At 41.5% G+C, this 576716-nt stretch overlaps 7 protein-coding genes, 2 long non-coding RNA genes and 3 pseudogenes across 56 annotated transcripts; 5 read left to right on the forward strand and 7 right to left on the reverse strand.

Moving 5' to 3' along the window:
* Positions 1 to 25947: 25947 nt before the first annotated feature.
* On the forward strand, positions 25948 to 56670 carry LOC123276137 (leucine carboxyl methyltransferase 1-like). 9 transcript variants are annotated; one of them, XR_011497530.1, is made up of 8 exons: positions 25963 to 26283; positions 42854 to 42945; positions 44796 to 44917; positions 45552 to 49373; positions 49586 to 49662; positions 51424 to 51485; positions 53211 to 53339; positions 54162 to 56670. XR_011497530.1 is itself a non-coding variant. In XM_070495968.1 (8 exons), the coding sequence occupies exons 3-7, from the start codon at positions 44857 to 44859 to the stop codon at positions 53216 to 53218; spliced, it is 240 nt and encodes a 79-aa protein (XP_070352069.1). In that variant the 5' UTR covers positions 25963 to 26283; positions 42854 to 42945; positions 44796 to 44856; the 3' UTR covers positions 53219 to 53339; positions 54162 to 56670. The 9 variants fall into 9 exon arrangements, 3 of the variants coding, with proteins under 3 accessions (XP_070352068.1, XP_070352069.1, XP_070352070.1); XR_011497533.1 differs by having other exon boundaries at positions 49217 to 49373; XR_011497534.1 differs by having other exon boundaries at positions 49272 to 49373.
* On the reverse strand, positions 42057 to 97794 carry LOC106828031 (heparan sulfate glucosamine 3-O-sulfotransferase 4-like; annotated as a pseudogene).
* LOC123276104 (ATP-binding cassette sub-family D member 2-like) lies at positions 97459 to 137755 on the reverse strand. Of its 6 annotated transcripts, none has more exons than XM_070495958.1 (9): positions 137621 to 137755; positions 135086 to 135189; positions 131726 to 133087; positions 130007 to 130187; positions 121420 to 121541; positions 117887 to 118055; positions 117055 to 117149; positions 114772 to 114869; positions 106740 to 106820 (listed from the first exon to the last, which is right to left on the reverse strand). In XM_070495958.1, the coding sequence occupies exons 3-8, from the start codon at positions 132752 to 132754 to the stop codon at positions 114804 to 114806; spliced, it is 1662 nt and encodes a 553-aa protein (XP_070352059.1). In that variant the 5' UTR covers positions 132755 to 133087; positions 135086 to 135189; positions 137621 to 137755; the 3' UTR covers positions 106740 to 106820; positions 114772 to 114803. The 6 variants fall into 6 exon arrangements, 3 of the variants coding, with proteins under 3 accessions (XP_070352061.1, XP_070352059.1, XP_070352058.1); XM_070495957.1 differs by having other exon boundaries at positions 134970 to 135189; XR_011497526.1 differs by lacking the exons at positions 114772 to 114869; positions 117055 to 117149 and adding an exon at positions 97459 to 97477 and having other exon boundaries at positions 106726 to 106820; positions 134970 to 135189; positions 137621 to 137753.
* A 42-nt stretch (positions 137756 to 137797) lies between these two features.
* Positions 137798 to 292469, forward strand: LOC123276100 (regulator of DNA class I crossover intermediates 1-like). Of its 29 annotated transcripts, none has more exons than XR_011497508.1 (16): positions 137798 to 137972; positions 157786 to 157825; positions 166683 to 166821; positions 171646 to 171778; positions 172180 to 172228; positions 173779 to 173967; positions 177652 to 177767; positions 189074 to 189603; positions 189868 to 189937; positions 190989 to 191049; positions 205951 to 206014; positions 209560 to 209647; positions 245181 to 245262; positions 263337 to 263453; positions 278620 to 287164; positions 290978 to 292469. XR_011497508.1 is itself a non-coding variant. In XM_070495950.1 (15 exons), exons 6-15 carry the CDS (start codon positions 171675 to 171677, stop codon positions 213060 to 213062), a joined length of 1731 nt encoding a protein of 576 aa, XP_070352051.1. In that variant the 5' UTR covers positions 137822 to 137972; positions 143508 to 143567; positions 157786 to 157825; positions 166683 to 166821; positions 170923 to 171305; positions 171646 to 171674; the 3' UTR covers positions 213063 to 217892. The 29 variants fall into 29 exon arrangements, 12 of the variants coding, with proteins under 12 accessions (XP_070352052.1, XP_070352053.1, XP_070352054.1 ...); XR_011497507.1 differs by lacking the exon at positions 290978 to 292469 and having other exon boundaries at positions 278620 to 278680; positions 279744 to 279791; XR_011497510.1 differs by lacking the exon at positions 290978 to 292469 and having other exon boundaries at positions 209560 to 209642; positions 278620 to 278674.
* Positions 141999 to 142905, forward strand: LOC139041739 (mitochondrial assembly of ribosomal large subunit protein 1-like). Its single transcript, XM_070495966.1, is given in 2 exon segments — positions 141999 to 142316; positions 142319 to 142905. Coding segments are annotated over 2 exon segments (702 nt in total). The 5' UTR covers positions 141999 to 142177; the 3' UTR covers positions 142882 to 142905.
* On the reverse strand, positions 241563 to 337669 carry LOC106845824 (uncharacterized). Of its 4 annotated transcripts, XM_070495963.1 has the most exons (9): positions 337359 to 337669; positions 322804 to 322959; positions 322203 to 322516; positions 317827 to 318349; positions 314824 to 314856; positions 313721 to 313846; positions 250941 to 251062; positions 250670 to 250822; positions 241563 to 245243 (listed from the first exon to the last, which is right to left on the reverse strand). In XM_070495963.1, the coding sequence occupies exons 2-4, from the start codon at positions 322930 to 322932 to the stop codon at positions 317917 to 317919; spliced, it is 876 nt and encodes a 291-aa protein (XP_070352064.1). In that variant the 5' UTR covers positions 322933 to 322959; positions 337359 to 337669; the 3' UTR covers positions 241563 to 245243; positions 250670 to 250822; positions 250941 to 251062; positions 313721 to 313846; positions 314824 to 314856; positions 317827 to 317916. The 4 variants fall into 4 exon arrangements, with proteins under 4 accessions (XP_070352064.1, XP_070352063.1, XP_070352065.1 ...); XM_070495962.1 differs by lacking the exon at positions 314824 to 314856; XM_070495964.1 differs by lacking the exons at positions 241563 to 245243; positions 250670 to 250822; positions 314824 to 314856 and adding an exon at positions 254727 to 254784 and having other exon boundaries at positions 250940 to 251062.
* Positions 287119 to 290982, reverse strand: LOC139041740 (mitochondrial import inner membrane translocase subunit Tim17-A pseudogene; annotated as a pseudogene).
* A 35782-nt stretch (positions 337670 to 373451) lies between the features above and the next one.
* Positions 373452 to 404366, reverse strand: LOC139039756 (heparan sulfate glucosamine 3-O-sulfotransferase 4-like; annotated as a pseudogene).
* A 1399-nt stretch (positions 404367 to 405765) lies between these two features.
* On the reverse strand, positions 405766 to 413069 carry LOC106823284 (uncharacterized). The gene is made up of 3 exons (XR_011497376.1): positions 412916 to 413069; positions 411543 to 411668; positions 405766 to 406091 (listed from the first exon to the last, which is right to left on the reverse strand). It is a non-coding gene; the product is annotated as an uncharacterized lncRNA (long non-coding RNA).
* Positions 413070 to 499810: 86741 nt separating this feature from the next.
* On the forward strand, positions 499811 to 510525 carry LOC106826696 (zinc finger protein 782-like). Its single transcript, XM_070495475.1, has 4 exons — positions 499811 to 499916; positions 507659 to 507754; positions 510326 to 510334; positions 510491 to 510525. The coding sequence occupies exons 1-4, from the start codon at positions 499811 to 499813 to the stop codon at positions 510523 to 510525; spliced, it is 246 nt and encodes an 81-aa protein (XP_070351576.1).
* Positions 510526 to 566655: 56130 nt separating this feature from the next.
* LOC139041664 (uncharacterized) lies at positions 566656 to 568164 on the reverse strand. The gene is made up of 3 exons (XR_011497248.1): positions 568039 to 568164; positions 567498 to 567665; positions 566656 to 566767 (listed from the first exon to the last, which is right to left on the reverse strand). It is a non-coding gene; the product is annotated as an uncharacterized lncRNA (long non-coding RNA).
* LOC106844429 (procathepsin L) lies at positions 568158 to 573366 on the forward strand. Of its 4 annotated transcripts, none has more exons than XM_044756829.2 (8): positions 568158 to 568378; positions 569813 to 569949; positions 570247 to 570369; positions 570471 to 570617; positions 570722 to 570946; positions 571412 to 571577; positions 572145 to 572262; positions 572973 to 573366. In XM_044756829.2, exons 2-8 carry the CDS (start codon positions 569824 to 569826, stop codon positions 573070 to 573072), a joined length of 1005 nt encoding a protein of 334 aa, XP_044612764.1. In that variant the 5' UTR covers positions 568158 to 568378; positions 569813 to 569823; the 3' UTR covers positions 573073 to 573366. The 4 variants fall into 4 exon arrangements, with proteins under 4 accessions (XP_044612764.1, XP_044612765.1, XP_014717340.1 ...); XM_014861854.3 differs by having other exon boundaries at positions 568241 to 568545; XM_044756830.2 differs by lacking the exon at positions 569813 to 569949 and having other exon boundaries at positions 568235 to 568378.
* Positions 573367 to 576716: the final 3350 nt, after the last annotated feature.

A 576716-nucleotide genomic window follows, 5' to 3' on the forward strand; every position in this document is an offset into this window, starting at 1 on the left:
TTAGTTTGAATATTATGACCAGTACAAGGATTCCAATAAATAATAGAAATAGGAATTCCAATCCTGATCGAAAAAGGGAACTGATACTGAAAAGGGAGCCAACGAAACGAATCAAACTAGGTGCAGGATCGCATAAGGCATCCACCTGCTTCTTCATGTGCTTTAGCAGAGATGACACATTGGAAGATTCATGACGTATAAAAGCACAGCATTCAGTCTGAATGATTGTCTATGTACCACCTTGGGATGCAGTAAGAATATCTAAAGGCATTCTGTTTGGAAGGACAGCCCTTCTCATTAAAGACATTTCAGTATTTGAATAAGGTTATTCCTACTTGACTATCATTAAGGGCTTCTTGAGTAAATTTAGTCAGAGCTTCCAAATGTAATAATGACATCTTTTAACTGCAAAGAAGAAGCAAATATAGCTGCAAATATAGCCATACCAGTGTAACCCTGAACAAGCCCATCTGGCCTTAAGAAAGGGAGATTGCCATCAGGTTTTAACTCAGCCTGACTCCTTCCCTGCTTTTAAAGGAAGCTCAGGGTGCAGTGTCTTAGCCATCCAGGCAGTAGCCAAGGCCAAAGATTTGTTCCACATAACCATTGAGTGTCATTAGGAGTCACTCGATAAATTCCTGGCCTTCAAGATCAGTCTGTTCCAAATTAATCACTTTAAGTATGATAGCATTCCAAACAAACTATAAAATAGGTATACAGTTTAAGCATAACAAATGTTTAAATGAGGAGATATAAGGTTGGGAACACAGGCCTGGTCCGGAGTCTTGGGACAGCTGTCTACAACAGATGTCGTCTTCTTCTCCTCCTCGTACGGTCCTTTCCAATAGGGCTGCAAAGAGTCTTATTTGATGTCTCTTTCAATGAATAAATTCTTCCAGTTACAGTCCATGATCCTTAAGTTCTGGGACTTCTCTGTGAAAGAATCAGCTACAAATCTTTCATTTCTTTTAAGCACCACAATAAGACCATGAAAACAATGTAATACATCCCTTAAGCAAAGCTGGTTCACATATTTCTTCATCCAATTGCATAGGCTGTTTTATTATTATTTCAAAATGAGACAGCCGATGTTTACAAAAAGTATAGATCTAAGATTAAAGAGCACTAGCACAAGAGCTTTTGGCCGTGAGAGAGTAAATGTTTCTGAAAGCTTGCCAATTAAGTTTTGGTTGTGCCGTTAGTTCCTTTTACCAATCCTGAGGATTGAGGATGGTAAGCACAGTGGAAATGCTGCAATATTGGCCAAACATTACAAACAGATTTGAGTTCCCCAGTCACTATGTAACTCAGTAGGAATTCCCCAAACAGGAATTATTCTCTCTAATAGTAATTTACCTACTGTTAAAACCGTTGCTCTTCTGCAAGGAAAGGCCTCAATGCAATGTGAAAACATGCAAATCATTACCAAGATGTATTTATATCCTTGAGATGGTGGCATTTGGACAAAGTCCAATTGCCATACCTCAAAGGGTCCCTTAGGAAGGGGAAAGTGGCCTTGTGACCCATGGAGTGGGTTTCTTATTGGGCCAGAACCACATCTGCGAGGGGGTGTCAATAATTCCCCCTTTTGACTGCCATATCTGTTTCTCTTGTTCCGTGGCAATTTCTTGAGCCTGTAGAAGGAAATCTTTTACTGGGTTTGCAGAGTTAACAGAAAGTAGCAGGCATTCTTGAGGCTAGACAGTGTAACATCCTCACTTATCATTTAAGTAAGACTCATTTGTAAACCAAATTAAACAATAGAATGCAGTCGTGGTCTTCTCTCCCTTGTGATGTTGGAAGCAAGGTAACAAGGTTAATGGTTGGAGCAAATTATAAATTAGTTCCTGTGTCCAGGGGGCAGACAGTCAAGAAGACTTCTAGCTGTCAGAGTCAAAGCATCTTTTTGTAGCTTGAAAGGTCTCTGATGACGTCATCGGGCATTCAGGTATCTTTGTGAGTAGCTTACAGCTGACACAGCAACAGACAGGAACCTCTCTTAAGTTTCTATCAAGTCGTTCAGCTTCAGTTTCCAAGGTTTCAGGAAAAAGAGCATGTTCAATTCTCAATGATTCCAGATGAAAATGAGGTAAAAATTGAAAACATTAGTTTGGAGGTTTGTAACCAGATATTTCAGTAGAAGAATTCAGGATCCAGTCCAGCTTACAGGTAGAAAAAGCCTCAAAGACAATTAACAAAACTAGGATCTAATATCCACAAATGTGCATTATAGTTTTTTCACTGAAACATAATTCTTCTCTCTAAAATCACCCTCATTTTTGCCAAAGATAGTCAAATTAAGACTAATTGGTTTGCAATATAAGTTTAGTTTCAAGAAATTTGGCCCAATTATTTACATAAGTGCAGCAAGAATAGCAATTAATCAGATAGGCTCTTAAATTTGCTTTGCTGGAATTTTTATGAGGAATCTCAGATTGAACTGTAAAGACCTCTCGAGGCCAGGAAGGCCAAGCCAAGGATTTGTGCCATCAGGCCTTGCCTGCAATACCTTAGATTTGGGTGAATTCCTCTCTTCTTGAGGTCCCCCAAAATATTCCGAGGTTCCTTGCACCTGCCAGGTAAGCAAGCTTCCTTACTTACTGGGTAAGATTGCTGGAATCTCTCTGTAAAGCAAGGTACCAGGCCCATTTTTACAAGTGGCTTTATTTCCAGAAAGTCAACCTTATTCCTTAAACACAGTATTGCCATATCCGAGTCTGTATGTTTCTCTCAAATATGACATTCCAGTCAAAGCTTGGCAAGATAACCAATGTCCTGTTATAAGGAGAACAGATTCTTATTGAACTTATGCAAATAACTATATTGCCATGAAATAACCATACTCACAAAGAGTTTCCAAACTCTCGAGGGATCAGGTAGGGAGAAAAAGATAAATGTCTCAGTTTTGCTCACAAAGATATAACTTCAATTTCACTAAATTGCTATAAGTCATAGCTAGCGTAAGAGAAAAGAGAAAAATATTTTCTTGAACCTGAGAAAACAAAGCAAAACATCAAAAAATCAACAATATTTCAAATAAAAGTCACAAAAATTATCACCCTCAGTTCATTCAGTCCTGTATAATCTGTTCTTGATCTTAATCTTCTGTTAGTAGTTTTATGAGGTCATCAGTTTCTCCTTTAGATTTCTGTAATTTCTTACCCAGTTCAGTTTTACAATCTGAAAGTTTATCAGAAAACTGTAATCCAGAGTAAGTGTCAGAGTCTTTTCCATGAATGTCTCTGAAGATAAGACATATTTGCAAAAGCAAAAAGCATCAGAGTAAAAAAGCAACTATCTGTAAGTGGACAAAAGACTCAAAAGGGCAATTGACAAAGAAACTTGGCTATTTCTGTGACGTGCAACACTTCACGATAATAACTGGAGTTATGACCGATAACCAGGACAGATCAGAATTTTAAGAATGCTATATAATTTTAAGACATCTATATCAATAGCATTTACCCACATAATACCACTTAAGAAAGATTATCATCACTTATCTGATAATGCTTCCAATGTAAATTAACATACTAAATAAGCCTAATTAGTTTAGTATTTTCCACCTTATAGGAAGAGAGAGCAAATTTCTTTGAGAAGTCTCAGGGGTCCTCTGAAAATCCTCAGAGAAATTCTCTTCCTTCATTCAGCTCAAAGGGAAACCTTTATTTAGGACTTGAATAATTTTTTTTTGAGAGAGAAGCTTGTCAAAAATATCGTTTTTAAAACACTTATTTAAACAATGCTCACTGTGAAACAATGCTTAGGTATCAACAGCAAAAAAAAAAAAAAAAAAAAGCCATAATAGAGAGACCTCTGTCTTTTGCACTTAGGAAACATAAACACAGATACAACAAAACATAGATCTTTTGTAAACTTACTCAGAAGGAAAAACCTTTTATAATCTCGTTATCAAGAGCAGACTAAGAGTTTAAGAAAATTATCCTTTTACGAGAGAGCCAAATTCTAATTTTTGTACCAGTTTACCTTTTTTCATATTAAAACCCATTTACTTAATTAGATTCATTTCAATCTTAACCAACTTGACCAGGTACAAAACTCTTTCAGAATTTCTTTCACAAACCTTCTATAACTTTCTTTTTGCCTCCAGAATTTGCCCCATGCTTTCTTTCTTCCCTTCTAGTACATTAGGACAAATTTATCTTTCTTAACCAACCAAACAAAAATATTTCCATTCCTTATACCTTCTTTACTGAAAACTTACTTTCCTTGAATGCAGAGCTGTTTTCCTTATTAATTTCCAATAGCTTTAATTATATATGTTAACTAGAACTTTTAACCATTAACAGACACTAGTAAACACTAAAAAGGTAAGCAATTATGAATTGTCTTTTATGTCAGCATTCTAAACACTTCATAATTTCTAGGAACACATCACTTTACAGTAAAAGGCCCAAAGACTTTTAGCATCTCTGCAATAAAAACCAAAAGCAGATAAACTTGGATGTTTATCAACGTTTGTTCTATCCAATCCAAAAATTACCCAGATACTCAGATTTTTATCACTTAACTTAGCAGAACTCAAGATTGCTACCAAAAAGAATTTGGAAGCTGTTCCCCCCCCCTTTTGTTTTTCTTCTGTCTTAGGAATTAATGATTGGCTAGGTAGTAGTTCCTGGAGAGGGGAGATGATAATCCTTTTCGAGATAAAGGAACTGGGTGGAATCTGAACTGCCTCTAGAGCAGTATTTCCAGTCTTGCAAGGATTTTCTAAGGACAGTTGCTCTTGATTTCCCAGAAACTGGGTTGTAACTCAAATTACATTCCAGGTTGATCTACCTGTCCAACTGCATCACAAAGACACAGAGAAACCCAAGTTTTCGATTTTACAGAAGGTCCAGGTTCTGGTCAGGTCCAGCCTGAACTTAACCTCGACTTGGTGACAACAGAAGAGATGATGAGCAAAACAGACAAAGAAAAGAAGAGATCAGACGTCGCCCTCATGGCCTCTTCCAGAGGGTTATCAAGATAAGAGTCACACAACAGTTCCTATGCTGGGCACACAACCCCAGCAGGACAGTTCACAGAATAAATCACAGGTCTCCTACCCTTATAACTGACTCATGTTGATGAACATAATCCATAACCAATCTATAAATAAAAATGTGGGTGAGTTTATTCTGAGCTTAAATTTTAGGATTATAACCCGGGAGAGTCTTTCCACAAAGGAAGAGAGCACTCCAAAGAAGTGGGGTTACACAGGGCAGTTATATACCCTCAAAGAGGGTGTTTCACATATGATTGAAATGTCCCTCCCACAATAGTCACAAGATTGCCCTGTCGGCACAGCACTTGATGGACACAGCAGGTAGTGGGTCTGCTGTGTTGGTGGGCATAGCAGGAGGCAAGTCTATCGTCTCAAGCTGGGCGGTCACAGGTGAGCACAGCAATCAGTTTCTAGCCTAAGGAAAGATACTTAATCCTTAAGGAGACGCCAACATTGGGAGGGGGAGGGAAGTTGCACCTTTATCTCAAGGGCCTTTGCTTTTGCCATAGGGAATCTCTAAAGCAGATATACAATGCATGCTCAACGGCCTAGGTCAGGCCCTTTTGGAAAGAGAAGGTCAGGCCGAATTAGGTTTACACCAAATGGCTTCCTCATATATTCCAATATGTCCTATTACTTGCCATTTTTATTTGTCACTAGCCTCACCAACATTTTCTCCTGCTAATCTAAATTTAGAAGAGCAAAAAACTCACCACTCTTGCTTCCATTGGACTCTGTAGGCAGAGATCCGGGAGACTGACGTGGTAAGAACTCTTACCTCTTGCCGGCTCTTGTCAGGGGTCCGGGATCTCTCAGCCGCAGCAGTCCAGGAGCAAGCAGTGTCCAGCCAGTGAAATTTTATCCTGCCGACTACGCCAAAACTGTAGGGGAGGAAGACATTTCCTCTTCCCAAATGTGGGTTCGTCTGGCTGGAGAACGAATTAAATTCACATGAGACAGAAAAGCAAGAGAAAATTAAACAAAGCTTTATGAGGAACCATGGCCCGGGGCCTTTCTTTCCGAAGGAAGAAAGGGCACCGAAGAAGTGGGGTGCACATAGTGGTTATATATCCCCAAACAAGGTGTTTCACATATGATTGAAATGTCCCTCCCACAATAGTCACAAGATTGCTCTGTCAGCACTTGATGGACACAGCAGGTAGTGGGTCTGCTATCTCGGTGGGCATAGCAGGAGGCAAGTCTATTGTCTGGAGCTGGGCGGTCACAGGTGAGTGCAGCAATGAGTTCCTAGCCTAAGGAAAGATGCTTAATCCTTAAGGAGATGCCAACATTGGGAGGGGGAGGGAAGTCAGTTACAGGAGGTTACCAGACTAGCACAATAAAATGCAGATTTAAGTCCTTGCCTTTGGTATTGACTAAGAGTTTCTAGAGAGAAGGGCATCTCCTTTCTTCTTCCTGGTACAGAGAGGGAGGCACATTTTACAGATGGAGGTTTACCTTACAAATGTAAACGTGTCCTAACAAAGGGCAAGTTCCATTCCTCAGAGCCTTCTTCCCTGTCCCAGTTTATCAAAAGCAATCAGCTTCAAATAATCCTGATACCAAAGAGACATATCTTGGGGTGGCCAATTTCAGGTCCCTACACAACCAAACTTTCAATAAAACTATTGTGGAATTTTGAAGCCTTTGCTTTTAACTGCATGCACTTTTAAATGATAGTATCAAATCAGGATGTTCCTTCTACTGCCAGTTGTAATTTCAAATCATCCTTAGTAATCTTGGTTCACTGGGATTAAAATTTACAAGAGAAGGGACCATGTGTTTTCAACAGAAAACCAGCTGGAGATCCTGAGGGAGGAACTTCTCAAGGAACTTCAGGAAATAAAAGTCCCATGTTAAAGAAAAGGGGGCAAACAAAACAGTAAGAATGACAATAGGGAAACCCATCAATTATGTCAGAGTGCTCACCAAGCGGGGGGGGGGAGAAAACTCTGCAAGGGAAGTCCTTCCTGGGGCAATGACCTTGAGCCAAAAAAGCCACACTGGCACTGAGACAATTGTCTCATAGGCAGTCAACCATCCCCAAAAAGACACTGAACTCAACCAAGTGGAAGGAGGTCAGAACCTGGGGGGGCTCCCAATTGCAGGAGCCACAGGTCCCTGGAAACCGTCAGCACAAGGGGCTCGTGTAGGTACCATATCCGGTTCCTGAGGATGCCGGTCCACAAAGGGGAGATTGCTTCAGGTCCTGCTCCTGGCACGTGTATGTTAACGTCAAAGCAAAGAGCCAAACTGAGAGGCAGAAAGGCGCTCATTCTGGGTTCAAAGAATTACAATTAGGGGTACATAGATTTGAGTAGCAACTGGAAATAGCATCCCACTGGGACTAAGAAACCAGGGCTTTTAAAGGCAAAAGAGGGAGATTTGCATTACAAAGAACGTTAATTGGAGTCGGTGACAGAAACTTAATTTTGACTAAACATAATTAATTGCTAAGGCTGACTACAAAGAGGCAAAAGTCTGTCACTGTGACAAGTTGCAGGTTGATTGCAGGATTCTCAGAATATTTGAGTCTTGACTGAGTTCAAAAGATCATATTCTGCCCAATGAGGACGTGCATAAGACCAATTTCCATAATGGGTTTCTGGCTCCATTTTAAAGCCCTTAGACATAAGTGACCTGTTTTGTTTCCTATTTCACACTGGAAATGTTCAGTGTCTTCACTAGGGTGGTGCTTATCCACAGGTATAGATATTTGTCAAAGCGTACTGAGTTGCAATCTTAAGGTGGATGTGCATCACTATGTATAATTTAATGCAAATTGAAAAAAAAACTGTGGCATGAAGATCAGCAGCTGAAGGACAATGTGGACGGTATGGAACACATAGTAAAAAGCTCGGAGGCAATGGGTACTTTCTATTAGCACACCTGCTCACACATGTACAGGTGGAGGTAGGTTGGAGATGACAGCCTTTAGAGCAGCTATCATGGCAGCTGACAGTGAAGTGGCAGAGTGGCACCTGGCACTGGGAAAGTCACTGAAGCAGAGGGAGAAGAGCCCCAACCACGGTGGTTGGAAGAAGTCTTCTGGAAGAACAGAGGCACCTGGAGGGATGGGTGACTGTAGATGAGGCATTAGTAAGGTCCCAGGTAAGGCCTCAGAGTTTACAGCCACACCCTCCCTGTTGGAGGGCCCTCCCACAAGCTGGCATTGGCTGAGAATGCCTCATAGTGCTTTGACTCAGCCACATGCAGTCACCAGTGACCTGACACCTGGTGGGACTGTCCGACTGGGCTGGACACTCTTTGCAGAGTGCACCAGGTCAGTGCTGTGAACCACAGCGATGGCCTTCTGGTTTGGTGGCCTCACTTCCAGCTTAGGCCATTCCCTTGGGCAAGTGGGCAGCAGTGTGGCTTCCCTCACCAGACACATCACTAACTTCACCAAAGATGTGCTGAGAAAGGGGACGCAAAAGGTGGAAGAATTCCCTGACTCGGGGAGAAAGGAGACGGAAGCCATTCAGGCAACTGTACCACCCGAGAAGGAGAGACTGGAAACTCCAACTTTGAGAGACACCAAAACTTTATAGGAAACCCTAGAGGAAGAAGACACAAGGCTTGCCTCCCTGAAAGAAGAAAACAGTCACCAGAAAGAAGAACTGGAGCGACTGAGAGAACAGGCTCCAGCCGCACCTGTGGTTGATCCTAAACTGCTAGACGCTATTACACCACTACCATCTGAGGTCTCTGACTCGAATGTGATAAAAAAAAAAAAAGGTCATATGGAGGAGCAAATAAAACATAGGTCAAAAGATAACCGAAGAGCAAAAGCAGAGGAAGACACAACGACTTCCGTCTTTCCTAGAGCAGAAACAGGAAAAGGATGATCTGACATACCAGCACAAGCAAATGCATAGGAAACACACACAACTCTATTGAGCCAAACATGAGGAAATGGACAACTTGCAAAACACCACAGAACAAATCAAAACACAGTTGCCTGAAAAACCGCAGCACAAACAGAACATTCTGAGATTTTCTTAAAAACAAAAGTTCAGGGTCTTACATAACAAGTGGAAGTGAAAAGTATAGTTTCTGTAAAGCTGAAAGTAAAAGATTAGAAACAGAAAGAAAAGAGCAAGAATGGGAGATGAAACTTCAAATTCAAACGACAACCCCTTTAACTGAGGAAGAAGATTGGGAGAACCCTTTTTCCTTTCACTGGCGCCCGGCGCCTGCATCCTGCTCCCGATTCCAAATTTCGCGGGGTCAACAACTGGCACCGCTACTTCCTCCTCGCCCTGGGCTGGAGGCAGCACCGCCTCCCGCTTCCCTGAAGGCCCAAGGGAAACGCACGCACCAAGGGGATCCCACCGGCTGGAAGCCCCTTTACTGATTTCCTCTGTCTGCACTTGGACCTCAAGGGTCTGTGCGGCGCGCCCTGCCCCCACGACCACCACACGCCACTCCTTCCTCGCCACCCCCCCCCCACCCCCCGCTCGCCCCGCTGGAGCCCAAGGCTGAGAATCCGGTCCCAGCACCCGCCACCACGCCGCGCCCCCCCCCCCCCCCCCCCCCCCCCCCCCCCCGCCATCGCTGGTGCAGCGGCACGCGCCCAGGGGATGGGAGTCGTGGCCCCAGGCACCCAACATGGGCGGCAGGGTCGCCGGCAGGACAGGAGAAGGCGCAGGTCCCTGCTCCCGGGGGCGGGGCACGGGCGGTGGAGACTCCGACGGGTGCAGGGAGGGAGGCGGCTGCCCGGGTCCCTCACCTGCCCAGGCTCTGGTGGGTCCGCGGCCTCCCGCAGTGCAACGGCCCCTTCCTGGCAGCGGCGGCTGTGGCGGCGGCTCCCCCGGCCTGCGGGGCTCGGGGCAGGCTGACCGGGACTTTCTGGCCGCTGCGGCGGCGGGTCCCCAGGCCCGCGGGGCCAGCCGCGTCGCCCCCGCGCCCCGCGCCGGGGCAGGAGCGCACGGCAGGCCCAGGGCGCGGCGCGCAGTTGGGCCTCGGCCGCCGGCCCCGAGTCGGGCCCGAGGACGACGTTCCGCCCGGCTCAGCGGGGCTGGGGGCCGAGCGCTCCACGAGCACCTCTGGGTCCTTTCCCCGCTCCACCGCCCGCTCGACGCATAGGGAAGACTCCCTTCCCCGACCAGAGCCCGCCCCGCGCTGACAGAAGCGGGCGCACAGCGTGCACGCGGTGTGCCACAGCCCGCCTGTGGCGCCCGAGAGCCCCCAGACTCCTCCGGGGGACCGCTTCTCCAGGCAGGGCCGCACGAAGAGGGGTGCGAGGAGGCGGAGCAACGACCCCGGCGACTGTGTGGGGAATGGCAATGGTCAGGGTGCTCAGGAGGGTCGTGCTTCCGCGCAGGGGGCCGACGTGTGTCCAAACACACTCGTCGGAACTCTGCAGGTGGAGGCGGGTCCCCACGTATCTTGGCCCTCCGAGTGTTCTCCAAGCCGGCTCGGAAAATCCCCGGCTGCAGGACAGGAGGGAGCGTGGGAGGCGCTTGGCGGCAGTCAGAGCCCTGGGTCCTTTCTGCCCACACGCGCTGCCACGCGCACAGGTGGGGTGGTGTGGGGATGGCGGCCTTCAGCGCGGCGGTCCTGGCGGGCGGCCCCAGGGGGCAGGAGGGCCGCCTGGCCCCCGGGGGCGGCACTGAAGCAGAGGGGGAAGGGGGCCCACCGCCGTGGTGGGAAGCCCTGGGGATGAGCGGAGGCCCACGGGGCTGGCGGTGGGGGGTGGGTGGGGGGCAGAGCGGGGCACGCGGGTCAGGAGGTGGCCATGGGTGAGGGCCAGGCGGCAGGCCTCGCGGTTGCGGGCAGCCCCGCCCCTCCCTTCCGGGAGCCCGAGCCCAACGGTTGGAGCCCGCGCCCCGCCCAGGCCCCGCCCCAGCCCCGCCCCCAGGCCGCCAGCCCGCCGTTGCCTAGCAACGCCTGGCTGTGATTTGACTCTTAGCCTCGCTCAGCCACCGGGGCCCTGACACTTGGCGGGACTGTCCGACTGGGCTGGACGCTCTTCGCGGAGCGCACCAGGTCAGTGCTGTGACCCGCAGCGATGGCCTCCTGGTTTGGCGGCCTCGGCCTCGGCCTCGGCTCTGGCTTAGGCCATTCCCTGGGGCGAGTGGGCGGCAGTGTGGCTTCCCTCCCCGCACACCTCTCTGACTCCACCAGAGGTGTGCTGAGGAAGGGGACGCAAAAGCTGCCAGACTTCCCCGACTCGGGGAGAAAGGAGACGGAAGCCATTCAGGCGACCGGACCACCCGAGAAGGAGAGACCGGCAACTCCAGCTCGGAGAGACACCGCAACTCTGCAGGAAACCCTCGAGGAAGGAGACACGAGGCTCGCCTCCCTGCAAGAAGAAGGCAGTCACCTGAGGGAAGAACTGGAGCCACGGAGACAACGGGCTCCAGCCGCTCCAGTGGTTGACCCGAACACCCTTGACGCCGTGACACAACTAGAATCTGAGGTGTCTCAACTGAAAGGGATCGAAGGTCACCTGGAGGAGGAAACCCAGCATCTTCCAAGGACCACTGAAGAGCAAAAGCAGAGCAAGGCACAACGCCTTCCATCTTGCCAAGAGCAGAAACGGCAAGTGGGCGATCTTAAGGAGGCGCCCGAGCCCATGCCTAGAAAACGCGCTCAGCTCTCTTCAGCCGGGGAGGAGGAAAGCGAGACCGCGCAGAACACCACAGAACACATCCAAACCCCGTCGCCCCAGAAGACCCAGCCCGTGCAGACAAAACCTGCTGAGATTTGTCAAGGAGCGAGAGCGGCGGGTCTTCGTCGGCAAAACGGAAGTGAAAAGCATGATGGAGCCAAAGCTGAAACCGAAGCTTTAGGAAAAGGGAGAGAAGCGGCAGAAAGGGAGATGAAACTTGGGACCGAAAAGACGATCCCTCTGACCGAGCAGCTTGATGAGCCAGACGAAGATGCGACCGGTGCACGAACTCAGACGATCCAGCCGCAAGACTGGGAGAGCCGGGGCCTTCCCGCTCGCCTAGCTTCGGCTGCCTCCGTCCAGGATGCGGGGGGCCTCCAGCAGCAACTGCAAGCCTATGCTCTGGAAAGGGAACGAGTGTTGGCCGTTTTCGACGAGAAGGTGAGGGAAAACAGCCACCTGAAAAGGGCGTATCACACAATGATGGACCTGCTGGTGGCCAAAGAAGCAGAGCTCGGGAAGCTGCGAGGCGAAAATCAGACACGGCGCCCTCGATCTGACAGCGGCGGTGAGGACATGTTTCGAGAAGCGATCCGGCACTTATCACGCCTCGTCCGAGCCAAAGACATTGAAATCGGTGCCTTGAGCCAGAAATGTCAGACTTTACTGACCATCTGGCAAACGTCCGACGCTGGCCATGAGGTTCGAGGCGTGGACGCGAATCAGTTGGAGGAGCTTCTCCGGGAACGGGACACGTTGAAGCAGCGGGTCAACGTGCTGGAGGAGTGGCAGCGGCTGGTGCTGACCGAGGTGCACAACCTGCAGCGGGAGTCATCCCAACTTCAGGAAGAACTCCCACCACTCGAGGCACGGGCCTTAGTGGACAGCGAGGAGAAGTCTCGGCGACAGATGCACTCTGCCGCCCCGTTCCCCCGTTCTCAAGGGGATGCGACCCAACTCCGGCTCTTGGGGAAGAGACTGGCACAGATGCAGCTCGGCCTAGATCAGCTCTGCAATGCCAAGGAGGTTCTTTTGGGTCCACCCGACCTCACGTCACCACAGCCGCCCGCCGCATCGTCGCGGACTTGCGAGGCAGCCGGCTCTCAGGAGGCAATTAAGTCCGAGGCGCTGGGCGAGTCTTCGAAAGGGCCGCCAGCAGAGATGGAAGCCTTAAGGCGAGCCACGGAGGAAAAAGACGCAGCCATCAGAAGCCTCCAGGAGGAGACTCAGAGACTGTCCGAGGCGATGGCCGCCACCTCGGACCTGGAGAGAGAACGGCACGCGCAGACGGATTCCGAAATTCAGCGGCTCAAGGAGAAACAAGAGGCTTTACAGAACACGCTGGAGGACAAAGAGCTCTTAATCGAGGCGCAGAGGGAGGAATTCCTTTCTCTGAGGGAAAACCTCAAGACCCAAGCGAGCAAAAACGAACTTTTGAGGCAGGCGGTGACAAACCTGAAGGAGAGGATAGTCCATCTGGAAGCGGATGCGTGCCAAGTCAAACAGGAAAATGCAAAACTGCTGGAAAGGTCCAGGGAGAAGGACACTGAAAACCAAGCCTTACAAGAGACGAACATGCGCCTCTCCATGATGCTGAGGGAGAAGGAATTCGAATGTGTCTCCGTGAAGAAGAAGGCTCTGGCTTTTGAGTGCCTCCTGAGAGAAAAAGAACAGGGCCGGGCTGGGGAATTAAGCCAGCTTCTCAATGCAGTGACCTCCATGCAGGAAAAGAGCATTCTCTTTCAACAGGAGAGAGATGAGGCGGCGCTGGCGCTGAGACAGGAACGAGTGGAAAACTGCGCCCTGCGGGAGGAGGTTCACCTTTTGCGGGACAAGGAAGCGCGCTTAGGCCAGGAGCTGGGGAGGTCTCGGACGCAGGCTTCAGAATGTGAAGACCGGCATCTCCGGGCAGCGAGGCTGGCAGAAGACAGAGCGGCTCAACTCAGGAGGAAAGTCACGGCGCTAGAGGAGAGGCTCCTGTCATCTTCCCACGCCATGCAGAAGGCGAGCCGGCGGGCCGCTGCCCGGGTCGCGTCCCTGCAGGAACAACTGACTGCCGTCACCGAGCAGAAAGAGGAGACTGCCCTCCAGCTGTCCGCCTCCCGGGAAGCAGAGAAGCAGCACGCCGGAGCCCTGGCCAACCTGAAGGTGGTCCTGGCCGAATGGATGCAAAAGGCAGACGGTCTGGAAGGGAAGCTGAGGTCGCTGCAGGGACGGCTGGAGAGAGAGCAAGCCGCCTCGCGCCTGCAGGAGGAGCAGATCGGAGAACTGCAGCGACAAGACGAGGCCCGACAGGAAGTGCTGGAGGACGTCCAAAAGAAGTGGACCGACTTAGTGAGCACCCTGGAAGGAAAAGCAGACAAGGCCCTCCTGAGAAAGCTCTTCACGGACGCCTTGCAAAGCGCCAGACACGAACGCCGGGAAGCGTTCCGACGGATGGGAAGCACCCTGGGTGTGGAAAGGGAGGAAATGGAGCAGTTGCTGCAGGAAGAGCAGGGCGGCCTTACCGGATGGGTGACCGGGCGGCTCGGATCCTGCAGTGCCCCCGACACGCCTCGGAGACCCAACCAGCAATCCGAGCTCAAGAGTTCCTTCTCGGAGCTTTTTGTGAATTTTCTAGAAGCTGAGTCTCAGGGAGCTTCTCCACCACGACAGCTCCCCGCTCAGCCCAGGAAGCGTCCCGAAGCACCCGCCAGGAAGAGACTGGCTAAGAATGTGCCAGCTCTTCCGAGAACCGCCCTCGCAGCCACCCCCAGAAGATCGGACGGGAATCCCTGCTCCCCAGCCGTGTCTCTCATCGACCCACCCGGCCCTGGAACCGGAGGGTCTGGGCACCTTCTCTTAGACGCCGTGACCGACGTCGTGCCCACAGGCACACCTTGGCTGCTGCCACCCGCCAAGAGTGCTGCCGGGCTGCTCCAAGGCCTGTCCAAGCCTTAGCGGCTCCCCAAGCCGCAGAGGAGACGACGGCGCCTTCAGGAAAGCCGGTCCCTCGCTGCGGGTTCCTTAGCACAAAGTGGCCTTGTGCTAAAGGTCACAGGTTTCTCTGCGGCTTTACTCGAGCTTTCAAAGAAATAGCTATGGTTCACGCTTTCAAAAGGGTGTCGCTGCAGGTAGTCACCCAACTTAAAGCGGACGTTACTTCTCGGGAGAGCAGGCGCGGCACGGGTGGGATCGCAGGCTGTGGGCCAAGGACGCTTCCGATTCGGTTTGTCACGCTGTCACCGTCTCCGAGGAGCTGGGGGACGTGGGGTGGGGGGTGGGGTTTGGGTCTGGGAGGTGGAGGGGTTGTGGGCGGGTGGGGGGTGGGGGGGTGGGAAGAGTGGGGAGGTGGGAAGGGTGGGGGTGGAGGGAGGGGGCGTTTATTGAGCTTTCCCTCGGGGAGCGGGAAGCTAACTTGCCTTAGTGCTGCAGAATCAGAAAGCGCGCGAGGGCGCCCACTCCCGGGACAGTAGGAAGAAAGGGGAAGGGCACCAACCTGCAACGGGCATCCAAACTTCACGAGGACAGCTTGCTTTCCCCCGGCTCGGTCCTCCTCCTCTTTCCACTGCCTGGGAAACCGCCCTCGGGTGCTCTCTGGCCTCTGGGACAGACAGGAAAACTCCTAAGTACGGGAGGATCTTATTCCCTGACTCGCTTTTGGTTGAAAAGCCAGTCACCAGACCTCAGAGATCTTTGCAAGGGTTTACGAACTGCATCCTGTTGTTTTCCAAAGCAGGGGTCTGTGGTCTGTGGTCCGGATGGACACGACTGACTGAACCGGCGCCTCGCGATGGGCATGGAAGCCGCTTCTGCCCCCAAGCCCATCAGAGGGCCTTGGTCAACCCCCGCCCCGCCCCGTTTCCTCAACAGCCCCTCCAAATCTCCATCGCCTGCCTCAAGCGGGATAGTCCTCCTACCGTTCGGTACCCGAAGAGATCAGAGGCCAGCTAGTCAAGAACTCTCCGTTTGCCACACACCCCCCACCCCCGTTTGAACGTCCCTCTACTTCTCTCCACCCACCCCTCCCCTTTCCCTTTGGTTTTCCAGGAAGAGGGATTCAGCTTGGCAGTTCCAGGGTCCTGGCTCCACATGGGGTGCCCTGGGAACCATCTGCTCAGGCTCCCCCAAAGATCTCGTTCCCAAGGTTTGCCAGCTGCTTTCTCTTCGGCCCGTCTCTTTCCTTAAGCCGCTGAGCACACCCAAGTCTCTCCCAGCATCCACACCTCTCCTTTCCGCTCCTCCACCACCGCCTTCTCTCTCTACCTTTCACGGCTAAGCTGCTGCCAGAAGACCTCGACTCCTCGTCAGCCATCCAGTCATCGCCTCGTCTCTCACCGGCTCCTCGAAAGACTCCCCAAATCTCGTCGCCGTCACATCCTAGCAAGAGGCCAGGGCACGCCCTTCGGTTCCTTGTCTTCCTAAACTCTCTGTGGTGTCTGAGGAATGCTGCCCACGTCTTCAGTCTCTGCAAGTTCTCTCCACCCTCTTTCTCTGAGGGATGGCCCCCTCCCCAGGTGCCCTTCCTAACCTCAGACCCTTCTGTCTCACTTTCCTCTGCGGCTTCTCCTCCCGACCACTTCTCAAAGGGTTCTGTTCTCGAAGGCATGGTCTTCAGGGAACAGGAACCCCTTGGGTCTCAGAGCAAGCTCATGTGCTCCTGCGATTCAACTCTCCCCCGGATGCCCAGGGCTTCTGAGTGCGTACGACTGACGTCACCCTGCCCCTGACTCCACGCTGCTTTCTCTAACTGTCTGCTGGACGCACCTCTCAGGATGTCCAAAGGCTTCTCAAAACTGACACGTCCAAAAGGGAGCCCGGTATCCTCCAACAAAACCCTCCCCCTCCTCTTACCTTCTTTTCATCACCTCAGAAAACCTCTGCCCATCTCATCACCCGAGAGCGAGAGGCCTCAGGGCCACGCTTGAGCTCTCTGTCTCACCCACTTCGCAGCCTACTGACTCCCTCCTGCCACGTGCGATTTTCTGCAAACCCCTAACAGGTTCTGACTCAAATGACTTCAGGACCATCTTCCTTATCACAACAGAGCCCTTCTTTGCCGTCCCTGCTGCTCTGCCGCATGCCTTCCTGTCTCTTGCACGCAACCAGCCCAGTAGACTCCTTACTGATCTTGCCGGCTGGCCTCCTGGCACACCGCCCCCCCCCGCCCGCTTGAATCCATCCTCCACACTCTTGGGAGGGTGACCCAAGAGGAAAACCCTGCCGTTACTGACACCACGGTGCCCGGCCCCCACAGGGGTGGACGTGGGCAAGAAAGTAACCAAAGTTTCTGAGGTTGTTTTGCAGAACAACAGGAAGACGGCAGATCAGAGAGCAGCTTGATGGCAGCCCCCCGGCCCCCGCCCGAGCGGACATCGTGCAGAGGCTTGTACCAGCTGAAATGACGGATCGCCAACTTTCTGCGTCACAGGCAGAGATCCTCGGCATGCACCACGTCGAACCCTACTGAGTTCGCACTTGTGACCCATGAAGAAATGGGATCGACCGTTGCACCTGAGCAGAGGACTCTTCAAGCTTCACCTACAGTGCTCTCCTGATCCTACCCCTTCCCTCTGGAGGCAATATAGTCCTTGTCTACAAATATCACTTAAGGCCATCTATGCTGTGACCTACAAATTAGCCCAGCTTCAGCGGGGACCCCCTCCAGCAAAAGACTCTAGAAGCTGTCCTAATTAAAATCAACAAGCCATCCCACTAGAGCCCTCAGAAACTCCTCTGGTGAAGAGGCTTCGGCAACCTCCTCTCATGCTTCCTGGAAAACCCAGAACGTGGGTAAGTTTCTGTCGGTTCCTGAGCAAGAAGCCCACCTCATTGGTCCTGCATTCTGCAGTATTAGAGCAGCAATCACTGGCCTGTTCTGGAAATAGAGTCTTTCCTGGACGCTGAGGCCTCCATTCCCAGCTGGCTATTATCACTTTAGTCCTGGAAGCCGCACACAACAAGTGCGGGAAGGTTACCAAGGCCTCCTTGCAACAGGATGGATCCAAAAATGGTCCCTGTGGCATGTCCTACCTGTCAGATTCGGTGCCCTTCCCTGTCCTCCATCCGTTGCCGAAAAGCGTGGAGCGGCAGATGTCACCTCTCGCAGAGAACCTTTTGCTACCTTACTGATCTTATTGGCTGCCCTCTTGGCCCCCCTTGGATCCATCCTCCACACTGCTGGGAGGGTGAACTAAGAGGAAAACCCTGCTGTTACTGACACGGTGCCCGGCCCCCATGGGGTGGACGTGGCAAAGAACGTAACCAAAGTTTCTGAGGTTGTTTTGCAGAACAACAGGAAGACGGCAGATCAGAGAGCAGCTTGATGGCAACCCCCGGCCCCCGCACAACTGGACATCGTGCAGACGCTTGGACCAGCTGAAATGACAGATTGCCAACTTTCCGCGTCACAGACAAAGATCCACGGCATGCAACACGTCGAACCCCACTGACTTCGCACTTGTGACCCACGAAGAAACACAAACGACAGTCGCACCTGAGCAGAGGACTCTTCAAGCTTCACCTGCAGCGCTCTCCTGGTCCCCACCCCTACCCGAAACCGAAACCTCAGCTAAAAACCCCAGCATTTTTCCTTTGAGTTTTGCGTAGCTACTCTCACCTCCTTGTCTGGCTGCCTCTTGTTCATAAACCTCTTTCCTTGCTATAATCCTAACGTTTCACTGATTGGCTTTGCTGCAAAATCGGGTAAACAAACCTGAGCTTGTGTTTGGTTTCATCGCTTCCCTGCTTGAAATAATTCAGGGTTCCCCATTTCCTGGAAGCTGAACTTTAGCTGAATCTCCAAGACCTCGCCTCTGCAGCTTTCCTCCCTGCTCCTCACCCACATACAGGCCACCCTCCTGCCACGTGCGATTTTCTGCAAACCCCTAACAGGTTCTGACTCAAATGACTTCAGGACCATCTTCCTTATCACAACAGAGCCCTTGCTTCAAGAAACTACACACCAGAAGTGTTTAATTTTCCTTCTCTTCACTTAGATGCTGCAACTCTCACCCCCTCTCAGGTGATGGCATGTCTGAATGCTTAACAGATGAGCTCAACAACAGTTTATTTGTCAAGTAATCTCCCATCCCAGGGGAATACACCGCACTCCATGCAGAGCCACACAGGGAGAGCTCTTTGGAAGAGAGTAAATATGTATGGCTATGGGAGCACACTTTTCAGTAACAAGAGGGTGGTTGTGACCCTTGGTTCCTGCAGGAAGGTATGATTGCCTTCTTTGAGTAATTACACAGGCTGATAGTAAACTGGAGCCTACTACTTGTGGAGCAACTGTGCCCGGTCCCTGTGATAAAGGGGTCTTTTTGGTGAGGGGACCTTAACTGTGGGAGCAGAGAGGGTAGGGAACTTGCAAGTAGGCCATTTGAGGCCCTCTGATTTGACCGGAAGTCAAGGCCACACTTAATACTGAATCTTCGTTTCAGGCCTCATACCAGAATTGATTCTTTGATGCTTTGACATCAATTACACCTTGGTGATGACTGAGACTTTTAGGGAGGAAGACAAATGCTTCCCTGGAAGCACAATTGGCCAGAAAGGAGAAGTGGTCATCAGCAAACTCAAGTATATGAACTCTCATTGACGTTCACTCGGTTGATCCTAAGGGAATCCCCAGGTACTAAGCGACCTGGGGAAGGGGTAACATCCTCCAGCATCATGGCATCTGGCAATGGAGTGGGGACAGGGGAGAGCACCCTTGCCAGCAGGTAGGACATGCCATGTGGCCCAGGTTTGGCTCCATCCTGTAGCAAAGAGGCCTTGCTAACTCCTGAACTTGTGGGGTACTGCTTCCATGACCCAAGGAATAGTGGGCAGCTGGGTATGGAGGCTCAAGGTCTGGGAGAATCCCGAAGATCCCAGTGCATGACCAGTGATTGCTGCTTTACTATAGTATAATGCAGGGCCAAGGAGGGTGGTTTTTGCATCAGAAGCCCAGAGACAGTGTATGCACATCGTGGGTGGTCCAGAGGCTCCAGGAAGCGTAAGAGGAGGTCGCTGAAGCCTCTTCACTGAAGGAGTCTCTGAGGCTCTGACAGGAGTGCCTGGTGATTTTAATTTGGACAGTTTGCAGAGCCTTTTGTTGGAGCGGACCCCCGCTGAAGGTGGGCTAATTTATTTGTAACAGCATAAATAGGCTTAAATAAAATTTGCACACAAGGGTTATGTTGCCTCCAGAACCAAAAAACTACTAAAAGATTGTGGACTTGTATGTCCATTACAAGTGTGTCAAACAAATGTCCTCGAAGGAGGAGGTCATAAAAGTTGCATCATACCTGTACTCCTGGGGAAAGGGGGATTCAGTGAGGATCCTGTCTGCAAAGACTGTCTGTGAGAGCAGAATGGCTTAGGTACTTGTGGGTAACAAGGTAAAAACATGTCCTCTCAGAGGTGATGGCAAACTGTGGCTGAGAGGATGTTCAAACAGGCTCTGAACAGAATGTATTAACCAAATATAAAATAGCAAAATATTCAGCCTTGTGTAAATGAAGTGGGATCCCAGGTGTTTTAAGGGTACCCAAGATTTGTTTCCACTAGGTACAGTCTAACACAAAGATACAGAAATAGCTGTCATGAAGAAAGAAGTTTTCTGTCCTCACAGATCTTGATCAACAGGAGGCAGGGCACACCGTGGAGGGCCACACAGGGCAGCGCCAGGGTCAGTCAGGAGGCAGAAGGAGCCAGGGGAAAACGTGGGCGAGAGCCTTTCTTGTGGATTCCACAGGAAGCTAGGAGCGAGGTGGCAAAAACAGGTGTTAGATTGGCTAGTTTGAATCATTTCAGTGGGCTCAGGGCTCAGTGGTGTCCCTGGTTGTCTGGTCCCTGTCCCTGGGGTGATGAGGGCAGAAGAGTGGCCCAGAGTGGAAGAGCCTCATAGAGGAGGGGGTTGGGGTGTTGACTCTAGATGATTACCTATGAAAGGAGTGCACTGAGGAGTCGTCTGCTATCTCTAGCAACTAGTTAGCCCTGGCAGAGACAGTCCCTCCAAGGTGACCAAGGCCTCAGATGTCAAAGCATTTAGTACAGAATGTGGAAAACATGGTTACTACACTAAGTATAACTGTAATTTGAGCCCTGGTGTAAAGCCTTGAAGGTTTGCCAACTAGTGCATTTTAGCAGATGTTAAAGTTAGTTCAGAACCAGTGTTGTAGAGGCAAAAGGCCAGTCAGTGCCATTTATCTTTTCACCATATAAATTATTTTAGTAAATTTTCAATTTCTAATTGGGCCAAATTGTGAGCCTTTCTGGAATTTGTTTTTTTGTGTGATTGCTTCCTCCACATGTATCCAGCTTTCTCTCCTTCATTTATCTTTTGATTGGTCTGATGGTCACAGGATGCACTTGAGGCTGGGGAGTGTCTTTCTGCCCTGCTCTTGTTTATCAGTTTTCCCTCCAGAGAGGCTCAGGTCGGGAGCAGCAGGGTTAGGGCCACTCTCACAGCAATGGTTGTATTTAAGTCAGGTTTGAATTAACACCTTCACTGTGCCACAGGGGTGCTGTGCATTATTTTCCTCATAACCCTGAGGATCAGGGTTTTGTGCCACCCAGGCTTAGGCAGCAGGGTGCATGGAGGAGCACAGGCCCGCCCCCCCACCATCCAGACGTTGAGGGGTGGAAGCCATCTTCTGCTGCAGCTCTACCTTCTCCCCCCTGGGGACTGATTCCCTCCCACTCACCTTCTCTCTGTACATAGTCTCTCAGGACATTTTTGCCTCTAGAGTCACAGTGTTTGTGTTTCTCCATCCAATGACATGTGGTGCAGACCTTCTGAGTGGTTATGGAGAAAGAGAACCAGGTGTTGGACCTCATAGATGAGTATCCTTTTCCTCCAGGGAATGCCAGTCAATCTCCCCAGTACTGAAGTCCACATCCAGGAGGTCATTTTGTCTATGGCCAAGGTGGGGACCTCAAGCCTCTTGATGACAAGATTAGTCCTTTGGCATGCTGGTCAGGAACAACACTAAGCAAAGCCCAAGTGTGCTGGTTAGGGGTTTTGCATTGGGAGAGAAGTTGAATATGAAATGCTCCCCTACACGCACTTTTGTCTTTTGTCATCAGTGCCTGGGCCATGAGCTGCCATACATGTGCACCTCGAAACCCTTATGGGTCTGGAGAGCTCCTGACAGCAGCAAGTTGAGCAGCAGCACAGGAGATGGGTGAGCTCACTGCCTTTGCCTGAACAGCACTGACTCAGGAGGGAACCAGGAGTCCTTCTGAAATCTTCCTGGGCTTGTGGCCTCCTTCCTTTTCTCGAGCTAAGGAGGGGGTCATCCCCAGGACTGTACGGGGGGTGTACTTTCCCAAACAGTGTCTCTGTGACTGCCCCAAGCAGCCACTGATGGTAATCTGGCTAGACACAGTGACCAAGGAGCACCAGCCCAACATTCAGGAAGTGGAACTCAAGCACCCACCAGTTAGGAGGTTGTGTTGTCACTGGCCTCAGGTGCTAGCCTGGGAGACCACCTGCCAGACACAGGCCATACCTGATGGCACCTCAGTCCAGCATACAGTAAATTAAGGATATGTCTTGCCTTGTGGGCAAGAATGAGACATTTGGGTGGGAAGAGATGGCAGCATCCACTTGAGAGAACAGAAAACAAGCTAAAGCTCAAGCTGGCCGGCAATTGGCCCTCACACCCGAGATGGTAACTGCCGCCAATGACCCAGTTAGTTAGAAGAGGAATAGTTAGTGAAAGCTGTCTGGGTGTCCTCAGGTGAGGTTGGGTCATCTTGTTTGTGATGCTAACTGTTTTAGTCAGCTCCTCTTTACTCCATTGGTGAGAGAGAGATTCCCATCCAAGACTCATGGGGATGTCTGAACACAAAACACAGGACACTCGGCAACAAACAGACAGGATGAGCAGGAGTTTGTTAGTTTATCATGTATACTCACAGCCTGGGGAGGAGGACAACACACACCATGCAGGGCCACATGGGGATCGCACTTGGGGGCTGACTGAACAAGCAGAGGTTTGGGTAGTAACAGGACTCTGTGGTAACATGAGGGTGAGGTGAGCCCTGGTTCCCACAGGAGGGTGTGATGGGCTTGTTGGAATAATTCCGTGATAGGGAACTGAAGCCTGAGGTTGGGAACAAGCAGGCACTGTGTCTGGTCCCTGTGATGAGAAGGGGTGTTTGGCCAGGGGACCTTATGTGTGGGAGAAGAGGGCGAAGAGGAGTGGGGAATTGCAGTCAGGCCATTTGAGGTCCCCTAGATTTACCGGATATCAAGACAGTTCATAATATTGCATCTTAATATCATGCCTTATACCACAAGTAGTTATTAAAAAAGTAATTCTTCCTAGAAGTAACAAAAGAGTTCACCAATGTCATAGGAAAGAGATAAACACACAAAAGTCAGTTGTATTTCTGTGTACGAGCAATGAATATGCAGACAGCAAAGTTAAAAATACACTTAGGATCACTAATAAAAAAAATACTTAGATGTAAATCTAACAAAACATGTCCAGGACTTGTATGCTGAAAACTACACAACACTGGGAAAAGAAATCAAAGATCTAAATCAGCGGAGAGACAGATCATGTTCATGATTGGAAGACTAAAGGCAGTAAAGATGTCAATTCTCCCCACATTGATATAGAGATCTAACGCAATAAAAAAAACCAGTAAGATTTTTTTGTAGCTATAGACAAAATAATTCTAAAATTTACATGGAAAGACAAAGGAACTAAAATAGCTAAAACAGTTTTGCAAAAGAAGACTAAGTGGGAGCCATCAGTCTACCTGGTTTCACAACTTATATACAGCTACAGTAACCAAGACTGTGTAGTATTTGCAGAGGGATAGACACATAGATGAATGAAACAGAACAAAGAACCCAGAAATAGTCCCAACAAATATGCCCGACTGATTTTTGACAAAGTTGCAATAGTAACTCAATGGAAGAAAGATAACCTTTCTAACAGACTACAGCTGTTTAAGGCTTGTTGGGGAAATCAGGCCAAAGATGGAACCACAAAGAAGGAAGATAATGATTTGAATGAGGTGCTAGGATGTGATGATGGGAAGGGAGGGATAATCTGTGCCCAGCTCAGGAGTAAAGTTGCAATTGCCAGGTGACAGTTTATTTCATCTTTCTGAATTCTCCTGTTTCTGACAGACCAGCTCCATAGGCTCTGGTAATTTTCCCATCAGTTAACACACTCTAAACTCAGGTCACCCCTAGCTACGCATACAGTGCCTCAGACTCCATTAGCCTTCCCATTAGCATCATTCTCAGGCTATATAAGGTGGCAAGAGGGCTCTCAGTAGTTTCAAATTTACCTCCTCCCAGGTTCAAGTCTGGCAGGAAAGAGAGTACTTCCAGACTTAGTAACTTTTATTCAATTCCTGGGATTCATTCTGATTGGACCAACCTGGTGAAGCTCTGCACACACAAAAGCACATACATACCCTGGAAGTATATCTGGGGTGCTTTGTATGTGCTTGACAGGCCTTGGTAAGGTCTGCCCTCAGTGCCAGGCATGGAGCCTCACCTGATCCAGGTAGACCAAAAGGAGAGTTTAGTTCTTCAGAATAAACTCTAGCTCTTGTAATAGAAGCATGAAATCCTGGACAGGCAATGCAACAAATGTCCTCTCTAGCCTCTCCAGGAGAAGTTCCATGGTTAATACACAGATTTTCTCTCCAAATATTAATGTTCATGTGGATTGTAAACACCAGTCACTCTTTTTTTGACTTTGTCAGAGGATGCAAATTAGGTGGCACTGAACTTTCTCAGGCTGGGACACTGTTCTCAGCTACCCCAGAGCAGACACATATTTGCAGACATCATGCAGCCCGAGACAGCCAAGCTTGCCACTTCCAGATGCCTCTGCTAAGTTGTAAAGTTCCAGCCCCTTGATCAGGAGCTTAAATGGAATGAGCTGGCCCTGTCTGCAGGAAGCCTTTGGGGTGGCCCCTCAGAGAAAAACTGACCAAAGTCTCTGAATTACCGGTTTTTCTGACTCAAAGTCTGGGCAAAGAACGCAAGCATTCTTTGCTCATCAATCAATAGAGGTATATCAATGCATCTGCCTCCACTTTCTTCCAGTCACCCTCAGCCTCACCATCCAGAGCTATGGGATCCACACCTTCTACTACGTGTTGTGACACTTACTACCCACTAATACCCATGGACTGTGTACACTGTCAAGCTGGAAGACTGTGATTGTTCAGTGGTTTGCAGTACCCTCTAGGCTGAGAATGAGTCAAGGAGAGTGGTGTATTTCATCTTATCATGACTCCCCCTGGCTAAACTCCCTAACTTCTGCCTTCCCCACTGTCATTTCTACTTTGGGTATCAGTGAGCTCTTGTTTCTCCATTGAATAGCTTTTAATATCTGATCTTGACCCAAGATATGTGTATTGGGTTTTGTTGTTATTGTTTGTTTGTTTTGCTTGTGTGTGTGTGTGTGATCCAAGGTTGTTAAAGTTTGAGTATATCTATTCCCTGGTACCCAACAGATAATGAAATGAAATATACAAGCATACATCTTTTTTTATTTACTTATAAAATGCTTCATAATAAACACCGTATAAAATATATGTTGTGAACATCTTGAATATGCATAATAATGAAACAAACATGTGAACGCACCCCAACTAGAGAAGTCATTGAGTCGTCTCTGTACTCCTTCCCCATTCCCATCTTTGTCTTCCAGTGTCCTACCATCCTCTCTTACTAAAGGTCACAAATATCCTGATTCCTGTTTTTCCCTTCATTACTTTACCTTCCTGTATAGTATTTTACCACATATGTGCATTTCTCTAAACAATATTAGTTTTGCTTGGTTTGAACTTTACAAAAACGTTATATTTCCTTCTTTCACTGAATAGTATGTTGCTGAAATTCAGCCATTGATGCTTGTAACTGGTAGCTCTGGTTTATTTTCGGCGCTACATAGTTTTCCATTGTATTACTTTTCCACACATTCCTTCCTTCACAAAAAAGACGATTACGCGTGGGAAGCACGTTGCACAGTACCTGGCGCAGACTGGGAGCTCAGTAAATATTTGTTACATTATTGAATGAGATTGAGTCCCGACTGACTGTAATGCTGACATTTGTTTCCCCAGGCTGGATTCTCTGCCCTTCGCCCTAGTCCCGAGTATCCTGCCAGCTCTTCCGCCCTGAGTTAATTGCAGTTATAAAATTTCGTACCGGCAACAAGAAATCCGGCGGCCTGCCTACGCACCTAAGACTACAATTCCCTGCAAGCACTTCGGTGATCTTGCGTCCATTTAAGTTTACGTTCCTTCCGGGTGAACTTCCGGGTTATGTGGGCGGGGCCGAAAGAGTTCTCCAATGAGCTCGCCTGCGGACGGAGCGGGGCGGGGAAATGGTCCGGTGAGCGTCTAGGCGGCGCCGACTAGGGGACAGCTGCGGGGCCGCCGTGGTGGGAGGCGTCTCTGAGCCGCGCCAGCCTAGCCGAGCCGGGTGGAGTCCAGTCGCTCACTCCTGCTTTCTCCCGGACTCGTTCGTGCCCCCGGCGTCTGTCGACGCCGCTCCGTGTCCCCGCTGGGCACAGCAGCCCGGGCCCTCCACGCCCACGGTCGCTAGCCTGAGGAGGCCCTCCTTCAGCTCCCGCTCGTCCTCCTCGCCCGACTCAGACGACGAGGGCGTGCGCGGCACCTGCGAAGATGCTTCTATTTGCAGGAGGTGCCTGGGGGCGTGGGGCTGGGGGCTGGTGGGAGGCGAGCCTGTATCTGAGGAATAGGCTTGTGCGCCAAGAGGTGCCCGTCAGGTCGCGGGACAGCTGTGCGGCGCGCGGAGCGAGGGGGTCTCTTCGTGCGCTTCACACTGGAACAGGGCGGTGTGTGCCGGGCACGGGGCCAGCCTGGGGATGCGGTGCCCGGGAGTCGGGCGCTGAAGCGGCACACGTGGTCTTGGCTTCTTGGAACCAAGTCTTGCTGGAAAGACAGAGGTGAAGTAGATAATAATAACGTTGGTTTTGATGGGTTCTGAGGAGTGCAGGTCTCCCTCTTTTAGAGGATACATTCCACTGGGGTTGTCGTCATCCCCATTGTGCACCTGAAGCTCAGGCCAGTTCAGGGGAAAGTGGCCTGTCTAGACCACATAATATTTGTGTGCAGAGCCCAAAGCTTTCCAGAGCCCTTGAGTGTGTGCACAAGAGCCTACCTGTTAGGGGGCTGTGTGGGGAGCATTGTGAGCACAGGTATGTATCCTGCACTTGAAAGTATGAAAAAGAAAGCATGAGGCTCAAGGGTACTCCCTCCATTCCTTCCTTCCACAGAAATTATTGAGAGTTCACTCTGTGCCAGGCCCTTCCTTTCTACTGGTTGGTGGGTGGGTATTCAGTGATCAGGACACATGATGAGCAAGACTGACGTGGTGTTTGACTTAGTGGACCTCACAGCCTGGTTGGAAAGGACAGACAGGGAGCAAATAAGTACATGAAGTAGATAATTACAATTTTGTGTTGAGTGCTGGGAAATACAGCATTTACCATTAGAGTTCGTATTTTAGACGATGATGTTTAAGCTTAGAACTAAAATAAATAAATAGTGCAGGAGAGCATTCAGAGAGAGCAAGGAAGGAGAGGAACTGAAAGAATGCCCTGGAAGCTAGGTCGCATAGGGACTATAGGGTGGGGAAAACAAAAGGCTGGCACTTTTTGTACGTTCTTGGAGACTAAGCAAAGTGCTTCAGAACATGACTCTGGAGCCAGACTGTGTCAGACGGACCCTAGCTCTGCCACTTAGGAGCTGTGTGAACTTGGGCGAGTTACTAAACCATTCTGTGTCTCAGTTCCCTGATCTGTAAAATGGGGTGATCATAATCGGTACTTCATAGGTGAGTGTAAAGATTGAATGATATTTCGTTATCAATAAAGTACTTAGAGCAGTGTCTGGCATTTAGTAGTTGTTAGTAGTGGTTGATTAAATGAATGGATAAATACGTACATAGGTGTTAAAGGCTTGGAGACTGTTAGTGGTGAAATGTGTGTCCACACATGGATTATACCCAACTTTATTTCTTCTCCAGCTTGCAGTTGCTACTGATCACATCTGTAGCACTGTTGAATTGGAAATAATATCTCTCGTATCTACTGCTATTTGCAAAGAAAATCTGAAGTGCCGTCAGAATTATCAGAGGGAAATAAAATAGTTTTCAGTAGCACATTAGGGTTAGGCTTATTTGGTATTGATTGGTTTTATTGGTTTATTTAATATCTGTTGGTAACATTTTTTGCAAACTTATTTAAAAATAAACTAGCTATAAAATAGTTCAGACACAAAGAAATGTACAGAGAAATAGTTTAACTAGAGTATGTTTTTCCTTGACTCTCTGTTGGATGGTTTTTATAATTTCAGGTCTTCTCTGCCTCAGTTTCCAATGCCCTCTGTGTCTGCAGATGTCTAAACATGTAGGGGAAGTTTGGGTTTGGAACTGCGGGGAATCTAAGGCAGTAGTTCCCAACTCACACTGCACATCACTGTTGTCTGTGGGGCTTTTTAAAAGAGCACAGATGCTCAGGGCCTGCGCTGGACCCACTGACTCAGAATCTTCTGGGATAGGTCCTAACTGAAAAGACCACACACGTTCGTCATCCGGAGGCATTTCATCAAAGGTTTTTTGCATGGGGTTTTCCCTCATCTGAAAAAACATGCAAAGAAATTGTGAGAATCTATAATATAATGTTTTAAGATCTTTTGCAAGACTCAGTGTCTTTCAGGTTCTGTGATACTGTGATCTGCATTTTTACTGTAATGTATTAAAACTTTAAATCTTGTGAAAAAGTCATGTTATTAAATAAGGATTCCTTGTGTGAATCATGGGCAAATTACCCACTTTCTGCCTCAGTCTCCTCACCTTTAAAGTGGGGATGATAGTGGTAACCTACCTTTTGGATGTGAGGGTTAAGTGAGATAATCGATGCAAAGCAGGTAGCGCAGGATCTGGCACAAAGTCAAGGCTTCCATAAGTTATTATTATATTAGTTTTGATTTTCCTCCAGTCTGAATATTATTTGGTTGAAGTTACTGAATATGTTGTAGCTGTGGGTCAGGCTGGTGTCTGCCGCCGTGAGTTAAGCCATAAAAATACCTAAAGTAACTAAAAAAGCCTGTCAGTCTCTCGAGGCTCCTACACTTCCATTACTTCTGTTTTTGCTTGCTCCCTCCTTTGGAACAGAGCCCGTCTGGGGATCCTAATGAGGTCATCTGTCTCATGGGTTGTTGTGAGGATTAAATGTGGAGTGCTCGGCACACAGTAGGTGTTCAAGTTTGGTAGTTATTGTCATGACGAACCCTCCACCCCCATCGTCATCAGACCATCACCATCATTGTTGTCATGATGGCCTTGTGCTATCACTCCTACAATCTGATAGTTAGGACTCTTCAGATTGGATATAGTAGGTTTATACCTAATAATTCCATTTGTTTCAGCAGATATCTGTCAAGCACTTACCATGATAGCTAACTCTCCCCACTCCCCATTCTCTCTCCTTATCTTCCCTGTCATGCTGTGCCCCTAGTCAGTTCTCTACTCTTTCGTTTACCCATGATCCCCCCAAACCCTCCCAGTGTCCTCTGAAATTACCGCTCCGTAATCACCAACCACCTCTATTTCCTCAGCCTCTCCTTAGCCCTTCCCTCCCTCTCTTTGCCTTGACCCTGGCCCTTCCCTAGGAATATCCTTTTCTTGAGGCCCTGTCAAGTGGTGCTTCTGTTTTCTCATACACTGCAGATCTCAGGATTAGCAGGTTGGAGATTTGTGTCTTCTCTGCTCTTTGTCCCCTGCCCCATTTCTTTGAGATCCATGGTCCTCAGCTGGAGCACCCTCTCTTCCTCCTCATTACTCTTTTCTGCCTGATTACTCCCCTATTTCATTGAAGATTTGGGTGCCTGGCCCACAGCCTTCCTCTCTGCCTCAATTCTTGCCATTATCCTAGTTCACATCAGTGTGCATGTGGAGGACCCAGTGTACACCCAGGGCACTCATTTTCTTCAAAGCCTCATCTGCAGTGCTGACCTCTTCTCATCCACCTGTCGCCATTCCCACCATGATAGCCTGGATTTCTGTTCTGAGGCCCTCAGCATCTTTTTCCATAGGACCTCCATGGTATTTTCTATCCTTTAGACGCTTCCTCTAGGCTCTTACCTCTCAGTTGAGCTTGGGGTTCATAATGTATCGTTCCGGAATTCTCTTGGAAATGCCTCCTCTCCCTTGCCCTTCAGTCCCAGTAAACCCAAAACCAAACTACCCATTTTTGTCTTGAGTACTGGAGCTAGGACTCAGAGCGGGGCAGCTGGGTACTACTTTGAGTTCATGTCACCCCACCTCACCTGTGCCCTCACAGAGCCTGACCATTCTAGTAGGATTCTCTTGTCAAGTCACTCTCCCATGCTCCAGAATATTTAATTCAGACATTTTCCACAAACTTCTGATTTACTCCCCCGAACCCTTCATTCTCAAGATAATATGGGTGATGTTTTGAGCATGCTTAACATAGAAAATAGAAGCCTTCAGATTGGAACTCCATTCACTTCCTCCAAGAAACTTAACCAACCTATCCTACTGTTAGAGTTGCAATGTCCTCCAGCAAAGACCACCAGAAACACATCAGTAGGTAAACCAGTTGGGTTTAATTACTCTTTGTAATGAGGGAGGCCTCACATCATAGGGAACTCTGGGGCCTATCAGGATGAGGGCGTTAGAAAGAACTTACAGGATTTGGGCTTTGGTTGGATAGTTTGGGGAGGGTTCAAGGAAGCAGGGATTTGCTCTGGACTGGGTGCTGACAGGAGGCAGGGACGATTCTGTGATCGTGTAGCTCAATCAATCAATTCTAGAAGGAATTGTGACTAGAGTGAGACAAACGCTATAATTCATAAGGAAGACACAGTTGCTCGCTTCAGCCAGGAGAGAGGGATGTTTGGTATTTTCTGGATGGCATGACGGCCTTCTATTTGTCTGTTTAGGCAAAATGATGAAGTGGTCTTGTTTTGTCTCACATCATCGCTGTTGCAGCGTGACCTTGTGCTGGTGTTTGTGAGAAGTTTATGTCCAACAGGTAAACAGCATGGTTTGTGTGAGCACGAGGCCAGATTCTAACAACAGGAAAGCCTGGCTCATGGTGAAGCGGGGTCAGCAAGCGGAAGAGTCAAAAGAAAGATTTCTTGGACTCTCAAGGTCTGGCAGTAGTGCTCTTTTATTTAGATAATAGTGTGGAATAACATGGGGACAGGACCCATGGGCAGTCAAGAGCTGCTGCATGGGGACAGGACCCATGGGCAGTCAGAGCTGCTGCTGCTGCTGCACACATGGGTTGAGAGTAGGGCTAAATTTAAGGCATAGGTATGTGAGTTATCTCTTTACAAGAGAAAGGAAAGAATATGTAAAAAAAAGTTGTTAAAATGGTATCAGTGTTGGTGGGGTCTGGTTATTGGGTGGTCTTATAACTTTTAGATAAGAATCAAACAGGATTAAGTAAATGGCAGAAGCCACCACCTTAAATATTATCTTCAGCTAAAGACAAAGGAGGATGTTGGTGGTGGTGGGTAGCCATGAGGTTACCAGACAAGTGCAATAAACAAGACTTAAGTCCTTGCCTCCCCATTAAAAGTTTCCAGAGATAAGGTCATCTCCCTTCCTCCTGGTGCAGAGAGGGAGACACTCCCCACAGATGGAGACTTCCTTCACAAATACAAATGTCTCTCATCAAAGGGCAAGCAAATTCCACTCCTCAGAGCCTCCTCATCTGCAGTTTTTAAAAGTAACCAGCCTAAAATAATCCTCATCAATGGTACCGGGCTAGCTCCTGGATGTCAGCACTGCTTTTCTTCTTTTCACAGTGGAGGAAGTGAGTCTTAAAAAGATAAATAGGTGTTTATCAGGCAGGAGAAAACAACATGACCTAAACAGCAATGCAGATTGATGCAGAGGATTATTTGCAGAGGATTATATGCAGATTATGCAGAGTATTAGGAGAAGTGGACTTTCAGTAGGGGTGTGGGTGGCCAGAGAACTCCAGAGAGGTTGTCGGAGAATGAAATGTAGAAGTCCCAAGGTGAATAGAAGGTCCTGAGGGGTTTTAAGTGGAAGAACTGACATGATCTGGTGTGTGTTGTAGAAAAATCCCCAGCAGCAGTGAAGGAGATGGGGTGATGACAAAGGGAAGGTCTGTGCTCTTTTCCTTCCCCGCTCCCGTAGCCCTTGCTCGCGTCTGCTCGTTCACCCGGTCTATTGCACCACGTCCTTGTTGTCGGACCTGCTTTGGTCTAACCCCCTCCTCCAACCCAGTGTTTATGCTGTGGCCAGGGTGATTTTGGGGAATCACAAATCTTGTCCTATCACTTTGTCACTTAAAACCTTTGGATGTCCCATCAACCAGAAGGTAAAAACCTACACGACATTGCATGACACTACACCCTTCATGATCTGATCATGCCCTGGATACCCACTGCCGACTGGAAAACTCCATTTGGAGGTCTCAGAATGATCTCAAACTCATTATTTCCAAAAGTGTCTTCAAGATCATCTTCATGTGCTCTCCTCCTCGTCACCTCCCCAAACCCAGTGAATGGGCTGTTCATTCAGTTCCCAAGTGCAAAAGGTAGGAGTCAGCTTGGAACTGCCCTTTCACTTACCCTGATGCGATCAGTCCCCCAGACCTGTTGATTATGTGTGCTGAACATTTCTGGAACCAACTCTTTTTCTCCACCTCTGCTGCTTCTATCTCACTGCAAGCTGAAGTCACCTGTGGTCTGAGCTATGGCACTAGTCCGCTAACTGAGGACCCTAAGTCACTCTTCCCTCCCCCAAATCCATATCTCCCACTGAAGCCAGAGGTTTGTAAAGGGCATATGTAATCCCTCATTTAATGACTTCTTGTGGCTGTGGGAAAAAGACCAAGGATTCTTATGTGTTCTCCACAGCCCTGCCTGCTCCGTCGTACTTCTCCAGCCTCACTTCACATCACTCCGTGCTTCCCTTTGGGATCTCTTTTGTTTTTCAGATATGCCCTGTTCCTGCCTTCTGTGGGGCCTTTCAGCACGCTGCTCCCTCTGCCCACAAGGCTTTCTCCCAGCCTTCCTGTCTCAGTAGTTCTACATCATCTCTCAGATGGAGGCATCCATTCAACACTCTTTATTGAGTGCCTGCTCAGTTTCTGGAGACACTGTTCTAGTGCAGTTACAGTAGTGAACAAAACTGGAGCTCTTATGGTGCATTTTTTTCCAGGAGGCAAACAGACAGGAAGCCAAAATACCTGGCATGTCAGGTGGAGGTAGATGCAGTGGGAGTGTTGGAAGGAGTTGTCACTGGAGATGGGATGGCCAGGGAAGGCCCTGCTGACAAGGTCAATGCTGGGGAAAGACTTGTGGGAGGTGAGGAGTGAGCCCTGTGGATATCTGGGGAAACAGTGTCCAGGTAGACAGAACAGAGAGCAGAGAGGCCCTGAGGCAGGAGCTGGCCTCCCCTGTTCTAGGAGCCACAGGCCAGCGTGAGTGAGAGGGAGAAGAGTAGCAGATGGAATCTGGGAGGCCGTGGGGACAGATGCTGCAGGCTCTTGTGAGGCCCTAACTTGTGCTCTGAGATGGGAGCCACTGGAGGATTTTGAACTGAAGAAGGTGACGTGACTTGAATTTCCACAGGATCGCTTCAGCTTCTCTGTGGAGAACAGACTGTAGAGGACAAGGATAGAACAGGGAGATGAGTTAGTGGTACTGGAATATCCTAAGTCAGAGATGCTCGTGGCTTGGATCAGGATGGTAGTGGAGCAAGTGCTGAGAGTCGGTCAGATTCTGGGTCCACTTTGAAGGTAGATTGAGCTGATGGAATGCGTTGACAGACTGGATGTCGGGGGAGACTCAAGTGTCAATGATGACTGCAAGGTTCTTGGTTTCTCTCACATGAGGAACCCTCAAGGAGGCCTCTCTGATGCCTGCAGTCAAGATCTTGCCCCTGTTATATGTCCTCATGACACTCTCTGCATCGCCTTTGTGGTCATCAGCCCAGTTGTACTTCAGACATAGTGTATCATGTTTTCCTCTCTGACTAGAGTAAATGTGATACAGAGCAAGGACCATGTCTGCCTTAATGCCGTGTGCATTGTAGACGCATAATAATTTGTCAGATGGCTGAAGTGAAGAGGAACTCAGTGCAGATGGTCAAGATTACCTTTCCTGATGAGGTCTTAAAATTCTGGTTTTCTGTTTTACTGGTTTTCAGTTATCTGTATGTTTTAGAAACCAGTCCAGGGGCTGTAAATCTGAAATTCCATTGTGAATATTACAGAGTTTAACTTGATTTTCCAATGGAATCGAAAAATGCCGCTCTTGACATGCAGGCAGGCCACAGTGTCACCTCTCAGGAAAGGCGGCCTTTTCCTGGGGGCCTCGGCCTTTCCAGCACACTAATCATATCTTCACAGCTGTGCCCCAGAGAGCAGGGCTGAAATTTTCATCAGAAATATTTTGACGACAGTGGCTGCTGCTTTCCTCCATGGAGATGATATGTCACTTTAGAACTAGAACATTCTGTTGAGGATAAATTAGCTGCCAAAGTTGCCCATCAAGAAAGTCAAATAAATTGTGGATTTTTTCCCACTTTTTAAAAAGAGGAATTAAATTTTGGAAAATATCTGTGAAAGATAATGATCTTAGATCTAGAATATTAGTATCACATCATTTTTTTGTCTTAAAAACTTTTTTTTAATTAATTACAAAAGTGAACACATTTTCCCCCTCAGTAGCATAATATGAACCTATTGTATGTAGTTTCACACAGATCCACTTCATTCTTTTTAATGGCTGCACAGTATTCACAGTGTGGTTGTAATTTACTTGACTGCTCTTCTGTTGGATTTTTGCACGTGGCTTGAGTTTTCCTGAGATGGATTTCAGGGGAGAAGTTTCTGTAAAATGGTTCTTGAAAGAGGTTATGTTAGTTTTCATTCCCATCTGTAGTGAATAAGATGCTAATCACCGAATATTCTTAGTTTCCTAAATTGTTTATCAACTGGCAGCTGGAAAATAATACTTCTTTTTAATTTGTATTACTATAATCACTAGTGAGGCAGAATTTTTAATCTGCTCACTATGATTGATATTTTCTATGTGAGCCCTCTCTCCATATCATTTTCCTAGTGGGCTGTTGTCTTTTACTTGTTTGGTTATTTGTGTTTTTATTATTGATTTGTAAGAACTTTTTATGTCAGGGATAGTAATCTGTTGCCTCTGTATTTGTTGCAGTATTTTCTCTCAAACTCATGCTTGTCTTTCAGTTTAGCTTGTATCGTACATTTCATAACACAGAAATTGTGAATCTTTACGGTGCAGAATCTGACAATTTAACTTTATGGCTTGTGGATTTCAGGTAATGCTTTGAAAGACCATATTCTCAATCATTCTAACATTTTCTTGTAGCACTTTTATGTTTTTGACTTTTATGCTTAGATCATTCATCTATCTTTATTATTTTATATATTATAAAGTAGCAGTCTAACTTAATTTTATCTCAAATTATTAGCCAGTTGTCCCTACACCATCTATTGAATGGTCTCTATTTTCCCATTGATTTGAAACATCACTTGGATTATATACTAAATTCTTATATATATTTTAACACAGCAATACATTTGTCATTCTTGAGTTCCAGTTGAAATTGCTTTTTTTTCATTTTGATGCCTGAAAACTTTGACTCACAAAGTTACTTAGCTGTGAATTGATTCAGAGCTCCCATAGCTTGTTTCACAGGGTAAGAATAGGTTTGTACCAGGGAATATCAGAATTTTTTAGTCTGTTTGAGCAGCTGTGCTCCAGGAAGAAAGAAAAGGAAGGGGTACTAACAAAAGACATGTGTCTGAGTCTGTCCCTTTTCATCAGGAAAGCAATAGCTTTACAGGAAACCCTACCCTGCAGGCTTCTATGTACTTCTCCTTAGCCAGAACTAGGACATGTGGCCCCACCCCTGGCTGCAGGAACGCGTGGGGAGGTGAGAATTTCTACTTGGGTAGATTGATACCTCAAACAAAATTGGGGTCCTCTTCATAAGGAGAAAGGGGTGAGTGGATATTGAAAAGGGAACTTGGAGGGTCAACTACATTTCTCATCTTATCTTTTTTCCCCCCAAATTTCCCCAGGTATTCTTAAGAGAAATTGGGGGGTGGGAGGTGGGAGGTGGGGGGTGGGGAAGAAGAGGGAGGTGGGAGGGAGGGGGAGAGAGGAAGATAATTTATATAATAAAAAGCTCAAGTTGTCAGTGTTCAGTTTGATGAGTGCTGACAACTGTATATATCTGTTACCACCACCAAAAACAAGATATAAAATATTTCTGAAACTCCAGAAATTTCCCCTGTATCTCTTTCTGGTTAGTCTTCCAACCTCCACTTAACAGTCCTTTTCTGATTTCGGCCACGATTGATTAGATTCGCCTGTTCTTGAACGTCATGTCAGTGGAATCATGTGGTATGTATTCTTTCTGTGTCTTCTTTCACTCAACGTGTTCTTTGAGATTCATCCATGTTGTGTGCACTGTCAAAGATCAACAAAGCCAGATAGTAGTTAAAGTGGTAAGGACAGATTTTAATCACTGATAACTACTGCAATAAAGAAAAGACTCCAGTGTGAACTAAACCCAACTTTGATTTGTACAGAGGGCATTTTAAAGGGAGAATGAGGGAGTAAGGAGAATAATGAGTAGAGTCAGAGAAGAGAAAAATTACACAAAGTGGGAAAGAGGGATCGGTCCATGTGAAACCATCTGAATTTGCTAACTGGAAGACTGGGGCCCTATCTTTAAGTGTTGGTTGGAACAAACAGTAAATGCTTTTGCCAGCGTTGAGTTTTCTTAGGCGGGCACTTCAAGGGGGACTAGCGTTATCCTAGGGGCATGGCTTTGAGCTGTTAGAAGCTATCTTAGTGTTTGTTCAAGTCTTTATAGAATAAACCAAGTTTGAGGCCTGTCGAGAAGAGGGCTCAGAGGAGCCTGGCCAGAGTTTGGTCAGGGAGAGAACCTTTGTCAGTGTAAAGTAGTTTGCTCCTTTTTATGTTGTGTGAATATACTCTGATTAGTTCATCCATTCACCTGATTATGGATGAGTTGTATCCAGTTTTTGGCCATTGTGAATAGCCTGCAATGGACATTTTATATGTCTTTCATTTCTCTTGGATAAATGTCTAGGAGTGGAATTGCTTAGTCAGAAGGTGGGTATGTATTTTAATTGCCAGACTAATTTCCAAAGTGGTTTATCAGTTTACACCAGCAAGATATCAAAACTGCCATTGCTTCATATCCTTGTTAACATTCGGTATTGTCACTGTGTGTGAAATAGCAGTTCATTATGGTTTTAAATTGCATTTCCCTGGCAACTAACGATGTTAAACATCTTTCTATGTGCTTGTTGGCCATTCCTGTATCTCCTTTTGTGAACTGTCTTTCCAAAACTGCGTATTTTTGATGATGTATACATGCACACGTGTATATACGTGTATGTGTTTTATTGTACATGTGTATGTATATACAAACAGGTACACAAACACACACTCACAAACAGATACACATGACGTAAACAACTGAAGTGTTGGGAGAGGGGTCTAGATCAGGTGGGTAAGTAGGTTTGAAAAGCAGCAGAATGAAGTTCTCTGCAAGGTTGCACAGCTTGAGGAAACTACCTTAACATCTGTCTGTAAAGCAGTGCCTTCCTCGTAGGCTTGTTAGGAGGGTTATGTGTTCCTACGTGTTAAGCGTTTAGAATAACGCTTGGCGCCTAGTGAGCACTCAGTGAGTGTTGATTAGAAGTAAAATGAACCAACCCAGCCTTGATCCTCATCAGCCAGCGAGCAGAGAGGGCACCTTCTCGTGCCCTGAACCCTCTGATGAAATGATGCCTATGGGAGGCTTTTTCACACCTTTGCCATGAAATTCCCATTGTGGCAGTTGACACCCACGCAGATGGGACAGAGTCAGTAAATCTTTCTTGGATGAATAGATAGGGGTTGGGCCAGGTCAGTGTTTCCCACGGGAGGAATGTGAGATGGTTTTAGGCGGTACACAGACTGGTATTTTAAATTTAAATAATTAGGTATTTATTACAGAATGCGTTAGGTCTGATATGCTACCAGATATCTTCTTCTGAGTATTAAAAAAAGGTAGTTGATTTCAAGACATATTAAATTGAACATGTGGTGTGTGAATGTCATGAAAATTTTTAGAGTAGTAGTGGATTGAATGAAATTGAGAAAATCTTTGAGGTCTGTCTAAATCTGAGATATTGGATTCTTTGCATCTGGGTTTCAAACATGAAATTAGGACATACAAGTAGAAGGGATGTTCTCTGGGTTTTGGGAACAGAGGACTAATGGGAATGGACAGCAAACAAGATGCACAGGATTGTGGTATGGAGATAAGTAATATTAGATTTTTGGTATCTACTTTGGACAGTCTTTATGTATATGTATATGTTCATTCTAGCAAAATTGGGAGCATCCTGTATATGTAATTTTGTATTCTGCTTTGTTCACCTGATGCGATAATTCCAGGTTCAGTATTCTTGTACAAAAATCTTTGTGTCCATTCTTGTTTCCTTAGGATAAGATCCCAGAAGTGGGGTTGTTCTGTCATTGTGTACACGTTTTTCTGGCTTTCTGTACCTGTTGCCACGGCGCCTTGGACGTGCCTGTGCCAGTTGATCGTTCTGGCGGCGGTGTTGAGTGCCATCCTCCTCAGCCCTCTCCAGCGCCAGGTTCCGTTAAAAAATAGTTCTGTTGCCAATTTGATAGGAGAAGTACTGCTCTCTGCTTTTGCTTTCCTTGTGCTTTTTAAAAAATTATTGATAGAGCTGATACGTGTGTTCATTGATCAGTTGGATTTCTTTTGTGAATTGTTCTTTTTTTTGGTCTTTTGTCCTTTTTTTCCTTCTTGGGTATTAGGGTTTTTTTCTTACTAATTTATTAGTCCTTTATACTGAAAGGATGTTAATACTTTGTGGTGTGTCACAGATATTTTTCCTAGTTTAATATTTGCCTTTTATGTTTGTTACTGTTTTCTTCTTGTGAAGTAATGCTGTCTTTGATTGATTCTGTGACACGTGTTCTTGCCTTTTATCTTTTTTGAAATCAGATGTGATTTATTTTTGATGTGTCCTGCAGTCACTGTCAGGTTGTGTTAGAGTTGTCATTACCTGTGCAAGTGGACATGGTCGTTATTCCTGGTGGCAGGGCTGGACCTCTGCAACCACAGCCCCTGGATGCTTTTGTCCCCATACCATTTAAGGGCCATTTGAAGAAGGAGCACAGATCCTGATTGCTGTTTGAAAACCATCCATTGATACCTTCTGATGGGATCAAGAAAAGGTATCAAAACTTACAGAGTGAGGGGCAGCAGCTTGGAAGAAAATCTCAGAGAAAGATGATGATGGTCTTTTAAGAAATGCGGCGTCACCAACACCCTCCATGGTATGAAGGTCGATATTGTGTGGAAACTCACAGATATCCTGAAAATGAAAACTTAATCAACTTATTTCCCTCATCTTTTCCTTTTTGTGTGTGTACAAGAGAGAGAGATGATGGTAATCTGTTTAAAGAAGTCTAAAAGAGCTTTTTCAATAACCACAAAATTAAAATTCTAAGCGATAAGAAAAACTAATCGGCAGTGTATTTTCTTTCTTTTAGCAGTCTTACAATTGATTGCATCTTAGATATAATGAGATATGGCATGTGGTTGTTAGTGTACAAATTTTAAAAACATAGATACGTTTAAAAAAACCCAGAAATCTCAGAGATAATCATTAACATTTTGATACCAATTAGTCCTCCACTACTTCTGTATTTACAGACATACACATATGAAACTGGCAACCAGTTAGCCATTGATGATTAAGTAGCTAGGAACTAATATTCTTTTTCCTTTTTGCAATTACTGATTATAGCTTTTAGCAGTTTATCCTACCCATTGTTAACTGTGCTGTTTAGGCAGTATGCTGTCTGACTCCCTCTAGGTTCCTATAGATAACATCTCCCTGGAGCCTGGGTCACCATGGTAATGGGTGTTTAAACTGTTTTTCAGGAATTAGAACCCCTTTGTCCACTCCAGGCCAGTTGAGACCACCAACTCATCAGCTGGACCCACGCAGATATCTGATAGGCGACCTTTTGATGTCAGGAGGCTAAAAACTCCATCCTCACATCATGTTCACACTGCCATTTTGTGAGCATGCGTCCTCTAAAGAGGCATGAAGTCTGACTATGCATGCACACATCATCAATTACTTCACCTCTCCTCGCCTCCAGTCACTTATCTCCACATTTCAGACCACCTTTCCCCCCATCCCATAAATATCCTTGAGTTCCTATTTTCGGGGAAGTGGATTTGAGACTCATGCTCTCACTTCCTCACGTGGCTGTCTTGTGATTCAACTCTCTCTCTGCTGCAATCTCGTCATCTCTGTATTTGGCTTTCCAGGTGGCAGGCAAAAGTGAGCCTGGCACGGTAACACACCTATTTGTGGCACATACGCTACATGTATTTTTGGTCTTACCTTTTTCTCTGAAAAGCGTATCTTGACCATCTTGCCATGTCCAGTTCTTTTAGTTTATGTTTTCAAGATTGGTTAGTATTTCATTGTGTAGATGCACTGAGATTTGCTCAGCTAATTGCCACTTGATGGCCTGTAAGTCCTGAAACATGCTCATTCACCTCAGAACTCCCATGAGCAGTGCCCAGCAGCACTCTCTTCCTTACTCTTTCCCACAGTGTGTTGTAAATCTTTTTATCTTGGCCAATCTCATAGGCAAATCAGTGAGGTCCTTTTTCCTCGAGACATGGGAACCACTGTCAGTCATCTTGATTTGAAGATCAGAAAGAAACACGTGTTAGAAACACCAGAAAGAAGGAATTGTGGGAACTAGGATCAGATGTACTTGTGTTACGTCCTGTTGCATCTCCCCACCTTTTGTGCTGCGCATCACTGACCACATCCAGCGTGCTGTTGAGATCAGTCCCAGGCTCCTGCCAGGCCCTCTGTGACCTCAGCTGGCTTATCTCTCTAGAGTCCTCCCTGGTTTCTCCTGTTTTCTACTGTTCTCCAGCCCGCATGCCTACTTTCTGATACTAGAACGCTCCCAGTCCATTCCCACCCCGCAGCGTTTCTATCTGCTGTTCCTCCCGTCTGGAATGCCTTTGCACAGCTGACTTTGTCCAATTCCCTAGGACTCAACTCAGCATCCCCTTTTCAGAGAGGCCTTCCCTTTCACCTTCTCTAAAGTAGGTCCCTCTATCCTCCATACTGTTGAATCCTTCATTTGTTATAATCTCTTCTTTATGTTTGTCTCTGTCCCTTCTCTGTCTTGTCACCACTGTATTCCCAATGCCTCGCACTTAGCAGACACTCAATAAATGTTGCTTGACTGAATCAATAGTATTTAATTGACTGATAATACAGAACTGAGAGGAATAGAAACTGCTCCTTGTTATCCAAGAGGCAATAATAAGTCCAGGAAGGAGTGCTTAGAGGGAGGCAAATTGACCAGCTTTTCAGCAGTTGCTTAGCAGTGGAGTGAGTGCCTTCTTTGTGGGGAGTAGTCAAGCAGTGGCTTAATACTGTTGAAAGCATTCTTGCGCTGGATATTGGAGTTGACTAGATCATTTCTAAGTCCGCTTCCTACCCTTAACCTGTTTGGTTTGTGTTCTCATCACTGCTCTACCACTCCTGCCTCAACTGCAGGTATGGCTTTTACCGCCAGATGGCACCAGAGGATTCCTTTGAAATCAGTGTTCATCACATGGCCACCAACAGTGAGAAAACACATTTCATTGCACTTAGACCCCCAACATATGCTTGAAACAAAAGCTTCACGAAGCAGTCTGAACCCTTACTATGTGTAACGCATGCTTATATTTTCCGTTTTGCTTTGTTTTTTTAAAATGCAGACTTGCATAGTATTAAACTGATTTCATATTAAAACAGCTCACTGTTTGAAAAGCACTATTTTAGATAACTGAGCAGGTTTAATCTGTAAAACTTGTGGGTCTGCTGTTTTCCTTGGACATCTGGGCTTATAGCAAATTGTGTCCCTTAGTGAGTCTTTGTGTGTTTCTGTGCTGAGTTGTTGCATCGGGTAGCTGAACATTTGCTTCCTTAGGAGTGTCTATGGATGTACAAATATGGATGGAGAGACTGGGGGGGACATGTTTGTAGGGAAGTCAGCACCTGTTGCAGTCAAGGCAGCAGCAAGCCTTGTGAGTAGATAGAAAGAAAAGATATAGTATCTGCTTCTGGGGCCTCAGAATCCAGCTGGGTGAGATCCCATACACACACACACACACACACACACACACACACACACACACACACACACGTGTGCGCCCATATCTTAATTTTCAGCTTACTTATCAAGCAACATGGAGATGAGTGTATTATTTGGGATATCACTTAGGATGCTTCAGCCTGCAAGTAACAGAAGCCGGGCTCAAGTTGGCTCAAATGGTGAAGACGTTTATTATCTCACAAACTATCCGTTGAGAGGTAGAGCAGGCTCCAGGTCCACAGGGGTGTGGCATGGCATTGCCTTAGGGATCCAGGTTCCTTCCATGACTTCTCAGTTGTCCCGATGCTGGTTCCACTCATGGTTGCCAGAAGACTTCCAGTGGTAATCTGGGCTTCAGCTCCTAGGCTTGGAACACTAAAACCTTAATTCCTTGTAGTGTACACTGAGAGAGAGTTTAGGCTACCATAGCATTTTCCAGGTTGTAGCTGTTTTGTTTACTTTCCCCTGGTTTCCCCACTATGACCTCCTTAAGGGACGTGAAATGACTGGCACTTAACACAGAGTTGGGAGAAGTACTTAGGGAGTTAGTAATGATGTTTGCCAGATACTTCTGGGTCTCCCTTCTCTGGACCCAGAACTTTTGGTTGAGTGGAGTTATGTGACTAGATCTGGCCAGGGAGTTTGCTAAGTAAATAAATAGTTGTAAGTGATCTGTGTGAAGTATGAGGTGAGGTTATTTGCTGTTTAGGCTTCTGAGAAAGGAATTAGCGACATGAGGAAAGAGAGAGGTAAGAAATGACCACTATGGGAAACGTGATGGGCATGTATATGAATAAAAAATGGATGGATGAGTATGTTTAAATTTGTAGAGGAGCACTATATGTGCATTGATTGGCCTTTTGAGGGAGATAATTTTCCTCTGGATCCTTGACCTGGCTCCTGGGAACTTGGCCTGAACCCGTTCTCTACTCATCTGCCTCCTTTTTCATCCCTTTCAGGTTTGCAGTAAGCATTGGCTACTGGCATGACCCTTACATCCAGCATTTTGTGAGACTGTCTAAAGAGAGGAAGGCCCCTGAGATTAACAGAGGCAAGTGACCATCCCCCTCCCAGGATCTCCTCATCAGCCGAGAGAGAGGCCTGAGGTTTTAGGGACTCATTCTTAGAGAGTTCCGGTGTGCACTCTCTCCACTAGTATACGGAGTGCTAATTTCCCAACATCCTCACCAACACAGTGTATTATGGAACTGTTTAATCTGTTAATCTGATACTTGAAAAATGCTATAGTAATTTTATTTTATATTCCTCCTATTTACGGGTAAGATTGAAGATCATTTTCATATGTTTAAAAGCCATTCATATATCTTTTACTGTGAATGGTCTATTTTGCTGCCTTATTAAAGTGTTAGTAACAGTATTAGGCTCTGCAAATAATTTCCATCAAAGAAGTCACAGAATTTTAGACAGGAGTGTGGCGTAGCCTCAGCCAGACTGAGAAACTGACCAGGTAATTCCTGTGTGTGCTGGAAATCTTGGCCCTAAGGATGGATCCTGAGGTAGGTTCTTTCAGGAATACAAAGAAATTTTGAAGTGGAGGTTCCTGAGAATAAGGACATGGTATTTCCTTTGAGCTGAGGGTGAATCCAGGCATCCGTAAGATTGGGCGAGGCCTGGCAAAGAGGCCTTAAGCCTCCCTCCTGTGCTCTTGAGGCACATTTCCTTCGGAATGCTGCAGAGGGACGCACCATGGCGCCTGGGTTTGCCTCTGTACTGGGGACCTGCAGCCCAATAGGAGAGTGCTTCCCAAACAGTGTGTGGTGAGGATCTCTTTTCCCCAATATCCAATCCATTGTGGATGACATTTCTGTAAAATACAATAAAAATGATTTACTAGCAAAATAAAATGAATAAGATATGCAAAATACAAGCCAAAATTATTTATTAGTAGATTCAATAGGCATAAGATTCCTGTGTCAAATTGCAGTAAAACTTTTTTTTTTAAAGATTGGCACCTTGCGCTAACATATGTTGCCAGTCTTCTTTTTTTTTCTTCTCCCCAAAGCCCCCCGGTACATAGTTGTATATTCTAGTTGTGCCTCTGGTTGTGCTATGTGGGATGCCACCTGAGCATGGCCTGACGAGTGGTGCCATGTCCGCACCCAGGATCCAAACCAGTGAAACCCTGGGCCGCCAAAGCAGAGCATGCGAACTTAACCACTCAGCCACAGGGCCAGCCCCACAATAAAAGTTTCTAAATGCCACTCTCAAATTTTGTTCTTAAAATAGTCACACTTAGGGCAGCCAGCCTTACAACACAGACAGACTTTATCTTCCTTTGTTCTTCTTTATTTCTCATCTCCTTTGCCCAGCTCCCCACCCCAGAGCTTAACAAGTCAATTTGTTAGACAAGCATTCCTCCCCCAATCTGTGATGCCATGTTACAGACACCGAGGCTCTAACCTATACGGGGTGGAGATGACAGGAACACAATAAGAAGTGTGGCTTTCTTTGCTTCGACACTCATCCATCCAATATCCTGACCTAAAAATATTATTTTCCATGTGATCTTGCAATTTCGAGTTTTACCACAGAACTAAGTAGCTTTTACTATAGCTATGAAAAGGCACACTTCCTAGAGGAACATTTAGATCAGATGTTTTGATGTAAAATACTTGTCTTTCGTAAGTAAAATTATAGTGCATTTTATTTTTCTTAGGATAGTTAATTCTGCCATTAAATAGATTGTACTTACTTTGGTTCAAACGGCTGAAAAAAAAAGAACAGAATTTAAAATTTGCTATTTCTCCTATAAAGTCACGGATAATCCGCTGACCCCGAGGAAGGGCAGAAGTGCTCTGTTTGGCTCTCCTGCTGCAGAGAGCTTTGCAGGGATTATTTCTCATCGCTGAGTGACAGCTTGTTTCTGTCTCTCTCTGTTAGGATATTTTGCTCGTGTCCATGGCATCAGGCAGCTTATAAAGGCATTTCTACAGAAGATAGAATGTCAGTGCCAAATTATAAACCTGGGGGCTGGGATGGATACCGCCTTCTGGACATTAAAGGTAAGTTAAAATCCCCCCTCTTTTTTCCCCAGTTGTTTAAATTTGATTTTGTGAAGATTTTCACCATATTCAAAACTTTTAAAACTATATTAAAAGGGATGCAGTGACAGCCTGTCTCCCACCATTGTCCCCACCTGCTTGCACACCCCCCACAACCCCCATCAGCCCCGTATCTCACCGGGGCCCTAGTGAAGGATATGTGGGTTGTTTCTCATCTTTTGCTGTTACAAACAGGGTTATAAAAAAAATCTTTGTATATATTTCCCCCTGCATGTGTGGAAATATATCAGGAGAGAAAATTCTGCCAGTGGAATTGCTGAGACAAAGAGCACATGCCTTTGTAATTTTCATAATAACTAAGATTTTATTGTCAGCATAGCAGCGTTTAGGTAAAATTTCTCTGGGCAATGATAATATGATACAAAGCCCTTTTGTAGCCAATCTGTGATTTGATCCCTTACCTGCTCTGTTAGGATTCAAGAGCAGGTGTAATTGCATTCACAGGACAGGAAACTTGGGTCTCATTACTGGCAGAAGCAGGACTAAAGCACTCGGCTTTGACTCCTGGGGTGGAATTTTGCCTTCAAACCTTTGCCCTACGAAGATTCCACTGATCGTATTTTCTTTTTTGTAGGTTTGTACAGTTTTTTTTGGGTCTTCTATCAGGTCAGTCATGTGGCAGTAATGGGTATGTGCATTTCCCCAGATTTCTCCAGATGTACACCAAGATAAATTAGAGTGTGTGGGCATAACCCGACCTGCATATCTGTTTTGTCCCTAATCAGCTCACCTGATAAGATGGTCTTTAGTCATCAGAGCTCCCAGCCTTTCTCTTACTCAAGCGAGAAGTCGGTGGCATCAACATGGTCTTAGTATTAAACGTTTGCCTCTGCATTCTTCATTTAGGATAAGATAACTAACATTTCTGAGGTGCTTTTACATACATGGCCTCACGAATTAACATGAGATCTCTGTGAGAGGGGAGAGTTTTACACAGATGGGGAAAGTGGGGCTGCGAGAGCTTGTGTCTTTCCCCAAATTGGATATCTGGTGGCACTGGAATGTGGAACAAACATTGGAGCCCAGCTCATCGAACTGCAGACTCCTTCCCCTTTCTTCTACACACAGCCCTGTGGGTGTTCCAGGGGTTCTTTTCTGTAGGTTGATTGTGCCTGTGTAACACGGGGACCATGGTGTAGCAGAATGAACTGGAAGAGAATGCAGCGTGAGTGAATGTGCAGTGTCAGTGTTCACAGGGGCCGCTGGAGAAATCCCTCCTTTGGGCCTGACGCCTTTTTGACTGGTCACATGGTTTGGTTTTTTCCCCGTCTTGCAAGTGAGTTGATAATTAATAAATGTGAGATTTTTATTTCTGAGCAAGGTACACAGAGGCTTACGTGCTCCTTCCAAGGAAAAGGTTGTCTGTCAGTAGTGAGGAAGGAGAAGAGCACAGGGTCTCAAAGTCTTTTGTGGAAGTTTTTTGTTTTGTTTGATAATCATATTGGTCTGAAGGGATTTTTTAAAATCTAAAGTTCCTCCTTTTTTGAAAAACAATTATTATGTTTGCTCTTTTGGAGCCGAGGTTGCATGGGCCAAATCCAGCCTGCCACCTATTTTTAGAAATCAAGTTTTATGGGATGCAGCCACTCCCATTTATTTCCATATTCTCTGTGGCTGCTTTAGCACTGTGACTGCGGAGTTCAGCAGTTATGACAGACCGTCTGGCCTTCACAGGCTAAAATACTTATTTCTGACTCTTTACAGAAAGTTTGCTAATCCCTGTTTTAGAAATATATGTGCTCCTATAAAAGAGTGAGGAAAATCTTGTCTGTTGGTCTTGTTGTCTCATGCACCTCCCACCTTGGATGGTCCCCTGGCTGCCCCAGCAGAGGCTTAGCTGTGAGTCAAGGCTTTCTGCTGTCACTACTATATGAGTTTGGTCTGTATGATCTCAGGGGCCCAGGACTGGAGTGTTGAAGACTCCCATCTTCAGGCAGCGGGCAAGAATAGGGCAAGGGAGAGCCGGTATTGTCACAAACAAAGAATAAGGAGTGAGTGAAACTCTTAAGGGGCCTCAGTTGTTTGGTGTCTCTTGAATTCTGTTTCTACAAACTGAAAGGTCAAGTACATAGGGGAAGGATTGTCAATTTTGCTGGCCTGTGAAATGGTCGGCCATGTTGGATCTGCTTTGAGACTAAGTGGTACCCTTCCTCCTGGCTGCTCCTGGCTGCCCTCTGGTACTTATAGTCAGTCTTGGGTGTCTTCCCTGCCTCCTTGAGACGTGTGAGCTACTTGGGAGTGGAGTGTCAGAAGGGCCTAGAGAATCACAGACTAAAAAGTGGAAGTATCACTTCCCAGAGCCATTTTGCCCTTTTCTGAAAGCCGAGAAAGAGAATGTCTGTTTCTTAAAAGCTCCAGGTGTGCCTTTTGGAAGCTTCCCTTCCACAGTGCCCTCTTATTCAGAATCATTGGGAGGATCAAGTGAGCTACTGCAGGGAAAGCTCTTTACAAAGTCAGAAGACTCATTTGAGTTGTAGGACTCTATGCTATCTGTCATTCATTTGCTTTTAATTGCTCTCTTTGTCTTCTGGAATTTTAGACTATCTTTAACTTTCCATACCCTGTGAGTAAAAGTTCTTGAAAGGTCTTGTAGAATTTCCTAGAGAAAGTCAGGAAACCCCTTAATGGGTTTCACTCACTCCTTATTCTTTATGACAACACCGGCTGGCTCTCCCTTGCCCGCTGCCGGAACATGGGAGTCTTCAACGCTCCAGTCCTGGGCCCCTGAGATCATACAGATCAAGTTCATGTAGCAGTGGCGGCAGAAGGCCTTGACTCGCAGCTAAGCCTCTGCTGGTGCAGCCAGGGGACCACGCCAGGTGGGAGGTGCGATTTCCACACATCCTCTAAACACGTCCTCCACGGATCTTCAAATGGATTACATAGCCCTACTCTGCTGATAGGCGGGAGCTCCTCTGATATCAGGAAACTGTCTTGTTTATTCCTCCCCCCACCCCCCGCCACTGCCTCCCTCGTACCTTCCTTTCCTTCCTCTCTTCTCTCTCTCTTTCTCTTGCCCCATCCTTCCCTCTCTCCCTCCCTCTCTTCCTTCCTCCTCCCCCACCCCTCCAGATCCCCTAGGACTTTAACTGAGGACTAGTGTCTACATAGGGTGGGGGAGCTGGATCTCACATTTCTGACACTTGCTCTTAGGGGTCACCTTCCTACTAGGAAATGCTTGCTCATGATTTCCATTCCCATCATGCTGTCCCATCAGGGGGTCTGCTGCCCCTCCATACTGCTCTCCATCTCTTACTACTGTCTACATAAATGGTTCTCTCTCCTGCCCAGTTGCTCAGGGCAGAAACAAGGGTGCCATCCTTACTCCTCCTTTTTCTTTATCCCACCCTCTATTGACACCACCACCAGGTTCTGGATATCAGCAACTTTCTTTTTAAATAAGTAGTTCTGTATTTCTGGAATATAAGCACAGATGGGAGCAGGGATGTTAAAAGAGTACTAGGCCAGAAGGTGGGCAGGTCGACCAGGTTGTGGAGCACCCAGCATCTTAGCTAAATCTTAGAGGTGGGAAGAGCTGCTGCAGGCAACATGAAGTGTGTCGTTGAAAGAGATCAGAAAGGGATGTTGTTAGAGTCTGTGCAGTTGGGGATAGAGCTGAAGAGGAGAGGATGCATTCTAGGATAGTCAGCAGGCAGGGCTGAGTGATTGATCAAACAGGGTGGAGACGGAGAGAATTCTAGGATGACCAGTGAGTGACTGTGGGGAGGAGGGTGTAGTACGACCCAGCTAGGGAAGCAGAAGGGGGAAGCAGGGCCGTGTGTGTGTGTCTCTATGTGTGAGGTTTTCACAGCTTTTTTTTTACTGCAGCTCACAGTAAAAAATAAATGTATATCCCAATCTAGCACCCACATCTATGTACTGATGTCTGTAAATAATAAGGGCACACACATGGTGCTTACTAGGTGCAGGCCCTGTTCTCTCACTCCTGTATTTCCTCATTAATCCTCACAACCCCACGAGGTGGTATCATTTTCTCTACTTTTCAAATGAGGAAGCCTTGGCTCAGGGAGTTTAGTGACTTTCCCAAGGCCTCAGAGTGAACAAGTGGTGGAGCTGGGATTTGAACCCTGTCTGCCCGGGCTGCAGAGTCCCTGTCCTTTACCACCCCAGTATACTCCACTGTCAGAGAAAAAAATAAATATATTACAAAATAGTACTTACCCTCACCTCATGTGATGCTTTCTGATATTTGCTATTTTATTTCATTTCATCCAAAAGATTCTTGTCCATACCCACTACACTGATTTCCTGACTCTCTCTAATTGGTCTCAAGCTGCTTCCTGTTACATCCTACGTCCAGAGTGCCTCCTGCTCCTCCCCACTCCATCCCAGTGGACGCTTCCCCAGTTCTGGCTGCCTATTACTTCTTGCCTAGGTGACTACAGTAACCTCCTAATTTTTTGCGCCATCTGTTCCTCATACTGAGACCAAAGTAATTTAGAAAATGCATTTCTGACCAAATCATCCCCTGATTTAAAATCCTTAAATACCCCATTGCTCCTCGGGCCTTGGTACTTGGTCTGTGAGGATGATCAGTGAATATATGACTGAATAAATAATTATAAAGATAACTCTGTTTTTTCTCAGGATGAGGGTCTTCTCCCAAGGAAATATTTTGAAGTTGACTTTCCGGTGATAGTCACGAGAAAGCTACAGAGCATCAAGTAAGTGTGGCTTTGGCCAGAAGAAAGAGCCTGGTAGAATTCAGAACCAGCCTTCAGTAGACAGCAGGTCTGAGTGCCAGAGACCTCATTTTAGGGCCCTGCTCTCCTCACTTGCTTTCTTGTCCCGAGACCCTCATTCCAGTGTGTCTTGCAGTCTTCAAAATGAAAAATACCCTCCCTTGTGACTCTTCTCTCCATTAATGTAACTTCTCTGAACACTTAAAAAATGACCTATCACAGTTTAGTAATCTGAATTAAAATTCACATAATGTGTATTTTGTTTACTTCTTTATCCCAGGGAACAGAAAGGTACCTGGTCCAGAAAAGATATGTAGTAAATATTTTTTGAATGAATGAATGAATGGGAAACTGAACTTAATCATTTATTATATATGAGATATGTGGGGACCATTCTGAGTCGAGGTTTCAAGGAGTTTGCAAAGTTGTAGATGATGAGTTTGCTCATCTTTGCCGAGAGCTTTGCGTGTCAAATGCTTCTCTTGGATTGTCTCATTCAATCCTCAGAGCAGACTCATGAATTAGTGCTATTATTAGCCCCTTCTTACAGATGAGGAAACTGAGGCTCAAAGAAGTTAAGTTAATTTGCCTAAAGTCACCTGGCTAGGAAGGGGTGGAGCTGAGCTTTAAACCCTGACTTCAAGCCCAAGGTCAAGGTTTCTCAGTACAGTCGTGTGTCCCCTAACAGTAACAGGGATGCGTTCTGAGAAATGCATTGCTAGGTGATTTCAGTGTCATGTGAACGTCGTGGATTACACTTACACAGTCCCAGATGGTGTAGCCTACTATAGATCTGGGCTGTATGGTGCTAATATTGAAGGACCACTAGCACGTATGTGGTCTGTGGTTGACTGAAACGTCATTATGTGGTGTGTGACTTAGTTTTAACCTGTACTCCCTCCTTTTAAAATTATTTAAATAAAATTCTAATTCTTATATTTAAACAACATTTTAATAAACGCAAAAGTTTCTACCTGTCCTTTAGAGATGTCTAATCCTCACAAACTGGAAATATTTTTCAAGTTTTTTCTTTTCTAGTTTATCCTAGGAAAATAAGTTTTTTACCCTTTCCAAATATAAAATTGCATTTTACATTAAATAGGCTTTTTGGATAATATATGGCAATTCTGATGCTCTGGGAACTGCAAAGTACTACTAAGCTTGTTAAAACTCTGAGTGAAGTAAGAGTAAGTAGGCTCTAAATCAAGGCCAGACACGGTTTCCTGGGGTGAAAAACGCAGTGGCGTTTGTATATGGTTATTGGTATAATGAATTTGGCTCTCCGATTTCTGATTTTTTACATATTCTTCATTGAGGGAGTGATCACATAAATGTTACTGAACTTTAGGTCTGAGTGAAAGTCAATTTTTGTTATCTGTGAGAAACAATAGCTATCTTAAAAATTTTGTTTGAGAAGAGGCAAGAAACTTGGGATGACCTGAAAAACGCTGGAACATTTGGAAAATGCGTGCTAGCCTATCTGTAGCTATTTCTAAGTATTTTCATGATCAGTTTGCAATTTGACATCAAATTCTGAGTGTAATGCTTAGCTGACCTAACCCGAGAGCTGTATCCGCTGGATTTTTGCTGTACGTGGTCAAATGTAATTAAACAGAAGGCCTTCTGTAGTGGCCCTTGCTTTGAACAGTAGCAGTATACAAGTCCCATCTCTGTAGTGGGCCTCTGCATTTTTAGAGTAAATGAGCTACTTGACTTAGCCTTCTCTCTCCCATCTTCCCATAGATTCAAGTCTCTCCTATCAAAAACCAATTTAGACTTACATTCAGAGGAGACACTTCAAATGGGTAAGTAGCCTTGACCTAAGTGATACAGTACGGACTATGTAACTGTTTTGGCTTTCCCCCCTTTCCTTCTTAAAGATGGTCTGTATCTGTGGGCATGTGTGTGCATACACGATGTCATACAGCATGTGCTTCTGCTGATACATTTAGACTTTTATTGCAGTTACCATGGAGGAATTTAGAACCATTGCTTGTATGACTCTTTAAATGTCCATAGGTCCCCAATCTTAAATCTTTTTAAAAAAATTTAAATTAGCTGCCAACATTTCAAAAACAGGAGATTTTTCATGGGAATCTTGATTTCCAGCTTTCCTTGGAAAAGTTACATCTGGCAACATTAGACCCGAACTCCTACGTGGCAATAATTGAGCAGCGGCCGCCTCGTTGGGAGGGGTCGTGCGTTCTCCACTTCTGTCCTCACCCCTCTCCGTTGTCTTATACCTTACCTACTTCCCTCACTTCTGTTACCTCCTCAGCCCCTGCAGTCAACTTTTCCCCTCAAGTTTTAATTATGAGTGTTTCCAACAACACTTCCTCATTTCTAAACCTTTCAACTTATGGTAAACCTCTTCCAGAATCTTCCATCATTTTCAGTCTTTGTCTGACAGAGAGAAGATCAATGGGGTTATTAATAATTCAGATCAGGGCTGGCCCGGTGGCGCAGGGGTTAAGTGCGCATATTCTCGGCGGCCCGGGGTTCGCCGGTTCCGATCCCGGGTGCGGACATGGCACCTCTTGGCAAACCATGCTGTGGTAGGCGTCCCACGTATAAAGTAGGGGAAGATGGACATGGATGTTAGCTCAGGGCCAATCTTCCTCAGCAAAAAGAGGAGCATTGGCAGTAGTTAGCTCAGGGCTAATCTTCCTCAAAAAAAAAAAAATCAGGTCAGAAAACATGCTTAGAGAGGATGGTCTTCTCGGATGGTCAACACAATAACATCAGGAACATCACAGCTCGATAAGCTGCCTTTTACACACAGCCACAGTGCTTCAGTCCTTCTTTCCTTCTGGTAATCACATTCACAATTAAGTTTGTACAGAAAACATCTCCCCCATCCTTGGTTTCCCTCATACAGTTGGAAGTAGAACCTATTGAGGCTTTGCCGTTTGCTGGCCTCTTTGCTTTTCCACACTTTTGCTATCATTTTCTACATATTTGGTTAATATTTGTGTCAGAATGGTTATCTGTAACAAAAGATCTAATACTTTGAGTTCCTTTTGATGAAATAACATAGAAATATATGAAATAGAAAGTAAAGACCCTCCATAATCTCACCCACCCCCAGAAGATAACCACTATTCAGTGTGTTCTCCTACAGATGAGCAGTATACCCAGAGACAGGTAAATAGATGCACACTTAAATGCAACCAGGGCCTGGCACATAAGAGGTTCAGTACTCTTTTTTTGAATGAATGTATATACACATCGAATAAACATATGTTGTAGTTCACTGTGTATTTGTTGAATGAATGACTCTAAACTTCTATATACAAATATAGATTACATGTAACTTTAATTAACAGTGAATAATTTATACATACTGTTTTGCAACTTGCTTTTTTTCATACCCAGTAAATCATGGCTGTCTTTTCATGTCAGCCTGTAGGAATCTACTTCATTATTTCTAATGGCTTTATAGTACTCCTTTGCATGGAAATTCCATTTACTCTCTTTCCTACTGATAGTCATTTAGATTGCTGTCTTTTTTATGTTTTTGTATTAAACAGGATTGTAGGAAACATATGTATATGTGCATATCTGCAGGAACTGTTTGCTCAAAGAATTGGCCATTATGAATTTTAGCTACTGCCCAACTGTTCTTCAAGACCTTTTTATGAATTCCTACTTTCACAAAGGTGGGTCAAGATTCTCTTTCCCTACACCCTCACTTACACTGGGTATTATTTTCTAAAATTTCTACCAATCTGATAGGCTGAAATGATGTCCTATTATTTTAAAGCTTTCTATCACTTTGAAGGCTAGTGAGGTGGATGGAGTATCTTTCCTTAGTTTTATTGGCCTGTCTGGCCGCATGCCCAGTTGGATGAGCGGTGTGGGATAGGCTGCAGACAGACCAAAGAAAAGACCTGGAGATGGCAAACAAGACATAGGGGTTTATTAGGAGTTACTTACAGGGAATGTCCAGTGGTGGCCGGCTAGATGGAAGTGTGCACCTGCTACCTCAGGTCGGGAGGGGGTTGCTTCTATAGGAAGGGGCACAAAGGCTATATGCTTGCCAAGAGGAGCTGTCCCTGTTACGGCCAGCATTCCCAGGAACAGTAGTTCATGTGGAGGGGCTCTGTGTTTCTTTAAGACACGATGGTCTTTGAGTGAGAGAAGGTAAGATCCAGGCTGGCCAGGCCCGGGATCCTTACAAATTTCAGCAGCTGGGCGTCCTGTCCAAATGGTTGGCATCCTGCCCAGGACGACACATGGCTCTTAAAGGGCACTCAGGGTAGTGCCCCTACATGGCTGTTGGGATGACTTTGTAAATTTCCTTTTTTATTTCCTTTGCCCTTTTTTTCCCAGTTGCATTGCTTCCTTTTATTTTCAATTTATAGGAAACCTTTATGACATAAAGATATGTTCTTTGATGAAGGTCCCTTGTCAACCTTTCTATTGCAGATGTTTTCGTTAATCTTTTATTGATTTTGTAACTCTGTGTGTGTCTTTTGTAGGCAAATCCGCCCGCCGTACAAACTATTGGGACTTCCTGGCTGATTGTGGTGTGGATGTTGTAAGTACCAATTTGCTGTGTGCTTCCCCGCTCCTTCTCCTGTTCCTCTTTATCCCCGCTCCTTGTTCTCTTCCCCTTTATCAATAAACTCTGATTGCTTAAACAACCAAATAGCCTTGGCGGTACCTATCATTCCTCACCCTTTGTGGCTGCGGACAACAGCAACCCTAACTAGTGAGTGTTAAGGAAAAAAAAAAAATCAAGCGCCTGCTTTTAATTCATGGCAAATGGGCTGAAAAGCTGATTTAGTGAATTATAATTTTAGATTGAAATTCCCAAGGCAGTTATAGAGGAGCTTGTCAAACCACAGAAACCAATGGAATCAAGAGATGACTTGAACAGGGCAGTGGTTCAATCCGTTTCAGAGATAACATCCATTATGCAAACCCAAAACCTTTAACTTTCTAACGTACAACCCTAGCAATCTCTCATTCACCTAAAGTCTCAAGGCCCCTCTCCTGACTCAATTTAAAATGAAAAATGCCTGGTATGACTTACAAATGTAAAAATAATTAAATCATGTTATGATGTCTGGGGAACACCAGTGAAATTGGCCAAATCTCATCATAGTTTGATTTCAAACATAGTTTGATTTCAAACATAGTTTGATCTCAAATGGGAGTTTGGCAGGGTCTTCTAGAACAGTCCTGCCTTCTCAAATGCCTTCAGCTCTGCAGAAAAATGGAAGGCAAAGCATGCCCTCGGCATTCTAAATGCCTCAGTCCCTCTCCAGGGCAGGCGGCCTCCATTCCTACTGTGGGCTCAAGAAAACATCAGCAGGAAAGCCCGCAGAGCCTGCCCCCTTCCATACCCCGTCCCCTTAGTGGAGAAGGCTGGCTGCAGGTACCCCAGGAAATCAGACTCTTCTCCTCCTTTGGCTCAAGTTACAGTAGACCAAATTCTGGAATCTGGTTTGCATTATTCTCTGGAGAGCTACTTAAGAGCTGCTTAAGGGCTTGAAATCCCTTATTCAGACATAACCTTGAAATAAAAGATGATATCCTAATGAAAAATGCATTACAGCTTTCTCTGTTGGGCCTTCCATACTGATAGGCAGGATAGAAGGAAGGAACTAAGAAAAATGAAGAAGAAAAGCAAAGGAAAATTAGGAGACAAAGAGGAGAGAAGAGGAGGAAGAAATTTATGTTACATACTCTGCGTGGGGGCACTTTAAATGCCATTTCAGTTCATCCTCACATAATCCCTTGCAAATCAGTCATATTGAGCCCATTCTGCAGATGAAGAAATTGAAGCTTGGTGATATTAAGTAACTTGTCCAGGGTCACACAAAGAGGATGCAGTGGATTCTGACTCAGAGATACAAAAACAAGCACCAAACAATGTTGCCTCTAACTGCTCTCTTCCTTCCTCTGAAGGGTCTAACAGAAGTTTTTTCTAGAACCATAGTATTATAGTGGGTGCATGGACCCTATGGAGACAATGTAACCTCATGAGATAAGAAACAGATTAAAAAAACGAAAGAAAGAAACAGATTAATATAAGTAACCTGGCATCAAATAAAACTATCTGGCAAAGCAAAACCAGACCCAATTTTTCTAACTCTCATGTCATACTCAGTCCACCTGACCAGAATCTGTTTTATAAGTAGTTTATATGGGTCAAATATGGGACTGCTGATTCATGAGTGAACAGCTGAGAATTTTCCTGCCTTCAAGAAAATGTTCATTGGGAAGAAATGAGATAGTTATTTGTGAATTGTCTTTTTCTGGCTCAATGCTTCTGTTTCTATCGGGCTCCTTTTGTTGGGGTTGCAATATATCTGGGAGTATTTCCCCCACGCTGTTGCAAAATCTGTAAGAGGGGAAAAAAACTAAATTAAAATAGCACATGGAAGCCATAATTCTGACAACTACAAAGGGTACGGGTGTGCCAATTACTTTCTGAAATGAGTTTAAGCCAGAGTCACAGACTGGTAGCCGGCTGGCTGTATCCAGCCCACAGGTGGGTTTTGTTTGTCCGCAGTCCTGGCCCACACCACGCTTTGAAGAAATTTCGATCTGTTGCCAACATTAAGAACCAGACAATTTCACGTCTAAACCTGGCTTTGCAGTTTCTCTTACTAAGTGGAAGATTTGATAACCCTGACGCCACATTTGCACGTGGAAAAGAGTAGCTGGAACGGAGCAGTGGCTGCCGGTTTAGACAGAGCATGTGCATCCCAGTTTCTCCCCACCTGGTCTATTTCATTCATTTATATAATCGCTGTGGGCCCAGAAGGCATCTGAGTTGCTGACCCTTTGTTTAAGACATTAAGAAGATGTAGATTGCAAAGCCAATCATTATTAGACTTTTCCCAAAAATATTCCCAATAAGAGACTCTTCAGTCAGTATTATGATAGCAGTGATAGAAGGTAAAGCATATGAGACCAAAATGATTTGAGAAATGGAAAAACCCAGTAGTTGGGTCCATTTGGTTTTCTGCTCTAGGATACTCACTTTTTGTTTAGAAAATACATTCACTTTTACTTCATTTACTCCTTCCAAAAATCCTGCAAGTAAGAAATTACTCTCAGATCAACAACCTGAAACCGAGTGACCTTAAATAGGTTATCCAGCCAGGATCATCCAACTATTAAGTTGCAAAACCAGGTTATGAACCCAGTTTTAGCCAGCTCCAAACACTGTGCTTTTGTAAACCCATGAGGCTTGTTTCCACCTCAGGGCCTTTGTACCTGCTGTTCCCTCTATTGGAAACCTCTCCACCTAGATCTTCACATGGCAGGATCTTACTCTTTCATTTCATTTACATCACCTCCACAGAGAGGTTTCCCCTAACCATTTGACTTAAAATAATATCTGTGCATGCACACACACACCCCCCAATTACTCTCTAGACTCCTTCTCAAAGTGAGGTTAGGGATCAGCAGCATCAGCATCAACTGGGAAGTTAGAAATGCAAAGTCGGAGGCCCCTCCCCAGTCCTGCTGAATCAGAATCTGCATGTTAACAACACCCCAGGTGATCCATGTGCATTTCACGTTTAAAAAGCACTGCTCTACAGGAGCCCTGCCCAATGGAAATGCAATGGGAGTCACAAGTGTCATTTTAAGTTTTCTACAGCCACATTAAAAAGGTTAAAAGAAAGACTCGTTTGTTTGCTGTCTCCTCTACCACCCTACTAAAAGATGCCATTTCCACAAGAACAGGTCCTCCCTCTGTCTTGTTCTCCACTTTATCCTCAGTACCTATCCAAACAGTACTGGGCACCTGGTAAATGTTATCGAATGTTTGAAGAATGAAAGAAGGAAAAGACATTCTAGTACTTTCTGTGTGGCAGCGTGGTACAGGGAAAGAAACCAGCACTCTGAAATTGGACAGATGTGGTCAACTCAACCACTGACCAGCTGAGCAACCTTGAGCAAGTGGTTCACCCTCCAGGAGCCATCTGTAAACCAGGAATGTTGCTGTTTAACTCACAGCCTCATCATGACACCCCGATGTGATAACACATCTATAAAGCAACCACCACCACAATCACAAGGGTTCAAGAAATGCCGGTGCCTCTCCTCTGTCTTCTTTCATTCTTTCCAGATACCATGTGTGAATAACTCTGGGGACCACTTTCCTCTGGGAGGCATGAGCATGACTATTGAAGCTGTTACCAGCGCACTGGGTTCTTGTTGTCCCCCAGGATAGAAATCAAGAGAGACAACAAATGGGAGTAGAAAAGTAAAAGTTTATTAGTTTGTGCATAAGGAAGGCACAAGGGAGCCAGCCACCTGCCCCTTTCCTTTCCACACCGGCCCCCTACTTCTGTAGGGATGTTTGTTATGTTATGTTATCTTGATAACCCTTGGGAAGAGGCCATGAGGGCGAGGCCTGGTCACCTGTTTCCCTTAGTTGTCTATCTCATTCATCCCCTCCTCTGTTGTCACCAAGTCAAGGTTAAATTCCAGGTGGACCTGAGCAGAACCTGAAACTTCTGAAAAATCGAAATCTTGAAAAACTTTCTACCAGGGACTTAACTCTCAACCCTGGCGTTGGGAGCCCCAGCTCCCAGCTTTCTCCAAGCCTTTGGCTCTTGCCTCCATGGCTTGCCTCGTGCTGGTTCAGGGACTAAGTGCCCAGGTTGAATGGGACTTGACTAAATCTTATAAGTATACTGACACCTGCAGTTGGGCTCTGCACCCTTCTCCAGGCCCACTGTCAGTTTGACACTGGCTTTACCATCATGGGGGACAACCCAAGCATCCCCGGAGACTCACCACTCGGGTGAAACACTTTCAATTGGATGAGTTATGCCTCAGAAACTCCATCTTGGAGAATACTTGAGTGGTTTCTGTGTGCCTTTGTGATGTAGTTGGACAGGTAGATCAACCTATAATGTCATTTGAGGTACAACCCAATTTCTCAGAAATCAAGAGCAACTGTCCTTAAAAAAATCCTTGCAAGACTGGGAATGCAGCTCTAGAGACAGTTCAGGTTCCACCCATTTCAGTTACCTCAAAGAGCTTGCCAACCCTCCAGGGAATATCTAGCCCATCATTAATTCCTAGGACTGAGGAAAAAAAGTAAAAAAGGAAGGAAAGAAAAATGTCCATAAGAGCAGCTTAGCCAAAAATCTAGCATCTTGAGTGTCTTCTCCACAAAACATTAGTAAAAGGCCTAAAACAAAACTTGGATTCATAGCCAGGGAGCTTTGTATTACTGTACCTGATTCATAGCTGTAATTTTAAAACAATAGCTGTGGAGTTTTTCTCTATGTGTGCTATATATGTAATATTTTATCTCCAGATGGTATAATTTCTAAAGAACTATATGCAGTTGGCTTAAAGTAAGCACTTACATAAATTATTTCTAAATGGAATAGAAACCACCCAAATGTCTTTCAAGTTAACATGATATGAAATAATCTTTGGTAAAGAGAAGCTTAGTTAAGTTTGTTGGTTTGATTAAAGTAAGCATGTCCTTAAAGTTATCAACATTGGATATGATGCAGACAGGCAGCCTAGGTTTACTAGTCAAATAAGCCCATGTTATCCTTGTTCCAAATTTGTTAGCAAAGTAATAACTTAAAATGATGGCTAATTTTGTCTAATGTCTCATGAAGTTTTGCAGGCAACCTAACTAATTATTGGGAACAAGTAAACTAAATAGACACGAAAAAGATAAGAGTGTTGGGTGAACTTTTTAACAATTATGTGTTATGGCATGTGTATTTAAAATCACTTTCAAAATATTTCTGCTAACTTGAAACTTTGAAGTTTTGCCAGGTGAAATTAAATGATAAAAAACTCTTTAGATATCTGGGTAATTTTCAAATACAGTAACCTATTGAAACATTGTCACTAAACATGTCTAAGTTTATCTACTTTTGGCTTCTTATTACAGAGAAACTAAAATATGCTTAGATGTTGTATTCTTTTAAAGATTGTACTATGAAATAACATGTTTTTAGAAATTATAAAAAGCGCTTAGAATGCTAATATAAAAGATAGTACCTAATTGCTTACTTTTTAGTTTTCACTAAGGTCTGTAAAGGTTCAAAATTCTACTAAAAATTAATAAGGAAAACATCTTTGTATTCAACAAAAGCCAGGTGTATGCTTCAGTAAAGAAGGTATAAACAATGGAAATATTTTTGTTTTGTTAAGAAAGATAAATTTGGGGCCGGCCTGGTGGCGCAGTGGTTAAGTTCGCACATTCCTCTTTGGCAGCCCAATGAAGACAACTTGAAACCATGGAGGGTGACTTCCCATTGCCCTGGAGCTGAGTGGTTTCCAAAGCAAAGTGGTCGTGGTTACTGTACAGTCTGTAAAGCACGAGGGAGACCACAGCTCGAGTCGTCTCTGTCACTTTGATGAGTTCTGCCATGGCAGCCAGTTGGCCTGCCACAAGGTCCCATCCCTTAGATCAGTTTAAGTTTTCTGCCCAGACACTGTGTATCAGCTCATACTGAAAGATGTGTTGTGGCTTTACCCTTTTAATTGGGGGAGGCGGGTGGAGGGAGGAAGGAGTGGAGGGTTCAGCCTACTCCCACTTATTAATCATTGGCCTGTGTCCATCCACCAAGTGAGGCTTGCTTCTCTGTAGCTTTAACACACACATCCTAATCCATCCGTCTATCTTGCCCTGAAAACCAAATGCACATGGTCTCATCTTAGATGTGTTTTTAAATCACATTAGATTGATGGCATGAGAGAAAGCAAAACCTAGATTTAAACATAACTGGAGTGACAACAGAAATAAATCTGCTAGGGCTGCCTAGTTGGATATGAGGAAACCCAAAGCCAGCTGCGCTGGGAGCAGCCCTAATTTCTTCTTGCTCTCCCTCTTGCTGAAAAAACAGCAACCAGAAACACTTGCAGAATTAGTAGGCTATTGAGAAGCACACCAAAAACAAAAAGAAATACAAAAACAAATAAATGGGAAAATTAAAGTCTTTAATTAACCTGTGGATCTCTAACTACTCAAACAGTAGAGTAAGATTTCAGGCAGAATACCTAGTATAACCATTTAAGTACAGATGTCACCATTTAAAAGACGGAGTTGTACCAGGGAACCAAGAGGTGTCTTTTACTGGTTTGAATCAATGCCACTGTTTCTTTTTCTACAACAGAGTGAGGTTGTCATCCCCTCTTCCTACATGGGAGAAAGAGAGGAGAGACAGAGCTAATGAAAATCCCACAAATGTCCTCAAAACACTGCTGTCCCTTGTAAGGCTGGAGAGCTATCCAAGGCCAGTCCCAGCACACTCAGCAACTGTGGGTCCAAGGGGTTTCTGGGAGTCTTCTCAACAGACAGGTTTGGGTGGCTAATGATTCCCTCTATGTTGGAGAGATTCTCCTCCAGCACTTCCAATCAGCACCACTGAGCATCATAAGGGTCTCGCATGGGTGAATTTCTGGAGTAGCAGATCGAGGATACAGAGATACCATGTGGTCCTCTGAAGTGAGGATCAAGGGAATCTAGCTCTATCCATGTCTCTTCAGCGTAACAGTTATACGGCGGCTACCAAATATTGACACCATGCCCCAAATATCACAAGTGATGGCTGAGAGAACCATAAAGCTGGAATGACATCTTCAGTAACCATGTCATGACAGCGAGGCCGGTTCATACCTTCTTTTCCCAACAGCAGTATTTAAGAACATGAGAAAATCTGGCATCTTCTATCCTTTCATTCAGAAAATTCTCCAGACCCTACGATGGGACCTCCTGATATGCATTCCACCATGCACCCTACATCAACTTCAAGTCACCTGAATCAAACACCCCATCTCTATTTCCAGCTGCCACATAGCAACACAACACACGTTGGAAAGGTCTGATCTTCAGGCCTTCCTCTTCCCCAAGGGGCATCTGACACTTCTCACAAGATACACAGCTTTGAAATTAGAACTGGAAAAGACCACAGAGACCCTCAGAGGGCTGAAGCAACCCCATAGCAGAAATCAGAACATTCCTACAACCAACAATTAAACAACCGAAACTTTCCCAAACATCTCCTCCTTTCTCTGGTTTGCTGTTGTTGTATTAATCATCCTAACACCTTTTGTAATTCTAATCGCAAACTGGAAGCCATGACTTGCAATGTTATAAATACTGATTTTCCAGTTCAAGTAGGCATTGACTGGTTTCTGTTTTGATAGGAAGGGGCTGTTTGAGGCCTCCTAAAATGTTGCAATTAGTTAGTTCTCGCTGTTGAAATAGATAAGATATTGACAGACACATTTACTGTTTCCATTTAACCGGCTGGAATGTTTATGCCTAAATGTACTTCTCTCAAGCTTTGAAAGCATAAGGCGTATTTTTTAAAGTGGAAGAAATCAATCGATACATATTATATATTCATATATTATATTACATAATACACACATATAGTAATATATATTATTATATAATACACACTTACTATATATTTCTGAAGTTAGGTTATTTCTAAAACTCTTGCAGGCTGTAATTTAAACTTAGAAAACACATCTCTTCAACAGCAAGGCACCTTGTCAGGAAAAAATCCTTATTTTACCTATTGGCCTTGTGAAGATGATAATATCACTTTAGCTGATAAAACCTGTGTTTGGCTGACAACTCCAATTAATTACTGAGATGCAACAGAGATGGGACCAGCCATCCAGATGTTTTCCAGAAAGAGAGAAAAGGTGGGGGGGGGGGAAGCAAAGGATGTTTGCCTTTGGGGCATGTGCTCCAGTGTTTTTTAAATGTTATGGCTGGCAAGAAAGCCGGATTATTAATTTATTTTACCTGCACTTAACTTTCTACTCTCCTCTCCTTTCCCTCACCGCTAGGAGACTGTGGAAGAGAAGGGAGATGAACATCTGTTGCGAAGGAGGCGCCGGTTAGAAAGGGCAGGGGTGCAGGATGTAAAGACTCTTAGGGCACCGACTGTCGTGCAGACCTTGATGCTCCTGATGCCAAATGAACCCAGGGTTCCTGCAGCCACCTGGGGATAGAAAGTCCTGGAGATGGGGAACATCCTCAGTCTTTTCTAGCAAGCCAAAACTCACCAGCGTCATCTTTTTAACTGTTCCCTGTTCATTTTGCTCTAACCTGAAAATACTAAAGTCGGATTTCAGACACGCAAATACGTTTCAGGGCGATTTTGAGAGATTCCAGGAGAACTCAAAGCCCTTCAGTCAATTTAGCTATCCTGCCTCATGCCTTAGCGTCCCCAACGCAGCAGAGCAGAGCCCCACAAGAGCCTGGGCTGGGAAACACCCCGCGGGCACCTGGGCTGGGGATTCCCAGGCGTGGAGCTAGGCAGCTTCAGAAAGCACCTCTCTGGGTGAGGAGACTGAGGCAGGCAGGGCAGTGTGACACCAGCTCCCCTAGCCCTGAAATACAGCGATCCCTGGCCAACCTCCAGCCCTCTCCGCGCTCCCCCGAGCAGCCCCGCCAGGGTCCGCAGAGGCCTCGTGGGGCGAAGGACTCTCAGAGAGGTGCCTGGATGTCGAAGGGCGTGGAGCCGCAGCTCTCCCTCTGGGTCTTCCCCACGCATCTATTCCCTGCGCCGAGCCCAGAGTCCTACCTGTACCACTCCAGCCCCTTTTCGTAGTTCCTGTCGAAGAAGCGTGGCTCTACGCCCACGGCCCGCATGCCCGGGTGGACTCCGATCGCCTCCAGCAGCTCGCGGGTGCCTCCTTTCTTGACCCCGATGATGAGCGCCTGTGGCAGCTTCTTCTCCCCATAGTTAGGGGTGCTGAGGGCGCCGCCCCTCTCGCTGCTCCCATTGACCGCTCTCTGGCCTGCGAGCTCGTCGTGGGTGGTGCTGGACTCCTGCGCTTCCCTCTCCAGCAGCGCGCTCTGCGCCGTGATCATCTCGCCAGGGGCCACCGGGGTCCGGAGCCAGGTGTCCCGAGCGCCCCCGCTGCCGCTCGCCAGCCCCCAGCCGTCGGCCCCGAGGGCAGGGGGCTGCTTGGAGGGCTCCGGGGGCTCCCCGCGGCTCGCCTTGTCCGGCGGCGGCGCGGACGGCTGCAAGGGGGTGCCGAGGCGCACGGGGGGCGGCAGTAGACAGGGTGGCGGCGGGCTCGGCGGCTCCTGCAGCACCACGGGGAACTGCAGGGTGCCCGAGCCGCCCAGGAGGCTGTAACACAGGTAGGTGACAGACAGGGACAAGGCGCAGGAAAAAAGCAGCTTGCGCGCCAGGCGGCGGCGGCGCGGCGAGAGGTGGAGGCGGAGGAGGTGCGGGCCACGGGGTCATCGCGGCTCCGGCCTCGCGGCGGCGGCAGGCCCCGAAGCTGCCCCGACACGGTTTCAGCCGCCGCCAGCGCCCCCGCCCGCCCCCCCATCCCCCCCATCCTCCCCCCACCCCCAGCAGCCCCGCCAGCCGCCCAGGCTGCATGAAGCGATGCCACTGCACCCCCGGCCCTGGCCGCTGTCTCGCTGCGCCGGGGAAGAGCCCGGCTACATGATCCCCCTCCCCACTCTTCCCGCGCAGTCCGGGTGGCCCCCCACCACCCCCCTCAGCCTCCGGCAAGGGGACCAAGGGGGGCGCGCGGACCCGCCGGCTGCACCTGCTCCGTCTGCAGCGCCCCCGCTTCCCCGGCTCCGACGCGACTCCTGCTGCAGCCTCTGCCGCCGCCGCCGCGCCCTGTTGCAGCCCCGAGTTCCTTCCCCGCTGCTAACTTTCTGCGGAGAGAGGCGCGGAGGGGAGGTGGAGGGGCCCGGGCGCGCGGTCCGCGCCGCCGAGGGAAGGGGGAGTGCGCCTCGCGCGCGCCTGCAGGGGGACGCGGAACAGAGGCGTGCGCTACCCGGCAAAGCGGAGATCGTGCTCCCTCCCCCGCCCGACCCCCCGCCCCACATTCATACTGGAGAGGTTCCCCGCCCAACCCCGCGTGCTTCCCCTCCCCTGGGAGCCTGGGACGCCAGTTTCTCCTTCCCTCTCCCGATACTTTCAGAGACTTAGAGCCCGACGCCTGCCGCCAGTGCCGCCCAACAGGAAGCTGGGGGCCACAAGGTGGTGAGCTCTCGCTTCCCCTTTTCTCATGGGACTCCAGGCAAACTCGGTCCATCCGTGACCCGCCCTTCTCTCTCCCTGGACATCGTCCTGCCTTTGACCCAGGAGGAATTTCTTGTCCGTATCAGGTTTCCCATCCCAACTTCCATCTTTCCAGCCTCCCCATCTTAGCTTGAAGCTCCTGATTGGTGGAGCTTCGACACAAACCCCCAAATTTCCTTGCCCTAGAGCTTTTGCCTCTGTCCCGCCACCGGTTGACTGTGCTTTCTGCTCCAAAAGGAGAGGCTGTCTCCTCCTCGACACCCTGAACCACAGATGCACATGCGCCCCTTGGGGGCCATTGCTGCTAAAGGAGTTCAGATTTCCCTGGACCAAAATAGACTGAGACTATCATCGCTCTGAACACCTTATAAGCAGAGAGAAGTTGTGTTGCTGTGTCTGTGCATCGCTTCATTGAATTAAAAAGTATCTTCTTTGCAGAGAGATTTCCGTCCCTCACCTCCCTCTCCTGGGGGGAATGGTAAACATCAGGCTTTGGAACATTCAAAACTAGACTTTGCTTCCTGTTTCCTTTTGCTCAGGGAGGTGGAGGAAACGCGAGGCTGGAATGGCAGGAAAAGGCAGAGCTATCAACTGAGGCACTCCAGCGGACTCTGCTTCCTGGGGGCAGGGGCTGGCCCTGCAAGCACCTGGTGCCAGTCTTTCCCAGAGGCTGGCTCCAGTGAGTCCTGTTTACCCTGCTAGCCACAGCTGGGTGCCTGGAGGGTCTGCTTTCACATACAGGGCTGATGTGCTTGGCATCTCCAGTTTTGTTTGATGACATAACAGGAACAACGGTTGAAAGAAAATGTATATAATGTCTAAATATTAACTAGATACCTAGTGCCAAAGAGAGAAAAAAATGTTGCTCCAATAACATGAACACAGACTTTTCCCTGAGTGAACAGAAGCTCACGGCTGCTCTCAGCTGGACGTGAGCTTCCTTCACTGCAGCTTCAGCTCAGATAAAGATTATTCCTTTAGAATATATTTTTTATGGTACACCGGAGACCTCTGAAATGCAGAGTCTGGTGTCCTGTAAATCATTTCGTGGAACTAGGGATGCTTTTTCAAACTCCACGCGACTGCACTCCTGTAATGTTAATGGGAAGGGGCCAACTGGAGCTGGGAGCAGCATAGCTTGCCCATCCCTCCTTCGGCTCCAAGCCCAGCTCTGGGTGGTCGCCCAGGAGGGCCCGGTTGCAGCAAATATTGTCACTGCCGTGGTCCATCTCCCTTTCAAAGCTCAGGCGCCAGGATGCCCAGCACGTGGTCCAGGGGCCTCCCTACAGTCCCTGCCTGGCTCCCAGACTTCTCTGTGCCCGCTCTCGGCAATCCAAATGAACCTGCTCTGTAGCTAGTTTTACTAAAGATGTGCTTTCAAATTTGGAAAGGTTTTGATGAAATGGTACTAACATTTAACCTAGAGGTGGCAAACTGGTAACAAATTAAGAGCTGAATGTGGCCAGCGCAGTGATATTAAGAAGTTTAAAACGGTTGCCATGTTGTAAAATTGAGGACTTTCCCAAAAAATTTGGCTATGAGTTTTCTGCTGAAATACTGGATCCAGCAACTTTGGGCCCCTCAACCAGAACCGAGAGGCCCCCCTGACATGGAGTATGTGCCCTCTTCTTCATGGTGCCCCCCCCCAGAGTGCCCTGATACATTTCTGTTACTTGCCTGTATGCTGCTAATGAGGACACTTCCCAGTGTCCCTTCTCCCTCTTGTCCACAGATAGTCCTACTTAAATAAGAGACTCTTGAAAGAACGGAACCCCATTGGTGAAATGTTAGGCCCCACAACTGATGGGGAAGAGATGATTTTGGGGGAGAGGAGCTTTGTAGATTTCTTTCTTGGGCACTTACCTGTTTTGTTCTCCATCCAGGTTTTTTCTGGGAGCAAGCTCTTGAGAAACCTATAATGAAAAGTACGAGCTATCTACATAGGGAGAACTCAGACTTCGTTCAGCAATTCCCTGGGGGTCTGGAGACTGGATAGAATACTTTTTTCTTTTTCCATTGCCAACACCCATGCCCATTCAGGCCTATGTGAGTTTTTACAATGCTCCTCCAACTGGTCTCCAAGCCTCCAGCGTGCCTCATTTCTCTTCATCGTAGAGGACAATAGCAGATCAATGTTTCTGAGGCATGGCTCCACCAGTGCCCTCTCTGATGCAGAAACCTTCCTCTCACTGCCTACCTGATAGACTCCAACTCTCTGCCTTAGCACTCAAGGGCCCCTCCGCCTTTCATGTATCCCACAGTCCTGCCAAACCGAACAGTACCCACTACCCAAAAACACACATTGCATTCTTCTCTTTCACCTCTGCCTGATCAGATGATGGAGTTGAAACAAAGCCATCATTTGCTAGTTAAGTGACTTTCAGACAGGTCATTTCACCTCTCTGACCCTCAGTTTCTGCATATGTAAGTGATGAATAGTAAGACTCACCTCATATTGTTTTTATAAAGAATTAAATTGACTTAGCATATGCAAAAACACCTGGCTCCCTGCCTGACATGCTGCAGCCACCAATAATTATTCGGACCTAAATATTGGCTCATGACATGCCCTGCTTCTTTTCCTATTAAAACTTTATCCTTGAAAAATAGGCGTGTACCCTTTCTTCAAAACCAGCCCAAGGTGTAAACTGAAGTTCACTTTCCTAAGCCGCTCAGTGACATTTATAACGCCAAGTCTAATGCCTTAGATCGTTTTTTTTATAAGCAAAAGAAGCTAACTCTGCCTAACTTCAGTTTTCTTATTAAAGAAATTGACTAGAAGGATTTATGGTAACTCAGATAACTGAAGGGAATTTTTGAGAAATCAACAAACAAAAAGCAAAAATAAGCTTTGGAAGTCACAATACAGCATAGTGTATAGTTATTATTACTGCCGTTCACCAGATATTGTCGGCTCTTCTCTGGCCCACAGAAGGGATGTATCTTCTTGGCCCCTTAAAGTCAGATCTGACTCTGTGACCCTTTGGTGAATGAAACTTGAGCAAAAGTGAGGTTGTCTCTTCCAGACAGAACCTTTCGCAAACAGTGGGAGTGTGTTTTTCCTGCCTGGCAGTTGTGCAAGTAGTTGGATCGAGCCTCTTTTAGCTGCCATCTACTCAATCCTCCAGACCGAGGAACGATAATACAGAGCCAGCCCCTGATGACATGGAGCATGTTCGAGAAATAAACCTTGGTTATTTTTAGCTGAGACTTGGGAGTTTGTTGTGAATACAGCACAACATGGACTATCTGACTGATGAAAACATACATATTATCAATTTCCTCTGCTGTTGACCAAAATGACTTCAGTGAGCCAATATTAGAATTCCTTTTCACAAAGGTGGATAAGTGACAGAATAGAAGTCTACACTGTCCCAGTAGTGTAGACAGATACCATATCTTATATATAGCAAAGATATTTCCTCATTTTGTCCTTTACCTGTCAATAAAAAAGTATATCTATAGAAATCTGGAGGTAAAGCTCCAGACAAAACCAACATGGTGACAATGAGGAACATTACATACTTGTAAAAGGAGCAACGGATGAGAAAATAATAATAATGGCTGGGAACTTATAGAACCTTGTATTGAAAGGGATCTCATATGGAACTTAGGAAATATTATAGCTGAAAGCACTACATGACAAAATCTGGTGGATGGAATTAAACAATACTTAGAAGAAAGATATCTTCAATATACTTATCTAAAAAGAAAAATTAGAAACCAATAAGCTAGTTGTTCAAGAAGCTAGACAAAGAGCAAGACAGTAAAGTGAGGAAGAAAGGAAATGATAAAGAGAAATGCCAAACCTTTGTTTCTATTTATTTGCTCTTTATTTCTTGCTATGGACTGAATTCTGTCTCCCCACCATTCATATATGGAAGCCCTGACCCCCCTTGTGACCATGTCCAGACACAAGGTCTTTAGGAAGTAATTATGGTAAAAAGGAAGTCATAATGGTGGAACCTAAATCAGATAGGACTGTGGCCTCATCAGAAGTAGAAGAGATGTCTCTTTCTGTTTCTTCACACGCATACACACACCCCACCATCTGAGGACTCAGTGAGAAGGGGACCTTATGCAAGCTGAGGAGAGAGCCCTCGCCAGAACCTGACCATGCTGGCATCCTGCTCTCAGGCTTCCAGCCCCCAGAATGGTGAGAAAATAAATTTCTGTTGTTTAAGTCACCCACGCTATGGCATTTTGTTATGGGAACCCAAGCTAAGACGCTTATCTTTCACAGTTTGTTCCTAGGTTCTGGTACCACTTCCCATGTGTGTGGGGTTGGGGGTCAGGGGAGTCCCCCACAGCAACAAGCAATTCTTGGGACACCAGCTGGGTGTCCTACAACTCAACTCGATTCTGACACTATGTACCCAGGGACAGCATCACATCCCACAGGTTAAGGGTTCAGTCCCACAAGACTGCCCCCACTGCAGGTGCCAAGAGCAAGTCCAGGTTGTCGCCTATGCTTCTGAGCAACTGGCTGTCAGTAGGAGGTTCCCAAGACTCTCTACTCTGGTTCAACGAATTTGCTAGGGCGGCTCACAGAACTCAGAGAAACCTCTTACTTACTAGATTACCTGTTTATTAGAAAAGGATATGATTCGGGAATAGCTCGATGGAACAGACACATAGGGCAAGACATGGGGAAAGGGCACTGAGCTTCCACGCCCTCTCCAGGTAACCACTCTCCCAGAACCTGCACATGGTCACCAACCTGGATGCTCTTGGAAATCTGTCCTTTTGGGTTTTTATGCATAAGCCGTTTATTTATTCTCTTACCCTCAGCTGCTGTTTTTCCTTCCCCATTTATAGCCCAAAGCCAATCAAAGAAGGACATGTGCAGTGTGATGCTGTTCCCGTACATTTTATAAGTGCATAACAATGTAAGAATTTGTTAACGGAGACATACACATGTATGTCTTGACTATGCATAAAAATGTAATCTTTTGTTAATGGAGCCATGCACATGGATATTCTTGGAATCATAAAGAATGCAATTAATTTTAGGATATTGATACCTATGATGAGGGAGGGAGGAGAACGGGATGGAAATGTGAATTTTAGGTGTGACGGCAACATTTTGCTTCTTAAAAACAGAGATATCGTTGTGGGCTGAATCATGTCCCTGAAAATTCATATGTTGAAGTCCTAACTCCAGGACCTCAAAATAGGGCTGTATTCGGAGAGAGGGCCTCTAAAGAGGTAATTAAGGTAAAGTGAGGTCACATGGGTAGGCTCCAATCCAATGTGACTGATAGTCACGTAAGAAGAGAAGATTAGAACTCAGACACACACAGAGGGAAGACCGTGTGAGGACACAGGGAGAAGCGGCCGGGGAGAGAGGCCTCAGAAGAGACTAAACCGGCCAACGCCTTGATCTTGAACTTCGGCCTCCAGAACCGTGAGAAAATAAATTTCTATTGTTTAAGCCACCCTACGTGTGGTATTTTGTCACGGCAGCCCCAGCAAATGAATGCAACATCGGAAGCAAATAGGGCAGAATTTAACGTCTGTTCTTTCTGGGTATTGGGGCCGGAGATAGAGGTCATACTATGTACTCTTCTGCATATTTGAAATACTTCCATAATAGTTAAGAAAATAACAAGCAGATCCCGAAAAAGAATAACCAGAGAGTAGAAATTTATGTGTGATTACCTTGCAGGCCAAGGTGGGTTTCGTGTTGGGCAGGTGGTTCTCTTCCACAGGGTGTGTCAGTCACCCATGAATTCCCGTCTCTTGGCTCCACCATTCCTGATGCCTGTATCATTGTCTGCAACCAATCTGCACAAGGAGAAAGAAGGAACACGGAGAAGACACACCTGCTTTCAAAAGTTCCAACCTGGAAATGGCACACACCACTTCCACTCCCATTGCATTGGCTGGAACATAGTCACACGCCACACCTCACTGCAAGTTGCTGGGTGACTGCCTTCCTGGGCACCCAGGACAAGGATGTGGACAAACAGCCAGTAGTCCCACCCACAATGTCATCAAGTTGACCCTGGTCTTCATGCTGCTGCTCAGTCTACAGCGTGTCTGCCAGGCCTATGGTTAGGGTTTAGATATTCTACAAAGGCGCGGGGTTGGGGCTCGTGGTTTGGGACTTCAAAGAGGAGGAAGCCAATTCACAAGGAGACAGAAAACCAAATGTTTGCTGGGCCATCTCTAAACAAATGAGAGAGAACTTGTGTAAAATGGGCCCGGCTAGGTACCTTCTTCTCTACCACATCTAGAGTTCCCTACGTTGACAGCTCCTTCCTGGAACAGGCCTTCTGTCTTAAATTCTTTTAGGCAGTTAGGGGCAAGGCCAAAGTTTCTTTTATATATAAATTTTATGTGTATATATGTAATTTGTAGAACTAAATAAATGAATTTAAATATAGATACAATGGATTATATATTCTATTATATATCAATATTAATATATATTATATATATATAGATCATCTCCTTGGTTCTCCAGAGAACCCTGACGAATACAGGAGGAGTTAATATTCTTTTATCGATGGCATTTACATTTAATCATTTGAAATTCTTAGGTATGACATTGTTATGGCTTGCAAGGAAGTGTCCTTTTCAGTGTTTCATTTAGAGGCCTCAAGATACCAATTTTAAAAAGTTTCCCATTTTGTTTGTTTGGTTTGATAGGCTTTTTCCAATTGAGTGCACAGATAAACCAATTTAGGAATTTCAAAGGAGCCCCATTTAGGCCAGTGAAGCCTTAAATCACCCTGAGTAATCTGAGCCCAGTGGGACAAAAATCTACCTGTAGAAGGTCTGTATTCTTTAAAGACAAAACCAGCAGGAGTCCCAGAGTGGGGCTGTTCTTTGGTGGTCCTCTTAGAAAATGGATTTCTCATTTGTATGAACTTACCAAAGGATCAAAGGCCCAAAAAAGGAGTGAAAGAAACAGAAGTTTCTAACAAAGCTGACAATGGAAGGATGGCCAGAACCAGTATCAAAGGACGCCTACATAAAGAGTCTGGACCTCTACCAAAAATGGGAGGTCCAGGCCCAGGAGGACTTACCACCAGGAACCAGAGCCACCAGGAGGAGACGACAGAGCACAAAAGATTCTTTGCAGGCACCTTGCTTGTGTCTGTGAAGTGGCACCAGAATTGAAGGTCAGTAGCTAGGGATCCCACTTCTGTCACCATGTAAAGTCAGCAAATAAGAGGCATAAACTGCAAAAGAACCGAAAAGTTTATTTGGGGTCTCAAGAATTGCAATTCAGGAGATGTAGATTCGAGCAGAAGCTCAAATGTGCTCCTAGGAAGACAAAGGAGGCAGGGGTATATAAAAGGAAAGGACACAGGCTCACAAAGGTCTACAGTGAACAGTTACTGACTGGTTCTGGCATGGGGTGAGCTGACTTGCCAGAACATAGTTGGTCCTAGGCAGACTGTCCCTTCTTGGAATGAGGAAACACTTCAAGATGTGACCTCTGCTGTCAGGTAAAGCTCAAAAGTTCAGTTAACATCTGGTGGTGGATGTGGTGTACAAGCATAAGCCCCACTTCCTTAATGGCCTCCCAGCTCCATTTTAGAAGCCTTGAAAATGGTACTCCATTTTGTCATTGTCATCCACCACAGTCACGCACCATGTAACAATATTAACGATGTTTTGGTCACTAATGGACCACATATATGACAGTGGTCCCATACGGGTAGCACCACATAGCCTAGGTGTGTAGTAGGCTCTACCACTTAGGTTTGTGTAAGTACACTGTGTGATGTTCACACAACAGTGAAAGTGCCTAATGATGCATTTCTCTAAACATATCCCTTTCATTAAGTGAGGTGTGCCTGTACTGATTTTAGTCTTGTGAATGTTGAATAATGAATTATTCATTTCAATTATTTGAGTCAGCCCCACTGGCTGAAGATGGTAAAGGCTGACTGAAGCAAAAAACTAAAATTTGTTATTCAACATTCACAAAACCAAATGAGTAAAGAAGAACTTTAAGTTCTATAACAGGGTTCATGTAAGGCAAAAACATTCTAAAGGAAAGCTGGATTTGAGGACATATATGATTCTGAGTGTAAATGTCTGGGTACAAGCAAAAATTCCAGGGAGCATTTCAGACTTTCGAGGCAGTGGAATTGGTGAAACCAAAGTCAAGCTCTCCAAACAGTAAAGGGGGCCCAGGTAATATCTGGAGTACAGGTGGAACAGGCAGAAAATTCCATCAATGTAATTGTATGATATGATGAACGGACAGAGTTGGAAAATAGGATGGCAGGGTAGGGCAGAGGGACCTGGAGGGCCCAGGATGGATGGAGAGATCAGCTGGGCTGGTGGGGGGAAGGGACCATGGGCACACCCTCTTCATGTCCCCTCCCCCACCCTCTGAAACCCTTTGTGACTCTTCAGTGCTCTGTGATGCAGGCCTGGGATTATAGGCAAGTGCGGACACTCTCAGAGCTCAGTTGCCTCAGGCAGCCTTGCGATTCAGAAAATGGAGTTCAGTCAATGGAATGTTCTCTCATTTCTGAATAGCCATATTGAGTTGTTTTTGAGCATCTGCTCAACATTCTTAGATAGTGACTATAACCTCACCATCGTGTGTGGGTTGTGGTTGCTTCTTCTGTTCCTGTGCTTCCTGGTGGGGATTCCATCTTTACCAACCTTCTGGAAAACCAAAATCTACCAAAAGGTAAGGATCCCTGGGCAAGCCACCAACAGGGATTTTTTATTGTTGTTTCCATTTCTAGTCCCACATTTTTAAATGAGCTGGTCCAGAGAGACTCCTAAGATGGCAAGTCTGAATAGAGGATAGAACATCATCCTTCTAGGGGAATAGACCAGGCAGGACTAGGGGTTCAGCTGGGACTGTTTCCTATTTAAAACTCACAGACCATCTGGGTGTGGTGGAGGATTCCTGGATAAAATCCCATCAGTGATTTCACGGCCCTGCATTAGGTTATTTAGAGAGTCTGGGATCTGTGTAGGAGAACACTGTTCCCAACACTGGATCATGAGTCACATTCCCATGTCGGGCGTCATTCGACCAAACCGTCCTTTGTATTGGGCAGATCAGGAGAGCAGGGCTGAGCCTCTGAGCAGACACTGGAGTGTGAGCTCTGTCCCAGGATACAGGGTCCTATCTGAGGAAGCACAGATGTGACTGTGGGCCTCAGAGTCTATGCCCTCCTTCAGCAGAGGACTTCTGACTGAGAATACCAAGCGTGGACTCTAGCCAAAAATCCTTCTTCGAGTTTTTCAAAGAAGGAAAAATTGAAAGTATCTTATCACCTTTAGAAATTCAGAAAGGGAAAGAACACAAAGTGCTAGTAATAAAAATAGAGAGTGACATTAATCTTAGATGAATATCTGAGTTTCCTAAAGAGAGGAGCAAGCCAACTAAGTCCTCGCTCCTCATTCTTTTCTTTTTGTTCTCAGCGTCAGGGCAGAGCCAAGAGGAGAAGAAAAGGTGGAACATCAAGTGGTAAGGTTCCACCTATCCCACCTGAGCTCTCCAAGGGTGACCCATCCTGTCCTCTCCATGAGGTCCCAGGTCCATGGTCTCTGAGGATGTCAGTCACTAGATAGAGTCCCTCTCAGAAAATAGAGGCCTCAGAGGAAAGGCTCATGGGAAGGTAGTCAGAACCCGAGACATTTCTCAGATTCCTGCTCTGCCCAGCTCTGGGCATGAAGCAGTGATGGGCCTGGACAATGGGTGTTGCCCAGTGGGTTGCCGTGGGAGACGTCAAGAGTCAGAACTTCTGTCTCCTGACCTTGTGAAACCACGTTGACTTCCTGGATGATCAGACTCCTCTTTGAGGTAACCATTGACCTATGTTCCTCACATGGTGGTTTTGAACATCCCATGGGATAATGTATGTGACAGTACTTTATAAATGAAGCAACAAACACATGTGAACCTTATTAATATTATCATTGACCGTTTGACCACATCTACTGGTTCTTGGGGCTTTCAGAGTTAATAGCCCGTTAATATCCCAAGGGTCTCCCCTAAAGGGACTCCTGTGTAACACCTATGCTTCTGCCTTTATTACATGTAATTCACTCTTCTGGTTTCCCAGGTTGGAGAAATTACCAGAGGGAAACAGAGGAGAAAAGGAGGCTAATTTCTATTCTGAAAAGGTGACTAGTCTTTTCTTTCCTGATCCCTCTTTGACATGTTCTCTGCAATTCCAGGGATTCAGTACAGCCTGCAGTAGTCATGGGAGGGGTTTGCCATAGGAACGGGTATGTGAATGAAGGCCTTGGGATGAGGGCTGCTGAGTGTATGGTGAAGTCATAGATGTGGGGCATTGTGAAGGGGCAGCAGGCTTCAGGTGGCCCCTCCCCTGACAGGCCAGCAGGTCCTCCTTTCCTTGTTCTGGTCCTGGCTACAGTTTTCTACTTCCTGTCTCCCGCAGGCCCCTAGGCTGGCCTCGCGATACCACCCACCTTCGTCAACTATTATGCCCAGACCCCTCCTGTGAGGTGTGTAATAGCACAACTGCAGAGATCAATCGGCTGCTGTTCCTGGAGGACCTGGAAGATGATACTGCCTCTGTGTCCTCTCTGGCTTCCACAGCTTCTGGGACTGAGTCATCATTCACTCTGTCCTCTGCCTTCTCAGAAGTCCCTCCAGGAGTCCTAACACCATCCCCTCCACCTGACCCCTCCCCACCGCCCCCCTCCGTTCTCTCACCTAACCCAATGACACCCTTAGCTGACTTTCTTTCACCCTCACCACCGGGTCACTCTATGCCACCAGAGCCTTTTCCTCCCTTGGAGTCCAAATTCCCAGCAGACCATTCCCCACCCCAACCCCTTGCCCTTCCCCCTCTCCCACCACATGACACCCAGGCAACGGGTCCTATTCTCCAACCACAGGCCACTCTGTCTCTGAATACGATCTTCTCTCTTGACCGCACCCTTTCCCAAGATATTAACCCCTTACCAAATTTGTCCCAGATAATGAATCCCAATGACTCACTGGCTTGTCATCACGCACCACCAAGCCTGTCTGTCTCACCACTGACAGACCACCCTTTAACTGTGACTCAGTCTAAATCGGTTTCCATCTTATTGAAGTCTGTTCCAGAGAACTCATCTCCAGATAGCCCTGCTGGGTTGTCCACTTATGTCCCAACAGTCAGAGGCACTGACCATTCAAGCCTGTCAATTTCAGAATTATCCTGGTGGAAAGCTTGTGCCAAAGACTTGTTCTTAGCACCTTCCACCTTGGCACCACGTGATTTTAATCGAGAGTTTCTTGCCCTCCATTCTTCAGAGTCCTCTCTGGAGAGACACCCTACAGCTAACCTTATAGAGCCTGGTAACCTCTCATTTCACAGCCCTCATGTCCTGGCACTCCTGGAGAGACAAGTCCGAAAGAGGAGTGATTTCCTGATGTGGAAGGAAAAGGAGAAGAAGAAGGGTTCTTTTCCAAAAAAGCTTAGGCCAGGCTACCAACTAAATCCTTCGGGGAAAATGTTAGAGTCAAATGCTGATGAGTGTGACTCAGCATTCTCCCTTCCTTTTTGGAGCAGTGCAGGCAAACCAAAGGAGCTGCACATGCATGAGCAGCCCCCATATCCTAAAATCTTGGAGGACCATTTACAGGAAAAATGTATGCAGCTCTTCTGGGGTCTCCCATCTCTGCACAGCGAGTCCTTGCCCTCTGCTATCCGTGACTCAAGTGACTGCACCACAATCTTCCTTTTCAATACCATCTCAAATGCCTCCACGGGCCAAGAATCCCCAGTACCTCTCCATCGCCCACCTCCATCCTTGCCTGAGATCCAGCCCCAGCCCTTGCCTCAAACCCTGCCCCAATCCCAGCCCCTACCTCTCACTCAGGTCAAGTCCCAGGCCCACCTTAAATCCCCACTCCCAATCCTACCATCTGGTCCTCCACCCCAGATAAGGATCTGTGGAGTGTGTTACCATAGACCCCAGGATGAATCAGAGTCTCTCACCTCATCTGAAATTCAACAACTGGAATGGAAAGTGTTGCAGAAGCAACAGGAAAGTTTGTGGGGTTCCCCCTCTGTAGTCCAAAGATCTCAGGAAGAATTTTGTTCTTCAGCTCCCAACTTTCCTTACCATCAGGCCTCCCAGGCCCATGCCTCCATCTCCACCCTTCCCGTAGAGTTTCCTCTCAGTGATGAGCTGAGGAAGAAACTGGAACATCACCTTCGAAAGAGGCTCATCCAACACCGGTGGGGCCTGCCCCGCAGGATCTGCGAGTGTCTGTCACTGATGATGCCTCCAAGAGATTTCTCAGAGATAGCTAAGTCAGAGAGCAATCGTGGACTCTCATGGATCTCGGTGAACAAAGATCTAAACGTTGGATTGAGCCAAACCAAAAGCTTCCATGAGAGGGGTTCAGAACTGCTTGAGGTAGAGAAGGAGATGGGGAAGGATCAGGGGCATAGCCCAGAGAACGGCCCAAAAGCTCATCTGTTGAGTGACCCAGAGAGCTCTTCAGATAAGGATCTGGCATATGACTCTGAGAAAGACCTAAATAGTCACATGGCAAGTCTGTCAGGGAAAAATTCAAGGGCCTTGGAGGAAAGTCTAGATCAGAAACAACTTGAAAATGTCCTGAAAGCACATTTGAGCAAGAAGTTTGAGGAAATCAGTGAGGCTCGGCTCCCTGGGACTGTGCGCAGTTCATGGCATGCTAGCAAGCAGACATTGCTGCTTTCTGACAAATCCCGCACCCAAATAACACAGAGGAGTTTGCCACCTTCAGTGGGTGGGGACTCCTCCCTGAATACCTTCCAGGAGCTTTGCTTCATTGATTCCAGTGCACAACAGATGATGGAAACCCATATTAAAAGCTTTCGTATGACGATGGAGTGGGGCCTTCCCTGCAGAGTCCTTGAATCCATACAGGCGTTGAAATTGGAAGATGCTGCATCCCAGTCCTTGCCCTATTTCTACTGTCCCCCCTCAAATAACCCAACTTGGGAAGTGGACTCCAAATCCGAGGGCTTCAAGCCCCATAGAGGAAGCTCTAAATCTGTTCTTCAAGAAAAAGCGGAAACAACAAATTCAGCCCTGGTCCTGGATCGTCTTTGCCCTGCTACTTCACCTATGGGCAGGGAAGGACAAGGGGTGCCGAGACAATCACCCTCTGGTATCAACCAAGAGATTGCAGAGGTTGTTCAGAGGAGTAAGGGTGCCAGGCAGACTCATCTGCCTGTCACATGTGGCATCACAGGCAAAGCGAGTCAGAAATTTACTCAGCTAGGCAACAGATGCCCCCCAGAGCTGCCTGCAAGGCAAGCTGGTGCCAAACATGAGACAAAAGATGAGAGAGTGAGTTCCAGTGATAGAAGAGAAGGGCGACAGGACAAAAAGATGAAGTCGGAACTCTTTTCCGTGCACAACACGGCCAGGGACATATTCAGGGTCAAGGAGCTCAACGCTCTGCAGTCAAAAACTGGTAATGTGTTGACAACCAGCAAGCCAGGAAGCTCCCAAATGATACGTGAGAATCACAGTAAAATAGAAATTACTGGGACCATTGAAAGCCCTGCACCAAAAAGACAAGTTCCCCAAGACCCAAAGTCATCGGATCTTAAGGAACATCTGTTTGGGGAATTAAAGTCAAAACTAGAGAAGAGGAATCAGAGCCAGGTCCAAGGCCAACACACTGACAGGTCCCCTGCCTCAGAGAGCTTGACTTACAAGGCCTCACCAACTCATGCCCACGGTGTCTCTAGTGGGGACATGGGAGCTTCCCAGGTGCTGCGTGTCCATCTGGAGGACAGTGGGATCAGCAGGCAGCAGCGGCAGGAGCCTTGGGTCCCTAAGAAAGACCGAAAGAGGTCAGAGGATAAGAAATTCCCACCAGCTACAATGAGAGTGAGCCCTCCGGGCCCCAACAAAGAAGAGCTTGGTGGAGGGGATGCAGGGTTGGGGACATCCCAATCTACAAGAAAGAGTTTCCCTACTCAGATCACAGCATCAGAGGAGACGCTTGGGAGCAAGTCTTCCCAGACCTCATCACAGAAGGCACAGCCTCCTCCTGAAAGTCTGTTCAGAAAAAAGATGAACCACATTTTTCAATGGCTTCGTCCTGGGACAAAAGGCAAAAAGCAAGAACGTCCCCAGGAAAAGGGCAGCCCCATATCATCTGCACAGAGCAGAGGCCTGGTTAAAGGGAGAGCTGCCGTTACTGGGACCACCACGGCTCAGAAGACCAGGACGGTCCCTGGGAAGTTCCCAGTGGAGAAACTGGGGCAGCGGTGTGCAGCAGAGGTCACCCGCCCTCAAGAGCCCCTTCCTTCCCTGAGGAAGTTTGTGAAAACTGAGCAGAAGGCAGAAGAGCAGGCCCAGGCAGAGCCCATCCAGGGGCATCCTTCCAACTACAGGGCTCCCTCCTGTAAAGTGCCAAACACCAAGTCCTGCCACCAAGAAGTTGTCTTTGCTGGCCAGAATTATCCTACATGTTCTAGACGGATCAGAGACCAGAACAGACATCCTCAGAAAGTCGTGGCGTTTAAAGATCAGCTATTGGATCAGAAGCGTCCCTTATCTGTGCCCCGCAGGGAGCATGTGCCCCACCCAAGTTCCACCTGCAGGCGACAAGCAGGCCCAGGGGCCTCCAGCTGTTCTCACCACTGCTAAAGGCACTATGTTTAGGGATCCGTCTCTATGTCAACAGAAAACGCTTTTCCAGCGTTTCGAGAGCGGAAAATTTCCCACAGCAAAGTAATTCCTTCTTGTGGAGAATACTAATTCTCCCCAATAAATGATTCTGTAATAATAGTGATGTCTTTTCTGTGTCCTGTGTTGGGGGCATGGGTTTCAGGTAACTCAGGGCTTGTGCTTAGGGAAAAGGAGGAGTGAGTTCAGCTCTTACTGATTGCTTCCTCTGGCTTCTGAAAGGTCACCAGTGCTCTGGAGCTCTTGTTGACAAAGCGATATCACGTGCCCCCAAAAGCCCATTTCCTCCCTGATGAAGTTTGAGGAGGTGGGCTCTGCCTCCTGCCTCTTCGCTTAGCCTTAACGAAAGTGTAGAGCAGCCCACACCTTCCGCTCACTGAATGTTTTACATCCTTCAGAGAGTAGGGAAGACAGGTGTTCTCTATCCGAAGAGGGTCAAAAATAGGTATGCAATTCATAAAACAACAATGAAGAAAAAACAGCGGCTTCATCATGATTTAGAGGTCAGTGACCAGAGGACCCCACAGGTGGGTGAACCCTGAATGGGATTTGGGGGGTGGGGGAGGGTATTGCTGCAGTGGATCCTGGGCTGGTGGGGGAGGGGCTAGGAACAGCACAGACACTCCTTAGGAATCTGTCATGTGAGTCATATTAATGTGTTAGGGAAGAATACTTTAAACTTTACATTGAGGTTTCCCTACTGGAAAGGTACCTGGGGGAAGTGGTTCCCCTCTGTAGGTATTTCTTCAGACTGCCAAATGATATTTTGTTGCAGAGCAAAAGCATCACTCAGCTGCCAGTAGTAACAATGTTGACCGGGTAGCCACCTACCTCCCAGGATAAAATAAAGCTGAGAGTAAGGGAAAGATGACTTGGAGTAAGTGAGGAGGGAAGAAAAAATGAAGAGGGGAAAGAAGGACCTTGCTGGTAGAACAAAGCTTTATGCCTCATCATCCATATGGTGACCCTGTCCTGTTCCCCCTGCCCCCTCCTCAATCTGATCCAGGCATCACCACCTTGAGGCTGATCCAGGCACTGCACAGCACACTGATGTCTTATTCCAAAAAGGCACTGGGCTGTTCTTTGAATACTAAACAATATCTGCAGGGAGGTCATCAGGCATGGCAACCCCTCTTTGGGGAAGGTGATCTTGCTTCCTTCCTTCCATCTATGCTTAATAGGAATATACAAGATCTTGCCCTTAGTGTGTACAGTTCACCTATCAGGATGGAAGTGCCGCCTCTGATATTCACGGCCTTGGTGGAGCCATGGTTGGTCTCCCCAGAACACCTGCAGCTCATGAACCAGAGGTGAGTCCCAGACTATGCACCAGGTTACAGATATATGGGGGTCTCACCATGGACTGCACACATACCCACCCTTACAATAGGGATTTGGAGGAAAGGCAACTCCACTTAGACAGACTGGGACTCAAAAATTGGCTGAGTGTCAACTGGGGCAAAATTCAAAAAGCATTATGATGGTGAGCATTAAATACATTAAGTTGTAGACGTCTAAGTAAAATAAAGATGGTTACAAGGGTGGAAAAATAAAATACCAATTTTGTTTTCTAAAAACCACATGATTTTAAAAATGGAAGGGAGGAGAAAAAGGGAAAAATAGAATAAAATGATTGTTCTGTAAGTAATAAGAGGGGGTCAAGATATAGGTGACAAACGAAATAAGACTCCAAGTAAGGGAAAGGAATTTGAGGACATTAGAGAAGATACAAGTATAATGGTAACTATTGTAACAAAACCGAACACGCACGCACGCACGCACACACACACACACACACACTACACAAATGGGGTGAGTATCCCACAGGGCACTGGAGGTGGTTTTCCCAGAAAGACTTGTGAATGCTAGGTGTTAAAACAAAAACCAAAAACAAAACCGGTGTCCACTACAGCCTCTCTCACTCCACACTTGTATCTTCTTGTCCAGAGTTATGCCATTGACCCCACAATGTCTGAAACTTGAGGTCAAAGAAAGAATGCAGATTCTGTGGAGGTCCTGGGAGGGGGATGGGGCCCAGGGCAGGAGACTTGAAGAGGTGAGGAGGCCATGGAGGGCTCTACCATCGATGTGGACAGACCAGCCAAAGACCAGCCTCTCAGTTTCTACATCATCTCATCTTAGGGTCCTTTACGTCCATTCCAGTGTAGTTACTGCCACACTCCAGAGCTTATCACCAGGAACACTTCAGCCATCCAGATTATTACAGTCGGACATTCCACCCTTTGGCCTCGTCTCTCATTCTTCTGATTCATATGCCCCTTGTTAACTTTTCCACTCCAGGCCATTCATTCTTCCACTTACTCCTTGTCTGTCCGTCAAGCTCTTGTTTACATTTCCTCCCTCTCCGGGGTAGACTTGATGGTCTGTCAGGTAACCAACTTTTAAAAAGCTCCGCTACTAATGGGCCCCATCCAATCCCTTTTAATCCTTCCTGTCTGGCAAAATCCCATCTCTCTGCCTTTCCCAGAAATGCCTTCCTATAACTAATTGATCACCCCAATGGATTAAATCTCACAATGGAGTCTACCGATGCCACAGTAAATTCAGCCCCAGCACTAGCTGGAAATCACTCACTCATTCCAAAAAGAATTATCCCATGCTTACTAACATGAGAACAAAACAAACGGAGCTTAGGTCACTGTTTCCTTACTCCATTCTCTCTCCAGGGACACTCAAATGTATTTCAAATCTCCTCCACTTTCCTCAAATTTAGGCTGTCTCCATTTGCTCAGTAGATGTGCTGGACCACTGATCACAGAGGAACTAGAAGTCATGAGACAGGAACTTTCCGTCAGTAAAGCTTCACAAAAACCTTTTCCCGTTCCTCCTTTCCTTCTTTCCTGTTATATGAAAAGAGGTTTCCTTCCTAACCTCAATGGTTACACTTCCTGAAATGTCCTTATTGAGAGAGCTAAACCCTTGTCTTGACGGACTGAGCCCCCTTGCCAGGTATCCTCTCGTCCCCTCCCTCTCTTTAGGAGGCACCCAGCTTCTTTCATTATTTTAAGCTTTCTATTACAGAAATGTTTAAACATGCACAAGAGCAGTGGAACTTCCCGTGTACCCCTTACCCCACTTTCACAGTCATCATCTGGCACGTGTGATACGGCCCGTCTCCTACACTATGGTTAAGGGGCAAAAGCCCATGGGAACATCCTGCCATCCGTCTCTCAGATGTATGCTTTGTGCCCATGTCACAGCTCTCATGTTTCTTTGACATTTACTACCTGTGGAGCTCACTGACCCAAAACAGGTGGACAAAGCCATGGGGAGGAAACGCACTGAGCTTTAGATGCTCTGGCCATCAGTTCTGCTCAGCCCTGTAGTCAAGCCTGAGAAGTCACTGAGTTAACTCCTCCCTCCACCTCATGCAGAAAGGAATCTTCCTAAGCAAATGCAGTGCACGGTGTTGCGGTCCCTCAGTCACACAGTGACTGCAGCACATAGAGAGCACAGAAGGAGAAAACTGTACATGTGATAAGGAGTTCACATCACCATGCAAGTGTTTTCAAGATTTAGAAGAAAGTTTTTTTCCTGTAATACATTTAAAACGAGCTACTGTATGATGAGTTAAACACAGGAGATCAAACACTTTTTTATCTCCTTTCCTTCCCCAAAAGTAAAATATTACATGAAAAGATGCTCCACATCATTAGTCACCAGGGAAATGCAAATCAAAACCACTGTGAGATAGCACTTCACACACAGGATGGCTAGAATCAAAACGTTAGATAATAGCAAGTGTTAGAAGGCCGAGAAACTGAAACCCTTCTATGCTGCTGGTGGGTAGGAAAATGGTGCAGCTGTTTTGGAAAACCGTCTGGCAGTTCCTCAAAAGTTAAACACAGAATTACCATATTACCTAGAAATTCCACTTCTAGCTATACACTCAAGAGAAATGAAAACATATGTCCACACAAAAACTTGTACACAAATGTCCATAGCAGTATTCTTCATAATGGTCAAAAGACAGAAACAACCTAAACGTCCATCAACTGACGAATGGGTAAATAAATTACGGTATATCCACACAATGTAATATTTTTTGGCAATAAAAAGTACTGATACATGCTACAATATGCACAAACCCTGACAACATTACGCAGAAGTGAAAGAGGCCAGTCACAACCTCGTATGATTCCATTCATACGAAATGTCCAGAACAGGGAAATCTAGAGAGAGAGGAAGTAGACTAGTGGTTGCTTAGGGCTGGGGGGATGAGAGGACAGGGGCATGACAGCTAAAGGTTATGAAGTTTCTTTTTGAAGTCATGAAAATGCTTTAAAATTGACTGTGGTGATGGTTACCCATCTGTGAATATACTAAAAATCATGGAATTATACACTTTAAATGGGTAAGTTGCATAGTATGTGAACCATATTTCAATAAAGCTGCTAAAACAAGTAAAGGATTTAAAAAGAATAAGGCCATTGAGGATGACAAGAAGGGGAGAAGATATGACAAAAGATGTCAACACATTTTTTGAAGATGGAAATCCAGTGCAGGAGTGGTAACTGACTAGCAGAGCAGAGGAAGTGCCGGCAAACCAACTCACACCACAAAACCCCAGAAGACGGACGACCCGGTAGCACCAGATAAGGAAGAAATTAAGGGTTTCATGCTGTACACATGTTGAATATTTTGTTCTTTCCTTTGGTTCTTGTTTTATATTATGTATAATTTTTTAAAAAAAATTTTGGGGGGGATGCTCTTTTCCAGTATTTTGTGAAACCCTGTTGAAATGTTAGCACACTTTAAATGTGCAAAGAGGATCCAGGGTTTCTTGCCTGGGACAGAACCTGCGACATCTGTTTTAAAGTCACCATTGCACACTTCTGGGGTCTGGGTACGCTAGCGATGGCAGCTGCAGGAATCAAAGCCAGAAATCTCAAAGGTTAGGCAAAATTTGGGACAACAGCCAACGGTCCATTTTTAAAATGTATTTATTTAAAGATAAACTTGTGGAAAAGTTGCATGGATGGTAAACAACCACATACCATTTATCCAGGTGTACCCATTAGTATTTTGACCCATTTTCGGTATCTCTCCACTTTGTCTCTGTCTCCGCTCCCTCCCTCCCCTTTCTCTCTATATCAGCACACACACACACACACACACACACACACACACACACACGAATGTCCATGAATGTGCCATGTCCGCGCCCAGGATCCAAACCGGCGAAACGCTGGGCCACCAAAGCGGAGTGTGCAAACTTAACCACTCGACCATGGGGCCGGCCCCACCTGAAACTATTGTTGGTGGAGCTTATCTTGCTCAGACTTTAAAGGATGATTTTACAATCATGAGTCCTGGGGACCTTAGGGGCAGTCAGGACCAGACTTGCTATAAAAAAAACAACGCCAGAGAAGCAAAGATACATAGAGGGATTTGTCTGAATAGAGACCTCCTGCAGTCGAGGGAGGGTACATGAGAGGGGTGGGCTTGAAGTGTACCTTCCTTTTGGGTAGAGACGATGGTGAAGCTGTGGATGAGGGAGAAGACAGGGAAAGAAAGGAGCTGTCATTACTGGTAAACCCTCTCACATGGGAGGGAAAGGATTGGGTGTCTGCGGCCAAGATAGATTCATCAGACTCAGCGAGGGAATGCGGGCAGGCAAAGGGAGGACATGACACAGGGCTTCATTCCAGCAGTTTAGAACTAAACAATGAAGCTGTAAAAGTTATAACTATTAAATGACTAGCTTGCGTGGGGGGGAGATGAAATAAATATATATACACCATCAACAAAAATGACATTATTGTTTAAAAAGGTACAGAGATGTCAATGGGAATTTTGGGGAAAAGATAGAAAGTAGATGGGGAAAAAAATCATAAAACCTTTCATGGAAGAAGTAACCATAGGTGTGATTCAAAAAAAATCTAAAGGTACTGTCAAATATGATTACAACTGTGCTCACTAGAAGTTATGCTAAAGAGAAGCCTAGTCCCTAAATCAAGATGAGTTTGACCCTGCAGGTCATGGTCCAGCACAATTGCTATGTAAAATAATGGAAAAGTTTAAAATTTTGCTGGGAGGAGGGGATTTGGCAGAGAAAAAGAGGGAGCAGCAGGGCGAGACACCGTATGGGTGGAGGGGGCCAGATTTGAGGACTTTTAGAGGCTGACTAGCCTAAGAGGGATTGGGGGAAAAGAAGAACTACCAAACATTTTCAAGTTGTTTGCCCTGGGTCCACGGATGTGCCACGCCCTTGTGGCCCTCTTTCTCATGCTTTCTGTTGGTTGATACAGGCTACTCTGTTCTCTCATGCTTTTTGGTGATAGTGGATTCTTTTGAGGAGATAACGGGAGGTGGGGCTGCTGCTGAGTGTATTTCTGGTTTCATACAGGTAAAAACACATTATGTATGAGGGGAAGTTTTAGTTGAAGGCCGAGTAGATCTTGGGGATGTAAATCCCTGGGCACAGGACCGACTTTCAAAGATGACGTGGGGGTCCAAAAGGAGATCACCAAGCAATAAAAGGCTCTTAAGTAATAGCTGGGTAACAGAATAAATAGAAAATTTCACCAAGGTGAAATATATGCTATGGTGAATATGTGGAATTGGAAGGTAAGTTGGAAGTATCTAAAGGGCCTCAGAGGCGTGGACTGATTTGCTGGCCTGGATGGTGGGGGAAGGGTTGTGGGTTCATCACTTCTGTGTTTTCCCCTCCCCGACCTTCAAGAACCTTTGGTGTCTATGCTAAAGCTCTGTGATGCGGGCCTGGAACTCTAGTCTAGAATGTGCACTCTTAATGCCCAGCTGCCTGAGGTGGCAGTGCACTTCTGGTGATGCAGATCACCCTCTTTGTCTGAGGAATGTTAATGCACCATGGCTGAGCTCCAGCTTGAGTTCCTAGGTATTCCCATCCTTTCCTTCCTGTGTGGGGTGGGGCTCCTTCTTCTGTCACTGTGCTACCTAAAGAGGAGTCCATGTTTCCCAATATTTCGGAAAGAGAGAGACATCAATCAGGTAAGTAAATCAGGTCCCTCAGAAATATCAAATCTTTCTTTTCAAATAGATGCATTCAATGCTATCAATTTCCCCCTAAGTACTGCTTTTGCTATACCTTATAAATTTTAATAAGTTCTATTTTAATTTTCATTTAGTTTAAAATACTTTGAGACTTCTTCCTTGACCAATGTGTTTAGTAGCGTGTTGTTTAATCTCCAAACATTTTAGGATTTCCAGCTATCCTTCTGTAATTAATTCCTAGTTTAATTCCATTATGGTCTGAAAACATACTTTGTACGATCTCTATTTATTTTTGTTAAAGTGTGTTTTGTGGCCAAGAACGTGGTCTATCTTGGTGAATGTTCCATGAGAGTTTGAGAAGAATGTGTATTATCGGATGAAGTACTCTACAAAATGTCAATTAGATCACGTTGACTGATGGTGCTCTTCAGGTCAACTGCATCTATACTGATTTTCTGCCTGCTGAATCTGTCCATTTCTGAGAGAGAGGGTGAAATCTCCAAACATAACAATGGATTCAACTATTTCTCTTTGCAGTTCTACCAGTTTTTGCCTCATATTTTGACACTATGTTGTTAGATGTATACATGTTGAGGACTGTGTGTCTTGTTGGAGCATGGACCCTTTATGGTTATGTAATACCTCTCTTTATCCCTGATAATTTTCCTTGTTCTGAAGTCTCCTTTGTCTGAAATTAATATAGTTACTCCTGTTTTCTTTTGGTTAGTGTTAGCATGGTACATTTTTCTCTGTCTTTATTTGTAATCTACCTGTATCTTTATTTTTAAAGTGGGCATTTTGTATACAATATTTAATTGGGTCTTGTTTTTTTATCCACTGACAGTCTCTGTTTTTTAATTGGTGAATTTACACCATTTATATTTAGTGATTTTTAAAAAATACGGTAGGACTCATATCTACAATGTCTATAACTGCTTACTATACATTATATCTATTCTTTTTTCTTTTCTTTTTCTGCGTTTTCTGGTTTTAGACAAGCATTTTATATGATTCCATTTTCTCTCATCTCTTACTATATCAATTGTTCTTTAAAAAAAATTTCAGTGCTTGCTGTAGAGTTTGTAATATACATTTATAACCAATGTAAGTCCTCTGTAACATTGTTTTCATTCCTTTCACTTATCCATATACTATAATCACCCAATACATTGTCACTATTATTATTAACTCAGTTGAGAATAAGAAAAATAAAAGTTTCATTTTACCTTAATTTATTCCTTCTCTTCCTCTTTTTAATGAAGATCCAAGTTATCATTTTCCTTCTCCCTGAGGAACTTTTAAAAAATATTTATTGCAGAGCAGGTCTGCTGCTGATGAATTCCCTCAGTTTTTGTTTGTCTGAGAAAGGTTTTATTTCTCCTTCACTTTTGAATGATAATCTCACTAGATATAAAATTCTAGGTGGGTGGTGTTTTTTCTTCTTTCAACACTTTAAATATTTCACTCCACTCTCTTCTTGCTTGCATGGTTTATGATGAGAATCCCACAATTCTCATCCTTGTTCCTCTAGATGTAGGGTGTTTATTTTCCTCTGGATTCTTTCAAGATTTATCTTTCGGTTTCCTAGAGTTTGAAGATGATATGTCCAAGTATAGACTTTTTTAGTATTTATCTTGTTGGGGTCTTTTCTGAGCTTCTACAATCTAGGGTTAACCTGTCATTAATTTTGGAAAATCCTTGGCCATTATTACTTCAAATATTTTTCTACTCTGTTCTTTCTCTTTTCTCCTTCTGGTATACCAATTACACATGCTACATATTTTGAAACTGTCTCACAGTTCTTGGATATTCTGGGCTTTAAAATTTTTTTTCTTTTTCTCTGTGCATTTCAGTTTGCAAAGTTTCTATTGACATATATTCAAACTCACATATTCCTTCCTTGGCCATATGCAGTCTACAGATGAGCCAATCACAGGCCTTCTCCATTTCTTGTAGTGTTTTTGGTTTCTAACATTCCCTTTTGCTTCTTTCTTAGAATTTCCCTCTGTCTGTTGACATTCCTCATCTGTTCTTGTGCGCCATCTATTTTTTCCATCAGAGCCCTTAACATACTAATCATGGTTATTTTAGATTCTATGTGTGATAATTCCAAAACCAGTGTCAATGTGAATGTGGATCTGATGCTTGCTTTGTCTGTTTAGACTGTTTTTTCTTGCCTTTTAGCATGCCTTGTAATTTTTGGTTGAAAGCCAGACATGCTGTATTAGGAAATAGGAACTGAAATAAATAAACCTTTAGTGTGAAGTTTTATGCTCATCTGGCTAGGTGTTGGGCTGTGTTTAATATTTACCATAGCTGTGCATGTCAGAGGCTTCAATTTCCTCTAGTGTCCTTGTTTTTGTGTTTCTTGTGTCTTTAGGTTCCCCTAAATCTCCTCCTTAAACAGAGCCTATGCCTTGCAACTCTTTCAGCTATGATCCCATCACTATACTGCAGCCCTGGGGACACGGTGGGAAGGTGTTAAGGGAGGGGATATAATTAAATCTTTTAGTGGGCCTGTGTCCCTGGGTTGTGACGTTCACAAGTGTTTCTAAGCTTTTTTCTTCTTTTCTTTGAAGTCTTTAGATGAGACAGGAAGGCTACAGGGGGCTGCAGTTGGGTAATTGCCCTTCACCCACGTGGGATAAGGCTTAGTAGTCTTTTCCCCTGCTGAGGAGGCTTCTATTACGGAGCACACTCAGGGGATATTTCAAAATCCTTTCAAAATGGTAACCTTTCTCCCCCACCCTCCCGTGCCAGAAACATCAGAGTTTCTTCATGGTTCTTCACTGTGAGAACTTAGTAGGGTTCCTGGAAGTAAAACTCACGAGTAGGTGGGGCCTCCCCTTAAATGGTCCTCCAGGAGTTTCTCACTTTCATGCTAGCCCACATGCATCCTCAGCAGTTTGTCAGTGTCTTTTACGTGTTTCTACCAGTTTATGGCTCTAGTGGCTTCTGCTCCAGGTAAGCTGATCTTAACTGTGATTCTCTGCATTCACCCTCTCTGAAGATTTTGGGTAGCAGTTTGCCCTGCAACCTCAATTCTCTGGTGACTTCAAGAAAAGCCATTGATTTTCAGTTTGCTCAGCTTTTGCTTCTCCTAAGGACCATAGTAAAGACTCCCAAGCTCTTTAAGTGTTGGAGCTGGAACCAAAAGTCACTCCTCAAAGAATAATTCTTTATTTTCCTGTTCCCTTTCTCACACTTTTAAGTGAGTTTGGCTGGGCCAGAGAGACACCTAAAATGGGAAGTCTGAGGAGAGGACAGACCATTGCTCTCTTAGGGGAAGAGAACAGGCAGAACTAGGGCTTCAGGGAGGACTAAGGATTCCATTTAAAGCTCACAGACTATCTGGGTGTGCTGGTAGGTTCCCAAATAAAATCCCAAACAGTGATTCTGTAGTCCTTGATTCAGTTATTTAGCGTTTCAGATCTGTGCAGGAGAACACCGTTCCCAGCACTTGATCATGAGTCATCTTGCCATGTCAGGTGCCACTTGCCAAGCCTTCCTTCGTGTTGGGCAGATCAGGAGAACAGAGCTGAGTCTCCGAGCAGATGCTGGAGCAAGAGCTCTGTTCCAGGATACAGGGGCCTATCTGAGGAAGCACAGATGTGACTGTGGGCCTCAGAGTCTATGCCCTCCTTGAGCAGAGGACTTCTGACTGAGAACATCAAGTGTGGACCTCATAGCCAAAAATCCTCCTTCGAGGTTTTCAAAGAAGGAAAAACTGAAAGTATTTTATCACCTTTAAAAATTAATAAAAGGAAGGAACGCAAAATTATAGGAATTAAAATAGAGAGTCATATTATTCTTGGATAACAAATATCTGACTTTCCTAAACAGAGAAGTGAGACCAATGAGTCCCAGCCCCTCATTCTTTTCTTTTTGTTCTCAGTGTCAGGGCAGAGCCAAGAGGAGAAGAAAAGGTGGAACACCAAGTGGTAAGGTTCTACCTATCCCACCTGAGCTCCCCAAGGGTGACCCTTCCTGTCCTTTCCATGAGGTCCCAGGTCCATGGTCTCTGAGGATGTCAGTCACTAGATACAGTCCCTCTCAGAAAACAGAGCCCTCAGAGGAGAGGCTCATGGGAAAGCAGTCAGAACCTGAAACATTTCTCAGATTCCTGCTCTGCCCACACCTGGGCATGAAGCAGTGATGGACCTGGGCAATGGGCGTTGCCCAATAAGTGGCCATATGAGATGTCAAGAGTCAGAACTTCTGTCTCCTGACCTTGTGAAAGTACTTTGACTTCCTGGATGATCAGATTCTTCCTTGAAGTAACCATTGACCTATGTTCCTCACATGGTGTTTTTGAGCCTCACATGGGATGACATACATATATGAAGGAAAGCCCTTTGTGAATGCTAAAGCAACATACATACGTGAGCTTTATTATCATTAACCGTGCGATCTTGAATCCTAATTCTTGGAGCTCTCCAAGTCCAATCTACCAAGGGTACCATAAAGGACATTCTACTCTGCCTCCTAAAAGATCTCTTTACTTCTGTCTTCATCACTTTCCTGGTTTCCCAGGTTGGAGAGCTTGCCAGAGCAAAGCAGAGGAGGCAAGGAAGGTGCTTTCTCTGCTGCAAAGGTGACTAAACACAATCCTTCTTTCCTGAATCCCGCTTCTTAGCAGGGTCTAAGAATTTCTAGGGCCTCAGTGAAACGTGAGATTGATAAGGGAGGGAAAATCCTCAGATTTTGCAATCCAGATTGTGAAAGTCTTGGGAAGAAGGAAACAACAGAGATTGTGAGCTCAAGGAAGTGGGGGGATGTGAAAGGACAGTATGCAATGGGTGCCCCTACCTCTGTCAGACCTACCAGGGCCCCACATATTTGTTCTGGTCCTGGCTGCAGCTATGTATATCCTGTCTCCTTCAGTCCCCGGGGCCAGCATCGCGATACCATCTGCTTTCGTCAACTGCTATGTCCAGACCCCTCCTGTGAGGTGTGTAATAGCACAACCGTGGAGGTCCATCTGCTGCTGTTCCTGGAGGACCTGGAAGATGATACTGCCTCTGTGTCCTCTATGGCTTCCACAGCTTCTGGGACTGAGTCATCATTCACTCTGTCCTCTGCCTTCTCAGAAGTCCCTCCAGGAGACCTAACACCATCCCCTCCACCTGACCCTTCCCCACCGCCCCCCTCCGTTCTCTCACCTAACCCAATGACACCCTTAGCTGACTTACTTTCACCCTCACCACGGAGTCACTCTATGCCACCAGAGCCTTTTCCTCCCTTGGAGTCCAAATTCCCAGCAGACCATTCCCCACCCCAACCCCTTGCCCTTCCCCCTCTCCCACCAGATGACACCCAGGCAACGGGTCCTATTCTCCAACCACAGGCCACTCTGTCTCTGAATATGATCTTCTCTCTTGACCGCACCCTTTCCCAAGATATTAACGCCTTACCAAATTTGTCCCAGATAATGAATCCACTAGCTTGATTCACTAGCTTGTCATCACGCACCACCAAGCCTGTCTGTCTCACCACCGACAGAGCACCCTCTAACTGTGACTCAATCTAAATCGGTTTCCATCTTATTGAAGTCTGTTCCAGAGAACTCATCTCCAGATAGCCCTGGTGGGTTGTCCACTTATGTCCCAACAGTCAGAGGCACTGAACATTCAAGTCTGTCAATTTCAGAATTCTCTTGTTGTCAGGCTCCTGCCAAGAACATGTTCCTCCCCACATTATCACACTCTGATTTTCAACGAGAGCAAGTTTCCCTCCGTCTACCAGAGACCTGTCTCTGGGGAGACTCTGCTACCAATCACATGGAGGCCAGCAGCCATTCTTTCCTTGGCCTTAACCGCCAGGCATTCTTCGCAAGACAAATAAAAAAGAGAATGGATTTCCAGATTTTAGAGAAGAAAGAAAAGGAGGAAGGACTATTTTCAAAACAAATGTGCTCAGAAAACCAACGGATGTCTTCAGGGAATTCATTGCAGCCACCTGATGTACAAGACACCACAGCCCCCAAAACTGGCTGGGACATCACAGGCAAACCAGAGCAGCTGAGAATTTGTTGACAGCTACTGTATGTCAAGACTTTGGGAGAAAACTTGCAGCAGAAATATACCCAGCTCTTTTGGGGTCTTCCCTCTCTGCACAGTGAGTCCCTGGTGGCCACTCTCCTGGTTTCTAGTAGTAGTGCCCCACTAGGGTCTCATTTTGTCTTATTCAATGGAATCTGTAATGCTTCTGCAGTCAAGATGTGGGATCAAGAATCTCCACCACTTCCCCATTCTCACCCTCCTCCCCTCTCCGATGTACATCCGCAACCCTTCTCTCAGACCAACCCCCAATCTCAGCCCCCACCTTTCACTCAGGTCCAGCCCCATGCCCACCTTCAATCCCCACTCTCAATCCTACCATCTTCTTCTCCATCCCAGATTAGGGACCATGGAGTGTCTTTCCATAGATCCCAGATTGAGTCAGACTCTCATATCTCAACTGAAAATCAACACCTGAAATGGCACATGTTGCAGAAGCAACAAGAAAGTCTGTGGGGTTTAGTCCCTGCATTCCAAAAATCTCAAGAAGCCACTTGTCCTCAAGCTCTCACCCCTCCTTTGGTCAGCCAGTCCTCCCATGCCTATGTACCAGTCTCTGTCCTTCCTGGCCATTTTCATATCACCAGTGAACCCCAGGATAAAATGGAGCTCCACATTCCAAGGAGGCTATTCTCACACTGCTGCCTCCATGCCAGTAGGAATCTAGAGTCTCTGTGTAAATGCACAGAAACATCTCAGCAAAAAGGCAGACATGCTCACTCACAGCTCCGTCAGCTTCAGGGCCAGAGTAGCAAGGATCTAGCAGAGACTGAATTGAGTTTCCCAGGAAGCTTCCATGAGACGATCTCAACAAAGTTTCAACTAAGGCAGGACATGAAGAGGAATCTTGGATATATCCTAGAGAAGAGCCCAGAAGATAGTCCTCCAAGGGTCTCAGAATGCTAACTACTAAAGAGTCTGAGGGCTGCCTCAGAGACAAAAAGTAGCTGTGTGTGTCACTCAAGGAATTACTCAGGGAATGAACTCTTAAATGTCTCAAGGAAGGACACAGACCAGAATGAAATGAAAACCATTCTTAGATTACATCTAAGCCAGAAGTTTTGGCAGATCACTGCGGGGAGGATCCCCCTCGGGGTGTGTCATTCATGGCTGGCTGAGGACAACCCATCCCCTCCTTCTGGGAGTTCCCAGAACAATATGGAAAACAGAAATTTGAAAAACATAACAGTAGGTGGGATCCACCCCCAGATGACCACTCCAGAGCTTTCTTTTCTGGATCCCAACACCCGACAGGTGCTAGAAGCCCATATTATAAGGTTTTGCGTGAGTCAGAGGTGGGGCCTACCCCTCAAAGTTCTTGAATCCATAAAATCCTATAAGTTGAGAGAAGCCAAAACATGGCCTCTTCCCCAATTTGACTTTCTCTCCTCAGCCACCTATGTTTCTGGGGTGGATTCCAAAAGCTGAGGTTTCCAAGCCCCTTGAGGGAAGCTCTAAAAGTTTTCAGGGAAATAAGGTGAAAACAACGAATTCAGTCCCCATCCTGGATCTTCCACTCCCTGCTACCTCATCTGTGGGCAACGAAGGACAGGGGGCCCTAAAACCATCCCACTCTGATATCGACCAGGAGCTTGCCAAGGACATCCAGGCAATCGAGCATGGCAGACAGACTTCAGAGATCCTCACACACAGCTTTATAGACAAAGTGAGTCAGAGTAAGACTGCACTAGACAATAACAGATGCAGCCGAGAGGTGCCCACAAGGCAAGCTGGGGCTGGACATGTGCCAAGGGATGAGAATGTGAGTTCCAGTGATAGAGAGGACATGATTCAGGGCCAAAAGATGGTGGAGAAGAATTGAAAACATTTTTCCACGTCCACCATGAACTTCAGGGAGATATTCAAGGCTGAGGAGCCGTGCGTTCTTACATCACAATCTCGTGACATCTTGACAACCAACAAGTTGGGAAGCTCCCAAATGGTAAATATCAATGTGAGCAAAGTAGAAACTACCCTGACCAGTGAACGTCCCTCACCAAAAATACCAGTTCCCCAAGCTTCCAAACCATCAGACATTAAAAAACAGCTCCTTACCGAGTTGAAGTTTCAATTGAAGAGCAAGGAACATAGCCAGCCTAAAGGCTCTCCCGCTGACATATCCCTTATTTCAGATAGCTTGCCTTCGACTCCTCACTGACTCAGTCCCAGAGCGAAGCCAGTGGGGACATGGGAGCTTCCCAGGTGCTGCAAGTCCACTTGGAGGACAATGGGGATTGGTGGGAACCCTGGGCCTCTAAGCATGTCTCATGGAAATGCCAGGATAGGAATTTCCCACCAGCTGCAAAGACAGTGAGACCTCTGGACTCCAGAGCAGGAGAATGTGGAAGCGAGGATTCAGGAGTTGGGACATCTAAAGCCAGAAAGAAGAGCCACTCTATTGAGGACAGAGAATTAGAGGGCACTTCCCCGTATCTGTCACAGAACGAACAGTTTCCTCCTGAAAGTTACTTCAGAAAAAAAATGAGGCAGTTTTTTCAGTGGATTAATTCCAAGAAAAAAATTACAGGGCAGGAAAGTCCCCAGCAAAAAGCCAAGTTCACATCAACCTTTGCACCGCTCCGAGACCCAGCTCAAAGTGCAGCTCTCGAGAGCTGTGGGCCTCCTGAAGCTCATGAGCTCATGGCAGCCATCTGGAAGATCCTAGAGGAGAAACTGGCATGTAGATACGAACCTGAGGCTGCAGAGTTAAGCCAGCAGAAGGGGGAACTGCAGGTCCAGGTAGAGTCTGACGAGGGACGTCCCTCCAACTACGGGGCTCTCTCTGACCCACAGCCAGGGGAATGGGCAAGGACCACATCCTGTAGCCAAGATGCTGTCCCTCCTGACAAGAGTTTTCGTACAAGGGTTAGACAGAAAAGAGACAGGACCAGACAGCCCTGAAAAGTTGTGGACTTCAAGGACCAGCATTTATGCCAGAATCAACCCCCTTCCCCACCCTACAGGGAGTCTGTGCCCCATCCAAGACCCACCTGCATGCATGATGTATGCCACGTCCCTCTGGCCACCCTCACCTCTAATGAAAGCACTGTGTTCAGAGATCTGACTCTTCTATTCAAACAGGAAATGCTTCTCCAACACTTCCATGGAGGAACAATGTCCCCAAAGAAATCATTCAGTCCTTGTTGAGAAAGCATTGCAGTTTTCACGAGAACACATCCTCTGATGAGAACCATGGTTAGCACAACCAAGGATACTGATCGTCCTGAATAAATGTTTCTGCTAAGAGAGAGTAGTGTTCTCTGTGTGGTGCTTTGGGGGAGTGGGTTTGGGGTTCCCAGCGCTTATGCTCAGGGAAAGGAAGGAGGGAAGTCAGCTCTGACTGATTTCCTCTTTTGGTTTCTGCAAGATGACCAGTCCCTTGTAGGGGGCCTGACAGTGGCTTTCTCAGTTTTATCTTGGGTCCTGTATTTGACCTTACTCAGATGTCCTGTACTTAAAACACTTTACTTTTTCATAAAAAGTACAAAAAGTTTACTCTAAAAACTTCCGGGCCTTTTCAAAATGAGAAAAACCCTTCAAGTCCAGAACTTGGCTCAACTTGTCTTTCCATCTGCTCCCTCACTATCCTGAACTATACACAGCTGCAGGGTGGGATGCATTCCTCTGGAAGGATACAGCCAGAATTTCCCCTCGTTGCCTCAGAAAGTTTTGGAATTGGAAGTGTGGGGGCGTTTAGGCCCTGAGGTGAGTGGCAGGGGGAAATGTTGCTCTTGGATCTCTTGGTGAGGAATGAATGTCACCTGCTCCTAAGAGCCTTTCTCTCCCTCAGGAGGTCTGGGTGGTGGGCCACGTCCCCACGCCTCAGCTGACCCTAACGAAAATGGGGAGCAGTTCACCCTTCCCCTTCCTCTACCCTTCCTGGAGCAGACGGGAGGAGAGAACTTGCAGCTCTGAAAACGACCAGAAATATGAATATTTTCCTGAAAATTGTAACTTACCTTCATTTAGAAAAAGTTGCTGATTCCTGAGTATCTCACAGGTGAGCAGTCAGTGCAGGTGTGTGTATGGATGGGTTTTGCGATTGTGGACACTGGAGTGGCCAGGGCAGGGTCCAGGAACTGGGTGGGTCCCGCCGAAGAATCTGTTATATGTGGGGTGTTAATCTGTCTGGAAGGCACATTCTGAGCTCGACAATGAGGTCTCCCTGCATGTGAGGACACCTCAAGGAATGGGAAGAGCCGCTCCCGAGGGAAACTTCCTCAGGATGCCCAGCTTGGTAGAATTATTGCAAGACCAAGAGATCACCTGGCTATCATTTGTAGGAATGGTCGTCGGGCAGCCACCCAGAATTTGGGGCAAAAGGAGAAAACAAGTAGGGAAAAAGGAATGGTGGAGTGAGTGGAAAAGGAAGGAAAAAATGAGGAGGGGAAGAATGACCTTATCATCACTCCTCATGATCCCTGAGGGTCACTTCGAGCTCACAATGTCCCTTCCAGACAGATTAACACCCCACATCCTGGCCATCCACTCCACCCAGCACTACCTTACCTAGGCCTCACCTCCTGGAGACTAATCAGGGCTGGGGGGAGCACAATGATACCACTGCAGCTAAGAGAACTTGGGATAGTCTTCGAGATTGAAGACAGTATCTCCAGGAATGTTGTCAAGGAGGTTGTCCTCTCATTTGGTGCCTGCCTTCCCAGCCATGCTACATCTTACACCAAGGTTACAGTAATTTAGGGGTGGGTTAGTTACTATATAACAAATACCCCAAAAGTTAGTGGCTTAAAAAACCAAGTATTTATTAATTCATAGTTTCTGTTGGTGAGGAATGTAGGCAAGGCCTACCTGGGTTCTCTGCTCCAAGGTCTCTCACAAGGCTGCAATTAAGGTGTCAGCTGGGGCTGGGGTCTCATCTGAAGGCTTGACTGGGGAAATACACACTTCTTTGCTCACTTCTATAGTTGCTGGCTGGATGCAGTTCCTCAAGGCCTGTTGGACTGAGAGCCTCAATTCCTGGATGGCTGTTGGCTGGAGTTGGCTGGAGGCAACCTTCAGTTCCTTGTCATGTAGGTCTCTCCAACATGGCAGCTTGCTTCATCAAAGCCAGGAGAGAGTCTGCTAGCAAGACAGAAGTCACAATCTTGTAAACTAATGAGGGAAATGATATCCCATCACCTTTCCCTTATTCTATTAGTCAGAAGCAAATCACGAGGTCCAGCTTACACTCAAGGGGAGCAGTTTATACAAGGGTGTGACTAGCAAAAGAAGGGATCTTTGGAAACTTCTTAGAACTCTTCCTAACACAAGGGTTTCTTCTTGGACATCCCACTGAGTTCACTGAAGCAAAAGTGACCAAAGGGACCAAGTGGATCCTTGTGCTCATCCATATCCACGTCATCAAAGTTAAAGCTGTTTAATGGCAAAGCGGAGTAACGTCTGGTAAGAAAAACATCAAAGAAATTGGACCATCCAAAGAAGCAGGGAAAGGTGGCATGGAGGTAAAGGCAGTGTGGGGTCATCATGAATGGTAAAGTGAAAGGAGCCCTTAGAACCACCTGCCTCACCACTGCCAGTATTCAGACTTAGAGGGGAGGAAAAACTAGGAGCAAGATGGCTCATCCTCGCTCCGCCACCGTATCTCCACTCTGCTCTAGCTCCCTGACTATAGGCCTAAAGAAGCAACCTTCAGTTCCCATAGAGATAGCCAGGCTTATAGAGGAAGCAAACCCTACAGCTTGCAAGGTTTAACTTCTGCTCTTATTGATATATTTAATATAGCACATCCATCATTTCAAATTTGCTTCTCACAGCTTGAACATCAGAGAGAATGAATCACACAATCGATGGCAAAGCCAGTACTAGGGAATTCAGCATGTAGCTCCCATTCTGGGATGTTTTCCATGAACCCATTGCCAAAGAGCTTCTAACCCAGGGAGAGGTGGTGGCTCAAAAGGGCTGACTTACTGGCTGGGGTCACAAAACAAGTCATACCTGGTGCCCAGATATTTGCTTCTATTCAGAGAAACACTGGATGAGGCAACGAGACAGAATTTCCACACTCAGCACATCTAGGCAGTGAACCGTCCAAATGAGGTGACAGTACCACCCAGGAGTGATCCCACACTCTTGTTCTGCTTCTAGCACTGTTTTCCTTTTTCCCAAATTCCAGTTCCTATGGGAAAGCAGGACTCTTACCAAAAGAAGGAAAACGTATTAGCTGAACAGTGACTGGAGAGATGAGGATGAATTTCTCTAGAAACAGATTTCATGGGCTTGCTGCTTATACCCAGAGATCAGTGCTGTGCAGCTTGGGGGGTGTGGGGGGTGTGGGGGGGTCTCATTTACACGATATTCTGTGGCGCCTGAAGAATTTTCAGTGACATAGAATGTGATGGGAATGGGTTACCTGAATTTTTATACCCTCAAGCCCACACTCCAAACCTAATGTCAGGGCAAATAAAATGCATGAATTGACTGATACCTTGATGTGGCTTGGGTATGGGAACCCCAGATCCCAGCTTCAGGCACTGTGAATTTCTCTGGTACCAGCTGCCCTTAGGAATCAGCTTTCTTGAGGCAGCCTTCACATGGATTAACACTCAGAACTGTGCCCTAATCTGAAGCCACAAGGAAGGGGCCCAGGCTATGAGAAGGGGCTCTTCTCTCTCTCTCTTTTTTTTTTTAAAGATTGGCACCTGAGCTAACAACTGTTGCCAATCTTCTTCTTCTTTTTTTCTCTTTTTTCTCCCCAAATCCCCTCAGTACATAGTTGTATATTTCAGTTGTGGGTCCCTCTAGTTGTGGCATGTGGGACACCGCCTCAACGTGGCCTGATGAGCGTTGCCATGTCCACACCCAGGATCCGAACCAGTGAAACCCTGGGTCGCCAATGCGGAGCTTGCGAACTTAACCACTTGGCCACGGGGCTGGCCCTGGGGCTCCTCTTGAGGCCTTTCCTCTGGAACTTCCATTGGCCCTGGATCAGAGCCTAAATTAGGCTATTTTCCTGGGGTCACAAGGACACGTTTGGTCTTCCTTAGGGAGGCCAAGTGGAAGCTCAGAGATTTGTGGAGGCTGCCTCCCTATCCCTCCCAGGAGACTAGGGGTCTGTTCCTTCCTTCTATGGGGGCCAGGAGGTAGAGAAGGAACTGAGTATTATGCAAGTTTAGCAATGCTTCACTGTGGAAGAGGGTTGGGCTGACAAGAGTAGGTAATTTTCCTTTGCAGGGATTCTTGCCCAGCTTGAGGCAACCTTCATTTGAAACAGGATAATGCTGTTTCTACCCTCCACCTGAGGGGACTCCAGAAGGAATAAAAGTTACCTTTCCTCATTTGTCTTACAGGAAGTTCTGGGCTTCTGGGTTCAAGAGTCATTAATGGCTTTCATGTTTCCTGAACCCAAGCAGAAGTTGTGAGATACCTGTTGTACAGTCCTGTCCAGACCCTCATGTGGGAGGAGACTTGAGCTGGCTGCTCCAAGGAGAGAGGAGATACGGGTTGACACAAGTGCTGGGGTGAGAGAAGGAGAGCTGCCTAAAGGTAGCAGTGGCTCCAAGACCCTGAGAATCAGGATGTAGAGACGAGTCCCTTAGGTGGACGGGTTCTGTGTGGAAGTCCTCTAGGAGACAGCACAATGTTTTAAGGGATGAAGTGATGATGCTGAGATGACTAATCATCAAGCCCCATCATCTTGAGAGCTGTCGCAAGACACGTCATTGCTCACACTTAGCACAGAGGCTGTGCAGCCACTGGCCTTTCAATGGGCCTGAAGGGCTTGGGCAATGAAAATCCCAGGGGCAACCAAGATGGACGCAAGATCACAGGCTCTTACCTACATATTTGATGGTGAATACTTAACTAAATAGGCAAAAAGCTCCCATTAATGACTACTATTGTATATCTTCCTATCCTTTAACATGGGGTGTTTGAGCCAGATTTAATTTAATTTAGAAAAATTAAGTACTGCTTATTGTACTTCAATGTTATGAAACAAATTTATGCTTTTTATGTATATTACCCATTTAAACTTTACAATGCTTTGAAGTAGGTTTCTTTACCCTCTTTTATAGAAGGGCACGACCTGAAGGACAGAGAAGGTAATATATATTCAGAGTGCTAGCACAGAAGAGGGAGCCAGGGATGGAGAGCCCCCTTACGCTGTGAGGGATTCTTTGGATGTAAATGATGGCAAGTACAATTCAATTGACTTTAAAAACAGGATCTGTTGACTCAGGCACCTGAAAAAGGTCTGGGAGTAAGGCTGCCCTCAGGCAGGAGGATTCATATTGGGGCTCAGCTGATGTCATCAAGTTTCAGTTTCTATCCATTTCTCTGCTCTAGATTCTGGACTGGCTACCTTGTAAGTCTGTCTGGCAAGTTCGTAGCTACATCTTCCAAACTAAAAGCGCAGCTAAAAATGGGTTGTTTCTCCCACTAGTCCCTTCAAAAGTCCCACTGTGCCTTATTGTCTCCAGTTGGGTCACATGCCCATCCCTGACCAATCACTGTTGCCAAAAGCATGGACCAATCCTTTTGGCCAAGCCTGACTTCAATGCCCTCCTTTAAAGTAAGAGCGTTAGTGATAAACAACTCCACTTGACATGGACTGAAACTGACAACGGGGTTAGATCCCCAGAGGGCAAAAGAAGGACTATTTTTAGAAGGTGAGTGAATGCTGAGTGTCAGAATAAAAACAAAAACAAAACGGATGTCTGCTTCAGCCCTCTCTCTCACCACCCCATTTCTGCCTTCTTGTCCAGAGTCATGCCATGGACTGAAGGTTAGAGTTAGAGGAAATGCCAATTCTGTGGAGGACAGGAAAGGAACTCAAAGTGGAAGGAATCAGTCAGAGGCCCCAACATCCATGTGGATAGACCATCCAATGATCTGATCTCTCACTGTCTGCTCCTTCTCATCTTAGAGTCCTTTACCTTCATTCCAGTTCAGTTATGGCCATATCCTAGAATTTATCACCAGCAACACTTGTGTGTTCTGAAAAAATACAGTCTGACATTCCACCCTTTATCCACTCAGCTTATGCCCTCAGCATGCTAATTCCTCAACCTATTCAGGAACTACAAGCCACTCTATACTTTCCCCTGCTCACCTGACAACATTTGTCTTCATTTCCTCCTTCTCCAAGGAAAACTTCATGGGGCATCACTTAATCCTAAACCTAAATATACTGCTCTGCTCTAAACAGCCTACCCCCTTCTTTCATTCGTCCTGTCTAGCAAAATCCAACTCTGCCTCTTTTAGAACTGTCTTCAAATAAGGGCCTGCTTCCTCTTGGATAAAATCACACAAGTGTGTTTGTGCCCCATAAACTTCTGTTCTACATCTGTTGCTCAGCTCCACCACTGCCTCAGAATCCAGTCATTCCTCCTGTGTTACCATGTGCCAGATGCTCTTCCAAGCACTTGGGACACCCAGTGGAGGCAACAAACAGAGGCCCTGTCTTGGGGGAGCTTCTGCGATTGTTTTCTCAGTCAACTCGCTTGCCTAAGTTCTCAAAACAATTCCACTTTCCTACACCTTGTCCACACTCCTCACTCATTGATCATATGTGCTGGACCACCAGAGGGAAACAGAGAAGTCATCAGATGGGAACTTTTCTTCATAAAAACTTCAAAACAAAACAAAACCAAAACAAAAATGAGATCCTCCATCTCTTCTTTCCTCCTTCCTTCCCACCATACTGAAAGGTTTCCCTCAATGCTTTCCTTAATCCTCCCAACCTGGGATCTGCCCGCCCTTTCCAAGTCACAACACTTTCACATGTGTGGACTATCTGCCTTAATTTTCTACTTTTCCAGAGGGCCAAGACTACATTTACCTCATCACAGCTGGAAACACCAAGCAGAGCTCAGAATCCTCTGGAGGAATACATTGGCAATGGGAGGGACCTATGGGGAGGTCCTGCCCAGCATGCTCTGGGGCGGGGCCACGTCCGGGGGCAGGGCCTGAGAGACTCTGAGAGCCTGTTTAGCTTCTTGAGGGCGACAGCACCAGCAACATGGCCAGACATCTCACCTCAGGCTTATGGAAGATATGAGTTGAGATTTAATTCAAAGACAGGTTCTGAGGAAGGTTTCTGGATGCCTGAGTGACCTTCCCCACTGCCCAGCCTGAAGGATCCTTTCCTCCATCTGCCATTTCCATTATGGTGGGCAGGCCCTCACAGCCCCTGGGCCCCCAAACTCTCACTCCAGGCCCAGCCTTAGAAGGCGCTCAGAGGCCTGGGGGCAGGGCTGTGCCTGCCCAACACCACCCCCTTGACGATGGCACTCTTAGGAACTCCACCAAGGTGAGAATAGTAATAAATAGAGTAACAATATGGACAACTGTTAAGGCTTCACCTTACACTGGCTGCCTTGCCTTGCACAAGTAGCCTGAGTCTCAGATCTCATCTATTATGTGCAGATACTGACGTGTACTGATAGGGTTGGTCCTCGGAACTGGAATGAATGAGTAAAGAGTTTTGAACAGTGTTTACCTAACACTAGAAGTTTAATATGTGCTACCCATTATTATCACTCATTTAAAATGCTAGGCCTCCTCTTTATTATTTTAGACGTATCAATTTACCACCCATGCATTCTTCCTTCCTTCAGAATGAATTTATTTAGTACCTAACATGTGCCAGACACTATGCCAGGCTCTGGAATACAATGGTAAGCAAAAAGGTAGAGTCTCTGCCTTCATGGATCTTACAGTCTAGAGGGGAGATCAGGCAGAAATTAATCATACAAGATTGTGTAAATGTCCCATGTTACATTCTATGAAGGGTTCATGAGCTGGTTGTCGGTGCCAAGGGAGTTTAAAACATGGGGATTAGGCCTAACCAAGGAGAAGAGGGTCTTCCTCACCCATCCCTCAGGAGCTGATAAGGCTTAAGAGGTAAAAGGCGAGTAGGAGACAACTTGGCAAAGCAGGGAGGGAGAAGTGTTCCAGGCAGAGGAATCTGGGTGATGAGAGCAGAGAGTGAGGAGGGAGGAATGTGATGCAACAAGAAGAGGGAAAAGCGTGGGAGGCACAGATTAAGCAGAGTTCTCTGGGCCAAATCAACTAAGTTAAGTCTTTGGAGCAATGGGGAGCCAGGGGAAATTTTTAAGTTAGGATTTATTTATATGTGTAGGGTATTCAGATTTTAGTTGTATTATTTGAGTTTCCAAAAGATTACTGTGAATTAATACTGTGAATTAATGAATTACAGTGATTTAATGTGAAGAATGCTTTGGATGGGGTAAACAGGATGTGAGAGACCAGTGAGAAGGCCACTGCAGTAATCTATGAGAGAAATGATGTCAGCATGGACCACAATGGTGGTGGCCAAAGTGGAGTAACGTGGATGGATGTGAGTGGCATGACTTCATTAATTCTAATAAGACGGAACATTTTTCCTTTTGTTTCGCTCCAGTGCCCAAGAGGTACAGGTTGGTGCAAGACGTGGGGTCTTTTATAGAGTTGGACAAGTCAGCAGACACGAAACATTTAAAAAGGCTGCTTGAACTGCTGACTAGCCAAAATCAAAGAGGAAGTTGACCTTCAACCCTTTGTTTTATTCCAGCTGCAGAAGTCATTTTCAGTTACTCTCTGACTCAAGTAAACACCACTCCCTGTCACCTTATCCCTTTGAGGGTTGGTTCACTTCTACATTTTCACTGGGACATGATTCTCACCGACAGTAGAAAGTTCGGCACCCAGACCTGCAGCTGTGAAGACACTTGCTCCTCTCTCGAACTATTAGTACTTCTGGGAAACACGTCCCAGTGCCAAACTGTCCTGGTCCTGAAATGACCCCGTTATTTGGGGAGGTAGTAAAGGAAATTACATGTTTTAAACCCCGAGCGGCACTCTCTTTGGACATCGAAAGGTGTAAATGATAAAATACTCACTAGACTTAAAGACCAGGGAGTAAACGGGGGGCTGGATGCTGCCCAGACTCTGTGTGTCAGCAAAACATATCTGAGCTCAGCGAAGTAACCCAGGACCAAGTGTTTTCCTCAGTGGAATAGTTAGACAACAGAGGTGGGCAATTTAGAAAAGATAACTTCTTCTGTCCCTGCTTTAGAATTTCTATTACAAACAAAACCCAATCCTTAGCAAGATTTAAGAACATGGGACAAAGACTGCTAGATGTTGAACTGCTGGGAGTGGAGCCCACGTTTTATTTATCTTTGTATCCAAGCACATCCGCAGTGCTTGCCACGAGGCAGATACTCAGTGAATGCTGGGTGGATCAAGGATTCCTCTGTGTTTTCATGGGGTATTTATATGGTATGGGAATTCAGTCATCTTTTGCCCCACTAGGTACAGATGGATGCTTTCTGTTCTCCATGTTTACTTTGAACACCATTTAGCTACAGGGATGTTCTAAAATGAAATAATAAGGAAACCAGCTTTAATACTGTTTTATATATACAGGCAGATACACTTTCTGACCACGTGCAGATATGAATGCTCTCCCTGGAAGATGCTTTTGTAACCTAAATTGCACTAGAATGAGGTTAGAGATGGGGAAGAAAGGGAAAGTAAGGTAAAACTCACAGCTTAATTTCTAGACAGGATTGCTGCTTTAAAAATGAATTTCAGGTGCTTCTTGGCATATTTGGCCCAAGCACTGGAGATTTAACAGTGATTTGTGATTTGGTGTGCCCCAGAACATGGCCCAATGGTCCTCTATCCTTTGAAGCAGTCAGTCTGTTCTCTTGATTGCTGTTCTGGACTTTCTCACCATCACTCCCCATCAGGGCCCCATTCCTTCTGCTCTGTCCTAGTGGAACAGTCCCTTGACCTTCATTCTCCCACTACTCTAGTCTCGACTTCTCCTCGTTGCTAGATTACTCTATTATTGCTTCTTAAATTGTGGTTCCCAGACCAGCAGCATTAGCATTGCCAGGGAACTTATTAGAAACGCAGATTCTCGGGCCTCACTCTGGACCTACTCAAGAAGAAACTTTGATGTGGGGCCCAGCAATTTTAACAAGCAAGGTAATCTCCAAGGTGAGAACCACTGCTGTACGTAAAGCTCAGTTCTGAGCATATCACCCCTTTGCCCAATACCCTTTATTGCTTTCCTGCCGACAGCCACATGAGTGTGTGTGTGTGTGTGTGTGTGTGTGTGTGTGTGTGTGTTTTGCGCGCACGCGCCCTTCTATCCAAGGCCTTCTGCAGTCAAGCACCAGCTCATGTGACCCCACGCAGGGAGGTGTGTTCCACAGTCATCCTAATGGGTTACCTGCTCTGCCCTCTGCTCTCCTGCCGCCTCTCTCTGTGTTAATGTTGGGTCTTCTGCTAGAAATACCCACCTCCTCCCTCTCCTCGTAGAAACCTTACTCATTCTTTAAGGCTCACTGAAAAATTAATATTTATCTAAGGAATCCATACCTGTGCCTTTAAAACCAAATAGTACTGAAGGCTTTATAAAGAACCACGGCAGGCCCTCCCCCACCTCACAACCCCAATCCTTCCTATCCCCCCAGTTCCATTCCCCATGGAAACCACTTGAGCCGTTTCTATCATAGTTGTTCTGGTGTTTACCTCTATTTATATAACTAATACGCAAATACTTGTAATTAAAAGTAATTTTAAAATATTAGACACTAACTTCTTGCCGTGGTAGATAAAATTTGAGTAGGTAAAATTGCAGGTGGATGAAATTTGGTCGACACCCCATTCCCCTCTTCACTCTTCTCAATCTGTCCTCACTTAAATCTTTATTCATGCAAAGTTAATCTTGGCATGGAAGGTGACCCCTTTCCTGGAACGTGTTCAGAGACTGCTCCTCCCCTGCTCCCACAGAGCTGTGTATCTCTCTTAGTGCACTGTCCCCCTTGCCCTTCCACGTTTGTATGTATGTGTCTCCCATTCCCACCAGCTTGTAAGAGCCAGGAAAGTCTAATCCGTCTTTTACTTTCTCTGAATCCTCCCAGGGCAAAGCACAGGGCCTGGGATATAGTACACACTGAGCAAACGTGGCCAATTTAACCATAAAGTAAAATATCTGCCTGACCTTTGAAGCTTGCTGGTGTGACAGCAGTACTTGGAATGAGTCTTCCCGTTCCAATGTGGTTTTCCAACGTTATTGTGGGGAATAGTAAACTGGAGTCAGGAGACTTGAGCCACACCACCTTCTTGGTGACTTCTTTTAAGACCTTGGGGAAGGCACTTAATGGTTTTGCTTCTGTTTTTTCATCTATAAAGTGGCAACAATAATATCTATGGACAGAGTCGTAGGGAGGACCAAATACAACAGCACAGGCTATCAGGTATAAGGCATTACATTGATTCCTTATGTTTAAAACAAAAAGGCAAACCATTTTCTGGTAGCACATAGGGCTATAATGAACATTAAAACCAACCTTTAAATAGAAAACTTTATTTTTAGATGATCCAGGGGGTCTTTCTTCCAAGATCAGCCTAAGATTTTTTTGGAGGAAACTGTATTCTCATTGTCCTGAAATTTGAAGCAAGAAAATTCAATCATTTAAGACCATTTGCCTATTCTGACTTGATGAGAAATCACCACTACTGCCACCCTTTTAGCCTCTGAAGGGATTGTAAGCTTTGTCTTGATTTGATGGCTCAAAAATAAAATCTACCAAAGGTACGTTTTCTAAGCCTTGTCTGGCTCTACTCATTAGAAAAGTGTGAGCTACTGTTCTATCAAAACTAATTATATTTTAAATCTACAACCAAGTCTCAATTACCAAGGTTAATGGGACTACATGCATACATAATTCTCTCTTACATTTATCCAGTGCTTTTAACTTCTTCAAAGCACTTTTCACTGTACTGCATATAAAACAGATGCAATTTTTTAAATCCACAAATAAGGTAAAAAATAAATCTTCAGATCAATAATTTCAACTTTGTACCTGTCAAAAGCTATTAGAACTTGCAAAATTGTCTAATAGGACTTTCATTGCCCTACTCTCCTCTCGACCCCTCTCAACTAAGGCCAGAAAAGACCGAAAGATCTGGAGGAATCTCCAGAGGAGAGGAAGCCAGAGAGGGAAGGAAGCCAAGGACCTGGGCCATCCACAGCCTGGATCATTAGCTCCAGCGTAATTGAGAATAACTGACTGTATGTGTGACTATGGCCAGAAAATCCAGAAAGAGATGAAAAGGCAAAGAAAATGACGTGTGAGTAACAGTATTTACAGGGTCTGTCTTTGTCATTCTCTCAACAAGCATTATTGAGTGCCTACTGTAATGACAGGTGCTTTCAACAAAGAGGATGGACACAGCATGAACAACCCAGGCAAGACTGCTATTTTCATAGTGATGACCTTCCTGAATGGTGCAGACAGACAACAAACACAAAGACACACAACTTCACATAAACGAGATAACTTCAGGTGGCACTAGGCTCTGTGGAGTCCATAAACACAGGAATGTGACAGAGCCTTGGGGAAGGGATGCTGTTGTAGATAAGGTTGCCAGGGAAGGCCTCAGGGTATCCGAGCTGCAATCTGTGAGAAGAGCCCACCCTGTGCAGGTCTGCAAACCAGATGATGGAATGAGTAAACTCGCCAAGTATGCTAGAGGGAGAGGGGTCCAGGCCAGTTTCAAGGGGTTCCAGGAAAGTCACTGTTCTGTGGTTATTCACTTTGTGTCCTTTTGGGGATATTACTAAAACCTCTCCAGGACCCCGGATTTATTGCCTCTACAATGCGGGTTGCTAACACTGATCACCTGGACAGGGGAGCGCTGAGAAATAATGGGTAAACAATTGTGAGGAGCCACATAAATGCTAAATAATGCTCATGGTAATAAGCTTTTATTAAAGTCAGCACCTTGATAGGCAGCTCACAATCGGATACCTTGGCAAATGTGTAAATTGACGTGGCTGCTCCCTGTGCACACCAGCACCATCCTTTAAAACAGAAAAAAATAAATGAGCCTATGGTCATGATATTCGAAGTAGTTAGTGATCAAACAACTGTCTGGAGAGAAAGCTGGTGTGTGAAGTGTAAAATGGGAGCAGGAAGATAACGGCACATCACAGCCCAGCTCACGCAGAGGATAACTCATGAATTGACTGGATGCTTGCTGGTGCATACACCATCCGCTCCAGGGTGGTACTCTAACCCCCTCAGGACTAGGTGCTGCCACCAAAAGCCCCAGCAGACAGCAAGGGGAGTGAGAAGGAGCCAGAACAGAAGCATCTCTGGCAGCAGCCCTCTCCGGCCCTCTTGGCCTTGGAAAGCCACCCCTGGGGGAGGACTGAGCAGCCAGCACCAAGGGCCCTACCTTGGAAGGGCACCAAGGAAGTGGTGGGGGGGATGTGAGGGAGGAGGGATGAGCATTGCATTTCTCCCTACGAGAATGAAATATCCTAATGCCAGGAGAGACTTCAGTTGTCGTTATAACTGAGCCTCCCCACACAGAGATATGAGTCCACCCCTTAGAAGCAAATCTTCCTCCCCGAAAACCTCCCCCCAAAATATAACATTAACATCACAAAAAATGAATTCTTTTTTGTGGGTCCTACCATCTCTTTGATATAAATACACAAGTGCCTAAACATTCTTTCCCATCTCCCATCCCACATCGGCAATCAGATTGTGACACACACACACACATACACACAAGCACATGCTCACACAAATACCACACACACCCAACTCCTTTGTTAAGCCCTGGCTCAGCTATTATAAGGTACCTGTGGAGTGTAGGTCACATAGTAGAAAAGTGTAAATTACTGTTGCTTCTACTCTGAAAAGCAGACAGGAAGAAAAGACAATAAAAAAGAAAACACTTATTTTAAGGCTGATACTAAACACTCTACTCCACGTTGACTGAGGTCAATTTCCCACTGTGGGATGGGGAGAATCGAGATGATCTCTGAGGTGCTATGAACCCACAGTGCAGACTTCACATTTTGAGGCTTGACTAGAAACGACGGGGACGTGAAAAAGAACATGGCGAGATAATCCTAGTCTTCAGGAAATTATGGTTTAAACTGGGCTGGAGAAAGACCAAGATCCTCAAAAAAACCTAATTGATTTTAACCAAATGGAGTAATTTGAAAATGTTAAATACACTGGGATATCATATTAAAAGTATTCTGGGAGAGCATGCCGCATGGGACATGGTAAGTGCTGAATTTCCTGCTGCTAAGGGAGGCATTCCTATCTGCCAGTGTCTCATGCTGCTCAGACCTGAATCATTCATTTAGGTAGACCATTTGTCCAAGTGCGTCATTTCCCAAAATAGCCAATGGAGGAATCCAGGGAGAACTGTCCTGAGGAGATGTGGTCATCCTCAAGGCCAAATCAGTCTAGACTAAGATGGTTTTTAGCAAGACTGCCCAAAGGGCTTCTAGACTTTGTTTAGTAAGTGTTGTTAATGCCTTGGTAACAATGGACTGTTGATAAGGTGGGAGATAATGTCAGAAGGAAGGAAGGTACCCGCTCACATCTTTTGCTTTTAACTTAAGCTAACCCATAAAATCCATTATCAAACCCCAAGGAATGCTCCCAATTATTGTCTTGGACCCTTCATTTCGCTTTGCTTTGTTTTTTTTTTCAACTCTCTATTTCTGTTTTTACCTGGCACTGACTTGCTTGACTCCTCTTCTCCTCTCAGCTTCTGGCTCTGTGCTCCCCCTTTAGACTTGATGAGTAATTTTGGTTTTCCTGCTTTTCACCTTTGGCACCCCTTCAAAAATGGGTTAGGTTTATCTTCTGGCTCTTTCTACTTCTGACTGCTTGGAAGTTTGGATCATACTTAGCCAAGTTTTGATCCCAGGACCTTTCCCTGGCTTTGACCTGTCTCAGTGGCATCTGTGCTGGGCTTGACTCCTCCAGGTGAGGGCGTCGGCAAGAGGGAGGATCAAGCAAAGATCAAGCAAGGAAACAGGAAGAATACCTGGCTCAGCTTAAACTGTGCAGGGCACTGAGGCCTTGCTGGCTGTCCAGTCTCTGCCTCCTTCTTCCTCTGCTGCTTTCATTCCCTCCCGTCTCTGACTTTCAATTTTTATTAAGTTTCCGCCTTCTGACTGGTCAATCCTCTTCTAGCATCCCTTTGTAAGATTGAAATGGGAGTGGGAGTGATATCCATTAGCCAAAATAAGTTCGATAGCTGGGAAAAACTGCTGAATCTCTGGTGTCTTTATAGCACTTATCAAATCCCAATTAACCATATTAGTTGGCAAACTGCTCTGACTTCCCAGGGAGTCAGCTGGTAGGTGAGTCAATAAATATCTGTCAGATGAATGGATGCACACACACTAGTTGTGTAGCATGGCATCAGGTACTTTAAATAATACCAAGTATAAGACTTCATCCTTGGCTGAAGAAGGACATCTTCTCACGGCCCTTCACAAAAGGACTGTTTGGAAATATCACCAAGCGCTAGACCAGCCTCGCTATTTCTTCTAGAAAACAAGAAGAAATCTCTTGTTTCAAGAGATGTTTGTGTCATCTCTTAATGCACAACTGGCTTCATGTGGGCAAAAGGGAACGTGAGCAAAGCCCTGGTTAAAGCATAACAGACACCCTTGGGCTAATGAACTGTCGAAGGTATTAGTGTCAGCGGATTTTCTACATAACTGCTTTGTAAACAGCAACACGCATAAACCATAAACAAGGAGAATGAAGTGAGCACCCACAGACCCACCACTCATGTCAAATCATACAATGTTGATATCACCCCAGAAGCCTCCACTCTCCTGTCTGATAATCTTTCACTTACTTTTCTTTATAATTTCATCACCTTTATAAACTCCCATAAAACATTTAGTTATATCCAGTTTGGGGATCAAAATAGATTAAAAAACAATTGCAGGTGCATTCAACATTGGACATGAAAAAGAAAACTGGTTTTTTAATACGATACTTGAAGTGTACACTTTCCGTAGGTGATCAAGACATTTACCCTTTCATCCATTTTTATGTTTGCTGACTGCCAATCACTCTACTCCTTAATACTTCAAAGGTATTTTTCCCAAAGCTGCCTTTTGTCTTACACTAATGATTTCCCGGACTCGAGTGAATTTTGAAGGAGACTGAGCTCATCATGATGAAATGGATGTTGACATTCCATAACCATCACTGTAATTATTCCTAATTTGTACTTTGCTTCAAAAACTCTCTTCCCTTGCCCCCTAAAGTCTGTACTTTCAGAATAGCATCTACAGCTTTAATTATACCTGACAATAAACTACTCTCACCACAAAATCTTGTTAATCACAGTGTACGTTACTATCTTCAAATATCCTGTTTTTTTTAAACTGCATTTATATCAGGTTCCCAAAGAGTTACAGTATTAGCAATGAATGTTTTAACTGTTTCTGTAATTACTGTTTGTAATTACTACAAATCAAAGTTGTGCAAACTTTGGATTGGAGGCTGGTTGAATTATCTACCAAACTGGGGTGAATGGTCCTTTAATCAACCGTATACTGAACAAATCTACAGAGTAAAAACTGAGATGGAATTTGAGTGACTTGGTGTCCATCGAGAATCAAATCTGATGCTGTAGTGTTAACAAGGGACTTCAGGTCCAGAATAATTCTATTAATCACACTTCTTCCAAATTAGTCAGTTAATGTTGTGGGTCCTGATGAGACAGGATTTAGGAAGGCAGAGAGCGGCGGGGAATGCTCCTGGTGATAGGATCCTTAGAGCAAAGGACAGAAGACAAAAGGAGAAGGCTGTATTCGTGAGAAGTGATTTGGACCATAACCGCTATAATTATAAGCTTATAATGTCACCACACTGCTTTCTGTAATGTAATATTTGTTGTCTGTTATTTTCCTTGATTCAGTTTTGTATTTTTCATGATGTAATAGTGAGATCTAGTCTCATTTTTCTGTGTATTTGGATACATTGAGTAGAGTGCTCTGGCTGAGTAAAGAGTTTCACATATGGGAGACTTGAGAAACAAGAGTGGCAAGGAAAGTTAGGTCAGATTATGAAAATTCTTAAAATGTTTATATTGGACTTAATCCTTCAGAAGTCATTTAGTGTTCTCTTTTCTTTTTTTTGTAATTGAGAGCACCATGAGGAAAGGAGTGTTTTTGATGATCTATTTTATTTTATTTCTTTCCCTTTTCTTGGAGGAAGATTGGCCCTGAGCTAACATCTGTGCCCATCTTCCTCCATTTCATCCGTGGTTCGCCTGCCACAGCATTGCCTGATAAGCAGTGTATAGGTCTGTGCCAGAATGGGAACCTACAAACCCCAGGCCGCCAAAGAGGAGCACACAATCTTAACCACTACACCACCTGGCTGGCCCCATTTTTGATGATTTCTAAGGGGTAAAAACTAGGCAGGGAGATTAGGTAAGATGATATAGCAAAAATTCAGGCATTAAGAAATAAGGTTAGACTAGGCTGGCGATGGCAGCCATGGATTGGAAAGGAAGGAAGGATGGATGCAGCATCATAAGGGAAAAATTTGCTTCTTTCCCTTTGTCTTTTCAGCCATTTGGGCTTAACAGTGTTCAGTGCTCCTGATTTATTTCCCTTTCCATTTATATTTTCCTTCTTCCCTTGATAATCTACTTTTGCTTTCCCATTTTTCCCTCTCTTCTCTCCTTTGCTTGCATTCTTATCACCTTCCCTGATAGGACGATGACTGAATCAGGGAGGTAGACATCAAATGGGAGATCTGAGTAGAAACTAACTATAAGATTTACTAATTAGAGTATGTTGCTGCTTAAAACATTTTTTTTAACCTTTCATCTGCAGTTAAGAAGAAGAAAAGAAAGGTGAGGAGGCAAAAAAGGAGTAGAGAGGAAAAGGGAGAGACTCATTTATCCATTCATTCAAGAAGTGCTGTGTTTCCAGAGAAAGAGAGAGTGCCAAAGAGATAGAGAAAACACCACACAATAATTTGTGTTATTGTAGTTGTATCATCTATTTCCCCTTCTAACTCAGTTGGGTAAAGTAGAGATGCCAGATGGGAGGCTAAAGACTAAGGTGAGATGGGCAGTCTCCCTCCCTCCCTTATTGCCTGCTGCTTCTCATATCAAAAGATGGAGTCTACATCCCTCCCCCTAGGTCTCAGTGACTGGCTCAACCAATAGGATGCTGTGGAGGTGACTTTCTGGGACTTCTGAGGCTAGGCTGTAAGAAGCCTGGTCTTTTGGAATATTTCCTCTTGGGATGCTTTCTTTTGGAACCCAGCCACCACTTTGAGAGATGCCCAAGTCACATGAAGAGGCCACATGCAAGCCCTCCAGTTGGCAGCCCCGAATAAGATAACAGCCAGCATCCTCAGCAAACACAGAAATCAACCATCTTGACATCCAGCACAATAGAGGCAAAGAGGATTTCAGCCCAAGCTGACATCTGACTGTACTTCCTAGGAGACCCCAAGCAAGAACTGCCCAGCGAATCCCAGCCAATCCACAGAACAATAAGAGACAAGAATAACTTACTGTTTCAAGCTACTCCACTTTGTTGTGGTTTGTTATACAGCAATAGATAACTTTTTTCATCCTTACACGAGACACAAAGAATATCGAAAGTTTGAAGATTCATAATGCCACCCGGAATGCATGTATATTTTTTACGTATTTTTTTCCTTTTAAAGGTCACTTTCTTATTCATTAGCCTTGAAATTGGAATTTGAATTGACCTTGATCAGAAATCCTAAGAAATGCTTAAGCAAATATTTTAAGCACTATCATATTTTGAGTACTAGTTCAGGATAAAGTGGTATTGATGTGACAAGAATAATGGATGTGTAATTAGAAGATGGAGTTTAAGTCCTAGTTCTGTCATGTATTACTGTGTGGCCTACACCAAGTTATTTAACATTTCTGCTTCCTACTTTCCAATGCTATAATGTAATCGAAGGTATTTAGTGATGCACGACAAAACACAGACATTCAGTGAATTTCCATTTCTTTCCTTCCTATGAAAGTCCTGTACTCATAAGTGCAACCATATCAGAGCCTATCATACTGCTTCCTAAAACTAAATATTTTTATTATGTATCAAATGTTTCCCTTGAAAACTATTTCATAAGCTTCCACAGTGTTGCCTTTACTAGTGTGATCTGCCTCACTTTTCCTGTGGGATAGTTTACTTAATAGATTTTGGGGACTCATCCTGTTGCTGGATTCTTACAAAGACTCTTTTGTGATAACCTTCTTTGGTTTTCAAGGACATAACCCTGTTTCTCGAGTGTGGTTCCCTACTGTAGCATAAATGTTGACAAGTTAAATGCATATCACATAAGAATTTTAATTGTTCATCATATGTTTATGTATTGAAATATAGAGTTGAATTGATATAATTGGTAACATTACCCATTTGCTTTGATTTGAGATGTCAAGTGATTGAAAAAATTTTTAATTCAGAATTGAATTACCTTGCTTATTTGAATTTATCATTTTTGCGTAATTAGGATGAACTAATTTAATTTGCAGTTATCCGTAAATGACTTAACTGATGTCTGCTGAGGTTCTCAAGGCCACAGGATTATGGAGTCATGCTGAACATCACTCTGTATCTTAGGGTTGGAAGTACAAGTGCATCTTGTGAAGCCTGGAGACAGAAGTTACAAGCTTGATTTTTTTTCCATTAATTTTTTTTTTCTGTTTTGTCCCCCTCATCTCACTCTAGGCTGCTTCATGTTTCCCAGAAGGACCACATATTTCATTTCAGACCTTCGCGGAGCGGGAAGGTGCACTGACAGGGACGCAGGGTCCCCGCCAGGCTCGCTCTCGGGGAACTGCAGCCTCCTCCCTCGGGTTTTACTTGAACGTCAGACCCGAAACCATGCAACGTATGGAAGAAAACATAGGCAGTCAGCCCTTTGACATCAGTCTTGGCAGCCTATGTTCAAGTACCACGTCTGACTGGGCAATGGAAACAAAATACAAAATGAACAAATGGGACTACATCAAAGTAAAAAAATCTTCTGCGCGGCAAAGGAAACCATCCATGAAACCAAAATGCAACCTAACCCCTGGGAGAAGATACTTGCAAACCGTATATCGGATAAGGGGTTAATACCCAAAATACAGAAAGAACTCATACACCTCAACAACAAAAAAAGTCAACAACCCAATTAAAAAAACGGGCAAAAGATCTGAGCAGTGACTTCTCAAAAGAAGATATACGGATGGCCAACAGGCATATGGAGAGGAGCTCAACATCATTAGCGATCAGAGAAATGCAAAGAAAAAGTACAATGAGATGTCACCTTACTCTGGTCAGAATGGCTCTAATCAACAAGACAAGAGACAAGTGTGGGAGAGAGGATGTCGAGAGAAGGGAATTCTCCTGCACTGCTGGTGGGAGTGCAGACTGGTGCAGCCACTATGGAAAGCAGTAGGGAGTATCCTGGGAAAACTAAGACTACATCTACCACTGCTGGGTATTTATCCAAAGAACTTGAAAACACCAATGCAGAAAGACACATGCACCCCTAGGTTCACTGCAGCATTATTCACAACAGCCAGAACTTGGAAGCAACCTAGGTGCCCATCAAGGGAAGAATGGGTAAAGAAGACGCGGTATGTATACACAATGGAATGCTACCCAGCCCTAAGAAACGATGAGATCCGGCCATTTGTGACAACGTGGATGGACCTTGAGGGTATTATGTGAAGTGAAATAAACCAGAGGGAGAAAGTCAAACACCGTGTGATCTCACTCATAAGTACAAGATAAAAACAATGACAAACACACACAGAGCAACGGAGATTGGATTGGTGGTTACCATAGGGGGAGGGGGGAGGGGAGAGAGCCAAAGGGGCGATGAGGCTCACATGTGAGGTGACGGACTATCATTAGTTTTTGGGTGGTGAACATGACGTAATCAACACAGAATTCGAAATATATTACAACGTAAATCTGAAAGCTACATAAGGTTAGAATCCACTGTTACTGCAATAAAATAAAATAAAATAAAATAAAATAAAATAAAATAAAATAAAGAAGTGTAGGAGCCTCAAGAGGCTAACAGGCTTTTGAAAAGTTATTCTAGGGGTTTGTATGGCTTAGCTCAGGGCGGCAGACACCAGCCTGAGACACAGCTGTGACATAGCCACTAACTTCAACTAAACTCTGTTCTGACTGGAGGGAAATCAAAACTACTGTAATCATAATTTATTGAAGGCTTCACTTTGTGCCAGATCCTGTGCCAACTGCTTTGCACCAACTGTCTCATTTAATCCTCACATCCAAAAGGCAGGTTACCGTTATTCTCCCCATTTTAAAGGTGAGGAGGCGGAAGCAGAAAGATGGCAATCTGCCTGGAATTCACAGAAGGATTCTCTAGGTAGTGACATGACTTTTGGACAAGATTTAAAGGTTTAACACATGACAGTGAAGACGCAGATCCCGGTATCACAGAACGTGAAAAACACTGAGTCCTGCCAAATGTATTAAAACACTAATTATGGATCCTCACCATCTCTTGGCCTGTTTTTTTCAGATGAGGGAAAACCCAGTGTGAAAAACCGTTGAGGAACCTTGTATAGGCTCTCAGTGAACTGTAATTTTAATTTTCAACCTGGCAATAAAGCAGTAGACATCAAATATCTCTTTCTTTCTGCTTTCTGAGGAAGTAATTGCTTCTGTATTTGAGCCACTGTGCATACCTTTCTTGATTTCCCCTCGTTTCCATATGCTCCTCCAAGTATTTAACAAATGTACCTAAATTCTGTGTTGTTTTGTATTAGTGTGATGGCAACAATCAGAAGATTCTTGAATATCATCTTACTTTGAAGTTTAGCCTGGAAGCCACCACTTCTCCCCTTGGTGTAATTATGGGAACATTTTCACAAATAATTCCATGATCCACATCAATAACTTTTCCTACAAGTTAAGGAACTACTTAAGTTACAAAAGCTATCACACTTTATTGTTAATTACGTAAATAACTTAAAGTATAATGCAACATAGATAAATTCGTTATAAAGATAATTCACAGTAACAAATCAGAAAACCAAGTGAAATATAGATATCTATATCTAAAGAAAAGTTTAACGTAAATTTGGACATTTTGACACATCTACTTGGAAAATCTTTCTCAGAAACATTACTTACCAATAATCTAATGTCAACATCATAATGAGAGCAAAGCTAAACTCTATCTGATATAAGCCAGCCATACTCTTTACAACTACTTGCTTCTCTAAATTAACCTTTCTTACAGAAAAAACACGGTGCCCCAAAAAGGGAATTAAGACATTTATATATAATTTTTAAAAATATGATAACCAAATAAGTTTAAAAACATAGGATGATGAAGAACAATATGACATTAGTTCTAATTCTGTTATTTGATTTTTAAAAGCAAACAATTCATTCTGCCATATGTGCAGTTTCCAAAAATAATTCTAGAAAATTTGTTCTAAATAAAGGTAACAATTTTTTTTTAATGGTAATGTTAGTCACCGCTCCTCAAACTGCAATACTAAGTTTAGGAATAACTATTTAAATAAATAAATGTTGGTTTCTTTTATCTGTTAAAGACTAGCTTCTAAAAAACTTTAGTTCTGTTGATAAACACTTAAATACAGGAAAAATATAAAAACATTTGAGTCTAATACCTTTGATTTCCAACGTATCACTGAGGGATAATTCTATGTTAGCTCCATTCTTGCTATGGTTTTCAGACTCTTGCATGACAGCAGTTCTCTTATAAATGCCTCTTTTCACTTCATCAAAGACCCAAAACATATTGTACACTCGAGCAGTATAGCCTGCTAATTCAGTGATCTAAAACCAACACAGAGAAATAAAATAGAGTTAATATACTCAAGACAGACTTAAAAAAATATGCAATCATATAAGCTGTTTGATTTAATGTTAAAGATCCTATGTTATTACACATGAAAAATAAATAACATATCTAATAACTAAAACAAGTAACGGTAAAAAGCTTATCAAGAGAGCAACATAGCAACATGTCAATGTAAGTTTGATTGGGATTATAAAACACATAAAAAATTATTCATTCAAGTCACGGTTAAAAACGAAATGTAAAGATTTCAGAATATTAGTGAGACTTAAAAATCTTTGGTCAAGGGGCTGGCCCCACGGCCAAGTGGTTAAGTTTTCACGCTCCACTTCAGCGGCCCAGGGTTTTGCCGGTTTGGATCCTGGGTGCAGACCTAGCACCGCTCATCAAGCCGTGCTGAGGTAGCATCGCACATAGCAGAACCAGAAGGACCTACAACTAGAATATACACTATGTACTGGGGGGCTTTGGAGAGAAGGGAAAAAAAAGATTGGCAGCAGATGTTGGCTCAGGTACCAATCTTAAAAAAAACAAATCTTTTGGGGCCAGCCCCGGGGCCGAGTGGTTAAGTTTGTGCGCTCTGCTTCAGCGGCCTAGGGTTCACCAGTTGGAATCCTGGGCACAGACACGGCACTGCTCATGAAGCCATGCTGAGGCAGCGTTCCACATAGCACAACTAGAAGGACCCACAACTGAAAATACACAACTATGTACGGGGGGCTTTGGGCAGAAAAAGGAAAAAATAAAATATTCATAAATAAATAAATCTTTAGTCAAATTTCTGATTTGACTCGTTTAAATGACAGATTTCATTTCCAGAAAATTAGAAATTTTGTGAAAAGCTTAAGTTCATTCAATGAAATTATGATCCTTTATTTTGATATCTTTTTTCAATTTAAAATAGGTTTTAAATAGAAAAAAAATACATTTTTTTTCTTATTAGAAATGAATGTTTCTGAGTCAAATTGATTGTCAAAATTCCTAAGCTTGGCAGAGAAAATATCCCTGCTAGAGGATACCAAAATTGGGAGTGAGCTCAGTGAAAAGCTTCAACTCCTTTTCAGTCCAAATTCCACAATTCAGCTTCTTTTCAAGCCAAACATGATTTATATGCCCAAAGAAAAACATTAAATATGACTTTTTTCTAGGTGAGATTAAAGATAAGATGAGATAAATCTCTGCTTTAGTCCATAAGGCTCAATAGAGTGGTACCTTGCTCCTATCGTGCCAGTGATCCAATTTAGGCTGAATCTCCTGCTGTTTTTCTATTAAAAGAACACCTTGTTGTCAAGGTACTGTGAAAGGTGACTCATCTCCTGTCAAGACCATCTTTCTCAGTGAAAAGGAAAGCACAAAAACCATTCCCTTACAGAAATGTTTACTAGGAAACTGGTACCAATAAGCGAGGCAGGTCACTAGTAAATGTCTCTTAAACAATAAATTGTGGAATAATACAACAATGCTGACATTTGTGTAAGATTTTTGTGTGTGCAAAACAAGCAGTAAAAGAGTGCATATTACTGTCAAAAGCTTTCTACCGTGTTTCTACTGTGTGAGAGGTCTGTAGCTGGATTAGTATCGCATTTCTATATGCTAATGTTATAGCTATTTAAAGGGTAATTTCTAAAATGTTATCCACAAAAATCTCCTGAGTTCTCAAGCAGAGGAAAACAGAGCTAAGGATTAACAAAATATGGATTCAAAAGAAACCTGGCTAAATATATTTGCAGAAAAAAATAAAAAGTCCAAAACCAAGTGTAGAGGTCAGTTAAAGAAAAGCAGGAGGCAAGGAGTTAGTAGACCAGGATGCAGGGTGGAGTGGGCAGAGTGTCTGAAAAAACCTGAGAATGTGACTGTGGACAAATTACTTTGGGATATAAGACAGGGGGTTTGCCCTTGAACTCTAACTCTAAAAAGGACCCTTGCTCCCTCTGGAGCTAGCAGAGAATGCATATGCTTTCATGTGCTGTCATAGCAGCAATAAGATTCTTTAGAAGTGAACATTCTGTGATTCAAAGCACAGTCAGCCAAAATAAAGCAAAATGCAATCAGTTTTTGTGTCGGAGACAATCTAGAAAAACTAATTGATGTTCTTTCTGTGACTTAGATACCAAAGTATTTTAATGTGAGATGGCTAAAATTTTGATTTGTCATTTAATTTTAATAAGTAATTTATTAATCAAAAAACACATCCTCAAAACTGTGTCTTCAGATTATCAAAATTACTATTTGAAAAATTTTTTAAAATTGAGTTGGTTTGGTACGTGGCCCTAAACAACTGGTTTTACTTTTATTTTTTTGACCCAATTCAAGAAATCAGTTGTTGAATGAGACTGAAAAGTTTTGTGGGTAAATCACAAACTTTGTCACTCTTTTATATGGCTTATTCGAGGCTGATTTAATAGGCAGCTAAATTTATAAAGATGCTCTGGCAATTTATATTGATACAAAAGCCACAAGAGTAATTAATAGTGAGAATGTCTGTCCATGGGAATATTATGTAACATCTGAACTGAATAAAATGATTTCCAGTCTTAACACTGTGATATCTGCAGGTCTTATTACCATTCTTTCAGCAAGTATTTATCGACCACGTACAACATTCCAAGCATTAAAATGGATATTAAGAATGTAAAGCTGAGTAAGACAGTTCCTGCTTTCCACTCAGGGCCTGGTGCAGGGGATAGTCAATTACAATGTGGTAAAGCACCAGGTGTACTGTGAACACAGAGAAGGTAGAGCCAGACTCTGCAACGAAGGCGGGAAGAAGGTGGAATCACAAGAGGGTTTTAGAGGTGGTTGGTGAGGCTTGACTTGTCATGAAGGATGAGTAAAAGTTTGCAAGGTATATAAGTAATATTACTGGCTAACATTTAGCGACTGCTTAATATGTATTGTTTTAAACATTCTACGTGTATTAACTCACAACAGCCCTACAAAGTCAATGCTATCATCATCCTTATTTCACAGATGATGAAACAGACACAGACAGGTTAAGGAATTTGAGTAAGTTCATATAATTTGTAAATACTGGAGCAAGAATTTAAATTTAGGCACTCTGGCTCCAGAATCCACACCTAGGGGTGTGTTTTTTTTTTTTTAATTAAAAACAAATACGTCATACTATAGACAGAAAAAGAGGAGTTATAATTGAAAGTGTAAAAATTAAAGGGTATTAGCAGCAATATACTTGGGAGGGCTGCCTTTTATCTTGATTATACTCTTAGCAATGTTTGGTAGAGAAAAATGTTTCCAAAATACTAAGTATATCTTGTAATTTTCATTTTGCTTGATTTTCATATATCTTATTTTAATCAAATTGATGACGAGAAATGCAAGTACCTCTTTGTATGAAGACACAATCCTTTCAATAGCATCAGCTCCAGAGGCCAATAAATTTCGAGCAGTAGTAAAGGCTTCCGTCCGTTCACTAACCATAGCTTGTTTGGGGCCATCCTCTGGATCTAAAAGCAAATTACAAAACTATTGAGTTTTTTCAAGTAACTAAATGTTTTACTTTATACAGATGAAATTGTGGCCAAAACAATCACATGTAAATTTTTCATTAGTACCAGCAATTTCCTAGAAATTTAATGAATTATTGAAAATACAATATTTGTACAAGATTTTATTTAAAGCTTTCTTTTGTTTCATTATTTTTTTAGAAGGAGACTTGGAACAAAAGTAAGTCTATAAGAATTATGATTATTTTCATTTAGCATTCTTTTAACTTTTTCCAAATTCAACTCCCTGCCCTTATTACACCTAGGCAATCAAATACTATGGATTTGGTCAATAAAATACTACTAATAGGAATACAAGCAAATATTTCTAGTGTAGTTCCTTTAATAGAAATGCAAGTTAGCTGACCCTCATAATCCAGCCTCTGTCTACCTGTTTTAACCAACCCTCACTCTACAGTCTAGCGGCAGCCCAAACATGCAATACTCTATTTATCCTCTGCTATTTGCATACATGATTTCTTCTGACTTCAATATACTTCTCTTCCTTCTTTGTCTAGCTCTTTCTTCAAGAGTTAACTCTTTAGTAAAGGTTTCCCTGGAAACTTTTGCTGGCCTTTCCAATGGACTTTAAGTTTCTTAAGGGTCAAGAATGTGTGTTTTATTCTTTATTCCTAGTACTCAGCAGAGTCTCCAGCACATAGTACTCCTTAATGTGTATTGAATGGATGCATGGATGCATGGATGGGATGGATAGATGAATGAACATCCTAAATTACTGTCAATGCAGAATTATGGTTAAGAGGAGTCAGACTAGGTTTGAATCCAGGCTTTACTACTTATTGGCAGGTAGTAAGGTAAGTAGAACTTGCCACTTATCCTCTCCATGCCTATTTTCTCATTTGTAAATGAGGGAGACAATAATACTATCTCAAACAATTCTATCTCAAAGACTTGTTTTAAGGTGAAATACAAATGAAGTGTTAGTCTAATCTATGGCCTATAATAAGTTCTCTAAATGTTAGCTGTTATTATTTTCTCTAGTTATTATCGCATATCTATTTAATTTAGTCTCATTCTTCAAAATTATTCTCTCCAAGTCATTACTTTAATCTCTCCAACAATTTGAGTCTCTATCTGGCCCGTCTATAGATTATTTCCAAAGTTCTAAATTAAATGCTGAAAATTAATGAAGAAATTAGAGTGATATAGATAGTCATAGTCCAACTTTGATATTTATTGTTCTCTGATTTATCTCAGTGCAAAGGTTTTTTTTCTCCATATCAGTGCAAATATTTAACTTGTGCCCTATTATGACTACCAGATAATTTCATATTTACTTGCTCACAGACAGTTCAGCTGGGTTTGAAAGAGATCCACGCATAATATAAGGTAAAATGCACTCAGCAGATATTTACTGAACACCTAGATATGCAAGAAATTAGGCAAGGTGCTATAGGACATGCAAGGATAAATGTGATTTTCAGACTCTTTCCTTAGGGAGCCTACAGTTTGGTAGGAGAGAGAAGACAAGTTCCCAAATAACTATGCAGGGCAGCCTATGAAGAGAGTTAACGGGAGGTGTTTAGAGGAGGCAAAGATCATTTCTTGCTGCAAGAGACAGGAAATGCTTCATGGAGGAGTAGACTGTGAGTGAGGCCTTGAAGACCACATATAATTTCAATAGATCATAAGTATAGTATAAGCAACAGGACAGAGAAGGGAAATTTCAAGCAATGCCAACTGAATGATAAACAGCCTGATCAAGTTACAGCATGGGTTGGTGTCAGGCACTGATTTCACCCGAGTATGAGAATCACCATGAGTTCATGGGGCCCTTTTACAATAGTCTAGGGGCCACCCGGTGGCCGAGTGGTTAAGTTCCTGAGCTCCTCTTTGGCAGCCCAGGGTTTCGCTGGTTGGGATCCTGGGCACGGACACAGCACTGCTCAGCAGGCCACGCTGAGGTGGTGTCCCACATAGCACAGCCAGAGTCACTCACAACTAGAATATACAACTATGTCCTGGGGGGTTTTGCGGAGGAGAAGAAGAAGAAGGAAAAAAAGAAGATTGGCAACAGTTGTTAGCTCAGGTGCCAATCTTTAAAAAAAAAAGAAGAGGACAAATAGTCCAATGTGGTTCCTCCTAGCCCTACTGTTGTCACTGCTCTAGAGGACTCCTGTTAGCCCCCTTGAAGTGAGTGAGTTTCCCTGAGGAATGAAAAAAGAAAGGCTTTGAGTGCTGGTATAAGTGAGGAGTGAAAAATGTGATTGAATAAATGGACTGGAAACAGAATGTAGATATTCTTACATTTAAATGTGTGACAAAATTTAGATAGACACAAAAAAATTACCAAAAGATTCTCAGCAAGCTACCAAAATAGTGAATTGCTGAATCAGTTAAAGCACTAAGAATAGTTTTGGCTCATAGAGAATTTGGCTGGTGATCTAAAATAATCATGGGATTTTATGAATTTGGGTTAAAAGCGGTTTAAATAGTAGCTTTTACTGACAGTCTCTGTTAAGAAGTAAAAACACTAGCACAGATGAACTGGTGTTTGACATGGCATGGCACTTTCCACGTTGCTTTAGCAGATTAATGCCTATTGGCAGATTAATGCCTATTGGGTTTTCTTCGTGCTTTTAGCAACAAAATTACAAATAGCTCTGGACAGATTTCATTTGACTTTTATTCTACGGATTGTTCTTTGGAAAGTACTGTGAGAGCAGTGCCAGTAGTATTTTGCCATGCACACAACAGCCAACTGCATAACCTCTGTGAGAAGGGTAGATTCCTCAGTGTCAGAGATATAAATTCATGACCTAAAGCACTCACCTATTTTGTATCCCAGATCAATACATTTTATCTTCCTCACCAAATATTTTGAATACGTTGTCAAAAGTGCCTCACTTAAGGATTTAATATTTAACATTATATCTTCTCATTTTACTGCTATTTTCAGCTCTGCTAATAAAAGGATATATTGAAACACGGTCACATCTGTTGCTATTTCACTGAAAAGGTGAGAAAGGATTTAAAACGAAGGTTATGTAATACATTTGTCAAAACCCATAGAACTGTATAATACAAAGAGTGAATCCTAATGTAAACTACGGACTTCAGTTACTAATGTATAAATATTGGTTCATCAGTTATAACAAAGGTATCACATTAATACAAGATGTAAATAACAAGGGAAATTATGGGAGGAGGGGAAATTTGGGAACTGAACACTTTCTGCTCAATTTTTCTGTAAACCTACAACTATTCTAAAGAAAATTGTCTATTAATTTTTTAAAAATTAAAAAAGCAGGCTACCCTTCTGTACTTTTTTCTTTGGACTTACAATCTGAGTTTATTTCTTGTCATTTATGTTTTATCTTTGCCACCTTGACAAATCTCAATCTTACCCTACCTCATACCATATATAAACATCAATTCTAACTGATGATCTTAATGTGAAATGAAAAACCAATAAATTTCTAGAAGATAAAATAGGAGAGGGCCGGCCCAGTGGTGCAGCGGTTAAGTTGGCACGTTCTGCTTCTCGATGGCCTGGGGTTCACTGGTTCGGATCCCGGGTGCAGACATGGCACCGCTTGGCAAACGCCATGCTGTGGTAGGTGTCCCATGTATAAAGTAGAGGAAGATGGGCATGGATGTTAGCCCAGGGCTAGTCTTCCTCAGAAAAAAAAAAGAGGAGGATTGGCAGTAGTTAGCTCAGGGCTAATCTTCCTCAAAAAAAAAAAAAAAAAATAGGAGAATAACTCTATGACCTTGGGTTAGGCAAATATTTCTTAAACAGGACGAAAAAAGCACTAACAACAAAGAAAATGATTGATAAATTGAACTATATTAAAATTATGAACTTCTCTTAGACACTTAAGAGACTGAAAAGGCAAGAATAGAGAGGGAAAAGAGATTTGAGTGTGTGTGTGTGTGTGTGTGTGTATCTGACAAACTACTCATTACAGAATACACAAGAGCTTTACAAATGAACAAGCAAAAACCAGATAAGCCAGTTTAAAAATGAAGAAAAAACTTATCGGTACTTCATAAAAAAGGCTATCCAAGTAGCCAATAAACAAATGAAAAGTGCTTAACCTCCTCAGTCATCAGAGAAATGCAAATTAAGACTACAATGAAGCACGCTTATACACTCATAAGAATGCCTAAAAGGAAAAAGACTCACATCAAACATTGACAAAGATGTGGAGCAACTAAAACTCTCATACGTACTGCATGATACTATTTATATAAGGCTCAAAACCCAGCAAATACTAATGAATGATCGGTAAAATGCCTGCCTTTGCTGTGGCATGGGGGCAGGGGCAGGAGGAAGTGGGGATGGGGGTAGGAGGCTGAAGATGAGGATAAGACTGGGAAGGGGTTTCTGGGATGGGAGCTTCTGGGATGAAGGTACGGTTCTGTTTCTTCTCAGTGGTGCTTACGTGTATGGGTTGACTTTGCGACAGTTCACTGAGTGGTACACTAATGATTGTGCCGTTGTGGGCATGTATGTTATACTTTAAAAATTATAGCTACTGACACGAATAGCTAATTACAGCTAAAAAGTATGTCTTTGATATGTACTGATAATTACTGTGACAATAATTGGTCAACAAGAGAGTAGTCATATGTAAACTGACCCAAATACAAAATTATATTTCAACAATTTGGCATTTGAATATGAGACATACTCCTGCAGCAGGAGCTATGGAGATCATCTTGTTGGAAGTACATTTTAGGAATAAAATATCACCCATGTTATGAGGGTTACGGTAGAGTTCAGTTCCATTCCTAAGAGTGCTTTCAGTTGCTACTTCGGATGTGCCACCTCACGTTAGCAGATCACCAACATGTGGACGCTACTGGCAGTGCTAGTGGCTTAGGTGCTCTCTTCACTGCCTGTCAGGTGTCTGTGATAAGGTCCGGCAGAAGGGACCTATAAGTAGCTTTCCCTGGCCTTGCCCAGAACTGCTTTTGATATGAAGAGAAGAAAAGTGGCCTATAACATTAAAAAATTGAGATACAGCTCCCAGGTAACTATTTTCTTTACATAATTTCAGTCTTTCTCTTAATACAAAGCAAAGAAAGGGGTAATGTCCTCTAAGAAAATATAATAGAAACCATATATAATTAACTATTTCAATGCCTCTATTTCAACCATTAGCTCCCACGATTGCTTGGTCTCAAACTAAGTTAAGTCCCTTATAGACTAAGTTCCACTATAGCTAAATGGAGGTAGCGTGATGAAGGTAAGAAAAGTAACACACTAGGAATCACATAATGTCTTCTATCCTTAGTGCTTCCACTAACCATCTGTGTGCCCTGAGGCAAATCTGGGGCTCCAGACTAGATGACCTCTAAGCTCCTCATCTGATGTGAAAATGGCATGATTCCACATGCAATTTTGTAATGTGAACTTGAATATAAACATAATCCTGTCCTAACCATAAGATTTCACTTGAAGTTGTAGGTGGGTGGTATAACAAATCTACTACAAAACTATTTTTCTTTTCTCCTCCAAAAAAACTATGCAGGCTCTTCCTCCTATCTGCACTTTTCCCTCTGACTTCCTAATCACTTTTAAATATCTTGCTCTCTTAACAACAATAATCGTGCCAGCAAATGTCGATTGAGCATTTTCGATGAAGCAGGCATTGTTCTAAGTTTTACACATGTACTCTTCTTTAATCCTCCTAACAACCCTGCTATAATTTCTCCCATTTCAGAAATGAGGAAATTGAAGCACAAGAAGGTTAAATGACTTGCCCATAGTCATAGCCTAGTAAGCAAAAGAGTAAGCATGTGAACCCAGGCAATCTGATGCCAGAGCCCACATGGTAAGAATAGAATAAATAGTAACAATGATCCACCTAAATTCTTACTACTTGCTGAGAACTGTTTCAAAGCACATTAAATACATTATATACAATTTCATAATTCTGTAAGATAGATATTACTATACCTATGGTTAAGAGAGGAAAACTGAGGCATATAAAGTTTATGCAAATTTCTCAAGGATGGATAACTACTAAATAGCTGAGTCAAGATCTGAACAGTGGCCTGCTTCTTTATTGTATTGTCTTTTTTTCCTCTATCCTACTTTTTCTCCCTTTTCTCTTTGCCATTCTTCTCTCATTCACCCACTTTTTCCACCTATTTTTGCTTTAAAATATACAGTATCATGTATTTAATTCATCTCTAACATAAGGGACAACTCAGGGCATAAGTGTAAATTAAGACTGAAGATTAGATTAGAATATATGATATGTAATTCCAAGACCTAAAGCCTCAAAGATATATCATTATTTAGAAAAAATAATTTTGTATGAGTAAAACGCTAACAATATTTTCATGTGTTAAATCATTGTAGGTCAAATGTCTTTAGTAAATATGTACAAACATTATAAGCATATATATAGTAACCTTAGAAATTACAGAAGATATTGAAGCACCTTCTCATAATAATGCTGTCATATGAATTTATTTTTTTCTTCTATGAAATTCTTATACTGCTTCTCTTTGTATAAAATCCTCTTTTGAAAAGAAGCTTTAAGAATTATTTTACTTGCATCACTGTGATTATCATAATTTCAATCTGAAATTTTAATGTTGTTTCTTTAATTTAATATGATATTTTCAGGATTTATTTTTAAATATCTTATTACATCACCCATAGAAATAAGATTGTTAGATTCTTTGCATACACTGTTTACTTCTTACTGGTCTCTGTGGGGTTAATTTGTCACCATTAATAGCTGCATTTTCTCTGCTCTATGTTGAATACTCTGGGGTTTTGTAATAAGACCAGTGCTTCCAAGGACTAAGAGAACTACACCATAATCTTGTCATTGGTCTTGTCTCTATACGTTATATATGAAACTTTTAAAACATCCATATACTTAGATTCACTACAAATATCTGATAATTTTGTTGTGTCTTACTAAAACTAATCTCAAGACCATAAATTTTTGTGTCATTTTTTTCTCCAATACTTTTTTGAAAAAGCAATTTATTTTATCTTATAATGAAAGGATTATGTCTAAAAATACTATTACTAACAACGCCTTATTCAATATAAACTTTTTAAATGATTTTTTAAAAAATAAAACTTTGAAAACATAAAAATAGATAAAATTCAGTTTCCCAGTGGTCTAAACACAGTATTAGACAGTTGAGTTGTGGAGTATATTTGGTATATCTATAGTCTTATCACATGGGATTGACAAATTCCAATTTACTAAAATGAACAATTTTAGGTTAAGAATGACTCAAATTTGACAAGTTTTTTTGTAATAATTGGTTAAAGCACTGAAGCCCTGTTTCAAAATATTAAAGTATAGGGTAATTTTTTTACTTGTTTTTATTAGATGACTTCAAACAAATAACTTAATTCTTGATTCCACACCAAAAATAGCCGTAAAATAGTGTGAATTCTGTTACCTTATTCTCAGTGTTGCCTTTTGTTTCCTAGGTAATAATTGTCACTCTGTATCAAGAACGTCAAGAGCATGCTCTGTACTTTATAAACATTATTCTGTTAAATCCTCCCAACAGTCCTCTGAAGTAGCCTTTCCAATTCTCCTTTTACAGATGAGGAAAAGAGGTTCAGAGTTTAATTAACATGACTAAGAGGATACAGGCAGGAAGAGGGAAAGCCAAGAGTTGAGCAAAGCTCTGTCTTACTACAAAGCCCATGCTTTTATTTAGTTACTTCAACACTGAGGCCAATTTTGACCAAGTGGTTTTTAAAGAGAAGGGGGAACGTTTTATTTTGGAGGAAGAGCAGAAAATGCTGCTACTTTAATTAACTCCCCTTTGTCTCTGCCCATTAAGACCCAAACTCCCATCTCAAGTATTACAGAACGTTTTAATATTGTTCTTGTTGTCCTTATCTTTCTTAGTTATCCCAAAGATGAAAACTGTTGGTAAAAACCACTGGGGTGGTGATAGCTAGAATTAGACAGGGGCAGCTTGACAACCCCTACGCCCACAATGCCACCAAATCATGCTACATAGGAGGTTTATCTATGTTACCTACAAGTAGAGGAGATCTTGCTCCATGGTGTGAAGCACTTCCTAAAACAATATTCCTAGTTGCCTAATGTAGTCAACCAACTCTTCAAATCACAAAACAGGGCAGATCCAGTGATGGAATATTTATAGACTAAACACATGGGATGTGCAGAACTGAAGTTTAAAACACATGGAGAGAACTTACACTGCTTTTCAAGATATTAATTTGAAATATCTCACAACTGGAAAGGACTTTTGAGCCACTTATCTCCTTTCACATTGCAGGTATTATTATTGGATGTTGCAAAGTCTGCCTTTGTTTCTGACCATTAATGACCACAGAAAAATGGCTACATATACAGTTTCACTCACACAAAACCAGCAGTGACACCTTCAAGAGAAATAATCCTAAACATATATTGAAGATTAAGCATAAATGTCATTACCACCATCTGCAAAGCCAGTTGCAGTGATAATAGGTACAGCCACCATAATCAGTCCACTGCTGCTCCAAACATACTTCATCAAGAACTGCTCTATCATGATGTACCACAAACGTTTGGATAAAATGAGGTTCATCTGATCGGCTAAAGCTTTGTAACTTTTCTGGAGTTGCTTCGTTTCCACCTAGAGAGGGAAAAAGAGGCAAGAACCCAGCATGAGTTATAAAAGTAAATATTGTATGTCTGAAGGCTTTCTTTAAAGATAGGTACACATTATTTTGTTTTACTTAGTATAGTATGATGTATGATTCTAACAACTAAAAAATACAGATTAATATAAGAATGAGTCATTCTTATTTAATTTGGTCACACCTATATTATTCAAAAAAACCCATGATGCTCAGTAAATATGAAGTACATGTCAGTGATTTATAATTTTTATTTCAAAATTACATGCATGAGGTTAAAATTAAACGATATTCTATAAGACATGAGTAAACAATGTTAGAACTTTATCCTTCTTGATCACACCAAAAATATTTGAAAATAAACACATGACACACATATGTGTAATTAGATTCCATTTTCGAACTAACTCAATTTGCTGGATTTTGTCTTAAATGCCGGAAGCCTACAGCATGCTATAATTTAAATCACTGAGTTCAATGATTCAAGAAGAATCACAAGTCAATATGACTAATACAACATATAAGGCCAATTTTCAAGGGGGAGTAGAAGTCCTAAATTTGCTTTAAATTTTCTTCTTCAGATTCCTACTACTGTAAACATTTGTCTTGATAACTAATGATGCTTCAAAAAGTAAATAATTCTGCTTGGGAATTAAAATACCATTTCAACTTAAGAATACCTGAATATTTCATTTGTACTAAGTCATTTGTATTAAGATTTCAGATGCATCACCTTAAAAAATTTGGTCGTATTTAATATTCTGAGGTTACTTCAATGCTCTGGAAGTTTATGTAATTAGGCCAACTATTTTAGGGATCTGCTTAATGTCGAAAATCTTTAGTATTTAGAAATAACGTTCTGCAATTCCTTTTCTCCTCATTTCTTCTCTAATCTTAGCTTTTCTCTCAAAGCCAGACAAAATTTCATTTCACTGCCTCTTTTTATTTGTGTCAAACATGGTGCTGAACATTAACTAAGAGTTGGAAATGCCATTTGTGAGACACACTCTCCTGCACTTCTTAGGACTGAGGACCCTCCACTGCTGACCAGACATGCAAAATTGTTAAACTTGTCTTTCATGTAAAAGGACAGGGTTTTTTTCCTCTTAAAAACAAAGGGCCCTCAATAATAACAACAAGAGAATACCATCCTAAATTTTCCATCTCAAAGGACATGTGTTTACTCAGTTTCCAAACACATTTTCTTCTAATGCTCTACAACCAATTAGGATTTAAGTTTTAAGAAAATGCTTCAGAGATAATTTTGAGCATGTTTGGGTAACTGAGGCCAAGTAGACTGAGTGCTGAAAATTTATTCTCATGAAACTTTAGAAAAGTTTGCACTCTATAATTCTTTAACAACTTGTGAGTAAAAGGGGTAAGGAAGCATACATTCTAGTACAGGTTTAGATGTCATCGGAGTCTAAAACGCTAAAGAAGTGGGCCCATCAACAGTACAACAGATGGTATCTAGCACTGCAGTGGCAGCTCGAACAGTCTCACATTTCACCCATCATCTTAATTTCTATCTTACCTTATGTCCTCTGTAAAAGGCAATTTCTTCAACATTGGCTATAATTCTGGAGTGCACATACCGCAAATAGCCTTTTCTATGAGCTTCTTCAGCCACCAATTTACCAAATTTGGGAGAGCAGGCTTTCAACACTTTAGCAGTGGCATATACCACAAGCCCTGCTAATAGGGTGGGCCCAATTGGGCTAGCTCCTCTGGATGGAGCAGTCTGGATGAGCGTATAGGAGGTCAGGATTACATCTAAAATAGGTTTGGTCAGATTAGAATACAAGTGAGCCACAGATTGGGAGAACATCATAATATCCTCAGTAAGAGACTGGTCAGGGTTTGCCAGCCTCCCATCCATATTGATCACCTTATAATAAGTCTGATTTGTAAAACAGGTTTCATAGGCATGGTCTACTAGGCAAGTTCTGAAGGCCAAAGCCAGTTTGCACTCCAGGTACCTTATCGCACTGTTCACAGAGGTAGCAGGGATGGCAATCATAAGCCACTTGATTAATTTGATGATGAAAGCCAGTTTGCACTCCAGGTACCTTATTGCACTGTTCACAGAGGTAGCAGGGATGGCAATCATAAGCCACTTGAGTAATTTGATGATGAAAGCCCGAGGCTTCTTTTCCACAATGCTTTTCACGATTTGTCCATCCAGACCAGCCACATAGATAGACAGAAATGTTCTCGAGATCAGAGCCACCGAGTGGAGGCAGAGCCATCCTGTTTCAGTGGTCACAAGTTTTGGAAAGAGAATTTTCCGAAGTTCTAGTAGCTGTTTGAAAAAATCTGCATTCACTCCAGGCGAAGAATTTTTACAAGTGGTCTCGGTGCAATGCAGTATTTCTCTGTTCTCTGCAGTCGGGTAAGCTGCTTCTTTTCTCTTCCTGTGGCCAGATTGCTTTAAACGCTTGCTAATGATGGGATAGAGGGTTTTCAGAGCATATGCGGCAGCCACCAGGCAGGCAGCCCTTTTAGCAGCGCTCGATCTGGTCCATTTCACTCGATCAGCTGCTGCATTTAGCATACGTGTCATTTTCCCAATTACCCAAACCGGCTTCAGAAAGAATTGGTTTTAAAAGATCATGATCCACCGGAATCCCCAGCAAATGTTTCAGAAAGTCCTACAGCGTTCCATAGTCCGCAGCATTTCTTCTCTTCTTTTTTTAAATTTTGCTTTTGCTTTTGCTTTTTTCAATTTTGTTCTGCTGTGACAGATGCAGCAGAGCTCAGACTCCACCGCACCTACTGGGGATGATTCCCTCAGAAGCTCAAGCTGCACTAAGCCGCCCCAAGCTCCTCCCTCACAGGCCCCTCATTGGCTGTGAGGATGGTGGGACCTTGGAATCCTCGCCGCTTCCCTTTGAACCTTGAAAATGAGGAGAAAGCAAAGCGAATTACATCCTTAGGCAGGAGTCCAAAGAGGTAAATGTCTATTTTTGGAAAGGTCGAATCAGGGCAGCCGCGGGCGACAAAACCTGCCCCAGCTACTGAGCATGCTCAGCGTCACTTAGAAACGCACAGAAGTTTCAGAATATACATCACTCCTCTAAGGTTTTAGTAGATTCCACAAGGGGAAGAGCAGAAAGAAAAGGAAATTTCCAAGCGCTATAAAACGAGATGAGGCAGAAGGAGCTAGGGAGACGAGGGAGGAGGGGCAAGAGGACCAACATGAAATGAATATGAAAAGGATATGGACTGAATCTGAAAGGGTATGGACTGAATCTGAAAGGGAGAGAGAGGAAAGGGACAAGCGGGAGGGACACTGGAGAAAACAAACTATCAAATACTTAGATCTGTTTTTCAGTCCCATTTTATTTTATTTTTTCTGTCTGTGTTTCTCATGAAGTCCCAGAATCTATCAGACAAGTCGTAATTGAGGGCATATTTTGTAAATAAATAGGAGAGAAGTCTTCTGCATTATAGAAAATAGTTCTTTGCTATATCTCCATCTCTATGTTTACTTGTCCTTACAATAAAAATCTTCCAGCCCCACAACTGCTATTTTTAGCAATGGAGATCTGATGCACTGGTATTTATTTACAAGGTGACTATTGAATAAAAAAGAGCAGTGTTTCACTTCTACCGCCCTCTTGGGTCCTTTAGATAGTTGTTACTTGGAGGTGTGTGACTTTATAACCTAAAGTTAACCATTTGGGAATCCAAGTGGAGTTAGATGGTGGAAATAGCTTCTCTGGGACCTTACTTCATTTTTTGAGAGTTCTTTGTCTTTTGCAAACTTTTGTTTTGCTTGTTTTGTTTAGGCTTAGAGATAATCTATTGGCTACTTCCCACTTTGGTTATTTGATTCAAACAAAGAGTGTTAAAAAGATTTTCCCTACATCCCTAATGGAGGACTTAAACTGCTAAATAGTCAAGCGAAATTCTGCATACTGTTAAATATGTAAAATGTTTAGGTAAGGATGAGTGTGTTTTCGAATATGCAAAAACATTTTTGCTTCCCCACACCCACCACCCCCCACAACATACATACACATTTCTAGTCAACTGGAAGCCTGGGAAGATATGCATTAAATTAGAACAGAGGTTGGCAAATTATAACCCAACCAGTGGGCCAAATTTGGCCTGCCACCTATTTTTTTATGGCCCTTGAGATAAGAACAGTTTTTACATTTTAAAATGGTTGAAAACACATCACAAGAATAATAATATTTTGTGGTGCATGAAAATTACATGAAATTTTTATTTCAGTGTCCATAAATAAAGTTTTATTGGAACACAGCCACACCCATTTATTTATTTACTTATTTTCTATGGCTTTCAAGCCACAGAGCCAGAGCTGGATAGATGAAACAGAGCCTAAAATATTCACTATCTGGCCCTCTTCAGAAGAAGTTTGCCAACCCTTGTGCTAGAATATAAAACCTGTCTCAGTGTTGAATGATCTTCATTATTCAGTTTACTGTGAATAAAGAACTATTCTCCTTTTCATAAGTAACAATAGCCTTAAACTTTTAAAACTCCTTTCCCATGTACCTATATGAATTCCAAGAATCATCACAGGTCTCTTTTCATTTGTCTGCATTCAATTCAGCAGACTGACTAATACATGAGTGGCAAATTCATGCAAATTTCTTTTATAGCTGGCCATATCAGCAGCACAATCTATCATTCATTCCATTGAGACTTTCTAAGTCTGTATGTAGAGATCATAGTGTTATAGTGGTTATTTTCAAAATCTTTTATTCCTAATCTCACGTTTTTCATGTGTCAAAGTAAGGATCTCTTACCCTTATAAACTTTAATTCTTTATGTCACATCTCCTGACTGTGATAAGACAGGTGGAGGGCCAGGGTAAACTTAGCTGGGGGTGATAGGAGGATGTTCAGCCAGGCAGAACACGTACACAGAGGGTTGCACCGGTCAGCAAGCAGCTGGCAGTCGAGGCAAGTGGCCTGCATCACTGGCATAGGACAGCCACATCAGGGGAGGAGCAGGGCAGTGGGAAATCTAGAAGCAAAGAAGGTTAGAGATCGAATCAGGCCTGCACTTAGTTGTAGGTAGGTCAGTTTATCAACTGATAATGAAGCTAGGGTATAGGAACAAGCTTTTATTGGCTTCAGTGAAAGACTTGTTAGAATGAGGAAAATAATCAAGATAGAAAGACAGAAATTTGGTTACCGGAAGTGTGGTGCAGGGAAGGTTGGAGGCCAGTTACTATAACTGGGGAAAAGGTTAATGTGAGATTTGACCTAACGATGAGCCGCTTAAGTACAGATGTAACTATCACCATTTTAATTCCACTCCCACCCTTCACTCTACCCTACCCCCAAGAGTCAGGGTTGGTCCTAGCATCCGAGACCAAGCTCAAGACTTCAGGGAAGGCAGAGGAAGAATTCAAGATGATAGGAAAACAGATACATAATTCCAGTTGGAAATATATGCCATTTAGGTAAGAAACTAAGACTGTCAAGGTACTTCTTTCATTTTTTATATTGCCATGCAATTAAAGCAGAAAGAACGCTAATTTAGTTTGAATTTCAAACTAGGTGAGAAAAAAAGAGTGAAAAAAAGTCACTTGTTACTATAGTAAACGTAATTCAGCCTAATTTCCACTCAATCTTCTCAACTTTACATGTGTTTATATGGGAAAGCATTAAAATTTTTCTTAAGAGAGGAGAAATAATCTTAAAAAAAGATCTTGAAAATGAATGAAAGTTAAAAAATAAGCAATAATTATCAAATTACTCTGTTCTCAAGTGTGATACTCTCAATGTCAGTGCCACAGTGGACATTACCAACAACCATGGAAGAGCAGGATTAAATAGACTTTATATATATATTAGAGACTATATATATACACACATATATTAGGAAAACTACATGCTTTATAAACAGTAAAACATCAGAAATAAATTTTTATAATAAAGAGACCTACATATATAAGTATATGAATAAAAATGTATAATGTAGATAATATGTGTTATGTGTTTACATAGTAAATCACCAGAGAGTAAATAATTTTTAGCAATAAAGATAAATTAAGGTTTAAGATTTGGGATGCATTTCCTTCTCAGCAAATGCTAAGTAGTATTTTATCTGTGCTGTATTCCTTTCTTGGAACTGTTTCCTGACCCAAGAGATTACCTAATTGCCCTACTGGCCCTAAAATAGCACAGCATTTGACTCATTATCTACCAGTCATGCTAGCCTTATTCATGTGAGCCACAAACACAATGAAGATGAGATCTTAGGTCAATATTTCATCTGTTACAAATAACCACCTCATAACTGGTTCATAATGAAATGTCTTTTGCTGTGAAGGAAAACCCAGCAAATATCTTGTCTGAGGATGTATCTCATAGATTAATCTTTCCTTAGCCTAATTTACCACTTCCACTGCCTCTATGTGACTGGAAGGAAAGCAGTGACTCTAGTCAGAGAGAAGACACGGTTCTATCCAGCTCCCACTTCTTGACTCTTCTCAACAGATTGGTCAACCTGTCCTTTATGTCTCTACCTATAGAATATATTTTAAAAGGTCAGTCAATCCTCTATAAAATTATTTTCCCCTTCTAGTTAATTTAGTTAATTTGTACCTGTTTCAAAATGTTGAAAGTAGGAAAGGCTAACGCACTGGGCCATTGCTTCTGACTCGACTGTATGGTTTAGTTACTGAAAAACGATGAGCTACTCCATGACGAAGACTAATTTGTTCTGAAATGCTATACTCACTTGGTTTAATTCAAACCAATGATAGATATACTTTGGTGAATTTTTGGGACAAAAATCAGTATTTATATGATTAAACGATGTCTACCAGGGCACATCATCCTATTTTAGGCAACTATATTTTAGGCACTATTTCCCAATGAGTTAACAGAAAATGTATCATATTTGAAAATGAGAGATTGCCCAGGTTAAAAATCTGGAAAACAATCATGACAATTGGGGAAAAAAAAACATTGTGTGCATTTGTTTGGTACAGGAGATTTCTAGTTTCTAACCAAAATATCACAGAACAGTGTGTAAGATAAACATTTTGTGAGGATATACAAACATAACACAGAAACGATCAGTAAAATCCAACTTTCGTTTTCAGATTTTTTTCGGTAAGCTGTTTAAAGTCTTTGGGTCTTTACAGCTAAACCCAGTTTTGATCAAGCTCTCTAAGAAACCCACAAAATGGTAAGTTACTACAGCGCAATATTTCTAATAAACAACTGTGTACTGAATATTGAAACTGCACGTGAAAGATATTTAAAGGATTTGGATATGGAGTGATGTGGGAATGGAAACATCATCTGGAGGATTACGGATCCATATCTTTGTTCTTGCCTTCTTTTTCTCCCCTCAGTCAGTTCTTTGACCTAAAAAAAAAAAGGCTGAGACCTACAGCAAAGTAAATAAAACTATGGTGGGGGTGGTTTGAAACACTAACCCTGCGGCCACAGCCCGACACTTCATTTCTTGAGGGTTCCTTCGCCCGACCGGTTGAAACTGCTGTTTTCTTCCTCCTTCGGACGCGCTGCTTTCCCACGGCGTCCTCTGCGGCCCTCTCAGGACAGCGTCTCCGCAGAAACCGCAGAGGCTGCCGGGAGACCCGGAAGGAGCCTAACCAGGCCGCAAAGGCTGTAGGGAGGCTGGGCTGTAGGCCCGTGGGCCGGAGAGGAGCGGGCTGAAACCGAGGAAGCTGTGGCTTAGCACTGAACGGAGCCGTCTGAAGTGCAGCTGTCAGAACCCCAGTGTCTTCTCAGAAGTTTTGGGGAGATGAACTGGGTCGGGGGCTCCCGGTGAGTCGTGCTGCTGGAGCTTGAGACTGTAGCCTTGCGTCCCTGGCGCCTCTTTCCTAGGCCTCGGAGGGGAGGGCACAGCCTTGCCTGGGGGCAACTTGCTAGGAGAGGTCTTTTAATCTTCCCCAAGCCGGGGGACCCTAGCACCATGTCTCTGCTCTTAAACCGAAAGCAGCTCAGCTTTTCCCCCACTGTCTTTCCAAAAGCTTCACATGTGGGGCCCGCCGTGGGTGAGGTTCTCTGCTCTCCCTCGCCCGCCTCCCGGGTCCTCCTCCTCTAGTGAGACCTCTGAGCAGCTGAGCCCTCTTCTCGCCCCTGCTTCTCCCTTTTCGAAGGGATTTCTTTGCGTCAATATATCATCTTTGCACAAATTTGTAAGGCGTTATGGAAGAGGCCATTCCCTGCTGCCCTTAAATCCATTGGTGGGGGCTCGTATCCACCATAAATCCAATTTAGTTTGTTTTTGCAAGGGAGGGAAAGTGAAGCGTTTTTTGCTTTAACTTACAAGAGAATTTACAATTTGTTTTGTATTTAGAATTAATCACATAAAGGAGGATGAGTTGACAGTTTAGCTTTATGTAACCTCTTCATTGCTGTTGACCTTCAAGTCCACTAGGATGGAAATCATGTGGGCCTGTAATTTCGTTTGATCAAATTCCCTGACGAAAAGAATTGTTTTGATTGAAACATTAAGCCATTAAATACAATTTTTGTCACAAGTAGACCCAGGACAGTGATGATATGGTTAGAATATAACACATTTAAATTCTTAGGAATTTTATAAGAGGAAAGACAGCTTTTGTGTTCAAGTATTGTAATGATGTCTGATAATTTTAGCAATAGCATTTATCCTGTTGAAGATATGTTAGCATCGTATTTTAGAAGTTTGTCTGATTTATTCCTAGCTAATGTTCTTGCATCATGCTTCCACTTTGGAGAAAAGTGAAAACTCGCTTACAAACGTCACACAATTTAGTTGATACATGACTATAATTTGATGTTTTTGAATTCTTTAAAATGTGAATATTAAATGAGATACAAAATCATCTTACAAATGCTTAAGCAGTATTAAAATATAGGTGCTATTATTATTCTGTCATATATCTTCTGGTTATTCAGGGAGTAGTATTTTGGTTGCTACTGGGAGGATGCAAAAGCAATGTACTGCAGGAAACGTGTAGTCTAGGATTGTGTTTCTCAAAATGAGGTAGTGCTGCACCTGGAGATATTAGGTACCAGGGGGTTAAGAAACCACAGAAGAAACGTGACACATCTCCCTGGAGCATCAGTTTTATTCACAGATCGGAGGAAAATATATTTTTTAATTTAAGTAAACATGGATATGTTATAGAGTAAAAGGCAAAACTTGTGTGAAGTTGTAAGAGAAAATATGGAATTTTAAATAAATTTTCTTGGGGAGGTTGGGCTCGTTAGGGTAAAATTCCAGATTGGTAATGAAAAAATGAGTGTCTCCACTTTGTACTATCCCAGCAAACAAAGGTAGACAAGATTAGTTGATCATGGCGCTCTGATCATGAGGCCGTAAGGGCCTCAGAATCTGAGACAGTGCTTAGTAATCACTAGCAGTTGATTGGAGCTACTATAGAGTACAAGTTTTAATCCTTGTCTCAGACCATCCTTGAGTACTTGTTTATTTCCCTCTGTTGTAGGATTAGTTTTTGTTTGAAAATTTTGAGAACTGTTAGGAACTTAAAATATAGACGAGTAACTAGAGAACGTTTACAAAGCTCTCTCAGAGCTGCTCCATCAGAGAATTCGGCATTAATTACTTCAACAAATACGTTTTTACTTGCCTCCCTGTTTAGGGCATTGTCAAGCTGTATAGTGGGATTCAAAAAAGAAAAAGATAAAACTTTGGACCACAAAAAGAATTTATGGTAGAATGGTGAGATTTGAATTAGGTGAATGATTTTAAGACTAGATAGTTAAATGGTACTTAATATATAACAAGTGCTGTTCTAAGAACTTTTTGTATATTAGCTCATTTACTCTTAAGAAGAACCCTATGAGGTATGTACAAATGTTATCCTCATTTTACTGATAGGGAAACTGAGGCACTGTTAATGTTAAGTGGCTTGCCCAAGGTCACCCAGCTAATCAATGACAGTTATTTGAGAACCATATGCTTAATGGCTATGCTATGCTATGCAATGTAGAAATACGAGTATTGTGAAAGTGGCACACGTAAAGGGCTATGGATATCTAGAGAACAGAGAAATTACCTTAAACCTTGAAGGATAACAGTGTTGCACAGAACAAGCGCTACAGAGAAACAATGAAACACAGGTTCTTAAAAGCTGAAAAGGAAGTGAGATAAATAATTAGCAAATTGGAGACCTAGTTTTTACCAAGGCTTCTTAGAAGAGATGGGTTGGGAGGGCAGTATTAAAGAACCTGAAAGGATTATTTGGCAGACAGTAGATAGGTCTGCATTAAGACAGGAAAACACTTGCAAAGAGGCTTTATACCTTTTTTCCAAGGAAATGAATGAAGCAGGCTATAGCAAGTTTATATTTTGGTTGTAGCAACCTGATTGTATACACTAAATCAAACCAGGGTATTCTTGTTGTATATTATAGGGACCTGATATACAGTTTAATTGCAGAATCATTTGATAGGAGCGTCTTTACAATTGCAAAGGTCTTTGCAAGTTTTCTTGGCATAAAAGAAACTTGGCATTTAACTTTTTGCTGCTCTTCTGTTTGGGGAGTCTACCAGTCATATGTAAGATTTTTTTTTGTGAGGGAAGGGACTGGTGGCTAGGGAAGAAATAAGCTTTCCTTATTTTGCTTTTTAAATTACTTGGTTTGGCTTTAGTTTTATGGTTTGTGGACGTCTTTGAAGATATAACATTTCATTTCAAACAAAGTCTCATTTAGGGTAAAGAGATTAGGTCTAAGCTGAAACTAATTGACATATCTGTGATAGCAGTTCCCAGTCTACTGTCCCTGAAACTTGCTAATCAGCCATAATGTCAGATTTTTCAATTTAATGGGTTCTTTCTTGTTTTCCTAAAATTATATTCTTTTTTTGACTTAAAATGCCCCTCCCATTTTAAGTCCTTTCTTTTTTTCTCCCCCTGCTTTTTCTTCCCAAATCCCCCCAGTACATATTTTAGCTGTGGCATGTGGGACGCCACCTCAGTGTGACCTGATGAGCGGTGCCATGTCCACGCCCGGGATCTGAACCAGTGAAACGCTGGGCCACCTAAGCAGAGGGCGCGAACTTAACCACTCGGCCACGGGGCTGGTCCCAAGTCCTTTCTTGACAAAATTAAAAATATGAATCATTTGTCAGTCTTACCAATTAAATAAATTTTTTTTTTTTTTTTAGTTGTCTGGGAATCATTGACCTAGAACTCTAATCTTTGTTTTGTACTTTTACGTCAGCACTGAGACCCTGTGTTTTCCTAGTCACATTGAGGTGTAAATTTGAAAGAGGACAGGTATAAGCACTGATCTTTTTAATTTGGAAAAGATTCTCTTTTATTTTCAGTATTTGGTGATTGATGACTTGTTTCACCAAATTCATAGCCACCTCAGACATGAAGGTGGTAGGAAGAGAAGAGAGAAAGGAGAAGATAAAGATGTGACCAGTCTTTGGGCCTCGATATGCTATTCAGAATGGGATCAACTATAGATCTGAAATACAGCACTATACATGCAGTGTAAGAAGACTTTTTGTTTTAATTAGAGGAGGTTTATTTTTATAACTTAGATTGAAGAATGCAACCCATGTCATAAGAAAGACACAGATAAAATCCTGTTTGAATTTAGGTGAAGGAGAGGTTTGCATTTGTAAATGTAGGCCTAGAATATTCACCTGTGCAAAGTATTTAGTGAGTGCTGTGTACCAGGCACTGTGCCAGGTCAGAGTATAAAGTAACTGAAATTTAGTCTCTTTCTGAGAGATTTATAGCTTATTGGGGAGGGGGGCATATGACATTCCATAAAGTTTGAAAATGTTGAAAGATCAGGGGCCAAAATATATGATTTAAAAAAAACAGTGTGAACAATAGTAGAACATAGGAAAGTTTTAGCTGAGAGTTTGGCAAATCAGAAACAAGGCTAAAGGAAAGTTTGATGGAGAAAAAGAATAAAATAAATGTTATGTAAATAGTTGGAGATAAGATTACTTATTTAAATACTTAAAAATGTGTATATGTGGGACGCGCGGCGACGGCGATGGGGCCGGGCTGCTGTATGGCGCGGCGGCTCGGGCCGCTGCTGTGGCGTAGGGCCCTTTCTCCGGGAGCAGGGCCCGCGGCAAGCGTGGGGCCTCGACTTCGGCCGCTGGCCGTGGGGCGACTGCTGGCGGGCCCGGCGCCTGGCGGGTCTGCCTGATCTCCGACCGTGCTCGCGGCCTGCACTGGGGGCCCGGCCTGGAGGAGCTCGGGGAGCGGGCAGCCGGCGAGGGTCGCCCCGAGTCAGGCACAGCAGATCATACTGGTCCCAAGTTTGACATCGATATGCTGGTTTCACTTCTGAGGCAAGAAAATGCAAGAGACATTTGTGTGATCAAGGTTCCTCCAGAAATGAAATATACAGATTACTTTGTGATTGGTAGTGGAACTTCCACCCGACACTTACATGCCATGGCCTACTACATTGTGAAAATGTACAAATACCTGAGATGTAAAAGTGAGCCTCATGTTAAGATCGAAGGGAAGGACACTGATGACTGGCTCTGTGTGGACTTTGGCAGCATGGTGATTCATTTGATGCTTCCAGAAACCAGAGAAACCTACGAATTAGAGAAATTATGGACCCTACGTTCTTACGATGACCAGTTAGCTCAGATAGCACCTGAGACGTTACCTGAAGACTTCATTCTTGGAATGGAAGATGACACTTCATCCCTGACTCCAGTGGAGATCAAATGTGAATAAAATGATATGAACTGCTTTAGTCATTTCAGATTTGGATTGAGTCGCTTCTTAAAAATATAGCTTCTAAACCCTGCCTCGTTCATTAGATTGTTGTCAAAACAAGTCTTAATGTGTGGGCACTCATGCTGACATGTGGAATTTGTAGGTAAATGAGCTAATTCTCACACCAAGGATCAGTACATTCAAGCTAAACTTTATTCCTGAGATCCCAGCAGGATTCAGGGATCCTCGGAGTTAGCACTGACCCCTGTGCTTAACTCAGGCTCTCTGCTCAGAGTTTAATTTTGTTTAAATCTTATTCTGTAGAATGGAATAGCCAAAAATTTTTTATAAAATAAAGCAAAAAATATAACCACCCCACTGGTCCTCTATTACTTAAAACCTCTAGTTCTTAGTTCATATGCAACAGTGTCACCAAGGTTCACAGTAAGTACCATGGAATGGAGAAGATAATTTACTAGTAGATATTGGTGCTTACCTTGAGACTGACATAGTATTACTAAAAATCTGTTCAAGTTTACAGTTTGACTAAATTCAGAACACTCACATTTATTTGAAAAACCAGAAATAAAACATACTACACATCACGCTGCACCTAATGATGAAAACATTTATTCTGCATCAAGGTATCTGGAAAATGAAGCTGCATTTGGGGCACATTACAGATGAGGAATGATCCATATGCGGTGAGTACAAAACTCAGTTACAGAATTATTTCCTAGCTATTACCAGATACTCCATAACCAATGCTTAATTGGAAGGAAAACATGATTTGCCATACTAAAAGGCTAGAAGTCAAATATGACAGTTGAAACCAGGAGATATAAATGTAGCACCTATCTGTATAAAAAACCACAAAACACAAATATTGGAAAAATCAAATACTAAGAAAGAGTTCTGGCCTTAAGTGCATCTCACCTGTCCAACCAGAAAGCCAGTCCATGATTTTTTTTTTTTTTAGCAATTCATTGTATGAAAAAAATTATGAATGTTAGATGAATTCAGTGACAAAAAGGGCACTTTTTGGCTACAACTACAAAATAAACTGGTTTTTGGAAAACATTTAGGAAAACATTTCAAGTCATTTTCAGAATATCTAATTGAGATGGTGATCTTCAGAAAAATTAGTCCATGTAGAAATTCATCTTGAAATACGAATGAGGCAAAATGATTTTTTTTAAAGGGTTATTATATATGCCCTTTAGATCAGTGTACTATGAGACTGTGATCACTTAATGAACAAAAGAAACACAAACAATTTTGAGAGCAGCATGGCCGTGGAGACCACCCACACCCACATAACTGTACGTCCCGGGCTTTGTCATCAAGCTAAGGAATGGGCAGATGAGTTCAGTATCCAAGGTCAAATGTTCTGTCATAGTCATTCAAATTATATTTCAAAAATTATTTTCTTGTACTGCCTACCTTTTGACTTATTTTCAAATAACTGGTTGCACAGAATATAGAATCCTGCTGCATTTTATGTGATATTTTAAGATGGCCTTTCATTTCTCTTACCATTGTTTTAAAAATCTTCAAAATAGATTAGTGAGGCTCATGACAGTGCCTGGCACATGAAGATGTAGCCTCTTATTGCCTTTAGACACTGCCACACCATCTGACTGCCCCCTTGGTCTTCACAAAGCACTTCTTTTGTGGTCTGCTCAAAGCATAGACCATCTGGTCTGAAGTGTATTGGCAAACTAAGCCTCTTGTAAGACAAGCTGAAGCTTGCTTTTTGCCAGTCAGTTTAAAGTCCACAGGGGCTGCATCTCTTCACTGATGTACTTTCTTTAGGTAGTGATAGTCAAAAGCACAAAGCATTTATGCATTCAATCACATAAACAAAAAACTGAAGTCTCCTGAAACCATTTAAACTAGCCGTTCCCAAACCTCCTGCAACCACTTTGCTCTGTTAGTACCATCAAAAACCTCTACCATAAATGAAAAAATGGTATTGCTGCTCTCCAAATATAGGCACTGCTCCATATCATTGAACATTTATTGGATTTGCAAACTAATAACTGTGTCAAAAGCCTCAAAAAACCTGAAATGAATTTTCCAGCTTTACTGTTACCAGCCAGAAGTAAAATTTTTTCTGTTATTTGCCTGTTAGCTAATTAAATTTATTTTTAAAAAACTGTTGGACTTTTATCTTTATAAAGTATATAAAATTTTCAAAAAAAAAAATGTGTATATGTGTCTGCGTGATGGTGAGGTTGAAAACCAGACTGAGAAGTTGAAATTTGATCTGTTGGATATTGAGGAGTCATTCAAATTCAGAAGTACCACAGTGAAAGTGGTATTCTATGACTGTTTGTTTGTGGTGGTAGTGGTGTGTAGTTTGGAATATAGTGGTGAAAGACTCCAAGACAGTGATACCAGTTAGGATTCTTCTGGGGAAAAATAATCAATACTATTTTTCCATTTTCTTGTATGACTATATATTTTCCAGATCAAATCAAAACCAGTCCTAGGGCTGGCGCGGTGGCCGAGTGGTTAAGTTCGTGCGCTCTGCTTCGGCGGCCCCGGGTTTCGCCAGTTCGAATCCTGGGCGCGGACATAGCACTGCTCATCAGACTACGCTGAGGCGGTGTCCCACATGCCACAGCTGGAAGGACCCACAACTAAAAATACACAACGATGTACTGGGGGTCTTTGGGAGAAAAAGGAAAAATAAAATCTTTAAAAACAAAACAACCCCCAACAAAGCAAGCAAAAAAAACCAGTCCTATGTGAATTTGGGTTAATTATTAAACCTCTCTGTATAGGAGCAGATCAGGTTGTGAGGGACCTTCATAATGGAAAAAAGAATACAAAATTGTGACTACAAAATTAGGTATAGGGCTTGGAAGGGGAATATGCAGATGAAGGGCTCTGAACTTAAGTTTAATTAGCTTTACAATAAATTCTCTTTACTGTGAATTAGCCTCTGTCCCTGCATCTCTTTCTTCATCTGTTAAATGGGGATAACAAATGTACGGTGAACATCATCCCAGTTTGCCTAGGACAGTCATGGTTTATGCCTGTGATCCTAGTGGCACGCCCAGTTTAGCATTTGTTTTCGGAGTTTTTGTTTTTTAATTAAATATAAGCTACCATTAATGGTTCCGTTAAAATGAACCCAGATAGATTCAGTGAACATCCTTTTTTTTTTTTTAACCTCTGCCATGGTCTGTATTAGTGCATGAGCAACGTGTGCGGTGAAGAACGTTCTCACTTTAACATGTGGTTAAATCTGAAGACATCCAATGATAACCCAGGCCTGACACTTTCCAGATAGCATGAAGGGCACTTGCTGATAAAGTGTGCTGAGACATGAGTGGCTGGGTACAACTAACTTGCTGGATGGGATGGGAGAAGTATTTAATGCTGCTGTCTCTGCTAGCCACTTGTACCACCTAGTTGTAACGTTGCATTCTAAGGTCTGAGAGATTTGTATAGCCGCCATGCCTGGAAACATGGAAAATTTTAGATTAGGTGTAAGTGAAATATTTGCTAGGAATAGAGGCTAATCAGTCCTGTCAGAGTGCCTACAAAGAGTAGTAGGAATGTTGTTGCTACAGTGGTTTGTCAACAACCGTTTCCTTTTTCATAGTGTTTAGTAATGCTTTTGTAACCTTTTGGCAGCAGGGAGCTCAAATAAAGGAAAATTAATGCTTAATGATAAATACTGATGTTTTGTTTTCCATTTGAGTTGATGAATCTATAACTAGTACACAAAATGTTTGCCAGCATTTAGCATCTCTCATGGTCACATGACAATCTGAATGCACAAATCTGCTGAAAAAGCATCAGGAGTTACTTTCAGATTTGGTAGTTATTTTAAGGAGATGATAGCTGCAGACAATAGTTTGACACATGTAACTGCAGAACATTCAAGATAAAATTATTTCTGCAATGATAATATAAATAGAAATTTGATGGATCATAGCATCTTGGGTAAAACAGGACTCTTACTAAATTATGTAACCTGTGTAGCCAAGATACACTTGGAAGTGGTTGTAGTTCATGTATATTTCACAGTTGTAGTCAAAGAGGCTTGATATTTTACTGAACAAAGCTACAGTTGTCAAAATTTTCAATTTTTTATATGCACAGTTAATGTAACTGAATTACACTGTTTTTGAGACAATACTGATGTTGAATCCAAAAAAGAATACTTTGGCGTGTTGTTATAAGCTTGCTTTCTTTGTTGCCTTTTATTAATTGGATTTCATAAACATTTGACTCTTTGAAGAGTTACTTGATAAATCAATCTATGTATCCTGCATTGTTATTGAACATTTTTGCAAGCAAGTCCTCTAAATTTTGATGACATTTTATTCAAAAACAGTTGAAAATATTTATTCAAAATATCCCATAAATGGAGTGAAAAACTTCAACTTTAGAAGCTTTTAGTGAATTATAATTGTTGAAATAAAGTTTTTAAGATTTAATTGTGAATAACCTGAAATACACATCTGTGTTGGGCTATCATTCACAATCTAAGATCTCTTCCATTGTATGACCCAGGAGATGGCTGTTCATGTTTATCATTACAGCCTGTAACTATGAAACAATATTTTCCATGTGAAAGTACTATAAGAATTCAATCTCTAAGAACTTATTTTAATTAGGCTCTGTATTCTGAATATTAGGTGGATTTCTGCCTTATCGATTGACACTTTTTTTCTCAATACCATACCTTTTGTAATTCATATTACTCTAAAAACTTTTTCTTGTATTGCAGGAGAAGAATTTATATGAAAGCCATAGCATTCTAATATATATCATTACTATTCCTGACACATCAGGTGGACCTGCTTTAGTTTTGTGGAAAACCAACCTAAGTACTTTTTCTAGGCTAGTTACTGTCCTGAATCTTAATAAGTCGGCTAGCTAACAATGTTAACATTATGATGTCTTAGGTTAATATTAATTTCACTGTGACACAAGCCATAAAATAATTTTTTCAATTGTTAGTTATTGCTTTATTAATTTTATTTACATCTTTCACTTTGAATCACACTTAAGATGTTGTTACAAGATTGTGACAATCTGGAAATGGTTTCTTTTGCGTGGCACCTCGCCACTAAAAAGATAAACTAAGCAGCAAAATAAAAAGCAAAACAAAATAAACAAAAAAGAAAATTCAAGACTAGCTGACAGTTAAGATATGTGACACCCGTAGTATTTAATCCCTAATGTAGTTTCAACATCTCCTGCGTACTCCATGCAAAATGTGCGTTCGTGTTGTTCTTGATGTTTCTTTGACCACATTACTGCCTGTCTTTTTTTTTTAAAGAAAGTATTTCTTTAGCGTTTTCCTTTAAATCTTTGCTTACTAGAAAGAATGGCAAGGGGCAGAATGCCCTGTTATTTTTGTAGTCAGTATGGTTTTATTTCTTCCTTTCTCTCTCTCTGCTTTCCTTCTCCCCCTCCCTCCCTTCTCTTCTCTTCTTTCCCTTTCTTAACCTCTTTACACTTCTCTATTTTACTTTATTCTTTCTATCTTAACGAAGAATAAGGTAGTGTAATCTATATCCCTGCTTCCCACAATTGATAACTTGTGGAGTGTTCTATGAAGAAGTTATGGCCTTTTGATTTTATTTTCAGTATGTAGCTATAATGGCAACTAATATTGTTCACTTAAACTTTTACTGAAAGAGATGGTTGCAATATATTTCTTTAAAAATCCATTTTCTAGAATAACATAGTAATTACTGTTAAAGAGATGAGCTTCATTCCCACCTCCCCACCCCTAAATCTCTGGTAATTTAAATTTCAGGACAAAAATTAGAGAAACTCTTAAAATTGTTTTTTATAAAGTGCATATAAATTTCATGAAGAAACTGATGTTTGAATGGGGTGTTGAAGGTATTGAAAGTTTTGAGTACAAAATATGGTGGGAGGAGTCTCCATATATGGAGAAGAAAAACTATATTTTCATTTGGTCGGGTGTTGGAATGCATGAAACGCAGGAATGGAAAACAAAGTTGAAATCTAAGTTGGGGCAGGCAATGGAAGTCACGTCCCTAAGTGATAATCAGAGCTGTGTTTTATTGCTATTACCAATGTAGTAAGAAATATAGGAGAACATTTGCATAAAATCAAGGAGACTCTTTAAAGTATAATTATGGTAGCCAGCTACATACTTAATATTGCAGTAGTCAAAGTAGCAAATGACTTCTGAGGATTCACATTTTATATATAGCAAGCTATTTTAATTATCTGCACGTTTTTCTTTTTCTCAGATATAAAATTCCATCTAGTTTACCCCATTATTTGGGGATATATTCATTTGTTCTCCCGTCGTTTCTATCTTATTTTTTTCTACCTTTATTGAGGTATAATTGACAAATAAAATTGTAAGATATTTAAAGTATACCATGTGATGGTTTGATATATGCATACATTGTGAAAGTTAATTAACACATCCATCACCTCAGATATTTCTCTTTTTTGGTGAGAACATTTAAGTTCTACTCTCTTAACAGATTTCAGTTATACAATACAATGTTATTTTGTATTAACAAATGGTATGGTTACCATGTTATCCTCAGAACTTATTCATCTTATAACTTAAAGTTTGTATGCTTTTACCAACCTCTCCCTATTTACCTGACCCCCCAGCAACCACTTGTCTGTTCTCTGTTTCTACGATTTTAACTTTTTTTTAGATTCCACATATAAGTGGTACCATGTCCTATTTGTCTCTGTCTGACTTAATTATCTAATGCCTTCCAGGTTCATCCATGTTATCACAAATGACAGGATTTCTTTCTTTTTTTTGTGAGGAAGATTGGCCCAGAGCTAACATCTGTTGCCAATCTCTCTCTTTTTGCTTGAGAAGATTGTTGCTGAGTTAATATCTGTGCCAATCTTCTTCTGCTTTATGTGGGATGCAGCCACAGCGTGGCTTGACACGTGGTGCTAGGTCTGTGCCTGGGATCTGAGCCTGCGAACCCCGGGCTGCCACAGTACAGCATGCGAACTTGACCACTATGCTGCTGGGCTGGCCCAGGATTTCTTTCTTTTAAAAGGGTGAATGATATTCCATGGTGTATATATATACCAAATTTTCTTGATCCATTCATCCATTGATGTACTCTTAATCTGCTTCATACCTTGGTTGTTGTGAATAAGGCTCCTATGAACATGGGAGTACAGATATCTGTTTGAGATGTTGATTTCTCTTTGGATATATACCCAGAAGTGGTACTGCTCGATCAAATGGTAGTTCTTTTAATTTCTTGAAGAACCTCCATGCTGTTTTCCATAATGGCTGCACCAATTTATATTCCCACCAATAGTGCACAAGGGTTCCCTTTTCTCCACATCCTAATATTTGTTCTCTCTTTTCTTTTTGATGCAAGTCATCCTAAAGGACATGAGGTGATAAATCATTGTGGTTTTGATTTGCATTTCCCTGAGCATTAGTGATATTGAGCACCTTTTCCTGTACCTGTTGATCATTTGCATGTCTCTTTTGAAAAATGCCTGTTTACGTCCTTTGCCCATTTTTTAACTAGGTTATTTGTTTTTTGCTGTTGAGTAGTATGAGTTCCTCATATTGTGGATATTAAACTCTTATCAGATATAAGATTTGCAAATATTTTCTCCAATTCCATAGGTTCCCTTTTCATTTTGTTGATGGTTTCCTTTGCTGTGCAGAAGCTTTGTAGTTTGATGTAGTCCCACTTTTTAATTTTTGCTTTTGGTGTCAAATCCAAAAAATCATTGCCGAAACCAATTTCAAGGAGCTTACCCCCTGTGTTTGCTTCTAGGAATTTTATGGTTTCAGGTCTTATATTCAAGTCTTTAATCCATTTAGAGTTGATTTTTGTATACAGTGTAAGATAACGGTTACAGTTTCATTCTTTTGCATGTGACTGTCTAGTTTTCCCAACACTATTTATTGAAGAAACTGTCCTTTCCCCACTGTGTATTCTTGGTTCCTTTGTGATAAATTGAATGACCATATATTTCTGGATATTCTATTCCATTGGTCTGTCTGGCTGTTTCTATGCCAATACCATACTGTTTGATTACTGTCACTTTGTAATATAGTTTGAAATCAGGAATGCCTCCAGGTTTCTTCTTTCTCAATTATGCCTTGGCTATTTGGGATCTTTTGTGGTTCCATACAAATAATAGGGTTGTCTGTTTTATTTTTGTGAAAAATGCCACTAGAATTTTGATAGGGATTGCATTGAATCTGATATGTCATTTGATTTCTGGGCTTTCCATTCTGTTCCATTGATCTGTAGGTCTGTTTTTTTACCAGTACCATCCTGTTTTGATTACTATAGCTTTGTAGTATATTTTGAAATCAGGGATTGTGATGCCTCCAGCTTTATTCTTTTTTCTCAGGATTGCTTTAGCTGTTTGGGGTCTTTTGTTGCCCCATATGAATTTTAGGATTCTTTGTTCTATTTCTGTGAAGAATGTCATTGGGATTCTGATTGGGATTGTATTGAATCTGCAGATTGCTTTAGGGAGTATGGACATTTTCACTGTATTTATTCTTCCAATCCATGTGCACGGAATATCTTTCCATTTCTTTATGTCTTTATCAATTTCTTTCAATAAAGCCTTAATAGTTTTCATTGTATAGGTCTTTCACCTTCTTGGTTAAATTTATTCCTAGATATTTTATTCTTTTTGTTGTGGTTGCAAATAGTATTGTATTCTTGAGTTCTCTTTCTCTTAGTTTGTAATTAGAGTATAGAAATGCAAATGATTTTTGCAAGTTCGTTTTGTACCCTGCCATTTTTCTGTTATTGTTGATTATTTCTAATAGCTTTCCAATGGATTCTTTAGGGTTTTATATATATAAAATCATGTCGTTTGCAAACAGTGAGCATTTCACTTCTTCATTGCCTATTTGGATACCCTTTACTTCTTTTTCTTGCCTAATTGCTCTGGCTATACCTCCAGTACTATTTTGAATAAGAGTGGTGAGGGTGCGCACCCTTGTCGTGTTTCTGTTCTCAGAGGGATGGCTTTTAGATTTTCCCCGTTGAGTATGATGTTGGCTTGGGTTTGTCATATATGGCCTATATTATGTTGAGATACTTTCCTTCTATACCCATTTTATTGAGAGTTTTCATCATAAATGGATGTTAGATCTTGTGAAATGCTTTCTCCACATCTGAGATGATCACGTTTTTTATTCCTCATTTTGTTAATTTGGTGTATCACATTGATTGATTTGTGGATGCTGAACCATCCCTGTGTCCCTGGTATAAATCCCACTTGATCATGGTGTATGGTCCTTTTAAGATTTTGCTGTATTCGGTTTGCCAGTATTTTGTTGAGGAGTTTTGTATCTCTGTTCATCAGCAAAATTGGCCCGTAATTTTCTTTTTTTGTGTTATCCTTGTCTGGCTTTGGTATCAGCTTGATGTTGGCCTTGTAGAATGACTTACGAAGTATGCAGTCTTTTTCAATTTTTTGAAATAGTTTGAGAAGGATAGGTATTAAATCTTTGAATGTTTGGTAGAATTCTTAAGAGAAGCCATCTGGTCCTGGACTTTTATTTTTTGGGAGGTTTTTGATTACTGTTTCAATCTCTTTACTTGTGATTGGTCTTTTTAATTCTCTATTTCTTCTTGATTCAGCTTTGGCAGATTGTATGAGCCTAAGAATTTATCCATTTCTTCTGGATTTTGCAATTTGTTGGCATATAGTTTTCATAGTATTCTCTTATGATCCTTTGTATTTCTGTGGTATCGGTTAATTTCTCCTCTTTCATTTCTAATTTTATTTGAGCCTCCTCTCTTTTTTCCTTAGTGAGTCTGGCTAAGGGTTTGTCAATTTTATCTTCTCAAGGAACCAGCACTTGGTCGTTGATCCTTTCTACCATTTTTGTGGCTTCAATTTCATTTATTTTTGCTCTAATTTTTATTATTTCCCTCCTTCTGCTAACTTTGGGTTTTGTTTGTTCTTCTTTTTCTATTTCTGTTACGTGCAGTTTAAAAGTGCTTACTTGAGATTTTTCTTGTTTTTTAAGGTGAGCCTGTGTTGCTATGATTTTCCGTCCTAGGACCACTTTTGCTGCATCCCATGAGTTGGTGTGGTATAATGTATTTTCATTTTCATTTGTCTCCAGATATCTTTTGATTTCTCCTGTAATTTCTTCAATGACCCATTGGTTGTGCAGTACTATGTTGTTTAGCCTCCACATATCTGTCACTTTCGTAGCTTTTTTCTTGTAGTTGGTTTCTAGTTTCATAGCATTATGGTCACAAAAGATGCTTGATATGATTTCAGTCTTCTTAAATTTATTAAGGCTTGCCTTCTTTCCCAACATATGGTCTATCTTTGAGAATGTTCCATGTGCACTTGAGGAGAATGTGTATTCTGCTGTTTTTATACATGTTCTATTAAGTCCATCTGGTCTAGTTTTTCATTTAATTCCATGATTTCCGTGTTGACTTTCTGTCTAGATGATCTATCCATTGATCTAAGTGGGGTTTAGGTCCCCTACTATTATTATGTAGTAGTTCACTTCTCCTTTTAGGTTTGTTAATAGTTACTTTATGTACTTTGGTGCTCCTATGTTGGTTGCATCCAAATATGTATTTCTTATTGTAAATTACAGTATCACAATGATCAATCTGTTGTTCAAAGTGGGGTTTTGAAGTCCCCTGCTATTATTTATTGCTGCCTGTTTCTCCTTTTAGTTCTGTTTATATTTGCTTTCTATATTTAGGTGCTCCAATGTTGGGTGCATAAGTATTTACAGTTCTTGTATCCTTTTGATGAATTGACTCCTTTATCATTTTGTAATGGCCTTTGCTGTCTCTTGTTACAGTCTTTGTCTTCAAGTCTATTTTGTCTGAGAATTATGCTACCCTAGCTTTTGGTTTCCCTTTGCATGTAATATCTTTTTCCATCCCTTCACTTTCAGTCTGTTTGTGTCCGTAATGCTGAGATGAGTCTCTTGTAGGCAACATATATTTGGGTCATGTTTTTTAATCCATTCAGCCAAAAAACATTTACATTTAAAGTAATTATTTACATGGATGGACTTACCATGCCGTTTTGTTGTTTTCTGGTTGTTTTGTAATTCTTCTATTCCTTTCTTCCTCTCTTGTTCTCTTCCTGTGTGATTTGATGATTTTCTCTATGGTATACTTTGATAACTTTCTCTTTATCTTGTATATCTCCTCTAGCCTTTTACTTTGTGGTTACCATGAGGCTTACTTAAAACATACTTGCCTGCTCACTCCATGTTGAACCCTGAGGGGATAGCTCTGGTGAGTGCTGCATTCCTGTTAAGAATGCTTATTTATTTGCCATAGTCTTGTGGGTCTTGTGGACACAAGCCCATTGGCTTTCAGAGCTAGGTGTTTTGGGAGTCTGTCCGTTTGGTGAGAGTCTTAAAATTTGGAGCACTAGATGTGGAGGTCAAACCCTTTGCTCCTCAGGGAGAAGGTGGAGTTGGGGATTCCCTTCTGACTGTATGGCATTGTGGCAGGGGTGGGGTTCATGATGAGAGTGTGTCTCAGCCTTTCCTACCTGTTTCAACCTGGGTATTTTTGCATTTGTCCCGTGTGTACGAGTCGCTAGTCTAGTTTCTGGATCTCTTTCAGAGGGAATGCTCCAAGTGTAGCTGTACATTTGGTGTGTCTGTGGGAAGAGGGGAGCTCAAGATCCTCCTATATCATCATCTTGGTCAACCCTTGGGGGAGAAAAAAAACAACTTTACAGTTTTATTTTAAGTTAGCCTAAGCAAAACTGTTAGAAGCAACTATTAGGAATATATATATATATATATATATATATATATATATATATATTTTTTTTTTTTTTCCACTGACATAGCCAAGTAAAAAGTCACTTGGATTGTCAACTAGTTTAATTTTAATCTACATCTCTTTAGTGGACATTTGTACTCACTGGCAGCCAAGCATCTGAGCCCCTTATCTATGTGTGGGGGTATTTCCTACCTTATGAGTTTTGGTGATAGGCACAGACCACCTCCCTATGTGGAATCTTGGGGAAAAAACCCAGACATTTGTTTCACTATGCTTTGCAGCTAGCAAATAGGCATGCGACCTAAGCTGAGACTTAGATGCACTTGTCCTGTACTTTGAATTAGAAGCTAGTAACACAAAGAAGTAGGGACTACAGAGCTTCTATTGTAGTTGGAAGCAGTTGCAAGAGCTGCAGCAGGATTGAATTTTAATGCCAGTGGTGCCAGGGGGTGGTGTTCACTGTCCAGGAGTGGAACTGGTGCAGTCAGTGGTGTTTAGTGTTCACCAGTGCTGGCAGTGGTGTCCTTAGGAGACTAATTATGGCTTGATTTTGACTATGATGCCACAGCTCCCTAGACTTCCTTGTTCTTGCCAGGTGCCAAACGTGCTTCCTCAGCCTTGTTGACATGTTTGTTGGTTACCTGATTTTCTTTTAATCAATTTATTTTCTGTTTAAATTAACCAAAGGAGCTTTCAATTTCTTGTAACTTAAGAATCCTAACTGATGCAGTTTTCTTTTCTAGTGCAGGTAATTGAGAGTGACTATATTTGGTAAAACATTTAGACATATAGTACTATTTAGTAGCATTGGTTGCCTTAATAATAATTTAAAATGTTCTGTTTATGAAATTGCCTTTGACTTATAAGTTAGGATCTTTTTTCACTTTCACTGTGGTCTAGTATTAGTAGGCTAATCTAGCAATTGGTCTTGAAATCCTAATTAATTTTTTCTTAGGCACATAGGAATAGGGATTATGGAGTACATAGAATTTGGTGAGAGCCATAAGAGTGTCCTGGATAGTGGAAAATCAGCCTGGAGTAAAATCACTTGATTTATACATATATGAAGACTGTATTTAGGCTTTGGCTAGTCCCTAATTCTATTGATCTTTATAATGTGGGAACTTCTTATAGAATTGTTTTTTCTTCCTACCGTCTCTGTAATCTGGATTGTTTAATACTGCTGGCTCTGTCATACTTCTTATATTTCGGAACTTTGAAAAGTCACTTTGCTTTCTCTTTTTTTGAGGAAGATTAGCTCTGAGCTAACTGCTGCCAATCCTCCTCTTTTTGCTGAGGAAGACTGGCCCTGAGCTAACATCTGTGCACATCTTCCTCTACTTTATACGTGGGACGCCTACCACGGCATGGCTTGCCAGGCGGTTGCATGTCCACCCCTGGGATCCGAACCGGCGAAACCCAGGCCGCCAAAGCGGAATATGCACACTTAACTGCTGCACCACCGGTCCAGCCCCCACTTTGCTTTCTTTGCCTTAAGTTTTAAAATGATGGAGAATAAACTAATCTCTAATGTCCTCTCTAGCCTTAGCATTTGATGGGTCAATGAAATGTGATTTATTTCCTTTTTCTTTTCTAAAGTTTGAATGCCAGCAGTGCACTTATGCTGCCTGGGATCTGGACAGATCGAATTCTTTGCTCAGTGAACTCAAAATGGTCAATTAAGACATAGCTATTGGGAAGTATGTTAAAGTACAAGTTCAGTAAGTACCAAAGTCTGGGGGTATTCAGTAACTGTCATTCATGTAGTTTATGAAAATCATTTGGAAAATGAACAGCTTTGTATATTCACAGTTGACATTCTTGGAAGACAGTGTAATATCTGGTTGAAAACTTCAAAACCAGAATGCTTAGGTTTCAGTCTGGCTCTACCATTTATTAGCAGTGTGACCTTGGGCAAGTTACTTAACCTCTCTGCATCTTAGTTTCTTCATCAGTAAAATGGGGATAAAAATAGAACCTACCTTACAGAGTTCCTGTGAAGATTAAATGAGTTTGTACATGTAAAGTATCTGAAGTGTCTAGAAAGGTGCAAGACATATGGTACTCATGATTAGCAATTATTATTTTCATGTTATTATATAATCTCATGTAGCTAAAATACATTTTGTCATTTTACTTATAATTCTTGTACAAATCTTGAATTTGAGATCATAGTTTCATGTATATCCAAAAGATTTATTGTGCATACCTGCTTATCTTGTCATGAATGTTTTATGGCATTCTACTATTATTAATAGAGCAAATAATTTATAACCATTAAATATTGCACTATCATGGGATTCGTTGCAGTGTTTGACACAGAGATCATAGGTGTGAAGCACATCCATAAAAGCTAGCTGTGTTTTAAAGAAGTTATGAGATTTCAAGTATGCATAGCTGATATAGTAATGTAACTGAATTGCTCTAATAATAAACTTAACATTTCTTTCAATCCTATATAGATTTTGCTCCTTTCTCTACTTCCTGTTGATAGAAGTAGAATATTGAAATACAAGGAAAATTAAAATGGCAGCATTGACCAAGAATATTGCTATCATATGAGAATGTTTCAGTGGTACCTCCTTGCCAATGCATTGATTTCTCTTTGCTTATCTTGATTCTATAATTCAGATGTATTTTATGCTTCATTATTAATGATAGGTGTAGAGTCTTTCTTATTAGTTCTTGGATTTTCTATCTAAGAAAATTTTGTGAAACAGTATATACTATAACATTTGAGAACATTTTCATAGTTTCTTTTCATAAAATAGCATAATTATCACTATACTTTCAGATTTTAATTCCAAATCTTTAATTCAACTAAAATGACATCATTTTATTTTATTTCTGTATTTATTTTGGTGAGGAAGATTGGCCCTGAGCTAATATCTGGTTCCCATCTTCCTCTTTTTGCCTGAGGAACATTGTCCCTGAGCTAACATCTGTGCCAATCTTCCTCTATTTTGTATGTGGGATGCTGCCACAGCATGGCTTGATGAGCAGTGTGTAGGGCCGTGCCTGGGATCTGAACCCAGGAACCCTGGGCCACCAAGGTGGAGCATGTGAACTTAACCAGTTTGCCACCAGGCTGGCTCAACAATCATTTCAGAGACTATTTCTTTAATCATTGTATTTTTTATCCTGTTTCCTCTTTCAGGACCAGGGTTCTGATCAAGCAGGAAAGGAGAAAGCAAAAGGTAAAGAGAATATGTTTATTTGTGTTAGCTTTATGAAAAAAGTGATCTTCTGAAGCATTTTTCCAAGGGTAATAACTAAGTGAAATTGGAAGACTCTCTTCCTTTAGTCTTCTCAACCTTGTAGATAGCTTGATAACCAACCACTTTGCTTAGGCAGAGACTTAAGGACCTTGTTGATTCTTGTTGTCATTCTAGTTCCAAGATGTATCCCAAGTCTGATAACTTCTCACTACCTATACTATTAGCACCCTGATTCAAATCATCATCATTTATTGCCTAGAGTAGTATAATGGCCTTATAACCTACCACCTTTTTTTGTTTTTTAATTACATTGATCATTACACAGTAAAGTTGAGCATGTATGTACATTACAGCTCAGCAGTACATATCTGAGTGAAACTCTTCCACTTGTGAACTTTGAGACATGTACAAGCTTGTTTGGATATTGTTGTTGTTAAGTAGCAAACAAAAAAAAGAGAGAGAAGGAGGAGAAAGACAGAAAGAAGGACAGGGGAGGAGGAAGGAAAGGGGACCACCCAAATGTCCATTAGCAGTAAAATGGTTAAGCAAATAGTGGCATACCCAAGTAATGATGGAGCAGTGAAAATGTTTCAACTATGTGTAATTAGTGTGGATGAATCTCAAAAACATAAAGTTGGATAAAGAAAGCAACTCACAAAAGAATACAAGCAGTAAGATTCCATTTACGAAAAGTTCCAAAACAGAAAAAATATGTTCGAAGGTAGTAAAATTTAAAGAAAAGCAAGGGAGTGATTATTATGAAAGCAGGATAGTTGTTAACTCAGTGAATTGATGCTTCATTGTAAATTTAACTTGTATTTCCTTGATTACTAATGAGACTGACTATCTTGTCATTCAGGTTTCCTCTTTTGTCAGGTACTTTTCCAAGTAGTTTTTTCATTTTTTATTTGAGTTGTTTGTCTTTTTCTTATTGTGTCTATGTATTTAGGAATTATTTGTCAGGTATATTTGTCCTTTGGCTTTTAATTTTAGTTTTTCAATCCTGTCTTTGAAGAAAAGTTCTTAATTTTAATGTAATTGAATTTATCACTTTTTTTCTGCTTTATCTTTTACTCCTTTGTAGTCTGTGACACAGTGGTTAGTATGATCTTTTAAAGGCACAAATCAGAATTTATCATTCCCCAGCTTAAAAGCCTCAATTGCTTTTCATTGCTCTTAGAATGAAATCTGATTTTACCAAAGTCTAAAAGAACCAGAAGGATCTGCACCCTGCCTGCCTCTCTGACCTTGTTTCTTACTACTTGTCCTATTCATTTTATTTCAGCCACACTGACCTTCTTTCTGTCACTGTTCTTTGTCTGGAATAGTCTCCCTCGAGATATTTGCACGTCTGGCTTGTCAACATTTGAGTCTCAGCTAAAGTATGTCCTCTTAGATTGGCCTTCTCTGATCACTACATCTAAATAGCTCCCTGCCCTCCAAATGCTGTCTCTCCTTTACCCTCTTTAATTTGTCACTCTTTCATAATCCTGTATTTTCTTAGAAATTTGTTTATTCTGTCCCCCCATTAATATATCTTCGTGAGAAGAAGGATTTTACCACGTTTGTTCATTTTCTATCTCCTGTGCATTGAACTGTCTCTAGCAATAACATAGACACTCAATAATAAATAAACTATGAATGAAGGCTGTCCCAAGACTATTTTTAAAAAGTAATCTAACTCTATCTGGATCATTCTTTTGAATATTTATCAGAAAGGGAAAGACACATGGCTCTTCCCAAGGTGTTGATCTCTAATCGTGTCACTTTTCTCTTCTTTGAAAATTTCATACCTTCCTTTACCTCCCCAAACCTCTCTTTCCCAACACTATTCTTTATCTCTTCATGCTCTTTAAATGACCTTGTATCATAGTTCAGAGGAAATAGAAGCTATCAGATGAGAATTATCTCAAATTTCTACCACCAGTTCTATAAACCACTTTCCTTCTTCATCCATCTTCTCTTTCCCTCCTCTAACTACAGAAGTAATTCCCTCTGATCAAAGGAAGGTCTCTCTGTCTGTGATCTGGATTCCATTTACTTCCGCTTTCCATTGATAGTTACACATACTGAATTTTCTCCTATTAGACAAGTAAAGGTGTCTCTGGGTCCTTTCTCTTTCCTGCTACGCCCTTTCACTCTCATCTCCCATTTGTTCCTTAGTCCACTTCACTGTACAGCTCTTACTAGTGTCAAAATTGAACTTTATAAATCATACAGACAGAAAATCAATAAGGAAATATTGGTCTTAAATGACACATTAGACCAGATGGACTTACTAGATATATGCAGAGCATTCTATCCCAAAACAGCAGAATACACATCTTTTCAAGTCGGTCGGAACATTTTCCAGGATAGAGCATATGTTAGGCCACAAAACAAGTCTCAGTAAATTGAAGAAGATTGAAATCATATTAAACATCTTTTCTGACCACCATGGTATGAGACTAGAAGTCAATTACAAGAAGAAAATTGGAAAAAACAAAACATGGAGTCTAAACAACATGCTGCTCAACAACCAGTGTGTCATTGAAGAAATCAAAGAGCAAGTAAATGATACATGTCTACCTAAGGAAGTAAGAAAAATCTCAGATAAACAGTCTAATCTTACAACTAAAGGAACTAGAAAAGGAAGAACGAACAAAACCCAAAGTTAGTAGAAGGAAGGAAATCGTAAAGATCAGAGCAGAAATAAATAGAAACTGAAAAAATACCATAGAAAAGATCAATGAAACTAAGAGCTGGTTCTTTGAAAAGGTAATTGATAAACCTTTAGCCAGACTCATCTAGAAAAAAACAGAGGCCCCAAATAAGTAAAATCAGAAATGAAAGAGAAGTTATGTCTGACACCTCAGAAATGCAAATATCATGATATTACTATGAACAATTAGATGCCAGCAAATTATACAACCTAAAAGAAATAGATAAATTCCTAGAAACATACAGTCTTCTAAGACTGAATCAGGAAGAAATAGAACATCTGAACAGACTGATTACTAATAATAAATTGACTCAGTAGTCAAAAAACTCCCAAGAAACAGAAGTCTAGGCCCAGATGGTTCCACAGGTGAATTCTGCCAAACATTTAAAGAATTAATACCTGTCCTTCTCAAACTATTTCAAAAAATTGAAGAGGGAGGAATGCTTCCAAACTCATTCTATGAGGCCGACATTACCCTGATACCAAAACCAGACAAAGACACTACAAAAAGAGAAAATTATAGGCCAATATCCCTGATGAATGTAGATGCAAAAATCCTCAGCAAAATATTAGCAGACTAAAATCAACAATACATTAAAAGGATCATACACCATGATTAAGTGGGATTTTTCCTAGGCATGCAAGGATGGTCAGTATGCACACATTAGTCATTGTGATATGCCACATAAACAAAGCAAAGAATAAAAATTGTATGATTATCTCAATAGATGCAGAAATAGCTTTTGACAAAATTCAACATCCATTTATGATAAAAATTCTCAACAACGTGGGTATAGAGAGAACCTACCTCAACATAGTAAAGGCTGTATGTGACAAACCCACAGCTAATATCATATTCGATGGTGTAAAGCTGAAAGCATTTCTTCTAAGATCAGGAACAAGACAAGGATGCCCACTCTCACTACTTTTATTATATTGGAAGTCCTAACACAGCAATTAGTAGGAAAAATAAAAGCCAGCCTGATTGGAAAGGAATAAGTAAAACTGTCACTGTTTACTGATGACATAATGCTTTATACTAAATATATATATATATACTTTTTATTTTATATATATTGTTTATATATATATACACACATACACACTAAAAACTCCACCAAAAATTATTAGGATAAATGAATTCAGTGAAGTTTCAGGATACAAAATTAATATACAGAAATCTGTTGGGTTTCGATACGCTAATAACGATCTATCAGAAAGAGAAATTAAGAAAACCCTCCCATGACAATTGCATCAAAAACAATAAAATACATAGGAATAAATTTAACCAAGGAGATGAAAGACCTATACTCTGAAAGCTATAAGACATGGATGAAAGAAACCGAAGACAAATAAATGGAAAGATGTATTGTGCTCACGAATTAATACTGTTAAAATGTCCGTACTACCCAAAGCAATCTACAGATTCAATGCAACCCCTATGAAAATACCATTGGTATTTTTCACAAAACTAGAACAAATAATCCTAAAATTTGTATAGAACCACAAAAGACCCAAAATAGCCAAGCAATCTTGAGAGAGAAGAAAGCTGGAGGTATCACATTTCCAGATGTCAAACTGTACTACAAAGCTATAATAATCAAAACATTATGATACTGGCACAAAAACAAATGCAGAGATAATGTAACAGAATAGAAAGCCCAGATATAAACCCACAAATATATCGTCAATTAATCTACAACAAAGGAGGCAAGAATATTCAGTGGAGAAAAGACAGCTGTTTCAATAAATGGTATTCGGAAGACTGGACAGCTCTAGGCAAAAGAATGAAACTGGACTACTTTCTTTCGGTATGTGTAAAAATAAACTCAAAATGGATTAAAGACTTAAACGTAAGACCTGAAACCATAAAACTCCTAGAAGAAAACTTAGGCAGTAAACTCTTTGACATCAGTCTTAATAATTTTTTGGATCTGTCTCCTCAGGCAAGGGCAACAAAAGCAAAAATAAACAAATGAGACTACGTCACACTAAAAAGCTTGTACACAGCAAAGGAAACCATCAGCAAAATGAAAAGGCAATCTACCAAATGGGAGAATATACTTGCAAATGATATATCTGATAAAGGGTTAATGTCCAAAATGTATAAAGAGCTCATACAACTCAATATCAAAAAAATAATTCAATAAAAAAATGAGAGGAACTGAATAGACATTTTTCCAAAGACATTTACAGATGCCCAACAGACATGTAAAAAGATGCTCAACATCACTAATCCTAAGGGAAATGCAAATCAAAACCATCAAAAGACAATAAATGTCAAGTGTTAGTGAGGATGTGGAGAAAAGGGAGCCCTCGTGCACTTTTGGTGGGAATGTATACTGTTGCAGCTACTATGGAGAACAGTATGGAAGCTTCTAAAAACGTTAAAAACTAACATATGACCCAGCAGTTTCACTTCTGGGTATTACCTGAAGAAAACAAAAACACTAATTTGAAAAGAAATATGCACCCTTATGTTCATTGCAGCATTATTTGCAATAGCCGAGATGTGGAAGCAGCCTAAGTGTCCATCGGTGGATATATTGGTAAAGAAGATGTGGCATATATTTATTCAGTGGAATATTAGCCGTAAAAAAGAGTGAAATCTTGTCATTTGTAGCAACATGGATGGATATAGAGGGTGTTATTCCAAGTGAAATATGTCAGACAGAGAAAGATAAATATCATCTGATTTCACTTATATGTGGAATCTAAAAAACAAAACAAATGAACAAACAAAAGAGAAACAGACTCATAGACACAGAGAACAGGCTGGTCATTGCCAGTGGTGAAGCTGGTGGTAGGTTGGGCAAAATAGGTGAAGGGGACTAAGAAGTACAAACTTTCAGTTATAAAGTAAATAAACCATGGGGGTGTAATGTACAATGTAGGGAATATAGTCAATAATATTATAATGACTTTGGTGACAGATTGTTGGTAGAATCATTGTAGTGATTATTTCGTAATGTGTGTAAATGTCAAATCACTATGTGTACACCTGAAACTAACATAATGTTCTATGTTAACTAAAATTCAATAAAAAAATTTGAACTTTATGTTATTCAATTCCAAAGATATTTTTCATATACTTTAATGTGTCATCATCTGCTTTTCCATAACCTTCATCTTTTTTGTTTTGGTGATACAAACTTCATGTAACACTTCATGAAGTGAACAGTCTTCTTTCAGAGAACTGCTGCCCGTTCCCTTCGTCTTGAAACAAGCTCTTCCCTTGCTTCCTTTGACACATTCTTAAGATTTTATTTGTCTCCCTGGCTGCTCCTTTTAAATGTCTATTTTCAATTTAAAATTTGATTGTCTTCTGGAAGTTTTCTATTTATCTTCTAATTATTTTTTACTTGTCTCTACCAAATGAGACTTGTTAAAAAAAGTTGAGCCTAACAACAAAAAATCAAACAACCCAGTCAAAAAATGGGCCGAGGACATGAACAGACATTTCTCCAAAGAAGATATACTGATGGCCAATAGACATGAAAAGATGCTCATCATCACTCATCATCAGGGAAATGCAAATCAAAACTACACTAAGATATCACCTTACACCTGTTAGAATGGCAAAAAGAACCAAAACAAAAAGTGACAAATGTTGGAGAGGTTGTGGAGAAAAAGGAAACCCTCATACACTGTTGGAGGGAATGCAAACTGGTGCGGCCACTATGGAAAACAGTACGGAGATTCTTCAAAAAATTGAAAATAGAAATACCTTATGACCCAGCCATCCCACTACTGGGTATCTATCCAAAGAGCTTGAAGTCAGCAATTCCAAAAGTCCCATGCACCCCTATGTTCATCACAGCATTATTTACAATAGCCAAGATGTGGAAGCAACCTAAGTGCCCATCAACTGATGGTTGGATAAAGAAGATATGGTATATATATGTATACACACACACACACACACACACGCACACGCGTGCGTGCCCTATGGAATACTACTCAGCCATAAAGACGGATAAAATCGTCCCATTCACAACAACATGGATGGACCTTGAGGGTATTATGTGAAGTGAAATAAGCCAGATAGAGAAAGACGAACTCTGTATGACTCCACTGATAGGTGGAAGTTAAACATATAGACAAAGAGAACTGATTGGTGGTTACCAGGGGAAAGGGGGGGTGAGGGGAGTGCACAAAGGGTGAAGTGGTGCACCTACAACATGACTAACAATAATGTGCAACTGAAATTTCACAAGGTTGTAAACTATCATAATCTTAATAAAAAGTTAAAATACCACACAAAAAATATTTAGAAATAAACTTGATATCCTATAATATGAAATATGTCACCAAAAGCCATTGGAAGTCATAACTATACATATAACATATTTTAAATATTTTAACAATCTGTCTTTTATACTCATGCTTTAGTACATTTTTTTACTAAATAAAGATTTGCTTGTCTTAGATATCCCCATAGGAATTGTATGTGGAGGTCTAACTGTCCTAACAACTTTGTTAATGTGCTAAAAAGATTGGAAATGTGTTTTGAATTTATTGTTTATTTGATATTAAATAATAAAATAGTGAAATTGTCTGCAAAAGTGACCCCCCCAAAAAAAGTTGAGCCTAACCTTGTCAGGTAAATTAGTTACATACCTTTGTTCTCTCTAGGAAAAGAAAGATTAGAGGTTATCATGATGGATAGATTATGAGGGTTCAACCTCTTCAGCCGTGTCCCCTGGAGTAAAGGCTTGCTCCCTTCATACACAGTGTTTGTACTGTTCTTCTTCATTCCTGGAACATTATCTTCCCACACTCTGGCTAACTCTGACTCATCCATCTATCTTAGAAGTCGTTTTCTAAGAAAGCTTCCCTCTCCTCCTGCCCTCCCTCTGCCAACTCTCCCCACATCTACCAGTAGTTTACATACTCCTGATGCTCAGTTGTAATTGTTTGTGTCATTCTCTTTCTCATTATGGTCTTATCCTTCACAGAGTACAGTGCCTTAGGAAATAATATCTTAATTCCAAGACGCTGTCAATTATAAGATCCAGAGTCATGTTTTTCAAAGGGGAAAAATATTTACATCCTGAAGGTTCTGTCATTTCATTGCTGACCATAGTGTGATCTTTTTAAAGAAGCCCCAATGTGGAGTTGCACATCACTCAAACGAAACACTTTTTTATCTGTGGTTAAGTTTGCATAAAAATGCAGCATTTACTTTTTTGCTTGATAGCTGGCAAGTCTCTTACAGTTCTTATGTTTTTTAGAATCTTAAAAGTCTATTATAATTAATATTCTGAAATATTAATGTGATAAAACCTTAACTTCTTGGAAAAATGATACTTCCTCTTGCATTAAATTTTTTACCATCTTGGACTTTTTTCACTTTTTATATCTCACATTTATAATCACGTTTATGCCATTGTGTTATGAGTTATATAGTGAAGAAGAAGATGTTTTCACAATTTGTTATAGTGTCTAATACATAATAGTTGCTCAATAAACAAATTTTGAACAAATGCCTTTGAACTTCTTAAATTAAGGATGTAATTTGAGAGAAAAAGAATGAAAATAAGAATAATTCTGCTCAATCAGAAATAAATACTGAATGAAAAATGAGAATTATTTACAAGTCTGGTTTAAAAGAAAATCTAGGAGTCATGGGGAGATAACAGAATTAAGTTAGCTTTGGCTGCAGATAAGTTCTCACATAGCTTCTTTTTGTTTTTCTCTTCTCATTTCAGTTGACTTTTATTGGCACACAGCTATGCGTATCTTTAGGCTTTTTATATCTGTGGTATAGCATACTTTCCAGAAAAACAAGTTTTTAGCCTATCAGATTTGTTTTATCAGGTTTTTAAAAACGTTCCACATTCAGATAATTTTTTTTAATCTTTTGATACCTGGGAATGGCTTTATACAGTTCTGTTTTAAAGGCATTACGCTTAACAAAAGAAAGATTATAAGAAGCTGTAATTTAGAGTCTTTGGGCAAACTACAAGTTATCATGATTCATTTTAATTTATATGTAAACATGTAAAGGAGGTGTCACAGAAATATAAAAAATATCAAGTCAATTATTTAATAGCATTATTGCTTTTTGTTATTGATGATTCTGCCTGAAACTATATGGTTGCTAGAATAACTTTTTATTTTTAATTTTTTTAGGAATATTTTGAAAAGAAAAGGTTAAAATCAAAAATGAAATTACGGGGAGTTTTATCCCCTGTCAAAAATTCTGCTGTCAGTTTAGACCTCCTTAACCTGTATATGGTAAATCAGATATCTTGCCAGAAGAAAAGACCTGGTAAGTAAACCTCTCCAGTAACATTTTGTTTTGAGTCTGATGTGATCATAATGTTTAGTTTTCCAATAATTTTGTAATTTTAGAACTCAAAGGATGTGGAAAGTAATTTTAAAACTTGATTGCCCTCTTAAATTAGAAGCTTTGTTAGTCTCTGCTTAAAATGTTTTATTGTTTAATCCATTTATTTTTTTTTTTAGGTGGTGTGTTATATAAAATTAATTTTATAACGTATGGTTAAACTTATAGCGCTGTTGTTTCAATTATTATGTTATTTTGTCTAGGCAGATAGTTACCAAAGTTTGGCTAAAGAGCAGGGAATAAATATCTTTACTGTCTTATCCTATTTGGAGAATTTGTTTGAAAGGAAGAGCTGAACAAGTTTTTGCCTCAATGATTAGTTTCCTATCTCATAACTTGAATTTCTTAGACATTCTTGGGATGTTAACTATAGTAGTCTAATACTTCAAAATAAAGTTCATTTTGGCCTGCACTTTGATTCTTCAAGTAAATAAAAAGTTTAATCAGAGTATTTTTTTCTCTCTCAAGGAAACTTGTGTCTGATATTTAATTTTTAAAACAAGTGCTAAAATGAGAGCTTAAGAACTGAGTTCATTAAAAAGGGATTGAAATTGATCACAGTATTGTTAGTGTCTCCTCTTTTCCTTTCTGTGCTATTTTTGTTTCTCCACAGATGACAGTTGTCACAAGTAAATGTAGTCACACTTTAGTAGAAGTAAATACATTATTAATAAACTTTAGGAATAAAAGTTTCTGTTGTAAATATATTTGCTATATTTAGTTCTTTTTCTTCATTTGTGTAATAGTGTTATCAGCTATTGTCACCATGTCTTACATTAGATCCTCGGATCTTATTCATCATTTTGCTGAAAGTTAGTACCCTTTTCCCAACCTTTCCCTATCCCCCAGTTGCCAGATCCTGGCAACCACTTTTCTATTCTCTGTTTCTATGAGTTTGACTTTTTTTTTTTTTTTAGATTCCACATGTAAGTGATACCATGCAGTATTTGTCTTTCTCAGTCTGGCTTATTTCACTTAGCATAATGCCTTCTAGCCCCGTCCATGTTGTCACACATGGCAGGATTTCATTCTTTCTCATGGCTCAGGAATATTCCATTGTATATATACACACACACACATATACACACCACACCATCTTTATCCATTCATCCATTGATGGACGCTGAGGTTGTTTCCATATTTTGGCTCTGTGAATTATGCTGCTTGTGAACATGGGAGTGCAGATATCTCTTTGAGATCTTGTTTTCATTTTATTTGGATATATACCCAGAAGTGGGATTGCTGAATCATATGATAGTTCTATTTTTAATTTTTTGAGGAACCTCTATATTGTTCTCCATAGGGCTTGCCCCAATTTACATTCCCACCAACCATGCACAAGGGTTCCCTTTTGTCCACATCCTTGCAAACACTTCTTACCTCTTGTCTTTTTTTTTTTTTTTACTTTTTGTGAGGAAGATTGGCCCTCAGCTAATATCTGTTGCCAATCTTCTTCTTTTTCTTTCTTTCTCTCCCCAAAGCCCCAGTACATAGTTGTATATCCTAGTTGCAGGTCATTCTAGTTTTTCTATGTTGGATGCTGCCACAGCATGGCTAGATGAGCAGTATATAGCTCTGTGCACAGGGTCTGGACTGGCGGACCCTGGGCCACTGAACTGGAGCACACAAACAACTATTCGGCCACGTGGTCAGCCCCCTCTCTTGTCTTTTCGATGATAGTCATTCTAACAGGTGTGAGGTGATATCTCATTGTGGTTTTGAATGCATTCCCTTGAGGATTAGTGATGTTGAACACCTTTTCATGTACCTGTTGCTCAGTTGTATGTCGTCTTTGGAAAAATGTCTGTTCAGAGGGTCCTCTGCTCATTTTTTAATCGATTGTTGTTTTTTGATATTGAGTTGTATGAGCTCTTTATGTATTTTGAATATTAATCCCTTATCAGACAATATGATTTGCAAGTATTTTCTCCCATTCTTTAGATTGCATTTTCATTTTGTTGGTGGTTTCCTTTGCTATACAGAAGCTTTTTGGTTTGATGTAGGACCAGTTGTTTATTTTTGCTTTTATTCCTTTTACTTTTGGTGTCAAATCCAGAAAATCATCATGAAGACTGATGTCATGGAGCTTATTCCTTATGTTTTCTTCTAGGAGTTTTATGGTTTCAGGTCTTGTATTTAAGTCTTTAATCCATTTTGAGTTGACTTTTGTGTATGGTGTAAGATAGGGTTCCAGTTTAATTCTTTTACATGTGGCTGTCCAGTGATGTATTTAACTTTATATATTTCCTTTCTCCCTCACTCTGTTTTCATTCATACGTTGAACGTATGTTTTTTGAGTACTTACCCTAAGTATTGGATTGGATTCTGGAAGTAGAACAGAAAATAACAGGGGCAGGACATGCTGCTGTAGGGGAGGAAGAGAATTCCTCTATCTCTTGTAGGTTCTTCTGGCTGGGCTAGGAATTAAATTGACATGAGACAGAATAAAAGGAGAAAATCAAACAAAGCTTTGTAACATGTATACATGGGAAGAATCCAGGAAAACTGGTTAACTCCCAGACTGGCTAAGGTTGTCATCTTAAATACTGTCTTTGGCTAAAGACAAAGGAGCATGTTGGGGGTGGGAGGGAGTCAGTTATGGGAGATTACCAGAAAAGGACAGTAAACAAGAGAAAGGTTATTATGCAGATTTAAGTCCTTGCCTTCTGCCTTGATAGGAGTTTCTGGACATAAGGACATCCCCCCTCTTCCTGGTACAGAGAGGGAGTTACCTTTACAAATGGAGATTTCCATTACAAATGTAAATGTGTTTTACAGAGGGTAGCTTCTACTTTTCAGAGCTTCTCGCCTGTCTGCAGTTTCTTAAAAGTAATCAGCCCCAAATAATCCTCATGCCAAAGAGACACATTTTGGGTGGCCAATTCTGATCCCCCACACTACCAAAAAATAAGGCACCTTGGCATATTGAATATTTTGAGCTGAGGAATTTGAGGAAGCAGCATGTGCAGGAAGGATTTTCATGTGAGAGGTGCTCTCGCTATACCCCGAGAAAAGGAACGTTGTTATCTCCAACACAGAGGGACCACCGAGAGGAATCTAATGAACAGACCTTGCTGTTTCCCTCAGTTTACTACACTTAGCTGATACCCCTTTTTGTCCTGTCACATTTCCCCAGGACTTTCCGCTCTTCATCAAACCTAGCTTAAAAATGCTCAGGTTTAACCACTTTGGGTCTTCATTTCCTTACAAAGTTTTCCACATAAAACTTATATTAAATAAATTTGTATGCTTTTTCTCTTGTTAATCTGTCTTTTGTTACAGGCCCCCAGCTGATAATTTAGAAGGGTAGAGAGAAAAGATTTTTCCTCCTCTACCAAAGCAAGATTTTATTAGTTAGGACTCATGACTGCAAATTACAGAAACTTAAAAAATATATATTTACGTACTTAATGTTGTGGACTGAATGTTTGTGTGCCCCCAAAATTCATATGTTGATGTGATATTAGGAGGTTGGGCCTTTAGGAGGTGATTGGGTCAGGAGAGTGGACCCTGATGAATGGAATTAGTGCCCTTGTAAAAGAGACCCCAGAGAGTTCTCTCACCACTACCACTGTGTGAGGACACAGGGAGAAGACCGCTGTCTGTGAACCAGGAAGCGAGCCCTCACCAGACAGCGAATCTGCCAGCACTTTGATCTTGGACTGCCCAGCCTCCAAACTGAGAAATAAATTTCTATTTTGTATAGTTCACCCAGGCTATGGTAGTCCGTTATAGCAGCCTGAACGGACTAAGACACTTAAAGGAAGGGTAGTGGTGCATCTGGGCCTCAGAGACTGCTTGAGTCAGGAAATTGAATACTACCAAGATTCTTTTTCACTTCAGATACTAGTTTTATTCTCTCAGACTGTCTTCATCAATGAAGCTTAAAATGTGACATTAAAAAACTAACATTGACAACTAGAAGCTATGTACCAGGGAGCTTTGGGGAGAAAAAGGAAAAATAAAATCCAAAATAAACCCACTATGAACTAACATTGCTCATCTCTCCAATTTCACCACCAGGGAAATACTGAGAGCTGCTTCTCTGATTCTGAATTTTTTAATTCTGCTGGAAGGATGTTGCCTTGCTCTGCTGGTGTCAGGTCTCAGCGCTGGAACAATTACTTATAACCAGAGGGGTGTAATACCATTATTGAGTGGCAGGTGGTTGCCACTAAACCAATTATTTTTTCCAGGGAAGCAGGGTTATATAAGAAGATAGAAGCTCTCCACTACAACTCTGTAGTTTGTGCACGTGTAAAAAGCATTTCCTGGAAAAGGAGCATAATTAAAAGTACTAAGCGGTCAAAATAGTTATATCGTCTATAAGGAGAGACAAGGCTGCTGCATCTAAAGTTTAAAACTCTAGTGAGGGAGATAGAGTTAACCAAGTACAGTAAACTATGGTAAGTGCTATAATAGAGAACATATGTAGTGCTGTGGGAATGTGTAATATAGCAACTGATACAGTCTAGGGGTTAGGGGAGTTTTGAAGGAATCAAAAAATAAAGCAAAATTTGTAGGGCCCCTTTCGTGAGGAGAATGTAAGATGATGAAGAAAAAGATGATTTGAATTATCTGTGATAGTTGCTAGTACTGTAATGTCTTCTATCATGTATAGAATATAGGTGGTTTTAGTAAATATCTAAGATGTACATTTACTTAATGACCATGGTATAGCAACCAATGCTTTTAAAAGATTTTATTATTCATTCTTAATTTTTAATTGCAACTTTTTCATTATAGAAACTGTGAGAAAACAGATCCATGTGAATATGAATAGAGACATAAAAATGCCCCTGAGAAAACATGATTTAGAACTTCCAATGTCGCCTCATCTTGTCCCGTCTAACCTCTGCATTGATGATATGGAAAACAAGTAGGTTTTAGCTAGGTTGTATATTATTAGGTATTTGAAAGAGTCATTATCAACTCTGTTTTATTCATTGGAAAATGTATAAAGGGATTATCCTAGCTCCAGTTTTTGTTTGTTTGACTGTTAGCAGTATTATTAAACTATTAAGACCTTTGTCAATGAACTAATATCCATGCTAAGTGTTTTTTGGATGCATAGTTTGACTTTCCTTATCATAAAAATCTCTCTCTAGTAATAATATAAATTTTATAAAACACAGTAATATTATAACCCTGGAATGATTTACTTAAGAGTTCCATATGTTTTCATATTTGTATAGAACAGTATGAATTTTAAATATTTATAAAAGATAATCAATTTTATTGCCACCTATGTGTTTAACTGTTACATTTTCTTTTCATTAGTTTACACTACCAAAGACAAGGCAGCAAGGAAGAACTTGGCCCAGTTAAGGTGAGAGTTAAACAAAAATTTTTTTAAGTTATTTTAACAATTGTGACATGCCACTGTTACCCAACCAGGTTCATTTTTGCCCGCCGCCCAGAAAGCCAAACACTGAGATGACGAGATAGCAGCAGAGAGAGGGTTTACTCACAAGGTAGCCATGTGAGGAAGCGAGCTCATGAGCCTGAAATTTGCTTCCCTGAAAACAGAGACTCAGGGATATATATGGGCCGGGGTCAACGTGGTCTGAAATGTGGAGAGAGGTGATTGGAGGTGAGGAGAGGTGAGGTAATGATGATCTGCACAAGCGTAGTCAGACTTCATGCCTCTTCATAGGACCCATGTTCACAAAATGGCGACATCAGCATGATCTGAGGGTAGAGTTTTTAGCCTCTTCAAGTTAAAAGGTCACCTGTTGGACATCTCCATAGGCCCAGTTGATGAGTTGGTGGTCTCAACTGGCCTGAAGTGGACAAGGAGTTCTAATTCCTGAAAAACAGCTCACACACGCATTACCATGGTGATGCAGGCACCAGGAAGATGTTACCTATAGGAGCCTAGCGGGAGTCAGCATATTGCCTAAACAGCACAATGAACAATGAGTGGGTTAAACAGCTAAAAGCTATAATCAGTAATTGCAAAAGGGAAAAAAACTTTAGTTCCTAGCTACTTAATCATCAATGGCTCACTTTCTGCCAGTTTCACCATCAAGTGATATAAATTTTTTGAGAATCAGAGAAAATTAGTTATCCTTTAAAAAAATTTTTAGTCTTTAAAATTGTTCTTTTAGAAGTTTTTAATGTAAGAAACCTATACCTTAAGAATATTTTAACGATTGCTTATGAGAAACCCTTTGGAGTTCTGGTAATGTAGACTAGGCCTTTGTGTGCAAAGCATTTGATTCTGCCTGTCACTGAAGAGCTGCAAAGGATAATTCATTTGGGGAGTTCTACTTTGGGTTCATGTCATCATTGAGCGATTCATGTTTTCAAACGTGGTGACCAGACTATTTTATTTTATATCAAATTGTGATTTTCAATATTCATGTTGATCCCAAGATTATTTTTCTTTCAAAGTATATTTCAAATAATTATTTTTTAGCAAATAAGACTTTAATCAATTAGAAAACACATAGATTGTGATTAAAGCTTGAAATGTGAAAGTCCAATGCCATATTATTAATTATTCTTTCCTTTGAATAGCTAAAATTAAGCTACGTCAGAAAGATAATGGCAGTGATACTAAAATCTCTTGGAAATCTTTCACCTGAATTGTAGATAAATGAAACTTAGATTTCCTGTCATTAGGAGAGGACATGCAGGAATGGAGCTTGAGGGTAGAGGGGACCATCGGTGAGAAAGGCAGGTGGAAAGGAGCTCTTAAGTATAATCTTAGTTGATAACCTCTCTTGTCTTAGTAAGGACTGTCAGTTACTGATGACTTGCCTTTACTTGGGACTTTTTCTCTAACTCCTGACCTTTTTCACTTTTATTTTAACTTTCCTCGTCTCTAGTTTATATATTTTGGCAAATCAAATGATTGTATCTTCTTTCCTATAGTCCTCGCAAGTCATGGACTCATATACAATGTTCGAACCTCAATTGAGCAGAATAGAAAACTGCAGCTTCACACCACCATCTTTGTCAGCAGAATTAGCTTCTAACAGAGATATTACAAGACAAAATTTTATTCCCAGAATAGTGCCTAGTCCTCAGAAAGTTGCATATGAAAAAAAGCAGAATGAACAGGTACCTTTCTTTTTTTAAATAAAAGTCTTTATTGAGTTAGATAGGTTACAATCTCGTGAAATTTCAGTTGTACATTATTGTTTGTCAGTTGTGTTGTAGGTGCACCCCTTCACCCTTTGTGCCCAACCCCCACCCCATCTTTCCCCTGGTAGCCGCTAATCTGTTCTCTTTGTCTACATTTTTAAATTCCTCATATGAGTGGAGTCATACAGAAATTGTCCTCCTCTATCTGGCTTATTTCACTTAACATAATTCCCTCAAGGTCCATCCATGTTGTTGCAAATGGGACGATTTTGTTCTTTTCTATGGCTGAGTAGTATTCCATTGTATATATATACCACATCTTCTTTATCCAGTCATCTGTTGATGGGCACTTAGGTTGCTTCCATGTCTTGGCTATTGTAAATAATGCTGCAATGGACATTGGGGTGCATGGGACTTTTGGAATTGCTGACTTCAAGCTCTTTGGATAGATACCCAGTAGTGGGATGGCTGAGTCATAAGGTGTTTCTATTTTTAATTTTTTGAGGAATCTCCGTACTGTTTTCCATAGTGGCTGCACCAGTTTGCATTCCCACCAGCAGTGTATGAGGGTTCCTTTTTCTCCACAACCTCTCCAACATTTGTTACTATTTGTTTTAGTTATTTGCGTCATTCTAATGGGTGTAAGGTGATAGCTTAGTGTAGTTTTGGTTTCCATTTCCCTGATGATCAACGATGATGAACTTCTTTTCATGTGCCTATTTGGCCATCCGTATATCTTCTTTGGAGAAATGTCTGTTTATGTCTCCTGCCCATTTTTTGATCGGGTTGTTTGATTTTTTTTGTTGTTGAGTTGTGTGAGTTCTTTATATATTATGGATATTAAGCCTTTGTCAGATATATGACTTGCAAATATTTTTTCCCAGTTAGTGGGTTGGTTGTTTGTGAACAGGTCCCTTTCAATCACTAGTTCTTAGCATTTTATATTTTTGTGATATGCTCTTTTTTTCTTTTTATGGATTGAAAAAATATTAGTTGTGGGTTGCTATAGATATAGCCAAATTAGGAGAGAAATTAAGTATAATAATTCTTCTTAGGTCAAAAACTTAATTCTCTGGGCTGTAGAAGATTATGAATCCCAAAAGTGGAATGTTCTTTAAGTCTTTGAAATCATCATCTTTTTATAAAATTATTGATAGTAAAATTGACCATAGTTCAATGTGTTATGTAATACTTGATTGTAATCACAGTAAAGGAGTAGTTGGTGATGTCATGATGGCCCAGTATACATGATATGGAAAGGATCCTGTGAATAGCAGTACATAATCTCAGTGATGCCATAGTAATCTGTTAAAGTATAAGTTGTGATGGCTTGATTCTTTCTATGACTTGAAAGATAGCTGGTTATATGCACTTCCATCCGAGACTATGCACATATGTGTATATAGATAGAGATATTTAGTGCTAAAACGTTCAATCGTTGTAGTCTCTAAAGTTAAAATTATAAAAACATCCAAATTTTTGAAGTTTGAAATATATATGCCATAGAACATACCAAGAAATGATCTTTTACTAAGTTTACATAGAGTTAAAAAATATAAAATTATTAAAGGTTACTATACTAATATATAATGGTAGTGAGTAAAATGGTTATGTAAACACTCTATCTTGTTAACAAGGTTAACAAGAATATTTAGTTTTGAATCTCTCCCATTTTTAGCATGAGGTGGTTTTATGTCATATTTGTGTATTATTTCTAAATTAATTTATAATTAGCAAATTTATAATAATTTTATAAATTATAGTTATATATTACAGTATTATAGTTATATACAATATGTAATGATATTCAATTTTATTGAAGTATGTTTTCTGCTTTTCAGAGAAGGGAAAATGAAGTATTGTGCTAGGCTTATTAATTTAAGGACCCAATAATTTTTTGTTGTTGCTTTGGTGAGGAAGATTGGCCCTGAGCCAACATCTGTTGCCAGTCTTCCTCTTTCTGTTTGAGGAATATTGTTGCTGAGCTAACACCTGTGGCCCTCTTCCTCCATTTTGTATATGGGTTGCTGCCACAGCATGGTTTGTTGAGTGGTATGTAGGTCTGTGCCCAGGATCTGAACCAGTGAACCCTGGGCCGCCGAAGCATAGTGTGGGAACTTAACCACTATGCCACTGGGCTGGCCCCCCAATAATTTTCGAGTGATGCAATGAAAAACATTCAGTTACCCGTTCCATTTGTATTTTATAAGACTAAAACTTGCATCCTACATCAGCTTTAACTCATCCTTGCTTTGTTAAATAGTTTATAGGATAGAATGAGACCCTGTGTAATCTATACTTGAATAATCTTCTACTTAGAGACTGCAGGTTAGTGATTATCTCCAAAGGGGTAAATAATGTTGTACTTCATATGGCAGAAGAGAGAAAAGAGAAGCTAACGTCCCTGGTAAGGTGTGGTGTCACATTGTGAAGTATTAGGGAATTTATTTATTTGGATATATATTTGGAGAGATTTCAGGAAAATTAAAATGAGACTATAAATTACATAAGAAAATGAGTTGAAAAACAGGTTGGAATAAAAAGTGGTCTGGGGCTTACTAGTCCCTGGAGAAGTAGTATTGAGCCAATATATAATATTCTCTTCTGTTTTGATTTGTTTGTGTGTTTCTCGCTTCAAGGGATGACATTGTCCCTGCACCATTGACACTGTCTCTCTGAGGCTGAGATGAGATATGTTATCAGACTTTATTTTCAGCTTTTCTTGATTTTAGACCTTTTTTTAAAAAAAGACTTTTAGTATCTCTTTTTGCCTGCACATCTTTTTTTTTTCTGACTCTTTCTGTCATTGCTTGTCTTTGGACGTCTCGTTTCTGTGTTTCATGGCTTATACATAAAATATACTACAGATATGAATTATTATTGCTGGATAGATTAGTGTTGGGCCATTATAATATCTTTATATGGTACCTTCCTCATTAACAAATGGGTTATCACATCTGCTTTTCACAAGAGTCTTTCCATACTTTCCCCGTTTTGCACTCAGTGGTAGCGATATTCAGAAAGATTAAAGTAGCAGAGGCTGGCCCTGTTGCCGAGTGCTTAAGTTCACGCGCTCCACTACGGCGGCCCAGGGTTTTGCCGGTTCGAATCCTGGACGTGGACATGGCATAGCTCGTCAGGCCATGCTAAGTCGGTGTCCCACATGCCACAACTAGAAGGACCCACAACTAAAAATACACAACTATGTACTGGGAGGTTTTGGGGAGAAAGAAGAAAGATAAAATCTTTTTTTAAAAAAAAGATTAAAGTAGCAGTCTAAAATTAGTAAATGGGGGAACAGAGATAAGTACAGTTGTTTCCTTGGGAGAAATCATTATTTTCTGTCAGCGATATTTAACTTTTATTTACTCAAGATCTTGGTGTTCTGGGTCTTTTTTTTTAATCTTTTTTTACCTCTGAGAAAATGGTTAGCTCACCATAGATCAACCCTGTTATTTTAGCAGTCATTCAAGTACTGACACTGCTTTCATTATTAGAACAGTATTTATTTTGTTTTCAATAAGGACACTCTTTCTTTTAGACTAAAAAATACATTTTTAAACTATAGATGTCTACTTAAATGAGGTTTTACGGTAAATTATTTAAATTGTATATATGTACATTTACCCTTTTGGCAGGTTCTTCCTTTTTTTTTTTCAGCTCAGTAATGTTAATTATTCTAATTCCGTGATTTCCAAATTAAACAAAAATCAAGATGCTTTCAGTCCATCATATAAAACAGCACAATTTGGAACATTATTTGAAAGATTAAACAGGTAAGCAAAGATGTTGAAGGAAATAAAGAACCTGTAGCATGCTCTCTTTGAGTTATTAATTTGATTTTACTGGACAGAAGTATTTTTAGTTAGAAACGTAAACAGACCTAAGTAAAACTTCTAAGGAAAAAAAAACACTGTATGTAAAATGTAGCATTTAATTAAAGTAGTTATAAGTAATGATTTTCTGATGTACATATCTACCTTTCATTTATTTATTTTAAAAAATATTTTGGGCCAAGGTGTTTTGCATCTGTTTTATAATCCCTGTTTTATGAATTACTACTTTCTTTTTCTTTATCATAAGCATAATAATTTTTTTTTCATATTTATGGTAGTTGATCAGTGCCCCATTTTTATTTTCTAGGTGTCTGTATTTAAACTCTGGTTCGTTGTTTTAAAAGACATTAAACTTGTAAAACCAGTTTGAATCACTCTTGGTAATCATAGTGAGAAACTTTGACTCTGTAATTCTGTCTCAGTCTTCCTCATTTTAGTAAATGGCACCACTATTCACTCAGTTGCTTAAGCCAAAAAAAAGTTGTACCTGATTCCTTCCTTTCCTTCAACTCCCAATATCTGTTTCACAAAGTATTGTCAATTCTGTATTCTAATAAACTTTAAAGTTATCTACTCATGTCTCCATCTCTACAGGTTCCATTTCAGTCTAAGCCACCACTGCCTCTTGCCTAGAATTGTAATAGCCATATAACAGTTCTTTTTGTTTCCTCTTTGTCCTTAGGTCTATTTTTTTTCACACTTTATTAATGTATAATCAACATACCATAAACTGAACTTATCTAAAATGTGCACTTTGGTAAGTTGTGACATATGTCAAAAATAATGACCATTCATCATCCCCAGTAGTTTCTTTGGGCACCTTTGTAATCCCTTCCTCTGGCTACTTTACATCCCTTACTCCCATCCCAAGGCAACTGCTGATCTGCTTTCTATCACTGTTGATTAGTTTGTATTTTCTAGAATTTTATATAAATTGCATTAATACAGTATGTTCTCCTTGTTTTGGTCTAGCTTCTTTGACCTAGCATAATTTGAGATTCATCTATGTCGTTGGTTGTGTATATCAATGGTTCATTCCTTTTTATTGCTGAGTAGTATTCCATTGTATGGCCATAGCACAGTTTATTCATCTGTTGATGACCATTTGGCTTTTTTCTCCAAGTTTTGGCTATTCCAAATAAAGCTGCTATGAAAGTTCATATGGAAGTCTTTGTTTAGACATATGCTTTCATTTCTCTTGGGGAAATATCTATGAGTGGAATGGCTGGGTCATATGGTAGGTATATGATTAAATTTTTAAGAAACTGACAAACTGTTTTCTAAAGTGATTTGTACCATTTTACATCGCACAGCAGTGTATGAGAGTTCCAGTTGCAGCATACCTTTGACAACACTTGGTAAAGTCAGTCTTTTAAAATATATGCCATTCTAGTCAATATGTAATAGTATCTTACTTTGGTTTTAATTTTGCATTTCCCTAATGACTAATGATGTTGGCATCTTTTCATGTGCTTATCAGCCATTTGTGTATCTTTGGTGAAATGCTTACCTTTTTCCTTTCCTTAGTGGTGTCTTTTTGAAGTAAAAAAGGTTTTAATTTTGATGAAATACAGTTTATTAATTTTTTCATTTAGAAATTGTTTGTGTGTTGTCATAGCTAACAAGTCTTTGACTAAGCCAGGGCCATGAAGATTTTTTCCTATGTTTTTTTCTGTCTTGTAGTTTTAGATCTTACATTTAGTTCTATGATCTGTTTTGAGTTAACTTTTATGTATTGTGTGAGGTAAGGGTCTAAATTCACCATTTGCATTTGTGGAAAGGAAAGAATATCTTTTCCCCACTGAATTGCTTTGGCACCTTTGTTGAAAATCGATTGACCAAAAATGTAAGTTGTTTTTCTTTTCCCCCAGGAATCTCAGTTCTGTTCCATCGGTTAATTATGTCTATCTTTATGTCAGTGCCACACTGTCCTGATTACTATAGCTTTACTGTATGTTTTGAAATTGAGAACTGTATTAGTCTTCCAGTTTGTTGTTCTTTTTTGAAAATGTTTTGGCTTTTCTTAGTCCTTTGCATTTCCCTATAAATTTTAGCATCAACCTGTCAGTTTCTGGAAATAAAAAAAGCCTACTTGGATTTTGATAGGGATTGTATTGAATCTGTAGATCAATTTGGGGAAAGTTGCCATCTTAACAATAGTGATTTTTCCAATCCTTGAACATGAAATGTTTCTCCTATTCATTTTTTTTTGAATGTCGTAACAGCTTTATTCATAGTAGTCCCAAATTTGAACTAACCTAGATGTCCATTAAGAATAGAATATTATGGGGCTGGCCTGGTGGCATAGTGGTTAAGTTTGCATGCTCCACTTCGGTGGCCTAGGGTTTGCAAGTTTGGATCCCAGGTGCAGACCTAGCACCACTTGTCAAGCCGCACTGTGGTGGCATCCCACATAAAATAGAGGAAGATTGACATAGAGGTTAGCTCAGTGACAATCTTCCTCAAGCAAAAAGAGGAAGATAGGCAACAGATGTTAGCTCAGGGCCAGTCTCCCTCACACACACACAAAAGAATAGAATATTATATAATATTCATGCAGTGAAATAATACACAGAAATGAAAAAGAATAAACTGCTGATACATGCAGTAACAAGCATCTCCGTGGAAGAATCTCAACACAAAAAGAGGACCATTGTGTAATTCCATTTATGTGGAGTTCAGAACCTGGCTGAATTAATGAATGGTGATAGCACTCAGAATGGTGGTTACTGTTGGGAGGTGTGGACTTGGAGGGGCATGAGAGAACCTTCCAGTGTGTTTGAAGAGTTTTATTTTTCCAGATTTATTGAGATATAATTGACAAATAAAAATTGTATATATTTAAGATGTTCAAGATGATGATTTGCTATACATATACATTGTGAAATGATTACCACAGTCAAGCTAATTAACACATGCATCACCTCAAATAGTTACCATTTTTGGGTATGTGATCAGACCACTTAAGATCTGCTCTATTAACAAATATACAATTTACAAGTATACGATATAGTATTATTAACTATAGTCATCATCTTGTACATTAGATCCCCAGAACTTACTCATCTTATAACTGGAAGTTTGTACCCTTTGACTAATATCTCATTTCCCCTACTCCCCAGCATCTGGCAGCCACCATTCTATTCTCTGCTTCGAGTGTGACGTTTTAGATTCCATGTATGGGTGAAATCATATAGTATTTGTCTTTCTGTGTCTGACTTATTTCACTTAGCATAATGTTCTCCCTCTTCATCTATGTTGTCACAAATGGCAAGATTTCCTTTTTTATGGCTGAACCATATTACATTGTGTTTGATCTTCTTTAATTTCTCTGAGTAATGTATTTTTTTTTTTAAAGATTGGTACCTGAGCTAACAACTGTTGCCAATCCTTTTTTTTTTTGTCCTGCTTTTTCTCCGCAAATCCCCCCAGTACACAGCTATATATATTCTAGTTGTGGGTCCTTCTACTTGTAGCATGTGGGATACTGCCTCAATGTGGCCTGATGAGTGGTGCCATGTCCGCGTCCAGGATCCGAACCGGCAAAACCTTGGGCCGCTGAAGTGGAGCGTGTGAACTTAACCACTTGGCCACTGGGCTGGCCCCTCAGTAATGTATTGTAGTTTTCAATAGATAAGCAGTGTGCTGCTTTTGTTAAATTTATTTCTAAGTATCTTATTCTTTTTATGCTGTTGTGAATGGAATTATTTTCTTAATTTCATTTTTGGATTGTTCATTGCTAGTGTATAGAAATACAATTAATTTTTGTATATTGATCTTGTCTCCTTCAACTTTGCTGAGATCATTATTAGTTCTAGTAGTATTTTTGTGGATTCTTTAGGAGTTTCACCATACTGGATTATGTTGTCCATAAATAAAGGTGTTTTTATCTCTCCTTTTTCAATCTGGTTGCCTTTTACTTGTTTTTCTTGCCTGAGTGACTATAACCTCTAGTACAGTGTGGAATAGCAGTGACAAGAGTGGCCATGCTTGCATTTTTCCCACTCTTAGGGAAAAAGCATTTAGCCTTCACTATTAAGTATGATATTAGCTGTAGGTTTTTTTGTAGGTGCCCTTTATCAGGTTGAGGAAAGTCCCTTCTATTCCTAGTTCATTGAACATTTTTATCATGGATTTTGTCAAATGCTCTTTCTGTGTCCCTTGAGATTATCATCTAGTTTTTTCCTTTATTCTATTAACATGTAATATATTACCGTATTTTGAAGTATTAAACTACCTTGCACTCCTGGGTTAAAAGCTGCTTGGTCATTATAGATAAACCTCTTCATGTAATGCTGGATTTGGTTTGCTAATATTTTGTTTATGATTTTTGCATCCATATTCATTAGGAAAATTGGTCTGAATTTTTCTTTTCTTCTTATGTTTTTTGTCTGGCTTTCATCTCAGAATAATACTGGCCTCATATAATAAAGTGTAAAGTGTTTGCTCTATTTAATAGAAGAATTTGTGGATTCTTTAGATGTTTTTGCATCAGGGCTGTTCTTAGTGGGAAGGCTTTTTACTAATTTTTTTTACTTGTGTAAAGATCTATTCAGATTTTCTAATTTCTTCTTGAATCAGTTGTAGTAATATGTGTTTTTCTAGGAATTAATCCGCTTCATCTAAGTTGTATGATCTATTAGCATAAGGTGATTTATAGTATTCCCTTGAAACCCTTTCGGTTTCTGTCAGGTTGGTGTTGATGTCCCTTTTTGAGTTCTAGATCTGTGTCTTTTCTCCTTTTTTTCTTGGTCAGTGTAGCTGAAGATTTGCTAATTTTATTGGTCTTTTTAAAGAACTAAGTTTAGGGTTTTGTCAATTTTCTCTATTTTTCTGTTTTTCATTCCATTGATTTCTGCCCTAATGTTTATGATTTCCTTTTTCTGCTTGCTTTTGGCTTAGTTTGCCTGTCTTTTTTTAGTTTCTTAAAGTGCAAGCTTAACTTACTGATTTGCTATATTTCTTCTCTCCTAATACAGGCATTAAAAGGTATAAATTTCCCTCTAAGCAGTGCTTAGAGGCCAACCAATGATTAGTTGGAGGTTGTGTTTAAGTACCTTCAGCTAACAAGGCTTCCTCCCTTGCACAAGACCTTACACTCAGCCAGGGATGAGTAGATACCTGTAGCTCTTTCTGGTCTCTCCTGAGTCTGCACTCAGCCTTACACATGTATGCAACCTTCCAGACCACCAGGAGGGTCTGGGAGTTTATCAAAACCTCTTGTACCTTTTTGTTTTCTGGATCTCTCTATGAAATTTCTGGATGGTTTTTGCTTGCTCCAAATATCTCAGCCTCAGGCAGCTGCAATTTTGGGCTTCTTTGATAGTTTGCCACCAAGACAATGATTACCTTTGACAAATTCCCTGGGCATGAGTCTCCCACCTTCCCGACCCTCTCCAGACAAGCTCAGCCTTGGTAGGCTACCAGCCATGGAGTTGGGGGTGGAGGGATGGTGGCAGCCTCAGGCTAAAACTCCACAGGCTCCCACTGGATCTACTAAGGTTGAGTAGTTTTTCTTGAAGTACTGCTTCACAGTTTATTGGATGCCATTGGTCACTCCCCATATTTGAGATGATTTTTTTTGTGAGTGTTATCTGGTTCTGTTACAAGATTTGCCAGGTTTCTCAGTCTCTCATTCCAGAAGTCTGGCCCCACAATTGATTAATTTTGAATGTTAAACCAACCTTGTATTCCTGAGATAAACCCTACTTGGTCACAATGTGCTAACCTTGTTATGCATTCATTGGATTTGATTTGCCAAAATTTTGTTAGGGATTTTTACATTAGTCTTCATGAGGGAGATTACTTTCTAGTAATATCTTGTAACATCTTAGTCTGGTTTTGATATCAGCCTAATGTTGGTGTCATAGAATGAGTTGAGAAGTATTCCCTCCTGTGTAATTTTCTGAAAGAGTTTGTGTAGGATTGGTACATTTCTTCCTTAAATGTCTGGTAGAGTTCATCAGTGAAGTCAGTTGGTATGAAGTTCTTTTTGTGGGAAGGTTTTTGTTTTTACTATAATTTCCCTTTTTTACTAGATAGAAGGCTAGTTAGATTATTATTTTTTTAGTGAGCTTTGGTAGTTTGTGTCATACAAAAAATGTATCCATTTTATCTATGTTGTAAAATTTATTGACTTAAAGTTATTCATAATATCTCCTTATTATGCGTATGAAATCTTTAACTTCTGTAGTGATGTCTTTTCTCCTATTACTAATATGGGTAAGTTGTTTCTTCTCCCCTTTTTCCCAGTGATTATTCTGATTAGAGACTTGCCAATTTTATTTATTTTCTCACAGAATCATCTTTCAGTTTCACTTATTTCTTATTTTTGTTTTTATTTCATTGAATTCTGCTCTTATCTTTATTTCCTTTTGTCTGTTTACTTTGGATTTAATTTACTCCTTTTTTCCTGATTTCTTAAGGTGAAAGCTGAGGTCATTGACTTGAGACTATTTTTCTTTTCTAATGCACGTGTTTAGTGCTGTAAATTTTCCACTAACTGCTGCTTTGCTGCATCCTACAGATTTTGATATGTTTTGTTTTATTTTCATTCAGTTAAAAAACTTTCTAATTTTCCTTTTGATTTCTTCTTCGCTCCATGAGATATTTAGAAATTTGTTATTTGGTTCCTAAAATTCCCAAGACTTTTCTGTTATCTTTCTAAATTAATTCCATTGTGGACAGGGAACATCCTTTGTGTGATTTGAATCCTTTCAAATTTATTGAGACTTGTATTATGGTTATGAATATAGTTTACATTTAGTGCAACAATTGATATATGATTGGATTTGTCTGTTCTCTTGCTATTTAATTTTTATTTCTCCCATATAATCTTTGTTCCCTTTCCCTCTTTTCTGCCTTTATTTGATTTTAGTCTTTTTTATGACTTAATTTATCCTTTTGTTGGCTTGTTATCTATAACTCTGTTTTGTTTTTCAGTGGTTTCTTTCGAATTTATTGTATATATTTTAATTTATCACAGACTATATTCTAGTTATGTTATACTACTTCATGTATTGTGTAAGAACCCTGTAATGGTATGCTTCCATTTCTCCACTCTGGTCTTTGTGGTGTTGTATTCATACATTCACTTATATAAATGTTATAAATCCAATAATATATTATTGTTGTTTTTGCTTTAGAGAGAGTTAAAAATTAAGAAAATATGTTTTTTATACTTAAGCACAAATTTATCATTTTTGGTGGTCTTTGTTATTTTGTGTAGATCTAGATTTCCATGTGGTGATATTTTCCTTATGTTTGAAAGACTTTTGTTAACATTTCTTATAGTGTGGGGCTGCTAGTAATTAATTCTTTCAGGTTCTGTGTATTTGTAAGTTTTTATTCTTTTCTTTTTGAAAGATATCTTTTGCATTGTTTCCTACTAGAAGTTGCTGTCATTCTTATCTTAATATCTATATATCTAATATATAATTTTTCTCTGTTTCTAAGATTTTTCTATCATAGATTCTCCATGGTGGATTTTCTATCATAGATTTCTATCCATTGATTAGGATGTTCCTTTTCTTTTTATTTCTTGTCTTTGAGCTGCATTGAGCATCTTGGATCTGTGAACTTAGTTTTTATCGAATGTGGAAAATTCAGCCATTGATTTTTTGGATATTTTTTATTCCTCTCCTCTCTTCTTTGGGGACCTTAATAACATGTAAGTTAGTCCATTTGAAGTTGTGTCACAGTTTATTGATGCTCTGTTTATTTATTTTCATCTTTTTTTCTCTCATTGTTTCATTTTATATAGATTATATTGCTTTTTCTTCAGATTCTCTAGTTGTATCTTCTTTGGTGTCTAATCTCTATGTAAATCTATTCAGTATATTTTTTATCTCTAGAAGTTTGTTTTAACTCTTCTTTATATCTTCCATGTTTCTATTCAACATCCTCAGTCTTTCGTCTATCTTTTTGGACGTAGGGAATATAGTTCTGATAACTCTTTTAATGTCCTTGTCTACGAATTCTGTCATTTGTGTCATTTCTTGGTCTATTTCTAATAATTGATTTTTCTCTTCATTATGGGTTGTAACTTTCTACTTTTTTGCATTCCTGATAATTTTTTTTTAGATTGTATACATTATGAATTTCATCTTTTTGGTCTGGAAATTTTTGTATTCCTATAAATTTTCCTAAGGTTTTTCTGGGATTTTAGTTGCTTGGAAATAGTATGATCTTATTAAGGCTTGCTTTAAACTTTTGTTAAACAGGACCAGATACACCTTCACTCTGTGGCTAATTTTGCCCCCTGCTAAGGCAATATCCTTCTTGTATTCTTAGATTTCCTTTGAATTAAGAGGTTTTCCACTGTAACTGGTGGAAACACAAAATTTTCCCATTTCTGTTTGAGTTCCTGGAATTGTTCAATCTTCTCATCTTGGGTGTTGCTTTTCCCAGCCTTGGGTAATTACTTCATACGCATGTGCTGATCAGTACTTAGCTGAAGATTTGAGAACTTTCTGTAGATCTCTGGAGCCCTCTCTCTTTGAAGCACTCTCCTTCATGGTACTCTGCCCTGCATACTCTGTTCTCTGCAGTCTTCCTGACCTTCCAGTGCTGTTTCCTCAACAAAGGGAATCTGTGGGCTCCAACTGGATTTCCCCTCTCTGTTCTGTGGCTTGGATACTCTCTCCAAGCAATAAGCTAGGAGCAGTCATAGAATTCACCTTACTTGTTTTCTCTCTGTCAGGGATCGTTATCCTATTCTATCCAATGGCCCAAGTCTGAAAGCCATTGTCTCATACAGTTTGTCCAGTTTTATAATTCTGTCAGTCAATGAGGCTAAATCTTGTTTCTCTAACTTCATTTTGGCCAGATGGAAATCAGGATATTCACATTCACCCAGCAGTCAGACTGATATTTTTTAAGGCAAAAAGCAAGACAGTTTTACTTTTGTACTTAGCAATTTTCAATATTTCTTATTGCTCTTTTCAAAAATAAAGCTCTACATGATCTGGGCCCTTTTGTACCTTTTAAGCCTTAGGCCGTAAGTTTTCTTTCACTGATTCTATTCTAGCTTTACTCCTCTTCTTTTTGTTTCTCACATGTGCTGCAAATCTTGTATTTGTGTTTATTCCATCCCCCTGCAGTATGCATACTCCTCTCTTTATATGTCTAATCATTCTGTATCTTTAGCTTATTTATCACTTCTTTGCTAGGAACTTTCCTGACCAGCTATCTGAAAAGGACCTCCAACACAAGTTGTTCCATCGTCTGATCTTTTAGCACCTATAAAGCTGCTGTAATTATCTTTTTTATTTGTTTATTTCTTTTATCCATTGTACTTATTAATGGTTAGTTATCTTATTTATTTGTTATTATCTTCCTTCACTAGAATATAAGCTGTATCATCTCCCTACCACATGGCAGGCATACATTAAATATCTGTTTAATGCACATAAAGGCTTATTCAGATAATGAATTTATCCATATTGTAGTCCGTAAATGAATGAACTTTTATCTATAGGAAAAAGTGTTAAAGAAGTTGGATCGATTTATCTTAGTAAGGCTTTTATATTTTTAGCATCATTTCTCTCTGTCATCTTTACAAGTAGCAATCCTTCCCAACATTCAGTCCCCAAATCAAATGCCACCTACTTGATTTTTCTCAAGTAAAAGCATTTCTTTTATCTACTGTCGTAACACTGTAGAATAGCACTTATCACTTTCTAGTTTTTCTTTCCCCTTCCAGACTATTTCTTGTGAGCAATAACTGTGCATTATACATTTCTCTGTTCTCCAGATCTCTCAGTGAGTGATTCTTCTGAGTCAGAATGCTTAAAATGCTGTTTAAAAATGAGTATTTACATTTGTAGTGTGCTTTCTAATTTATGAAGTGCTTTTACATTTATTTTCTCATTTAAAGTAATACAATTTCTCTGGTGTGAATGGTGTATATTATTGCGTGCTATAGGTTATGCCTTTGATATCACAGAATAACATTATTCTGCTCAAAACACCACTAAGACCCGTATTGAGAAACAGTGTAGGATCACGGTCTATGAACATTCCTGGACAAAATCTCTCTCTCTCTTTAATGCCAAACTGAATTCTTTTCTCTCTTTGTCCCCAATACGTGGCATAGTGCCTGGAACACGGCAGGTGGACCTGCTCATTAGATGTTTAATGAATAACTTAAAAAATAAAATTGGAAATCAATCAGTTTTAGCAGTCTATGTTTCTTTTCTAAATTTCTTTGGTACCTCCAATCTCTGGAACAGCCCACCCCTAAGTAAATTTGTGGATAGTCAATGGCAAGAAAATCCAGAGTATCTTGATTTTTTTTTTGTTAGATTGGCACCTGAGCTAACATCTGTTGCCAATCTTTATTTATTTCTGTTTTTCTTCTTACCCCCAAAACCTCCCAGTACATAGTTGTATATTCTGGTTTTAGGTCCTTCTGCTTCTGCTATATGGGACGCCATGTCAGCATGGCTTAATGAGCAGTGTGCTAGGTCCGCACCCAGGATCTGAACTGGTGAAACCCTGGGCTTCTGAAGTGGAACGTGTGAACTTAACCTCTCTGCCACAGGGCCAGCCCCAGAATATCTTGATTTTTAATTATTTCGTATAATAGCTTTGATTCTTTTATACAAGTTGGACATAACTTAGAATTATGATTTATACATTAGAAGGGAACTTATAAGTTATCTAGGCTAACCTTTTCATCTAATTCATCTTATCTCTTGGCTTTATTACATATATATGCATTTGTATCTGTATTGCTCTCCCTTGGGAACTTCAGAGTTGTTTTTATATCCTTGTTAGGTTGAGAGATATCTGTTATAGTGTTCTGATAACTCTGATTTGATGTTTTAACACTGGGGATGATTTTTCCCTGCAGTGTGTTCAAAATATCTTTCTCTGATTAAACAGAGCAGCAGTTACATGCAGTGGTTGTCTAGGGTATTCACTAGACCTTATTACAGAAGACATGATATAGGTTGGTCATATTTTGTTAATATGACAGTGAATTGAACCACATCATACTTCATTTCAACACATTTTTTTGTGTTGAAATACAAAACTAAGTGTAGATTATTTTCATACTCACTGAGGCACATTAGACAAATTTCCACCCAAAACAATATTATTTATTCAAATAAAAAACTGAAAACATAGTCCAGGTAAATGTTAGTAGCTACTCAGTATGTTCTCTAAGAATTTAACTTTAAGTTTCTAAATGAAAATTTTCTATGCTTTTCTTGTTAAATATGTTTTTATTTATCTCAAAGTCCAGGAAATCGGAATTTCCTTACTGAAAGACCTGATATAGTTACAGGTGAAGATTGTGGAACCATGGATGAGAGAAGACAGTCAGACTTCATTATTGAAAAACAGTCAGTACAACATATTTTGGAAGAAAATAGGAAAGAGGTTTCAAATTTTCTTGAAGATGCGAACCAGCCAACACCCAGTCTTCTGTCAGAGAATTGTGACTCTTTTATTAGTGAAAATGTGATCAATTTATTAAACATAGATCAGTGGAGTATAAAGAAAACCTTTGACAAGTGTGATTTTGACAGTATGGGAGATATTTGTGCAGTCACTAGTTCTGATAAAAACCATTCCACTGAGAGATGCATTAGAAGTATGTTTACAAATCCAGAGTTGACTTTTAGTAATTCTACTTTTAATAAAACAAGTTACCCAGAAAAGTGTCAGCCAAACAAGAACTATCAGAAAGAGTATAACGATCATGAAAGAAATAATCTTAGTACATCTTTTGAGAAGGATAGTTTCCCAGCCAGCTCTGAAAAAAAAGGTTGGTGTTACACACGAGAAGGGTAATAATCTATTGGTCTTTTTGTTTTTAGTACGTATTTATATATAATATGGGTGTGTGTGTGTGTGTGTGTGTGTGTATTTGGAGGAGTATAAAATTGAAAATAGAGTGACATTCTATTATGTGACATTGTGTGGACCAGTGATTTCGTTCCATATGGGTCATGCTAATAAGCTTCCAATTTAAAAAAAAGAACTAGTCTGTGCTAGAGTTTTAGTTCAATGCATACTTTTATTTTTAAAGGAAAATTTGAAAGTGATTACCAAGAGAAGGCACCACAGAAGACAATCCAGATATATCCAGTGAACCGTTTGTAAGTTTTTAGGTAAATCTGGGGAATGCAATTCAGCATCTACTATAATGCATATTGAAGGGTTGAATTGATGCAATGTGAGGTAGGGGTGTTGCTGTCTCAGAGTGGGCAGACTGGCCTCTACAAAGGCTTACCAGTTGTCAGAATCTTAGTAATATCACCCTAGTTGAGAGTATGGTGCTCGTATTTGCCAGCACAAAGCCGTCATCTTATCTGAATCTTAGTGTTAATTAGATTTGAGAAAACTGACTTATGTGTTCAAGAAACTTACACACTCACCAGAATGTCAATTTATTAATTTACAGTAAGAAATAGAAGGGTTACTTATATAGGAATGTTTACTGGCATGATAAGCATGTTTTCTAATTTTTGGCAGCTCTCCATGGGAAGGTGGCTTGATTAGTATAGAATCAGAACAAGGGAGTAATAGAATTCAGATGCTAATGGCATAAGCAAACATATCAAGAGTTTATGGGACTGCAGTTATACTTAATTAAAGAAAACTTGTAGTTTCGGAATAGTCCTAACTTTCTTGGTAATAATTGTGGTTTAGTCAAATCTTGGTAATTAACAATCATGAATTAGAATAGGTTTTTATTTTAGAAGTACTTTCTTATGGAAATATTTAAAATATCTATTTGTAAAAAGAATACCTATATGCCATTTTTATGGGATTGGCACAACAAATAAAATATTCACAACTTATTTAATAAAATAAAAAAATTAGGTTCTTTGCTGTCAAACTTCCAGGTATTCAGAAACTTATGAATGAAAACTAGCATGTTAGACCTTGAATTTTAAAATGTACTTTATGAAAGTGATTTTAGAACATGGTTCTCAAAGCTGGGTGCAGAACTGAATCACTCAAGGGGGTGATTTTAAAATACAAAATACCAAGTTTGACCCACACCCTTAGGATGGAGCTTATTTATTTTTTAAAAAGCTTCCCTTATAATTCTGATCTGCAGCCAACTTTGGGAACCATAATTTAGAACAATAATTTTCATAGAGAATAAATCAAACTTTAATACTGTCTTATTTGTGACCCTAGGGGTAATATCCCTTTGAAAGAATTGCCTTCTAAGCAGTCGTGGAACTTTGGACTTGGTGAGGTAAAGTACATTTTACATTATCTTTCCAATTAAGTCAGTTGATAATTCATGTCATATTTTAGTATTTGCAGTGTACTTTCATTTAAGGTTAGCTTTTATTGAAAAATTTCTTTTTAGGCTACTTTTCTTACTCTGGGGAAATTATAGTTTAGGTCTAGAAATAAAATTATTGCCTTTTCAGAAACTATAATGTGTTTATTTGAGAAAAACCAATCTAGATGCATTTATTTCTTTATTTCTTTAAATTTTTATTTTTTTCGGATGTACATCGTATTTCGAATTCTGTGTACATTACATCATGTTCACTACCCGAACACTAATTATAGTGCATCCCCTCACATGTGAGCCTAATCACCCCTTTTGCCCTCCTGCCTCCCCCAGTGGTAACCACCAGTCCAATCTCCAATGCTATGTGTTTTTTTTTTCTTTTTGTCGTTTTTAATCTTCTACTTATGAGTGAGATCATATGGTATTTGACTTTCTCCCTCTGACTTATTTCACTCAGCATAATACCCTCAAGGTCCATCCATGTTGTCACAAATGGCCGGATTTCGTCATTTCTTATGGCTGAGTAGTAGTCCATCGTGTATAAATACCACATCTTCTTTATCCATTCGTCCCTTGATGGGCGCCTAGGTGGCTTCCAAGTCTTGGCTATTGTGTATAATGCCTCAATGAACATAGGGGTGCAAGGATCTTTATGCCTTTGTGTTTTCAAGTTCTTTGGATAAATACCCAGCAGTGGAATAGCTGGATCGTATGGTAGATCTATCCTTAATTTTCTGAGGATACTCCATCCTGCTTTCCATAGTGGCTGCACCAGCTTGCACTGCCACCAGCAGTGAACAAGGGTTCCCTTCTCTCCACACCCTTTCCAACATTCGTTGTTTCCTGTCTTGTTATTTATAGCCATTCTGACGGGAGTGAGGTGATACCTCATTGTAGTTTTGATTTGCATTTCCCTGATAGCTAATGATGTTGAGCATCTTTTCATATGCCTCTTGGCCATCTGGATATCTTTGGAGAAATCTCTGTTCAGATCTTTTGCCCATTTTCTAATTGGATTGTTGGTTTTTTTTGTTGTTGATCTATATAAGTTCTTTGTATATTTTGGATATTAACCCCTTATCTGATATATGGTTTGCAAATAGCTTCTCCCAATTGTTAGGTTCTCTTTTCGTTTTGTTGATGGTTTCCTTTGCTGTGCAGAAGCTTTTTAGTTTGATGTACTCCCATTTGTTCATTTTTTCTTTTGTTTCCCTTGCCCGGTCAGACATGGGACTTGAAAATATGCTGCTCAGACCAATGTCATAGAGCATACTGCCTATGTTTTCTTCTAGAAGTCTCATGGTTTCGGGTCTTACATTCAAGTCTTTAATCCATTTTGAGTTGATTTTTGTGCACGGTGTAAGGGAATGGTGTACTTTCATTCTTTTGCATGTGGCTGTCCAGTTTTCCCAACACCATTTATTGAAGAGACTCTCCTTTCTCCATCGTATGGTCTTGGCTCCCTTGTCAAATATTAGCTGTCCATAAACGTGTGGGTTTACTTCTGGGCTCTCAATTTTGTTCCATTGATCTGTGTGTCTGTTTTTGTGCCAGTACCATGCTGTTTTGGTTGCTATGGCTTTGTAGTACAATTTGAAATCAGGGAGTGTGATACCTCCAGCTTTGTTCTTTTTTCTCAGGAATCCTTTGGCTATTCGGGGTCTTTTGTTGTTCCATATAACTTGTAGGATTCTTTGTTCTATTTTTGTAAAAAATGTTGTTGGAACTTTGATAGGGATTGTGTTGAATCTATAGATTGCTTTAGGAAGTATGGACATTTTAACGATGTTAATTCTTCCAATCCAAGAGCACGGAATATCTTTCCATTTCTTTGTGTCTTCTTCGATTTCTTTCAACAATGTTTTATAGTTTTCGGTGTAGAGATCTTTCACCTCTTTGGTTAAGTTTATTCATAGGTATTTTATTCTTTTTGTTGCAATTGTAAATGGGATTGTATTCTTAATTTCTCTTTTTGCTACTTCGTTGTTAGTGTATAGAAACGCAACTGAGTTTTGTACATTGATTTTGTATCCCGCAACTTGACTATATTCCTTTATTATTTCTGAAAGTTTTTTAGTGGACTCTTTAGGGTTTTCTCGATATAAAATCATGTCGTCTGCAAAGAGTGACAGTTTCACTTCTTCTTTTCCAATGTGGATCTCTTGTATTTCTTTTTCTTGCCTGATTGCTCTGGCTAGGACTTCCAATACTATGTTAAATAAGAGTGGTGACAGCGGGCATCCTTGTCTGGTTCCTGTTCTTAGAGGGATAGCTTTCAGTTTTTCTCCATTGAAAATGATATTTGCTGTGGGTTTGTCATATATGGCCTTTATTATGTTGAGGTATTCTATACCCATTTTATTTAGAGTTTTTATCATAAATGGATGCTGTATCTTGTCAAATGCTTTCTCTGCATCTGTTGAGATGATCATGTGATTTTTATTCTTCATTTTGTTAATGTGGTGTATCGCGTTGTTAGATTTGCAGATGTTAAACCATCCCTGCATCCCCGGAATGAAACCCACTTAATCATGATGTATGATCTTTTTAATGTATCGTTGTATTCGATTTGCTAGCATTTTGTTGAGGATTTTTGCGTCGATGGTCATCAGTGATACTGGCCTGTAATTTTCTTTTTTTGTGTTGTCCTTGTCTGGTTTTGGTATCAGGATAATGTTTGCTTCGTAGAAGGAGTTAGGAAGCCTCCCCTCCTCTTCAATTTTTTGGAAGAGTTTGAGAAGGATAGGTATTAACTCTTCTTTGAGTGTTTGGTAGAATTCACCAGGGAAGCCATCTGGTCCTGGACTTTTATTTTTTGGGAGGTTTTTGATTGCTGTTTCGATCTCCTTACTGGTGATCGGTCTATTCAAATTTTCTACATCTTCTTGGTCCAGTTTTGGAAGATTGTATGTTTCTAAGAATTTATCCATTTCTTCTAGATTATCCAATTTGTTGGCATATAGCTTTTCATAGTATTCTCTTATTATCTTTTGTATTTCTGAGGTGTCCGTTGTAATCTCTGCTCTTTCATTTCTGATTTTATTTATTTGAGCCTTCTCTCTTTTTTTCTTGGTGAGTCTAGCTAAGGGTTTGTCAATTTTGTTTATCTTTTCGAAGAACCAGCTCTTGGTTTCATTAATTTTTTCTATTGTTTTCTTAGTTTCTATTTCATTTATTTCTGCTCTGATTTTTATTATTTCCTTCCTTCTGATTTTGGGCTTTGTTTGTTGTTCTTTTTCCAGTACCTTTAGGTACGCTTTTAGATTGTCTATTTGGGATTTTTCTTCTTTGTTGAGGTAGGCCTGAATTGCTATAAACTTCCCTTGTAGAACCACTTTTGCTGTATCCCACAGATTTTGGCGTGTCATGTTTTCATTTTCATTTGTCTCCAGGAATTTTTTGATATCTTCTTTGATTTCTTCATTGACCCAATCATTGTTCAGTAGCGTTTTGTTCAATCTCCACATTTTTGTGGCTTTTCTGGTTTTCTTTCTGTCGTTGATTTCCAGTTTCATACCTTTGTGGTCAGAAAAGAAGCACGGTATTATTTCGATCTTCTTAAATTTATTGAGACTTGTTTTGTGGCCAAATATGTGATCAATCCTGGAGAATGTTCCATGGGCATTGGAAAAGAATGTGTATTCTGTGGTTTTTGGATGGAATGTTCTGTATATATCTACTAAGTCCATCTGGTCTAATGTGTCCTTTAAGGCGAGTGTTTCCTTATTGATCTTCTGTTTGGATGATCTATCCATTGGTGTAAGGGGAGTGTTAAAGTCCCCTACTATTATTGTGTTACTGTCTATTTCTCCTCTTATGTCTGTTAATAATTGCTTTATATATTTAGGTGCTCCTATGTTGGGTGCGTAGATATTTACAAGTGTTATATTTTCTTGTTGGATTGTTCCCTTTATCTTTATGTAGTGCCCGTCTTTGTCTCTTATTACAGTTTTTGATTTAAAGTCTATTTTGTCTGATATAAGTATTGCTACCCCTGCTTTCTTTTGTTTGCCATTTGCATGGAATATCTTTTTCCATCCTTTCACTTTCAGTTTGTGAGTGTCTGTAGGTCTGAAGTGTGTCTCTTGTATGCAGCATATACATGGATCTTGTTTTTTTATCCAGTTGGCCACCCTATGGCATTTGATTGGAGCATTTAGTCCATTGACATTTAAAGTAGTTATTGATAAATAGGTATTTATTGCCATTTTGTCACTTTTTCCCTTTTTGGGTGTTTTAGTAGTTCTTCTCAGTTCCTTTCTTTTTCTCTTGCTCTCTTCCCTTGTGGTTTGATGGTTATCTTTAGTAATATGTTTGATTTCTTTTGTCTTACTTTTTGTCCTGCTTGTTATAGGTTTCTGGTTTGTGGTTACCATGAGGATCCTATTTAATATACTGTGCATGTAACAGTCTATATTGAGTAGATAGACTCTTTAGCTTGACCTCTTTCTAAAAGCTCTACTTTTTCACTCCCCTCCTCCCACATTATGTTTTTCACATCATATATAGTCTTGTGTTTAGTGTGTGTCTATCTATTACCCTCTTATCATTGAAATAGGTGATTTTAGTACATTTGTCTTTTAACCTTCATATTATCTTCACAGGTAGTTGATCTGCTGCCTTTACTGTCCTTTTACCTTACTAGTGATTTTATTGCCTGTCTTTTGTTGTTGTTGTTTTAGGTTTTTTTGATAATTTTTTTTTATCTCTATTTGTGGTTATTGCTTTCCCACTTAAATAAGTCCCTTCAGCATTTCTTGCAGAACTGGTTTCTTGGTGATAAACTCCTTTAATTTTTGCTTGTCTGGGAAGCTGTTTATCTCTCCTTCCCTTCTGAATGACAACCTTGATGGATAGAGTATTCTTGGTTGTAGGTTTTTTCCTTTTAGCCTTTAAATATGTCGTGCTATTCTCTTCTTGCCTGTAGGGTCTCGACTGAGAAGTCTGCTGATAGTCTGATGGGCTTCCCTTTATATGTCACTTGCGGCCTTTCTCTTGCTGCTGTTAGGATTCTCTCTTTGTCTTTAATTTTAGGCATTTTGATTATAATATGTCTTGATGTGGGCCTCTTTGGGCTTCTCTTGTTTGGAGCTCTCTGTGCTTCCTGAAGTTGGATGTCTGTTTCCTTCCTCAGGTTAGGAAAATTTTCCTCTCTTATTTCTACAAATAAACTTTCTGTCCCTTTGTCTCTCTCTTCTCCTTCTGGGACCCCTATAATCTGAATGTTAGCACGCTTGATATTGTCCCAGAGTTCCCTTACTCTCTTCTCATTCTGTCTAATTCTTTTTTCTCTTTTCTGTTCTGCTTGGGTGATTTCCTCTAGTCTTTCATCTAGTTCGCTGATCCGTTCTTCTCCTTCCTCTACTCTGTTATTGAGTCCCTCGAGTGAATTTCTCATTTTGAGTATTGTATTCTTCATTTCTGATTTTTTTTTTTATATCTTCCAGTTCTTTGCTGATGTGCTCACTGTGTTCATCCATTCTTCTCCGCATATCTGTGAGCATCCTCATGATATTTTGTTTGAATTCTTTGTTGAGTAGGTCACTAGTTTCTGTTTCACTTAGTTCTAATCTACAAGAGCCGGATCCTGTAAGCTCTTCACAGCAAAAGAGACTCAAGTTCAGAAAGATTAAATAACTTGTTCAAAGTTACACATTTGAGCCAGGATTCAAATTTTTGTCTTATCTGACTGTGTATTTTCAACTATATTAATTGTTTTGTCTTTTTGTCTTCAGTATGTACATTGAGTACATATCATGAATTCATTTAATAGAATTTATTGTCGTTCTCCTGTATGCTAGACACTGAAGATTCAGTGGTGAAGAAACAGTTTTTGTTCTTATGAAGCTTATATTGTGTTATGCACTAGACTCTGCAAGGTACAGAGATGAAGGGACATGGGACCTGTTTTTAGGAAGCTATGGTCTAGTAGCTAGACAGAAACAGAAAAAAATATAATACATTTAGATAAATTGCTCCAATTGGGGTTTGTACAAAGGGCAGTGGGAGACAAGTAAAAAATAATTCTAAGTTTCATGGCTAGTCAGGAGGAAGATGTAATAGAGGAGAAAACTTTTGATCTGGATATCAATTAATAAGTTTACCAAATGGACAAACTGCCTTCATACTATGAAGAAGAAGCAACATAGATAGAAACTAACAAGTGAGAGAGTATAGCTTATTTTAGAAGCTGCAAAGTAACTTCATTCCAGTTGTTGTTATTGCTACTACTATAGTGTAAATTACAAGCGATGGCGGAATGGCAAAAGCTAATTCTAGACAATATAAAGGGCTAGATCATAAAAGACTTTACATGACATATACCAGTTTTATTTTCTGTCACCAAACAGAGCCACTGAAAAAATTTTAGTAGAGGAGTTTGATGACATCTGAGTATTAAAAAGTTGACTCTAGCAACAATGAGAGATTTGAGAAGTGGCATGACTCAAGGCAGGGCAAAAAATAATGAGGGCTTGAAATTGAGCAGTGTAAGTAAGGATGGAAATGAGGGAAGAGCTATCACAAAGATTTAGAAGATCTTGATTTGATAGTTGTTGTTGATTAGTTAAGGGAGAAGGAAAACATTGAAGGAGACCTGGATTTATTATTTGGGTAAATGGGTAGTTGATGGGATAGTGCCATTCACCTAGATTGAAGTGTTAATGTTTTATTGAGGATTTTTGTATGTATGTTCATCAGGGATATTGTCCTGTGATTTTCTTTTCTTGTGGTGTCCTTGACTAGTTTGGATATCGGGGTAATGCTGGCCTCATAAAAGGAGTTTGGAAGAGTTGTCTCCTCTTCTCTTTTTTGAAATAGTTTGAGAAGGATAGGTATTAATTCTTCTTTGAATGTTTGGCAGCATTCACCAGTGGAAGCCATTGGTCCTGGACTTTTGACATTGGGAAGTTTTTGATTACTGGTTTGATATCTTTACTAGTAATAAGTCTATTCATATTTTCTATTGCTTCATGAATTAGTCTTGGTAGGTCGTATGTTTCTAGAAATTTATCTTTTTCTTCTAGATTGTCCAGTTTGTTGTTGTATAATTAATCATAATGGTGTCTTATGATGCTTTTTATTTCTGTGATATCAGTTGTAACGGCTTTTCTTTCATTTCTGATTTTATTTATTTGAGTCCTCTCTCTTTTTTCTTGTTAAGTCTAGCTAATGGTTTGTCAATTTTGTTTGTCTTTTCAAAAAATCAGCTCTTAGTTTCATTGATCTTTTCTAGTGTCTTTTAGTGTCTATTTCATTTATTTTCACTCTGATCTTTGTTATTTCCGTCTTTTACTAACTAGGTTCAGTCTGTTCATTTTCTTGTTCCTTGAGGTGTAAAGCTGTGTTGTTTATTTGAGATCTTTCTTGTTTCTTAATGTGAGCATTTATCACCAGGAACTTCCATCTTAGAACTGCTCTTGTTGCATCCCATAAGTTTTGGTATGTTGTATTTCCATTTTCATTTGTCTCAAGATATTTTTTAATTTCTTTTTTGATTCTTCTTTGACCCATTAGTTGTTCAGGAGCATGTTATTTAATATCCACATATTTGTGAATTTTCCAGTTTTCTTCTTGTAATTGATTTTGAGTTTCACGTCATTGCAGTTAGAAAACATGTTTAATGTGATTTCAGTCTTCTTAAATTTATTAAGATTTGTTTTGTGGCCTAACATATGGTCTATCCTGGAGAATGTTCCTTGTGTGCTTGAGAAGGATGTGTATTCTGTTGCTTGTGGATGGAATGTTCTGTGTATGTATGTTTGGTCTATCTGGTCTAAAGTGCCATGTAAGGCCAATATGTTTTTATTGATTTTCTGACTGGATGATCTATCCTTTGATGAAAGTGGGGTATTAAAGTCCCCTACTGTTGTATTGTTGTCTATTTTCTCTCTTTAGGTCTGTTAATATTTGTTTTATTTATTTTGGTGTTCCTGTGTTGAGTGCATAAATATTTACAAATGTCATATCCTTTTGTTGGATTCACCCCTTTTTTATTATGCAGTCATGCATTGCTTAATGACGGGATACATTCTGAGAAATACGTCAGTAGGCAATTTCATCATTGTGAGAACCTCATAGAGCATACTAAAGGGGAACAAAATTTGCCATCCGAAAATGTGTCTCTTTAACATGAGGATTGTTTTAGGCTGACTATTTTTGAGAAAAAAAGACTTAGAAAGTTTGTCTTGTAACCTACCGCTTAACTGCCTAAAAGAATTCAGATTAAAAAAAGCTGTCTCAGGAAGCAAGCTATCACCTTAGCATAACATGAACTAGGTGATAGACAGGAAGGCACCTAGAAAAGCCTGATTTTTGGACTCCCTTCTGTGTTTTTCTGTTTCTGTGGCCAAACACTTGTTTTCTAAGCATTTGCTCCTTTTCACTTACCTGTGAATTGCCTTCTTTCCCTTTCAAGTCCCTGACTCTCTTCATCTCCAACATCTTATTTTGTCTTTACCTGAAGATGATATTTAAGGTGAAGGCTTTGGCTAGTTACTTGGTTTTATTGTGTTTCTCACATGTGTACAGGTTATTAAACTTTTGTTTTTCTCCTGTTAATTTGTCTCGTGTCCATTTAATTTTTAGATCAGCCAGAAAAACCTAGAAGAGTAGAGGAAAATTTCTTCCTCTCTTACAGTACTTACACAAACCTCAATGGTATAGCCTGCTACACACCTAGACTATATGTTACTTTTCTTAAAGGATCACTGTTGTATACACAGTCTGTTGTTGAATGAAACGTTTTTATGTGGTGCATGACTATATAATGACCTTCTTTGTCTCTCATTACTCTCTTTGTCTCCAAGTCTCTTTGTATTAAAGTCTATTTTGTGTGATATATGTATAGCTATGCCAGGTTTTTTTTGGTTTTCATTTGCATGGAATATCTTTTTCTGTCCCTTTACTTTCAGACTGTGTGTGTCCTTACCTCTGAAGTGAGTTTCTTATAGGCAGCATATAGATGGATCTTGTTTTTTCAGTCTATTTAGCCACTCCATATTTTTTGAGTGGAGAATTTAGTCCATTTACATTTAAAGTAATTATTAATAGGTGTGGACTTATTGCCATTTTGTTCATTTTTTTCTGACTGTTTTGTAATTCCTTTGTTTTTTCTTTTTTTCTTTCTTTGTGATTTGATGATTTTCTGTAATGGTGTGCTTAGGATTCCTTTTTCTTTATCTTTTGTGTATCTACTGTAGGTTTTTGCTTTGTGTTACCATGAGGCTTATGTAAAACAACTTATAACATTCTAAGTTCTTAAAAACTTAAGTTTGAATGCATTCTAAAGATCTAAATTTTTACTGCCCTCCCAAGTTTTATGTTTTTGATGTCACAACTTATATCTTTTTATCTTGTGTATTTATTAACAAATCATTGTAGTTGTTATTTTTAGTACTTTTGTCTTTTAACCTTCATACTAGCTTTATAAGTGATTAACCCATCACCTACAACATTAGATTATTCTGAATTTTACTCTATAGTTACCTTTACCAGTAAGATTTATAATTTTATATGTTTTCCTGTTACTGATTTAGGGCCCTCTCGGTTTAGCTTAAAGTCCCTTTAACATTTCTTGTAAGGCCAGTCTAGTGATGATAAACTCTTTTAGCTTTTGGTTGTCTGGAAAACTTTTTATCTATCCTTCTATTCTGAAGGACAGCTTTGCTGGGTAGGATATTCTTGACTAGCAGTTTTTTTCTTCCAGCACTGTGACTATGTTGTGCCACTCCCTTCTGGCCTGCAAAGTTTCTGCTTAAGATCTGCTAATAGTCTTATGAGGGTTTCCTTAGATGTAACAAGTTGTTTTTATCTTGCTGTTTTTAAGATTCTTTCCTTGTCTTTAACTTTTGATAACTTAATTATAATGTGTCTTGGTGAGGTCTCTTTGAGTTCATCTCATTTGGAACTCTCTGGGCTTCCTGGATCTGGATGTCTGTTTCTTTCCCCACGTTAGGGAAGTTTCAGTCATAATTTCTCTAGATAAATTTTCTGCCCCTTTCTTCTTTTGGGACCCCTATAATACAAATATTGGTCCACTTGATGTTGTCAATAAGTTCCTTGTGCTATCTTCATTCTTTTTCATTCCTTTTTCTTTTTGCTCCTCTGATTGGGTAAATTCCACTGCCCTGTCTTTTTGTTTGCTGATCCTTTCTTTGGCTTCATCTAGTCTTCTTTTGTACCTTTCTATTGTATTTTTCAGCTCTGTGATTTATTTTTGGTATTTTTCTTATACTTTCTACGCTATGTTCTCTTTGTTGAAATTCTCGCTTTGTTCATGTATTTTTCTCCTGACCTTGGTGAGCACCTTTATGATGGCTAATTTGAACTCTTTATCAGGTAAATCACTTATTTCATTAAGGTCTTTTTCTGAGGCTTTATCTTGTTCTTTCATATGGAATGTCTTCTTCTGTTTCTTTATTTTCCTTGATTCTCTGTGTTGGTTTCCATGCATTCTGTAAAACAGCCACCTCTCTAGTCTTGAAGAAGTGGCCTCGTGCAGGAGATGAACCTTATGTTTCAACCCTGCTGTAGCTCTTGGTTGTCTCTCAAACCTTTGTGGTTGTTCAAGCAGTCTACTTTATTTTTAGTGGCTCCTAGTATTTGAGGGTGTGCAAAAACCTGCCGGTGTCCCAATAGGGAAGATCTCAGTCAACATCTAGATTCAGTCTAATTGGAAACTGAACCCTGATGCAGCAGCTTTTGAAGTATGTAAATATACCTCATTCACGGGAAGACTTTGACATGAGCATTTTGTGTGCTCGTCTGCACTGAGCCCTGGTGTGATAGCCATATAAGAACTGTTTGTTTGCTGACATCCTGTTGAATCTATGAACACAAGCCCTGCTGGCCACCAGAGCCAGGCTATCAAGGGATGTGTCTTTTGGGCAGCTGACACACAAACCCTGGTGCTAGATATGTGCACAATCTCCTTTCTTGGAGACATTAGCAACCTAGGGTGGGACAGATGGAGAGTGTGAAGATGGTAACCATTGGGCTTCCTGGTCTCCGGAGAGGATTGCAGTTAGCCCGTAGGTCTGTGCTTAGTTAGAAGCTTGTCCCTCAGGCCACAGGTATGAAGATAAGCTAATAGGCTTCTTTCCCAGAAAGACGGGCATTTCAGTCTGCTGCCTCACTGCTGTGCTCTGGACTGGTAGCTGGTTAGGAACTCTTTCTTTGTTCGTTATAGTCCTGTGGGACCTGTGAACGTAAACTGTAGGGGAGGAAAACAATTCCTCTACCCTCTGGGTCCTTCTGGCTGGTCTAAGAATTAAATTGACATGAGACAGAATAACAGGAGAAAATCAAAGTTTGATAACATATGTACATGGGAGAAACCCAGGAAAATCTTGCTGGAGTGGCTGAAATTGCCACCTTAATACCATCTTCAGCTAAAGATAAAGGAGGATATTGGGGGTAGTGGTTTGGAACTTCAAAGGAGAGGAAGGCAATTTACATGACGATGGAAATGCAAATGTTTGATAAACAAGTGTTTGCTGGGCCATCTGTAGACAATGGGAACGGAAAGAGATCTTTTGATAAAATGGCCCTTGCTAGATGTCTTTCTGTCTACCACACCTAGAATTATCTATGGTGATATCTCCTTCCTGGGACAGGCCCTTCTATCTTAAATTCTTTTAGGCAGTTAGGGGGAAGGTCAGAATTTCTTTCAAAGAGTCAAAGACTCTTTTGTCCTTAAAATAATCAAGGCAAAGAAACACATTTTGGGGTGGCAAATTCTTTTTTTTTTTTCTGGGAAAGATTTGCCCTGAGCTAACATCTATTGCCAATCTTCGTCTCTCTTTCATTTTTTTTCCCCTCCCCAAAGCCTCAGTGCATGGTTGTATATTCTAGTTGTAAGTCTTAGTTCTTCTATGTGGTCTGCCGCCACAGCATGGCTGCTGACAGACGAGTCATGTGGTTCCATGCCCGGGAACCAAACCCAGGCCACCAAAGTGGAACACACCGAACTTCAACCACTAGGCCATCAGGGCTGGCTCAGATGGCCAATTCTGATCCTCTTCAAAACCTTGTTGGCTACCAGAGCCAGCTGATCAAGGGGCATCCCATGGGTGGCAGCTGCGAAAACTGGGCCTCCAGACAATGTGCACAAGCTCTTTTCTGGGAGATACTGGTGACTTGGAGCAAGGCAGAGTTGGACTGTGAAGATGGTGCCTGCTGGGCTCTATGGTCTTTGGAGAATGTTTCAGTAGGCCTGTAGATGTGTGTTAAATTAGAAGCCTGCTCCTTAGGCCAAAGATTTAAGATAAGCAAATAGGCTTCTCTCACAGAAGGATTGGGGTGCGATTCAATCTACTGTCTCTTTGCTTTGCCCTGGAGGGTAGCCAGTTAGGAACTCTTTCTCCATTTGTTACAGTCCTGTGGGACCCTCAAATGTAAGCTCCATTCTGCAAGGTACTGGTGACCATGAGCGAGGCAGCGGGAGAGTGGAAAGATGGTACCCAGCCTCCGAGTTCACTGGAGAGGATTACAGTCAGCCCTTAGATGTGAGTTTAATTAGAAGCCTGACTCTTAGTTTGCAGCTATGAGGATAAGCTAATAGGCTTGTTTCACAGAAAGACTGGATAGTCAGTGAGCTGCCTCTGCTCTAGGCCCTGGGGTGCAGCATGGTGAGCCTGTGTGAGCCCTTTAGGAACTGTTTTTCAGTTCCATGTAGCCTTGTGGGTCTCATGGACACAAGCCCTGTTGGCTTTCAAAACTTGACGTTTTGGGGGCTTATCTCTTCAGTGAAGGTCTTAAAAGTTCAAGTACCAGATATGAGGGTCAAGCCATTCACTCCTTGGGGAGAAGCTCAGAGTTGTGGGTTCCCTCCTGGTTGTGGATCACCATGCCCAGGGTGGGGTTTATGGTAAGATTGTGTCTCGGCCTCTCCTACCCATTTGGCTGTGGGTTTTTTCTCATTCCCCTGATGTATGGGAGTCTCTGAGCTTGTTTTGGGGTTTCTTTCAGAGGAAATTGTTCTGTATGTAGCTGTAGATTTGGTGTGTCTGTGGGAGGAGGTGAGTTCAGGATCCTCCTGCATTGCCATCTTGAACTGGAACTTATTTAATTTTAAAGTAGTAGAGGAATAAGATTTAAATTATGGTTGTTACCAATGGGAAGGTAATCACTAGAGAAATGAAGACACGTAGAAGATATTCAGAATTCAAGGGAGTGGGGATGTCACACTAGGAAGCCTGATCAAGATGGGAAAGAATGAAATAACTTTTAGATAAATGGGAAAGGTAAAATGTAAGGACCGAAACCTGCTTAGCAATTAATATATGAAATATAAAGAGGTTGATTTTTCTTAACAAGATTCAAAGAATATCAAATTGAGAAGAAAAAAATAATCTTTATAGTTTTTCAAGAAACATGTAGAACATAATAATAGAGGTTAAAAATAAAAAGATAGCAAGATATATATATAAATAAAATATATATTATTGGAACAAGGAGAGTAAAAATTCAATGAAAAGCCCATTCAGAAAGGAGAAGAAGAGGTGATACAGAGTTACTGATCCATACCAATCATGAAATCCTGCTGGGCAGACATTGTGTGAAAATCTTGCTATCCTAGAGGATGGGGAAATTCCTTAAATAATTTAGTTTCTTCTCTTTGGGACCATTTTATTTGTCTGTTATCCTCTATCAACAGATCTGAAGTGGATATTGGAGTGTTTGCCTGTCTTGCGGGTCTATATAGCTTTCTCAGCTTGTGTCTTACTGGTGCAGGTTTGGGGCTTGAATATTCTAAGAGTTGAATGTACAAGGCTTTTTAAATGATTAAACAGTGAGGTTAGAAAAGAGGCTTTGCTCGACAAAGTTATTCAGGGCTCCAAGCTGGTAGGGACTGTGGTATCTTCAACTGGTAGGTTTCCAACTTGTTGATACTGGGTATAGTGGAAGGGAAAAGGAAGTGGAGGATTGTGGAGAAAATTTTTATGGGCCAGCACTGGCAGTGGTGTACACCACTTTGCCCATGACCAGAACTTAAATCACGTGTCCAAACCAACTCCAAGGGAGGGTAGGAAATGTGTTTTAGCTGTATGCTTAAAAGGAAAGGGAAACATGTTTGGTGAACAACTAGATGGTTTCTCCTTTATGCTACCTATCTGTCTATCAAAAACTGTATATCCCACCAACAGAGAATATATGTTTTCTATAAGTCCCTACTATATTTGCAAACATAATTCATGTAGTAAGCCACAAAGAAAGTCTAAGAGATTTATCTAAGGAGAGATTCATAGCCATATTCTCTAATAAAAAATTCATTAAATTAGAACTAAAGAAGAGGAAAAGAAGTTGCTTCACCTCCCTGATCTTCTTGAAAATTAAGAAACACTCTGGTTTTGAAAAAGAAAAAAAGAAAAGGAAATGAAAATAAATTACAAATTACATAGAAATTGATGAAAACCAAAACCAATGGTGTGTTCTGTAGAAAATTGATACCTCTAAGAGCTTTTACTATTTAAAAAACCTGAAAATAAATGAACTGATATCCAACTTAACAAATTAGAAAAAGAAAAACAGAATAAATCTCCAAATTGCTTTAGTATCTTTTCCTTTTTTCAGCTGCATTTGTTATGATTACCTGAATCCTTTCTTTTTTGTCAATTCATTTCTTATCAAGTGTCTCTTCTGTTGCTTGCTGTTTCTAAATGAATTTCAATTTTGTTTTGTTTTATTGTTTGTCATAGGCAAATTTTTCTTTGTGAGTTTAAAATTATCTTTGTGGAATTAAAGTAATATGAAGGAAGAGTACTGTAAAATGATTTGGTGGGGTGAAAAGGGAGCTATAAGTGGATATTATTGTGTATACTTAGGAGTTCTTAAATTTTATTTTTCTTTTAGAGTCTGATGGAAAAAGGAGGAACGTGTTCTTTAAAAGGCAGGCCAACCTCTACTACGAAAGTCTGTCAGTATAAGTGAATTTTTTTCTTTTAAAAAAACTAAGATTTAAGTGGAAATTGTTTTAAGTGCTTTTTTTTTAGGTTTTTGCCAGCAAATATGTTTCCTAGATATCTTAGAATATACTAGTAATGCAATTGTCTTCAAAACTACTTTTATCTTTTATAAAATGTGTTATACATGATGAATATATGTAACATATATGTACATTTTAGCGAATAATAGTAAAATAGATACCCTTGTACTCACTTTGTAGCTTAAGAAATAATACGTAATCAGTACATTTGAAGATCTTCTCAATTGCATTTCCTATCCTGCCCCCTAGAGGTAACTATCATCCTGAGTTTGTTTTTATGGTATCACACATAGACTTTTACATTGCTTGGTTTTGAACTGTTCACAGATTGAGGCAAATGCTATATATTTTGCTGCAACTTGCTTTTCTTTGTTCACCCACTCTGATATTTGTGACTCTAGTATACTTCATGATTTATTTACTGCTATGCAACCTTCTGTTGTGTGAATGTACCTCAATTTATACATTTTCTGGCATTGGTTATTTAGGTTGTTTTGAATATTTTGCTATAATAAACAATGCTACTTGCACAATTCTTGACATTTCTCCTGGCACACATGTATGAAAAATTTCTCTTGAATATGAGTCAAGGAATAGAATTGGCTAGTTCAAATGTTATGCGCATCTTCATCTATTCTAGGTAATACAAAATTGTTTTATAAAGTAGTTGTGCCAGTTTAAACTCCCACTTGCAGGAGCTAAGACTCTTAGTTGTTACATATTCTCACTAACACTGGATCAGCTTTTTATCATTGTTGGAATCTGGTATTTCATTGTAATTTTAATTTATATTTCCCATTATTAATTAGGTTGATTTGCCACCCCTGTTTATCTGTGAAATACCTTTCATGTCTATTGGTCATATTTCTTTTAGAAAGTTTGGCTTTCCTTATAGGATATATCTTTTCTATATGTAGATATATATGTATATATCCTATATATCTTTCATATATATATATATATACTAGATTCTAATTGCTTGTAGGCTGTGTGTAGCAAATACTTCATATTTGAGTGGTCATTTTAGTCTATACTGTCTTTTTATGAAAAATAGTTTGTGGTACTTTTTAGATATTCTGTGATAGAATGATTCTTTCGGATATCTACTTTGCTAGGATACCTAGAAATCTTTATCAACTTTTTTCTTTTGGATTTAATTTAAATTTTTGAAGTGTAAACCAGTCGTCTGGTTTCTATCCTATCTTGTCTGCCCTATTTCCTTTTGCCTCATATGAGTAACTTTTTTATTGGTTTATGGTTTATCATTTTACTATGTTTTGTTGTGTTCTGTTTTTCTTCAAAATAAAGCCTAAGAATATATAAACACACATATTCACATGAGTCTTAGTTCTCCACTTTTCTCACTTAAATGTAGTATAGGATATTTTGTATAATATAGGATATTTTATAGATGAATTAAATGGATTCATTTATTTAGTAACTTTCTCATAGATTTCTCCATCTTAGCACTAGACATTTCTTCATCCCTTATTTATGACAATTTGGTAATCTATTATGTGGATGGGCTATAGTTTATTCAGTCATGCCCTGTTGGTGGACATTTGGCTTGTGTCCAGTATTGTGTTCTTATAAACAATGCTTGGTGAACAACTTTGTGTATATGTTTCTTAATTGTGGAGGTACATTTTCAGGATAATTTCTAGGAGTAGGATTGCTGTGTCAAAGGGGAGATACATTGTTTTTTTGTGTAGTTATTATTGCCAAAATTCAATTTTGATAGATATTACCAAATTCCCTGTTGCATCATTTGGCAATCTCACCAGAAATGTGCCTTTTATTCCACAGCCTCACCAATAGGGATTGTGTTCAAACTTGGGAATTTTTGTGAGTTTTATAAAAATAGATAGGTAGACAGACGGATAGATGGCAGTTTAAGTTTGCTTTTCTTTTTCTATAAGTCAAGTTGAGCATCTTTTAAAAATATTTGATGTCTGTTTTCATTTCTTTTTCTTTAAAGTCTCCATTCGTGTCTTTTGACCAGTTGAATTTTTGGTATTTTTTTCTTGATATTTAAGAACTCTTTATATATTAAAGAGATTTAGGTCTTTGTGATATGTCACAAATATTTCCTCCTAGTTTATTATTGGTTTTTGATTTGTTTTGACTTTGCTTATGATATCTCCTGCTTTGCCAAAGGATTAATGTATTTTTTTATGTGGTTGATTTTATTCATCTTTTCTTTTATACTTCTGGATTTAATTAGAAAGACTCTACACTCCCAGGTTAAATGAATTCACTTAATGTTTTCTTCTAGTGTTAGTATGATTTTATATTTTTACACTTAAATCTTTAATCCATTTAGAGTTTATTGTGATTTAAGGTGTGAGATGTGTATTGATTCAGGTTTTTAAAATGCATCTTTTCCCTAGGCATTTGTGATACCACCTTTTTTATGTACTAACTTTTCATATGTGCTGGGCTTTCTTTGCTGTTCTACTGGTCTTTCCTAATCTTTGTGTGCTAATACTGTACTATTTTTATGGTAAGTGCTTTATAGTATGCTTAATTTCTAAAACAGTTACACCTCCCTTTGTACTTTTTAAAGAATTTTTCTGGCTAATTTTGATTATTTTTTATATAAACTTTAAAATCAACTTGTGTAGCTCCAAAGAAATATTTTCGTTTTATCAGGAAAATGCTAAGTGTATATATTGATTTAGTGTGGATTATCATACTAATGATGTTGAGTAGACCTATCTAAGAACAAGGGATGTCTTTTTGTTAATTCAGCCTAATTTTGTATCTTTAATAGTTGTTTAGAACACCTTTAAGCACTTTAAAGTTTTCCTCAAGTAGATTCTGCATGTCTCTTGTTAGATTTGGTGGTAGCTACTTTTTGTTGTTTTTGTTGCTACTTTAGTGTGAACGCACGTCCCTCTTGGTCTACAGTATTTATGCATTGTGAGGAGTCATGACCTACTTCTCAGGCCTATTTTTAAACTTTACTTGCTATCATAAGAGAACACATTAAGCACATAATGAAAGAATATCGGACTGGATGCTTTGAGTTGATTTTTTAAATACAGCTTTTATTGTACAAGGAAGCTTCGTTTATTAGATTAGCAAATATCTGGTGCTTTGGACTTAATAAACTTGCCTTATTCCTCCTTCCTCTAGGTTGACACTTTAAATTATTATTTAAATTATTTGTTCATAAAACATTGTTCATATATTAGAAAAAATCAATTGAATTTTCTCTGTTCTCCTTTCTTGCCTTATGTACCCTTATTTCACTTGTAGATGAAAAACTTTTAAGTGTAGAATAAACCCGTGATACTCTGTCAGAAATCCAAGATGCGGAGTTTCTCAAGTTTTAACTCGTTTTGGCACACTTTTAAAATGCTCTGCAGTATGTTAGCTAAACTTATGTTACCAGCTGATATCTGCTGCCTGTGTATATATTTAGTAGAGTATTAATAAATACCATTCTTCACGAGTTAAATGTTCGTTTTCAGATCTTGAGTCTTCACAGAGTAGTTGGTCTACCAGTTGCTCTCCAAGGCCCACAGATAGTTGTTTCAGTTCTAGTTCAGAGATGGTAAGGTATGCTTTTCGTTTTTTTTGCTTATTAATATATGCTATACTAGTTTAGAATTCTTTGTATATCTCATAGTGTACGTTTACATTCTGAAACAAATAGTTGAGACAATAACTAGTGGAAATATAAATGTAAACAAAAAGTGAAAAATATTAAAAATGTAAGAACGTAAACAGAAATATAAAATTAAAGTATAAATGAATGTGTTCATTATTATTGACAAAAGGCAATCTTATCAGGATATGTGTGTGTGTATATGATAAAGTTGTGTTTCTTTTAAAAGAGTTTTTAAAAGAACCCACTCATAAGAATTGAAAACCTAAAACAACCAAAAATACATACAAAAAGAAAACCTTAAGGCTTATATGAAGAAAACACTAAAGTGTTACTGAAGACTGTCATCTGAATAATTGGAATGACATGCTATGTTCTGAGTGGGAATGCTGCATTTCTCATAAATCACATTTAATGGAATTCTCCTCCATCAATTCTTCCGTATTCATTTCGTCCACCTTTTGTCTCTCACTTTCCATCTGAACTGCTCTTGCTAAGGAAGGACCCCAGTGATTTCTATTTTGTCAAATTCGTTGGACACTGAAGTTTTTATTTTACAAGAACTTTTAGTAATATTAATAGAAATTATGTTCTTTTTTTTTGAAAGATTTTCTTCTCTTTGCTTTTATGATAACACACTCTTTTGGTTTTTTCATACCTCTTTGAGTGCTACTTTATGCCTTTGTCTACTTCTCTTCCACCCTTCCTCCTATATAAATGTCATAGTGTTTACGGTTTGCTGCAGGATCCTTTTCTTCTCTTAACCTACATTCCAAACTCTAGATGATGTTATGTGCTCCAATGACTTATATACTGTCTAGTTGATGACAGTTCTCAACTTTATGACTTTAGCCCAGATCCTTATTTAGATGTCCAGTTTCCTAGTGGATACCTCTTCTTGGATGTTTCACAAAAATCTCCTTCTTTTTATTCCTCAAACTGAATTCCCCTGATCTTCTCCCCAAGTCAGTTTTATTGATATTTCCTATATTAGTGATACCTTTTTGTCCACTCAATTGCTCACTCTAGAAACTTAGTAATTAACTGTCATTTCTTTCTGCCTCATCTGCCTTCCTTAACCACATTCATTCCATCACTTCATTCAGTCAATTGTACTTCCAAAATACTTGGCATATTTATCTACTTCCTCAACTTCTGGTGTCAATACCCTAGTTAAGGTACCATCATCTTGTTCTTGAACTATTGTGGTTGTTTCCTAAGAGATCTATTTTCCACTCTTGTTCCACTTTTTCTCCAGTTAGCAGTCATCGTGATCTTTTGAAAACTTAAATTGAATCATGTTATTCCTATGAGTGGATTTCTGTTTTACTTTAGAGTCTGGCTACATCTTCAACTTCTGGTGTTCTCCCTCTCTCACCACACTCCACACGTATGACATTTCACTTTCCTTAGTTTATCAGTCTCTTTTCTGCTTCAGGGCATTTATTTATATATCCTGTTTCCTCTGCCTTACTGTTACTCATCCTTTAGGTCTTAGTGTAAATATGTCGCTACTTCTGAAAGCCCCTCTTTGGTTCCTCAATCTAAATTAGGCCCCTCAATTATCCTCTCAAGGTCCTTCATACTTGTTTTTCATAGTGCTTTTCTCATTCTGTCATTACATATGCACGCGTGTGATTATTTGGTTAATGCCATTTCCACCAATGAGAACGTGTGCTTTAAGAGGGCAGCAACTGTGTCTGCTTCACTTGCATTGCAGATGCTAAAAAATACTTGTTTCTTGAATAAACAAATGTATTGAGCTTGTTTTCTCTAATTTGTGTGCAGCCAGTCTTAATGCTGTTTCTTGGGCTTACTTTTCCTATTTCAGTGCCAAACAACTGAGACGTATACCTCATTTTGGTTTTTAATGTTAACTCTGCCTTTTTTTTTTTTTTTTTTTTAGCTTGGCTAATCAGTACTTTTATATAAGATTTTCACTAAAAGAATATTTTGGTTAGTGCAGTAATTAAGAGATAAATTTTTTGTGAAGTTGAAAAATTCAAGCTGGTAAATTGAAATATAAACCTATTAAAAGTACTGAAAATTTGACTTTTTATGTAACGGTTGTGATATTTATTGCTGTTTAATTTTCCTTTTGTCTATTTGATTTTCTGTTAGCCGATACTCTCCTTAAGTTGTTTCTTTTATGAGACTGGGCCCATAAAAGATACAATATAGATATTTTTTGACTAAAGTCAATGAGTGAATAGTTGAACAAGTTATATGTGTCAACTGTTTCTTTCGAAGTTATTACTTCTACTCCATTCTTTTTAAGTGGTTGAAGAGTGTGGTGTATATCGTTTCCTCTGTGTGAAAGGGTAGGGGGATGATGTAGCCTGTGATTATAGAGACTGATAAGAGACAAAATTCCCCTTCTCTTTTTTAGCTCTTTTGCTTTCTTTCTTTTTTTTTTTTGGTGAGGAAGATTCTCTCTGAGCTAACATCGGTTGTTAATCTTCCTCTTTTTTTTTTTTTTTTTTTGCTGAGGAAGATTAGCCCTGAGCTAACATCTGTGCCGGTCTTCCTCTATTTTGTATATGGGTTGCCAAGACAGTATGGCTTGGCAGTAGTGTAGGTCCATGGGATCTGAACCCATGAACCTGGGCTGCTGAATTGGAGCCCGCCTGACTTAACCACTATACTACAGGGCCGACCCTTTCTTTTGAATTTTTAATACAAGGATTGTCATTATCATTATTGTTCTTGTTATTTAAAAAATCCATAACCTCCATGATTTTTAAAAATCAAAAGTGCAGGTTGACTTGCCACCTGCCAAAAGTCTCTTCTGTATTTTGAAATTTTCCATGATGTGAATTTAAGAATGTCTGCTTTGAAGTCATTGAATGATTTTTTAAAATTAAAGCATCATTTACAGCAAAATTACTAAATTTCTTTTAGCTGTCTGAAGATGAAGATCAAATATTGCAGCAAATTGAAGATTCAAATAGGAGATCCATCAAAACCAAAGAAACAACTAACAGTTTTTATTTAGAAAGGATGGCAAAACTTCCACATGATAGGATTGCTAAAAACAATGCCAAAATTCATAAACAAAATGAGAATTTTCACCAGTTCTCACTTAAAGATAAGACAGATCAGTTTCCACAGTCTCAGTGTGATTCAGCACACATTGTGCAAGACAAAAGCAGTAATTGCACTGTACAAGTTGCAAGATGTGATGCATGGGTACAAACTGAGAGTGAACCTGTAATGAAAGAAAAGTTAGATGCTGCCATACAGTGTGATATAATTTCAAAATGTAAATGTATAAGTGATGTGTCTTCTCTTTGTGATGTTGAAAGGTGCAGTGAAAATATTAAGGCAGATACCACTGGAGGGCAGGAAATCCTTAAGAACAACTAATATGCTAAGATCTCAGCCTGAGATTTAGCATTTCACTTAATGTTCAGAATTTCATTAACATAATAAGGAATGAGAAAATGCAGCTAAGCACAAGGTGGAAGTAGTCACAAGATATATTTATGGTTTATTTTTAAACATTTTAAGATTATTAATTTATGCATTTGCTTTGCATAGGTATTTCTTTAGTATCTTCAAGTTTTTAGAAAATAATATATATGTAAATTTACTATCATTCTTATGGTGATTATTCATTATATTATGATATGCTGCTGTTTGTGGATTAAAAATATGTTTACTTGCTTTCTTGTCACATTTATTGTCAGATTTGGTGCATTTGCATGTTTTAGTCAAAATGTTCTCTTCCAAGATTTTAAGACACAAAATAATACTAAATATCAAATATGTTTTCTAACCGCATTATAAGATTTTCTCAGCTATTTACATTAATTATTATACCCTCAGTAAAAATTTCTGGCATTAAGTTTTAGATACAACATATTTTCTATTTTGTTTGGATAACATTTTTTTTTTTTTGATGAGGAAGATTGGCCCTGAGCTAACATGTGTTGCCACTCTTCCTCTATTTTGTATGTGGAATGCTGCCATAGCATGGTGTGATGAGAGGTGTCTAGGTCCTTGCCCAGGATTTGAACCGGTGAACCCCGGGCTGCTGAAGCAGAGCTTGCAAACTTAACCACTATATCACTGGGTGGGCCCTGGATAACGTTTTTTGTAATACAAGTACCAACTTATATTAATTCAAAGGAAAGTGTTATTTTCTTCAAGATTAAAAAAATGTTTTCATACTTTTATAAAAGAATTGTTCAACATTGGAAAAAATGATTTATGTTCACTAATTTTAATATTGCTAAGATTTGTTTCATAAATATTACATCAAGATTTCTCATTTATAAAATACAAGTTTTGTTTCCAACATAACATTTTTTGCAGTAAGATTTTAAATGTTCATACTCAGACATTTGTATGACTGTATTACAAAGTGCGCAACAGGGGGCATTCTCCTATCTAACGGAACCAAAAATAAAATTGTTAGGGAGTTTCTGTGCCTTTAAGGAAAAGAATGATGAGATACTGCATTTTTACATGCATGGATATCACTCAATAGTTTGTATTGCAGAGGGGATTTGAAGCGTAACAATTTATAAATACTAAAAGTTAGTGTTTAAACAGTAGCAATCTTCAGGTTTTTAGCTAGTTTTAGGAAGCTATCTTTGCTGCCTCAGAGAGAGAACAATGCGCTCCTAAGTAATTGTTTTCAAGTATAGTAATCATCTCATGAAAGGAAAATTTAACTATCTGATGTACAATTGATAGCTTTTCAAAAAGCCAGATTTTCATCCTGATATTAAAGAAAAGGTATTACATCATAGATTGATTATCCTCATTATTATTTTGCAAAATATGACATGTATAGCAATGAAGACCAATACAGGCATACCTCAGAGAGATTGTGGGTTCAATTCCAGACCACTGCAGTAAAACGAGGACGGCAGTAAAGTAAATACTGCAGTAAAGTGATTCACAGGAACTTTTTGGTTTCCCAGTGCATATAAAAGTTATGTTTACACTGTATTGTAGCCTATTAAGTGTGTAATAGCATTATGTCTAAAAAGACAGAGGGCTGGCCCTGTGGCCGAGTGGTTAAGTTCACACGCTTCGCTGGGGCGGCCCAGTGTTTTGTTGTTTTGGATCCTGGGTGCGGACATAGCACCACTCATCAGGCCATGCTGAGGCAGCATCCCACATGCCACAACTAGAAGGACCCACAACTAAAAAATATATATATACACAACTATGTACTGGGGTGCTTTGGGGAGGAAAAGGAAAAATAAAATCTTTTATTTTTTTCGAGGAAGATTAGCCCTGAGCTAACTACTGCCAATCCTCCTCTTTTTGCTGAGGAAGACTGGCCCTGAGCTAACATCCATGTCCATCTTCCTCTACTTTATATGTGGGACGCCTACCACAGCATGGGGTTTGCCAAGTGGTGCCATGTCCCCACCTGGGATACAAACCGGCGAACCCCGGGCCGCCGAGATGCAGAACGTGTGCACTGTTTGCTGCGCCACCGGGCCTGCCCCAAATAAAATCTTTAAAAACAGCAACAAAAAATGTACATGCCTTAATTAAAAAATACTTCATCGCTAAAAAATGCTAACCATCGTTTGAGCCTTTAGCAAGTCGTAATCTTTTTGCTGGTGGAGGGTCTCGCAAAAACGCGGTATCTACAAAGTACAAGAAAGTGAAGCACACTAAAACAAGGTATGCCTGTATATGGAAAAAGAAAACTCTCACTGATGATACTAGAATAAGATTGAGCCGTGAGTCTTGGGTGGGTTTCAAATAGCAAATAAACTGACTTTTTCCCAAATACTAATGAGAGTCTAGCAGTGTTGAAGCATGTATATTACAAAAGTCCACAACTAGTTATATTTTTATCAATATCATAATGTGGCAGTTAAGCTCAAAAAGGTGAAGAAGAATGTCATGGCTTTTTAGTGCAGTGACCACACACAATGAGAACAGAGTAAGGCACAGTGTAGTAGAGAATTTAAACTTGCCCAAAAAGAAATCTGGCCTGAGCTCTTGGCTTTTGGGAGGTAATTGCTAAGCCCTGGGATATCATGCCTGACAGAAATGTTTTTGTTTGCGGGGGGACCTTGGGCCAAGCCAGATAGTAACAGTGTGATTTAGGATGGTACTTAGAGTCAAGCGGTATCAGCTTGACTTCTTAAGGAGCTAGAAAATGAGATCAGCTATGTGGGCAATCAGCCATGGGACTGTTACGGAGCCTCAATAAACGCTTTGGACACCAAGGCTCAGATGAGCTTCCTTGTTTGGCAGTACTCTGTGGGTGTTGTCACACATTGATACCATGAAAATAACACTGTCCATAGAAGAGGCCAACTGGAAGCGCCACACTTATTCCTTTCCTAGGCTCTGTCCTATGTGTTTCTAACCTAGGCTGATTTTAATCTATATCCGTTCCCCGTCATAAACTGTAACTGTGAGTACAACAGCTTTCAGTGAGTGCTTCCAGCAAGTTATCAAATCTGAGTGTGAGCTTGAAACCACTGAAGTAAGGATAGTTTTGTGGACTGTTCCCTAACTTTGCAGTTGCTAACTCTTTAGATGCTTTAAGGAGATAAATATATTTAGGAAGGAAAGTGAGTATAGATTTACAAAATAAAAAAGACATAGAATAAATTATACTTCTCAAAATACAATACTGGTTTAGGTTTTCTCTTGGTGAAACCATTTAATAAAAAAAATAATTGAAGTAAATAAACATAGCTTGCTTTTCATATTTGCAATTTAAGGTTTATAAAACAAAGTAAATCTTAGCTAAGGTTTATCCAAATGAAACAAATGGAAAACTTAATAATAATTACGCACACATTTGTAATGTAAACTGCCAATCACAGTGACTTCAAATAAGATACTGTGCATTCGGTAATGGCAGATGTATACGATACCGATCTGGAATTGGTGTTTAACAGGGTTGTAAAAGTGCATTGTTTTGGTCAGCATCAACTACTCTAGGAGGTTGCCATCTGAAATAATATGAGGCTATCTTTAGTGGGAGCCTCATGTAATTTACTTTTATACCACTTATCATTGTAATTTATTTGTGTAATTTCTTGCTTAATGTGTATTTTCCCCATGACACTATACATAGCAGTGTAGCAAATGGTGTCAATGATCTGCTCACATTTCCTTGGCATTTTCCATGTCAATACATGCCAAACTGATTTCAGCTGCCAGCACATGTGACTCATTTCCTGAGGGGTTTCTCTTGGCTGCAGACACCTGCTCTGCCAATGTGCAGTCAGGCAGGAAGTACCAGGAAATTAATGCTGTTTGAGAGCAGCCTTTTAAAACAAGGACTGTTGGGAGTTGTTGGATAAATACCCCAGTTTCCTTGCCTCTTGGGCAAGATAACTCCCTCAGAAGTGTGTTCTCTACTACTGCTTACTCAAAGTGTGATCCACTGACCTGTAGCATTAACGTCACTACTGCCTGGGAGTTGGTTAGAAATACAAATTCTTAGAACTGTTGACCTTAACAAACAAAAGAGCCTGTTATTTTACCAGCAAAATGAATGTATTTTGAAGAGCGGAGGACTTGTAATTTGGGACATGCAAACTATGGCTAACCATAGGCAAGTCCAGAGAAGAGAGGAGAGAGGCTTGCTTTTACAGAGGAAAGATGAAAGCTGGGAGGGGCTGTTTTGAACAAAAGTCTTTTGGAGGAGACTGAGTTCATGGTGGTAATGACTTCTCATTGACTGAGTGTGATGGTTTCTCATTGGCCACGCTGTTGCTGGGCAAAGAGAAATTCTTCCTTCCTCCTGCTGGGGTGTGTCAAGTAAGCCTCTTCCTGTTGGGGATTGTGAGGTATGCTTTTTCCTGTTTGGGGTCTGTGAGGTATGGCAAGTGATAGTGCATGAAAGCTCCCCTTCAGGGCTCCCCAGCTCCATTTTAAATGAGGTTTCCTGTATTTATTTTCACAAAACCCACCCCAAAACTACTGAATCAGGATCTCTGGGAGTGAGGTCCAGGAATCTCTGCTTAAATAGGTGATGTTGTGCACTTTGAAGTTGGAGAAACACCATTCTTCCAGAGTTCTTCACAAGGATTAAGCTTCACTTGCTTACAGTGTTAACTTTCTTGATAATAAACCCTTTTTTAACTTCCTTCCCTTCCTGTTTAACTTCTCTAATTCCAGGCCAGTGTTTCACCCCAAATAAACTACCTGCACTTGAATACTTGACTTAGGGTTTGCTCCTGGTGTAATCCATGTTGACAGGTTAGGAACCATGACAAATGGATGAATGAATAGTTTTTATAGGTATAACTCAGATGTTAACATTGCTAATTTTTTCAGTTTTACAAGTCTCTAGTCCCAGTTTTCCATTTCTGCCACCTGCTGAAGACTCAATAAGTGGGTCTAGCAGCATATTAGACATAAATGAAGAAAGAATTAGTGAAATGAAATATACATCAGAATAAATTATCCAGAATGCAAGAGAGAAAAAGTAGTAGAAAATATGAGAGAGAGTTAATAAGGAGAATAGAGTAAGGAGCTCCAACATATATTTAACTGAAATATCTGTAACCATACAAAGTTATTACAATATAATTGACTATATTCCCTATACACTATATGCCCATGACTTTATTTTATAAGTGAAAGTTTACACCTCTTAATCTCATTCACTTATTTCACCTACCCCCAACCCTCCTCCCTTCTGGCAACTACCAGTTTGTTTATAAGTCTGTTCCTCTTTTGTTTTGCTGGTTTGTTTGTTTTGTTTTTTAGATTCTGCTATAAGTGAAGTTGTAAAGGAATTATCTTTGTCTGACTTATTTCACTTAGCATAATACCTTCTGAGTCCATCCATGGTGTCACAAATGGTAAGATTTCATTCATTTTTATGGCTGCATAATATTTCTTTGTATATATACCACATCATCTTTATCCATTCATCTATCAATGGACATTTAGGTTGCTTTCGTATCTTGGCTATTGTAAATAATGCTGCAGTGAACATAGGGGTGCATATATCTTATCAAATTAATGTTTTGGTTTTCTAATAGATACCCAGCAGTGGAACTGCTGAATCATATAGTAGTTCTATTTTTAATTTTTTGAGGAACCTCCATATTGTTTTCCACAGTGGCTGCACCAATTTACATTTCCATTAACAGTGCATGAGGGTTTTCTTTCTCCACGTCCTTGCCAACACTTGTTATTTTTTGTCTTTTTGATGATAGCCATTGTAAAAGATGTGAGGTGATATCTCATTGTGGTTTTGATTTGCATTTCACTGAGGATTAGTGATGTTAAGCATCTTTTCATGTGCCTGTTAGCTGTCTGTGTGTCTTCTTTGGAAAAATGTTTTTTCAGGCCCTCTGCCCATTTTTTGTTAAGTTGTTTGTTTTTTTGATATTAAGTTGTATAACTTCTTTATGTATTTTGGATATTAACCCATCAGATATATGATTTGCAAATATCTTCTCCCATTCAGTAGCTTGCCTTTTCATTTTGTTGATGGTTTCCTTCACTATTTGAAAGCTTTTTAGTTGGATTTAGTCCTATTTGTTTATGTTTTCTTTGGTTGCCCTTGCCTGAGGAGACAGGTCTAAAAAACTATTACTAATATTACTAAGACTGATGTCAAAGAGCATACTGCCTATGTTTTCTTCTAGGAGTTTAATGGTTTCAGGTCTTACATTCAAACTTTTAATCCATTTCAAATATATTTTTGTATATGGTGTAAGATAGTGGTCCAGTTTCTTTTTGTTTTGCATGTAGCTGTCCAGTTTTCCCAGCGCCATTTATTGAAAAGGCTGTCTTTTCTTCATTATATATTCTTGCCTTCTTTGTCATAGATTAAATGACCATATACTCATGGGTTTATTTCTGGGTTCTCTGTTCTGTTGACCTAGGTACCTGTTTTTGTGCCAGTATCATACTATTTTGACTACTATAGCTTTGTAGTATACTTTGAAATCAAGGAGCTTGATACTTCCAGCTGTGTTCTTCTTTCTCAAGGTTGCTTTGGCTATTCGGGCTCTTTTGTGGTTCCATACAAATTTTAGGATTGTTTGTTCTAGTTCTGTGAAAAATGTCATTGGAATTTTGATAGGATTGCATTAAATCTGTAGATTGCATTGCATAGTATGGACATTTTAACAATATTAATCCTTCCAAACCATGAGCACGATATGTCTTTCCATTTATTTGTGTCATCTTCAATTTCTTTCATCAGTGTTTTATAGTTTTCAGAGTATACAGGTCTTTCACCTCCTTGGTTAAATTATCCTTAGTTACTATATTCTTTTTGATGCAAATGTAAATGGGATTATTTTCTTCATTTTTCTTTCTGATAATTCATTGCTAGTGTATAAAGGTACAACCAATTTTTGCATGTTGATTTTGTATTGTGCAACTTTACTGAATGTATTTATTAGCTCTAACAGTTTTTGATGGTGTCTTCAGGGTTTTCTATATGTAATATCATGTTATCTGCAAACAGAGGCAGTTTTACTTCTTTTCTGTTTGGATGCCTTCTATTTCTTTTCCTTACCTAATTGCTCTCACTAGGACTGTCTTACTATGTTGAATAAAAGTGGCAAAAGTGGACATCCTTGTCTTCTTCCTGATCTTAGAGGAAAATCTTTCAGTTTTTCACTGTTGAATATGATGTTAGCTGTGGATTTGTCATATATGGCCTTTATTATGTTGAGGTACATTCTCTCTGTACCCACTTGATTGAGAGTTTTTATCATAAGTAGATGTTAAATTTTGTTAAATGCTTTTCTGCATCTGTTGATATGATCGTATGAGTTTTATCCTATCACTTTGGTTTCTGGATATTGAACCAGCCTTGCATTCTTGGCATAAATCCCACTTGATCTTGGTGTATAATCCATTTAATGTATTGTTGAGTTTGGTTTTGCTAACATAATGTTTTGCATCTGTGTTCATCACAGATATTGGCCTGTAATTTTCTTTTTTTGTGATGTCTTTGTTTAGTTTTGGTATCAGGGTAATGTTGGCCTCATAAAATGAGTTTGGATGGGCCAGCCCTTTGACTGAGTGGTTAAGTTTGTGTGCTCTGCTTCAGTGGCCTGGTGTTTCACTGGTTCGAATCCTGGGCACGGACATGGCACTACTCAATAAGCTATGCTGAGGTGGCATCCCACATGCCACAACTAGAAGGACCCACAATTAAAAATACACAACTATGTACTGGGGGGCTTTGGGGATAAAAAGGAAAAATAAAATCTTTAAAAAAAATGAGTTTGGAAGCATTTCTTCCTCTTCCTCTATTTTTTGGAATAAATTGAGAAGGATAGGTATTAACTGTTCTTTAAGTCTTTGGTAGAATTCGCCTGTGAAACTGTCTGGTACTGGACTTGTTTTTCTGAAAGTTTTTAAATTACTGATTGAATTTTGTTACTAGTAATTGGTCTATTCGTTCATGATTCAATCTTGAAAGATGTGTGTTTGTAGGAATTTGTCCATTTCTTCTAGGTTATCCAATTTGTTGGTGTATAATTGTTCATAGTAATCTCTTATGGTCTTTTGTATTTCTGTTGGTTGTAACTTCTCCTCTTTCCTTTCTAATTTTATTGATTTGGGTCCTCTCTTGATGAGTCTGGCTAGAGGTTTATCAGTCTTGTTTATCTTTTCAAAGAACCAACTCTTGGTTTCACTGATCATCTTTATTGTTTTCTTCATCTCTTTCATTTATTTCTGCTCTGAACTTTATTTTTTTTTCCCTTCTACTAACTTTGATCATTGTTTGTTCTTCCTCTTCTAGTTCCTTTAGGTGTAAAGTTAGATTGTTTATTCAAGATTTTTCTTCTTTCTTAATAGGCCTGTATTGCTATAAACTTCCATCTTATAACTGTTTTTGCTGCATCCCATAGATTTTAGAATGTTGTTTTTCCATTTTCATTTGTCTCAAGGTATTTTTTGATTTCCTCTTTATTTCTTTGTTGAACCGTTGGTTGTATAGTATCATATTGTTTAGTCTACATGTATTTGTGTCCTTTCCAGTTTTCTTCTTATAGTTGACTTCTAGTTTTACATTATTGTAGTCAGCAAAGATGCCTGATATGATTTCAGTCTTCTTAAATTTCTGGAGACTTTTTTGTGGCCTAACATGTGATCTACCCTGGAGAATGTTCCATGTGCACTTGAAATGAATGTATGTTCTGCAGTTTTTGGATGGAATGTTCTTTATGTATCTATTAAGTCTTTCTGTTCTAGTGTGTTATTTAAGGCCAATGTTTTCGTGTTGATTTTCTGTCTGGATGATCTAGCGTTTGATGTAAGTGAGGTATTAAAGTCTCTACTATTATTGTATTACTTCAGTTTCTCTCTTTACATATTTGCTTTATATATTTAGGTGCTCCTATGTTGGGTGCATAAATATTTACAAATGTTATATCCTCTTGTTGGATTGATTCCTTTGTCATTAGATATTGCCATTCTTTGTCTTTTGTTACAGTCTTTGTTTTAAAGTCTATTTTGCCTGATAGTAATATTGCTACCCCAGCTTTCTTTTTTTTCCATTTGTATGGCATATCTTCTTCCATCCCTTCATTTTCATTCTGTGTGTCTTTAGATCTGAAGTGAGTCTCTTAGACATAGCATATAGATGTGTCTTGTTTTTTGATCCATTCAGCCACCCTTTGTCTTTTGATTTGAAAATTTAGTACATTTACATTTAAAGTAATTATTGATGGATATGTACTTATTGCAGTTTTACTAATTGTTTTCTGGTTGTTTCTGTAGTTCGTCTCTGTTCCTTTCTTCCCTTGTGGTTTGTTGACTTTCTTTATTGTTACATGTGAGTTCCTTTCTGTTTATTTTTTGTATATCTATTGTAGGTTTTTGGTTTGTGGATACCGTGAGGTTCATATATAACAATCTCTATGTGGAGAGGTCTATTTAAGTTGAAAGTTCATTAAGTTCGAATGCATTCTAAAAGCTCTATATTTTTAAATCCCCCAGTTTATGTTTTTGATGTCATATTTTACAAGTTTTTATCGTGTATCCCTTAACTACTTACTGTAACTACAGTTGATTTTACTACTTTTTTCCTTTAATTTTCATACTAGTTTTATAAGTTGTTGATCCACTACCTTTACTATATAGTTGCCTTTACCAGTGAGGTTTTTTCTTACGTATATTTTCTTATTTCTAGTTATGGCCCTTTTTCTTTCTGCTTAAAGAAGTCCCTTTAACATTTCTTATAAGGCTAGTTTAGTGGTGCTGAACTGTTTAGTGGTAGTGTCCCTGTCTGGGAAACTCTTCTTCAATTCTGAAGGATAACCTTGCCAGGTAGAGTATTCTTGGTTGTAAGTTTTTTCCTTTCAGCACTTTGAATATATCCTGTCATTCCCTTCTGGCCTGTAAGGTTTCTCCTGAAAAATCATTTGATAGTCCCTTGTGTGTGACTAGTGGTTTTTCTCTCTTTATCTTTAACTTTTGCCATTTCACTTACGATATGTCTTGGTGTAGATCTCTTTGGGTTCATCTTGTTTGGGACTCTCTGTGCTTCCTGGACCCGAATCTCTGTTTCCTTAGCCAAGTTAGGGAAGTTTTCAACCATTATTTCTTCAAATAGGTTTTCTGCCCCTTTCTCTCTTTTTTCTCCTCTGGGACCCCTATAATGCAAATGTTAGTATCCTTGACCTTGCACCAGAGGTCCCTTAAATTTTCCTCATTTTTTAAATTCTTTTTTCTTTTTCTGTTCTAATTGGGTGATTTCCACTACCCTGTCTTCCAGCTCACTGATCCATACTTCTCTGTCATCTAATCAGCTATTGATTCCATCTAGTGTATTTTTCATTTCAGTTATTGCGCTCTTCAGCTCTCACTGGTTCTTCTTATATTTTCTGACTCTTTGTTGAATTTCTCACTCTGTTTATCCATTCTTCTCCCAAGTTCTGTGAGCATCCTTGTGACCATTACTTTGAATTCTTTATCAGGTAGATTATTTATCTTTGTATCATTAAGGTCTTTTTTTGACGTTTTATCTTGTTCCTTTGTTTAGAGCATATTTCTTTGTTTTTTCATTTGGTTGGCTCTCTGAATTTGTTTCTGTGTATTAGGGTAAACTCCTACCTCTCTCAATCTTGAAAGTGTGGTCTTGTGTAGGTGATGGTCCTTCTCGTTCAACCCTACTCTAGTTGTCTCTCTAAACTTTTGTGTTTGTCTAGACTGTCTGATTTATTCTTGACGTGCCTCTGTTGTTGAGGGTGTGCCAAGACTTGTCAGTGTTCCAAGAGGACAGATCTCATTGAGCACGTAGTTTCAGGTTGATTGGAAGCCCTCTGGGGCTACAGTTGTAATCCCTACTGGCCTCCAGCCTAGGAGATGTGGTGGTGTCCCCAGGGCAATAGTTGCAGATATTGGGGTTCCTGATGAGTGTGTAAGCTCCCTTCTGGGGAGTCTTGTTGAGCTGTAGTGAGGCCAAGGGGGTGTGCAAGGATAGTATCTCCTTTCTTGCATTCCCTGAGAGTGCCTCATTAGCCTCTAGATGTGTGGGAAACCTGAAGCCTCTCCCTCAGGGTGAAGCTCCAGGCTAGGTAAATATGCTTTTTTTTATAGGAAGACTAGGTTTGTGTTTCAGCCTGCTGTTGTTGCCGTGCCCTGGGGGGGTGGTAGCCTGTTAAGAACTGTCTTTCTGATTGTTACAGTTCCATGGACTTCAGGAACAACAGCTACCAGGGCCAGGCAGTCAGGGAGTGTCCCCTGTGTTGATTCCATTAGCCTCCTGGCTTTAGCCAGGAAGTTTGAGAGTGTAGGGGGCAGGGCTTGCTTTCTGGCTTCACAAGCAGGGGGCAGGTTGACTTGAATGAGCATGCTCATGGGCTTTCACATTGCAGCTGGAATGTGCCCTGTCTTTGCTCTTGTGTGATGGTAGGCTCAGGGGATGTTGCTGGGAGTGAGAGGTTGTCGTGACTGCTCGCTCTTGTGAGGCCCAGCCCAGGGGCAGGGGAATTCATTTCGGCTTTAGGCTGGGAGTGGGATAATGCCTCTGTCACTCATTCTTCAGTCACAGTGGCATGGGCTCTCAGACTTTAGCTAGGGTGCATGAGAATGCTGTGTCTGCTCACACCTGCATGACCTGCCAGAGAGCAGGGAATGCTGTAGCCACCTGTGTGGGCAGGTTAGGTGGGGAGCGCAGCAGTGGCCTCTGCCAGTGCCTCAGTGCCCAGTGAGTGTTTTCACCATCCCCCACCCCTCTAGCTGCTGTTTTTAGATTCACAAATGACTCTCTTTCACATATAGTTTTAGCACTTTTCAGACTGCTGTTATTTTGCTGGGTCTCTAGGTGAGTGAGACTGCATGTTTGCTCTTTAAGAGGGGATCTGTTTCCTTTAGCACTTTGGAACCCTTGGTTGTCAGCCCCGTTGGTTTTCTAAGCCGCGTATTTTGGGAACTTGTCTCTCTGGTGCAGACCCCAGGGGCTGGACTGCCTGATGTGGGGAGCCCACCCCTCACTCTCTGGGAGAAGTGCCCATCTGGTGACATTCCTCTCTATTGTGTGCCACCATGCTGGGGATGGGGGTATTTGGGGCTATTTCTCTGCCTCTCCTACCCATCTTGATGTGGTCCTTTTTCTCCTTTGTTGTGGAGCAGGTGTTCTACTAGCTTCTAGTTTCTTTTCAGGGGGAGTTGATCCATATGTAGCTGTACATTTGTTGTGAAAGTGGGAGGAGGTAAGATCAGGCTCTTCTTATGCTGCCATCTTCATCCCCCATAAACATCCTTTTGTTGTTTGAGGGAGGAAGAGGTCATGTAATTGCCAGTTATACCTAAGTTATGTTTATCAAGTGTGTTGATAAATGACCTCTAACATCTAGCAATAGAGGGCTTCTCTATTGGCACTTTCAGGTTACCTGAGATTTCTGATTAAACCTCAAATATAAAGGTAATTTATTTACTTTGGTTCCTAAAGGTACAGCTATCTTGGAGCTCAGGGATTTCCCTGATTGTAAACACCTCTAAAAAGGCTTCAGTGTCTTCTGATCCCTTGTCCAGTAGTTCCTCTTACTAGAAAAAGTGGCTCTTCAAGCATATAAAAAGTTGTCTACCTCATCTGGAGTTTTTAAAATTGTATTTTACAGAGTTGAGGAAGCTTATTAGGTTTCCAGTCCAGCATGTAAGGATGTTGGAAGTTGGAGTTCATCCTAACAACAAGTAAAAAGCTGAACAAACTGAAAATCAGCAACTTCCGTATGACAAGTGAGGTCCCAGGGCAAATTGCTGACCCTGAAATTAAAGACAAGAGGACACAGAAAATCACAACTTACCTAAGCAGAAAGTGTAGAGCAGAAACCTCCACAGGAACCAGTGCCAAGGTGAGAAACCTAAACTGTAATTGGTGGATTGCTGGGGGCTCAGTGTGGACAAGTTTGAGAGTTAAAAATTCCAGGAGGGTGCATTCGTAGTGAGGCTCCAATACATTTTTTTGAGTTTTATTTCCAAGAGCTCTGCCAGGTTCTAACAGCCAATACTGGAGAAAAATCCTCTCAGGCTTCTGGCAGGAGGAAGTAAAGGAATCATTTTGAAATAGTCCCGACCATTCTGTTCTTCTTAACAAGGCCTCAAGAGAAACTGTTACTAGAGCCTGACCTGCTAGGGCTTTATCCAAGCCTGATGAAACTTGGAGAAGGGAAATGTCCAACTCCAGCTCTCTCTAGCCATCCTGTCCTGCCCAAGGGGAAGAAAAAACTGAGAAGCACGTGTGAAGGGGCGCAGGCTCACTAAAAACCTGAGACCTAATCCTAGGAATATAGAGCTCTTCCCTTCCTCCCACACCTTACAACTATATCACTAAAGGTCTATTTACTGGAGTTCCTTTTACCCAGTATATCATGTCTAGATTTCAACAAAAAATTACTAGGCATACTAAAATGCAAAAAGCACAGTTTGAAGAGACACAATAAGCATCAGAACCACATTCAGGTGTGGCAAGGATGTTGAAATTATCAGACTATGCACTTAAAACAGCTATGATTAATATGCTAAGGGCTGTCATGGAAAAAGGAGACACCATGCAAGAACAGATGGGTAATGTAAGCAGAGAGATGAAAATTTGAAGAAAGAGTCAAGATGAAATGCTACATCAAAACATTGTAACAGAAATGAAGAATGCCTTTGGGTTCATTAGTAGACTGGACATGGCTCAGGAAAGAATCCATGACCTTGGGGATATGTCAATAGAAGCTTTCAAAACTGAAAAGCAAAGAGAAAAAAGACTTAAAAAAATTGAACAGAATATCAAAGAACTGTGGGACAATTACAAATGATGTAGCATACATGTAATGGGATGGGAATAACAGAAGGAGAAGAAAGAGAGAAGGGAACAGATGAAATATTTGAAGCAATAATGACTAAGAATTTCCCCAAATTAAAGCCAGATAACAACCAAAGATCTAGGAAGCTCAAATAGGTGCCAAAAAACCTACACTTAGGCATGCCATTCAAACTGTAGGATGAAAGATGGAAAAAATATTGAAGGAAGCCAGAGGTAAAAAACACCTTATAGAGGAACAAAGATAAGAAATACATCTGACTTCTTTTCAGAGATCAGGTGAGCAAGAAGAGAGTAGAGTGAAATATTTAGTATTGAGAGAAAAAAAACCTCACCAACCTTGAATTGTGGATCCTGTGAAATTTTCCTTCAAAAGTGAAAGAGAAATAAAGACTTTCTCAGATGAAAATTGAGGGAATTTGTTGCTTAGTAGACCTGCCTTGCAAGAAATGTTAAATTCTTCAGGGGTAGGCCCTGTGGCTGAGTAGTTGGGTTTGCATGCTCTGCTTCGGTGGTCCAGGGTTTCACCAGTTTGGATCCTGGGCTTGGATGTAACACCACTCATCAAGCCATGCTGAGGTGGCATCCCACATAGTACAGCCAGAAGCATTCATAACTAGAATATACAACTATGTACTGGGGGGCTTTGGGGAGAAGAAGAAGAAGAAGAAGAAGAAGAGGAGGAGGGGGAGGGGGAGGGGGAGGGGGAGGAGGAGGAGGGGGAGGAGGAGGAGGAGGAGGAAGAAAGAAGAGAAGAAGAAGAAGAAGGAAGGAAGGAAGAGGAAGAGGAAGAGGAGAGGAGGAGGAGGAGGAGGAGGAGGAAGAGGAGGAGGAAGAGAAGAGGAAGAGGAGAGGAGGAGGAGGAGGAGGAGGAGGAAGAGGAGGAGGAAGAGGAGGAAGAAGAGGAAGAAGAAGAAGAAGAAGAATTGGCAACCCATGTTAGCTCAGGTGCCAATCTTAAAAAAGAAAAAATTCTTCAGAGACAAAATGATATAGGTCAGAAACTTGGATCTGCATCCAGAAAAGAGCATTAGAGAAGGAACGAGTGAAGGTAAGTTAAAAACTTTTATTTTTCTTATTCTTAATTGATTGAACAGGAAACTGTTCAAAATAATAATAGCAACAATGTATTCATTTTATAGCTTATGTACAAGTGAAATGGATAGCCATGATACAGGGGACAGGAAGGAAGAATTAGGGATATGTTGTTGTTAGAAGGTACTTACACTATCTGTGAAAGGGATACAGTGTTATTTGAAAGTGGACTTGTATTAGTTATGCTTGTATGTTGCAAACTCTAGGGCAACCCCTAAAAAAAATGTAAAAAGAAGTGTAATTGATATGCTAAGAAAAGAGAGGAATAGAATCATACAATATGCTCAATTAAAATCACAAAAGGCAGAAAAAGTAGAAATCAAAAATAGGAACAAAGAACAAAGGCAACAAGTGGAAAATAGTAACAAATATGGTAGCTATTACATCACTTTTTAAATGTCAGTGGTCTAAATATATTTTCTATATTCTAAGCATAAATTGAAAAACAGATTGTTGCAGTGGACAAAAAACAAGACCCAACTATATGTTGTCTTTAAGAAATCCACTTTAAATATGAAGACACATATTGATTTAAAAGTAAAGGGATGGAGAAAGATTTTACCATGCTAACACTAATCAAAAGAAAGCTGGAGTAGCTATATTAATTTCAGACAGAGCAGACTTCAGAGCAAGGAAGCTTGTTAGGATTCTATTGGATAATTCATAAATGTAAATTTTGGCATTTTTTGGAAATTACTGATCATTTTAGACTTTAACTAAATACCAATCCTTTCACATTTCAGTTTTATCCAGTAGTTATGTTTTAGTTCCTAAATCCATAAACACTGACTCTGCGGGAGGAAAATACTACAAAAATTTTCAGGTAGAGGCAGTTATAAAATTTTCCATGATATAAAGCTCATTGTAAAAAAGAAATAATAAAGAATAGTGGTTAAAAATGCTTTGACACACACTGACCTGGGTCTAAGTTCAGACTTTATAAGCTGTGGTACTTGATATAAGTAACTTTACTTCCTGTGACTCAATTATTTCCTCATCCATAAAATAGGGGTGACAATAGTTTAAAAAAATTTTCACTGAGGTCATTATAGTTGATAACATTGTGAAATTGCACGTGTTCATTACTATGTGTAAGTCACCGTATATATGTGCCCCTTTACCCCTTAGGCCCACCCTTCAACCCCCTTCCCCCTGGTAACCACTAAACTGTTCTCTTTGTCCATGTGTTTGTTTATCTTCCACATATGAGTGAAATCATTTGGTGTTTATCTTTCTGTCTGGCTTATGTCGCATAACAGTATACTATCAAGGACCATCCATGTTGTTGCAAATGGGATGACTTTGTGTTTTTTATGGCTGAGTAGTATTCCATTGTATGTATACACCACATCTTCTTTATCCATTCATCAGGTGATGGGCACTTGCGTTGCTTCCATGTTTTGGCTATTGGGAATAATGCTGCAGTGAACACAGGGGTGCATAAGTTTCTTTGAATTGTTGATTTCAAGTTCTTTGGATAAATACCAAGTAGTGGGATAGCTGGGTCATATAATATTTCTATTTTTAATTTTTGAGCTATCTCCGTACTGTTTTCTATACTGGCTGGACCAGTTTGCATTCCCACTAGCAGTGCGTGAGGGTTCCCTTTTCTCCACATCCTAACATTTCTTATGTTTTGTCTTGGTAATCACAGCCATTCTAACAGGTCTAAAGTGACATCTCATTGTAGTTTTGATTTGCGTTTCCCCTGATGATTAGTGATGTTGAACATCTTTTCATGTGCCTCTTGGCTATCTGTAGCTCTTCTTTGGAAAAATGTCTCTGCCCATTTTTTGATCAGGTTGTTTGTTTTTCTGTTGTTGAGTTGTGTGAGTTCTTTATGTATTTTGGAGATTAACCCCTTGTCAGATACATGATTTGCAAATACTTTCTCCCAGTTGGTGGGTTGTCTTTTTGTTTCGTTCCTGGTTTCCTTTGCCTTGCAGAAGCTCTTTAGTCTGATGTAGTCTCATCTGTTTATTTTTTATTTTGTTTCCCTTGCCTGAGTAGACATGGTATTTGAAAAGATGCTTCTAAACTCATGTCAAAGAGTGTACTGCCTATATTTTCTTCTAGGAGTTTTATGGTTTCATGTCTTACTTTGAAGTCTTTAGCCCATTTTGAGTTAATTTTTGAATATGGCATAAGATAATAGTCTAACTTTCATTTTTTTGCATGTGGCTGTCCAGTTTTCCCAACACCATTTGTTGAAAAGACTTTCCTTTCTCTATTGTATGTTCTTGGCTCCTTTGTCAAAGATTAGCTGTCCGTAGATGTGCGGCTTTATTTCTGGGCTTTCAGTTCTATTCCATTGATCTGTGTGTCTGTTTTTGTACCAGTACCATGCTGATTTGATTACTGTAGCTTTGTAGGATATTTTGAAGTCGGGGATTGTGATGCCTTCAGCTTTGTTCTTTTTTCTCAGGATTGCTTTAGCTATTTGGGGTCTTTTTTTTTTTTTTAAGACTTTATTTTTCCTTTTTCTCCCCAAAGTCCCTGGTACATAGTTGTATATTTTTAGTTGTGGGTCCTTCTAGTTGTGGTATGTGGGATGCCGCCTCAGCATAGCTTGATGAGCGGTGCCATGTCTGCGCCCAGGATCTGAACCAGTGAAACCCTGGGCCGCTGAAGCGGAACATGCAAACTTAACTGCTCAACCATGGGGCTGACCCCTATTTGGGGTCTTTTGTTGCCCCCTATCTTTATTCTATTTCCGTGAAGAATGTCATTGGGATTCTGATTGGGATTGCCATGAATCTGTAGATTGCTGTAAGTAATATGCACATTTTAACTATTTTTCTTCTTTCAATCCATGTGCATGAAATATCTTTGCATTTCTTTATGTCATCATCGATTTCTTTCTATAATATGATTTAGTTTTCATTGTATAGGGCTTTCACCTCCTTGGTTAAATTTATTCCTAGGTATTTTATTCTTTTTGTTGTGATTGTAAATGGGATTGTATTCTTGAGTTCTCTTTCTGTTAGTTCATTATTAGAGGATAGAAATGGAACTGATTTTTGTAAGTTGATTTTGTGCCCTGCAACTTCGCCCTGGTTCTTGATTGCTCCCAATGGTTCTGATGGATTCTTTAGGGTTTTCTATATATAGATCATGTTGTCTGCCAACAGTGAGAGTTTCAGTTCCTCTGTGCCAATTTGGATACATTTATTTCCTTTTCTTGCCTAATTGCTCTTGCCAAAACCTCCAGTACCAAGCTGAATAAGAGTGCCAAGAGTGGGCACTCCTGGCTTGTTCCTATTCTCAGAGGGATGGCTTTAGCTTTTCCCCATTGAGTATGATATTGGCTGTGGGTTTGTCATATAGGGCCTTTATTGTGTTGAGGTACTTTCCTTCTATACCCATTTTATTGAGAGTTTTTATCATAAATGGATGTTGGATCTTGTCAAATGCTGTCTCTGCATCTATTGAGATGATCATGTGGTTTTTATTCCTTATTTTGTTAATGTGGTGTATTACATTGATTGATTTGTGACTGTTGAACCATCCCTGTGTCCCTGGTTAAATCCCAGTAGATCATCTTGTACGATCCTTTTAATGTATTGCTGTATTCGGTTTGCCAATATTTTGTTGAGGATTTTTGCATCTCTGTTCATCAGTGATATGGCTTGTAATTTTCTTTCTTTGTGTTGTCCTTGTCTGGCTTTGGATCAGGCCTGGGAGAATGAGTTAGGAAATGTTGTGTCTTCAATTTTTTCGAATAGTTTGAGAAAGATAGGTGTTAAATCTTCTTTGAATGTTTGATAGAATTCTCAAGAGAAGCCATCTGGTCTTGGACTTTTATTTTTGGGAGATTTGGATTACTATTTCCATCTCTTTACTTATGATTGGTCTATTCAGATCTCTATTTTTTCTTGATTCGGTCTTGGCAGGTTGTATGAGACTAAGAATTTATCCATTTCTTCTAGATTGTCTGATTTGTTGGTATACAGTTTTTTATTGTCTTGTAATACTTTGTATTTCTGTGGTGTCCATTTTAATTTCTCCTCTTTCAGTTCTAATTTTACTTACTTGAGTTTTCTCTCTTTTTTTCTTAGTAAGTCTGGCTAAGGGTTTGTCAGTTTTTTTATCTGCTCAAAGAACCAGCTCTTAGTTTCATTGATCCTTTCTACTGTCTTTCTGGTTTCTGTTTCTTTTATTTCTGCTCTAATTTTTATTTCCCTCCTGCTGCCTTTTGGCTTCGTTTGTTCTTCTTTTTCTAGTTCTGTTAGGTGTAGGTTAAGATTACTTTTTGAGCTTTTTCTTTTTTGTTAAGGTAGGTTTATGTTGCTATGAATTTCCCTTTTAGGACCACTTTTTTTTTTTTTTTTTTGATTTTTAAATTTTTCTTCCCAAAGCCCCCCGGTACATAGTTGTATATTCTTCGTTGTGGGTCCTTCCAGTTGTGGTATGTGGGACGCCGCCTCAGTGTGGTTTGATGAGCAGTGCCATGTCCGCACCCAGGATTCGAAGTGACGAAACAGTGGGCCGCCTGCAGCGGAGCACGGGAACTTAACCACTCGGCCACGGGGCCAGCCCCCCTTTTAAGACCACTTTTGCTGCATCCCATTTGAACTTTTATGGTGTATTTTCATTTTCATTTGTCTTCAGATATTTTTTCATTTCTCCTTTATTTTCTTCATTGATCCATTGGTGGTTCAATAGCATCTTGTTTAGTCTCCACATATTTATCACTTTCCCAGCTTTTTTCTTGTAGTAGATTTCTAGTTTCATAGCAGTATGTTTGGAAAAGATGTTTGATCTGATTTCAGTCTTCTTAAATTTATTGAGACTTGCCTTATTTCCAAACATATGGTCTATATTTGAGAATGTACCATGTGCACTTGAGAAGAATGTGTATTCTGTTGTTTTTGGATGGTGTGTTCTGTATATATCTGTTAAGTCCACTTGGTCTAGTTTTTCATTTAATTCCACTATTTCCTTGTTGACTTTTTGTCTGGATGGTCTATGCATTGATCTAAGTGGGGTGTTGAGGTCCCCTACTATTATTGTGTTGCTGTCAATTTCTTTCTTTAGGTCCGTTGATAGTTGCTTTATATACTTTGGTGGTCCTGTGGCAGGTGCATATATATTTACAACTGTTATGTCCTCTTTGTGAAGTGTCCTTTTTATCATTAGACTGCCCCTCCTTGTCTCTCATTGCCTTTTTTATCTTGAAATCTACTTTGTCTGATATAAGTATGGCAATACCTGCTTTCTTTTGTTTGCCATTAGCTTGGAGTATTGTCTTCTCTCCCTTCCCTCTGAGCCCGTTTTTGTCTTTGGAGCTGAGATGTGTTTCCTGCAGGCAGCATATTGTTAGGTCTTGTTTTTTAATCCATCCAGCCACTCTGTGTCTTTTGTTGGAGAATTCAGTCCATTTATATTTAGAGTGATTATTGATATATGAGGGCTTAACACTGCCTTTTTATCACTTGTTTTCTGGTTGTTCTGTATTTCTCTTGTTTCTTGTCCTGTGTATTTCTCAGTATTTATTATTTGTGTCTCTGTCCTGACTTTTTCCTTCCTGCTTTTTCTCCCTCAACCCCCCAAGTACATAGTTGTATATTTTAGTCGTGGGTCCTGTCCTGACTTTTTATTTAGTGGTTACCATGAGGTTTGTATTAATGATCTCGTAGATGAGATACTCCGTTTTCTGGTAGCCTCTTATCACCATTAGCCTAATCTGGTTCCATCTCTTTCCTCTTCCCTGTCTAAGTTATTGTTGTCACAAATTACTCCATTTTGTGTTGTGTTTGTGATTTAAATGAAGTACTTATAATTATTTTTGATGCTTTCCTTCCCTTTATCTTTAATGTTATGATTAAGTGTTTGCTAACCTGTTCTGATAGCTGTAATTTTCTGATTTTATCTGGCTCTTTGTCTTCTTGCTCAAGGCTTTGTACACCCTTTCTTTTTTTCCCCAGGTATGAGGACCTTCTTGTTCATTTCTTGTAATGGGGGTGGGGGGGTCTTGCCATGATACACTCTCTCAGCTTTTGTTTATCTGGGGAAGTTTTCATTTCTCGATCGTATCCAAAGGACATTTTCACTGGATAGAATAATCTTGGCTGAAAGTTTTTGTCTTTCAGTAGTTTGAATTTATCATTCTACTCTCTCCTAGCTCGTAGGTTTCCACTAAAAATCCGCTGAAACCCTGATAGGGGTTCCTTTGTAGGTTATTTTCTTCTGCCTTGCTGCCCTTAATATTTTTTCTTTGTCATTGACTTTTGCCAGTTTTACTAATATATACCTTGGAGAAGTTCTTTTTATATTAATGTAATTAGGAGTTCTCTTAGCTTCTTTTACTTGTAATTGCAGCTGCTTCCCCAGGTTTGGGAAGTTCTTGGCTATTATTTCTTTGAACAAGCTCTCTGCTCCATTCTACCTCTCTTCTTCCTCTGGAATACCTATAATCCTTATGTTGCATTTCCTAATTGAGTCAGAAATTTCTCAGAGAATTTCTTCATTTCTTTTTAGTCTCTCTCCACCTCTGCCTGAAGGATTTCTGTATTTCTGCCCTCTAAATTACTAATTATTTCCTCCATAATATCAGCTCTGTGTTTTAAGGATTCCATATTTTTTTCATCCCATTCATTGTATTCTTCATCTCCAACATTTCTGATGTTTTTTTTTTTAGTTTCAATCTCTTTCGTAAGGAATTCCCTCTGCTCATTAATTTTCTTCCTAAGTTCATTGAACTGTCTGTCTGAATTTTCTTGTAACTTGTTGAGTTTCTTTATGATAACTATTTTGAGTGAATTATCTGTTGTTTAGAGTGTAAATTTCTTTGGCTCAGGATTGGTTTCTGGGTACTTGTCATTTTCCTTCTGTTCTGGCATATTAATAAGTTTTTTCATGTTGTTTGATGGGGTGGACTTTTGCTGTTGCATAGTGGTAGTATCTGGTTGTAGATTCCACCTGCCACCACTGGGGCGGGGGTCAGGAGCTGTGTTTTCTGAGCCTGCCACAACCCGTCTGTTGTGCCCATCCATTGGAAGCTGTGCCAAAAGGGCTTTCTGCATTTTGCTGCCACTGCTTTACCCAGGTAGGTACAGGCACTCTGGTTGGGATCCTCCACTCTGGCCAACTGGCTAAGCTGACGAACCAGGTGATATGGGGGCCAAGGGGCACCTTCTTTCCCACCTGTGCTCCTTGTTCTGCACTCACTGGCTGCCTGCCTTGGCTGCTCAGCTTGGTGAGGGCAGCCCTGTGGTTGCTTAACCACCTTGGTGTGGAGCATTCCTGCAGAGGGCTGCCTTTTCCCCCTTCTCCTCTCAGAGTCAGCACCAGCTGTCACACGAGGGCCCATGTCCTAGATCACTGCCACTGGGGAGGGAGAGGAGATCCACTTACCTTCTTCCATTGCCTCCTGGGGTTCCAGCACCCCCACCTTTAGACATATGGCTATGTGGATCTCTCAGATGTCTGTTGTGTTGTGTGAGTGTCCCCTATTGGTTTATGAATGTCCTTTTCATTACATCTTAGGGGGAGAGACTAAGGGAAGAGCTTACTCTGCCATCATGCTGATGTCATTCCTCAATAGTTTTTGTGAGGATAGAATGAAATGATATGTATAAAGTATCTGCCATATAATAAGCGTGAGTTGTTGGTTTATAAAGAAAATGTAGAAATAGAAGGATTTATTAAAAAACATGTAAATTTGGGGCTGGCCCCGTGGCCGAGTGGTTAAGTTCGCATGCTCTGCAGCAGGTGGCCCAGTGTTTCGTTGGTTCGAATCCTGGGCGTGGATATGGCACTGTTCCTCAAGCAGTGAGGCAGCATCCCATATGCCACAACTGGAAGGACCCACAACCAAGAATATACAACTATGTACTGGGGGGCTTTGGGGAGAAAAAGGAAAAAATAAAATCTTAAAAAAACAAAAAAAAAATGTAAATTCCATCCTAACGTTGCTATCCTAATATTTAATGATTTTTGTCATTAGATTTGCCCTCTTTTAACAAGAATCATAAGAAAACAAATTTATCATCCAAATGAGTTTATACGAACATACACATATTCATATACCAAATGGAATTTGCTATTGGATTAAAACATCTTTGCTATACAGAGGTTCATTTACAAAGCATGCTCTTTGATAATGGCCTGGTGCCATGTGGAATTTTAATCATTTTTTTCCAGTCTGTGAAAAACTTCCACTGCTCCTTTGTGGGCCACAGGAGCACCTGCAATGCATGCATCCATTCAGTCTTTAAATATTTATTGAGAACATACTATGTGCTAGGCACTGTATGAGGTGCTGGAGAATCAGTAGTGTATAATACAAGTTCCCTGCTGTCATGCAGTGTATATTCTAGTTGAAGAAACAGACAAGAAATGAGAAAGATAATTTTCAAATAGTGATAAATACTAGGAGGAAAATAAAACAAGGTGACATGATAATATATTGGGGAGGAAGGAGGTGATTAAATTGTATAGGCAAGGCAGGCTCAGAGGAGATGATTTTGAGCTGATATCTGAATGACAAGAGGGAGCTAGATACATGAAGCATAGAGTGACAAGCATACCAGACAGAGGTAACACCACGTGCAAAGCCCCTGAGGTGGAAATGACTTAGCTTTATGAATTCCTAAGTAACTTGCATATAAATCCACTCAGTTTATTATTTGCTAGATGAGCTCACCATTTGAAAGAAAATGCTGCTGATTCCTTTTTTTTTAAAGATTGGTGCCTGAGCTAACAGCTGTTGCCAATATATATTTTTTTCTGCTTTTTCTCCCCAAATCCCTCCAGTTCATAGCTGCATATTTTAGTTGTGAGTCCTTCTAGTTGTAGCATGTGGGATGCTGCCTCAGCACAGCCTGACGAGTGGTGCCATGTCCACGCCCAGGATCCAAACCGGTGAAACCCTGGGCTGCCAAAGCAGAGCATGTGAACTTAACCACTCGGCCATGGGGCCAGCCCCTGCTGATTCCTTTTTAAAATGATTTCAAAATTCTAATGCAGTAGTTCTAACACTATCATGTGTGTAAGAATAACCCGAAGAGTTTGCTAAAATATAGATCATGATGTAAAAAAGCTGAACTTGTAAAAACAGAGAGTAGAATGGTGGTTACCAGAGGCTGGGGGTTGGGAGAATTGGAGATATGTTGGTTAAGGGTACAAACTTGGAGCAGTAGACAAGTAAGTCCTGGAGAGCTAATGAACAGCATAGTGATTATAGACAATACTGTATTATAAACTTCCAAGTTGCTAAGAGACTAGATCTTAATTGTTCCCACCACAAAGAAGAAATGATAATTATGTGAACTGATAGAGGTGTTAGCTAACACTATGGTGGTAGTCATATTGCAATTTATCAACATGTTGTATACCTTAAACTTATATGTTATATATCAATTATATTTCAAAGGAAAAAAACCCAGTTTCCTGGGTTACATCCCTAGAGATTCTGATTCAGTAGGTCGGGTGAGGCCCACAGATTTGCATTTGTAACAAACTCACGGGTGATGCCAGTGCTGCTAATCTGAGGACCATACTTTGAGAACTACTGCTTTAAAAAATCTATTTTGTGAGTTTAGTATCCATTTGCTAAAAGTAAAGCATGCCAATATTTTCTTTCATGTAAAAAATGAACTTATTTGGCATGCTCATCATCTGAAATTAATTTTTGTAACTGTAGTGGAACAGTGCATGAAATGTGAAAGATAAAAAAAGACCATAAATATTTCATGTTGAATTCATAGCATCTATAATTGTATGAGTTTAATTTCAATATAACCATTAGTGAAGAGTTAATAGTTTCATTTGGAGAGGATTTCAAGGATTATTTTTTAATGCTGAAAGGAATTTAAATGATAGAGTACTTAAAGATTTTATAAAATTATTTTTGTTTCTTGACTGAGATCACATAAATAGAAATTTACATTAAATCCTGATAATCTGGAGAATATGAGAAGGTCGTGCTTCCCATCAACTGTGCGATTTAGGAGGATACGCATGGAAAAGAGATGGAGAAAGGTAGAGCTCAAAGCATTCTGGTCAGCAGGGAGCCTGGCTGCTGCAGTCACACAGACTGTATGACATATGTCAAAGAAGCCCATGTGCTCCTGTCCCTAGCAGTTGTTCCCAGGAAGGGAATTTATAAGAATATTGTTTGTTCCTTGGGCATCATGACCTTAGCGGTATCAGGGATGGTAAATGGATGGTGATACTAAGAACAGCCAACAGTTACCCAGCACTTTCGACATTCCATTGCTCTAAGTGTTTTATGTGATTAACTGATGTAACCCCCAGAACACATCTATGGGGTAGATAGTGACAACATCTCCATTTTATAGAGAAGAAAATGAGTAATTTAGGTTACCAGGCACTAAGCAGAAAAGCTGAGATTAAAACCTAGACAATTTGGGTTCAGTCTGATCTGTTAAAACATTTTACTGTATACTGCTTCATATTTGGAGAAGAATCCTGAAATCAAAGGTTTTCAGGATTTGTGTCTATACCTCAGGTTAAAATGAGGTATCTGATTCTTTTTCTGCACACCATTGAAGTTATTACACAGGAATTCCACAATGTCTTCTTTTTGTTTTTTTGGCGAGGAAGATTGATCATGAGCTAACATCTGTTGCCAAGCTTCCTCTTTTTGCTTGAGGAAGACTGTCGCTGAGCTAACATCCATGCCAGTCTTCCTCTATTTTGTATGTGGGATGCCTCCATAGCATGGCTTCATGACGGTGTGTAGGTCTGTGCCCAGGATGTGAACCTGTGAACCCTGGGCCGCCAAAGCGGAGTGTGTGAACTTAACCACTGCACCACTGGCTGGGCCCACAATGTCTATTTTTTAATCTTTCTGCCTGGGTCTGACAGGACAACATTCCAAATGAGGACCAAGAGAGGAAGACTGTTGGAGTATTCAATGCAGAGAAAAGTTTTTTACCACTTCCTAGTGTGTGATCCTGGGCCCATCACCAAAATGTTCTGAACTTAAGTTTTAGTATCCATAAAAGGATGACAACGTTTACCCCACAGGATTAGGCAACTGAATGAGGACTTTTCTGGCCACTGATACAGACGTATATACTAGTCAGGTGTCCAGGTGGGTGGACACTTTATGATAATTTATAGGATTTTTGCCTTACCTGCTGATGAGAATCTTTGGTTAAGATGCAACTTCATTGAAAGACTTTGAATGACCGTGGATCTAGTGTCTTCAGAGGATCTCCTTGGGCTGTTTGTATGGTTGGGCTTGGGATGGCACACCCTAACTATGGAGAAAGTCTAGTGGCTGCCCAGATCAAACAGTAATGTAATGCTTGTAGTAAAAGCTGCTGTTGGAGCAGAGTGACAATGGAGAGCAACAGAGTTCCAGGATGAATGTCAACTGTTCATCCAGCAGGTGTTTCATTTTCATTTACAAAGCAATAACCAAAAATAATTTTTGTGAACCTAATATAATGGTTCATGTCAATGTCTGCTTCTGAGAACGACCAGAAATAATATTTCAAGAATTCCTAAGCATTTCATTTCAAAGTTTTATGTTTAGAGTAATTCCTTGGAACAATTTTTAGGTATTATAATTTTTTTTTTGATGAGGAAGATTGGCCCTGAGATAAATCTGTTGTCAATCTTCCTCTTTCTGCTTGAGGAATATGTCTTTGAACCAACCTCTGTGCCAGTTTTCTTCTTTTTTTGTATGTGGGATGCTTCCACAGCATGGCTTGATGAGCAGTGTGTAGGTCATGCCTGGGATCTGAACCCATGAACCCTGGGCCGCTGAAATGCAGTGTGAGAACTTAACCATTATGTGACCAGGCTGGTCCCTATAAAATATTTTTCAAAGATAGTTGTGTTTACCTATGCTCAAAAGAGGGAAAATATCATTAAAATGAGTAGGCCTGCATAAATATGTAGAGGTAGGTAATCTTTGTAGATGCTTTTACTGTGTAACCTAGATCCTAAAATCTAAGGAAGAGATGTAGAGAAAATAAAAAGTGCAAGGGAGATATATGAGTAATGAATTGTCTTAACTTTTATTTGATTATTTTCATTTACAGTTCTGGCACTGACACTTTTTTTAAAAAAAGATTTTCATTTTATGTAACGATTGAACTTCAATAAAATAACTTAAAATCATTTACATATACATCACTAAATCTCCATAAAATATACAATACTTCTGATACAGCTAGAGGCTAGAATGACTTTGAAGGAAATGCTAAATGTTCATAATTTTTAAGAGATACCCCATATGTCACGTGTAGGAATAAATATTTATATTGAATTTGCCAAGACATGTGAAGTGTTAAACACTATGTAACATGCACCTAGAAATTAAAATATATATTTTGAAAACATTTTAAAAGCATAAAAGTGTGTTTTGATTTAATCTAGATGTACATTAGCGCTTCTAAGTAGAAATTTGAACATTTATTACAAATAAGAGATACTATAACATCAAGTGAGATATAGTCCAAAAGCCGCTAGGAACCAGTTTGGACATGTAGAATATAAATTTCTACTTTGGCTAGAGTTAAATCTCATCTTTTTTAACCTTCAAATAAGATGGAATGATGTTAAATTTGCTAACATTTTAAAACTTTACAAAATACTGGTTTTTATTTTTGAGTACTTGTAAGCTGTATTTCTTTTTCTCATTTATACTGATGTGACAAAATCAAACACATGAACTTAACTGTCTAAAATAAAAATCTGAATATTACTGCTAAATGAAAGTAAGTATTTAACATTCCACAGACCAAATCACTCAAGTGCAACAGACTGTTTTATACATACAAAGTAAAGTTTTATAGGAATTACATTGTTTTACACTCACAAGCAAATTATGAGGATAAAATTCATGTACTTCTGAACGTCATTAACACTCTTAGGAACTATCTTTCTGATGTATATAGGCAGACAAAAATTTGCTTCTCTAGGAGACAATATATAAGAGAGTTGGTAGCAGTTAGCTGTTTGGCATTTTAAAATGATTACCCTTTCTAGAAAATAGTAGCAATACTGCTCACCCAGAAGACCTGAATGTACTGATAATTGATACGCTGCTACAACCTAAATCACTTCATCAAATTAGCTTAACATTACTGTACATGAGGCTAAGACAACTGATAGAAAAGGACAGAAAATAGGGTATTAACGTTAATCCAGAGAACACCTCTGAGTCTTTTATAGGCAGCAGCTACACATGAGCTGTAAATTTTATCCACAATTTAATATGTTTTGCTATAAAGCACAAATTATGAATTCCCTGCTGCTGACCTGTTATGTCATTCTTTTATTCATAGTTAGTGCAAAGGTCTGAAATTGGTAATTTAAAACTTGTCCCAATAACTGTATAAATCTGAGTTGTTATGTGCTTAGTATAATTTAAGATTTTATAACTAGGAGAATGGTAAAAAAAAAAAATCTGATTATAACAAAACATCTCATTAATTTTATTGTTCTTAATTACTATGCCAATGAAATAAAATCAAAAGAATCCTCCCACTCCCCTCACTGTATTACAGTATTTAATGACACTGATAAAGTTTATAAATTGAGACTCTCTTAGATAACATATGGATAGTATTTTCTAGACTGTCCTCCCCCAGGATCTGTGGATTATTAGAATACATTTCAATTTTACTTTCTGTGTAAAAGCAAAAGGGTAAGTTGTCAACTTACGTTTTTCCTCTTCCTTCTTCCTCTGGATAACTGATTTTGAAATTATAGTAAACAATTTATAAATTCTTTGCTTTAATGGATTTACCATTTTAGAGTGAATAACTTAAAAAATAATGTTTAGACATATACTAAAATCTGGTTCAGTGGTAAAATAAAATTATGAAAAAGCACTTGATAGCATTACTCTCATAGCATTTTCCATCAGGGAACTAACTACCGCATATGACTGGGAACAAAATTCAAATGGAAATACTATATTTTAAGTCTAATTTTAATTTAGATCTTTAGATACATATTAAAAATCATGCCTTGGATAATTATTGACTACGGTGCAACAATCAAAATTATTAGGAATGTTTATATTGAAGAAAAATATTAATACCAAATGTGTAAAACCTATCTGACATCACATTCAGCCTTATGTGTTCAGATGCAGATGAAATGCTATATTCTCTTAAGTCTAGTGCAGATCTCATCAGCCATCCAGGCTAAGCCTCAATAGGGGTGATGACCTCCTTCACTAAATTTCCCTAAAACATAATATACCTCTGTTGAATCTGCAGCATGTTTAGAAGGAAACCTATAATTTCAGTTAAAAGCATGATGCTTAATGTGCTTTAATATGGTAAGTCAAATATAACACATATAAACAAATCGTCCTATAAAATATGTATTTGATGATGTTTCGGAATGAAAACGGAATGTTTTCAAGTTGATAGTGGTAGCCAAAGACTCTGAGAACTTAAAAGCTGCGTAATATAGAAAAGCCTGCAAAATTCAAACATTCAATTTGTAATGTACTATAAATGTTCACTGAATCTAAAAATAATACCCTCATTTTATAAGGTGCCTTTTCAAGTAGTTATTTGTTTTTAAAAAATTATAAATAATTCTTATAACTACGCCTCTCTGTCTTGTACTTCAAAGATATGGAATGTTATCTATCTTTATCATCATATAAATAACAAATAGTCCTTTAAAGAAGCTGAGGAGAATGGGGAGGAGAACTGTGGCTGATTTTCCCTGTTATGTGCATTTATGGATGGAAAGTTGCAAACACCATCTGCTTATGTCGGGGAGAACAGGCCATGTTCTGCTTTAGGAAATAATAAGAGTCGAGCTGCTCCTTTAATAAAGTTACTGTGCATCCAGCCCAGCTGAGTATATAAGCATATAGTTAAGGCTATGTATACAATAAAGAGAAGAATTGAGGCAATTACTTGGATAAATCAGAAACATAAATTTTTAAAGAGGGCACTTTATTGGTCTAAATATTTTTTCTCCCCATCATATTCTGATTTTACCACACAGTAGCTTGTTTTCCACTTCACTTGATCTGTGAGAAATATTACACAGATAAGAAATTTCTTACGGGGTAAGAAATATCAATAGAATAATAATTTTCTCCATTAAATCTCATCTGCTTTTCTGGGAAAAATTAATATTACTATCCCCTTATAAATCAATTGTCAAAGCACCTAATTGAAGGAAAAAATAATATTTTTTATTACATGACATGACCAAAGGGAGAAAACTTTTTTGGCTGAAGGATTTTTAGGCCAGTAAAGTGACCGTTTAAACACGTATACCCCTGGTTGCTGAGAGAATGAACCTTCTTGGCTACATTCTCAGCTTTGATAACTGTGATAGGAACAAGCCAGACTTTAAGAGAAGAACAAAACATCTTGGAGACTGGCAGAAACACATTGAATTTAGAGACAGCCACCTTTTCATTCCAAAAAGTACCTTATTTAATGTTTAGAGCCATGTTAACATGCACCAAACTTATGTGTTCCTAACTGGCCACAGGTGAGTCATTCATATTTTCACTGGAACTAATAAGTAATTTATGAATAATTTTGTACATACTATATAATTCTTAATATAAGAGCAAAAATTAGAGTTCCTTGATGAATGAGCATAAAAACCAAGGAACACTTTGAAAGGACATTGTAGGCATGTGGTAAGTCAACATTTCTTAAAGTTATGTGCTGTATGAGAACCAGCAATCTGTTCCAATAGATAATCCCAATTCTTAGACAAGAAGGAAAAAATCCAAGCCAACCATGAGAAAAAAGGAAACACTCTCAGACAAATCTATGTATCTTTTTTTTTTTTTTGGTAAATTGTCAGGGAAAACAAGACAGGGTGTGCAAAAATAAAAACTAGTTTATGTTCTTAGAGTAAAAAAAGACAAAGTACTATTAGGTAATAAAATGTGACAATTCCATTAGGAAGAGTTAATAAGTTAAGAAAAAAATAAGTCCCACTCTTTAATTAAACAAACATCAATAACAGCAGGATTATTTCTGTCACTGATTTTCTTCCTTTTTTGTTTGAGAAATTTGATTAAAAGAGGGGGGAAAAATAGTCTGCTAGCAGCTATTTAACACAAATGAAGGCACAAATAGGACTCCAGAGTTGACGATCGCAGGTGTGGTGAATATCAGGTGATTCTGGCATGAACAAAAACTGACCCTGAAGTACAGTTGAAGATCTAGCTCTATTTTGTGTTGAAGTTGCATACCGAAGTGACTAACTCGATCAGGGGTCCAGAAAAATCTTCTCTTTCTTACTTTCTAGTAATAAAATATACTTATCAAAACTTGTTAGCTTATCTGTGCAAATGTATACTTATCACTGCTGCAAAAAAATATGTATGAAAATAAACCCTAAAAGACCTGCTTTTCATTATGTTCAAAATAGCCTGTACATAGTCAGTTTCTGAAGAACTCTCAAGAGCTGAATTGGAGAGAGAAACCAAATATGGAATCCAAAGGAGATAAGGACAGCTGTGCCCTTGTAGGAGGCACTTTCGAATCTGTTGATGAAAGCTTAAAGGGAATTTACTTTCTAATAGCTGATCACAGATAAGCTACTTGTCCTTAGGAAAATTTAGGGCCAATAGGCCATGTTTTGACAGAAAACACCCTTGGATCATATCCCAGAATCCTTCTTTATAAGTATATCATACATATTATGATTTGGCTAGATCAGCACTGACTCAGCTGCCACTAATAATTATATATGGTCTTAGGAAAAAAGGATACCACTGAAGTCACTGGATACAGTATTCATTTTAGACTACCTCAGGAAGGAATTGCACATATTTGCTCAATAATTATTAGTTTAAAATCTCCGTAAATATTTTTTTACATTTCTGCTTGTGAAAAAAACAATGTCATCATGGTTGTATCTTCCTCCTAATCAAATATTCTAGAATATGAAGTCATTCCAAACTAGACTGTGGAAAGAACCAGATTAGAAGCAGGGCAGTGAGGTCATCCATTGCTGCTCTTCTCCCCCAAGGTTGTTTAAATGACTAAATATATCAGCAGCTGAAATTTATTCCACATCAGAAGCATCGTTGTCAGAAAGATGATAGTTACTTCCCTTCACCCAAATATATTCAATATATCTCCCTTCATCAGAATCTGAAGCGCCACATGTACATAGCCTGTTGTCAAAGAGTGATTCAATTTCCTCTAATTTTTTCCCTTTGGTCTCAGGAAGACAGCCATAGATGAAAAGGAGTCCCACGGCAGCGAATCCAGCATAAAGGAAGAAGGCTCCTGCAATGGAAAATAATATGTATGTATAAATACACATAGATATACTTGGTCTATATAAATATGGTCTATATATAGAGAGAGAGGGGCCTAGGTTAGAAACAGTCCTTGATTTTGACTTTCCTTTCTGGTCAGTCATGCATAACTGTGGTATGAAATGGAACCAAAAATTACTGCCAGCCTGGTTTACTCTAATTGTTCTAATCCTGTGAATATAATGTAATTTGCCTTTCTAAACTTGTAAGGCCAAACTCAAGAAGAATGATAGACCAGGTTCAGATGTAACTTCTGCTTTGCAGTCTTTTCTCCTGTGGCTGGATAGAGATAACTTTTCTCTATGTGCTTTCACAGCACTTTGCTGAGGCCTCCTATCATAATAACCAAGAAATATTATAATTATGTGCATGTATTATTTGTCTTGTCTACTAGACTGGAGGCACTTTGAGGGAGAAATTTCTTTCTCATTTATCTAGTATTTCCAGAACCCACATACAATGATGACACTGCTGAACTCATGACTCACTGGAGTACATGGCAGCTCTATCCTTCTGGTCTCTCATTCCAAAAGTCTGATAGTCAACCTTGACTTTTCTCTCACTCTCCTGCCCAGTATCCAATCTGCTGGTTAGTCCTGTTGGATCTGCCTTCAAATATAATCTGAAGATGACCGCTTCTCCTCATTCCGCTGATGTCTGTGATCTGACAGCCATCCTCCCTCATCTGCACTGCTGCAGTGGTCTCCTAACTAGTCTCCTTGTTCCTTCTCTTGGATCCTTATAGTCGTCGTCCTTTTCTTTTGGTGCAGAGCACTTATCACCATCTGACATACTATAAAGCTTACTAATTTGTTTTATTTTCCTCCTCTAGAATGTAAGCTCCATGAGGTCAGAGAATTTTGTTTTGCTGTAAGACTATGCATGTCAATGCAGCACAACCACAAAGACATAATTACTACCTGGTTGTGTTTTCCAAGTGTCAATTCAGCAAGCCAAGATGGATGAGATATATGAGTATATGACTTGAGCATGTTCTTACATATTTCCAAGATGGCCTTTCCTTTTATAGTCCAATTCCCAATTTAAATATAAGATCCTATGCTTTCACTTTCGATGGTTGGAAACAACTAACTGTAATGGAGTCCTTGCCTAATTTTAGGCCCTTGGTCCAGACCATCCTGTGTATGAGATGGGGGAAGGAAGATGACAAACTAATGGGACAAAGGCTGGAGAAAGCATATCAGATTGGAAGTTGGAAAATCTGGATTTCAATCTTGCTACGTGACTTCTAAATAGTCATTTAACCTCTTCTCTGGCCCTCAGTTTCCTGATTCGGCAAAATAAGATGGTTTCTCAGCTATGATTTAAGTTTATAATTCTATAAATTTTACAACCCAAATCAGGACCAGGTTTTGGAGAGATGGTTATGAGATGCTTGAGAGAGAGACATCCTCTTCTGTTTCAGTAGCAAAAGTGGTCTTAAGGGCAGAGTCTATGGCTTGTTTGTCTGTGGGTTCCCTAGTACAGAGCCTGACACACTGGAGCGTCTAGAGAATGAATGTGCTCTTGTTGACTGCCAGATGGAATATATTGAGTAACAGATCTGAAATAAAGGGCTAAACTAGACAACATAAAGCTTGACTTTCAAATATGTCTTTAAGATGAATAGCATAGCAATTAAAGAACTGAATTAACATTTCTCAGTTCTGCTGAATCATCACAGAATAGGAAAGACATTATTAAGACTACATTCTTAAAGACATACGTATAAATAACCATTTCAGGAATATACACAGAAACATTTCTTGGGAAGGCTCAAGGAAAACTACAGAGGAAAAATGCTGCTCAATTGGCCACCCAAAAGAATCTGCTCTCTGGAATGAGGAGCCCTGAGAAAACAGAAGGGAAATAGAGATAAATTATGATAAATTAGAAAAAATATTAAAGAGTTGACTAAATCAAGACATAGTTTGTTAGATTAAGTCATCAGAAGCCATACAATCTTAAGGAGCTGGACTTGTATAAATCAAATTCTCTTTAATAAAAACACAACTCTATTTACAAATATAGGGCTCATTTATTTCATTTGTTTGGTTCACACTGAATACTTACTACAAACATACATTTTTTTATGTCTTATACTTGGTAAATAACCAAAAAATAATACCAGGTAATCTGGGATGCGTGGCTGAGTGTTACAGTGAAAGGAAGGCACCATGGCTCTGTAGAGTCTGACAATCACAAAGCAACCCAGGCTGAATCCTTGGGCAGTTTCTTAAATTCTCTTGACCTTAGTTTCCTGATTTAATGGAGAAAATAATTCCTGCCTTGCCAAACTGCAAGAATAAAATAATGTATGTTACATGCCTATTAGAATTTGGATGTTAGCTGCTCAAAAAAGTGATAGACAGCATAATCAAATTCTACTAAATGAGTAGGGAACACAACAGATGCTTTCAGAGATAGAGTGGAACAAGGTTGGTATGACCAATAAATTGGGAATGTTTTCATCAAAAAGGTGATACTTACAAGCTAGCCTTTGGAGAATGTGGGAGTTTTGAGAAAAAAATGAAAGGAGATGAAGTCCTGTGATCTGTTTACAGATAAGCAAAGTTGTGGAGGTAAGAACAGAATTGGAATCTTTAGCAGAGAGGAACAAAGAAAGGATCATAATCATGATGATGAGAAACAGAAAAAAAAAAAAAAGTGCAACTGGTATAACATTTTAGACTAAACCAGGCTGCTAAACTCCAAAATCTCTAACAGAGCAAACCTAGTTTGGCTTTATAAAATGTAGTATTGAGGAAATATTCATCACAATTCACAATTTAGGAAGAGAGGCATGATCAGAAGTAACAAATCAAATCTGTTAGTGCTAAACTCGTACAGTTAAAACCAACTAGACGGGTTAGGAAGATTCTTGAATGCCGTGCAGCTTCTTGCTTGTGACCCAGATTCCCAAGCCAAATAACATCAGGGAAATTCTATTAAAATACAAGACCCTTTTATTAAATCTGAGGAATCTAAAGCAAGCAAACGCCAAAGCTAAGTGGGCTTCTCTGGTGAGACCTGTGGTTAAGCCACAGAGGTGGGCAGGCCCGGAGGCTGTGACCTGCTGCATGTAACGGGCAGGTCAATTATGTAACTCACTTTCTTAATTATTCCCCCCTCGGAATGAAAATGAAAAAAATGTCTGTCAGGATTGTTAAACAGTGCAGATACTCCTCAGCTTTATTCGGAAGGAAATAAATCTTACTAGAGTCCTACATTAAGTTTCAGATTACGACAGGTATTTAATTGAATTATGCAAAATGAGGAATCAAAGACCATGTTTGATTGAATTTCAATACCTCAACCCAGGAACTTTGATCTAATGCTCTCCAAGGGATCACTTCAGTCACACATGCTATACATAAAATGGTATACTGGTGACAGTTTAATGATAATTTTTAGTAATATTATAAAACATTACTGGATGGGGTCCAAGGCAGACCTGTCTAAGCAGTATAGTTTATGAAGGAATCAAAATCTGAGGTCTTACAAAACAAAAAAAGAAGGAAATAGACATGGATATTTCCAGAGAAATACATCATTATGGTGTATATTCATAAATTAGGAATAGAAACATATACCTTACATAAATCAGTAACATGTAGATTAAAATGTACATCAAAAAAAACAGGGAAAAAATGAACCTGAACTGAAATATTGTTCCAGTACTAGAAAGCAGTAGACCTAATGGACTGACCGGTGCACTGACATGATAGAAGCTTGGCTTAGTAACAAAGCAAAAAGCTTCTTCTAATGGGATATTTTTGAAAGAAGTCTGGCTAGGCCCTATTTAAATTTTACTTCTGTTGCCTCATGTTTTTCTGGCAGTATAAATTCAAGAAAGAGGAGCTTTGCTATCAGAAGTCTTACCAAGTAGACTATTATTTGGTCTATGAATTTCTATAAAAAATGCTTCCTCAGGATGTTAGTCTATATTTAGGTCTTAAATGTGTTCTCAGGAATCAGCAAATATGGGTAAATATTTATTGTGCTCATACTCATGGTGTCAGGAAGATAACTTTATGAATTTATGTAAAAATTTTAATTGCCAAGTGGGATAAAGCTGAACATACTGAATATATATCCAGTTTAAAATGCCAGTGCATTTCCTTTCCAAGAAAATAAGTATTTCTAAATGTTCTAAATGGTGGTTGGGAGAGAGAAGAGTTTATAAAGATAATACTCAGTAGATAAATAGTATTAAATAAAAGTAAATACCAATTCAGCATGTTCAGAAGAGAGGAGGAATAAATTTTTATAATGTTTCCTTTATTCATCACTCATCTACAAAACTCATCTGCATGTGTATTCATTTGACAAACACTTCTGAGTGCTTATCAAGTGAATGGCACACCCTGGAAGGCACTGGGAATTTAATGGTGAACAAGCTGTAGTAGTTGCCTGAGCTCATGGGACTTATGGTCCAGCAGTAAGGGGAGAGGGGCTGACAAACGAACCTGTTATTGCAAAAAGGAATAATGAGTGCTTAGATCATGGGGTGGGGTGAGATGAAGGGAGGTGAGTGATAGGGGAGGGGATCAGAGGATGGCCTAAGCAGCAGGCATTCCATATACAGCATAGAGGCTTAGGGGGTTAGAGTGAAAACCTCATATTTCATCAATTTAGAATCCAATCACAATCTATAAACTTATACAGACAATGAAGAAATCATCTTGCTAAAAAAAGAAAGACATTTCATTTTGGTAAAAATGGACTTGAAGTACCTTCCCAAAGTTTTTTCCTAACTCAGCCACTTCCCAATATTGTTTTCTTTGAGTTACGGCCTCCACACCTTTTCACTTGAACCCTTCTGTTATGTTTACAGTTTTGGCAGTGGTAATTGCCATTCTCAGTGGACACTGAAATGCACATGCCGTGGCCTGAATGGCGTAGATGATACAGTGGAAGGCATAACTCCCAGCGCGACATTTGGGGGAGCTACTTTCAGCCCTACCCTGATTCTGCTCTTGGACACGACTCCATCCCTGCCGTGGGACATCTTCAAGCATTAGCCCTAGACTTCCTGCCTACCTCTTTCTACCATTCTCTGTTGGCTGTGTTTCTTCATTAAACTAACAGCTCTGCTGTGAAGATTTCCAACTGGGGAGATAGCTGGGAAATGTTTGGGTTGGGAGAGTGGGTGGGTGGGTGAAGGCTATGAAGCACTGAGGGACAAGAAGCAATGCTGCTCAGGAAGGGAGAATTCCTCTTCTTTTTTTCCACGTCCATTTCCAAGGACTTTGGGGAACAAGAAAGCCACACAGAGCTATTTATAACAGCAAAAATATAACCATCTAGTCTTTTCAATCACAAATGATAGCATATCTAAAAACAGTAGGAAAAATAAAAATGAAACTATAGCTGGAAAAAATATTCTCTTACCATAGTATGTGAGATACTCTGCTGTGTGTAAAAATGTCAATGAAACCAGAACGTTGCAAATCCAGTTTATTCCAGATGAACATGCGTTTCCTGTACTTCTTGCCCAAAGGGGATATATTTCAGAATTCACAGTCCAAGGCATTGGTCCCATTCCTGAGAAATACAAAATTAAAAATTTCAGTAAAGTAGTATGTAAGGAATTTTAAAAAGAGTAGCTTGTCTCCTCTAAAAAGAGACAACTTAATTAACACAACAATAGCCTTTGGTTTACCAGGTGCGAAGAAAACAACATATAAAATAAGGCCCAGAAGTGCAGTCCAGGAGTACGGAGTAGGGCACAAATTGTAAGCCCAGAATACTTCTTCTGTTTTGAATTTGGTTTCATTTTCACACCTGAAAAATAATGCAATATAAATATTAACTTAGTGTTTTAGGGTATAGTTGCAGAAATTCAATGTGATCATTTAGGATGTATTTGGAAGTTCCTTAATATCATTAAGGAAAAGGGTCCAAGATGTTTCTCTTGAACAAGAAAGTTAAGATTTAAATATACAGTATTAAATATGCAAGCTCACATAGAACTTTTTAGAGCTGAATATAATTCAAGAGCAACACAAAGAAATACATTGTACATACAACTCAATAGAAAAAAAACCTGATTAAAAAATGGGCAGAGGCTCTGAATAGATTTTTTTTTTTTAAAGATTGGCACCTGAGTTAACATTTGTTGCCAATCTTCTTTTTTTTTTCTTCTTCTTCTTCTCCCCAAAGCCCTCCCAGTACATAGCTCTATATTCTAGTTGTTGAATAGACATTTTTCAAAAGAAGACATACAGATTGCCAATAGGCACATGAAAAAGTGCTCCACATCACTAATCATCAGGGAAATGCAAATCAAAACCACAATGAGAAATCACTTCACATATGTTAGACTGGCTAGCATCAAAAAGAGAAGAGATAAGTGTTGAGAAGGATGTGGAGAAAAGGGAACCCTTGTGCACTGTTGGTGGAAATGTAAATTGGTTCAGCCTCTGTGGAAAACAGAATGGAGGTTCCTCAAAAAATTAAAAATAGAACTACCATCTGATCCAGCAATTTTACTTATATTTACCCAAAGAAAACAAGAACACTAACTTAGAAAGATATCTACTCTCATGTTCATTGTGGCATTATTTACAATAGTGAAGACACGGAATCAACCTAACTGTCCATCAGTGGATGAATGGATAAAGAAAAATGTATATATACACAATGGAATATTATTCAGCCTTAAAAAAGGAAATCTTGCCATTTGAGACAACAGAGACAGACCTTGAGGGCGTTATGCTAAGCGAAATAAGTCTGGCCAAGAAAGATAAATAAGGTATGATCTCACTTGAATGTGTGATTTTGTTTAAAATAACAAAACAAGCTTACAGATACAGAGAACAGGTTGTTCATTATGGGAAGGGGGTTGGGGGGGGTGGTGGTGGGGTGAAATGGGTCAAAAGGCCCAAACTTCCAGTTATAGAAGAAATAAGTCCTGAGGATTTAATATACAGCATGGTGACTATAGTTAATAATATTGTATTGCATATTTGAAAGTTGCTAAGAGAGTAAATCTTAAAAGTTCCCATCGTAAGAAAAAAACATCTGTATATATGGTGACAGATGTTAGCTAGACTTATTGTGGTGATCATTTCACAAAATATCCAAATATTAAATCATGTTGTACACCTGAAACTAATATCATGTTATATGCCAATTCTACCTCAAAAAAAATATATATTGTGTTTCATAGCATTTTTCATACAAGTCCGACACGATTTCCAGTTAGTCCTTGAAAGCTGCAGTAACACTTTTAGACCACTGAGAGTCAGTATGTTGTAGAAAGACTAGATTTTGCAGTCAGGACAAGACTCAAATTTCAGAACCAGCTTTTTCTTATCTGTAAAATAGCGATAATGCCTTACAAGTAATGTTAAGGATTAGAAGGGTCCTGTAAAGAGGTGATAGGGTAGATGAGGGCAGAGAACAATGCTTATATCTTATTCCAGCCAACCCTTTCCTTTTCTGCTGTGCATCCTTGCTTACTTCTCTATCAGTCACTCCTTGCTGTTTGCCTCCTAGTTCGACGGTGGAGCAAAGTCTTCTATGGTCTTAGATGGATTGTCAGGTTGAACTTCCAATTCTTTACCTTAATTGAAATCTGAATTGCACCTCAAGATACACTCAGCCTCAAAAACATTCTTATCCCTTCTTGTTATTTTAGACTGTTGTTCTGCCTCCATCAACCTCTGTTTTTGAACCTTGACATCCAAGCCCTATCCTTATTGCTGTGTCTGTGACCTCCATCATAACACCCTACCTGTCTTGATGATTTGGGTGCCTGGTCAGTCATCTTCTCCACCCGCTCTCCTCCTTTGCCACATTCATTGATTTTTACTTCTAGCCCATCTAATACCGTGGCTTGATACTTCCTCATTTAACCTCTGAAAATGCAGACAGGGCACTTCATAATTTGCTTGATCTGAAACTATTTTTCTTTAAGTTCTCAAACACAGAGTATTCCTTTTCTGATTACAAGCACTTTATTTCCTCATTTCTGATAACTTGCTCCACACCCAAATCACAGTGTTTAGATTCTAAACTCCTCTCAGTATTCATTCACCTGATCGCTCAGCTTAGTCCATGCCAATACTGTCTTCTCTCGCCTCTAGAATCCATCTTTCTTTCCTCCACCCTTGTCTGCCATTCTCACCATTTCAGTTCCTAACCCTGTGCAGCACCATTAACTTCCTTCAATAACCACTTTTCAGAAGCTGGGCAAAACTGTGAAACCATGCTGCTGGGTTCTATGAAAAGTTCATGCTATTTCTTCTCAGTTGGGTCCCTAATTATGCTTCTTTATTTTTATCCCTTATGGTCTTCTCTACTGAATTCTTGGCTTATAGCAGAGTAGGCATTCAATAAATTTTGTCAACTATTGCCTCAATTAATTAAAATATTTCTTACTGTCCTCTAGCCTTGAATCTTTCCCTCTGCTTTATAGGTACTAAGACCTTGGCTCCTTTCAATTTGAATGCCCTCACTTTTTCTCTACTGAACCTTTACTTTTCTATATTTTCTTTCAGCTTTTCTCCTACCTCCAATGGTAACATGTCTCTTGCCCTTTCTAAGGACTGCCATTCCTGCATCTCATTCTCCTGCATCTCATTCTCCTGCTGTCTCCTCTGGGGTCACGTTCTATCAGTAGTCTGTTCTCTTTCTGCCATCTTTAGTTCCTTCCTACTAGACCCTTCTTTTTACAACACAAAAGATCACTTCTACTCGAATGTTCAACCCCTCTCCTATTACTACTGCTAGCTTGTTTGAAATTACAGACAAATTTATCCTAGTGAGCTCTACATCCTCACTACCCACTCTTTCCTTCACAGCCCTGCTCCCCTATCCACCCAGATGCCAGCTGACTCTTACTCAGGCTGTTTTCCGAATCTGCTCACCCAAAAGTCCTCAATGACCTCCTGATCCCCAAATTCATTTATCTTGCCTTAATTTTGAGGCTCTGATGACTCTGTGGTGGTTGATATTGCTGACAACCCTCCTTCTCCTTCCCCTTTACTTTTAGATCTATATCTTCGCCTTGTCTCACTGACATATATGTCTTCGTTGCCTTTTCAAAATGCCTCTTCCTCCCCTCAACTCTAAATATAGCTGTTCTCTAAGGCTCTATTCCGGGGTTTATACCCTCTCTCTCAATCATCTCATCTAATTTTAGGGCTTTTCAATCTCCACGTGGATGCTGAAAGGTTATTCTAGCCTCGACCTTTTTCTCAAGCTCCATTGCTGGAACTTAGGTATCTGCTGTGCATCCACAGCTAGATATCCTGCTGTGGCCTGAGCACAGTATGGCTGCAAGGGAATGCCATGTCTTCTCCAGGAGGTGGGAGTTGGGCTGTTCTGGGTTCAAATCATGACTCTATCCCTTATTAGCTGTGCTCATTCATTCAAAAATTTAGATAATGAGTGCTTTTTATGTGTGAGACATTAGTGATACAGCTCTGAACAAAATACCCACCGTCTGCATTTGTGCAAACTAGAGTTTAGGGGCACAGGTTGCAGTCCTGTTTCCTGATCTGTAAAATAGGGCAAAAGACCATTATCACAGGCTGTTGGGAAATGAAATGTGAAAATGCATACTGAGTGCTTAGCACACTGTCTGGCATGTAGTGAGTATATGCACAGTAAGTATTACTTTACTAGTGCCTCTCATGACATTTCTATTTGAGTTAACACCTCCATTCCTTGACTTGAAATTGATTAAAATCTTGGAGTTATCTTCAATCTTTTCTTATCCATCTCTTTTTTTAAAGTTTATTTTCTTTATTGAGCTAAGATTGGTTTATAACATTATGTACATTTCAGGTGTACATCATTATATTTTAAATTCTGTTTAGACTACATCATGTTCACCACCCAAAGTCTAATTACCATCCATCACTGTACACATGTGCCCTTTTACTCCTTCACCCTTCCCCCTCCCCTCTTTGCCCTCTAGTAACTACCAATCTAATCTCTGTATCTATGTCTATGTTTCTTCTTGTTGTTTTTACCTTCCACTTATGAGTGAAATCATATGGTATTTGTATTTCTCCCTCTGACTTATTTCGCTTAGCATAATACCCTCAAGGTCCATCCATGTTGTCACAAATGCCAAGGTTTCATCATTTTTTATGGCTGAGTAGTATTCCATTGTGTGTATATATCCCCCTCATCTTCTTTATCCATTTATCCATTGATGGAAACTTGGGTTGTTTCCATGTCTTGGCTATTGTGAATAATGCTGCAATCTTTTTGACTTAGTGTTTTCATGTTCTTTGGATAAATACCCAGAAGTGGGATAGTTGGATCATATGGTAGTTATATTATTAATTTTTTGAGGAATCTCTATACTGTTTTCCATAGTGGCTGCACAAGTTTACACTCCCACCAGCAGTGTCTGAGGGTTCTCTTTTCTCCACATCCTCTCCAACACTTATTTCCTGTCTTAATGATTATAGCCATTCTGAACGGCGTCAGGTGATAATAGCTCATTGCAGTTTTGATTTGCATTTTCGTGTGCCTGTTGGCCACGTGTATATCTTTGGAAAAATGTTCAGATCCTTTGTCCATTTTCTAATTGGGTTATTTTTGTTGTTGTTGTTGAGTTGTATGAGTTCTTTATGTATTTTGGATATTAACCCCTTAACAGATATATGATTTCCAAGTATCTTCTCCCAATTGTTAGGTCGTTTTTTCTTTTTCTTTCTTTTTTTTCTTTTTTTTTGAGGAAGATTAGCCCTGAGCTAACTTCTGCTGCTAATCCTCCTCTTTTTGCTGAGGAAGACTGGCCCTACGCTAACATCCGTGCCCATCTTCCTCTACCTAGCATGGCTTGCTAAGTGGTGCCTTGTCTGCACGCAGGATCCAAACCGGCGAACCCCCGGCTGCTGAAGCGGAACGTGTGAACTTAACCACTGCACCAATGGGCCAGCCCCTGGTTTTTCATTTTGTTGGTGGTTTCCTTTGCTGTGGTGAAGCTTTTTAGTTTGGTGTAGTCCTACTTGTTTATTTTTACATTCATCTCCCTTGCCTCGGGGGAGTCATTGTATTCAAAAAGATACTGCTAAGACCAATGTTGAAGAGTTTATTGCCTATGTTTTCTTCTAGGAGTTTTATGGTTTCAGAATTTACATTCAAGTCTTTAATCTATTTTGAGTTAATTTTTGTGTACAGTGTAAGATAATGATTTTTTTCTTTTGCATGTGACTGTCTAGTTTTCCCAACACCATTTATTGAACAGACTTTACCTTCTCCATTGTAAGTTCTTGGCTCCTTTGTTGAAAATGTGTGGGTTTATTTCTGGGCTCTTGATTCTATTCCATTGAGCTGTGTGTCTGTTTTTGTGCCAGTGCCATGCTGTTTTGATTACAATAGCTTTGTAGTATATTTTGAAATCAGGGAGTGTAATACTTCCAGCTTTGTTCTTTTTTCTCAGGATTGCTTTGGCTATTCAGGGTCTTTTGTTGTTCTATATCATATAATTTGGGGATTCCTTGTTCTATTTCTGTGAAAAATGTCATTGGGAAATTTTGATAGGGATTGAACTGAATCTGTAGATTGCTTTAGGTACATTTTAACTATGTTAATTCTTCCCATCCATGAACATGGAATATCTTTCCATTTATTTGTGTGTCTTCTTTGAACAATGTTTTATAGTTTTCAGTGTATAGGTCTTTCACCTTTTTGGTTAAGTTTATTCCTAGGTATTTTATTTTATATTTTTGCCATTGTAAATGGGATTGTATTCTTAATTTCTCCTTCTCCTATTTCATTGTGTTACAGAAAGGCAAGTGATTCTTGTATGTAGATTTTGTATCCTGCATCTTTACTGTATTCGTTTATTATTTATAATAGTTTTTTTTGTTGGATTCTTTAGAGTTTTCCATACATAAAATCCATCTGCAAATAGTGACAATTTTACTTCTTCCTTTTCAGTTTGAATCTCTTTATTTCTTTTTCTTTCCTGACTCCTCTGGCAAGGACTTTCAATACTGTGTTAAATAAGAGTGGTGAAAATGGGCATCCTTGTCTTGTTCCTCTTCTTAGAGGGAAAGATTTCAGTTTTTCACCATTGAGTATGATGTTAGCTGTGGGTTTGCTATATATGGCGTTTATTATATTGAGATACTTTCCTTCTATGCCCATTTTATTCAGTTTTTAAGAATTATAAATGGATGCTCTGTCTTGTTGAATGCTTTCTCTGAATCTGAGATGATCATGTGATTTTTATTCTTCATTTTGTTAATGTGGTGTATCACACTGATTGATTTGCAGATGTTGCACCATCCATGCACCCCTGGGATAAATCCCAGTTGATCATGGTGTATGATTCTTTTAATGTATTGTTTCATTTGATTTGCTAGTATTTTGTTGAGGATTTTTGCATCTATGTTCATCAGTGATATTGGCTTATAATTTTCTTTTTTTGTGTGTTGTCCCTGTCTGGTTTTGGTGTCAGTGTAATGTTGGCCTCATAGAATGAGTTAGGAAGCGTCCCCTCCTCTTCAATTTTCTGGAAGAGTTTGAGAAGGATAGGTATTGAGTCTTCTTTGAATGTTTGGTAGAATTCACTGGGGAAGCCATCTGGTCCTGGGCTTTTGTTTTTTAGGCGATTTTTCATTACTGTTTTGATCTCCTTACTAGTGATTGGTCTATTCAGATTATCTATTTCTTCTTGATTCAGTTTTGGAAGGTTGTATGATTCTAGGAATTTATCTATTTCTTCTAGATTATCCAATTTGTTGGTGTATAGCTTTTCTTAGTATTCTCTTATAGTCCTTTGTATTTCTGTGGTGTCCATTGTAATCTGTCCTCTTTCATTTCTGATTTTATTTATTTGAGCCTTCTCTCTTTTTTTCTTGGTGAGTCTAGCTAAAGGTTTGTCAATTTTGTTTATCTTTTCAGAGAACCAGCTCTTAGTTTAATTGATTTTTTCCACTATTTTTTTAGTCTCTATTGTATTTATTTCTGCTTTAATTTTTATTATTTCCTTCCTCCTACTGATTTTGGGCTTCATTTGTTCTCCTTTTTCTAGTTCCTTGAAGCACACTGATAGATTGTTTGAGAAAAATCTTGTTTTTTGAGGTAGGCTTGTATTGCTGTAAACTTCCTTCTTAGTACTGCTTTTACCATATCCCATAAATTTTGGTATGTCATATTTTCATTTTCATTTGTCTCCAGGTATTTTTTGATTTTTCCTTTAATTTCTTCATTGATCAATAGTTGTTCATTAGCATTGTGTTTAATCTCCACATATCTCTGGCTTTTCCAGTTTTCTTCTTGTAGTTGTTTTCTAGTTTCATACCATTATGGTCAGAAAAGTTGTTTGGTATTATTTGAATCTTCTTAAATTTTTTGAGACTTGTTTTGTGGCCTAAGATGTGATCTACTCTGGAGAATGTCCCATGTGCATCTGAAAAGAATGTGTATTCTGGAGGCTGGCCCAGTGGCATAGTGGTTAAGTTCGTGTGCTCTGCTTCAGTGGCCCGGGGTTTGCCAGTTCAGATGCTCAGTGCAGACCTACACACTGCCCATCAAGTCATGCTGTGGCGGTATCCCACATAGAAGCACTAGAAGGACTTACAACTAGGATATACAACTACGTACTGGGACTTTGGGGAGAAAAAAAAGAAGAGGAAGATTGGCAACAGATGTTAGCTCAGCGCCAATCTTCCTCACCAAAAAAAAGAATGTGTATTCTGCAGTTCTTGGATGGAATGTTCTGTATATATCTACTAAGTCCATCTGGTCTAATGTGTCACTTAAGGCCAATGTTTCCTTATTGATCTTCTGTTTGGATGATCTATTCATTGATGTAAGTGGAATGTTAAAGTTCCCTACTATTATTTTGTTACTGTCATTTTCTCCTTTTATGTCTGTTAATGATTGCTTTATGTATATAGGTGTTCCTATGTTGGGTAAATAGATATTTACAAGTTTTATGTCCTCTTGTTGGAATTGCTTCCTTTATCATTATGTTATGCCCTTTGTCTCTTGTTCTCGTTTTAAAATCTATTATGTCTGATATAAGTATTGCCACTCCAGCTTTCTTTTTGTTTCCATTTGCTTGGAGTATCATTTTCCCTCCCTTTACTGTCAGTGTGTGAGTGTCTTTAGATCCAAAGTGTGTGTCTTGCATGCAGCATGTATAGGGGTCTTCTTATTTTTATCGATTTAGCCACCCTTAGTCTTGTTATTGGAGCACTTAGTCCATTGACATTTAAAGTAGCTATTGATAAGTATGTACTTATTGCCATTTTGTTACTTTTTTCTGGATGTTTTTGTAGTTCTTCTCTGTTCCTTCCTTCTTCTCTTGTTCTCTCATGATTTGATGGCCTTCTTTAGTGTTATGTTTGGGTTCCTTTCTCTTTATTTTGTATGTGTTATTATAGGTTTTTGGTTTGTGATTATCACAAGGTTCGTATATAATAATCTATGTAAATAATAATCTATATTGTTTATGGTCTCTTAGTTTGACTTCTTACTAAAAGCCCTACACTTTTATCCTCCCCTGACATTTCATGTTTTTTATATCATATTTTACTTATTTTATTTTTGTGTATCCCCTATCTTCTTATCATGGAATTAGATAATTTTAGTACTTCTGTCTTTTGACCTTCATACTAGCTTTATAGGTGGTTGATCCACTACCTTTACTGTATTTGCCTTTACCAGTGATTTTTTTTTCTTTGATAACTTTCTTATTCCTATTTGCGGTCTTTTCTATTCCATTTAAATACGTCCCTTTGACATTTCTTGTAAGGCCAGTTTAGTGGTGATAAACTCCTGTAGTTTTTTCTTGTCTGGAAAACTCTTTCTTTCTCCTTCCATGATATGAATGATAACCTTGACAGGTAAAGTATTCTTGGCTGTAGGTTTTTTCCTTTCAGCACTTTGACTATATCATGCCACTCCCTTCTAGCCTGTAAGGTTTCTGCTGAGAAGTCAGCTGATAGCCTTATGGGGTTTCCTTTGTATGTAACTTGTTGCCTTTCTCTTGCAGCTTGTAGGATTCTCTCTTTAATTCCTGACATTTTAATTATAATGCATCTTGGCGTGGACCTCTTTGGCTTCACCTTGTGTGGTGCTCTTTGCACTTCCTTTACCTGGATGTCTATTTCCTTCCTTATGTTAGGGAAGTTTTCAACTATTATTTCTTCAACTGGGTTCTCTGCCCCTTGTGTCTCTCTTCTCCTTCTGTGAAACCTATAATATGGATGTTAGTATGCTTGATGTTGTCCCAGAGGTCACTTAGACTGTCCTCATTCTTTTAACTTCTTTTGTCTGTTCAGCTTGGGTGATTTTCTCTACTCTTTCATCCAGATCGCGGATCCTTCTTCTGTGTCATCTACTCTGCTATTGATTCTCTCTACTGAATTTCTCATTTCCATTATTGTATTCTTCTGTTCTCAATGGTTCTTTTTTATATTTTCCAATTCTTTGTCAAAGTTCTGTGTTCATCTCTTCTTCTCCCAAGATCAGGGAGTATCCTTATGACTACTAGTTTGTACTCTTTGTGAGGTAGATTGTTTATTTCTGTTTTCTTTAATTCTTTTTCTGAGGGTTTGTCCTATTCCCTTATTTGGAACATATTTCTTTGTCTCCTCATTTTGCCTACTTCTCTGTAGTTATATGTATGTATTAAGTAGCTCAGCTGCATCTCCTGATCTTGGAAATGTGGCCTTATGTAAGAGATGCTTTATGGAGCCTGGCAATGTGCTCCTCTCTCATCACCTGTGCCAGATGTTTCCTTGTGTGGGCTATGTGTGCCCTTCTGTTGTGGTGGAGTTGCTACTGCTACAGGCGCATGGGTAGGTTAGGCTGGCCCCCAAGCTGGCTGGTTGTAAGGCTCAGCTGGGTGTGGCTGCTGCAGTGACTTTATTGCATGGGGCAAGCCCTGGCATGGCTGGCTGTAAAGTCTAATAGCATACAACCACTGCTATTTTGCTGTTAAGTGAGTCAGGCCCCCACTGTGGCTGGTTGCTAGGCTCAGGGGTTCACAATTGCTCTAGGCTTTCAGTGTGGCTCCCTGTAGTGTGCGGCCATTGTCAGCTCTCTCAGGAGTGTAGATGGGTAGAGCTGGCTCCAGGTGTGGCAGTGTACAATCATTTCAGGTGTTGGAATGTGGGGCAGATCCTCTATGTGGCTGTTTGCAATGGCCAGCAGCACAAGTCTGCTGTGGGCCCATGTGCCCCACCAACACAGGCCTGCACACACACCTTGTCAATGTGGACCCACAAGTTTGCTGCGGGCTTGCTGTGGGCAGGGCCAGTCCCTGGGGCAGGCTGCCTGCTGCCTGGCTGTGCTTGATTGCCACGGGTGCTCTATTGGGTAGGACAGATTCCTGCACTAACAGGCTAAAGGAGGAAATCCAACGGCAGCTGCCAATGTCTGTGTCAACACAACTGAACTAGGTCACAGTAATGGTTGCTACCAGTGTCTCAGTCCAGGGGGTGGGGTGGGGGGTGGGCTCAGCTGCCTCCTGCCTCTCTGAGATGTGCTCCAACCTTAGTAAGTGAGTCAGTTTTACTAATGAACTATGCACTTTTCTTTCTGGTGTTTTTGTGTTGGTTTCCAGATCGGCTGAATCTGTGTGTGGGCCCTTTAAGATCAGGTTTTCCTTTCTCTGAAATTCTGTGGTTTTTCCGGGCGTATTCCCTATTGGTTTTCAAAGCCAGCAAAGCCAGGTATTATGGGATCTCATCTTGGTTGTGCTGAATCCAAGGGCTGGGATGCCTATTGTGGCATAAAATCCCTGGCTCCTCTGGGAGAAGCTCTGTACCTTTGAGATTGCTCCTGGCCATGAAGCGCCATGGCTAGGATGTGGTTTTTTCCTCAGCAGAGTTGTATTTCTGCCTCTTCCACCTGTCAGTGTTGTCCCTTGTGGGGGTTATTTTTATCCAGTTTCCAGATCTCTCTCAGAGGAAACTGTTTCACAAGTAGTTGTAGATTTGTTGTGTCCATGGGAAGAAATGAGTTCAGAGTCCTCCTACACTGCCATCTTCCAAACTCTCTACCTCTCTTTCAATGCTCCATACTTTTAAGTCTAAGTAAAGAAGAGTGACTAAGACTATAAGCTCTGGAACTGATATCCCATGTTCAAATCTAGGTTGGGACACCCAGGTTTGAAGCTAGTCACTTAACTTTTCAAAACCTGTGTGAAATAAGGATTTTTTTTTATTGAGGTCATAATAGTTTATAACACTGTGAAATTTCAGTTGTACATTATTATTTGTCAGTCACCATATAAATGTGCCCCTTCACCCTTGTACCCATTTCCCAACCCCCTTCCCCTGTGATAACCACTAAACTGTTGTCTTTGTCTGTGAGTTTCTCCAACATATGAGTGAAATCATACGGTATTTGTCTTTCTCTGTCTAGCTTATTTTGCTTAACATAATACCCTCCAGGTCTATCCATGTTGTTGTGAATGGGACGATTTTGTCTTTTTTCTGGCCGAGTAGTATTCCATTGTATATATATACCACACCTTCTTTATCCAGTCATCGGTCGATGGGCACGTGGGTTGCTTCCACTTCTTGGCTATTGTGAATAATGCTGCAATGTAACTCCCTTTGAATTGTTGATCTCAAATTCTTTGGATAAATAACCAGTAGTGGGATAGCTGGGTCATATGGTAGTTCTATTTTTAATATTTAGAGAAATCTCCATACTGTTTTCCATAGTGGCTGCACCAGTTTGCATTCCCACCAGCAGTAGATGATGGTTCCCTTTTCTCCACATCCTCTCCAACATTTGTTATTTTTTTGTCTTGGTGTTTATAGCTGTTCTAATGGGTGTAAGGTGATATCTCAGTGTAGTTTTAATTTACATTTCCCTGATGATTAGTGATGCTGAACATCTTTTCATGTGTCTACTGGCCATCTGTATATTTTCTTTGGAAAAATGTCCGTTTAGCTCCTCTGCTCATTTATTGATCAGGTTGATTGATTTTTTGTTGTTGAGTTGTGTGAGTTCTTTATATATTTTGGAGATTAACCCCTTGTCGGATATATGATTTGTAAATATTTTCTCCCAGTTGGTGGATGGTCTTTTCACTTTGTTCCTTGTTTCCTTTGCCTTACAGAAGCTCTTTAGTCTGATGAAGTCCCACTTGTTTATGCAAAAAGGATTTTTGTGCCATCTATCTCAAAGAGCTATTTTGAGGTTTACATGAGATAATATATGCAAAGAACTTCACAAGGTATGGGTAAGAAATCATATTTCCTGGAGATATTTTCTTGAACCTGACTCTTCTTAGTTGCATTAATAGCATCCTAATTCAGACTCTTGTGTGTTTGTGTCATCAACTGCATCTGTCTCTGTGGCAGACTCGACAGTGTCACCCCTCTATAATCTGTGTTTCCTGATGTTCCTGCCCTTGTTTAACCCTCTCCCTTTGAGTGTGGAAGTGACCTGTGACTTGCTTCTAACCAACAAATGTGGCAAAAGTGACAGGACATGTGATTAAGTAAGATTACAGTGCTCTCCAGCTGAAGTCTCTCACTCCCTTGCTGGCTTTGAAAAAGCAAACTGCCCTGTTGTGTGATGCCAATGTAGGGATGCTCATTGAAGGAAGTGAGAGAAGTCTTTAGGAGCTGAGGGTAGCCTTTGGTTGACAGCTGTCAAGAAACTGAAGTCCTTGGTGCAAAAGTTACGCAGCAATAGAAAATGGGTAATAATTATTTTTCCTTTTTTTAGCATTCCTTTCTTCAAACTACTACCCCACCAAGTTGAGCTCTAGAGCATTGCTCTTGCCACCTCACGGCTGAAAAACCTTCATCCCACTTGTCCCAACTATGAAATGGGGCTTGCAAACTTTGGGTGCAGCCTACCTTATCCTATACTCCTATACAAAATCCTTTTCTCCAAATAGACTAGACTACTTCTTTTCTGAACCTGCTTTCCAGACCCAGCATCTTCTATTCATGCCATTTCCTACAAGTGAAGGCAAACTCTCAGTCCTCATCTCCACCATCAAAATCTACCTCAGCCCTTAAGGCTAGTACAGATGCCACCCACTCGCCTTTCTGCAGTATTCTCACTCTCCTCTCAATGCTTTTCATTGTCCTCATTTGTATCATCATCACATAGTGCTCTGTGTTATCCTATTTGAATATACTCCCTCTTCTACTGCTCTGGGCACTCATCCCAGGCAGCAGAGCACAAGGGTTAAGGGCATAGAGTCTAGAGTAGACTGCAGGATTTTGTATGTTGGTTCTGCTACTAACCAGCTGCATAACTTTGGGCAAGTTACTTAACCTCTTTGTACCTTGGTGGTTTTGTTTTTTTTTTTTTTGAGGAAGATTAGCCCTGAGCTAACATCTGTTGCCAATCCTCCTCTTTTTGCTGAGGAAGACTGGCCCTGAGCTAACATCCGTGCCCATCTTCCTCCACTTTATATGTGGGACGCCTACCACAGCGTGGCTTGCCAAGCGGTGCCATGTCCGCACCTGGGATCTGAACCGGTGAACCCTGGGTCGCCGAAGCAGAACGTGCGCACTTAACTGCTGTGCCACCAGGCCGGCCCCTGTACCTTGGTTTTCTAATCTGTAAAATAAGAGTCCCTAATAGACTTCCTACAAAGATTAAATACAGTGATAATTGCTTGGCAGAAAGAAAGCAATTTATTGTGTTTGCCAAAAGAAACAGTCATTTTTGTATCCTCCCCCTTTTTAAAATCTCAACCTCTAGCCCATAATAGTACTCTCTATAGAGACAAATAGTCATTAAATGATGAATGAAGGCTTGCCATTTGCATTTGTTTAACTGTGAGTAGGAAACAGCATTAGAAATCTCCTGATCAATAACTTTCCACCTTCATTTCCCACCAATCAAATAGCCTTTTGAGTCATGAAGATCTTAAAATGGGAAAATAAGAAAGGGGGTAGGGAGAGGGAGGGGGAGGAAAGGAAAAAAACCTGGAGAGGGGAATGTTTACAAATAAATCACTAAAATTCACTGAAAAATTCTATTTACTATTTTCATTCATTATTATCAAAGTTCCTTGCATGATCTCTTGCTGAAACCATGGAAAGCAGCATATTTTCCGGTAGGCTCTGTGCTTGCTCTGATGTACCTTTTCAGCATCTGGCCAGGCACATTTATATACGTAAAAGCCCAAGTAACTTCTTGTCATCCTCATGCTGATTTTAAGGACAGCACTGCAGGCACTGACTTGGCAGAGTTACTCACTCAGCAATACGTAGACAGCTTAAGGACTAAGAAAGTGACATCACACCTGACCTTCAAAATATAAACACCAGAAATCCCAACTAAAAAAATAAAAATGTATATTCCAAATGTTATTGCAAAATACCCTCCTGTTTTCCTGGCTTAGTGACTGCTGGTAGAAGAACACAGTGCTCGGGAGAAAGAACGAAAATACTTTGACATCAGTGTGTGGGTTGGGATTAGAAAAAGTCATGCTCTCTGATGGGGCACCTTCTCCCCACATCCTAGAGCAAAAACAGAAAATGACTACAATAATGGGAGCTGCACGGAGGATGCTGCAGTGGAGAAAGCAACAGAATCGTACGCAAGCAGGCAAAATATGTTTCATTTTGGCAGAGTGAGAGATCTAATCTTTACCAGCAGCATGACTAGACTGACAACCTGATGGTAAAGCAAATAAATGATCAGTTCCGTGTTCCAGCCACGGAACCCACAGTGCTTCCTTTAATAACATGTCTAGAAACGTACAGCTCTCTTTGAAGGTGAAACAATTCTCCCTTGCCTACTCAACACCCACCTAAAACCAGTTCATATGTAGAGCTATTTCTGCCTGTTTTTTGTGTTACTTCTCCATCAGATAGCTAAAGAGTTTTAAACCAAGAAATAACCACAGGAATTAAGTGATGCAACTGCTCTTGCCACAATTAACCACAAGGAATTTATTCCTTGCTTCCTACACAGCACATGCTTTTTGTATTGCTCCTTTATTCACTTTGAGGAAATTATTTAACTGCTTCATGTTCATAGATGGGAGATGGGAGAAAATACAACCAAGAAAATACACAAAACTTCAAATTTTATCTATTCAATCCTAATCATTGACAAACCTATAGAATTTGCCCTCTTCGCAAAAGAGTTGATAAAAGATCTAGGATTTTGGACAAGGGAAGGGAGGTTTACTACGGTTTGTGTGACACATCTGCTGATCTTCTACTGGGTTTACTGCCTGTGCTTTCCTTGCCAGTTCATGACTGAGAAGTGTGAGTGAAGCAGCACTTCATCTCAGTTCCTGATGTGGTACTGTCATTTCTTTGAACAAGATCATTAAGCTATCACCTCAAAACAAAATGGATACCCCTAAGGGTTAACTTGAATCATTCTCTATCTATAGAAATTTATGATCTGATTACACAGTTATAGTCTGAGGGTGGTGGTGGAGAGGTACCTAGAAAAGGATAGAGTGTCCCTCCAGGCAAGGACACCTTCATTCTTCTCTGAGGAGAAATGAACACAATGCCAACCAGTCAGAACTAGGATGATGTAAATGTACAAGCAACTCAAGCCATGAGAAATTCCAACTTTCGGCATCCCATCCAAAGCAACCAGGAAAAGTGACTGTTACAAACTTGACCCCTTACTGCTCACACACGTTAAGTTCTGTTCACTAGCATAATTCCTATATGAACTAACATGAACTAAATTTATGTCAAGGGTGGCACCATAGCATTTAAACTCTAACATGTCTGTTGTTAAATAATTTTGGCAAAGTATGGCTCCCTAGCTTGCAGTGTGCAGACCATGCTGAAGATCTTGGCCTTGGATGATTTTCTATTGTCTAGCCTTTTTTCCCATTTTTATGTTTTACAGTTTTCCTGCAGAGGACTGTCACATGAAAACAAGGTGGAAAAAAGTCATCTATTATCTTTTGTTAATTACCATTATTTTCTGGTAAAAGAAAACCTTTAGAATTATTGAGACAATTAAATCATAGATATGGGTAAATTTCAAAAGCATTAGAAATTTGGAGCTAAAGGCTGTTTTTTTAAATGAATTAATAAAGTTTTATTTATATATAAATCGCTGTACCTAAACCACTTACCAATATGTTGGCTAGCTTGTTATATACCCTAAGTGTGGGAAATAGATGGACAGAATATGAGTGGGCAAGCAAATGAAAATAATAATACTTAAAGCCGTAGGAGATACAGTAATATTGGCACAGTCTTTAATTCTGGTAAGAATTTAAATTGGTATAATTTCCTCTTGGAATGAAATCTGGCAATTTTTACATAAGAATATTCATACCCAAACATTCATGACCCAAAGTCTTGTTTCTAAAATTTATCCTTAAGAAATAATTTAAATGGGAAATACTTCCACTCTAGTTTTATTTATCACAAGCTTAACATAGATAAATAATTAGAAACAATAAAGATATACTACAATGCAGGGTAGTTAAGTCAATTAAGGTACAACAAATGAATAGAATAAAGCAGCCACTAAAATAATAATTATAAAGTAAGCTGGGCCAAACCACAAAGGTTGGTCTGGGTTTGAAGACCGGTCAAAATGTCTTAGACTCAACTTAGGTTACTTTCATTTTGGTACCAAACTGGCAAATAGTACAACAGATGTATGCACAATCAACAACACGTAAGTGGACTTGGTCCTCGGTTTCCTCTCCGGTTCCTCCCACACTTGTGCCTGAAGTTCTGTGGTCAATGTAGAGTGAAGACTCTGCCAGGTCAGAGGAGCCCTGAACTCTGCCTTGGCGAGAGTCCACATTAGCAGTGGAGCTTCCACCCCATTTCCGAATAAGAAAAATTTTCCACGGTATTACTCTATAAGAAAACACCTCATCATTCTTTTTCCTACTATGTCATCACACCTACAGCAAGCTTGGTCATGGTCTACTTCATGAAGATTGTCTGGAAACATGGAAAAGGCCTGGAAGTTGGCAGTGCAGGAGATACCAAACTATAAAACATTCTCTAGGATATAAGGTTGTACGGATACGAGAAAAATGGAAACATGGAAAATAGGAGGGAAAAGGAAATCTATTGAGATGATTATTTTTACTTTTGAATTTATAGTTGTGATAACATCACTTTGACAAGATGGGAGAAACTTTAGTGACTCACAAACAACTAATCTTGGGCCTCTTCTTCCATTTCTTTTTGTGTCGCCCTAAAATTTTTCCCCTTGTAAAGGTAGGCATTAAATTTATTAGCCATTCGCATGCTTCCACTGGCACTGAAAGGGAGGGAAATCTTGCCTTTGAAGTGCATTACCTTCTCCATCATGCTGTTTCTTGATATCGCCCCAAAGTCCTCAAAGCACTGGTCTCCATATTTATACTCCATAGTCACTATACTGCTTCCCGTCCTACAGGGCCTGCCTTTGCCCACAGCTCCAGGGTTCCCCACGAGCAAGTGGCAATGCTTTGCCCCACAAACTGCCTGCCTGGCTGCAACTATGTTTCACACGAAGGCCGTCAACACCCGTGCTATAGAGAGAGTGGATGCTTTATACCAGAGAATGACTTGACAGTTTATATTCTCTCTCTCAGAAGTCAGAATAGGAAATATCTGAAGAGGATAGAGCCATACAGAAGGGGAAAGACTCAGAGAGAGAAGAGAGTAAGCAGAGGTCGGAAGAAGGGTCAGGTAATTGACAGTGACAGAGGAAGTGCAGAAGAGGGAGGCCAAGAGCAGCCTGCTGCCAGTCCGATGGACAGTATTCCCGACCTCCATGAGGCAGCGCTGAGCGGAAGCTGAGACTTTGCTTTCTTTCCTATTTTTTTCCCCTTACTTTTCTATGTAACTTTACCATGAAACTTCTGTTAACAGAGAAAATCAAGGGTGTCTCTGTTCCTCTCAATGTGAAAAGTTCTAACAAAATAATAGCTAAGTTCTTAGAGCACCGATCCTGATTCTGAAACTATAAAATCCCACAGGTTCTCAAAAAAGTGTATCACAATCACCATACAGCTCCATTCCTGCGCCAAGATTTTTTCAAACACTGAAAATACAGTATAAAAAATTAAAGTAACTTTCCCCGTGTAGTCACTGTGGGAGGGGCTACCCTGATCCCAACTATGCTGTACTACAGTGGTCATATCTTCTGGAATTCCTTTTTGAATCATATTCAGAATCTGCTGCTTTGTCACTCAAGAAAACCAACCTTATCTTTTCACTTTCTACTTTGGGCTCTCTTCCTCTCCTTCCCTTTTCCTTTTGTTTCTTGCCATCATGAGCCAATCATATGAGGAGCTGTGTTAAGTACTGGGTGAAATGAGTGACTGAACCAAATGGAGTAGAGGTGGGGAAACAGTATAATTGAAATAATAGCAGCAAACACAGGATAATAAGTTCATTTGTGTGTTATGGCTCTAGCGCCATAAGAAATAAGATGGATGTTGCTGAAGGGGGTTGTGTTGCAGCCACACTGCTCCATCATTGGTATTTCAGTTGATAGCCACTTGCTGTGATATCCTAAATGATGCCCCATATCTGGCACAATGTATACATTTGTGAAATCACTGAGTAAATAAATGAATGAAGGAAAGGCTTAATGGCTTCAATAGAGTCTATTTTGCTGGTTACTACTAATTTACTAATTTAATAACTTTAATCATTAAAAACAATTTTTTCAAATAAAAATAACACTACAGTAAATGAAATTAATAATATAATTTATAATGGGACCAAAGTTATTTCTTTGGAACAGGGTTATGATTGGCCCTCATGTGACTGTGCTGTGACAAGGATCTCGTGATGGTAAACCATTGTTTGCATCAAGATAGCCTACAGCAATAAATCAGCCACATTCATTCCCATGCACCTGCAAATAAACATGAGTGACGGATACTGTGCAGGCACTCTTGCCTCTCAAGTTCCCTCTCAAGTTCCAAATCAGATACCTGAGCTTTTTCCACACTTACGGGTTCCCTCTGCTGCCTGACTTCTTTTATTCCCCTGCAATACTTGGGGACCTTTCTCCAGTGAGGACACAACACCTCTATCTTCCCTCTTCCCTCCCCAGGCTTCAGAGGCCAGTTCTTAACACATCTTACAGATAACCAATGCTCAATAAATGTTTTTAAAATAAAACAATAGAAATACTTGTACAATTCCCATTAAGATCTGACACAAATTTCTCCACTATATATTGTAAGCATTAGAGAAGACGTGTATTTGTTGTCAAAAGTTTTGAAATTCTAAGAAATTTATCTCTACTTAATTTAAAAACTTACTGCCTGTGGCAGTATGGGAAAGACACATTTCCTTACCAGACGCATTGTGAAATCCATCTGTATCATCTCAAGCTTTAAGAATTTCAAGCCACGCCAGAACTCTGATTTAATTTTCTTTCCACCGCAAGAGTGCCTGCACAGTATCCGTCACTCATGTTTATTTACAGGTGCATGGGAATGAATGTGGCTGATTTATTGCTGTAGGCTATCTTGATGCAAACAATGGTATAATTTGTTTCTTGGATTCTTTTCAATCCATTCTACAGCTGCCTTCCATCAAGTGTGAGTTCTATAGCTTCTTTAGGAAAGCTGTGCTCCCAACAGAAATGTCCTTGAGTAGCTGTAAATCTTCACGTGATGAAATTGACTAATATTTGTATAAAGTTTTACCATACACAAAACACCTGAATATACATTGACACATTTAATTCTCATAATAATCCAAAGCAATAGCATCGTTATTCCCATTCTGCATACGGGACAAGTCTTTTTAAATTACAGCGACTTTCCTAAGATTATGTAGCAGCGGTAACACTGAAACCCAGACTTCTCTGTTTCCTTCTCCTTCAACATAATCATCCTAGCAGTTCATATGTATATGAAAACTTCCTTTTCTTGAGGTTTCTTACTTTTTATGGAATTTAAATGGAAAAAGCACTGAGATGAAAACTCTGCTTGAAATCTCCCCTAAGTCAGTGTTGTTCTTTAAAGTCAGTAGTAAAGTCAGTCAGTAAAATTCTAACCAAAATGAGTAGAATAAAACGCTTCTCAAAGAGCATTAGGAATTAAAACAAGCAGCATCTTGGCCTCTGTGTCTTTATATTCTCTTTTGACTCAGTATCCATTTTGCCCCAAAGCACAAAACAATAATTAGAAAAGAAAGGATACTTATATGAGCTGGAAGTTAAAATATCATGTAACAATCTCGATAACTAGATAATTCATTTGAGCGCAGTGGTGCCAAAAGTATGAATGGATGACAAAGAGAATAGTCATTCTGATGCAATAAGATGGCAGTGTTAAGCAGTCTTTAAATAATACATATTCTAAAACACAGAGCTACATCATGAGTTTGATACAGTCACCTCAGTAAGGAATTAAACATGAAAAAATGTTTCCTCTGAAGTTGCTTAGAAGATGAAAATACATATGGAATGTCTTACTGATTACTTAAAAAAGAAATTGTGCCATTATTTATTGATGTTAGAATTTTATAAATGATGAGGAGATAGAAAGTCATTATCATAAAAGTATAAACTGTAAGGCAGTTTCACATTATCTCAAATTTCTGCTAAAGTGAAAATGTAATAGCTTCACAAATTAAGCATTTTCACTACAAACTGCCTTTTTTCTCACCTCCTGATTTATACAGAAACTTCTGAAACACCTTACTGGTTATCAGCAATGAAACAAAACTATGAAACAGACAAGATGTGTCTCAGTCCTTCCAAATCAAAGATGGTTTCTCTTTGGGTGAATGTATAGCTTTACAGGTCCATTAAAATCTACTCCAACCTTCCTTCTACTCTATTCCTGGTACTGAGCAAAGCAAATTATGTCACACCTACCATGGCACTCCTCTTCCTAGAAACAGCCCTGGCTTCACATGGGTGGGGGGCTGGGGAGGAGAGGCCCCTGCATGGTCTGCCTCCTCCTCCAGCCTTACCTAGTACCTCCTCCACCTCACTCACTACCATCACCCTGTGTCTCAGAGGCCAGCGCAGTGGCAGGCACACAGCTGGGGCCCAATAAATATTTGTTAAATGAATCATTTTTACCATTTGACAATGTAACAATAAAACATTGCCTCACAATTTTGAAATTTGTTTATTTCCAAAACAATTTTATGTAAGGAGAGAATGAATTAGTAATGTAATGAGTCCTTTATTCTTTGTATGAATTTTTATATATTTTGAAAGTTTACAGTAGGTAAACTTACATATATTTTAACTCCAAGTAATTACTGCTTTGATTAATTATTTCAACAAATAAATGTCTTGTATTCTAGGCACAAGAATAAGCATTAGAGAAGGTGAATTTAAATATTCATTTATCCTATCATTCAACAATCATTTACTACAAGCTAAGTGTCACTTTAAATTGTTAGATACACAGCCAAAATCTATTGGCAGGTGAGATGGGAGTTTTTATATTTCCCAACACACACACACACACACACACACACACACACACACACACAAGCACTATAGAAGAGATATTAGTGGAAATCTGTGGTTTTTTTCTTTAGAAAGAGAGAAAAGGGTCTTGTAGCAATGGACAAAAGTGGATGGGTGGCTTGTGTAGGACCCTGACATAGCCTGAAGGAGGGGACTTGACACATTTGCCTGTATTGGTAGAGCTGTCTAGGAGAGCAGCTCTAAAGCCTGGTAATGAGGAATATTCTGAGCAAGTGAATAAGCAATGGGCAATCTTAGATTATGGATGTCTCGTGAATATATGAACTGGGAACTACTCAAGGTCTGGGCTCTCTCTTGGATCCTAAATGGACTTGTACACTGTGGGTTTACGGTAACCACCGTCATGAAACTATGCCTAGAAATAAGGCCAACATATTAGGAGATAGAGAGTCTTAGAGGAAAAGCACATATTCTACAACTTAAGAAAGGCTTGCTATACTTTTATTATGAAGTAAAGGGCAGTCTCCTATTGAGAATATTTTGTGTTTATCTTGGGTAGAAGTTTTCCCAAAAGGGTCCCTGGGGCTGATAGTATGTCTCAAAGTTCTATCCCATAAGGAAAAGGGGGGTCCCCAAGCGTCTGAAATGCACATTCTAAGCAGACACTAGCATATACAGAACACAAAATTCAGAGATGGGTCTTCAGGGACTGTTAGATCAGTCTGGCTGCCCTAACCACAAGAGAGAAAACTCAGAGTCAGAAAATTTTAGGAGTTGGGGAAACTTCAGACACAGAATATTAAATCTGGGCTCAACCTTGGTGAGTGAATCATTCTTTGTGTTTCTGTACCCTGTGTGGAGCGTGGGAGATAGCTCAAGGGGTTAAATACTTTATCTAAATCCTCTCTCCTGTAACAGGTACAAAGACTATTTTCCCTGGAAGAAAGTGCTGATCAAATTTAAGATTTCAGCAAATGGCCTACTTTGAGCTCTTTTTTTGTCCCATTTGCCTTTGTTCTTGGTGTAGTGCCTATAAGAGCTTCAACATTTTTATATGAATCAAATCATAGTCACAATTAAGTTTTCTGTAAATGTTTTTTTCCTTAAAAAAATTAAAATTGGAGCCCTGTAATGTAGTAAAACAATGTAATCAACCTAGATGTTAAGGTAAGCCTCTGATCCATATATCAGAAGTGACTCAACTGGTTGAAAGCGACAGAGGAAGTGGAGATGGAGTTGGGTATATGGCCAGTTTGTACAGAGGTTAACAGCACAAGCTTTGTAGTGGAACAGACTTTGGTTTGAATTCTGGCTTAACTGCTTACTAGCTTCCACTAATGACCTTAAGGTAGTTATTTAACCTACCTGAGGTTCACTATCTTCATTTAAAAATGCTTAGCATGGGGGCCGGCCCAGTGGTGCAGCAGTTAAGTGTGCACATTCCACTTTGGCGGCCTGGGGTTCACCGGTTTGAATTCTGGGTGTGGACATGGCACCAGTTGGCAAGCCATGCTGTGGCAGGCGTCCCACATATAAAATAGAGGAAGATGGGCATGGATGTTAGCTCAGGGCCAGTCTTCCTCAGCAAAAAGAGGAGGATTGGCAGATGTTAGCTCAGGGCTAGTCTTGCTGAAAAATTAAAAAAGAATGCTTAGCATGAAATTATTATTACAAAAACAACAGCAGTTATTGTTGCTATTAATAAAAATGCATGTATTCTGAAGGCCTGGGCCCCAAAGACAAAAAGGAATATTTTTTCTTCTATAAAGTTCTATACATTACAACATTCCCTTGTAGATATGATCTGTTTCCTAAAGGAGAAGGAAATAACATCATCTGGGTTCCTAGGACATTATTTTTTCCTTCAGCTCATTTTATTTATTTATCCCAGTCACAATCTTTTTGTTAATCTTTTTGTAACATTTTGGTATACTTCCTTGGCTTTCTCTTTAGTCCTTATTGAAACAAGTTTTCTCTTCATGCAATCATGAATAAACTTATTCTTATTTTTATTCAGTAATGTAAACACTGTCTTTTAAAACATTATGATAGGGGCTGGCCCCATGGCCGAGTGGTTAAGTTCATGTGCTCTGCTTCAGCAGCCCAGGGTTTCGCTGGTTTGGATCCTGGGCGCGGTCATGGCACCACTCATCAAGCCATGCTGAGGGGGCATCCCACATGCCACAACTAGAAGGACCCACAACTAAAAATATACAACTATGTTCTGGGAGGCTTTGGGGAGAAAAAGGAAAAATAAAATCTTTTTAAAAAAACCCAAAACATGATACATTTTAGGGTGAAAATGAATAAATAGCAAGAGACAAGAGAAGGTGGCCTGTGAATAAATAAATAAATGATGATGCAAAGTTAATGGAAACACTCAGGAGCCTCAGCTTATGATTCCTCATAATCTAAAAATCCAAAGGGCAAATACACCATGTTTATTGATGATAAACTGCTATTTGTTAGACATGAACCCTTCCAGGGAGGAGGGGTATTATCATTTACTAAATGCACAGTTCAAGTTTTACTGGTACTAAGATAATACATGTGATGCCGTTAATTCCATCATAGAAATGTGACCCAAGTATGAGAATGTATCCTAAGAGCAATTACATAGTAATAAAAATAATACTCTGTTTTTTTTGGTAAAGATTGGCATCTGAGCTAACAAGTGCTGCTGATCTTCATTTTTTTTCCCTGCTTTTTTCTCCCCAAATCCCCCCAGCACATAGTTGTGTATTTCTAGTTGTAGGTCCTTCTAGGTGTGGCATGTGGGACGCCGCCTCAACGTGGCCTGACGAGTGGTACCATGTCCGCGCCCAGAATCTGAACCAGTGAAACCCTGGGCCGCGGGAAGTGGAGCGCGCGAACTTAACCACTTGGCCACGGGGCTGACCCCAAATAATACTCTATTAAACATACTTGCTGCTGTATATATACAAAAAGTATTCCACTTCTAGGAGATTTATGCACATTGAAATGACTAATCATGACTCTCTACATGTGCAAAAGAATTAGGAACCATCTAAAACTTCCCTAAAAATACTCGAACTTGCCTGTTTAGGTCTCTAGTGATATAATCCTGCTTATATCTTTGATAAGCACAATTAACAGAATGCTGACTCTATTAGAAAGTAGCTCAACGCTCAAAGCTGCCCTGCACCCTCAATTTCCAAACTCCAACCACTTATCCACATGGATCCCATCATCATGAAATAAAGATTTTGGTGTACTTAGAGTTATTTTCCCATACATATTTAACAATCTAGTTTTTGTGTGTGTGTGCAAATAAAATTAGGTTCATATTATAGTTGTCTTACAGCCTGTGTTAATTTGTTAAAATTTATCATACAAAGAGTTTTAGAAAATATTTATGTACACTTTAAAGAACAATAAGATAATCACCGATTTACTCACCAACCAGGTTAAGAATGACATCATTATCAGACTTTAGAAGCTGTCTGCGGGCCACTTCCTGATTGTATCCCCTCCCTTGGCCCCACAGATAATCACCATCGTTAATTTTGTGTTAATTATGCCCTTGTCTTTCTCTATTATGATACTATTTATACACATACTCCTAAAAAATCAGTAGCTTGATTGTGCCTGATTTTGAATTTAATATAATGGAATATTGTATGCTTTCTTTTCTGACTTGCTTCATTCTTTAATGTGCTTTTGGGATTTATTCACAGTGATGCCTTAGCTGTAGTTCATTTTCAGCTGAAAAAGGTATATACTTTGTATATACTTGTATGAATATACCAGTTTAGCCATTCGTTTCCAGTTTCTAAAAATTACATATAATGCTGCTATGAACAAATTTTTAACATGTCTCCTGGTGCATGTATAGAAGAGTTCCTCTATTAAATATAGGGAAGTGGAAGTGTTGGATGGTAGGTATGTGCAGTCAGCTTTACAGACAACACAAACTGTGTCCTAAGTAGCGGTACCAGTTTAGATTCTCAGCACCAGTGGGCGGGAGAGGACTGTGCACTGCAGCCTAGCCAGTTTTTTTTTTTAAATATCTGCTAATCTGGTAGATAAAGATGGTACTCTATTATAGTTTAAATCGGCACTTTCTTGATTAAGAGTGTGAGCCCCTTTTTCATATATTTATCGGCCATTTGAGTATCTGCTTTTATGTGAGACATATATAATTAAAAATTTTCTAGCAGCCACATTAAAAAAGTGAAAGGAAACAAATGAAATCAATTTTAGTCATGTTTTTCAATTTAACTGAAAATATTTTGATTTCAACATGTTTTCAATATAAAAATTCTTAAGAAGATATTGTACGTTCTTTTTTTTTGGTACTAAGTCTTTGAAATATGGTGTGTATTTTACATTTACAGTACATCTCAACTGAGACAAGCCACATTTCAAGTGCTCAAAGCCACAGTGGCTTGTGGCTATCCTACTGGGCAGCGCAATTTAGATACTAAGCCTTTGCCAGGTAGATTTACTGTAAATATCTTCTATCAGTGTGGGGCTTCTTTTTTAACTTCTTTATCTTTTCATGAATCAAAATTATGAAATTTAACTTGTCAAATATATTTATAATTTCCTTTATGGTCTGCATTTTCTTTAACTGGTTTAAAAAAACCCTTCACTTTCCTTGGGTCATAAAGATATACAACTATATTGTCTATTAAAAGTTTTGCAGTTGGCAAATAACATGGTTATGTATGTAGAAAATCCAAAGGAATCAACAACAAAAAAAGTTACTAAAATAAGTGAATTTAGCAAGGTTGCCTTTTTTGAGATCAGTATATGAAAATATATTGTATTTCTACATACTAAAACAAACCGCCGGCAATTAAGAAAAATTCCATTAACAAATAGCAACAAAAATATAAAATATTTAGGAATAAATTTGACAGAAGATGTGCAAGATCTGTACACTAAAAACTACAAAACATTGCAGAGAAATATTAGACTAAATAATGCAGAGATATACCATGTTTATGGGTTTATTGCTAAAGATATCAATTTTTCCCAAATTGATCTGTAGAGTCAACACAAACCCAATCAAAATCCCAGTAGGCTTTTGGTAATTGACAAGCTAATTCTAAAATTCATAGGGAATTGAAAGGACCTAAACAGCCAAGACAACTTTGCCTCCGTCTTAGCATCCCACTGGGGGTTCGTGTACAGTCCTTAGAGATGACTGCTGCATGTACACCCTCTCAGAACCTTTCTGATGTGAAGCCAACCAAACTATCTTCTGCGTGGACTAGCTGGTCCTGACTTCTGGGATGGACTCTGCCGTGGGTGGAGGGGGCTGGGGCTGCTGCTTCTGGATATTCCTGACAGAAACCCAGTCTTGGCTCTGAACAATCCTCCAAAGGTTGTTCATTCACCTGCTCTGCCTCTTGGTAGGAATCCCTCTCATTAAATGTATCCCCCTTAGCCACAGGTGATCCCTTCCAAGACCCCCAGTGGATGCCTGAAACCGTGGATAGTACCGAGCCCTATATATACTGTTTCTTCCTGTACATGCATACCTATGATAAAGTTTAATTTATAAATTAGGCACAGAAAGAGGTTAACAACAATAACTAATAATAAAATAGAACAATTATAACAATATACTGGTAATAGAAGTTACTGTAGATCTTAGCAACCTCAGCATATGATTTTTTTTCTTTCCTTATTAAGTCGAGAACTTTCACCTTTTCACTTAGAGGAAGCACTTTATGGCTTCTCTTTGGCATATCCAAATTGCCGGCATCGCCACTCTTGCGTTTTGGGACCATTATGAAGTAAAGTAAGGGTTACTTGAACACAAGCACTGTGATACCACGACAGTTGTTCTGATAACCAAGACAATTACTAAGTGACTATCAGGCAGGTAGTGTACACAGAATGGATAGGCTAGACAAAGGGATGATTCATGTCCTGGACAGGATGGAGCAGGGTGGTGTGAGATTTTATCACGTTACTCAGAACAGCACACGCTTTAAAACTTATGAATTGTTTATTTCTAGAATTTTCCATTTAATATTTTTGGATCACAGTTGATTGCAGGTAACTGAAACCATGGAAACTGAAACCATTTTGGACCACAGTTGATCACAGGTAACTGAAACCATGGATGAGGGGGGGACTACTGTAATTTCTTAGGGTCATTCAGCTAAGCAGCAATATACTTTCAAAACAAATGATCTCAGAACATTATCTCAGAACAGAAGCAAAAAGAAACTTTAACCCTAAAATCGACCCCCATTCTAATAACTTTCCTTTTATCTCAATGGGCCCATTCAGGTTGGCAGGTATAGGACTCTTGTGTGCTTTGTTCAAGAGGAGGGACTGTGGAGAACCGTAAACATTTTCTGCTCTGAACTTACACCTACTGCCTTGTTCTCTGGTACTGAGAAACTAACCCACTCCCTCTAAATTCCTCCTTTGAGCCAACAGCTCCTAGAAAAGGAGGTGATGGCCTGCAACAGCCAAACTGCAAGGAAAAAACTCATTTCTGCAAGATTGCAACACCTGTCTGACCAACACCCACCAACCCTGCAGCTGGCGCTTGGCCACTTTTGTCTCTTTTCCTCTGTAAAATCCTCTCTTCATTTTCAGAGAGAGACTTCCTTTGAGTATGCTCTCTGTTGCAACTACTTGAAGAAAGTACCTTTTCTGTTGCATTGTGAGATTCAGAGAACTTTTGAGCAACTGACAGAATTTTACTCTCATTCTTGAAAGATATTTTCACTGGGTATAGAATTATAAATTGATGTGTATTTTCTCTCAGCATATTGAGGATATAATTCAATTCTCTTCTGGATTCTGTTGAGAAATAAGCTGTAGGTCTAATTGCTCTTGCCTTGAAGATGATTTCTTCTTCCACCCTTTTAAACTGCTTCTATGATTTTCTCCCTCTCTTTGTTGTTACGCAGTTTCACACCAATGTGTTTAGGGTGGATATCGTCTTACTTATGCTGCTTGGGACGCTTAGGGCTTCTTAAAGCTGTGGATTCAAATATTCTAGAATATTTTCAGTTATCAGATCTTCAAATACTGCCTCTTCCCCATTCCCTCTATTTTCTCCTTATAGAACTCTGATTTGAAGTATACCAAACTTCTTATCCTAACCTCTCTTATATCCTGATCTCTCATATTCTTTGTCTTTGTGTTTCTTTAGACTTTGTTCAGGATAACATGCTCATATCTGTCCTCCAGTACATTAACTGTAAGTCAAATCTGCTGATAAATCTATAGAACCAAATTTTAAACTTAATTTATCATATATTTCTTTTCTAGAATTTGATAATTATTTAAAAAATCTGCTACTCCTTGCTTGCATTTTCAAAATCCTCTTTTATTTTTAAAATATATCAACCACGGTTATTCTATATTTGTCTAACAAACCCCACACCTGAAATCTCTGCAGGGCCATTACTGCTATCTTGTGTTTTATTGACTTGATTTTTGTTCATGGTGCCCTAGTACCTTTGTATTTTTTGTGATTTGGACTGTGAACTGCTCGTTTTCCTGGAATTTTAGACACCCAGGGGCTGCTGTAGAACTGGAACCACTTTAGAAAAAGTCTTCAGCTGGAGATTTTTACGGACATAGGTGGCATGAATTCAGGCTGAAGCCCATGTAAGGGCTGACTTCTGGTTTTAAATTCCTGGGGTAGGGCATTTCCCCTCTGTCCATGCAAGGGTTGTGAAAGGAAAGTTTCCTTGTTGTCCTTTTTTGCACTGGAACATTTTTCTCTTTAATAACAGCTTTACTGAAATATAATTCTCATGCCATAAAATTCATCATTTTAAAGTATATAATTCAGTGATTTTTAGTACATTCACAGAGTTGTGCAACCACTACCACTATCTAATTTTAGAACATTTTCATCACTCCAAAAAGAAACTCCATCCCCGTTAGCAGTCACTTCCCAGTCCTTCCTTCCCCTAGCCCCTGACAACCACTAATCCACTTTCTGTGTCTATGGATTTGCTTATTATGGACACTTTATAGAAATGGAATCATATTGTATGTGGCCTTTTAAAAGTGGCTTCTTTCACTTAAGATAATATTTAAAGGTTATGTATGGCCACTTTCATATTTCATTCACTCTCACAATTCAGGGTATAGCCCTTGACGTCCTAACTTTACCTGAGTGTGACCTTGTGATTAAGTTTTGGCCATTAGAATGTGAGCAGAAATAAGGTATTTCACTTCTAGGTCATTTTCTTAAAGGAAAGCTGCTTGCCTTCTTTTTCCTTTTTCCCCATTTCCATAGTCTGGCACAAGGTCTTGGTGATGGTGAGTTGGCTGAAACTACGTAAAGAGTATAGTCTTCAAATTAACAGAGAAAGAGAGTGGAGACCTAGCTCCCTGATCATCTTCTGGTGCACAGCCACAGGGTTAGTACCTCTGAAATACTGAAATTTATTGAAATAAACTTCTCTGTTGAGGTTGGTCTTTCAGTTATAACAGTTTAGCCTGTGTGCTAACATAATGAGAACACAGTGTCATTTATTTTGTCATTTGCCTACTGATTATTATTCCAATATTTTTAATAATACTATTGCTGCCATGAACATATATATCTTCGACTTCCTCTCCAATTATCTCCTTATAACACAATTCTAGAAGTAGGGTTGCTCGTTACCTATAATGTGTGGACATTATTAAGCCTCTTGACACATGTCTACAAATTTCCATTTAGAAAGATGTCTTGTTTTACTCTCAACATCAGTGCAGAAGAGTGCTTTGTTTGCTCACTTAAAAAAACTTAAAAAATAATAACCTAAAAAGTGCTATTTGGTAACCTGCCTAGGGGAAATAATAGTAAGTAATGAATAGTGAAAACTATTCATTTTATTATTTGTATAAGTTCTGATGCCAACAAAACAACAACACACATCTCTTCTAGTGACTTAAAGTAAGCATCCCTAAGCCTTTCAACTGGGAAACAATGGTAAAAATTGTATTATGTTTGCAATATAATTATCTTTAAATACATTGAAAATGCTAACATTTTCAGCATACGCTGAACTTATTTTGGATTTCTGACTTGCATTTCCTGAGCTATATTTATAATGTTATTTTCCCATTTCAGCTCAATATTTTCTCATTTATATTGTGGTTCTGTAGCAGAAAATGGTTTTCTCTTTTCATAAGCAACAGCAATTGTGAAAAATATTGTAAGTGGTGATTCGACACAAAACGAGGAGCTACTCCAATAACCCATCTCTTCTAAAGTAGCTAAATATTTCAGTGGGTTTCACAAAGATGATGAAGACAACAGCAACCCTAATTTTTGTTGTCTCATGTTGGTAGCTTTTATTCTGTAAGAATGATAAATACCATCAGATAATCTAATCATGGTCCAAGATACAAGTGTGCTTTAAAATAGAAGTTAATGAATACATGTTATAGGCCAGTTACAGTAAACACAGATATACACAAACACTGAAAACCAGTCATGAGTCAACCTACACATCCCATCCATATGAATATAAAAGCTATCGTTTTCATTAAAATCTACCTCAAACATGATTTTTATTCAGAGCTGTGGGAGGCAGCCTGCAGGATGTCCCTCAATGATCCCACCTCATGCTACTCATGCCCTTGTGTAGCTCCCACTGAATAACCTATGTAACTATTATTGTGGAATGATGGAGCATGACTTCTGAAGCTAGTTAATAAAAGCTATTATGACTTCTGCCTGCCTCTCCCACATCACTCACTCTGGAAACCAGCTGCCATGTCATGAGGACACTCAAGCAGCTTAATAGGGAGCTCCACAGGAAGAGAAAATACAGCCTGACTGACAACCAGCATTGACTGGCCAGCTGCAGTCAAGCCTTCAAATGACAGCAATCTCTGAGTGACACTGAACCAGAACGTCTCAGCTAAGTTGTTTCTGGATTCCTGATCCATAGAAACTGTATGGCACAATAAGTGTTTATTGTTTGAAGCTGCAAAGGTTTAGGGTTCTTTGTTACATAACCTGAAGAAGAAACTGAAAACAAAAGGTGACACCTTAATAGTAAATTAAAATCTATATTCCCAAGCAACTTTTGATTCATCAAAAATTTATAACATCCCTATCATATATAAGAAGAGTCCTTTAACTTCTAACTGTAAAGCTGGTGCTTCTCTCCTGCGTAGACCCTCCAGCCTTCTGTGTTCAGCCTCCTTGCAAGGCACATACATACACCTCCCAGGACCCCCCACCCCAGGCTAGCGCGAAGGCAGAGGAGAGACTCACGAGATACATCAGCTCCATTCTGGGCTTTCCTGAGCGCTCAGTACATTTCCCATAACACCTCTGTATAACCATAAAAACCTCTCATACTCCTTTAGCACTAAATGAAGCTTAAAATACTTTATAAATGGTCCCCAAAATAAATCAGGGTAATGAAACAAAGGTACTGCCTGTCTTCAAATTATATGCAATCGCAACATCCCTACTCCCCATTCCCACCTCAGGAAAGGCACAACCACCTGGAGAATTGCAATGATGTTTTTAAATTTCAAAATTAACTTTAATTTCAAAATTCAAGAAAATTAATGTTCTTTAATTTTGAACATTAGCACCCCCACGGTACACTTTTATAGGGACTGATCCAGAGTCATCTCTAAAATTACAGTAAAAATAAGCTTCACTTCCACTGCCGCTGGCAGAGTAAACCAAAGAAAGGAAACAAGTATGACAGCTCAAAAAAAATCTGAAGTTTAGCTAGCAGCTGGGTCAAAAAGATTGGAAAAATCAAGGCTACAAATTGGTCTGTACAACTAATAGCAATTCAAAAGGTGGAAAATGCATCTCAGTGAAATGCAGCAACTGAGTGATTTTAAAGTAAGGCCTATTATACAAAAACATGCTCAGAGACCAAGACAGATAATATCTTCACAGCACTCAAGTCTGACAACTGAGGCGGGTTGGTTGAATCATGAGTTCACATGACTCAGAAAGAAACTTGGTAGAACTTTCAGCTCATTGGTCCAGAGAGAATCAAATTTATAACAGCATAATTTGTAAACTGTCAGAATCCTTAGAGTATGAATTTGTTCCCAATGTGCAGTGGAGCAGCTGATACATACAAAATACATAATGAAGATTGATGCCCAGCTTTTTCTGTGGTTCCATGAAAAACAGATCCTTGCTGAGAAAACTTATATACAGTATTTATTGTAATATTTAGTTGGACCTATTCCAATCTTCTTAGGACATGACAAAAATCAGGGCAACTCTAAAACTGCCATTGAGCTTCCCTACCCAGGCATCCATCTTCAAATCCTTGGCATTTTTGCAGAAAGGTAGTTGGTACTGACATGCTTTGAATGAAATTTGTAAACAGAAGAAATATTCGTGGCTAAAATCTCTTCTGGGAATGGTATAAATTGGAATGCAAAGTATGCTGAGTAAGATTTCGCAGGGCTATTTCCAAGGGGGGCAGGCTTGGAAGAACTGGGGCTGCCATGGGTAGCAGAGTCAGAAACAAACAGAGAAGCTCCCCCAGAGATGATGACAATCTACTTGAGAGGGCCAACTTGGTGGCCTAGCCTAATTTCCCCTGGCACAGAGGTAAGATTCAAAATTGGTAATAGTCCATTTTAAGATTATTTAAAAGGCAGCTGAAGGAAAAGATTACTAGAGCAGAAAAATTCACCAAAGGTACCAGTGCTGGGAGCAAGAGGATTTAATTGGGAGTCAGCTGACTTATTTTCTTGTCCCAGCTCAGCCATTAATTAATTGGTCTTGTAAGCTTTAGCAAATCATTTAAAATGTCTGGGATTTGGTTTCCTCATCTGTATAATGAGAGGACAGGACAAGAATCTAGGACTTACTAGTTTGTACAAAATCAATATTGTGTTGAGGAAGATTCTCAGGCTGCTTGGAAACCCATTAGGAAAGGAGACAGTAATCAATTAGTAATGTCTGCCAGGACAAGGTGTGGTGGAAGAATGGCTGGAGAAGTGCACAGCCATTAGACTCAATCATCTTTAAGGGCACTTACCACTAGAACATTCTATCATTTATTCATTGAACACAACTAGCCAGAAGCCCCATTGATAGGTTATTTCAACAAAACTACACCTTTAGGAAATATAAAGAGCTGAGTAACAAACAGAAAGAAAATTCTTTATTGTTAAAGCCCGTTAATTCAAAGAGGTAACAATGACTGTATCAAAGCAATGGATGTTCAATTAAAAAAATAAATAAACAATTTAAAAAGATGGTAAGTACTAGGTTACACAGATACACAGATAAAACTCCAAGATCATGATCAGAAGATGGCTTTGCATTTCACAGGCCTGAGGCAATATTAACTGTCACAGGTATAAGAGCTGTCATAGGTATAATAGCAAGTACTTCATTAAAGCCCCTATACTTGGCCTGTTACATCCTTGTAAAATTCTAAACAGCTAGAGCAGCATTTTAAAACTGATGTAAGCTTTACATCGTAAATTTGAAAAGAAAATGCAATAAGAAATAGAGCGGGCAATGGACTGCCACATTTTTAATCAGTAGCATTGCCGCTGTTACTAATCTATTTCTCAAGTGCTATCAGTTAACAAAAGCTTAGTTAAAAATGTAGATTAATCAAACAACAAATCAGAAATGATTTAAAGTAATTTTAGGCCAGAGAATTTACACATTCATAAAAAATACTTTAAAGTACTTTTTGATGAAGTTGTAAAAAATAGAAGTATAGGGAAACCACACTGAAATGAATTCAAATGCATTTCTTTATGAGACTTAGCACTAAGTTATCTGACCATAGTGGATGGCCTGTCCTTGGATCAAGGGTATGTGAAACCCAGTGGCAAGAGAATATGTTAATGATAAATATCAATATCACTGACTTTTTCAAGGTAATAAAACCTGCTTAAGTCCATATGATAGTTTGAGCTTTACTTGAACACTGAGAATAAAATAAAATTGGTATTCAAAAAAATAAGCAAAATCTGTCTTCATAAATTCTTGGAAACCTAGATTACGCTAATATATTTTTTCTAATAAACATCACCAAATATCATTTTGTAATAGAATGAACAAAACTATAAACATTTAAGGTCTTTTTTTTCTTTTGGTCCCAGAATCCATCTTTAAGCATCTGAATGGGAAGAATATTTTTCTTACTTCCAAGCTAATCTTTTAAAACTGTGATTTGGGGTTTACTTTTAAATCTATTAAATACATATGTTGTTTGAGATTTTCTGGCTCTAGGGATAGTGTTAAGCTATTCTGACATATCTTTGGCCTTAAAATAGGTTGCTATTTGTAACACTGGAAATAATGGACTAAATTATTTACCCATTGAAACAAAATATTTTTTGAGCCAGGTACCATTCTAGGTGCTAGAGCAGTGAACAATACAGAAGTTTCTGTCTGCACAGTTTATATTCTAGCAGTTGAAGATAGCTAGTAAATAAGGAAGCAAATAAATAATTTCAGGTAGTGGTAGTTGACATGAAGAAAAAAATTCCAGAGTGATAAGACAGAGAAAAATTAAGTGGAATCAGGCATTTGACTAGCTACTCAGGGAAAGGAGAGCCAGCTTCATGAGGATGTGACACGTATGACTGCACAGAACCCCACACTTAGAAGAGCTGACACATGGTTTAATGCTCTGCTGTCACTTCCTGAAACTTTTAATAAGAGGCCTTGCACGTTCCTTTTACACTGAGCCCTATGTAGCCAGGTCTTGCAGAGAAGTACGATTGTGTTTTTTTTTTAAAAAACATTTTATTCAAGCACCCAGTAAACATCAAACCTCCAGTGCTCCCCCACCCTCTGTGAATTCTTCTCATGTAGACATGGGTCTACCGGAAGGAAGTTGTGTCTGCTGACGGCTCCGATGGTGAAGAATGAAGACACAGTGGCCTCAAAGGTACAGAGAGTTTTGTATCTGACATCCTTAAAACCAAGACACAGGGTATTTTACTTCCAAAGTGAAGAGTGCGTGTTCCGCCCTAGCTGTCAATCCAGAAAGTATGCACCACGGAAGGATCCATGTGGACTCGGGACAGTTCTTCTCATACACGATCTCCCTTGAGTGAGGGGGGAGTCTAACTACAAAATGTGCCATTTTCAAAGCACTCATTTAAAGCATTATTATTATTATTTCAAAGCATTATTTAAAGTGTGTGAGGATGAAAAGTAGAACTCTGCAACTTATCTTAAAAGAAAGCGCAAGTTCCAGGAGTTTTTGTTGTCTGACTAACAGAACATGCAAATTCAGGCAGTGAGGTCCTCAAGGAATGACATGCATCTTTCCCTGTTGTCTGCCCTGTGGTCCTGTATCTCCTAAGCACTTATTATATTTCCTTTAAAGATATAAGACACTTACTTTGCTTACAAATGCAATCCAAGTGTGAATAAATAAATGTATTATCTCTTAACACCCCCCTTCCATGTTCCTTTAAATAGAAAAATGTGCTAAATGTCCCTTCATATCCTGTTGGGCGACAGCTGTCCCAGCTATGGTTTTAAAAATAGACTGTAACTCGATCTTCTGAAATCCTTTCTTGAACTGCAGCTCAATTCTGTTGAAGAAGTCCTGGGAAAGAAGTCCTATTGATATTGTTGGTAGTCTCCAAAAGGTGAGGACGGTAATTGGGCTGAAGGCAACTGGGAGGGGTTTTCAGCAAACTGAGGACCACTGGGAAATTGTGCAGAGGCAAATCTTGTCAACAAGATACCAGCTCCTTCAGTTAAAGCTAGGAGAATGCCACCCATCGCGGCTGACCCGACCATGGCCACTGGTCCATTTCTCCTGGCCAGGATGGCTCCTGTTAAGGCACCACTTGTGATGGAGTTCCAGGGGGTCTTCCTTCCCTCTGACCTGAACCATACTGGAGTCAATCATGGAAAGCTCCCCAAACTGCAAAGCTCCCTCCCAGCTGCGGAGCCCTGGTTTTAGCAGCTGTCAAACTCGTGTGCAGTCTGTGGTTTACTCCCACTGGAGAATTGCAAAAGCCTTTGATTTCTTGAAAGATACCACCACCTATAGTACCTATCGTAAAGGCCCCCTCCCCCCCCACAGTCATCCACAATTTGCCAGGGGCATGGCTCCCATGCATACTCCTCCATCTTGGCTCCGGCAGCCGAGAAGTAAGGTCTGAATGACAAAAAGGGGCTAGATCTATGCGACAACAGTGGAAGGACATTCTTTGGGAGGGAACAGCGATATCCTGTTGCTGCAAAACAGCAGGGTTTCTCAATCTTGACATATTTGAGAAACAGAAAGAAGACTAAGTCGATTGATGCATGGAAGTAAGAGAAATGCAGTGGTAGCAGATGAGGCCAGAGAAGTACTTAAGGGCCAGTTCATATAGTCTTGTAGGAGACTGGATTTTTATGTACGCACAAGGATAGTGTACCTGATGATAAGGTGTATGAAAAGAAAAATCCACCCACTGGCAGAGAGACATGAGAAGACGTGTCTGTTTTGGTGTAAACTGAGGTTGAAACACTATATATTATGTGCTTGTGTGTGTGTATGTCTTGTGAATATATATACACACATATATATATATAACTATATATATTTAACTATTTTGAGCATTTATATCCATAGGCCAAATATCATATCCGATTGAGGTTTCTTAGTGTACGATGAATAATCTAGGAATGTCCAATTAGGGGCGTTAACACAAAAATATGTCCTAGGACAGTTAACCTAGTAGAAGGGCAACTCAACCAGTGTGGAGTTAACCAAGATCATTACATATGAAAAGAGGGCTCACTGTCGTTATCTTCAATGGGCCCCCTGGGATACTAGGAAGACAGAAATTTCTAAATTTATTTGTAATAACGTTTGGAAAAGAGGAGGAATGTACAGCCACCCCACGGGCCCCCACCTAAAGTACAGGGCACAGGGCAACCACTCTAGGTGCCCTTTTACGGGGCCAGCCTGCAGGCTGGTGACAGTCCTGCAGTATCTAACAGAAGCAAATGCAAAAACATCTTTGGAACGACAAGCTCTTAACTCAGGCTATACAGGGCTGCCACAGATAAAACTGTGCTGAAAATGAACTTACGTTACAATTACACAGAACACATAAGGAAACAGTCTACTGTGATCAATTGCCAGTAGATGATAACAGCAGACAACAACAAATAGAATCAGAGTTGCAAAAACTTTAGACTGTCAAACTATCACCTAGAAGCAAAAAATTAAGCATGACTCAATGATTTAAATATCTAAAATACGCAAAAATAAAACACTATAAAAATATTCAGATTTGAAAAAGAATCAAATATAACATCAAAAAATATATATAGTCATAGAAAAAAACCCTTCATAGATGTGCTAATCAGCAGATTAGACCTCGTGAAGAAACTTAGAGAACTGGAGGAAGGATCTGAGAAAATTCCCCAGAACATGACACTAAGAAAGATGACGTAAGAGACAGAGAGGGCAGAGGTCAACAGGCACGTCACTGGAATGCCAGAAAGACAGAAGCCGGAGAGCTTGAGGAGGGACAATATTAGAAGACACAGTGTCTGGGAGTTTTTCATAACTGATGAAAAACAACACTCTCCATATTTAGAAAGAACATTTACTCCTTAGCAGGATAAATAAAATTAAATTTGCATCTAGGGATGTCACTGTGAAACTACAGAATCCTAAAGAAAAGGACCAGAGCTTAAAGCATCCAAAGACGGCAAAGACCACTTCAAAAGGAAAGAACCCCCATGGTGGCAGACCGTTCAGAAGACCCTGGAATAATACTTTGAAAGTACGGGGACAAAAGAAGCGTCAGTCTAGATGTCTATGTCTAGGTTACCATGATTTAAGAGTGACAGAAAAATAAATTTTCAGATAAAGCTTGGGAGACTCTACTACGAATACTCTTGCAGAAAAGCTTCTAAGGATACAGAATATGTATATTTCTTCTTACATATTCGTATATCTATGAACATGAGCTCAGAAAATAGAAAAAGATGAAACAAGAAATTATGAACAAAAAACTAGTGTGAATGTGCATAAATGTAAACAAGCTGTGACTTGAAGAGACAGCTGGTTAGAATGGTGGGAAAAAACACCATATATGCTCTTGAGAAGACACATAATCATATGGATGCAGACAGTTGCAATATTTATGAAGAAAAAAGATATAACAAACAAATATTAACAAAAAGAAAACTGGTGAAACTACACAATAGTAGACATAATGGATTTTAAGGCAAAGATAGTTATTAAGGATTAAGGGTACTTAATAATAAAGGGTTCATTTCATCACAAAAATATAATAGTTCTAATCTTGTAAATGCCTGATTGAATATACTTCAAGCTATGGAAGGCAACACTGCAGGATGTCAAAGAAAAACTGACAACTTCATAATCATAATGATAGAGTTTAACATTCATTCTCAGAAACTGTTAGATTAATAATAATAATAACCTGTCAAAACCAATTTATTTACCAAACTAATGTAACGCTTATTAAATAGCTTTAGTATTCCCTGATTCCTCTGCTCTCAACTTATTCTGCCACTTGTGGTAATGCAAGATAAAATAAAGGTGATACAGATTGGGTAATTAACTAATTTACCCAAGAAATATTTACTACAGGACCTCGAGGCTCCAGGCACTGTTCTAGTCTATGGTGTCACAGCACTAACAGAAAAGGTCACTGCTCTCCTGGAGCTTACATTCTAGATGGGCACACAGAAAACTAACAGATAACCATATAAAACATTAAATGTGTATATTTAGACATTAAATGTCAACATAGTAATATAAATACTAAAAAGAAAATTAAAGCAGAGTGAGTAGTGCAGGAGTTGGGTGCATAGTTTGCTACCTTACAGGGCTCTCAACTAAGCACCCGATGCTCAGGTGATGAGGGAGCAGAGAAGCAAGAGGGTGCTCCCTGCAGGTCTCTGAAGGGACAGCTGTCCAGGCAGGTAGGAAAGCCAAAGAGGGAAGCCGGCTCCGCCTCTGCAAGAACAGCCAAAACTGAGGCTGCAGTGGAGGGAGCGAGGGAGACAGCGTTGGGAGGGCAGCTCAGAGAGGTGTGTGTCGGGGTGCTCAGAGGGTGCAGCACTTTCTAGGGTGCGGTTTTTATTCTCAGTGACGTGGGAAGCCATTGCAGAGTGAATGGAAGAGCAGTGTGGTCTGGCTTCCAGTTGTAAAGGGTCACTGTGGCTGTTTTGTGGAGAACACGGTGGTGGGGAGGGTGCGGGGGCCAGGGCTGAAGCAGGGAGCCGGGCAGGAGGCTTCCGTAGTAATCCAGGGGCAAGACAACAGTGGCCGAGACCAGGACGCAAGCAGGAGAAGGGACAGGAGGAGAGGGATTCTGGGTCTATCGTGAAGATGGACAAAGAATGAGTCTTTCCAGGCAGCAGCAGCCACCATGTTATACTCTCTCAGGTTCTTAATGCCTCGGATTTGTTTTTCTTTTCAGCCTCTCCACTCCCATAGGCTATTGGGTCTGAAACAACTGTATTTAAAAACTGATCAACTGCAACATGCTTTTAAAAAAAAAGCTTTGAAGAAGTTGTAAATACCGCTGAGAGCTCTCTTTGAAAATCCATTCCGCATAAATAACCTGCTCATTAAAAGGCAAAGGGAATGAAGGGCGTTGGGGGGTGGCACCTCCTCAGTAACTCAGGCACCGAGGAAACTGGATCTGAGCGGGCAAGTCAGAGGCAAGGTCTTAGACAAATGGCAGAGAAAGAGGAGTTTCCTGGCCCTTTCTCCACTGTTTGCTGAACGGAAAAAGGAAAGATAGCTGAATGGTTGTTTTGGAGACACAGGCAGACAGCAGAAAGCTGTGCACAGAATCTGCCTAGTTCCACAGGTAACTGGACAAACCAGCAAGAGACAATTAAAGTCTAGTGTATTCATTAAACACTTGCCTCAGTAATAGCAGCTTTCCTGCGATTTTTACAGCCTTCTTTCTGATGCTGACTGCTGTATGAGAAAGCTTACAGTGACAAAATCTTAGCTACGGCAGAAGAGAGGATTTAAAAATCACAAAACCAATCAGTAGATGAATGTATAATACAGTTTCACAAGGGCTCCTGAGAATGAGAGTTCACGAACTAAAAATTAAGAAAAAGACTGCTGACAAATTTACATTTCAGAATTGACTCGTCTGATCTTGCCTGGAACCTCTGAAGCTGAAAAATTAGACCAAAAGCTCTCAGTCTGCTTGCAAAGGGAATGAAGAACCAAACCTTTGCCCAACAAATTGTAAGGCGCTCTTAAGGTGAATATCTAACTGACGGGCGGTGCCCGAGGAATCGCCCTTTTCCACGATAAAATGGTGTTCTGTCCCTTTCTCCTAAATGCTACTGGATGCATTTTCCCCTGGACTCTAATTAGAAGCTACGCAGGATGCTGACTGCATTTATCATTACCTGCAAACTATAAAATGTCCATCAAAAGTCAGGTTCTCAGTTGTGAGCAAATCTAACCCAAGATAGACCTCGGTGCTACATAAGTGAAACTCCACTGTACTTGAAAAGATAGAACTTCCTCAAGCAAACGTCCTTATGGTTAAACAGACTCAGGAAAAAGATCTGAAAGTACTTCAGACAGTATACAAAGAGGTAAGTAATATTGCAAAATTTGAGAATTCTCTAAAGTGCTTAAATTTTGGGGGGAAACATAATTTAGTTGTTAGAAGTTTTGTCATGTAATGATGAAATCAAGCTATTTGAAAATAACTTTCTAGAAGTTAAAACTGCAAACAACCCAGATGGCCTTCAATGGGTGAACAGTTAAACAAACAATGGTACATCCAGTACCACGCAATACTAGTCAGCAGTAAAAAGGAACAAACTATTGTTACGTCACCATGAATCTCCAGGGAATTATGCTGAGAAAAAAGCCAATCCCCAAAGGTTACACACTGTACAATCCATTTATTAAACATTCTTGAAATGATGAAATTATTGAAATGGAAAAGATATTAGTGGCTGTCAGCGGTTGAGGACAGGGGTGGAGAGGTTTGGGGGGAGGGGAGCAGGAGGAAAGTGGGTGTGGTTATAACAGAGCAATACCAGGGATCCTTGTGGTGATGGCATTGTATCTTGACTGTGCTGGTGGATACAAACCTACACGTGTGACAGCACACACACGTGTGATAGAACACAAACTGGGGAAGTCGCTAAATAAGATCGGTGGACTGCAACAATGTCAGTATCCAGGTTGTGCTACTGTGGTATAGTCACATGCAAGATGTTATCATTGAGGGAAACTGGGCAAAGAGTACATGGGATCTCTTTCTATTGTTTCTTAAAACTATATGTAAATCTAGAATTATTTAAAAGTAAAAAGTTTAATTTGAAAAAAGTAAAGAGTGGCTGGAAGACTTGATAAACATATCAGTTTGACTACTGATTCACTGTCAAAGGTAAACTGATAAAGCTTTTCAGAATTTGGCTTTTAATAACAGTATCAGGAGAATCTTGCAGTGGCTAATGGTGTCACCAAATGCTGCTTACTAAATGTAGAATTATTCTGCCCTTTGAAAATAGCTAGAAAAATACAGTTTTGTATGTTAGGGCAACTCTTAGAAGCCAAGTAATCCAGGAATTCAATCGCCTATTGATGTATAACATACATAACATAAACTCATTTTAAGTGTGTAAATCAATGAGTTTTGAGAATGTGTAGACCCGTGTAAGCACCATCACCACAAAGAAGATATTGAGCATTTCCATAGCTCCAAAAAGTTCCTTCATGTCCAGTCCTAGTGAATAACTTATCTGCTTTTGGTCACTAGAGACTAGTTTTGCTTTTCGAGAATTTCATATAAAGACAACTATATAGTACATATTGTTTTGTGTCTAGATTCTTCTGTCTAGCATAATGTTTTGAAATTCTACCAGGTTACTGGACATAGCAGTCATTCATTTTGATTATATCTGGGTGGTATTTAACTGTACAGATGTATCATAATCTGTTTATCCATTCACTTATTGAAGTAACATTTGGGGTAGTTTTCAGTTTTGTCAATTATGAATAAGGCTGATATGAACAAGAGCATATAAACCTTTGTTGGGCATGTTTTATTTCACTTGAGTGAATATGTGGTAGTTAAATTACTGGATTGCACAGAAAATTACAATAAACTTTATAAGAAACTTCCAAAATGATTTCCAAAGTGTTTGTACCAATTTACACTCCCACCAGCAGCATGCTTCACAACCTCACCAAGACTTAGTATTGTCCATCTTTTCCTTTTAGCTATTCTGGTGGGTGTGCTGTGTTATCACACTGTTTTAATTTTGATGAACTCCAATATATCATCTTTTTCTTTTCTTTTCTTGTTTGTGCTTTTTGAATCCTATCTAAAAATTATCTGCCTCCTCTGAAGTCACAAAGATTTCCTCCTATGTCTTCTTATACAAGTTTTATGATTTTAGCTTTTAAATTTAGGTCTATGATCCATTTTAAATTATTTTTTGTTTATGGTGTGAGGTAAGGATTGAGGTCCATTTCCCCCTGATACTGACAGACAACTGTTCTAGCACTATTTGTTGAAAAGACTATCCTTTCCGCACTGAACTAACTTTCTATCTTTGTGGAGAATCGATTGGCCATACATGTATGGATCTATTTCTGGACTCTATTCTGTTTCATTCATGTATACATCTGTTCTACCAATTCTATGTTGTCTTGATTACTGTAACTTTATCGTAAGTTTTGAAATCGTTTAAGCCAAATCCTCTTGTTGTCCTTTTTCAAAAATGCTTTGGCCACTCCAGTTCTTTTGCATTTCCAAATAAATCTTAGAATGAACTTTCCATTTTTTACAGAATAGCCTGTTAGGATTTTAATTGGGATTATTTGAATGTATAAATCAATTTGGAGAAGACTGATATCTCAACAACATTGAGTCTTCTAATTCAAGAGCCTGGTATATTTCTCTAGTTAGTTTTTCTTCAATTTCATTCAGCAATATTTTGTAATGTTCAGTGTAGTGATCTTGATATTTCTTGTTAAATTTATCTTTAAGAATTTATATGTTTTGATGCTAGTATAATTAGCCTTGCTTTAAAACCATTTCATTTGCCAGTTGTTAATAAATAAAATCTATTTTTGTACGTTGAGATTTTTATGAGATCTTGATAACTTCACTTATTTGTTCTAGTAGTTTTTTTTTTTTTTTTTTTGCTGAGGAGGATTCCCCATGAGCTAACATTTATTGCCAATCTTCCTCTTTTTGCTTGAGGAAGATTTGCCCTGAGCTAACATCCATGCCAATCTTCCTCTATTCTGTGTGTGGGTCACTGCCACAGCATGGCTGCCAACGAGCAGTGTAGGTCTGCACCCAGGAACTGGACCTGGGCCACTGAAGCAGGGTGTGCCAAACTTAACCACTAGGCCCTGGGGCTGGCCCCTGTTCTGGTAGCTTTTATGTAAAAATAACATCAACTGAAAATAGAGTACATCTTCCTTTCCAACCTGTATGCCTTGTCTCGCCTTATTACACTGGCTAGGACCTCCAGTAAAATGTTGCACAGAAGTGGTAAACTGGACATGTTTACATTGTTACTAATCTTAGAGGGAAATATTCAGTTTTTCACCATTAAGTATGAAGCTGGTAGTAGGTTTTTCACAAATGTCCTTTAAAAGGTTGAGGACATTTCCCTCCAATCCTAGCCTTCTGAGAGTTTTTATCATAAATGGATGTCGAACTTCGTCAAATTCTTTTTTCTGCATTTATTGAGATGGTATCCTTTATTCTTTACATATGATGAATTATATCAATTGGTTTCAAATGTTAAATCACCCTTGCATTCCTTTATATTGCTAGATTCAATTTGAGAATTTCTATGTTTATACATATAAGGAATATTGGGATGTTGGTCTGTAATTTTTCCCTTCTTGTAGTTTTTGTATGGTTTTGGTACCAAGATGATATCAGCCTTATGAGTTGGGAAGTTGTTCCTCCCACCTCCCCCAGCTATTTTCTAAAAGAGTTTATGTAGGATTAGTATTATTTCTTCCTTAAATATCTGTTATTCACCAATAAAGCCATCTGGGTCTGGGGTTCTCTTTTTGGGGAGGTTATTAATTATAAACTTGATTTTAAAAATAGATATAAGAAGACTTAGGTTTTCTATTTTTTATGTGTCAGTTTTGGAAATTTGTGTCTTCAAAAATTTTGCTGGGGGCTAGCCTGGTGGCGCAGTCATTAGGTTCACACGTCTGCTTCAGTGGCCCAGGGTTCTCTGGTTTGGATCCCAGGTGTGGACCTATACACTGCTTGTCAGGCCATGCTGTGGCAGGCGTCCCCACATATAAAGTAGAGGAAGATGGGCCCGGATGTTAGCTCAGGGTTAGTATTCCTCAGCAAAAAGAGGATTGGCAGCAGATGTTAGCTCAGGGCTAATCTTCCTCAAAAAAAAAATTTTGTTCATTTCATCTAAGTCCTCTCTCTTAATTCTAATAGTGGTGAGTTATGACGTCTTCTCTCTCTTTTTTCCCCCTTGATGAGTCTAGGCATAACTTAGTCAACTTTACTGACCTCTTAAAAAATAGCTTTCGATTTCACTTACTTTATTTACTGAGTTCCCATTTTCTATTTTATTGATTTCTGCTCTGTATTGTTTCTTTTCTTCTACTTTGGGTTTTATTAGTTATTCATTTTCTAGCTTCATAATTGGAAGTTTAGATCATTGATGATTTTAGACTTTTCTTATTTTCTAATATAATTATTTTAAACTATACATTTGTCCTGAGCATTGCTTTATGCTGCAACACAACATTTTTTATATATTTTCACTGGGTTCAAAATATTTCCTAATTTATCTTTTGATTTCTTCTTTATACCATGGATTACTTGGAAGCGTGCTTGTTTAATTTCCAAATATTTGGGAATTTTTGCAAAAGCCTTTTTTTTTTTTTTTTTTTTACTGATTTCTAAGTTAATTTTATTGTGGTCAGAGAATGTACTTTGCATGAATTCAATTACAGGATATTTTTCAGACTTGTCTTATAGCCCAGAATACTGTAGCTCTTAGTAATGTTCCATATTCATTTGAAAAAACTATGGATTCTGCTGTTGTTGGGTGGAATGTCCTGTAAATGTCCAGTTGGTTGACAGTATTGTTCAAGTCTTCTGTGTCTTTACTATTTTTATCTATTTGTTCTATCAATTACTGAGAGAGAGTAGTGAAAAACTCTCCAATTAATTGTGGATTCAGTTTTTGCTTTATGCATTTTTTGAAGCCCTACTATTACAGAAATATTCATTTAAGATTCTTATGTCTTCTTGATGAACTGGCCCCTTTGCAGCCTTCTTTGTCTAATATTAACAAAACCACTCCAGTTTTCATATGAGTAGTGTTTGCATGGTATGTCTGTTTCTATCCCTTTACTTCTAACCCATATATGTCTTTATATTTAAATTACTGTCCCCTCCCCCAGACAGCAAATAGTTAAGTCTTGCTTTTTTTAATCCACTTGGGCAATTTCTGCTTTTTATTTGGAGTTTCTAGACCATTTCCATTTAACGTAATTTATCAATATAGTTGGTTTAAATCTACTATCTGTTTCTTTTATATTTATCCCATCTGTCCTTTGTTACTCTTTCTCTTCTTTAAGATTTCTGTTGCCTTAATTGCATATATTTTCACAATCCATTTTATCTTATTTCTCCTGTTTGCTTCTTAACTACCATTTTTTGTTTTAATTTTTAGTCATTGATCTAGGCCAGCATTTATTTTGATATAACCTGTTCCTTTATTATACATTCAAATATATTCAAAAGACTACCAGTATAATTCATATACGCATTTTATACTGATATATCCATAATGAACTTTCAACAACTATAAATACATTGCCAGTTCTTTTCATCTAAACCCGCACTAACTCTCACCTCTTCTAGATTATTCTGAGGCAAATGACAGATAACATATTATTTCATCTGTAACTATTTCTGTATGTATCTCTGCAAGGACTTTTTAAAAATATGAAAACAATATAATTTTTCCATTGAAAAAATTAACAATAATTTCTTGATAGCATTAAGGAGCCTGTCACTGTTCAGATTTCCCTGATTGCCTTTTAAAAAGATTTTTTTCACAATTTGTTTGAATCAAGATTTAAATAAGGTCATTCCTTGCAAATGTTTTTTAACTGGGGGGGGGGGTGAAAAAGATTCAGTAAGATTTAAAAACACTGCTGCTGCCACTACCATCCCTGAATCCAAGTAGGCCTGCTGTTTGAGTTAAAATTTTAAATAATTAAAAAGATTTAATTTGCAATATTAATTAAACAGAGCTCCTATACTACACACATTTTAAATTGGAGTTTCCATTTTACATTGAAGAATATCATTCTTGGGAATTCTCTGAAGCCTACAATGCCACATCTTAGGTAACACTCCATCTTTTGAAAGCTTCAATTTTGGACCATTTCCAATATGAGTGATTTCCTATTACTTCATCAATATTATATTGCCAAATTCTGTAAGGCCATAATAACATCTTCCAAGAGGAGGAAAACTGATCAGGAATACTCTCTTAAATTTTGCCTGCACTGTTTTATTTATGACAATTAAGAGTTAAAGTGACTTAAAAATGTGAAGACTAGGGACTTCAAAAAATTAATCAACCATTCTGACGTAGATTCTATTCCTGGAGTTTTAATGACATTGCTTTACCTCCCAAGGAAATGAGCTAGAGATGTAGAGACAGCAATTGATACGTTATGAGGACTAAGCTAATCAAAGACATTTAATAAATTATTCATAATTTCCTCATTGGACCTTTTTGTTATTAGCCTAAACTTTTTACAAATCAAAGGTAAATTGGAAAACTCTATTACTTTAGGAAAAACACAAGAGGGCTTGAGAGCTGATTTTATTATGTCAAATAACATACTGACTCTCTAAAGAAATTTAATTAAGATTCTGATAATACTAAGCATTGTCATAATTGTATAAGATTTAATGAAAATGAGTTGATGAACATTTTTACAAACTTAAGAATGAATGCATTTGTACTTAAGTGCATGAGGATTATTAGCTTTGAAAAGTATCTCAGTATATGCTAGCCACAATGAAAGTCACTTCTTACATTTCCAGTCTGGGAAAAATAGTTAACTGTTATTTTAGTTAAATTATATCACGTCCACCATTCTATAAAAGAGAGCCAAATGTCAAAGAAATATAGCCAAAAAAGCTGCAGAAGTAGAATAACCTGTTAATGTTCATGTTTCAGAGTCCATTAGTGATATTATGGAGCCATAGATTTCTGAAATGCTTTCCCTTCTGTTCTGAGCATTTTTTTTAATTCCAGAAATTCAATTAGATATTCAAGTCTTATTTAATTATCTATACTGTAGACTCTACAGTGTTCGAAAAATCCTAACTGTAACATGAGGCCTACAATGCGTCTTAGACTGATACTGAACTGGTGTGAAACAGTTTCACAAGAATTTGCCTAGTTCTTTTTAATTTGTGTGAACTATGGGTTTGTTTCTTGGTTGGGTCCATGCTTTATTGTCATGCTTCTCAAATTACATATGTTCTGATGTGCCACAGGATAAAATAGCACATTTTCTAGGAATAAAAGTTTTCCTTTTCTCACTGAAGAAAAATCGATGGATAAGTAATAAAAATTGTAATCTTAAACTGAATATGGCTCTATTTTAGAATATAAAAGAAAATTCATATGCATTAAAAAAATAAAATACTAGATTAAAAGACAAATCAACCTGCCCTTTCATGGGTCTCTTTGGGCTCTGCTGCCAGAATCTCTATCCATTTGCCTTTATTTTACTTAGAGAAGTTGGTGAAAAGTAATGCTCTACTGAATTCACAAGAATTCTGAACATTACTATTTTTAAGAGTTTGAAAGAGTTTAATAAAAAATGCTTAGAGGATCAGATGCTTTAAATTTGTTTTATATCTAATACACTAGGCATGCTTGATTGTTTATTTTATCTTGGGCTAGTATATTATTATTCCATTGTGGTTTGGCCCATTTCCAATTTCAGAATGCCTTGAGCCACAAATGTAGGTAGTGAGTGACTTTATCCTTCTCTTCTGAAAACGGCAGCACACACAGAAACATCTCATTCCATCTTTGACCTGGAAGATGAGAGAGGAATGAAGGGTATTGGGAGAACATTAAGTTCTCTGAACATCTCACTAAGGAGCGCTCAGCACAAACTCACAAGGGCTACAAAGTCTCTTTTTAAAGAATCAGACTAGATCACAACCAGATGGTTGTGTGTTGCTCATTTTGGGGGTGGTGTATGTGTGTGCTGGGGTGGGATGCAGGAGGTCACCAGTCAAAGTTACACTGCTGCTACAAGTCACAGGTAAATCCACAGGATGATCAACTCCACTCCCGTGTCAATTTAGGATAGGCTCTGTCAGCTTCTACTTGTGGATGACCTGCCACAGATTTAGGCTTCGGATAATTTATATTCTCTCAGCCACTCACATAATGCAGAAAACAGTGCCTTGTCTGAAACGAAACTGTTGCACTACAGGACATGAAACATTTATAGAAGCCAGTCGAGAAAAGCAACTGATGGCTGCTGAGGGGTTTAATGAAACAAAGATAGAGTGCCCTTCATCCGCATTCATAAAATAGTTATTTGTACACAGTAGATCATAAAATTTAAGGCTACACATACTATTCTGTCCTCATCATTTAATATATTTGAAATACATGTTTTAAAAATATCAAAATCCACTGTATACAGATATTTAAAAATATATCCACTGTATTTCAATACTAAATCTCTAAGAAAAACTCAAAGCAGTGAGTCTTCTCAGCACTCTGTCAATAATATATCTGGGGGAGTTCTGCTTACTTCAAAGGCAGCTTCTTGCCCAGCCAAGAAAGATCTACAAATGAGAAAGCTCCTCCAGACAAGGCTGACTATGTTCTCAGAGTGCTTCCTGAGCCAGCTCCGAGATATACATTCCTTGAACTTGTATAGGCTTGCCTTGCTTTATCTTCATTCTGTTTCTCCAGTTTCTTCTCTTCCTTGTCCTTCCAATTTGGATAGCTTTATGATAGCATTTTCCAGCTCTTTGTCCTCTACCCATGCTTCCTAATCTATTTCGTGCATTCCTACGCCGAATTCCTCTTTTGAGCTTCCTTGGGTCACTCCTCTGACCCAAGTGACGTCCCTAGGTGTGTGATCCCCCTTCCTAGTTATGCCAAATGAAGGGAACCAGAAGGCGTTATGCCAAAATAAGCCTTTTTGACATTTTTGAGCTGAAGGCAATTAAGCAGTAGCAAATGCAGGAAAAGCTCTCTGCCCTCTCCCTATTTGCCTAAAAGCAGGATATAAATTTACAAAGGTGTCCCTTCTTCCCTCTCTAACAGGAAGGACAAAAGTTAATCACAGAGCAACTTTAGACCCTACCAGCCTGTACATGGCACAGAGGAATCTACATAATGAACTTTACTAACCAGCCTTTATCTCCCACTCCTTTCCCATATATTTGCCTTCCTACAATATGCCACCTCTAGAGACTCAAGGTCCTTTTCCTTTGTCTTGTCATTTCTCTAAAAATGTATTGTTCTTTGTTTAAGATGCTATATAAGCCTGAATTCTAGGCCACCTCTTTGGGTTACTCCTCTCTGAGTTTCTCTCCCGTATATATGAGATATACATGCTAATAAACTTGTTTGTTTTTTCTTGTTAATTTTTCTTTTGTTACAGAGCACAGTCCAGAACCTAAGATGGGTAGGGGAAAAATTTCCTCCCCTACACTAACGTGGTTTCCCAGAACTCGCCTCCCTCCTGGCTTAGGGCAGACAGAAATAATGCCATAAAAATCCTCAGACTTAACTGGGCAGCAGTACTAAACACGTTTCCTGGTTTAATTGTAAAAGACATGAAATATTTCTGTGTACCTTCTTAATTTCTATTTAAAGGAGCAAAGTTGTTATAATAGATCAAAAATTATTTGCTAAAATGTTCGCTGCTCCCAAGACATCAGGTATCTTATGAATCCATGAAGAACTTACAATGATAGCTCCGTTAACAGGGAAGAGGATGTTCTGGCCAAACATCCTTTGTTGAACTCTGATGTTCCTAAAAGTAGCTTCTGTGGCAGCGCCCAGGGCAAGGACATTTCTCTGCTTTATAATACCTTTGAAATTCTTTTTCAAGTGTGTCTTACTGTCCTAGCTGATCTCCCCCAAATTTTTACCAATACCAAGCTCTGCAATTCTATTTTGGGTTATAAGCAAAGTTATTAGTCACAGTTTGTTGAATAATTAAATAGGCATAATAAATGCAGATAAGACGTTTCATACACACTTTCCTCCAGATGAAAACTAGAGTTTGAATGCACAGATGTAGAAAAGTTTCAGACATTACTGAAATAGAAAACGTTGACTCAACACTGCTCTGCCCCTTTCCTTCGTCCCTTGATTCTCCAGAGCAGAATTCTGAATGCCTGTTTCCTAAGCCAAATAATTAAAAAGTAACAATAGGTCTGTACCATCAAGTACTTCCTAAAAGCTCAATGTTAAAACAAATGAGATGATTTCCCATTGTCAATCGGTTTTCAGTCAACTAGCCTGCACTCACAGAAAACAAAACAGTATAGTTCTATGAACAATAGTTTCCCATCCCCGAAGCTTCAGAAGTTTGATGGCTCGAATGCCTTAATAAATGCGTTTCCACGTATTACACATCAATCTCATTTTTAAGCTTTCAATGAAATTTTCATTAAGAATAAAAAACGTTACTGCAGCATTATTCACAAGAGCCAAGATATGGAAACAACCTGTGCCCATCCACAGACGAATGGATAAAGAAAACGTGGTATACATATGCAATGGAATATTATTCAACCATAAAAAGGAAATCTTCCCATTCGGGAGGACATGGATGAACCAGGAGAGCATAATGCTAAGTGAAATAAGTCAGATGCAGAAACACAAATGCTGTATGATCTCACTTATATGTGGAACCTAAAAAAGGCAAGCTCATAGAATGAGAAAGTGGGACGGCAGTTGCCAGTGGCAATATTGGTCAAAGGGCCAGACTTTCACTTAGAAGATGGATAAGATCTAGGGATTTAATGTCCAGCATGGTGAGTATAGTTAATAGGATTGTATTATGTACTTGAAATTTGCCGAGAGTACATCTTAAAAGCTCTCAACACAAACATACACACAAAAGGTAACTGTGTGAGGTGCTGGACGTGTTAACTTGATTGTGGTAAGCATTTCACAATGTATACACAGTGTACTAAATTACCATGTTGTACACCTTAAAAAATCATGTGGTACAACCTAAATATATACAATTTTTGTCAATCATACCTCAATGAAGCTGGAGAAGAGAATAAAGAATAATATACGATATATTTTCATGAACCTTAAAAGCTGAGAAGAAATTACTGATTTATAAATGGTTTTATAGTTTGGAAATTTTTTCCCTCAGTTATGTCATAAAAAGTTCACATAAGGCATTGTGATGGGGGAATTCCCATTATTTAAAAATATTTTTTAGGGTTGGAACACCCAATTTTGTAAACATTTACAATCCATGTTTTGTATCTGAAATACTCTGTCCCATAGTTTGCCATAAACTTTTATTCCTCAAGCCTTCCATTATTTGAAATTCCTAAAAGCCAGGGTTGACTTATAAAACTCATTCCATATTTGCACATTCTACGACATATTTTCACACGGTCTCTCGCAATGTCCTTGACCCTAAGCAGTGTACATGGTAAATACTTTTCTTTCTTTATGTATTTGTAAAAGGAACATTCATTTCTTTACAATAATTTTTAAGTAGGCTTGTATAAAGGTTGCTATCTATCTGTCCTAGATTATCAATCTTGAGGTAATGTCTGTGTCTTTTTAATACATTTTTAATAGCATGTAGCACAATATCAAATTTCAATGTTACAAAATGACTTTAGAAAAAACTCTTCATACTTCCAGCTACAAATACCTTACCAATGTGAATAAGATTTAAATTCTGTTATAAAATCCAACCTATCAATAATTAAACATAAGAATATTAACATTTATGGGTTTGTCCATACAGAATAGGTCTATATCCAATCTTTTCCCTGTAACTCATATATCAAATAAACAACAGCAATAAGGAAAAATAAATTTTTCTCTATTTTATTTTTTAGAGGGTTCCAGGGCACATGTGTCTCTGGAATGAAAATGAAGTTGGCAAATACTTGGAAATATTTATTTTAAAAATAAAATTCTTAGACGGAAAAAACAGCACTTGTCACAATAAAAGACCAGTCATGATACAGTGAAGGGCGTTATAATGAGCTCTTCCTAGAAATCATGGGGACAAAGTAATGTGTTCTGATAGTTTCCACTTGCCATTCTGGCATCATTTTGAAGCCATAGGGGTTCTGACTGATACCAGGTCATGAATGTCTATGCAAATTCCAAGTGATAAAACACGCAGTCATTGTTGTGCAAACAGTAAGAACCTGTAAACCAAGATCATACATAATGGAAAAACTATTTTGTTTATGTTTTTAAAGCTGGCACTGAAACCATGAGAGTAGGAAGGACTTGAATACTAAATGATGTGTATTGAGGCAGCAGCTCTTTAATCTGAAAAACTGGGTTTAGTTCACACATGCAGTCTAGCAAGAAACTTTTTGTTTTTTTGGAGGAAGATTAGCCCTGAGCTAACATCTGCTGCCAATCCTCCTCTTTTTGCTGAGGAAGACTAGCCCTGAGCTAACATCCATGCCCATCTTCCTCTACTTTATATGTGGGACGCCTACCACAGCATGGCTTTTGCCAAGCGGTGCCATGTCCGCACCCGGGATCCAAACCGGCGAACCCCGGGCAGCAGAAGCGGCACGTGCAAACTTAACCCCTGTGCCACCGGGCCGGCCCCCAGCAAGAAACTTTCTGAGAGTATTTGGATTTCCAATGCTGTTCTTCTTTCTGTATCACAGCAACATGATAATCTTCCTTTTATGTGTCTGTATTAAAAAATATATTTTATAATTTTCATTATAATATAATAATGTATTTATATAACATGATAGTTTATCATTTTTTAAATATTAATTTTTAAATATAAATTTAAATACATACAAATATATTTTAAAATGCAGATGGTACCCCTCCACATCCCTTATATTAATAAATTTCAAATGCCCTGCCTTACCATCTACCTGTTCTTTTAAAAATTCTTCCTTTTTCTATCAGAATTTTAACTTCTAAACCCAAAGCCATTCACGTTAGCCCCGACTTAAAAGCCTTAACAGCTCCCTACCACCTAGAGCAGTGTTCCCCAAACTTAAGGCGCTTGCTAACTCCTTTTGTGATTATTTACCGTATTTTTCTTCTCCTTGTACTATTATTTGTTTAATAGTTTGAAAAAAATGAGCTTCCTTTTATAACTTAAATTAAAAAATTTTCTGCCATTTCCACAGTGGAATACAGTTCATCTTGCTTTACCAGTCAGAAGAGAATAGGTTATGCCGAGGTAACAACAGAGCCCCAAATCCCAGTCCATAAACTGAGTTAGTTTCTTGCTCACATTACAGGTCCCTCTGAGGTCACTGCTGGGTCTGCTCCACATTTCTGTACTCTGTGACCATAGCTAAAGGAACATCTATTCTGGGACATTGCCAACTTTACTCCAAAGGGAAAAGAGGACACGGCAAATCCTTGCTCTTAAAGTTTCAGCTCGGAAGTGACACAGCTTGGTTCCACACTCATTTCCTTGGCCAGAGCAAGTCATGTGAATAGGACTGAATGGGCGAGGGAAATCTAATCTTTCCCCAGCGAGTGCAGCAGATAATTTGAACAATAATACAACCAACCACAGTTGCCAAGAATAGAAGATAGTTATAATAAAAATGGAATGAAAACACATTATCAATTTCTAGTTAGATAATGTTTCCTGCCAAGTGTTAAAATCCTGATAGTGCCAACCAATTTTCTTCTTAATATATTTAGGATATCTGGAAGAGAACTATATCTCACTATGTCATATCCACATCTGGGTATCACATAAAGTCATTCACCTAAAATCTTTGCCAGTATGATTTCCACACCTATGAAAATGTACCTATAAAAATCAAATTAAATTCCTAAATAAGGCTCTCTGACACTGATCCAAACTCACATTTCCAGGATCAACTCCAGTCTTGCATTTTCCTTCCTCTTGTTCCTATTGCTCCCTATGTCCCCTCTTTGACAAATCCCAAGCTCCCCAGACTTCAGCTCTGCAGTACCAGATCCTCGTTGCTAAGTTGCAGCAATATTTGATGAACCAAGACTCGCCATTGTTATTTGATATTCATCAAACACATGCAATTCTAGTCTCAGCCTTTATCATTATACTAAAAGTCTTACAGTGTTCTTTAGTGAGAAATAACTCACAGACTACTTTTCAGATGAAGTATGAACTGAAGAATAATTTAAAAAATGTAAAAGGGACTAACTAAAAATGTAAGGTTTTGGCCTAAAATGAAGGGTAGTCAAATATATTATGAGTGTTACTACTTGGATAAAACTGTTAAAATGTGTTTATTATTATAATTAAATGTCAGCTAAGAAACTGGACAATGAACATGGAGGAGGCAAATAAATTATTCATAAATATTTTGCTTTTCTTATTTGTATACTTTGCATCATAAATAGCATCAGATTTCACAAGAGACAATCTCTAAATCCAAGAAAGTCTAAGTTTCTGCACGTGAAAAAGGAAGACCCCAGCGGGATGTGGTCTCTGAAATTATTTATGTATAGATGAAACTTACAAATGCAAAGCACACAGCTACAGATCTTAAAGGGGGTAATCTAGCATAATGACTTCTATTCCGGCAAAAACACAAAGGAAAGTTTAGTTCAAAAAGCAAAATGGATTAAAATATTTTATATTAGATTCTCTCTCTACTTCTCTCTCTATATAAAATGTATGCTGGCAAAATTAATTTTAAACTATACTTTATTTTAAATCCCCAATATAAATAACTGATAACAACAGCAATCCTGTATATGAATACATTAAGACACTGATATAGTTTGTTAATGATAAATTTCTTTTTCTAAATGCCAACTGATGCATATCTTTAAAAATTAAATTAAAAAAAGAGAGGTGATGAAGGAAAATTCCTGTTTTTGCTATTTGGCCTAATTTCATAATACACCTCACACTGTCACTACAGATATATTGCTTCCCTGATATACCAGTGAATGTTTTGAGGAAATGTGCTGAATATTCCTTTCAATAATTTTTAAAAAGTATTTGTCATGTAGTATGACTACAAGCAATATGTAGTATGCATTCTTAAAGTACATGGTTAAGTTTTATTCTTTAAACTTTTTCAGTGTTTTAATCAGTACCAAGTAAACATTTAACATTGTTAATTAAAATCGTTATCACTCTCATTTTTCTTTTAGAGGTTTCCTTTCCTGGAAATAAGTATGAATGCAGGAGATACAACTAAAATGAAATGATAGGAACACCACATCCTCTCATTTGGAACTGTGGTACTTTCAAACTCTTATATATAAATTTTCCACTGATGGCAGCCTTTTCCATTTCTCATTAAACAATTATTGATTGAATGCTTGATATGTACAAGGCATCAAGGGATTAAAAATAGTGCAGGATACAGACACTGGTATTTATAATCCAGAAGAGAAGATACATCCAAACCCAAATTACTATCATGTAAGACAGTATAATTATCATATAAATTATATAAGGAAGTGCTAGAGGACAGTAGGGGATATAATCAGCATTGTGTTCTGGGGCCAACCAGAGACTGTAAGGAAAAAGTGACACCTGATCTGGGCAAAAAATAATGGTTAAAAGTCAGGCAGAGATCACAAAGAGGGAGAAGGAGGGTAGATTCTAGGCAGAAAGGACAGCCTGTGGAAAGGCATACAGGCAGGAAATCATAATGGATACTGTAAGGAAAAAGTGACACCTGATCTGGGCAAAAAATAATGGTTAAAAGTCAGGCAGAGATCACAAAGAGGGAGAAGGAGGGTAGATTCTAGGCAGAAAGGACAGCCTGTGGAAAGGCATACAGGCAGGAAATCATAATGGATACGGGATATTTCTCATAAGGGGTTTAGATTGACTAGAATTCCGTGTGGGAGAGGGGTGGGATGCCGGGAAAAAAGGCTGGTTGTTGTATCAGAGTGCAGCTTTCAGAAAAACTTCTCTGCTGAATGAACACAATAAACCAGGCATTCAGTGAGAGTTAGAACAATGAATTGCCAAATAGGGACTTTATCTAGCTATTTTAGTGTGTATAATTACAGGGCGAAAATGATGTATTATAGGAAACAAATACTGAATCAGCACATTAAGAAAGTATCCCTCATTAGCAATACTTTTCAAGAGTCAGGCTGTTTAAAGTTCCAGAATAGATTATTCATGGTTTTGTATGTAGAGAGAGCCAGGAGATATGGAGGTGGATGCACAGACACAGATAAATAAATAGAAAGTATCCTAATGCACTTATCTGTTAGGAAGTGCTTATTCTAATCTAGAAAATGTGTTACTGACAAATCTAAGAAAAAAATAAAAATTAGTGAACGATATTACTACTTACATTTGCACAGGGCATTCTATTTTTACAAGTGTCTTCAGATAGACCCTTATTTAATCTTCATAAAAACCAGACTGTTAAACAGCAATTATATGACTCCCATTTTACTCAGAGAGGCCCAGCCTGTCCAAGGGCCACTTATGAGGTAAATGATAAAAGCTCAAATTTGAAACTGTCTGACTCTAAAATGTGCATCTTTCCACTACCCAAATGTTGTTCCCCTAAAAATGGTGGACTTACTGGCTTTTTAACTTCGAGAAAGTCATTCAGACCCTCTAAGCATCACTGTTCTTCTGTCTAATGGGAATAAAAATCTCACTTCACAGAGGTGTCCAGTTGGTTTTGGGAAATTATATTTTTTCTAGAAAACTGTCTGTTTTACCTGTTTTCAAATGCATTGGACAATTTTATTCGTAGTGTTCTCTTATGAGGTTTAAAATCTTTACTATCTGTTATGTGCCCTTTTGTCATTCTAAATACTGTTTATCTGTGCCTTCTTTCTCTTCTTAACCAGTATTACCAGAGGTTTCTTCATTACACTGATCTCTAAGAAACAACTTACTTTTGTTTTTTGATCCTTTAGTATTTCTTTGCTTTGCCTTATTTTTTTTCTCTTATCTTTTAATTTCCATCGTCTGCTCACTCTACAGGCTAACTCTGTGTTCTAGTTCTAACTTCCTGTGGATCTTTTCAGTTGTTAATTTTAATGTCCTATTTTCCATGAAGATTTCTTCTTCCCCCTTTAATTGATTTGAAGTTTTTTTTTAACCTCCCAAACTAAAGTAGAAGTGGTGATAAATATCTTTCTATTGCTTGCAGTGTTATTGCATTTTGGTTAGAAAATATGTTTTGCGTAATATTGGTTATCTAGATTTACTTAAAATTTACTGAAATATATATACATTTATAAAAATTTATTGAATTTGGGGCTGGCCCCGTGGCCGAGTGGTTAAGTTCGCGCGCTCTGCTGCAGGCGGCCCAGTGTTTCGTTGGTTCGAATCCTGGGCGCGGACATGGCACTGCTCATCGAACCACGCTGAGGCAGCGTCCCACATGCCACAACTAGAAGGACCCACAACAAAGAATATACAACTATGTCCCAGGGGGCTTTGGGGAGAAAAAGGAAAAAAATAAAATCTTAAAAAAAAATTTCTTGAATTTATTGTTCTTGAATATGGTAAATTGTCATAAGTGCTCTATGTTTGCCTGAAAAGAATGAAATTCTCTACGTGTTAGGTTGATTATTTAACTCTTACATCAAGCTTGTTATTAAGTTTTCCCAATTCTCTAATCTGTTTTTTTTTGTCTTCTTGATTTAGCACTTATCTAATTTTTTCACTCCTTTATTTCCAACCTTTCTATGATTGTCTCTCGTAAATAGCATACAACTGCATTAAAAAAAATCCAGTTTGAGGATCTTTGTCTTTAATAGGTATGTTTAATTGGTTTATCTTTACTATAATAGCAAGCGGATATTTATACTTAATTTTGCTGGGTTTTTTGGTGATTCCTCCTAACCATGTTTTTTTCCCCTGTAAATTCCCTCTTTTCCTGTTTTATTCGTTTGATTGATTCTCTTGGTTTTTTCCCCCTCTATTAGTACATATTTTTAAGAAATGACACTCATATTTTTAACATGTATATTTAGCAAGTTTCAAAACTAATTATAGTCTCCATTTGTTTCTGAAAAAAAACAAAGGAATATAGAGGGTTTTTTCTAGAAGTTCCCATAGCACCTTCTATGTTATTTATCTTTTATTGTATGTTATTTTAGTTTTCCAAGGTTTTTTTAATTTACTTAAGTCTATACTCAGGTATGTACCTGGACAGATACTCACACATGTACACATGCAATGCACAACTCAGAAGTCTACAGCTTTCAGTATAATTGAAACAATTATACTACCTTCTTCATTTCTTTTACACATATTATTTAAAAATCTCTTTCAAAATTTTATTTGTAATACAAGGTTCTTTAGGTATTCATTTTTCCATTTGTCACACTTGGTGGCTTTCTTTCCTTCATTAATTGATGTAGTCTGTAATTTTTGACTGTCATCTCATATTTACTGAGTTGCTTTCCAAGCAAGTCTCATGTGTCCTGGGTTCTGACAACGGCATGTTTATGTTTGAAGTGGCTCTGTGGATATCTCCAGTTTGGGACCCACTTTTTTTCAGTGTTCATGTTTTTCAACACGTTCACGCTTCACAAAGGCAGTGTGAAATTAGAACCCGTACTTCCCCATAGTGAAGGCTCCTGGTTCTGCTTTCTCACGTGTGACACTGCTTCTATTCAGGGCCCCAAGTGGGCAGCAGAACTTAGCAGCTTGCCCAGCCCAGCCCAGCCCAGTTTTTCTTGCCCCTATTTCAGAGCCTAAATAGCACTTCACAGTTCTAGAGGCAAGGCTGGGAGCTTTATCTCTCTCAGCAACTAAAACACTAACCTCTCACCCTGAAGCCCTGCTTCGCTTCTGATATTCCCATGGGCTGTTGGGTCTCCATATGGGCTTGCTGCTCTCCCTCTCATTTGTGGCAGCTGGGGATTTCTCTCCAGTTCAGCTGTGCATTAAACCAGTGTTCGCACGTGTGTGGGATGTGTGTGGGAGGGGCAGGGGGTGATGGGCAGGAGGAGAAGGTTTTCCCTCAGCTCGGTGCACTGTATTTGCTAGAAGCATGCTAAATGATTTTTAAATGGGCTTTCCTTTTTTATTTTTAATTGTGGTAAAATACACATAACATAAAATTTACCATCTTAACCACTTTAAATGTTAACCATTTTTAATTGTACAGTTCAGCAGTGTTAAATATATTCACACTGTTGTGCAAACAATCTTCAAAACTAGTTTCATTTTGCAAAACTGAAACTCCATATCCGTTAAACAACTCCCTTTTCCCTCTTTCCCCCGACCCGTGGCAACCAACACTCTTCTTTCTGTCTCTATAATATGACTGCTCTAGGTATCTCATATTAGTGGAGTCATACGACGTTTGTCTTTTTGTGACTGGCTCATTTCACTTAACATTACGTCTTCAAGGTTTATCCATGCTGTAGTATGTACCAGAATTTCTTTCCTTTAAGTCTGAATAATCCATCATTGTATGTATATACCATATTTTGTTTATCCACCCATTTGTCAATTGATACTTGGCTCGCTTCCATCTTTTGGCTATTGTGAATAATGTTGCTACGAACATGGGTTTCAAATGCCTCTTCAAGATGTTGTTTTCAATTCTTTTGGATATACCAAAAATGTAATTGTTAGATGATATGTATTCTTTTTTAAAATTCTCTGAAACCACTGTACTGTTTTCCATAGTGGCTGCATCACTTTACATTCCTATTAACAGTGCACATTGTTTCCAGTTTCTCCACATCCTCCACAACAATTGTTTTTTTGATAGTAGCCATCCTAATGGGTATGAAGTGGTATCTCATTGTAGTTTTGATTTGCATTTCCCTAGTGATTAGTGACATAGAGCAGTTTTTCATGTGCTTACTGGCCATTTGTAGATAGATCTTCTTTGGAGAACTAAATGATTTTTTAAAAATATTTTTTATTGAAATTTACCAACATATAGAAAAGCATGCTGATTGACTCAAAGTTTTGTTTCCAGTAAATTATGGTTGATTATACAAACGGTTTTCCTTAGTTGAGACAATTCAGAGTTCATCAAAATCATCATATCATGTCCATCATGAATGGTATTACCATTCCACCCCGTGTCCCTTCGGGAAATAGCTACAGTTAGAGATCAGGATATATGGCTATGAACTGCCTCAGTACTGGCCCCTGAAATATCTATAAATAGTATATCTCAGACGTGAATCCAAGTAATGGTAGATTTTGCCCTGAGAATTCCATTCCAGGTAATCGTATAAAACCTATCAATCAACCAACAAACAAAAATACAGTGAATGCTATTTTCCCTACAAATGGAAAATCTGTTGTAGGACTTTTTCATGGTGAACATAGCCTGTCTTTTTTGCTTTCTTTCTATCACAGATTGAGGCACCCAACTGCAGTGGCCAAGCTGGGGTGAGGGCTGCTGCTCTGCACAGAGAAGAGTGAGGAAGCCTGTTTTTTTTGGGTAAAGAGTTTGAGATTATCTAAGGATATTCTACAAATATAAAAGTTCTTTGTCTATTTTGTTTAGTTCTTTGTATTTTTTGCTACTTAGGTATTATCCGTGCCTCGCTTTTCTGTAGCAGTGTGTGCAGTCAAGGAATAATGGTATAAAAATATAAATAAAATATACGATTTAAGTTGAAATAAAAGAAGTAATATACATTTGTATTAAAAAGTTGTATAATTTGTTATTTTCAAAAAGAACAAAACTCCTATTTTGAGGCCTCTGACCTCTAGACGTCCTACTGAGGGTGAGAGAAATGTCCAATTTTAGTGTCCCCTTACCATTAGTAGATATTTTTAATAAGTTTATAAGGTCATTCTGTGAAATAAAGGAAACTACATACACAGATTTCATAACATATTCATGATTCTAGACTAGTAGCTTTCAGTTTTTTCTATTGAAAAAAGAATCATAAGGGTTAAAACTGTAAACTATTACATCCAGAAATATTTAATCAATTACTCCGTCTTGAAGCTTCACCGATGAAAATTACACACTGGGTGTTTTTAGAAGAAGCTCTTTCAACTTTTCATTTTAAGTAATAATTGCATTTCTTTTACATATTTCTTTGTAATTTGTGTATTTAAAATGTGGTCTGGGTTTTCACTCAACTACCATATGATTTATTCTACTTCTTTGGAGTAATTTTCTAATAAAATAATTAATGACAACAGCATAATGATTAATGATGATATATTATCCTTATAGCTCCTAGGAGATACAAGTGCTTTATTACAGATTTCATTGCCTTCATCAGTACTATGAGGCAGACAGGATGAGAGCACATTATTCCTTTTATGGGAATTTAAAACACAAAAGAGGTTTAAGTCATGTCAACTAATATTTGCATGTTTTCTATGTCCATGGATACGAATATTAGTTCATAAATGTGGGGAATTATTTGTTCTATACAACTATTTCATTTATGAGCCTACTACTAACCAAAGTGTTCTCTCAAAAAGAGAAAGGTTTACAGTTTCCCAGATTAATGACATGCCAGTGATTACCAACTTTTATCCTTATTTTGCTTAATTTCATTAAACTCCAGGAAAGTATTTTAACAAAACAATAGTTCCATCAAAGAATTTAAAATGAGATTAATTGATTCTGACTTGACAGTTTTCTGTCTTTCACTTAAGTTTGGGACTTTGGAAATTACTGGTGTAGTTAAACAATACACAGCAGGAGAAATTGCCTTGGCAATATTTAGGAACACCAGCCTCAAGATCCAAATTCCTATAGCTTAGGGCAGAGGTGGGTCTGGAATCTGGATTTCCTGAAGTCTAGGCTTGAGTGCTTTCTACTCTTAGTTTATGAAACATACAGCTGCAATGTTTTGTACCTACTTTCATCAGTACATGCTGCAAAATAATGTCGTTCTGAAGACCAGCTTAAAAGAAGTGTAGTCATGGACTTCAAGTGCAGTCACTCTGTAAGTTTAAAATTGTGTCATGCTGAAATTTGATTGTATATTCTTATGGTGTGTAATGAGTGACATACCTGCCCCAGGCTGCCGCATTTGTAGATACCTTATTAACTGGAACACATGAAGAGTCAATGACGGTTGATTTGTTCATTTTGTAGCAGAAACCGCAGTCTGGATCCAACATACATTCATCACAGTAACTGGAAAATGAAAGAGTCACAGTCACGTTAGCAGAGACTATTGGTGCTCCTCTGCATTTTCCATTCTACTTTGCAGTCAGCTTGAGGCCTCGCACGGGACTAGTTTTGGCGATGGCAAAGTGACATGTGCCAAGGCAGGTGAGAGCTGGCAGGTCTCTTCCGTCTCTCCCTCCTCTGGCTGCAGTAACTTCAGAAGCCACTTGGAGATGGAAAAGGCTTGGATCTGAGACACTGGATGCAGAAGAACCCCCATCCACCTGTAGCAAATAAATACTTGCTTTCCTATGCCACTGAGATTTGTTACCAAAGAATGAACTGGCCCACCATGCCCAGCTGACTGGTTCCAAATTATACAAAAGCATTTATTTCTCTTAATTGTCTCTGTCATGTACCATATCTTTTAAAAATGGACAATATATATGTATCCTGAACTGGAAAATTCAAATAATGAAAAAATTCTATCTAAAGAAGAAAGTTAAAAAACAAAAATACCACCCCCCAAATAATGGTCATGTTAACATCTTGGTGGACATCTGTACCTTAACAAATATCTATTGAGTATCACCTATGTGTTATGCTTAATTTAAAAGAAGCTGGTGTAGGAAAAAAGGCTAACTTTTCTCTAAGTTAATTACATCTACAGGTTAGATCATGGGGCCATAATCAATTAATCATTGATTAATAGATTAATCATTCACCTAGCAGCAGTATCTTGACTGCAGAAAAATTCTAAAGAGGCAAAATCCTTTAGAGGGCAGAGTTTTCCTATCTAAGCCTACAGCATGCAGCATGAGTTTTCTTGCTGCCACCTCATTTGCTAGACAATTCTGGAGCACCGCACATACATGGCAGGCACATGCAAGGCACTGGAGACACTAAGATGAATAAACCAAAGTCCCTGCTCCTTGGTAGAGAAAAGGTGAGGATGAGAAAGAGAGACACAAGGAAACGATGTCAGCGCACTAGAAAATACTTACCAACTACTCTAGGGACAGAGGCCTGTTCATTTCCTGTAAGAGTGGGGGTAATTTCAGTGGTGATATTTGAACTGGATCATGAAAGAAATTCACCAGGCAAAGAGGCAGAGGCAAGGGCATTTCAGAGAACTGCTTATTTTACAGTTAAGGATCAGCCAGTACAGACTTCTTAAATATCCACTGTGTACAAGTAACTATACTATGGAGAAACAGGGTAAGAACCACTGAAAGTTACCCAAAAAAGACATGATTCCTCAAAATCAACATACTTCTCTGATTCCTTTAGCTAAATGGAAAAACACTGGTATTGTTTAAAAATTAGACTATTATCATTTCAGCCTTCTTCTGTGAACTTTTCTTTTGCAAACAGCCATCCCTATTTTTAAAGGAGACTTCAGCCCTACACTAAAAGCAAAAAAGAGGCCTTTCAAAGCCTCGTGAAAGGTCAACGTACTTAAGAGAGGTGATACAGCACCATAAATATAAAGCTGACCACACGCACTGTGATAAGCAAAATAAACAAAACAATAGAAAGTGCTAGAAGTACTCTGAGCTTCTGGCTTTGAGAAGTACATGAGGCTAATTTGGAAAGGAAGATAAGTCCTAGTAGTATTTTGTTTGTTTAGTCTGCCAGTACAAGGTGGAATCTATCAACCTTGAATGCTCCAATGGCTTTAAATGATACTTATTTTGGAAAGGTCAACTCACCCATTTGCAGAGATATGACTCTACTTTATTTCTTTAAAAATAAGTAATTCCTATAAAAGGCCAAAAAACATAATGACAAAAGCTAAAAGGTACTGAGAACATGCTATATGTGCGTGTCAGACACACGAGGTGTGATCTATAACGCTTCGCCTCCGCCATCACTCATGCAAACATGCAACTCTGACTACAGCTCCCCATTCTCCCAGCTTCATATTAGATGACCCCTACTCTGCCATGATCATTCATTCAACAAATACAAATATTTCACACTTACTGTGTGCCAGTCACTATTCCAGGGGCTGGGACACATTAGTGAACAAAACAGATTCCCTGCCCTTGTGGAGCTGATTTGTATATTAAACCTCCTGGTGACCTCCGGTTAGTTGATCCCTCTATTTGCTCCCCGTTCAGTAGCTTTTCCTTTCTTTACTTCCATCCTTATCTAGCTTATTGACCATGGCCCATCATTTCAACATCCTAAATTTCCCTGCCCATTTATCTTTCCATCTCACCCATCTAGCAAAAATCCTAGCCATATATTTATGCAAACATTTGCCTTTCCTGTGCCTTCACCCACATACACAAATGCAGCTGAAGGAATCACACAACAGAGCAGATCAGTAGTCCCCTGTAATACACTACTACCAGCCTCAAAAGGATCCTCAACAGCCTGAAATTCTTAATGGTTTTCTCTAGTCGACTCCATACAAGGAGTATTTCAGCCACCCTACACAAGGACTATTCTTCAAACCTCCAATGCTGCATATCTCTTTAAGCTCTGCAAATGATGTTGACTCCAGCTTGACAGAGAAAATAGATGAAAGTGGTACAGATGGGAACTTAATAATTCTATAGCAAAAACATATAAACCATCCTACTTTCCTATGGTCCAGTTACAAAGACAAACTGTTCTTCTTACCTAACTTTTCCAACTTTTTTCCAACTTTTCTATCTGGGCTTTCATTCCATTCCATCTCCTTAGGCCATTTCAGACCCTTGTGATTACCGCCACTTCTTTCTCTTACACGTCCACTGTCTTAAGGTAGATGTTTAGGTTTTTGATTTGATATCTTTCTTCTTTTTTTAAACTTTCTTCTTGTTTAATGTAGGCATTTATAGCTATAAATTTCCCTCTTACCACTGCTTTAGTTGCATCCCATATTTGGTATGGTGTGTTTTCATTTTCATTCATCTCAAACTACTTTCTAATTTCCCTTGTGATTTCTTCTTCGATCATTGGATTGAGAAGTGTTACTTAATTTTCACATATTTGTGAATTTCTCAAATTTCTTTCTGTTAGTGATTTCTATTTTCACTTCATTGTGATCAGAGAACATACTTTGTATGATTTCAGCCCTTCTTAAATTTATTGAGGCTCATTTTATGGCCTGGCATATGATCTTTCCTGGAGAATATTCCTTGAGCACTTAAGAAGAATGTATATTCTGTTGGAGGTGGAGTGTCCTCTAGATATGTTAGATATACACAGTTTATAGTCAATACACTAACCTTAAAGAATCTTAACCCCTTGGTTTCTAACAGTCTTCACTTCCACTTAACTATGTGCACATCCTGGAAACTGTTATCATCTAGAACAGGGGTCAGCAAACTATAGCCCTTGAGACAAATCCAGACTACCACCTGTTTTTGAAAATAAAGTTTTACTGGAACACAGCCAGGCCCACTCGTTTACTTATTGTCTATGACTGCCTTCAAGTTTCAAGGGCAGAGATGAGAAGTACTAACAGAATCCACAAGGCCTGCAAAGCCACAGATATTTACTATCTGGCCATTTACAGGGATTTTGCTGATACCCGATCTAGAACACATACACAGATCCCATAAGCAGATTCTTCACTCCTTTCCTTCAAGACCCCTCAGTTCCTTACTCCTGAAAAGGACAACTGCTCTTCTACCTTAACCTTCCACACTTCTTTCTTCCTGATCTTTCATGGCTTTGCATCCTTTTCTGCCAAACTTTCATGGTAAATCCCTTTAAGTACTCTCACCAGACCCTCAAAGTCTTTGTACTTAGGTCCTTCTACATAGTCATCCTAACAATTTTATGTTTGACTCTTTCCAACCATCTTTCTTCTTTCTTCCTTCATCTAGGTTGCTCTGTACTGGTGGAGAATTAACACAACCAGGCACACTGATAAAAGTACACATTCACAGTATTGAACTGCAGCTGGATCCTCACTGCTGGCAGGGCACTTTCACCTGTCCCTATTGAGTGACTTTCCTCATTCCACACGCTCGCCTCCCACCAGCCGCCACGCCCACGCCCCCAGGTACCTCTCCCAGATGGAATCATCTTCGCAGGCGCCCCGGTCGTCCGTGTCCGGCGAGCAGGGAGAGCGGGAGCTGAAGGAGGGCCTCCTCAGGCTAGCGGCCGCGGCTGTGGAGGCCCCGGCTGCTGTGCCCAGCGGGGACACGGACGCCGGGGGAGCAGACGAGCCCGGCCCAGGAGAGAGCAGCAGAGCGCGGCCGGACTCCGCCGGGCTCGGCTCTGGCCAGGCAGGCGCGGCTCGCCGACGCCTCCCCGGACGGCGGCCCAGCAGCCGCGCGCGCTCCCCGCGCGCGCCGCCGCCCACACGCTCCCCGGCCGCTGCCCCGACCCCCTCCGGCGCTGGACTGCGGACAGCGACAGGGACACCCTCCTGGGAGAACTCCTGGGCCCTGCCCACAAGCTGCTTCGGACCTCCGCGGAGCGGCAAGGTGCGCTGACAGGGACGCAGGGTCCCCGCGACGCTCGCTCTCGGGGAACTGCAGCCTCCTCGGGTTTGACTTCAATGTCACACCCGAAGCCATGCAACGCCTACAAGAAAACATAGGCAGTATGTTCTTTGACAGCAGTCTTAGCAGCCTATTTTCAAGTACCACGTCTGACTGGGCAATGCAAACAAAACACCAAAGGAACAAATGGGACCACATCAAAGTAAAAAAAATCTTCTGCACGGCAAAGGAAACCCTCCACAAAACCAAAACACAACCTAACCACTGGGAGAAGATACTTGCAAACCATGTATCGGATAAGGGGTTTATAGCCAAAATACAGAAAGAACTCATACAGCTCAACAACAACAAAAATCAACAACCCAATTAAAAAGACGGGCAAAAGATCTGAGCAGTGATTTCTCCAAAGAAGACTTACGGGTGGCCAACAGGCCTATGGAAAGGTGCTCAACATCATTAGCCACCAGAGAAATGCAAATCAAAACTACAAGGAGAGGTCACCTTACCCTGCTCAGAATGGCTCTAATTAAGGAGACAAGAGACAAGTGTCGGAGAAGATGTGGAGCCGAGGGAACTCTCCTACACTGCTGGTGGGAGTGCAGACTGGTGCAGCCACTATGGAAAGCAGTAGGGAGTATCCTCGGAAAACTAAGAATACATCTACCATATATATGATCCAGCTAGCCCACTGCTGGGTATTTATCCGAAGAACCTGAAAACACCAATGCAGAAAGACACATGCACCCCTACGTTCACTGCAGCATTATTCACAACAGTCAAAACTTGGAAGCAACCTAGGTGCCCATCAAGGGAAGAATGGATAAAGAAGACGTGGTATGTATACACAATGGAATGCTACCCAGCCCTAAGAAATGATGAGATCCGGCCATTTGTGACAACGTGGATGGACCTTGAGGGTATTATGTGAAGTGAAATAAACCAGAGGGAGAAAGTCAAACACCGTGTGATCTCACTCATAAGTAGAACATAAAAAACAATGACAAACACACACAGAGCAACGGAGATTGGATTGGTGGTTACCGTAGGGGGAGGGGGCAGGGGAGAGAGCCAAAGGGGTGATGAGGCTCACATGTGAGCTGACGGACTATCATTAGTTTTTGGGTGGTGAACACGATGTCATCTACACAGAATTCAAAATATATTACAACGTACATCTGAAAGCTACATAATGTTAGAATCCACTGTTACTGCAAGAAAATAAAATAAAATAAAATAAAATAAAATAAAATAAAATAAAGAATTGTAGGAGCCTCAAGAGGCTAACAGGCTTTTGCAAAGTTATTCTAGGGATTTGTATGGCTTAGCTCAGGGCGGCAGACACCAGCCTGAGACACAGCTGTGACACAGCCACTAACTTCAACTAAACTCTATTCCGACCGGAGGGAAATCAAAACTACTGTAATCATAATTTATTGAAGGCTTCACTTTGTGCCAGATCCTGTGCCAACTGCTTTGCACCAACTGTCTCCTTTAATCCTCACATCCAAAGGGCAGGTTACCGTTATTCTCCCCATTTTAAAGGTGAGGAGGCGGAAGCAGAAAGATGGCAATCTGCCTGCCATTCACAGAAGGGTTTTCTAGGTAACGACATGACTTTTGGACAAGATTTAAAGGTTTAACACGTTACAGTGAAGATGCAGATCCCAGGATCACAGAACGTGCAAAACACTGAGTCCTGCCAAATGTATTAAAACACTAATTATGGATCCTCACAATCTCTTGGCCTGTTTTTTCAGATGAGGGAAAACCCAGTGTGAAAAACCGTTGAGGAGATGTCTGCAGATGAGGACTATGCCTGGTCTTGAAAGCCGGGAACTATCCCAGTAGATTCTGAGTCAGTGGGTCCAGAGTAGGCCTCGAGCGTCTCCGTTCTTTGAAAGAGCCCCACAGGCTACACTTCCGTGCCCTTGGAGTTGGCCAGTACAGTCATGCCCTACGTCAGGACGTTTCAGTCAACAACGGGGGTCCCATAAGATTAGTCCCATGGAGCCTAGGTGTGTAGGAGGCTCTGCCATCTAGGTTTATGAACTCCGTGGTGCTTGCGCCATCACGAGATTGCCGGACCACGACACGCTCCTCACAACTTAGCCCCACTGTTAAGCAAAGCATGACTGTACTGCCTTAGATTCTCCACGGTTCCAGACCCTGCACTGTTTAGATGACTGCACACGCAGAGGGCACCGTGTCTGAGGCAGAGAGCGGCTGGAATCACAAAAGCTCTCGGCAGAGACTCAAGGAAAGGCGTGCTCTGCTGACACGACTCTCGACTTTTCTCTGTGTCTGAACTATTTTACAGCTAATCTACGTTTTTTAACCAAGCAGCTTTGCCAAAAGAATGTTCCCAACAAATACTAAACAAACCAATATCAACAATACATATTAAATAAGCCTAATCCTACTAGGCTACTGAAAAGGCTTTTATTTCCCTGGGATAATTTTGAACAGCATTAGATTCTTTTACCAAGAGCAGCCAAGTCCAGGGAGATTATTTCTAATTCCACAGTGCTACAGATGCGGTCAGGAGCAACTGCAAGCTGGAAAGGAAACAAAGTTGGGTGTAACCCATTCCAGTTCACACGTTTCACCAGGGACAGCCTCCAAGCCTTGAATGCTTATGTATGCATTTATCCATTTATTTAATCAACCACTACTAAGGCCTACCAAAGGCCAGACACTGCTCTAAGTACTTTACGGATAGGAAATATCCTCTAACCTTTACACTCACCTATGGACTGTGTATCATAATCATCCCCGTTTTACAGATCAGGAAACTGACACACGGAATGGTACAGTAACTTGCCCAAGTTCACACAGCCCGTAGGTGGCAGAGCTAGGACCCATCTGACAGAGTCTGGCTCCAGAGTCCACGTTCTGAATCACCACGCTTAGTCTCCAAAAACCTAGAGACAGCGCCAGCCTTAATCGAAAAGTTTTGTTTTCCCCAGCCTACAGTCCCTACGCGGCGCCAGTCTCCAGGGCATTCTTTCCGCTTCTCTGACAGGCCATACTCCTCCCTTGCCCTGTCCCAACACTCTCCCGCACAAGTCCTCCTTTTCTTTTAGGCATCTGCTCTCAGCTTGAACATCACTGCCTAAGTCACAAAGTCTAACAGTAAATGCTGTCTTTCTCAGCACTCAACACAAAATTGCTTTTACGTATCTCCTAGGTAATTAGCTGCTGCCTGTCTGTCCTTTCCAACTAGGCTGTGAGGTCCAGTACGTCAAACACCCTATCAGTCTTGCTCACCAAGTGTCCAGACCACTGAACACGCACCAACCAGAGGAAAGGAAGGACCTGTCCTAAAGTCAACTCTCCAGACTTTCTGTGGAAGGAGGGAACGAACGGAGCACCCTCGAGCCTCACGCTTTCTTTGCCAAACTTTCAAGTGGGGGACACATACCTGTGCTCACAATGCTCCCCGGACAGCCCCCGCTGCACCCCTAACAGGTAGACTTCTGCACAGTCAAGGGCTTTGGAAAGCACTGGCTCTGCACACGAATAGTATGTGGCCCTCGACAGGCCACTAACCCTGAACCGGCCTGAGCTTCAGGGGCACAACAGGCTTCATGGAAACCCCAACGGAACGTAGCCTCTCAAAGAGGGAGACCTGCACTCCTCAGAACGCATCGAGACCAGTGTCCTTACCGACTTCGCGTCTGGCCTTCCAAGAAGCCAAGACCACGGGGGCCGCTTCAGCGCCCGACTCCCGGGCACCGCATCCCCAGGCTGGCCCCTGGGCAGGTGCCCAGCACACACCGCCCGTTCCACGAACGCGGGAAGCGCCCGAAGAGACCCCCTCGCTCCCCGCGCCGCACAGCTGTCCCGCCACCTGACGGGCACCTCTCAGCGCACAAGCCTAGTCCTCAGGGACACGCTCGCCTCCCACCAGCCCCCAGGCCCACGCCCCCAGGTACCTCTCCCAGATGGAATCATCTTCGCAGGCGCCCCGGTCGTCCGTGTCCGGCGAGCAGGAAGAGCGGGAGCTCAAGGAGGGCCTCCTCAGGCTAGCGGCCATGGCTGTGGAGGGCCCGGGCTGCTGTACCCAGCGGGGACACGGACGCCGGGGGGACGGAGGAGCCCGGCCTTGGGGAGAGCAGCAGAGCGAGGCCGGACTCCGCCGGGCTAGGCTCTGTGCAGGCAGGCGCCTCCCCGGATGGCGGCCCAGCAGCCGCGCGCGCTCCCCGCGCTCGCCGCCGCCCACACGCTCCCAGGCTGCTGCCCCGTCCCCCTTGGGCAGTGGGACAAAAATCTACATGTAGAAGGTCTGTATTCTTTTAAGACAAAACCAGCAGGAGTCCCAGAGTGGGGCTGTTCTTTGGTGGTCCTCTTAGAAAATGGATTTCTCATTTGTATGAACTTACCAAAGGATCAAAGGCCCAAAAAAGGAGTGAAAGAAACAGAAGTTTCTAACAAAGCTGACAATGGAAGGATGGCCAGAACCAGTATCAAAGGACGCCTACATAAAGAGTCTGGACCTCTACCAAAAATGGGAGGTCCAGGCCCAGGAGGACTTACCACCAGGAACCAGAGCCACCAGGAGGAGACGACAGAGCACAAAAGATTCTTTGCAGGCACCTTGCTTGTGTCTGTGAAGTGGCACCAGAATTGAAGGTCAGTAGCTAGGGATCCCACTTCTGTCACCATGTAAAGTCAGCAAATAAGAGGCATAAACTGCAAAAGAACCGAAAAGTTTATTTGGGGTCTCAAGAATTGCAATTCAGGAGATGTAGATTCGAGCAGAAGCTCAAATGTGCTCCTAGGAAGACAAAGGAGGCAGGGGTATATAAAAGGAAAGGACACAGGCTTACAAAGGTCTACAGTGAACAGTTACTGACTGGTTCTGGCATGGGGTGAGCTGACTTGCCAGAACATAGTTGGTCCTAGGCAGACTGTCCCTTCTTGGAATGAGGAAACACTTCAAGATGTGACCTCTGCTGTCAGGTAAAGCTCAAAAGTTCAGTTAACATCTGGTGGTGGATGTGGTGTACAAGCATAAGCCCCACTTCCTTAATGGCCTCCCAGCTCCATTTTAGAAGCCTTGAAAATGGTACTCCATTTTGTCATTGTCATCTACCACAGTCACGCACCATGTAACAATATTAATGATGTTTCGGTCACTAATGGACCACATATATGACAGTGGTCCCATACGGGTAGCACCACATAGCCTAGGTGTGTAGTAGGCTCTACCACTTAGGTTTGTGTAAGTACACTGTGTGATGTTCACACAACAGTGAAAGTGCCTAATGATGCATTTCTCTAAACATATCCCTTTCATTAAGTGAGGTGTGCCTGTACTGATTTTAGTCTTGTGAATGTTGAATAATGAATTATTCATTTCAATTATTTGAGTCAGCCCCACTGGCTGAAGATGGTAAAGGCTGACTGAAGCAAAAAACTAAAATTTGTTATTCAACATTCACAAAACCAAATGAGTAAAGAAGAACTTTAAGTTCTATAACAGGGTTCATGTAAGGCAAAAACATTCTAAAGGAAAGCTGGATTTGAGGACATATATGATTCTGAGTGTAAATGTCTGGGTACAAGCAAAAATTCCAGGGAGCATTTCAGACTTTCGAGGCAGTGGAATTGGTGAAACCAAAGTCAAGCTCTCCAAACAGTAAAGGGGGCCCAGGTAATATCTGGAGTACAGGTGGAACAGGCAGAAAATTCCATCAATGTAATTGTATGATATGATGAACGGACAGAGTTGGAAAATAGGATGGCAGGGTAGGGCAGAGGGACCTGGAGGGCCCAGGATGGATGGAGAGATCAGCTGGGCTGGTGGGGGGAAGGGACCATGGGCACACCCTCTTCATGTCCCCTCCCCCACCCTCTGAAACCCTTTGTGACTCTTCAGTGCTCTGTGATGCAGGCCTGGGATTATAGGCAAGTGCGGACACTCTCAGAGCTCAGTTGCCTCAGGCAGCCTTGCAATTCAGAAAATGGAGTTCAGTCAATGGAATGTTCTCTCATTTCTGAATAGCCATATTGAGTTGTTTTTGAGCATCTGCTCAACATTCTTAGATAGTGACTATAACCTCACCATCGTGTGTGGGTTGTGGTTGCTTCTTCTGTTCCTGTGCTTCCTGGTGGGGATTCCATCTTTACCAACCTTCTGGAAAACCAAAATCTACCAAAAGGTAAGGATCCCTGGGCAAGCCACCAACAGGGATTTTTTATTGTTGTTTCCATTTCTAGTCCCACATTTTTAAATGAGCTGGTCCAGAGAGACTCCTAAGATGGCAAGTCTGAATAGAGGATAGAACATCATCCTTCTAGGGGAATAGACCAGGCAGGACTAGGGGTTCAGCTGGGACTGTTTCCTATTTAAAACTCACAGACCATCTGGGTGTGGTGGAGGATTCCTGGATAAAATCCCATCAGTGATTTCACGGCCCTGCATTAGGTTATTTAGAGAGTCTGGGATCTGTGTAGGAGAACACTGTTCCCAACACTGGATCATGAGTCACATTCCCATGTCGGGCGTCATTCGACCAAACCGTCCTTTGTATTGGGCAGATCAGGAGAGCAGGGCTGAGCCTCTGAGCAGACACTGGAGTGTGAGCTCTGTCCCAGGATACAGGGTCCTATCTGAGGAAGCACAGATGTGACTGTGGGCCTCAGAGTCTATGCCCTCCTTCAGCAGAGGACTTCTGACTGAGAATACCAAGCGTGGACTCTAGCCAAAAATCCTTCTTCGAGTTTTTCAAAGAAGGAAAAATTGAAAGTATCTTATCACCTTTAGAAATTCAGAAAGGGAAAGAACACAAAGTGCTAGTAATAAAAATAGAGAGTGACATTAATCTTAGATGAATATCTGAGTTTCCTAAAGAGAGGAGCAAGCCAACTAAGTCCTCGCTCCTCATTCTTTTCTTTTTGTTCTCAGCGTCAGGGCAGAGCCAAGAGGAGAAGAAAAGGTGGAACATCAAGTGGTAAGGTTCCACCTATCCCACCTGAGCTCTCCAAGGGTGACCCATCCTGTCCTCTCCATGAGGTCCCAGGTCCATGGTCTCTGAGGATGTCAGTCGCTAGATAGAGTCCCTCTCAGAAAATAGAGGCCTCAGAGGAAAGGCTCATGGGAAGGTAGTCAGAACCCGAGACATTTCTCAGATTCCTGCTCTGTCCAGCTCTGGGCATGAAGCAGTGATGGGCCTGGACAATGGGTGTTGCCCAGTGGGTTGCCGTGGGAGACGTCAAGAGTCAGAACTTCTGTCTCCTGACCTTGTGAAACCACGTTGACTTCCTGGATGATCAGACTCCTCTTTGAGGTAACCATTGACCTATGTTCCTCACATGGTGGTTTTGAACATCCCATGGGATAATGTATGTGACAGTACTTTATAAATGAAGCAACAAACACATGTGAACCTTATTAATATTATCATTGACCGTTTGACCACATCTACTGATTCTTGGGGCTTTCAGAGTTAATAGCCCGTTAATATCCCAAGGGTCTCCCCTAAAGGGACTCCTGTGTAACACCTATGCTTCTGCCTTTATTACATGTAATTCACTCTTCTGGTTTCCCAGGTTGGAGAAACTACCAGAGGGAAAGAGAGGAGAAAAGGAGGCTAATTTCTATTCTGAAAAGGTGACTAGTCTTTTCTTTCCTGATCCCTCTTTGACATGTTCTCTGCAATTCCAGGGATTCAGTACAGCCTGCAGTAGTCATGGGAGGGGTTTGCCATAGGAACGGGTATGTGAATGAAGGCCTTGGGATGAGGGCTGCTGAGTGTATGGTGAAGTCATAGATGTGGGGCATTGTGAAGGGGCAGCAGGCTTCAGGTGGCCCCTCCCCTGACAGGCCAGCAGGTCCTCCTTTCCTTGTTCTGGTCCTGGCTACAGTTTTCTACTTCCTGTCTCCCGCAGGCCCCTAGGCTGGCCTCGCGATACCACCCACCTTCGTCAACTATTATGCCCAGACCCCTCCTGTGAGGTGTGTAATAGCACAACTGCAGAGATCAATCGGCTGCTGTTCCTGGAGGACCTGGAAGATGATACTGCCTCTGTGTCCTCTCTGGCTTCCACAGCTTCTGGGACTGAGTCATCATTCACTCTGTCCTCTGCCTTCTCAGAAGTCCCTCCAGGAGTCCTAACACCATCCCCTCCACCTGACCCCTCCCCACCGCCCCCCTCCGTTCTCTCACCTAACCCAATGACACCCTTAGCTGACTTTCTTTCACCCTCACCACCGAGTCACTCTATGCCACCAGAGCCTTTTCCTCCCTTGGAGTCCAAATTCCCAGCAGACCATTCCCCACCCCAACCCCTTGCCCTTCCCCCTCTCCCACCACATGACACCCAGGCAACGGGTCCTATTCTCCAACCACAGGCCACTCTGTCTCTGAATACGATCTTCTCTCTTGACCGCACCCTTTCCCAAGATATTAACCCCTTACCAAATTTGTCCCAGATAATGAATCCCAATGACTCACTGGCTTGTCATCACGCACCACCAAGCCTGTCTGTCTCACCACTGACAGACCACCCTTTAACTGTGACTCAGTCTAAATCGGTTTCCATCTTATTGAAGTCTGTTCCAGAGAACTCATCTCCAGATAGCCCTGGTGGGTTGTCCACTTATGTCCCAACAGTCAGAGGCACTGACCATTCAAGCCTGTCAATTTCAGAATTATCCTGGTGGAAAGCTTGTGCCAAAGACTTGTTCTTAGCACCTTCCACCTTGGCACCACGTGATTTTAATCGAGAGTTTCTTGCCCTCCATTCTTCAGAGTCCTCTCTGGAGAGACACCCTACAGCTAACCTTATAGAGCCTGGTAACCTCTCATTTCACAGCCCTCATGTCCTGGCACTCCTGGAGAGACAAGTCCGAAAGAGGAGTGATTTCCTGATGTGGAAGGAAAAGGAGAAGAAGAAGGGTTCTTTTCCAAAAAAGCTTAGGCCAGGCTACCAACTAAATCCTTCGGGGAAAATGTTAGAGTCAAATGCTGATGAGTGTGACTCAGCATTCTCCCTTCCTTTTTGGAGCAGTGCAGGCAAACCAAAGGAGCTGCACATGCATGAGCAGCCCCCATATCCTAAAATCTTGGAGGACCATTTACAGGAAAAATGTATGCAGCTCTTCTGGGGTCTCCCATCTCTGCACAGCGAGTCCTTGCCCTCTGCTATCCGTGACTCAAGTGACTGCACCACAATCTTCCTTTTCAATACCATCTCAAATGCCTCCACGGGCCAAGAATCCCCAGTACCTCTCCATCGCCCACCTCCATCCTTGCCTGAGATCCAGCCCCAGCCCTTGCCTCAAACCCGGCCCCAATCCCAGCCCCTACCTCTCACTCAGGTCAAGTCCCAGGCCCACCTTAAATCCCCACTCCCAATCCTACCATCTGGTCCTCCACCCCAGATAAGGATCTGTGGAGTGTGTTACCATAGACCCCAGGATGAATCAGAGTCTCTCACCTCATCTGAAATTCAACAACTGGAATGGAAAGTGTTGCAGAAGCAACAGGAAAGTTTGTGGGGTTCCCCCTCTGTAGTCCAAAGATCTCAGGAAGAATTTTGTTCTTCAGCTCCCAACTTTCCTTACCATCAGGCCTCCCAGGCCCATGCCTCCATCTCCACCCTTTCCGTAGAGTTTCCTCTCAGTGATGAGCTGAGGAAGAAACTGGAACATCACCTTCGAAAGAGGCTCATCCAACACCGGTGGGGCCTGCCCCGCAGGATCTGCGAGTGTCTGTCACTGATGATGCCTCCAAGAGATTTCTCAGAGATAGCTAAGTCAGAGAGCAATCGTGGACTCTCACAGATCTCGGTGAACAAAGATCTAAGTGTTGGATTGAGCCAATCCAAAAGCTTCCATGAGAGAGGTTCAGAACTGCTTCATGTAGAGAAGGAGATGGGGAAGGATCAGGGACATAGCCCAGAGAACGGCCCCAAAGCTCATCTGTTGAGTGACCCAGAGAGCTCTTCAGATAAGGATCTGGCATATGACTCTGAGAAAGACCTAAATAGTCACATGGCAAGTCTGTCAGGGAAAAATTCAAGGGCCTTGGAGGAAAGTCTAGATCAGAAACAACTTGAAAATGTCCTGAAAGCACATTTGAGCAAGAAGTTTGAGGAAATCAGTGAGGCTCGGCTCCCTGGGACTGTGCGCAGTTCATGGCATGCTAGCAAGCAGACATTGCTGCTTCCTGACAAATCCCGCACCCAAATAACACAGAAGAGTTTGCCACCTTCAGTGGGTGGGGACTCCTCCCTGAATACCTTCCAGGAGCTTTGCTTCATTGATTCCAGTGCACAACAGATGATGGAAACCCATATTAAAAGCTTTCGTATGACGATGGAGTGGGGCCTTCCCTGCAGGGTCCTTGAATCCATACAGGCGTTTAAATTGGAAGATGCTGCATCCCAGTCCTTGCCCTATTTCTACTGTCCCCCCTCAAATAACCCAACTTTGGAAGTGGACTCCAAATCGCAGGGCTTCGAGCCCCATAGAGGAAGCTCTAAATCTGTTCTTCAAGAAAAAGCGGAAACAACAAACTCAGCCCTGGTCCTGGATCGTCTTTGCCCTGCTACTTCACCTATGGGCAGGGAAGGACAAGGGGTGCCGAGACAATCACCCTCTGGTATCAACCAAGAGATTGCAGAGGTTGTTCAGAGGAGTAAGGGTGCCAGGCAGACTCATCTGCCTGTCACATGTGGCATCACAGGCAAAGCGAGTCAGAAATCTACTCAGCTAGGCAACAGATGCCCCCCAGAGCTGCCTGCAAGGCAAGCTGGTGCCAAACACGAGACAAAAGATGAGAGAGTGAGTTCCAGTGATAGAAGAGAAGGGCGACAGGACAAAAAGATGAAGTCGGAACCCTTTTCCGTGCACAACACGGCCAGGGACATATTCAGGGTCAAGGAGCTCAACGCTCTGCAGTCAAAAACTGGTAATGTGTTGACAACCAGCAAGCCAGGAAGCTCCCAAATGATACGTGAGAATCACAGTAAAATAGAAATTACTGGGACCATTGAAAGCCCTGCACCAAAAAGACAAGTTCCCCAAGACCCAAAGTCATCGGATCTTAAGGAACATCTGTTTGGGGAATTAAAGTCGAAACTAGAGAAGAGGAATCAGAGCCAGGTCCAAGGCCAACACACTGACAGTTCCCCTGCCTCAGAGAGCTTGACTTACAAGGCCTCACCGACTCATGCCCACGGTGTCTCTAGTGGGGACATGGGAGCTTCCCAGGTGCTGCGTGTCCATCTGGAGGACAGTGGGATCAGCAGGCAGCAGCGGCAGGAGCCTTGGGTCCCTAAGAAAGACCTAAAGAGGTCCGACGATAAGAAATTCCCACCAGCTACAATGAGAGTGAGCCCTCCGGGCCCCAACAAAGAAGAGCTTGGTGGAGGGGATGCAGGGTTGGGGACATCCCAATCTACAAGAAAGAGTTTCCCTACTCAGATCACAGCATCAGAGATGCTTGGGAGCAAGTCTTCCCAGACCTCATCACAGAAGGCGCAGCCTCCTCCTGAAAGTCTATTCAGAAAAAAGATGAACCACATTTTTCAATGGCTTCGTCCTGGGACAAAAGGCAAAAAGCAAGAACATCCCCAGGAAAAGGGCAGCCCCATATCATCTGCACAGAGCAGAGGCCTGGTTAAAGGGAGAGCTGCCGTTACTGGGACCACCACGGCTCAGAAGACCAGGACGGTCCCTGGGAAGTTCCCAGTGGAGAAACTGGGGCAGCAGTGTGCAACAGAGGTCACCCGCCCTCAAGAGCCCCTTCCTTCCCTGAGGAAGTTTGTGAAAACTGAGCAGAAGGCAGAAGAGCAGGCCCAGGCAGAGCCCATCCAGGGGCATCCTTCCAACTACAGGGCTCCCTCCTGTAAAGTGCCAAACACCAAGTCCTGCCACCAAGAAGTTGTCTTTGCTGGCCAGAATTATCCTACATGTTCTAGACGGATCAGAGACCAGAACAGACACTCTCAGAAAGTCGTGGCGTTTAAAGATCAGCTATTGGATCAGAAGCGTCCCTTATCTGTGCCCCGCAGGGAGCATGTGCCCCATCCAAGTTCCACCTGCAGGCGACAAGCAGGCCCAGGGGCCTCCAGCTGTTCTCACCACTGCTAAAGGCACTATGTTTAGGGATCCGTCTCTATGTCAACAGAAAACGCTTTTCCAGCGTTTCGAGAGCGGAAAATTTCCCACAGCAAAGTAATTCCTTCTTGTGGAGAATACTAATTCTCCCCAATAAATGATTCTGTAATAATAGTGATGTCTTTTCTGTGTCCTGTGTTGGGGGCATGGGTTTCAGGTAACTCAGGGCTTGTGCTTAGGGAAAAGGAGGAGTGAGTTCAGCTCTTACTGATTGCTTCCTCTGGCTTCTGAAAGGTCACCAGTGCTCTGGAGCTCTTGTTGACAAAGCGATATCACGTGCCCCCAAAAGCCCATCTCCTCCCTGATGAAGTTTGAGGAGGTGGGCTCTGCCTCCTGCCTCTTCCCTTAGCCTTAACGAAAGTGTAGAGCAGCCCACACCTTCCGCTCACTGAATGTTTTACATCCTTCAGAGAGTAGGGAAGACAGGTGTTCTCTATCCGAAGAGGGTCAAAAATAGGTATGCAATTCATAAAACAACAATGAAGAAAAAACAGTGGCTTCATCATGATTTAGAGGTCAGTGACCAGAGGACCCCACAGGTGGGTGAACCCTGAATGGGATTTGGGGGGTGGGGGACGGTATTGCTGCAGTGGATCCTGGGCTGGTGGGGGAGGGGCTAGGAACAGCACAGACACTCCTTAAGAATCTGTCATGTGAGTCATATTAATGTGTTAGGGAAGAATACTTTAAACTTTACATTGAGGTTTCCCTACTGGAAAGGCACCTGGGGGAAGTGGTTCCCCTCTGTAGGTATTTCTTCAGACTGCCAAATGATATTTTGTTGCAGAGCAAAAGCATCACTCAGCTGCCAGTAGTAACAATGTTGACCGGGTAGCCACCTACCTCCCAGGATAAAATAAAGCTGAGAGTAAGGAAAAGATGACTTGGAGGAAGCGAGGACGGAAGAAAAAATGAAGAGGGGAAAGAAGGACCTTGCTGGTAGAACAAAGCTTTATGCCTCATCATCCATATGGTGACCCTGTCCTGTTCCCCCTGCCCCCTCCTCAATCTGATCCAGGCATCACCACCTTGAGGCTGATCCAGACACTGCACAGCACACTGATGCCTTATTCCAAAAAGGCACTGGGCTGTTCTTTGAATACTAAACAACATCTGCAGGGAGGTCATCAGGCATGGCATCCCCCTCTTTGGGGAAGGTGATCTTGCTGCCTTCCTTCCATCTATGCTTAATAGGAATATACAAGATCTTGCCCTTAGTGTGTACAGTTCACCTATCAGGATGGAAGTGCCGCCTCTGATATTCACGGCCTTGGTGGAGCCATGGTTGGTCTCCCCCAGAACACCTGCAGCTCATGAACCAGAGGTGAGTCCCAGACTATGCACCAGGTTACAGATATATGGGGGTCTCACCATGGACTGCACACATACCCACCCTTACAATAGGGATTTGGAGGAAAGGCAACTCCACTTAGACAGACTGGGACTCAAAAATTGGCTGAGTGTCAACTGGGGCAAAATTCAAAAAGCATTATGATGGTGAGCATTAAATACATTAAGTTGTAGACGTCTAAGTAAAATAAAGATGGTTACAAGGGTGGAAAAATAAAATACCAATTTTGTTTTCTAAAAACCACATGATTTTAAAAATGGAAGGGAGGAGAAAAAGGGAAAAATAGAATAAAATGATTGTTCTGTAAGTAATAAGAGGGGGTCAAGATATAGGTGACAAACGAAATAAGACTCCAAGTAAGGGAAAGGAATTTGAGGACATTAGAAAAGATACAAGTATAATGGTAACTATTGTAACAAAACCGCCACGCACGCGCACACACACACACACACACACACACACACTACACAAATGGGGTGAGTATCCCACAGGGCACTGGAGGTGGTTTTCCCAGAAAGACTTGTGAATGCTAGGTGTTAAAACAAAAACCAAAAACAAAACCGGTGTCCACTACAGCCTCTCTCACTCCACACTTGTATCTTCTTGTCCAGAGTTATGCCATTGACCCCACAATGTCTGAAACTTGAGGTCAAAGAAAGAATGCAGATTCTGTGGAGGTCCTGGGAGGGGGATGGGGCCCAGGGCAGGAGACTTGAAGAGGTGAGGAGGCCATGGAGGGCTCTACCATCGATGTGGATAGACCAGCCAAAGACCAGCCTCTCAGTTTCTACATCATCTCATCTTAGGGTCCTTTACGTCCATTCCAGTGTAGTTACTGCCACACTCCAGAGCTTATCACCAGGAACACTTCAGCCATCCAGATTATTACAGTCGGACATTCCACCCTTTGGCCTCGTCTCTCATTCTTCTGATTCATATGCCCCTTGTTAACTTTTCCACTCCAGGCCGTTCATTTTTCCACTTACTCCTTGTCTGTCCGTCAAGCTCTTGTTTACATTTCCTCCCTCTCCGGGGTAGACTTGATGGTCTGTCAGGTAACCAACATTTAAAAAGCTCCGCTACTAATGGGCCCCATCCAATCCCTTTTAATCCTTCCTGTCTGGCAAAATCCCATCTCTCTGCCTTTCCCAGAAATGCCTTCCTATAACTAATTGATCACCCCAATGGATTAAATCTCACAATGGAGTCTACCGATGCCACAGTAAATTCAGCCCCAGCACTAGCTGGAAATCACTCACTCATTCCAAAAAGAACTATCCCATGCTTACTAACATGAGAACAAAACAAATGGAGCTCAGGTCGCTGTTTCCTTACTCCATTCTCTCTCCAGGGACACTCAAATGTATTTCAAATCTCCTCCACTTTCCTCAAATTTAGGCTGTCTCCATTTGCTCAGTAGATGTACTGGACCACTGATCACAGAGGAACTAGAAGTCATGAGACGGGAACTTTCCGTCAATAAAGCTTTACAAAAACCTTTTCCCATTCCTCCTTTCCTTCTTTCCTGTTATATGAAAAGAGGTTTCCTTCCTAACCTCAATGGTTACACTTCCTGAAATGTCCTTATTGAGAGAGCTAAACCCTCGTCTTGACAGACTGAGCCCCCTTGCCAGGTATCCTCTCGTCCCCTCCCTCTCTTTAGGAGGCACCCAGCTTCTTTCATTATTTTAAGCTTTCTATTACAGAAATGTTTAAACATGCACGAGAGCAGTGGAACTTCCCATGTACCCCTTACCCCACTTTCACAGTCATCATCTGGCACGTGTGATACGGCCCGTCTCCTACACTATGGTTAAGGGGCAAAAGCCCATGGGAACATCCTGCCATCCGTCTCTCAGATGTATGCTTTGTGCCCATGTCACAGCTCTCACGTTTCTTTGACATTTACTACCTGTGGAGCTCACTGACCCAAAACAGATGGACAGAGCCATGGGGAGGAAACGCACTGAGCTTTAGATGCTCTGGCCATCAGTTCTGCTCAGCCCTGTAGTCAAGCCTGAGAAGTCACTGAGTTAACTCCTCCCTCCACCCCACGCAGAAAGGAATCTTCCTAAGCAAATGCAGTGCACGGTGTTGCGGTCCCTCAGTCACACAGTGACTGCAGCACATAGAGAGCACAGAAAGAGAAAACTGCACATGTGATAAGGACTTCACATCACCATGCAAGTGTTTTCAAGATTTAGAAGAAAGTTTTTTTCCTGTAATACATTTAAAACGAGCTACTGTATGATGAGTTAAACACAGGAGATCAAACACTTTTTTATCTCCTCTCCTTCCCCAAAAGTAAAATATTACATGAAAAGATGCTCCACATCATTAGTCACCAGGGAAATGCAAATCAAAACCACTATGAGATAGCACTTCACACACAGGATGGCTAGAATCAAAAAGTTAGATAATAGCAAGTGTTAGAAGGCCGAGAAACTGAAACCCTTCTATGCTGCTGGTGGGTATGAAAAATGGTGCAGCTGTTTTGGAAAACCGTCTGGCAGTTCCTCAAAAGTTAAACACAGAATTACCATATTACCTAGAAATTCCACTTCTAGCTAGACACTCAAGAGAAATGAAAACATATGTCCACACAAAAACTTGTACACAAATGTCCATAGCAGTATTATTCATAACGGTCAAAAGATGGAAACAACCTAAACGTCCATCAACTGACGAATGGGTAAATAAATTACAGTATATCCACACAATGTAATATTTTTTGGCAAAAAAAAGTACTGATACATGCTACAATATGCACAAACCCTGACAACATTACGCAGAAGTGAAAGAGGCCAGTCACAAATAACCTCGTATGATTCCATTCATACGAAATGTCCAGAACAGGGAAATCTAGAGAGAGAGGAAGTAGACTAGTGGTTGCTTAGGGCTGGGGGGATGAGAGGACAGGGGCATGACAGCTAAAGGTTATGAAGTTTCTTTTTGAAGTCATGAAAATGCTTTAAAATTGACTGTGGTGATGGTTACCCATCTGTGAATATACTAAAAATCATGGAATTATACACTTTAAATGGGTAAGTTGTATAGTATGTGAACCATATTTCAATAAAGCTGCTAAAACAAGTAAAGGATTTAAAAAGAATAAGGCCCTTGAGGAGGACAAGAAGGGGAGAAGATATGACAAAAGATGTCAACACAATTTTTGAAGACGGAAATCCGGTGCAGGAGTGGTAACTGACTAGCAGAGCAGAGGAAGTGCCGGCAAACCAACTCACACCACAAAACCCCAGAAGACGGACGACCCAGTGGCACCAGATAAGGAAGAAATTAAGGGTTTCATGCTGTACACATGTTGAATATTTTGTTCTTTCCTTTGGTTCTTGTTTTATATTATCTATAATTTTTTTAAAAAAATTTTGGGGGGGGATGCTCTTTTCCAGTATTTTGTGAAACCCTGTTGAAGTGTTAGCACGCTTTAAATGTGCAAAGAGGATCCAGGGTTCCTTGCCTGGGACAGAACCTGCGACAACTGTTTTAAAGTCACCATTGCACACTTCTGGGGTCTGGGTAGGCTAGCGATGGCAGCTGTGGGAATCAAAGCCAGAAATCTCAAAGGTTAGGCAAAATTTGGGACAACAGCCAACGGTCCATTTTTAAAATGTATTTATTTAAAGATAAACTTGTGGAAAAGTTGCATGGATGGTAAACAACCATATACCCTTTATCCAGGTGTACCCATTAGTATTTTGACCCATTTTCGATATCTCTCCACTTTGTCTCTGTCTCCGCTCCCTCCCTCCCCTTTCTCTCTATATCAGCACACACACACACACACACACACACACACACACACACACACACACACGAATGCCCATGAATGTGCCATGTCCGCGCCCAGGATCCAAACCGGCGAAACGCTGGGCCACCAAAGCGGAGTGTGCAAACTTAACCACTCGACCATGGGGCCGGCCCCACCTGAAACTATTGTTGGTGGAGCTTATCTTGCTCAGACTTTAAAGGATGATTTTACAATCATGAGAATGTATTTTTTTGCCAAAAGAATGTTCCCAACAAATACTAAACAAACCAATATCAACAATACATATTAAAATAAGCCTAACCCTACTAGGCTACTGAAAAGGCATTTATTTCCCTGGGATAATTTTGACAGCATTAGATTCTTTTACCAAGAGCAGCCAAGTCCAGGGAGATTATTTCTAATTCCACAGTGCTACAGATGCGGTCAGCAGCAACTGCAAGCTGGAAAGGAAACAAAGTTGGGTGTAATCCATTCCAGTTCACACGTTTCACCAGGGACAGCCTCCAAGCCTTGAATGCTTATGTATGCATTTATCCATTTATTTAATCAACCACTACTAACGCCTACCAAAGGCCAGACACTGTTCTAAGTACTTTACGGATAGGAAATATCCTCTAACCTTTACACTCACCTATGGAGTGTGTATCATAATCATCCCCGTTTTACAGATCGGGAAACTGACACACGGAATGGTACAGTAACTTGCCCAAGTTCACACAGCCCGTAGGTGGCAGAGCTAGGACCCATTTGACAGAGTCTGGCTCCAGAGTCCACGTTCTGAATCACCACGCTTAGTCTCCAAAAACCTAGAGACAGCGCCAGCCTTAATCGAAAAGTTTTGTTTTCCCCAGCCTACAGTCCCTACGCGGCCCCAGCCTCCAGGGCATTCTTTCCGCTTCTCTGACAGGCCATACTCCTCCCTTGCCCTGTCCCAACACTCTCCCGCACAAGTCCTCCTTTTCTTTTAGGCATCTGCTCTCAGCTTAAACATCACTGCCGAAGTCACAAAGTCTAACAGTAAATGCTGTATTTCTCAGCACTCAACACAAAATTGCTTTTACGTATCTCCTAGGTAATTAGCTGCTGCCTATCTGTCCTTTCTAACTAGGTTGTGAGGTCCAGTACGTCAAACACCCTGTCAGTCTTGCTCACCAAGTGTCCAGACCACTGAACACGCACCGACCAGAGGAAAGGAAGGACTTGTCCCAAAGTCAACTCTCCAGACTTTCTGTGGAAGGAGGGAACGAACGGAGCACCCTCGAGCCTCACGCTTTCTTTGCCAGACTTTCAAGTGGGGGACACATACCTGTGCTCACAATGCTCCCCGGACAGCCCCCACTGCACCCCTAGCAGGTAGACTTCTGCACAGTCAAGGGCTTTGGAAAGCACTGGCTCTGCACACGAATAGTATGTGGCCCTCGACAGGCCACTTGCCCTGAACCGGCCTGAGCTTCAGGGGCACAACAGGCTTCATGAAAACCCCAACGGAACGTAGCCTCTCAAAGAGGGAGACCTGCACTCCCCAGAACGCATGGAGACCAGTGTCGCTACCGACTTCGGGTCTGGCCTTCCAAGAAGCCAAGACCACGGGTGCCGCTTCAGCGCCCGATTCCCGGGCACCGCATCCCCAGGCTGGCCCCTGGGCACGTGCCCGGAACACACCGGCCGTTCCACGAACGCGTGAAGCGCCCGAAGAGACCCCCTCGCTCCCCGCGCCGCACAGCTGTCCCGCCACCTGACGGGCACCTCTCGGCGCACAAGCCTAGTCCTCAGGAACACGCTCGCCTCCCACCAGCCCCCAGGCCCACGCCCCCAGGTACCTCTCCCAGATGGAAGCATCTTCGCAGGCGCCCTGGTCGTCCGTGTCCGGCGAGCAGGCAGAGCGGGAGCTCAAGGAGGGCCTCCTCAGGCTGGCGGCCGTGGCTGTGGAGGCCCCGGCTGCTGTGCCCAGCGGGGACGCGGACGCCGGGGGGACGGACGAGCCCGGCCCGGGGGAGAGCAGCAGAGCGCGGCCGGACTCCGCCGGGCTGGGCTCTGGCCAGGCAGGCGCGGCTCGCCGACGCCTCCCCGGACGGCGGCCCAGCAGCCGCGCGCGCTCCCCGCGCGCGCCGCCGCCCACACGCTCCCCGGCCGCTGCCCCGCCCCCCCTCCGGCGCTGGACTGTGGACAGCGACAGGGACACCCTCCTGGGAGAACTCCTGGGGCCCCGCCCACACGCTGCTTCGGACCTCCGCGGAGCGGCAAGGTGCGCTGACGGGGACGCAGGGTCCCCGCTATGCTCTCGGGGAGCTGCATCCAGTGCTCCTCCCAAATGCTGGCTGCCTCAGGAAGCCCATAGTGATGTGGTCCCTGCATCATTTCTAGTCCCCTCCTGTGTCCTTGTTCCAAGAAAACTGCTCGCTTTCTCCCCCCAATGGACCCCTTGATGCTGCGGAGCTGTGATTCTTCATTGGGTAATCTTGAATTAATTTAATTGCTAAATCTCTCTGGTCCTATTTCTGTATTTACGAAACAAGTACACCGACCAATTTTACTGTGCCACTGACAGGATAGAAGAAGAAAATGAATGTAGAAGCATTCTGTGGATTCTGCACAACATCCATAGGAGCCTCCCACAACAGATCAGAGTTCTGCCCAGTTAAAAGCTGCATCTAGCATCTCAGTGCCGACCAGCCAACGTGGGACAATGTAGGTTGGGGTCCTCAACACCCATCACAATCTAGCCTCTACCCTCTCTCCAGGTGCACCTCCCACCAGTGTCCTCTGCACACCCAGTGACAAACACCACTCGGATTTCATGAGCACACCGTGCTTCCCTATGCCCGTGTGTTTCATGCATGTTGCTTCTCTGCCTAGAATGTCCTCATTTTAATGACCACATGGGTAAATAAAATCACATAGGATCCCACTATATGAAACTGAGAAATAGTTCAACTCAAAGTGAAATAAGAAAAGAAAAGTAAAAGTGAATGGACATGTTTGTGTAACTAAACAATCCATGGGTAACATTTCAAGCACAACTTGACCCAGGGTTCAAAAGCTATTGCTGGGCAGAATCTCTCTTTCTTTATTTCTTGTCTCCATTTCCTTGATCTGGATTCCATTCTAACTCCCTAGAAACTCACCACCCAGTTGCAGCAGTTCCTACACCTCCTTTCTCTCTTGTCGGCAATCAGGTAGGCAGATGTTCAAATTTCCTGTTAACGCAAACACAGTCCCATAAAGGTATTGCCTTCTCCCTACTTGGTCTGACTTGGGTGGCCAGAAGACAGATACCCTGACTACCTGCATCAGTCATGCATCCTACCCTGAGGTTCAGGAGATGAGTCAACTTCATGCAAAGCACAAGGCCTAAGGGATGCCCAGGGTCTCATAATGCCAAATGCCAAATACCGGCAGCAAAAAGCACAGCTATCTGCTACTGCTACTCTGGCAACCATACTCTCCGTTTGTCTCATGGAAAACTCCTATTCCTCCTTCAAAAACTCATTTTGTTAAAAGTGCTTATCACAAGAAAAAAAGAAAAAAAATGTTTGTAACTATGCATGTGATGAATAGTAACTAGACGTACCGTAGCCATCATTTTGGAATGTATACAAATATCAAATCAATATGTTGTAAACCTGAAACTAACATAACGTTATATGTCAATTCTACCTCAATTTTTTAAAAAACTCATTTTGCCTCCTATGTGAAATTATATAAGGCTAGAAAAGCAGCTACTGTATATTCTGGACTCCCATAGTGATCTATAGAAATGCCTTCTGTAGAATTTATCCCATTGGACTGTAGCGTAACCGAGTCTGTTGCTGGGAGGGCCTCAAGAGCAGACACCTAGCCCTATTCATCTCTTTATTCCCCGCATGTAGCATGTTTCCCGGCACAGAGAAATGCTTAGTAAGAGTTGATAAATGAATGACTATCGATATATCTTTGACCTCAGTTTTTTTATTACCTTTATCAAACTGCTGACAATATTCATCTTGTGGTCAAATTCTCTCAGATCTTATTTTTTTTTCCCCTTTTACAAGTATACATTCCAAGCTGGTTTTTCTTCTCACTGGGTGAATAAGCAATTCATATTTTAGACCTGAACACAAGACTTTCCCTATCCCCTACTAAATGTCAGCTTACTGGTCTCTCTCAAGCTTTCCAACTTGAGCAGATGGTTTTGAGTCCTGATTTCATCATGCCTCAACAACTATTATCCTCAGCTTTGTATGATCTGCATTTCTGAGTCGTAGGCCTGCTAGGTCCTCATCAGATCACCTACCAGAATTAAAATGTTTGGTAGGACAGAACTGAACACAGAAGATCATTAGTGGACCTACGGATCACGAAGGGAAGTTCTCTCTCGTGCAAAAAGAACTATGCATCACATCACAGGGTGTGACCAGCTGGAAATCCACGTAATGATCGTCAACTGAAAACATCACCATCTTATCAACAGGGGCATCATGAAGAAGCTCCCTGAGTTATTCAGCAGAAGTCAAGAGATCCTGTTGTACCAATGTGCTTTGTGGGTCCCATAAAAAAATTTTTTTAACGAGTTGACATTTTTCTATGTGGGAGATTTCACATAAAGATCTCAATTTCTGGCTTTTAAGAAAGCCCAAGGGGCCAGCCCCGTGGCACAGTGGTTAAGTTCATATGCTCCTCTTCTGCAGCCCAGGTTTTCACCGGTTGGGATCCTGGGCATGGACATGGCACCGCTCATCAGGCCATGCTGGGGTGGCGTCTCACATAGCACAACTAGAAGGACCACAACTAGAATACACCACTATATACCGGGGGTTTCGGGGAGAAGAAGAAGAAGAAGAAAAGATTGGCAACAGATGTTAGCTTAGGTCCCAATCTTAAAAAAAAAAAAATCCCAAATACCTGGCAACAGGAGGCCCCGGCTATGAAAGGGCAGCAATGGGCTGATGCTCAGTTTTGAGGGAAAACATCCTCCAGTTTGCCACAGTCTGCATCCAGCCTCTGCATTTACCTGTCTGGCCCATATCAGCACTGGAATTCACAAACCCTGCTCTTGGGCATCTCTCTAACGCACTAAATTGACTTGGGAGATGGCCATGTCCAGATTCCCATACATATACCTCAACCAAGGCGCAGGTACGAGAGCAAACAGCCCGAACAGTCCCAGCATCGAGGAGCCCACGGTGCCGCAGAGCCGACTCTGACTTTTCTAACAGAGCCAATCATTAAGGTTCTTTCTCATGAAGAGATAATCCTGCCCCGTCCTTTCTCCATTAGATGGGATCCTGTCCCTTGGAGCCATGCTGTAAACCATGGCCACTTCTTCCACAGGCCAGCGCATCTATGTTTTGAGGGCTTTGCCTCCTAGCTCCCTCCGGGTGAGAGTGAGTCTTTCCTTTTCCCATGAAAATAACCTCAGTCCCTTCAATCATTTTAATGGGTAATGGTTTCTAGACCCTACCTATCAGCTGCTCACCTACTCTGAACTCATGAACGTCTGGCAGTATTCAGAGGGCAGAATGGCATCGAGAGCTGAGCAGGGGCAGACACTCAAAAACAAGTCAAAAAGATATCCACCCGAGAGGCAAGAACCTCCTGCCAGGAATTATCAAGGAGTCTCAAGGTTGGAAGGACCCTCAGGAATGACCTGGCTCTTTCTAGGACAAATGCAAAGATCTCAGGGCACTGGGAAAACCGGTGTGAGTTACCACCCTTGAGGTGGGCAGAAGAAACAGCAGATAGACACTGACAACGCATGACCTTGTGACAACAGCCAGAGAGTTCACAAGGCAGGGTCACCCTTCGGCACAGCATCTAAGATTTGTTTTCTGCCCTGAGACACAGGAGAAATACAGATCTTTCAACGGTGCTAAACCTCACTTGAAACGCAACTGAAGGCGGAAAACCAACGCAAGATGCCTCCGCTTGAGCTGAAGCTCCACCTGGGAACCAATTATCACCAGGAAGAGTGTTAGAGAATTAGGGAAACTAACCTTTTCTAATCTGCTGTCTCACAAACCTCTCGGCAGCCAATCAATAAGGGCTGTGGTGGAGGGGCACCTGAGAAGTCCCTCTTCGCCTTCACGGAAGTAATTAAAGCCAGTTTAATGAGACTGCCCGAGAGCTGGGTGTCTGAGTGCAGGACAGCAGAGACAGCAGCGTCGAGTGAGGAGAGCCACCGGGTCTGAGTCACTCAGAACCTCTCCTGCAAAACGTGGAATGAGGAACTCTGTGAACAGGCCCCTGAATAAACAGAAAGGCTAGGACTGCCTGCAGCAGTTGACAGCCGAGGGAATGGGAAATAGAAAAGATCCACGTTGTCTGAGATCTCCTTGTTCCCAGCTTCGGAGAGAACTCAGCTTCTAATTCTCACCCTCCCTTTACGGAGTGGTGGAAAGCGCCCAGGTTTAGAAATGAGCCTGTGCTGAGTTTAAAGGCCAGTCCTGCCACTGAGAAGCTGTTCTATCTTGAACAAGTCCCTTCACCTTCTTAGCCCTCAACTGCCTCTTCTGTAAAATGGGACCGTAACAGTACATACCTCTGAAGGATTTTGCGAGAGGTAAGTGGGATCATGCGTTTAAAGCGTCAAGCACAGTGTCTGGCTCCCGGCGGGCATTTAATGTATGGGGTCTGGTCATCATCTGTTGTCATCCCTCAGACTCTCAGGTTCCTCATCCAGGCAAAGAGAGTAATAACATCCCACACGAGGATGCTGTTAGGTCGACATGAAATGCAGAATATGAAGGTCTTAAGTAAGCCCGGCAGGAAGCAGCCACAAAAAAATGACAGCTCCTAGTCTTTCTCTGCAGATGGGACCTCAGCAAAGAATTATGAGGTGGAAAACTTCTTTACAGAGTGCATATGCTGCAATTTGTGGGGGGTGTGTGGAGCAAGGAAAATCGGGGGAATGAACTTTCAATACAGGTTTCGCTCCTTTCCTTTCAAAGACCTCCCCTATAGAGAATAGCCTTTGGACATGAAATCCCTTCCAACAGAATTTTTTCCCCACATCCACCCATTGGAAGCCATGAGGTGGCCTTCTGCCATGATACCTCCCAGAGACGGAAAGCCTTGAAGGCAGAGCGGCAGCACCCAGGGGTGCTGGCGGCCCCCAGACAGAACCATATGGCTTGCTCCACGTCCCAGATAAATTACCTTTTGGCACGGAGCTAAACAAACGAACTCAAAATAATTCTGCATTTTAATAACAGCCTCCATTTCTGCAGCACTGTCTCCACCAAGCAGAATCCATCTGCATATGCCTGTGCCAAAGGCACCCTGGTCAGCTGTCCCATGATTTAAGACCAGCCACTTCTTGTCTCCATCCTACATAATAGAGTCAGTCACATTTTATTGCCAAATGGCCCTGGTAATGCCTCTGGAACTGCCCATCGAAGGTGCTTTGGCTTTCGGGAATAAAGAACAAATCTGAATTTCACCAAGATAAACTTGTGACTGGGTCAATACATCGAATGGTTATCGTTTGTGGCCTGCACTTTATCTATTTTCAGACCTTGTTCCTGCAAGGAAATAAAAATGTATTACCTGAGTGCGTAAGAGCCACGGGCCTGAGGGAGGGGGCACATCCGTGAGCTGTTTTCTGTTGAGCAGGGGCAGCAGAAGGAGCAAGGTCTTCAGGGCTGGTAGAAAAACGCAGCACGGATGGGTGGGAGGCAGGCAACAAAAAGAAGGAAAATCACTGACTCTAACACCACCTTTGCATCTTACAAGCCTTTTTTCCAATGGGTGACATTCGATCCACCAAGAGTTTCAAGTGATTAGCCTCATTTTACACAAGGGAAACCTGAGGACCAGCAATGGAAAGGGGCTTTTTCCAGGTCACCTGAGGATTCTGGATCTCAGATGGAAACCATGCTTTCAGTTCTCTCTCCTTCTAGACACAGGGCAAAGTCACACTCTCCTGCCCTCTTGGAGTTAGGTGTGATCTGTGACTCATTTTGGACCATGGAGTGTGAGCAAAAGAGAAGGGTGTCAGCTCCAGGAGAAGCTTCGAGAGCCAGAGTGCAATTCATGACTTTCTCTCAGCTGTGACAAAGCCAACTGCCCCATCAGCTGGGTCCTGGAGTGAGGAGATATGAAGCGGAGTTCTGGCCGAGCCATGATGGACACAGAGCAAAAGCGAGAAAGAACACTCTGCTGTCTCACGCCACTGGGATCTGGGCACTGTGCGCTATTGTGGGGTAAGCTCACCGCTCCCACCCCGACCCTCAACTCCACCGCTGGGCTTTTTGCTCCCCTAAGCAAAGCCAGAACTGGCTCAGGCACCCAGATCGAAGTTCACAACTTTTCTTTGGCTCTCCTTCTTCCATTAGGAGTTCCTCCATTTTTTACCCCTATTTGGTAGAACGGGAAATTAAGTTTTGGAGAAGTGACTTGTCTGAAGGTACAGTTCCAGCGAGTAGCCTCGTGACATCTCCTTTAGCATCAGAGCCCCTCTCAGCTTCTTCTCCTTTCACTTCCTGTTCCCCACCTCACAGGAAACCAGACAGTCTAGTGATCAGTGGCAGAGGCTGTGGAGTTGGCCCGCCTGGATTCAAAGGTGACTTTGAGCAAGTGTCTACCCTTTCTCAACCTTCATTTCCTCATCTGTTAAAGGGGATGCCAATAGGAACAGCACCTATCTCATGGGGTTATTGTGACACGTGTACAAGTGCTAGCACAGTTCATGGCACACATTAAGCACGCAATGTATGCTCACCAGGACTCTCCTTCACCCATCCAGCAATGCTTTAGTACTCCTAAAGTGGGCAGCTTTCTTTGGGCACAGTTACTGCTAGCTCTCCCGCTGTGCCCAGCAGCCTGTACTGCTGAGATGCCAGCAAGCCTGGCCCTAAACCTCAACAAGTGCAGAAGGGGGACCCTTGCAGTAAGTCCCCTTGGGGGAGAATGGGCAGATGGCTTCTGGCCTTGGGCCAAGTTTCCCCAAAACTTTATCCTCCATTGCTCATTCCACCTCACAAACTATAACCATTTGTCTTAACACTGTTATCATTACTTCCAGATCTCTAAAAACTTTCATTCCTTTTTCTGCCATCTTCATTAAATATTTACTGAGTGCTTGAATATGCCAGGCGTGGTGCTAGGTGGTCGGAATATAAATGGCAATTCAGACACAGCCCTCAAAGATTCACAGTGTAGCAAGGGAGGCAGACCCCTGGGAGAGCAACTCTAAAATGCTCTGATCGGCACTTACAATAAAGGATGTATATATAGGGGGTGACGGGAGCATATTGCTTTATCAGCAAATATTTCTCGAGCACCTATTCCGTGTCTGATATTTTGCTCAACATTGAAAATCCAGTGGTAGAAAGGCCAGGCATTATCCATTCTCACATGGAGGGTAGAATCTATTATTTGTGCCAGCATCCTTCTCCCCTATTTACTGCCTATGCCCAGTCTATACGGCTTTGGCATGCTGACTCCACTCTATGACTCCAAGGATGGGTTTATAATCAAGGCTTGGACAATAAGAATTTGGTCACAGTCACTGGTTCAGGAGTAGAAATATGATCCACGTTGTCCATTGAGGGTCAGCACCTGGACGTTCGATGGAACTACTGAAAAAGAGATGATCTCATTTTGCTGGGATTCCTACATTGGTAGGATATAAGCCTGGAGTGATCAATGTATTTTATCAACACTTAGGGAGGACCAGGCTGAGGATGAAACTAGCAGATAGGAAAAGAGAGGCAAGAGATGGAGAAAGAAAGATTTCTCTTGACGTCCTCTTAGCCAAAGTTATACTGAATTATACTGGATCTAGCCATACTTGAAGACATTAGTTATACCTTGGATATTTTTAGTTAATTGACCACTTTCTTGCTTAAGCCAGTTTGAATGGGTTTCTGTCACTCTCAAATAAAAGAATTCTACTATACTAGGCAAAGAAAGAGAAAGTAGAAAGTTGTGTGAGGAGAGGACAGCATTTCCTAGACCAGGACTTAGCAAATCTCATAGCAGGGTTGGGAACTGAATTTCACTTCAATGTTTCCGTAGCAAAAGGATCAGGATAGGAGCGGCTGGAGTTTTGACAGGGCTGACCCAGAGACGTCTATGGGAAGTGCCGGGTCCACCCAGGCCTCATCCAGAAACACTGACATCTTTAGGGAAGACCACTGCCCCAGGGCAAATGTCGTCAAACAGGGCCATATTCTTGCCTTCTCCTTGTCAGACAAGCTGAACTCAGCCGTTTCTTTTCTCTTCCTCCCTGGCGCCAACCTTCTAGGTGGTCACCCTGGCCCAGCCTTTGAGATTGTAGTGCTGAACACTGAGCTTCCCAGTGCTTCCTTGGAATGAAGCCCAAGTCACCTGAGACTCGTGGCCCCAGAGACAGACCTTGTGGGCACGTCTTCTCGAGAGTCTTTGATCCTCACTGGGGCAAGGGGTCCAGGCAGGGGGGCTACCACAGTGGTGGGCTGGGGTCTGAGATTAGAAGGCAGGAAGCTTGGGGGGATAGTCCTGGCTCCTTCTGTATGCCCTTGAAGATGACCTTTAACCTTCCTGAGAAAGTTTCCTCACAGGTCATCTGCCAAACAGGGCTGCTGTCACCATCTGCACCCTTTCTAGTTTTTCTGCAGTTATTTCCTTCTTTCACTAACTCTCTGAGTTTTACCACGCTTAGACACAACACAAACCATCCCCACCCCCACCACAGCATCACCTTTGCACCTGACCTTCTCAGGTTCCTTCCTGGCTCCAGTAAAGGAGGCCTGGACCCTTGTACCTCAGCAATGCTCACACCCCAGGGTGGGCCATGAGGACCCCCAACTGGGTACATTCCTCATGGCCCTGTGGGAAAGCTGGAGAAGAGCGTTGGGGGATAATGTTTGGGCCCTGGGACACTGGACCAAGAACCTCTCAAAAAGTAGGAAGAAGGACAATTACTACACCCAAGTTCGTAAGGAGACGTCAAAGGAGATCAGAGAAACCAGCCTGAGGGAAAATACCGAGGTTTATTAAAGTGACAGGGCTCCATCTTGGGGCAAAGTACAGGAGGCCACATGAATCCTTTGCAGGGTTGTTATATTTGAAAGTCTCCTATTTAGAATTCTGCATCTACATTATCATAGGGGCTCTTGTTTGTTGTTATTTTGTTTGTAATTTGGGGGTTTGTTTTGTGCCAGGCCTAGTATGACCAATCCTTTTCACTTGAAAACTCAGTCCTTTGATGCCTGTTCACAAAATTGCAAAATTAAGTGTGCATGTTCCTTTCTCAGGCATTAGAACAGAATTCCTTTACTAAGCTGGTCAATTTTTTCCACAGAGGAGGCTGAAGTTTGCCACAGGCACGTTTTGCAAGGTGAACCCATGCATTATTGGTGGTTTGTGCTCAGTGGGCAGCACGGTATGGGGTAGGAAATAGGGCTGCTCCAAAGTCTTTCAAGAGACAGGGTGCTATCGAGCCAGGTGAAGCTCTGGATACTGATGGGGAAAGAGCCCACCTACCCTCGCAAAGTGCGTAGCTGCAGCCACTATGCAGCAGACGCCTTAGGGTGCAGGGGAAGCTGTAGATCGGCACTGACACCCCATGTGGAGGGCAGGAAACAGCATGAAAGCATCCATGGCATTCAGGGCCATGGCAGGGAAAAGGCCACTTAGTGCTCCAGTGATCCCACTGGACTCAAAGGCCTAAGCCAGAGGTTGCAAACTCGTGTCCCGTGGGCCAAATCTGACAAGCAGATATGATCTGTTTGTTCCACACGTTTCTAACTGATGAAGCAGGACAAAGGCTTTGTCTTTTCTGCTCAGCTATAGGCTCAGCATCTAGAGCAGGATCTGCCACATAGTAAGTGCTCAGTAAACACTTACTGAATTGATGCACGAATAGAAAATAGAATTATGTGATTTTAAAATAAACATCCAGATTTCTAGCTTCTTTTCAAACAACCAGAAAAATGAGGGAAACAGAAGAATTAAGAAAACAGTGAGCTGGGGCTAAGCAGCAGCTGTTCCCTGAAGATAGAAGCTACTCTCTTCATCTTACCACAGTCCTCATCACTCCCTATTGCCTCATACTGGGCCCACTTCATTTCTGCACATCACCTGCCAGTATGTAAGCATTTATGTTTGCTGACCTAAGCTGCTGTGAGAATTTTCCAGGTTGTCTACCCTAGTTCCTGAAGAGAGTGCAGCCAGAGAGCCCGGGTTATCACTCGTATTACTAGCCCCAGTAAAATTCCTTCTGAGAGAAGTGAGTCCTCACTTATTCTGGTGTCTCTGGGCCATAGGAGGACAAAACATCACAAACCCATCCCACATCTCGCTCTTCCTCTGCTTCCAACAGTTCAAAAATGTGGAACATGAAACCTTCAAAATTCAAAAGAATCCAGTTCAGTTTTTCTAGTAAGCTCTCAGGCAGTTCCCCCCCGCCCCCCCCCCCCCGCCCCAAAATGCTTTACGAGGCTAAGTTTGTTATCACTACCTCATATTCCACTGGGCCATTGGCTGTCAGGAATCAAGTGGGAAGGAAAGCACGCAGCTGACTGAGCTGATCAGGAAAATTAAATGACTTCACACTAAATTAATCAAAGATCTTAAAGTATTCTGAATGGTCCCATTCCTTTCAGAGGGTCCCCAAAGTAAAAGCAATGGGGGACACTCACTGACAAAATCACAAACTAAAGTCTAAAAGGTGCAGACCTATTGAGATTCCAGGCAACCCAGGAGACACGGTTCTTGTGAACACACTGTCAGCGGCTGCGAGGCATTGAAGTTCTGTGCTTAAGAGAATGGATTTCTCAGCTACACAGAACCAGGTCTGAGGCCTGGCTCTGTCACTTACTATCTGAAAGTCCTTAGCCTCTCTTAGCCTCAGCCTGCCTATCCGCAAATGCCAACAACAAGAGAAGTACTTCGTCCATTGAAGTGAAGGTCAAATAGGGATTATGGGGTTTCAATATTAATATAAACACTTAGCAGAGCATCCAGCACACAGCAGGTGCTCAGTAAATGCTAGCCATGCTATTCTTAAAGCTTGCCCCAGATCAGGAAATAAACTGAATTCACGCCTGACTGCAGTCATGCATATGGACTGTTCTAGTCTGGCTGCCATATGCAGGCGTTCTGCTAAGCCCCAGGTAAGAGAGTGGTCTTGGTGCTTAAACTCTACTTGGAGATACATATGCATAAACGACAATGACCAGATCATCATCAGAGTACATGCACAGCATGTGAGGAGCCTGGAGGACAGAAGGACTCAGCCAGGGGGAGTCCAGAGGTCACACAGAGGCAAATCTAGAGACGCAGAGAGACCAGTGGTCGCCTGGGGTTGAGGGTGGCAACTGAGTTGAATACAAAAGGGCTTGAAAGATCTTTTGGGGGAGAAGGAACTGTTTTAAACTGGACTGTGGTGATCGTTGCACTACTATGTAAATTTGCTAAAAACCACTGAGTTGGTACACTGACGACGAGTGAATTTTACTTGTTTGCGTGTGTAAATCACATTTCAATAAAGGGTTAAAAACTACAAAATGTTCACAGAGGAGGTCAGCTCACATTTGCGCTAAGCCTGCAGGATGGGCAGGATTCGTACGTGGAAGAAGGATTCGGTGCCCCGGAAAGACAGAGGGCACTTGCATAGGATTGGATCCCTGGGCCCAGCTGGACTATGCAGATGACCTCTCCGAAGAGTTTAGAACTGAGCTGAAGAATGTTCATTCTTCTGGGCTGGTCAGTGGACTCGCACCCATGTAGGACTGGGAGCTATGTGTATCCTGAAGCATTGACACCTGGTTGGGAGAAAGCGATGGAACTGAGCTCCCCACTCCATCTTGACCGCTGTCTGGTTTCTGAGTGCAGTTTTCTGTGAGGACGGTTCACTTTACTATACCCTTGGGATTTATTAGATGCTCAGTATGCTTCCAGTAAATTCTTATATTTTTCTAAAACAAGTTGCAAATGGATTCCTTTCACTTGCAATCACAGTGTCCTAACTGAGTCAGAGAGCAGCTTGCCGAAATCACAATGCAAAATTAACACCAGAACCCTTCTGTCCTGCCAGACCAGGGGTCTTGATGTTCATTGCCCAAGATGGCAGAGGTTAGCTGCTCATCAGTGCGGGCACCCACACAGAATTCACCTGACTGTTCCCAGAAGCAGATTCCCTTCGAGTCCAACCTGAGAAGGACTGCATTTCATGAAAGGGGAAACGCTTGTAGACGGAAATCCCAAATCCAAAGACAAGCCAGGAGAGGCAGCTAGGGGTCCTATTTGTATAACTTTACAGCCACCGCAACAATTTTGGTTTTGCTTAAACGGGTTAGTACAGGAAAATGGGTTGAAATATGTAAAACACAGAACAGGTAACTTATACAAAACAACTACTAGTTACTATTAGTAAATGATAGCGACTCTCATCCCGAGGGGAACGCTGGACACTTGAAGGATTTTTAGCAGAAGTAACATCACTTCTAGATTTGGAAAGGTCCCCTGGACGTGGGGTGGACAATGGATGGGTCAAGAGCCTCCGAGGGTACAGAAGGCAGACAAAAGGCTGCTGCCATCCTCAAAATGAGAGAGGATGGTATGTTTAACTAGAGTGGTGTTGGTGGATATAGAGAGAAGCTGAGAGGTCAGAGAGAGACTTCAGGGGTAAAACTGACAGGACCTGGTGACAGACTGACCACATGGCATAAAGAAGCAAGCAGCTCAGGGATGACTTTTAAAGTTTGGATCGAACAACTGGATGGCTGGTTGTGTCATTTAACTGACACAACGAGCACTAGAACAGGCCATCTCTGCCTTTGGTCTGTAACCTCCATTCCCCGTCCCCTGACGTCACAGCCACCTCTGATTCCCAAGCTTGCATTAAATTTGTAACATTACAGGTGTGAAAATGAAATGTCAAATGCTTCTCACTCCGTCTCAAAGAGAATGGTGAGACAGTTAGAAAGGACGAATTCCTCAGACTTAAATGTCTCTCACTTTTCAAAGACTCTTTCTAGAATTTCAAATACACTGGGCCTCCCTGGGCTCTACTGGCTTTTACAGTTTACATTTCCATGTTGCAGCTGAAAGGTTGGGATTTGGGGTAAAAGCCTGCAAGAAGACAAAGTAACTAATATTTGCTCAATCCCTATTATGTGCCTGAAACAGGCTAAATATTTGCAGCCCATTAAAATGCTGCAAGGTAAGGATGGTGATCTAAGTATCACAGATGGGAAAAGTGAGGATCAGAGGGGCTCAGTAACTTACCCAGGATCACACAGCTTAAATGCAGAATTGAAACCAGAATAGTTGACTCCAAAGCATAGGTCCTTTCCACGACAACCTACGAGACCCCTTTAATGATACCTAAATGGGCCAACAGTGAGGCACTTGGAGTGATGCTATGCATGACACTGAACAGACAATCCTTTCTTCAAGGCCCAGTTTAAGACTGTGGCTTGGGCAACTAAGCTAATCTTGACTGTGATAAGAGCAGCCCAATTATCATCTTCCAGTATTTGTCACGACAAGAATCGCCTAGAACACAGGTCAGCAAGCGACAGCTGGTGTGCCACATCTGCTGGCTGCCATGTTTGCAAACAAAGTTTTATTTCACACTACAGTGGCAGAGGTGAGTAGTTGACAGAGCCCACGCAGCTTGCAAAACCTAAAATACTTGCTATCTGTCCCTTTACAGGAAAAGGTCAGCCAACCTCTGGGCAAGAAACATTATTCCATCGTCTACTAAACACTGTTTGAAGCCAGAAGGTAACAAAGAGGTGGGGGGGGGAGGTCAGAATGATACCAAACCATCAATAAAACCATACTGAGAACTGTGATGGGTAATCTCGTCCACTGGACGGAGCTGGGGAAGGGATGCCCAGATACCTGTAGAACATTATTTTGGGTGTGTCCGCGAGGTGTTTCTGGAAGGGACTAAAGCAGACGACGGAGTAAAGAAGATCCGCTGTCAGCACAGCGGCTGGGCAACTCCACTCGGTCAAGGGCCCAAACAGGAAAAAGGGGAGGGAGGGTGAATTCCCTCTGTCTCTCAGAGCTGGCACGTCCATCGTCCCCTGCCCTCGGACATCCGAGCTCCTGGTTCTTGGGCCTTCAGACTCAGACTGAATTCCACCACCTGGTTTCCGGGTCTCCAGCTTGCAGGTGGCAGAGCATGGGACTTCTCGGCCTCCATGACCACGTGAGCCAATTCCCATAACAAATGTCCCCTTAAATATGTCTCTATATATCCTCTTGGCTCTGTTTCTCCGGAGAGCCCTGACTAATACAAGCACTGCCATATGCGCTCAGTATGTCTGCTCCTGTGCTCCAGGCTAGGCACCAGCGAGACAGGGACTCATCATTGGCGCCTGGGCACCTATTACGACCTGCCACTGGAGTAGGTTCTGGGAGAGTGACAAACCACACAGTCGGGTGAGACGCATCCTTCATAATCTCCACTTCAAAGGATTTACAACTCCATGGGGTATACAAATTATGACAACACAGTGTAAGGAGGGCAGTAAAAGAGTCTAAAGACAGCAGGGTTCCAGGGGAGGAGGCAGAGAGAAGCAACTAGCTCTTTCCATGGAAGATGACGAAAGTTTCCCAGGGTGACACCTGAACGGGGTGCTAAAGCATGGTTTGCTGAGGGGAGAAGAGGAGAAAAGGTGTGCCAAGCAGAGAGCTGAGGTTGTGCAAAGGTCCTGAGGTAGGAAATCATTTAGCATGTTAAACCAACAGCACTGAGCCATCCTGTGGCTGGAGCAAATGAGACACTGAAGAGAGAACAGCAGAGGATGAAATTGCAACATGGTAAATTAAAGGGTGGGTTCACTTCTAACTGTATCAATCCTGGTTCAAATCCTGGAGGTAGGATCGTGGTCGGTGACTTCCATACCCACGTTTCAGAGTCAGTGTGAGAGCCCCAAGTGAAAATGCATTTAAAGCACTTAGCGCAGTCCCTGCCATGTCATAAACACTGACTATTCACTTTTATGATGAGTAATGTCCTGCACACTAACCGCTCTTCACGAACTGCAACATTCGGCCTCCACGGATGCTGTAAATGGCAGAGAGAAAAGTATCAGGAAACACGCAGCCGGATGAAACGTATCAACATAGGCTGCAGCGCAGAGTGTGTTCCACTTAAAAGAATGGGCTGAGCTCAAACCCAGGTACCACCCCTCCCCCGCTGTGTGGCCTGAGAGAGGTTACCTAACCTCTCTGCACCTTTTTCTCCTGATCTGAAAACTGGAGATGACAACAAGAGCAGCCTCCTAAGCTGGTTGTGAGGACAAAATGATCATGTGACGCACCCAGCCCAACGCCTGGTGTCTAAGGAGTGGTCAATAAAGGCTGGCTACTCACTTCTCCTCAAGGCCATCATGACTGGAGTGAAAGGAGAATATGTTTTCTTTCTCACACTCTAGGAAGGCCCGATGGAGGAGCAAAGGCTTTTATTCATCTCTTGGCAAAAGCACTTTAGATTCTAGACATCTCTAGTAAAAGCAGAGAAAACTATTCACTGGGTGGGAGGCATCTACGAATCTGGAAACTTCTAAGTTCCAATCCAATTTTAAACACTCTGTCCATCATCTTTCCTGGAAACCACTGCGTTAGCAATGCAACAGTGCCTCCTAGTCTGCATTTTGTTCTCAGAAATGCAGCAAAAAAACCTTGGCATGACCACCAAAACCACGGCAATCAACTAGAAGGGAGAGGAAGCGGCAGGACAAGAATCCACGGGGAAAGGACCGAGGAGAGGAGAAAGCACTCGCCTGTGCCTCTCCCCACTCCCCGCTGTTGTCAACAACCTGTGAATATCAGGTCTGTCCCCAGGCTGGGGGGAATTACCCGTGGAGGCCCCTTTCATCAGCTAGGAGAGGCATCAATTAGAATACTGTTTGCTTGTTGGAAGAATATAATCCAGGCTGCTTTTCAAGCACCAACAGCCAAATAGGTGCTTATTTAAAAATCAATCTAAAAGTCAAGGTTTCCTTTTCAAATCCTTTCCATGAAGGAGCAATGGTGGCAGAATAGAGGGATAAAGCTTTGAGTGGTCCCAGCTGCTGAACACGCATATCTCAAGGAGACTGCCACAGATTTCAGAGCATCGCAGATAGAAACAGATTGTGAGAGGCGAACAACACGTAAAACACCAAGATCGCCAGGCACTCAGAGGGCCCCACCACGAGAGTGAGGATGCCTGGTCCTCCCGGCACCAATGAGCAAGAGATTGCTTCCAAAACCTGAGAGCCAGAGCCGAAGACAGCAGAGATAACTGCTTGGTAAAGGGGAAGATGGAGGGAAACGGGAGAAAGATCAAACCCCCATGCCATGCACGCACAGGTGCACACACAGGATGGATGCAGGTGTGCGCACACGCACAGGCACACACACACACACACACACACACAGATCTTCCACCAGGCACAGATAAAAAGTAAAAGGGTCTAGGAAGATCCAGCAGGACTGATTTTGCTCCTGGGACCGATCTTCTGCTTGGGGAGAACTAGCATGCTGATTTTCACCGTCAACCCACACTGACATCAGGTGAGCTGGAATGCCCCTTTCACGTTCTGGCCAAACACAGATTTGAACCTGTGAGCACAAACTCAAATGCCTACAGGCGTCAGGGAGATCACATTAGTAAGTGCAGTGGGCCAGAAGTCAACAATAGGGAGCGAAGGGGACTGTGGCAAACTAGGCAGCCCCTGTCTAAAGGAAGTGCCACACTCAGCACCAGGAGTCTGTGACTGGGTAACACTGGACTCAGTGTTGTTCCATCTTTTGATTTTTGTTTTCTAAAGAAGCCAGAAACCTAGATCTTTGGGTGAAATATCCCACTTTTAAAATATTAGCCATTAACTCAAAATGGGTCTTAAAACTCTCTGGGCCAAACAAATCAAATCTGAACTCAACACATCCCTTCCCTCCACTGAGAAGTGCCCCGTGACAGCAGGTTGTAACCCACCCTATGACCCAAAATACCCTGGCCCGTGGGCGTGCTTGGTTTGGCCCACACTATGGGTTTTATTTTGTTTTGTTGAAACTGAACTAAAATTTAAATTGAAGATATTGTGCATGAAATCTTGACTTGTGTTTCTCTCAAATGACGAGCGCTGACAACATGGCGCACCCTCAACACCCGTGGGGACTGAATGGCGTTGAGTCACAGCCGTCCCCAGAGGACACACGCTCACTCTCGAGGTCAGCCCCCTTCACGCACTGTCACACCTGCCCGGCCCCACTGGGCATCTGCCTTGCAGCCCCTGACAAATCCTCAAAGAGAGGAGAGAAACTGTCAAGAATGCTAGCCTAGGGGGCTGGCCCAGTGGCCAAGTGGTTAAGTGCGCGTGCTCCACTTCCGCAGCCCGGGGTTCGCAGGTTCAGATCCCAGGCGCAGACGTAGCACCGCTCATCAAGTCACACTGTGGTGGCGTCCCACCTAAAGTAGAGGAAGATTGGCAACAGATGTTAGCTCAGGGCCAATCTTCCTCACCAAAAAACAAACAAAAACAAGAATGCTGGCCTAGTGTAAAATTCCAGAGGGAGGGAAGACGTTTTAGAATAAGGCCGTGAAGACGACTATGGCATTGCTTTATCCATAAGGATACATATTTGCCTGGCAATGCGAGAAGCTAAAGTCCCCTGCACCGCTCACAGAAAGTGTGCTATGGGAATTTAAAACCAGAAAGGAAAATAAAGGTAACCAAGTGAGCTATTTTTTACCCCTTGCAACTCATGGAACTTCTTAAGGTTGATTTACAAACTCTTATTTTGAAAACCTTCTCTTTTTTCCCATCAGTTCATATTTCTCCCTTTTCCCAGGAAGTTACATTATGGGGAAGTCAAAAGAATGCAGGATGCCGAGTCAGGCAGCTCTGCCCCAGGCAGGCTGTGTCCACCTGGTGAAATCGAGGCACCCCCGCACCCCGAGTCTGACTTTTTTTGTCTTTAAAATGGGATGATGAGACCCTCTTCCGTCACAGAGGTACCGCGAGGATAAGATGAGGCAGTGCACATGGAAGCACATTAGACTGTCACCGTCTGCCATGAGTTAGCTTTCATGGATCATCTTTTGCACCCACGCCTCAAACGCAGGCTCTCTGAAGTCGTGGGTTTGTTTTCTTCATCGCTGTACCCCCCGTGCCTGGCAGATATTAGGCATTCAAGAAATAATTCTTAATTAAAAAATGAGGTGTGTGTACATAGATGACTGATAGATGGAACAAAAAGTAGATGAGAGAGAGAGAGAAGTGACAGATGAGTGAGTGAGTGAGCAGGAAAGACAGACAGACAAAATTATCACCACTAACACTCTCTATATCTCTCCTCTCCGGACACTGACCTAGAAAGTTTGGCCACCGTCTGCCAAACTCTTTTGGCTGCAGTAACTAAAATCTTTATGTAACTTATATCCCACTCTCTTGCCCCTGGGTGGACACACTCCTTCCGCAAGTGACTCTATGCTGAAAGGTCCCTGGTATTTCACTGAAGGAGACGAAGGCATTATGTGCCTCCCGGGTACCAGATGCTAGGAGAGGTACCTTCCTCACCTCATCCTCACAACCCTGGGAGGGGGCATTGTTGTTGGTCCACCTCACAGCACGAGAGGTGAGGCTCCGATTGGTTAATCAAGCTTCTGAAGACCATGCAGTTCTTAAGTGGTGGTGTCTGGTTTTCAACCTCGCCCTCTGACTCAAATCCAGAGAGATTCCCACATCCCTGACAGAATAGACTAGACGAGCCTGGGAAGGTCTTTGCATCATTCTGGGATTCTGGACTTGCTGCTCAACACACCTGCTCTTCCTGTGCCCACTCTCTAACACAGCGGCCGATTAACACACCAGCCGTTAACCAGTCTGGTAACTTAGCTTTGAGCCAAGCCCTTGCCCCTGACAATAGATACTGGGAGTGTGCAAGTCGGCCACGGTCCAGCCATTTCAAACTCCCCCTCCCAGCACTGCCCACTTGGCAAAGTAACATGGCTTTGTCTGAGTTGGCCACTGACTGGACTGGAACAGAGCATCTGACTCAAAGAAGATACCTCCATAGGTTGGCCAACGATTACCATGAGGCTTCGTACAGAGGGCTCTGCCCACTAGGGGGTGATGGTACTTGGTTAAGCCAACAGGATGCTCTCTCTGCACTAGTCCAAGTAAATTCACTGAGAGACGCAGAGAAGACAAGGGACCACGCAGGGCTAAAAGGGACAAGAAGATGGTCACAACCTTGAGATGAGGATGTGTTCCAGTCCCGAGTCCTACTCGCAGAGGGTGGAATTAACACGCAGGGAATCTCTCTGGTCAGAGCACTGACAGCCCCTTTTGCTTCGATCTGATTTAGAATCTGGCCCATGTGCTCTCACCCCAGCTCTAAGCCCGGTCTGAGCTGGCCTCGATTTTAGGGACATTCAGGGAATCAGCATTTTCAGCCCCAGTCCAGGTCGAACAATGGCAAGCAGCAATCAGCTGCTCAGAACTGGTTCTTGACAAGCCGAACCCCTTAGAACAGCTTCTCAGCAGCGTCTATGGTTTTTCATAACGTCTTGGCCCACCGAACAGGAACATCTTTCCGAATGAAGTCAGTGGAACGGAATCTCATGCCAGGATTTGTTTCCTTTTCACACGCACACACACAAAAAGGGTCTGCTTCCACCGATCAAAACATAACTTTTAATAAGGTTACGGCCTCTGAAGCTCAGGGGCTGTGGCCTTGCTCTCTGCTATTTCACAAAACGTTTCACGCGGACTCCACTCTGCCACGCTCCAACAGCCCAGAGTATTCACAAGTATGGCTGTGCTGCCCATCTCGGCTATTTATTTCTTCCCCTCTCTTCCATCCTTCCCCTTAAGCTATTTCTCTTCTTTTATGGCTAAGCTTTTTTCCAGGTAAAGGAGACAGCTGTCAGGATCAGAAGGTGGCCTCTCACAAGGTTACTCTTACCTCACATAATACCACAGCGAGTTCATGCACACGCAGCACTGAGCGGAACTATCTTCTGATCTCTCGTTCTTCAGCAGAGAAGCGATTTCACCAAGATCTACGCTCATGGCCACGGAAGCTGCCCATATGGCAGGGTGCAAAAAAGGAACCCTCTGAATCTAGCATTCACCACGCATGGTTACATTATGTTCCCTCCATTTGCCTGTCCATCAAACTAACGCCAATTTGAATCCCCAGCTCCAGTATCAATGTGCCGTCCCTATTCTAGGGGCAGTCAACGCTAGATGTCCCATAGAAGTAAGCCAACGATACGCGCCAAGTTGGCAAAGGCAACTGTGATATTTTCAAACACTGGCTGGCACAGGCATGAGTGATGACAGGACTGCCTACTGGGGAAAACACACACGTGCACGTGTGCACACACGCACGCACACACAAACACACAAAGGGTGTGGTTCAAATCTCAGCTTGGGTACGAAGCCCTGAATGGTCCTCAGCCTCTCTGCGCCTCCGCCTCCTCGTCCGTGGAGGCACTCCCGTTCTGCAGCAGGCACTGATAAGCCCTTTCGCACCCTCGCTGCCTTGCAGCTCTGCAAATCACCTCCAGCCCAGGTGGACTGCTCAGCTCCAGGCCGCCGAGTCCAGCTGCCAGTGGGCACCTCCCTTTCATGTCCCAACATGTCCTCAACGGAATTCACCATCTTCCCCCACAGACCTGCTCCTCCTTCTGTGTCTCCTGCGTCACTAACTGGGACCTCCTTCTACCCAGTCGCCTGAGCCAGAAGTCAGCCTGGAAGCTGCACTCTCCTTCACCGAGTGCTTAGAATCATCCTCATTTCTTGACCCCTCCACTTCTTTCCATCCCGGCTTCTGCGTCTCTAATTCAATCCAGCCCATCACCTGTGCTAGTTTTCAAACTGTTCTTCCTGAATCTTTTCTTGCCCCCAACTAATCCATTCTCCAGCCCCACACAGCTAGAGTAATTTTTCTAAACATTCCAATCTGAGCAAGTCGCGCCCCTGCTTAGAATCTTCAGCGGCTCACTCCTGCCGTCAACCTAAGAGACCATCTGTTTACGTGCTGCGGCTTAGGAAACCCTTCATCGTCTGATCTTCCTCATCCCCCTGCAGCCTCACTTCTTACTCCTCCTCCTTGCTTTAAGATCCAGGCACAATGAATGTCTTTCTGTCTCCTGAATGCACCCTTCAGAGCCCACATTCCTTCTCTCTGCCTGCACACTCCATGTCTCTCCCCCAGCCACATGCCCTCATCTGGCTAACTTCTCCGCGTCCTTCTGGTAATTGCCTCCGACAGTGCTGTCCTGTCCATGCCCGTACCCCAGCACCCACCACAGTGCCCAGCGCTCAAGAAATATTTGGTAAATGCATGAATAACTCGGCACTCAAAGGTCTGACCAGAGGTGGCAGGAAAATGTCTGCTCTGGACCCCGAGGGCCTTGGTTGGGTTTAAACTTGCCAACACCACCCTCACAACCCGCTTGAAGCGTACTGGGAGGAGTCTGGGGAGCTGGCCATCAGGTGGCATTTCCTATTGCCTGGGCTGTCTTCCATCCTGGAGAAGCAGCTGAGCAGAAAGCAAAACAGCCGTAGAAATCACAAGTTGTTGCAACTTCCCCAAAGGCCAGTTTTTCCTCTAAACCTGCTGTTTCCTCTCATAACTCCCAGGTCTCAGACGACTTTGCCAGAGGTCGAGGTCAGAGCAGCCTTCTCATCAGGCAGCTGCTACCCCGAGCATGCTGCTGCTCTCAGATGCATGTGATGCAGCAGCCAGAGGGGCGGCGTGCAGGAAGTGGGCACAGCAGGTGGAGGAGATAAGCCCTTCCACTCCCATGCTCCCTCCTGGGCACCCGGCTGCCTGTCCCTGTCCCAATATGCATTTCACGACCCAACAGACTAGCCCTTCCCTGTGCCCGGACGGCCAGCCCCTTTGGTTCACCATTTTTCACAGTCAGCTTCCTCCCTGGCTTTTGCTTGAGTTAAGTCTCTCAGCAGATGCCTGTGGATGCCTCGCCCTCAGCGTCCTCCTCACACAAGCTGGCCTTGCAAGTGACAGCATCTCCAAAAGTCAACAAGATGTGCTCCCCGGCCCACTCCCCTCACCTGCACCCCCTCCAATGAGATCTTCCAAAAGAGAACAGACACTACCAGTGTGCACTCTGGAGTCAGAGAGACCTGGCTTCAAATCCGGCCTCTTCCAATTACTGAAGCGGTCACTCAAAATCTCTGAATCCCACTTTCCTCTGTTGTGAAGTGGGAAAGATAGTATCTACCGCAGAGGATGGCTCTGAGGATTAAATCAATAACAGAAAGAGTGTGTGGCTGGCACACGGCAACCACGCACTCAACAGTATACTTGGGGACTGACTACTACCCCAGTGGAGCCCCGCAGTGACGTGAGGTCAGAGGCACAGAGGAGGCGCTTCAGAAACATTTGCTGAACGCGTGAGCCCTGCCTTCTCTTTAGAATGAGAAATGGGAGGGCAGCTCACAAGAGCTGGCTCCCTCCCGCCCCTAGCTGGGTCTCCGCGTCCAGCAGACGTGGACAAACTGCTCTAGCTGACACGTGCACCTCTCAGAGGGGCTCCCCACCCCCGCACCCTGTTCCTGGAGATCCCAAACCCCTCCTGGCTGATCTAGCAATCAGTATGATTGCAGCTCCACTGTCGAGGACGAGGCTATCCAATGTGGTGGCCACGTGTGACTTTTTAAATTTAAAAGTAAACTTATTAAAATTAAATAAAAGTAAAAGCTCTCAGCCACATGCACTAGCCACATTTCAAGCGCTCAACAGTCACCTGTGACTAGCGGCCACCACTTTGGAGGGCACAGAGAACATCTCCATCATCGCAGACAGTTGTACTGAGTGGCGGGCGCGGGGCATCTGAGTTGATGGTAGCTACAGAATGACGCACAATGATTACCTGCTTGTAATTAAGAGCAACATGTGGCTGCAGGAAATCCACCCAAGCAGGTTCTGACCAGACTCTGGTTTCCCCAGGATCTGTGCCTCGCCCCAGGCTGGCCCCGGCTCTGACCTGGCTCTCTCCGACTCTGGCGTGTGACGTGGAGACCAGCGTGCATGCATTCACTCCACTGGCAAGGCGCGGCCACCCTCTCCGGCCTGGCTCAGCCTCTGCGTTTCGCGCACTCCTGCTCGGAGCCCCGCCTCAGGGCAGCGCTGCAATTCTTCCCCCTCGTCTCCGACTCAGCACCCCCGGGCTGCCCCCACCTGCCTCCTCAGACTCTCCCAAGCCCTCTTTTTGGGAAGGTCACTGCCAGGGGCTGAATGCGTCCCCTAAATTCATATGCTGGAGCCCTAGCGCCCTGTAATCAGAATGTGACTGTCTTTGGACACAGAGCTTTTAAAGAAGTAATTAGGCTTATGGGGTCCTTAGGGTGAGTTCTAATCCAATACGACTGGTGTCCTTATAAGAGGAGATTAGGACACAGACAGACACACCCCAGAGACGCATAAGCACAGAGGAAAGGCCACAGTGAGGACACAGCAAGAAGATGGCCGGTCGCAAGCCAAGGGAGAAAGCAGCCCTGCCGGCACCCTGGTGTCAGGCTTCTGGCCTCCAGAGACGTGAGACAAGGAGTTCCCGCTGTTTCCGCCCCTAGTCTGTGGTACTTTGTTACGGCAGCCGGAGCAAACTCATACAGTCTGCCATCTACTGTGTCGCCTCAGGCAGATTTCTGAATCTGGATTAGCCTCAGTTTTCCTATTTACAAACGACGGAAACACCTACTTCCTATCTCCTAGGGCTTCGGACACGCATACTCGCCACTCCCACTCTTGCTCCATGGCTGGCTCCTCCACTAGGAGGTCCTTCCCTCCGCTCTCCAGCCACCGAAGCCCGCCGTCCCTCGGATCTCCACCTGCCCAGCCTGCCCAGCCTCCAGAAAGGGTCTGTCACAAGCATGCGGCCCCTCTACCCGCACAGGCGGCCCCACAGCCTCTCTTCCCAACACCTGTCACTGCATGTGGTTATTTCACTGCTACTGGTTTGCACCACGGGACTGTGAGCTCCACAGGGCAGGGCTGTGCTCTCTCTTGTTCATCTCAGCATCCTCAGCACCCAGCACTGTGCCTACAACACGACAGAAGCTGCAAAGTGAAGAAAGGAAAGGGCTGCAGGGAAGATTCCATCAGACAGTCCCTAAAAGCACGAACACACTGCCCGGGGCAGAGGGAGCTCTTGCCGAACACCAGCTGTTGGGGTCTTTAGTGAAGCGCCTTAATCAATGGTGCTCTGATCATGTACTGGGCACCTGAGTGACTGCGGTTAGCCTCTCACTTCCTGTTCCCAAGCAGGCTGTCTCTGAGCCACGGTGACCCTTCTCGGTACCTTTCTTTACACCAAAGTCCCCTCTTCCTCTCTGGCTACGACCATCTGGAGCCTGCAGGCAACTGTGAGCGCCCAATCGCCATTCTTCCACCTGTCTTCACAGGGCAAAGAAGGAGCTGCCCAGGTGGCTGAATGCTCAGAGCTGAGGTGGTTGTTATGCCCTTGGAGGGGACGGGGGATCAGCAAACAGATTATCCATTCTGAAGTTCGGAGAAGTGAGAAAGCCCAGGCCCCTGGATGGTCTCGAGCCTCCTGAGGACGCTGGCAGTGACAGCCACATGGAAAGAAGGACTCAAAGAGAAGCAGGCTTGGCCCAATGGCAACATAAGAGACAATGAGTTTGGGTGCCCTCAAAGAATCCTGACAATGGGCTAAATCTACAAGGCAACGGCTATCTGAGCACAGGTATTGACGGCAGATACAATCTGTTATGCAGAGACCGTGATTAATGTCTGTAACCAATTAGAAATAACTGAAAAGAGGATCAATGATATAATCAATACTGGTATCGGATTGGAATGATACAGTGATTAGAGCAAAGACATTGTTCAAATAAGTAAGAAAGAAGCAGGAAGTACCTGCTCTATTCAGAACTCCCTCTTCCTCCCTCACGTTTAGGTTGGGGAGAACTGGAGGAAATGGGGAAAGGGGGTACCCAAGGAGGAAGGCGTCTCCACTATCCCACCTTGGGGACCAGAAGAATCTTTTTGTAACATACTGGGAAGCCTTCAATTACTCTAGGGGCTCAGGTCAGAGGCAGGGGAGAGAAAGTATGCAGGAACTCCATGCCCCTTGGAAGATAACATTGCCCTACAGGACAAAAGTTATCTTCCATTCAATGACCCAACCCGGGGGCATATATGTTAAACATTTATTGGGATCCTTCAACATTCCAGACATCAGAGGGGCTGGGAACTCAACAATCAACAAGACAGGCTCAGTCCTTGACCTCCAGAGGATTTGCTTCTCTAGCAGCTCCCAGCTGAGCAGACGCCTGCACCAGACAGGCTCTACCTGAGTGTCTAGGAAGAAAGGCTGAGGAGTCTGAGAGTCCCTTACATTTGGCGCTGGAGGAGAAGAAAAGGAAGGGACACAGGAATTCCACATGTGACCAGGATGTAATGGGTGGACATATTTTTTACTTTTATAGAGAGTATAAAAATAAATTATAAAGATGTTCCACATAATGTGTCATGAGAAAAATGCAAAGTAAAACAGCAGTAAGATAGCACTATGCAACTTCTAGAACGGCCAAAATCTGGAACACTGACAACACCAAATGTTGGCCATGGTGTGGAGCAACAGGAGCTCTCATTCATTGCTGGCGGGAATGCAAAATGCTACAGCTACTCTGGAAGGCAGTTTGGCAGTTTCTTACAAAACTAAATATACTCTTATCTGATCCAGCAACCATGCTTCTTGGCATCTACCCAAAGGAGTCGAAACTCATGTCCACATGAGAGCCTGCAGACGGATGTTTACGGCAGCTTTATTCACAATTGCCACAACTTGGAAGCAACCAAGATGTCGTTCAGTAGGTGAAGGGTAAATGAACTGTGTTTATTTCAGATGATGGAACGTCATTCAGGGCCGAAAAGAAATGAGCTACCAAGCCATGAGAAGACGTGGGGGAGCTTTAAACACACATTATCTGAGTGAGACGAGGCATTCCGAAAAGGCTACATGCTATGCAATTCCAACTACGTCACATTCTTGAAGAGACAAGACTATGCAAACAGTAAACAGATCCGCGGTTTCCAGGGATGGGGAGTCGGGCGAGGATGAAGGGGGAGAGAACAGAGGGTTTTCAGAGCAGTGAAATCACTCTGCGTGGGACCATAACGGTGGATAGAAGTCATTATAAATTTGTCCAAAACCACAGAACGGATGGTCCAAGAGTGAACCCTAACATAAACCAGGGACTCTGGGTGATAATGACGTGTCGATGTAGATTCATCGATTGTAACAAAGGTACCGCTCTGGCGGGGGAGGTTGAAAATGGGGGAGGCTGTGCGTGCGTCGGGGCAGAGGGTATACAGGAAATCTCTGTACCTTCTGCTCAATTTTGCTGTGAAACTAATCTGGCTCTAAAAAAATAGTCTGTTAAAAAGGGAGGCATAAAAATGGTAATAAACTATAAAGTGTAAAAAGGTGATAGAATAAATACGAATTAAAACAAAATTTAAAAGTACAAAAATAAACTTATTTTTATAGAGTAGGATCCACCTAACAAAGAAAAACCTTCCACTCTCCTCTTCAATTGCTTGATCTGGTGTTCTCTCATTCTAGTCTGTTCAAAACCAAACCAGCAAGGCTCATGTGGCAGTCATTCAACTAACAGACGACCTACTGTGTGCTCAGGCCCGGGGACTGTTCCTGGTCCCTGCAGATTTAAAATAATAATATTTACTGAGCAATTATTGTACACCAGACACTGCACCAAGTGCACATCATAGTAGGAGTTGGCATTTATCGAACACCTACTGTGTGCAGTGTTCTGTTCTAAGCACTTCACACATGTTAACTCATTTAATCCTCACAACAATTCCATGGGGTGTGTGCTATTATTATCCCCATTTTATGGATTATAAAGGAAGGCAGAGACAGTTTAAGTGAATTTTCTGAAAGTCACTCAGCCAGGAGGTGGCAGAAAGAGATGCTCAAGCCTTGGTGGTCTGGCTCCAGAGCCTAGGATGTAACTGGACCTGGCTTAAAGCTAAGGAACAGGGGCCGGCTCCGTGGCCGAGTCGTTAAGTTCGTGTGCTGCGCTGCGGCGGCCTAAGGTTCGGATCTTGGGCGCGGACATGGCACCACTCATCAGGCTACGTTGAGGCGGCATCCCACACCCCACAACTAGAAGGACCTGCAACTAACATATACAACTGTGTACAGGGGGGGTTTGGGGAGATAAAGCAGAGAAAAACAAAAAAAAACAAAAGAACCAAAAAACATTGGCAACAGTTGTTAGCCCAGGCGCCAATCCTAAAAAAAAAGGTAAGGAACATAAGGCTCGAGGGAGTTGAATAACTGGCCCGAGGTCACATAGCCTATAAGTGTTAGAGCTGAGATCTGAACCCAAGTTTTAAAAAGTCATACTAGAATAAGCTGGAGGACTCACATTCCCCGATTTCAGATGTACTGCAAAGCTACAGTAATCAAAATAGTGTGATAACTGGAGTTAATTCAGTCTAATAGGGCCAGTAAGTACAGCTGCACAGGTTGAACAGTGCATAAATCTAGAGAGCACCATCCATATTAAGATCTATGGGAATAGTGTCCTGCTAGACTTGTGCAGTGCACAACCTGCTCCATCTTACATGACAGTCTTGAATCTATGGGAAACTGATTTTATTAAACTAAAAACACAAGTAACAGGTAATTAAAATAATACAGGAAACATATGGCTAGATCCCTGCCCTCAGCGTGTTCTTGATCTTACTAAATATATAAGACATACTCATAGGATGAGAGCTGAAGGGAGCTACTGTGACACATTTTGCTTGGATGCTTTCAATGAAGTAGAAAGTTTCACAGGTTTTCACCATCAGGTGCAGGAAAGATTTGCAGCTTCAAAACAGTTTTGCTCCTTTGCCGTGCTATGCTGTTAGGTTTTTTTGTTTTTTGGTTTTTTTAACAGTGTTTTCAACTCCATTGTAATTCGTTATCTTTCCTCATCTTTCTGCACCAGCACCAGTGACATCTGTTTCACACCAGGAGCATTTTTACCAACAGAGCCGTTTCACCATGAGGATATGCTGCAGGTTTCCAGCGGCTGCATACGCTTTTCTTCCGCGGGAAGGTTTATGGTCAATATCGAATCTGAAGACCTGTCTTCGTCTTTGGGGTGAGATGAGAGCCGAGGAAGGGGTACAAACTGCTGTCACTTTCACGTCCTGTCTAAACCTCCACTCTTGCCCTTGCTCTCGACTCCTCCTGCCACTGTCCTATTTTCATGCAGACTGACACCCTTCCTCAACTGCATAACGGTCACAGCTTTTCTATTTGTGGGTTTGCCCAGTCCCCTCACCTCCCACTGCAAAACCATCGTCATCATCTGCGTTCCCACTGTCACCAGAGTGGTCTTACTCAATCGCTGATCAAACACCACCTATGTCACGCCTCTGCTTAAAATCCTTCCAGATTCCCTGAGGCCGGCAGTAAGTCTTACAGGTTCCAATGTGTTTCAGGGCCAAACAGGCCACATGAAGGAAAGAGGCAGGTGCGTGCGTGTGCACGTGCGTGTGTGTGTTTCTATAATGCCACCTAGGGTTGCATCCTTCCCACACTGACATACTTTGTTTGCATATTAAAGATGAAGGAATAGTCTTCACTTCTACAAAGAAATATGTTTTCTCTCTCACTTTCTTGAAACAGACAGACCTCTCAGTCTACCTTTTGTTTGCCTTCTTTTAATAGAGACGGAAGGAAAAGAAGTATTTTACTTTCCTCTTTACTCTAAGACAAACAACCACGCAAGTGGGATGACAAAGGAAAACTGATACTCAGCTGCAGTGTCAGGGGGAGAAACGGGGAGGGCAGGCCTAGGCCCCCGGGGAACAGACGCCCCAACAGAAGAGGGCAGCCTTGACTGGACGGCCAGCCCACTGTTACCCTGTAGGAAGGTGGGCCCAGTGTTGCCAAATTTTTCCAAGACAAGCTGGAAATCTGGAATTTTGTGTGTGAGCTCTCCAAATTAAAAACTGAGAAATGGATTTACTTTTTAAAACGTTTGTTCAGTCCAGGCTGAACAACACAGAGTTGCAAGCCCAATGTAACCTGTGGCTTCCATTTCCTGACCTCTGGCCTAGAACACAGAGGTCATCCTCCCCTCCCAGCACTGCCCGGTCTCACTCCATTCCCCCTTAGATGCCCTGCATGCATGCTTCGGGTTACCCTCCTCTGGGCCTTTGGCCATGCCGTTTCCTCTTCCTCCTTTTCTACCTGGAAAAGCTCCTTCTCCAAAACATGCCTCGAATGTCACCTCCTCAGTGAAGCCTTCCCTGACTCCCGACAGAGCTCATCACTGCCTCTCTCGGCAACTTTAGTACTCTCAACTTTACATTTGAACCCACGTTTTACATTATGTGTATTAATTTCTGTCTCTCTTAATAGTATTTGAAATTCTTAAAGGCAAGAATCATGTCTTATTCATCTCTGGGGCTCCAATGTCAAGCAATGGGACTTGTGGAGCAGCCTTGCATGAATATTTGTTGGATGGATGGATGGACAGTTTCTATATGGATATAGGAATGCATGAATATATGAATGCTAGGTGGATGGTTGGATGGATGGTTTTGCCATGCATAAATGGATGTATGATGGATGGATTATGGACACTGGATATATGGATGGACAGAAGCAGGGATGGGTGGACTGTGTGACTGGAGGTCCCTCACCAGGGCCTTAGGTATAGTTGCCAAGGATTGGTCCAGACACCCTGGCTTTACTTAAGTTCCTACACACAACAAGCTCATTCCTTTACCAGGGATTTTGAACTTGTTCTTTCCCCAGCTCTTTCTAAGGCTAGCTCCTTCTCGGGATTCAGGCTTCAACTCAGGTGAAATATCCTTAGAAAAGCCTTTCTCAACCATCTCAATCATAAGAGTGACAATCAAATCAGTAATTATTACATTACTGTGCTTGTTAGTAATTCTCACTGTCTGAAATTGCTTTGTCTAGATTTCTGTTTTCCTGTCGATTTTATGCATCCCACTCACCTCCACCTGAAAGCTTCATGAAGGCATTGCTATACACCCATGCCTACCACTGTGCCTGGCATATTGCAGATGCTGAATAAATATGGAAAAATTTAATACATTGATTACTGCAGGAGGAAAAATCAATTAAATGAACGAGTGGAACTCACTTCTTTGGTGCTTTTATTGGCCTTTGTGGCATCAACAACAACAACAAAAAAACACTGGTCATAAGAAATCTCTTGTCCTTATTAAGATTTCCTCTAGAAGCCTGGGGTTTAGAGACAGACAGACCTGGGCTTGAGACTAGGACTTGTCATGCATCATCGCTAAGTGATCTTTGATAAAACACTTAACTTGCTAAGCCACAGTGTCCTCATCTGTCAAACAGAAATAATAAGAAGAATGTAAACTCATAAAGTGATTGTGAGGATTAAATAAGATCATCGTGCATGAAAAGCACAAAACACAAAGTCTGCCACAAACTAAACACCCAAAGGAAATGCACCCTCACTGGGGAGCTGGGAGGCCATTCCGCCCATTGGCCACTTATGTTAGAAGCCCTGGTCTGTGAAACAAAGATATCAGCACACCTGCCTCCTTCCCAAAGCACTTTACCTATCCAGGCTTTGCAGACCAGCAGCCCTGTGAAAGCCTGCGGGGCTGGACAGATGTCATGAGTGAAGCGTCATGAGGGAAGCATCACACACTGCACTTTCACTCAGCTCTGAAGAAGGAGTCAGGGTTTTCCCCCAGCAACAGAGTGGGGAGGAACCACTGGTCCACACCCAGTGCCAGTCTGATCACAGGCAACCCATGCCAGGAGAGCACTGGTTTACAGACCGACTTCCCCTCAGCAGTGTCATTTTCCCCGGGGAACTTCTGCTGAGCACATTTCCCTTGGAGATCAGGCTGCCATATAACTGAATTTTCTGTGTGGGTGCAGCATATGTCAACATGGTATTTTGCTAAGAAACTCATAAAGGGGATTGCCAGCTGCAATACAACACTCACTCTATAATACTGTCAGTCGAATTGTTTTCAGAAGCAAACAATTAAACAGTTTATGAGAAAAACTCTATCTGTAGCTGTGGGGCCCCCGCACAGCTGCTTCCTAAGTCAGGCAGTTGGAGACGAGCTGGTGCAGATATTAAAGCACAGTAAGTATTTAGCGATATGGCACCTAAATGCATCACAGCAGACCTATTGGGGAAATAAACAACATTCAAGTGTATTTCTGGAAGACAAATACTTGATACTTCATTTAATGTATGGTTTGCAGTTAGTGGTTAATCTAAGACAATGAAGAGACAGCCCTGTTTCACGTGGCTATTGAGGAAATGCAAAATTGATTCTGAGAATGATTGAGGATTTTTAAAGAGCCCAATTCCCAAACCAGCAGTGCCCTTTGTTGCTTTTTTTCCTCCTTCTTTTGAATTTGCCTATAATCCATTCAGACAAACCCTTTCAGCACAGTGATTTCCTCTCCTCATTATGACCTATGTGATTAACGACTAAACTTTCCCCTCATTCTTGCACAAATCTAAGATCTCATTTTTCATGTGCAGGATAGTCTTTCTTATCCGAGCATGCATATCTGCACCCCCGAAAGCACCTCCATTTTATGTCTCCAGGTTATTAACGATAGCTTTCCATTGGCCCAGTCAGCCAGCATTGGCAGTTGTGAACTTGATTATCTAGAGTCAGCTGGGCAATGCTGGAGAAGGGCCCGACACCTTGATTTGATAATTATTTGGCAGAATTAGTGACTGCGACCCCAAAAGTCTTCCATGAAATTCCTCTTTTTGCGACATATTTATTCAGAGAGTAAATGGAACTGGGAAGACTCATCCTATCCAATCTCTACCTGTCTTCCCAAATCTGGTCTGAATCATTCTCTGGTTTGGAAGCTTTCAAACAGTCCCAGATTTAATCTTAGGATGAAAAAAGAAAAGAAAATGGAAGCCGTGGAGTAGATTTAAAACTTCTAGTCACAGAAACACAGTGGGAAAGCCATTTTTTTTAACCATCTAATGCATAATGACTTTGGGACTTCCTTCCATCCATCTTCAGCTGAGATCACTGCCGACGGCAGCAGAACCAGCCCTTTCTCACTCTGCCTTCAAGCAAACGGTCTAATCCTCATTGCCCACCAATACTACCACTGTGTGTGAGCCAAACAGCAGAGGAAAACAGGAAAGACAATTAGATTTAAATCTAGCCCTGCTTACTCCCCACCAGTCCTTTTTTTTTTTTCACCAAGATGCTCTTCAGTCTAGTAACAAACATGATTCCTGTTTAGCACAGTGTGAAGCAGGAATGTAATGCAGGTCTGTTAGCATTATTCAGTTACCTGATGACATTTCAAACTCCTGAAAGGGGACTCTAAACACAGATTACTAACAAAAACCCTGAGTGCTTTGTAATTATTCGTATGTCATTCCTACATAATCAATGTCACTCTGGCACTCACAGAGCTTAATTCCTTGGTTTGTGTAACATTCTCTGACATTCTGTGAGTCAAATTATAAGGATCCTCAGCTCAGTCTCTGCCACCTACTGCATTTTCCCAGTGATGACCACAATGAAAGAGCATTTCCATAATTGGAGAGTATGGAGGAAAACTGAATGAGGCCACACACATATACAGGTGAGCACACAGACATGCACTCGCATCTGCACACAAATTTTCAGGGGAAATATCTCTTCTGAAATGGACAAGAGGAGTTGTGCCAATAGGCCATTTCAAACTGGGCTTGGCCAGGACCTACACAGCGCCCCCTCCTGTAAGGTCATGAGTCCCAGCATGAGCAGACACTGCGGTTGTGCGGTTTTCAGCATCCCTCATCAATTCTTTACGTATCCATGAGTACATCAAGTGGCAGCTTCTTGGCTCCTCTTGGCAGCACTCCCACCACACAATAGGGACTCCCTGCAAATTAACATTCCTTTCCTCCCGCCTGCCCTGTCCTCAAGTTTTCAAACATCACAACAATCTAAATGAAATAATGAGAGAGACTCATTCTAATGCTGTGGAGGGAACTGTTTTATTGCTAAGGCAGCAAAGAGAAGTAATTGAATCCACTGGAAAGAAGTAGAAGGGAAAAGGAGGGTGAAGTAACATGATGGAATAATGAAAACAGGAGAGGCTGATACTGTACTTGCGTGCACGCGCGCACACACTCCCACATGGGGGCAGGGCGAGTGAGTGGGAACCTGAATATACACAGGAGAGGAATTGTGTAAGTGTGAATGCAAACAGCTTTCAAGATGGCAGTACCACCAAGGGCTGAGCTCATCAATACTGAGAAAGTTCCTCAAGCAGTTCACACTCTGAGCTTTTCAAGAGCTACAACGTATCGCATGGAGTGAGTAATGGCGGTCCATCCCGAGACACAAAGGTAGCATCCAGTCTCCACAGTAGCGTGGTGGCCATGAAACACAGCTGCCAAGTCTCTGACGCTTCTTCCATGGAAAATGGACGTCTGTGTCCCCTTCCCTTGAACCTAGGCAGGCTCACCATGTTTGACCCCTAGTTTAGGAAGTGATGCTATGTGACTCCCAAGGCTAGGCCATTAAAGACCATGTGCCTTCTACCCTTGTCACTAGAACACTCACCCTTGGAGCCCTGAGCCGCAGTGTGACTACCCCGGGTCACCATGCTGTGAGGAAGCCCAAGCCATATGGAGGGGCCACATGAGGCATTCTAATCAACCATCCCAGCTGAACCCGGCCTTCACATCATACCGGCCAGGCCCGAGAAATATGAATAAGAAGCAGCCAGAGGATTCCAGCACCCAGCCATTTGGGTTCTCCCACCTGAGGCCCCAGAAGCTGTGGAGCAGAGACAAGCCAACGTTGCTGTGCCCGTCCTATTCCTTCTCCACAGAATACACGAGCTGAAGAAAACAGTGGTTGCTCTATGGTACAAAATTTTTTGAGTTTGTTACACCACAAAGGTAAACCAGAAAAGTATGTGTTTTTCCCGCTTCTTCAGGAAATGATCAATTTCTACATTACTAACCTTAATTTCAGCATCTGGATAATGGGACTAAGATTAATAATATCTACCTCACAGATGTCTTTGAAAAGCCATCAAAATATAATGACGATAATAATAATATAATAACAACCAACATCTATCTAGAGCTTCTTATGTTTCAGGATCCATTTTGCATCTATGACATAATTTAATTCTGTTAACAGGCTCATGAGGTAATACAGTTGTTATTATCCCTTTTAAAAGTGGGAAACTGAGGCAAAGAGAGAACAGGAGCTTGCCAAAACTCATGTGAGAGGCAGAATATGAATTTGAAACCAAGGCAGTCTTGCTCCAGCTTTTTTTTTTTTTTTAAAGATTTTATTTTTTCCTTTTTCTCCCCAAAGCCCCCCGGTAGACAGTTGTGTATTCTTCGTTGTGGGTTCCTCTAGTTGTGGCATGTGGGACGCTGCCTCAGCGTGGTCTGACGAGCAGTGCCATGTCCGTGCCCAGGATTCGAACCAACGAAACACTGGGCCACCTGCAGCGGAGCGCGCGAACTTAACCACTCGGCCACGGGGCCAGCCCCTTGCTCCAGCTTTTTAACAACTCTAAAAATCTGCCTATAAACAGACAAGCATATGAGACAGTGCCTGACACACACTTAAGCTTAAGAATGTTTCATTGTTATTATTGTGGTTGTTGTTTCAGAATCTGACGATTAATAGACGTAGACTTGGGGAATACCAAAATGGGTTTTTCCCACTTCTCCGGTTTCAGCGTCTACAGGTGAACTTGGGAGTGGTTTTTCCGCTCTTCCTAACCCCCTCAGCTATCAGAAAATGGGAAGAATATTCATATTGTATATTTCATATGCCAAAAAGATTTCAATTTCATGCTATACTGAATCTCAGAAATGCCCCCTTTTAATTCTGTTTTTATTCTAAACCAGTATAAAAAAAACTTTAATATTTCCTAATGGAGTGTACATATATTCATTCCTACCAATCTAATGGCAATTTACGAGAAGTCAGGCAATAGCCAGTAATATAAGCTTTGGTTCCAAAAGTTCAATCAGTTAACCTAGGACAGCAATCACTTCTCCAGAATGAATAATGATTTGGAAGAATATTTGGATGGAGATAAACCCTTTTTGCACAGAAAATTGCATTATCATGTGCAGTATCTCAGCTGGATATGTAAGTTTACCAATAAGGACATTGCTTCATGCATTTTTATCATGGAGCTTTTTGATTCTGAGATTTCCAGAAGATTCTGCATTGAGGGAGGAAGCTTTAATGTCTGTATAACGTGTGATGCTCTCTGAGCTGTAGATGTGAAGGTGGGAAGGCAGGAGCTGGGCTCCGCAGCTTCCAAACAGCTGCCACCACACTTTCCCAGGGGTTCTTCATTCTGCTTAGCAAGGGGGGAAAGCTAGCAATGCACAGTGAGACTGAGTTCTTTAAAGAAATGGCATTGAAAATAACCATCATGTCAATTTCAGCTAATGGGGCACAGTGTGGACTCATTTTAAAGTGAGGAGGAGTGGCATGCAACCATTAAGAAATGCTTATGCCATATGTGAGCATGCTCATCCAAGCACAGCCAGGAACCAGCGACTCTGGGGAGAGCTCAACACATCTCTCCCACAGACTTGGAGATGGAGCTCCCACCGACCAACTCCCAGAAAACCATTAGGGAAGTATAATTATAAAGGAAATTAGTGAGAAAGTAGCTGAGGGTTTTTTTCTACCGGCGCTTCAAAGACTTTTATTGGTGTGAGAGAGAGAGAGACAATTCCTGGATGCTACTAACTTCCCTTTCACAGGTGCAACTACTAGAACGTTTCAGATGCACACACCTGCTTGCCAGCTGACATGTTATCTGAGAGTGCCCTTTCAAACTCACGAGGGAGCGAGCTAGGAAAAGCCTCTCTCTTCCCATCATTCCCAGTATTACTGAGCTGGCCCTAGCCAGATTCCAACTATAAATTACCTGTAATGCTGGTTCTCCGCAGAGGACATATCCGTGCTTGAGTATCTGAAGGAGGCTGAAGGCTTCCACAAGAGTCTGTTAGTGCCCGCTGGAAGACAAGTGTAGCGGCTAAGAGTGCAGATATCGGTGTCAGGAAGACCCAGGCTTGAGTCCTGAATCTGCCACTCATCTCATCTCTCTATACCTCATTTCCCTCCTCTAAAAGAAAAGCCAAAATGACATCTGCCAGAGAAGAGCTGTGAGCATTAGATGAGGAAACGCAAAGGCCATGCCTACCCTTGTGCCAGTAAGAGTACTTGTTATTTTTTGGTTCTGAAGCATTGGTGCTCTGCCACCACAGGTTGAGAGGCCTGTCCCGCATCGAGACAAACCAAAAGTCTTGGGCTGTAGAAGGCAGCAACAGCTCAGGGATGCAACAGGTGCTGTCCACAACCCATGGTGCTGAAAATGAACCATGTCTCTGCCTTCGGAAATAGCACTCTCGGCTACGTGACCGTCATGTCCGCGGCCTCTACTGGCCAGAAATCTATGGAAAGAGGAGTAATGCTAGTATCAAGGCATAATGCAGAGAGTATTTTTCCACACCAGCCATCAATTTCTATCACTGTGTTCTGATTAACTGTGATCATTAACATGAACTTTTGACTGACAGCTTGATCCCCTCCTTGCTTGCTACACGACACATGCTCTGATCACTGGCAACTCTTCCTTCATCCTCAGGTAACTTCTATGCACTCATATCTCCATGTTTTTGTGCACAATGATTGCTTTATTCAAGATGCTCTAATCCCATTCTTTGCCTAGCAAATTTCCTTCAAGGTCCAGAAGACAACCTTCACAAGTCATTCTCTGAATTTCCTCCGCCGCATTCCTTTGCTGCCCTATAGCACTTTTACATCATATTATAACAATTGTAACAACATTCTGTGTTCAAGTCACTTGAAAATACTTTTTCTCTGACCAAACCAGATATTGTCAGAGGCACTGGGGATTCGATAATGAGCAAAGAATAGGCAGTGGCCTTAAGAAGCACACCGACTAATGGAATAGACATGCAGTAAGCTTAGAATCAAAAGGTAGGTCCATTGAACAATGTAGCCTATGTAATAAGCAACTCATGCATGATAAGAGGAATGAAGAAGTGACTTAATCAGAGGAAAATGCAGGGGAAAGGCTGTATGCAGTGGATAATTTATGTTTCAATATTTGCCAAACACAACATCTGACAAATTGTCCCATGATATTACAGAAACCAGATGAAGAAATTAAAACCAAATGAAACAATGGTTAAGACAAGTCGGAGCTTATTTTTATCAAAAACATGTAGATTAAGGGCTGGTCTGGTGGCATAGCAGTTAAGTTCATGTGCTCTGCTTCCGGTGACCCAGGGTTTGCTGGTTCAGATCCCAGGCGTGGACCTACGCACTGCTTATCAAGCCATGGTGTGGCAGGGGTCCCACATAAAAGAGAGGAAGATGGGCACAGATGTTAGCTCAGGGCCAACGTTTCTCAGCAAAAAGAGGAGCGTTGGTGGTGGATGTTAGCTCAGGGCTAATAGTCCTCAAAAAAAATGCAGATTAGTGAATCTCAAGTTTTAATGGTATACAAAATACTACATATTATATGACTCTTTTTATATAAAATTCTACACAAGGCAAAAATAAACTGACATAAAGTGTATTTCTGGGGGCCACAGTGGCGGAGGGGACTGTAAGGGGCACAAAAGAAGCTTCTTGGATGATGGACATGTGCTGGATATCTGGATGGCGCACTTGACTATACATTCATCTAAACTTAACTGCTATGCCACCAGACCAGCCCTTAATCTACATGTTTTTGATAAAAATAAGCTCCGACTTGTCTTAACCATTGTTTCATTTGGTTTTAATTTCTTCATCTGGTTTCTGTAATATCATGGGACAATTTGTCAGATGTTGTGTTTGGCAAATATTGAAACATAAATTATCCACTGCATACATACATCTAAACTCATCAATGTCACACTTAAATTTTGTGCATTTTATTGAATGTAAATTATGCTTCGATAAACTCCATTTTAAAGGGAGTAATCAAATATTTAATGTGTATAAAAATATAGGACATGGCCCAGGGTTCTGCATCCTCAAGAAGCATCTCTAGCAAATCGGATACAGATGGTCTGAGAACAAACATTTCAGAAATGCTGATGGACTGATCATCTACTCAGAGCCATACTCAGGAAGACCTCTAGCTGTGCAATGCATGAGCCAATGCCTGATCCTGTTCAAAATGTTATCACCAACACATGTGTGGCCAAGACTGACAATGCCCAACTCACCTTCGTCTTTAGTAACAGAACCCTTATTTTTATCTGGGTACATAGTTCCTCAGCCAAAAGACTGTATTTCCCAGCCTCTTTTGCAACTAGACATGGCCAGGTGATTAAATCCTGGTCAATGAGAAGCATTTTTCAAGATTTCAAGGAAAACTCCTTTAAAAGGAAGGAATGTGCCTTTCTTTGGCTCTTCTCTATTCCTTCAATTAGAATATGGATGCAATGGCTGGAATACCAGAAGCCATCTTGAAACCTGAGGCAACATATTAAAGATGGAAAAACACCTGCTAAAAGGAGCCTGAGTCCCTAATGGCATGGAGAAATTACGGACTACGTTAGACCAAGCCTAACTCTGGATTTCTTTTATTGAAAAGAAAAATAAACTTCTATCCTATTTTAAGCCACTGTTATTTGGAACGTTTCTGCTATATATACAGCAGTTGAACTTAATCCTAACTCATATCTGCAGCTTATCAATCGTGCACTTCACATCAAGTTGGTTGCTTATCCAGCGTGCTGGGTGGCAGAACCAAACTTCAGGCAAATGGCTAGACCCACTGAAAAATGCAACCATAAAAGACATTTTGTCAAAATCTCAACAAAGGAAAAAGTATGTCTCCTAGGGACAGAACTCAATATCGGTCAACTGTGTGATGTAGCTGACTTAAGAAAGGCAATTCAAAGTCAGATTACATTAATGGAGGTAGAGTATAAACAACAGAGAAGATGAGCCTTCTAATAGGCTTTGCAGACAATAGATAGAATATTGAATTCATTTCTGCACACTTCATTTGAAGAAGAATGCTGGCAAAACTGAAGGGATCCAGGATGGAACAGAGAGAGTGGGCAACCAAAGAATTTAGACTACCTAACCTGAAGAAGGGAACACTGAGATGGGATGATACAGATGACGGGAAATATTCGCAAAGCCATCATGTTCTAGAACAATAAGACATTCTGCATAGCTACAGAAGAAGAAAGTGGAGCAGGATGTGAGAGTCAGAGGGAGTCAGTAGTACAAGAAGACCCGTCAAACCAAAGAATGAGCTGTCTTACAGAATATCAACTTCCCTGATACACTGATTGATTAATCGATTTACACCTCATCTTGCTCCCAAAATAAATATCTAACATTTTTAAAGTGATTATGTGATAACACTATTCTGAGTGCTTTAGATGTATAATTCATTTGATTCACACAACACTCTTAAGTAGTTACTAATATTACCCCTATTTTTATGGATGAGCTAATTGAGACAGAAAGTTTAAATAACTTGCCCGAGGTCACACAGATGAGAGGATGAGTGCAAAGCCAAGATTCAAAGACAAGAGTTCTGGCCCTCGGAGCCCATGCATTCACCACCAGAAAGCTACACTGTCTCTTTCACGCTGAAACATGCAAGCTTCCCATGATTGCCCCGTCACTGGAGCAGATCTTAAGAGTTAACTGTCTAGAATGTTGAGGTGGCAACTGGGAACTGTGGACCTCTCTGGTACCTTCAATGACCTGGGGCTTTGGGGAAGCTCACTGGGATTCCGGTTTTGTGGAACAGTTGATATCCTGGGTTTGTGACATGTAAACTTTGATGTGACTGTAACACAACTGGAAGGTGGTTCAAGAGAAGCGTTAGATTTCAGAGGCACATCTTTGTCAGGAAGGTCAAGGCTAGAGATAAAGAATTCGAAACCACCCTTTGCATATGTGACAACTGAAGCCATGAAGCATTCCCATTTGAGAAGGTAGAAAGCAGAGACAAAGGAAGGCAGATGCTAAGGCTCAAACCATGAACCACACACTGTACACAGAGAGCAGAAAGAGAACCCAGTGGCTGATAAACATGGAAACAGCCTAATGCTACAGAAGATAGTACATGAGCCTTTCAAAAGGCTGAATGACTGAGAAGCATGCCAGACCTCTGTTCCTTTTACTTGCCCAGGTTCCATTCCCCCTCATTCTTGTAACAGCACCCTACTTTCCTCTGGGAGCCACCCCTCTCTGTCATGTTTTCCTGGTGTGGTCGACCCTATTCCCCAGAACCCAAGGTTACCCACATTTCAGACCTGGCCAATAAGCATAGCCTATTCTCCTGATCACCACGGTTGGCTTAGGGTGAACATAAGACCCAACTGGGTCCAATCCAAATCAACGCTGAAACTTTTTGTAGAATTATTAGGAAAGATGCTTCCTCTTTACCACCCAGGGTCCCTAAGCCAGTAAGATGAATGCATAGAGCTGCTGGAAACATCTTTGCCACTATGAGAGAACTTGTCCACAAATGAAGCAACATGAAGGAAAGAAGAGCCAAGGGACTGACTGGGGGGCAGGGGGAGCATCTGAACACTCAGACGCAGCTATTTGAATGTTTACACAAACCTCCTGATTTTCCAGTTATGTAGGCAAATAAATTCTCCTTTTAGTTGGTTTCTGTCACTTGCCACTGAGAGTGATGGCCAATATATCACCACCATGCTTCAGAGACACCTCTATCAGAACACGCACTTCTTTATGTATCCACGCCTCTCTAGAACAACATAAATTCCTTGACAGCAAGAAACGTGCTTCCCCCACATGGCAATACCTATTACAGGGCCAGACACATTCACAGTAGAAACGAACCTCACTGAATGAAGCTGAATCAACGAAAGGCAATAATACAGGCAAGAGGACGTTAGAAGCTGCAGAGCATATTTTACTGTGATTTCACACAAAGATGATATAATAGCCTCTTTTGTTTTTAAAACTTGATTGAGTCTGAAGTTCACTCAAGTTCATTGAGAAGAGCTCTTTATGACTGAGGACTTTATTTGGCTACATAGAGTCCTACCAATCTGGACCCATTGCTTTTTTTTCCTCTTCTTTCTCAAATGCATCCTTTAAGGAAATGCAGTGCTGGTACTTAAAATCAAATCTTGGCAAGGTAAACGCGTTCCTTAACATAGAAGTAAAACAAAACAAAACAAAACAAAAAAGAGTGAGGAGTACATCATTTAAAGTAATGAAAAAAAAACAATTTATGATCCATCTCTGATGTTCAAATGCAAAATGGAACGGAAAAATGTCTGTGTATAATGAATTTTGCAACATTTGCTAAAGTCCTGCATGGGAAGGAAAGACGACAAATGATTCAAAAATAGAAATCTCTTCAATTCAAACACTTTTTGCAAAAGTAAATTGCGCACACACACAAACCGTATAGTATAATCAAAAATGCAATAGTGACAGATTCGAGACAGAAACTGAAAATCTAGTAATAAGAAACTCTCACCATATCTTTCAACTATATTTACTCATACATTCTTTCTTTCCATGGATCTTGGTAAACAGAGAGATTAAAAAGTAAATAATGGTGGGAGGGGGAAACCCCATCCACTATAGCAATTAAGAATGTAGGTTTGGAAGGGCAGGGAATATGTGAGTCCCTGCCTCTGCCACTGTGTGACCTTGGGGAAGTCATTCCACCTCTCTGAGCCTCAGTTTCCTCATCTACATAAGGGGTAACATAGTAGTGTCCTCATAGGTTGCTGGGATGGAGGGAGAAAACGGCATGGAAAGTGCTAACCACAAAGGAGTGATCATTGTTTTAACCATCCTTTCATTTTGCATGGTTTGAATCAGCCACCACAAAATCAATAAGACTCTTCTACATGAAAGGAGCCACAACCAGAATACCTGGTTGCTAATCGTGGCTCTGCTTCTAACTACTTGTCCCACCTTGACCAAGTTCATTCACCATCCGTCAAAGGAGTCACCTGGAACCTAAGGCTCATTCCATCTTTGAGGCTCATTCCATCTAAGAGACTGGACCTGTTCAGAGCAGGCAAATATTTATATTAAGGGAACAGACAGAAACGTGTCCTTTGCTTAGAGGGAGCCCTGAGCACTGGCTAAACAGTCTCTCCTGAGTCTCATCTCTATCTTTCCGGAGGAAGCCTTGAAGAGAGACCATTACTTTAATCACTTCAACTACAGAAAGATGCCAAAGCGGGAATACATTGTTCCCCTGTAATCTAAAGGTCTGTGAACCTGCACTGGGATTCTCAAAGAAAGCTTAAGTGGAAAGGACATCTCTCAATAACCAACATCATAATCTCCCCCATGTATTGCCATCCCAAATAGACAGACATATCCAGGGAGTCTTGCTTCTTTTCAGGAAACATTCAGCTTAAGACATCACCCAGCCAATTCACTTTGACAAGGATGAGCAATGTCACAGTTCCTTAGAAAACAGGAGCAGGAATCGCAGTCACTATGACAGCCAACTATTGGTGAGTCTTTTGAATTGCTTGTTCCGTGTTTTTTTAAGCATGTCACTCACTAAAGAGGAGACAGGGAAAGTGGGCAGATGCAAATAGCTGCTGTCTAATTGGAGGCTTCAGATTACTAGCAGACAATTCTAAGTCTTCATTTGTTCATTCTTTTATTCAATAAATATTTATCAAGTGCAAGGTTCTTTCCTGGATGCTGAGGATACAGCAGTAGACAAAACAGGCAAGATCCTTGCTCTCCGGTAGTATATGCACTAGTGGAAGGACACAAGCAAACGATAATGAAGTAAGCAGATAAACAAGGTGACTTCAGGCAGTGGCAAGTGTACAACAGTGATAAACAAAGTGGCATGACAGAAAGTGACCAGGGCTGGAGGAAGCAGGGGTGCAGCCTGTGGATGCAGGCTGTGCTCTGAACACTTCCAGAGGAGACCATTCATGCTGTGAGTGAGTGACAAGGGGGAGAGAGCCAGGCAAAGCTAAGGGCAAGAGCCACGGAGGTGCAGCTTTTCTTGAAGGGGGTGCTATTGGCGTATGGAGTGGGGTTTTTTTCTTATGTGGGTCTGTGCTGAGCGTTGCAGGACATTCGGTATCTCTTGACCCCACCCACCTAATATCTCTATGGAAGGTCCCCTCTGTAGTCACTGGGGCAGCTGAAAATGCTCCCACTCACTTCCCAAGAGGAAGGGCCATAAGTGCCCCTGTTGAGAACCACTGATGAAGGAAAGAACAAAGACAATGACCCTGAGTTAGAACGGAGCGTGGGCTTTTCAATTAACAGAGAGAGACAGCCAGTGTGTCTGGCACACAATGAGCGATGGGGAAAGAGGGAGAGTTAAGTTTACACTGCTGTTGTACACTGACTTTGCATGCTGCCCGCCGGGAAGATTTTCTGGAGGAGACACAATGAGCAGAGGACAGAAGGCACAGTTTTCCACACACTTTCTGCACATATCAGGAAAGGGCATACAATTCAGTGAGCAATATAAGGTTTGCTGCCCTGGTGCTGCTATTAGTAAAGATGGGAGAGCAGAGAAAAGTGAGCAAGATATCATATTTCATCAATCTCAAATGGGTATTTTTATTCACATTTCAACCTGTCTGAAATAAAAATGTGTCTCATGGTCATCATGACATATTATTACTGCCTGGGCCTGTGCACCAAAACCAGTAACAGCCTGGAAGAAAATCCCGGGGACCATAATGAGCACTCTGCAAAAAATGCTGCAAGAGCAATGGCCTTGATGGAACTATGAACAGTACTATGAAGAGCATGCCAGGGAAGGACACTGCAACCTGGGGGTGACTTAGAGAGTCGAACGCCAAAAAGGAAATTTGAGGAATACATGAACCAACTAATTGCAGTTACTTTTTCTAATACATGAATCACAAGAGTGATAGAAGATAATGTCCAAGCATAGGAATGCCCTTTCAATAAACACAAAATGTAAAAATTCTAAATGTAAAAGGATTGTTATGGTTTAATCGGCAATGCTTTATTCCTAGGGATCACACAAACAAGAGTGCACTGTCTAGATTCGAGGCAATCTGAGAACACTTACTGAGTATCCAGTGAGTGCTAGGAATCTCATATGTGCAGTACAGCAAGTAATCTCACAGCAACATCCTCAAAATTCCTATGATGAATTCTACCTCATACATGTTAATAAGCGACTTCATATAGCACAGTTTCTTTTCTCCCTTCAAATGAATCATATGCAACATTTAAAGAGCCAAGGTCATTCTGTAAGGACATTATGACCAAGAGTGGTCACATCCTCAACGACATGCTCTTCTAACACTGTTCTGGACCACTGCTCCAGTTAGCTCCCTTACTATGCCTTTGTGATGGTTAATTTTAGGGGTCAACTCGACTGGGCTAAGGGATGCCCAGACAGCTGGTACAACAGTGCTGGGTGTGTCTCTGATGGTGTTTCCAGAAGAGATGAGCATTTGAATCAGTAGAGTGAATAAAGAAGATCTACCCTCACCAGTGTGGGTGGGTGTCATCCAATCCGTTGAAGGCTTGAATAGAACAAAAAGATGGAGGAAGGGCAAATTTACTCTCTCTGCTTCAACTGGGACATCCATCTTCTCCTGCCCTCGGACCGCAGCACTCCCGGTTCTTGGGCCTTCAAGCTCAGAATGAACTACACCATCAGCTTTCCTGGTTCTCCAGCTTGCAGATGGCAGCCTGTGGGACTTCCTGGCCTCCATAATCACATGAGCCAATTCTTTATAATCAGTCATTAGCTTTCTCTCTCTGTCTCCTATTGTTTCTGTTTCTCTGGAGAACCGTGACCATGACAGCCTTGGAAAATATCTTTTGACTTCTGCTCAGACATCATGAGGAGGCCTATCTGGAGACAACTCTGAGGCATGAAGGGATGAAAGCCTAGACTAGGAGAGATGGAGGGGCCTTTGTGAGAAGCACTGCGAAGTTGAACTTAGTGACTAAGGAAATTAAACTGGTCCAAGATCTTAGGCAGAGACATTGACCCATCAGAGCCTCTCTGCCTAACTTTTATTCTTCCATCTTGGAGTAATTAGTACCCCAGTTTTCCTTTGGGGAACATCCCTCCCTCTTCTTAGTCTGTGTTGTTTGGGGCAGGCCGCCTTCACCCCAGCTCCAGGGGCGGCAGGACACCCAGGTCTATGGGATGCAGCCCAACTGGGGCCAGTGAGAATCAGTCTTGGAACGTCCACTGAATCTACTGAGAAAGAAGCGTTCCCTTTCCTCTGCTGTGAGCAGGCCATTTCGAAGTAAGCCAGGAACTATTGGCAGCCACACGTAAGGGACACCTGCCTGAGAATGAAGCCAACAGAGAGCACAGCAAAGAACTGGAGAGAGACGGAACACTGATGATTTTGAGGCTCTGGGTGCAGCTTGGCCTGAAACCTCTGGACAATGTTGGTTTTTCACTTAGTTGAGGAAATAAATTCCTTTGTGGGTAAAGGGGATGTCACTTGCAACAGACAGAGTCCTGACTTAATCTAAACACCACAGACTACTATGTCCTGTAGTGCTGATGGCCTAAATGTTGGGGCAGGTGGAGCGTGCTGGCTTCTTACCTAGGCTTGGAATGAGACTTCTTCTGCAAGACCTCAAGGGGCTGGTGGCCAAGTTCTTCAGTGCACACACGTCGGGACTGCACTCATTACAATACTCTGCTAAGGGTTTTCTAAACCAACGGCTCGTTCAGAATCCGCAAAGCACACTGCATTGTAGACAGGCTCTTGGTAGGGTCAGCCCTCCATAGCCTGGCGTGGGTGTCCCAGGGGCAATGATGTAAGACGCACAAGAAAATTCCACTGGGCCAAAGTAGCCATTGGACCCCTCACCCGCCCATAACAAAGCCTGAAATCCCCACCATCAGGTGACTCCTTCAGCTTCTAGCACTCTCTCTCTCTCTCTCTCAAAGACTTCTGTTGGTATACATCTGTGTCACACAGGAAAGGCCACCTGAACTCACTACCTCACCTGTCCTGATCACGCAGGTCTGCTCGTGACACTCGCTGCGGCCTCCTAGGGAAACCAGAAAGGCCTGGGATGGTTCACTTGCTTGTGGCTGAGTGCTCCACCATACTGTAAATTCCTTCAGAGGGCAGAGTTGTGTCTTTCCTGGGCCCCGCTGTACCCTGGTACCTCATACAGTGCCGGGAACAGAAGCACACAATCCACATGTGTTGAGCAAATGGTTGTATGGCAAGCAGCCCTGGGGTTGGGAGTTAGGGGCCTGGTTTCCAGTCCTCACTCTCCCCCAAGCCAACACACTCACGGTCATGCTGTGCCCCTCTGAGGGCCTGGGTCCTCATTCCAACAAACAAGAAGGTAGGCCTCTGAGACCTGGCTGGGAATCCCACACAGATGGGTTTGTTTGGCCTATCCTCTGATTTTATACATTTGTAACAATCTAAAAAACGAGGAGGGGACCAGTTCCGTGGCACAGTGATTAAAGTTCCACACAGTCCACTTCAGTGGCCCAGGTTCACAGGTTTGGATCCTGGGCACAGACCAACACCAATCATCAGCCATGCTGAGGCAGCGAATCACATACAAAATAGAGGAGGACTGGCACAGCTGGTAGCTCAAGGCTAATCTTCCTCACCAAAAAAAAAAAAGAGAGAGAGAGAGACCAGGGAGATTTCATAGAAAAATTCATATCTCTGGTTTTTCTTGCAAAACATAAGCTCTGACAACACTGAGCCCACAGTGCAAAGGGCAGCAACGGGCTAGAAAGGAATCAGGGCTGTGTCTTTGGGTGAGGCCCCAAATCTCCCAGCAGCCACAGTCCCATCGTAGTCCTGCAGCAGCACCATATGTCAGCTGCCATTTATGATTACATGGCCCTATGTCTTTTCTTTTAGTAAATAAACATCTATAAAGACATACCAAGAGAGCCACGGTTTAAAAAGTTTTGAGAGAGAGCACATTTCTTTGTAGGAGTGAACTTAATCTTCACACACTTAATAATACAATCTATCATCCATGTAGCATTTATTATACATGCCAGCTACCATTCTAAGCAGAGTACATTTGTTTAACCCATTCAATCTTCAGAGTAACCCTATGAGATAGGTACTATGAGTATCTAGATTTCAAAAAAGAGGAAACTGAGGCACAGAAAGGTTAAGTAATTTGTCCAAGGTCACACAGCTGGTAAGCAGCCAAGCTAGGATTAGAACTTAGGCAACCTGCAAGAACCCATTACACACCACTGCCCAGTGCTCCTGAGCTCAGAGAACCCAGCCTAACTCACACACAGACTGCTGCACTCACCTGTTCACTGATCTGGTCTCCCCCGCTTCCCCACCATTTCTCAGAGGGGGATGCTGACACGCAGAGGTGGGAAGTGATTTTTTTCCCCAAATTCATACAAAAAACTTGAGAAGAGACAGGAACCAGAATCCAAGCCAACTGACTTCCAGCCCACTGCTCTTTTTTCAACACCATGATGTTTAACCCTGGACCCTACACTGAAGTCAAAATCTCATATAGCTTCTTTCTGCACCAAGAGAATTGAGCCACTTGAGAGAGTTTCACTCACTGCTTTGTAACATGCGATGCCCGTGACCAGGCGTGATACTCGGGGACACGGGTAAACAGCCCCAAATACAGAGGGATGTCCAGCTTCAGCTCATACAAAGTGTCCACTGGCAGACAGGTGACTCCCCTGTCACCCTGCACCAAGATGCTTGATGAGAAGACTATCCAACAAGTCCAGTTATCTGAACCCAGGTTCAGGATGGAGAGAGTCAAGATTACTCAGTTAAATAATAACCAAAGAGGGGCCAGCCCAGTGGCGCAGCGGTTAAGTTCGCACATTCTGCTTCGGCAGCCTGGGGCTCACCAGCTCAGATCCCACGCACAGACCTACACACCGTTTGCCAGGCCCTGCTGTGGCAGGCATCCCATGTATAAAGTAGAGGAAGGTGGACACAGATGTTTGCTCAGGGCTAATCTTCCTCAAAAATAAGAAGAATAACCAAAGATAACAAAAGTGTATCTCACAGCACCACTTTTTTTAAATAATAAGATGCAGTGCTTCCATCTTGATAAACTCTAAAACATGTCACCCACTGTCTCCATTTCCCCATATCCTAGAGGAAGAGGAAGCCTAGGTAGAAGGTTCTAGAAATTCCCTACATGGGCTGGATCTCAGAGACCATCTATTGGGAAGGCACCTTTCACCCATAAATTTATAAGGTAGATGTGGTGATCCACAGCTGCATCAGAATGTATTACTTTTATTATTACTATGAATGTTGCCAACAATAACGCTGCCATTGTATGGCTGTTTACCATGTGCTAACCACCTTGCTAAAAGCCTTACGTGCTCTATCCTCCTAATCAGCATCACTATGCCAGGAAGTAGGTACTATTGCTACCCTCGTGTCACTGATGAGAAAACGGAAAGCCTGAGAGGGTAGATGACAGGCCCAAGGTCTCACAGCTAGAAAGGAGCTGGAGCAAGACCAACAATTAAAACACACGGCTTCTGATAACCCAGCTACACTGCCTCCCTCCAGAAATCTAACTGATCCCACTCAAGAAGTGGGGTGCCTTTGAGGTTTTGTTATTGTTATTGTTAAATCAGTCAAGACTGCACAAGACTATTGGCAAAGCCATTTCTTGAGGCTTCTTCAGGGTGTCAAGAGCTCCATGGGATCACCCAGGTTCTGACCATCCTTTGTGACACCCAGAATGTCAGCTGAAGGTCAATGGGTGTCACTGTGAAAAGCTAGAAAAGGAAACACCTGTTGCTCTCCAGGGCTTGTTAGCATAAAAATAATCATGCATTTCCTACGGTTTGGTGGCAGAGTTACAAGGGTCAGCCTAAGAGATGGCATATCAATGTGGCTCATCAAATGAGTCGGTCAGGATGAGAATATCAATTGATTTGAGCAGACATGTGTCGAAAGGACTCATACAAAAAAGGTAGCCGAAGTAAAGCGCCACCCACTTGGCAATTTTTCCTGATGCTCACCTGGTCCCCAGGGTTTGGGAGGGCAGGGAAAGGAGAGAGAGGAAGAGGAAAGGAGGGGGGAAACTACAACATTTGTTTGAAAGACATAAGTTTGAAAAACAGAAAGCCTGATCCAGTTGCTGTGACTGAAATGTTCCCTGGATTCCGAGAGAAGGCAGGCCATCTCTAGTCACATCCCTTAAGGATTCTGTGACCTTCCTCTATCCCAATCTTGGATCAGGAGAGGCCAATTGGAAGTGCAGCAAAATGATTACACTCCCTGCTCCTTTGAAACATTATGAAAAGGTTTCTCCCTCCAAAGTAGATCCTAAAACCATTGTTTACTCACTGTGGGACGGCCAAGAGAGAAGAGTAAATCTTCTATTAGTCCCAAGGAAGTTCTCAGATTTGCGTATAATAGAAGGAAGCATCTTTACTTTCCCAGCAGCTTGGACTTGCCTGACCTCGAATCGTGTTGGGATGGCAGCACACGTTAAAGGGTCTGCTCAGCAGGCGTGGGGTGCCCAAACCGTGCACGTTCCAAAGAAAGGACTGGGCCTTGACCATGTGCTGGAAGATAACCTCTGAGCCCTTGGAATATGCTGCCTGATGAGAGTGTCTCTGTATACTGAGACACTGAACCGCGCCAAATAGTTGATGCGAACAATGTGATCAACAATGAGCAGCTGTTTCTGTTTTCCTGGGACCCTGGGCCAGCCCATATCAGCTTGACCTCTGGAGGGTGGAGGACCTGGAGACTGAGTGGCTAAGGTCAGTCATGTGGGCACTCCAGGCCTACACAAGTGACCTTCAATACAATTCCTGGACACCAAGCCTCAGAGAGCTTCCCTGATCGGCAACACTCAGCACATTTGTCACACACCACTGCTGGGAGAATTAGCACTGTCCGTGCCACGCCACTGGGATGGCACAACTGGAAGCTCGGGTCTGGTTTCTCCTGGCCTCTGCCCAGCGTGTCCTTTTCCTTTGCTGAATTTAGTGTGTATCCTTTCACTGTAATAAACCGTAACTATAACAGCCTTTCTGAGTTCTGTGAGTCCTCCTACTGAATTATTGAACCTGAAGCTGGTTTTGGAGGCCCCATCCTGAGAGGAATGGAGGAGGGGAAAGGGAGGGAGGAAGGGATGAAGGGGGGACAGGAAGAAGGAAAAAGGAAGAGAGGGAAAGGAAAGAGTAGGAATAAAATGAAACAAGAAGCAAAGAACCCAAGAAAGTGTTCTAGTGTCAAATTTCTCACTGTTTGAGCTCAAAGTAACAAGAGGAAAGAAAACACCATGTATGCAAGAGCCTTGAAAGACACTGAAAATAGATAACTAACAGAGGCTGCCTGTGCAACACCCAGGGCGTAATTTTAGACTCCACCACGCTGTCCTCGAGATTGCTTTGTCTAACCGTTTCCCCAGTGCAACAACTAACCTCCACCTTTGAGAAATAATAGCTATTCCCTTCTGATGAAAACATCCCAACATTCCATTTCAGAAATAAAATAAAACTTTCAAAAGTGATCTGGAAGAGACTTAAACAGATTATAGCATTACGTAATGTTTTCTTTCATGGTCAAACAGGAGAATAAAATGGATAGCTGTCTATTTATGTGCCATCAGTGCAACTGAACAGCCCACAATTAACACTCTAGCAAGGCTGAGGGGAGATGCTCCATGCCTGGACCCGAGGCTGGAAACTCGGTCCTCCATTCATACTCTTACCCTTCTTAATTCATTGAAAACCACTTCAAGCAAAAATCATTTGAAAGAAATCACCTCTGTGTATTACACCACGAGCAGTGAAAAATATCCCACGTGAGACTCGATTGTCCCGAAGCAATGCAATTTCTGCTGAAGTGCAAGACGTAATCACTCAGGGAAAAGAAGTTCACATGACAACAAGAAGGGAAAGGAAATGAGTGAGAATCTGAGGCCTCAAGTCTCTTACAATACAAGGCATCCCTAATTTGAACTTGGAAATCTGTCTTTGGGTTTGAAATCCCAGAAAGGAACTTCCTTTCTATTGCCTTTAGGAACTTCCTTTCTATTGCCTCCCTGTCTGCCCAGTGGTATTGTTAAACCGAACTACACCTCATCAAACGAGGATGGGATGGGACTCCTGGCACCATGAGGGAAGCTGAATGTGTTCCATGCCTTCTGCATCTCCTGGATCAGAATGAGGCAGGTGTGCTGTGAAGTGTATAGGAAGCCTGGGATTTGGGAGGGCTGATATGCATACGTACAGAAGTTGTGGCCAATAAAAGAAACCACAGGATTTTCACACCATTAGATGTCTGGGGTCATTTTCCAAGCACTGTGTCCCGATACTTTTTCAGGGAGATCCCAGAAAGGAACTCCTATTGTCCCCGCTGAATTCCCTGATTTGCTGCTCCCAGCCTGGCTCCTCAGTGGGGCCCCATCTCTCCAGATTCTTCCTTGATGCCCTCCCAAACTCCATAGGACATTTTAAGGATTTTACATTTAATTATCATTACTGAGAAACAGATGTGAGAAATTCTTCTGGAATCTTGGTTTGTACAGCTGCTTCCCCCACTGGCTCTCTGATTCTTTGTTCCTGAAAGTGTTGTTGCTCTGGCCCTCCCAGCCTTGCAGAGATCTTCTTTAATTCCCACTAACACCTTCCTAATAGAAGGCCTCTCTTCCCAGAACATCATCGTAACGAGACACAGTTATCAATTAATCAGTATCTACCAAGGGGCTGCCATCAGGCTAGGCACTTTATATAATTTATCTCCCTTAACCCAATCAACAGCCTTATAGTGAAGGTATTACACTTTCCACTTTGCAAGATCAAAAAATAAAGTTCAAAGAAGCCAAGCAATTAGCCCAAGGTCACAGAGTTAGGATTTAGCAGATCTGAGATTTGAGCCTGGGTCAGAATGACGCTAAAACCTGAACATAAACCTACTGAAAATCCAATCAGAATAGAAGAGTAGGATTAAACACAGGTGACAAGTGGTGTGAAGTATCTAATACACATTTCCAGGGTCTCCACGCTGAGCCAAACCCCTCTCTTTAAGCCCACCCCGGCTCTTCCACAAGGTCCATAATGTTGAAGTCATAAATACTGACTTTATCGTTTTAAAGTGTGTGCACGGGTGTGTGAGTGCGTGCATGTGTTTTTCCCCAGTTTCAGTCTTCCATAAAACACTTGAATGATCAGCAACCCTAGAAGCCGATCATAATTCTAGTCATGAGATGTACCGACTGGCAGAACTCAGCTTTGAAGAGGCTGCCTCTAAATGGATTAAGTATGATTGAATGACGCAGGTCCTCCCTAGGTGTAGACAGAGCGGAAGTGGACATTCTCAGAGGTGAACTCTTTCCAAGTGCCTATTTGATCCCCAAGGATTCCCTCCACCCTGGGAGAGCTCAGCACGCAATTCTCAAGCAAAACCACTACAGTATCAACATTAGACAATTGAGATTTTCTGGTGGACATTTTTTCTAAAATATCTTAGACACTTACAAATCTTCACTCTTTTCCATTACCTATTTTTATTTTTTTACTTTTTTTCCTAAAGATTGGCACCTGAGCTAACATCTGTTGCCAATATTGTTTTTTCTCTTCTTCCTCTCCCCAAAGACCCCCAGTACATAGTTGTATACTCTAGCTGTAGGTCCCTCTAGTCCTGATACGTGCGACACCGTCTCCCTATGGCTTGATCAACGGTGCCGTGTCCGTGCCCGGGATCTGCACTGGCGAAAACCCGGGCTGCTGAAGCAGAGCACAGGAATTTAACCAGTCGGCCACGGAGCCGGCCCCTCCATTACCTATTTTCAATTGAAGTAATACACTCATATGATTTTTTAAAAAGAGAAGTTCACGGTGTAAAGGATTTACACCACTCTCTGCTCTGCGCCCTGGTTTTGTCATCCACAATAGACCCCGGAGATCGCTTCATGTCTATCAGCACAGTGCTGTCCCATTCTTTGCAACAGTGCAGCCCTTCTGTGGACATGCCATAATTTATTTAACCAGTCTCATACTGATATACACTGAGGCGGTTTCCAATCTTTAGCCATTGAAAATAAAACACAATTTGCATATGCCTTTTTGCTAGACAGCTGAGATTTCTGCAAACTGAAGGGAAGGTAGGATTGCTCTAACCGTGGTATGTACGTGTTCTTACATAGATGGTACCCTCCAACTCAAAAGTAAAGATACCAATAAGAAATCTAAGTGGGCCTATGGCGAATGTGAGCATTGGAAATGAAATCTGTCCTGAAAATTGTGCAATGCACGGTTCCTGCATCTGTCCTCCTTCTGAGAGAATCAGAGGACCCACGGCCACAGACAATGGAAAGATAGACAGGATCTAAAATATATCGTGCACTGTTTAAAATAAGAATCTCTTTTTGGAGGCATACATGAGAAACCCCACTGCTCTGTACGTTTTCAGTACAAAAGAATGATGCATCAGTGGTCCTGAGCTAGGTGAAAGAGTTATGCAGACAGAGGTTCTCCAGAATTCCGGGATCTTTATGCAGTCTGCCCTCACGATGTTTGATATCCATGGTGTATAATAGTTTCTGTAAATTAAACTTCTTAATCTAACTTTATGCTAAGAATGCTTGTCCTGTATTTCAGGTACTCCCTGGAGGGCAATATTCCAGAAACCAGTTACCTGGGGGAATTCACGAAAACGTACATAGATTAATAACAACTAACAGACGTAGACAAAGCAGATCCCAGCACAGCAGCATCATTCTGTCGTTGCAAAAGCACCACGGAATTATTAGAGGCCGGCACTCCCATTTGAGAGATAAGAAAACAAAAGCTCAAAGGCTGAATACTTATCTACGTGCACAAGGCAAGGTAGACACAGAACTCAGACTCAAAGCCTTAATTCTGATTTCACGTTCAGCTTTTTCTTTCAAAACACAACATGGCTCCAAACAGTCCAACTGCCCTGTGACAGAGGCGCTCAGGCAGTTAGGCTCAAATACTTCCTCAGCTCCAGCGACACCCAACCCTCCAGCCCCCAGCAGAAGGCTCAGCCAGGAGGCACCGGGAAGGGTGTCCCTGTACCTACAGTGAGTGACATATCAAACACGGGCCTCAGCGTAATGTTTTGATTGTTAAATGCCAACTACGTAATTTCGATAACACATTTAGAGAAACGTAATCCACTCTTAGAGCATAATGGTCTATCGGGAGTAATTGAACTCTTCTAAAACTTCGGCAGCGTCAAAGGCCAGGAACCAAAAGCCACGTGTTACAGTGAAGACACCTGGCTTGTGCCAGCCTGCTGTGTGACGCTGGGACTCCTGCCCGCCCTTCCAGGTCGCATTTGCTTTCTGTGTAACACTGGGATAAGAAAGTCTCGACTTCACGAGGCTGCAGTGAGGAATAAAGGAGGTGATGTCCTGTGCAGTAGGCAGCTTGTAGGAGACTGTTGAGCCCACATGGTTTGTCTGAGTGGGTTTCTCTTTCTTGTACCCAAAACAGTCTTGCAAAAATAGGACGTGAAGGAGCTGACAACAATTCTTAGCCAGAGTTCCCAAGAAACGTTGAGTGTCATTTCTTTTCAGAAGCCTGGAGTTTTGCAAGAAAAGTTAGCACACAGCAGGCCCTCCTTCCATTCATTAATTCATTGATTCAGAGGTAGTGATTAATAAACTACCATGACTGAGTGCCTGCTGGGTGCTAAGCACTGTTCTGGGCACCGGCAAGGAACGAGATGGACAAGAGCCCCACTCTCATGTAATCTCCCTTCTGGTGAGGAAGAAGTAAGTAAGTAGCATGATTTTGGAAAGTAGTAAATGGTCTGAAGAAAATAAAACAGCGTCACAAGCTCAGACGTGGAAAAGGGTCATTAAATTAGGTAACTGGGAGAGGTGTTTTCCAGGAGCTGAAATTTGAGCCAACACATGAAGGACAGATAAGGAGCTGAGGGTAGTTTAAGGATCTGGGGCCGAGTATTTCAGGAGAAGGGAACAGTGGGAATGAGCCTGGTCCCAGAATGGAAGCCACTGCCACAGTTTGCTGTTGGGTCGAGACCGCCTCAATTAGCCTGTTCTGTAGGCAAGCAGTCCACCTGCACGCGGAAAATCACAAGCTCCTAGCACAGAAAGCCAGCAGTTATTATTCACTCCCATGATGCTGGAAGACACCACCACCAGTGGGAAAGAGATTTGACACAAATAAAAGAAAATGCTGCATGTTTGTGGCCAAACACATGGGTCTGAATCCCAACTCCACATTTCGAGCAAGTTACTTGACCTCTCTGTGCCTCAGCTCCCTCGCCTGTAAAATCACAGTCCCTATGTCACCAGGTCCTCTGAAGACTGAATGACTCCACTGCTTGGAGCAGAGCCTGGAGCACGCACAGGAATACAATATGTGTCTATCACCACTGCTGTCACTACCACCACCACCATTATTCTTTCCCATCCACACCGTCATCTCCCTGTCCCATTGAGAATAACCATCACTTGTCCCTCACTGGGCTTTTGCTTTGCAACAACAGGAGTGCATCTAAATTTACTAATTTATACCAATTCAACTATTAACCCACATCTTGGCACAGTCCTACCACCCCTGAATTTGGGATAGAAAACAATCAGCACCCACCCCACTGTTTATGAATCTAAACAGTAACAGCTGTCTTACCGTAATCTCCGTAATGTGGAAAGGAAGGGAATTCTATACATGAAGTACAACATTTTCGCCACGTTCATATAACCAATACTTTCAGACCACTCTCAAACACACCCTCAACTTAGCAGCAAAGAACTCTAATCAAAGGAGGAGGCAGGGGGAGGGAGAAGGGAAGAGCCAGGGACAGGATGAGAGGGAGGGAGGGAGGGAGGCGGAGGGAGAAGGGAAGAGCCAGGGACAAGATGAGAGGGAGAGAAGGAGGGAGGGAGGGAGGGGGGAGGGAGAAGGGAAGAGCCAGGGACAGGATGAGAGGGAGAGAGGGAGGGAGGGAGGGGGGAGGGAGAAGGGAAGAGCCAGGGACAAGATGAGAGGGAGGGAGGGGGGAGGGGGAGGGGGAGGGGGGAGGGAGAAGGGAAGAGCCAGGGACAAGAAGAGAGGGAGAGAAGGAGGGAGGGAGGGGGGAGGGAGAAGGGAAGAGCCAGGGACAGGATGAGAGGGAGGGAGGGAGGGGGGAGGGAGAAGGGAAGAGCCAGGGACAAGATGAGAGGGAGGGAAGGAGGGAGGGAGGGGGGAGGGAGAAGGGAAGAGCCAGGGACAGGATGAGAGGGAGAGAAGGAGGGAGGGAGGGAGGGGGGAGGGATGGAAAAAAAGACATGCTAGCCAAGAGAAAGAGGTCACTTTCCATTTACTCCTCTTTCTTTGATGCCCCTCCATAAAGCATTAAAATTTTGTTCTTACAAGTCCCTTGTAACTTTTGCTAAATATATTTCAAGTTATTCTGTTTGGTTGGCTGGTTCTATAAATAGAATATTTTCTCTCATTATATTTTCAAAACAGTTTGGGTAGGCATATGGGAAAACTACAGATTTTGCATAGTAATTTCCTCATCGGAGCCCTTAACGAACCCTATTATTGTTTCTAATAGATTCATGGGGGGATTGGTTATCTTAGATTTTCCAAAAGAGATGAAATTACTGGCAAATGCTGATAATTCTACCTCCCCCTTTCTTATTCTTTTTTGTATCTAACTGCATCATCTATTAATTACTGAGCAGGGGTAAATAATAGTGACGATAATGGGCATTCTAGTCTTGTTCTGGGTTTAATGGGAATGCTTTTAGTACTACACCATTAAAGATGATGCTGGCTTTGGGTAAGATCCCATTTTATTAGGAGGTGTTCTAAAAATTACAAATAGATGCTAATTTAATCACATGCCTTTTAGCATCCATCAAATAAATCACAGAATTTTTCTCATTTACCCGTATTAAGAATAAGTCAAATTATCAGTCAAATTATTAGATTTCCTAAGATTGAACCATCCTTCCATTCCTGGAATAAACCCCACTGTGTCAGGACTTTTATTACTTTGTGAGCTAACCATTCACTTGTCCGTTTCTCCACTCTGCAGGCTCTTTCAGATCACTGGCTATGACTGATTCATGTCTGCCCCAGCACAAAGTTGAAAGTCAAAACATGTTTAATGAATAAATAAATGAATGAATAACTAAAATAACAAGTGCATGGAACCTCCCAAAATTAACCCTTTGTCCCTCTTTCCGGGTTAAAATACTCAGAGAGATCATACACCTGTCCCAAGTAGATCTTTATAGGTTTAATAAACATGTGGCTAGACTGGTCCCCACTTCTTCTAGCAACAGAACCCTCGAACACCTCATCTTCATGGGGAAACTATTCCCTATGGTCTCAATGGGACTAGCCCTGGTTGCTTACTCCCCCCACTACTCCAGGCCAAAGGGGTGGCTACATCAGCCAGGCCCGATCAGGGTACTACACAACGACAGCTTTAGGAATGAGCACATGACCCAACCTGGACCACAGGCATCTCCAGGAATTTCTTGCAGAAGCTCTTAAGAAAAATTTTTTCCAAATCACTGTCTACCCTAAGTTTCATGTAGCCTCATTATTAATTATCTCAGTGATCAGACATCACAAATGTGAACTTACATTTATAAGTAAAGTACTTTGTTCAGTGTGCCCAGACATCTTTAGATCAGCAAAACTGTACTCATGAAAATATGGGTCTACGCGTCTCATTTGGAGGCAATCCATCACGGAATCTTCTTGCCCTTCGGGAACTCAGCTTTGCTTGAATGTGTGGTCATTTCATATGGGTCTTTGTGGTGGAGCCATCTGTGTTTCAATGGAGAAGTTATTTCTTTCTCTATGGTTTACTACTGCTTTTGGTTAAGGGTATTTTTACGTGAATAGAGCTAGCTAAAAATTTTAAAGAGACCAAGAAAAGAGACTATAAAATTTAGAAAATTTTATATTTCTGGAATTTTCAATAGCATTTACAATTCAACACAATACAGAGGAAAACAATACACTAGAGACTTCTGTAATGGGGTTTAACAATTCTGTAATTTGGGGGAAAGCAAAAACCTCTCAATTTAAAAAAAATATATTATTTCCAAAAGAATTAAACATATAATGTTTGTCTCGGGTTGCTGCTTACCATCTTGCCTAAAATGTAGTGAGATAACCTATCTGAGAATGAGGCAAGGTAGAGACAAACCCGGCAAAGAATGGAAAGAGACAGAGACCTTGTCAAATCATTCAAGCCCCTGGATTCAGCTTTTCCTGAAGCCACTTACCCCACAGACTTCCTAATTACATAAGCCAATAAAGCATCTTTTTTTGTTTATAATAATTTAAGCTCAATTTCTATCATTCACAACCAAAAAAGTATTGCCTAATTGATGTGTTGCTTTGTTTCCCTGTAAATATGCTTTACACATTCTTAAATAAAGATTGAACAAAAAAAAAGTAAAGGCAGGCAACCCTAACTAGTGAGTGTTAAGGAAAAAAAAAAATCAACCGCTTGCTTTTAATTAATGGCAAGATGGGCTGAAAAGCTCCCTTAGTGAATTATAATTTCAGACTGAAATTCCCAAAACAGTTACAGAGGAGCTTGTCAAGCCGCAGAAACCAATGGAATCAAGAGATGACTTGAAAGATCGGTGGTTCATTCAGTTTCAGAAATAGCATCCATTATGCAAACCCAAAACCTTTAAAACTTTCTAACGCACAACCCTAGCAATCTCTCATTCACCTAAAATCTCAAGGCCCCTCTCCTGACTCAATTTAAAACTAAAAATGCCTGGTATGATTTACACAAGTTAAAATAATTAAATCATGTTCTGATGGCCAGAGAACTCCAGGGAAAGTGGCCAAATCGCAACGTAGGGAGTTTGGCGGGGTCTTCTCGAACAGTCCTGCCTTCTCCAGTGCCTTCAGCTCTGCAGAAAAATGGAAGGCAAAGCATGCCCTCGGCATTCTAAATGCCTCAGTCCCTCTCCAGGGCAGGTGGCCTCCATTCCTACTGTGGGCTCAAGAAAATGTGAGCAGGAAAGCCCCGAGAGCCTGCCCCCTTCCATACCCCGTCCCCTTAGTGGAGAAGGCTGGCGGCAGGTACCCCAGGAAATCAGACTCTTCTCCTCCTTCGGCTCATGTCACAGTAGACCAAATTCTGGAATCGGTTTGGATTATTCTCTGGAGAGCTACTTAAGAGCCGCTTCAGGGTTTGAAATCCCTCATTCAGACATAATCTTGAAATGAAAGATGATTTGTTAATGAAAAATGCATTACAGCTTTCTCTGTAGGGCCTTCCATACTGATAGGCAGGATAAAAGGAAGGAATTGAAGGAAAATGAAGGAGAAAAGCAAAGGAAAAGGAAAATTAGGAGAGACAGAGAGGAGAGAAGGAGAAGAAGAAATTTATCATGTCACACACTCTGCGTGGGGGCACTTTTTAAGGGCCATTTCATTTCACCCTCACATAATCACTTGCAAGTAAGTAACATTGAGCCCATTCTGCAGACAAAAAAATGGAGGCTTGCTGATAGTAAGTAACTTGTCTAAGGTCACACAAGGAGGATGCAGTGGATTCTGACTCAGAGATACAAAAACAGGCTCCAAGTAATGTTGCTCCTACAGTGCTCTCGTGCTTCCTCTGAAGGGTCTAACACAGACGTCTGCTCCAGAACCAAAGCATTTTAGTGGGCGAATGGGCCCTACGGAGACAATATAACCTCATCAGAAAAGAAACAGGGATTTTTAAAAAAAAAAAACATGAAAAGAAAAGAAAAGGAGAGAAAGAAACAATTTAATATAAGTAACCCGATGCCCAACAGAACTAGGATGGGGCAAGGCAAAGCCAGAACCCAATTTTTCTAACTCTCAGGTCTCACTCAATCCACCTGATCAGAATCTATTATATAAGTATAATTTATCAATATGGATCAAATAGGGGACTGCCTCATTAATGAGTGAAAAGCTGAAAATTTTCTCAACTTCTGGAAAATGTTCATTGGGAACAAATGGGAAATTTGGGGGGGAATTGTCCTTTTCTACCTCAATGTTCCTCTTTCTACCCAGCTCCTTTTGCTGTTGTTGCAATGTATCTGGGAGGTACTTGCCCCACGATCTTGCAAAATCTGCAAAGGGGGAAAACTCTAACCTAAAATAGCACACAGAAGCCACAATTCTGACAACCACAAAGGGTACGGGTGTGCCAGTTACTTTCCGAAATGAGTTTAAGCCAGAGTCACAGACTGGTAGCCGGCTGGCTGTACCCAGCCCACAGGTGGGTTTTGTTTGTCCGCATTGCTGGCCCACACTGCGCTCGGAAGAAATTTCCATCTGTTGCCAACATTAAACACCGGATAATTTCACATCAAAAACTGGATTTCCAGTTTCTCTTACCAAGTGGAAGATCTGATAACCCTGATGCCACATTTGCACGTGGAAAAGAGTAGCTGCCCCTTTAGACAGAGCATGTGCGTCCCAGTTTCTCCCCACCTGGTCTGTTTCACTCATTTATACAATCGCTGTGGGCCCAGAAGGCATGTGAGTTGGTGACCCTTGGTTTAAGAGGTTAAGCAGATGTAGACTGCAAAGCCAATCATTATTAGACTTTTCCTAAAAACACCCCCAATAACAGACTCTTCTCTCAGTATTAAGACAGCTGTGACAGAAGGTAAGGCATATGAGACCAAAAGGATTTGAGAAACGGAAAAACCCAGCAGTTGAGTCCATTTGGATTTTTGGTCTAGGATACTCACTTTTTGCTTAGAAAATACATTCACTTTTATTATTTCATTTATTCCTCTCAACAATCCTGCAAGGAAGGAATTATTCTCAGATAAACAAACTGAAAATGAGTGATGTTAAATCAGTTATCCAACCAAGATCATCTAACTAGTAAGTTGCAAAACCCAATTTTGTCCAGCTACAAACACCTTGCTTTTGAAGTAATGAAAGAACACTCTGTAAGGCCATAAGGCCTGTTTCCACCTCAGGGCCTTTGTACCTGCTGTTCCCTCTACTGGAAACCTCTCCACCTAGATCTCCATATGGAAGGATCTTATTCTTTCACTTCATTTACATCCCCTCCCCAGAGAGGTTTCCCCTAACCATTTGACTTAAAATAATATCTGTGCATGCACACACACACACCCCCCCCAATTACTCTCTAGACTCCTGCTTCTCAAAGTGAGGTTCAGGGATCAGCAGCATCAGCATCAACTGGGAAGTTAGAAATGCAGAGTCTGAGGCCCCTCCCCAGACCTGCTGAATCAGAATCTGCATGTTAACAACACCCCAAGTGATCCATGTGCATTTCAAGTTTAAAAAGCACTGCTCTACAGGAGCCCTGCCCAGTGGAAATGCAATGGGAGTCACAAATGTCATTTTAAGTTTTCTACAGAAACATTAAAAAGGTTAAAAGAAAGACTCGTTTGTTTGCTGTCTCCCCTACCGCCCTACTAAAAGATGCCATTTCCACAAGAACAGGTCCTCCTTCTGTCTTGTTCTCCACTTTATCCCCAGTACCTAAAACAGTACTGGGCACATGGTAAACGTTATTAAGTGTTTGTTGAATGAAAGAAGGAAAAGACATTCTAGTACTTTCTGTGCGGCAGCGTGGTACAGAGAAAGAAACCAGCACTCTGAAATTGGACAGATGTGGTCAACTCAACCACTGACCAGCTTAGCAACCTTCAGCAAGTGGTTCACCCTCCGGGAACCACCTGGAGTGTAAACCAGGAATGTTGCTATTTAACTCACAGCCTCATCATGACACCCCGATGTGATAACATGTCTGTGAAGCACCAACCACCACAATCACAGGCATTCAATCAATGCCAGCGCCTTTCCATTGTCCTCTTTCATTCTCTCCAAATACCACATGCGAATAACGCTGCTGACCACTTTCCTCTGTGTGGCATGAGCAGGACTGAAGCTGTTTTCCTGAGTTATTTTACCCCAGCCAATGGGACCTGTGTAATAACTGCTACCACTGCAGACAACTGGAAACCCTGGAGGGTCACTTCTCATCACCCTGGAGCTGAGTGGCTCCCAAAGCAAAGTGGTCACGGTTACTGTTGAGTCTGTCAACTACGAGGGAGGCCACAGTTCGAGTCGTCTCTGTCACTTTGATGAGTTCTGCTGTGGCAGCCAGCTGGCCTGCCACAAGGTCCCATCCCTTAGAAGAGTTCAAGGTCTCTGCCCAGCCAGAGTGTATCGGCTCATACTGAAAGGTGAGTTCTGGCTTTACCCTTTTATTTGGGGGGTGGAGAGACGAAGGAGTGGAGGGTTTAATCTACTCCCACTTATTAATCACTGGCCTCTGTCCATCCACCAAGTGAGGCTTGCTTCTCCATAGCTTTAACACACACATCCTAATCCATCAGTCTATCCTGCCCTGAAAATCCAATGCACATGTTCTCAATTCAGATGTGTCTTTGACTCACGTTAGATCAACAGCACAGGAGAAAGCAAAACCCAGATTTAGATATAACTGGAGTGACACCAGAAATAAAACTGATAGGGCTGCCTAGTTGGATATGAGGAAACCCCAAGCCAGCTGTGCCAAGAGCAGCCCCAATTTCTTCTCGCTCTCCCTCTTGCTGAAAACACAACCAGAACAGAAACGCTAGCAGAATTAGTAGGCTATTGGGAAACACGCTGAAAAGAAAAACAAAAACAAAATAAATATATGGGGGGGAAATCAAAGCCTTTAATTAACCTGTGGATCTCTAACCAGTTACACAGTAGAGTAAGATTTCAGGCAGAATACGCGGTATAACCATTTAAGTAGCAATGCCACCACTGAAAAGACGCAGTTGCACCAGGGAACCAAGAGGAAGGGTTTCTGTTACTGGTTTGAATCAATGCCACTGTTTCCTTTTCTACAATAGAGTGAGGTTGTCATCCCCTCTTCCTACATGGGAGAGAGAGGAGCCTGAAGAGGTGCAGCAAGTAAAAATCCCACAAATGTCCTCAAAGCACTGCTGTCCCTCATAAGGCTGGAGAGCAGTCCAAGGCCAGTGCCAGCCCACTCGGCTCCTGCAGGTCCAAGGGGTTTCTGGGAGTCTTCTCAACAGCCAGGTTTGGGTGGCTAATGATTCCCTCTATGTTAGACAGATTCTCCTCCCGCACTTCCAGTCGGCACCACTGAGCATAAGGGTCTCCCACAGGCAAGTCACTGGGGTAGCAGATCGAGGACACAGAGACGCCGCATGGTCCTCTCAAGTGAGGATCAAGAGGATCCAGTTCTGTCCACACCTCTCCAGTGGAACAGTTCTACTGACACCCAATACCACAAGGCCCAAATACCACAAGTGATGGCTGAGAGTACCACAGAGCTGGAATGACATCTTCAATAGCCATGTCATGACAGGGAGGCCGGTTCATACCTTCCTTTCCCAGCCACAGTGTAAAACAACATGAGAAAATCTGACATCTTCTATCCTTTGATTCAGAAAATTCTCCAGACCCTACGATAGGACTTCCTGACACGCACTCCACCACGCACACGTCATCAACGTTATTTTAAGTCACCTGAATCAAACACCCCATCTCTATTTGCAGCTGCCACAAAGCAACACAACACATGTTGGAAAGGTCTGATCTTCAGGCCTTCCTCTCCCCCAAAGGGCATCTGACACTTCTCACAAGATACACAGCTTTAAAATTAGAGCTGGAAAAGACCACAGAGACCCTCATAGGGCTGAAGCTACCCCACAGCAGAAATCAGAACATTCCTACAACCAACAATTAAACAACCGAAACCTTCCCAAACATCTTCCTTCTCTGGTTGGCTGTTGCTGCATTAATCATCCTGACACCTTTTTAATTATAATCGCAAACTCCAAGCCGTGACTTGCAATGTTATAAATACTGATTTTCCAATTCAAGCAGGCATTGACTGGTTTCTGTTTTGATAGGAAGGGGCTGTTTGAAGCCTCCTAAAATGTTGCAATTAGTTCTCTCTGTTGAAACAGACGAGACATTAACAGACACATTTACTGTTTCCATTTAACCTGCTGGAATGTTTATGCCTAGGGGTACTGTTCTCAAGCTTTGAAAGCATAAGGCGTATTTTCTAAAGCAGAAGAAATCAATCAATACATATTATATATTCATATATAATAGATATTATATAATACATACCTATAATAATATATATTATTATATAATACACATTTACTATATATTTCTGAAGTTAGGTTATTTCTAAAACTTTCGCAGGCTGTAATTTAAACTTAGAAAGCACATCTCTTCAACAGCAAGGCAACTTGTCAGGAAACAATCCTTATTTTACCTATTGGCCTTGTGAAGATGATCATACCACTTTAGCTGACAAAGCCTGTGTTTGTCTGACAATTCCAATTAACTAGTGAGACGCAACAGAGATGGGACCAGCCATCCAGATGTTTTTCAGAAGGAGATAAAAGGGGGGGCGGGGAGCAAAGGAGGTTTGCCTTTTGGGCATCTGTTCCACTGTTTTTTAAAAGTTATGGCGGACAAGAAAGCCGGATTACTAATTTATTTTACCTGCACTTAACTTTCTACTCTCCTCTCCTTTCCCTCACTGCTGGGAGACGGTGGAAGAGAAGAGAGATGAATACCTCACAAGACAGAAGCTCTCATCTGTTGCCAAGGAGGCGCCCGTTAGAAAGGGCAGGGGTGCAGGATGTAAAAACTCTTAGGGCACCGACTGTCGTGCAGACCTTGATGCTCCTGATGCCAAAGCAACCCAGGGTTGCTGGAGATGGGGAACATCCTCAGTCTTTCTAGCAAGCCAAAACTCGCCAGCATCATCTTTTTAACTGTTCCCTGTTCATTTTGCTCTAACCTGAAAATACTAAAGTCGGATTCCAGACACGCAAATACGTTTGAGGGCGATTTTGAGAGATTCCAGGAGATCTCAAAGCCCTTCAGTCAATCTAGCTATCCTGCCTCATGCCTTAGCGTCCCCAACGCAGCAGCGCAGAGTCCCACAAGAGCCTGGGCTGGGAAACACCCCGCGGGCACTTGGGCTGGGGATTCCCAGGCGTGGAGCTAGGCAGCTTCAGAAAGCACCTCCCTGGGTGAAGAGCCTGAGGCAGGCAGGGCAGTGTGACACCAGCTCCCCTAGCCCTGAAATACAGCGATCCCTGGCCAGCCTCCAGTCCTCTCCGCGCTCCCCCGAGCAGCCTCGCCAGGGTCCGCAGAGCCCTCGTGGGGCGAAGGGTTCTCGGGGAGGTGCCTGGGTGTCGAAGGACGTGGGAAGCCGCAGCTTTCCCTCTGGGTCTTCCCCACCCATCTATCCCCTGCGCCCAGCCCAGGGTCCTACCTGTACCACTCCAGCCCCTTTTCGTAGTTCCTGTCGAAGAAGTGTGGCTCTACGCCCACGGCCCGCACGTCCGGGTGGACTCGGATCGCCTCCAGCAGCTCGCGGGGGCCTCTTTTCTTGAACCCGATGATGAGCGCCTGTGGCAGCTGCTTCTCCCCATAGTCGGGTGTGCTGAGGGCGCCGCGCCTCTCCATGCTCCCGTTGGCCGCTCTCCGGCCTGCAAGCTCCTCGTGGGTGGTGCTGGACTCCTGCGCTTCCCTCTCCAGCAGCGCGCTCTGCACAGTGATCATCTCGCCAGGGGCCAGCGGGTTCCGGAGCCAGGTGTCCCGAGCGCCCCCGCCGCCGATCGCCAACCCCCAGCCGTCGGCCCCGGGGGCAACGGGCTGCTCGGAGGGCTCCGGGGGCTCCCTGCGGCTCGCGTTGTCCGGCGGCGGCGCGGGCGGCGGCGAGGGAGTGCCGAGGCGCACGGGGGGCGGCAGCAGAGTGAGTGGCGGCGGGCTCGGCAGCTCCTGCAGCGCCAGGGTGAATTGCAGGGAGCCCGAGCCGCCCAGGAGGCTGTAGCACAGGTAGGTGACAGACAGGGACAAGGTGCACAGAAAAAGCAACTTCCGCGCCGGCGGCCACTTAGCAGAGGCGCCGGGCGGTGAGAGGTAGAGGCGGAGGCAGAGGAGGTGCGGGCCACGGGGCCATCGCGGCTCCCGGCTCGCGGCGGCGCCGGCGGCGGCAGCCCCCGGCGCTGCCCGGACACGGTTTCAGCCGCCGCCCAGCCGCCCCGGCTACGTGAAGTGACGCCGCTGCACCCCCGGCCCTGGCCGCTATCCCGCTGAGCCAGGGGAGAGCCCGGCTGCATGGCCCCCCTCCCCACTCTTCCCGCGGAGTCCGGGTGGCCCTCCACCACCCCCGAGGGGGGCGCGCTGACCCGCCGGCTGCACCTGCTCCGTCTGCAGCACCCCGCTTCGCCGGCTCCGCTGCGGCTCCTGCTTCAGCCTCTGCCGCCTGGCGCTGTTGCAGCCCCGAGTTCCTTCCCCGCTGCTAACTTTCTGCCGGAAGAGAGGAGAGGCGCGGAGGGGAGGCGGAGGGGCCCGGGCGCGTGCCCCGCGCCGCCAAGGGAAGGGGGAGTACGCCTCGCGCGCGCCTGCGGAGGGGGACGCGGAACGGAGGCGTGCGCTAGGGCTGGGGCACCCGGCCCCGCAACACATTCACGCTGGAGGGGTTTGCCGCCCAACCCCGCCTGCGTCCCCTCCCCTGGGAGCCTGGGACGCCAGTTTCTCCTTCCCTCTCCCGATACTTTCAGAGACGTAGAGCCCGACACCGGCCGCCAGTGCCGCGCACCAGGAAGCTGGGGGCCACAAGGTAGTGAGCTCTCGCTTCCCCTTTTCTCATGGGACTCCAAGCAAACTCGGTCCATCCGTGACCCGCCCTTCTCCCTTCCTGGACATCCTCCTGCCTTTGACCCAGGAGGAATTTCTTGTCCGTACCAGGATTCCCATCCCAACTTCCATCTTTCCAGCCTCCCCATCTTAGCTTGAAGCTCCTGATTGGTGGAGCTTCGACACAAACCCCCAGATTTCCTTGTCCTAGAGCTTTTGCCTCTGTCCCGCCACCGGTTGACTGTGCTTTCTGCTCCAAAAGGAGAGGCTGTCTCCTCCTCAACACCCTGAAGAACAGATGCACATGCGCCCCTTGGGGGCCATTGCCGCTAAAGGAGTTCAGATTTTCCTGGACTAGAATATTAGACTGAGACTATCATCGCTCTAAACAACTTATAAGCAGAGAGAAGTTGTGTTGCTGTGTCTGTGCATTGCTTCATTGAATTAAAAAAAAAAAGGTATCTTCTTTGTAGAGAGATTTCCGTCCCTCACCTCCCTCTCCTGGGGGGAATGGTAAACATCATAAGGCTTTGGAACATTCAAGACTAGACTTTGCTTCCTGTTTCCTTTTGCTCAGGGAGGTGGAGGAAACTCGAGGCTGGAATGGCAGGAAGAGGCAGAGCGGTCAACTGAGGCACTCCAGCGAACTCTGCTTCCTGGGGGCAGGGGCTGGCCCTGCAGGCACCTGGCACCAGTCTTTCCCAGAGGCTGGCTCCAGTGAGTCCTGTTTACCCTGCTAGCCACCGCTGGGTGCCTGGAGGCTCTCCTTTCGCCTAGAGGGCTGATGTGGTTGGAATCTCCAGTTTTGTTTGATCACATAACAGGGACAACAGTTGAAAGAAAATGTATATAATGTCTAAATATTAACTAGATACCTAGTGCCAAAGAGAGAAAAAAATGTTACTCCAATAACATGAACACAGACTTTTCCCTGAGTGAACAGAAGCTCATGGCTGCTCTCAGCTGGACGTGAGCTTCCTTCACTGCAGCTTCAGCTCAGATAAAGATTATTCCTTTAGAATATATTTTTTATGGTACACCGGAGACCTCTGAAATGCAGAGTCTGGTGTCCTGTAAATCATTTCGTGGAACTAGGGATGCTTTTTCAAACACCAGGCGACTGACTTCTGTAATGTTTATGGGAAGGGGCCAACTGGAGCTGGGAGCAGCACAGCTTGCCCATCCCTCCTTTGGCTCCAAGCCCAGCTCTGGGTGGTCGCCCAGGAGGGCCCGGTTGCAGCAAATATTGTCACTGCCGTGGTCCATCTCCCTTTCAAAGCTCAGGTGCCAGGATGCCCAGCACGTGGTCCAGGGGCCTCCCTACAGTCCCTGCCTGGCTCCCAGACTTCTCTGTGCCCGCTCTCGGCAATCCAAATGAACCTGGTCTGTAGCTAGTTTTACTAAAGATGTGCTTTCAAATTTGGAAAGGTTTTGATAAAATGGTACTAACATTTAACCTAGAGGTGGCAAACTGGTAACAAATTAAGAGCTGAATGTGGCCAGCGCAGTGATATTAAGAAGTTTAAACTGGTTGCAATGTTTTAAAATTGAGGACTTTCCCAAAAAATTTGGCTATGAGGTTTCTGCTGAAATAGTGGATCCAGCAACTTTGGGCCCCTCAGCCAGAACCGAGAGGCCCCCCTGACATGGAGCATGTGCCCTGTCCTTCACGGTGCCCCCCCAGAGTGCCCTCATACATTTATGTTACTTGCCTGGATGCTGCTAATGAGGACACTTCCCAGTGTCCCTTCTCCCTCTCGTCCACAGATAGTCCTACTTAAATAAGAGACTCTTGAAAGAACGGAACCCCATTGGTGAAATGTTAGGCCCCACAACTGATGGGGAAGAGGTGATTTTGGGGGAGAGGAGCTTTGTAGATTTCTCACTGGGCCACTTACCTGTTTTGTTCTCCATCCAGGTTTTTTCTGGGAGCAAGTTCTTGAGAAACCTATAATGAAAAGTACGGGGTATCTACATAGGGAGAACTCAGACTTCATTCAGCAATTCCCTGGGCGTCTGGAGACTCGATAGAATACTTTTTTCTTTTTCCATTGCCAACACCCATGCCCATTCAGGCCTATGTGAGTTTTTACAATGCTCCTCCAACTGGTCTCCAGGCCTCCAGCGTGCCTCATTTCTCTTCATCGTAGAGGACAATAGCAGATCAATGTTTCTGAGGCATGGCTCCACCAGTGCCCTCTCTGATGCGGAAACCTTCCTCTCACTGCCTACCTGATAGACTCCAACTCTCTGCCTTAGCACTCAAGGGCCCCTCCGCCTTTCATGTATCCCACAGTCCTGCCAAACCGAATAGTACCCACTACCCAAAAACACACATTGCATTCTTCTCTTTCACCTCTGCCTGATCAGATGATGGAGTTGAAACAAAGCCATCATTTGCTAGTAGAGTGACTTTTGCACAGGTCATTTCACCTCCCTGACCCTCAGTTTCTGCATATGTAAGTGATGAATAGTAAGATTCACCTCATATTGTTCTTATAAAGAATTAAAATTGACTTAGAGAGCATATGCAAAAACAGCTGGCTCCCTGCCTGACATGCTGCAGTCACCAATAATTATTCAGATCTAAATATTGGCTCATGCCATGCCCTGCTTCTTTTCCTATTAAAACCTTATCCTTCAAAAATCGGTGTGTATCCTTTCTTGAAAACCAGCCCAAGGTGTAAACTGAAGTTCACTTTCCTAAGCTGCTCAGTAACATTTATAACGCAAAGTCTAATGCGTTAGATCTTTTTTTTTTTTTTAAGCAAAAGAAGCTAACTCTGGCTAACTTCAGTTTTCTTATTAAAGAAATTGACTAGAAGAATTTATGGTAACTCACATAACTGAAGGGAATTTTTGAAAAAATCAACAAACAAAAAGCAAAAATAAGCTTTGGAAGGCACAATAGAGCACAGTGTATAGTTATTATTACTGCCGTTCACCAGATATTGTCGGCTCTTCTCTGGCACACAGAAGGGATGTATCTTCTTGGCCCCTTAAAGTCAAATGTGACTTTGTGAGCCTTTGGCAAATGAAACTTGAGCAAAAATGAGGCTGTCTCTTCCAGACAAACCTTTGGCAAACAGTAGGAGTGTGTTTTTCCTGCCTGGCAGTTGTGCAAGAAGTTGGATCGAGCATCTTTTAGCTGCCATCTACTCAATCCTCCAGACTGAGCAAGGATAATACAGAGCCAGCCCCTGATGACATGGAGCATGTTCGAGAAATAAACCTTGGTTATTTTTAGCTGAGACTTAGGAGTTTGTTGTGAATACAGCACAACATGGACTATCTGACTGATGAAAACATATGTAGGGGAGGAAGACATTTCCTCTTCCCAAATGTGGGTTCGTCTGGCTGGAGAACGAATTAAATTCACATGAGACAGAAAAGCAAGAGAAAATTAAACAAAGCTTTATGAGGAACCGTGGCCCGGTGCCTTTCTTCCTGAAGGAAGAAAGGGCACCAAAGAAGTGGGGTGCACATAGTGGTTATATACCGCCAAATGGGGTGTTTCACATGTGATTGAAATGTCCCTCCCACAATAGTCACAAGATTGCCCTGTTGGCACTTGATGGACACAGCAGGTAGTGGGTCTGCTATCTCAGTGGGCATAGCAGGACTCAAGTCGATTGTCTGGAGCTGGGCGGTCACAGGTGAGCTCAGCAATCAGTTCCTAGCCTAAGGAAAGATGCTTAATCCTTAAGAAATGCCAACGTTGGGAGAGGGAGGGAAGTTAGTTACAGGAGGTTACCAGACTAGCACAATAAAATGCAGATTTAAGTCCTTGCTTTTGGTATTGATTAAGAGTTTTTAGAGAGAAGGTCATCTCCTTTCTTCTTCCTGGTACAGAGAGGGAGGCAACTTTTACAGATAGAGATTTACCTTACAAATGTAAATGTGCCCTAACAAAGGGCAAGTTCCATTCCTCCTTCCCTGTCCCAGTTTATCAAAAGCAATCAGCCTCAAATAATCCTGATGCCAAAGAGACATATCTTGGGGTGGCCATTTCCAGGTCCCCACACATACATATTACCAATTTCCTGTGCTGTTGACCAAAATGATGCGGGGTCGATGAGCCGAGGAGTCGAAAGAAAGATTTCTTAGACTCTCAAGATCTGGCAGTAGTGCTCTTTTATTTAGAGAATAGTATAGAATAGCATGGGGATAGGACCCATGGGCAGGCAGAGCTGGTGCGTGGGGACAGGACCCACGGGCAGTCAGAGCTCCTGCTGCTGCCCCGAGTTGAGGGTTAGGGCTAAATTTAAGGCATAGGTATATGATTCATCTCTTTACAAGACAAAGGAAAGAACATGAAAAAAAAGTTAAAATGGTATCAGTGCAGGTGGGATCTGGTCATTGGGTGATCCCATGACTTTTAGACAAGAATCAAACCAGATTGAGTAAATGGCAGAAGTCACCGCTTGAATTTTATCCTCAGCTAAAGACAAAGGAGGATTTGGGGGGGGGGGGGTCAGTTACATGTGGTTGCCAGACAGTAACCAACTTAAGTTCTTGCCTCTGGCATTGATTAAGAGCTTCTAGAGATAAGACCATCCCCCCTTCTTCCTGGCACAGAGAGGGAGGCATCTTCACAGATAGAGGTTTCCCTTAGAAATGTAAATGTTTCCCAACAAAGGGGCAAACAAATTCCACTCCTTGGAGCCTGAATCTCATCTGTAGTTTTAAAACTAACCAGCCTAAAAATCCTCATCATAAGCCATTTTAAAGTTAAGCAGCCTAAAAATCCTCATCATAAGCCATTTTAAAATTAAGCAGCCTAAAAATCCTCATCAAAAATGACTTCAGTGAGCCAATATTAGAATTCCTTTTCACAAAGGTGGATAAGTAACAGATTAGAAGTCTACACTGTCCCAGGAGGGTAGACAGATACCATGCTTATATATAGCAAAAATATTTCCTCATTTTGTCCTTTACCTGTCAATAAAAAAGTATATCTATAGAAATCTGGAGGTAAAGCTCCAGGCAAAACCAACATGGTGACAAGGAGGAACATTACGTACTTGTAAAAGGAGCGACAGATGAGAAAATAATAATAATGGCTGGGAACTTACAGAACCTTGCATTGAAAGGGATCTCATATGGAACTCAGGAAATATTTATAGCTGAAAGCAGTACATGACAAAATCTGGTGGATGGAATTAAACAATACTTAGAAGAAAGATACCTTCAACATACGTATCTAAAAAGAAAAATTAGAAACCAATGAGCTACTTGTTCAAGAAGCTAGACAAAGAGCAAGACAGTAAAGTCAGGAAGAAAGGAAATGAGAAAGAGAAATGCCAAACCTTTGTTTCTATTTATTTGCTCTTTATTTCTTGCTATGGACTGAATTCTGTCTCCCCACCATTCATATATGGAAGCCCTGACCCCCCTTGTGACCATGTCCAGACACAAGGTCTTTAGGAAGTAATTATGGTGAAAATGAAGTCATAATGGTGGAACCTAAATCAGATAGGACTGTGGCCTCATCAGAAGTGGAAGAGATCTCTCTTTCTGTTTCTTCACACGCATACACACACCCCGCCATCTGAGGACTCAGTGAGAAGGGGACCTTATGCAAGCTGAGGAGAGAGCCCTCGCCAGAACCTGACCATGCTGGCATCCTGATCTCAGGCTTCCAGCCCCCAGAATGGTGAGAAAATAAATTTCTGTTGTTTAAGTCACCCACGCTATGGCATTTTGTTATGGGAACCCAAGCTAAGATGCTTATCTTTCACAGTTTGTTCCTAGGTTCTGGTACTAATTCCAATGTGTGTGGGGTTGGGGGTCAGGGGAGTCCCCCCACAGCAACAAGCAATTCTTGGGACACCAGCTGGGTGTCCTACAACTCAACTCGATTCTGACACTATGTACCCAGAGACAGCATCACACCCCACAGGTTAAGGGTTCAGCCCCACAAGACTGCCCCCACTGCAGGTGCCAACAGCAAGTCTAGGTTGTCGCCTGTGCTTCTGAGCAACTGGCTGTCAGTAGGAGGTTCCCAAGACTCTCTACTCCCGTTCGACGAATTTGCTAGGGCGGCTCACAGAACTCAGAGAAACCTCTTACTTACTAGATTACCTGTTTATTAGAAAAGGATATGACTCGGGAATAGCTCGATGGAACAGACGCATAGGGCAAGACATGGGGAAAGGGCACTGAGCTTCCACGCCCTCTCCAGGTAACCACTCTCCCAGAACCTGCACATGGTCACCAACCCGGATGCTCTTGGAAATCTTTTGGGTTTTTTTTTTTTTTAAAGATTTTATTACTTCCTTTTTCTCCCCAATGCCCCCCAGTACATAGTTGTATATTCTTCGTTGTGGGTTCTTCTAGTTGTGGCATGTGGGACGCTGCCTCAGCGTGGTCTGACGAGCAGTGCCATGTCCGTGCCCAGGATTCGAACCAACGAAACACTGGGCCGCCTGCAGCGGAGCACGTGAACTTAACCACTCGGCCACGGGGCCCGCCCCGAAATCTTTTGGGTTTTTATGCATAAGCCGTTTATTTATTCTCTTACCCTCAGCTGCTGTTTTTCCTTCCCCATTTATAGCCCAAAGCCAATCAAAGAAGGACATGTGCAGTGTGATGCTGTTCCCGTACATTTTTAAAGTGCATAACAATGTAAGAATTTGTTAACGGAGACATACACATGTATGTCTTGACTATGCATAAAAATGTAATCTTTTGTTAATGGAGCCATGCACATGGATATTCTTGGAATCATAAAGAATGCAATTAATTTTAGGATATTGATACCTATGATGAGGGAGGGAGGAGAACGGGATGGAAATGTGAATTTTAGGTGTGACGGCAACATTTTGCTTCTTAAAAACAGAGATATCGTTGTGGGCTGAATCATGTCCCTGAAAATTCATATGTTGAAGTCCTAACTCCAGGACCTCAAAATAGGGCTGTATTCGGAGAGAGGGCCTCTAAAGAGGTAATTAAGGTAAAGTGAGGTCACATGGGTAGGCTCCAATCCAATGTGACTGATAGTCACGTAAGAAGAGAAGATTAGAACTCAGACACACACAGAGGGAAGACCGTGTGAGGACACAGGGAGAAGCGGCCGGGGAGAGAGGCCTCAGAAGAGACTAAACCGGCCAACGCCTTGATCTTGAACTTCGGCCTCCAGAACCGTGAGAAAATAAATTTCTATTGTTTAAGCCACCCTACGTGTGGTATTTTGTCACGGCAGCCCCAGCAAATGAATGCAACATCGGAAGCAAATAGGGCAGAATTTAACGTCTGTTCTTTCTGGGTATTGGGGCCGGAGATAGAGGTCATACTATGTACTCTTCTGCATATTTGAAATACTTCCATAATAGTTAAGAAAATAACAAGCAGATCCCGAAAAAGAATAACCAGAGAGTAGAAATTTATGTGTGATTACCTTGCAGGCCAAGGTGGGTTTCGTGTTGGGCAGGTGGTTCTCTTCCACAGGGTGTGTCAGTCACCCATGAATTCCCGTCTCTTGGCTCCACCATTCCTGATGCCTGTATCATTGTCTGCAACCAATCTGCACAAGGAGAAAGAAGGAACACGGAGAAGACACACCTGCTTTCAAAAGTTCCAACCTGGAAATGGCACACACCACTTCCACTCCCATTGCATTGGCTGGAACATAGTCACACGCCACACCTCACTGCAAGTTGCTGGGTGACTGCCTTCCTGGGCACCCAGGACAAGGATGTGGACAAACAGCCAGTAGTCCCACCCACAATGTCATCAAGTTGACCCTGGTCTTCATGCTGCTGCTCAGTCTACAGCGTGTCTGCCAGGCCTATGGTTAGGGTTTAGATATTCTACAAAGGCGCGGGGTTGGGGCTCGTGGTTTGGGACTTCAAAGAGGAGGAAGCCAATTCACAAGGAGACAGAAAACCAAATGTTTGCTGGGCCATCTCTAAACAAATGAGAGAGAACTTGTGTAAAATGGGCCCGGCTAGGTACCTTCTTCTCTACCACATCTAGAGTTCCCTACGTTGACAGCTCCTTCCTGGAACAGGCCTTCTGTCTTAAATTCTTTTAGGCAGTTAGGGGCAAGGCCAAAGTTTCTTTTATATATAAATTTTATGTGTATATATGTAATTTGTAGAACTAAATAAATGAATTTAAATATAGATACAATGGATTATATATTCTATTATATATCAATATTAATATATATTATATATATATAGATCATCTCCTTGGTTCTCCAGAGAACCCTGACGAATACAGGAGGAGTTAATATTCTTTTATCGATGGCATTTACATTTAATCATTTGAAATTCTTAGTTATGACATTGTTATGGCTTGCAAGGAAGTGTCCTTTTCAGTGTTTCATTTAGAGGCCTCAAGATACCAATTTTAAAAAGTTTCCCATTTTATTTGTTTGGTTTGATAGGCTTTTTCCAATTGAGTGCACAGATAAACCAATTTAGGAATTTCAAAGGAGCCCCATTTAGGCCAGTGAAGCCTTAAATCACCCTGAGTAATCTGAGCCCAGTGGGACAAAAATCTACCTGTAGAAGGTCTGTATTCTTTAAAGACAAAACCAGCAGGAGTCCCAGAGTGGGGCTGTTCTTTGGTGGTCCTCTTAGAAAATGGATTTCTCATTTGTATGAACTTACCAAAGGATCAAAGGCCCAAAAAAGGAGTGAAAGAAACAGAAGTTTCTAACAAAGCTGACAATGGAAGGATGGCCAGAACCAGTATCAAAGGACGCCTACATAAAGAGTCTGGACCTCTACCAAAAATGGGAGGTCCAGGCCCAGGAGGACTTACCACCAGGAACCAGAGCCACCAGGAGGAGACGACAGAGCACAAAAGATTCTTTGCAGGCACCTTGCTTGTGTCTGTGAAGTGGCACCAGAATTGAAGGTCAGTAGCTAGGGATCCCACTTCTGTCACCATGTAAAGTCAGCAAATAAGAGGCATAAACTGCAAAAGAACCGTAAAGTTTATTTGGGGTCTCAAGAATTGCAATTCAGGAGATGTAGATTCGAGTAGAAGCTCAAATGTGCTCCTAGGAAGACAAAGGAGGCAGGGGTATATAAAAGGAAAGGACACAGGCTTACAAAGGTCTACAGTGAACAGTTACTGACTGGTTCTGGCATGGGGTGAGCTGACTTGCCAGAACATAGTTGGTCCTAGGCAGACTGTCCCTTCTTGGAATGAGGAAACACTTCAAGATGTGACCTCTGCTGTCAGGTAAAGCTCAAAAGTTCAGTTAACATCTGGTGGTGGATGTGGTGTACAAGCATAAGCCCCACTTCCTTAATGGCCTCCCAGCTCCATTTTAGAAGCCTTGAAAATGGTACTCCATTTTGTCATTGTCATCCACCACAGTCACGCACCATGTAACAATATTAACGATGTTTTGGTCACTAATGGACCACATATATGACAGTGGTCCCATACGGGTAGCACCACATAGCCTAGGTGTGTAGTAGGCTCTACCACTTAGGTTTGTGTAAGTACACTGTGTGATGTTCACACAACAGTGAAAGTGCCTAATGATGCATTTCTCTAAACATATCCCTTTCATTAAGTGAGGTGTGCCTGTACTGATTTTAGTCTTGTGAATGTTGAATAATGAATTATTCATTTCAATTATTTGAGTCAGCCCCACTGGCTGAAGATGGTAAAGGCTGACTGAAGCAAAAAACTAAAATTTGTTATTCAACATTCACAAAACCAAATGAGTAAAGAAGAACTTTAAGTTCTATATCAGGGTTCATGTAAGGCAAAAACACTCTAAAGGAAAGCTGGATTTGAGGACATATATGATTCTGAGTGTAAATGTCTGGGTACAAGCAAAAATTCCAGGGAGCATTTCAGACTTTCGAGGCAGTGGAATTGGTGAAACCAAAGTCAAGCTCTCCAAACAGTAAAGGGGGCCCAGGTAATATCTGGAGTACAGGTGGAACAGGCAGAAAATTCCATTAATGTAATTGTATGATATGATGAACGGACACAGTTGGAAAATAGGATGGCAGGGTAGGGCAGAGGGACCTGGAGGGCCCAGGATGGATGGAGAGATCAGCTGGGCTGGTGGGGGGAAGGGGCCATGAGCACACCCTCTTCATGTCCCCTCCCCCACCCTCTGAAACCCTTTGTGACTCTTCAGTGCTCTGTGATGCAGGCCTGGGATTATAGGCAAGTGCGGACACTCTCAGAGCTCAGTTGCCTCAGGCAGGCTTGCGATTCAGAAAATGGAGTTCAGTCAATGGAATGTTCTCTCATTTCTGAATAGCCATATTGAGTTGTTTTTGAGCATCTGCTCAACATTCTTAGATAGTGACCACAACCTCACCATCGTGTGTGGGTTGTGGTTGCTTCTTCTGTTCCTGTGCTTCCTGGTGGGGATTCCATCTTCACCAACCTTCTGGAAAACCAAAATCTACCAAAAGGTAAGGATCCCTGGGCAAGCCACCAACAGGGATTTTTTATTGTTGTTTCCATTTCTAGTCCCACATTTTTAAATGAGTTGGTCCAGAGAGACTCCTAAGATGGCAAGTCTGAATAGAGGATAGAACATCATCCTTCTAGGGGAATAGGCCAGGCAGGACTAGGGGTTCAGCTGGGACTGTTTCCCATTTAAAACTCACAGACCATCTGGGTGTGGTGGAGGATTCCTGGATAAAATCCCATCAGTGATTTCACGGCCCTGCATTAGGTTATTTAGAGAGTTTGGGATCTGTGTAGGAGAACACTGTTCCCAACACTGGATCATGAGTCACATTCCCATGTCGGGCGTCATTCGACCAAACCATCCTTTGTATTGGGCAGATCAGGAGAGCAGGGCTGAGCCTCTGAGCAGACACTGGAGTGTGAGCTCTGTCCCAGGATACAGGATCCTATCTGAGGAAGCAAAGATGTGACTGTGGGCCTCAGAGTCTACGCCCTCCTTGAGCAGAGGACTTCTGACTGAGAATATCAAGCGTGGACTCTAGCCAAAAATCCTCCTTCGAGTTTTTCAAAGAAGGAAAAATTGAAAGTATCTTATCACCTTTAGAAATTCAGAAAGGGAAAGAACACAAAGTGCTAGTAATAAAAGTAGAGAGTGACATTAATCTTGGATGAATATCTGAGTTTCCTAGAGAGAGGAGCAAGCCAACTAAGTCCTCGCTCCTCATTCTTTTCCTTTTGTTCTCAGCGTCAGGGCAGAGCCAAGAGGAGAAGAAAAGGTGGAACATCAAGTGGTAAGGTTCCACCTATCCCACCTGAGCTCTCCAAGGGTGACCCATCCTGTCCTCTCCATGAGGTCCCAGGTCCATGGTCTCTGAGGATGTCAGTCGCTAGATAGAGTCCCTCTCAGAAAATAGAGGCCTCAGAGGAAAGGCTCATGGGAAGGTAGTCAGAACCCGAGACATTTCTCAGATTCCTGCTCTGCCCAGCTCTGGGCATGAAGCAGTGATGGGCCTGGACAATGGGTGTTGCCCAGTGGGTGGCCGTGGGAGATGTCAAGAGTCAGAACTTCTGTCTCCTGACCTTGTGAAACCACGTTGACTTCCTGGATGATCAGACTCCTCTTTGAGGTAACCATTGACCTATGTTCCTCACATGGTGGTTTTGAACATCCCATGGGATAATGTATGTGACAGTACTTTATAAATGAAGCAACAAACACATGTGAACCTTATTAATATTATCATTGACCGTTTGACCACATCTACTGGTTCTTGGGGCTTTCAGAGTTAATAGCCCGTTAATATCCCAAGGGTCTCCCCTAAAGGGACTCCTGTGTAACACCTATGCTTCTGCCTTTATGACATGTAATTCACTCTTCTGGTTTCCCAGGTTGGAGAAACTACCAGAGGGAAACAGAGGAGAAAAGGAGGCTAATTTCTATTCTGAAAAGGTGACTAGTCTTTTCTTTCCTGATCCCTCTTTGACATGTTCTCTGCAATTCCAGGGATTCAGTACAGCCTGCAGTAGTCATGGGAGGGGTTTGCCATAGGAACGGGTATGTGAATGAAGGCCTTGGGATGAGGGCTGCTGAGTGTATGGTGAAGTCATAGATGTGGGGCATTGTGAAGGGGCAGCAGGCTTCAGGTGGCCCCTCCCCTGACAGGCCAGCAGGTCCTCCTTTCCTTGTTCTGGTCCTGGCTACAGTTTTCTACTTCCTGTCTCCCGCAGGCCCCTAGGCTGGCCTCGCGATACCACCCGCATTCGTCAACTATTATGCCCAGACCCCTCCTGTGAGGTGTGTAATAGCACAACTGCTGAGATCAATCGGCTGCTGTTCCTGGAGGACATTGTGGCTCCCTGATCCCTGTGGATCAAAACCATTGTGGTTTTAATTTGCATTTTCCTAATTATGTTGAGCATCTTCTATGTGCTTATTAACTTCTTTGGTAAAATGTCTGCTCAAATTTTTACCCATTATATATTGAGTTGTTTCTTATCATTGAGTTTGAAACTTTATATATTCTGGAAACAAGTCCCTTAGCAGATATGGGATTTGAAAATATTTTCTTCCTGTTTGTAGCTTGTCTTTTATCCTCTTCACAGTGTCTCTCACAAAGCAAATTTTTTAATTTTGATAAAGTCCCAAATTTTCTTTTTTTTCTGAATCATGCTTTTTGTGTTGTATCTAGGAATTCATTCCTAATTCCAAGGGCATGAAGATATTATTTTGTGACATTTTCCTAGAAATCTTAGTTTTACATTTTACATTTAGATCTATGATCCATTTTAAGTTAATTTTGTATAAGATACGGGATATGGATCAAAGTCCATTTCTTGAATACGGATGTATGATGTTCCAACACCATTTGTTAAAAAAAACTATGCTTCCTCCATTGAGTTGCCTTTTCTCCTTGTCAAAAATCAATAGCCCTATTTGCGTATATTTATTTCTGGGTTCTCTATTCTGTCCCATTGGTCTGTTTGTCTGCTTCTTGCCCAATGCCGCACTGTCTCGGTGGTGGTAGCTTTCCGCTAAGTTTCAAATTCAGGTAGTGTGAGTCCTCCAAATTCCTTCTACTTCGAAATGGTTTTGGCTAGTCTACTTCTTTTGCTTTTCCATATAAAATTTAGAGTCAGCTTGTCAGTATCTACAGCAGAGTCCTGCTGTGATTTTGATTGAGATTACGTTGAATCCACATCTCAGTTTAAGAAAGAATAAATTTAGGGGAAAACTACATATTCATAGACTTTGCTCATTTGTCTATTGATTGTTTCCTTCATTAATTTGTAAAACTCATGTGTTTCTTTTAAAAATATTCTTTATAAGGAAAGAAGAGCTTCACTGGAGCAGCAGATGTGGAGACCAATGCACTAACCGTGTGTCATTTCCCCTCCTCAGGCTCAGGGAAGAATAGAAGCAGAGGCTGGAGAAAAGGCTGTGGATGCTGGACAATCCTGATGAGAGGGAAAAGCAGGCAGACACCGTGGGCTGAGAGCCTGCTGCCTCACCGCTTCAAAGATCACAAGCCACCAAGGGCACTCTTCTAGGAGAAAAAACTAACGCTCAAGTTATGTCGTCTTACCAAGCAGGACACTCTGTATTTGCTGTCCCATCTGTGAGGGGATTTGCATGGAAACCTCCCCCAGTGCTAATGGGAGTCGTTCTCCAACGCAGTCCTCTCTGCATAGAGGACGGGACGGCTGCCACGGGGATATGAAGCTCGGGTCATTTAATAAAAAAAGCTCTTGGAATTAGCACTCCCCAGGTTTCAGAGATCCATGTAGTGTAATTTACTTCCACATTTTCCTCTCAATCTGAAGTCTGAATGTGTTATCTAAGCTTAGATACAAGGTTATCCAAGCAGTGACCTTGGTGGGAATCTGGCTTCCCTGGGTCTTCTGGAAAAATGGTCATCCAATCTTTTCTTCCTGTCCCCCCTTTATAAGAATACAGAAAAGCAACTACTTACAGAAATAAAGCAATTATTATAAAAAAGAAGAATTTATTAACAATATGGCTTGAAAATGAACTGAACTAAATTTTTCCCTCTTCGTATGAATTGGATTTTTTCCTGTAAACATGTTTAATTAGAAACACGCAGTGAGAGCAAGATCATGTTAATAAACTTGGTTGTCGTGCCCTCACTGACGCGTGCCCTGTGTTCACTCCCTCATGCCCGTCTTGGTTAGTTCCCTGATGCTATGGCAGGTGTCAGCTCCAGCTGCCCCTGGACACATTCTGGGGTTTAAAATCACCCTCACGGTAGCCACCTCCTGGGCACAGAGCAGATCACCATCGCACAGCAGGAGGGATTCTGTCAGTCACAGTCAGTAGGACTCTCCTGTCCAAGGGCTCCTCACAGGGGACAGGAGCAGAGTGGGGAGCCCTGGGCAGCCAAGGAACACAGATGGCCAGAGGGACCCAGTGGGTGAGGTGGGAGATCATCTGAGAGGTGCTGGGGTGGGTATCACAGCCCTAATGGATGCCACATGGTGGCATGAACTGCTGCCCCTGGAAAACTGGCAGGGCTCATTGTGGCTGAGACCACATCCCCACAGTTCTGAGATCCACGGTACAGTCCTCAGGTCCCTGCCATGGGCTCTTGTCCAATTCAGATGCAAAACATGAGCAGTAAACTACAGCTGGGAAAAATCCAAGCAAAATGTGGGAAAAGAGGCTCATAATAAAATAGAATTCTATTAAGGACAGAGAACCATGGGAATAAATATCGGGATACCTAACCATGTCTGCTGGTCAGGGAAAGCCTCCTGAGAACCGATAGTTAAGCTGAGACCTACAAAAATCATGAGTCATCCGGGAAAATAGGAAGAGGGGGGCATCCTGGGCAGAGAGGAACCGCATGTGAGGAACTAAAGAGGAGCAGGTGGGCTTCAGGGCAGAGGGAGACTGGGGGTCCACAGGGAGACGGAGAACCGGAAACGTGTCTGTGACACAGAATGAGGAGAGAGCTGTTCTGCAGGGGATGGAGAGGTGGGCAGGGCCTCTGGAGCCCAGGCTAAAGATTCTGGATTGATCCACAGGGATCAGGGAGCCATTGACAGGTTTTATGGAGAGGAATGAACTGATTAAATTTGCATTTTTAATTTTTTTCAGATTTTATAATACACATACACACATGTATATAATTTTACATATGTATAAATATGCTGATATAATCTCAATACCGTTTTTATTAGCCTTTTCTCTCTCATCTTTTCTATCTTGACTTGCTCCCTCCCTTTTCCTCCACTCCCTACCATCAGCAACCCTGGCGCCCTCTAACCCGCGCTAATAACCTGGTGTGAGACCCCCTGCAGTTTCCTCTGTGTTCACATAACCATGTACAGACACACTCACACACGCAAACTCACACAAACTCACACTCACACACACCCTACATCTTAAGGGCTTTATGTGAATGTGTTTGTGTGGTAACATTTTACAAAATAGGATCATATCATACTTTTCTGCATCTTGCTTTCCTCACTCAACCATACCTCATACAAATGTTTCCAGGTCAATTTAGCCCAACTTCACATTTTTAGTGGGATAATATTATACCACGATGTGGATGTTCCATAATAAAGCAAACGATTCTTTTAGAGATGGACAGTCACAGTTTCCAGATTCTTGCCATGTAAACATTGCAGCAGTAAATGCTCTTGTCCACAAGTCCTTTATACTAGTGGTTTTGTGCTGGAAAATAGATAGATTCCCAGGAATGGGATATTATAACAAACACTATTACAGTTCCTGCTTTTAAAAGGTTACTAGAGTGCTTTCCAGGAAGGCTGGTGAAATTTCCATTTGAGCCGGCAGTTTCTGAGGGTCCCCTCTGCCCCACATCACTGTCACCAATGAGTGTCATGGCTGTTTTTAATTTTCTTCTGGTCCTAAAGGTGTGGAGTGGCATCATTTTATTTCTTTGACCACTAGAGATTGGGGTTTCTTTTCATTTGTTTGCTTATTAGTTTAATTTCCTCATCTGTGAATTGCTTACTCAGACCTATTGCTCATTTTTCTAAGGTTTGCCTTTCTGTGTCAATATATATAAACTCTCCACACTTTGTGAAACTTTACCCCTGGATTGTTGTTTGCATTAGAAGTCTGGAGGGTAGGGAAGGCTTGCTTACACACCCATTATCAAGTCTGAAATCTCTGAGGCTCTGAAGGAAAAAATAGACATATTAGTCTATATAAAAATGAAAGTTTATATGTGGTGACAGGGACCATAAGCAGAGCGGTTTGGGCAGATTTGTGGGTTTAAATGATCACTTGGCTGCGACTGGGAAAACGGATTAGAGGGGAGACAGCAGGAGATGGTGGGAGGTGAGTTAGGAGGCTGTTTCCAAGATCTACATAGCAGAGGATGGAGATGGGCGATAGCACGGATGGGTCTTACAAGTTGACTGAATGTACAGGAGAAAGGCGTAGAGATTCTAAAAATATCAATGTGAACTTATTTTAACTAATATTTTATTAACATAGGTTAAGTAAAAGAATATTGAAACCGAGAAAAAAAGTTAGAAAATCTTCCCTAGAATAAAAACCTTTGAGATGAGCTTTGCTAACTGCAGCTGTGCCTACTCAGCACAATCAACTGCTGCTCAAAACTAACCATCTCTCTGCCCCTCCTCGTACAGGAGTGAGCACTTTCCTGGAAAGTCAAGGTGCAGACATCAAGATTCAGCCTCACAAGGCCAACGCAGGCTGAAGAGGAAAAACAACCAGAAAAGTCCAGACAGGGAAAAGAAATCCAGTCTTCAAGGCCAAACGCAGGCTGAAGATGAAAACCAATCAGCAAGGCCACAGGCTCCCCCACCCACCTAGAACCCCAGATAAAATCCCCCACCTTTTTCCTTTCAAGCAGGTGGATCTGAGTTCTAGCTCCCATCTCCTCGTCTGGCTACTTTTCAATAATAAACCTCTTTCCTAGCCACAAGCCTGGCGTTTCCAGCTTTTGGCCCTCCTGTGCGGCTGGTAAACAAACCTGTGTCTCTGTTCAGTAACAGTGTAAGCATAAAGAGACAGCAGAGCTGGTTCCATTACCAGTGGGGAACTCAGATGAGGGCCTGGCCACCTGAGCAGTGGTTTCCTCATCTGCAGTGATGGGCACTCTGTCATCTGTTTCTTCAGGAGGCTGAGACTAAATGACACGCATGAAAGCTCCTACAGTGGGGCCTGGCCCTCAGTGCCCTCAGCTCTCTGCCTTGTGCCTTCTCTTGCTCTCACTAGGCTGGGCCCACTGGAAATGCATGCCTCATCCTGGGGCCATGGTTACCAGGCCTGCTTGCTGGTTAGAATCACCTGGAAAACTGTTTTAAATGTGTGGATCCCTGGGATCCACTCCCTGAGATTCTAATCTGTTGGTCTGGTGCGGGGGTGAGAAACTTTTTATCTTTACCAAGCTGCCCAGGAGATTCTGATGCTTAGCCAGACTCGGGAGCAGCTTCCCCAGAGGGTTCAGGGCCTAGTGGAGAAGACAAACGGTTAAAACTGAGCTGGTCTCCAGGCTGTACCGTAGATCTCCAGAATTTAGTCATCCTGCGCAACTGGAACTTTGTACCTCTCCCCATAGCCCCCACCCCCAAGCTCCTGGCAACCAGTATAGTGAATAACACTGCACTATATACTTGAAATTTGCTAAGAGAGTAGACTGGAAGTGTTTTCTCAGCACACACAGAAAAAGGTAACTATATGAGGTGATGGAGATGCTAATTCGCTTGATTTGGGTAACCATTTCAAAAACTATATGTGTATCAAAACATCACGTTGTACATTTTGAATATATGCAATTTTTATTTGTCAGTTATACTTCAATAAAGAGATGGGGGAACTGAGTCAGCATGGTACGGCCATAAGAAGGGCTTGTTAGGTGCTATGGGGGGGTCCAACTGGGGAGGCATGGAGGTCTCACAGAGGGCATGAGATCAGGCCTTGAAGAAGGTGACAGTGTCCCCTACAGGAATCAGCTGTGCCATCAGCATGGGGAGAGGACAGCAGGGGAGGAGAGGGAGGTTGGAGTTAAATGGGAAGGCCCTTGAAATACCGGCTAAGGAGTTTGGACTTAATCACAAGGGCAGTGGAGGCTCATCAAAGGTTTTTAAGCAGGGCAGTAACTTGCTAAGAACTTGTCTTAGTAACTCAGTAAAACAACCCTGGCATCAGTGTGGAGAATGCACTCCCCAGATGTGAGGGATTGTCTTTGTCAGAACTATGACCATCCAAACAGCTTGATTTGGAAAATATACCCCTTAGGTGATCCTCCCCACTCTGTTCAAGGTGAGTGAAAGTACAAATAACAGTGTGGTCTTGAGTAATGAAATATAGGGGAAAACATGGCAATTTGCTTTATGCCATGAGTCAAGGTAAACACCTTTACTCTTCCAGCTCTTTATTTCAAAATTAATTAGCACTTTTCCTTTAATAGCCTTGTGTTAAAAGTAAACTGAAAAATGGCAAAATCTTGAAATGCACCAACTTAGGATGAGCTCAGCTACTCAAAAAGGCTGTACTGAATTTAAACCACAGCTTTATTTATGTTTGACATTGAGTAGCCACAAAAGGTCCTTTAGTCCTTTGGACGAATGATTCGGTGTCAGTAGAGAAGAAATTAAAGCAGAAGTGTCTCTTCACAAAGCAGTTTAGTGGTGAAACTGTAAAGTGCTCCCACCTTCCCAGCTGGTTTTGGTGCAGACAAGCAGAAACAGAGCACCAGCCAGGAGACACAACGGCACTCAGGCTTTGCTGCCGGAGACGTTGTAGATGGGGTCGGGGGAGAGGGATGGACACTGGTGAGAAAAGATTTACTGTCCTAAGCGTTCAGACGAGATGGGCAGCACTCAAAGACCGCTGGGACAGTCAGAGGACTACTGACGGCACTGGGCCACCTCGCCCCAACCCCAGGAGCTCTGGAGCCCTGCCAAAGTGCAGGCGAGGCACAAAGCAGGCCTCCCGCAGCCGGGACAAGGAGGGAGCAGAACCGGGCTCCAGGCAGCGCCCGCAGCCTCCTCACCAACGTGCTCCTAGAGCGCGTACAGATTCTGAGGGGAAAGCAGTGGGATTCTCCCACACCGGGAGCCTGACATTAACTTAGAAAATAATAAGAGTTTTCTCTAAAAATAATGAATAATTGCACTTAAAATATACGTGTTGGTGGTAAAAATTCAGCAAAGCAAAGAGCTTGTAAAAATTACCCAAAGTCTACCACCCAGCTATAAACCTGCTAAGATTTCAAAACTATCGAGCACTCTATTCATGTAGACTCAAAAAGATAAATAATTCTTCAAAAGTGTAATCTTACCACAAATGATGTTCGTAACCAGTTTTTCCATTCAGCAATATGTTCTAGACATCTTAAAAGTGATAATTACAGATCTATATCCTCTTTTTGCTGATTGCATAGTATTTGGATGTGAATAATTTATTTGAACTCCTTTTTGACAGACTTTCTAGTTTTTCACTACGATAACCAACATTTCAATGAACATCATATATATGTATATTTTTTTCATGTCTGTCCAATTATCTGCTTAGGATAAGCTATAAGAAATGGAACGGCTTTGGGGCCAGCCCGTGGCCGAGTGGTTAAGTTCGCGCACTCTGCTTCAGTGGCCCAGGGTTTCGCCGGTTCGAATCCCTGGCACGGACACGGCACCGATCATCAGGCCGGACATGGCACCGCTCATCAGGCCATGCTGAGGCGGCATCCCACATGCCACAACTAGAAGGACCCACAACTAAAAATACACAACTATGTACCGGGGGGCTTTGGGAGAAAAAGGAAAAATAAAATCTTAAAAAAAAATGGAACGGCTTTGTGGGAGGGGATCCATAGAGTAGGTACTCCCAGCTCACAGCAACCCCCTCCTATGGGGCTGTCGTTTGCCTGACCAGCATCCATTCCCCTTTTCCCTTACAGAATGAACTATAATGAGGGCAGGGAGAGACGCCCAGCTCCAACCTATCTTCCATGTTGTAAAGGGACAGCTAACCCCACCCCTAGGCCTATGACAAAAGCCTGGCCAATCAAAGACGTGCCAGAGATCGGCCCAGGGATGGTCCATAACCCAAATGAGTCCGGGGAGGCTAGGGCATGGGCCTGGGAGCTATAGGGTCTGCCAGATGTAACGCTGTTGGAGCCTGGAGCTGCTGTCAGTCACCATGGGCAGAGTGTCGCCCAAGAATGAAGCCAATACACAGGAAGGCAAAGCTGAAAGATGGGAAGACACAGAGAGACTTTATTTTAGTCCCTGGACTCAGACAGATCTGGAACCAGCTGTATCCCCTGGATCCTTTGATTTCTTGAGCTGATATATATAGATACCCATTCTTTTTGTTTTTTCTTAAATCTCTGTAGTTTCTCTGTCTTGAAATTTAAAAAAAAAAAAACAAAAAACCTGAATAAGGAAAAAAACATCTTTCTCTGGGCCCCAGTACACAGGCCCCATCCCCAGGGCCCTGACCAGGCGGCCCTAGTGATCCCTGCCAGCTGTCTGGCTGCAGTGGCCGATCCTGGGCAGGAGGAGAGCCTGGCCAGGATGGCAGCGCTCTGAGACAAGCATATCAGCAGCTGAGCTGGGAGGAGAAGCCCTCTGCACCGCTGCAGCAAGATGGCCACAGGGGCCTGGCTCACTTCCTCCTATGTTCTGGGGAATAATAACCTCATTTAAAAAAGGTGGGGGGCCCGAGGGGGCTCACTGTTAGCTAAGGGTGAGGGACTCTGGACTGAACAACTGTAAACAACTGTCTGTTTAAGTGCTCTCTGCTCAACTGCTGGGGCTGATCTGCACGCTCATGAGCATCAAGACCCAGACCCCAGCCGCCAGGTGTGGTCCGGCTGCACCCTCGAAACCGGAGACTCAGGTGAGCCACTGAGCCTCTCTGAGCCTCGATTCCCTCATCTTTAAAGTTCCCTCCTCTCAGTGCTGCTGTGAAGATCACATGGGCAAAGTGTTTGACAGCACCTGAAACATCAGAAGTCTGCCTAACTCTTAGCTATTAACAGTTTACACTAAAGTCCACAGTGCACTTTCTCATCCTTGCCTCCTCTGAAGACTCTTGTCTTCTTGACCAGATGCAAGGGCCCCTCCATTCTATTTGTCCCTGTATCTATACCCAACATACAACCCCCATAGGGCAGTGAGCAGATGGGGCTCCACTGCTCCCTGACGTGACAGGAGCCTGCTGAGAGGAGGCGATAGTGGAAGGTGCAGTTTAAGGAATTAGACCAAAGGAATCATCTGGGAGTCAAGGCGACCTTGACTCCAGGCCTGCACGCTGGTTTCCGTGCCCACTGAGGTTCTTCAGATGTGCACTGCGGTCACGGTGCCGAGGGGCTGCTCTTCTCAGCTGAGGTTTGTTCAGGTCTTTGATTCAGGATATTTTTTCTTTTCTCTTTTTATGCCTTTGGAATTCACAGCCCCAGAAATGTTGACATTCAAAATGAAGTTTTTGATTAGAATGGTGCACACTGGAGTAATTGGAGTGAATGGAGATGTGGAGCATTCTAGATCCCACACATCCTGCTCCCTTGGGGCTGGGAGAGCAAGAGCCAGTGGAGCAAGAGAGTGGGCTGTCTGTAATTACACTACATCTCAGAAGGACACCTCCCATGGGGGCGATCTTAATCTATCACACACCTCTGTCTGTGAACTTCCACCAAGGGGTCAACATTTTAAGCATCATTTGCTTTCAGCTTGTCCCAAAATACATGACAGTTCCTCCCAGGGAGAAAATTCTCATCTCTTCAGATGCCCCCTTTATGCCCAGGTGGCGCCCCAGTGCAATAAATACTCAAGACGGGCTGCTTCCTTAAGGGGCCATCCAGCTTCAGGGCGGCAGGCTCGCTTCTCAGAAGCCTCAGGGTGGAATTTCCCCCTTGCTCTGGGCTGATTGATGTCTATGACAGCATTCTAGTCACCCTAGAGCACTAAACAGGAGTTGGGCAGTTGCTCATTTATTTCGGCATATTAAAAATTCAAATAGCATCACACACCCATGGTAAGATGAAAGTTTAAGTGTCAGGAGGAATGTGATGCAGAGGACGACCCCCTCACAGAGCCGCTCCCCAGGGGCCCACAGCACAGGCCGTTGAGGGGGCTGCAAGGGAGGCCTCGTCCTGCAAACTGACCCAACGTCTTCAAAGGATCAGCGTTTTAGATGTTGATTCCCTCCCTCCCTCCGCTCTTTATCTGTTTCTCTGTCCTCACTCTTTCCATCTCTTTGTCTAGTTTAAAAGAGAGGGAGAGGAGGAGCAAGCTGAACTGTTTAAGTCCAAGCAATCAACTTTTTTCAGCAGAGTTCACTTCTTTGCAGGCGCCGGTCGCCAGGAGGGTCCTCTGAGAGAGGCCCTGCAGTGCCGCCTCCAGACGTCTGTCCTGGGCAGTCTTCCCTCCCACAGTGGTGGAGCCTTCAGGCAGATCCATCTCTGTTACCAGGTCAACCAAGACGTGCCCCTCTTCCTGCCAGAGGTTAGTTTAACAGAAAAAGTCTTACTCTGGGGATTTGGTCATAAATACAGCAGAGAAACTAGTCTTGGTGCAAAACCTCAGAATCAATGGGGGCGCCTCAAGGTCAGGTCAAAGCTGAACCTTCTCTCATCAGCCTTGCACTGGAAGTGCGTCCAGGTCACCAGCAGGCATTGCCCTCCTTTTCCCAGAAGCAGAAGGAAGAACCTTAAGCTTTCTTACTATACCGTTTGGTAATAAATAGAATGCAAGGACTCATCCCCTGGATGAGTGCCGAAGACTGAGCAACGCAGCTGGCAGGTGGGGTTGAAATGTTCACTGGATGTAACAAAGAATTCGTAGAGTTTAGAGTTATTCTAATATTAATACTTCTACCCCAGCTTACTTTGCTTGGCATTTGTTGGGTATTCCTTTTCCGTCTCTCTATTTCTCTCTGCCCTGTGTCTGACACATTGAACGTAGGCTGCAACACCTTGAGTCTGACATCGCTCTTGTCCTTTCTCCCACATGCAGTCAGCCAAGTGCTCCCAAATGCAGTACAGGGCAGGGACCCTGTGAGGCTGCATGGACGTGTGGGGGACCCAGAAAACGTGGCTTGAGTTCTCATGTTTGATCTCTCCCCTATCAAGTCTTATGATTGGGAGGACCATGCCAAGTGATTGAGTTTGGGTGTTAAAACTTGGTTTAAAAAAAGTAAAAGAGGTTAGCTAGAGCTAACTTTTTACTAAGTGTGGCCTGATAATATTTCTCTTCCAATACTTTTCCCAGGATTAAATTCACAGTATTTTTAAGTAAATATTTAATACTTAAGAGTCAACGGTTAATGTGTATCTGTCCTGTGTGGAGCAGTGGATGGGAGAGTGATCAACAAAGGAACAGAAATCCACAAATCTGGTTTTCAAGTGTTGCTCACCGGGACTGTGACCAAGGCTCAAATACAAAGTTGTTATTAGCAGAGCCTAGGGATTAAGCGCATAGCCTCTGGAGTCAGGCAGATCTGGGAGCTAATCTCAGATCTAACACTTACTAGGCACATCAGCTAACCTCTATAAGCATCGATTTCCTCACCCTCAGGATGGGGGGTAATAATTCTACTTCACAGGAATTTTGGAAGGATCACATGAGAAAATGTACATGGTCTAGTTTAAAATTAGAGCCTCAGCTCATCTGGGTATATCATTTGGGAGAATGAGGAGTCAGGCCTTGGAGTAAAGGGGATGTTTTTTCACATATAACAGAGAAGGCTTGCATTCAGAATGTCCCCAGACGCATAAGAGATGAGCAGATAACCCAGCGGAGTAATGAGGAAAAAAAGTGAATAGGTACTTTTCAGGGAAAGACACTCAGGTGGTCAATGAACATATAAGTGGGTGGGAGCTCAGTCTCAGTGTATCGGGAAATGCAAAGCAAAACCATAGTTGCTGCCATCACATTCACAGGACAGCCAACCTGAGGACAACTGAGGACTACATCAACTGGATGCACAGACCCCAGTTGTTGAAATATGATTTTCGGACCTCCTGAGAAATTTTGAGACTTTTTAACTACTTAAAAAAGAAAAGTTACAAGCTGTTTCAATGGGATCACCATAACCAAAATGCCAACTTATACATTTATGACTCTTTCCCAAGACATATGTGAACCAGAGACAAAAGACATGGAATGAAATGAAGTTAAGAGAAACTAATCTTACCTGGGGGTTACGGCCCAGCAAGAATCCAGAGGACGCTAGGGCAGAGCAGGTACCCCCACCCCTGCCATGAGTACAGCCTTTGCATACGGCAATACAACTCAACTCTGATGCAAACACCCAGAGTTAGGATCAGACTCCACGGGTTAAAGGGCATGGTCCCAACGCAACTGTCCCCTCTTGAGATGTCAGCTGCAAGTCTGGGGATCCCCAGGCCACCAGCACTTCTAACCAAATGGCTACAAGTCCAGGAGGTTCCCACAACACGCCGCCCCTTAGTTTCAATAATTCACTAGAATTTCTCACAAAGCTCATAAAAGCACTGTACTTATAAGTGCAATTTTATTATAAAGGATTCAAATCACACAAGACAAATGAAGAGATACATAGGACCAGGTCTGGAAGAGTCAAGAACACAGAGCTTCCACGTCCTGTCCCCATGGAGTGAGGGCACATCGCCCTCCCAGCATATTAGTGTCCTCACCAACTAGGAAGCTCCACAAGCTTCAGAGTCCAGAGTTTTGGGGTTTCATTATGTAGCCATGACTGACGGAACCACTGGCCACGAGACTGAACTCCAACTCCAGCTGCCATCGCCTCCCTGGAGGTCGGGCTGCTCAAAGCTCCGACCCTCTAAGCACGCGGCTGGTCTTCCTGGTGACCAGCCTCCATCTGAGTCATCTTCTTAGGATAAACTCGGACGTGATCCAAGGGGCTCGTAAATAGCAAAGACACTCCTATTACTCAGGAAATTCCTAGGATTTAGTCTCCCAGGACCCAGGGACAAAGGCCAGTCAAATTTGTTATTATACAACAAGCTCATACTCTGGGACACCACGCGGCAGAGAGGACAGACAGGATGGTGACGTTTCAAAGCCTGCGTCTCTAAGAGCCGCACATAAGGGGATGTTTAAACTGGCCCTAACATGGGATGGAACTTCAAATAGACCAAATGCTCAAGTTCAAAATGTTCTGTTTAAGCCAAAATACTGTGAATCAGCAAGTCTAAAGTGTCCTGCCACCCCACAGACTGCGGGCTCACAAGGAAGCTCTAAGCGGCCTAGAGGCTGTGGAACTGACCAGGACCAGCCAGCCTTATCAAGGAGTTTGTATAATCTGAAGAACAATGCAGCAATTCCCAGTAAGGAGTATTTTGATTAGGTGATTCAGAATCATTGAACCAGCTTGTTGGAGCCTTCTTCCACCTGCAGCAGAGCCAACGTGCAGCGCCAAGTTCATTAAGGAATGGGGCTTGGTTAATATGGAGTTGCAGCAGTGGCAAAACCTCAGACACCCTTGCTTTTTGACCCTTTTTCCTCCATTCCAGGTGGACTATTACCCTTCTACTTTCATAACAGAATGATTTCCTCAGACTTGCTTTTAATGTTTATCTGTTTATTTGTAGATTTACTTACATCATCTTGTATTTGCTTGAGGACATGTCAAGGTCCTTTCGGCTGACCTTTGTAGATTAACAAGTTTCCCTCAGGACATCTTTATCATCACACCTGAGGACTTCTCTCTCACGCTCCTATCCACTTTTTTTGTGTGTGAGGAAGATTGGCCCTGAGCCAACATATGTTGCCAATCTTCCTCTTTTTGCTTGAGAAAGATTGTCACTGAGCTAATATCTGTGCCAGTCTTCCTCTATTCTGTGTGGGATGCTGCCACAGCATGGCTCGATGGGCGCTGCTATATCCACGCCCAGGATCCAAAACCACAAACCCCGGGCCCCCAAAGTAGAGCTGGCGAACTTAACCACTATGCCACAGGGCTAGCCCCTCACTTTCAAACTGATTATGACTAGCCACTTCTAGAGCACTAAGTTTCTGACCTTACGCCAGCATTTGTACACTGTGAGACGACTGAGTCCATAAGCAAGGTTACAAGTTTCCATTCAGTCCCACCACTGTTTACTTCTTGAGGCATGTGTGATTAATTTCAGGTGTTTATTACCTGTTTAGTTGCCGAGATGGTATGTCCTAAAGCTAGACCCTTTTAAAACATTGTTTTCTTGACATTTGATTGTTCAGCTGAAGCTTTTAAACATCTTTTGTCAGTGGGGCATCAGTAAGGAATGAGGTTACTTCAGAATGGGTCTGGGATGATCCTAATTATGGAGAGGCTAGAGGCAGGGAGGAGAGAAGCACAAAAATACAATGCTACTTCTGCCTCGGGTGGATCCTAAATGTGTATGCTTTTGATTTTGCAAAATCATTAAATGAAAGACAGCTGTTCAGGGACTGAAGCCCTGTGACTGGAATGACATTTAGCCTCAATCATCCAGTGCCCAGGTTCTGCCCTTTATGCTGACATCTCAGAAGCACTCTGATGACGGCTTGCCCTGAGACTAAAGGACCAGAATTGGACACACAGATGGCATCCTAGCTGTGTGCACCCATTTTATCCACACCCACACCACAGACAGTTTAGTCAAGATTCTGTCACAAAGCCAACGTGGCTTCTTTGGAGCAGCCATTCAGAAAAACAAGAAATTGTTTTTGTCAGCCTCCCAGCTCAGCAGGCCAGCCTGATGCATGAAGCAGACTGGGCGTTCCATCTGTTTTCTCTCAGGAGTGGTCTTGAGTCCTCACATTTCTGGTGACAGACATGCCTCAGAGAACAGCACTGTGCTGTGAGCCAGGTAGTATCACTAGAGACTGCCAGAAAACATTGTGGACCTCAGCGAGCCCTGAGCCAATGCCCTGTGAGTAGGATCTCCTGTTCTGGCAACTGCAGACCTCCCCAAGGCCCACAGACTCAACATGTCCAAAACAAGAATCATAATTCGCCTCTCCAACACCCTTCTCTCTGCTTCCTGTCCCAGTCCCTGGCATCACCATCCCTCGAGAAACAGGGAGGTCTTTCTTGACTAGTTCCTTCCCTTACCCCGAGAGCAAGCCATCAACAGGTTCAGCCATTTTCCCTCCAACGTTTCTCAAATCTATCCACTTCTCTCCACCTCAACCCCAACACCCTAGTGTAAGTGGCACCCATCTCTCGCCTAAAGAATACTGACACCTTCCCAAATGGTCTGCCATATCCACTGCCCCTCCGCCCGCTCTCTACCCTAGTTCAAGGTGATTTTTTTTTTAAATATTGGCACCTGAGGTAACAACTGTTGCCAATCTTTTTTTTTTTTTTGCTTTTTTCCCCCCAAATCCCTGCCCCTCAGTATATAGTTGTATATTTTAGTTGTGGGTCTTTCTAGTTGTGGCATGTGGGATGCCACCTCAGCATGGCCTGATGAGCGGTGCCATGTTGGCACCCAGGATCCCAATCGGCGAAACCCGGGGCTACCACAGCAGAGCGCGCAAACCCAACCACTCGGCCACGGGGCCGGCCCCCAGAGTGAGTTTTTAAAACACAAATTATGTCACCTCCCTGATGAAAGCCCTCCACAATCTCCCACTATCTCAGGACAGAGATCAGTGTCCAGGTTCTGGCCTGTGGTCTGGCCTCTGCCTACAACTCCAGCCTTGTCTTGGGCTACACACCATCCCCAAATCGTGACACACCAGCCCTGGTGGTTTTCCTCTCATCCACGCTCCTTAGTCCCACAAGACCTTTATACCTGCTGTTCCCTCTCTCTGATAGGACCTTCCCAACACACTCCCCATTTTTTAAGGTGGTAAAATATACATAACACAAAATTTAACATTTTAACCATTTTAATTGTACAATTCAGTGGCATTGAATACATTCACATTGTGCAAAAATATGGAACACCACAAATTTGCATGTCATTCTTGCACGAGGGACCATGTTAATCTCTGTATTGTTCCGCTTTTAGTCCATGTGCTGCTGAAGTCAGTCTGACTCATCCTACAGATCTCAGCTTAAAAGTCACTATTCAGAGAAGTCTTTGAAGACCAGGCCTGTCCCCTGTCACACATGCCCTTGGCTGCACAGCACTCAGCATGAGAGATATGATTGTTTGATTGGTGTGTCTCCCTCATTAGACTGTGAGCTCCGTGAGGGCAGCTCTTAGGGCCTAGCGGAGTGCGAGGCACATGATAGGACTCAGTGAATCCTAGTTACATGAATGAGTGAACAAATGAGCACAGAAATGCAATTCTACCCAGAGTGAAACCATCTTTGACATTAGTGTAGAAAACCATATAGTTCTGCATTGTCTTGAATTCCATTCTAGGTAGCATCTTGGCTTCACCTTTGAAAACCTAAAACCACGAGGCCAGACCCCTGGCCAAGTGGTTAAGCTTGCGTGCTATGCTTTGGTGGCCCAGGGTTTCACCAGTTCAGATCCTGGGCACAGACCTAGCACCGCTCATCAAGCCATGTTTGGGCAGCGTCCCATATAGCACGACCAAAAGGACCTACAACTAGAATATACAACTATGTCCTGGGGGACTTTGGGGAGAAGAAAAGAAAAAAGAAGATTGGCAACAGATGTTAGCTCAGGTACCAATCTTTAAAAAAAAAACAAAAGAGGGGGCCGGCCCTGTGGCCGAGTGGTTAAGTTCGTGTGCTCTGCTTCAGTGGCCCAGGGTTCGGATCCTGGGCGCGGACATGGCACCGCTCGTTAGGCCATGCTGAGGTGGCGTCCCATATGCCACAACTAAAGAAACCCAACAACTAAAAGATATACAACTATGTACTGGGGGAATTTGGGGAGAAAAAAAGAAGCAAGAAAAAAAGAAGATTGGCAACAGTTGTTAGCTCAGGTGTCAATCTTTAAAAAAAAAAAAGAAAAGAAAAGAAAACCTAAAACCAATAGTGAGATTTCTTTTCTCCTTTTCTCAAACAGAATAATTATTATTTCAGACTTCCCCTCTCATAAAAGAGGAAAATACCTGGTAGTTTTTAAATAGTATGTTTTCTTTGATTCTATTCATCAAGGTTTCAAACTATTGAATCTAGACTCAGATCTCTGAAGCAGTTTGTAATTTCTGAAACTAATGTCAAGTAGGTCTCATTTTGCATAAGCTGCAAGGCCCTGGACATGATCCTGCCCCACCATGTCTGCAGAGGAGCCCCCACCACCTATTGGGGCTGATGTGGGTCTGGAAATGGCTTTCCCTGGACCCTGAGGTGTGTCTGCACCCACCAAGTTCCAGAAGAACTTGTCACACCTACTCCAGGAAGCTCTGCTGTGGGCCAGACAGGGTGGGTCTGGGATCTCATGGGACAAAGGACTCCAGCCCTGAGTTACAGCAAGAACAGCTGACATGCGCATGTCCCTGCACTTTGTGTGTTATTCATAACGCCAGGAGCTGTGGAGCAGCATCGTCATCCATAGCAGCATCCCACTTTCACAGAATAGTGTAGAACTCGCCAAAATCGAGCAGCCGTGCATGATCCCTCAGCGGGGCCAGGCCAGATTTGGCATCTGATTTTGACACCAAAACCCTCACTCTTTTCACTCCGTTTTGCTCCATATGACACTAACCACTGCATTTTTAGAGGCAACTTCTATTATAAGAGTACCCTTGAAGTGGCATAAATAAAGATCTCTGGTCACTTTGCACCATAGGCGAAGCCATGGAAAGTAGAAAGAAATGTGGCCTGTGGTTATAATTGTGTGGTTTATTTATGTGGTTTAATGTGGTTGATTGCATATCTGTGGTTATTCAACAAGTGTGTGTTGACTGATCAAAAGTCTGAGAGTAGGTATCACATGATGACCAAGACTGCCTGGCAGCACACAAAACCCTCAAAGCCCTGGGCCTGTGAGCTGCCCCAGGCCCTGCCTCCACTGCAGAGTGTCCTCGTGCACACCGTCTGGCAGCTCAGTCTTCTCCCGGCTTTCTGCAAAGTTTCACTTTGTCCTAGGGAAAAAGCTACGACGCCCCCTGCCTCCAAGCATAGCCTCTGTAGGCTGGGTCCCCCAGGTTCCTCTAAATCCTGCCTGTCCACACCCTCTTCATGGAGAACATGGTGAAGAACACACTAATCTCTTGGATCAAAGTGAGAATGAAATGAATAACACTCCCAGTAGAGGATCAAATGTACATAAGCCCGGGGGCTCCTGGCTGAGGAGGCGATGAAAGGGAGACAGGCGCCTGTCCTGAGGTCACAGACCAAAACCTTCTGACACCTGTCCCCTCACCACCACCACCACCATGTCCAGCCTTGGCCCCAGTGAGTGAAGCTTCCAGTGACCAAAAATGTCCCTCAGTCTGACATTTCCCATCTCCCCATTAGGTTTTCCTTTTTTCGTATCTAGAAATGTGCCTATCATCACCTCTGCCACATGTTCCCCTCAGCTCCCCATGACCCTCACCTCCTCGTCCGTTGACCACGGCTCATTTTGTTTCACGTTGACTGTCAAAACTCCAGCTGGAGCAGAATGTAGGCAACTTAGCTTTATTCACACAGCAATGCATGCACACATCCCCCAAACTTTCCTTATCTACCTCCACCTTAGGTTTTCCAAAGCTCCTTTGTTTAAAAAAGAAATCTTCTCAGGGGTCCATCATCTTACTTCATTGTTCTCACTTTCCACCTAATTCTGAAAGATCTTCAAGCTTTTCAGGGAAAAAAAGTGCTTTATGTTATTTTCATGATATTTTAGATCATCATCACCATTATCACTATTATTGCTATTATTATTAAACATTGATTTCCACTCTGATCCTTACTTACAAAATTATCTCTTCTGACATAAAGCCCTTCTGCTCCTGTATTCCTTGAAATTAATGGTTTTATTATTGAATCTTAGCTTTGTCAGCTTAAGAACAGTTTGCACTGACGTCTGCATTTTACCTTCGGTACCTGCTCATCTTTCCCCTGGGATTGTTTTTTAGTGACAGGCTTCACACAAGGACACACTGTGTGTGTGAAGGGTGTCAAGAGCATGCCTGTGGTTGGGGACAATAACTTCCCAGAGACACAGGACAGCCTGGTTGTTCTGGTATTTATTCCTGTCCTTTAACTTTTCCTTGCTTCTCAGGGAAAATTGAAGCCCTGAGAAAACCTCTAGTGGTTGTAGAGAAATACTAATCACGTCTTGAGGGGAGATTCTTACATCTGCATTATCAGTGCTTACTTGTTTCCACCACTTATAGTTTAAACCATTTTACTCTTAAAATTGTTCATGACCATGCATTTTGAAGGGGTCATTTACCAAACGTTGAAATTTTGGACCAAATGGAAAGGCTGGGAAAGCAGCTTTGAAGACCAGCACACAGAGTGGGGAGCACCTGTGCAGCTTTCTTTCCACTAATCCTGAAAGGGCTAATCTGAAGGAGAAACCCTCGGACTGCAAAGCAGGCTTGTTGTTAGGAATTAAATTTCTCTTAGTGCACTGAGTAATAAGCAACAAGAAAGATTGCTGTGCTTTTCTACATAGGATCATTCAGTGTGTATGTTGTAACAATGACAGCCAAATGTAACTAGTTGTGAAAGCTGAAGTGCCCGTGAGCACAGGTGGCTAGCTGGGTGGGCAGCCGTGGTGATGAGGACACCATCCTAACCAGACATTCATCATCGAATGAGTACCAACTTGACTTCTTAGTGCTTCAAAGCAAAACAAGAAGATGCTTTATAGGGACTTGAAATCTAGTTTAGAAGAACAAAACTAGTACAATGAGACCAACATGCAACTGGTTAGAGGCTAACAACTGCTCAGAGAGAAAGGGCAGCTTCCTCCTCGTTCTTTCTCACACTGTCACCTTGACAAGAGGGGTCCTCAGTCTTTGTGCTTGGTTTCCTACTATGGAAAAATTCCTCAGAGTTACTTTGTTATGAATCTCTCATTCTTACTCAGTAGTTTGCTCCAATCTCACCCACCATGGCTACAGAGACCCTATTCTGAATATGTAGAGACTTTGTTTTCACTTGGGGCCCAAAAGCAGAAAGGGACAACTAGAAATGTATAACATAGTATTACTTGCATTTTTTATTATCAGGCTCAGATATGTTTTAATTTAAATAAACACAGCACTCAAAAACTGGCTTTCCAGATTAGAACATAAGATATAAAGAACCTCAGGAGCCGGCCCAGTGGTGCAGCAGTTAAGTGCATACATTCCACTTTGGTGGCCCCGGGTTCGCCGGTTCAGATCCCGGGTGCAGACATGGCACCACTCGGCAAGCCATGCTGTGGTAGGCATCCACGTATAAAGTGGAGGAAAATGGGCACGGATGTCAGCTCAGGGCCAGTCTTCCTCAGCAAAAAGAGGAGGATTGGCAGACGTTAGCTCAGGGCTAGTCTTCCTCAAAAAGTAAAAATTTAAAAATTAAAAATAAAAAAGATATAAAGAAGCTCAAATATTTCAATCATTTATGGTCATGAAGTACCCTATTCAAACATAATCACTAACCCTGAAGACAGATATTGTCTATTGCTGCATAACAAATTACCCCAAAATTTACTGGCTTAAAACGACAATAAACATTTACTATCTCTTGCAGGCTTTGTGAGGCAAGGATTTAAGAGCAGCTTATCCGAGTGCTTCTGGCTCCAGATTTCTCTCAAGGTCGTAGTCAAAATATAGATCGGGGCTGCAGAATCTGATGGCTTTATGGGTTGGAGACCTACATGGATACTGGCCAACTCACACACCTGGCAAGTTGGTACTGGTTGTTGATTTGAGGCTTCAGTTCCTCACCATGTATGCTTCCCCACAAGGCTACTTGCATGTCTCCATGACATGGCAGCTGGCTTCCCACAGAGCAAATGTTCTGAGAGAGAGAAGCCCAGGCGTAACCTTTATCCTTTTATGACCTGGTATCAGAAGTCACATCGCATCACTTAAATTCATTAGAAGTGAGTCACAAACTCCAGCACACATTCCAAGGGAAGGAAATTAAGCTCCACGTGTTAAAGGGAAAAGTGTCAAGTAATTTGCAGACGTGCTGTAAAACCATCAGTGGTTATAGATAAATGAAAATCATTTTTAAATCTTCATAGCTTGTTTTGAGATATAATTCATATAAAGTAAAATTCATTAATCTGAAGTGTACAGCTGAGTGACTTTATACATGAGCATGTACCTGTATAACCACCACCTAGATCAAAATATAGAGCATTTTCAGCTCCTCAAAAGTTCCATCATGTGAACTCCTTTGAATTTTCTATGTACACAAGCACCAGCTACAAACAAAGACAACTCTAATTCTTCCTTTCTAATCTTTTTAACTTTCACTTATTTTCCTTGGCTTTCTGTACTGTCTGGGACCTCCAGAATAATATTGAATAGATGTGGTGTGAGTGGACATCCTTGTCTTGACTCCACTTAGAGGGAGCATGTTTGGTATTTTACCATATTGGTCTGTAGGTTGTTTTATAGATAACTTTTATCAAATTGAGGAAGCTAGATTCTGCTTCTAATTTGATTAAGTTTTGGCAATAGAAGTATAAATAGAATCACAATTCATGATTTTACCACTTGCTCATAACTTTAAAAATTAGCCAGGGTTTTGCCTTTATCTGCCAATGAAACTTATCTAATTTACAGAAAAATTGTGCCAGGTATACACATGAAAAAGTATTTCCAAGGCAGTCCTCAATTTCCAAATATACTGATCTCCAAACTTGTCTTTGTTTGTCAGGTCTTTAGAAATTGCCAGACTATTTCACACAGAAGCTTAATTATGCCTGGTGGAGGACAGTGTCAAGATGGCAGCATAGGTAGACTCTGAACTCACCTCCTCCCATGGACACAACCAATTTACAATAACACTGGGAACGATTATCACTGAAAGAAAACTAAAGACTGGATAAAAAGAACCCCTGCAACAAGGGACCATCCTGACTGAGGTGAAAGAGGCAGAAATTCCTTTCTGGAGAGAAAAAAGCCACCATCACAAGCCACGGCACTTCACAGCTGGCCAGGAGCAATCCTAAGGTATGCAGCCTTCCCCAGAGAAGTAGGAGAGCTGAGCAGGGGAGCATTACTGCTATAAGCCTGCGTTGGACTCAGCACAACTGAGATGAGTCTCATAATATCTGGCTTTGCTGGCTAATAACAACAATGGGGAATACACTCAGAAATGCTATGGGACATAAGGGGGGAAAAAAGCAAGCTCTTCCAGGGCCCATGCACAAATTCACCTGTTTTGCAAGGCAACCCAAAATCACCAAAAAAAAAGGGGCACAGTCCTTTGGAGAAAGAGACTCACTCTGTGCATCTTGATGAGACGTGAGACCTCTCCAGGGACTGAGATATTGGTGGCAGCCATTATTGTGATCTAGTACAGGCATGCAGACACAGACATCATTGGAGTTCTTCCACTGGCCTGTTAGCCCAGGGGTCTGCCCCACCCACTAAAACTCCAATTTAATCCAGCTCAACCAGGGCAGGCAGCTGGCGCTAGGGATTGGCCACACCCATCAACAAGCCCTCAGGCAACTTTCAGTCTACATAGGCTAGGTGCCTGGATCCTCTGCAGCCAGGCCAGTGGGTCCACCCCTACCAGGCAAGGTGTGTGCAAGCAGCAGGTGGAGTGTGTGGGGTGTTGGTGGAGTGGGTGGCACCTCTGCAGTGGGGTGACTGGGTCCACTCCAGGGAATCAGGACAAGTGCATGGGGCAGGACTATGTTGACAGTGTGTGTGGCCCTGTGGGCAGTGGGTCTTGTCAGCTGCAACAGACTTTTACTGCTCAAATACCCACATAAGGGATTGGCTCCACCTTCCAAAGCCTGAAACAATTGGATGCTCCTGTGCCTGGGCCCAGCCCCACTCAGCTGAAATCCTGAGAGAGCTGACAACAGCCTTGCACACCAGAGGCCTACAGCAATTGTAAGCCCCTGAGCATAGCAACCAGCTGTGCTGGGGGCCTACTCACTTAACAGAAAAACTGCAAAGGGAATGTGATATTAGACCTTGCAGCCAACTGTGCTGGGGCTCCCCATGCCTGACAAAGTGACTGAAGTGTCCATTGCAGCCACATGCAGCTGAGAATTACAAACAGTAGAGCAGGGAGACAATCTAGCCTCCCAGGCACCTGCTACAACAGCAACCCTGCCACAGCAGAAGGACACACATAGCCCACACAGGGTCACTCATGGAACATCTGGAACTGGTGACAAGAGGGAAGCACACTGCTCGGCCAAATAAGGTATCTCTTACATAAGCCCACCTCTCCAAGATCAGGAGGCATAGCTGACCCACCTAATACATAGATATAAGCAGAGAAAGAAGCAAATGAGGAGGCAATGGAATACGTTCCAAGTAAGAGAATAGGACAAAACCCCATAAAAAGACCTAAATGAAACAGAAATAAACAATCTACCTGACAAAGAGTTCAAAGAAAAAGTCATTAGGATGCTCACTGACCTCGAGAGAAGACTGGATGAACTCAGTGAGAACATCAACAAAAAATTGGAAAATATAAAAAAGAACGAGTCATAAATGAAGAATATAATACTGGAAATAAAAATTCACTAGCAGAACTCAATAGCAGACTAGATGATACAGAAGAATGGATAAGTGAGCTGGATGAGAGGCTAGAGGAAATCACCCAAGATGAACAGCAGAACAGATAAAAGAAAAAAGAACAAGAACAGTCTAAGGAATCTCTGGGACAACAATAAGCACACTAACATTCATATTATAGATGTCCCAGAAGAAGAAGAGAAAGACAAAGGGGTAGAGAATCTACTTGAAGAAATAATAGCTGAATTTTCCTAACCTAAGGAAGGAAAATGACATCCAAGTACAGGAAGCACAGAGAGCACCAAACAAGAGAAATCCCAAAGAAGCCCACACCAAGACACATTATAATTAAACTGTCAAGATTTAGAGAAAAAGAGAGAATCCTAAAAGCTTCAAGAGAAAGGCAACAAATGACATACAAAAGAAATGCCATGAGGCTATCAGCTGACTTCTCAGCAGAAAAATTACAGGCTAGAAGGGAGTGGCATGACATATTTAGAGTGCTGAAAGGCAAAATCCTACAGCCAAGAAAACTCTATCCGACAAGGTTATCATTCAGAATGGAAGGCGAAATAAAGAAAAGTTAAAGGAGTTTCTCACCAAGAAACCAGTTTTAAAAGAAATGCTAAAGGGACTTATTTAAGTGGGAAAGAGAAGACCACAAATAGGAATAAGAAAATTATCAAAAAGAAAAAAGGGAATAAAATCACTGGTAGGGGCTGGCCTCATGGCCGAGCAGTTAAGTTCCACGCTCCGCTACGGCAGCCCAGGGTTTCATTGGTCCAGATCCTGGGTGCAGACATGGCACAGCTTGTCAGGCCACGTTGAGGTGGCATCCCACATGCTACAACTAGAAGGCCCTGCAACTAAGATATACAACTATGTACTGGGGGGATTGGGGGAGATAAAGCAGAAAAAAAAAAAAGATTAGCAACAGTTGTTAGCTCAGGTGTCAATCTTAAAAAAAAAAATACTATTAACTTTAAAAAAAATCACTGGTAAAGGCAAAAATACAGTAAAGGTAGCAGATCAACCACCCATGAAGATACTATGGAGGTCAAAAGACAAAAGTACTAAAAAGACCTATTTCAATGATAAAGGGTAATGGATACACATACCAAAAAAAAATAAGTTAGATGTGATATCAAAAACATAAAATATGGGAGGAGGGGAGTAAAAGAGTAGAGCTGTTAGAGAGCAGTCAAACTAAAGAGACCATCAACTTAATATAGATTGCCATGTACGTAAGTTATTACATATGAACCTCATGGTAATCACAAACCAGAAACCTATAATAAATGCACAAAGAATTAAGAGAAAAGATAATACTAAATACTAAAGAAAGTCATCAAGCCACAAGGGAAGAGAGCAAGAGAAAAGGAAAGGAACAGAGAGGAACCACTAAAACACCCAGAGAAAAGTAACAAAATGGCAATAAGTACACGCTTATCAATAGCTACTTTAATGTCAATGAACTAAATTCTCCAATCAAAAGGCATAGGGTGGCAAATTGGATAAAAAGACAAGGCCTATATATATATGCTGCATACAAGAGACACACTTCAGACCTAAAGACACTCACAAACTGAAAGTGAAAGGATAGAAAAAGATACCCCATGCAAATGGCAATGAAAAGAAAGCTGGGGTAGAAATATGTATATCAGACAAAAGAGACTTTAAAACAAAAACTCTAACAAGAGACAAAGAAGGGCACTATGTAATGATAAAGGGAACAATCCAACCAACAGGAGGATATAACATTTGTAAGTATCTATGCACCCAATGTAAGAGCACCTAAATATATAAAGCAATTATTAACAGACATAAAAGCAGAAATAGACAGTAACACAATAATAGTAGGGGACTCTAACACTCCACTTACAACCAATAGATAGATCATCCAAACAGAAGATCAATAAGGAAGCATTGGCCTTAAATGACACATCAGACTAGATGGATTTAGTAGATACATATAGAACATTCCATCCGAAAACACAGAATACACATTCTTTTCAAATGCACATGGAACATTCTCCAGGATTGATCACATATTAGGCCACAAAACAAGTCTCAATAAATTTAAGATGATCAAAATAATATCATGCATCTTTTCTGACCACAAAGGTATGAAACTAGAAGTCAACTAAAGGAAGAAAATCAGAAGAGCCACAAAAATGTGGAAATTAAACAAAATGCTACTGAACGACAATTGGGTCAATGAAGAAATCAAAGGAGAAATCAAAAAATACTTGGAGACAAATGGAAATCAAAACAAGATATGCCAAAATTTATGAGATACAGCAAAAACAGTTCCAAGAGGAAAGTTTATAGCAATACAGGCCAACCTCAGCAAAAAAGAAAAATTTCAAATAAATAATCTAATAGTGCATCTAAAGGAACTGGAAAAAGAAGAACAAACAAGGTCAAAAATCAGTAGGAAGAAGGAAATAATAAAAATCACAGCAGAAATAAATGAATAGAGACTAAGAAAACAATAGAAAAAAATCAATGAGACCAGGAGCTGGTTCTTTGAAAAGAGAAAATTGACAAAACTTTAGCTAGACTCACCAAGAAAAAAAGAGAGAGGACTCAAATAAAATTAGAGATGAAAAGGGAGAAATTACAAAGGACACCTCAGAAATACAAAGATGATAACAGAATACCATGAAAAGCTATACGCCAACAAATTGGATAATCTAGAAGAAAAGGATAAATTCTTAGACTCATACAACCTTCCAAAACTGAATCAAGAAGAAATAGAGAATTTGAATAGACGAATCACCAGTAAGGAGATTGAAAAAATAATGAAAAACCTCCCAAAGAATTAGAGTCCAGGGCCAGATGGCTTCCCTGGTGAATTCTACCAAACATTTAAAGAAGACTTAATACCTATCCTTCTCAAACTCTTCCAAAAAATTGAAGAGGAAGGGAAGCTTCCTAACTCATTCTACAAAGCCAACATTATCCTGATACCAAAACAAGACAAGCACAACTCAAAAAATTAAAATTACAGGCCAATATCACTGAAGAACACCGATACAAAAATCTTCAATGAAATACTAGCAAATCAAATACAACAATACATTAAAAAGATCATACACCACGATCAAGTAGGATTTATTCCAGGGATGCAGGGATGGTTCAACATCCGCAGATCCATCAACGTGATACACCACATTAACAAGATGAAGAATAAAAATCACATGATGATCTAAATAGATGCAGAGAAAGCATTTGACAAGATACAGTATCCATTTATAATAAAAACACTGATTAGACTGAGTATAGAAGGAAAGTACCTCAACATCATAAAGGCCATATATGACAACCCCACAGCTAATATCATTCTCAACGGAGAAAAACTGAAAGCTATCCTTCTAAGAATAGGAACCAGACAAGGATGTGCACTGTCACCACTCTTCTTAACATAGAATTCGAAGTCCTAGCCAGAGCAATCAGGCAGGGAAAAGAAATAAAAGGGATCCAAATTGGAAAGGAAGAAGTGAAACTATCACTATTTGCAGACAACATGATTTTATATATAAAAAACCCTAAATAATCCACCAAAACACTTTTAGAAATAATAAATGAACACAGTAAAGACGCAGGGTACAAAATCAACATTCAAAAATCAGTTGCATTTCTAGACACTAACAAAGAAGTAGCAGAAAGAGAAATTAAGAATACAATCCCATTCACAATTGCAACAAAAAGAATAAAATATGTAGGAATAAACTTAACCAAAGAGGTGAAAGATCTGTACACTGAAAACTATAAAACATTGTTGAAAGAAATTGAAGAAGACAAAAAAATGGAAAGATATTCTGTGCACTTGGATTGGAAGAATTAACATAGTTAAAATGTCCATACTTCCTAAAGCAATCTACAGAGTCAATGCAATCCCCATCAAAGTTCCAGTAACACTTTTCACAGAAATATAAGAAAGAATCCTAAAATTTATACCGAACAACAAAAGACCCCAAATAGCCAAAGGAATCCTGAGAAAAAAGAACAGAGCTGGAGGTATCACACTCTCTGACTTCAAAATATACTACAAAACTATAGTACCAAAACAGCATGGTACTGGCACAAAAACAGACACACAGATCAATAGAACAGAATCCGAGAACCCAGAAATAAACCCACACATCTATGGACAGACGATTTTCTACAAGGGAGCCAAGAACATACAATGGAGAAAGGAAAGTCTCTTCAATAAATGGTGTGGGGAACACTGGACAGCCATATGCAAAAGAATGAAAGTAGACAATTATCTTACACCGTACACAAAAATTAACTCAAAATTTATTAAAGACTTGAATGTAAGACCTGAAATCATGAAGCTTCTAGAAGAAAACATAGGCAATACACGGCTTGACATCACTCTTAACAGCATATTTTCAAGTACCATGCCTGACCGGACAAGGAAAACAATAGAAAAAAGTAAACAAATGGGACTACCTCAAACCACAAAGCTTCTGCACAGCAAAGGAAACCATCAACAAAACAAAAAGACAACCTAACAATTAGAATAAGATATTCACAAACCATATATCTGATAAGGGGTTAATACCCAAAATATATAAAGAACTCATACATCCCAACAACAACAAAACTAACACAACCCAATGGAAAAATGGGCAAAACATCTGAACAGACATTTCTCCAAAGAAGATATACAGATGGCCAACAGGCACATGAAAGGATGTTCAACATCATTAACTGTCAGGGAAATGCAAATCAAAACTACAATGAGATATCACCTCACTCCAGTCAGAATGTCTATAATTAACAGGACAGGAAACAGCAAGTGTTGAAGAAGATGTGGAGAGAAGGGATCCCTCATACACTGCTGGTGGGAGTGCAAACTGGTGCAGCCACTATGGAAAACAGTATGGAGATTCCTCAAAAAATTAAGAATAGAACTACCATACGATCTAGTTATTCCACCACAGGGTATTTATTCAAAGAACATAAAAACACAAATGTGTAAACATACATGCACCCCTATGTTCATTGCAGCATTATTCACAATAGCCAAAACTTGGAAGCAACCTAGGTGCCCAACAGGGGAGAAATGGATAAAAAAGATGTGGTATATATACACAATGGAATACTACTCAGCTGTAAGAAACAATGACATCCATCCATTTGTGATGACATGGATGGACCTTGAGGGCATTATGATAAGTGAAATAAGTCAAAGGGAGAAAGTCAAATACCATATGATCTCACTGAGAAGTAGAAGATAAAAACAACAAACAATCACATAGAGACAGAAATTGGATTGGTGGTTACCAGAGGGGAAGGCAGGAGGGAGGAGGGCAAAAGGGGTGATTAGGCAGATGTGTGTGGTGATGGATTGTGATTAGTCTTTGGGTGGTGAAACATGATGTACTCTACACAGGAATTCACATATAATGATGTACATCTGAAATTTATAAAATGTTATAAACTAATGTTACTGCAAAAAGAAAAAGATCACGTAGGACTGAACTATTTTTTTTAACGATTGGCACCTGAGCTAACATCTGTTGCCAATCTTCTTTTTTTTCTTCTTCTTCTTCTCCCCAAAGCCCCCCAGGACATAGTTGTATATTCTACTTGTAGGTCCTTCTGGTCGTGCTTTGTGGGGACACCGCCTCAGCATGGCTTGATGAACGGTGCTTGTTCACACCTAGGATCTGAACCATGGGCCACCAAAGAGGAGCACACAAACTTAATTACTCGGCCAGGGGCTGGCCCCCAGGAATGAACTCTTGATACATGCAGCAATATAAAAACATTGAAGCCAGATACAAAAGAGCACATGTATATAATTACATTTGCAAAAACAGGAAAACTAACCTATGGTGATAGAAGTCGGAACAGTGATAACCTCAGGACAGAGGACGAGGAAGTAGTGACTGGAAAGGGGCATGAGGAGTTGTTTTGGGGAGTGATGGAAATGTTCTTCATCTTGAACTGGGTGATGGTTACATAGGTTTATACATGTGTTCAAATTTACTGAGCTGACACGATTCATGCATTTGACTGCTAGCAAATCGTACTTGAATAAAGAAATAAAGAGATAAGGATGATAAGCTATTTTCAAATGTGGTGGGCTAGTAGTATCATTAGCTAATTATCTCAAGGCCCTCTGCATATGTAGAGGTTAGCTCATCATTAGCAATATACAAAATAAAGCCAGAATTCAAATAAAACAAAAAAATTATGCTTGGGGCTTAGCTATATAGGTTGACTGCACAAGGGCAGTTTAATCTACCTTGTGCCTGAAGTACGGTCTGTGCTACTGGGGGCAGCAGGGGGTGGGTTTTGAGGAGAAATGGAAGAGAGAGGAAATTGAGCCTGACCAGCAGCAGCAGCAGCAGCACTCTCACAGCCACAGACCCCCGGATTCCCCCAAAGCCAGTGCAGCTGGCATTTGTGAATCAGGGCTCTTTGAACCCTCCCACATGTGGTGAAGAAGTTTTTAAGGTTTCAACACCCAGTTCAACAGCTCTAAAAGCAATCAATTTTAAAACAGGAACATTTGAATGGCACTGACAGAGTGTTCTCAAATTCACTGTTGCATTTACTCTTCATGGCACAGATGGGGACACAGAGGCTTAGAGACATTCAGTGACTCAAGATCTCGCAGCTTTGGAAGTGAGCACCCAGGACCTGAGCTGGGGCTCAGGGCATGCTGTCTTTGCACTGCGCCGTGTTGGCAGCTGATTGCCTGATGACTTTTAATATGTTTTTAGAATTGTTGCAGCAGGTATATTCAAACTTAATGTAACTTTAGATGTTACTTTGATTCGTGTAAAATGAAGTGACTGTTTTTAGATTCCCAGCTCTTGGTCACCAGGCATCTAGCCATTTGATTGAAGAAATAGAGGAATTCTTTCTCCCTCCTCCAGTACATGCACTTTTTCACATTTTAAGAATTCTGCTCCAGGTGCCCAGGTGTGAGAGTGGGACAAAGCTGGTAAGGGAATCATTCTATATTAGGCAAGTGCCCTAAACATTACCCATCATAAGACTAATAATGGGTGAGAATCATTCGGCATCATCGTGATACTGACCCTGATATCAGTTTCCCTACATTAAACCCAGAATATACGGGGTTACATCCAAAGCACTCATTCCCTGCTTAATCCCTGGCTTCCTGGCTCCAGAATCCACCATCCTCCATGGAGACAGACACCGCCAAGGACAAGCACCTGGATTCATTACCTCATCCACGCAAAGAGATATAGCCTGGTGGGAAAGCTGCTGACCAGCAAGGTCATGGGCTCCCTACTCTCTGCAAGTGTCTCAAGGCCAAAGACAGGCTAGTGGGAAAGCTCCGACCAGCAAGGCCATATGCTCCCCCTCCCCTACCTAAAGGCCCAAATGAAAACCCTTCTTTTTAGCTTTTTGGGCAGTTTGGGATTTCAGCATTAGCTGCCCTCTCTCCTTGCTCAGCGCTGTGCGATAATAAAATTCCTACTTTCTTTCACTACACCCGGTGTCAGAGATTGGCTTGCTGTGCAATGGGTGAGCGAACTCACTTCAGGCTCAACATAAATCTCATTCATATCAACACATCTGTTTCCCATCACCATGTGAAAGGCCCTGTCTAGGGTGCCCTTCAAGACAAGACAGTCTAAAGCTTCAGAGAGGAAGTCTCAGTTTGCTAATACTTCCTAACGTAGATGCTAGGATCATCCTTGCTGGTCAAATGGAAACACACAAAACACACACAAGAACACTGTTGGACATATACATTTTGGACATCAGATTAATTTTCATAGTAGGTGGTGGTCTGAAATGCTGCTCAGGGGCTGCTTCTGATACCAGACAAGCAGGCAGTGGTGAGGAACATCTCAGGTCCCATTTACCACAGGACAGTCACATGAGCCAGAGGAGAATGGCATCAGGGAACCGAGGGGCCTGGTGAGCCCATCACTAAATGAGTCCTGAGGTTCCTGAGGCAACTGCAGATCCATCTGAAGGCTGGACAGAGGGCAGCTAGCTGGGCTGCATGTGTGCTGGGACAGCTGTGACGTCCAGAACCAGCAAGGATGGGGGGCTCTCGGGGTTTCCATAATAAATGGTTATTTTGAAGTGCCCCTGCCATGGCTTTTAGAACTGCCTATCTAGGCTTCAGACCTCTGCAGTCCAGAGTAAGTCACTTCCCACACGTGGAAGGTGAGGAGAACCCCCAGACCCCCTGGGGATCAAAGGATGAACCCTGGAGAGGACCTGGTCCTTACTGGAGGCTGCAGTCTCTATAAGATGTCACCAGAAGTGAGTTTTAGACTCTTCCACTAGGCATTTTTTCCAATTGCTTTCCAATGAAATTCAGATTGGGATGTGAAAACTGCTCCCGATCTCATCTATTCACAATTTGCGGCTTTTCTCCAAGCTCTGGTCTGTATTCTTTTCATGTTCCCTTCTTGTCCTTTGAGATAATACTTTCAGAGTTTTGTCATTCTGCTGGGAGGCCTGAATCTTACTCATACTAGAAGGATGAATGCTGAGGCAGAAGGGCCCAATTGTTTAACTTGGAAGGATTCAGTGCACATTCTGAGGGTCGGCTTGAGGCAGGTTTATCAAGTTCCTTCATGTGATTTTTATGGCTTCACTCATCAGTAATCATTTCTCAAATAAACTGACTCGGAACTTTAATACAGAATAATACAGGCATAAGAACTAAATTTATTTTTTTTCTAATCTATTAGTTTGTTGTTTTGTTTTCTACTAAATATTAATTTATAGTTAAAGAGCAATTTAAAGAAAAGAGGAGTAGAGGGTCAGGTAATAAAGAAGGTGGTTACACTCCAGCACAGGAAACCTCTCAGTGAACACTTTAAAAGGTCACAGACTACCACTGAACGGCACAGGGGGAAGCTACAGGTTTTGATTATTCTCACTACTTTTCATCTCTTCCCATTATTTACTGTTTGGAGCTCTTTAGTGAAAGGTATTTTGTTCTGTTCCTCTCTAATTCTCACTCATCCATAATTTAATAATAGTTAAGTCAGAAATGTCTGAAATGAGAAAAGCTCATTTCTATACAGATTTCTAATCACACCACAGAATTTGAGTTCCGTATTATCCGAGATTGCTTTAAAAGTCCTCTGGTACCCACTTCTCTGAGCATTCTCTAATCAGTAATAATGGTGCACTAAGTGTCAAACGTTCATCTAGTGGGTTATGTTCTTATTTCACAGATTTCCTTAATTACTTTTTACATAAATCCAAGAAATAGTCATTCAAAGTATTGGAGCCTTTGGAAGATTTAGCAGTGGTTTATAATCTCTTCTGAAAAAACCTGAAGTGCTGGACTAGCAGAGATGAAGCAGTGCGTCCGTCGCAGGCCCCTCTGCCTCGGAGCAGGTCCTATTTCCAAAGGGCGTGGGGCCGGCAGGTGCGGAAGAGGCCGCCTGCTTCCCGGGAGGGGGCGCGCCACGGCAGGAGGAGGTGTATGCTCTCAGCCTTTCCTGTGGGATCACACCCTCTAGTTACAAATGATAACGCGATATCCTTTTCTGCTTTAGTTTTTAAAACCCTAAATGTTCGAGAAATGGGATCTGCCCTGAGTTTCTTCTTGCATTTTTGGCATAAAGCATTGGTAACTGTCAAAACTGCTCCTGCGGACAGAATGGGCAGGAACTTTGAATTGAAAGGTAAGGAGTATGTGATGCTGCTTTGTGAGGATTCTCTTTCTGAAAACATTGTCCTGTCCTGACCTGGTTGTCTGTTCTTTCTTGTAGTACAAGGAATTGTATGGTCATGATAGGAAATGGTTGTCTTTTGTAAACTTACTTTTTCCAGAAACTGAGTAAAAGCTATATTTTAAAACATCCTGGAATGATAGTTCATAATGCAGTTAGGCTAGAAAAAGAGTTGGAGAGAAAAAAATTGAGCACCATGCACAGTAACCATAAAGTGGAGATATCCAAATCAGCAGGAGAGCCTTGAATCTCTTCAAAACTTTTCCATTCTCCAAACAATTAGAAATTAACCAAGTGGTCTATGTAGAGAACTCACAGCCTTCTTCCAAGATAAAATCACCAGCCATTGCTTTTGTTCAGCCAGTGCTGGAGAGGAGGCCATGAGGCTGCAGAATGGGCTCCTCCACGAATGTGGGGAGCTGGGACTGACCATGCCTCCACTGTCAACACTGCCATCCCTCCTGGCTGCCTCTGCATCCCCAGTGAGGATTCTGTCCCTTCATTAAACATATGTGTGGTCAGACAACAGGCTAAGTACTTCCAGTGTCACTCCTCTACCCCAAGAGCTCTCCCCACCCCTCCCTTCATAAACACCTGCCAGAGCCCCTCCCCAAGACTCTTGCTGCCTGCTCCCTGTCTCTGCACAGCCCATTGAGCATCCTACGTGGAGTGAAGTGTGAATTCAGCAGGTCTGGAGTTTCCAAACTCTGCACTTTCCAAAGAAAGGTCTGGCCCTTGAACAGTTCCTGGGAGATAACTTCTAAGTCCTTGGAATATCCTGCCTTGTAAGAGTGCCTTTGTGTATCTGGAGCCTTGGGCCACGTCAGATAGTTCAGGATAACAGTGTGATTTGCGGTGGGGGCTTTGGGCCATGCCTTATCAGTCTGACCTCTGGAGGGACTGGAGACTGAGTAGCTAAGGTCAGTCACACAAGTGGTCCATACCTACATGACCAATCGCCAATAAAAACAGTGGAAACCAAGTCTCAGTGAAATTCACTGGTTGGCAATACTCTGTATGTGTTGTCACACATTCTTGATGGGGGAATTAATCATATCCATACAACTACACTGGGAGAAGAAACTGGAATCTGTGCCTGGTCTCCCTTGGGCTCTGCACTATGCACCTTTTACCTTTCTTGATTTCAATCTCTACCCTTTAACTGTAATAAACAATAACCATGAGTATAACAGCTTTTCTGAGCTTTTTTAATTGTAGAAATTTTAAATAAAAACAGTGTATTTTTTTTTTAGGAAGATTGGCCCTGAGCTAACATCTATTGCTAGTCTTCCTTTTTTTTCTACCCAAAGCCCCAGCTCCCAGTTGTAAGTCACTCTCATTCTGCCATGTAGGGTAAGTTGGCCTGATGAGTGATGAGTGGTCCACTCCCAGGATGCAAACCAGCAAACCCTGTGCCGCTGAGGCAGACGGCGCAAACTTAACCACTAGGCCACGGGGCTGGCCCCCAACAGTATACATCAGTATATATTTAAAGTGTACAATGTGATGTTTTGACATACACCTACATTGTGAAATATAGTCAAGCTAATTAACATATCCATCACCTCACAAAGTTACTATTTTTGTGTGGTGAGAACACTGAATATCTACTCTTTTATCAAATTTCAAGTATACAATACTATTATTAACTATAGTCATCATGCTATACATTAGATGTCTAGAACTTATTCATCTTGCATAGCTGAAACTTTATATCCCTTAACCAACATCTCCCCTTTTCTTTAACTCACCCCATCCCCTGGTAACCACCATTCTACTCTTTGCTTCTATGAATTTGAATTTTTAGATTCCACACATAAGTGAGATCATGCAGTATTTGTCTTTCTGTCTGGCTTATTTCACTTAATATAATATTCTCCAGGTTCATTCATGTTGTCACAAATGGAAGGATTTCCTTCTTTTTTATGGCTGAATAATCTTCCATTGCATATATATATATATATCACATTTTCTTTACCCACTCATTCATCAATGGACAATGTATTTTGTTTCTATATCTTGGCTATTGTGAATAATGCTGCAATGAACATGAGAATGCAGATATCTCTTTGATATACAGATTTCATTTCCTTTGGATAGAAACCCAGAGTAAGATTGCTGGATCATATGGTAGTTCCATTTGTAATTTCTTGAGAAACCTCCATACTGTTTTCCACAATGGCTCTACCAATTTACTTTCCCACCAATAGTGCATAAGGGTTCTCTTTTCTCCACATCCTCATCAACATTTGTTATTTCTTGTCTTTTTGATGCCGGCCATTCTAATCATGGTTTTGATTTGCATTTCCCTGCTGATAACTAATGTTGAACACCTTTTCATATACCTGTTGGCTATTTATATATCTTCTATGGAAAAATCTGTATTCAGGTCCTTTACTCACTTTTTAATTGGATTTTTTCTTTTTTTGCTATTGAGTTGCATGAGTTTTTTATATAGTTTGGATATTAACCCCTTATTAAATATATAGCTTACAAATATCTTCTCCCATTCCGTAGATTGCCTTTCCATTTTGTCAATTATTTCCTTTGCTGTGCATAAACTTTTATTTTGATGCTTATTTTTGCTTTTGTTGCTTGCATTTTTAGTGTTGATTCCAAAAACTCATTTACAAGACCCATGTCAAGGAGCTTTTCTCCTATGTTTTCTTCTAGGAGTTTTACAGCTTCAAGTTTTTCATTTAAATATATAATCCATTTTGAGCCGACTTTGCGTATGATGTAAGATAAGGGTACAATTTCATTCTTTTGCATGTGGATATCCAGTTTTCCCAACACTATTTATTGAAAGACTGTCCTTTCTCCATTGTGTATTCTTCAGTCCCTCATTGAAGATTAGTTGACTATATATACATATATGTGGGTTTATTTCTGGGCTCTCAATTCTGCTCCATTGGTCTATGTATCTCTTTTTATGCCAGTGCCATACTGTTTTGATTACTAAAGCTTTGTAATACAGTTTGAAATCAGAAAGTGTGATGCCTCCAGCTTTGTTCTTTTTCAAGATTGCTTTGACTATTCAGGGTCTTTGTGGGTACATACAAATTCTATGATTGTTTTTTCTATTACTGTAAAACATATGCCTTTGAAATTTTGATAAGGATTGCATTGCATCTGTAGATTGCCTTGGGTATGATGAACATTTTAATGATATTAATTCTTCCAATCTATGAACACAGGATATCTCTCCATTTATGTCTTCTTCAATTTCTTTTATTAATGTTTTATAGTTTTCCAATAGTTTGTTTGTAGTTTATAGTTTCCAAGAAGTGTACCAATCTTCTACCTTCTTGGTTAAAACTATTACTTGAGATTTTATTCTTTTTGATGCTATTGTAAATGGGATTGCTTTCTTGATTTCTTTTTCAGGTAATCTGTTGTTGGTATAAATAAATGGTATTGATATTTTATGTTGATTTTATATCCTAAAACTTTTTTGAATTCATTTATTAATTCCAACACTTTTTTTTATGGAGTCTTTTGCATTTTGTACATATCAGATCATGTCATCTGCAAACACAGAAAATTTTACTTCTTCCTTTCTGATTTGGATGCCTTTTATTTATTTTTCTTGTCTAATTGCTCTGGCTAGGACTTATATCACAGTGCTTGAATAGAAGTGGCAAGAGTGAGCATCCTTACCTTGTACTGGATCTTAGAGGAAAAGCTCTCAGTTTTTGCTTATTGATTATGATGTTAGCTGTGGGCTTTTCATAAATGGCCTTTATGGTATTGAGGTAAGTTCCTTCTATACGCTATTTTGTACAGTTTTTATCATGAATTGATGTTGAATTTTGTCAAATGTTTTTGTGCATCTATTGAAATGATCATGTGGTTTTTATCTTTCATTTTTTCAATGTGGTATATCACATTGATTGATTTGCAGGTATTGAGCCATCCTTGCATCCTAGGGATAATTCCCATTAAGTCATGGTATAATCATTTTGATGTGCTGTTAAATTCAGTTTGCTAGAATTTTATTGAGAATTTTTTCATCTATGTTCATCAGAGATGACCTTTAGTTTTCTTTTTTGTGGTATCTGTGTCTGGCTTTGATATCAGGGTGATTCTGGCCTCATAAAATGTTTGGGAGGGTTCTCTCTGCTTCTGTTTCTTGGAATATTTTTTAAAGGACTGATAATTCCTCTTTGAGTGTTTGGTAGAATTCACCCATACGGCCATCCAGTCCTAGGCTTTCCTTTGTTGAGAGTTTTTGAATACTGATTCAAACTCCTTATTTCAATAAGAAATAATAGTAATTTCAATAAGAAAGCCAATAAGGCTTTCTATTGCTTCTTGATTCGCTCTTTGTAGGTAGTATGTCTCTAGAAATTTATTCATTTATTATAGATTATCCAATTTTTTGGCATATAATCATTCATAAAAGTCTCTTATGATCTTTTTATTTCTGAGGCTTTGGTTGCAATGTCTCCTCTTCCATTTCTGATTTTGTTTATTTGAGGCTTCTTTATTTTTTTCTTAGTCTATCTAAGACTTTGTCAATTTTGCTTATTTTTTCAAAAAACCAATTCTTAGTTTTGTTGATTTTTTCTTTTGTTCTAATCTCCATTTGATTTAGCTCTTCTAATCTGTATTATTTCCTTTCTTCTGATAACTTTGGGCTTAGTTTGTTCTTCTTTTCCTAGATCCTTGAGGTGTAAACTTAGGTTCTTTATTTGAGATCTTTCTTTTTTAATGTAGGTGTTTATTGCCATAAACTTCCCTTTTAGTATGCTTTTGCTGCACCCTATCGTTTTAGCATGTTGTGTTTTTGTTTTCATTTGTCTCAAGACAGGGACACTGTCTCAAGGGGCATGCTGGTGTTGGGTCTGACAGGTGCACAAGCACACATGCAGCAGCTGAAGGGGAAGAAGCTCAGCGTGCCGGGCACAAAGCTAGGAAGTGGGGGACAGAGAGAGCCAGGTTTTCAGAGTTTTATGACTCTTTCTGGTGACTTACTAAACCTGAAGTTGGTCTTGGGGACCCCCAACAACAGCCCCCAGCACTCAACACAATTCAGCAACCAGCACAGAGCAGATGCTCAACAAACGCTGATGACTAAGTACCCTTAGAAGGTGCCAGGACTGTTCTCTCTGGAGTCAGTAGCCTTTTCCTCTGTCCTTTCAATGCATTGTTGTCCCACACCTGTTCCTGCCACTTTGCTCTGGAGCTTTCTGCATTAAAATATCCTCAGGGTCCTGGCTCTGAGCCAGGAGTCAAACATCACTTTCATGAGGTTAGTTCTAGCCCCACTGCTCAGAGAGCTCTTGGGTCAATGGTTCTTAATGCTGACTGCTCCCAGCATGAGCTGTGAGAAACTATTTAAACATACCAGTTGCCCAAGCACTACTCCAGACCAGTCAAGTAAGGGACTCTAGAGGTAAGGCCGAGGTGTCAGTCTTTTTAAGAGTGCCCTAGGTGAACCTGATGAGCAGACAGGGGTTGAAACCACTGTCTTAGATGAGTTTCAAGGTAGGTTAAGAACAAATGGGTCTGTTTTTAAGGAATGTCTGGTGCATTTATTGGTACAACTATTAGAATTGTACATTTATAGAAAATTGGATTAAAAATAAAATATTAAACATGTTACTTGGTCACAGCTTGTGATTATATTCCAGTGATAAATGTCCTGATATAATATAATGATCAGTAGTCATTAAAATAACATCAACTTAGGGGCCGGCCCAGTGGCGCAGCAGTTAAGGTCACATGTCCCGCTTCGGCAGCCCAGGGTTCAGCATTTCGGATCCTGGTGTGGACATGGCACCGCTTGACAAGCCATGCTGTGGTAGGCGTCCCACATATAAAGTAGACAAGACTTACTGTTAATGAAAAATGTCTAAATCGTTTGAAAATTCAGGCAATTTGTCAATCACATTTTCTCTTCTTTTATGTTTCAATTGTTTGTGCAAAGCTAAACCACGCCTTCCAATGTGAGAATGCAATAAAGAAAGGAAAGGGAAAGAGAAAGAAAGAGACAAACAAGGAAGGAGGAAGAGAAAAGAGGAGGGGTCAAGGAAGGAGGGAAGACGTTTTGGAGCAAGTTGTTAATCATTGCCTGAGACACATCACCACAGGATTAACATGGGTCTGATCTTGACCAGGCAGCCCAGGTCTTCTCAGGGGCTGCACAAAGGACCTTGTCTTTCGAACATCTGGTTATTTCCAATTAAAGTGTGTGGAGGCTATTTCTGAAATTTCAGATCCAATTGAAATTTCAGATTTCAGTGAAATCTCCTGGTCAGGAGTAAAAGATATTTTTATTTTATAAACAATTAATCTTGGTGAAAAGATTGGAAATGGAATAGAAATCTAGGTCAACACCATATTCATGAATTTAACTGCTGTTTAACACTCATCAGTAAACAAGTAAACACTCTCCATAGCATTTCCTTCTCTGTGGACTCAGAAAAACATGGTGGCATTGTATTTGTAACAACTCTATCCTTATGGCATTTCTTGCCCTTTATATTGCACAAAAAAGAAAAACTCCATTGCAAGTCCTTGTGTCAAGTGCCTCTTCTCCTGAACCATACTCAACACAGAAGGGCTGTCAGAATCCAAGCTCCCAGCATTTGGACAGCAGTGACTCTGAGATACAATAGGAAGAAATTTTTTAGACAAGTCAGAGCTTAGGGAGTGATGGTTGCCTTTACGGCCTACTGATCTCTCTGTCTCCTTCTCTCTCTCTCCCTCTCTCTCTCTCCTTCCCTTTCTCCAGCAAAGACTGCTGCTCATGTCCAATGTTAATAAAAAGTAATTGGATCTGTTTAATTAGTTGGTTTGGTTTTTGTCTGAGTTTGGAGAGATCTTCCACAACTCAACTTCTCCACAATCGATGTTTGAAACAAACTTCATTTCTGATAAATGAAACAGTGTGAAGCAGGAGTTATGAGAACAGTTCCTGGAATCAGTCTGCTGGGAACTGAATCCAGGGTCCATCACTTCCTACTTGTATGACCCTGGGCAATTCCTTTATTCTATGTAAAAAAAAATTTTTTTAATTTAAAATATGCATTTTTTATTTTTATTTTTTTCATTTGTTTATTTTCAGATGTACATCATAATATATTTCGAATTCTGTGTAGATTACATCATGTTCACCACCCAAAAACTAATTATAGTCCATCACCTCACATGTGAGCCTCATCACCCCTTCACCCTCCCCCTCCCCCCTTCCCCTCTAGTGACAACCAATCCAATCTCCAATGCTCTCTGTTGGTTTGTCGTTGTTTTTATCTTCTACTTATGAGTGAGATCATATGGTATTTGACTTTCTCCCTCTGACTTATTTCACTCGGCATAATGCCCTCAATGTCCATCCATGTTGTCACAAATGGCCTTGTCTGGATTTCGTCATTTCTTATGGCTGAGTAGTGTTCCATCGTGTATAAATATCACATCATCTTTTCCATTCGTCCCTTGATTGGCACCTAGGTTGCTTCCATGTCTTGGCTATCGTGTATAAAGCTGCAATGAACATAGGGGTGCAAGTTTCTTTATGCCTTTGTGTTTTCAAGTTCTTTGGATAAATACCCAGCAGTGGGATAGCAGGATCATATGGTAGATCTATTCTTAATTTTCTGAAGATACTCCATCCTGCTTTCCATAGTGGCTGCACCAGTTTGCACTCCACCAAGCAGTGAAGAAGGGTTCCCTTCTCTCCACAACCTCTCCAACATTTGTTGTTTCCTGTCTTGTTAATTATAGCCATTCTGACGGGACATCTCATTGTAGTTTTGATTTGCAGTTCCCTGATAGCTAATGATGTTGAGCATATTTTCATATGCCTGTTGACCATAGAAATCTCTGTTCAGATCTTTTGCCCATTTTCTAATTGGATTCTTGGTTTTTTTTTTTAGCTGTATTAGTTCTTTGTACATTTTTGATATTAACCCCTTATCTGATATGTGGTTGACAAATATCTTCTCCCAATTGTTAGGTTGTCTTTTTGTTTTGTTGATGGTTTCCTTTGCTGTGCAGAAGCTTTTTAGTTTGATGTAGTCCCATTTGTTTATTTTTTATTTTGTTTCCCTTGCCCGGTCAGATATGGGATTTGAAAATATGCTGCTCAGACCGATGTCAAAGAGTGTACTGCCTATGTTTTCATCTAGAAATTTCATGGTTTTGGGTCTTACATTCAAGTCTTTAATTCATTTTGAGTTGATTTTTGTGCATGGTGTAAGGGAATGGTCTACTTTCATTCTTTTTCATGTGGCTGTCCAGTTTTCCCAATACCATTTATTGAAGAGACTGTCCTGTCTCCATCGTATGCTCTTGGTTCCCTTGTCGAATATTAGCTGTCCATAAATGTGTGGGTTTACTTCTGGGCTGTCAATTCTGTTCCATTGATCTGTGTGTCTGTTTTTGTGCCAGTACCATGCTGTTTTGGTTACCATGGCTTTGTAGCATATTTTGAAATCAGAAAGTGTGATACCTCCAGCTTTGTTCTTTTTTCTCAGGAATCCTTTGGCTATTCAGGGTCTTTTGTTCCATATAAATTTTAGGATTCTTTGTTCTATTTCTGTGAAAAATGTTGTTGGAACTTTGATAGGGATTGCGTTGAATCTATAGATTGCTTTAGGAAGTATGGACATTTTAACAATGTTAATTCTTCCAATCCAAGAGCATGGAATATCTTTCCATTTCTTTGTGTCTTCTTTGATTTCCTTCAACAATGTTTTATAGTTTTCAGTGTACAGATCTTTCACCTCTTTGCTTAAGTTTATTCCTAGGTATTTTATTCTTCTTGTTGCAATTGTAAATCGGATTGTATTCTTAATTTCTCTTTCTGTTACTTCATTGTTAGTGTATAGAAACGCAACCGATTTTTGTACGTTGATTTTGTATCCCGCGACTTGACTGTATTCCTTTATTGTTTCTAAAAGTTTTTTAGTGGAATCTTTAGGGTTTTCTAAATGTAAAAACATGTCATCTGCAAAGAGTGACAGTTTCACTTCTTCTTTTCCAATGTGGATCCCTTTTATTTCTTTTCTTGCCTGATTGCTCTGGCTAGGACTCCCAATACTATGTTAAATAAGAGTGGTGGAAGTGGGCATCCTTGTCTGGTTCCTGTTCTTAGAGGGATAGCTTTCAGTTTTTCCTCCATTGAGAATGACATTTGCTGTAGGTTCGTCATATATGGCCTTTATGATGTGGTGGTATTTTCCTTCTATACCCATTTTAGAGTTTTTTCTCATAAATGGATGCTGTATCTTGTCAAACGCTTTCTCTGCATCTATTGAGATGGTCATGTGATTTTTATTCTTCATTTTGTTAATGTGGTATATCACGTTGATAGATTCGTGGATGTTGAACAATCCCTGCACCCCTGGAATGAAATCCACTTGATCATGATGTATGATCTTTGTAATGTATTGTTGCATTCAATTTGCTACCATTTTGTTGAGGATTTGTGCCTCGATGTTCATCAGTGATATTGGTCTGTAATTTTCTTTTTTTTGTGTTGTCCTTGTCTGGTTTTGGTATCAGGATAGTGTTGGCTTTGTAGAATGAGTTAGGAAGCCTCCCCTACTCTTCAATTTTTTGGAAGAGTTTGAGAAGGATAGGTATTAAGTCTTCTTTGAATGTTTGGCAGAATTCACCAGGGAAGCCATCTGGTCCTGGACTTTTATTTTTTGGGAGGTTTTTTATTGCTGTTTTGATCTCCTTAATGGTGATCAGTCTATTCAAATTGTCTACTTCTTCTTGGCCCAGTTTTGGAAGGTTGTATATTTCTTAGAATCTATCCACTTCTTCTAGATTATCCAGTTTGTTGGCATATAGCTTTTCATAGTATTCTCTTATTATCTTTTGTGTTTCTGAGGTGTCCGTTGTAATCTCTCCTCTTTCATTTCTGATTTTATTTATTTGAGCCTTCTCTCTTTTTTTCTTGGTGAGTCTAGCTAAGGTTTTGTCAATTTTGTTTATCTTTTCAAAGAACCAGCTCTTGGTTTCATTAAATTTTTCCATTGTTTTTTTAGTTCCTATTTCGTTTATTTCTGCTCTGATTTTTATTATTTCCTTCCTTCTGCTGATTTTGGGCTTTGTTTGTTGTTCTTTTACCAGTGCCTTTAGGTGCGCTTTTAGATTGTCTATTTGGGATTTTTCTTCTTTGTTGAGGTAGGCCTGAAATCCTATAAACTTTCCTCATAGAACTGCTTTTGCTGTATCCCACAGATTTTGACATGTCGTACCTTCATTTTCATTTGTCTCCATGAATTTCTTGATTCCTTCTTTGATTTCGTCATTGACCCAATCATTGTTCAGTAGCATTTTGTTTAATCTCCATATTTTTGTGGCTTTTCTGGTTTTCTTCCTGTAGTTGATTTCTGGTTTCATACCTTTGTGGTCAGAAAAGATGCATGGTATTACTTCGATCTTAAATTTATTGAGACTTGTTTTGTGGCCTAATATGTGGTCAATCCTGGAGAATGTTCCATGTACATTTGAAAAGAATCTGTATTCTGTGGTTTTTGGATAGAATGTTCTGTATGTATCTACTAAGTCCATCTTGTCTAATGTGTCTTTTAAGGCGAGTGTTTCCTTATCGACCTTCTGTTTGGACGATCTATCTATTGGTGTAAGTGGAGTGTTTTTGGACGATCTATCTATTGGTGTAAGTGGAGTGTTAAATTCCCCTACTATTATTATATTACTGTCTATTTCTACTTTTATGTCTGTTAATAATTGCTTTATATATTTAGGTTCTCCTATGTTGGGTGCATAGATATTTACAAGTGTTATATTTTCTTGTTGGATTGTTCCCTTTATCATTATGTAGTTCCCGTCTTTGTCTCTTGTTACAGTTTTTGTTTTAGAGTCTATTTTGTCTGATATAAGTATTGCTACCCCTGCTTTCTTTTCTCTGCCATTTGCATGGAATATCTTTTTCCATCCTTTCACTTTCAGATTATGAGTGTCATTAGGTCTGAAGTGTGTCTCTTGTATACATGGGTCTTGTTTTTTTATCCAATTGGCAACCCTATGGCATTTGATTGGAGCATTCAGTCCATTGACATTTAAAGTAGCTATTGATAAATATGTATTTATTGCCATTTTGTCACTTTTTTTCTGGGTGTTTTAGCAGTTCTTCTCTGTTCCTTTCTTTTCCTCTTGCTCTCTTCCCTTGTGGTTTGACAGCCATCTTTAGTAATATGCTTGATTTCTTTTGTCTTACTTTTTTTCTTGTTTGTTATAGGTTCCTGATTTGCGATTACCATGAGGATCCTATTTAATATACTATGCATATAACAGTCTATATTGAGTTGATGGACTCTTTAGCTTGACCTCTTTCTAAAAGCTCTACTTTTTCACTCCCCTCCTCCCACATTATATGTTTTTCAAGTCACATATAGTCTCTTCTTTAGTGTGTGTCTATCCATTACCCTCTTATCATTGAAATAGGTGATTTTAGTACATTTGTCTTTTAACCTTCATATTATCTTCACAGGTAGTTGATCTGCTGCCTTTACTGTATTTTTACCTTACAAGTGATTTTATTGCCTGGTTTTTTGTTGTTATTGTTTTGGTTTTTTGATAATTTTTTTATCTCTATTTGTGGTCATTGCTTTCCCACTTAAATAAGTCCCTTTAGCATTTCTTGCAGAACTGGTTTCTTGGTGATAAACTCCTTTAATTTTTGCTTGTCTTGGAAGCTCTTTATCTCTCCTTCCATTCTAAATGACAATTTTGATGGATAGAGTATTCTTGGCTGTAGGTTTTGTCCTTTTAGCACTTTAAATACATTGTGCCCTTCTCTTCTCGCCTGTAGGGTCTCGGCTGAGAAGTCCGCTGATAGCCTGATGGACTACCCTTTATATATCACTTGTGGCCTTTCTCTTGCTGCCTTTAGGATTCTCTCTTTGTCTTCAACTTTGGACATTTTAATTATAATATGTCTTGATGTGGGCCTCTTTGGGCTTATCTTGTTTGGAGCACTCTGTGCTTCCTGAACTTGGATGTTTGTTTCCTTCCTCAGGTTAGGAAAATTCATCTGTTATTTCTACAAATAAATTTTCTGCCCCTTTGTTTTTCTCTTCTCCTTCTGGGACTCCCATAATCTGAATGTTAGCATGCTTGATATTGTCCCAGAGTTCCCTTAGACTGTTCTCATTCTGTCTAATTCTTTTTTCTCTTTTCTGTTCTGCTTGGGTGATTTCCTCTAGTCTTTAGTCTAGCTTGCTGATCCATTCTTCTGCTTCCTCTACTCTGCTACTGAGTCCCTCTAGTGAAATTCTCATCTCCAGTATTGTATTCTTCATTTATTACTGGTTTTTTAAAAAATATCTTCCAGTTCTCTGCTGCTGTGCTCACTGTGTTCATCCATTCTTCTCCCCATATCTGTGAGCATCCTCATGATATTTTGTTTGAACTCTTTGTCGAGTAGGTTGCTAGTTTCTGTTTCAGTTAGTCCTTTTTCTGGGGTTTTGTACTGTTCCCTTGCTTGGAAAGTATTCCTTTCCCTCATCATTATGCCTCTTTCTCTGTGCTTATTTCTATGTATTAGGTGAGTTGGCTATGTCTCCTGATCTTGGAGAAGTGGCCTTATGTATGAGATGCCTTATGAGGCCCAGCAGTGTTCTTCCCTCTCATCACCAGTCCATAAGAACCAGGAGTGACCCCTTTGTGAGCTACTTGTGTCCTTCTGCTGTGGCAGAGTTGCTCTCACTGCAGGTACCCTGGGAATCTAATCTTTCCTTCCCTGGCCAGCTGTTTGTAAATCTGGTTTGGGCAGCCTCAGCTACAAAGTCTATCAGCACACTCCTATTGCAGTTTTCCTCTTAATTGGGTTGGTACCCAGTGTAGCTGGTTGCTAGGCTCAGGGGGAACAGTTGTGATAGGCCTCAGGCCTACAAGGCTGTTGTCAGTTCTGTTAGGGGTGCAGCTGAGTGCCCTAGGCACTGGGGCACTCAATTGTTTCAGACTTTGGAAGGTGGGGCTGATCCTTTTTATGGCTATTTGTGAAGCATGGGTCTTCTGCCACTGATAAGCCTCACCCCCCCGACCCCCGCCATGGGACCACATACACCATGAGCACAGTCCTGGTCCATGCACAATTCTCAACCCTCTGAAGTGTACCCCGATGCCGCACTGCAGGGGTCCCCACCTCTCCACCAATGCTCCCCGCAGTTCACCTGGTCCTCGCACAGGCCCTGCCCCACAGAGGCAGACACCCTTGCCTGCCTGTAGAGGATCAAGGCACCCAGTCAATGCAGGCTGAAAAGGAGCCTGAGGGCTTTCTGTTAGGTGGGGCCAGTCCCTTGGGCGGGTTGCCTGCCGTGGCTGAACTGGATTAAGTCTGTGCTCTAGTGGACATGGCAGAACCCTGGGCTAACAGGCCAAGGGATGAACCTCAATGGCACCCACAGGGATCTAATCTACATCAGCACGCCTCGACCAGCTCAGAACAATGGGCCCCAACAATGTCTCAGTCTCCGGAGAGGTCCCTCCTCTCACCAAGATGCCCCCAGAGCCCACCAGGTGAGTCTCATTTCACCAAAAGACTGTCAACCTTCTGTCTGATGATTTTAGGTTGCTGCAGTGAGTGAGTTTGTGCGTGGGCCCTTTAAGACCCGGATCTTTATGGCTTCGGCCAACAGCTTTTCTGGGGGTATCCTCGCTGCAGTTAATAGCCAGCAAAGCCAGTGAGACCCCCATCTCAGGTGGGCCGAGTCTGAAGGATGCTTATAGCAGTATCGCCTCGCTCCAGACCTCACTCCTCCAGGGAGGGCTGCATACCTTAGGGCGGCTCCCGCCTGGCCAGCTGAGAAGCTCCACTGGCCCCAAAGGTGGCTTTTTTCCTCTCCAGCAGGAATTGCTGCCTCTTCTGACTTCATTAGGACTGTCCCTTGTGGTGAGGGTTCTTTTTATCCAGTTTTCAGTTTTCAATCCGTGGTAATTTTTTCAAAAATTGTTGTAATTTGGTTGTGTTCATGGCAGGAGGCAAGTTCAACGTCTGCTCACACCGCCATCTTGACAAGATCTCCCCTATGTAAAAATTAAAAATGGAGATGATGACTCGTGAGTTTGATCATCTTGATACGTGATTATTGGCCATTTGTGTTTGCTCTCTTGTGAAATGTACATTCATTTCTTTTGCCCATATTTTTCTATCACATTATTTCTCATTTATTTATGGAATTTATTTCAAGCTCTAGATAATTCTTTGATGGTTAAATCTATTGCACATATTTTCTCCTATTTTACAGCTTGTCTTGTCATTTGTGCTCAGTTTCTATTATATATCCAAGATCTTGATCATTAGGGAATTACATCAGATTTACTTCTCCCTCAAGTACTATAGAACAGATAGGAACTCACGAGTGCAGAAACATAGCAATACACAATATCAGCAGGAGTTAAACCCGTAAGTAATAGTTATCTTTCTTTTTTAAAGTTTTTACTATTTTAAAAAAAACTAGAAGTACTATGACCAGCAACATCAATCTGATAGATATACGTAGATTCACCCAAAGACATGTACAAAAATGTTCATGACAGCACTGTTAATAACAGCCCCAAACTAGAAACAACCCAATTGTCTACCAACAGTCGAATAAGTTAATAAATGTGTTGGTTCACAGATTGGATTATAATAGAGCAGTTCACATGAACAAACTAGAACAGCACACTGTTTCCACCTGAAGGAAAACTTCAAATGGATTCCCATCCACCATTTATTTGTTTTGGTTCTGGACAGCAGTTCTTTGTATTCTTTTGTGGAACTTGGAAGTGCCTTTTCTCTTTGTTTTATTTTTTGTTGAGGCATGCCATACATAAATTAAAGTACCCAAAATACAGAAATCTTAAGCAGTTCACTGAGTGAAATTTTATATACCACAACTGAGATGAAGATACAGAATATTTCCAAAGATAACCACTTTTCTGAATATCATCGCCATCAGGTTTTGCCTGTTCTTGGACTTCATATAAATGGAATTATATAGTGTGTACTCTCTTGTATCTGGTTGTTGTTGTTTTCACCCAGCAGAATGTCTGGGAGACTCATCTATGTTGTTGTATATATCGATGATTTGTTGTTTTTTTAAAATCACTGTGTAGTATTCTACTATATGAGTACATCACAATTTATCACCATTCTAATGTTGATGGACAATTGAGTTGTTTCCAGTTTTTAACCTCAATGAATAAAGTTGGCATGAACATTCCTGTACGTGTCTTTTGGTGGACTCATTTCTCTTGAGTATGTACCTTGCTGCCACAGGAGCACTTAAACAGGATTTGGTTGCTAAGGAAGATTTACAGTACCCAAAATGACCATGCTACAAATGCACAATTTATTGCAAGAAAATCATACAATATAGCAACAGTATTAAAACAAGGATTTGTAGCACAGCCGAAAGCTGCCTTAGGTGCAACCTCTTATTGACCTTCTATAAGAGCCGTGGCAGGATGCACTTTCTCTAATGAGGAATCACCAACGTGTGCACAGAACACCTCAGCACCTGGGAGCCCAAAATGGAGTCTCTGCTGGGGTTTCTTATATCCTCCTGGCCACCTAGGTGTATACTTGCCATTTAACTAGCTACAATAGCAAAGCTTTCTGGGAGTCTCACCAAAACCAGGTGCCAATCATCTGTTCCCAATAAACAATGCCAATAAGCTGATACAACTCACCTAAAGATCCTCAAACCCATGGCTACAAAGCACCACTGTTAATCAGTGTGTTTCATGCTTTGACCAGGGATCAGCACCCTGCAGGTGCTGTAGCAAAATTGCTCAGGCTGATTCCAGAACTGCTGGGATTAACCCTTACAGCACACACAGATAATTGGAATTTCTGGATCATAGGCTAGGCATATATTTAGCTTTTGTCAATAGTTCGCTCCACACCTATGGCAGCATATGAGAGTTCCATGAACTTTCTATCTTTCCCAACACTTGGCATTGTCATTCTTCTTAATTTTGTCTATTCTGTTGACTGTACATTGGTTTCTCATGGTGATTTTAATTTTCACTTGTCTGATGAGTAATGATTTTAAACATATTTCCACATGTTTATCACCCATTTTTTATATCCTCTTTTATAAAATTCCTGTTAATTCTTTTGCCTTGAAAAAAAATTTCTTTTATTCACTTGTCAGTGTTCTTTACCTATTTAGAATATGAGTCCTTTGTTGGATCAATGCCTTGTGACTTTCTTCTCCCAAATTCTGACTTATCTTTTCACCTTATTAATGATGTATTTTAAAGAATAGAATTTCTTAATTTTAATGAAGACCAGCTTATCTCTTTTTCTTCATGGTTAGTGCTTATGGGTCATGTTTAAGAAATCTTTGCCTTCACACAGTCATGAAGATATTCTTACATTTTCTTCTGGAAGCCTTATTGTTTTATCCTTCAACTTAATATGTTGATCCATCTCAAATTAATTTTTGCATATGGGGTGAGCTGATTTTTTCCATACAGGTATGCAATTGATGCAGCATCATTTATTGAAAAGGGCATTCTGCACCCACTAAATTGCAGTGGTGTTTTGTGTAGATCAAGTGACCATTTATATCCAGGCTATTTCTGGATTCACCATCTCTTCCATTGGTCTGTTTGTTCTTGTGTCAATGCCACCGTGGGTGTCCTAAGAAGTTTTAATGTAAGTCTTTCAATCTGGTGTTGAGAGTCCCCCAACTTTGTCTTTATTCTTTAGCATTTGCCTTGGCTATTCAAGGCCTATTGTATTTCTGTATAAATACAAGGCAATGTGTTTCTGAACAGGCCACAACCTCATGGGAAAACACAGCCAGTTATATATGTGCTGTCTCTGATGAGGCAGATCTGGGGGGTGCCTAACTGGGTGCAGAACACGCATGTATTATTTTTATAAGTTAAAAATAAATTAATTTTAAAAATCAACATGGAAACATGGAAAAAGTGTTTCTCTAACTGGGTATTCTAGGGCAGTTTCACGAAAGAGGAATACTAGAGTGGAGTATACACATAACATGAGTTAGTCCACACAGCACTGTGGACAGAACTATCAATACTTGCAAGGACATAGGGTCCCATGGCCAGTGTTGGAGGAGAAGAAGAAAATGGCAGAGTTGGGCCACCATCTGAAGAACCGCCCCCCATGGCAGAGTCTGCCAGTACCCATGTCCTCCTCTTGTCCCTGGGGAGGGGACAACATTCCTCAGCCTCTGTTGCAGTTAAGTAGGGCCACATGAGTGGGTTCTCACTAAGGGGATGTGAGTGGAAGCAACATGCTATTTACTCACTCTTTCTCCACCTCCTGGCTGAATGAAGAGGACTCCACAGGCTGAGGGGAAAGCAGTGCCACAACGTGGAAGCAGCCTGCATCCCTGAATGGCTATGTGAAACTATGTAGATTTTTCATGGGAAGAAAAGTGAGACAAGAAAAGAGCTGTGAGACAATTGCAGTGGTCCAGGAATGCCAGAGTGAGAATCTGAACCCAGGTGGTGGCTGAGGGGACAGAAGGGAGGCCTCTCTGACTGTTGATTTTATCTAATGTTCCCCTCTTTGGAAGATGTTTCTGACAACAATACTTTGTGCATAAAATTCATTCATAACACACAAGTTAGTGTAGCTGATGATTGAGGGGCAATGGAATTAGAAGCTCCTTCCAGAAATTATGTAAACAAAAGCAGTTATTCTGGTGCACAGTTCCCTGGAGTAACCATCTGAGCAACAGCCAAGCCCCAAAATGGACTCACCTCTCAGGTTAAGTACAAATACCTTCATCATCACTATAACAATAAAATACTGTATTTGTTGTCTTTTGTTTTCCCTGAAACTTAGCCCAGTTTTCCTTTTTCAACCTAGAAGACAGGTCCCAGGTTGTTCACTCTGAGACATGCTAGGGTTGGCACTTCTTTCTCATCTAAATCATTCACAGACATACTGTTCTGCTTCCACCCTATACACAACCACCTCTCATCAGAAAAAAAATCTGATAAAACTTTTTTCAGTGACAATTAATAAAGGGAAATCTTATTTGAAATGGAGTCAGGAGGCAAGAATGGGGAGCTCTCACACACCACCACTCCACATCAATTACAGGAAAGATTGTCAATCACAATCACCTCCACAGAAAGAAGTGTCAACAGGAAGAATCATCAATTACAGACCCCAACAGGAAGAGATGTACATTGCATCTACAACAAGAAATCAACTAACTCAGCAACTCAGCCAATGACAAACTGTCACCATCCTGAACCCTTGTTTTCCACCAATGGACTTATGGACTTCTCGCTTCCCCCTTGTCCCCCAAGAACTCCAGCAGCAAGCTAACTGTGTACCTGACCAGACAACTCAGCCAGAATCTCTGGACAAGCTGATTGGTAAAAGGCTTTCCCTATAAAAGCCAGTCTAAAAAGATTAGAAGAGATGCCCACTTCCTCAAATGCGCAGACACAAACACAGGGCCATAAAGATCACAAATAATCAAGGAAACATGACACCACCAAAGGAAACTAATACAGCTCCAATGACTGACCCTAAAAAATGAAATGGAGATCTATGAAGTGTCTGACAAAAAGTTCAGAATAATCCTCTTAAAGAAATTCAGTGAACTACAAGAAAACACAGACAACTAAATGAAATTAGGAACACAACGCATGAACAAAATGAGAGTTTCAACAAAGAAACACAAACCATTAAATAAAATCAAACAAAACTCCAAGAGTTGAAATATTCAATGACTCAACTAAAGAATTCAATAGAGAATTTCAAAGGCACTCAACAAGCAGAAGAGAGAACTAGTGAACTAGAAAACAGTCATCTGAAATTATCCAGAGGAACAAAAAGAAAAAAGAATGAAAAAGAGTGAGGAAAGCCTAAGTGAATTATGGGACACCACTAAAAGAAACAATCTGTGTGTAGTTAGACTACCAGAAGGAGAAGAGAGGGAGAAACGGGCAGAAAGCTCATTTAAAGAAATAATATCTGAGAATTTCCCAAATCTAGAGAGAGATTTGGACACATAAATTCATAAAAATATTAGATCATCTCAAAATTTAAATCCAAATGATCTTCTCCAAGACACATGATAATAAAACTGTCAAAAAAATCAAAGGAAAAAAATTTTAAAATATCAAGAGAAAAAAATTACATATTAAGGAACACCCATAAGTCTTCATTGGGTTTCTTGGCAGAAACCTCACAGGACAAGAGAGAGTAGGATGATACAAAGTGCTAAAAGAAAAATTGCCAACCAAGAATATTTTACCCAGAAAAGTAGTCCTTCAAAAGTGGAGTAAAGATAAAGCCTTTCCCAAATGAACAAAAGCTGAAGGAGTTCATTGCCATTAGACTGGCCTCATGAGAAATGCTAAAAGGGGATCTTCAACATAAAATGAAAAGACACTAATTAGTAAAATGAAAACATATGAAAATATAAAACACACTGGTAAAGGTAAGTATACAGTCAGATTTAGAATACTCTAATACTGTAATATGGTGTTTATTAACCAATTAAGTCTAGTATAAAGGTTAAAGAACAAAAGTATTAAAAAAAAGCTATAGCTAAAATAATTTGTTAATGGATACACAATATGAAAAGATGTAAATTGTGACATCAAAAACATAAAATGTGGGAGGGGGAGTAAAAGAGTAGAATTTTTGTATGCAATCAAAGTTAAGCTGTTGCCAGCTTAGAATAGACTGTTATATCAACAAGATGTTTCAAGTAATCCTCAAGGTAACCACAAAACAAAAACCTCTGAAAACACACATAAGATAAAGAGAAAGGAATCAAAGTATAACACTATGGAAAATCATCAATTCACAAAGGAAAACAGCAAGAAGAAAGAAAGGGAAAAGGAACAAAAACAGCCAGAGAACAATTAACAAGATGACAATAGTAAGTCCTTACCTATCAACAATTACTTTCAAATATAAATGGATTAAATTCTCCATCAAAAGGCACAGAATGGCTGAATGGATAAAATAAAACAAGACCCAACTATATGCTTCCTGCAAGAGACTCACTTCAGCTTCAAGTACACACATAGGCTCAAAGTGAAGAGATGTAAAAAGATGTTCTATGCTAAACAAAAACAAAGAGAGCAGAGGTAGCAGTATTTATATCAGACAAAATAGACATTAAGTAAAAAACTGTAGTAAGAGACAAAGAAGGTCATTTTATAATATTAAGAGGTCAATTCATCAAGAGGATATAATCATAGTAAATATATATACCCAGCATCAGAGCACCTAAATATATTAAGCAAATACTAACGGATCTGAAGGGAATAGTAGACAACAATACAATAAGTAGGGGACTTCAATGCCCCACTTTCAGCAATGGATAGATCATCCAGACAGAATATCAATAAGGAAACACTGGACTTGAACTGTGCTTTACAGCAAATGGGCCTAACAGACTGTACACAGCACATTCCACACAACAGCAGCAGAATACACAGTCTTCTCAAGTGCACACGAAACATGCTCCAGGACAACCATATGTTAGGTTACAAAAACAGTCTTATCAAATTTAGAAAGATGAAAAACATACCAAGTATCTTTTACAACCACAATGGTTTGGAACTAGAAATCAATAACTGGAGGAAAACTGTAAAATTCACAAGTACATAGAAATTAAGCAACACACTCCCGAACAAGCAATGGGTCAAAGATAGAACCAAAAGAGAAACAAAAATATCTTGAAACAAATGAAAATGGAAACACAATGTACCAAATTTTATGGGATGTAGCAAAAGCAGTTCTAAAAGAGAAGTTTACAGTGATAGATTCCTACATTAAGAAAAAGACGGATCTCGTATAAACAGCTTAACTTTACACCTTAAGAAGCTAGAATGACAAAAACAAACTAAGCCCAAAGCTAACAAAAGGAGAGAGATAAAGATCAGAGCAGAAGTATATCAAACAATAGAAAAGATTAGCAATATAAAAAAAATAGAAAAGATTAATGAAACTAAAAGTTGGTTTTTGAAAAGATAAGTAAAATTTACAAACCTTTAGCCAGACTCACCAAGAAAAAAAGAGAGAAATCAAGTAATTAAAATTATCAGTGAGAAAGAATAAACAAATGGGACTTCATCAGACTAAAGAGCTTCTTCAAGGCAAGGGAAAATAGGATTGAAACAAAAAAACAGCCCAGTAATTGGGAAAAAATATTTACAAGCTACTTTCCGACAAAGGATTAATCTCCATAATATATAAAGAACTCACACAGCTCAACAACAAAACATCAAACAACCCAATCAAAAAATGGGCAGGGGACGTGAACAGACATTTCTCCAAAGAAGATATATGGATGGCCAACAGACACATGGAAAGATGCTCATCATCACTAATCATCAGGGAAACGCAAATCAAAACTACACTAAGATATCACCTTACACCCGTTAGATTGGCAAAAATATCCAAAACCAAGAGTGACAAATGTTGGAGAGGTTGTGGAGAAAAAGGAACCCTCATACACTGTTGGTGGGAATGCAAACTGGTGCAGCCACTATGGAAAATAGTATGGAGATTTCTCAAAAAGGTAAAAATAGAAATATCTTATGACCCAGCCATCCCACTACTGGATATCTATCCTAAGAACCTGAAATCAGCAATTCCAAGAGTCCCATGAACCCTTATGTTCATCGCAGCATTATTTACAATAGCCAAGATGTGGAAACAACCTAAGTGCCCAGCAACTGATGACTGGATAAAGAAGATACGGTATATATACACAATGGAATACTACTCCGCAATAAAAAAGGACAAAATCGTCCCATTCGCAACAACATGGATGGACCTTGAGGGTATTATGTTAAGCGAAATAAGCCAGACAGAGAAAGACGAACTCTATATGACTCCACTCATAGGTGGAAGTTAACATATAGACAAGGAGAACTGATTGGTGGTTACCAGGGGAAAGGGGAGGGTGGGGGGAAGGCACAAGGGGTGAAGCGGTGTACCCACAACATGATTAAAAATAATGTACAACTGAAATTTCACAAGGCTGTAAACTATCATAATCTTAATAAAAAATAAATAAATAATTTTTTAAAAATTAGTGAAAGAGCGATATTACAACTCATATCACAGAAATACAAAAGATCATAAGAAACTACTGTGAACAATATATCCCAACAAACTGGACAACTTAAAAGAAATGAACAAATTCCGGGAAACATACAACCTACAAAAACTGAATCAGGAAGAAATAGAAAATTTGAACAGATTAATAACAAGTAAGGAAATTGAATCAGTAATCAAAAACCCCCCAATAAAGAAAAGCCCAGGACCAGATGGCTTCATGGGTGAATTCTACCAAACATTTAAAGAAGAAGCAACTCCAATTCTTCTCAAACTCTTCCAAAAAATTGAAGAAAAGGAAACACTCCCAAACTCATTTCACAAGGCCAGCATTACCCTGATACCAAAGCTATATAAGGATACTGCAAGAAATGAAAACTATAAGCCAACATCCCTGATGCATATAGACACAAAAATTCTGAGCAAAATACTAGCAAATCAAATTTGATAATACATTAAAAGATCATATGTCATGATCAAGTGGATTGATCCCTGGGATGCAAGGATGGGTCAATATATACAAATCAAAAAATGTGATATACCACATTAATAGGATAAAAGATAAAAATCATATGATCATTTCAATAGATGCAGAAAAAGCATCTGTGCGGACATGGCACCACTTGGCAAAATTTAACATACTTTCATGATAAAACCTCTCAACAAAGTGGGTACAGAAGGAATATACCTCAACATAATAAAGGCCATATTTGACAAGCCCAGAGTTACCATCATAGTCAATGGTGAAAGGTTAGAAGCTTTCTAAGATCAGGAAAAAGACAAGAATGACAGTTATCAGCACTCCTATTCAACATGGCACTGGAAATCCTAGCCAGAGCAACTGGGCCAGAAAAAGAAATAAAAGACATCCAACTCAGACAGGAGAAAGCAAAATTGTCTCCATTTGCTGATGACATGACCTTGTGTACAGAAATTACTAGACTCAACCAAAAAGTGTTATATCTAATAAATAAATTCAGTAAAGTTTCAGGATACAAAATCAACATGCAAAAATCACTTATGTTTCTATGCACTAACAACGTACTATCTGGAAAAAGAAATAAAGAAAACAATCTGATTTACAGTAGCATCAAAAACAATGAGATACTTAGGAATAAGTTTAACTAAGAAAGTGAAAGGTCTACACACAAAAACCATAAGACATTGATGAAAGAAATTGAAAATGACACAAACAAATGGAAAGATACCTTGTCATCATGGATAAGAACAGTTAATATTGTTAAAATGTCCATACTACCCAAAACCATCTACAGATTCAATGCAATCTCTATCGAAATTCTAATAGCATTTTTCACATAAACAGAAAAAAAATTCCTAAAATTCATATGGAACCACAAAAGACCCCAAATTGCTAAGACAATCATAAGAAAGAACAAAACTGACAGCATCACACTTCCTAGTTTCAAACTATATTACAAATCTATAGTAATCACAACATTATTATGCTGGCATAAAAACAGACACATAGACCATTTGAACAGCATCAAGAGACCCAAACTAAACCTATGCACATACAGTCAGCTAATAATTGACAATAGTGCCAAGAATACTCAGTGGGGAAAGGATAATGTCTTCAACAAAGGGCATTGGGAAAAGTGGATATTCATATAGAAAAGAATGAAATTAGACCCCTATCTTATACCAGTCACAAAAATTAACCTGAAATGGATTAAGGACTTAAATTTAAGACCCCAAACCATTAAACTTCTAGAAGAAAACATAGGAGACGGGCCGGCCTGGTGGTGCAGTGGTTAAGTGCACACGTTCTGCTTCGGCAACCCGGGGTTCACTGGTTCAGATCCCGGGTGCGGACATGGCACCACTTGGCAAGCCATGCTGTGGCAGGCGTCCCACGTATAAAATAGAGGAAGATGGGCACAGATGTTAGGTCAGGGCCAGTCTTCCTCAGCAAAAAGAGGAGGATTGGCAGCAGATGTTAGCTCAGGGCTAATCTTCCTCAAAAAAAAAAAAAAAAAAAAGCTTAGGGGAAAAACTCCTTGACATAGGTATTGGCAATGATTTTTTGATATGACACCAAAAGCACAAGCAACAAAAGCAAAAATCAACAAGTAGAACTAAATCAAACTAAAAACCTTCTGCACAGCAAAAGAAACAATCAACAAAATGAAAAGGCAACCTACCAAATAGGAGAAAATATTTGCAAACCATATATCTGATAAGAGGTTAATATCCAAAATATTGTATTAAAATATCATAATATAAAATAATATGCAAGGAATTCATACAAAACCATAGTGGAAAACAAACAATCCAGTTTTAAAAATGGCAGTCAACTTGAATAGACAGTTCTACAAAGAAGACATACAAATAACCAACAAGTACAAGAAACGGTGCTCAACATCACCAATCATCAGGGAAATGCAAATAAAATCCTCAAAGAGATATCATCCAACACTTGGTAAAATGGCTATTATCAAAAAGATGAGAGACAACAAGTGCTGGTGAGGATGTGGAGAAAGGGAACCCTTGTGCACTGTTGGTAGGGATGTAAATTGGTGCAGCCACTAAGGAAAACAGTATGGAGGTTTCTCAAAAAATTAGAAATGGAACTACCACACGATCCAGTAATTCCACTTCTAGGTATCTAACCAAAGGAAATGAAATCAAAGATATACACATACTCACATGATCACTGCAGCATTATTCACAATAGTGAGGATATGGAAACAACCTAAGTGACCACTGACAGAAGAATGGATAAAGAAAATGTGGGGGATATATATATATATATATATATATATATATATAATGAAATATTATTCAGTCATAAAAAAAGAAGGAAATCCTGCTGTTTGCAACAACATGGATGAATCTTACAGGCATTATGCTAAGTAGCATAAGTCAGACAGAGAAAGACAAATACCGTCTGATCTCACTTATTTGTGGAATCTAAAAACCCAAACTCATAGAAAGAGAGAGTATTATGGTGGTTGTCAGGGTCTGAGAAATGGGACAATGTCAGTCAAAGTTTACAAACTTCCAGTTACAAGGTAAATAAGTACTGGGCTGTAATGTACAGCATTGTGACAATAGTTAACAATACTGCATTATATGCTTGAAGTTGCTAAGACAGTAAATCTTAAACCTGAAATGTTCTCACCACAAAAAAAAAAAAAGGTAATTATGTGAAGTGGTGGAGGTGTTAACTAACCTTATTGTGATAATCATTCCACAATATATATGTTCAACAAATCATCCTGTTGTATGTCTTAAAGTTACATAATATTATATGTCAGTCATTATCTCAATAAAGCTGGAGAAGAAAAAGGAATCAGAGAATAATGATGTATTTCATACAAGGAAACAATGACTTGAATGTCTGTGGATTTCTCAAAAGAAACCATGGATACTAGAAGGAGAGGCACAAGAATTTAAAGTGCCGAAAGAAACTAACTGTCAACCCAGATTTCAATAACCAGTGAAAATATCCTAGTATTGAGATGAAATTAAGATATTTTCAGATGAATTAATTAATAACAAGCAGACGTGCTAGATGACATTCTTTAAGTAGAAAGGAAAAGATACCAGAGGAAACCTGATTATTAGATGTGAAGGAAGAGACATGTAAATGGTAAATATCTGGGTAAGTATAATAGACTACTCTTCTCAAGTTCTTTGACATGTGTATGATGTTTGAAAGGAAAACATTGTAACGTTGCCTAATGGAGTGTTCAACATATGTCAAAGTAATACATACGACAACTGCAACATGAATGGGGAGGATAAAGGGACTGATATTGGCAGGGCTTCTACATTCCATTTGAAATGGTAAAATACTGACTCTGCGTAGACAGTGAAATGTTAAATATGAATATTTAGAATATCTAGAACAACCACTATAAAAACTTTACAATAAGCTCTAGTCAAAAACTTAGTAGGTAAATTAAAACGGAATGCTAAAAAAAATTCAAATGATAAAAATGCAGTCAAGAAAAAGGAAAGAATAAAAATAAAGAGAACACATAGAAAACAAATAATAAAATGGTAGACCTAAATGCAATATAGCAGTAACTACCTTGAATGTAAATGGCCCAAACACACCGATTAAAAGACAGAGATTGTCTGAATGATTTTTTTAAATGGACCCAATTATATGCCTTCCACAAGAAACTCACTTCAAATATAACATTATGTTTAAAGCTAAGTAGGTTGAAAGCAAAAGGTTGAAAAAGTGTACCATGCATATACTAATCAAAATAAAGCTGGAATGAATTTACTCATATCAGAAAAAGTAGGCTCCTTAGCAAGGAAAATTTCCAGGGATAAAGAGGGACATTAATTACACTGTGGAAATTAATAAAAGAAACCTTAACTAAATTGGACTCTGAAAGGCCTGTAGTGGGAGCTCTCACACCCTATCACACATGAATTACACAAACAGGAAGAGAGGGACACTTGCTTGAATGTCCAGCAGGGAGTAAAACTACTTTACTACTGAGGGAAGATTTCTCTGCCCACCCAGACACAGCCCAGGCAATGAGAAGCCATTGCCCCCCTGAACTGTTACTCTCCCCCAGTGGACTTTACCTTAGCACAGCCCCTCCCTACTCCCTTTTTTCTCTATAAAGGCAGCTCCGCTGCTTCGTTGTCTGGATTTGTCCACAGTTTGCCATAGCATTCACATCCTGAATTGCAATTCTTTTGGCTATTCTCAAATAACCGCATTTTGAGATAAAATAACAGGAAAATTTGCTTTTTAAGTTGGCAACATAGTGATAAGATAGATAATTCACCAAGAAGATATAACTGTTCATACACATTGTAACATGTGCATGCTCTAACAAGCTAACCAGAAAATAGATGATGCAAAAGATGATACAATTGAAAGGAAAATCAACAAATTAAAGTTGGAGACCTCAAAACGCTTCTCCCAGTAATTGATAGATCAAGTTGACAGAAAATCAGCAAAAATATAGAAGAACCGAACAAAACCATCAACCAACTGGATCTGACATTTATAGGACACTCCACCCAATAGGAAAAGAATGCACATTCTTCTCAAGTGGATATGGTACACTCAGTAAGAGACACCATGTCCTGGACCATATCATGGGAAGAAATTCCACATTTTTAAAAGAATTAGAATCATACAAAGTGTGTTCTCTGAGCAAAATGAAATAAGTTTAAAATCAAAAACAGAAAGACGCTGGCAAGTAGCCGAACTCAGTCTACCTTTCCTGCCTTTTCTCCCCATGGACACCCTACACTGCAGTCAGACCTTGCCACTCTTTAAATGCCAATGTCTTCCAATTCTGCCACTGTGTCAGAGGTCCCCAGGACAGTCCCCAGGTTCAGTGGCTTGCTAGGAATGCACACAGAACTCAGTATATAATCATACTCATGGCTAAGATTTATTATAAGGAAAGAATACAAAGCAAAATCAGCAAAGGGAAAAGGCACGTGGGGCAAAGCCTGGAGGAAACCAAGCATAAGCTTCCAAGAGTCCTCTTCCAGTGTAGACACAGGATCCACTAATTCCTCCAGCAGTCAGTGTGATGACATGTTTGCCAGGGAAGCTCATAGAGACTCAGTGTCCAAGATTTGTATCAGGTGCTGGTCTCATAGGCACCCTCTGCCTAGCATGTAACAAAATTCCAGATTCCCAGAAAGAAAGCAGGTAATCAGCATAAACCGCATTGTTTGCACAAACAACCTAGGCACAGTGAGCCACTCTTATCATTTAGGGAAAATTTCGTATTAATGAAGGGAACTGTTTACCGGTTAATTTCCCAGACACCAGCCAAGAGTCAGCCTTGAAAGCGAGCCTCTATAAGGAGAGTGATCTCAGCCCAGCTTCATTCATTCTTTCTCCACAGTCCCCTTTGTACATGCTGTTTCCACAGCTTGAATTGTCTTTCCAATCTTCAAGATTTATCTCAAAGACCACATTTTCCATCAAGCTTTTCATTTTCTCCCAATGGTAGATGACTCTCTCTCCCTTGAATCCCTATGGCATTTGAATATCACCTGTGGTAACCATCTCACTTTATTTTGTACGATAGTTATTGATTATTCTCATTCCCAGTGGCTTTCCACTATAGTAGGGCACAGAGTGACCTCACAGAGCCCAAACCCCAGCTTCTCAGGGGTGATTTCCCAGGTAAACTCTAGTTATGGGGAGTTGATGGATAGCTTCTCTCTTCTTGAGAGCCTGGGGATTGTCACTGAGGGGAAGGTGCACATGAGGCATGGCAGGGATATGTGTGCAAAATGCCAGGCCTGGGTTTGAAGTTTGACTTCTTTTAAAGCTGTGTGGTCTTGGTCATGTTTCTTAGTTTCTCTGAGCCCCAGTTATCTCACCTGCAAATTTGTTAGAATTACACAAAATACTGTATGAAAAAAGTTATTTGGCAAATAGTCCCTCAATACATTTCATTTCCCTTCTCACTCCTTTCTACTTTAGAAGATCACTGAGCACACGGATTGATTTGTCCCTCTAATTTTGAGCTTACCTTGACTGCAATTCTGCCGTGTCAACCACTTCCCCTCTTGTCACCATTTTCCTTCTGCGGCTCTGCAATCAATTGGTCAGTCAACTCAGGTTTCTTGAGTTGAGCACCAGAGGTCGGGCTGCTAGAGAAAGAGTGTATCTATCAACCCAAACTCAAAGCATTCAAAGCTACATTGTAGCGAAAGGAAATACACTCAGGTTCTACAAACCAGAGGCAAGGAGGTGGGGAGGGTCGGGAGTCAGCACAGGCGCGGAGGCTTCAGGCAGACGATGCAGTCTGAACTCCGGCTTAAAAGATGGAGAGATTTGGATAGTGAATTGGATAAACCACGGCTCTAGAAAAGGGAACTTGGGGGAGCAAAGAGCCAGAGGGGTGAATTAACCTCCCATACTGTGGAGACGAGAGAAATCTGTTGGTTAGAGCAGATGGTGTGTGATGAAGGGCTATGAACAAAATTTGAGCACGTAATTTGGGGATACATTCTCAAAGGGAAGAGAAACGTTTCCTTCCACTAAACAAATTAAATATTAAATAATTTTATGCAAGTGTATCTTCCTGCAATAATCAAATTTAAAAAGTAATTGGGCGCCAATGGGCATGAGGGGTCTTTTGGGGGTGATAGAAATGTTCTAAAACTGTATTGTGGTGATGACTTAGTTATACACTTCAAATGGGTGAAGTTTATGGTATGTAAATTATGCCTCAATAAACCTGTTTTTTAAAAAAAGATAATTGGGGGAAAGACAGTGCATTAAGTTTTTATTAGCTCTGATTGCCAATTCATGCTAGGTCTGTTATGATTTCTTTTAATCCTGGTTGCTCAAAGTAAACTCAAGCTATACTTATTTAGTGAATAAATAGGGAACTAAAATAAATACTGTGTCAACTAAATATATTTTATGTTCTCCCTCATTCGTTTAATACTTAGGCTATACACAAAATTTTCCCTTTTAAATTCATGTTAAAATTTGGTGGCAAATGACTTTGTTTAAAAAACAATTACTTTCTGAGAGAAGAGCCTTGAAGGTCCAGTTATGGCATCCACCTGCACCAGCAATGACTCAGGCTGCGATCTGAACTAACGAGAGGAGGAATCTGGGCAAGGAATCGTTGTCAAAAGTCCTTCCAACCGTTTTCTATGTGATAGTCTCACCCATGGGAGAAAACAAATAAAAATACTACACTGAAATGACTACAAGAAAACATGACATGAGAAGAAGAAATCACAAAACTCCTATTCAAAAAATAATAGTTTGAGGCCAGCCTGGTGGCACAGCGGTTAAGTGCACACATTCCCCTCCGGCGGCCCGGGGTTCGCCGGTTCAGATCCCGGGTGCAGACATGGCACCGCTTGGCAAGCCATGCTGTGGTAGGCATCCCCCATATAAATTAGAGGAAGATGGGCACAGATGTTAGGTCAGGGCCAGTCTTCCTCAGCAAAAGGAGGATTGGCAGCAGATGTTAGCTCAGGGCTAATCTTCCTTAAAAAAAAAATAGCAGTAATAATAATAACAACGTATCCTTCCAGGTGACAGGAGAGTTTGACGGTCAGACCATATACGAGCACAGTGCTCTGTTGACACCTAGTGGCTCAGCTGCAAATGGCAGCCATGAACGCGAGAAACTAAGAATAAATATTTCTTATCAGAATCTGCTCCAGAACTGACTGGTCCTAAATGATTTTGTTTATTTCTTTGTGTGTTTCACATCCTGTCATGGTTGCTGGTTATTTTTCTAGGACTACAAAGCTTGCAGGGCTGACAATGACCAAAATGTCCTAATAAATCAAGTTTATCTTTGTTACAGTCTTGAATCTCCTTTTCTCTCCATAGAGCGATACCCCACTGCTGACCCCTCATTGCAGCGAGCCCTGCCTGCCCTCTTCCACTCCTTGATCCCACACACACTTGCCCCCTTTGGTGCCCACAGGTCAACCTAGCCTTAGGGAAGTGTTCAGAGGAAAGCTTGCTGACCACACCAAAGTGAGAGTGGTTGCTGGCTTCAGATTAACTGTACTAGTTAAACAAATAAATCCCTAATCAGAAGTTGAGGTACAATGACAAGTGAAGAATTTCGGGGGAAATACTCAGGTGCAGCTGTTACCTCTACTGGCTCCATCCGAGCCTGGCACTGCCCCTAGAGCGTGTGAGGGGCAGTAGGAGGGAAGTCAAACCTTCTTTTTCAACTTTGAATGACAGACCCAGGGTAGCAGACACACACTTGACCCTGGGAGGAAGGTCCGTTCTGGACACAACAGCCCCCAGGAGTGAACGCAGTAGGAGCAGTTGTCACTGACACCTGTGAAAGGGGCTGAAGTCTAGGTGAGACCCTGGCTGCCCAGTGAGCTCTCCCAGACTGCCACCCTGTGAGCCCGCAGGCTTTTGGATTACTTTTCTTTGCTCTCTTCTTTCTGGAACAGCCCCCACCACCTCAGTTTTTGTAAATGATAGAAATTACATCCTGAGCCCTGAGGATGAGTTCTGCATATCGTGGCCTGTCGACCTTGTACGTACAGTCTTGCTCTGATCCATCTACACCAGGCAAAGCTCAGCATTTTATTTCCGCTTCTTTCTGTTGTTGTTGCAAGTGCACATTGCTAAGACAGAGGAATGAGCAATAGCCCACATGGCCATGAGGCAAGTCTGTGGCTGAAGCAGCCCCAGAGCATCACGTTGACAAAAGGAATGAATTACACAGATAACCCAGGATTTTAAAACTGCAAGAAACTCTAGAAATCACCTAGGTGGGTCTCCCTCAGGGAGGAATTGACCCAGAGAGGTTGACTGACATAGTCACACGTACAGGGTCAGGGGCCAGAGCTTGGGCCACACCACAGGCTGCCTGTTGGCAGACACGTGTGTGTGCTTAGCCAACTCCTACGTGTTTATCATGGGAAAACACTAACCATCTTAGAAGGGAAATTTCTTTTCTAAGTTTGCTACACTACTAATGAAAGCATATTGACACAACCACATCCACGCATTTTCTCTCATGGACTAACGTTCTGGGTACTTCATGTGAACTCTTGTGTGCCACACTCACTCTCTGAATAGTCAAGTGTACGTGGAGGTGCATTTTGCATGGAAAAGTGCACAGCAAGGTCAGGCTTCGGGTTTGTTCTCTGCAAAGTCCTACCTTAAGCAGACTGTCTCAGCTAGTCATTTAAAAATAGAAGTGTCTATCAAATGGCCTTAATTTTAATAGCTTTATTTTTCATAGGTGTATTACTTTGAACTGTATTAAATTGCCATTGTTTCTGGTAAAAAAAAAAAGATTGAATATTAGCAGTTTTTAATGGTTCAACTGAATGCGTTGGGTAAAGGGTAAAATTTAGAGGATTCTTGTTTTGTGAAAGAATTGTTTACCTTGACTTACTTTTCAGCAGAATGTTTTTGCTTTTATGCACAAAATTTTACTGTTATTCTGATATTCTAGAAGCCTACAGGTGTTATCAGAATATAAGACTTTCATTTCAGCAGAAGAGAAAATACAACATAAATAGTTCCCAATAGTACGTGTTCTCTTTTTCCTTTCAAAAGAAACCAATGCTTTAAAGAGATTGGACAGTCATTCTATCATCTCGCTGAGGCAAACACCAACAAATTAAGGAAATGAGAAATGAAATGTGTCTGTTTCATCACTATTCACATGAAACCCTCTCATTGTGTAGTGCTGGTTGAGCTGCTGACCCCGACATGTTGATGTTAGTTTTTGCCTGTTTAGTCTCATAAAAGTCATAGCCCTTCTCTTTTCTCAGCCTTCCTGCAATGTGACTGCAATGTTCATAAAGCCTGATATAAATCTAAGAGAGAAATTTATAAAATCCTTAGAATGAAAAGAAGCAAAAGAATAGTTTCCTTGGGTGGGTCTGACACTTTCTGATGCATATCCTGGGTAAAAATATAGGTGGTTTCTTTTCACATGAGCGTCCATATGCCTGTGTGCATAAACCATATAGAACAATAAAATCAATTAAGTTTATTTTCACCATTCTGTCAAAAAGCATAATTATTTCCTGGGCATTCAGCCATACCAAAGTATGGCCTAAAGGTTCATTAATTTGGGTGTAGTGACACAGAAAGTAGTCTGTGATATGAGTCAAAAATCAAGTTGCAGAAAACATAAGCAGTGTCATCCAATTCTTGTAAAGCAAAAATTGCACATAATCAAAAACATATACTATATATGTCTATATGAAATGTGTGAGAACTCCACTCTTGAGTGTGGGACTGGGGAGTGATAACAAAATACCTTTGTATTGTTTGCATGTTTTAAATGAGTGCATATTCTTTTTATGAACATTTAAGTTCATCTGTTTCCACCCTTCAGTTCCATGGCCTTGAATGCTTCTCTGGTCTCTGAACTGATGAAATTCTGTTCATCTCTTAAGGTTCAAATCAAATGTCTCCTTATATCTCATCAGCAAAAAGCAACTGCTTCCTGCACTTACTTGGCAGCACCTTGTACTTACCTCTATTCTGGAAGCTGTGGTATCTTCATCTTGAAATTTCTGCATCCCCTGCCCTTAGCACATTACATTGTCCTTAGTAGAGCTTAATAAATATTAAGTGAAGGTTTATGTGAGTGGTAGGTAGCTGGATGAAATTCAAATTCAACTCATTTTGTCTGTCAGGTAATATTGTTGAGCACTGCCTGTGACACCTGCCGTACGCCATGCTCCCTGGGGAGGTAATGATGACAAATGTCACCTCTGCCCCTCAGGAGCTCATGGTTTATCCAGGGGGATGATTACGGCAGACTACTGCCATACCTTTTAAGGACTTATGATGGGGTGAGCACATATTTGGGCAGCTAGGCCAGAAAGATGAGGAAAGAGAAGGATATGAGAAGGAAGAAATGAAATTGAAGCTGCATCATAAAGGATAAGTAGAAGTTCAACAGAGAAAGAAGAGGTGGGAAGGGCACTTGAAGCAGAAAAAGCCTGAGAACACACACGCACTCCATGAGCTCACTGGACCAGGCTGGAGAAATGGTTCCTGCCAGAGTCAGAGAGGCAGGAGGGACCAGATCACGGAGAGTATCGTTTATCACTCCAAAGAGTTTGGATTTGGTGCTGCAGGCAGTGAAGAGACAGCGATATGCATAATTTAAAAATTATGAAAAGCATATTTGACCCTGAACCATTTCTTACGTTTACTGTTGTTGGACAGCACTGCATAAGGAAAAAGAAGCAATCTGTATTAATAAATGTGATTATTCCCTTAAACTTGTGAACATGTTTGCCTCATCACTAATAAGCACTTGTTTATTAGAGGCAAATGTAAGAATATGGCTGCCTGGCCTGTAAAAGTTAAGTACCTGCTGTGGGTTTAAATTGTAAAAACATCTTAAAATTGTAAACATGCTTATGTAAAATATAATCTGTTAACAAGTAACATCTCTTGTATATACCCTGGTTTACCGGACATATGAAGGCACCAGTAAGGATGACGCAAACTTGAAACAGCAAAAAGTAAAGTATGTTAAAAATAACTCGATTCAAAAACTACCTCAGCATAATAAAAGCCACACACGAAAAGCCCACAAGAAACATAATACCCAATGGTGAAAGATGAAGCTTTTCCTCTAAGGTCAGGAACAAAGAAAGAAGGCCCACTTTCACCACTTCTATTCAACATAGTACTGGAAGTTTTAGCCAGAGTACCTAGGCAAGACCAGAGGAACTTGGCAAGAAAAGGAAATAAAAGGCATACAAATTGGAGAAGAAATTATCTCTTTCTGAGGGTGGTATGCTCTTATATGAAGAACGTCCTAAAGAGTATCCCCACCAGAAAACAAACAAACAAGCAAACTGTTAAAGCAGATGAATGAATGCAGCAAAGCAGTGGGAAACAAATTGGAACACAAAAGTCAGTTGCATTTATATACCCTAAAATGAAAAATATTAAAAAGAAATTAAGAAAGCAGTTCCATTTATAATAGCATCAAAAAGATGAAATATTTAGGAACTGACCAAGGATATGAAAGATTTGTACAGTGAAAACTACAACAGATTGTTGAAAGAAATTAAAGAAGATATAAATAAGTGGAAACACATCCCACATTCATGGAGTGGAAGACCTAATATTGTTAAGATGCCAATACAATCAAACAGATCTACAGACTACTGCCTGTATAATTAAAAATGGTTAAGATGGCAAATTTTATGTTATGTATATTTTACTAAATTAAAAGAAATGAGGGAAAAAATGTGCAGCAAGACCATGCCCACCACACAGTATGACATTTCACAGCTCTATATATTATTTTCTTTTGTCTTTACCTGTAACACAAAGTGCCTTTAAAATGACCTTTTGTTTGGTGTGTATCACAAGAACACAAGAGATTTACAATAAACAATATCTCACACATGAAAAATGACTGGGTTCCCAGGTAACATAAAAAGCCTAGAGTAAAATGTCTCAAAGAGACTGCATCATCCAAACTGAAGACATGAGAGTCGTAACAAAGCGGTCTCAGTGGGCCAGGAAGAAGATGACAGGCCTGAAGTGTGGACGAGGGGGAGGGGACGGATTTGAAAAATATTTATGAGGTACAATTTACATAAGTTACTGATAACTTTTATGAAATGAGTTGATAACAGTCACTCCATTTTGTACCCTGGACTCCATCTTGATAAAAATATGAAACCGCTGACCTTGCTGACTTGCCAAAGGGGAGTTAGTTGCTGAGAAAGGACTTTCTGAAGGACTGCAAAAATATACTCTTTCTGGGGCTGGCCCAGTGGAGCAGTGGTTAAGTTTGCAAGTTCTGCTTCAGTGGCCCAGGGTTCGCTGGTTCAGATCCCAGGTGCGGACCTATGTACCTCTTGTCAAGTCATGCTGTGGTGGCATCCCACATACAAAGTGGAGGAAGATGGGCACAGATGTTAGCTCAGGGCTAATCTTCCTCAACAAAAAATAAATATATATATATATACTTTTTCTGGTGACAAGACATCCCTGAGTGAGTTAATGAACTGTAACATAAATTGATCCTAACAAAATGAGGTGGCTGTCCTGGGCTCTCCTTGTTGCTCATAAGAACTCCTGTCTTTCACCCCTCAGGGGACACTTTTCTAGCTGCAGCCAGAACTGTGTTCCTGAACTGCAGTTCAAAGACCCCAAGTCAACTCTCTCCTTTTGCTTTGCAGTTGCCTCTTTTTTCTATGTTGACACTTGAAAGTTTTAATTTAAAGATAATTTCAATTAGATATTTAAAGTATGCCGATTCTTTCTTCTGCCATCTTAAAGCTGCTGCCGAGCCCTTCTGCTAAGTTTTTCATGTCACTTATGGTACTTTTCATCTTGAATTTTCCTTAGGTACTTTTATATGCCTATTTCTCTATTGAGATTCCTTATTTGTTGTATTTGTGCCATATTATTTTCCTATAATTCTTTAAACATACTTTATTTTTTAAATATTTCTTCATTGAAGTGAAATTCATAGAACACAAAATTAACCATTTTAAAGTGAACAATTCAATGGCATTTAGTACATTCACAGAGCTGTGCAAACACCTCTTCTATCTAACTCTGAAACATTTTCATCACCCCAAAAGGAAGCCCTGTACCTACTAAATGATTGCTCCCACCCCCTTCCATCCCCAGTCCCTGGGAACTGCCAATCTGCTTTCTGATCCTATGGATTTACTTATTCTGGATCTTCCAAATCAGTGGTGCCATGGTCGGAATGTTGTAGCCCCCAAAATTCATACGTAGACGTCCTAACCACCAAAGCTGATGCTATTAGGATGGGGGGACTTTGGGAGATGTTTAGGTAATGAGTGTGGAGCCTTCATGAATAGGATTAATATTCTTATAAAAGAGATCCCACAGAGATCTCTAGCCCCTGCCACCAGGCGAGGACACAGAGAGGCGGAACCCTCTGTGAACCAGGAAGCAGCCTTTATCAGCCGCCACACTGAATCCGCCAGCACTGCAATCCTGGACTTCCCAGCGTTCAGAACGGTGACAAATTAATTTCTGTTGTGTATAAGCCACCCAGTCTGTGGCATTTCATTACATCAGCCTGAATGCCCTAAGACAAGTGGCATCATACAATATGTGAGCTTCATACAATATGTGAGCTTCTTTCTGTCTGGCTTATTTTACTCAGCAGAATGTTTTCAAGGTTCATCCACATTGTAGCATGCATCAGTGCTCCACTTTTCTATGGCTGAATAACATTCCATTATACCAATACACCACAATGTGCTTATCTATTAATCAGTTGATGGACATTTGGGTTGTTTCTACCTTTGGCTATTGCAAATAATGCTGCCATGAACATGTACTGTACAGGTATTTGTTTGAGTACGTGTTTTTAATTCTTTTGAGTATGTACCTAGAAGGGGAATTCTATGTTTAACTTTTTGAAGAACCACTAAATTGTTCTCTACAGCAACTGCGCCATTTTACATTCCCACCAGTAATGCACAAGAATTCCAATTTCTCTACATCCTCACCATCGGTTGCTATTTTCTATTTTTTTATTAGTACAACTCTAGTGGGTGTGAAGGGGGATCTCATTTTAGTTTTGATTTGTATTTCCCTAATAAGTGATAGTGTTGAACATCTTTCCATGGGCTTATTGATCATTTGTATATCTTCTTTGGAGAAATGTCTATTCAAGTCCTTTGCCAATTTTTAAATGGATTGTTGTCTTTTGGTCATTAAGTTATGAGTTCTTTATACATTCTGGATATTGAACCATTATCAGATAAATGACTTGCAAACATTTTATCCCCTTCTGTGAGTTGCCTTTTTACTCTGTTGATAGTGTCTTTTGATGCACATAAGTTTTTAATTTTGATGAAATCCCATTTATCTATTTGCTCTTTTGTTGCTCATGCTTTTGGTATCATATCTAAGAATCCATTGCCAAATCCGGCATCAGGATGATTTACCTTATGTTTTTTTAAAAAAAGTTTTATGATTTTAGCTCTTATATGAAGTCATTGACTCGTTTTTAGTTAATTTTTGCATATGCTGTGAGGTAAGGCTCCAAATTCATTATTTTCCATGTGGATATGCAGTTTTCCCAGTACCACTTGTTGAAGAGAATATTCTTTTCCCATTGAACGATCTTGGCACCGTTGTCAAAAGTCAATTGGTCACACATATAGGGGTTTATTTCTGGACTCTCAAGTCTATTTCATCGGTCTATGTCTAGTTTATGCTAGTACTACACTGTTTTGTATATCATAGTTTTTTAGTAGGTTTTCAGATTAGGAAGTGTGAGTTCCCCCAGCTTTGCTCTTTTTCAAGATTGTTTTGGCTATGCCCTCACTGCGAACATGGTCTTCACAACTGCCCCTGAGCCAGGGAAGAGGGTGGAACATGGGCAGGTAAAAACGTCGCAAAGCTTTCCTACTATTTTTTAAGTTGTCTTTTCCTTGATCCAGCATTTGTTTGGTTGCTGTAAAACTCTGATTATTCTTCAGAGTTCTGATAAAGTTGATTTTGACAGTTTGTCCTTGGTATTTCAATGTTTCCATGGAAGGACAGGCCCTTGGAGTGATGTACCCTGCCATTTTCACTAATGTTCCTTTAATTCTTTGAACATATTACAATAGTTTTTTTGAAGCCATTTGCTAAATCCAACATCTGGACCTGCTCAGTGCCATTTCTATTGGCTGCTTTTTTCCCATGAGCTAGGGTCATACTTTCCTATTTCTTTTCATGTCTTATGATTTTTTTGTTGAAAGCTGGACAATATATTGTAGCACTTCTGTATTCTCACTGTCCCCCTAGTTGTTGCTCTTATTTCTCTTTAGCTACTTGCCTGGACTTAAACTATGGGATCTGTGTCCCTGGCAATGTATGGCTGCTGATGCCTCTGCTCATTTTTTAAATTCTTATTTTTACTTTTCAGTCTGCCTTCCTTGAAGTTGCCCAGGTGTCTGCCTCCTTGGTGGTCAGCCAGTGATTTGGGCAGGAACTATAGTTAACACCTTGAGCCCATAAGGCTTGCCCCCTCTGCCTATAGATCTGTGTGTGGTTTAGAGAGTGCGCTCAGAGTTCAGCCAGTTCCGAAGACCGCCTTGACTTTCACTTTACGTTCAGCTCTCTTGGTTCTCCCCGGAGCATACATGTAGGCTTACAGGTAGCCAGGGGTGAGGCTTATCCAGCCCTCCTATAACTATCTCTTTTCCAGAATCTCTCCATGAAATTTCTGTCTGTTTCACCACTTGCCCCAATGGGGACTGCAACCTCAGGTTAGCAAAGCTGTGGGTTCTCTCCATTTGTTTCCTAAAGTTTGCTACTTTGACTGACAAACCTGCCAGTGTGGGTTTTTGCCCTCAGCACCAAATCATATATGCTCCCTCTAGCAGCAAGGTTGCTGGTTTTCACGGCCAATGTGTCCATTATCAATTTATTGCCTCTTAGGTCCAAATTCATCCTTCATTGGGTGATTGTAAAAATAGATCTGGGCCATTTAAACAGTCTTCCTTTGCCATTTGGCATGATGTTTAAGCTTTGTCAGTAGTGGAAGCCAGAGACACATTGCAGGAGGAAGGAATTTTCCTTCCAAGTTCCTGTTCAGGTGGCAGGCTCCCAGCTTGCAGCGCCTGCAGCGTGCATGGCTTCTCCAGCAGCCACTCCTGCAGTGCACGCATCTTGTACAGCACCAGACACCTGCAGCATGCACAGCTTCTCCAGCATCCAGTTCACACAGCATACAGTGGCAGCAGCACCCAGCAGCCGGCAGCTTTCCTTGTTAAGCCTTCAGGCAGATTTGTAGTGGATGCCTTTAGTGAGACACCACTCCATGAACGGCTTCCTCCCCTCTTTCGACAGCAGGTTTTCAGAAAGCTCCAGAGGGCAGATTTTTTCCAGCAAGTTCCTTTGGTGTGGCACCATTATGACTTCTCTGCCATTCAGAGAGCCATAGCTGTGCTCCCTCCAACAAGGTCTGGTTCTCAGCCGGGGGGATGGGTGGAGGGGTCTTCGCTGGGCACTCTGTCTCAGCCTCAAGGCTAGTGCCTACTTCTTGTATTCCTGCTGTTCTGATATTTTTTAGAGTTCTCTTTACTTTTTATTAGCTAATACTTTGTTACTCCAATCCCTCCTTATAGCTAATAATTTATTATAATAAATTTTCCTGCTCAAATTACTGTGTGGTTTTTCTCTCTGGACCAGATCTTGACTTGTACGTTCACCTTAGAAAAACTAAGCTCTCTCTGACTGCCTGGAAGGAGGCAATGGGAGCAGCCCCAAACAAGAAAACCTCAGATTCTCACTGTTCTTACCCGAATTTCCAGCACATTTTCATAATAAATATTTCTCAGCTTGTTGTTTACCTTGGATCAATTTCTAGAGCCCCAAAATAGTTGTGTTTGGCAACTTTGTCTACCTTTATACTTGTGTTTGGCAAAAGAATTCACCCATCTCTTCACGTTACCATAGCCAGAAGTCTCTCCAATCTCTGAAGTTAATTTTAAGAATGTATTTTATTGTATTAAAACTGATTTAATATAGCACCAACAAACTTTTATGGGCTTACTTTTGGAATTCATTAAAGAATTTTTAAAATTATAAATGTTATTAAAAAGCAGGCAAACTTGTCATTACAGACATTGAAATCCAAGATAATTCACAAAAAGTAGTTGAAACAATAAAAGAATTCAGCAAGAAAAAATGTTATGTAATGTATGAAAACCAACAGTTTTCCTATAGGCAAATAAGAGCGTGTTCAAAAATATATTAAAAATTTTATTTACAACAAAAAGAAGAATCAAATTGAATAGAACAAACCTAATAAGAAATGTTTATATGTGCATCTGTATGTAGAACCTGGTTGCCTATATTGAGGGGTTTAACGAGACTTGAATAAGTGGAGACACCATATTGTTCTTAGGAAGATGTCACTACTTTTGTAAAGATGTCCTTTCTCACCAATTAATTCATATTAATTTAATAGAATGCTAATCAGAATATAAACACAATTTTTTATAGGTTGGACCCTAAATACTTATTCTAAAGTTTATCTTGATAGACAACATGTGAGAACAGCCAGGAAAAATTCCAAAAATAAAGGAATAGTGCAACAATAGACAGATCAACAAAACAAAATAGAGTCCACATGTAGATCCAAGTCCATTTGGACTTTAATATGTAATAAAAACGTTTTCAGATTAATAAAGAAACAATGATGCGTTATTAAATAAATTATGGAACACTGTATCAACATTAATTTGGGAGGCAAAAGCCTACATTACTCTTTCAATTCTAATTCCAAAATCAATTAAATGCATCCAAACAAAAAAAGACTGACTACGTAAAAACTTTACACTTTTACTTGATGAACAATAACTACAATAAAAAATTATAAGTAATGCCCGAAGAAAAATGCCAAGGATAGACTGCAGAATAATTGAAACACATGAGGAAGAGCTCATTTATAAAGCTTTTTACACATCAAAGAGAAAAATGATACACACCCGATAAAAATATGGATATACAACATTACTTATTAGCCTCTCTAATAATACCCAGTTTTGGAATGGGTGTGGGGAAACAACATAAGCTGGCACATCCTTTTTGAAGACTGTTTACAGCTTTCAAATTTTTACAAGTGTACACATTTCAGTGGAAAAATTCTATATTTTTGGCATTTGTGCCAAAGAAATCACACAAATATGCAAAGATATATGGACAAAGATATGCACTGCATATTATGATAATAATTGGAAAGGAATTAAATATTCATCAAAAAAGGATTAAATAAATATGATACATCCCTACATAGAATAATATGCTGCTAGGAAAAAGAATGAGATAGTTCCACAAAGCATGACCAGACAACTGGACCACAAAACAATGTTAACTGTAAAAATGAGTAAGTAAACATAGAGCTTTTTGAAAAATGTGTGTTTGTTTGTGTCTGTACTGAATAAAGTCTAGTTAACTCTGCTTATGTTTGAGAGGTGAGAGGGAGCTGCCATTATCTCATCAGGCACTGAGGAATTTTGATCAGTTTAGCATTTATTTAGAATTTAAAAATAAATGCTTAAATGTATTTACATAAAATAAGGGAAAACGCTATTAAGTATTTAAGGAATAACAAGGCTTATTTAACAGTCTTGTTCAGCAAGGACTTAAGGGGGATAAAAAAAAGCAAGTTGCAAAGCATACTCTTGATTTTCTAAGAGTACATAAAAATGAAAAGCATCCTGTTTGCATAAAACGAATAAGTGCGGTTGGGTTGTCAGTTTCTTAGACTGCCACTACTGTCACATTTACCTTTCACGTTAAAGGTGCATGTTTTCGGGTTTTTTTGTCTTTCCCAAAGGAAGCCCACATGATACTGAGTACGGTCCATTTTTGCAAAAGCGGAAAATTCAGCGCCATTAGGAGGGCAGATCCAGGACCCTCGGGAATGGACCGACCGCCGTAAACGCTTGGTTCCCAGCCAAAACGGACCGACACGCCCCTCAGCGGGGCCGGGGAGCGGCCGCAGTCACCCCCAGGCCCGGCTCCACCGGGGGCGCTCTCCCCGTCGGCCGAGCGCGGGGCAGGACACGCCGCACACCCGCCGGCTCCCTCCCGCCCGCGGACGCCGAGCGGGCCGGCCGGGGGTCGCACCCGCTTCTCAGGGCCGCGCTCCGGCTGCGCCACCGCGCACAGGGTCCGTCTCGGAAACTCCACCGCGTCAGGAAGAAATGGTTAACGTCAAGTACTGCTGGCCCGATACACGGACAGAGGAAAAAGGTGTTTCTATAACATTACGCCCATCTCTGGAAGATGCATGATTTGCACAACCATTTCCTTATTTTTCTTGTATTTTGGCGTTTTAGTTCTCTAGTTCTGAAAAGCTATCTTGATTTTTTTTCTTTTCTGGGGTAAACGTCTTGGTCACAGACACCATTATTTTAGAGTTGACAAATAGAAATGGCAAGCAATAGGACATATTGGAGAATATGAGGAAGCCATTTGGTGTAAACCTAATTCGGCCTGACTTTGTTTTTTTCAAAAGGGCCTGTCTGTGGCGTTGAGCACGCATTGCATATCTGCTTAGACATTTCCTATGGCCAGAACAAATGGCCTTAAGATAAAGGTGCAACTTCCCCCCACATTGGCATTTCCTTAGGGATAAGCATCTTTCCTTAGGCTAGGAACTGTCCACCCAGCTCACCTGTGACCACCCAGCTCGAGGCAGCAGACCTGCCACCCTGCTATGATCACGGAGACAGCAGACCTATCTGCTGTGTCCATCAACCGCTGTGCCGACAGAGCAGTCTCACGACTATTGTGAAAGAGACATTTCAATCCTACGTGAAACATCCTCTCTGGGGGTATATAACCACTCTGTGCACCCCACTTCTTCGGTTCGGGAAGAAAGGCCCCAGGCCATGGTCCTCACATTTTAGCTCAGAATAAACTCTCCCAAATTTTCATTTATAGATTGGTTATGGATTATTTTCGTTGACAGAGTAATGCTATGCATTTCCTACCGTTTTATTTACATTTCACAGCTTTAGTCCCAAGAGATATTTACCTGGACTTCTCTTGGCAGTTTCAAGTTTAAAAGGCACACTGCTGGAGGAAAATTCATATTTTTTAAATTTTATTTAAAAAGAATTGTAGCACAAAATTTTTCGAACAGAAAATTAGAAGACAATGAAATAAGCATCCATATATATTTCCTCGATTTACAAAATCTTCACACTTTGTCCTATTTTATTTGCCTGTTTTAGCTGAGAATTTGTAAAATTAAAGATACATAATTTCAATCCTAAATACTTCAGTAGGCATGAGTTTTAAAACTAAGAAAATTTTCCTACATAATCCTACCATTATTTTCATAATTAACGAGTAAGAGTAATTTTCCTTAACATTTCCAACGTCCCGACCATATTTCAGTTTCACTCACATCTTCCAGTTGCTTTTAAAATGCAGAAAAGCCCTAACAGTCATCTCAGGTCGGGCAGCAAGGTTGATGGAAAACGCAGCCTTGTCTCCAGCTGGCTCGGCGCGGAACTCCGCACACCGTCCTCTTGGCTCCTTCCGCGCATGTGCAGTCCTAGCTCCGCCTCCTTCCGGGTCTCCCAGCTCCGCTGGGACCAGGGTCGCGGAGTTTCGCTGTCTTTGCGCCTGCGTGGTGTGAGCACTGGGGTGAGAAGGCCGAGGGGCTGGGGCCTCGCGAGGCTTGGGGAACTCTCCCCACCTCCCCACAGGTGTTCTCCGGGTTTCAGAAGGCCCCAGGAGGCGCCCCTCGGCGCCCGCGACGCGTGTCAGGCCCAGGTGGTGACGCGGCCTTCGGGTTCCGGGGCGTCGTAGGTGCGGTGGAGCCAGTCAGGAGCGGGGGCCATGTGTCCGGCCCGCCTGCAGCCCGACCCCAGAAAAGCCCACGGCGGCGGCGGGAGGCCGGTTAAAACGCGGACGGGGCCCGGGTCTGCGGGGCAGCCGAGCTCCGGAGCCGGAAAGGCCCGGTCAGTCCCGGCTCTGTCACCTGTGAGGATGGGCGACAGAAGGGCCTGGGTCAGCGTGCTCATGTGGACGTGAGGTTAATAGCGCCGTCTCATGGCGTCGTTTTTCGCCTTAGGTCCGAGTCATCGTTGTACGGTGTTTAGACGAGGGCCGGGTAGGAAGCCCTGGGTAAGGGACAGCTGCTGCTATAGTTGGAAGTCAGTTTGTTGGTGTCGCTGGATGGCCTGATGTGCCCTCACGCCCGCTTCCCCAGCGCCCAAGCTCAGGTCGGTGGCCCGATGTGCTCGGTCGGGAGGTCGCAGCGCGGGATTTGGGTTCAAGGGCAGGTGGCTTCCCTTCAGTCTCAGTCTTTGTCTGATGTCGCAGCTGCCCAAGACTGGCACTGCGGCCTTCCTGGCTCTTAGGACCGTGGCCTGTCCCCACATCCCCAGGGATGTAAGGGAAGGGATGTGGATGGAATCGCACCATGTGTCACATGTATCCTGGGGTTTCTAGTGTCTCTTCAGGTCCCTTGGGTCAGACAGAGGGGCCTGGCCCCTTCTGCGCTGACAGGATGTCCTTCAAGTCTGATATTGTAGTGAATTTCAAGAGTCAGGCTTTGGCCCCTAAAGTGAATTTGTTTCCCAGATCCACGTCCCAGTTTCCTTGAACAAAGCACCCCTTGTGAGGCAGGAAGCAGGGGCCTCTGTGCAGGAGTCTTACCTGGAGGAGAGCACCCCTCTGACCTTAGACCTCTCTCCAGAGCTTCAGAGCAGAGACAGAAGAGCCCAGAAAGAGCAGGTCCTAGATTTGGAAGGTCAGAAGCCTGGATCCCCTTGCCCAGAATGAGCCAGACTTGATGCTGATGCCACCTTCAGGAGCCACCACACCGTGTGACAGTGGGGGGTTTGTTCGTCCCTGAGTAGAGCAGGTGAGCTGGGGTGGCCCAGGGGCAGGCTGCTCAGGAAAGGCTGCTTTGTTGGGGAGCTTGTGAGGGCGAGGTCCGGGGGACAGGGACAACCAGGCAAAGGGAGGAGGTTCTGGCTCTGGTCCCCTTAAATGGCCCCCACTCTTTACAGAGGCTGCGCTGCTGTCAGACGTGTCTGTCACCACATGTGACATTAGTGACATCATCCTGACCTCGCAGGATCCCAGAATAATGATGCTTGAAGGATTTTCTGAAGTCGTCTACTTGCAGCTCTCTTGAAAACTGTAAAGACATTGGGCCTGAAAGTTTCAGTGACTTGTCCAGGGAAACCGGGTTTGTGACAGAGTCAGAAGGAAAACTGCAGTTCCCTCTCTCACAGATAAGTCACCAAAAGCATCTTATCAAAGGGGCCTTCTGAGAAACTGTTTTAACCCAGTTAAAAGTTTTTTTTTTTTAAACCTTGCCTTAAAGCGTCTCATATCAGTTTTAAGGAAAGAGTAAATAGCTTCCCTTCCATTGCCATTTGCATAGATTGGATTTTAGTCATGGATGTGCATTGCATTATATTGAATACTTTTCTGTATCCACTACAGTAAAGTTTTATCTTGTTTCCTTATCCTGTCGTGTACTTTAATTTTAATAATCCTTTGTTTTCTTCATTTTGATGTTAATCAGTCATAAGAACACATAAATTATTGCTAAATCAATAGAAAAAGAATTTATATTCAACCAGTGAAAAGCTGCAGGTTCAAGATCCCATGATCATTTCACATTTGCTCATGGACAAGTGGTGCCGTCTCTATGTGGCCCTTCCCATGCTTTTTCAAGTCCCAGAGGGCCCTGTTCCCACAGGGAGGCTGCTCCCCAGCTGCAGTGCTGTTATTCTGGGAGGTGAGCATAGGAGCTGTAAGGCAGGCTAGATCTTGTGAGCCCAGGCCTCTTTCTGTCCCCTCAGCTGAACCGTCACAGTTCTCTACACTCTCCCAGGAGACACATCTCAGGTCTCATTCCCCATTTGTGTTATAATGGATTTATGAAGTTTAGAAGAAACCGTATATTAAATGGAAAAGTAGGAATAGAGATCAAGTCAACCCTGAGGGAAAATAGACACAGTTTCCCCATTAACTGTGATGTTTGCTGTTGGCTCTTGGCGGGTAACCTTTGTCAGGGTGGGTAGATTCCCTCCAGTTTTTTTAGATTTCAACCGAGTTGTAAATGTGCATTGACTTATACTGAGTACTTTTTCTGTGTCTGTTGAAAGGAAGGTATAATTTATTTGCTTTATAAATATTGTAAATGGTATAATGGATTTTCTAACAAGCCTATTCTTGAATTCCTGTATAGACCCTACTAGCTATTGAGTGTGGTGAGTTGCTTCTTATAGATGTTGCAGGAGTCTTTTCCCAAATACTATTTTTAGGATTTCTATTTCTGTATCACAAGTTAATTCATCCTGTGATTTTCTAACATGGCTGTCCAATAATGCTGTCATGCTTATAGGCTCATAAAAAGAATTGGGATGCTTCCCTGCTCTTTATTTTCTTTATTTTGTTTTTCCTAATAATTTATGTGAGAAAATTACCCATTACTTGTAGATTTTCTGAAACTCATAATGTGGGCCTTGGAGGGGCTACAAAATCATATGAAAGTCAAGATTTTGATTCTTGAACTACTTTATTGAATGATCGTAGGTTTAGCATTCATTTCTACTTTTCTTAATTTAATTTTTGTCATTGTAGTTTCATAAAAACTCATAGTTTTATATCTTTTACTGTATTTTCTTAACCTAGGTCATAGTATTCTCATGATTCTAAAGTTGTCATTCTGTTATGTCAACAATTCCTATTTTTATTATTTTTGAAATTTTATTTTAACACAGAGACTGCTGATCAAAAAAAGAACAAGTTGTGTTCTAGGTGGCCTAATCTGAAATTTAGAATTTCTAGGTTCCTGTGTGGTCTCGGCATTTTCTGCTGACAGCATTCTCTAACTACTGAAAGTAGAAGGGACCAATTTGGTGCTCTGGGGGTCCTCTGCACCCCCAGCTGTCAGTGGTTTGGTTTTGTTTTGCGTAAGTCATCTATCCATAAGGCTGTAAAATCTAAAAAGTTATTGTACTTTGGGAGGCTCACAAGACCGCCCTCAAGTTCAGTCATTCAGTAGAAGGACTCACAGAATTCAGAAAAGTCGTTATACTCGAGGTTATGGTTTCCTACAGCAAAAAGATAGAGAATAGCATCAGCAAAGGAAGAGACGCACATAGGGCAGAGCCCCAGAGAGACCAGGGGAGCTTTCAGTTGTCCTCTCATGGTGGAGTTCTGCAGACGCTGCTTACCTCCCAGCAGCAATATGTGCCATTGCACATGGAGCACTGCCCACCAGAAGCTCCCTCAAGCCTTGCTGTCCAGAGATTTTACTGGCATTCAGTCACATAGCCATGGCTGAACTCCGGCATGGCTGACCTTAGTCTCCAGAGTCAAACTGATAGTGCACAGCCCAAGGCCCCTATCATAAATCACACGGTTAGCATAGGCTGTCTGGCATAGACCAAGGCCCCAAGGGAGAGAGGCTTGTCAGGCAGGGCATGCGAGGGCTTAGAGGTTGACTCCCAGGAGCTGGACCAGAGCCAAACCTTTCTTTGGGCGAGGTGAATCCCCTACTGAAAAGGCATGTGTTAAGAAATCCTACTGCCATCCCTCTCTTCATCTACCCCCAGCATCCTCTGCCTCCTATAGGAAGCCATGTTAATTGTTTCATATATCCTTCCACTGTTTAGTTATGAAAAGGAAAGCAAATATGGATACATTTATCCTAATTCCTAGCCAACAGTTTGTATCCTATATACCCTGTTCTGTTCCTTCTTTTCACATAATTTACTCTAGACACTTCCATATCAGTACTTAGTGAACTTCATTTTCTTTTGGCAGCTGCGTTGTATTCATTATGTGAAAGTACCATTGATTTTTTTCAGTGTACTTAGGAGTTTCTTAGGAAAAACGCTTAAGTTGTTTACAGTGAATGAGTTTAAATAACTTCATACGCATAAAGGTTATACTTATAGGTTAAACGCTAGAAATGGGGTTACCTGGTCAGAGGTTAAATGCATTTTTAATTTTGATAAATACTGCACAATTGCCCTCCATAGTGGTTGTAACATTTTGCATTCTTGTGTGCAAAATATTTGTTCATGTGCCATTCATTTAATTGAGCACCTACTATGCACCAGGCACTATTCTAGATACTGCTAAGACAGTAATGAACACAATAGACAAAAAGCTGTCATCATGTAGCATACGTTAAAGTGAGGAAGAAGAAAAAAACTTTTAATAGTAACTTAGTTTGTGTCAGAAGTTGAAAAATTCCTATGGAAAAAATAAAGCTGCATAAGTTGTATGGAGAGGGTTTGGAAGGACAGATTTTAAAATAAAGTAGTCAGGCTTCCATTAGAAGATATTTTAGAGAAACTTTAAAGAAAATGAGGGAGTAAGTTGCTTGGACAGTTAGAGAACATTTTAGTCCAAGGAAGTACCCAGTTGTCTGACCGCATGTCCGGGTGCACGAGCGGTGCAGGATTGGTTGTGGAGAGACCGAAGAAAAGGCCCAGAGACGACGTATGAGACAAAGGGCTTGTTGGGTCTTACTTACAGGGTGTGTCCAGTGGCGGCCGCCTGGAAGGAGTTACTGTTGCCTCGAGCAGAGAGGGGTTTGCTTATGTAAGCAGGGAAGCAAAGGATACGGGCTTGCCAGGAGGGACTGTCCTTGCATGGTGGGCGTTCCAGGGATCAGTAGCTCATGTGGAAGGGCTCTGTGTTCCCTCAAGATGTGATGTGCTTTGAGAAAAACAGTTACACTGCCAGATGGTTAGCATACTGGGGACATAGGCTAGTGCCAGGCAAGCGTGACCCTACACCTGTGCGAATGCCCTGAGACAGCGTAGTGCTAAAGGGATTCCAGGACAGCTAGGAGGCCAGTGTGTCTACAGCAGAATAAATACGGGGAGTAACAAAACAGATAAAGAGGGTGGGTCGTGTGGGATCTTGAAGGCCATTGCTGAGTGTCTGGCTTCAGCTGAAGTGACATGTGGAACCATTCTGAAGGGTGATGTGGCATGAGTTCCCCCAGACCCAAAGACCATGACTTGAGTGCATGGCTGTACAGGGAAGAGTGAAACAGGAAAGAGAAATTAAATATTGGTGTTCTCTCAAATTCTGTATTTGGCCAGTTCTCTCCTAGGTTTATATGTCTTTTCTGAGCCAGGTCTTTCCCTCTGATGACTTCAGTTACCACCTTAATGGCTAACATCTCCTAAATTTTTGTCTTTATCCTAGACTTCTCATGTGTGCTCCAAAATCATACAGACAGTTGTGGTGTGGATAATTCCACCTCTTTGCTCGCAGAGATTTTAAATACAAAATGAGAATCTGGGCTCACTATGACGTTCTGCTTCTGCCCAACCCCATTCTCCTGTTCTTTTAGTCTCAATTTATGGCATCATCCATCACCCACCCAATTTCTCACGCACCTTCTCTCTCTAGCTGCCCAAGAAATTAATGACCGGATTTTGTTTTTTTCTCTTAGAGGTTTAGTGTCCTGTGCTTCACTCCCATTGCTTTGCCTTAACATAGCTGGTCATCTCTTAAGTTGGTTTCTTCTGTTTTAAGATTTTCTCCACGCCTCTTCTAGAGCATTGCTTCTTGAAAGACGAGTCTAGTCATATGTGCCACCTCCAGGGCTTACATGTATCTTTGTTGGTTCCCCATTATCCCAGCAGAGAATTCTGCGTGGGGTGTGCGTACCCTAGAGAGTGCTCAGGACAGTCCATTGGGGTACAGGAAAAGATTAGAGGAGGCCTACTTATAATAATTTTATCTTAAAAAAATAAAGCACTAAGCTTGATCAGTGTATTAGTTTTCTATTGCTGTCATAACAAATGACTACAAACTTAGAGGCTTAAATCAACACAAGTTCATTATCTGACAAGTCTGAGGATTTGAAGTCTGACAGGTCTCCCTGGACAACAATCAGGATGTTGGCAGGGCTGCATTCCTCTGGAGGTCATACGGGAGATCTGGTTCCTTGCCTTTTCATTGTTTCTAGAGGCCAGCCCACATTCTTTGCCCCCTGGCTGCCTTCTTCCATCTTCAAAGCCAGCAGCATCATAACCCCGCTCCCCCAAGCCATCTTTTGTTGTCAGTCTCTCTGACTACAACTGGGAAAGGTTCTCTGCTCTTAAGGATTTGTGTGATTAGGGTGGGTCTACCCAGATAATTCAGGCTAATACCCTCATTTCAAAGTGCTTAACCTTAATCACATTTATAAAGTCCCCCTTACCCTGGAAGGTAACGTGTTCACAGGTTAGGTCATGAAGATCTTTAGGGCACCGTTATTCTACCTGCCATTATCAGTATTAGATTAACTGGTAATGTATGTTTATAATATAAGTACATACAAATTAATTAGGATATGAGAGTAATATTTGTACTAATTGTATGAGAACCCCAAAGTATAAGACAAAGTTAGGGCCATAATAGGCATCCTTTATAGCATTTTGTCTTAAACTCTCGACAGTAAACATGATAAGAATTAATTCCCAAAGATATTTTCCAGGTCTCCTGTTTCTGAACTCTCCGTATTGAATAGAAATGTGCTGTTACAGGCAGCGGTGTCATTCAAGGACATGACTGTGGAGTTCACCCAAGAGGAGTGGCGGCACCTGGGCCCTGCTCAGAGGGCCCTGTACAGAGATCTGATGCTGGAGAACTACAGCCACCTGGTCTCCGTGGGTGAGCAGACCTTACCATGTGACTCCCTCTAGAATGTAACCTGTTTTTTGTTTTTTAATGTTAATTATTGTTGTGGAGGTGTATTTAACAAAAAACGAAACTCAACAGTTTTCGTTGTACAATTATTGAGTTTTGAGAAATATATACAGTTGATTTTTGTCACCAAAATCATGATATAGAATATTTCCATCACCCCAAAATGTACCTTGTAGCCCTTTGTAGTCATTCCCATCCTCCCACTCCCCCAGGGTCCTCGCATCCGCTATTCAGCTTCTACCATGTTTTGCCTTTTTCATAATTACATGTAAGTGGAATCATACAGCATATACTCTCCTTTGCCTGACTTCTTTCACTGAGCATAGTGCTTTTGAGATTCAAACACATTTTGTACATTAGTAGTTTGTTATTTTTATTTCTGAGTTGTGGTCATTTGTACATATATAGTCTGTTGTCTACTTACCAATTGATAGACATTTTGGTTGTTTCCAATTTGGAGCCGTTATGAATTAAACTGTTATGAATGTTTGAGTGCAAATCTGTGTGAACATTTGTCATTTCTCATACGTAAATACTGAGGAGTTGATCGCTGGATCTTAGGAAAAGTGTATGTTTAGCTTTATAAAAAACGGCTAAATGTTTCCAAGGGGTTATATTGCTTTCATGCCTATTAACAAGGAATGAGAGTTCTGGTTGCTCCACATCCTAACACTTGGTCTTCTAGTCTTACTATTTTTCACCATTCTGTTGGGTATCTAGTTGTAGCTTAGTAGGTTTTAATTTGTATTTCCCTAATGGCTAATGACGTTGCAGATGCGTTTTTGTGTTCTGTTTCGGAAATCTCTGTCTAATGCAAAGTCACTAAGTGCAGTTTGGGAGGTCTCCAAGACCACTTGCAGGTTCAAGGATTCACTAGAAGGATTCACAGAGCTCAGAAAAGCCATTATACTCTTGTTTATGGTTTATTACAGCAAAAGGATGTAGACTAAAATCAACAAAGGGAAGAGGCACGTAGAGCACAGTCCAGGAGACACCAGGTACAAAGCTTCCAGCTGTCCTATCCCAGGAGAGTCATGTGGGCAGTCCTCTTTTTTCCCAGCAAGGGTGTATGGTAATGCACACAGAGTATTGCCAACCAGCAAAGCTCACCCGGGCGTTGGTCTCCAGGGTTTTTATTGGGAGTCAGTAATGTAGACATGGCTGATGGCCTGCTTGGCTAACCTCAATCTCCAGCCCCTCCAGATGTCAAACCAAGACCATGTGGCCCAAGGGCCCTACCCACCATAAATCACATAGTTAGCATTGTCCTTAGGTAAACAAAGACACTCTTAGCAGGCAGGACATCCCAGTACCCTCGGGCTTACCTCTCCAGGAGCTGGAAAGAAGCCAAAACTTTCTTTGGGCAAGGTGAATCTTCTATTGCACACTTAAGATTTTCTCCTGTTTTCTTCAAGAAGTTTTATACGTTTATGTTTAACACGAAGTTTATGATCCATTGCCAGGTATTTCTCTATATTGTGTAGACTAGAGTTGTGGTTTATTTTTCACATTTTGAAATCCAATTATATCAGCAATAACAGATGCATAAGTTATTCTTTCTGCATTGAACTGCCTTCGCACCTTTGTCAAAAATAATTTGGGAGCCGTCCCGGTGGCACAGCGGTTAAGTTCACACATTCCGCTTCTCGGCGGCCTGGGGTTCGCCGGTTTGGATCCCAGGTGCGGACATGGCACCTCTTGGCATGCCATGCTGTGGTAGGTGTCCTACATGCAAAGTAGAGGAAGATGGGCACCGATGTTAGCTCAGGGTCAGGCTTCCTCAGCAAAAAAAGAGGAGGACTGGCAGTAGTTAGCTCAGGGCTAATCTTCCTTAAAAAAAATAAAATAAAAAATAAAAATAAAAAAATAATAAATTGACCATAAAGTGTGGATCTCTCTGGACTATATTTTCTTTCATTGATCTGTATGTCTATCTTTATGCTAATACCACATTCTTGATTAATGTAACTGTAATAAGTTTTGAAATCAGAAAGGCTAAGTCCTCCAGTGTTGTTCATCTTTTGAAAATTGTTTTGGCACATATGGTTTCTTTGCATTCCCATATAAATTTTAGAATTATTTGTCAGTGTCTTCAGAAGCCCTGCCAGAATTCCAACTTGGATTGTCCCCCACCTGTGCTCAGTTTGGGAATGATTTTACATCTTCATAATATTGAGTCATTCTGTTCCATGAAAATGACGTGTCTCTCCTTTTGTTTGGGATTTTTCTCTTTCTTTGCAATATTTTATGGTTTTCAGTGTACCTGTCTGTAGTAGGACTGCCGTAACAAAATGCCATGGGCTGGGTTGCTTAAACAACAGGAATTTTTTTCTCACAGTTCTGGAGGCTAGAAATGTAAGATCACGGTGTAGGTTTGGTTTGCCCTGAGGCCTCTCTCCTTAGCTTGCAGACAACCACCTCCTCCCTGTGTCCTTACATGGCCTTTCCTCTGTGTGTGCCTCCTGTTGTCTTCTTGTATGTCCACATTTTCTTTTACAAGAACACTGGTCAGATTGGATTAGGGCTCACCCTAATGGCCTCATTTTAAATTAATTACCTGTTTAAAGTCCCTCTCTCCAAATATAGTCACATTCTGAGGTACTGGGTGTTAGGACTTCAACATAAAAATTTGAGGTGGGAAGGGGAGACAAAATTCAGCCCATAACACTGTCTTACAAGTATAATCTGAGACCTACCCTTTGCAGTTGGAAATTTGTTAACTTTTAATTTTCAGTTGTTTATTGGAAGTGTCTTTAAATACAATTAGTTGACATATATTTTTCTTTCTTTCTTTCTTTCCTTTTTTTTTTTTTAGATGAGGAAGATTGGCCCTGAGCTAACATCTCTTGCCAATCTTCCTCTTTTTGCTTGAGGAAGATTGCCGCTGAGCTAACATCTGTGCCAATCTTGCTCTATTTTGTATGCAGGATGCTGCCACAGCATGGCTTTGTGATCAGTGTATAGGTCCTAGCCCAGGATCCAAACCCACGACCCCCAGGCCACCAAAGCAGATCATGTGAACTTAACCACTGTGCCAGAAGGCTGGCCCCTGCATATATTTTTCTTTAGTTAGGTTAGGACTGGTTAGGACTTCCAATAATACTGAATACAAATTGCAAGAGGAGGCGTCCTTGCCACATTCCTCATCTTAGGGGGAAGCATTCATCTTTCAACACAAAATATGATGTTATCTGTAGGTTTTTCAGAGTTGCCATTTATTAGATTGAGGAATTTGTTCTCTTCATAGTTTGCTGAAGTTTTTCTTTTTTAATTTATCAATGGATGTTGAATTTTGTAAAAAGCCTTTTCCTTATCTTCTGAGATGATTGTATGGTTTTTCTTTTTTATTTGATTAATATTATGAATTACATTGATTTATTGTAATAGCTTGATTGAGATATGTTCCATAGCATAAAATTCATCCATTTTTAAGTGTATAATTCAGAACTTTTTTAGTATATTCACAGAGTTGTGCAATCACCTCAATCCATTTTAGAACATTTTCATCACCCAAAGGAAAACCTCGTACCTTTAACTGCCACACACGCCCCCATTGTTCCCATCCCTCTCAGCCCTGGGCAACCACTAATCCGCTTCTGTGCCTATGGGTCTGACTATTCTCAGCATTCCATATAAATGGAATCATACAATATGTGGTCTTTTGTGTCTGATTTCCTTCACGTAACATGTTCTCCAGGTTGATCCATGTTATAGCATCTGTCAGTGCTTCATTTCTTTTTATTGCCAAATAATATTTCATTTTATGGATAGACCAGGTTTTATCCATTCATCAGTTGATGGACATTTAGCTTGCTTCCATTTTTTGAATATGAAGAATAATGCCGCTATGAACATTCATGCACAGGTTTTTGTGTGGACATTAGTTTTCATTTCTCTGAGGTATATACCTAGGAATGAAATTACTAATTCGTATGATAACTGTGTGTTTAACCTTTTGAGCAACTGCTGGACTCTTTCCAAAGGAGCTAGGCCATTTTACGTTCCCACCAGCAATGTGTGAGAATTTCAGTTTCTGCATCCTCATCTCCTATTTCTTTAATCATAGCCGTTTTATGTAGATGTGAAATGGTATCTCATTGTGGTTTTGATTTGCATTTCTCTCATGACTAATAATGTTGACTATCTTTTCATGTTCTTATTGGCAATTTTTATATCTTTGGAGACATGTCTATTCAGATCCTTTGCCTGTTTTTTTATTGTTGAGTTATGAGAGTTGTTTATGTATCCTAGATGCAAGTCCCTTATTGAATATTTTTGATATGTAAATATTTTGTCCTATTCAGTAGGTCGTCTTCTCACTTACTTGATGGTATCCTTTGAGGCATAAAAGTTTTAAATTTTGATGGAGTCCAATTTACGTATTTTTTCTTTACTCAATTTATCTATTTTTGCTTGTTTTAGTGTCACATCTAAAAAACCATTGTCCTGCATATAAGATCATTGTTATGATCTAAGAATCCAGGGTCATGAAGACTTTCTCCTATGTTTTTTCTAAGAATTGCATAGATTTAACTCTTACATTTAAGTCTTTGATCCATCCCGCTTTGAGTTATTTTTATATGTGATGTGAGATTATGTTGATTTTTGAATGTTCAAAAATCTTATACTCCTGAGATGAACCCCAGTTGGTCATGACATGTTAACCTTTTTTATATTTTGCTAACACTTTTTTAAGGATTTTTGCATCTATATTTCTAAAAGGATAATTGTAGATTTATTTTCTTGTTATTGTGTTTTCCTGAGTCTGATGTCATGGTAATTCTTGCTTCATAGAGTGAGTGAAATGTGTTACCATTTTCTAGAAAAGTTTGTATAGAATTCGTATTATTTCTTTTTTAAATGTTTGGTTGAATTCACCACTGAAGCTATCTGAACCTGGAAAGTTCTTAATTATAAATTTAACTTCTTTAATAGGTATACTGCTATTCAGGTAGCTTTTTTTCCTCTGCCTTTTTGAACAGGCTTTGATAGGTAGTGTCTTTCAAAGAATTTGACAATTTTATATAAGATATTGAACTTATTGGTATAATGCTGCTTATAATATTTCCTTATTATCCTTTTAGTATCTGTAGCATCAATATTGATATCCCCTCTTTCATTCTCAATATTAGTTATTTGCATCTTCTTTTTTTTGCTGAGATTCACCCAGAGCTAACATCCACCACCAATCTCCCTCTTTTTTTTTTAAAGATTTTATTTTTTTCCTTTTTCTCCCCAAAGCTCCCCAGTACATAGTTGTATATTCTTTGTTGTGGGTCCTTCTAGTTGTGGCATGTGGGACGCCGCCCGGATGCGCGCGAACTTAACCACTCGGCCACGAGGCCAGCCCCACCAATCTCCCTCTTTTTTTTGCTTGAAGAAGATTAGCCTTGAGCTGACATCTGTGCCAGTCCTCCTCCATTTTGTATGTGGGTCACCGCCACATCATGGCTGACAAGCAGTGCAAGTCCGCACCTAGGATCCAGACCCACGAACACTGGCCACCCAAGTTGAGTGTGTGGAACTTTAACCACTCAGCCACAGGGCCAGCACCTGCATCTTCTTTTTTACATGGCCAGTTTATCAAGTGTATTGATCTTTTCAAATAAGCAGATTTTAGTTTCATTGATTCCTCAATTATTTTCCTCACTTCTGTTTCATTTTTTTGTTGTCTTTCTTCTACTTAATTTTAGTTTAATTTGGCCTTTTTTCTAACATTTTATGGTAGAAGCTTAGATCATAATTTGAAAGTTTTCTTTTTTCTAATAGAAGCATTTAAGGCTATATGTTTTTCTCTCAGCACTGTTTTAGTTGCATCACCCAATTTATATATGCTGTTTTCATTTTCATTTAGTTCGAGATTATATTCTTATTTGTCTCATGATTTATACTTTGACAGATTGGCAGTGCAGAAGTCTGTTGTTTAATTTCTAAGTAGTTGGGCTTTACCTAATTATTTAGCGTTACTAGTTTGTGATTGAATTCCTTTTTGTTCAGAAAACATAGTCTACATGAACTTAATGTTTTTCATTTATTGAAAATTGTTATGGTCCAGCATATGATATATCCTTCTGAATGTTCAATATGTGCTTAAAGATAATGCTTTTTTTGTTTTGGTATCTCGTGTTGTATAGATGAAAATTAGGTCAAACTGATTGTATTATTCAAGTCTTCCACATTCTCTCTGATTTTTTGTCTACTTGTTCTCAGTTACTGAGGAAGTTGTGTTGATGTCCAAGTGTAACTGTGGATTTGCCAAGCCTTCCAATTCCATCGGGCTTTTCTGTGCATTTGGAAGTTCTGTTACCAGACATATCTGCCATCTGTTGTGATTGTTATATCCTTTGGATGAATTATCCTCTTTGTTGTTATGCATCATGTCCTGTTTGTCTCAGACAGTATTTCTTTTTCTGAACTTCATGTGGTGCAACTGTAACCCCCTGACTTTCATTTGTTTAGTGTCTGCAAGGTATTGTTTTCCTTTTATTTCTAACCTGTGTTATGTTTAAAACGGGTTTCTTATAGGCAGTGTGTAGTTTGTGTTTGCCTTAACATATTTCCCCACTCTCTGGGATGCAGTTATTTGGACTTAGTTTGGATCCTTTAGGACCTTCTTTTTAGCTTTATTGTGTGGAATTAGAGCGCTCTCTGAGGCAGGGCTCATCTGGTCTCTACTAAGGCACAACCCTTAGGCTGTCTTGCCAGATCTCCCGTGTTTTCCCATGGGTTAGCACCTTAACCTCTGGCTGGGGAAATACACACTTCCCAACCCTGCATGTGCTTTGGCAATTTTCAGTCTATTCCTTTTCACTGATCTTTCCCAACCCTGAGCAGTTTCCTTACCTGCATCCTCAACTGACTACTCAGCCAAAAACTCAGGGACCCTTCTGTATATCTCCACGGCTCTATCTCAGTACAGCTTTCTTCTCCAGCATTTTGCCCCAAGACTCTAGTTGCCAGGCCTTTTCTAGACTTTGAACTTGGGGGCCAGCCCAGTGGCATAGTACTTAAGTTCGCTCACTCTGCTTTGGCAGCCCAGGGTTCGTGGGTTCGGATCCCAGGCACAGACCTACACACTGCTCATTAAACCATGCTGTGGCGGCATCCCACATACAAAAAATACAGGAAGATTGGCACAGATGTTAGCTCAGGGCCAATCTTCGAACTCTTATTCCCTCAACTTACTGAGATCGCCAGGCTCTGTTTTGATATCCTCTTTCTGTGCCTAGAAACTCTCTGCTGTGTCAGTTATAGGATACGTCTCATTTATTTCCCTTTTCTCAATATACAAAAGTGACATTGTACCATTCCTTTCACCAAATGACATCATTTACTGCCTATTGTCCAATGTCTAAAAACCATTGTTTCATATATTTTGTGTGGTTTTCCAGTTGTTTGACATGGGATGGTAAATCGATCTGTTATTCCATTGTTGCAGAAGTGGAAGTCTGTATGTAGTGCCTTTTTTAAAACCAAGTATATGTGGGCGTTTATTGGAATTTGATGTTATTTAGGTGTGTGATTCAGGAGTTCAAGGAGATTGGTACTTTTTGAGCATCAGAATATATTTTTGTTGTTACCATCCCCATAAAGGGGTCACATGAGCACCTTCAATGTCCTGTTCTTACAGTTGGACCTTCCTAGACATTCAGAAACACTGAAGCCTATTCAGCTGACCCATATTTTAAATTATTTGCCTTTTACAGGGTATTGTTTTACAAAACCAAAAGTGGTCTTCAACTTGGAGGAAGGAGAAGAGCCGTATTTGTTAGAGGAAGAATTCCTAAACAGGAGCTCCCCAGGTGAGTTACTGAGCAATAGCAGAAGGTGTTCAGGGGAAATTAGATCCAAAGTGGACAGTTAGAGGTGAACACTTCTGACACGTTTATCTTTGGAAGCTTTGAAAACTAGATCCCATAAAATGTGGAAGGGGAAAAGTGTCACATGAGGGATGCAATGGAAGCATGTTCATCTTGTCATTCTTATGTCTAGGAGCCCAGGTATCTCATTTACATCTGACAAACCAAGGAATGCAGTTATATTTAATAGTAAAAACTAAGATTATAAAAGCAATTAAAATTAGAAAAATCAATAGAAAATTATTTTAAAACCTATTAATAGAATATGATGTTAGATTTTTATCAAAATACAATACCTATGAAATAACTTGGAAAGTTTGAAATGCAAAATAATAAATTATTAAGTCAATAAAATACAAATAGCTCAGCGTTCGTTTAACTACTGCTTAAGGTTGAATTCAGGTCAAAAAACATTAAATAACTAAAGGAGCACTTGAATATTGCTAAAGAACACAGTTTAAAAAGGAAATATAAAGGTATTGATTATATGTGCACCAAATATATTACCATCATGATGCGTAAAACAAAAACTGCAAGACTTAAGGAGAACTAGGAACACATGAGGTATAGTAGAGCTTAATATACCGCTTTGATTTCTTGTCGAATCCAGTGAACAACTGAAACTCTAGAACTGGGGTTAGCAAATTATAGCCAGCTGCTAGTTTTTGTAAATAAAGTTTTATTAAAACTCTACTAAGCCCATATATATATATGTATATGTGTATATATGTGTGTATATATATATGATTGCTTTTGTGGAGTTGTTAACTTGCTTGCTGCTTGCTTTTGATGTCACTGGGTGTTAATCCAGGAAACTTAAAGGTATGTATACCTGTCGTAAACAGGATTTGGTCCCCCATGATCTTTGCCCCCTGGTTTTACATCTAAATATTTTCAATTACTTGGTAGAGGTAGACCTTGAAATAGGGAGATTTTCCTGGATTATCTGAGTGGGCCCGAAGTAATAACATGGGCCTTTAATAGAGGACGAAGAAAGCAGAAGAGTTAGAGAGATGCCAAAGAAGAAACTGGAGAGATCCAAAGGGTGAGGGGGACGCAGTCACCATTGCTGGCTTTAAGGATGGAAGAAGGGAAGGGGCTATGAGCCAAAAACTGCAGGTATCCTCTGTGAGCTGGCTGACAGCCAGCAAGGAAAGAAGGACCACAGTCCTCCAACTGCCAGAAACTGAATTCTGCCAACAACCCAAGTGAGAAGTGAACAGATTGTCTCCCTAAGTACCTCCACAAAAGGATGCTGCCCTGCCAACACCTTGATTTTTAACCTGGTGAGACCTGTGTTGTACTTCCCAGCTATAAAACTGTAAGATAATAAATTTGGAATGTTGAAGCCACTACCTTTGTGGTAGTTTGTTACAGCAACAATAGGAAACCTCAGAGCCAGGCCATTCTGCTCCTCTTAGTAGTCCATGGAGTGTCATACAGCAAAAGGAATGGACTGACCTTCAACTACAAACAAAAACGTGGGTGATCTCACAAGTAATGTTGAGCAAAAGAAGAAGACAGAAATGATTATAACAAGCTCTATGATTCAGTTTATATAAAGCAACTGATAAAACCAAGCTGTGTTTTTTTTAGGGATGTATGCATGGGTTGTAAAACTATAAAGAAAAGGAAGTGATTATAAGTTTCATGAGAGAAGTGACCTGTAAGCATGGAAAATTTGTACTCAAGAAAGAATACAAGGGGTGTTCCAAATCTAGTTATTTTCTGTTTCTTGACCTGGATGGTGATTCCATAGGTGTTCATTTTATGCTGCTTGTTAACTTGCACAGAGGAGTTTTTTTGCATATTTGTTAGGTTTGCAAAATCTAACAAATTTGTTTGCAAAAAGGCAAAACGAGATAAACTAAAGAATGGGAGATGACGTTTGTTACGGATACACCCAGCAAAGGATTTGCCTTTATATAAAAGGTAAGTCAGATCTTGTCATGTCACCTTCTCAGTATGGCTTTCTATGTCCACTGTATTTAAATGACATCTCTCATCTCATATAGTCTACTTCTCCACTTCCTCTGTGTTTATTATTCCCTGAAGCACTCATTATCTCTTCTTACCCTGAAATCGTATTTCAGAATTTGTAATTATCTGCCAAAATTGAAAGTTTTCAGTGGTACCACTTCTGTCCCACATACCTTTCTGCTTCATTTGGCGGTGCTGATCATGCTTGCTATAATCCATCAAGTTTTGGATTAGTCATACCCGCCTAAATGCTTATTCTAATCTAGTCTGCTTTGTTTAAGGTTGTATTTCAGTGCCTGTAACAAATGAAATGCATAATAGGGTGTGGTAGGCTGAATAGTGTCCCCAAGAGATACTCAAGTCTCAGTCCCTGGATACTGTGAATGTTAATCTGGCAAAAGAGACTTTGCAGATGTGATTAGCTTTAGGGTCTTGAGATGTGGAGATTAGTCTGGATTATCCAAGTGAGCTGTAAATGCAAAAACGTGTATACTCCATACCAGTTCCCTTTCTCTACAATTCTTTTTTCCCAAGAAAGAAAATGTAGGTAATATGCACTTGGAATTACTTTATTATTGGAAAACTGGACTGGAAACCAGAGTCAAATAAATATATAATAGGGGATATGTATATAAGCCCCATTCCATAAGAAATGTCTTATGTTTCATATGATGTTCCTAATTTTCTCATTTTTGGAAGACTGCCAACTTGATGACCTCCTAGAAAAGAGCTAGGAAAATGAAGACAAACATTTGTGGCAGATTTTATTCATCAATGACAACACATTGACTGCAGAGCAAGAGAAACACTCAGGAACGCTATATAATTGGGCATTGACATTTTTCATTCAAGAAAAATGCCCTGTAATTATGATACTGCAGGACCTACATACCTGGGTTTCATCCTATTGGCTCAACACTGTAAATCTTCAAGAAAGAAGGATAATGAATTTAATGTATGTGAGAAATGGCTCTTCAGTATTAGGGATGCAAGAACTTACATTGAAGAGAAATCTTCTGAATATAATAAAAATGTGAAAGCTCTCAATCATAAGAAGGAAGTTATTAAGCATCAGACAATCCAGACTTTGGGGAAAGCTTTTGAATATAATCAACATAGAAAGTTTTCTGCGATAAGACTGCCCTTATTATACCTAGAAGTGCCCACGCAAAAGAGAAACCTAATAAATAAATTTAGAAAAAAATGTATGTCATAAATCAACCCTCATTGTCTCACAGAACATTCAGAAAAGAAGAGTAATAGTGAATTTCATAGATAGGAGTATAATGAAAATGGGAATGATTTCAGTAGGATCACTCAACTTCAGAGAACTGACACAGGAGGATAAACTTTCAACCAAAAATTAGACTTTGAAGAACATCAGAGAACTGACACAGGGATGAAACCCTTTGAATATGGAAAAAATTTCATTGATAATCCAGAAATCATAGTAATTCGGAGAACTCACATAATGGAGAAACCCTGTGATTATAACACAGAGGAAAACCTTCATCTCCCAGTCAGCTTTCAGTGTCCATCAGGAAACTATCATAGAGGCAAAAACCTGTGAGTGGAATGACTGTGTAAAATCTTCTAAGTCATACCCGATTTTATGAAAGAGAACTCATACAAATGAGAAAACCTGTGAATGTAGTGAATGTGGGACAGCATTCTTCTGGAAATCAGTATTTAAAATACATCAGCGAATACGTGCAAGACAGAAGAAGCCCTGTGAATGTAATGAATGTGCGAATGCTTGCAGCCAGAAGTCATACTTCAGAGGACATAAGAGAACATACACATAGCAGAAACCCTATAAACGTAATGGATGTGAGGAAGCTTTCAGCCAGAAGTCATGCTTCAGAGAACATCAAAGAGCTCCACAGCTGAGAAACCCTATGAATGTTAACGATTGTGGAAAATTCTTTTGTAAAAAGTCAAGCCTCATTCTGCTTCAGAGAACTCACACAGGAGAAAGCTTATAAATGTGATGAGAGTGGAAAAACTTTCAGCTAGAAATCAGGCCTAGGAAAACATCAGGTAACCAATTCAGGGGATAAACCCTATGAATGCATTGAATGTGGAAACTGTTTCAGCCAGAAGGCGGGTTTAGTAGTACATCAGAGAATTCACACAGGGGAGAAACTCTGTGAATGTAACAAATGTGAGAAAACTTCCACTCATAAATCACACCTCAGAGTCCTTTGGAGAACTCACACAGGTGAGACACCTTATGAATGTAATGAGGGTGAGAAATTTTTCAACCATAAATCAAACCTCACAGATCATCAGAGAACTCATACAGGAGAGAAACTCTATAAATGTGACGAATGTGGAAAAACTTTCAGCCAGATATCAAACCTCAGAAATCATCAGAGAATTCACACAGGGGAGAAATCCTATGAATGTAATGAATCTGGGGAAGCTTTTAGCATGACATCAGGCCTGAGAAGTCATCAGAGAACTCAAAAAAGGAATCCTATGAATGCAATGAATATGGGACACTTTTCAGTCAGAAGTCATACTTTAGAGAACATAATAAGACTCTCAGGGGAGTAAGCATATGACCATGGGAAAACTTAGTCTGAAATCAAACTTCACAGTATATCAGACAGCACATACAGGGAGGAACTCTATGAGTGTGTGAATGTGAGAAAGATTACAGCCAGAAATCTGGGCTAAAAGATTGGAGAACTTGCACATGGAAGCTATCTTGTGAACTTAACATACATAGACAGTTCCTCTGCAAGAAATCACTAAGTATCAGAGAACTTACATTAAAGAGAAAACCTTGAAATGTACTGTATATGGGGCATTTTTCAGCCAGAATACAGTCTTCATTGAATTTCAGAGAATTTTCCCAGGAAAGAAACTCTTGAAGACAATGAATATGGGAAATATTATGTGTGGACTCAACCCTCAACAAACTGACACTGTGGAGAAAGTTATAAAAATCTGCAGACTTTCTGACAGTAATAAAACTTCGTTGAACACCACATAAATCACACAGTGAAGAAAACGTGTAATATAGTAAATACGTTGGCTAAAAGCCAACTTTCTCGGTATGGTATAAAATACATAGATGGGAGAGACTTCATAGTATATCAAAACACAGGACAGAAGACGTATGAAGGTAAAAGACGTCAGAAATCCTCCTATCAGAAGTCCACCCTCTTACATGTAGGTAATTCCTACGTGGCATGTACTGAGTACTTTCTCACCATTCCTCTTCTTCCCAGGCCCACACTTAGTCTAATCTCCCAACTACTGTTTTATCCAAGTGGGACCGTATTACCAATCTCTGGCTAGTGGAAAGCGGACGTTGGTGACAAACAAATCTTATTAGAAGACATTCCTCAAAATCTTTCTTGTTTGTATTGTCCCTCATCAGGATGAAATGGAGATCCTCAGGGCAACCTTGGGACTCCTGCACCGAACATGAGAGAGCTCAAGATGGAAGGAGCGAGAGTCCAAGAATGTGTGGAGCAGCTTCCTCCTCCACTTCCAGCGCTTAGACTTTTTGTGAGGAAGAAATAAACTTGTTCCCTGGTAAAATTTTACATGTTTATGTCTAGTTGTTACTGACATATCCTACCCATCTCTCAGCTAATGCACTATTGAATATGACTTCTGTGAGACTTCAGCAGTTACTGTACATCAGAAATGTCACATGGGAGACACAAACCCCTGGCAATAGCCTGAATGATCTGCAGCTTTTATTCACAATTCTTCATTATTAATGAAATAAACCAAGAGAGAATGCCAACATTTCAGCATATAGAGAGAAGCCTTTATCAAGAAATTATTTTTCAATGAATGTTAGATAATTAAGAATATAAATGTTTTGGATGTGTGAAAGTTTTCAACAAACCTTCAGACTTTATTATCTATCAATGATTGCTTTGAGGGAAAAAGTACCAATTTGAGAAAAATAAGTAAAAGGCTTTATCTAAAATTGTTATATCAGAACTCTTGCTTTGTGAGTAATATCAAAACATTCAACATTTAACAAAACACTCATAGACATTCACTATAATAGGAAATTTTTAAAGGCCAGAAAAAAATTGCATAATTAGAACAGCATCAAATTTGTACGTAAGTATTCTCTGAGCTCTTTCGTGTTTGTCTATGTGAGGATGTATAAGCATGCCTCTTAGCTGTTTGATGTATATATTGGAACCCAATGTCATTGTAGGAATTTTGTACCTTTTACTTTATTGTAACATTAACTATGACTTTCTACATAAGTGTTAACAACCAATAAACACTTTATGGGAAATACTTGAAAATTGCAACCCTGCCACATCCTGTTGTCTTCTAGCATGTATGTATAGGAAAGGCCGTTTTTACTGAGCCGCCTCTTCAGCAACGAAGACAGACAATGTTTTCTATAGATTTTTGTGTTGTATCAGATTCAGCAATGCAATTAGTATAAACAGTATTTATATAAAGTATTAAAAAGTCACAATTATTTTAAAGAATGAGCCTTATTAATTTTTGGAGCAGCTGTGAACAGTGATGCTCAGTAAGAGAAAATATTCCTATCTTCCATATTCCTGATATGCCTCAGTGAGTTGCCTATATATGGTGGATTGTGTGAACCCTAATTCTCTGTAACCCCTGCAGTGTCTGCATTTGTACTTCCTTATAATGGAGTGTCATATTGTGTCGTCTGTGGTTTTCTTTCTAATGTTGACCTAAAATAGTGGTTGAGGACATGCTGAAATCCTAGATGCCCATGGGACATTGGATAGGTTATGTAAACTTTGTATCTTAGTATCCTCATCTGCAAATTGGGGATAATATCACCTCATCAGATTATTATGAGGATTAAAGAAGTTAATCTAGCTAAAGCAAATGGAAGAACATCTGGCATGTGGCAAGAGTTATGCACATTAAGTATTATTACTGTTACTACCACCACCACCATCATGGCCAGTATTTCCTGAATTTATACGGAAAAAAATGGTAGAAGTTTGAACAGATTCTATTGGATGGCTGTCTAGGAACCACTCCCCACTTTTTCCTCACTTCCAGAGCCACCCCTCCCTCAAAGATGCAGAGATAAACCCTTGGCTTGGACTAAACATGGAAATACACCCTCCATATATCTGTCTTGCATAGTGTTTCTCCAGCTTTTTTCATTATCACTCCCCCCTAGATAGCCCTTTTAGATTCTTTTCTAATTGCCCAATCCCAATAATAGTGTCATATCAAAGATGTATTGTATATCTATTTATGTACTGTATGTTTGTGCTTCATACCTAAAAAGATTGTTTTCATCCCCACTCCGCTACCCCCAGGAGCCAATTTTTGACTCCTTGACAATATTATCCCTGCCAGAAATGCTTGGTTTAGAGTGATAGTGACTCCGCTATGTACAGTGAGACCCCTGAACAATGTTTATAGGGGTTTCCTCAATGATTAATAAGTTATTCATAATATCATTGTGTAAAAGAAGTATTTCTGCTTCATAGCTGCTGTTACCAGCACTAATAGGTTCCTTTGGGAACTTAGTGTGGTGTCCAGTTAAGTCCCATGTAAAAGATATGGAACACATTAAATTGAGAAATCCTTTGACCACTATGTGTTGTGGCTTTTTTTGATGGAGTGTGATATTTTCTTTAGGTGAATAGCCAATTGTCCTTATACCATTAGATTATTTCATACCATTCCCACTCATTTGGAATACTTTGTTTCTTATAATGAATTGTCATTTGTAGTGGTATTACAAATGTCTGCTAGGTACTCCACAGGGCAACAGATAACCCACGTGGGCCAATAATTGTCTCATTCTCCTACTTCCTCATTTATTCCAGAGAAGAGCATTAATTGAAGATGTGCCAATGAGCATCTGCCCTAGGACTTTTGAAATGAAATAGGAGAAAGTAACATAATATGTAGTGAGAAGCAGATATATCAGGCAGTGTTTTACTCCCTGAGAACTGCAATACCCATGTTCTTTCTGTGGTTTTCTTATATAGCCAATAACATCTGATAACTTGATCTGTATATACCTTGATCTGTTTCTGAGTTTTTTCTCTCTAATTTATTAAAATTTGTATGTGATTTGTGGAAAAGTTGCAAGAAGAATACAAAGTATGACTGTCACTCTGACTCCCCAAAATGTTAACATTTTACTATATTTGTTTTACCCTCGTCCCTCTCTTAGACAGATGGGTGGATGGATTGAGTTTATAAGTTTTCCTGAAGTGTTAGAGTGTAAGTGGCAGACATGAGGCTCCTTAAACACTTCAGTGTGTATATCCTAAAAATAAGTCATTTTCTTGAATAATCTCAGTACATTTATCAAAATCAAGAAATTAACATTAGTAAAATAGTGTGTTATGTAACCTACAGACCTTATTGACATTTTACCAGTTCTCCCAATAATGTCCTTTTTAGCAAACAAAAAAACTATGATTATACATTGCATTCTGTAGTTATGTGTCTAGTCTCTCTTAAACAGTTCCTCAGCCTCTCTGTTTCATGACTTTGGGATATTTGAAGAGTTCAGCATGTGTTCTGTTGAAGACCCTTCAGTTTAGCTTTGTCAGATATTTCTCTGTTCTTCGATTTAGGTTATGCTCCTTTGGCAGCAATACCACAGAAGTGCTGCTGGGTTCTTCTTACTACAGGTGAAGGTGTATGTCATCAATGCCATTACTGGTGATCTTAACTTAGAACATGTCATTAAGGTGGTGTCTTCTAAGTTTCTCCACCATAAAGTTACCATTTTATTCTTTGTATTAATAAACTTGAGGAGAGAATTTTAGGTTAAAAGTATCCTGTTACTCCTCAAGCATTCATCCACTAGTTTTAACATTTATTTACGATCCAATTTTTATGGTTGCCAAAAAGCGATTTTTTTAATTCCATTATTCCTTCTGCATTTATGATGGCAAGAAAGTTTTCCTTTCTTCCCCATTTCTTTATTTACTTATTTACTATGTCACTGTAGACTCAGATTGTTCCTTTATTTAATAAGTTGTAACCTTTGACCTTATTTTTAAGGCTCAAATTATCTCAGATTTAGCCAGTAGAAGGCCCTTCAAGTTGGACCCAGTTTCCTTTTATCATGTATTTCTGATCTTTTTTTATTTTTATTTTTGTTTTTATAGCAGTAACACTGAATTATAATATTATATAACTTTCAGGTGTACATCATAATATATTTTGAATTCTGTGTATATTATATCATGTTGACCACCCAAAGACTAATTATAATCCAACACCACACATGTGCCTAATGACCCCTTTCCTCCTGCTTCCTCCTCCCTTCCCCTCTAGTAACTGTCAATCCAATCTCTGTTGCTATGTGTTTGTTTGTCATTGTTTTTGTCTTCTATTTATGAGTGAGATCATATGGTATTTGACTTTCTCCCTCTGATTTATTTCACTTAGCACAATACCCTCAAGGTCCATCCATGTTGTCACAAATGGCTGGATTTCATCCTTTCTTATGGCTGAGTAGTATTCCACTGTGTATATAAACCACATCTTCTTTATCCATTCGTCCCTTGATGGGCACCTAGGTTGCTTCCAGGTCTTGGCTATTGTGTATAATGCTGCGATGAACATAGGGATGCATGTATCTTTATGCATTTGTGTTTTCAAGTTCTTTGTTTTTTTTTCTGCTTTATCTCCCCAAACCCCCCCTGGACACAGTTGTATATCTTAGCTGCAGGTCCTTCTAGTTGTGGGATGTGGGACACCTCCTCAACGTGGCCTGATGAGCGGTGCCATGTCGGCGCCCATGATCCGAACCCTGGGCCGCTGCAGCAGAGCCCGCGAACTCAACCACTTGGCCACGGAGCCGGCCCCTCAAGTTCTTTGGATGGATATTCAGCTGTGGAATAGCTGGATCATATAGTAGATCTATTAATTTTCTGAGGAAACTCCATACTGTTTTCCATAGTAGCTGCACCAGTTTGCACTCCCACCAGTAGTGTACAAGGATTCCCTTCTCCCCACATCCTCTTCAACACTTGTTGTTTCCTGACTTGTTAATTATAACCATTCTGACAGGAGTGAGGTGATATCTCATTGTAGTTTTGATTTGCATATAGTTAATGATGTTGAACGTGTTTTCATGTACCTGGTGGCCATCCATATATCTTCTTTGGAGAAATCTCTGTTCAGATATTTTGCCCATTTTTTAATTGGGTTGTTGGTTTTTTTGTTGTTGAGATGTATGAGTTCTTTGTATATTTTGGATATTAACCCCTTATCTGATATATGATTTGCAAATATCTTCTCCCAGTTGTTAGGTTGTCTTTTCATTTTGTTGATGGTTTCCTTTGCTATGCAGAAGCTTTTTAGTTTGATGCAGTCCCATTTGTTTATTTTTTTCTTTTGTTTCCCTTGCCTGGTCAGACGTGGTACTTGAAAATATGCTGCCAAGACTGATATCAAAGAGCGTGTTGCCTATGTTTTCTTCTAGAAGTTTCATGGTTTCAGGTCTTACATTCAAGTCTTTAATCCATTTTGAGTTGATTTTTGTGCATGGTCTAAGATGATGGTCTTCTTTCATTCTTTTGTATGTGACTGCCCAGTTTTCCCAACACCATTTATTGAAGAGACTTTCCTTTCCCCATTGTATGCTCTTGGCTCCATTGTCAAAAATTAGCTGTCCATATATATGTGGGTTTATTTCTGGGCTCTTGTCTGATCTTTTTTATTTTACCTATTTGTTTATATTTGTTTTAACGATGATGTTTACTCTGCCTTTGTAATGTTTTGTATTGTAGATAAGTCCTTCATTCTTTTATTCAAAATTGTGTTGTTTTTTTTTCCTTGGAGATAATAGTTAGACATTTCTTTCCACCTTAAAGAGATCCTTTAAAATTGTTATTGAATTTGAATTAAATTTAGTGTCAGGTAACCCACAGGTAGAAGAAGTTCACCCCTATTACCTAGGGTTATTCTTTGGAAATCAGGAGATACAGAACAATAATTTGGCTCAGACTTCCCTGTTTTCTCCCTTGATGGAGACAATTCCAGAGGACACACTCAGCACTACATCATCCATTAGAGAATATTAGCTGGGTCCTAGTCATTAATGCTTCCTTTCCTCTGCCTTGTAGATTTTTCTTATCAGTGTCTTGACTTTTGTTCCAATAAATGGTATGCTCATCTCGAGACCCAGGAGTTAAATTTTCTGCATACTTGCTTACTAATACTTTTCACATTGCTACAGGCAGAAAAGAAGCCTATTTACAGAGGGTTATCACAGTGTTGCATGTAACTACACACATGATAAAACCTCACACTTCAGCCCTCATCTTGTGTTCCCTTTTGCCTGCCTGACTAGTTGTTTGAATGACTCATGTTGTATCTCAGCTGCTTACCTAACTCTGGAACTAAAATATTCTACTAAAAAGACTTCACTGCCTGCCTAAGTAATTGACTAGGTAACTTACTTTAACCATTAACCATTTCTGACTTGATAGCTAGGATGACAATCAGCTAGGCTCTGTAACCCACCCAGGTAGAGTAAAGCCAGGGAATGTTGTCAGGATAAAGTTTGCCTGCTTCTTCATGCTTAAACTCTTCTTCATTCTTGATCCATATCCATCTCTGCCCTTGAGCACACTTGCAGACACTGGGAGCACATAATTAGGAAAGAAATATTCTGGATGTCTCCAGCCTATTCCTCACCTGGGAACCCCTGATGAGCTGCAGGGAATCCATTAGCCACCTGAGATGCATACAAGTTTGTAGATTTGTGCATGTTTCTTGGATGAGGGCCCATGGTTTCCATCAGATATTCAAAGTAATTGCTAACTTAAATGACCCAAAATTGTCCAAAACCATGACTCAAAAGAAACTCCACAGGAAGCTCATGAATATCATGGTGGACTCCCGAAACATTGAACAACCACTCCAATGTACTCTACTGCTATCTTAGGGGTCAAGATTAGGAGAAGGAAGTGCAGGGCTCTAGGCTGGTGCCTGAGCCCTACTTGGATTTCTGTTCTCTTGTGTGGACTCTGCTGCTTCTTATTCCCACCTAGTGCCTGTGAGAGTAGGTCTGGGTTGAAAATTTCCAGAGAAAAACAGAAATCTGCTAGCCACTTTCTTCCTGATGGCCTCCCATCCCACGGGATGACTATGGCTTCTGGTCCCCTTGTGGCAGATGCTCTTCATTCTTAACTCAGGGATAAAGACCCAAATATAACACCGTCCTGCTTGAGACTAAGTGTACCTTTGAGAATAATCATTGAGAGAGTGATTTAAGTAGATTTCAGTGTTTGAAAATATAGTCTCTTTTGTGTGTAGAATTACATTCTGGTGGGGTGTGTGTGTGTGTGTGCGCGCACACACTTTGTATAGCACTGTGTACACCCCATGTAGTTGAATAGAAGTATATATGTGTCTCTGAGGACATATAGAGCACAATATGTGGCCACACGTTCATACATTGAGTGGGCTCCTCATGTTCTTTATCAAATGGAAGTTGTTACTTATTTTTTAATGCAGTATTTTTTGTAAGAAACATATGAATATGTGTATCAGAGTTGACCTGTATCACTGGATAGCCGCAACTTAGGATGCTCAAATAGGAACCATAGAAATCATCCATAACCATTTTCCCTAACTCCCCAAAACAATTACTGATTGTTTTCCATTTTGTCTCCTAGATAGCTAACTTATCTCTTTCCTTTTCTTCATGCCTGAGGCCATTGTCAACTGAAATGAGTCTAGGTAAAGGTGAAATGAGAGAGTTTTTTCAAATAATCAAAGTGAGGAACTTGAGTCCCAGGAAACAGTCAACGGAGTGTTCGGGGACCTGCTCTGAGGTCTACAAATCTGAGTGCAGTTTATGTACTTTTTAACAAAGCAGTGTTCATGCAGGAAAGGTCTTACAATCTAATAGTCATTTACTTCAAGGATAACAAGGGCTTTTTGTTATACATCAAACAAGGTGTAGAATGTTGGTGTTACCTATGTGTGGAGGGAGGCAAGGACCAGTGTCATTAGTTTATCCCTCAGTCTCTAAGAAATGAGGCTTGAAAATGTGAGAGCAAGGTGCCCTTTATCTCTTCCTGTTGCTGATTCATCCTGCTAGCGTCTTCAGTCTTGAGACAAGGGGCTGCCTGCCCGTTTAGACCCAGGCTTATGAGGCCTGCACAGCTGCTCCACAGTACAGCATGGCTCTTTATTGTACTGACTTCAAACCTATGCAGCTGACTTGCTAGATTCACCTGTTAGACCAGGGAAAGGGGTCCCAGTTTCGTTCACACCATCATCTTATTGCAGCAGTTCAAGGGCTTATTCCAGAAACCTCTTAAATGCCTTTAATCTTAGCTCTTTCAGTCCACTGTCTGCACAACAGCCACAATGATTTTTGAAGGCTTAATACCTATCACTTTCACTCTGGCAATGACAATAACATGCCAGACTAGCAAAACACAAAAAAATAAGTATAAAATTTGGCAAAATATGAGGCAACTGTTTTCAAGCATTGTGCAACAGGCATTTCAGGACAGTGATCCTTGAGGGAAGAGAAATGCATGGTTTTAGTCCCTCAGCCCTCTCTCTCAGAGGGTGGCAGCATCAAAATAGTAACAGGTTGTCCCTGACTTCAGCCCCCCTCACACAAAGACTGACTAGCAACTCTGCATAGACAACACACCATTGTGAACACCTCAGAACATGGGGGTGAGGCTGAAGCAGCACCCTGGACTGCAGAGATCAAGAAGGGCCACATTATAAGAGTAAGAGGAGCAGTTTCACTCTGACCGCATTGCTCTTCCCCCAGGCTGGCATAGCACTGCACCAAAAGGGTCCATCTGAGCCTATGGTTTCTCTAGTTGGGAGAGGCCAAGGTGGACACCCAGCTCCCCCAGCATTGTAGCACGCTTCCCAGAAGGCCCACTCGAGTCTTGCCTCATGGGAATCACTGGGAGTCACTGGGGAAATCGTCAAGGCTCAACAACTGTGGATCAGATAGAGATGGGGAAGGGGGTTGGCACACAGATCTTGGTGAACTGCATTCCTGCTTGCAGCAGCACCCAAGCAGAGATCCCAGCGAGCGGCTCTGCCTGTCTGCACCGTAGAGCCTATTCTACAGCCGTGCCCAGGCAAGGAAGCAAGTTTGAAGCCCCACCCAACTGCTGAGCATAACCTCTAGTTCAGCGCCACTGGAAAGCCTGGCCACAAATGCCTGGCAGCCTCAGAGTACCTGCTACAGCCCGCCTCGGTAGAGAAGCAAATTCACCACCCCACCCAACTACCAAGCAAAGTGAGCAGAACTGCCCAACCAGGAAGCCTGGCCAGAGAACTTGGGTAGCCACAGAGCCCATCCTGCTGCCCAGCTAAGGCAGGTAGCCAAGCCAGCAGCCCTGCCCAGATGGTGAGCATATCCTCTGGCCCCACACAATGAGGGAGACTGAACAGTGACCCTGGGCAGCCCTAGAGCCCAGCCTATGGTATCACCCAGCTACAGAGCCCAAGCTACAATTCTGCCTAGCAGCAGAGTTCACCCTGTGGCTCTGCTCAGTTGCTGAACACAGCCCACAGCCTCATCCAGGCAAGGAGTCCAGCCAGTGGCAACATCTGGTTGGGAAGCACAGCCTGAGGCTCCATTAAACTAGAGCAATTGTGGAGCCCAGCCCTGTAGCCCTCCCAATGGCAGCACCCTACCAGGGAACAAACTGCAACCCTGACCAAACAGAGGTGAGTACAGAGCCCAGCTAGTGGCCCCACCTTACAGCAGAGCACAGCCAGTAGCCCCACCCAACCAGGGATCCCTCTCAGTGGCCCTGCTTGAACATGGAGCCAAGTCAGCAGGCCCAACCATGTCAGATCCCAGCCAGTGGCACCTCTCCAACCTTAGGTCACCATCATTAGCCTCACACAACTAGAAATCCCACTAGCAAGCTATGCCTGCTGGCAGATGCTACCAACTGACCTATCCAGTACCCCAAGCTGAGGTGACTGATGAAGGTCTTTCCCTGCCAAAGTGAATCTATAAGGTTTGGAAGAGGAGACAGCTTACTGGAGGGCTCAGATACCAATGCAAGGATACAAAGATTGCAAAGAATCAGGTAAACATGACACCACCTAAGGAAACTCCAGTAACTGACCCTAAAGAAGGAGAGATCTATGAACTGTCCGACAAAGAATTAAGAATAATCCTCTTAAAGAAGTTTAATGAACTACAAGAACAAAGAACTAAATGAAAAAAGCATATGGCCACAAAAAGTCTTCAAATCACAAAGAGAGGAAGAGAAGAAGCAAGAAACAAAAGATCTTCAGAACAATCAGAAAACAGTTAACAAAAGGTCAATAGTAAGTCCCCACTATCAATACTTACTTTAAATGTAAATGAATTAAATTCTCCAACTGAAAGACATAGAATGGCTGAATGGATGTTTTTTAAAAACAAGATCCAATAATATGCTGCCTACAAGATGCTCACTTTAGCTTTAAGGTCACACATAGGCTGAGATGTAAGAGATGGAAAAAGATATTTCAAGCAAATGGTAACCAAAAGAAAGCAGTGATAGGTATACTTACATCAGATAAAATGAACTTTGAGCTAACAATGGTCATGAGAGAAAAAGAAGGTCATTGTAAAATGATAAAGGGATTAATTCACTAAGAAGATATAACAATTGTAAATATTTATACACCCAGCATGGGAGCACCTAATATATAAAGCAAATACTAATTGAACTAGAAGGAGAAATAAGCAGCAATACAATAATAGTTGGAGACCTTAGTGCCCAATTCTCAACAATGGATAAATAACCCAAACATAAAATCAACAAGGAAACAGCAGATTTAATCACTACAGATGAAATAGACCTAACAGACATATAGGGAACATTCCATCCAACAACAGTAGAATACACGTTCTCCTCAAGCATACATGAAACATTTTCTACAATAAATCATGTATTAGGCAGGCCACAAAACAAGTCTCCACAAATTCAAGAAGATAGAAATTATATCAAGCATCTTTTCCAACCACAATGATATGAAATTAAAAATCAATAACAGGAGGAAACCTGGAAAATTCACAAATACATGGAAATTAACATATTCCTGAACAACCAGTGGATCAAAGAAGAAATTAAAAGGGAAATCAAAAAATGTCTTGAGACAAAAATGGAAACAACATGCCAAAACTTACAAGATACAGCAAAAAGAGTTATAAGAAGAAAGTTTATAAATGCATACATTGACAAAAAACAAAGATCTCAAATAAACAACCTAACATTACACCTCAAGAAACTGGAAAAAGAACAAACTATGCCCAAAGTTAGCAGAAGGAAAGAAAGAATAAAAATTAGAGCAGAAACAAATGAAATAGAGAACAGGAAAACAACAGAAAAGATTAACAAAACTTACAATTGGTTCTTTGAAAAGACAAACAAAATTGACAAAACTTTAGCTAGATTAACCAATAAAAAAGAGAGGACTCAAATAAAATCAGAAAAGAGGATACATTACCACTGATACCACAGAAATACAAAGGATCATATGAGATTACTATGAACAATTACATGCCAACAAATTGTAAAACCTACGAGAAATGGATAAATTCTTACCAAGACTGAATCAAGAAAAGAAGATATGAACAGACCAGTAATGAATAAGGAGATTAAATCAGAAACCAAATGTCTCCCAACAAAGAAAAGCTCATGACCAGATGATTTAACAGATGAATTCTTCAAAACATTTAAAGAAGAATTAATAGAAATCATTTTCAAACCCTTCCAGAAAAATTGGAACACTTCCAAGCTCATTTTACAAGGCCAGCATTATTCTGATATCAAAGCCAGATAAAGACACTACAAGAAAAAAAAAAACTACAGGCAAATATCCCTGATGAATAGAGATATAAAAATTCTTCCATAGAATACTAGCAAACCTCATTCAACAGCATATTAAAAGGATCATATACCATGATCAAATGGGATTCATCCCTTGGATGCACAGATGGCTTGACATGCAAATCAATAAATGTGATATACCACATTAATAGAATGAAAGATAAAAATCATATGATCATTTCAATAGATGCAGAAAAAGCATTTGACAAAAGTCAACATCCTTTCATGATAAAAACTCTCTGAAAATTGGGTATAGAAGGACTGTACCTCAACATAATAAAGGCCATATATGACAAAACCACAGCTAACATCATACTCAATGGGGAAAGGTTGAAAGCTTTTCCTCTAAGATCAGGAACAAGACAAGGGTACCCATTCTCACCACTTCTGTTCAAGGTAGTACTGGAAATCCTAGCTAGCACAACTAGTCAAGAAGAAGAAATAAAAGGCATTCAAATCAGAAAGGAAGAAGTAAAATTGTTTCTATTTGCAAATGGCATGTTCTTATATATAGAATACCCTAAAGACTCCTCCAAAAAACTGATAGAACTTATAGATGGATTCAATAATGTTGCAGGATAGAAAGCCAACATACAGAAATCAGTTGCATTTCTATACACTAACAACCAATTATCTGAAAAGGAATTTTAAAAGTCCCATTACAGTAGGACAAAAAAAAAAAATACTTAGGAATAAATTTGACAAAGTAGATGAAAGATATGTACACTAAAAACTATTAGGTATTGATGAAAAAAATTGAAGAAGGTACAAATAAATGAAAGGTATTCTGTGTTCATGGATCTGAAGAGTTAATATTGTTAAAACACCTGTACTACTCAAAGCCGTCTATAGATTCAGTGCAATCTCTATGAAGATTCCAACGGCGTTTCTTACAGAAATAGAAGAAACAATCCTAAAATTCATATGGAACCACAAAAGACCCCAAATACTCAAAGCAATTTTAAGAAAGAAGAACAAAGCTGGAGGCATCACACTTCCTGATTTCAAACTTTATTACCAAGCTGTAGTAATCAAAACAATATGGTACTGGCATAGAAATAAACAGATAGACCAAGGGAACAGAATCCAGAGCCCAGAAATAAACTCACCCATATGCAATCAACTAATGTTTGACAAGGGAGCCAAGAACACTCAATGGGGAAATGATAGTCTCTTCAATAAACAGTGCTGGGAAAACTGGATATTCACATGAAAATGAGTAAGACTAGACCCCTATCTTATACCACTCACAAAAATAAACTTTAGTTGGATTACAAGCTTAAATGTAAGAACTGAAACTGCAAAACTCCTAGAAGAAAACATCGGGGGAAAGCTCCTTGACATTGGTCTTGACAATGACATTTTGGCTATCACACCAAAAGCACAAGCAATAAAAGCAAAAATAAACAAATGGCACTATATCAAACTAAAAGGCTTCTGCATAGCAAATGAAACCATCAACAAAATGAAAAGGCACCCTACAGGAATGGGAGAAAATATTTTCCAACCATCTATCTGGTAGAGTTGATATCCAAAATATATAAGGAACTCACACAACTCAGAAAAAAATCATCTGATTAAAAAATGGGCAAAGGACCGGGGCTGGCCCAGTGGCACAGCAGTTAAGTGCACACATTCGCTTTGGCAGCCGGAGTTCACCACTTCGGACCCTGGGTGCAGACATGGCACCACTTGGCAAGCCATGCTGTGGTAGGCGTCCCACATATAAAGTAGAGGAAGATGGGCATGGATGTTAGCTCAGGGCCAGTCTTCCTCAGCAGAAAGAGGAGGATTGGCAGCAGATGTTAGCTCAGGGCTAATCTTCCTCAAAAAAAAAAAAAAAATATATATATATATATATAAATGGGCAAAGGACCTAAACAGACATTTTTTCCAAAGAAAATATACAAATGGCCAACAGATACATGAAAAGATGCTCAACATCACTAATCATCAGGAAATGCAAATCAAAATCACAATGAGATATCAACTCACACATTTTAGAATGGCTATTATCAAAAAGATAAGAGATAAGAAGTGCTGGCCAGGATGTGGAGAAAAGTGAACACTTGTGTACTTTTGGTGGGGTTGTAAATTGGTACAGCCACTGTGGAAAACAATACGGAGGTTCCTCAAAAAATAGAAACAGAACCACCTAATGATCCAGCAATTCCATTTCTGGGTATATATCTGAAGGAAATGAAATCACTATCTCAAAGAGATATCTGCACCCTTGTGTTCATTGTAGCATTATTTACAATAGCCAAGATGTGGAAACAATGTAAATGTCCATCAATGGATGAATAGATAAAGGAAATGTGGTATATTTACTGAATGGAATATTGTTTGGCCATAAAAAAGAAGGAAATTCTGCCATTTGTGACAACATGGATGAACCTTGAGGGTATTACGCTATGTGAAGTAAGACAAATAGAGTTGAACAAATATTGTATGATTTCACTTGTATGAGGATTCAAAAAACCAAATTCACAGAAATAGAAAGTAGATTGGTGGTTACCAGAGGTGGGGGTTTGGGGGAAATGGGTGAAAGTGGTCAAAGGGTACAAACTTCCAGTTATAAAATAAAGATGTTATGAGGATCTAATGTAACTATGGTGACTATAGTTAACAATATCGTATTGTGTGCTTGCAAGTTGCTAGGACAGTAAATCTTAAATGTTCTCACCATAAACAAAAAAATGGTAACTATGTAAAGTAATGGATATGTTAACTAACCTTATTGTGGTGATCATTTTGCAATATATGCATATATCAAATCATCACACTATACAGCTTAAACTTACATAGTTGTATATGTCAATTACATTTCAATAAACCTAGAAAAAGAATTCTCTATCTTTTCATTTTGTGTACACTTTTTTCTTTGGGACAATGAGGTTAAGCTCAAACGGACCAATGGTTTTCGTGAACTGCTGAAGTAGCTTTTTATCACACCAACCAATTCTCCAACTCTCCAGACACTGACTAGGTCTCCTACAATTCAACTCAATTCTGACAATAAACTACCCCAAGTTAGTGTCAGACTCCACACGTTTAAGGGCTTAATCCCACAAGACTGCCCTCGCTCCATATGTCAGCCACAAATATCAGGCAGTTCCCCAGGTTACCCACACTTCTGCCCAACTTGGCTATATAATTGGGGAATTCCCACAACCCCCTTTCCTTTGAGGTTCAATAATTTGCTAGAAGAACTCAAAGAACTCAGGGAAACACTTATGTTTACCAGTTTGTGATAAAGATACAACTGAAGAACAGCCAGATGGAAGAGATGCTTGGGGCAAGGTATGAGGGGGGTGCATGGAGCTTCTATGCCCCCTCCAGGCATGCCACTCTCTCAGCAAGTCGATATGTTCACCAACCTGGAAACTCTAAATCTCATTGTTCAAGAGTTTTTATCACGTTCAATCTGCAGCCCTCCCTCCCCTTCCTGGAAGTTGGTGGGTCGAGCTAAATGTTCCAGCCCTCTAATTACTAGGTCTTTCTGGTGACCAGCACCATCCTGAAGCTATCTAGGGACCCCAGCCTAAGTCACCTCATTAGTATAAATTCAGGTGTGATGGAAAAGGGCTTATTGTAAATAATGAAAGACACTCTTATCACTCGGGAAAGTCCACGAGTTTTAGGAGCTCTGTGCCAGGAACCAGGAACAAAGACCAAATATATTTTTGTGTTATACCACAGAATTCAACATGGAATCTTGGCCAAGAGTGGAGCTAATTATGCAGCCCAAAACTCCATGAGGCCTAGCAGAGGTTGTCTGCTGTGGGGCTGTCATGGTACCAAAGGTCATGCACTACTAAGAGATCTAAGCACTTCTGGCTAGCCAGAGAGGAGACACCTTAATGATACTTTAGCATTTCAGTGAAACATTGAGTAAGGACTGCACCCTAGCAAAGGGACCATGCCCTAGGATTAAGTTCAATGCCATATTAAACACAACTTCTCAAAGTAAAAACAAATCCCAACACAGCAGAAAGGGCCCACCAGTAACTCAACTGCCTGAGTGAACAAAATTCAAAAATTCTTACGAAGAAAACACATCCAGAAACCATAAATCATATGATCCACAATGACCAGCATCCAAGCATTATTACTAGAAATGTGAAGCTGGCTAATGTAATCCAAAAGCAAGGGGGAAAGTACCAATAAAAAATACTTGAGGGGCTGGCCCCATGGCTGAGTGGTTAAAGTTCCACGTGCTTCACTTTGGTGGCTTAGGTTCGTGGGTTTGGATCCCAGGTGTGGACCTACTTTGCTCATCAGCCATGCTGTGGAGGCATCCCACATACAAAAAATAGAGGTAGATTGCCACAGATGTTAGCTCAGGGCTAGTCTTCGTCAAGTGAAAAAAGGAAGATTGGCAACGGATGTTAGCTCAGGGAAATCTTCCTCACCAAAATAAAAAAGATACTTGAGATGAGCCAGACACTGCCAGTTCTCCTTGGACCCACCAGTATCACCCTTCTTTGCTTCTATACCTATACTAGACTCAATTCTTAGCAGGTCCTGAAAGGTGACCAATGAAAAGGTACACTACGCTCCAAAAGAAGTACATGATTTTTCCAATTTACACAGACAGAAATCTGGGGAATATGTATGAGAATGAATATTAAGGATATGAGATAACGGTAGCAGGAACATAAATTTGGATCGGCTAAATTATTGATATGAGCCTACTAAGAGAGATTCTGGATCCACTGTTGCAGTTTGGAGGGATAGAAAAGGCTCTAACAGTTTGATTGGTTGGCTGAAACAAGGGCCAAAAGATGGCCTACACCAGATGAGGTTGAAATATCAGAACTGCCTCAGTATGCTATAGAAGAACGGATCCAAAGGCTTGGAGTGATTAGAATGTTAGAGTGGATTTATCGTGTTAGACCTGCCCATTCATCTCAGGACAGTCCAGAGGACACACCTTTCATGACAAGTGCAAGAAATAAATTTGTGAAGGGAGCCCAAATAACCTTGAAGAGCACCATCATCTTTTTCCCTAGAGGTCATAAATTACACTGGAATTGCTGCAACTGAATTGGAAACCTACATGCAATGGGGGATAATTTGATCCTGGGGTGGCAGGGAAGAAATACGGGCACCTAATCACCAAAGGTGACGTGGGCATGGTTATCATAATGGACAGAAGAGTTGAAGCAGCAATCAGAATAGATTGACTTGCAGAGACCTGTGGCATTGGCTGGTCGATCATTGTTACTATGGTCTGAATGTTTATGTCCCCCCAAAATTCATATGTTGAAACCTAACCCCCAAAGTGATGGTATTGGGAGGTGCAGCCTTTGGGAAGCGATTAGGTCATGAGGGGAGAGCACTCGTGAGTGGGATTAGTGCTTTTATAAAAGAGGCCCCGGAAAGTTCCCTTGTCCCGTCCACCACGTGAGGACACAGAGAGAAATCGGCACTCTGCATCTTGGAGGAGGGCCTTCACCAGAAACTGACATGCTGGCACCCTGATCTTGAACTTCTAGCCTTGGAAACTGAGAAATAAATTTCTGTTGTGCATAAGCTGCTGAGTCTGTGGTATTTTGTTATAGCAGCCCTAATGGACTAAGACAATGGTGTTCCTTGAAGGAAAATCAATGGGCAATCTACTAAATTTTCACTTGATCTGTATAAGCGGAAGGGTTCTAGGTCACGTGAACAAAAGTCTAACTTGGCTTAAGAAAACAGTCATGTCCCCTCAATCAATTTCCAGACTTGAGCCAGTTTACAGACTGACTCATAACCCCTTGAGTGAAGGAAAGGCTGAGTCCTCTTGAGGAAGGACCCTGCTACATTGCTGAAACATCATACTGCTAATCTTTCTCCCAGCCTTCCACAAAAGGACCTACAGCCTTTTACCAGTGACAACATCTCTGGGATTGACCAGTCAGAGTAAGAGCTTATGGAGCCCAAATGATTAACAGGATTTCCGCTCAGGTCCATCTCACAGTGGGTCCAGTGAGTCCCTAAACCCATCCTGTGGTTATTTCCCCAGTTCCGGAATGGATCACTGGAATAGCAACTGGCAGAATCCCTACATTGTTACCCTGAACTATGGAGTGAACAGTATTATGGCTGAAAGGACCAAATGGAAGCCACTAAAACTGCCTCTACTCACAAAAAGAGTAAATCAAAAGCAGTGACACATTCCTGGAGAGACTGCAGAGATTAGCGCCACCATTAAGGACATGAAGGATGCAGGGGTTGAGGTTTTCACCACACCCCCATTCAACTCACCTATTTGCCCTGTGAAGAAAACAGGTAGATCTTGGAGAATGAGATTATGTTACGCTTAACCATGTGGTGATTCCATAGCTGCTGTACCAAATGGGGTTTCATTGCTTGAGCAAATTAACACATCCTCTGATACTTGGTATGCAGCTATTGATCTGGCAAATGCTTTTTTTCTCCATACCTGTTATTAAAGACCACCAGAGCAGTTTGCTTTCAGCTGGCAAGGCCAGCAATACATCTTCGCTGTCCTACCTTAGATGTATATCAACTTTCCAGCCATATGTTATAAATTAGTTCACAGGGATCTTGATCACCTTTCCCTTCCACAAGATATCACAGTGGTCCATTACACTGATGACATTATGGTGATTGGACTTATTGAGCAAGAAGTAGCGGCTACTCTAGACTTGTCACTGAGACATTTGTTTGTCAGGGGATGTGAAATAAATCTGATAAAAATTCAGAGGCCTTATACTTCAGTGAAATTTTTAGAGGTCCAGTGATGTTGGGCATGTTGTGATAGCACTTCCAAAGTGAAAGATAAGTTGTCCACATCTGGCCCTTCCTACAATCAAAAACAAGACACAATGCTTAGTGGGCCTCTTTGGATTTTGGAGGCAATATGTTCCTCATTTGTGTGTCCTTCTTCAGCCCATTTGCTAAGTGACCCAAAAAGCTGTTAGTTTTGAGTGCGACTCAGAAAAGAGAAGACTCTGCAACAGATCCAGGCTGCTGTACAAGCTGCACTGCGACCTGGGCCAGATGATCCAGCAGATCCAATGGTGCTTGAAGTGACAGCGGCAGATAGAGATGCTGTTTGGAGCCTTTGGCAAGTCCCCTATTGGTGGAGCATAGCACAGACCCTTAGGATTTTCTAGTAAAGCCCTGCCATCCTCTGTGGATAGCTGCTTTCCTTTTGAGATACAACTCTTTGTTTGCTACTGGGCCTTAGTAAAGAGACCGAACACTTAATCAGGAACCACCAAGTCACCATGAGATCTGAGCTGCCCATTATGAACTGGGTGTTATCTGGTAAGGGACTTGGAAGGAATATGAGTGAGAAATTTGTGACAGGGAGGTCTGGAGAAGAGGCTTGTGGAAAGAGTTCTCTGAATGGGAGAAAAACGTGAAGATATTTGAGTTCCATGTGAATGCTCATCAAAGAGTAACCTTAGCAGAGGAGGATTTTGAGAACCAAGTGGGTTGGATGAGACATTCTGTGGACTCCTGTCATTGCCCAGTGGGCTTATGAACAAAAGGCCTCCAGGGACGGAAGTTATGCACTTGCTCAGCAACAGGGACTTCCACTCACCAAGCGCAGCCTGGCTGCAGCCATTGCTGAATGCCCAATCTGCAGGCAGCAGAAACCAACACTGAGTCCCTAGTATGGTACTATTCCTTGGGGCGATCAACCAACTACCTGCTAGCATGTTGATTACGTTGGACAGCTTCCATCATAGAAGAGACACTTAACTTTGGAATAGATATTTACTCCAGATACAGATTTGCCTGCATGCAGCACTTCTTATAGAATTCCATATCCACCATCATGGTATTCCATACAGCATTGCTTCTGATCATAAAACTCACTTCACATCAAGTGAAGTGTGATAATGGTCTCACGATCATAGAATTCACTGTGCTTACTATGTTCCCCGCCATCCTGAATCAGCTGGCTTGACAGAATGGTTGAATAGCCTTTTGAAGGTTCAGTTATAGCACAAGCTAGATAGCAATACCTTGCAGGGCTTGGACAAGGTTCTCCAGGAGGTTGTATATGCTCTGAATCAGTGTATGTCTAGAATACAAGAGATCTCTTAGATTAGTACTACTGTGTTGTGTGAATAAAGCTAATGGAAAACTACAGCAACTCAATTCAGTCAGGACTACTAATAGGCCAGACCATTCAGAATTAAGGTTTGGGTCACCCTACCCAGTAAAGAACCACCACCAGCTGAGGTGCTTGCTGTGGGCAAAGGAAATGCAGATTGGGTAGTGGAATAAGGTAGTTATAAATACCAGCTACGATCCTGTAACCAATTATAGTAGCGAGAACTGTAATTGTTATGTGTATTTTTTCCTTATTTTGTTATAAATGTGTGTGGATGTGGGGGGGGGGGGTGTGCGTGTGTATGTGTTTATATAGTTTTCTTTCCTCTCTTATCCCTTATCATATAAGATGCATCAACTTTACATAGTAGCATTTAAGTAACAGGATATCAAAGAGAAGAGTGGACATCACCCAAGGACTTGGCATTCTCTTCTGGGGAAAAGGTTAGTGCATTTTTGGTTGAATGTAGGACAGCTGTATCATATTAATTGGAAGTATAACCTTGTTATTGTCTTTATTTGGAGATTAAGTATAGTTTAAGGAGATGTATGGGTGCCAAGTTGACAAGAGGTGGACAGTGATGGTTAATTTTATGTATCAATTTGACCAGGCTATTGTGCCCAGTTGCTTGGTCAAACACCAGTCTGGATGTTGCTGTGAAGGCATTTTGTCAGATGTGATTAACATTTAAATCAGTAGACGTTGAGTGAAGATTACTGTCCATGATGTGTGTGGGCCTCATTTAATCCAGACTGCCTTCAGACTCAAGACCGAACATACACTCATGATGGAATTTCCAGCCTGCCCACTAAGCCTACAAATTTCAGGCTTGCCAGCCCCCACAATCACATGCTCCGATTCCTTAAAATAAATGTCTATACCTGCAGGACCTTTTTCTCTTGAAAATTCTGACTAATACAACACTCCTGTCTCAGTAATTAATAGAAAAACTAAATAAGAAATCTACAAGCCTATCAAAGACTTAAAAAACATTTTCGGACAACTTGACTCAGACATTCTTTTCAAATGCATGTAAAACATTTACAAAGACAGTCATATTCTAGGCCATAAGAAGTTTCAAGAGTTTCTAAAGATTGAAATTTCAGAGATGATTTCCTGATTACAATGAAATTAATCTTAAAATCTATAGTCTTGTGTTATTGGCCTCTAGATTTTGGATGTCCAGATATATTCTTATGTGGTATTTCACAGAACACTCCATAGGCATTTTCTTGATTGAGAGTCAGTAAAATAATGAAATTGTGTTCATTAGTGCTTATCCTATGAAGGCAAAGCTATGAGATTGGCTGTTTCTGAGGTGGCCCAACCACTTCTGCTGTTTAATGGATGTCTCTCCCTGATAACAGCAGTATCCTCCTTTCTCTTGGGAAGTAAGAACGCTAAAAGTATATACAGAAATATGTATGTTTATATATACATTTAGATATATAAGACAGAACGTGACAGAGCACAGTGGGACTGATGTGTAAGCTGCTGGTAGGGCACAGGCAGCGAGAACAGAAGGTGGATGGGAGCTAGACTTGAACTTCCTCTCGCGCCATGTGGTGGATATCTAACTGTGTTCCACGAAGGTGAATCCTGATAGGTTGTTGCTTCATGTCTTAGCAGGCTCAATGCAGTCACCTACATTTGTTATACCTAGATCCAAGCCCATTTTTTGGGTAATGAAAATATAATTTTCCAACAATTTTTTCCACCTCACAGCTGTCCCAAGTGTGTGTATATTTGCCTGTGTTTTTCACTCTACTTTTCATTCTTGACTTGAAATGGTTTACTTTTCAAGACAGCCAGTTTTAGGTCACCTACTTGTTCAAGATAATTTGTGAGATATCTCCTCGTTTTCTTATAAATGAAAGTCAAGTCAGGATGGCCTGAATGGGAGACATCCCACACTTTACACTGAGGACCCAGTTCCCACTCACCTTCACAGGCCTTGTGTGCTTTTCCTGAAGCCAACCTGCTCCAACTTTAACCCAGCATCCCAAAAGTCAAAAGATAATAAACAGAACGTGAAGTTGCCTACCATAAGTACAACTTTTAAAGAGTTGAGATACTTCATGGTTATTGCTTGAAAGAGAGGTTGTGCAAATGGGAAGCGCCCAGCCCACACTATAAAATTATATTGCTACCTAAATCACTTAGAACATACGTCATTTCAAAAGAGAATATTGTCTCTGGGGTGTTCCTAGAAATTCCACCAGCCAGATTAGAAAAAGTCAAATGAGTGTGGATTCTATCTGTGGGCCTCTAATAGGAATAGATTTAGGAGTTTCTTAGGAGTTGAATTCTGTCCCCTAAAAAAGATATGTTGAAATCCCAAGCCCCAGTACCTCAGAATGTACCATATTTGGAAACAGAGTTTTTATAGAGGGAATCAAGTTAAAATGAAGTCATTAGGGTGAGCTCTAATCTAATCTGACTGGTGTCCTTATCAGGAGGTAAAATTCAGACACAGAAACAGACACACACAGAGGAAATACAATATAAACCATGCAGGGAGAAGAAGGCCATGTGATTGGAGTGATGCATCTACAAGCCAAGGAATGCCAGGGATTGCCTGCAAATGCCAGAAGCTAAGAGTCAAGGAAGGATTCGCCCCCAGAGGCATCAGAGGGAGCACGGCCCTGCCGACACCGTGATTTCGGGGAGATGAGGATGTTCTCTTCTAGTATTTATGAGATTACTAAAGGGAGATACTATTGAAAGATTTTTAAAATTATCTGTAAACATCACACAATTCCACATATTTCTCCAAAAAGAACAGGTTTAGAGAACAGCCTCTGTGTCAGAATCTCCAAGATCACCCTCAGGCTCAATGATTCATTAGGATTCACAGGACCCGGAAGTTATTATACTCACAGTTACCGTTTATTACAGAGAAAGGATACAGAGGAAAATCAGCAAAGGAAAACGGCACATGGGGGATGTCTGGAGGAATCCTGGTACAAGCTTCCGAGAGTTCTCTCCAAGTGGAGTTGCACAGGACATGCTTAATTCCTCCTGCAGTGACATGTGACAACATGTACAGAGTGTTGCCAACCAGGGTAGCTCATCAGTGACTCAGTGCCCAAGATTAGGGGCTGGTCACATAGGCATCCTCTGCCTACCAAGTAACAAAATCCCAGACTCCCAGAAGGAAAGCAGGTGTTCAGCGTACACCACATTGTTTGTACAGTTTAGGCACAGTGAGCTACCCTATCAGTTAGGGTTGATGACAACTGGTGCAAAAAGCCATGTTCACAGATGCCAGCAAACAGTCATCTGTGTGAGCAAGTCTTTCTGAGGATGATGTCTCAGGCCTCCTATGTTAACTCTCTCTAGCACAGTCCCTCCCTTTGGCCCTTTGCCAAACTGTCTTTATAGCAAAATAATTATCCATAGGACTCCACGCTGCTGAGTAGGACCAACCGGCATTATGAATCTCAGTTATGCCCCTTAGGGGTTAAAGCAAAACCCATTAATTATAAAGCTCTATCGTAGAAAGCCAGTTGGCTTCCTCCTCTAGTTTCTATATGAATCTTTTTTATGTGACCTGAGGCATCAATTCAGGCACAGGATAACCCTGGCCAGTAAACTGAAGCTGACCCTGAGCGGCTTCCAGCTGAGGCAGTGTCAGTGGTCAGGGGGCATCCAAAAGCACAGTCCCTGACAGCACGCTGCCACTGTTAGTGCCCTAAGCAGGACACACAATAAGCCCCACAGGTTAACAGAGGCCCCATTGCCCCTCCATGGGACCCCCGTGGGGATCCTGCCCTAGGATTTCCAGTTCAGTTGGAAAAATTTCGTTGAGTCCTTGGTTTTAGAGGGACTGCAAGATGGCAGTCAGTTCCAGTTTTGTTTAGCTGCGACACCGGTTCACCCGCCTCACAAGAGAGTGGCAGGAGCTGGGGCCACGCATGCTGTCCCACAGCCAGCCTGTCAAGTGTGATCGAGCTTCCGCAATTGGTCTGAATCAAAACATTTTCAGCAGCTCAGACAGGCAGCAGGAGTTTTCCTTCTCCAGGAGGGAAAGCTTCCCAGAAAGGTTTTGAAAACAAAGATTACTAATGCCCCATCTCCTTCTTGTCTTCCAGATTGCTACTGGGGTTTTATGTTTTCTCCCATTGTCGCAAAATCAGTGTGTACTTTTCAGCCGTCATAACTTCACATTTTTTTAATCATCCCCTACCCTCATCCAAACATTCATCAGGAAGAGTTGTATGCAAGAGGAATAAAAGTATTTTCACAAAGAAAGCATTTTTATACAACTTAATTAGAAAGACATGTCATGTTCAGTAATCAGTCAGGAGGAAATCTTGAATCTTTAAAAATTTCAAAATGGGTTGTCATAACGTCCCAGCTCTTCCATCCTGATGATGTATCTGGTGAGAACCTAGAAAAGATTAATCCCTTTTACAGGATAGCTGCACTTAATGATCAACTTGCTTTACTAAAGTGCGTGTTCCAGGAGAAAGAAGCAACAGTTGAGTCAGGTTCTCAGTCTGTCTTTGCAAACTGCAACTAATTGGAAAGCCAGATACAATCAGCAACAACAGGAGCCGCCCCCGAGGGGGTCAGGAGTCCATTCGGCCAGGAGCAGGCAGAGTTCACAGTCCCTGCAATGTGACCTCCCCGAACTTGTAGTTTTGGCAGGAATGACCAGTTAGGAATGCAATCAGTCTTCATGTCAGGAATGTAGAGCTGATCAGCAGCCCAACTTCAGACGGTCCCATGGAGAAGGAACGCTTTCCTGTGGAGGTTGTGTGTAACCCAGGCATCCAGCAGCACCCTGGGTGCTGTCAGAGTCTGTGGCCCCACGCAGCCCTGTCCTGAATCTGCAGGGAGACACAGGCTTGGTTATGCCTGCTTTAGTCCACACACAGCAGATAGTGTCAGGTTTCAGCTAAGAGTCAGGTCCAGGCAGCAAGGATCTGCGCTGTAGGATTCCAGAAAAAAACAGGCTTCTGTTCTGTAGCAAAACAAAACCCTGCACCGCCAGCAGCCGCGTTCCACGTCCGAGTGACAAGCACGCTTCCGCAAACCCTGTCAATCTGGTTATTCTCGGTGTCAGAGTTGACAAAAACACGCACAAAGCCCAGGAAACTGTGAGCCTGTAACCGTCAGACAGGCGATTTTACAAGAGCTCCTTAACTGCTTTTCAGAATCGCAAAGGGCATCTTCACTTAGAGGTCACCTCTCTTTTCATGTTGTCTGCCTTTTTTCAGAGGCTGCAAAAGGCAAAAGTTATAGCAAAAATCATCGCTTATGGAAATTTATTTTGGTTTTCATACTAAAGATCTTTACATTTAAATCCACTCACGAGCAGCAAAAAAATAAGGATGTTCTGTAACATCTTGAGTTTGTTTTTTGGTTTTGTTTTGTTTTTTAGTGAGGAAGATTGGCTGTAAGCTAACATCTGTTGCCAATCCTCCTCTTTTTGACTGAAGACGATTGTCACTGAGCTAACATCTGTGCCAGTCTTCCTCCATTGTGCACGTGGGACGTCACCACAGCGTAGCTTGATGAGAGGTGTATAGGTCCGCGCCTGAGATCCAGGCCTGCAAACCCTGGGCCCCCAAAGAGGAGAATGCAAACCCAACCACTTCACCACCAGGCTGGCCTCTGTTTTTTGTTTTTTTAGCTTCCTAATCAAGAAATTATTTATGACGTTACAAGCATAGAATATTTTGCATTAGTTTTTATCATGTATCCAGATGCAACAGCTGTAAAATACAAAGCAGTTTTAAATTTCTCCTTTTCGCCCACTGTAAGTTTACTCAAATCTCCAGTGGCAAATTTCCCACTTACAAAATTAACCTTACAGCTGCCAGGTAATGCCTGGAAAGGGGTGAGGGGCTTGAAGCAGCATCTGAAGTAGGTTTTTTCCTTTTTCCTTTTTGTTTTTCTGGTTTGTGTAAAGCTTTGCTCCAGCCTAGGAACCTGGTTTAATGTTTTATAGGAGAGAGCAACGCAAACTTTTAACGTTTTGGCCCACTGAGAGCTCACCTTTGGGAATGTTTCAGTCCTTTCTCTTCCCACCTGGAGGAGAGAACAAAAACCAAAGGCAACACCTGGGCTTATTTTTTATTTCGTTTTGTTTTTTTGCTTTTCTTTGTACCGAAAGATTTTACCAGTTTGTCCCCCTGCCAGCAGCATCTGAGAGAACACAGCCTTGCAGCCGGCACTCCTTAGGAGGCTGGAGCCTGCTGTGCACAGCTGAGAATTTGACTCTACTGTTTCATATTTCTTTTTTTAAAAACTGTCGTAAAATATACATAACATAAAATTTGCCATTTATATCATGTGTAAGTATACAATACGGCACATTAGCTACATTCACAATGTTGTGCAACCATCACCACTATTGCCAAAACATTTTCCTCATCCCAAACAGAAACTCTGCACCCATTAAGCAATCACTCCCCTTTCTTTCTCTCCCCTCAGCCCCTGGTAACCTCTATTCTGTGTTCTGTCTCTCTGTTGACGGACACTTAAGTTGTTTTGCCTATTGTGAATAATACTGCAATTAACATCCGTGTGGAAGTGTCTGACTCACTGCTTTCAGTTCTCTTGGATATATAACTAAGAGTGGGATTTCTGGGCCCCCACGACTGTTCTCAGATGCAATGAGTCACTAGAAGGACTCACAGGACCCAGAAGTTACTATACTCCTGGTTACTGTTTACTACAGAGAAAGGATACAGAGGAAAATCAGCAAAGGAAAAAGGAGCATGGAAGGAAGTCCAGAGGATTCATACCGGGCACAAGCTTGCGTGTTCTCTCCCAGTGGAGTTGCACAGGACAGGTTTAATTCCTCCTGCAGTGACGTGTGACAACACTTGCAGAGTATTGCCAGCCAGGGTTGTTCATGAGTGATTCAGTGCCTGCTAGGGACTGAATGTTTGTGTGCCCCCAAAATTTATATGTTGAAACCCTAATCCCCAAAATGATGGTATTTTGAGATAAGGACTTTCAGAGGTAGTTAGATCATGAGGATGGAGCCCTCGTGATGGCGTTAGTGACCTTAGAAGAAAAGATATGAGAGAGCCTGTTTCCCCCTGCTGCTCTCCACCATGTGAAGATAAATGCGAGGGTGGCCACCTGCAATGCAGGGGTCGGTGGCACACAACGTGCCAGATCCTCTGGCTCTCTGATCTTGGACTTCCCAGCCTCCAGAACTGTGAGAAATAATTGTTTGTTGTTTAAACCACCCGATGTGTGCTAATTTATTATAGCAGTCCGAACTGACTAAGATAGTGCCAAAGATTTTTATTGGGGGCTGGTCACATTGGCACCCCCTGCCATTATAATACATACCAAAATTTCAGACTCCCAGAAGGAAAGCAGGTATTCCACATAAACCATTGCACAGTTTAGGCACAGGAAACCAGCCCTATCAAGTAGGGAAATGGTGGCAGGTCTCACAAAATCTGTTTCCAGAAGACAAGCAAAGGTCAATCCTGCAAGCTGGCCTTTCTAAACATGGCCATCTCAGGCTTGTTGTATTAACTCTTTTCTGCACTGGCACCCTCCTAACACTCAGTGGATCACTGTAGTAGACCTAAACAGCCTTTGAAGGAATAGGGACCAGAGAACTTTGTTAAGAAAAATACTAGTGTATCACAAAAAAGGTGGGGAAATTAAGCATAAAAATTTTAAACATCCACTCATCTATCATAGAGACTTATGCACATTTAATATTTGGCCATAATTCATTAAAATTTCGTCTTCTAATCATCTTTTTTTTCTAGCGTTTCCTATATTTTTTTATTTTATTTTTTATTTTTTTATCGCAATAACTGGATTATAACATTATATAGCTTTCAGATGTACATCATAATATATTTCGAATTCTGTGTAGATTATATCATGTTCAACACCCAAAAACTAATTATAGTCCATCACCAAAAGTGTCAGCCTAGTCACTCCTTTTGCCCTCCTCCCTGCCCACTCCCCCCTGCCCCTATGGTAACCACCAATCCAATCTCTTTTGCTATGTGTGTGTTTGTCATTGTTTTTATCTTCTACTTATGAGTGAGATCATATGGTATTTGACTTTCTCCCTCTGACTTGTTTCACTTAGCACAATACCCTCAAGGTCCATCCATGTTGTAACAAATGGCTGGATTTCATCCTTTCTTATGGCTGAGTAGTATTCCATTGTGCATATAGACCACATCTTCTTATCCATTCATCCCTTGATGGGCACCTAGGTTACTTGCAAATTTTGGCTACTGTGAATAATACTGCAGTGAACATAGGTGTGCATGTATCTTTATGCATTTGTGTTTTCAAGTTCTTTGGATAAATACCCAGCAGTGGAATAGCTAGATCATATGGTAGATCTATTCTTAATTTCCTGAGAATACTCCACACTGCTTTCCATAGTGGCTGCACCAGTTTGCACTCCCACCAGCAGTGTATGAGGGTTCTCTTCTCTCCACATCCTCTCCAACACTTGTTGTTTCCTGTCTTGTTAATTATAGCCATTCTGACCGGAGTGAGGTGATCTCTCATTGTAGTTTAGATTTGCGTTTCCCTGATAACTAATAATGCTGAGTATCTTTTCATATGCCTGTTGGCCATCCGTATATCTTCTTTGGAGAAATCTCTGTTCAGATCTTTTACCTATTTTTAATTGGGTAGTTGGTTTTTTATTGTTGACATGTATGAGTTCTTTGTATATTTTGGATATTAACCCCTTATCTGATATGTGGTTGACAAATATCTTCTTCCAATTGTTAGGTTGTCTTTTCGTTTTGTTGATGGTTTCCTTTGCTGTGCAGAAGCTTTTTAGTTTGTTGTAGTCCCATTTGTTTATTTTTTATTTTGTTTCCCTTGCCTGGTCAGATGTGGTACTTGAAAATATGCTGCTAAGACCGATGTCAAAGAGCATACTGCCTATGATTTCTTCTAGAAATTTCATGGTTTTGGGTCTTACATTCAAGTCTTTAATCCATTTTGAGTTGATCTTTGTGCATGGTGTAAGGGAATGGTCTATTTTCATTCTTTTGCATGTGGCTGTCCAGTTTTCCCAACACCATTTATTGAAGAGACTCTCCTTTCTCCATCGTATGCTCTTGGTTCCCTTGTGGAATATTAGCTGTCCATAAACGTGTGGGTTTATTTCTAGGCTCTTGATTCTGTTCCATTGATCTGTGTGTCTGTTTTTGTGCCAGAACCATGCTGTTTTGCTTACTATGTCTTTGTAGTATATTTTGAAATCAGGGAGTGTGATACCTCCAACTTTGTTCTTTTTTCTCAGGAATCCTTCAGCTATTCTGGGTCTTTTGTTGTTCCATATAAATTTTAGGATTCTTTGTTCTGTTTCTGTGAAAAATGTTGTTGGAACTTTGATGGAGATTGCATTGAATCTATAGATTGCTTTAGGAAGTGTGGACATTTTAACGATGTTAATTCTTCCAATCCAAGAGTCCGGAATATCTTTCCATTTCTTTGTGTCTTCTTCGATTTCTTTCAAGAATGTTTTATAATTTTTGGTGTACAGATCTTTCACCTCTTTGGTTAAGTTTATTCCTAGGTATTTTATTATTTTTGTTGCAATTGTAAATGGGATTGTATTCTTAATTTCTCTTTCTGCTACTTCATTGTTGGTGTATAGAAAAACAACCAATTTTTGTATGTTGATTTTGTATCCTGCAACTTGACTGTATTCCTTTATTATTTCTAAAAGATTTTTAGTAGATTCTTTAGGGTTTTCTGTGTGTAAAATCATGTCATCTGCAAATAGTGACAGTTTCACTTCTTTGTTTCCAACATGGATCCCTTTTATTTATTCTTCTTGCCTGATTGCTCTGGCTAGGACTCCCAATACTATGTTAAATAAGAGTGGTGGACGTAGGCATCCTTGTCTGGTTCCTGTTCTTAGAGGGATAGGTTTCAGTTTTTCTCCGTTGAGAATGATATTTGCTGTGGGTTTGTCATATATGGCCTTTATTATGTGGAGGTATTTTCCTTCTATACCCGTTTTACTTAAAGTTTTTATCATAAATGGATGCTGTATCTTGTCAAATGCTTTCTCTGCATCTATTGAGATGGTCATGTGATTTTTATTCTTCAATTTGTTAATGTGGTGTATCACGTTGATAGATTTGCGGATGTTGAACCATCCCTGCATCCCTGGAATGAAACCCACTTGATCATGATGTATGATCTTTTTAGTGTATTGTTTTATTCGATTTGCTTGTATTTTGTTGAGGATTTGTGCATCGATGTTCATCAGTGATATTGGTCTGTAATTTTCTTTTTTTGTGTTGTCTTTGTCTGCTTTTGGTATTGGGATAATGTTGACTTTGTAGAATGAGTTAGGAAGCCTCCCCTCCTCTTCAATTTTTTGGAAGAGTTTGAGAAGGATAGGTATTAAGTCTTCTTTGAATGTTTTGTAGAATTCACCAGGGAAGCCATCTGGTCCTGGACTTTTATTTTTTGGGAGGTTTTTGATTGCTGTTTCGATCTCCTTACTGGTGATTGGTCTATTCAAATTCTCTACTTCTTCTTGGTCCAGTTTTGGAAGGTTGTATATTTCTAAGAATTTATCCATTTGTTCTAGATTATCCAATTTGTTGGCATATAGCTTTTCATAGTATTCTCTTATTATCTTTTGTATTTCTGAGGTGTCTGTTGTAATTTCTCCTCTCTCATTTCTGATTTTATTTATTTGAGCCTTCTCTCTTTTTTTCTTGGTGAGTCTAGCTAAGGGTTTGTCCATTTTGTTTATCTTTTCAAACAACCAACTCTTAGTTTCATTAATTTTGTCTATTGTTTTTTTAGTCTCTATTTCATTTATTTCTGCTCTGATTTTTATTATTTCCTTCCTTCTGCTGGCTTGGGGCTCTGTTTGTTCTTCTTTTTCCAGTACCTTTAGATGTGCTATTAGATTGTCTATTTGGGATTTTTCTCGTTTGTTGAGGTAGGGCTGAATTGCTATAAACTTCCCTCTTAGAACCACTTTTGCTGTATCCCATAGATTTTGGCATGTCATGTTTTCATTTTCATTTGTCTCCAGGAATTTTTTTATTTCTCCTTTGGTGTCTTCATTGACCCAACTGTTGTTCAGTAGCATTTTGTTTAATCTCCACATTTTTGTGCCTTTTCTGGTTTTCTTCCTGTAATTGATTTCCAGTTTCATACATTTGTAGTCAGAAAAGATGCATGGTATTATTTTGATCTTCTTGAATTTATTGAGACTTGTTTTGTGGCCTAATGTGTGATCAACCCTTCAGAATGTTCCATGTGCATTTTAATAGAATGTGTAATCTATGGTTTTGGGATGGAATGTTCTATGTGTATCACTGGTCAAATGTGTCATTTAAGGCCAATGTTTCCTTATTGACCTTCTGTTTGGATGCTCTATCCATCGGTGTAAGTGAAGTGTTAAAGTCCCCTACTATTATTGTGTTACTGTCTATTTCTCCTTTTATGTCTGTTAATAATTGCTTTATATATTTCGGTGCTCCTATATTGGATGCATAGATATTTACAAGTGTTATGTCTTCTTGTTGGATCGTTCCCTTTATCATTATGTAGTGCCCTTCTTTGTCTCTTGTTACAGTTTTTGTTTTAAAGTCTAATTTGTCTGATATAAGTATTGCTACTCCCACTTTCTTTTCTTTGCCCTTTGCATGGAATATCTTTTTCCGTCCTTTCACTTTCAGTTTGTGAGTGTTTTTAGGTCTGAAGTGTGTCTCTTTTATGCAACATATATATGGGTCTTGTTTTTTTATCCAATTTGCCACCCTATGCCTTTTGATTGGAGCATTTAGCCCATTGACATTTAAAGTAGCTACTGATAAATATGTATTTATTGCCCTTTTGTTACTTTTTTGGGGGGTGTTTTAGTAGTTCTTCTCTGTTCCTTTCTTTTTCTCTTGCTCTCTTCCCTTGTGGTTTGATGGCTTTCTTTAGTAATATGTTTGATTACTTTTGTCTTATTTATTTGCTTACTTATTATAGGTTTCTGATTTGTGATTACCATCAGGTTCGTACATAGTATTCTATGTATATAGCAATCTCTATTGAGTTGATAGTCCTTTTAGCTTGACCTCTTTCTAAAAGCTCTACTTTTTCACTCCCCTCATCCCACATTTTACGTTTTTGAAATAATCTCTAATCTCTTGTTTTGTGTGTGTCTATCCATTAGCCTCTTGCCATTGAAATAGGTAATTTTAGAACTTTTGCCTTTTAACCTTCATATTATCTCCACAGGTGGTTGATCTGCTACCTTTACTATATTTTTACCTTTACCAGTGATTTTATTTCCTGATTTTTTGGGGGGAGGGTTGATAATTTTTTATCCCTATTTGTGGTCATTGCTTTCCCACTTAAATAAGTCCCTTCAGCATTTCTTGTAGAACTGGTTTCTTGGTGATAAACTCCTTTAATTTTTGCTTGTCTGGGATGCTCTTTATCTCTCCTTCCATTCTGAATGACAACCTTGATGGATAGAATATTCTTGGCTGTGGATTTTTTCCTTTGAGCACATTAAATATGTCATGCCATTCTCTTCTCCCCTGTAGGGTTTCGGCTGAGAAGTCTGCTGACAACTTTATGGGCTTTCATTTGTATGTCACTTATTGCCTTTCTCTTGCTGCTGTTAGGGTTCTCTCTTTATCTTTAATTTTGGACATTTTAATTATAGTGTGTCTTGGTGTGGACCTCTTTGGGCTTATCTTGTTTGGAGCTCTCTGTGCTTCCTGTATGTGGATGTCTGTTTCCTTTCTTAGGTTAGGAAAATTTTCTGCTATTATTTCTTCAAATAAATTTTCTGCCCCTTTGTCTCTCTCTTCTCCTTCTGGGACACCTATAATACAAATGTTAGTGTGCTTGATATTGTCCCAGAGTCCCCTTAGACTGTTCTCATTCTGTCTAATTCTTTTTTCTTTTTTCTGTTCAGCTTGGGTGATTTCCTCTAGTCTTTCATCTAGCTCACTGATCCATTCTTCTGTATCCTCTACTCTGCTGTTGAGTGCCTCTAGTGAATTTTTCATTTCCAGGATTGTATTCTTCATTTCTGATTGGTTCTTTTTTATATTTTCCAGTTCTTTGTTGATGAGCTCACTGTGTTAATTCAGTCTTCTCCCAATATCTGTGAGCATCATTATGAGTTTTTGTTTGAACTCTGTCGGATAGGTTGCTTATGTCTGTTTCATTTAGTCCTCTTTCTGGGGTTTTGTCCTGTTCCCTTGCTTGGAATGTATTCCATTGTCTCCTCATTATGACTCTTGTCTGTGCTTATATCTATGTATTAGGTGAGTCAGCTATGTCTCCTGATCTTGGAGAAGTGGCCTTATGTAAGAGATGCCTTTTGAGTCCCAGCAGTGTGTTTCCCTCTCATCACCAGTCCAAACGATCCAGGAGTGACCCCTTTGTGGACTACTTGTGTTCTTCTGCTGTGGCAGGCTTGCTCTTAATTCAGGTCCCCAGGGAGTCTAGTCTTTCCTTCCCCGGCCAGCTGTTTGTGAATCTGGTTTGGGGAGCCGCAGCACCATTGGCTACAAGGTCTAACAGCACTCTTATGTTGCAGTTTTCCTGTTAATTGGGTAGGTAGCCAGTGTAGCTGGTTGCTAGGCTCAGGGGCTTACAGTTGCTATAGGCCTCAGGCCTACAAGGCTGTTGTCAGTTCTCTTAGAAGTGCAGATATGTGTGGCTGGCCCCAGGCATGGGAGCACTCAATTGTTTCAGGCTTTGGAAGGTGGGACTGATCCTTTTTATGGCTATTTGTGAAGCACAGGTCTTCTGCTGCTGATAAGCCTCACCCCCACACACACAGGACCGCACACACTGTCAACACAGTCCTGGTCCCTGCACATTTCCCAACCCCCTGGAGCATACCCCAACACCCCACTGCAGAGGCCCCCACCTCTCCACCAATGCCCCCCACAGTTCACCTGGTCCTCACACAGGCCCTGCCCCACAGAGGCAGATACATTCGCCTGCCTGTAGAGGATCAAGGCATACAGTCAATGCAGGCCAACAAGTAGCCTGAGGGCATGCTGTTGGGCAGATCCTGTCCCTAGGGTGCCCTGGATGAACTGGATTAAATCTGCCTCTGTTGGGTGTGGCAGACCCCTGGGCTAGCAGGCCAGGGTAAGAACCTCAGGGGCGTCCCCCAGGGTCTGTGTCAGCATGGCTGGAGCAGGTCAGAACAATGGCCACCACCAATTTCTCAGTCTCCAGAGAGATCTCTCCTCTCACGGAGATGCACCCAGAGCCCGCCAGGTGAGTCTCTTTTCATCAAAGGACTATGAGCCTTCTCTCTGGTGATTTTAGGTTGTTGAGATGGGCGAGTTCGTGCATGGGCCCTTTAAGACACAGGTCTTTTCGGCTTGCACCCGATAGCTTTTCTGGCGTATCCCCGCTGCAGTTAATAGCCAGCAAAGATAGATGGTAAGACCCTCATCTCAGTTGTGCTGAGTCTGAAGGATGCTTATAGCAGTATCGGTCACTGCTCTGGACCTCGCTCCTCCAGGGAGGGCTGTGTCCCTTAAGGTGGCTCCAGCCTGGCCAGCTGAAAAACTCTGCTGCTCCCAAAGGTGACTTTTTTTTCTCTCCAGAAGGAATTTCTGCCTCTTCTGCCTTAGTCAGGACTGTCCCTTGTTGTGGGGTTCTTTTTATCCAGCTTTCAGTTTTCTATCCAGGGTAATTTTTCCTAAAATAGTTGTAACCTTGTTGTGTTTGCAGGAGGAGGTGAGTTCAGAGTCTGCTTATGCTCCCATCTTGACAAGATCTCCTTCTTGTAATCATCTTTAAATAGAAAAGTATACTATTAAATGAATTTTCAATTGTCAGTATATCAAAAGCATCTCCTATGTAGGCAAAAGCTCTTTTTACACATATTGACTCTATTTTTTAGAGAACTTTTAGGTTGACCACAAAATTGAGCAGAAGTTACAGACTGTTTCCAAATAACCCCTGCCCCCACACATGCAAGCCTTCCCCACTATCAACATCCTGCACCAGAGTGGTACATTTCGTACAATCCACGGACCTACATTGACACATCTCTATCACCCAAAGTCCTTACATACATGATTCACATTAGGGTCCACTCTTAGTGTTGTACATTCTATAAGTTTTCAAAAATGTATAATGACACATATCTACCATTCTAGTACCATACAGAATAATTTCGCTTCCCTAACATTCCTCTTTGCTCCACCTATTCACCCATCCCTCCCCCAATCCCCTGGCAACCACTGATTTTTTTTTACTGTCTCCATTGTCTTGTCTTTTCCAGGGTGTCATATAGCTGGAATCATGTGATATAGCCTTTTCAGATTGTCTTCTTTCACTTAGTACTATGCATTAAGTTTCCTGCATGTCTTTTCATGGCTTGATAGCTCAATTATTTTTAGGACTGAACATCTCATATTCTGGATCTACCACAGTATATGCATTTGCCCACTGAAGGACATCTTGATTGCTTCCAAGTTTTGGCAGTTACAAATAAAACTGCCATACGTCATGTCCATGTGCAGATTTTTGTGTGGACATAAGTTTTCAACTCATTTGGGTAAATACCTAGGAGCTCAATTGTCAGATCATATGTTTTCCACTATTTCCAAAGTGGCTGCACCATTTTTTCTTCCTACCAGCAATGAACACTCTACATCCTCACCAGAATTTGGTGGTGTTAGTGTACTGAATTTTGACCACTTTAACAGGTATGTGATGATATCTTATTGTTGCTTTAATTTGCATTTCCCTAATGACATATGATGTAGAGCATCTTTTCATGTGCTTATTTGCCATCTGTATATCTTCTTTGGTGAAGTTTCTGTTAAGGTCTTTGATGGGGCAGGCCTGGTGGCGCAGTGATTAAGTTTGCACATTCCGCTTTGGTGGCCTGGTGTTTGCCGGTTCAGATCCTGGGTGTGGACCTATGCACTGCTTGTCAAGTCATGCTGTGGCAGGTGTCCCACATAAGTAAAGGAAGATGGGCACAAATGTTAGCTCACGGCCAGTCTTCCTCAGCAAAAAGAGGAGGATTGGCAGCAGATGTTAGCTCAGGGCTAATCTTCCTCAAAAAAAAAAAAAAAAGATCTTTGGCCCTTTTTTTAATGAGGTTGTTTGTTCTCTCATTGTTAAGTTCTTTGTATATTTTGGAAAACAGCCCTTTATCAGGTGTACCTTTTGCAAATATTTTCTCCCAGTCTGTGGCTTGCCTTTTCATTCTCTTGACAGTATCTTTCACAGAGCAGAAGTTTTTAATTTTAATGAAGACCAGCTTATCAATTTTTTTTCATGGATTGTGCTTTTAGTGTTGTACAAAAGCTCTTCTTAAATATAATTTTAACACGTCATTTTAACCTGAGAAAATTTATTGTAGGTTTGCTATCTCTAAACTATTTCCTAATTTTCTTTACTTAGAAATACTGCCTTGAGAACCACTTTTAAGTACTAGGTATTTTTAAATTGAGATATAACTCACATACCATAAAATTCACCTCTTAAGGTGTACAATTCAGTAGTTTTATTATAATCACAAAGTTGTGGGGCCATCACTACTATATAATCCCAGAACATTTTTATCTTCCCAAAAGAAACCCAGTACCTGTTACACCCCATCCACCTCACCCTAGTCCCTGGCAGCCACTAATCTACTTTCTGTCTAAATAGGATTTTCCTATTCTGGACACTTCCTATAAATTGATTCATACAATATTTTGCACTTTTTCTTTGGGATCTTTCACTTAGAATAATGTTTCTATGATTCATTTTGATGTGATTTTTGTTTAACATGTGAGGCATGTGTCAAGGTTGGGTTTTTAGGGGATGGGGAGGCATATCTATGTCCAGCTGTCCCAGCACCATTTTTTAGAAAGATTATTCTTTCTCCATTGAAATACCTTTGCATTGTTGCCAAAAATCAGTTGACAATATCTGTTTGGGTCTCTCTCTGGGCTCCTTATTGTATTCTATTGCACCATGTGTCTGTCTTTTCACCAACCACATTGATCACTGTAGCTTTACAGAATTCTTGAAATGAACTAGTGTGAGCTCTCCAACTTTGTTTTTCTTTTGCAGAATTGCTTTGGCTGTTCTTTGACATTCTACATAAATTTTAGAGTCTACTTGTCAATATCCATAAAAAAGTTTTCTGGGATTTTGATTAGAATTATACTGGAATCTACATAAATCTTGGAAAAGTTGACATCTTAACAATATTGAGGCTTCCAATCCATGAACATGATATGTTTCTCCATTTATTTAGATATTCTTTGATTTCTTTCATCAATATTTTGTCATTTTCAGCATAGAGATCCTTCATATATTTTGGTAAATTTATGTCTAAGTAACTTTTTTTATGCTATTGTAAATGGTACTTTTTTAAATTTCAAATTCCAATTGTTTGTCACTATTCTATGTGAATATAATAGACTTTTGTACGTGTGCCTTATCTCATCCTAACTTGATAAACAAACTTATTAGTTCTAAGAGCAGTTTCACAGGGATTTGTTTGGATTTTCTCTGTAGACAATCACGTTGTCTGCAAATAAAAGGAGCTTTATTTCTTTCTTTCTAATCTGTATGAGTTTTATTTCTTTTTCTTGCCTTCTTGCACTAGCAAAAGCTTCCAGTACAATGTTGAATAAGGGTTGCTTGCCTTTTTACTGATCGTTTGGGATTATGATATTAGCTGTAGATTTCTATGGGATTAGCTTAAGGAGATTTCCTTCATATCCCTAGTTTGCTGAGAGTTTTTATCATGAATGAATGTTGAATTTTTGTCTAATGCTTTTCCTACATCTATTCAGACGATCATGTTTTTTATTATTTAGTATGTAAATATGGTAAATTATATTGATTGATTTTCAAATGTTGAATCTTCAGATGAGCTCCATTTGGTCATCACGTATTATCCTTTTAATATATTTCTCAACTCCATTTGCTAATATTTCATTGAGGATTATTTATATATTCAAAAGAGATTTTGGTCTTCCGTTCTATTTTCTTATAATATCTTTGCCTGGTTTTGCTGTTAGGATAATGTTGGCCTCCTAAAATGAATACCATATATAACCATACAAAGGAGTAGCACATAGCAATAAAAATGAACTATTAATACATGTAACAGTACTGATAAATCGTGAAAAGGTTATGTTGAGCAAGGGAAGCCAGACACAAAAGAGGACAACTCTATGATTCTGCTTATATGAAATTCTAAAAAAGACATCTAATTTAGAGGGATAGAAAACAGATCAGTGGTTGCCTGGGGGTAGAGGTGGAGATTGACAAGGTAGGGAAGCACGGAACCTTTTAGGATGATAGAAAGGTCTAAATCTAGATTGTGGTGGTGATTACATAGGTGTATAAATTTTCAAAACTCATCAAAGTATATGGAAAATTGTACACTTTATGGCATATAAATTATATTTTGATTGATTTACAAATGATATAGGTGAGTTTCAGGGTCTCATTTTGTGGTGAGACAGAGTCAATTCTGAATTAACCAAATTGCTTGTCCACCTCACTTGGGTATTTATTCCCTGCCCCCTTCCAGATGGCTATGTGATCTTGGGCAAGTCTTGTCTCACCTATAGTACCATTTCCTCCATTGTGAAATGACAGATAATGCTTATTATTAGCCACAGTTCTTTTAGAGAATGTTTTGTGAGGTAATCTATATTAGTCACTTAAAACAATGCCTGATATAGAGTAAGTGATCAGAAAGTAATAACTATCACCGTTACCTATTTTATTAGTACTATTAAAACTCAAGGTGATAATCTGTGTTCTTTAAGGAGCTTGAAGCCAGGTCATAGCTCATAATAAAACAACAGAGTAAAATTAGGGCTAAAGGAGACATCCTTGATGTGACAACTGTGTGGGAGGTCCTCATGCCAGGAGGGCATCAGTTTTCTGATAGCGCTCTTTATCTGACGATACCCATTCCTGAAATCTTGAAACCTCAGGCCTTATGTGCTTCTGTCAGCTGGCTGACATGACTCACCTCAAAATATTTTCAATATGTCCAGTTCCCAGGAAACTGACTTTTCGCAAAGGCAATAGAAGATCCCTCCCTCTAAGGGCATTCCTCCTCTGGAAGCTTTTAGAAGCCAAAGGGAACCTGGTAGGCCATCAGCCCTGGGTCTCTGTGATAGCCCAGGGTGATGGCTACACACCAGATTTTGAAGTGAAAACCCACCTGAGGATAGTGCTTATATCAACCACACACACACACCCCCTAAACGCCCAACTTGTAATGGAGGTGATTTTATTTGTTTCCTGTGATCCCTTTTAACCCAAGAATTGTGTCCCAAGTTCTCTTGGCCAGTGGAATGATATTACAGTGCCCTTCATGGTGAAGGGAAATTCAGTGAGTGGCAGCTGCTTTGGCTCTGCTTCATTGTCAGAAGTTGTGAGATTTCACAACTGTAGTCGTTATCTACTGCTGCATAAAAAATTACCACAACCTTAGCAGCTCAAAACAACGCACATTTCTTATCCTGCAGTTCCTATGAGTCAGAAGCCCAGACTCGGTGTGGCAAGTCCTCTGCTCCAGGGCTTCTCCTAAGGATGTAATCATGCGTCAGACAGAAGGACCGCATGAAGGGTGGACGAGGGAAGAATCTGCTGTCACAGGGTTGTTGACAGAATTTCAGTTCCACAAGGGCTGAGGGACTGAGGACTGAGGGCCTCAGTTCCTAGTGGCTGTTGGCCCAAGGCTTCTCCCAGCTCCCTGCCATACGGGCCAGTGAGCTCTCTCAGGCCTGTGCAGTGCTTGGGAGAAGACATGTGAGTGAACAGCGCTGGGGTGCTTTCTAGCGGTAACCCAGGGTAAGGGAGCACTGACTGTCTAAATGTGAACTGTCTTTCTGCAAAGAGCAAAATCAGTACTGAGAGGGCAAATTCGTTACCTACTGGGACATCCTTCTCTGCCTGAAAAAGCTATTTTGTCTCAACCTTTAGATTATTGTTTAGCCTCCCAACTGTTGGAAGTGGACCAGCCATCTTTGTGAATGAAAATGAATAACCTCTCCTGCAATTGTAACTCCCTCCCAGCCAAAGCCCGGTATTTCTCATTTGTTCTAATTTCAAACAAATACACTGAAAAAGAAATTTATTTAAATATAGCAAAATACTAATAAGTAACATAAAACGAACATCCTAATCCCCCCATCATTGCTAGAGAGAGTTTCCTACATATTCTTATAGACCAGAGTTTCTCAATCTCAATTCTATTGACATTTGGGCAAGTTGCTTCTGTGCTGGGGGGCTGTCCTGTGCATTGCAGAGTGTTCAGCACCAACCTTGACTTCTACCCACTGGGTGCCGGCAGCCCCTCCTCCCAACCATGAAATTCAAAAGTGTCTGTAGACATTGCAAAATGTCCCTTGGTGAGGAGGGGCAAAATCTCTCGAGGTTGAGTACCACTGTCCTAGACTTTCTCTACGCGTATACCTATATCTGGCTATCAGTACAAAACTATCTTATTTCGTTTTTTAGTGGGTTCATGTTATGAACAGTGTTCTGAAGTTTGCGTTTTGCACTCAGACTTATATCCTTTACACTTCTCCATTACACACAGACATGCCTCCTTCTTTTTAACCACCCTATGTAACCGTAATTCAACACTTCCTTATTGATAAACATTTAGGTTATTTTCAGCTTTTTGCTATTACAAACTATGCTACAATAAAAATCTTTAAATATGTGAAGTATGTAATCTCCATGCTATGTGAGTATTTTTGTAGGATAAAAGTGGATTTGCTAAGGCAAAGAGTATGCACATTTTTAAAAATTACAAACATTTCCAATTTTCTGGCTAAAAAACTACATTGATTTACCAGCAAATTTCCACTTCTTCACACTCTCACCAACCCTAAATATCATCCACTTTTTTACTTTTGCAAAACTGAGAGGTTAAAAATGGAAAGATATCTTATTTTAATTTGCATCTCTGCGTCATGAGAGAGTGAGCGTCTTCTGTATCTCATCTCCTTTTGCTCACACTCAGGACAAGACAGGCCGTGAGGCGGAATGGACGGCAGGAGCAGGGCTTCCCTCTTAGTTCCCTGACTTGGAATGTTTCCATCACGTCAGAGGAGCAACGCGACACCAACACCATCTAAGACAGAGCCTGCAAAGAGACACTTTGGAGGGCCCTGCAGGCAAACGCAAATAAATGCCGAAGGGGAATCAGTATAAGTGACGAGGACTTTGGTGACTGGAGAGTGCCACCTTATTACCGAAAGGCATTCACACTTTAAACAGCGTTCTGATTGTATAGACCGAAGGTCTCTTGTCTGTGATATTGCAACCCCTGACCTAAAATGATATGATTGCCCAAAGAAATGCATCTAAGTACCAGATTTGGGCTTCTGTAGAAAGAAATGCTTTATCTTCAAAATTTTAATATTTAAATTTTTTTGTTTTAAATTTTGTTAAGGTTTTTGTCTTAATTTTTGTTTAAAGATTAAGATAAAACAATTTTCAGAAAACATATAAAGTACTTTTTTTTGTCTCATCTACACCTAAAAAGGAAGATCAAGTAAAAGTAATCATGAATTTACCAGGAAGCAGGTATTACAAATTTGCTTCTTGAGTATTTATCTATGTTTATATAGACACATTCTGAGGAAAGAATTCTTAAATCTTTTAAGTTGAACCACATGAAATTGCCATTTTGAAGGTCAAAAATAGTTGAATGTCAGCAATTTCATATGGACAAATCAAAAGCTTTTCTGTAAACTTGCCTATTCCACAGTCAATTTCTTTTAAAAGGTCCAGACCTTTCCACAGGAAGGTGGGAACAATATCATTGAAGAGTTAATACTCATATGAATTAGTTTGTTTGTTTTTGTTAGCTGATTCAAACTTCTTGCTTCATCTTTTTGTTTCTGTGATTGCCCACTCACAAGGGCACCAGGTTTTGGTAGTAGCCTGAACTGAAAGAAGCAGCTGTAGCTCTGACGTTAGGAGTTTGCCTACAGGGTCAATGTTTTTCAAAAGTTCTATTCTCTTCAAAGAAGCCTTTTTGGCTCTGATTGGAAATAGTGAGTCAACACAGACAGGCAGAATGCTCTGTGCTGCTCTGAGGTATGAAACATTACCTGTTTGGTGAAGCAACACTACATAACTGCCGTACCTGGCCTCTTCCGCCAGATGATTCATCAGTGTCATGAGGCCATTTGTCAACATCATTATCCTGATCAGTACTAATTAGCGTTTTACAGCACCTACACAGAGATGACACTGTATTTGGTGCTCAACAGAACACAAGGAAGACAAAGAATACAAGTGATAAAGTAAACTGTTGGAACTGTGCATTTGAATATGAAATATAGCACAAACATATCTGCAAGTCCAAGCCTGCGTGGGTAGAAGAAACTCATTGAAACTCACCACTGAGCTTCATAGTGGTTATTTGTGTTGCATCAGAGGATGGAGCAGACGGTCTTTCCACATGAAAGAGGCTGAGAAAGGCTCTCCATCCCTTTGGGGATCCCAGAATCAGACTAAAGGTTTGGGAGGGCCATTGTTGACCATTGAGTCGAAATCTCCAGCATCCTTTTACAATGCCCCTGACCAGTGAGTGACCATCAAGTCTCTAAAGATTTGGGGAATTAGAAGATTCCAAGGAAGATTCAGTAGGTTAAGGATGGGAATTTTGGAGAGTTCCATAAGGAAATTCAGGGACAAAAACACACTTATCATAGGAGGACTGCTATGCAAATGTTTCCCAGTTAATAGCCTTTAATAAAAGAGATTTTAGGTGGGCACTGGAATTGAACCAAGACTTTTTTCGTCATTGTCACCATTCTAATTTCGATTACTCCTTGCTGCTTTATGTCCTTTTCAGTTCCATCTTGCACTGGATAGAGGCAGAATAAAAAGACAAAGTGAACAAGAAACTCCTTGTGCCTGTCTGAGAAGCACTCTCAAGCTTTCTCAGAGATTTAAACGGGATCACCCCAGTTTATAAGCAGGATGTGTGCCGTTAGTGCCTGGCCAATCGGCTGATGAGAAAACAGGTATTTTCCTCCAGGAACCAGGCGCTTGGTGGTGAGGCACTGAGGCTGGTGCAGGACAGGCCACTCACCTGGGGGTGCACCTGAAGTGGTGCCACGCAGATGGCACCCAACAGAACCGAACCCCCGTGAGCTGCAAGATCTCCCGGGAAGCCAGGAGTACATCTGCCCAGGGTGGTGCGTCAGGGCTTGCCCTCGCCCAGCTGCCCAGGGCGGGGCAGGGTGACGGAGGGCTCTTCCCAGCACCGCAGCACGATGGTGCAGCCCGGGAAAGGGGAGAAAGAGGGTGGCATCCAGGCGGCCTCGAAGCTGAAGTGACCTTGTCTGTCCGAGTAGGTTTCCCACCACCCTTTGTTCCCCCAGCCCCGCAGACCTGCCGGTCGGTCCCTGTTCACTAAGGATTTGGGCGTGGCACTGCTGAGAACACCCCGCCCTATGCAGGTATTCTGAGTGTTTATGGTGGGTAATGAGGCAGAACATGATGAGGGCGGCAGTACCTCCTCTGCCCCTTGGTACATCCTAGTGCACAGGACTGACAGGAGGCTTGGCTGTAGATAGAGCAAATCCAGGCTTTGGCCACGCAGGGTCTCTGGTCCCAGGACTGGGTGCACGGGCTCAGGGACAAGGAGCAGGGCCAGGGCTGTAATTCTGTAGCTGGGAAACCACCCGCCGAGATGGGCGCCAAGGAGCAGGAGTGGAAGCAGGTGCTGAGTCCTCTCCTTTCCCCTCCCAAGACCCCTCAGTCCCACCTGGGCAGTGCGAGCAACAGGCCAGCGTGTGCTCCTCCACAGCAAGCTGGGAGGTGGAAGGGAGGAAGCACCTCCAGGGGTGGCAGAGAGAGAAAACAGTGGCATCAGTTGCTCCAAGGAAGCTATTTGGTGGAAAAAGACACTCAAGAAGTTTTAACAAAAATAAAACCAACTTCCATATTATTCACTGACTTTTTAAAAACGTACTTCTATAAATGTACAATGAAAAGATCAATTACTCCATAGAAAATGGGCAAAGGACATAAACAGTCTATTTTAGAAGAAATACAGATAGCCCTATATGAAATTATAGCAAAATGCACTAATAACCAGCAATACGAATCTCAAAAGCATTGTGCTAAGTGAAAGAAGCCAGACACAAAAGAATACATACTGTATGAGTCCATTTATGCGAAATTCTAATAAAGGCAAAGCTATGGTGACAGAAAGCAGATCAGTGATGGCCAGGGGCAGGCTTGAGGGAGGGAACAGACCACAAAGGTGCAGGAGAGAACTTTGTAGGGGGATGGAAATTTCTATATCATGACTGTGGTGGTGATGGTTACATGACTGGATGCATTTGTCAAGACTCATCAATCTGTATACGTGAATTTTATTGTTTGTAAATGATACCTCAAAGCTGACAGTAAAAAAGAAAAGATTTTAAAGCCCAATTGTGGATATAACACAAACTCATAATTCTAGACTTTTTAGCCCTGAGAAGATCCTTAGAGACCATTGGCTGCAATTCCTTCCTTTTATATTTTATAAGTGAGGAAATGGAGGTGCCCAAAGAGAGATTACATCACTTCTTCAAAGTTATACAGGGGCCAGCCCGGTGGTGTAATGGTTAAATTCACACGCTCCCCTTCAGTGGCCCTGGGTTCCCGGGTGTGGACCTACACACCACTCATCAAGCCACACTGTGGCGGTGTTCCACATACAAAATAGAGGAAGATTGGCACAGATGTTAGCTCAGGGCCAATCTTCCTCACCAAAAAAGCACAAAATTATACAGCCTGCTAGTGTCTGAACCATATCCCAGCAATGCCATCTCCTCAGCACATTTAAACTATGAACATATTGTTACCACCCAAGAGGAGTCCTCTGCTCACTGTAAGACATGCCAATAGTGAAGAGGCAAGGTGGTAGGAGAGAAAGGATTTATTACAGCTTGCTAGCAAAAGGGAAGATGACCGACTAACGTCTGAAAGAACCATCTTACAGAACAAAGACTACAGGCCAGTTATAGAGGGGGTGGGTGCAGACATCTGGTCTTAGTTCCTGATAGTCCTTTTGTGTTACTGGATATGCATCAGAGACTGGAATAACGCCCTATACCCTGATCTTTCAGTTGTCATTGATGATGGCTATCATCCCGGACTCTCTGCCTGGGGTCAAAAGAACAAAGTGATCATCCACAAGAGCAGAGAGGGTCCGTAAAAATCTACAGAGCATGTCTGGGCTAGTTAGTCAAAGGGCATTTAAAGCTACAATATGGTTTCTTTTCTACAATATGGCTTCCCTTATGTCAACCTTGTGTTGAGCCGGTATCAATCTCATGCCATCATGCAATTCACAGGCACCATAAAATATCTTGCAGATACATAGTACTTTCAATTTTTAACCCACCCCCCCATTGAGTTCAACCAGAGAGGCAGAACGAGTAAGAGATATATATTAAGATATTTATTGCAAGGAATTAGTTTATGCAGTTGTGAGGCTGGCTAGGCAAATCCAAAATCTGTAAGCAGGCTATCAGGAATAGCACACTGGAACTCTCAGGCACAACTAAGTCCACAGGTGGGATTTCTTCTTCCTCAGGGAAGCCTCAGCTCTGCTTAAGATCTTTCAGCTGATTGCATCAGGCCCACCCAGATTTTCTAGGATAATCTCCCTTACTTAAAGTCCACCGAGAGAGACTTTTATCTCAGCTATAAAATACCTGCACAACACCACCTTGATTAGTGTTTGATTGAGTAACTGGGGACTATAGCCTACCCAAATGGGCACATAAACTGACCATCACGCCCACGTAGGAGATAAGGATGATGTAACTGCTTCCATTTTTTTACTAGAGGACTGGAAGCACAGAGTGCTTAAATTATTTTCTTAAGGGCACACAGCCAACTCACATTTTGTTTTTCAATTGTAAAATGGTCAGCAATTCTTACTTCACATGGTTGTTGTAAGAAATAAATTAAATTACCTCATTTCCAACTGTGCATGTAAAGCCCCTGGCACACTCGGTTCTCAATGTTGTACAACAGCAATTAGGTCACGTTTTGCCTATAAATGAGCTGGCTTACAAGTTGAGAGAAAATGCACATTTTCATTCCCTACAGGTGGGAGTACACATTGGAATAACTTTTTTTAGCAAGTAGTTTTATTTCCAGGAATTAATTTTATAATAATATTTGCACACATCTATAAAGATACATGTGTGAAGATATTCATTACAATATCGTTTGTAAATAAAAACAAAAAAGAAAACTAAATGCTCATCAATAAGAGAAAAGGAGAGTGTTAAAGGAATTATGATATTGTTGAGCAATGGAGCGCTGTATGCACTGACAAGGAAAGATGTCCATGGTATAGTATTGGATCTAAAATAGAAGAATTTGTATTATTTGATATCATTTATGACCCTAGACATTTTGCTAATACCTCCAGCGGTGGGATGGATTCTGTGCCCATTCTGCTAAAATGAACACTGTGCCCCTGAGAAAGAAGTCTAAGGCAGTGACAGTGTTTTGGTTAAAATGTCAAAGGCTGCACCCTTCTGCCACCAGCTGTCCTCTCTGGCCGGGACGGTCAGCGTTGTTTCTCTGTCCACACAGGGGGACCTGCAAAGGTTGACAGTGAGGTCCCCACAGGGACTCAGCGTGCGGGCAGCCTGAGGGTCAACGGTGCAGGGAGACGGCTCCCTGAAGACTGAGACCAGACACCGGGTCACAACCAGGCGAGCCCGCGCAGGCCCGGGGCAGACGACGGGCCCTGCGGTTAGGGCAGAAACAGCTGAATCGCGGAGGCGCGGTTGAGCCGCGATGCGGGCACCAGGTAGCCTTGGTCGGAATGTCTTCTACTTAACGTCGTTCAGAACTTCTCTTTTTCCTGACGAAATCTGGAGAGGAGGAGGCTGCCGTGCTCTCTGAGGCTCCCCCGCCCGGGGGCTGGGATGGCTACATGGAAAGCTCACCACTTGGGGACCCAGAAATGAGAGACTGCCAGGATGGTTAGGTCAATGGGGAAGAAAGGAAGCGCACGTCTGTGTACCATCCAAGGGGAATATTTGATGCCTGCCTGTGGCTCCATCGGATGTGAGCTCTGGCAGGGCAGGGGATGCGTCAGTGTTTGTTCACTGCGAGACAGCACAGGGACCACGCAAAAGGGACCAGTAAGGACTCGCAGACTGAATGAACCGCAAAACATCATTTCCTGAATCCAGCCGTTGTCCTGTCATTCTCCCAAGCCCCCTGCCCTTCCCACTCCAACACCTCAAAGAGCATCCCTAGGAGGAACAGAGTGGAGACCACTTACAAAGGAAGAAATGGGGCGACACGCGGTCCCGCAGATCTAGCTAAAGGGCTGGAGTGAGGGTGAGGCCCAGTCGCTCATGTCACGCTGGACTCGGGCTGGCACTCCAGGCCAGTGCTGCGTGAACCAGGTCTAAACTCTTCAAAACCCTTTGTCTCACACGTTCCTTTCTTCCTCAGATGGAATTGGAAGCATATTTCACAATTCTATCGCCTTCTCAGAGGTTTCAAATACATTCATAGGTCCGAGTGAACCCTGGAAGGGGAGCTTCCTAGGACAATAAGGTGGAAAAAGGAAGACAGCTGGCGGAGGACCATCCTGAATGGGAAGGATGCCAGCTCCCAGGGTTTTATGGTAATTGAGGGCTCTTTCCCTGAATCAAGTTAAAAACTTCTCTAATGCCTTACAGTAGGATTCTAGATGTGTAAGAATGGTCGAAGCTATAAGCACGGTCAGTGTACAATATCGCAATGGCAACAGTTTTTGCTGCAATGTTACTGTGCCTCTGGATTGAGTGTCACTTCTCAAGGATATGTCCATTTTTGAGGGAAAAATCTGTAAATAGTTGCTTATATCAACACTCGTGTTGTCTCATTTAATTTTCAATACAAGCTTATGAGATCATTAGTATCATCCACATCTTATAGTGGATGAAACCAAGGCTTGGAGAGAGTAAGTTAGGTGTACAAAGTTTAGGCCTACGAAGGATGAGGCTGGAGTCATCTACATGCCAAAGACAGGCAATTGGGTAGTAAATTGGGTCAAGAGGTACTGAAAATTGTTGCTTTTATTGGTTTATCATTTTGCCACTGACTGTTTTATTGCAGACATGGTTGTAACATAGAAAGTTTTCAAAATAGAAGCTTTGGGATATTCTGTAATAATGAATTATCAAAGTTTAATATTTCCAGCAAAACATTCTTATTTATCAACTCTCTCCTCCACTTCAATCAAAATAATATAGAGGAAGAAGAGAAAGCGTGATTTTTCATTGCTTCTCCAATCCAAAAAATAAAACAGAAATGAAAGTTCAGATGAGTCCCCAATTTTCTTCCCTTTCATCAATTGGGCAAAATGATCAAATTATCTGTTTTCAGATGGCAACTCCCCATTGTGCTTACACACACACCTGTTGGGTGCCATGCCTAGATCATCAGAGTGTGCAACAGGGGGAAATGTAACAATATTATACCAAAATATGACTTTATCATGCTAGTATTCTTGGAAATCACTAGATTAAACTTTTGATTAAGATAAGTCTTACCTCCATGCTTGTTTTTACCATTTCTCTCATGCACGCAAACTACTTCTCTTTCTCCTCAACGTCCCTCTAGGGTTCTCCTAAGAGAGGGGCAGCAGAAGAAGGTCTCATCTCACTGGAATCAGGCAGGCAATGGTAGCCATTTGGCTTACTATTCCAAGAGGCCACCCACAGGGGCCTCCACTGCCCTGCACTGCCCTGGTGGACTCCAGCAGAATTCTAGAATCCACTGGGACCCTGAGAGGGTGGTGGTGAGGAATTAGGGGACTCTTGTTGGCTAGTTCCTGGTCTTGGGGACTCTCTAAAAGAACATGGTAGTTCTAAAACCCCTGTAGCATTTCTAAGCATCTCAAGGACAATGAGGAGAGCCTAGGATTTCTGTGTCCTGGAAGCAAGAGAAGTTCCCCAAACCCCCTAAGAGCCATTGAGCTTTGGGCCAAGTACCAGGGTCCCCAGGGAGTTGTAGCCAAATTGGCAACAATTTCTCTCTTAGCCCAATAATCATCATTCTGCAATGATATTTACTCCATGCCTATCACACATGAGGGACCCCAAAACTATAAAATAAAGCCTCTGTCCTCAAGATGCTTCTGTTGGGGAGACAAGATATATAACTTAGTTTTGCTTGTCCTCCTGGTGTAACTAAAACACTTTTCTGGTATTATTCAAATTATCATTTAGTTCCATTGCCCTCTTTGAACATGAGAAAAAACCTCTTCTTTTACCACTTCCCAAATTTTCTCAAATTCCATTCACTTTCCGTGGAGTCAGGCAATCATCTCTGACACTATCACTGAGCATTGCATGTCAGTAACTTTCTACACTGAGCCCATGGAAATTTAGAAACTTGGAAAGTAGTGTGAGGGTAGGTTGCTATGCAGAGGAGTGGGTAGATTTAGAAGACACACATGCCATATGCACAGTGTAGATGCTAAAGAACCTTGGAATGGTCACCTTGTGTGATCCTTGCTCCCTGGACAGGAAACCAGGAAGGATGGGCAGAGAAATACCCAGGCAGGACAACCAAGCTTTACTAATTCAACTCTTGGTGGGGCTACGAGACTCCAGGGACCTGTGCATTCTGCCGTCCACCTAATTTCTCTTCCTAGAGTGGAAGAACACCGTCTGGGCACAGGATCCTATTAATAATAAAATGGATTTAAAAGAAGCAATTGTTGCCTCCTTCAGTCAGAACTGTGTGCTGTACTGAACTCTTATGTGTTTTTTTCATCAGGCCGTGTTAGCAGTGATAACGAACAAAGACCAGATTCCTTATTCAGAGGGTGGTTAGTTCTCAAAAGTTGAAGCTGGTTCCTCAGTGGATCCATGCATTTGAGGATACAGATCAGGTGTGTTTGAGAGCACAGCTACAGGTCTGCTTTGAAGACAATGAAACCAAGATACGGAGGCAGTGACCTCTGGGGTTTGGGGCGACACAAGAAAAAACGAACATAAACCACGAGAGTGGAGTCAGTAACTCAGCAAAAAATCCAGAGTTTATATTGAGAAGACTTACCTGGTTTTGGGTTTTGAGGAGCTCATAGAGGGGATCGGGGATGCTTAATTATACGGTGTTGTTTCCTTTTCTTGGTCTCAAGTTTTTAAAGAATGTTTTGTGTGTGTGTCTTTAGAATTGGTGAATGAATGAACCTCACTTTTTTAATCCCTGAGCTTCTCAAACCATGAGTCACTGGAGCACTGTCATCACACGTAGGCTTACAAAGCTGACGAGGAATGGATCACAGGTCAGGTGCAGAGCTTTCGTCTCTGAGAAATGATCAAGCAAGGAAACACCCAGAGGCACAGGGCAAAACGCCCTCCTGGAAGCCGCTGGGGTGGGGAGATGCGGAGGCCCAGTTCGGCATGCAGCATGCCTTCCGTGTGGCTCACCTGTCTTTTCCTCCTTTCAGCACGACACCAGGAATCCGGCAACGGCACCGAAGTCCAGAGCCTGGCCCTGGGCAGCTTTGGTGCTTTCTCTCACGATGGAGTCCGTGAGCACATTTCACTTCTCCCGGTGCCCTCCGGCACCGAGAGTCCAGTTTGCCAAGTAAGTGAGGGTGGCTGGGGGTGAGGGACGAGGGCAAAGTCCCCAAAGCTCAGCTTCCTTTTCTAAGCCCTGCTGGCCTGAAGCACATTTAAGTTGCTTCCTCACTTTAGAAAGGAACCTGGCACCACCCTTGATTTTCCATACACCACTGCTGTGACCATCTTCATCTGTAAATGGGGCACATAATAGCACCCATCTTCCAGGGCAGGGGTTCTCAAAGTGAGGTTCCCCCACTAGTAGCATCAGCATTGCTTCAGAACTTGTTAGAAAAGCAAATGCTGGAGCCACACCCCAGGCCCACTGAACAGAAACTTGGGGGATGGAGGTCAGTAATCTGAGTTGTCACAGCCCCCAGTTGACTCTGATGCACACTCAAGCTTGAGAACCACTCTCATGGGGTTGCTGTGAAGAGTAGAGAAAGGAGCGTGTATAACATGCTCGGAGCAGTGCCTGGCACCTAAGCGTTACTTACCCATTACTATCATCGTCATCATCGCTGGAATCCTTCCGAATAGTGCTGCAGCGTGCAGGAGTACCGGGCACTCGCAGATGGAGATGCCCTTCCTGTGGGACAAACCCCCTGGCACGTATATATGCAAGCTGACACTCTTAACAGCACAGAGGTCTTCTCTTCTTGACCACTTACCACAATCATTATGGTGTCAAAGGAAAAACTGAAGAACCTACATTAGTAAGGAAAGACTTTATTAACGGGGATGATTGCAAGAGGGAGATGTTCAAAGCCTAAACTGGAAATTTCTCAGGAAAGGGGTGGGTGAGCAATGCTTTTATAGGAACAGACCATGGTCTGGTGGCTGTGGAAAGAGTAAGGAGGTAATAAAAACTGCTGTGTGGGAGTCTTGAAAGTTAAAAAGCTGCGTCAAAGTGCACTAAGAGGAGAGTTGGGACACTGAAGCAAAAGTTACAGAATGGGAAGTTCACATAGAGTTTAGGGCCTAGCTGCCCAAGTCATGCCAGCCTAAAGCTATCTTAAATATGAAGTTTGGATCAGCCTTGTCAAGAAACTAACTTTTACTTATGCCATGTGTAGTAGGCTAAGTAACAGCCCCCAAAGATATCAGGTCTTAATTCTTGGAACCTGTAAATGTTACCTTATTTGGCAAAGATTGTGCAAATGTGATTAAATTAAGGATTTTGAGATGGAGAGATTACCTTGGGTTATCTGGGTAGGCCCTAAATACAATCACAAGTGAATGGGAATTTGACAGACAGAAGAGGAGAAGCACGCACTGGAGCCGAGGCATACACTGGAGCCATGTGGCCACAAGGTAAGGAGCGCCTGGAGCCACCAGAAGCTGGAAGAGGAGACGAACAGGTTCCTCCCAGAGCCTCGGGAGGGAGTACAGACCTATCAACACCTGGTTTTCGGCCAAATGATGCTGATTTTGGACTTCGGAACTCCATAACTGTGAGAGAATACATTCCTGTGGTTTTAAGCCCCCAAGTCTGTGGAAATTTGTTACAGCAGCCATAGGAAACTAATACACCTTGTTTCATGAAAAGACTGTTTTCAAATTGGAGGAAGAGATCCCCTGGCATCCAAAGGAGAGTTTATGGACTATAGTCTTAGGGGTGGGGAAAAATCCCACAGTGTCAGCTCCTTTGTTACCTACTGCACTCATTTAAATATACTGGTCATGGCTGTGCTCATACGGTGTAAAATTAAAATTATTGTAGTCAATCTCAGATTTTAAAATGGAAAGGCTGAGCTTCAGAAAAGCTGTTAGTAAAGTTACATGCAGAATGTGTCTAAGTAAATGCACAAACCACACCAGGAGAGGACATCGAGCACAAAGTAAGAGTTTAATTAATTCTTGTTGATTGATTCACCTACTTAACAAATTGGCTGTTTAACCCTTTGGGAAAAGCAAGGTTACAGGAGCTCAGAAAAATAAGTTATTTCATAAGTGGCTTCATATGAATATCTAATCATAAACAGGCTCTATTCCATAAAATTATAAATGGTAATAAACCACTTTACAAATACAGTTTTCTGGATAATGTTTTTAACAGTAATTCTTGGCATAGTGAATTTCAACAAATTGGAGAAGGATGTCATATTGGGGAGCGGTGTTCAGTGGCCTCAGGGTCTCGAATACCACATTAGATTTGTTCGTTCCCCTATGGTTTAAAACTGCCTAGGGGTCAGCCCCATGGCCAAGTGGTTAAGTTCACACCCTCCGCTTCAGTGGCCCAGGGTTTGCTGGTTTGGGTCATGGGCACAGGCCTACACACTGCTCATCAAGCCATGCTGAGGTAGCGTCCCACATAGAAGAACCAGAATGACCTACAACCAGGATATACAACTATGCACTGGGGCTCTGGGGAGAAGAAAAAGAGCAAGATTGGCAACAGTTTTAGCTCAGGGCCAATCTTCCTCACTAAAAAGCACAAAAGAAAAACCTCCCAGAGATGTGGTAAAGAATTATATCCTGGTTTACTAGTGAGGAAAAGAAATCTAAGAGATGCACACAAATACTTTCACAGATACTGCATTTTAAACAGGAATCGGGAAGTTCTGCCAATGCATTTTATCAAGGCGGAGCTGAGGCTTGGTTGCTTGACTAAAACATGACCACTTTAATGATTAGCACTCATCAAAGTTATTTTGCAAAGAAATAAGAATACAAGAAGAAGAAAAGGAACACAATGGTTAGTAATAACACATTTTTCTAATGCAGTATTTAACAGATTATGTATGAGTAGATGTCATGAGTTGGAGCAATAACATCTTCCACTCTCTTGCTCCTATATTTCTCCTGAATTTAGGTATTTCTCAATTTAATTTTAGATTCGGGACACATTTGGTATAAAAAGCATCCATGCTTTCTCCAGTGTATTTGTGTCACATTCCAAGAAGGGGATGCCCTTCTTTGGAGCAGCACCTGCCACACAGCCTCCTGTCAGGCTATTGCTCAAGGCACAGACCTTAACGCAGTAGCAGGTTTTTCCACCATGTGCAACCTTACAGTGCTGTGACTCAAGGGCAACTGCAAAACCCACGTTAGAATAACTAAGCTTTCTTGTGATGGACTTAGTAAACAAACAGACAATGGCTGGACTTTATATGACGATAGGACTCTGACCCACAAAAGATACGTCTGCAGCAACTATGTCAGAACAGTCAGGACATGTTAATGGCTCCCAACTTCTTACTTTTGCCTCCACTTCCAACCTAGGACAAACCAGAGAAATCCAAATATTCTCCCCAAGCAAATCACATAGGACGTTCCATTTCTAGTTATTCCTCCTCTAGCTTCCCCATGACAACAGCCTCTCATCAGGACTTATGGAGGTTCCCCTATTTTTTCATTATAAACTTTTCATCACCCTGTCTTTGAATTGTCTCCCTTGTCAGAGCAAGTTGTTTTCATGTGGGTGGTCTTCCTTTATTTCCATGTGTGAATGATGCTTGTGTTGACCTCCATGATTAACTTCCTTTTAAAAAAAGAAAAAAAGAAAACTCCAGCCACATGCAATACAATATATTTTTGTAACCACCTGAGAACTTCTGGCTCCTAGTTGTGTTTGAGAGGAAGAGGATTCTACTTCCAAGGACATAAAATGAAATGTTTAATAAGCTGATTTTTAAAAATATTTGTCTGGTGCTGGCCCCATGGCCTAATGGTTAAGTTTAGCATACTCCACTTCAGTGGCCCAGGTTCGTGGGTTCAGATCCCAGGTGAGGACATACACGCCACTCATCAGCCATGCTGTGGCAAAGTCCCACATACAAAATAGAGAAAGATTGGCACAGATGTTAGCTCAGGGACAATCTTCCTCAAGGAGACCAAAAAAAGAAGAAATTCGTCTGATTGTGCTCCTACGAAGGTTATCAACTTAATTTTAACTAAGAGTTTACAAACTGCCATGCATTATGACTCCATTGTTGTAAAAAAAAAAAAATATATATATATATATATATATATATATATATATACATATAAAGAGATGCCTAGAAAAGAGTTATGGGGGAGGAGACAAGGGGTGTTTATTTTCTAAAATGAATATGTTTCTTATATAATTAAAAAAAGAAACCTTAGAAAAGTTTTTGAATTAATTTCCTTAAATCTTTAGTTATATATATATTTTTTCTCCATCTAAAACATTTCTTCAAACTGCATAACCTAAACCCTGACATTAAATGTTATTAAAGTACGTTTCTTACATCTCAAGAGAAGCACTTTGGATGCATTCACAATGCAGAGAGCCGGAAAGTAAAAGCAGTCTCCGTCTTTCTCGACCGCTTTTCTCCTGTTTATTAAGCCAAATTTCTCAGTAAATAACTCGTTTTGTTGGTTTTGCGAAATGCTCCAGAGGCAGGAAGAATCCCCGCCTGGGGAAGACAGGAAACGGGCATTACAAACGCCACGCCTTCTCTGGACACCATCCCGGCCGGCCCCCTCCCCTCCCAGGACTTGGGCGCTGACCACCGCGTCCAGCCCCCGGGGTATGGCCGGTCCACCCCAGGGTCCTCCAGCACCCAGCCGCTCCGCCCAGAAACTGGGAGATAACGCGTCTGCCCGCGGCTCTGCATTCTTGCCCTCGCCCCACCCCGACAGTGGACTGATCAGCAATCAGTAAGCTCGATCGTACTGTTCCCGGCCCTCCACAGCTTTCAACCCAAAGCTCCAGGACTGAAGGACACGCAGGGCTACGCTGAAAATCCACATGGGCTCCCTGTGAGCCTCTTTTCCCGAAGCACGCACCAAGCGCACGAACTCGGGGTCCTTAGTCGACCCGAGCGCCCAGGGCGCACCCTCCTCAGCGCTGCCCCGGGCCCCACGCGTCTACCACGGGCCACCGAGCCCGCACCCGCGGCCGCGGACAAGCCGGGACTGAGCCGCATCACGCGCCGCGAGCCCACGCGCGGAGGCCCCGCCCCCAGGCCGGCGCGGCCAATCGCGACGCGGGCAGGCGGGGGGGGCGGGGCTGGCCCGGCCGAATCCCAGGGCTTTAAATGCGCGGCCCGGGGGGCCACAGCCAGGCGTCGGAGACCCCCCGGACCTGTGCGGGCTGACTGCGCCTGCGCAGCTGCGCCCGCCACAGGTAAGCGCCCCAGGCCGGCCCGGCCAATCGCGGCGCGGGCAGGCGTGCCGAATCCCGGGCCTTAAAGGCTGAGTCAGGCGGGCCCGGGCCAGAACCTCTGGCTCGCCGGGTGTTGGGACAGCAGCCTTCGTCTCTCAAGTCCTCCTGCGCAGCTGTGGCCGCCGCAGGTCAGCCACCGGGGCTGAGGCCGAGGCGTGTTGGGGACAGGGCCTGGAGGAGGGGTCGGGGACACGGGCAGGCGGGCGGGCGCCACGCCCGGGAACGAGAGCGTCTGCCCACCCGGAGCTGGTGAGGCTGCGTGGGCGCTGCCTGGAGCCCGGCCAGCCTTGAGGCGGGGGGAGGGGAGGGCGGCTCGGGACCCCGGGCGGCGCTGAGACCTCTCGACTGGGCTGTGCGGGAGCCGGGCAGCCTCAGCGCGGCCTCCACCGGACCGGGCCCGGCCGGGCCGGACACGGCAGCCTAAGCCGCACGCCGCGCTGCGGGCCGCGCTCCCTGCGCCGCCGCCCGCAGCCCCCGGAGCGGGGCGGTGCTCTGAGCCCCGGGAGAGCCTGCTCCTGTCCGAGCGCGGGCACCGGGGCTCTGGGCTCCGTGTGCCGGGACACCGCGTCCCCGGTGTGGGGAGGGAGTGCGGGTGTCGACGCGCAGGCCACCTGTGGGCACGGCGGGGCTCTGGAGGCGCTCCTGCCCACCTTGCCCTGGGAAGGCCTTTCGGAAAGGTTTCTAGTCGAGGAGCAGGGTTCGAAGGCACGTCTCACCCCCGCCGTACGGTGGTCAAGAAGAAGGTGTGAGGCTTCTGTCCCTGCTTGGGATAAGATGTCCTCATTAGTGACGTTTTCCTGGGCCTTCTGTAAATACCTGGACCAACAGTTTCCGAGTTGTTGCCTTAAGATTCTGACCTCTAAGGTACCTTGAGACCCTTATCAAAACCGAAATTTTCACTGCACCCTTACAAGGCTGTTTGAATTCCTGTAGCACTTGTCAGCCCACTTTTTGGTTGATGGCTGAATCAGATAGCTCCTCCGTTTTTTGGGGTGTTTTTCTGCTTTATCTCCCCAAACCCCCCCTGTACACAGTTGTATATCCTAGTTGCAGGTCCTTCTAGTTGTGGGGTGTGGGATGCCGCCTCAATGTGGCCTCATGAGCGGTGCCATGTCAGCGCCCAGGATCCGAACCCTGGGCCGCCGCAGCGGAGCGCGCGAACTTAACCACTCGGCCACGGAGCCGCCCCGATAGCTCCTCTGTTTGATAAGTCCTTGGCCTGTTTTTCTCCACCCACATTCTTAGCCGCCTTCCACACAGCTGCCGTAAATATTCTGAAGATCTTTCAAATGTTTTTACTCCACCATAGTGGCTGTAAGTTCTCAGCAGAAAGTAGGACAGCTTTTTTTTTAAGGGATTGGCCTCATCAAATCCTCATTTCTTTTCCCTTCCTAGGTTTTTGAAACATGAATCCTTCACTCTTTCTGGCTGCCCTTTGCTTGGGAATAGCCTCAGCTGCTCCAAAACTTGATCCCAGTTTAGATGCACAATGGTACCAGTGGAAGGCAACGCACAGAAGACTGTATGGCGTGGTTGGTAACATCTGAAACTGTCCAGCGGGATCTCACAGAGAACGGTCCATACTGCTGGGAGTTTATAGCCGAGAGTAACTTCTTGAGGCCGCCTCTTACCAAGGCAGTAACTTCATGGCACCCATTACCAAGCACAATATAGGCATACGTCCCTGTTGTGTGGGTGCTGGAGAACAGCTACCAGAAGTAAAAAGCCATCGCTGGCCATGGTTTCTCTTCTGTGTCTGCAAATCCGCTTGGTGAGGATGGGTTGGGTTTTAAGTAGAAAAACAGATGTTCCTTTATGTTTGTCTCTAGAATGAAGAAGGATGGAGGAGAGCAGTGTGGGAGAAGAATATGAGAATGATTGAACTGCACAATCAGGAGTACAGCCAAGGGAAGCACGGCTTCACCATGGCCATGAATGCCTTTGGTGACATGGTGAGTGTGCCCTGGGTTGCGGAACTTTTTGTGCTTCCTGTCCTCAGTGCTTTAGCAAAATCATCTCTTGCTTTCCAAATTCTATTTCATTTGCCTTGAAGACCAATGAAGAATTCAGGCAGGTGATGAATGGCTTTCAAAACCAGAAGCACAAGAAGGGGAAAGTGTTCCTTGAACCTCTCTTTCTTGAAGTCCCCAAGACTGTGGATTGGAGAGAGAAAGGCTACGTAACCCCGGTGAAGAATCAGGTAGGACAGGATTCAGATTCAGATATTCTTAAGAGTATTTAGGCATATGGGCTATTGTCAGTCTTTGTATTTGTCTTGTAAACTGACAGGTTTTTTATTTTCAGGGTCCATGTGGTTCTTGTTGGGCTTTTAGTGCGACTGGTGCCCTTGAAGGACAAATGTTCCGGAAAACTGGGAAACTTGTTTCACTGAGTGAGCAGAACCTGGTGGACTGCTCTCGGGCTGAAGGCAATCAGGGCTGCAATGGTGGCCTGATGGATAATGCCTTCCAGTATGTCAAGGATAACGGAGGCCTGGACTCAGAGGAATCTTACCCATATCTTGCGAAGGTAAACAGAGCTCCTTATCTTGTTATTCCATTTCTGCTTTTGAAAGTTGAACATTTTCAGAGGTAACAGTCACTTTATTCAGCATTCACATTTTAGATGCAACCTGTCAGAACTGTCGTTATAAATTATCAGTCTTTGCACAGTTATCTGATTAGGTGGTTAACATATTGCTATTCTTGCTTCATGTAACATGGAGAATATATGCACCATTCTGCATATAATATAAATTTCTCCATAGTGAAAAATTACTTATGGACAGGTAGACCTAAAGGGTCTTATTGAAGAAACAACTGCTGATTTTTCAATTTCAAACTAACCAGTAGCATTTTGCTTTCTGGACTGCTTTATAACAAAGTTGACCTAGACATCATTAAGCTGCAGACTGCTGAGTTGTGTGGTCCTAGAACTCGTGTTCCCCAGGAGTGAATGGTAGTAATCATTTCTCTCTCTCGTTACCTTTAAAAGGAAGGAAATAACTGTAATTACAAGCCCGAGTATTCTGCTGCCAACGACACTGGCTACGTGGACATCCCTCAGAAGGAGAAGGCCCTTATGAAGGCAGTGGCTACTGTAGGGCCCATCTCTGTTGCTATTGATGCAGGCCATGAGTCCTTCCAGTTCTATAAATCAGGTAGATGTTACTCTTTTTGTTATAGAAATTCAGGCAGGCAAAACTGGAAAGCGTCACCATGGTTGACTTTTTCATATGGAGGCCTTCTTTCCAGGACTAGAATTTGAGTGTGTGCATTTAACATAGTGATGTTTCCATTTGACATTGTACTTTAAGTGTTTTCTCAAGATGACAACCTCCTCATAAATATTTTTAAATGGCTATGTAATTCTATAAATACAACCTAATTTATGTAAATATACTTCAGTTGTTGGATCTTTTTCCCAGAAATTTTTTACTATTGTAATTAGAACTGTAAAGAAGCCCGTGGCTCAAGTATGTTTTTGTTTTGTGCTTTTTCCTTAGTTGACATGCTAAGAGTAGAAGGGATTATGCTAATTAATATTAGTAGACAAGTCCCGAAATTACCTTTGCCTTGATAACTAGATCTTATTATTGGAAACCTTTTTTTTTTTCCCTTTGGTAAAAAATATTTTGGATTTAGTTGAATTGTTGATTTCTAGTGAGTTGAGTTTGACTTTTTCCTTTTTATCAGCTTTACTTTTTTTTTTTTTTTTACTTTCCCAGGCATTTATTATGATCCAGACTGCAGCAGCAAAGACCTGGATCATGGTGTTCTGGTGGTTGGCTATGGCTTTGAAGGAAGAGATTCAAATAACAATAAATTTTGGATTGTCAAGAACAGGTATAAAACTTCAAATGTTACATTTATATTTTAAATTGAAAGGGGAATCCTTGTTTGGAATCAGTATTTGGTTTCAAGTCCAAAAAAGTTCAAATTTGAGGTCAGGAAAGTCTTTCTCCTGCTTAGGGTAAACACAGAAGTACTGATGTTTGATTTTAAGATTCTGTAATAAGCTTCTTGGGGTTATTATTATGTATTTGTAACATGGCATTTCTAAATTCTGAAAATTTTCTTAATTCAAAAACATGTCTGGCCCCAGGGGTTTCAGATAAAGGATTTTGCACCTATAGGTTGAGGGCTGGTTTCCCTTTTCTGTCTCAGGTTTTTCAACAAGGTATAGTGAGCAGAAGCATCTGTCTCTGTGATTCTTTAAGTCTGAAAGATTGTCCAAGACTCCAGTGGCCTCTGTGCATCCTTCCTGTTACCATTTGTTGCCCTACCATTGCATTCTGCTTCTCAGCTCTCTGCCTTGAGGGTTGTCAGGATCAGTTTTTACAGCTAAAGTTCTTTCATTGAGATGAAGTGTAGGATAGCCTGTGGAGATAGACTGCTACATTGGAATCCCAGTTTGACCTCAATTTCCTGTCTTATAGAAGTTGATAAGGAACCACGGAAAGTAATATACTTAGATTTTAAATATGGACTGTTATTAATGAAGCTAATGTGTACTTGATTCTTTGTATAAAACAGAAAACATACTCTTCTTTCAGTTGGGGTCCAGAATGGGGCTGGAATGGCTATGTAAAAATGGCCAAAGACCAGAACAACCACTGTGGAATTGCCACAGCAGCCAGCTATCCCACTGTGTGAGCTGACGGACAGTGATGGAGAGGACTTGAGGACAGCATATCCAGAGGAATTTTATCTTAAAACTGAACAAACCCTTATGCGTAAGATAAGACACTTGAATCTTTGAGGATCCAAGTTGTGATTTGAATTCTGTGACATTTTTATAAGGGTAAAATGTTACCACTACTTTACTTACTGTTATAAATAGCTTTATAATGTTGAAGACTCATTGCTTAATTCTAAGAATTTTGAATTTCCATTTTTTAAAAGGATATATAAAGTTACCTTTTAAAATAAATTTTAATTCACTATGTAGAGATGGAACTTCTTTCTGTTTGTGTAATTGGAAACTATAATTGGGCTATAAAGACATAACTGAATGTGCCAGTGGTGCCTTAGGACAAAGACATTGGGTGGCCTTCTGGGTCTTTTAGTTATAAATATGCAGATTTTATGTCAGCTGTTCATTGGCCGTGTTGACCCAACACTTGAATCTAGCAAAATGTGACAGACAGTCTGGAAGGACAAAGGTAAATTGTTTGAATAAAGAAAACCAATTCACTTTGTAGAAAAGTGAATAGGCATACAGATTCTTAGGTTTTAGATACTAGAAAAGGAGATCCTCTTCCTTTGACTCAAGATGGTCATAACCTAGTAAAGTTAGAGGATGAAAGTCTCAGAGCCGGTGACTGAAGTACCCTGAATTGCTGGAGAAGACCATGTGACTACTCTGCAGTTGAGTAAGGACCAGATAGAAGTGGATGGCCAAGGCTGTTTTGTCTTCGTTCTGCCAAGTCTCTGATGGCATTCCACATAACACTCCTAGGAAAAGCCTCATTGTTACCTAGTGTTAACAAAAGTAAATTTAATGGTGTGATTAACCATTAAATCATCGGTAATAACTGGAGAAATGTGTTCAAGATCCACAAGAGAGGAAGCTGGGCTAAAAAAATAGTCCTCTGGCCTTGGAAGATTGGTGAGAGGTCACTAGGGCAAACTTGGGCGTAGCTACCTAATCTCTGAATTAAAAAATAAACTCAGAAGGAAACAAAACAGCCTAGCATATGGTTAGACGCCTAACATATATATTTTTAGTAAATACAAATAAAACAATACCTTTGTGTATTTAAAAGATGGGAAAGAAATATGCAAAGCTTCTGGCTAAATTATGGATGATTATTTTCCTTAACCTATTCTGCAGCAAACATATATTTTTATTAGCAGGAAAAAAAATAGTAAAAATATACCTACATTCTGCAGGCTGAAGAAGCATGTGTGCGTGTGTTTAAAATCACATGTTCCCAATCAAATGAGAAAATACAAGGAGGAAGCTGGTGAAATAGTTAATCTAGCCATCGTCCATTGTGAAAGGGATGAGAGGGGACGGCCGGAACTATGTATCCCACAAAACCCACATCAGCCTTTGTCCACAGCCGATTGTGGAAAACGTAATCTTCCATGTTCAGTCTGAGTTTCTGTGAGAAAGGCTGCTTTCATCTTGCCTTGCATCAGCAGGCTGGCTCTGAGTGCTGTCCACAGAATCCTGAAACAACTTGGGACTCTAAGGAAGCGTCTGGGTGCTAAACTGAACAAAAGTGTGATGGCTTTTTATTTAAATAATACAGTTTCCGGTCTTAAAGCAGAAGACCCCTCAGATGTCTATGAGATTTGATGTTTTTATAGCTTTCAAAGATCTTTGTATTTTAAACTGTGAGAAGTTCCAAACCACATCTATCATCTAAAAGCATTTTTCAAAGGAGCCAATAAACTTGAAATAAATAGAACTGGAAACAAATTTGATCACCACAAAAATCTAATCTGAAGTACAAATTTATTACCAGTATTTCCTGTGATCCAGACATCTCAACAATTCCTTTTCCTAGTTAAATTGCACGGGAAGTAAGAAAAGGTGAGATAGAAATGATCCTGCAAGTTATGAGGGAGAAATTGGTTCATGTTGGTGTGTAGCTACAAGACTAGCCAGCCCTGGTGGTCTAGTAGTTAGAATTTGGTGCCCTCATCACTGTGGTCGAGGTTCATGTCCCAGTCAGGGACCCACACCACTGTCTGTCAGTTGTCATACTGTGGTGACTGAGTGTTGCTGTGATGCTGAAAGCTCCGCCACCAGTATTTCAAATACCAGCGAGGTCACCCATGGTGGACAGGTTTCAGTAGAGCTTCCAGACTAAGACAGACTAGGAAGAAGGACCTGGCCACCCACTTCTCAAAAAATTGACCATGAAAACCCTGTGAGTAGGAGCGGAGCATGGTCTGATACAGCACTGGAAGGTAAGCGGATGGCACAAAAGGACCAGGCAGGGTTCCACTCTGCTGGACACAGGGTCACTAGGAGTTGATAAGGATTTGGGTTATATAGGTGTGTGCATTTGTTAAGCTCAAAAATCTGCACACTTAAGATTTGTACAGTTTATTATATATAAATTTTACATTAAAAGACAAATATTGAGCCTCATTAATAATATGCATGCTAAGGTATCTAAGAGAAAGTACTGATGTCTGCAAATTATACTTTTTCGTTTTTTTCTGGTAAAATATATATAAAATTTAACATTTTAGCCATGTACAATTCAGTGGCATTAAGTATGTCCATAATGTTGTACGAACATCACCACTGTCCACTTCCAGAACTTTTTTATCACCCCAAACAGAAGCTCTGTACCCATCAAACAGCAACTTCCCATTCTCACCCCTCCCACCCCCCCGCCCCCAACCCCTGGTAACCCCTATTCTGCTTTCTGTCTCTATGAGTTTGACTATTCTAGGTGCCTCATTTAAGTGGAATTGCACAATATTTGTCCTTTTGTGTCTGGCTTATTTCACTTAGCATAACATTCTCAAGGATCATCCACGTTTCACATGTGTCAGGATTTTATTTCTTTTTAAGGCTGAATAATCTTCTCTTGCATGCATATACTGCATTTTGTTTATTCATATGTTAATAGACATGTGGGTTGTTTCCACATGTTGGCTATTATGAAGGATGCTGCTATGAACATTGGTGTACAAGCATCTGAGTGGAATTACTGGATCAGATAGTAATTCTGTATTTAACTTTTTAAGGAACTGCCAAACTGTTTTCCACAGCAGCTGTAACATTTTACATTCACACCAGCGAAACGACCTGGATGAAAGAAAGCTAAACCATGGTACCCAAATACTTTTAGTTAATGTGAATTTGCACTTGGTTTCAGGTGGCAAGTAACCCGGCTGTGTCCTTGACTGGGTCTCCCTCAGTGATCTTTATCAGCCATTTAAATAAACGCCTAGGCAGCACCTCAAGCACAAGAAGCTTGAGGGAACTTCTAACACACACACCACACACATGTACACAAGTCCATCTCACACCACTAAACCACCCCAAACACGTGAAAAACAAATAAAAGCTATGTTTGCTATGAAAATACAGCTCTGAAAGGAATCCCCTGGTCCCAGGTCATCCCTAGTCCCTCCTATGAGGAAAGGATTGTCAAATCCGTAGAGGCAGAATTTTCAGGGATGGCCTAATAAACAGGACTGGCTGCAAGTGACAGAAACCAACTTTAAACTGGCTTATGCAAGAAGAGGACTTCTTGGCTGCAGATGTGGCAGGGTCCAGGACTCAAAAAATGTCACCAGTACTTCACTGTGTCTCATCTCCAGGATCT

This window comes from Equus asinus, chromosome 23 (assembly GCF_041296235.1).
Source record: "Equus asinus isolate D_3611 breed Donkey chromosome 23, EquAss-T2T_v2, whole genome shotgun sequence".
NCBI lineage: Eukaryota > Metazoa > Chordata > Mammalia > Perissodactyla > Equidae > Equus > Equus asinus.

What these genes read in the sequence shown, in the direction of transcription:
- LOC106844429 (XM_044756829.2), top strand. Translation starts at nt 569,824, where the DNA reads ATGAATCCTTCACTCTTTCTGGCTGCCCTTTGCTTGGGAATAGCCTCA. An exon ending in TGAATGCCTTTGGTGACATG is followed by an intron (nt 570,370 to 570,470) that starts GTGAGTGTGCCC and finishes TTTGCCTTGAAG; the next exon opens with ACCAATGAAGAATTCAGGCA. An exon ending in TTTTGGATTGTCAAGAACAG is followed by an intron (nt 572,263 to 572,972) that starts GTATAAAACTTC and finishes CTCTTCTTTCAG; the next exon opens with TTGGGGTCCAGAATGGGGCT.
- LOC106826696 (XM_070495475.1), top strand. Translation starts at nt 499,811, where the DNA reads ATGACTGTGGAGTTCACCCAAGAGGAGTGGCGGCACCTGGGCCCTGCT. An exon ending in CAGCCACCTGGTCTCCGTGG is followed by an intron (nt 499,917 to 507,658) that starts GTGAGCAGACCT and finishes TGCCTTTTACAG; the next exon opens with GGTATTGTTTTACAAAACCA.
- LOC123276137 (XM_070495967.1), top strand. An exon ending in CCGCCTTCTGGACATTAAAG is followed by an intron (nt 44,918 to 49,585) that starts GTAAGTTAAAAT and finishes GTTTTTTCTCAG; the next exon opens with GATGAGGGTCTTCTCCCAAG. An exon ending in AGAAAGCTACAGAGCATCAA is followed by an intron (nt 49,663 to 51,423) that starts GTAAGTGTGGCT and finishes ATCTTCCCATAG; the next exon opens with ATTCAAGTCTCTCCTATCAA.
- LOC123276104 (XM_070495958.1), bottom strand. Translation starts at nt 132,754, where the DNA reads ATGACACGTATGCTAAATGCAGCAGCTGATCGAGTGAAATGGACCAGA. An exon ending in AACTGGCTTTGCAGATGGTG is followed by an intron (nt 121,542 to 130,006) that starts GTAATGACATTT and finishes ATTTGCTTTTAG; the next exon opens with ATCCAGAGGATGGCCCCAAA. An exon ending in CTTCCAGGCTAAACTTCAAA is followed by an intron (nt 114,870 to 117,054) that starts GTAAGATGATAT and finishes TTCTGTCTCCAG; the next exon opens with GCTTCACAAGATGCACTTGT.
- LOC106845824 (XM_070495962.1), bottom strand. Translation starts at nt 322,932, where the DNA reads ATGGTGACAGAAGTGGGATCCCTAGCTACTGACCTTCAATTCTGGTGC. An exon ending in GGTGGCTCTGGTTCCTGGTG is followed by an intron (nt 322,517 to 322,803) that starts GTAAGTCCTCCT and finishes CCACTGCCCAAG; the next exon opens with GGGGACGGGGCAGCAGCCTG. An exon ending in GATGATTCCATCTGGGAGAG is followed by an intron (nt 318,350 to 322,202) that starts GTACCTGGGGGC and finishes GTTTTCTTGTAG; the next exon opens with GCGTTGCATGGCTTCGGGTG.
- LOC123276100 (XM_070495945.1), top strand. Translation starts at nt 137,950, where the DNA reads ATGAACTGGGTCGGGGGCTCCCG. An exon ending in AACTGGGTCGGGGGCTCCCG is followed by an intron (nt 137,973 to 157,785) that starts GTGAGTCGTGCT and finishes TTCCTCTTTCAG; the next exon opens with GACCAGGGTTCTGATCAAGC. An exon ending in AACCTCTACTACGAAAGTCT is followed by an intron (nt 206,015 to 209,559) that starts GTCAGTATAAGT and finishes GTTCGTTTTCAG; the next exon opens with ATCTTGAGTCTTCACAGAGT.